This window comes from Ammospiza caudacuta, chromosome 2, assembly GCF_027887145.1.
Source record: "Ammospiza caudacuta isolate bAmmCau1 chromosome 2, bAmmCau1.pri, whole genome shotgun sequence".
In the NCBI taxonomy this organism is placed as follows: Eukaryota; Metazoa; Chordata; class Aves; order Passeriformes; family Passerellidae; genus Ammospiza; species Ammospiza caudacuta.
In genome coordinates this window covers 34,009,044-34,578,591 of record NC_080594.1, presented here as the reverse complement: position 1 = coordinate 34,578,591, position 569,548 = coordinate 34,009,044, and the positions used below count along the sequence as shown (strand labels likewise).

Sequence of the window (569,548 nt, the reverse complement as noted above, 5' to 3'; positions counted from 1 at the left end):
GTGTCTGCCCTGGTGAAATCCAGCTTTGCCAGCTCTATCCATTCAGCACTGGCCACAGAGAGAGTCCAGTGCTCCCTACTCTGTCCCTTTCATACCTGGATGCTGTAGGGCTCAATGGAAAATGTGTGTGGTCCTTGTTTTTTCTTCTTTCAAAGGCATGAGGAGCCCTTGCTCTGTGTGGTATATCTGCGTATCCACAGAAGGTAGGTGTTGTAAGGAGGGCTGCCTGGAAAAGCTTACTATTCAGCTAAAAATAAAGTATTGGGGTGTTTTTGCAGCTTTGCAGGCAGTTGGTTTGGTCCTGGGTACTGTGAAGGTGGAAGGTCTCAGTTTCCAGGAACAGAGAAATATCCAGCTCAGAATCATGGAATAGATCATTTGACTTCAAAGGGACCTTGAGGGGGTATCTCGTCCAACACCTCTAGAATGAACAGGGGCATCTTTAACTGGACTGAGTTGCCCAAATTCCCATGCAACCTCTCCTGTAACATTTTCAGGGATAGGGCATCCACAACTTTACTGGGCAACCTATGCCAGTGCCTCACCACCCTCATAATAAAATCTTTCTAATATCCAATCTAAATTGACACTCCTTCAGTTTAAAACCATTCCCTCTTGTCTTATCACTGCAGACCCTGCTCAAAAGACTGTCCCTGTCTTTCTTACCAGCCCCCTTCAAGTACTGAAAGGCCGCGAGAAAGTGCCCCTGGAGCTTTCCCTTCTTCAGTCTGAGCAACCCCAACTCTCAGCTTGTCTCCTGCCCTCTGAGCATCTTTGTGGCCTCCTTTGGACTCGCTCCAACAGGTCCACACCTTTCCTGTGCTGCAGAACTCAGCTCTGGACACAGTACTCCAGATGGGTTCTTAATGAGAGTGCAGTAGAGGGGGAAAATCGCCTTCCTCAACCTGTTGGATGTAAGAGTTTGAAATGAATAGGAAGTGGACAACTAAAGAAGTTCATGGTGTAGCATCCAGAGAGGAAGACCAGGGTGAGGAAAAGGTGTAGAGCATGTGGTGAGCTTTGGCTCTGCAGGAAGAGGAGGGTGAAGGGACTATGGAGCTTGCACTGAATAGGGTGTTGAACTTAGGGGGTCACATGGATGGGGAATCTCTTAAGGAGCTGGGCCTTATTTCCTCACCACTTTGGTAAAGCAAATTATTCCTTTTGAGAAACTATGAGAATCTGACCAGAGTCTCATGTCTTTTACACCAGGAATGTTGGAGTCACTCCAAGTTCCCAGAATAATCCAAACTAATGGAGAATTCTGCTTCCATCCCCTTGAGGCTTGGTGTCCAGAGATAGATGACCCTATATGAATCAATTCCTGCCCACAATTTCTTCAGACACGTGACAGTTTGCTTTGAAGTCTGAAATCTCAGCTTCATCCATCTGAGATGAACTCCATGTGGAAGTGACAAGATGTTTTAATGGAATTTGGCTTTCCAGTCACTGCTGGGAGCTTCTACTGACAGCTCTGTAGACCTTGACTCCGTTGCCCTGCTGACACCCCTCTTCACTTTGCAGATTCCTCCAGGGCATTCAAACTCCCACTCTTAGAAGCTTCTTCTGAAGAGCTTGCTTTTGAGATAGTTTAGTCATGGATTTCTAAAGGAGGCATCTGAGCGCGGGCCTTTTCCTGACTGACATAAACTGCTTCAGCCTTCATAGTTAATAGAATTAAAATGAATTAAAGAGAATTGAACTATAATCTTGTGATTTTACTGTAGTCTGATCACCCTCTCTCTAAAGGCGGATATTTTCCAAATTATGAACTACACAACAGAAAGCTGATAAAAACATAAGGTTAGCTGCAGCATTGTTCTAAACTACAAGAATCTATAATCTTTTTTTCATATTTCTAAACCAAGTCCTGCTGTTACGTGGAAGTGTTTATTTTTTTTTCCCCTCACCATTAAAAATAAAGCCTATCTATCTACATGAGTACACAGAATAATTAGAAGGGAGAATTAGACAGAAAGGTAGTGCAATAGCTTTCTAGATATCTGTGGAAATGTAAAATACCAGAATAGAAAATACCTTTGTCTTTGGAAGCCACTAGTTAAAGTGTCAAGGCTACTTTTCTAGTGCATGGAAAGGCAGTGGTGCAGCTTGACTCAAATTACCCTGGTGTATGTGTTCCAAGTGGATTAGGTGTATAAACCTCTGGACATCTTTTTCCCTTACCTATACAGAGAATTTATAGACTAAATGCTCACCTTTTGGTAAATGTGTAGACTTAAGGGACATGAATCATAGCCTGACATTTATTCAAATAACTGACAGAGACTGCAGAAAACAAGGAGAAATCTCCAGGTGCATTAACCAAGCAAATGCCTCCAAGACCTGCAGACAGAGACATAAAACCTTTTCCAGGAACCTTTCTTCTGTCAAGTCTACAACTTCTGTTTGTGTGCTTAGGTCACAAGGATGGCAAGTGGAGAGAAAGAGACCCTTTCAGAGGGCAATTCATGCAGGAGCATGAGCTGGCTTGACAATAGATGTACTGAACAGGGCTGTCAGGGTAGGCAGTAATCACAGCTTGTTGTGATGGGAATAGTGTCTTCCTGATATCCGCCCACCACCACGAATGTCAGGGCTGCCACCAAAACCAGCCCGGAATCTCAATCAGGAAACGGCCTCTGCTAAGCAAAGATGCAATCACCTTTCAGAAACAAGGCCCCATACTTCTTTGTAGTTCTGGCTTCAAAATCTACTTGGGTTGAAAACAAAAGGCAAAGGAAAATTCTGGTTCCAAAACACACTAAAAACAATGAAGGCATTTTTGATTTACAAGATGTTAAAACATGAATCCTGAAATGAAATACCGTATGGTTTTGCCCAATATGTCTTTGTTTTCTCTCTCCCCATGATATTGCGTGACAGCAAAGCACACTCCTTGAAGTTTAATGGGAACAATAAGTTTCTTTTTTCTGAGGTGGTAGGGCAAGATAGCTTATGCTTACTTATTTGGTTGAATGCTTGTGTTTTGTGAAGGACCTCCCAGTAAGTTTGTGGATTCTGCTGTTGCTTATTTTAACAAATAGGACTTGGAAGCAAAATTATTTGGGTTTGAAATAAGGGTGGTGCTGCAGCTGAAGTCAAGTCTCAAAAAGAACTTACAGCTGTTGATAAGGTGTGGTAAAGGTGAAGGAGTTTTCTTTCCTCCTAACACAGACACAAACTCTGTGCTGGCATATCTAGCTATGACTAAATATACAAGAAAGCTTGGGGTACCCACTAGACAACCAGCTTGTCTGGGTGGGCTTCTGGCAAAGTGGGAAGGCATAATGTATTTTCCTTCTCTGTATTTGTGTGTTTTAATGAGGCAGGGGTTAACTGTAAAACACATGCTCAAGACGGCCCAGACATGGTTCCTCTAACAGATGCACAGCAGTTTCTCCCTTGCCATGCTAAGTCTCCCTTCCTTTTGAGTTATTTGCAGCTTTTGAAGCTAAGGACTAAGACCCCTGACCATCCACCTTCATTGCTGGGGTCAGAGATGGGACTTCATGAATTTCCTACGATGTGACTGTAAACTCTGCATTGCATGGGAGGCTTTGGGACAGGGAGACACAAACATGAGTGTTGCACACTCATCTCACCCACTTCCTTTTGAATCCAGCCCTATACACAACATTCCCTTGCACATTCAGACCCAATCCTTGTTTCCAAAGTTAATTACCATTCCTCCCTTAAAGGGAATTCCTTCACTGTTGGCATATATCCATGTGTCAATCTCCCTGTATGAAGATGTATTGTGCTGTGTGCTCCGTGCAGAAGTGTCTCAGTGGTGTTTTCTGAAAATAGGTTTGGGTAATCATCCCTGGAGGGTCCCTTAAGCACATTCAACTCTATATAAAGCAGTACTATCTCTGCCTCATTAGCATTTTGCAGAGGTGTGCTCCCTTCCCCCTCCATACTTTTCTCTCTCTTCCCTGAAAGATGGGTTGAGAGAAAGTCCTTCCTCTTCTCAGGTAGCTCCACCACTGCCTCATTCATTGTAGGACCTAAATCAGCACTGCCCATGTGCCTGCTGGGTGCTGTTGTTTTTCATTCTGCTCCATACCCTTCTCCTTTGGTGCCCTTCACTGCGCTTGATACCAGCGTGAGACCCTTCTCCCCTGCAGCTCCTACCATCCATTTATCTCCACATTACCAAATGTTTTAAATAGTCAAGACAATTTCTACACTGATTTTAGGAGCTTTGAAAGATTTCCAGAGGCTCACAGTGCTCACCCTATTTCCCTTTCCATATGCATTGTTGCAAAATCTGCCTTAAAGGTGGTGGAAGTGTCCAGGTGTGGCTTAAAGGTGCACAGGTCTCAAGCTGAGTCTTTGCAAAGTTTCTTCTTGTGTAGAACTCAAGGCATGCTGGTTCTCCCTCCTTTTCTGCTGAGCCCCTAATGTAGGGAAGGTCTCTGCATAGGTACTGTGAACACTCCAGGCATTGCTGGGTGATGGGGAGGATGCAGAACATGTGATTTACCATTTTTTTCTCATGGAACAGCTGCATGAAAAGCCACTAATTGAGTCTTTAGCTTCAAGGTATGTAGTCTTTGATGGCTTTTCTGCTCTCCCATCCTCCATCTGCTGCCTCTCAATCCTGTAGTCAGGCTTCTGCATGCCATCCCTTCTTCCCTGCCAGCACAGCTGCTCTGCTCAGCGCTGGTTTGGGGAACGGATCCAACAAAGCAACAGAGCCAAACCAGATTTATTGGGGATCATAATTTTCTTCCCTAATTCTTTTTATCTTACCCTACTTAGCAATAGCTTTGTGGCATTACACCATGATATTGTAGGAACAAACACTTGGGGAAGGGTAAGGGACAAGGACTGTGAGGCAATTGTTTAAGCTGAAGTTGCCACAAAAGAAAATGTATCAAGAAAACACAGCATGAAATGTAAGGCCTCTAAGTGAAAAAAACTGGGGTAGTATCATGTTCCTTTAAATCCCTCAAGGAATTTGACTCACTGGACAGAGATCCTTTCTGCAAGTAAAAAAAAAGCACAAACAAACAGCCCTTTATAAATTAGGAAATGCTTATTATCTCTGTCACCCTCTGTTTGTTTCTGTGCCTCGTCCTCTTAAAATTGGAGTCATGGGGACATACATATTGCAATAAATAAACAAGTGCCCTGGAGCTCAATTTTGATTACAAATATTTTATATCTGCATGGATTGAAAGCTTGGCAGCACCCACAACTGAGATCTGTTCAAATATATCTTTAAAGAAAAAGCAAATCATGGCAAAAGCTGAAGCCAGGCTTTTTTCTGCTTTTGCTTCTGGTTTCTCAGCTGAGCACATCCCAATGACATTTCCTGAGGTGTTAGGATTGGTGCTTTGAAAACCTGCCAGGACTACATTTTGTTCTTGGCATTAGAAGCACCAACTCCACTACCTGAAAGGAGCTCTTATCACCTAGGAAAATGGGTCTTGCACTCCAGGGCTTTTGGGGAGGAACATGGAGGTTTTTTTGTAAGTGGGAATCTGCTGTTCACATTAGTCTGTGAGGCAGCTGAAATATTGAGCAGTGAGGCTTTCTGGAAAACACCTTCACTTCTCCTTCCCTGGCATGGTCCTGCTTGGGCTATTTGTTCTGCAACCAAAAGCAGCTCAAATTCCTGAAGCGTGTGGGTTGGGATCTCAGAGGTGCTTGACTCTTTCTGGAAGTACTTAAAAGTTGTATAGATGTGGTGCTTAGGGACATGGTTTGGAGGTGGGCTTGGCAGTGTAGGTTACGCTTGATGATCTTTGAGGTATTTTCCAAGGTAAATTATTGTGATTCTATAATTCTGTGGTTAATGGAGTGCAATTGGAGCCTCCAGAAATGGATTTGACATTGCTAAGATCAAAATCACCTTTCAGGAAGGTCCCTGAGACGACCCAGGCTGTAACATGACCTTGAGCTATTCAGTTCCCCAGGTAGGCACTTAGGTCTCGTATCAAATGTTGGGGTACACCCTGCATACCTAGTGGTGCTACTCTTTTCTCTGCCCGGGCAGAGAAATCACAGGGATTTCAGGTAACAACAATCAGCTCACTGGGGACTGTTTGTGTCTGTCACTTCTCTTCCACCTACTTTCTTCATCTCCTGGATCTGATTTCCCTCTGGTGCTTGGGACTCCCCCTGAACTCCAATTCCTTACACATCCTGCACCAGCTCCTGCTTCTTGTTGTGTGCCAGAGTGGTCTGGACCTTGGACCATCCAGTGTATGTAGGTAGAGTGTCTGAGCCAGGAAGCCTCATGCCAGTTCTGAAAACAATTATAGCTGCGCCTTCAGACCATAGCACAAACTGCTTGCCCTCAGGCAGAAGCTGGGATTTAAAATGCTTGAAGTGAACAGAAACCAAGGAATAGGAATATCAGGCAGTGCAAGATCCTGGAAAATCTGTCCATGTGTAGCACAAAGAAAGTAGCTAAGAGTCAAAAATGCATCCTTCCTGGATGTAAAGAAGAACCAAAGTGATGGGGATATGTCCAAGCAGCAAGCAAGGAGGCAAGACTCCTGTTGCCTGGAAACTGGGAGCTGAGTTGTGACTGTGAGCCTGGTGCTCACACTGGAATCACTAAAAGCCCAAACCCTTTTCTGTTCCTGCTCACTAATATGAGGCTGCAAAAACAGAAATGTGGCAAGCAAACATCTCCAGTTTCTTCTCTTTTCAGCACTGGCTTAATCCAGCATCAGCCTGATTGTGTTGCTCTGTGGTTTACTGTGCTAGTCTGATCCTGTTCCCTGTGGTTCGTACTAACTGCTAGAGAGTTTTTGCAATTAATTCTTCTTTTGACATCTCTTTTTGTTCTTACTTAGGCTAAAGGGCTTAGATTCTGAAACAAGCTATGTGGATATCTCTAAAAAAATCTAGGACCTGCAAGAGCAATTTTTAAAATACACTTGTTTTAATGCTTCTCCTTAATTATAGGCTATAAGCAGACTTTCTATTCTGTATTAATGCAGAATTACCCAGAGAGGTCTTTGTTCATAGCTGGAATTTCCATGTCTTGCTAAAGAAATCTGCAACTTGATAGTCTGTTCTAAATCTGTCTTTAATCAGCAGTGTTCATCTGCAGACCCTTCACAGAGTGGTCGGGAACTCACTCAGTCTCACTCACTTGAGTGTAGGGGACCCTAAATCAAGGTATCTCTCTGTAAGCAAGGGCAAATGTGTGCCAGTGCTCTGCTGGGAGACCTGGCGAATCCTTCACCTCTAATTTTCCCAACCACAACTTTCAGGGGAACAGCTCCAGAGAGGTTCTGGTGCAACAGAGCATCCCGGGGACTGGCCCACACTGCCAGTGTGGAATCAAAGCCTCCACCCATGGCACCTTCTGAGCATCTGCTGCACTCAGCACAAAACCCTTGCTGTAGTGCAGACTGTGGGGGCTGGGAGCTTCCTTCCCCCTCTTCTCCAAGCCCTTCCACTTAATTTGTGTCATTTTGTTCAGATGCAGCTGGAAAGAATTAAAATGTCAGCCAGGCACAATTGCCTCCATTGAGATGAAAAGCTGCTGGAAGAAACAATGCTAACAAGCATGGCAAAGAGAAAAAGGGAAAGCCTAATGCTGTTTAGCTGGTAATAATTAGCCCCACAAATGGGAAGAGGCAAGATCCAGCGTGGCTCCCGTTCATTTCAGGGGAGGTCCAGTTAGGACTAGGTCAATGAGCACTGCTTAATTGCTGCTAGTCCACTATTGGATGGAGTCTGGTGTCCAAGGTGCCCATCATGCAAAAGCATGTAGCAAAACAGCTGCAGAGAGAAAGAGCAGGCAGAGATGCTCCCAAGACTTGGCTGTTGTGGGAGGTCACCTGCTTGGATAGGGTTGCTTGGGGACTAGGGTTTGTGGGGGTGCCAGGGTTAGGAGCTCGCTTGGATATTCATATGTTATCCAAAACCAGTGGGATAGAAGGAGAAGTTTTCAGCTGTTTAAGCTACATGACTGCAGCCCAAGACATTACAGGTAAAGAATAAGAGAGCCAAGGAAATCACTGAAGCTCCACAAGTCTTTACTAGGAGAACAAATCAGATGTATCATTTCTGGATCAGGAACATGCAACAGCCTTGCCTCAAAGACTCAGTATTTTAGCCTATTTCCTAGTTTAGAATAAACATAAAATATGGGCCCATAAAAGTACTTTAGGTCATAATTCTTCCCATTCTTGGGTTCCCATACAGACCTCCTTATCAGGGGTGAGTTTCTGCTTATCAAGGTGTATGGAGGATGCCCTAAGTCCACCAGCCCTTCTTCCTTCCTTCTCCTCTTTCCACACGTTCCTTCTTTTTCTGGACAATGTGAAAACAATCCAGACATTCTTGAGCACATTGGGCATACAATCTGAATTTGTACCAGGAGCTGTAGACAATTCCACCCTGCCTTTTCTTCCTTATATACCCCCAGAGTAGTTTCAGCATAGCATACACTTTATAAAACAACCTCCCCAGATGAGAGACTGGGATCAGGACTTCTTCCATGCTGTGTGAGTGGCTTCATTTATACCAGGTTGCCATTGGGAAATAAGGGAATAGAGAGTACTGGGGAGGCAGTGACATCCAAATCACACTGAAAGGACTTGTGAACTCTGGCCAACCTGGCTCTTTAAAGTCCTTCACAATTTCATGTGTTGTTTCAGATTGTTCTTCTTTGCCTGCCCTGGAGTAGGTCCGTGTTTGTCACTGCAGTGTGGTGCTGGTGGCTGGGTTTGCATCCACCATCAGGTCAAATGTTTGATGTGCCTAGGAATTCCTCTGTTTTATTCAAGCTAAAGCAGTTGGCTTTATAAAAGGTAGGTTCCCTCCTGACAGGTTTTCCTTAAGCTCAGCCTTGAAATCTTTCAAGCAATATTTAACCCGTACCAGTGCTGTGTACACAGATCATTGCTTCTAGAGGGAGCAAGATGGAAACTGAACGAGACATCCTAAACAACAGAAAACGGGGGTGGGCAGAACGCCCTGAAAATAGTTTTTAAGGTTGAATTTATGGCAGAGAAAGAAACACAGGTTAAAGGAAAATGCAAACTTGTACATGATTGAAATCAAGGGATCCAAGGAATATATTTAAATTTTCCTGGGAAAAATTTAGTTTGCTCTGCAGCAGAAGGCAAAGCAGAGGAATGAAAGAGCATTTCTGACTGAGGGAATTTGACTGCACCAGAAGCACTGTGGAATCTGAAGTGTAGGGTTTTTTGTTAATAAAAAGCCCATCATGGCAGTGTGAGTTCATCCTGCAATACTAGCATAGGAGTGCCCTTCACTGCTTTTAGACATAGGGATCAGCCCTGCCCATGACAGTGGGGCTGGAACTAGATGATCTTCAAGGTCCCTTCCAAACCAAACCATTCAATGATTCTGTCCTTATCCAGCTCCGAGGCTGTGCTAAGTGCCATGACTTCTCACAGCAGTGCAAACACCCGGCTGAAGCAATGTCCATCACTTTTGACATCTGCCTGTGTGTGCCCTATCTTTTAGGGCAAGGAGCAGCACACTTCTCCGTTTGCTGGGACAGAGAGCTGTGATCTGTCTTGATGTATGTTTTCAAGGGGAAGGCAAAGGAAGAGAATGGGTACTCAGACAAAGCCAATTCTTACAGTCCAGTGGTCCAGCCAGATCATTGTTCCAGCTAATCCTGTCTTTTCAGATAGCAACTGCTCAGTGGGAAGATGAGACTCTTCCCAGGATGCAGCCGGTGAGCTGTGCAATATCCTCAGCCATGTGAAAAACAGCTTTCTCACCCTCCCATGTAAACTCCTAGTGCTCTCTGAAGCATAATGTTAGATTACCTGAATAATATTGTCTTCCGGCTTCTTTTGGCTAAGCCCTTTCTTTGAGCTCAGATTTCTACAGTGGGGCATTGAAGTGGAAATCATTCCTTACTGGACACTGCTTTAGGGACTTTCACAATCAATATTCTCTCCCTTTTCCCTATTTTATCTCTTCCTTTAGGGCTAAGAGGTAAACAAACTAGCAAAACGTTTGCAAGTGTGAGACATGGTTGCAAAGGGAACATTTCTCCTGTGCTCAACAGCATGATCCCTTGCCCAAATTTAGGGAGTGTTTGAAATAGGAAACAGGCATGGAAAAGATCTCATACATAAGAAATCAAGGAGGATGTCACCTGTCACTCTGTGGCATTGAATGCATTGCACTTTGCACAGACTCAGGAATACTTTACTATGGCCGCATCGGATACAGGCAGCACATCTGCACAGCAGCATAGAGCTCCCCTGGGCTCCCCTGCATTCCAGGATGGGGTAGGAGCCCTCAGCAAACTGCAGGATGCTGCAGCTTCAAAACTTGAGTGCTTAAAGACAGCAATAGCTTCCTGACCCTGTTAGGAAATTGGGATGTGTTGCTGCAGTGACACCACTTTTACTGGTGAAACACCTCTGCATCAGTCCTGGGGCCCTAACTGAAGAAGTCATGTTTGACAGCCGCTAAGCCACCATCTGAGCTTGAATAACAACCCCTGAGGTTCAGTGATGCCAATGCAATAGTCCTTTTGAAAAGCAATTCTTTATACCAGATGTGATAAACTGTATGCTGGAGAAATTTCAACTTCAAATAAGATTTATGTTCCTGATTTCCAGCTTGGTTCTCTTTTGTATTTTATAAAAAATGGCCTCTCAGTTCTCTCTCTGTGGGTAGATGTCCTGCCCCTGGAGGTGGTGTGTCCCCATGAGGCTTTGTCTCCCTAGATTTCACTCCAAGTTAGCTGGGTCCTGCCAACCATACAGGAGACAGTCTGCTAAGGGTGACACTTCTTAATGCAGGTTTTGTCCTGGTTTCTGACCCTTTTTAACAGAATTTGTGGCTCTATCCAGGGGTCTGCCCCAGGGGTGTGTCCACATCCAGATACCTCCAGAGAAAGGCCTACAAATGCAGTTGATGCCACCCAAGCCTGGCACAAGAGACAGGAACAGCACCTGTGCATGACTTTGCCTCCCTAGGGACCATGGCATCTCATCCTCTTGCAGCTCAAAGCCCTGGCAGGCCAGGAGGAGGCTGCTCCTACAAGACAGTGCCCTAGTTCTGCAGCTGTGCTCCTTCAGAGCACACCTTCCCCTCTTTTTGGTGTTGCCTCCTGGTCCCAGCCTTTGTGAATCCCTGCAGGGGCCTCAGGAAGAGGAATCAGCACCACTCCATAGCCCAGGCTCCCGTCAGGAGGCCCTGTGAGGAGGGCTCTGCCATCAAGGCAGTCAGTCCCTTCTCCAGCGCTGCCAAGTTTCCCCAGGGTGCCTCATTAAGCCCCCTGCTCCCTCAGCCCCATGGAGCTCATTTCTTTTTTAATGCACGGGCTGACAGGCCTGGAAACAGCAAACTCAGCAGCTTCATGCCCTGCTCAGATCTGAGGCACTGTGCTTTGGAGCTAATTAGCTGGATTTCAAATCAGAAGGGCAACTGACTGCTGTCTCTGACAGCCCTGTTTCATCGGGACCTCCCAGGAAGATTGCTTTATAGTTTTTTCTCTTCCCAAGCATGAAATGAAGTCTCAGGAAACATCTCTCTTTTTTCCTTGTTCGGGTAGTATTTTTTGATTGTAGTTTCTTTGGTTGTTTTTGGTTAGTGTTTGTTTTGTTTGTTTGTTGGCTTTTGTTTTTTGTTTTGTTCTGGTTTGGTTTTTTGGTGAAGGGAGGGGAAGCAGGCATTAAATAAATGTATTTTCCTTTGCCTCATCCAATGCATTTAATATTTGCTTTTAGGCAAGTAAATATAATTTCACAGCTCTCAACCACCTCTGTTTCAAGAATCACTGTGGAGAGACAAGCTTGTTTTCCTGGAAATGTCCATACACTACCACTTTCTATCCCTTGAAAATCTTCAGAGCAAGAGCTGCCTTGAAAGAAAGCTGTGCTGTTTTTTGCATGCTATGAGATAATTCTCCTCTGCCTCCTGCTCTGACTCTGGGAGGACACCATGGTCCTCAGTGACCTGCAGGACCACAGGTTTCAGGGCTGGAAGAGGGAATTCTGAGCATCAAAATGGATTTTCCAAATTATATCCTGCATTCTCCATCCTGAGCGTTAAACTTCCTCTACAGCCAGGGCATAGCCAAAGTCAAGAGCTGAATTCACAGATTTTGGCTCCTTGTATGTTGCCAAAGTAAAATCAGCGGTGGTTTTGTGCTGCCCAGCTTTTTACAGTTAGAACAGACCTATGTTTTAAAGTCAGTTGCTTAACACTTTTGCAGACCAAGCGTTCACTGAGGGAGCATGGAAATCTCTTCCCCTCCATAACCTGCCCTGATTTCCTACAGAATTCCCCTAAAAGCTTCTTGTGTGGATTTGAGCCCACCTGGAGTTGTTGTTCCCTCTCTAGCTCATTCAACCACTCTTTTACCTCCATCTCTGGACCCTTAATCACCTCTGTGGTGGAGGCTGTGCTCCTACACAATACACTGCTATAGGCAATTGGCAATCTTGGGAGCTGCTACAATGAATTCCCACCTGAGCCCTCTGGCACCGATTCAGCCAGGCACTTTCTTCTTTATTTCCCTTCTCCACACCCCCAGATAAAAGTAATAAGTCATTAAATTGTCTGTATATTTGTGGTGGTGGGCCTGTGAAATGCTTTCACAATAGCAGCTCCTACAAAGCCTGAGACAAAGAGTCCCACTGGAACTGGCTGCCCTCTGTCACTCCACTGCAAGGTCCTGCCTTCTAGGTGAGGCCCTGATAAAGGAAACATAATGAAACACTGCAGGGCCTCCAGAAATGTGGGAGCTGAGGTGGGGGAAACCTGGTGGAAGGGGCTTTCAAATCTCTGAAGCATAAAGTAGCAGGAGTTATTTAACTGAGTGGAGCTGGTATTCTCCTCCAGGAAAAGCTGGCTGAGCTAGCTCAGCACAAGGATCTCCAACACCACCTGATGCTGGGGGCCTGATGTCTCCACTTTGTCAGAGCAAAGCAGCTCCCCATCATGTATCTGCAGAACAGGAGTGCAGCTCTATGGGATCTGTGGGGGAAGATTTCCTGCTGAAACCTTTGACATGTCCTACACATGCTGCCTTATTAATCCCTCGCAGTCCTCCAGTGGAAGATGGAAGGATGATTTATTCCCCATTTGACTGAAAAGAAATCAGAGAATGAAGAGATTAAAGGTTGCCAGAAAGACGACTTTTACCCTCCTCTCTTGATTTAGACCTTAATTAGTGTCTGTGGGTGTATCTATATGGTGTCTGGAAACAGGGATGAAGCCACTGCCCATGCAGAGTAATCTGGACACAAGAAGAACCAGATCAGAGCAGGACTTGGGCTCTACAGCTGGACCATGTCCCTGACCCTGATATTTTTCTCTCATGTTATGGCACAGCACTGTACTGTGTGGGTTTTGGGTCAGGGCTGCCCAGAACCTGGTGGATCACAATGACTGTGTCATCAAGGTTGGAATAGACATAGAAGGCCAGTGAGTCTGACTGACCACTAACCAGACACTGCCAGGTCCACCACTATCCCATGTCCCTAAGCACCACATCCGCAGGCTCCTTGAGGCATTGATAATTTGGTGATGAGGAGGGAGCATCTGTGGTGGCTTCAGAACTGCAATCTGTGTTGACAAGAAGGTCTCATGGGAATGCACCAAGACACATGGGTAGAGCAGGATCACCTGAGGATGTGACTCAGAAGGCAGCCCATAAATCACCTTTATGTGTTTAGGGCATGCAGTCCTGCTCCTGAGCTGCAAACCCCTTCAGTCTCATGGGTCAGACCTTGTTGCCCTGTTGGGGAGTATTGTAGTTGGAAGCAAATATCTGACTGGAAAGGTCTCACATGCACTGGGCCTGTTCCTGAGCAAATGAGCTCTGAGGGTCTATGAAGTTCTCCTGAGATCAGCAGGTAGAGGTTCAGATCTCATCTTTGGATTTGCACTAAAATTTGTCTCTGTGAAGCACTTAGGCACTGTGGAAATTTGAGGTGATCAGTGAAAAGTGCTGAAAATGAATCATGTTTATTTTCAGGAAGCAGTGATTAAACCCAAGATTTTCTTTTGCCAGAAGTGAAGGAAACTTCTACTCTTTTTAGGTGGTGGTTGTGTGAGGAAGAGGGGGGACTGACAGGACTTGCCTTCACCTGCTATTCATTGCTTTTCATAACAGGAATGAGCTGATCACAGCCTCAGGCACATATCACCCTTGCGTACTGGAGAATCAGGTCTCTGCCTGTGGAGGGGAAACAAATGTGCAGCTGGACAGGTACATGTCTGCTGTCATGGACCTGTTGCTGAAAAGAGGCTGAATCCCAGTGCCCTTCCCTGGCTGCTAACCATCCTTAAAAACTCTCCCCAAAGGGAAGCTGGGCCAAGGTGTGGTTTGCTGTATGAGGTTACACAGCATGATACCATCCAGTATCTCTGCCAGAAGCTACGAATTTCATACATTCTTGCATTATCCCTGTTTTATGAATTACCAGAGTGCTGTGTTTGCGTAGCTGTCATGTAAAAAATATGTGCCTGCCCCACCCCAGCAAGGAGATTTGCCTTATGGTGAGCTCCCAGCTCTGAATCAAGTGTGTTGAATCAGCCCTGCAGGGACACAGCCAAACCAAGCCAAGCAGCTTACTCCTGCACAGTTTATGGATATTGTTCTAGTCCAAATCCTACTTCTAGAAATTGTCAAGACTGGTTGTACTGGAGGGTGATGCATCAGCCAATGCACAGTGCACTTCATGCACGGGGAGCTGAGCACATCATCACGTTGGACAGCATTTCATGTAATAACATTTGCAATGAGACCAGTCAGCATCATGCTCTGGCCAGGAAAACTGGATCCTCCTCCTTCTGGCATGCAAATGTTTTTAACAGCTGCAACATTTTGCAGCCTTTAAAGCCTGCAACCATATTTTAGTTCAGCTTCTGTGTCATTCAATGACCAGGTTTGCAAAGCTAAAAGAGAGGATGAGCTGGCTTTTTGCTTCAAATGTGTTTTCAGTGGCTGACCAAAATGTTGGAAGACAGTCACAGGGGGAAGTGGACAGGTCCTGTGACTCACAAATCAAGTCTGGCAGAAAAGTAGTTTTGCTTACAAGGAGCTGATGGTCTTTGTTCTCCTTGTCCCTGTTTTATAGTTGCAGAAACTGACTGAGAACAGACTCAGATCTGGCCTGTTTAACAAGCCCAGTTTAAATTCAAGTGTACAAATGTGATCAGATCTCTTATAAACAGATTGGTTTTTGCTGGCACAGCTTTCCAGAGGAACTTTTGGTTTATGGTATCTGGCAGTTAAAACCAGGTGAAAGCTGCTGGAGGACTGGACATTCCTCATCCAAACTGTAAAACACACCAAGCACTATAATCCATCACACGTGTTTGAAGCCAGTAGGCAAATTCTGTGCTGCTTTATATCCTGTTCCTTGCCCATTGCCTCCAGGCAGTCACTGTGCTGTCCAGAACTTTGTATCTGGTTTGAACTTTGTTTTGTATCTATGAACTTTATTTCCTCTGGTGCCCTGAGGAATGGGCTGTGCTTCACCCAGGTGATGTGCTGTCTGCCTGGGCAGAGATTTGGAAGAACTTTCTAACCAGCCACTCAATGCAAAACAAAGCCCAGCACCAAACAATTCAGGGGCTGTATCCTGAGGGTCTTGGTTTTGATTCAGCTGGATCCTAGGACCAAGGCTGTAGTGAGAAGGCCCCCTCCAGACCTTGCCCAGAGCACTCAGTCGGACCACAGTCCATCACTAGAATTTATTTGAAAGCTACCAACTGCAGTCATGACTATTTAAAGACTGCATCTATTAAAAACACACACACACACAGAGACACACATGAAAGGGAGCTAGAAATAGCAGGGGCTGTGAGAAATGGGGGCTGAGCTTGAATTCTTCCCTGTCTGAACACATGGCAGCTTGGATGCTTTCCATGGATGGTCCACAGCCACTGTTCATGGCCTGCCAGTAGCAGGGAAAGCAACATCTCCCACACATGGTGACAGCCCCTCTGCTATTACACTTTAGCCCTTTGGTTTATTTGCAGGTTGTTATCACACTATTTATAGCTGGCTCCTATTTCTAACCCCACAGACTTATTTGCCACTTCCAGAGTCCCTAGAGAGCCAGATATGTTTGAAGTGTGACACCTGTGAGGACAAATGCAGAGAAAGTCTGACACAAAAGAGAGATGCAGAGGGCAGACAGGGCACAAGGTACCTTAGGACCATCACCAAACTGATACTGAGGGAGTATCTCTCTCTATATGATATTGTGTGTCGATCCTGCCTCATGGAGTTCACAGTCTGACCATAGTGACAGAAGAAGGACTACCCTGGGATAACCCCCAGGGTCTTTTCTTTTTGCAATATTCTTCTCTCTGTCTCCTGGCTTGTCTCTTCAGGCTCAATTTCTTCTCTCAACATTTCTGCCACTTCTGGAGACAGTGATTGTTGTGTCCCAGTAGGATGAACCTCCCTTGGGAATGAGGACCACCTTCTCATTCCAGGTACAGCTGGTCTTCGTACAAGCACCAGCCTTCCCTGTGGGATGTGCTTCCCCAGGAGCTGCCTGACTCCCAGCCTGAACAGCTGCAGCCCACAGGCTCTGCACCAAGCAGAGACCCAGCACTCTGTGAAAATGTTGGCTGCTGCCCGAACCTCTCCCTGCCCGTTATAGCACAACAGCTGAGAAAGGCAATACTCACAGATGCCTATAATTAGGGTCCGCCACTGCCTTCCAATGGCATCCGAACCAGAAGGGCCAGCAAAAATTGAACAGGTTCTCCTGAGCCACCAGATGAAAGAGTCATGCTCCATAGACCCCAGTCATTCAGTTTTACTGATTTAGCTCCATCCTAAAAAATCATGGCAATCAATGAGAGGAATCCTGAATCCGAAGGGACCATAGCTGAGCTGTTGTTGGCAGCAAGGCATTCCCATAAGTTCGGGAGGCTTTATGTCCTGGAGCTGTATGGAATCCTAAATGACAGGAGTAGGTCTTTATTGCTGAGTTTTGGGATGATTATTTGTGCCTTCCTTCCTGACATGGAAAACTAATTTGCATCTTGACTAACACCAGCTGTTTGCTACTGTTGATGAGCTTCAGTCATCTGTAAGTTTTGTCAACAACATCCCATTTTATGCATAGTGCATTTTCCAACATGAGCACCAAGAGCCTTTCCAGCCACCACAGTATCAGAAAATCTATAGAAACAGAGAACGCAATTTTAAAAATTCAGTTATTCGAAATAAAACCTACTTAAAATAATGTATTCAGGGAGCTCTGCATGCTTTTTGAGTAAGCAGGCAGAGTTTATTGAAAACATCATGTGTCCATAGTGTTGGGGTGTCTTCCTTGCATCTCCTGATGGCCTCAGCCCCCAGTTTTGCAAAAATATTTGTGTGGTATTTAAGAATATAAGCAACCCGAGCTGAGGGTCTTTGTTGGGCTAAGATAACAGACAACTGATGGAGACAGGCAGTAGTGCAAAATATGATATTTCAAGGTTGGTGATCTTTTCTGATGAGGATCCATACATTTTTGGGGGAAGCAGGAGAAGGTCAGCATGAATTCAGAATGAATGATGAGGACGAAGAGGCAGGAAAATGCCAGCACAGAAGAGAGATGGTTAAAATGAACTCTCACCAAGATCACAGAGCAAGAAACAGTAGGAGCCAAACCAGAGATTTTTTCCTTTATGTTCCCTGCACACCTCATCTATGCACTATTATCTCCATCTTTGCTGCCATTTTCAATTTATTGCTGCAGTTTTACAGAAGAAAAGAATAAAGCCATGTTGTGCTTTGGAAATTTTATTTTATTTTATTTTATTTTATTTTATTTTATTTTATTTTATTTTATTTTATTTTATTTTATTTTATTTTATTTTATTTTATTTTATTTTATTTTATTTTATTTTATTTTGTTTCTATTCCACTTTGCAAGTAGACTATGTAGCTTCATAGCCATGGATAATTCCCATTTGTGGCTCTGCTATTTTCAGAGATAGGATATCCATCATTCTTGGAAGTATATGCAAGCTGACATTTTCTGTTAGACCAAAATATAATTGGATTTGCACATATCAGGCACAAGGTTATCGACCACGAAAACAGAAAGACATCACACGAACAGGGAAGAACATCTGGGAGACACACCAATCTATCTAGGGGCCAGCAGAAACAAAACCTGAATAATAGATGGGCTAACACAACACTACCAATGTCCTGTCTGATTAAATCTACTTCATCAAACATCACCAAGGACAAAAATGTCCCCTTTGCCCATAGTTGGATGCATGATGAGTAAGAAAAATATAGGTGATTTCTTACATATTGCTGAGTTGCTTTAAGTCCTCTGCATTTTGCAGTAGGTGCTCACAAGGCACCCCTGTACCCTGGGAATCAAACTGGTTTGCAAATATCCCAGTTTTAGGGATGTTAAATTGTTAGATATTGCGTCAAACTGGAAATTTGCAGGCAAACTCTACTTTCCAGTCTGCCATGCTGCCTGCCAGTGGACTCAGGGGATGCTGAATGTGGGGAGAACTTCGGATCTTCTGCTCATGTGCATGCTGGAAGCCATGTATTCATGCTTGTCTTGATGTCTCCATGCTTAATGTTTGTGCAGTCGCTGAATTTGGTCTCTCTAAAAGCACCAGGCTGCCTCTGGTAAAACAGCATGAATTCCTCCAGTGGGTCTGTGGGCACTGATGTTGCACCCACTGTGTGGTCTCTGCCTCAGGCAGGGCTGGGCTTGGTTTGGGGGAGACACACTTGCTGTCAGTGCAGATCTCCAGGGGAAAATCCAGGTCAGATTAAAAGGACAGAAAGTTAGTTATAAAAGTCAGTCAGCAATTGACCAAGGACTTTGCTGGCACACTTTTACTTTCCTGGGGAGCCAAGGAGGGATCTCTCACTTTCTGCCTGCAACTTGGTGACTGACAGAGACTATGCTCATGTTCAGCACATCTTGGACAAGATGAAGTGGCAGGTAAATTGGAAGTATTGGGTGAGACAATAATTCAATTTCTCTCATCAGTTCAGTTAATGGCTTTCATTTAGAGGGTTCATGGAAGATCATTACTCTCCATTAGCTGCCACAGATAGACACAGACAGATGGCAAACCAGTTTCCTCAAAGCACTCCACTAAAACTGTCTATCTGGGGACAAATCCCTAAACCTGGCTGTCAAAGGAACCTGTCAGGCACATGGATGAGAGTCTGGGAAAATCCCAGGAGCTGGTTCCAATGAGCTTGGATCCTGGTGGGCCTGCAGGAGGTCTGCAGCATGCAAAGGTTGAAGATGACTGCTTAGGACCAGATGTGCTGCAAGGTAAGGATGGACAGAAACTCAACCCAGAAGCTCTGATATTCCACTGCAGAGAACTGTGAGCCTGAAAATCCTTTGATGCTGAGTGTGTGAGGCTGCAGGGAGTAGGAGAGCCCCCTCTGTGGGTCCATGTTTGCCATCCTTTCTGTATCCCAGGAGATGATCAGGAGCCCTTAAATCCAAAACGTTCCTCCCATCTGTGTTTTAGGTGTTTAAAAAACCTCAGAAAATTAGAAGCTCTGCTGATCAGAGTCCCTGGAGCCTCTTAAAGCAAAGATGTCTTAGTGGAGTGGACAAAAAAATTGGGTTCAAAAGACCCATAGTAAATTTTCTTTCTGCTATAAGGTGAGTTTGAAAAAAGCACATTTGCTTTGCATGAAGGATGGACAAAGAGGTACAGTGCCCTCTGCTCCTCTGCTTTGACATGTGAGAGATGGCCCGGGGCTAGTTACACTAGGAGAATAGTGTAAGTAGCTATAGAAAAAGAATCATAGCTTCATCTTTTGTGGCTGGTCCCTTGGCTTCCCTCCTGCAGTTCCCTTATCATAGCCCAGGGCTAGTACAGGTATATGGCAGAGGACAGAGGCACTGCACATTTTACTCAAGGATCGCTTAGGAGACTGCCTGGGAGATAAGTTTTAGCCAAGCTTTTCCAAACTCTCAGAAAAGGAAATTTTAAAAGGCTGGTGTTGTATTTTAACCATCACATTGAACAAGTTTTTTTTGGGTGGAAAGTGTTTTCTTTGAGTTGTTTTGCCCTGTGCTACTCAGTAAAATTGCATCAAGCACTTTTGAATGGCTCCACCTTTTCCAGCATGAGGTCACATTTCTTGGATGAGACTTGTCATTGCTGAATTATCCTGGAGGAGAGAACTTTGGAAGGCCTTGTGAGGGTCTTTTGGGGAGGCTGTATCAACACACTAAATAATGGATGTCTTGTGTGGGCATGCAAACCCAAGGCCAGAGCTATGCCAGGCTTAATGAGGGAAGATTCAGGCTGGGGATGCAGATGCAAGTGCTACAACAGCCCAGTCCAGATGTCTCACAGCTCTTTGTGACCTTACAGCTTCTTGGATGGATTTGACAAGAATCTCTTGGACATTCCTAAGAAATGAGAGATGCTGAGGACAAAAGGCCTATCTGAGCAGCTGAATTGGGCTGTGAGGTCACAGAGCAACAGAAGCCATGACAAGGGGGTGACCTGTGCTCAGGATCGATGCTCAGAGATTGCTGTTAGAAAGCATTCTCCCTATGGACACCCCTCTGCCACGTGACCTCCCTTTCTTCTATCCATGACCTGATGCATGGAGCCAGGAGAGCAGCACCATGACACTGGAGAGAGAGAGAGGGAAAGAGATGCAATAGGAATATCCACCTTTAGAGTCTCACACATGCTCTGCAAATGTCTTTTTACGAGTAAAACTCACCACAGCCCCTGAAGGCTGGAGTTAGTCCCTATGTCATGTTCTGGGACTGGCAGACTAAAAATTACTTCTGCCTCGGAGGTAGACATCAACTAGCCTTGTAAACATCAAACCAAATTCTCAAAGTGTGTCCCTTCACAGGAGCAATAACCTGTGCACTTACTGCTGGCCAGGGCAGCTCCAGGGTAAGCAGAGAAGGGCAGAGTGGGTTGGGCTGCAAGGGACCTTAGAGATCAGTTTGTCCCAAACCCTGCTGCCATGGACAGGGACACCTTCCTCTACACCAGGTCACTCCAAACCCCATCCACCCTGGCCTTGAACACTTCCAGGGATGGGACTGGGCAACCTGTGCCAGTGCCTCACCACTCTTATAATAAGAATTTCTGGCTAATATCTGATTTAAACCTGCACTCTGTCAGTTTGAAGCCATTCCCACTTGTCCTGTCACTCTATGCCTTTGTCCAAAGTCCTTCTCCATCTCTCTTGTCCCCCCATCAGGTATTAGTAGGCCACAATGATGTCTCCCTGGAGTCTTCCCTTCTCCAGGCTGAACTTCTCTCAGCCTGTCTCCATAGCATAGGTGCTCCAGCCCCCTGATCATCTTCATGGCCTCCTCTGGACTCATTCCATTACATCCACAACCTTCTTATGCTGGGAGTCCCAGAGCTGTACTGCATGTGGGTTTTCACCAGAACAGACAGGGAGAATCCTCTCCCTTGACTTGCTATGGCTGTGCTGCCCCTGATGCAGCCCAGGATGGGCTTGGTTTTCTGGGCTGGGAGCACACATTACTGCTCATATCCTCCTTCCATGTGTTGTTTTTCAGTTGCTTTTTGCCCAAAGGTTACTTCATCAGCTCTCTGTTTGTATCACATTTCTTTTAGGATTGCAGGGGTTTGTTACAGCTACCACAATAAAAATAAAAATCCACTGAGTTAAAGGTCCTCCAGATCCACTGTAATGACTTACACACATGAGAAAAAACCCCAAAACAAAATAGGGAATTGTCTCTGCAAACTGCTAATATTGCCTGAGGTGAGTTGATTTGGACATACCATTTTCATAGTGGACACAAGAGCTTGTAGGGTTTCTGTGCTTTGTTCCTTCAGCCATATTCAATACAGTGATAACTCACTCCAACATGTGGTGTTCCCAAAACCTGCCTTCCTATGGATCTGTGTCTTGTGGTTGATCCTTTAATGCCATGTAAGGGTTCAGGCTTTTCTCCAGAATTTCCCCCTGGAACCAGTAAAGGTTTTCTCCATTGACTATGAGCAGAAAATCTTTAGCTCTAGAGTGCCTCTGAGGTATCCAACTTTCTGCCAAAAGCTTGGTCAAAGACACTTGGGGAAAAAAGAAGAGGACTGCAAGGTTCAGCAGGCAAAGACACTTCCAGGGAGGCAGCAGCAAAGGCAGGATGATTGCATAGTGCTCCTTTCCCTATGAAACTAGGGCAAACAGCATTTCCATTGCTTTTTATTATGTCCTGCTGTGCACTGCCATCTTCCATCTGCAAACATCAAAGAGCCACTGCTGTAGTAACCACACATGACATCTGATGCTGAACAGGAGGAGTTGAAATTCTCAGCAACAGGGGACCTATTTCTATCTAAGCTTCCCAGGCAATAACACTGGAAAAGTGTTTTATAAAATGCGCAACATAATGAGAAGCTGAGAAAACATTTACCAAAAATTTGTTTCTATTCTACTCTAACAATTGCCATCAAATCCTGAAATTTTATTTTCATTTCAGCACAGAACAAATTAAGTTTTAAATAAGGCCTGTATTATGGCCTGAATGAGTAGGACAATGTTTGCACTGGGACCTTTACCTTCATAGGGTAAGAGAAACAGGCTTGTGGCCAAAAAAACAAGACTGGGCAGATGGTGATGTTTCATAGTGTTGTCTCCCTAGACATCCCCACATCAGTTCCAGGAATCACTGTGTCACTTGGCAGATCACAAGCTGCTGAGCATCACTGTAGAGGGAAACTGCTACAGGGATGTGAAGGTAGCACAGCTGATGTGATACAGTCCTTCCTTGGAAAGACGCTGTGTTACACAGGGATGGATTTTGGTCTTGTTGAAGATGAGTGTGTCATCATCACTTCTGCTATGAACTATCTAATGCCCCAGGTAATTCTACATCTTTCTTAGCCAAAATCAGGAAATAAGTGTCTCCTTTACTACTGAACTGCAGGAACATTTAATTTAAGTGCCACTTTAACAGGAAGAACCAGCAGTGAGCCCTTAAAAAGCACAACTGATATATGTGCTGCTTCATCTCAGATATTGCCTCTAACAGTGGTGAAAGGATGGATTTCATACCCTTTATGATGCCACGGTGTGCTGAAATGGGAAAATTTGATCACACATATTTCTGTGTATTAGCAGCCTTCTTGAGAAGGTTGTTCAAGTCCTCCTCTCCTGAGAGAAAATTCTTTTCCCTTGCACATATTGCAGCTGGACTCATCATTTCTGTCCTGACTCAGACCTATCCTTAGCTCAGGAAATGCTCAATGAAATATCAAAAAGTCAGTCCTGTGACTGGGTGAAAGACACTGCGCCTGGGCACAAGATTTCCATTGTGTACCTTGGAAGATGTGGTTGTGCAGCTGCAAACACATCTGTGTTAGCCCTCGGGCTGGAACAGGAACAAACATTGAAGCAGTAGCTTCATTCTGCTGCAGAGTGTATAATTTGTTTTCTGATGGAAACATATGCCATCATTAATAACAATCATTGATTATGCCAGTTCCTAATTGGGCACAAGACACCTTGGCATGCAAAACAGGATAAAACTACATTGGCAGATGATCTGAGGAGACAAAAGTGAGAGTTGTGTGGGTTTATCTGGGGATGTGAGAGTCTAGAAAAGTGAACCAAAGCCTAGCTTGTCTAGTCATCTGCCAATCACACCAAGATGTCATTTTTTCTTTCAGCTGAAGAAAGGCTTGCTCACTATTTCTTTCTTACATATGAGCAATACTCTTCTCAAAAGAATGAACTACATTGTGGAGTCAGACTTATAAAGGAAGCCAATAATTAACAAAATAATTGCTACATCTATTAACCTCAGAGTCATCCTCCCAGGTCTTGGCAGTTGCCCATCGGGGTCATAACTTCCCAGCCTGTTTCATTTTGGCAGAATTTTCAGACATTCACTGCTGGGACACAGAATGACACATATTGTCTGGAATGACAGCTCTAAGGACGTTGCATTTATCACTTACAAGTTTTGATCACAGCTAAATACTCTTAATTTCTTCATATTTTAGTACTGATTCGGATGATGAATGAGAGAAATTTGGAAACTTGGAATAAAATGCAAGAAAGTTTTTTCTGGGTCAAATCGTCCTTTCTTTGACATGTCAAGAACCTGTAGGATAACCAGACCTTCTCAGCTTTTAGTAGTGGTTTAAAGACCTCCTCAGCTGGAGTTTCAACGTGGGCTACACTTTGTGTGCAGCTACCATAGACACACGGGGTTTTTATGCCATCTAGAAGCAGATTCCTGTGAACCAAGTGAAAAAGAAACATGCAGTTCCTGCTTCTTTTAAACCTGACACCAGGAGCTTTGTCAGAAGTCCATTCATCCCCAGTGAATAATCTCCCCTTTCTCTGCATCACTTGTGGTGGTACAGATGATGATCCTAAAAGCAGCCCAGGTAAGTAAATTCCTCTGCAGATTACCTAACTGGGATTTTGATAACCTTCTTCCCTTCCAAATGATTATTGTTATTTATATTTGGATTTTGGTTTCAAACCAGCTTCATCTGACTTGGCAAAAGCTGCTACTGTGCTTTGTTTCCAAGAAAATATTTGGATCAAGCATAGCAACCAGAAGCTGCTGTTATTATTATTTAGCAAATAGCCCAGACCTTTGTTTTCTATCCAAGCATCCCTCAGACTTTGAGGAGTTTGGAAATCTAATCCCACACTGAATCTTTGCAAACAATGCCTCTCTTTGAAATGGGCCAAGCCACAAAGCCAAATCCAATCCTGCCGAACCTTCACGTTGCTCAATACTTGACGTGAGCTCCAATCGCTGCCATCTGTTTCCAACTCTGTTATCCATTACTGCTGTTGTGCTGTGCCTCCTGCCCCCTGTATCCATAGGAAAATGCATCAGACCAAAACTAATGAGGCTTTCTAATATTGCCAATGGTGTTATTGCAGAACTGTATTCATTATGTACCTTGAGGCTTATTAGAAGCATCTGGAAAGTTATGCTTCAGGGGCATCAACAAAGGCTTCTGGGATTTCACCTTCTTCCTCTTACAGAAGCCTGTTTTAAATTTCTTTTGGGCAAACAGCTCCAAAACACCTCTGTTTCATCTCTAGTAAAAATATCACATTAAGTAAACACACCCCATTTATATTCAAAATTTCACTTGCTAGCTTGTTTTTTTGTTTTCGGTTTGGTTTTTTTCCCCCTCCAGAATTGCACAATAAAATTTTAATGATCCTCTGCATATATTATAGACTTATATGGAGATCTATGCTGCTTAAAAGTTAAGCATAAGTGTTCGCTTCATAACAAATTGCTGCAGAGGTTTAGAAAGTCTGCAAAACAACTCTCAGCATGGGGCAATGATAGCCAGGAATAGACATTTATCCTTTACTCTTTAGAGATGTGACCCACTTTAACCAATGTTAAATGGAAATCCATCCTCTCACACAGGAAAAATGTGTAAATTGAAAACCATAATCAGGGCCTGGTTCCTACATAGGTGCATGCCATTTTTTCTTTTTGCCTTCTTGCTTTATGAGTTTCCAGTTCTTGTGGGATTGGGGCTCTTCTGCTGAATTTTAATTTTGAATTTTCTATAATCTCCAGGGAAGATGTGCCATCTCCTTGCTGTTTTCCCATCAATCTCTTTGGACTATGCTGTTTCATCTGTTCTACTAAGGAATATTCACCTCTGAGGCCAAATAATACTGTTCAGACTGTGTCCAAGACTGCAATGCCAGGACAGTTATCTCTCCCCCTCTTCCAGCTCTGTTCCTTCCTTCTTCCCTTATTTCCTACATCCAGAGTGGGCTATGTTCAAGCTGTCAAGGAAACCTCAGTGTAGTTAGTAAGCCTGAGCCATGATCTTTGCCTCCAAAAAGACCCAAAAACCTCAGCCTGATGTGTTTGTCCTCATGCATCACATTCACATAGCTTGGAAGTCTAAGCCACCACTGTTGAGATCTAGGCTGCTGCTGCTCAGTTTCCTTCATCGTTATGGAATTATATGGAATCAGTTCCCTGCCCTCATTTCCCCCTGAACTAATCTAAGTGATAATTGAATATAAACACACAGGTTTTGACACTGTGACAATGCAAGCTGAGATCTGGTTAGCAATAAACTTTATCCTCCTTCATTATTGCACCTCATCTTTGCTTAGTCACTGCTTGGTGTCAAGGGTTTGTTTCCCTGGAACAACGTGTCTTCCTCCCTGGAACAAGGCTTCCTTGTGATGAAATGGATGCTGTAAATGAAGATGTAAACCCAGCTGGAGGGTTCAGCTCCAGGGGTGAGGGTTGGAAAAGTTTTGTGCAAAACAGATCCTTTAACATGGTCCTTTCCCATACTGCAAAAGTTAGCTCACAGCAGAGCACAATCCTTTCTGTATTCCTTGCTGGGAGCTCCTTCAGGATCAGCACAGATGTCCACTCAGGGGAATTATATGCCTTTCTTCTGTTTATCTGTTTTTCTGCCAGACAATGAAATAGCAGGGGTTAGCACTAAACAAACCATGGGGGAGAGGTGTGTGTTTTACAAGACCTCAGAAACACAAAATGTTGATAAAGATACATAAAAGCCTTGGGGGAGACCATGCCCTCTGGCCAGGGAGGGGAGACAACCTTTTGTGTTCTGTTCCTGGAATAGCACAGAACGGGAACACCAGTGGGGAAAGACCTGTATAAACAGTGAGCTGGAGACACAAATGCATTTCCATGATAATTTTGACTTGGCTACATGCACCCATAATTCAATGGCTTCTGTTGCCATAGCAATGGAGTGTCTCATCATTTTCATGTTTTTTTTCTTTGCAACAACCATGGGAGTTGAAGAGGTATTGTACATGCTACATACATGGCTGGAGGTGTTTTAATCCTCCTCTTTTATCACCCAGTTGAAGGGGTGCACTCATTTCCATACCTTGGGTCATGGCAGGGAAGCAGCCAGACACCAGCACCCCATCCCAGTGTCTCCCTGCTCAGGAGGGGGGAATTGCAGGTGGAAGGTGCTTTATGAGTTAAAGGAAGTCCAGGCAGAGTTCTGAGAGACAGAAAATCTTGGCTAGAGGACAGAAAATCTTGGCTAGAGGATGTCTGAACATTTCTGGAAGACTCAAAGTTGAATGCTGACCCAAAGCAATCCCTCCTACAACACCCCTGCTCAGACACAGCAGTACCCACATGCCTGTATATGCTTGGGCCTGGAGCTACCATCTCAAGGAGATTAACTTGTAGAACATCCCTCCATTAGCTCCATCCACTCGAGGTAGTATGTGGTAGGGTTTCCTTTAAAACCCCTCTTTGTGGCCAGCTAAGCTATGTCAGACCCTTGCCTTAGGGCAGTGTCAAGCACCAATTGCCATGCACATACTGGGCCCTCAGCTTTGAAAGGACACATTAAAGCACTGTATGAACAAGAAATTAGAAAATTAGAGTAATTAGAGTAAAATAGAGTGTTGAACCCCATGCCATCAAAAACTCAGCAATTAGCATTTCTACCCTTTTTTTTCCAACAGTGGTTTCAGTAAAATCTGAAGATGATCCTTTTGAAACACAGAGAGGGTACTTGCAGCTGTAATTTGCAGAAGAAATCTCTTATTTTTACCCCTGCTTCTATGAATTTAGTGCTTGTCTTGTTATATGAGCACTGTAGCTGGGTACTATCCCTGGCAGGACAGCAGGCTGAGCATCCCAATGCACAGGGACCCAGAGGCTTTGCCATGTCCTATCTGCTCTCATCCACAGCTGAGCCATCCTTCTCTGGTTTTCCCATTTGAGGCTGTGCTTTGTAGAATGACAGAATGTTTTGGGTTGGAAGAGACCAAAAAGACCATTTAGTTCTAACCCCTCTGCCCACCAGCAATGAACCTTCTACTAGACCAGGTTGCTCAGACTCCCACCCAACTTGGCCTTGAACACTCCCAGGGATGGGGCACCTGCAGCTTCTCTGGGCATGGTGCTGATGATAGGTGTGACATAGCCTTTGAGAGACCACTGGTTTTTTTAGATGTCAATGGCAGGCCAGGTGGGACACCTCAGGGAGGTCAGAAGGCATTAGGGAACAAAAGGGATTTGTGAGACCGCTCCTGTGTGGGACAGAAGACAGTCAAGGGCAGTGAAGGCCCAGCAGAGCCTGTAATTCCTGCCTAAAGCCTGTGTGACACCACATGGATGTGTTAGACCCAGAGTACATCATGTGTGTCACTATACCCTGGGAGTGGAGCTGAATGGGGCTACCCAGCTTCTCCAATGTTTTAGCAGGAGCTAAGCTATTTTCCATCTCCCTGATGGCTCCAAAAACACTCACTTGCATGGGAGCTCAGTTACCCTGTGGGCATGGAAACACACCCTGGCATCAGCTGGAGAGTTCAAATCCCATCAGTGACACTGCCGGGGACACATCTGCCAACAGGCACAGCTGGGAGGGGATTTCTTTTAAAGGGCTGTGCTGGGAGGAAAGGAAGCTTCAATGGTTGGGACAGGAGGGACAAACTCAATGTCCAAGGCATTTTTGGAGGACCTGGCTTCTCAACCAACGGCCATTGGTGTTTATCCAAAGAGATGAAGCCCAGGGCAGCCCAGGACCCACAGTGGGGTTCTGTGCCCCTCATCTTCCCCAGTTTTATAGCAGGGACTTACCTTGCCATCCACAATGTCCTGGCTGCACTGCTCTGAAGAAGACAGACCTTTGCCAGTGCAGCAGGATCATGGATCAGCCACAGGCTCCACTGCTGTCTGACACAGAGCCGTGTGCGAGAGACACAGGACACCAGGCTCCATCCTCCCCCCAGCCATCACTCTAGCCATGGCTGAGGGCATTGCTGCTCCCTGGAGGAATGAGCAAGGTGCTTCCCAGGCATCATGCTTCAATAAGTGTTTTCATGGATTCCTTTGCAGCTGCAGGGTGCGGGGCTGGGGGGCTGCAGCCCTGGCTTGCTGATTAGCACCAGGACTGCTGCACACACAGCTCGATGAGACCCAGCCTCATCTGAGCAGGGAAAAACCCTCAGAATAACAGAAAATCAGGGGTGGTTATAAGCTTGGCATTTAGGGACTCCTCAGTATTGTCATACTCAGATGTTCACTGAGAGGGAAACTTAATTAAAATGAGTTCTGAGAAGGGCTTGACACTTTTTTTCTCCAGAGCAGCTCACTGCTTAATTGGAGAAACAAACTGTGTTCAGCAACTTAGTGGAACAACCAAGGCTTTTTTGGACAGGAATATGAGAAGGAAGGCTGAGGACTGTGAAATATATTTTACCAGCACTGATTTCAGCTTGGCCTAAGGATCAAAATCCTGATAGTGATGGTCTAGTCTGAGTGATGAACTGGCAAATCACACTTACACATGGAAAAATGTGTGACTGGGATAACATAAATCCCCTCCCTTGTCATGCTCTCATGTTTTTCTTGCAAGTGGTTGTACCCTGCACAAATCTCTTTCCTGGAAAAAAAATCCCTCTCTGACAGACCCGATGATGATGCATCGTGTCTGATTCCCAGGGAGCTGGTTTTGGTGGCATTTGAGCATGAGCAGGAGATTAGAGGGGAGCCCAGGGATCAAACTCCCCCAGCTGAATTGCTTTCCAGTCTAACCAGTTGGGAAATGTGCAGTCTACCAGCGAAGGAGCGCTCTCTTGTGGGCTATGCAGAGTGTGAGTAGAGCGTGTGTCAGCTATGTTGGCTCAGAGGTGATTAATAAAGAAAATAAAGACTGGGGAAGAAAGGCGTGACATAAACCGGCACAGCAGTTAAGTGCAACCAGATGTCAGCTTGTTTTGATCTTCCCCTTGCAAAGCCAAGGAAGAAGGAGCACAAATAAACCCCCCTCAGAGTCACAGCCACTTTAGGCACCCACTGAGCTGCTTGAGGCCAATTGAGATGAAAGGTAAGGTCCAACATGTCCCATACCCCTGGCTGGGGGCTGTGGATTGCAGAAGCATGTAGGACAGCTGGCCACAAGGCACAGACATACTGGGTTTGCTCTAACTTCCCCTGTGTTGGGGCTCTGGCAAAGCAGCCAGCAGCTGAGGATGGCAGCTGGACCAGGCAATTAAAGGTGAATATTCTTCTGCCTATAGTCTTGAGAATGTGGTGAACACAAGAAAGAAGAAACACAGATGAGGAGGCTGATGATGATGATGATGATGATGATGATGATGATGATGATGATGATGATGATGAGAAGAAGAGCCTGTTAATTGATACAAGATGGTTTGTTCAAGGCTGACAGCCATACTTGTCCTTGCTGGGTGGGTGAAATAATTTCCCTCTGGACTTAGAAAAAGCTTTTGACAAAGCACAATAGCCTGAAACAAGTTGTTTCACCTCCTGGAGTACCCTCTACCTCTTTGGACCTGCCTAGGTGTACTGAGAGGAGCTCTGTTCACACTGTGCCCATGTAACCATCTCTGCTGCATCTCATGGCCCAGAAGTGTTTAGAAACTAGAATAGAATCACAGAATTGTTAAGCTTAGAAAAGCCCTCAAAGAGCATCACATCACGTCCAATCATTAACCTGGCTCTGCCAAGCACAACATGTACCCAAGTGCCACAATTACATGCATTTGAACACCTGCAGAGATCTGACCCCACCACTTCCCTGGGCAGCCTGTTACAGCACTTGACAACTCTTCCAGGGAAGAATTTTTTCCTACTATCCAATCTAAACCTTTGCTGGCACAAATTGAGGCCATTTCCTCTTGCCCTGTAGCTTGTTACTTGGGAAATAGCCACCAGAAAACCCCAGGGAGACAACTAAAGCTTTTCCCAGCCCAGATCCAATAAATGGAGCTGAGCTAATGTGCAAAATGCTGATTCTTACAGTTAAGCATATCCTTACACACTTCACTGTAGTATGCTTACATACTTTACTATATTGAGATTCCTTCTGGCCCAGGAGAATTTCTCCTTGGCCTTTCCTCTCAGAGGATAATGCTCAGAGGTTGGGATAGGACCAGAGTTGGATACTGCTGTAGATGAACATCTTCACTCCTCACCAGATGGAATATTTACATTGATATTTACATTATATATTACATGGATACCATATATATCACACAGATGGAATACTGCTGGCATATTTACACTCCTGCTCAACACCCCTCCTCCCAGTCAACCAGATAGGAAATAATTTGGCAGATCCCCATCTAAACAAGCCTAGTGCTCAGGAAAAGTGGCATAAATTTACTCAAGATGGGGTAAAACATGGCTTGCACATACACCCACGGTCTTAGGGAGGAAGCAGAAGTGACAGCTCTTTGCTGCACCTGCTGCATTATGCACTTGGTATTTCAGTCACTCAGAGTGATGTTGATCCAGGTGCAGGCCTGCTCATGTTTTGTGCTCTTTAAAACACAGGCAAAGGTACCCCACATTCCAGTGCCTTATTGTACAAGACCACATGGTCTGCTTTAGAGACAGCTGCGGAAGGTAAAGTGATGGAAGAAAGGAGGCAAGGACTGTGTCCCTATTTCACAGCCTGATGCTGGCACTGCTAGTGGGAAAAGACGAGCTGTCCTCCCCAGTGCCTTTCTCCTACTAAATCCATCTGAGAAGGAGGCAGTCCTAGAAACTGGGGAGGTGGTTTCTCACCAGACTGCTCTGTTTTGCCTACCTTTGAGCACTGCAAGCCTCATGAAAACACTCTGACATGGTTTGAAAGGACAAATGAGAACTGCCCTGGCAAGGGTTGGGGGTCTGGGCTCAGAGGCCTTTGGAATCTCTTGATCTGTAATGGGAAGAAAAGGCCAATGAGGTTGGAACCTTGAAAAATTGGAAGCAGTCTATGAGAGCCATGGACAGTTTAGGACAGGGCTTTTCTGACCCTCCTCTGATAAATCCCCCAGCAGTTCTCTCTACAAATACCTGTGCAGGCATTTGTGCTACTGGATCTGCCCATGGTAAGCCCAGTGTTTCCTAGGGCAGCAGTTTTGCTGCTTTCCCAGACCTGGGTGCTGCCCTTTTTCTCCTGTGGCTCTGAGCATTCAAGATTTCCCTTCTGGCTTGCAGAATGACTGCCTGTGCCTCGTGCCTGCTCCTCATCCACAGCAGGGCTGGAGGTATCAGAGCAACACACCGTCAGCCTGAGAGGCTTATCATTATCAGCTTAGGAGATGTAGGTCGTCAGGGAATTTTAATCAGCAGAGACACTTTCACATCCAAAGAGACATAGATATTATCAATTCACTTAAATGGGCACCAGAAGAGATGAGCTATAGCTCTTGGGACTCTTCCTTTCTTCATCGTGTCTGAAATAAAATGTTCCATGAAATGCAGTGATGCTGTGCTGATCCCCAACTGTTAATGCCCTGGTTTTCAGCCACAGATGTGCTTAGAAAGTCAAATTTCTCTGAAGGCTTTTCTTTTCCATGAGGAACATGCTGTTTATTTCTCTCACTTCTCTGGAAGGCACCCTTCATGATGGCCACCTGGAAAAGCTGTACCAGAACACTGCAGGCTGCTGGTGTTTAAAAATGCCTGTCTGTCTTCTGCGTCAGTGCTTATTCCCACCAACAGTTTTGATCTGTTTTCCTCTCCTTCTCCCTGAGGGCATTCCTCAGTTGCCCTGCTGTAGCATTCCATGCTGTGCAGCAGCAGCAGCTAATGGGGACTTAGTGAGGTGTGAGCCTGGATGTGCTTGTTTCAGATGAAGGGATTAATACCTGGGGGCTTGTCTGGGACTCCTGCAGACAGCAGGTTTGAAACATGGCAAGGTTTATCCTTTGTCTTGCTTCTGTCAACATCTTCATTAAATTACAATTCCATTTTAAAAAAAATCACACTGTTGGCATGAAGGAAGATATGAACAATTGGTAATTATATTTTTTTCTCCCTTCTGTGGTTAGTTGAATTGCAGGTTTTGCTCTTTGGGTGGCAGTTACGACTGATTACTTCTATAATCCCAGAAGGCAATCAAAAAGTGAACCTGGGATGTGTTTTGCTCTGTTATCTCTGGTCTTGCTGAAGAGCTAAAGAATGTGTTTAACAGATGTGTTACTCTAGATGGGTTAACTGAGTTTGAGCAGCACTACAAAATAACCATCTGCAACCATCCATGTGGTTCTAATGTCACCTGGAAACAGTCGTGTCAAGGATTGCCTTCATAAATGACAATTAATAGGCACTAAAAGTAGGTGTGCTCTGAAACCACATACATTGACCCTCATTAAGCTTTGTCCAGGCTCTGGAAATAATGAAAATATTTCCTTTAGAGAGGGAGGGTTGTCAGAAAGGTGTTAAATACAGTTTTTAAAAATGCCAGTAATCCTTCAGATTAGCTTTTCTGTCAGTCTGAAACAGGGCCAGTTAAATTCCAGAAAATTAGCAGGCACTGGTCCAGCCCTGTGGATACAAGGGGATTAGAAGGCTGGGGCAGAGCATAGGCTTTTCATGGAAGAGAGCTTTGAAGGGAGCCAGGGTGCAGTGAAGAGAAACAGGGTGCGGAACGGTGGTGACTCTCCTGCTCCAATGCAATGCAAAGCTGTTGTCAGACACTGCAAGAGCAGCCCAGAGGATATATGGAGATATATATGCATACAAATAAGAAGGACATAGATGGGTTGGAGAGAGTCCAGAGGAGGCCATGAAGGTGCTCAGAGGGCTGGAGCACCTCTGCTGTGGAGACAGGCTGAGAGAACTGGAGTTGTTTCACCTGGAGAAGGGATGGCTTTGGGAATCCCTTAGAGCCCCTTCCAGTACCTAAAGGGGCTACAAGAGAGCTAGAGAGGACAAGGAGAGAGAGGACATCTGACAAGGACATGGAAAGATAGGACAAGGGGGAATGTCTTCAAACTGATAGAGGGCAGGGTAAGGTTAGATGTTGGTAAGACATTTTTCCCTTGTGAGGGTGGTGAGGTACTGGCATGGGTTGTCCACAGAAGCTGTGAAAGTGTTCAAGGCCAGATTGGATGGGGCTTTGAGCAACCTGATCTACTTGAAGGTGTCTCTGTCTGTGGCAGGGGAGTTGGAACTGGATGGTCTCGAAGGTCCCTTCCAACTCAAACTACTCTGTAATTCTATGACTCTATGAACTGAAGATATATATATATATATACACATAGCTGAAGCAGAAGCAGAAGAGATGAAGACATTGGGTTGCAGGAAGATGCTGCCTGCTGAGACCTTCCATCTAGCCAGGGATGTTCATGCCTAGCTCATGCTCCATACTAATTAACCAGTTAATTCATTGATTTATAGATTTTCTGTAGCTCCTAATTATGGCTAGACATCTGGGTATTGTGATAGCAGAGAACAAATTTTTTGATAGGCAAGATGAGAGCTGGAGGAAGATATAATACCAATCCTGGGTGGCCTGTGCTGTGGTTCGGTATCCAAGTTAAAGTCTATCCAGCAGACATTTGAAAGCTCAGATAATTTAGATAAAATTGTAAATCTGACTATTTTCCTCAAGCTGCCAAAGATGCCAGAGGCTGGGAAAGATCTATTGGGATAGAAGATGTTCTGGTGTAATTTCCTCTATGGGGTTTGTAAAGCCCTTGTGCAAAGATGCAATTCACTGTCATTTCCTGGCTTTACTTTAGGGATAAATGCCAGTTATCTGATCTGTCAGGATCTGATGAATGCTCCAGTGAGATTATGTGGTTGTGGGAAAGTTTGCAACATAGCATAGGCTAAGACATCATGCAGAACGTCAGCAATCCATGAGTCCATTGACGCATTTGGAAATCTTGTTATCATTCGCTGTGTGCAGGCTTGGCCAAAACCCATCATTCTTTGTCTGCCAGAAGATTTATGGTGATATTTTCTGTTGTTGTTTTTTTTTGTTTTGTTTTGGGATTTTTTTGCCACGCTTCATTTAAGCCATTTACTTTTTAAATATCCAAGGAATGACAAGCTTCCTGAACTCTGCAGGTTCTGTGTGGGTTTGCTGTTCCCCTGAGGTTTTCTGTCAAGGCCACCAATGAAATTGCACTTGTCACTGAGTGCGCTGGTTTTGGCTGGGGTGGAGTTAACTTTCTTCCCAGCAGATGTTATGGAGCTGTGTTTTGGATTTGTGCTGAACACAGAGTTGATAATGCAGAGATGTTTTTGTTACTGCTGAGCAGGTTTTGCCCAGAGCCAAGGGATTTTCTGCTTTCACACTGCCATGCTCATGGGGAAGCTGGGTGTGCCAGGGAGGAACCACAGGCTGCACAGGTGACCCCAGCTGACCAAAGGGACATTTGAGACAGTGTGGCATCATGCTCAGTGTACAAAGTGGGGAAAGAGGGAGGAAGGAAAGGACATTTGGAGTGAGGTTTGTCCAGGTCACCATTATCTGTGATGAGACCCTGCTCTCCTAGAGATGGCCGAGCACCTGCCTGCCCTTGGGAAGACATCTCCTTCAGCAGATGGCTTTAACTTACTCATTGAAAGTCTTGTCTGGCTATGCCTCATGTAAAAAAAAATAAAATTATGAACAGTAGCTACTTCGCATATTCTCATATTCTAAAAGTTTTGGAAATGTCCCCTGAAAGAGGAGTGAATTTGAAGGCTGTCAAATTCAACACTCGGGCGTTGATGCCTAAATAAATACATGTACAAATATCTCATCTGGTGTTATGAGACTCTTTCCTGCCAGCTCTAATATTGACTATCTAAACCTGCAACATCACATATTCCACTAATGCCAGTGCCAGAGACATCAGATTTCACAGGCTACAAAATCTGTTTCCAAGAAAATCAAATAAATCTAGCCTTTTTTGGAAAGTGGACTCACTTGAACTTGACTCTGCAGGACTCAGGGATGGCCTTTTGGTGTTCTGGTGCAAACCAGATAATCTGGAGAAGAGGGCTTCCAAGGGCTTGACTGCATCTTGCAAGCAGGACAACATGCCACAGCAGGACAATCCTTCCCAAAAATTCCAGTCCCATCAACACCATGGGATATCAGATACTTCCTGTGCTGCAGAGTCAAGAAAGTGAGCTCAGGTTGGGTTGACATCATGCAAACTCAATGTCATGGAAAGGACAAAGTGGAGAGGAACTTCTAAAGAATGAAAGGGTGAAGGTTTACTAATGCCAGACCATGAGGCTGGACTGAAAATAAGTCTTGTCAGTCAGACTTTATGTAACTTTTGTGGTTAAGTCACAATTCTGGTATGTAAGGTCAAATGGTGACGCTGTCTCCCTGAATACCTACAAAATGTCATCCTACTGAAAGGTGATATTGAAGAGAAAATTAGTGTTACATAGCCAATGTGTCTGCACAATAAAAAAAAAGAACTTGGTTGCTCTTTTGACATTAAATAGTAGATGAGTACTCTCCTCTGTTAGTGTTTTCTAGAGGAGCCTCTGGGATATGATTTTTTTTTTTCCCAGTGCTGTTCAATAACTCTAGCATATTACTTGGAAGACAGAGAAAAAACATTATTCATATAACTTGCAAATTAGTCTGGACCTCTGATTAAATAGAAATATTTGAAAAGCACCTACTTAACCAGTTGGGTTTGTAAACATCTGGAGAGAAAAATTTATACTACACTTCTAAGGCAGATGTTTGCACTAAGGAGAGCAGAAAAAGGCTTAAAAACAGTGGTTCTGCAACTGTGTTCATCCAAGCTATAGAATTAAAGTGCAGAAAAAATCAAATAGGTTATAAAGGATGCCATGACACCTATATTCAGCATTAAGGAGTGAGGCTTACTAATTGATACTGGTTTTAACTTGGCCAAAAGAAAGAAAATTAAAAATGAACGTTAAAAGAGCATTGCAAGGATGGAATCCTGAAAGCATGCACTATGGCAAGAGTCTTAACGAGCTGTTAATTTATTTTGCCCAGAGAATGACTGGGATGTGAGCTAATTATGGTGTGCAAATGTCTACAGGGAGGTGATATTTATTGTGCTTCCTGTTTTGTTTTGGTTTTCTTTCTCAGGCAAAGGCAGAGCAAGAGCCAGTTGCAGGAAGCTGAAGCTAGACACCCTAGATGTTAAGTGGGTATTTTTAATGTTGAGTGTAATTAGCTCTTGGAATAGTAGCCATGGGAACCCAGTAGATCCTCCAAGGTTGTAGTTTTTAATTAGGGCTCAGAGGATGTGGAGAAAGGCTGATGTGAGTGTTGCTGTACTGCTCTCCCTCAATTTTCTCTATAATCAGTTGAGATATAAGACTTTTCTTCAGGGAGAGCAGAACATGAATCAAGCCTTTTCCCTGTCTGGCTCTGCTGACAGCAGAGATTTTCCAGATCAGCTTTATTCAGCGGCACCCTCTGGTATAATTCATTACAAAACACATTTTGTATCCAGGATGCTGGAAGAGCTCAGAGCAGCAGCAGCAGCTCCTGGGAGGCTGCTTGGCCAGGCTTGATGAGAGAGGTCAGACTGAGAGATTAGAGCACCCTCTCCTGCTCTAAAAATTAAAAGCAAAGTGATGCAGCTGTGGCTTTACTGTCCCATAGGCAATGTTGTGTCACTCACACACTTCAGTGAGCACTGAAGAGTGTTGGGAACTAATCTGATGGTATGCAAATAACATAAGCATTGCAAAGAAATCTTTGCTTTCTAGTGTGGTTGTGGCAGTAATGATAAGCTGTAGATGTGAGGAGGAAAAACCAAGGTTGGGGGACATAAGCAGGGTTTGGAGATATAAGCAGGGTTTTAAAATTCAGTGTTTATTTCAGCCAGATGGGTTACATAAATACTTGGGGGTTTTTGCCTCAGCTGCTTGATTTACCTTGTTTGTTTATTAGTGAAACCAATCAGGCAGTGCCAGGACCTGAGCTTGTTTTGCAGAAGTAGGAGTGTTATCCTTAGTCTTGGATACCCTGAGCATGGAGAGATGTGCTGGAGCCACTTGGGATAACCAGATTTTCTGTAGAGGATGGATTAATGCCACAGTTATTACCTAATGGAAGGAAGGTTATTACATCAGCAAAAAAAAAGAGAAGAAAATGAAGAGAGTGATTAAGTTCTCAACCCACTTTGCTATGGAAAAGTATGAAGTGTTAAGGGCAGAGTAATTATGCTAATGAATAGACTGCCAAGATTATTTTTTAATCTTTCATTGCTGAGATTTGAATGCTATAAACAAACATCCTCTAGAAGTGAGTCACTGGAATTTTGCAGCTTCTCCTGGAGACTCTGAGTCTGCTGACCTGAAGTGGAATTAAACTGTGCAGCCCCATTACTGATACAGAAAGATAGCACTGAGCATATGACATATGGACAGAGATATAGGCATATCTGTACATGGATAAATCAAATTTATAAGTTCAAATATTTTTTTAATAAGACTCTCAACTGAAAAAATTTATTTAATGTTATTTTTTGAGTAAAACTGGGTGTCAAAACCTGATATACTGGTAGCATACAAAGCAGTGTTCTGAGTTCAGGCTTGAGTGTGTCTTAGGCGCTTTCCAAATATGAAGCTATTTTATAATCCCTGATAACAATCTTGAGCTGTAACAGCCTTCAATGAAGTGCATGCCCAGGAACCTCCCTGGATTTGGACTGTGGAAATTAATGAATAGGAGCAAATGAATGAAATTAACAGAGAGAGCTGTTCTCCCCACTGCATCTGAGAGACTCTGTGGCTTCCCTCAATCATTAGTCATGAGGAACTGCTCCTAAACTCATGCCACTGAGATGTGTATAATTTATATGATGTAGTTGAATTACAAATTATTCCCTCTAGACCACAAATGCTGGGCCTCTGACCGCAGCTAAATTATTGCAAGGGGCTTCCTAGCTCAGAAGGCATGGAGACATTTAAGGCTTTTCCACGATGATAATTGTATTGCCAGGTCCAGGAGGAAGGTGCCTGAGAATGGTTTATTGGAGGGCTCATCTCTAGGGAGTTATATACAGGATCCATAGAAATAACCAAGAGTCATTACATAATGGAATAGTTTGTATTGGAAGAAACCTTTAAAGATCGTCTAGTCCAACCCCCCAAGAAGACTTTGATGTAAGTGTAAAAGCTCTGTGTATGTCATAATGGCTACAAAAAAAAAAAAAAAAAAAAAAACCCAAACAACAATAGGAAAAAGGGGAACATGGCACATCAGCAAAATGATGAAGCCAAAGCTCAAATACACTGCATACCCCAAACCTAAATAGCTCAAGAAGAGGAGCACTCTGCTGTGGTGCAGAGAGATTTAAAGAGCTGTTCTGCAGGAGCCAATCCCAGGAATTAAATCCCACTAATCCAAGGGCAGAGCTTTAAGATGCCAGCTTCTGGGTTACACTGGAGTACAATCTGTACTGAGACGGTTCAGTGTGAGGCAGACTTGGACCTCAGCAAGACCCTCAAGGAACTAAGGGCTTGAGTGGTTACAGCCCAAGCTGTGAAACCCTCAGGAGAGAAATGGACCTCACCAAAAGGGACACAACAAGCTTTTGACAAGGCTTTTGACAGAGGATCCCAGAGCACCCACCCAGCTGGAATGGCCTGTGCACACAAGAATTTAAAGGAGGCGGGCGCCAAAGCAGGGGAAGCTGACCGTGCGTTGCCTGTCCTCATGGTGGTACCCCCATCCAAGGACAGCCACTGACTCTGGAGAGAGCCTGCTCTGCTGTGGGTGGCTCCTTCTGGAGGTCTCCCTTCGTCAGGCAGAGGAGCTGTGGGTGCATTTGCAGCACAGGCTGCCCTGCAGTGCTCCCTGCTGTGTGTCCCGGTGCCGGAGCATCCAGGATAAAAATACTTCTCCAGGAATGAACAGGTAAACCAGAATAAGGGGCCTGCTATTTTTAGAGCACAAACTTGCTGGGATCTGCAAAGTTTTCGAAACCATGGGGTGACACTGCAGATGGAGGAGAGCCTGCTATGGCTTTGGTATTTCTGTGCTTGGCTGTGAAGGGGGAAACTGTTATTTAAAAAAAGCCCCAAACAACCCTATGACTCCTAGTATTTAACCAAGAATATTTGAAGCACACTTGCATACACAAAGGTTTTGACCTGACAGTTATTTAGCAGTTCTTTATCTAAATTCAAATCATAATCCTCCTTTCCCTCATTTTCTGATTATCTGTTTATCCACCTTTCAATTTGTCAGATTTAAGAGACTGAGTTGCCCTTGAAAATTTTTTCCAGAAAGTTTTAAAGTTGTATGCACATACATATGTATCTCTAAGTATATGAATATGTGTGTGTGAGTTTTTGTCTTTGTATGGGCTCTGATTCATATTCACAACCCACTGAGGATTTTTGAGGGAAGCTAATGGCCTAGCTGACTCCACCATTTAATTTTCTTATATAGGTGCTTGTCTGCACGACTTTGAAACTGTCTTTCTTAGGAACCAGAAGCACAGTGTACCCATAACTTGTACTTACTGCTGCAAACAAAGCAGACTCATTCCTCACTGCCTGGTTTCACAGTATATTGCAAAACATATTAAAATGTTTATGTAAGTCTGCATTTAAGGGTTATGGCGTGTCTGACACTGGCTGGACACTTTTCTGAGTGGTGAGGTGGCTGGTGTGGTGCAAGTCCACGTGTCTGTGTGTGGGTTTGGCTCCCCAAAGACTTGTGCCTTGGGAGCTGCTGTGAAGCTTGGGCTGACTCAGCTGTACCTGCATGCACGGAACAGATACATGTGGTGAAAGGCAAACGTAATCTGCTTTCCTTCCAGCATCTGGTAACACTCTGCCTGCTTCCTGAAGAACTTGGTGCAGATCTGTCCACTTGTGAAACAATGTCATTTCCCCTGTGGAGTCCTCACAGCTCCTCCTGGGTGCTGTCGAGGCACATCAGAGTGCATCACTTCAACACTGGAAACTCATTCAAGACATTTTCCCAGGATCTCTGGTGGCTGCTCTTTGGAATAATCCTACTTTGTTCCCCAGTACGTTGCTCTGTCTTTAAAATTGGACTGCTTGGACCCTGGAACTGTGACCCCTTCTTTTCCAAAGCCTTTCCCCATGTGGCTGCCAGGTTAGCTGTGGGACGAATAAGCAGAGATCCTTCACTAGCTCTTGGCCACCGGCTGGATTATGTGGTCCTGCAAGAAGAATGTGACACGCCAAAAGCTCTGGTTAGATTTGTTGACTTTGGAAAGCTTTCCTCAGCTTTTATAGGCCCTCTAAACCCTGGCTTCTGTGAGGTGGCTGCACATTTAGGGAAGAACTGGAATAAAGCTATCTTTTCATGGATGTGCATCAATTATAAATTGGATTCTACCATCCACCATAATGCATTTGCAAGAACTCTGCCCTCTCCAATAGAAATTTTGCTTACAATAATGAAATATTTTAGGTGGGCTCATGTTGGCATCATTGCATCCAGTGATGATATTTGGAAGTACACAGCCAAGGAGGCAGCAACCGCACTCAGGAACCATGGGCTACCTGTAGGCATTGTTACATCCGTGCATAAGGGAGAAAAAGGCATTGAAGACACCTGGAACAAGGTTAAAGAAGTTATTAACATTAAAAGTAAGTGCTTTGAGTCTCATTCCTTTTGTTTATTTTTTCCCCAGGGTAGGACTGCATTGTTACCCAATGGACATACTTTAGAGAATGAAAACTTAAAGTGATTTAAGTCAAGCAGAATTTTATCTCTGATCCTAATGCAGACAGGGCTTCACATAAAAGAATGCTAGGCATTTTGTATGTGATGAATACAGGTCAAAATCATCTACTACAACCTGAAACACTGGGTCCAGCTTGTCTGAAAAAAAATAATTGTAGATGGTTTTCTGTGCCTGGCTTGTGTAAAGAAGAGTTTATAAGAAGGTTTTGTATTTAAGGTGATTTGTATTGTGGCATATCAAAAATCAATATCAATATCAAAAATCTTGCTTTGATGCTGTGTCCCGTATTTCAGATCTCTCCACCAGACATTGGCCCCATGACATTTTGCAAGAAAAGGCACAGACTTTGGGACAGTCAAGCATGGACCAGATGTTTAAACACAGCCCAGCTGTGTCAACCTAAAATCTGTATATTTGGTGGCAGGGTGAGCATTTGGAAGTTGGGCACTGCTTACAGCTGCATTGTGTTTGTCAGCTCAGCACACAGAGAGGGAAAGCACAAGTTTGGGTCAATGACAGAAATGACCACAACTGCCCATCTTCACCTGTGCCTCACTCCTGTCAAAGCTTCTCTCCATTCCTTCTTTACAGCTCCAGAAATGGTTAACCCCCACAATCTCCCTTATTAGGTGGTACATACCTCTAGAGGTTGAACAAAACGGGTGTGACTCTCAGCTTCCCCAGCACATAACATCAGAACCTGACCTGACAGAGTAGTTCAGGCAGCTCTTTTAGTGAAATAGCAAGAGCTATGTCATGTTGAAAACCCCAAGCAGATTACTAACACTCTCCACTGTCCTTGTGTTCCAGTTATTCTCCTGTGCATGCATTCTGTTCTCATCGGAGGGCAGGAACAGGCTGCCTTGCTCACAAAAGCTCTGGAAATGGGACTAGCAGATGGAAGATACATCTTTGTTCCCTATGACACTTTGCTGTACAGTCTGCCTTACCAAAACATCTCATTCAGTGTCTTTGATAATGACAGCAAGCTCCGGGAGGCTTATGATGCTGTGCTGACCATCACGCTGAAGTCCGGAGAAAGGACTTTCTATGATGCATTCAGGGAAGCTAAAGAAAGTGGTGAAATAATCAGGGATTTGGAAGCCACACAGGTAAACAGTCTTTCCCTTGGGCTTTTCTGGGACCTGTCAGTAGGAAACATAGCAATAGTTACAGAGAAAGTACTGGGAAGAGTCATTCCAGCCTGCACACTTTCATTTTGAGAAAAATACAGAGAAATTTGAATGTGGTCTGCACTCATCTGGAAAGGTCACTTTTCCCAGATGTCTGGCAATATAACTCACTTGATTAAACTGTAGGATCACGATGGGAATTCAAGAGAAAGGGGCTATGCCTGAGGCTCTCAGATTTGGTTTGCTGTGTGCTAGCTGCAATGGACTTGAATTAAAAAGGTATCTCTTGAGGTGGATAAGGTCCATGGATTTTGCAGGGGATCAAAGTAAGATATCCATATGACTGAGAATTTGAGGGGATGAGACAGACTAAAGAAATACTGGATGCTTCTAGAGGGAAATATTTAAGACCATTGCTATTGCATTCTTCTTAACACTATAGTCAAGGTTATTCTTTGTCAGCATGATCATCTAAACATCCCCGGTAGCCTATTAAAAACCAAATCAGTTTTTACCTTGAGAACATTTACAAGAACTGGAGAATCTTATACTGGTGAAGAGATACAGGAGTTAGCTGAGCTATTCTTCAAATCACCCTATGACATTTTAAAAAATTACAAGTACTTTTAAGGCATAATTTATCAGATCTACATGGATCTACTTTAGAAGAAGATGAATCATGCCTTGAAAGCATTAATTCCTTTCCCTTCACTTTAATGAGAGCCCAGGTTCACTGTATTGAGTGTCAGGTACTTCATTTCAGATCTCTACATCTGATCAATTAATCCCACAAATGTCAGATTTGCCTGTGGCTCGCAAGGGCACTCCTCATTTTTCTCACAGGTATATGGCTGTAATCTCTCTTGACCTACCAGCTGTGAATGACCATGTGATTACAAAAGTCACCAGTTGTGTTAAAGCTTCCTAAATCAAGTCTGGCACGGAAGGAAGCAATGCAAACAGAAAAGGCTCTGTTACCCCACAGAACAAGTTTGCTGTGGCTCTGCTGGGGGATTTTTGCATCTTTGGGGTAAATAATATTTTGACAGAGAATACCAATCCTTTGGGGCATGACACTTTTCTTGTCTTGGTATGGAGCCTCTGACTTCAATCTCCTATTTATATAAGATATTTTAGTGAAATGTTTTGAGGCAGGATAAATTTGTGATAAATTTCAGCTGAACATCAAGCTCAGAATCTTGGCTTTTCCCATCATAATGCAATTTTGCATGGTTTTAAAAATATTTTGAAATTGAATTTTGTGAATCCACCATAAGAAAAGACAGATATTCAAAATCATGCATCTATTGGGTCTACCTTCAACCTAAGATTCTTCAAACCCATTGCTCTGTGAGCCTTAATGTTCTGGTGTCTCACTATTTAAGTTACAGCTTAGCCATGGGGAAAGTATTTTTGCCACCAATCTCGAACAGAAGGTTAGGAGCAGTTTATCCTCAATTTCTCCTGTATTTTTAGGTTTCTCCACTCTTTGGAACAATCTACGATGCCATTTACTTCATGGCAATGGCTATGGACAGTGCACAGAGGAACGGAGTCAGAGCCTCAGGAGCCACCATAGCTGAGCACACAAAAAACTTGAGCTTCCCTGGGTTTAGCCACCAGGTAGAGACAGACAGCTGTGGGAAGGGGCTGGACAACTACGTGGTACTGGACACAGATGGTCATGGGAACCAGCTTTTCCCAACCCACCTGCTGGACATGTCTGCAGCCTCTGTGCTGCCCCTAGGCCGGGCCATCCACTTTCCCAATGAAATTCCACCCAAACCAGACCCCAGCTGTTGGTTTGATCCAGATGTTCTCTGCACTGAAGGTAAGAAAGAAAAGAAAGAACCAAAAAATTGGGTGAATGGGCATTGAGTTCATGCTTCTCGTTTTTCATCTTTTCTCTCACTCCAAGTGGTTACCCCTTTAAATTAGAACTCCCCAAGCAGAAAAGTCTAAATTCAAGGATTTAATATAAAGATGCCCAGTTATCATGCTGTTTGGAATGGGAATCCTGTGCAGAGGTAACACCATCAAGCCACAATATTCTCTTATTGCTTGTTAGATCATAGAATAATAGAATCATTATGGTTGGAAAAAACCTCTAGGATCATTGAATCCTAACCTACCACTGCCAATCCCACCACTAAATATCACATCTACACAATTTTTTCAACAATTCCAGAGCCATTAATCCCACTACTCTTCTGGGCCAATAAGGTTGTTGTTACCACTGTTATATGTTGAAGGGTTTTCTGGGTATAACACTCAACACCTGCCAATATGAACAGTAACCATTATATAACAGAGGCTGCACCCAGCACTGTGTCTCTGTCCTTCTGGGGCACAGGACACTAAGAGGATTTGCCTTGAAGACAGCCTAAGAGAGCTGCACAAGAGCAGATGCCCTCAGCATCCTGCCTGTTCACCCCCACTCCTGTTTTCATGGAGCAATGAGGAGTGAATGACCATCAAAGCTCAGCTCATTGAGAAAAAATTGATAATCATTACTCAAAATAATTCGAGTTATTATAGATAACCAAGGTAGTAATCAATCTGGGGGCAGAGATATCTGTGCTACTTTCTAGGTTTGAAGGAAGCGCTGTGCACTGGGTTTACCTATTGTTTTTAAATTGAGGCAACTATGGTGCAGTCTTAAAGTTCACAGGAAAGCCAAAATCTCAGGGTAGGGTACTCAACCTCCTCTTCATATTTGCTTAAAATACTAAGCATTTACACCTATTGCTCCAGATTATGTCTTAAACAAATGAAATTAACTACATCTATGGAATATTTCATCCAGTAGCTAAGAAAACCATTCTCCTTGGCTTAGGCATAACTAAGCTGACACATAAATCAGTGTCACTCCATGAAAACTGGAGATGTACTGATCTTGTAGAAACTAGCAAGCAATAGAAGAGATAAGTATAATACTATCATATATCTAATTTTACACTGCCCCTAGGAACAATGTAGCAATTTAACATCTCATTGCAGTCTATAGAAAAATCCCACTGACTTTTTGAGAGCTCAGATTTGTGTTCATACCTTTACAAAGGCATAAAGCTCCAGGCATCTGTCAATTAAACAGTAATTTATTATGATCGCTAGAATTTGAGACTGAACTTTATGGCTAGAATTAAATACAAGCCTCACTCTAGCTTTTGTATGAAGTTAGGCTTGGAGGGGTGTTGGATGCGAAGTTGTCAGGCTGCTGCGCTTCCTAACTCCAGGCTCACCAGGAGCAGGGCTGAGCTGGTGTTCCCAGGACATGGACACAAACACACACACACACAGAGTGCAGACACAGCCAGTCACTGGCAGAGTAACACATACAGGAGAGTTATGTCTTTACAGGCACTGCTGAGACATGGACATCAGAAATGGCCTGGTGCTGCTCTTATGCACCTCATAATAAGGCTCCAAGTTTGGTAGCAGATCTCACAGCCTCAATTTCTTCAGACTCACAAATGCATCCTATGGCAGATGGTCCAAACCTAAATTCTCCCATAGCCATCTCTCAAACCCTTCAGGCTCTGCAGGGGCTGACTCCAGACTTGCAGTTTCTCATGGGTTGCAGCCTCCAGGACTTCCCTTCCCTGTGAGTTAGGTTGATGTTAAGTCTGTAAATGTCATACACAGTCAGAGAGCAGAGTTACTCAGGAAAAAAACGTAGATGGGGTTAAGAAGGTGGGAATGACTGCAGTGATCAAATGCTTGAAAAAAATGCACAGCATGGTTATGTGTGACCAGCATCCCCATTCTCTCACATACTTGAGCATTCCTGACCCATTCTATCTCTCCCTTTACCCATGTTTGCCCTTTCCCCTAAAGATCCTGTGAGAAGTTTCATGTACTCCTGCAGCTCCCTTAAAGCATTCCCTAATGACTTGAACTCAATCCCATAAATTCCCCCAAGCATGCTGTAAGTTTGCTCTTTCCCATAAGCTCATAATTAGCTTACTTTTACTTCTGGTTAGTTGTGACTATAGTATGGCTTGGGAGGGATGTTTCAAGGCCATCCATCTATTCCGATCCCACACTAGACCAGGTTGCCTAAAGTCCTGTGGAGCCTGATTTTGAACACTGCCATGGATGGGGCAGCCACAGCTTTCATGGGCAGCCTCTTTCTGTGTTTGTGTGAGGGCAGTCAGGGCCTGGGGCCCTAGACTGAAGCAGTGAAATTTCAGCCAAAATGCTCTGACTTTTCCTGAAATAAATACCAGTTTTCAAAAATGCCTTCAGCTTTCACTGCAATGCTCTAGGTCTCAGTGCTTGCACATAGGTGCCAGTGTAACATAAGAGTCATGAACCTTTTGTCAACCCAAATTTCTCCATGTTTGTTTGTGTTTATAGATCTATGGATATAAGCAGAATAAACAGAAAAGTTAGAAACCAGAAGAGACACAGCAAACGGTTCCCACTGGAATTTAGCTTATGCAGTCATATCAGCTTCCCTTAGCTCTCTAGTAAACACACTCATCAGCAAAGTATCTGGCTCCAGTACTTTCTGCTGATGGATGTGTTGAGGAGAACATCAACCTTCTGCTGGTCCTCCTCTTCTTCTCTTTTCAACATTAGAAATCTGCAGCAGAGAATGAAAAAGCCCAGATGGGCCAGTGACTCACCCTGGCTGTTGGCTTGGTACCACAAGATAAAGATTTTTTTCAGCATTTCAATTCTTCAAGAGAAAAGGGCCAAATGTTAAAAAGTTATGAACTTTGCAGAAGCTTCCTCTAAAACTTAACAATTCCCTGTGAGTCTATTTATTTACTTGAAGAAAAACTATTTTTCCACTGGTCCACTGCTCTAAGTCTGGTTAAAAAAAAAATGTGCATGGAAATAAATAATTAGCATAGCTGAAGTCTTATGTATGCCAAGTTAGTAAGTATTTGTGTATTCATAAACAAACAATGCATTAAAATTGTCTTCCAGCATTCTTCTGGCTGAATATTTAACTTTTTAATCCAATGGCCTGATATTGATGTTTTTAATATTATTGCCTAAATCAAAATGATTTTCTAATTCACTTATTCTTTTCCCATCTTTGCACAGGGATTGAGCCTGCTGTCATTTTCTTGGGAGTAATGCTGTTATTTGTCCTGGTGTTGTGTGCTGTGGGCCTGGCTTCTCTCATCAGGTGAGAATTGCAACAGGTATTTGAGTTGGTGCCACTTTTAACTTCTCTGTTAGGCTTGTGCTTTAGCCAGCAGTTTAGACTATGCACATACAGAAAGTCTGATTTTGCTCTTGGCTCTCCAGCCACATATCTCTTCACATTTGTGGTGTGTTGGCCCTGGCAGCATGCCAGGCATCCACCAAAGGCATTCTATCTCTCCCTTCCTCAGCTGGGCAGGGGAGAGAAAATACAACAAAAGGCTCGTGGCTCAAGATGGGCTCAGGAGGGGATCGTTCACCAATTACCACAGCAGCCAAAATGGACTTGATGTGGGGAAATTAAATTTATTGCCAATCAAATCAGAGTAAGATAGTGAGAAATAAAATAAAATCTTAAAAATATCTTCTTCCCAGGCTTAACTTACTCCCAAATTCTCTACTTCCTCCCCAGCAGTGGCACAGGGGCCAGGGAATGGGGGCTGCAGTCAGTTCATCCCACATTGCCTCTGCTGCTCCTTCCTCCCGAGGGGAAGGGCTCCTCACACCCTTGCCCTGCTCCAGCAGCTTGTTGCTGGATGTTTCTGAAACATTAGGAAGGTGGTTATCACTTTGGAAGTGCAAAGGATGACATAGAAACGAAATACAGGAATCTGTTTTGAGGACATGAGGGTTGAAACCAAGTATTTTTCTAACTTGAGATCATTCTTGCCTGAATTTCTGTTTTTAATATAATCATGTTCCCTATTAAACATGTGAGGCTGACCCTCTGTATTTTCTCCATGCACTAAAAAGAAAGAAAATCCCTCTGGAGAGAATTTGAAGCAAATATTTAGCATACATCTTTATTATCAAGTTGATTCACTCTGTTTTGACCTGGGGTTCAGCTCCCTGGTCATTCCCATTATATATGTATTGGTCTGGGCATGAGATCTTAGGAGTAAAGGCAGTAGTGTTCTCGGGAAGGAATAATTTCCCATAATTGCATGTCACATCTGTGTCCCAACTCCATATCCAAGGTAGAAAAGTTCCAGAATGGATTGATTGGTCCAGGAGCTATGGATTGCTCTTGGCGAGGTCACTATAGCCGCTGGAGTAGTTTGTCTCTAATTATTGATGTCCTCGTGACTGAACTCAGAGTGAAAATAGACTGAAATCAAAAAGCACATTTACTGAGCAGCAATTACTTCAGCAGAGCAGAGTTCCTAGATTGTTCCCTCCAGCTTTGCCTCTCAAATAATTCCGAGACATGTTTGTTTCCACTCCTGAATCATCCCTCCAAACCCAGATATAAGGGCCACCCAGCAAGGAATGCCCCAAACAGCTCCCCCACTTTCACAGCTGCTTCTGATAGAGCTGCAGACACTCATGAGGTCGCCTCCACCCACCCACTCTGTGAAACCCTGCTCTGTTTGCTGGCCTCCTGCCTCTACAATTAAGTAAATAAATGACAATCTTTCTGCCTACTCTGTTTGTAAGATCTTCCACCAGCACCAGGCTGTGCTTGGGAAGGCTTGGTCATAAGAAAAGATGTGTGGCCATCTGCAAGGGAAGAAAAATTCCAGCATGACTCAGACAGTGATTTATATTAGGAAGGGGCATGTCTGGAACTAAATTTAAACCACAGCATGGTCTGAGTTGAAATGTGGAAGCTTTGGTCTTAGCTCTGTCAGGGATCTGCTGCATGACCTTAAATGAGTCACTCCACTCTCTCTTTAGCTTTTGCTTAGCTTTTGGCAGAAGGATGCTTTCCTCCCTGCTTAGGGAGAGGATGTGATTTATCAAGCAAGGTTTTTCAGATGGCCTTGTGAAAGGTACATAAAATATTATTTTTTTTCATGAAGATGAGTTGGGTGGCTTGGGACAGTGTGTTTAGAGAATTGTCATCCCAAGTAAAGCCTGTGGTTATGTGGCCAAGGCTTCCTCTCAGCTTCAAAAAGCTGCCCATGCTCTTCTAAAATGTCCAGAATGATACATGGAGAGGAAAAGTGAATTGTGGTGATTTGGGGTTGTTTTATGTGGTGGTGTCCTTCTACAGTAACATCAGCAAAAGTCACCTATTGTCCACCTCATCAGGGAAGCTCTTTAGGAGAGTGCAGATCAGTCATCTGCTGTAGTGTTAACAAAATTCCTTAAGCAAAAGAATTGACACTGAGGGCAACAGGGGAGCTTTCCCTTCCCTTTTCTGCTCCTGGCTGAGGCGTTTTTGACTGTCTGATACTGCTGCTTTGTGCTCAGAGTTAGACCCTGATGTCCAGTGAAACAATGGGATCAAAATGATGAGGTGTGATGTGACGTGTGCCATACTGCTCACCCCTTGCAGCTTTTCCCTCTGTATAAACCTGTGACCATTACAAGGGCACATCTTGCTCTGTGCTTCAAAATGCACCATGCTACAATATAGACACTCAGACAGCATGTTTAGACAGTAACTTGTGTCCAGGCAGCTCTTATAAATTAACTACACTTCAGCTTCAGTCCCTAAGAAAGACTGGTGTGCTTAAATGTGGTTTGCTCATGACCAGACCAGCTGGACTAATAAAACTAGTCTTTGTCTCCTAATGGAGAATGATTTGGGATATGACAAATAAAAGCAAAGCAAAACAAAATATGGCTTACATACACATCCAATTAATATTAGTAAGCAGATCAAATCCAGTTGTCTATCTGTGATAAGACCCTTTGAGATGATAGCTTTTGTTGCTATCCATGTTGAAATGGGTAATTCATGACTTGGCGTTTAAGTCCAAACCAAGGCATGGTGATTTGTCCACTTCTTTCACCAACGCCCTTCCCCACTCCCACACCATTTTAGACATCAAAGATCATGTCGTTCCAACCACTCTGCCATGGGCAAGGACACCTTCAACTACACTGGGCTGCTCAGAGCCCCACTCAATGTGGCTTTGAACACTTCCATGGCTGGGGCTGGCACAGCCTCTCTGGGTAACCTTTGCACCTTCACAGAAAATAATTGCTTCCTAATATCTGATCTAAACCTACACTCTTTCATTCCCCCTTGTCCTGTCACCCCATGTCCCTGTCAAAAGTCCTTCTCCAGCTCTCTTGTAGCCTCTCTCCTTAGGCACTGCAAAGTGCTCTACAGAATTCCCAAGGCCTTCTCTTCTGCAGGCTGAACAGTCCCAGCTGTCTCACCTGTCTCCATAACAGAGGTGCTCCAGTCCCCTGATCATCTTCATGGCCTTCTCCAGATCTGCTCCAACAGGTCCATGACTTTCATAAGTCAGGGACCCAGAGCTGGATGCAGCACTGCAGGCAGGGTCCAGTGGTGCAGGGAAGCCAGGTGTGGGGAATTCAGAGGAGGTGTACCTACCTGTAGTGGGTTGACTCTGGCTGGGTGCCAGGTGCCCACTCAGTTTCTCTATTACTCCCTTTCCCACTGGGACAGAGGAAAGAATAAAATGTAGAATGACCAGCAGGGTGAGACAAGGCAGTTTTATTTCAGCAAAAAGAAAGAAACAAGTGGAGATCTGCATGTGCGAGAGCTGAAGAGGAAACAGATCAGTCTCTACTTCCCATAAAGCAGCAATATTTGGACACTTCCTGGGAAGCAGAGCTTCAGCACACATAATGGCTCCTTCAGAAGGCAAACATTGAAAACTCATGACTGCCCCCCTTCCTCCTCTCTCCCTTAGCTTAAATATCTAAGCTGATGTCATACGGTATGGAATATCCCTTTGACTAATTTGGATCAGCTGCCCTGGTTGTGTCCCCTCCCAAGATCTTGCCCACCCACTCCCATTCCCTTTGGTGAGGGGAGGGAATGTCAGAAGGACACTGCTGCTTGGCAGTAGCCAAAACACTGATCTGGTATCCACACCCATTCAGCTACCAGTGCAAAGCACAGCACTGTAGGGGCTGGGAATGTTACCTCGGTCAGACCCAATGCACTGCCTAAAACTGATAACTGTGACTCTCCAACTCTTGCAGGCAGAGTATCCTGAACAACCAGCTTTTCAGGGGTCCAAACAAGATCATACTGACCTTGGATGACCTCGTCTTCATCAACCCAGAGATACATAGAAAGGTGAGTCCTTCTACTTGTGAAAGGAATCTGGGGGAACACTCTAGAACAGATTTGCTGTGTGGTATTTTCATACTCAAGAAGCTCTGGAAGCGTCATTTCACTTCTTCATGTCATTTTCCTCTGCAAATTAGAAAATTTCCCATATACTGAGTGCTTTTGAGTTTCAGATAAGATGTCAGAGCTTTTATGATGATGTAAAATCATAGCCTTGATTGTGTTTCTTCTGGCTACCAGGGCTTATTCCTTGTTCTTGAGGTTGGATGGTACAACACAGGGCATGCCCAAAAGGATAAACCATCTTAGCTTCTAAAATAAAGTGTCTGCATTCAAATACACTGGGAACCACTCCTGGTCCATTCTGGTTCATACACGGAGCGGGTGACCTGCTGGGGGACACTCCCATGATTTCCCTACCCAGAATCCATGCTGCAGACAGAGCTGGAGTGGAGGTTTATACCCAAAAGTGGTAGCTGCCTAGCACCTGCTTTCCTTGCCTTCCAGAGGCTGACCTTGGACAGTCTGACTGATGCAAACAGCATAGCAGCCAAGAACAGAAGCCTGATATCCGTAACCCGTTCCGCTTCCTTGAAAAGCACAGTGGCCACCCATGAAACCTCCAACGTGGCTTTGTATGAGGTAGGTAGGGACCTCATGCAGTCTTCTCCCACTGCTTCTGTTCACTGGACTGCTCCAGGGGGAAAAGTGTTTGGCTGCAGTACTGTAGGTCCCAGGATGGAGATAACTTGAGCAAACCCTAAGTATGAACAGAAGTTACTCCCAAGCATGGACTTAGCAGTGTTTAAGGCAAGTCTGTCCCAACCCTCACCCTGACACTTGGAGTCACGTGGGATGGGAGTATTCAACATTCACATGTAACATTGCCAGTCTGGTCCTGTTAGAGAAGTCACCATCTAAGGTGGTGGTGGCACCATAAAGAACCTTTCTTACAAGACAGTCTTTATTTGGTAACATCTCTAATAAGGAACTTTCTTACAAGACAGGATCCAAATAGAGTAATGGAAGCTCAAATTCCCCCTTGTGGCAATAGGACTGTATGGAGCTTAAACAGAGGCAATGGGCAAGAAAAGTCACCCCATCCATCAGGTTTTTCCTGAAAATGCAGCTTTTTGAAAAAATGGCATGGTAACTTTTCCTGAAGAGGAGCAAAATAAAGATCAATCATTAATGCCAGAGAAAAGCTCTGGTCAGAGTTATTTTCCTTTTTAATCAATTTATTGCTGTTTATCAGATATTAAGAAAACTTTCAGGCATGAAGTTGTGATCCAGATGAAGGTCCTGCCTCACCCCTTTTCTGAGGGTTTGCTGTGGATATTCTTATTTGGGTTCAGCATATAAATAATCTGTTGCCAAGAACATTAAAAATCCCCAGCCACTTTCAAAGTCAAGGACCTGAAATTCCCATTTGGATCCCAATGTTATCAGTTGCTCAGAGATTTGCTCTGTCAGTCACCCACCTGTGTTGGGATTAGGGGACTGGAGCTTCTTTCTTAAGAGAAAAGGTTGAGGGAGTTTGGCTTGTTCAGCCTCAAGAAGAGACAACTGAGGCTGATGTCTATAAATATCTGAAGGGATGGTGTCAGAAGAACAGAACCAGACTCTTCTCAGTAGACAAGAAGCAGAAGGCAGAAACTGGTGCACAGAAAGTTCCACCTGAACATGAAGAAGAGTTGTGCTGTGCAGGTGACCAAGCACTGAAACAGATTGTCCAGGGAGGATGTGGAGTCTGCCTCACTGGAGATACTCAAGAATTGCCTGGACACAATCCTGTGCCATGTGCTCTAGGATAACCTTTCTTAAGCAGGGAGGTTGGACTAGATGGTCCATCTCTGGTTTCTTCCAACCTTAACCATTTTCTGATTCTGTGATTGTGGACAGGGAGACCAAGTGTGGCTGAAAAAATTTGAGACAGGAGCAGTTCACAATCTGAGGCAAAGCTCCACCAGCGTCTTAAGGAAGGTAGGAATAGGGCATGATGACATGTGGAGGGAAGGTTTCTCAGGGGGTGCTTTTGGCTTCAGGGTGTGTTTGTTGCCCTTGTCTCATGTCTGTCCATTAAATCATGCTTTGTGGTTGTCAACGAGTCTTGTCTGGTGAAATGGGGACCATGCTCAACTGCGTCTGACAAATTTACCATAGATACAATTTACCATAGATCCATATGCCAGTCAGCAGCTTGTAAAACCCCACCCCAGACCTGCTACTTCCAAGCTGGTGCAATGTTAAATGTACAATGAATCCTTCAAGTGACCTTGCCTGCAAAGGCAGAGTGATGTGCCTCATCCCTCCACAGTGTGAGGCACTGGTAGATATTTTCATGTTATATGGGTTGACAGTGTGACACAGACACAGTTGTGCATTTCTCTGGAGTTTGCTTTGTGTTTCCATCTAAGATGCCTCTCAGATGCTTAATTTTGGTCTCCGATTTTATCGTTACAAATGCAAGAAAGCATACTTGTTTTCTAAATCCAAGGACATTAGTTGTTGACAGCTATTACTAACATAGCAGTGGCATTTTTATGCATGTAAAAGCCACAAATTTACCAGTGCATGTCTCCAAAGACACCATTGATGGATGACTTTGGACTCCCTAGGTATGGTTTTGTTTCCAGTTCAGAGCAAGATCCACATGCTGAACTCAATCTACCCCAGCAAAGCCATTCTGGCCTAGCGAAAGATTCAGTACAGTTTGTCTAAACAAAACATAAACTTCTGTTTAGTTTGCTTTTGCTATCTTGCTTTTTTTGTATAATGGATAGACTAAGGAAAGCAAAGCTTGAAAAGAGTGTTGAGTATCCAAAAATAAGCACCAGAGAGGTTGTTTGTGTCTCCATCTTTCACTGGAAGGCTGTTTGGGAGTGCAAGTGTGAAAAGGGCATCTAGTGATAGCAGAAGCTACCAAGCAGGCACCTGGCTGACCTGGTCTCGCTGTGATTTGGTGTCTTGTTTCAGATGAAGGATCTGCGTCACGAAAATGTGAATCTGTTCCTGGGATTTTTCTCAGACTGTGGCATCTTTGCCATCGTGACAGAGTACTGCTCACGAGGCAGCCTGGAGGACTTGCTGAGAAACGAGGATATGAAACTGGACTGGATGTTCAAGTCCTCTCTTGTGATGGATCTAATTAAAGTAAACCCATTGCTCCTGCTGAGGCGTGATCTGAAGGGGACTTTTATGATGACTAAGCTATTTCAATCAGAATGTTGGTTTTTTAATAATAACACAGGGAAAACAGATCTGGATGTAATTCTACCAGTCTCTAAATGAGATTTCTTATCCTTATTTTGTTTCCATCTGAGAGAAGCACCATTTGGGGTAATAGAACTACAACTACACAGCAGGACAAGAGGCTAAAACTACATACCAGGCTGCAACTGATCACCTAGGACAACAGAATTTTGTGACAAATTTATTCTTTGCAAAGGCCCTTTCTTGTCATAAATCAGAAATGCATCCACCATAGAACCAAACAGTATCCATCCCCTACCACAGGTTGGCTGCACATATGGTCCCTTTAGCAGCGTTCACACTTCCAATCATGTCCTGTGTTTTTATGTCTGAATGATGAACTACTAATCTGGGATAGGTGGATTCCAGAGAGTAGACCACCGGAACCATTCTTCTAGTCTGTGATCTGTCTTCTGAACCAACTTGAGGGAGATGGGTTGGGCCACTCAGCTCTTCATGGCTTCCTTTGACCTGTTTGGTAGCACTTGTGTCCACTTTCTCATCCTTACCTAAAAGCAGAACTTCTGGGTGCAGTGAGACATAGGGCTACAGAGGGAGGCATCTGACTCTTCCTGAAGTTGTCAGACCTTTCCAATACTACTTTAGGGCCCAGAAAAACCTATTTCATGTACCTAATCCATTTCTAAACTTCTCTCATGGTTTGTTGTTTCGATCACTACTGCATTTGACATAGTCAATGCTGCATTTGATGCCATCTGAGGTGACAAATTGGCTTGGTGTCTCTGAGTGCTGGTGGATAAGATAATTCTTAAGGATCAACCTGGATTTTTTTTTCTGTGTTTCATAGGGAATCAGATATTTGCATCACCGAGATTTTGCCCATGGACGTCTCAAGTCTCGTAACTGTGTTGTGGATGGCCGGTTTGTCCTGAAGATCACTGACTATGGTTATAATGAGATCTTAGAGGCACAGAAATGTCCCTATATTCAGCCATCCCCAGAAGGTAGGTGTGATGACAAAATATTTTTTTTTAAATATTTGTCCATTGATTTAACAGATGTTTGTCCAAGTACAATTTCAGGCCGGTGGCCACACAAGGATTTTCATGCTCAATCTCACTGCATCTGGTTTCCTCTATACCATGCATTGTTATAAAAAAGGGTAAGCAAAGGTTTTTTCAGACTGCCTGAAAGTGAAGAGAATAACAGAGTGATTTGGTAAATATATTTTAGTGTAGGCAATGACAGAACTTCAGCTTCTTGCAGTTGGAGAAGGACTGAATTGTTCCTGAAATTTTATCAGTACTGTAGCCAGTAGAACGGCTTCACAGCCTTAGACCCAATCCAATATTTAGAGTTTTATGTTATCCCAAATGAAAAGATACTTTTTCTTGTTAAAATAAGTCATCTAAAAGACAAAATCATGTAGATATCCTTGAAATAGGTCCTCTACATGCCAATCACCAAAGGCTGCCACATGAGATTCCCACCACTTAAGACCAGCCCTCATGGGACCAGGTTTGGAGACTTGGACAGGATTTCTTTCATGTGGCCGTTGCTTTGGGGTTCTTCTGGTATCCCAATTTATTCTTGAAACTTGTTTTCCGATAGTATTTCATGGTTTGATCCCTCTGTCATGGGATTTGATGCTTACACCTTTTCAGTGTCTCAGATAGGGCAGTTGTCAGACAGAAGACTTCTTCTCCTCCCTTACAGAAGATAAACACATTTACAGTGGCAGAAATGTTCCATATCCCCATTACTCAGAATGCACAGTTACCAGGGTAACAAAATCTCAGTTTGAAGATTCATTTCTTCATGAAGTTGGATATATTTTACAACTGTGTCTTTTGTTCTTTGAACTATTGGATTATAAAGACTGTGCATCAGATTGTCACAAATTACTTTTACAGAAACTATTTTCATCTAAAAAGAACTACAGAAAATATGTTGCTAATTGTTGCTTTGTAAAAGAGCAACAACTGTAACAAGAGAGTCAAGATTTGGTGCCAATATTTTGTCTCAGGAACATTTTCAATCAAAAAAAATGGTGTTAAAGCTTCTGGCAGGGTTGAGATGACTTCTTATGTTGGAAGTTCATGCTGGTGTTATATGATACATATTATTGGTGTGGCAGTTTTTAAGAAAACCCATAGAGTAAAACTTGGAAATTATTTTTTTTTTGGTCAACACAGAAGTTTAGTATTTCTAACATACCACTAGAAGTAAAAGATTTGATTCAGTAAATAATGTAGTATTTTCCAGCCTTTCATCAAATGACTGAAATAAGGTATTCATTTAAGCATTCACTTTGCAATAGTCTGAGTTAAAGTGTAAGAAATGCAATGCTCTGAAATTTTTTTAGAATTGCTCTGGACAGCTCCTGAGTTACTGCGGGACCCAGACATGTGCAGAAAGGGCACAATCAAGGGGGACATTTACAGCTTTGCAATCATCCTGCAAGAAGTGGTTGCTCGGGGTCCACCTTACTGCACATCAGAACTCTCAGCTGAAGGTAGGCAACTACTACAGTATATTTTTGAGGCTTTATGCAGAGAACTTTATAAAAGGCCTGGCCAAGTCCCCTTACTAATAAGGCAATAATGTATTAGTCTCATGACCTTTCTCAGTGGCAGAAGTCTGTTTCCAACACAACATCCATAATAAACATCAAAATGTAGGGTTCTCATCACAGCCTTGGTACATGTCTCATCACTGCTTTCACTGGGATCAGGATTTTGGGTGCTCTCCAGGATGCTTCAGGCCTCTGCAGCACCTTCCGTTCCCTGTGGAAACTCGGACTTTTCATCTTAGTATGGGGTGAAATCTGAGGGTAGAACTTCCCATAGCTTAGAAACTCCTTTGCTTCCCACTCATTGTCCCTCTTTTGTGCATCATGGAGGCTGAAGTTTTTGAGCTGGACCCCTTGCCAACATCCTATTTTGTCCATCTGCTCATCAATTTGTCCTTAATCCTTTCTTTTCTAAAGAGGCCCTCTCTTCAACAGAGGTCAAAGTGATGTATCATTTTGCTTATGTGTATCATAAACAGCAAACAGGTGAAGTCTTTAGGAGCTGCTCATGGTGCAACCATGCTGTGCATCCATGGGAAGAACAAATCCACTGCAGTCAGGGTCAGGTCAGAAGCACTTAAACAGGGAGGGAGTGACAACAATCTAAAATTAGCTGATTTCAGTGACAGCCCATTCTCAACACGTTTTAAGCTGGACAACAATCAAGTGGGGTATGACAATTCAGTATGTGCCAGCTCAGCTGGAAAAATGAGGCCCTGAGTTTTCTATGCCTGAAGCTGCTGTCACAATGCGAAGACAGTGATGTTAATGATGTATCCCACTCTGTAAATCAGAGCTGAAACTGTGATGCAATTAGCAGGTTTCTCCCACCTTGTCCCTCCTGCAGAACCTCCAGCAAATGTTGAACACAGTCCTGTTTTCTAACCTGAAAAAATGATGACTTTCTACTCATTGTGTCTCAATCTTAAGGAGCTTTCACTTGTGAACATTAAAACAATCTGGGGAAGGCATTTCCTCTCAGCTGCCCCTGGAAGTATTGGGGCCAGATGTTTGGATTAGTTCATTTGGTGGAGTCTGGAGGGATGAGCCAAAGATCTTTAAAGTAGACTGTAAATCCTGAAAAGCTTTGGGTACTCACAGCAACAGCAGGACTTCTGCCAGAGAAAGAGGTTTTCACTCTGTTTGCTTGCTCTGCACTGAGCAAAATAAGATTTCAAATACCATAACTTTGGTGTGTGTTAAAAGACTGACTTCTCAGGGTTGGAAACCCAAGTCCAGTCCCTTACAAGCATCATTTCTAGGAAGGGAGCTCTAGACAGGGAGTCATTTCCCAGACACTGTTTTGAATTCAACCTCTCCCCCATAACATACTTTCCACTGTCGCCACTCCCAGCAACCTCCTACGTCCTGGTTCCCAGTTAATGATGAAGCATCAGAGGCTGGTATCCTTCCTGTCTGGGCTCAGACATAAACCTCTGCTGTCTTAGAAGACTGCAGGTCCTAGTGGAGAGAGTCAGAGGCAATTTCATTAAATACAAGCCTGCAGGCTCACACATCCATCTGTCACACGTCCTTCCCCCATCCAGCCACTTTATTACTCATAACCTGGTTCTCCAGGGACATGAATCTTCTTTAAATCCTTCAAGAGACTCCTGACAGTGAAAAGCAGAAACTTCCAGCTTCATTTGGCACAGACACTGGGTGCTGAGGACTAAGAGTGACATAAGGAAAGGTCTGTGTCATTTGCTCCTATCAAGGCCCTCCATCTTACAATGTGTTTCCCAATCTTCTCTTTGCCACAGAAATTATAAGGAAAGTGAAGAAGCCCCCTCCCCTGTGTCGCCCAAACGTAGCTCCTGAGGTAGCCCCCCTGGCATGCATCCAGGTAATGAAGCAATGCTGGGCTGAAGCCCCTGAACGACGTCCAACATTTGAGGAGGTGTTTCATAAGGTCAGTAAATAAAGAAGCTGGTGTAATCCCATTGTTTGTTCTTGGCAGCGAAGTGTTTTATGGTTTGGGTTTTTTCTTTTTGTTTTAACTCAGTTATTAAAGAATGAAGACATTGCAGAGCCCTAGACTTGTCCTGGCTTAGGGGTGATAAAGCAGCCTGGACATGGGCTTGATGTCTTCACATTACCAGTGTACTTGCACAGATGGTCTCATGGAGATGAAAGATTTGTAAATTATTCACCTTCAGACCAATTTTTCTTTTAATCTTCTAAAGTGTTTAAATGATAACTATAAGAAAAATTCACCAAAGACTGTTAAAGACAAAGATAGAATGTTTGGCATAGGAGGTCTCTCAATTCCAGATTGGTGGAAGCTTGGAGAATATCCCAAGGAAATATGACTGTACCTGTGGCCTGTTTAAACAGCTTTCCTAGGTATCTGTTACTGGCCAATCTCATGGACAGGTACTGGCAAAATAACCCCCTTTCTGATCAAGCAGTGTCGTTTCTGTGTTCTTATAAGGTGATAGAATCATAGACTCATTGAGGTTGGTCTTTTAAGATCATCAATCATCATACCACCACCATGTGTGCTGTTAAACCATGTCCTCAAGCGCCACATCCACATGTTTCTTGAGCACTAACACGGATGGTAACTCCAACCATTATCCTAAGCAGTCTGTTCCAAACAGGTTTTACAAACCCTTTCTTTGAAAAAAAAAAAAATTATCAATATCCAATATAAACCTTCCCTGACACAACTTTAGGGCATTTCCTTAAAAGAGGTAAACAAATATGCTTAATTTTTGCCTTTTAGTTCTATGAAGCTGTGAATAATTTTGAACCTGCTGACTCTGCTGTTGAGTTTAAGGTAGCCTCTAAAGTCACAAATTATCCAAAATTTCCAGCAGCTCAGCTTCAGGTCAGGAGGAGAAAGCACAACTCAATGAAGAACTGGGAATGGAGCTGGCAGTACACATGCATGTCAGTGTGCAAAGGTGGATTTAAGTGCTGTAACATGTAAAAAGGTTGTAAGTGTTGCTAACACCCTGAACTTTGTGCCTCTGAATGCAAAGTTTTGCAAGTTACCCTAAAGATTGTTCATGGGATAAATGGGGTTGCAAACCTGCAGCCAGACAAGACTCTGTAACAATGTACATGTTGACAACTGCTGTAAGGTTATGTTTCATCTCACTCTCACTGATTGCTGCCATCACCTTCATTTCACCTTTATCTTTGAACTTTTGCCATTTAAAAATTCAGTCTTTAGCATGACACCTCCAAAGAAATATTTGCTTTTTGTTCCTCTCCAAACTCAGAGTGGTACAGTGATGTAAAGAGACAGACAAATAACTCTCCAGTTTGATTTTCCAGTTCAAAACCATCAACAAAGGAAAAAAGACCAATATCATTGACTCAATGCTCAGGATGCTTGAGCAGTACTCAAGCAACCTGGAAGATTTAATCAGCGAGCGGACTGAAGAGCTAGAGGTTGAAAAACAGAAGACAGAAAAACTGCTGTCACAAATGCTTCCACCGTAAGTATTGGTACTTTAACTGGTAAAAAAATTCCCCAGAAAACCAAACCAAAACCACCCCAAAACAAACCCATATCTAGTCTGGACAGCACCCTTCCCCAGAAATGAGCAACATTGTAGACCTGACCATCAGTTTTGACAAGCACCTTCAAATCAAACTAAGAAACTCTAATCAATGCTGGTTACAGCCATACCGTGGAAGATCTGAACACAGAAAACCAAGAGTCTGAGCTCTTGAGCATGCACTAGAAAAGGGTTTGTTCCCTGCCACCTTTTTTGTGTTGCTGTTTCAGTTCAGTGGCAGAAGCTCTCAAGACTGGTGGCACTGTGGAACCAGAGTATTTTGACCAGGTGACCATCTACTTCAATGACATTGTGGGCTTCACATCCATTTCAGCCCTCAGTGAGCCCATTGAAGTAGTTGACCTTCTGAATGACCTTTACTCTCTCTTCGATGCTGTTCTTGGAAACCATGATGTTTATAAGGTGAGAAGTAATTTTATTCTGTGTTTCCTTTCCATCTTTTTCAATTTCTATATTTATTTCTTAATATGATGGTATTTGCTAGGTGGAGACAATTGGTGATGCCTACATGGTTGCCTCAGGGCTCCCAAAACGGAATGGAAACAAGCACGCAGCTGAAATAGCCAACATGTCCTTGGACATCCTCAGCTCCGTGGGAACATTCAAAATGAGGCACATGCCAGACATTCCCCTCAGGATACGAATTGGGCTGCACACAGGTAGGCAACTGAACATCAGAGAGCTCCTTCTCAACTGCATTTCCAACTCCGAATTCTGTCTTCATGCCTGCCCTCCAAAAAACACCCTTACAAGACACTTTAAAATCTTCCACATCAACGAGGCAGTTAAAATGGAAAAACAAAACCCAGAGAGGGTTTCTGGAGAAAAGTGGCTTAGTATCATTTTAAGGAGAGAATTTGTATTCTGTCTCAGCCAGGAACTGCATCTGGCATGTTAATCACAAGGGTTTCATCATATGGATAGCTCTTTAATGTGCCATAGCACCTTCAGAAGTGGGATATCGAGACACCCAGTGATGTCTTTGCAACTCCATTCTGAAATAAAAAAGCACAGAAACACTGGCTTATAAAGTGAAAGCATAAAAAGATTGAAGATATTTATTACAGGTTGGATATACTGGAAGAAAAATGTGATACAGCTCTTAAGAAAAAGTTACATTATAAAGAAAGCATTATCTCTGATGTAGAAGTCATAATGTATTCAATCAACAGAAAGATTGCTTGTTTAAAATGAAAGGAGGAAGTTATATATATATATATATATATATATATATATATATATATATATGCAAAATGTAATTAAACTTCAAAGTAAAACAAAAAATTCCAATACAGTAGCACTACAGTTATATAGGCAAAAGTATTTTAAATGTAGGAAAATACATCTGCTATTATCATGAATCAGTATTTGTATAATATATATGAACCTTCATAATTTTATACATTTTTTTAGACAACTGTTAATAGATTTTTTTTCTAGCTGTTTGTCACCAGATTTCCTACCTCTTCTTCTAAAGTACCAGGTTCTGCCCACTGTGGGAAGCCAAACAATGACTAAAAATGCCCAGGAGTCTGACCTAATAATGTATGGGGTTTTATCCTTCTGCTTATCTGATAATGTCCACGCTTTTGGAGCTTTAGCATGCAAGCATTTTGCAGATGTCAGTGTCCTGGTCTCTGATGTACATGTTGGGAGACAGAAGCAGAGTAAAGGAAGTATCTCAGTCAGAATATCCCAAGAACAGAGCTGTGACTTTAGCAGAGTTAAAATCAATAATATGAATCCTAGACCTTATAAGACCCTCTTTTGGAATTATCTCTAAAACACATCTCCTTACTGTTTTCTTTGAAGTTTGTGATTCTTAGTTGACCCTTCACAGGAGTGTAAAGCATTAAGGAATGATTGCAGGAGCACTGTGTGTTTTATACTCTGTCAGAAATTAGATGAGACTACGGCTGCAGATTGTCTTGCCCAGAGCAGGAGCCTCTGGAGCACCAGCAGCATATTTTCAACATGGAAAGAGAGGAATTTGCTGTGCAACATCTGCTGCTGCCTGTTGACAGCAGTTCTGCAATGTATCTCCCATGCAGTTGGCCAAAAAATACATCCCTAGGTGATGTCTACAGGGGGTAGTAACATTTTTTTGTTTTTATGAAATCTGGATATCTGGAAAGCAGAATTGCTATGAACTGTTGTATTGGGTGTGAAGGGAAGAGGGTGGAGGACTCTGCACATCTTGTTTTGCATAGATCTGGCAGCGTCATACTGTCATGGGAGCAGCCACAATCACACGTTCCAAAGCAAACCAGCTCTCTGAGCCACAGAGCTCACGGCTGAGTTTGATTAACCCTAGACCCCGATTCTCCTGAGAAAAGATGGATGAATAGGGAATGATCAGCATCATGAAAGCCTTGGGGAAGCTCTTGGGGGAGAGGAGAACTTGGCTGACACTTTCACTGTACTGGAAAGCATTGAAAAAGGGTGTGACCCTCAGTCACGTACTTCAGCTGCTCTTTGGAAACTGGTGCCAAGAAGAGCTCATGATGCCCTCTCAGAAAAGCAGTAAATGCATTTTGGGCATTGGCATTTTGCCATGCCTTTTCCACCCTGAGGGAAAGCTGCACCTCTGGGAACTTCTGATGGCCCATGCCCATGATGCACTTGTGGCAATGCATAGGTAAGGCAAAGAGGACAGGACGATGAGTGCTTGGTCTGCATTTTCTCCCCTGCTTTAAACACATCCTGGAATCTTGGCTGTCCTCTCTTGAGTTCGCTGCAGGTCCAAGATAACCTGGCTGACTCAGCTGTTTCCCCATTACCCATGCCTGGGCTGGAGTAGGACAGTCAGCCAAAGCAGTGGTGAGAAGATAAGCTCTTCCACAGAGGCTGAAGATGATTTGTGTATCAGTCAGGCTCTCTGGCAGTCAGCCCTGCACTTTGATCTTGACTATTAAACTCCGCAGCGCTGCTGATGGTCTTTGCAGAGTCTTAGCCAGAGCCTCTCATTAACTGACCCTTGCAAGCCCTGGCAAAGAGACACTTCAAAGCAAACCTCTGGGCCTGTGTAATTAAGCAACTAGGCCATGATGTCCTCATCACAGGGTGTCTGGTTTCCTCTGAAACTTGTAACTGTAGGAGATTTACCATTGGAAGTTTTTCTTAGCCTTCTGCTGAAGCTGTTAGGAGAAGGGGGAACACATACAGGAGGTGAAGGCAGTGACCAAATTAAGTCTTAAATGCTTTCAACACAGGGAATGTGTAATTTTGGGAATGCTTATATGGTAGGGTTGGTTTTGAGCTGAGAGCCTTCTGCAATGGGACAGACTTAAAAGCAGTATTCTAGAAAGATAACACCTCGCCCTAAAAATCTTGCCTCTTCTATGTTGTGAGCTTTGTGCAGAAATGTCTGGGTGATTGCACCAGCAGAGTAGGAAACCTGAATCAGGCACTCCCATGGAGGTGTTTCCAGGACTTTCAGGGAGTCTGCACTCATTTTGAGGACATGTAAATGAGCCCTGTAAAGCTGTTCATGGGCAGGAGTGGAAAAGCTCTTGTGGCTCAGTTGACCACATTGACTTGGTCTCCACTGACTACAGTAGAAGCTCGTCTGCCTTTATGTATGCTTCTGAAATGGAATCACAGAATTATAGCATACTCTGAGTTGTAAGGGACCCACAAGGATCATGGAGTCCAACTCTCAAGTGAGTAGCCCATGCAGGGATCAAGCCCATGACCCTGGTGTTCCTAGCAGCATGCTCTAACCAATGGAGCACAAATCCTCCTCAGTGAGGGCTGTTTTTTCAACAGGAACCACCTTTTTCTGTCCTTGCAGCATCTATTACAGAAGGAGCTTTGGTCCTTAATGAGATTTGGGATGGCTACTGTCACATTATCACCACAAAAAGAAGAGAGGCAGTGTTTTGTGACATAGTGTTTTCTCAGAGAAACCTCTTACTGAAGCATGAATAAGAAGTCTCCAACAAGACCTTTTTTTGCTTATATGTCAACATTAACATGCACACAATAAAGACCAGTTAGGGAATCATATGATCCTTGGCTGAGACTATCAACAGTGCCTTTATAGTTGTGTAGAGAAGTGCCTATAGATGAAAACCTGAATTAAACTTCCTCTAGTGAGGAAGTTTAATAGTTCCTCTCCTGAAAAGCTTGAAACAAATTAGACAGCAATGATAAGGATGGAAATTAACTTGTAGGAGATTCTGAGGAGCAGTGTTTTGTCTGAGGTACACTCACAGTTGAAAAGAAACCCCCTTAAATCAGGTTTTCATTATATCCAGCAGTCTCTGCCTGCTGTGTTTTATCCAGTTTGATCCATGCTGCTCAAGTCCTTGTAATATTTTTTGTATGAACCATTCTTCCTCTCTCTTTTTTAAAAAATCTTTTATCAAACAGTGATTCATCAGGCAGGAGTCAATACCTGTCTTACCTCTGAGTTTGCATCCTCATGAAGTATTTTAAAATCTGGCAGCTTTGGGCAGCGACACCTTTTCAGAGGTCACAGCAAGAGGGGTTCTTGTGAAGTTCCCCATAGCTTTCAGCAATGGAGTTTTACTATCTTTAAGATAGATCTGAAAACCATATAAAGGATCAATATTTTTAAATAATGCTAAAATCAGCATAAAATTGCACTGTACAAAACTAAGTAACTTATCATTTCTAAATTAGGCCACAATTGCTACTATTTATATTATTACTGTTTTAAACCCAACATTTTAACCTGTAACCTCTTTATATTATGAAAAGCCTAATCTATAGCACCATTTCAGGTCTGTTGATGATGTACAATGTTCACATCTCTTGTAATCTTGCACAGGAAAAGATTTCCTAGATATCAGTTGTACTAAATCTTAACTCAGAAGGATCATGACATTGAAAAGGCAGGCAAAGCCTGAAAAGGCATATCTCATAAATGCCTCTAATGGAAAATACAGAGAGTCCTGCCCTTTGTCTGCAGGAAGCCCCACACCTTATTGCATTGCTTTTTATTTTTATTTTTGCATTTATTTTTCAAGCCCGATATTTTCTATTGTAGGCAATGAAATTTAGCCTCTCCTCTTTCAGAGTGCAGTCTAAACATTAACTAAGCCAAATGCCCCAGATGAAAATTGTCTCTGCTGTTTGGCTTCCACACATTTTATCTCCCAGTCTGTGCATGATCATGCAGATTCTGCACACATACCTCTCCCTGACAACTTGGCAATGATTCTTTGGAAGCTACTTAGGAAGTGAAGAGATCTTGTATGAAGAATGAGAAAGAGGGAAAAAAGAGGTCTTGGCTAGACAGGCCAGCTAACAGTGTCTTCTTTTCCAAGGAGGGGACACAGGGTGGTCCAGAGTGCTGCCAGCACCTCTTGACTCACAAGGCTGATTTTTAATCCTGTTTCAGTGGGTTACAGGGCATGTCATAGGATCTAACTTTAGTTTTCTTACATGGAAAAAGACCTTTTTAAAATGAGATTATGATTGTCCTTCAGTTTCCATGAACTCTGAAAAAATTTCTCCCAGATGCTGGTGATCCAAGGGGCCTACCACACACGACCTTTCTCAGACATGAAACACCAGCATGAAATCCAGAGCAATGTTTAACTTTTGATTGATTTTAGCAAGCAGCAAGGCCCATGAGATCTTTAGAAAACCTTCTCCTGTATTCCCAATAGGTTTTTTGAGTATCAGAGGAGCAGATGAGATTTGTTTGTCAGTGAACCCCTGGATTTATGCAGGAGTATGTGGGTAATGCAGCTGCCGTGTCTTTCAGGGCCCTGTGTGGCAGGCGTGGTGGGGCTGACCATGCCGCGGTACTGCCTCTTTGGGGACACGGTGAACACGGCGTCAAGGATGGAGTCCACGGGCCTGCGTGAGTGTTTGGGACAGCCACAGAAAGGGGGAAGGCAAATGACAAAGCAGCCTGAAGGAGAGGGCACCAGTTTTGCCATTGTAGGTCGGCCTTTAGGACCCTGCCTTCCAGCTGCAGTTCTCTGACTGGAATCCCGTCAACCAAAAGCAACATGAATCTTGCCCTACTTTCCTCTGGCATGGTTTGGATCTTGCTTTCAGTCAGTGCTAAGAACTCTTAATTCAGAGCTGTTCTTGCACAGTAAAATAATTCACTTACCTTTCACAAAGCAAGGGTTGAAGCATGGGTAGGCACTGCTTCCATCATACCCATGGTCACAGAAATCCCACTGAGACTGGAGACAGCAGGAGCACTGCAGGAACAAGAACATTGTTACACATTAATAGAAATACATATGGATAAATAGGCAAATTGTAGGTTAGTCCCTCAGGAAATGTAGCTCATAGCTGTGTGGTCTTCCTCTACATATTCAAACTGATGTTTTTCTTTCTTATTATTATGGAAAAAAAAATTAACCAGCTCATACCACATCCTTCAAAGGGGAAGGCAATGTGATTGTCAAAATTGAAATAAAAGCTCAACCCAAAAAAAAAAACTTTGGGGGAAATGTTTTAGAAATATTTCCTGTCTTGTTCACACAAGCAGAACAATAAAAAATTTCAGTGAGTTCCAGCAGTGGCTGTAAAACAATCTGAGGAAGATGGGAATCCAATGAATTTCTCCACCTTTGCCCTTTTTGTTCATAGACTAAATGGCAGCTCTGGGTGGAATAAATTACTAAAAATCCAGACATATCTACATGTATAGCCGCATTTTCTTTATGTTCCCTTGCAAACTCCATCTCCCTGCTCTTCATCCCAGTTTTCAAGTTATGTTGGGTGTCTGCAGCAGGACAGTTGGCTATTTTTCATTTCTTTCTCATTCCCTAGTTATACCGTGGCAATAGATAAAACAGAATTCTAGCTGAAATGTTACTGGAAACTACTTAATATCTTTATGAAGAGATGGACCTCTACACTGAGTGTGTTTGGTATCCTTCTCCAGGAAGCCCCCAGCGCAGATCTCCTCTCCCCCTGTGCTCTTTACAGCCCTGCCTGGAAGAATCCATCAGTCAGTATTAAACTCCACATACAGGAGCACCACACAGCTGCACCAGCCACACACCTGAATTGGAGCACTGCTGCTTTGGAGCCCTTTTCCTTGTCAGGATGAAGCAGTGGGGAATTCACAGCATGTGTGCAGTACAATGATCCAGCTGCTTTGCTTTCTGTTCCCAGCTTACAGAATTCATGTCAGCCAAAGTACAGTGGATATACTTCGGAAACTGAATGAAGGCTATGAAATCATACCCAGGGGGAAAACAGAACTGAGGGTAAGAAGGCCAGGGCTGTGTGAAGCACGTCACAGGGGAGTCATCTTGCTTGAGGAATTTTCATATTATTCTCCTTTTTGGCCTTCATACAACAGTCTTCATCTGAATCCTTCCAAAACTGTCCCTTTCATTTGTTTCAATACATTATGTAGCTATTGAAGGACTGTGGGATCAAGCAGTCAGCTGTATGTGCTGGATATAAGTATTTATATAGTAGACTATGTAGTCCACCCTTGACAGAAGCTGCTACTTTTCAATGTCCAAACAAAGCAGTACTAAATAATAATAAACATAATTTCTACTCTTACACAGTCAATAGACAGAAGTAGGAGCTTTGCTTGCCTTAAATACCTAGAATAAAATGTCTGAATATGGCCTCAGGTCTCCCAACAATCTTGCACGACAAGTGGAATCATTCAAGTTCTGGGGTAAATATTCCAGGTCTAGTCGATGGAAAGAAACCTTTACATAGTTAGTGGGGGTAAATTGGCCTTTCAGGAAATTATAAGCCTGAAGTACTTTCAGGGTCTAATTTATCTGAAGATGATTGTTGGTTTTCCTCCCCTTCTTCAGTCAAAGGTGATTGACTCAAATAGGTTCATCAGATGCATCACACCTTACAAGCTAAACCATCCATGGTGGGAGAGGAAGTTATTATTCTGATACTCAGTTCAGAATGAGTTGTAAAATCTCTCAATTAATAATGCTAGTGCTGCCAAATAAGATGATTAGTGATCCTGTAGTTTCCAATTTCTGTTCAGCTGTGTCCAATGACCCAGATCAATGAGGGTAATTTGTAAATGACAGTTGGGACAAGGATAATGACTATCCTCTTTCAGGAAAGTGAAACTCAAATAATCCCTGAGCTATTCTGAAGGACAGCCCAAGATTTCCAGGCATGGTCTGTATAAAGCCAGAGAAACCTAGACAGAAAAATTACATATCAAGCAGAGGGCAGCCAGAAAGCGGCTTTTTATTTGGATTTTTGGTTTTATTTTAGGGTAAAGGAGTAGAAGAAACATATTGGCTGGTTGGGAAAAAAGGCTTCCAGAAACCCTTACCTAAACCTCCTGAAATAAAGCCAGGGTAAGTGTGACTCTGTCGCTGTCCAAGACATTAATTAAAACATCTCTTTTAGAGTTCACAGGCTGAATATCTGTCTGTCCATGTTATCTGTTTGCAAAATCTATATCCTGTTCCTTTGGTGACTTACATGTTCAGGCATAGTGCTGGGACTCAGAAGGGATGCGATTCCTTCAGCACCTCTCCTTATTCACAGTTCCCAAGTGACATGGAAACTTCCTGCTTCTCCCCTAAAATCACTTGGAGACTGAACACCAAGGAGCTCCTCCTTGAATCTCCTTCCTGCTCTAGGTGCATATAGGAGACACATGGGTAGGGACACTTTCAGGTCTCTGGTGTCATCAGTGTATGTGAGACACTCAAGATTTTTCTCCCCTTCCATCAAATTCCTGCTGAAAACATGAGCCTCATTCAGTGTATAAACATATTTCTTCCCTTTCATTCTAACAGAAGAATAAGAAAGCTTTGTGTTACAAATATTATGGCACTGTTTATGTAATTGAAGATTTAATGATGCTGCCTTCATTAAGTCATTTTCTAGCTTTGCAATGCTTGGCTTCACAGAATACTCCCTGTTCATCTGTCACCTTCTGAATGCCTGGAAAGGATGTTGTGGTCAGGACATAAAAACCAGGAGTTGGATTTGTTTGACAAGAACAGCATGGTCACCCACATTAGAAGCAGTCAGCCTTGACTCCCTTTACAGGCAGTAAACAGAAATACTTGCTAAGGGTCTGATTCAATTGGCCCTTGCAAAATGCCTGGTTTGCTGAGGTCCTAAAGTAACTACTTCAGAGACCAGTGTCTGACAGCAAACAAGGTGTGTTTAATGTAGCTCTGACTTCTCCTTATCAATATTGTTCTACATATGGCCCCATTCCCTCTTAGTAAATAAAAAGATTTCGCCATTTCCTCGCATGCTCAGGATCAGAGGATCTTGTGCATCCATGTGTAATCTCCAAAGTTCACCTTTAACACTGCAGAGACAGAGGTGATCTACTCTTGTCCCAAGGCCCAAATATTTCTTCTTTTGCAGTATCTCTGTCCCCACAGTCACACAGCAGTTGAGTGATTTTTGACAGTAATCAGAGGAAAAAAGTAAAGTTACACAAAACCATATTTGTCCTAGTGAGGGGGCAAAATGAAACTTATACCCCATAGGCGAAATGTCAAATTACAGAAAGAAGTAACTGGATGTTGAAGCAAAGCAAATATTTGGAGAACAGCCTCATGCATAGGCTGTGCTGTTCCCAGATAGATATTGGACATTATGTCCTGCTTTCCTTATCTTGATGATTCATGTTTTGGCACAAAATCAAGAGGCTGGAAGTTGTTTCTCTCTAGTTGGCCAATATGGTGGTTTCAAGTCACTGCCTCCTATAATTCCATAGGGGTTATTGTAGGCTTTTGAGCTGAAGAAAAAAATAAATTCCTCTTCTACTTATTTTTTTCACTCTGTCCTGAGACACCCTCTTTTGGGTATTTCCTTACCATGAGGTCTATGTGCACTTGTTTTTATCTCTTGCTTTACATTGTGACTTGGGTTGCCTAAACATCTACAGCTGGGCAGCTGTGGTTGCCATGCTGAGAGGTGTTTCCTACTAAGTGACGGTTGGTACATTGTGCTTGGTCTCATGTCCATGCTATGGAACTGAAAACATGTGGGCCATGGATTTAAGGGTCAGGTCCTATGGATGGAAGTTTTTGAAGTTCCTATTCAGAGGATAATTCCTTCTTTCTTGGTCTGGTCAAATCTGTTTTACCTGGTTTTTGTGGGAATTTTGGGTTAACTTTGCAGGACATAGAAGAGCACAGGACAGTTCTAAAGCCTCTCTAGACCTTCCCTTGCTTCAAGGGAAGGTTTCTACACATACACCTGGTACTGCCACGGGAAATAATGGCAGACTGAACATGGAGAAGGTGTTACAAAATTAAGAGATATCAAAACCAAGCATGCCAAGCAGTCAAGCAGCAGACTATCTGTAGGATAGACATTCTTTTGAAATTTCAGTCAGATAGGTTTAAAGGAAGGCTGGGAAATTTTTGATGATACACTAGGTGACTCTCTGGGGGGCTGAATTATCAGACAAGGAAAAAGCACAAAGTTGCGAGTATATAAACATGGGATACTTGAAGTTGGCATCCTGTGATGCTTGGGGACACGCAACATCTTTTCAACTCCAGTGGAGTACTCATCATGTCCAAAAAACCAGAAAGGATAAGAGGTTATACAAAACTACCGGACACAAGCCTGACCTGGAGTAAATCTCAGATGCATTTTGCAGAGCACTGGAAAAATATCCAAGACTAGGAAAAATTCAATGGCTAATGAAATTCAGAAAGGAAAAAAACCCAACCAATCAACCAACCAACAAAACCAAACCAACCAAACAAACAAAAAATCCCCAAACCAGAACAAAACCTAGAGCCAGGCTGATTTTCATTTGCCATTCCAAGGAGATGAGTGGAATTCTTGGTCTACTGAATTTCCTACTTTCACCACCCTGGTTCAGAAATTCTTTTCTCTGGTACTGAATACAGTATTTGAAAGCATCAGAAGTCCTCTATCCCAGCAGGTAGTTTTATTCAGAAACTTTCCCTTTAAATTATTTATGGAATGTTAACTGGAGGGAAAAAATTAATACAATTCAGCAAAGATACTTTTTGTTGATTCTCTCAAAGGCTTTTAACCATTAACCCAGTACCTAGGTAAAGAAAATATGAGAGTTTTTGAGTTTTGACATAAACCCAAATACCTTACCTAGCATGAATTCATTAAGTCTTAATCCAGAAGGGATGATAGGTATTCTAGCCCACTGCCACTCACAGAGATAAGTGCAACCTGATGTGCAACATCACTGAACACTGAAGATGCAGCCAGGAACAGGTGAGAGTGTTGGGGCCCTCTCATCCTCACATGCATGAGGATCAGCCCCGGAGGAAGCACTGAGATCCTTGTTTGAAGATAAATGGGTGACAAGCAGCAAAGGATGCTCAAAGAATCCATCTCCCAACCTCAAGTGAGAAACACCTCTTTATGAGCCAGGAAAAAGACACTCATTAGGACAAGAGGGATTTTTTCTTCCACCCTTCTAGTACAAGGTTGTCATTGTTTTGTCGTTGCTTTGTTGGAGCACCCTGGTAGGATGGAAATGTAGAGAGTCTCTCGTGTTGCTCTGTTGCTGCTGATGTGTCTTTCTGAGGAGAAAACTGAAAGCATTTCCACTTGGGCTCCTATCTGAAGTCTGTCAAATCTGCTTTTAAATCAAAACTAAAAGAGCTTGTGGACCAAACAGCAGTGAAAAACTCTTGTTGTCCTCCCATAGCTGGAATTATAAAGCAGCATAAAAATATTTCCTAAATAAATTTCATATAACATTTAACAAGAGCTATTCAAGGAAATCAAAGCATCCTCTGTCTCATAGGCTTGATCACGCAATGTCAGGACAGATGTGTTTTGCTTCACGCTCAATCCCTTCTTTTCAAACTATTTCTGACCACCTAACGCAACAGTAAAATGAAGACAAGAAGTATTCTGATCATGGCTGTGGCATAATGACAAAGAAGACTTTCTCTGAAATCTGATGGAGGATGAGAAAGGGAATGAAAGTTGGTGACTCATCTCCCTTTCAACAAGGCTGTTTGACTTGTGATGTGATTGCACCAGCTTTTATATTTAAACAAGCTCTTCCTGAGCATGCTGAAGTTTCTGGGAGAATTGACTGGAATATTACAGAATTTGTGCTAATAGCAAGAAACCCTAAATGCAGTGTTCAGAAAGGAAGCAAAGTCAGAACTCCACAGATTTTCTCCTGCTGGTTTTGCAAACAAGGTGATGGGAAGAGAGGGCCTTAGAAAAGTAACAGCTGCCTCCAAAAGGAGGGGTTTTGCCTAAGGCTGGGATGGATAGTGCAGAACCAGACCTCTCCAGTTGCTCAGACATTTGTGAGCTCAGGAGGTGTGCAAGTTCTGTTTACACTGGATCTTTCCTTTTGCTGTTGTGCAGTGGCTGGAAGTCAAGTCACTGCCAAGCAGTTATTTGATACCTGTGTGAGCAGTGTGTGGAGGTGGGCCTCAGTCAGTCTAATACTGTGCTTGATCACCAGATACCCTGGTCAGGCCTTCACCTTCTGTGGGTCACAAGCTGCTGCAGTGTTGTGCAGACACAGGCAGCAGTGTACTCCATCCCACTGTGGGTGAAGTCCTGCTGGGTGGACTCAAAAGCCAAACCCCTGATGCTCACACATGTGTGGCTGAATTTTGTTAGCACTTCCATAAAGGATCTGAACACAAAGATTTCTTTTCTCCCTACAACAGGCAGGATTTAATCTTCTTAAAAGTTATTTACTTCCATCTGATCTGGTCACCTTGCCTGTCTTTTAAGTCAGTGCAGAGAAGCAGATGTTTCTTGGTGTCGATCTTCTGCTTTGGGATAAACTCCTGCTGTGGTCCAGCAGCACCAGCTTCCCTACTCTAGCTCAGAATAGAGCCCAAGATATTTGGCTTAGATGGAGAAATCTCTATTGCAGATAAAAAAATTCCAGGGAGCTAAATCTCACCTGAGTTGTAGATTCAGAGAAGCAGTCATTCCTCATTGAACCCATCAGAATTATATTTTCCTGGCTTCCCTGTCCTTGGGACCCAGCCCCAAAGGCACCATCACTCTTGAGGAAGTTTATAAACAGGGGTCAATGTTTCTAAAAACAAGAAACATGTTCCCAGAGATAAGAATTTAGATAAAGCATGGGAGGACAACTTGTCTAGGCATTTCCATTTGTAGAGCAGAACTGGTCAAAGACCTGAAACTTCACTCTAATCTCCCTCAGGAAAGGCTGTTAAAATTTTGTTCAGCTTTCAGACACAACTGGCTTTCTCCAGGGACTGTTAAATAGGATTTCCACCAGGAAATGTGCCCACAGCTTAGTGAGCTGAGAGCTTCTGAAAGAAACATCCCTGGAAGACCAAAAAGCTCTGAAGCAGGAACTAAATGAACAAAATGCAAGGTCTTCACTGCTGTTTTGTTCTGTTCCTCCCTTTAATGAAGTGGGCAAGGATCAGTGGAATAATGGAATCATTCTTGCAGGATTCATCTTATTAAATTGATTCTGGAAACAGCCTTGATAAAGATATAGTTTGTACTCCTCAATCAACAAAGTCATTCATCTTGTCCTGGCAGAAGTGTCTAAGAGTGCCAAGAGCCCTCTAGACACTTAAAATTTAATTAGCTGACCTCATCCTTTGCAGTAAGTTGAGTGGTACAAGAGAAGAATTAATAAGGCCAGAACCAGGACCATATTTGTTTTCCTTTCTCTCACCAGAAGACACTTACCTTTTCTTTAGTCTCCATTACAGTCTGTTCTTTATTTCAGATGAAACTGTACTGGTTCTTTCTCTAATGGCCTACCTGTTCACTGCAGGTATAGAGCTCATGGGTTACTCCCAGAAGAAATTGCAGAGTTCAAAAGGAGGAAAACTGAAAAACTCCTTGGCAAAAGAGCCTAGATCTGAGGTAGTAGCTGTAGGACAGTCCCCATGTAGCTCTGCTGTTTAGTGTCTGCTTGTGTGTTATTTGTCTGCATTTTACTGGTTTTTCTTCCCCCTTTCCTTCTATTTTTCTCCTTTTAATTTTTTTAAAGTATGTGCTATCATTCTAACATGTCTCATTCAAGAAGTGCTTGGAACAGCAGCAAAGCTGTAGCCTTGTTGAGTGATTTCCTAGTGAATTTATAACCTAGTATCCTATTAATTCCTGAACAACACAGATCATTACTAGGTTTATCTGCAGTGTATTATCAATCAACTCTATGTTGATGTTCATGGTGCCAGGAAGAGCCCAGTACTTGGTAAACACAGACATAAAACTGGAGTTCAAGCATGGAAAAATCCACATTGCCTATTGTTGCTTTTGTAATGTATATCTCCTGCCTAGTGTAATTCCATACCTCATGACAGTAACAGGATGCAGCTTTGATATTCATCATTATGATACTGATGGGTACCAGAGATAATGGATTTATGGTTTGTGTGGAATTTGGAAGTCACATGGAATATGACAGCCTGACCTGATCAAGTAGGAGTTATCAGAGCAAGGCTGGCATAGAAGCATGCACAGCCACATTTGCACAAGTGTGATGTTGCCTGAAAATGATGTATGAGCTGGGATTTTTGATGACATATCTAAAACCAGCAGTAATGCTTCTGCTTACCTCCTCTGGATTAGTGTGCATTTCATGTCCATTCCCCTAACAAAGGAGGGGTGGATGAAAGCTCAGAGTACCTAGATATAGGCAGGTTACAAACCCATAAGACACACCATATCAGGCAGATAGATTGCTATGAAGACTAAAGTTCCATCCAATTTTCTCGCAAGGATCAAACCCACAAGATAACCATTGGCTGTGCTCCTTCTTCCCAAACACATATTTTAAAGATGCAGGGTGTGTTACCAGGCTGCTTTATCTCTCTTAAGTGATATTTAAATTTTTGTCTGAAGTTCTCCCTATCAAGGACTTAAGGGCAGAAAATCCTCATTAAAAACATAAAATAAACAAAATTATTTGAATATGGGGCAGACTCTGAAGACACCTGCATAAGCGCTACCATATATGAGCCCCCACTGCTAAATACAAGTTCTGAGGCAAGAAGACCACCCTGCTGATTTACACCTAGGAGTACAAGCTAATCCTCCAAGGCCAGAGACAAAGAGGATCTCACACTTGGGTTAGCCCTGCTTGACAAAACCTGCACATATACTGGTTTATAAGTATTTAGTACATCTATTACCCACAGGCACAGACTTCCACACTGAAGCAGGCTGATCAGCAATACACATTATGGAGAGCAGAAGATCATCATTAGGCAATCTGGCTTAGTCCATTAGAAATAGCAGAAAAATCAATAAGACATGCATACCTGGATCTTTTCAATGGCCCTAGTTCAATCCTTCTTGTGTGCAGAAAGCTTTCAATGGAGGCAATTAAGTCCTCAACAGCCACTTATTCCCACATGCCTGCTTGGTGGTTTAGTGATGTTTCGAGCTAATCTATCTTAGAGGCTTCTGATGAAAGGGACTATGTTGCCAATAACCTTGCTTTTCCTTGATGGAACTAAAGGAACATTATACAAGGATCTCAGATGTAGTGATCTATGGTCCATTCATACAATTTATGGTCCTTTCAGTCTGGGACCCTAAAAGGCTTAGAGTTCCACAGGGACTGCTGCAGTACAATAGGGATCCCCATCTTGGTAATTATGTATTTTGTCGTATTCATCTGGCCTGGAGTCTAGAGGAAGGTCAAGACTGCTTCTCCTGCTCAGGAGTCAATCCTTTAACCTTGAAAGGGTGGCAGTGGAGTCTGCTGTCCTTGGTGTATTCTTGATTTCAAAGAGAAGTGATGGTTCTCGCTGGATCTTGATAACACCACTCAGCAAAACATGAGTAACACCAGAGTGCACCTCCAGTTACCTAAAGATAAACCTCTGGGCTATATCATTAGTGACCTTTTGTACTGTGGTAGGGTCTATGACCTTAACATGGACCTTCTAACCCACTCATGCAAGTGGGATTCAGCCCAGGGCACCATGGCTATCACAGACACTTGTGTAAGGCTGGTAGATCAAACAACAGCTGAAGGCTACGCAGGATGAACCATGGCATCAAATGCTGCTGGACAACATCCTCAGGCAGATGAATCCCATCCATAGCATCTTACAAAACTTCTGAAAAGGAGAAAGGGATTTCTCTCTTTAACTTCAAAACACAACAGAGAACTGTGTCACAGAGAGGTCAGTGACTCCTAGGATCCATTGATAGGTCTCAGTTTGTAGATGAGACTTAGACCCCATGCAAGTCAGTCAGAATTCATTCTGGAGTTCTCAGGGGTGAGATTTCACCTGTGTGATTGGTAATGGCTGTATTTGTGGAGGAACCCACTGTATGTGAATCTTAGTACAATCTGTACTGCTCTGCTGACTTCTGGATGTGTAAGCATACAGGTAGTGTATCCTGCATGGACAAAAGCACCAGCCTGGGATTACCCAAAAGTACCAAGGCTCAATATTTCAAGTTATTTTGTCTCCTTTTTTTTGTTGCTGTTTGTTTGTTTGTTTTGTTTTGTTTTCTGTTCCTCAAGAATTTGCCTCTGCTTGCATTCTGACCCCTCATCCTATGAACTCTGCTTAGTGACAGGAGGTCCCTTGACATTCTTTCTTGTTCAGGAAATACCCAAATAATTGCAGCTTGCTGGCCAAACCATTGGCTAGCAAGGTGCAGCTGTCCAGCAGATAAGATCATATAACAATAGGATAGCTTGGGTTGGAAGGGAACTTTCAAGGTCATTTAGTCCAATACCCCTTGCAATGAGCATCCTCATCATAAAAAATTTCTTCCTTATATCTAATCTAAATCTATCCTGTTTTAGTTTAAAAACATTACCCTTTGTATTATTTCTACAGGATACCTGCTTCATGTAGTTGGTTTTTAACATATATTTCTATTCTGAAGTTATTGCACACAATGATGCTATGTACAGTTTAAACCATACATTTATGTATATATACAATTATTTATTAGCTATTTCTTTCTAATGTCTATATAATAGCAATGGTGTTATCAGTAGGGACTAGCATTTAGCTTTTTTTAGTTTAAAACAGTTGGAATGGTATTTTCTTCTATTATACACAGTAAATCTTATTCCATATGATGCTTTATCCATGACATGGCAGTTGTAGATTTGAGACCTTCCTAAAACCTTGCCATTTGCTGAGCTTCTGGCCTCTTACAAGTCCTTGGTGGTTATTTTATCTCTGAGAACTCCATCATGCTATAATGAATTTGCAACCCACCAACACATGGTGTCCCAGAAGCTGGGCTTGACAAACCCTTGAAGTATTGCAGCCAAAGATCCACTTCAACTCCACCATTTACCATTTCTGCTTTGGCTGACACAAAATGATGCTAAATGAAAAGTCATGCCTTGGTGAGCAGGGTTACTAACTCCTCTTTTCTTTTCTGTTTCACAGCTGGCCAGATGTACTGACCAGGAAATTGAAATCTGTCCTGAGGGACACAAAGAGGACACTAAGAAAGCAAAGAGCTGGGAAGCATGAAGGAGAAATAAGTTTTGAAGAGGATGAAATCTGAGAAGAACACGACAAAAGAACTAGTAAGATCAGGAGGGACACCTTGAAGCCAGTTCCAAAAGAGCTCACAGTCTCCATTTAGTTCCCAGCTGGCCCAAAGCAATTTAATTAATGAAGCTCTTAGATCTTGCAGAGGGTGAACCTGAGCAGGCAGATGAATCCCGACCATCATCTCTTGTGAAACTGGGCACCATCTCAGAGCTGTATATGTGTGTGGGGAGGAAAGTGAGGCTGATAATCATGGTAGCGCCACTCTTCATGAGCAACTGTCACAAGGAAGAACTCCAAGAATATTTTAGCTGGGTCTGCACGGCAGCACTAAAAAGTCCAGCTGCCCATGGGCCTGGATTCAAACAAATCAATTCAAACAAATAATGCCAAGTACTAAAATGGTTCAACTGTTTTATGTTAAGTAGTTGTTTTCCTGTTGTTATTGTGGGAAGGTCTGGTTTCATGAAAATGAGTGCAATTGAGAAAAAAATGTTTTGGACAACAACAAAGAATATTTTTACTCCCCCACAGAAATTTTGAATCAAAATGTTCTGTTCCTGTATATCAGCTTAAGCTAAAATATTTTCTTTCAAATTGACATTTCAGCTGCAAATGCCAATTTAATACTATTTTCAAAATGAAATAACAGTTTTGAATTGAAACAGTTTGGTATGAATCAATATTTGTTTCAAATGCCAAAATGAGATTCTGCTCAAAATGTCAAAATATGTCATATTCGCAAATCCCGATCTAAATTTCAAGAACTTTTTTTTGCTATATACACATATATATACAGGATATCTAAAACATGTTATGCTTTTCATCCCAAAGCTGGTTAAAAATTGAAATGCCATGATATTGCAAAACTGAGATGCAGTTCCATTAGCAGAGTAGTACTAAAAAAATATGAACGTTTTTTCCTGCAAAAGTGGGGCTGAGGGAATGAAGAAAATATCATTAAAGCAGTGCAAAGCCTAAAACCCATCGCTCTTTTCCCCTCCAGTCTGCAAGTGGTCTCTAAGGCACTTGTCTATAAAGTAAACCTCCCTATGGGTAAAAAGTTTTCTGTAAAGGATCAGCATTTGGCCCGTAGGCACTTCCACCAGAGCACACTTCCTCAAAGTCAAATAATTTTGGTGCCAGACCCTTCTTCTTCCAAGTTTTTTACTGCTGCTCAACATCTGCCTCCTAACAACCTTCTGAGAATTGTTCTCTCTTCTGCAAGGCTGAAGAGGGTATGGTAATGTAATCAATATTGCCACCAGAAGGTGTTAACTGAGAACACTGAGATTTTTCTCAAGCTCAAATTGAACTCTTCTCATCACACCAATCAAAAAAGATTTTTACTATTCAGATTCTAAATAAGAATCAACAAACACTTTTCCAACTTTCATTAGATATTGAACATATCATTATGAAACAAAGTGGGTCTGAATTCACAGAGTTAAGGAACAGAGTATTTTCACAACTAATTCACTGTATCAAGTATAAAACATGCACTGTCCAAGTAAGATCCATTTGAAGTATAAACATCTAAAAAGCAAAAACGGAGGGGAAATTCATTCATGCTCTTTAATAATAGCTTTTACTCTTAGGCACCTGGTTTTGTAAAAGAAGCTTTTGCTTTTGTAGTGATGAGTTAATATTCCATGTGGGAGAAGTTGGCCCTTGAAGGACGTCTGTCAAAAAGCTCATACAGCACTCAAGCTGTCAAACAGGGATTAGGAAAGCCCTCACTTTCTGCCCTGTGCTCATCTTCTGTTTGACAATTCATACAGAAAAAGTCGTATGGAAGAGGCATGGGGCAGGTAGTTCTGACACAATACACCTCCAAGTGCATTTCCAGAGAAGAATGTCAGCTGGATTGGTCTGTGCAAACATGCGTTTAAAATCAAACAAGTTCCGCATAATTAATGTCTTTTCCATTATTTTCCCATATGAAGTAAACCATCTATCATTGCTACCCTGTTGCATAGCAGAGTGGGTCATATCAATCTGAATTTTCCATGAAAATGATTGAAAGAAGAACTTCTGCACACAGTTTTGAATTCTTTCATTAGCTTGTAGTCTTCTAAAAGAAACAACATTCTTTGAATTCCTTGTAAAAATTAAGATAGTAAATCTGTGGGAAAGGGTAGTAGAGAAGCAAAGTTCTAGTAACTGGTGACTTTAGCAATCCCAGGATAATTCATTATTCTCTTTGAAGTCAGTGGTAATTTTTCCTCTTAATTTCAACAGGAAGAGGCCAAGGACTCATCCTTGGGTGTGATTACCTCTACTGTTATAAATATAAAACCATATTTCTATTTTCCTGGTGTTGTTCTGTTTAGACTGATTTAGGTTCATTTATGAGATTTCTTCCCATACTGTATCTTTTTTTTTATTATTATTATTATTACTTTGCTCCCAAAATTAGTATTAGAATGTTGTAATGAGGAAGATGTGGGCTGGAAGCAGCAAATGGAAATTTTTATTACTCCACATCAGACTTCTCATGTGATTGTGGACAAGGCGCTTGGTGGATTCTTAGGTAGGGTAGCACACATTGTAGTAACCATTATCAACAGGAACTTACTATATGATTGCTAGAAGTTGTACCACTAATGTTATAGAGTGAATTTTAATGTAATCATGCAAACCCACTGAGAGCTGGAGATGTATTTACATGCAACAAACTGTATCTGAATATAGTTTGTATTTCATACAGTATTTTTAGCAGTCAATTTATGGCATATGACAATAAAGATCCTTGAAGACCTATCCCTCCACCTGAAAATCTCATCCTAGTTTGCATATTTACCTTCAGCTGACTTAGCTTACTTTTCATCTCCCTGTGAGGATAAGGCACCTATGGAGACCCCCTTTCACATATTCACTGGATTATACAGTAACTAAAAGCAGGTGTCAAGAAGGTGTGAGATTCACAAAATCCAAGGAAGATATGGAGTAGCCACAGCATGGATGAATGCCCAAACAGCTACAATGGCCCAGGTCTGGGAAAATTCCCCATGACAGAGCATGTTAATGTGAGGAGCGGTCAATACCACTCCCCACAGCTTATTTCTCTCACATTAAAAAAGGTGAAGATGCTCCTCTGGGGTTTGAAAATTCAGCCATGTGAATGCAGGAGTAGAGCTGAGGGTAAGTAATCCCGGGATAATTCTATGATTCCATCCTCAGCAATGAATCTGTCAAATAGATGCATGAGAGACAACACATCATCTGGCTCCTTTAAATCCACACAATGGACGTGGTCTGGCAAGGTCCTGTGCACAGGCAGGCTCTCACCCACCTTCAGCTACCCACTCACACACAGTGGTCATTGGGGGATGCAACCCTGGGCTAAGGGTTACTGCTGCTCTAGCCTTTCACACATCCTTTCATTCCCCTGCAGCCAGGCATGAAAGGCCCAGTGTGGCACTCATCACCAGCCTCATCTGTGTTACAAATAATGGCTTGAGTCATAGAATCATTTAGGTTGGAAAAGACCTCTAAGGTCATCAAACCCACCCATTAACCCAGCACTGCCAAATCCACCACAGAACCACGTCCCCAGGAGCCACATCTACATGTCTTTTAAACACCTGCAGGGATGGGGACTCTACCACATCCCTGTTCCAATGCTTCACAATCCTTTCAATGAAGCAATTATTTCCTAATACACTATCTGAACCTCTCCTAGTGCAACTTGAGGCCATTTTCTCTTGTCCTGCTGCTTTTTATCTGGGAGAAAAGGCTGACCCCCAGACAGATACAACCTCCTTTGAAGTAGTTGTAGAGAGTGATCAGAATAAAAGAATATATGGGAGAAGGCAGAGAAGCTACAGCTCATCATGCACAAATAGAAGCTGTGTGAAATGGTAGGGCTAGAGAAAGCTCTTAGGGGTAAAACCCAGCCTGATGAAGAGCTATAGGATTGCTAGGTCAGCTGTAGGATACAGGAAGGTTGGGTTAGCACATGGAGTTGCTAACAGACCTCCCAAAATGAATAGAGCCATCGCACTAAGGATTACTTCCAGACCCTGGGTGATTGCAATCCTCTCCTCCAGCCTCCTGCAGCTGCAGTGTGAGCAGCAGCACAACATGCTCCTAGGCCTGCAACTACTGAGACAGGTGAGCAAGGGGAGCTTTTCTGTATTTATCCCACACCAGGGTACTCCTCCAGCCTTTCTAAAATGACCAGAGGAGCGAGTTCTCTGAAGCAATTGAAAGAGAATCCATGTTCTGTGCAGTGCAAGAAGCACACAATGCTTTTCTTTGATGCTCGTTACTTTACAGCTGTTGGTATTAAATTTCATTCCCCAACTTCTTCCTCATTTACTAGAATTTCTCACAATCTTTCCCAAGCTGACTTCCCAATATTTGCAGATGTCAGCATCCTGTGGTTCTCCTTCCTTCCCTGAGCATCTCTAAATTCTGCTGAACAGCACAGGACCCGGTGGAGGGACTGCGAGGACCACCCACAAAAGTTGTCACACGATGCATCCTGATAATGCAATTCTCTGCTTTGGTTCTTGACTCCACACCTGCGACATTTCCCCTTCACTTTGTCCTTACTTGGAGCAAGGTGTCATCCTTTCCTGCACAGGACCTGTTTAGTCAAGAAAATTTTGTCAGATTCTCTTTTATTGACTGCTTTCACTGACACATTACAATTCCTTTATTCAAAGGAATTAACCCTCCTTTTGCCATTTTCTGTTCTCAACTTGGGGCTGTCCAGAAGCCAGACTTGATAGCACAGACCTCAGCCACACTTAAAAAAACAAGAGATGATGAAAGTAAATACACAAATTTTCAAAAATGTAGGTGTCTAAAACATGTTCATTAACATATACAGAGAAGCTCAGGAAAAACTGATCCAGAGCCAATGACCAATGCTGGAATATGTGATATCCACATAGACCCAGTGTCCAGATAAAAACTGCAAAACCATGCATGTAATCCCAGCTGGTCTTAGTTGGTCTTGAATAGAAAGCATTTCTTAAGTGCTGGAGCCTTTTTATTTTCTATTGTTGTTTAAATTTGTCAAATTGAAAACATTCTGCAGTTTTCAAGCGGAAAATGGCCTGGTTTTCAGAGTTTGTTTGCCAGACACCTCAGCTACCCATCTGCTGGGCTATTGCAGTCCCTGGTTCCAGAACAACCCTGGAGGCAGATGTCTCAGCTCCAATCTCTACATACAATCTCCTCCTTTATTTTCTCCTTTTCATTCAAAAGCTGGAACTGAAATAGCATTTCAAAATATTGAAATCCTGCAGGAAACCAACTGACCTTTCTCCACACTAGTCAGAAACACGAGGGCAGGAAGAGTAGGCAGTAAAAAGACTCTGCAAGGCTAAATGTCCGTCCTCAAGGTCTTTTCTCACCAGAAGAAATGCACTGTCCAAACATCACACAATAATATCTGATGGCAGATGTGCTGCAATTAACTTCATGCTTTAATGCATTTTGTGGCTCAGGGCTGTTTGCAATAAAAAAGCATGACAGGAGCATAGCATTCCTTTCCACTCCTTGTTTTGAGCTGTCTGTGATATCTTGGCACTGTGTCCTGAGAACACTGTGTGGAAATAAAGCCTTTGTTTAACCCACTTGTGTGGGCTCCCTGAGGAGGTGACTGCCTGCCCAGCCAAATCTGTAATTCTCAGCTCCCCAAACACCATCAGCAAACAGAAAGCACTGGAGGGAACAACTGCAGGTTGTTATCTAAATAAGGTGCCAAAGTTTATTCATGGATTCAAAGTTTATTCAAAGTTTATTCATTTATTCATGTCATCAAGGTTTCTCTGCCTGACTGCACCTGTCAGGACTGCAACACAGTCAGAACAAAAGGCAAATATAACCTGATACTACTGATGGGTCCAAGACTTTGGTCCACTCAGAAGGGTGACCCAGGGAGCTCCATTCCTCAAGCTATGGAGGAATCAACCTGAGAACCTTCTCCTCTCCATCCCTGTACTTTTGTGCTTGTGTTTCATGCTGGGATGGGTACAGGCTGTCCAGCCCTGGTATGTGGACTGGAGAGGAACTAGCCAGCAAAAGGTGGGCAGGTGGAAAGGAATTGAGTGAAGAATCTGCTCAGAGAGTCCTCCAACTCTGGTGGGACAATAATTTTCATATCCTACAAGATCTCCACCAAATCATTCCCCATATCTGGGAAAATGGGAGGCCTAAGCATTGAGAAGAACCAGCTTTGCATTGTCTGTCTAGATTTCAGTTAAATGTTTGACACTATTTCACAGAGCATTCCCCTGGAGAAACTCTCTGCTCGTGGCTTGGACAAGTACACTCTTCTCTGTGTGGAAAACTGGCTCAGTGACTGAGCCCAGAGTGTGGTGGTAACTGGAGTTAAATCCGGTTGGTCACAGGTGGTGCTTCCCAAGGTATTGCAGCCAGTCCTGCTTAATATGTGTATCAAAGTTCAGGACAAGGGGATGGAGGGCACCCTCAGTAAATTCACAGATGTCACCAAGTTGGGTGGGAGTGTGGATCTGCTGCAGGGCAGGAGGGATCTGGACAGGCTGGATCAATGAGCTGAGGCCAATTGTTTGAGGTTCAACTAGGCCAAGTGCCAGGTTCTGAATTTTCATTGCAGCAACCCCAGGCAGTGCTAAAGGATGGGGGAAAAGTGGCTGGAAAGCTGCTTAGCAAAAAGGGATCTGGAGGGGCTGTGGCCACATCCCTGGGGAGCCTGTGACTATGGACATCATACCCATGTTGCCTAAAATGCTGCAGGGACCTAGAAAAACAGTGTGTCCATCTCTGTGCATAGCTTCAAAACAAATTCCATTCCATATGTGTAATCAGGACAATAATCTGTAGAAGGGCTTGCAAATCTCAATGGCTCCGAGGACTGAAGGCTGTTCTCCCTTCCCCTGAGGGGAAATCTGTGGTTTCACTTGTAGGAACTGAGTGCTGAATTAAGGTGTTGATGGGAAGTTTTTCTGTTTCACTTCCTTCTGGACATAGACAAAGTCCATCAATGTGAACATCGCCTTTGCTGCCCGTCTCACTGTCTCTTTGGCCATCCAAAGAGACAATGCTGGAACACAGTGTTCAGCCAATACCTCTTATATTTGTGTGAGTCCTGAAAGATAGAGTGCTGAATGCATTTATCCTCACTATCTCATGCCCAGGTGCTGGAGTTTTCCAGGAGTTGTGAAGGGCTACATGGCAAATCCTTCTGCTCTTTGCAGCTAAAAGGGGAAATGAGTGGAAATGTGATGCTGAATCCTTGCTAAACAAACTTCACCAAGGGTGAAGGAGTAGTGAGATTAGCTCAGCTGGTTAGGGCATGGTGCTAAAAATGCCAGGGCTGTGGATTTAATCCCTGAGTCATACTCAAGGACTTTGTGGATCCTTTCCAACTCTGAATATTTCGTGACTCTGTGAGTATATGTCTTCCAAGTTTTCGCCAGTCTCTCTGTGGCCTCCTGCTATGTCAGATTGTCATTGTGCAGGGAAAGGAACATCCATGCTGCAGCAGCTATCTTTTTTGCTGTCCCTTATTTGCTATAAGAAGTGGTCCTGGAAAAACCTTTTGCTCTTGATTTTTGTACAGCTCACCCAGTTTCTGCACAGTTTATTTATAGAGAGGAAAAGACCTTCCTGGTGTCTCAAGCTGGAACAAATATTTCACTGTAACTCTTATTTTTGTCGTTCTGAAATATTTTAACTAAACTAAATCTTAACACAATCACAAGAAAATATTCAGCATTAAAAAGACCAACCATAGTCAATGAGTACAGTTGAATACTGCTCACATCTGTAACATTCAAATTCAAGGTTCAACTCAGATGGAAGCATTTTATGCTGTACATGTCAATGCATTTGTGCCTACATGTATATATACATATAGATATGGTATATGTATATAAATGTATTAAAAGCATATAAATGTATTTGTATGCTTTCAACTAAGCAGCATCCATTCACCACCAGAGGGCAGGCACAGAATATGAAAATTAATTGTCTTGTGCTTCCTTGCACATGTCAAGGAACAAACTGCTCTGTGGGCAGAAGGATATCACCAACGTTTTCATTAATAATCTCCAATGACTTTCTTATCATGGAATCATAGAATAGTTTGGACTGGAAGGGATCATTCAAGATCATCAAAACCACTCCTCCTGCAATGAGCAGGGATACATTCAACTGCATCTGGTGGCTCAGAGCCCTGTCCAGCCTGGCCTTGAATGTTTCCTGGGATGGGGCATCTGTCACCTCTCAGTGACCATGCTTCACCACCCTCACTGTAAAAAGCCTCTTCCCACTATCTAAACCAACCACTTTTAGTTTAAAACCATTACCCCTTTTTCTACCCCAACAGGTCCTGGTAAATTTTTTTGTCCTGAATCTCAACCCTTTCAACTACCTCGTATTTCACAGTCTGATGGCTAGTTTTTGTTTTCTCTGTTTGCCTGAGATCTAAATCTAGCAAAGTTGGTATGAACCAGTGTGTCCACTCTCACTCAGAGTCCTGAGTCCTAGGAGCTTCTGGAAAGGTGCAATGAGCAAAGAAGCGCTTCTCTTTTCACTCATGGAGAGGATAATTTACATAAGTTTTGAAGCCAGAAAGCTTAGCCTTAAATGCATGTACCTTTAACCAGGAGATGCTTATGATATGGCATAGGCAGACCTTTGATATTATGGGTCATGAGATCCATAAGGATCATTGTCTAAAATCCAGTGTCTTTGACCTGAGGAGAAAAAGGGGCAGATGATCTCATCCAGAAGCATCATCTCAGTTTCATAACAAAGATCTTTACAATTGTGTACAAGCAGATGAAAATTTCTGGTGGTACAGAGGCCCCTCAGAGCAGGAATCCTGCCCAGGGCTTTGCTCCATGGGCTGGTGATGTCAGACCCTCAAAACAACAACAGAATGGCAGAATCACTTATGATGTCTGTAGCACATCCTATAATACCATCCCCAAGTGGCTGCACTCGAGGAAACCTGGAAAGTATTTCAAGGGATTGCTATGTCCAGCCTGGGCCGGGAAGTTGTGACTTACACCAGCAGGATGTATACTCACAACCATCAGAATAAACCAATTTTCTGTTTCCTGATGACAAGAGGTATTCATTTCCCTTAATTCAGAATCTAAGTCTGCAGTAGTCACGCACCAGTCCCTTCATCTTCACAAGAGAAAGTCAGAGCTTGTGGAGGTGACTCATCTGCTGGACAATTAGATGAATCATGAGCAAAACAGGCTTTCATTTCCCTCCTTGAGCTTTGGAGAATCTCAGATCAGTGGATCATTTGATAGGTCCCAACCTTGCAGCTGTTCATCTTTTTCACCTGTGACATCATCCTGGAGTTACAAATTTTTATAAGAAGAAGGAGACCAGGATTTTGCTCAGCTCTTCAATGCCATCACTGCTTCTACCTGGGCTTGGCAGGGGGCAGGTGATACATGTTTGAGCACAATCGTGCTTCTGTGTTGCCCATATTTCACCATCCACTGCACTAAATTTTCTGGAAATGTAGCCCACGCACTGGATCAAAAGTTTTATCTGAGGTGCAGCCCTGTTCTGAAATCTGGAAGGAGATGCTCAGAAGCAAATTATGCTAACAGTGTTTTGAAAGATCACAAATAGATAAGCAGGAATTTTTTTGCTTCAGATTGTTGACTTATGTCTGCTTTCTGTCTCCACTGAAATGACTTCAATATCCCCCATGTGTCTTCTTCCTTCATCATTTTGTTCAAAGGGGTTGTTAAATGGTCCAGGTACCTTTCTCCTCCAGCAGTAGGTTCCACCTAAAACACTTTGCACAGGAACTCTCATGATGTATGGCTGTAGCTCAGCAAGAACCCTGAAGGAATTAAGTAAGTGTTTCAATAATTTCAATATCAAAAAAAAAAAAAAAGAAAAAAGAGAAAGTCCAAAATACATTATTGAGGGTGGGAGATAGATTATTCAGGAAAAGCCAACACACTGAGCAGTAAGCAAAGACATTTTGGAAATAACCCAGAATCCCACTGTGGGCTATAAAAAACCCAATGATTTCAGTAAGTCATGACGCAGTGATGGATCAGAGGGCTGTGGGAAGGATCAAAGGGTGTAAGGAACATGACAAAAATAGAGCATTTCTAACTCATTTCTTCTCTCTCTATGATTCCAACCTTCTTTTTTCTGGCATTTGCCTAAAAAAACAGCCTAGAAGGGGCAAAGCACAGTGTAGATCATACTCTCCACTAACTGTTGTGAAATACTTCTCTGCAAGAGCTGAAAATTACCTGTATCATGGTCAGCTCCAAGGCTTTATACATGTAATGCCAATAATCCATTCACTATAGCTTCATTGCAGCAAAACACCACCTATCCAAAGAAAACACAGTAAAGAGGCAGAAAGAAGGGACAGCAAAAAGGGAAAACTCATTATTTAAATGGTGGTTGATAAATAAGAGTCATTTTTGTAAGGTCTGATTCAATAGTAGGGAGTAAAAATGCTGGAGAGAAAGACCAACTTTCTTCATTCCACCAACCAAAAGAAAACAAGAGGAAGGAGGAAGAATGGATGCTATTACACACTTTAAATTAAGCAGGAGAGTTAAAGAGAACCATGATCTTTAGCCCCATTAGCACAGAAGATAGAGCAAACTGTTCTTCAGCTTGTTCCACACCACTTGATTCATTGATCCTTCTGCTGTTGCAGTGGTAGAGCAGAGAAATGCAGGAAATATTTGCAAGAGAAACCACATCAATCTCCTTTGGTTTGCGTTTCAAGATAAATCAGATTTGTCACATGCAGCACAGTCTCCTGAACCTGTTGATAAAGCTTTGGGATGTTTCAAGCACGGGCCAGAAGATGTGGAGAAGTTAGCAGAGGGTGAGAAACACCCAGGGACAGTTCAAAAATCAGGGGAGGATGCAGGCTCCCTTCAACCATTGGAGCAGGGCAGGTGCAAGGCAGAAAGTCTCTGCCATTATTTGCTTCTTGAGAAGCTCACATATTGACTTTGCTTGCAAGCCATAGCTCAAAGTCTCTCTAAAGGATGGTGCATGTCTGAGGACCACAGCGTTTGGAAAATAAATCCAGAGTAGCCTGGAGATTTTTTGGCCCCCCATAATACAAACACAAATTCTATTTGCACCATTTCAAACCACCTCCCCACACCCCCCTGCCCCCTCCCCAGTTATGACACTCTCTGCAGGTCCTGTCATATCAGTTTACTTGTTGGAAGTTTTTCCCACATGGTTTCCCTCTCTTTTTTCTCTTACTGCCTCACTGCCATGAGCCCCAGAAGCCCCCCTCATCAGACATTGTTTTCTTCCAAGTTATTTGTGTTGTCTTCTCTCAGAAGACTCTGCAGAAGACCCTAACTACCAAAGTCACCCCATCTATATCTGTGGTGAAACCTGTGGTGATGCTGGGAGTCTCCACCATATCTGCCACTCCAAGTGATGTATAACATCACCCAAGAGTTCCATGAATGTCTTTCTGCATCATTATGTGTGTTTTGCTTTCTTTCTCAATTTTCTGGCACTGTCTGTCTAGGCTTCCAGCAGTGTTTGAGGGCCCTGGCACTCAAGAGGAATCAGATGGGCCAGGACTTTGTCCATCCTTCAAATCACTGCATCACAACATGGTTGCAGCTAACTCCTTCACAGCTGGCCACATCTGGTTTGGTAAGTGTGGAGCATCCCATGGGAACTGGACATGCATTTTTACCCTGCCATCTGGACCTGAGGAAGGTTAGGGTTGGTACCAAAGGGGACTGACAAAAATCTAGTCTGGGAAAATGCCAAGAGCAACATCTTCTTTAAGTTCAGGTAAAATTACAGCTCCTGAGATCAGCAGGCACTGTGTGATGAGGGCTGAGATGGGACAGGAACCACAGCTGACCTGGTGACCAGGACAACTTCACTGTTTGGTTCACCACCTGTACTGGCACCGGTGTGTGAAGCATCATCCCAGCAACAAGCTTCCCTCAACAACAGCAGCAGAAACAGAAAAAGAGTGGTTAGAGCAAAGCTCTTGGAACCCTTGTTCCTCCTGTATTTTTTAAAAGAAGAGGCTATAATCAGGCCCAGAGGAAATGGAGCATAAATATCAAACTTTGTTCAGGCTGGGAAAGTAGAATTTATAATTAAAGATGGACATCTTGTTGACAAGATATGATTTATTTTAACTGCGAGCTGAGCACATGGTCAACTTCTAATCTTTTGCAAGTTATTAAAACCAGCCAGTTCTCTTCCCGGCTGTTTTGTTGTGGTTTTTGGGGTTTCATTTAGTATAATTTCTAAAAAAGCAACTGGGCTAACGTCAGCTCAAGATAAAGATGCTTATACTGGCTGAGATGTCTTGGAGGATCTCAGTAGCTGGGAATTTTTCTTTCTGTTCATACATTCCTACTTGTCGCCATGGCAGCCCCACCAACCCAGCCTGTTACCCTCTCCCATGGAAGAGTGGGAATTGTGTGACAGTCAGAAAGGAAGGAGAGGGCCCAGGGCTGACTTTGTGTGACCAGAACTGACCTGTGGCTTTGTGGCTTTTTTTTCCCAAGTGGGATTTGCTGGTTGCCACATCCTGCTGCCTCAGTATGGAGGCGTGTAGGATTTGTGCACGGCAGACACCAGCAGGCATTCTCGCAGGACTGGTGCTTGTAAGCAGTTTATGTGGCAAGATCCTACAAGTTCTGAGGGTGTGGTGTCCCTCCTCGTATCCTCAGGTTTTTTCAGGGGGTTTGCTTGGGTTCATTGATGCTATCAGATAAGCCAGTTTCCCTGTGTCAACACCACTGAGGGTTAGCTTGCCCAAGGGCACCCTTTCGCACAAAACCAGCTTGTTCCCTTCAATCTGGGTTAGTTCTGGGGTTTCCTTCAGGGCCTGCATCAGGTTTGGTTGCTTCTGCTCCACACAGTCCTGCTACACTACTCCACAGCAGATCTGGGCACTGTCCCCACAATATTCAAGGTATTCTCAAAGAAAGCCAGCAGTGAAACAATTTCAGGGCTGTAGGGGAACCATCCGGAGTCAGGTATCTGAGTGCTAGACACTGGGAAATAGTCAACTTGCTCTAGAGAAGGGACAGGTCTCTATGGATGCAGCCAGGGATCACTACCTGGGAGAGATACCTTTACCGAGGGAGATAAAACTGGAGAAGCATCAGCACTCAGGTGTCACTGGGTATCAACCATTGTTGACCCAAGTTTCTGCAGCCCACTCACCAGAGATAGACAACAGCAACAGCAGCATCTGTGTGAATAATTTCTTCTGCTTCCACCTAAGTCTGAAACTCATTGTCAGCAGACTTCCTGTCCTTTCTGTGACAGGACATTTTCCTTTAGCTAGCCATGCACCCTCTGGATAATGCAACTGGCCCCACATCTCTGAGCAGCACAAATGCAGCCATTCTCCAGGCTTGGCTGCTGTGACATCGAGTGGGTCATCAGGCTGCCCTGGTGCGATTACGGGAGGGGTGACAATATCTCTGTGGTGATATCCCTCTGCCAGTCCCAGCATATAGATAAGACAGCATGAGGGGAGGTGCAGCTTGGGTGAGAGATGGACATCAACCCATCGGTGTTGAGCTGATGCCAAACCAAATAGCACCACCATAGTGATAAGGCATGGTGCCACAAGATAAAGCTATAGTGGACTTCTACTTGAGGCCCAGCACAGAATCACTGGGGCTTTCAGACAACATGCTCACTCACTGACACTGTGCTGTATTTTTTTGGACCACCTCTGCTCCATAAAAGTGCTATTCTGAAGTCCTCAATAAGGTTTTGGAGCTGCTGCACACAAGAAAACTCCTCCAGATATGCTTCTGTTGCCAAAATAATTCAATGAGAAATAGTTCTCCTACTAATTGTTAAACCAGTTGGCCATTAAAAAATATGGAAAATAAAGAGAAGCGCAGAGGACACACACATTTTAAAACAATTACGGAGGTATGTATCCACACGCTTGTGGGAGCCTGGGAATACATAATACTGCAAAGGAATGAATTCATGGACTGGTCTATGGGGAGTATTTTTTTCCCTGTGACTTCAAACTTCTCTCAGAGCTCACAGAGTTTTAGTCAGCTGGCATGCAAGAGAGGTACGACTTCCCTAAGTAAACTCTTCCTCCACTTGCCCTGGAAAAGCTGCTGGGAGAGTCTCTGAGACAGAAGGCTGCAAGCAGAGGTGAATCCTGCTCCTCCTCCTCCTCCAGCCACAGAGCAGGTATGTGGAGATGCATGCAAACCTGGGAGCATGCTGGAAAGTTGAGTTTTTGACTGCAGGAGAGATGGGGCTCTGGCGACTTAGAGCTGCAGCCTTTTGAAAGTAACATGGACAGGGAAGGTACTGTATAAATAAAATATACATGTAAGCTATACATGTTCATTATCATACATGATATAATTAAGAACATGTATCACTATTGTTTACTTCTTTCTCATAATAGACACATTACTTTTAAATTGATTCTCCTTGTTACATTCTTATTGGAGTAACACATGCAAAATGTACCCATTGCAACATTTAACAAACCACATCATTCACATCTCTAGACATTTTCATCTTGAATCTCCCAGTACGGTGCAGATCTGAAGTGACCTTGTCAGGAGCTGGTGTGACAAAGAGAATGAACATTAACGTGTGGCAGAGGAGCCAGTATATGTTTAGCAGAATCCACAAAGCTGTTTGGCATGTGCTGTTAAAGGACATGGGTTTTATCTGATTTAATAAATAGATCCAGAAATTGATGCTGTCCAGCAGAAGGGAGTCACAACCCCCCTATTTTTTTTGGTTCACCCAAATTCTTTGTCCATAATGGCAGATGTCAGTGCAAAGAGGGGAAAACACACAATGCTGAAGGCAAAACTCTCCTCCAGGCAGGAAGTGACTCAGTTCAGATACTCTTCACGCATCCAGGGAAGAAGATTTGCAGTGATCCCTGGGAGGCTTGCTTTGGTCACTGGTGCCTGTGGGAGCTCTCTGCAGGGTGGCCCAGGCAGGGTTGTGCCTTGGCTGGTGAGCCCAGCCCTCAGTTTGGTCCTGAGACACCCACTGTGGGGCTGGCCAAACTCCCTCAGAGGTTTGTGCTGCTGTAAAAGCATCATGCAGACTTTGCACCCCTGCCCTGGTGCAAAGGGCACATCTAAACAGAAAAAGAGAACACAGGCAATGTGCAGGTATCCCACAGGTTTACACAAAAGCATTGCTTCTGAAATAAAAGAGAGCTTCACATCCAAGGAAAAGAAAGAAAAATCCATCCCACTGCCCTTTCTGGAAGGCATTTACATTATTTCCCATTCAAGCATTAAATTGAATTTATCCTTTCCCCCAAGGTTGCGTTTGGTCATCCCACTGCTGTGCCACAGAGACACAACTGAGCTGTTGGGAAACCAAACATATGTGTTGTCCCTACTGTGAAGCTTCCCTCCCATATACCCTTTTCCTGTGCATCCCATTCTGCATGGATGTGGAGTTTTGGGTTTGCAACCAGCTCAGTGCCTCTGATTCACTCCATCCCCTGGGAATGTGCAAGCTGACAGCTGTGGGACAGGCACGAATGACTTCAGAGACAAGCACATGTCTGCAAAGCCTGCAGAGGGGATCTTTTTTGTGGAATTTACTGAGTGTTTCATGTGTCAATATGAGAGGAGCGTAATTACCAGCTGAGAAACTGCAGGAAATAAGCCAGGACTGAATGGACGAAATGGAAAATAAAGAGAAGCGCAGAGGACACACACATTTTAAAACAATTACGGAGGTATGTATTCACACTCTTGTGGGAGCCTGGGAATACATAAGGGATCATGACTGCAAAGGAACGAATTCACGGACTGGTCTATGGGGAGTATTTTTTTTCCCTGTGACTTCAAACTTCTCTCAGAGCTCACAGAGTTTTAGTCAGCTGGCATGCAAGAGAGGTACGACTTCCCTAAGTAAACTCTTCCTCCACTTGCCCTGGAAAAGCTGCTGGGAGAGTCTCTGAGACAGAAGGCTGCAAGCAGAGGTGAATCCTGCTCCTCCTCCTCCTCCAGCCACAGAGCAGGTATGTGGAGATGCATGCAAACCTGGGAGCATGCTGGAAAGTTGAGCTTTTGACTGCAGGAGAGATGGGGCTCTGGCGACTTAGAGCTGCAGCCTTTTGAAAGTAACATGGACAAGGAAGGTACTGTATAAATAAAATATACTGTGTTTATGGATAGGCTGAGGAACTGGCTAAACACACTGTGTAGATGGCTCTCTCCACACAGCTGTATATTTAACCCATCAGGGACTTACACCGCAGAGAGTCAGCTTCCTTATGTTAAGGAGGCACCGATTAGTTTACAACAATGCAGTTGTCATAAGCCAGGTTTGTTATCATTCTCTGTGCTTACAGTAGTGAAAGATGGGGACATGTCTGGGTATCTTTTCTTTCTTTACAGGACTTTAGTCTGTTTGTGGAATTGCTGCATTATAGTGCTCTGAAGCAGGAGTGCTGCAGAGATCAGCCTTGTACACTGATTAAATGCCACTCGCCCAGCTCCCCACACGGAATCTTAGCACAGCCTTGGGCAAATCTCACAGCCCCGGGTAAAATGGGCAAAAGGCTGTCTGGCTCCTCTGCTCTCCTTACTAGCAGCACTGTCATTGAGCTCTCCCTGTTGGAGCACGAGGTGTGAGATAGCAGCATTACTGTGCTACTCTTTAAGATCCTGACAGCCTGAATGTCACCTTGGGTGAACAATGACTTACTGAGAGGGTTTTGCTGCATCTGGATTGTTACCACAGGAATTAATACTTGGACAGTATTTGGAACTGATGAAGTTTTAGAAAATCTTTGTTTATATAAAAGTGACATACACATTTACAAAGCCAAACCCTGGTGTATTTTGATAAAAGTATTTTTGATGAAAATGCAGATATGTTTCCTTAAATAGAATCAAAAGTTAGGTTTTCCACAACAGAAGAAATTTGTTTGTGGGTTTTTTTTTTTACTAAGATCATTTCAACTTGAAAATCAATTTATTACTCTAAAATGCTAAAATTCTTTAATTTTCAGTAAAAAAAATTCAAAACAAGCAATCTTTTTTTTAAAGCAGATATTTCTATTTCAGTGATTGTATCAGTACTTTATCTTTTACTAATATAATGATGGATGGATTCAAGGGGGTGGTATCAGTATCATGCAATCAGAGCTACCAGAAGTAATTACCTTCACCTCATTTTTCCTCCTGTTGGATCACATAAATTGAATAGATCTTTTCCCAGATACTGATTCCACTGTCAATGAAAACAAATTGCTGAATTAAAAGCTTGTTTTTTCTCTCTTTTTGCTGCACTAAAATAATATGAGAAATTACTCTGTTTTAGCTCCTGAACTTGAGTTTTCCCGGGAACTGTGTTTCCAGGGAGATAGTTTGTTTTCAGGGTCAGATAGTTTAATCTGCAAATCACTTTCTGCTGATAAAACTGTTTTCATTTTCCCATCTCCTACTGTCCCTTCACCGAGCCCCTCGCTCAGCAAATCTCCAGCCTGGTGAATTTCATGCAATTGTTGTTTTATTTTTTTTCTTTCCTGTAGGGAGTAGTAGAAAAAAACCCAGGTGAATAAAATAGTGAATCTGGCTAAACCTCATGTATCCAATTAACTGAAAATGTTAATTTCTGGTAGGGAAGTTCTTTTGGCTAAACACCTGACACAGGCGCAAGTAGAGGGAGGACAGAGTGAGAAATGAGGAATGCAACAGCTTCAAAAGACAGGAGAAAAGCCATGCTGGGGTTAGAGGAGATGTAGGAGTCCTTATTTTGGTATGCAGACTTGACTTGGCTGTGATTTTAATGAAGCAAAGTCCTGAGCAGCAGAATCAGTGCGTGCCCTTCCCTCCTGGTTTGGCATTTGTTTCTGCCCAGGCTCTTCTTCACAGTTCACCTGGCACAACTGTTTGGTCACTTGGTAAAACAGCTTGAGGAACTGAGCTGGCTTTTTAAAAAGCTCAAACAACAAAATCTCTGCTATTTTTATCCCTGCAAATCCAAACTTCCCAAAGTGCTCTGAACATGCACTGTAGAAAATGCAAAGCTGCAGTCATCCTGGTCACTTCTGCTCTTCATTACAGGCATGACATTAGTAGTCCATCACTAAATTAAATCAAAATCTCCTATTTTTAAAAATTTATCTTTTTTTATCATGGAAGCCTTAAAAGTTTGAGGTTTGTCTTGCAAAAGTGTCTGTGCATTGCAAGTGCTATTGCACACTGCTGACAGGGCAAACTCTAAACACAGAGCATCTGAAAGGAATTTAAACCTCTGGACACCACAGCATCTCCAGCTTCAGCATAAGTTCCCTGCTCACCCCAAGGGGGTTGCAGATAGAGAGCTTGAGTCCAGAAAGCATGTCAAAATCAGCACTGCAGCCAGCTCTGGACAAGAGAAGCTCAAAACAAGGTGCTTGAGGGAAGGTGGTCAAAACGAGTCTGACACTGGCCCAGTCGAGGGGAACCTGCCTGGGGTTGTGATCTCACTGTTGGACTGTTCTCTTGAGAGCTTAACATGAATTTTTATATCCATTGCACCTAAGCATGCCCTCCCTCGTTGTCTTTGCATGGCATTTTCATGGCTGGACCAGCAACCAGGTCTGCAGGAAGGTGTCCCTAACCACGGCAGAGGGGTTGGAGCCAGAGGATCTTTAAGGGCCCTTCCAGCACACAGCATTCTGTCATTCTATGGTTCTGTAATTTATGCCTCTCATTTTAGGGTGCATTGCAAAGCAAATGAGATGTAAGAGCCCAGATCTTTGGCATATTATTTCAACCATGGGAAAATTGCATTGCAACTGCTCAGGCTTGTGGCTCTGGGAGAAAGCAATGGGAAAACCTGTGTAAAGGTGGGTTTTCCAGCAGCAGTACTTAGCAGAAGGAAGGGAGGAAACCAGCAATTAGACAGGTCCTTCTGCCCTAGAGGGCAGCACAAAGTAATAAATACAAACCTGAACTCACAAACCATCTGAAATCATCTTCTCCATGACAGAAGAATGTCTGTCAGGATGGTGTCCTATTGTGAATAATATCTTCAGCTTAATTGGTTGGATCTAAACAGAAACCATTTCCATTTGAGAGCTCTTTCTATGTGACACCAGACACACTGCCCAGCATGAGAATCTGGACTTCATTGGGAGGCCTGGATATTAGCTCAGCAGCATCTGGAACCACACAAACCCATTAAAAGCCTTGCATCTTCCTTTGGCCACCAGGCTCAAAGGAATGCAGAGCTACACCGGTAGGTCACAAGTGTAGTAGGCTCAGAGTGGGTTAATTTATTGTACTGCTTGTGTCCATCTCCTTATTAGATGATCATCTGCCAGCTTTCACGTGTATTGACCTCTGTGTTCCATTTGAAATCTAACCATAATTACTTTTGCCTTCAGAACCATGAAACTGAACATCATCTTCTTGCTGGCAGTGGTGAACACAGGAACCTTTAACTATCATCCCACAGAGGGGACACCCTGTGAAATGGTAAGGAGGGATTCCTCCTCAGGCCCTTTGGGATCTGCAGTGAGGCTGGGACACCCCCATTGCAGGCACTGTGCAAACAGCCATAGTCTCTGAAAAGGGAAAATCTCCAGCACCAGACTTTCTGTGGTGGCAGAGGTGGGATTTCCAGGGTTAGGGGATGGGTAGCAGGCACTTCTCAGGCTATGTCCTTTTTGTAGTGACAGCACATGAGAGGGGTGGAGGACGGGTGAGGTAGGAAGAAGTGTCATTATGTTTGGGTTTTTCCTAAAGGGGAGCTGGTTAAAAGAAATTTGACCTGATTTCCCTAAGACCGTAGAGGGGTTCTGGGACTGAGACAGAGAAAAGACTTAGACCTAAAATCAACTCCTTTCTATCAGGCCGAAGTTCTTTGTGCTTTAAATAAAGAATCTTCTGTGAAATACCTCTATACCAGCCCTTTTGTAATAGCAGGGAGAGTGACCTCCTCTGCCCTGACACAGCATTGCTGCCAGGGAAGTTGCACCTGACTTCTGCTGGAGGAAAAAGAAGTGACAAAGCCTCTTGCTGCAGTACAAAATTTTCTCCTTGGACTTTTGCAAGCACCTGGTACAATATCAAAAATGTTATTCAGACCTGAACTTTCTACCTTTCCTATCAAAGTATTTCTGACTGTAACAGGCTTTTAAAAATACCTTTTTCCCCTGAATATTGAAGCTGCTTAGCACAAAACTTCAAGAATTTCCAAAATATGTAAAAAAACCCCTATTTACTAGTTATACACAACTCCCTTATGGGACTCATTGCATTCCTGCCCACCTGCTGTGTTGCTGCACTTCCTGAATTCCAAAGAAATTAAAACCTAGTTTATATAGAACAATCTTGGGAATCTGCTTGACTGAGTAGCTCAGTTCATTGGCTGGAGAGGGAAGTGTGATGAAGCTTGGGTCCCATGTATCACAGAAAAGTGAAGGCTGGGCAAGACACACAATAACCCAAGCAGATTTGTCCCATTCCAGTTTTTGGAAGGGTCACAGACTTGGCTGACTGCTGTGAAGTAAACATGTGCTTGTTTCCAGCACTCCACCATAAACTGGTTTCTTCAAGCCAACAATCCAAGGCTCTAAGCAGTTAACTTAGATAAATTTAGCTCTGACAGCTGCAGTCAAAGGCTGGGATGTTAATCTCAAATAAACGAACAGCTCAGCATTGCAGATGTCAATGCTGATGATCTTCCTCTGCTGGATGTTTGCTCCAACAAAAGATGCATGTAAATCCAAACACCATTTAAAGAAAGAAGGAGCTACTGGATTAGCTGCTGGGTTCGCTGAAGTCCTGAATTACTATTTTTCATTACAGCCTCACCCTTTCACAAGGCACTTTCCCTGTGGTGACGCCTTTAGAACAGCAAGAGCTCAGAATTTAATATTTCATAACAAGTCTCCTGGAAAAGGCATGAGTCAGAAACTTGTGCCTGTCTCTGACTCACCACTAGTACTCCTGTCATTGAACAAGAACCCTAGAAGAGGCTTTAGGAAGTCAGCAATCCCTACCAGACCCTTGACACAGGTGTGAGTTGCACTGATTACACAAGTTGTGGCATATCTACTTGTTTGCAAAACGAGGCAGAGCTTAATGGCAGGAGCTTCTTCCAAACTTATGCAGCCTTCCAAGGTCAGGCAAGGCTTCAAGGCTTCATGTTCTACCTCCCAAAGTAAGATGTTTCTGCTAATTCATGTTTGCTGGCAAAGGATAAGCTTTGAAATAATTTACAGAAGGGAAAGGATTTTAGGAAATTCTGTTTTACCTTGGATTGAGTGGTGCAAGAACATGCGCACGACCAGTTATCACAGGTCAGCTGATGTGGGGTACCTGGACAAACTGCTGAGGTTTGATCTGAGACTCCACCTGGGCAAGTCTTCTGGGAATGGCCATGGACACCACACAAGTGCAGGTCAGTGCCAAGTGCCTGCAGCCCAAACTCTTTGGTTCAGATGTTCATGAGTTGACAAAGGAGAACACAAGTGGAGGTTTGGATCCAGCTGCTTTTTTTGTAGGGCCCTTACGAACGTGGATGACAGCTTCCTCCTAGCGCTGAGCAGTGAAGAACTGAAACAGGAATCCAAATGATGCTTAGCTTTTGAGATACTGGATCATTGTTTTGCCCAGCACAAAAGGGGGACCAGAAGGGGCCAAAAGCTCCTCACCCTGCAGTACTTCTTGTCAATGGACTTGAAATAAACTGATGGAAACACTAGCAAAAAAGATGAAGTCAGAACCCATTGAGCTAAGAGGTGGGAGGAGGGAAGATACACCAAAGAGATGCTCCATCCCACTGAGGTGTGCTTTATCTTTTCTTCCTACTCCTGATGAGGATTAAATTCATGCAGTTTGAGCCTCAGGTGAGTAAAGGAGGTGCAGAAGATAAGCAATATGGTGAGGATCAAAATAGCGCAAAGAATGATAGTTTTAAAAGAAATACGAGAGGGGAGCTATTAGAGGAGCAAAGGGCAGGCAGTGGGAAGTGTAGATTTTATCTGTCCCTTTTACCCCTGGGACAGTTCCACGGATGCAGATAAAAGGCCAAATCCTGCACGATACATGGTGATCTGGGACTGACCTCTCAAGCATTGACTTCAGTGAACACCGGCTGGCTGGCATTGATGGGAGTTGAATCAGAACTTTGACAAGATACTTTATCCCAGAAGGAGTGAAGGGGCCTCTACACTTGTTCAGATTTGGCTCAAAATGTCTGGAGAAACCTGGCATCTGCCTTAGGCTGCAAAGGACCTGCTGCTTTTTCACTCTGGATTTTTTTATCCTTCTGGCTTCTGCTTCTTCCACAAACCAAATAAAAAAAGCTTCGCTCTCATGCCTTGGAGCTAAGCCCAAATCCAGGCATATTTTAGTTCAAAATGAGCAATTCTACAATGGCTTTGCAGGAAAGAAATAATATCAAGTAAAGGCCAGAAAATTTCCTTTTTTTCTCCCTAATATGTTTAGTTGGGGGAGATTTAAGTGAATTGGAGAGGGGTATGAAGGGTTTCAGATTTTTGTAGTCAATTTACTTGGGATCTTTGGGAAATATGTATTATAGGAAGGGCTGTGGAGCACTCTGACTACATCTAGAGTTCAGATGAACACTTGTACTTCTCTGACACATTTTTGTGTTGCCTCCAAAATTTAGATTATGCAAAAGAGATTCACAAAAGACTGACTAGTGCCACACTTCTCCAAAAGCAGACATACCACTTCATTCACCTCAAAGTTCACATGAAACAGATAGGTTTTAATTGTTTTCACTTTTAATCTTTCTTTAATATCTGAAAAGCGTTGTGTGATGTAATCTGGATTCTGCTTCTCCATAAAAATTAAGATTCAACACATTTTTTCTTTATTTCTTTCCTTTCTGTTCTTTCTATAAATATTATATGGCCCAGACATCCAAACACATTCATGACAAGAGTTTTTCTCCAGTAAATTAAATGCCACCTAAGCCTTTCACTTCCTCACACTTCTGTACGTTCTCATTATTAACAAAATATAGCTTGATATTTATGCAAGGATGCTCATCTTGATGTTCCCAATCTTCCTTATGAACACACACTCCAAATTTGGCCTGGACACAAACTCAATCCTAGCTGCTATTAAACAGACTTGCTTCTGGAGGATGGAGTCGATTTTGACATTTGTTTTTTTTTCCCTCTATCTGCTGTTGAGAATTGGCCTGAAAAAGTATGACCCTCACTGCACTTCACAGCTTTTTTCTCTCTCAAGTGCTGGCTTTACAGAATTTGTCTTTTCCATGTTGTGTCACGTGAGTGTTGTCAGAACGCTTTCAAAAGGTGCTCTCCCCATGCAAGAAGAAGGGAACTGTTACCGTGGCAAAAGGATAAACATGGATAGTGAAAGCAGGAAGAGTTTGGAGACTTGCATCAGAAATATTCCAGTCATTGAATAACCCATTTTGGTAAAGGTGCATTACTAAACAAAGCCATGGATAAAGGAAAACATGGTTTAATATCTGAGGGTGTGACTATGAAGGAGAGACAGGTTTTGTGATGTAAGATACTTATATGCTTTTCCACCTCCTTGCTTTGGGACCCACACTCTCAACAGCATGAAGCTTCTTCAAGTACAGCTAACTCTTGCAAGTTGAGTTCAAAAAATCTAATACAGAGATGAAAGTGAAAAAAGTAAACATCAGAAGAAAAATGAAGAAATGGTGCTTGATTTCAATGGAAAAGGGGCAAAATTCCTTCACTTGGAACTTTTAAAAGTCCAGGAGAAAGGTACAAAAAGGAGAGCATTCAGTAGGTTTCAAACACACATAAAACTCTACTATTGTAAGTCAGTGATGTCTCAAAAATGAAAAGAGCATTGTTAGCTGCAGAAAGGTGTTAGGATTGTTGCTCTTGCTGTCTGACTGCTGAGATAAAGTGGTGGGATCAGTGTTTCAGGAGGAGGTTCTGCCTGGATCTTGAATGTTATTTTCCGTATTTATATAATGCAAAAATGTTTTTAATTTGTCACATGACAACCCCTTTTCTCTCCTTTTCTGGCAGGCAAATTCACAGGCATTTTGCCACAACAAAGACCTCCACCAAATCCCTCACGAGCTCCATCTGAATGTAAACAAAATAGATCTGTCTGGAAACCTGATTCAAAGCATCCCTGAAATACCATTATCATTCTACACTTCCCTCCAGTATCTGGATTTAAGCTTCAACCAGATAAGCTTCATCACTTCTGGAGTGTTTGCACACATGATGAGTTTACTAGAAATAAATTTAGCCAATAATCATTTACATAAGCTTGCTCAGAATGGGACAGAGGGGATTGGACTTTTGCCCAAGGTGGAAATAATGGACTTATCCCACAACAATCTCTACAGTGGGATGGCCGAATATTTCATTAATCAAGCTCCAGCACTGCAGTATCTTTCCTTGGCAGATAACAGTATTGTAAGGATATCACACAAGATGTTTCAGGGATCTCCCAGTCTTGTGGAGATAGATCTTCAGAGAAATATCATCATGGAAATAGAAGAAGGTGCTTTCGAGACTGTAGCAAACCTTTCCAAACTCAATCTCTCCACAAATTCAATTACTTGCATCTCTGATTTCAACCTCAGGCAGTTGGAGGTTCTTGACCTTAGCAGGAATAGCATTGAGACCTTCAGCATCACAAAGTCAAATGATGAATATAATTTAAGATGTCTGGACCTAAGTGAAAACAAATTGCTTCACTTTCCAGTCTTCCCTCAGGTAAATAAACTGGTAACTCTGAATTTATCAAATAATTTAATCAAGCTCACTGCTGAATCCCCTTATAATAAAATGGACTACATGGATAATGAATGGCTAGATGCTTCTTTTCATCTTCTTGATCAGAAGCGAAGTAAAAATACAAGTTCTCTTTATTTATCCCAACTTGTATATTTAGACTTAAGTTATAATAAAATCAAATCCATTCCAGATGGGTTCTTTGAGTCAATGTTGTCCCTTCACACCCTTAATCTCAGCAGAAACTGTCTTCAGGCATTTACAGTAGGTTATGATAGTGCATTGCTCTCCCTAACCGTCCTTGACTTGAGCTACAATGCTTTGCAGAACCTTCTCCTCGATGCTGGTGCTTTGCCAAATTTGAGGGAGTTTCATGTTCAAAACAACAACCTTCAGACCCTGCAATTTGACATCTTTTCCAGTCTTCCTAGCCTCAGACTTCTTAACCTACAGAGCAATAACATCAGCCTTTGCCACATGTACTCGGGATTAGCTAAGCAAAGACTTGCTGCAGAGGACAGTGGTTGTGTGTCATTTGTCAATTCTCCTGCTCTCCAGTACCTGTACCTAGCTGACAACATGCTGAGCATCCTACCAGCACGCACCTTCCACAAGACTCCACTGCTTGTCTTGGATCTCTCCATGAACCCTGGACTGAAAATAGAACTTAAAGCACTAGCAGGGCTGGAAAAGTCTCTGGAATACTTGCATTTACATGGCAATAGTCTGATAGATTTAAATATTGACTTGTCTTGTTTTAGTCACCTTAAACATTTAAACCTCTCTGAAAATCAGCTGAACTGGCTGCCTAAGTGGAGTAGTGACACTCCACTGGAAGTTCTAGACCTACGGAACAACAAGTTCAGTACATTAGAGGACAGCAACATTTTAGCATTAGAAAATTCACTTAAAAACTTGTATCTCTCTGGGAACCCACTCAACTGCTGTGGAAACATCTGGCTTTCATCAATGATCCAGAACAAAAATGTCCAGATCCCCAACGTGGAGCACTTAACGTGCCAGTACATTCGGAGCTTTGGGTATTGGGAAGAAATGCACGTCAAGGACATTAGACCAGAAGACTGTGAAAAAGAAGATCTGAAGAAAATCAACATCCTCATTATATTAACATCTGTACTAGTTTTATCTGTCATCATCATTGGTGTGGGTTCATTTTTTTGCTTCCGAAGGCAAAACTTTAGCCACCAGTTTAAAGCATAGGAACACAAAACATCCTGAAAACTGAAGAAATCAGGTGCTACCCTGACACTGTGGAAATGAAGGATATAATTTTCATCTTTGAGTTTTAACTGTGGATTTTATGATGGTTTTGTAGCATCCCTGAACTGCACCACTGTACTGGTCTGGGTTGCAGGAAGGAGGACTTACTCTGTTTTGCATTTGCTTCATTCACATGCAGATCTGCTTAAAAGATTACACAGTGTTAGAAGAGGCCTCTGTAAAGTTCTGCTGTTGCTTTGAGGGATGTAATTTAAAACAGCTCAAAAGAAAAAGGCCTGTAAGGTCTTGAGACCTGAGACTTTTCACTAAGCTCAGATGATGCCATCAGCCAATTAGGAAATCCCTTCTCAAAGTTATGTGCCTCCACAAGATGTTTCAGTTTGGTCTGAGCTTTGCTTTTACCTAGCTGGTTAGCTCCTAACCCTTCTTAAACTGAAATCATACAATGATGGGCCAGAGGGGTCAAAACACAATCTTCACTCAGTGAAGTTGGTTGCAAATTCCCCTCAAGTTCCAAAACAATGAGAATTTAGCTAAAACCAAACCAAACCCAAATGGAAATCATAAGTAGTGTCCATTGTACTCCTGCCTACCATTTAGACAGCTCACAATGGAAACCAAAGACCGTGTGGTAGGAACATCTTTGGATGTCTCACTTTTTATGTTAGGATATTGCTCCAGTCACTGGGGCAAGACATGAGAGGTAGATGAGGTCAATTAGTTCTGGCACTTAGTATCCACAAGGGATGTAAAAGAAATCTCAAGCATGAAGCAACTGCTGATATGTTACCCAGATCTGCTCAGAAGGCCACAGGTTCACAGTTTAACTAAAAGAGAAGGAATTTGTCTCTCATGTGCAATACATATTTAACTGGGTATAATGTGAAGAAATTAATTTCTGGGGTGAATACTTTGCAAAAGAAAAATCTTGGAGAAAGAATTTCAACCAGCTAGAATTGGATTGAAATGCTTACATTTTTATGGAAAACTGTGGGAAATTCACAACATACAGTTGCATTTCAATATAGAATAATAATATATCTATTTTTAAAGGTCATGGAAGGTTAGACTGCAAAAACACACCATTGTGAAATGATAGACAGGGAACCTAGTCCTGCGCCATTATTCAGATCAGATGTTCACTGTGTCACCCTAAAAGGTATAGAGGATGAGCTGTAAGAAAAGTTATGTAGATCCTCATTCTGTGATGGGTTTAACACAGCTTACATGCTACATTGCTAAAAGTCAACACAGACTTTATTTTGTATTTTGTTCTGTACCCTGACAGAAAATTCACCCTTTTGAAGTGAAGAAAAGCTCACCAACAGTGGGAGCTTGACCTGCTAATGGGGTGCAATGGCTTCAAAAGTAACTACATCAGGTCTTCTGTTAATGCCACGAACTGTACATTAAGGCATATAACAGAAATAGAGGTCAAAGCAAAACCTGTCCAGGTAAATAACTCAGAGTCAAATTGCTGCTTCACTTCTGTTTCTTCAAGCTAGTGAATATAAAAATTAACACACTACAAAAAGGTGTATAATTCTATTTTTAAAGCAGCTATGTAAGAAACTGGCTGGTGGATTTCACTGTGGAATTTTGTATAATAAAAACATATTTGAATTTTGTAAAAAGCACAGGGTTGTGAATATATTAAATCATCAGTTTGAAATGCTCCACAGATGAAAAGAAAAGCCTTCCTATTTTTTCCTATGGTGTTCAGATTCCACCTTTGACCTTTACGTTCTAGTCCTGAAGAAGGGACAGCTGTTCCATATCTTAGAGCACAGCCAATGGAGACCAAGAAGACCCACTAAAGATGTAGGCAAAAATTCAGAATAGGTTTTTGAGAGAACTTGTGGATAACCCATCCCTGGAAGTGTCCAAGGCCAGGCTGGATGGTGCTTTGATCAACCTGGTCTAGTGGAAGGTGTCCCTGACCATGGCAATGGGGCTGGAACCAGATGGCCTTTCAAGTCCTTTCCAACCTAAACCATTCTGTGATTCCGTGGTTCTACAAATTTGCACACACCCTCAGCAGCAATGGGGCCTGATCTAATATCTACAAAAGCCCATGCTTGAGCCCATCATTGGCTCAAGCCTTTATTCAAGTAGGGAAATAAAGTCTAGTCTTTAGCCCCTAGTCTAGTAGATTGCACAAGCAGCAATCCCAGGAGCTAGCTGGAAGTCCGATGTTGAAGCTGCTGTGCTTTTCCCTTGGTGTGAAGGCAAGCTGAGCTGTGTGCCCAGACACTGTTTAATCTGCCACACACCGAGTTTATGGCTGTTGTGTCAAGCAGGACAATCTCCTTCTCAGAGCCAGTATTAACTTGACTAGTATGGCTGGAATTAAACCTGATGACAGAGTCAAACCCGATTAATTAATAGTTTTCACACTGCTTTTGTTCAGCTCTCCCAAAAGGAAGTGCTTGTTATTACAAAACATCTGGGATTAATTAGATTTCCATTGACTTCTCAGGAGCAAAAACAGTTTTCTCAAGAATAAGCCTCAGGAATAAAATGCAGTGTGGCTTGTTTGGATTTTTCTGTTAGCAGTATAATCAACCAAGAAGTGACCTGACCCTGCTCCTGCCAATTCTATAATTCTGGATGGGGTGAGGAGCAAGAGGGGGAAAAAACCATGAATAAAATAACAGAGAGGAAAACCAGGGAGAAATGTGAGCCCTGCATGATATTATGCATCAAAATAGGGAGCATGTAGCTGACAGCCCCAGCTCTTGCCTCTCCTGATTGTTACTGTGTCTTCAAGAAGCCCAAATGCCAAATGATGACCCTGCATCAAACGTAGACATTATTCACACATTACACATCTTCCCACCAGTCAGCTCTATTTTCCTAATAGGTTGGTGGTATGGTTTAATAAAGAAGAAAATTAACCCTGTCCCAGCTGACACCAGGACAGTAGGCATGGTACAGGCTGTTTTGAATTTGTTTGGAATTTTTCAAGCAAGAATTTAAACCCTCATTTACTGCTGTTTTGAATTTGTTTGGAATTTTGCAAGCAAGAATTTACACCCTCATTTACTGCTTTTTCATAAAGTTCTTGCAACAGACTTGAAGCTGGTCTTGAACGCTTACAGGAATGGAGCAACCTGTTCCAGCGTTTCATCACCCTCTCAGTAAAGTATTCCTACATGACATCTAAACGTGCCTGGTATCAGGTAGATATAAGTACTGGAAACATTAGGAATGCTAGAAAAACTAGAATCAGAGAGAGACTTTAAATGCTTAGCAAGTCATGACTCATGTTAGCCATCCATGGAAAACAAGTCTCAGTTTCCAGAAGCATTGGCTTTTTTTTCTCCAAAGTACCCTTTTTTACTTGCAAAATACTCTGTACCCTAACAGAGTATCAGAGTACCAGGGCCTCTATCTACAGACTTCCCTGCAGGGACTCTACTCAGCCCTAAACTAACCTCAGGAGGTAAGTATCTAATACAGTAAGTGCCTTCTGATATTTTGGGAGCTCAAAGCACGTGCTTTCTTATTCTATCTAATCCCCATGTCATTCAGTACCCTCCTACTTTCCTGGGGAGGAAAAAACTGACACAATAACTTGGATCCCCTGCATCTCCCTGAGAAAGAAAACTAGGCAAGGCAGCTTCTAGCCAAATTATTTTCCATTAAAAATTACCTACTCTGTTTGTGCACACATGTACGAAGGCACAGACACACAAGGCTACTTTAAGAAATAGATCATTTCAGGATTAGCTTTGCTTGACCTAGATTAGAACAGCCTGTGCTAAATGATCATCTGTAATAACAAACAGCCTGTGCTGCTGCTGTTCGTGGATTCCTATTTCATGCCTGTCCATGTGAAACATTTTGATCAAGATTTTCAAAGTGATCACTGATTCATTTCAGATGCCTAAATTTGCAGGCTGCGTCTTGCCAACCCTGAAACAAGTCACATTTTCCAGAAAACTGGGTCCATTTTCTCTCAAAACCAAGGCTCTGTGGTATGTCTTATACAAGCCCCAGGGAAAAAAATGAGGTTGTCCAGATGTATGTATATAGTTATTTCACTTAGAGCTTTCTAATGATAGTTTCTGCTCTGCCAGAGTTGTTTGGAGCACCTGAAGAGCTGAAAAACAGCAATGTCAACACCTCCTCTCCCTGTAGTCTGCACTCAGAAGGACCATATTAATCCAACTATACCCCCACTATCACTCCCATCCTCAGTTACTGTGGGTAAATTTGAGTGAAAAAAGGAAAAACAGACATAAGAAAAGAACAAAAATTAAATGTAGTGTCTTCAGCTTCCTGCCAATTTTGCAGCTATGCAGCCAGAACAGATTTTGGTCCCATGGGTCCTGGATTGGTGAGAGTCCAAATAGATTTACTAAGAAAAAAGAGAAATGAGGAATGAGGAATGAGAGGAGTTTGGAGCCATCAAAATCCTCGGAGGGAGTGATGGGATGCTTTAGAGGAACAGGCAGTGGTAGGTACTTACCCACCTCTCCCCAAGAGTTTAGAGATCAGTGAAGCCTCACCCAGTCTCTTGTAGAGGAAAGGTGAGAAGAAAGCCTAGGAGACAGATAATGGAACAGAAATGAAGGATGATAGAAGAAGCGAAAGTGGAAGGGAAATGGATAGAGAACAGAGTTTTAGTACAATTTATGTCTTCATGAAGGGGAATGGAGAAGCACAACTGGAAACTGAAGAGCATCAAAGAGAGAGGGACAGGATAACTTTGCAAAGAGGTGGTCAGAGATGAGCTGTGCAGAGCCTGAGGGGACACAGGTACCTTGGTCAGACAACAAGTCTGTGAAGAATGAAAACAGAGGAGCACATCAGTTCATGCAGGGTGGAAACAGAAGTGTAAAGCAATAAGGGAAATGGGATGAAGCTGAAATGGAAAGAAAAAGAGACTTTTCTGAGGAGGGTCTGTGAGACTGTGCAACACTCTTTCACAAGGAAAAACTTTTGGAGGCTGATGCAACATGATACTAATGAAAATTTTGGCAAAAATGAGGGAACAGTCTTGCAACACTGGGAGAGTCACCTTTCTCCCAAGCTATTGTTCATGGCAGTTCTGCTGCATTGCAGAGCCAAGATAGCTCCAAAGATTTCCTCCTCCTGTCCATGGCTAACAGTCAGAGCATCAAAGACACGTTTGGGAGACACATGGGACACTTTATTGCAGCCTTTAAGTACTTAGAAACATTAAAAAAGGAGAGCATCGTTTTAAATGGGCTTTTTAAACAGGACATGGAGGAATCATTTTAAATTAAAGAGGGGAGATTTGGATTAGGCATGAGGAAGAAATTCTTTACAGTGGGGGGGGGTGAAGTACAAGTTGCCAAGAAGCTGTAGATGCCCCATCCATGAAAGCCAGATTGGACAGGACTTGGAGCAATCTGATCCTGGTGGGTGGCATCCCTGCCTCTGTCGGGGGGATTGGAACTAGATGATCTTTAAAATCTATTCCAGCCCAAAGTATCCTGTAATTCTATGATTTTCCAGTTCGTAAGCAGTGTACTTTGTGAAGAAACATTCTGGGAAGTGACTACAGAGGAGATTCCTCTCTGCTGTTCCTAACTCTCCAGAAAATAGAGGGGAGAAGGGAGTCCAGGGTGTTGGAGACGAGACCAGAGAAGGAGAGGACTCCATTTTCAGGAAGAAAACCCAACAAAGAGAAGAAAGTCAGGAACAGACAACAGGATAAGAGGTGTGGCATGAGGCAAGCAGAAGAAGAGGAAGAATAGCTTGAATTCCGGGATTTTGGAATAAAAATCACAGAATCACAGAATGGTTCAGGCTGAAAGCAACCTCTGCAGATCATCTTGTCCAAGAGCCCTGCTAGAGCAGGTTCACCTAGAATATTTCCAGAGAAGGGGACTGGATGGGCAGTTGCAAGGAAGACAGCATCATCTCCTCCCAGGAGGATTCAGTTGAAGGACAAGCTGCAAGTTGCAACTGCAGAAGAGCCCATTAAACATAAGAAAAAAATCCCTAATAGTGAGAGAGGCTGAACTCTGGAAAATACTTGTTGACTTTCAAGACTCCTCAGGGTAAAGCCCTGAACAACAAATTCTGACAGTGAAGTTGGCCCTGCTTTTATCAGGCAGCTGGACTGGGTTTTCCAGAGGCTCCTTCCAATTTGAATTATTCTCCAAACCTTTACAAAACAGATATGGGTCATGCACTTAGACATGGAACAGATAGCAGAGAAACTTTGGAGCAACAGAGCCTGCAAGCAGTATCTGATAAACTGATGTCTGTACTGATGCAGTGAAAGGGATTTGACAGTAGAAGTGTCCAGAGAGATGGCAAAAGTGGTTCATGATGTCACATGCGAGCAGAGCTGCTCAGATTATTGAAGCCTGAGTTCACATCATCTTTCATTTTTTCTTCTTTTTTTAATTTCATTTTTTTGTAGCTAAAAATTAAAATTAGTCTTTTCAAAATTTCCCATGAAAGTTCTGAAAAATGTGAGGTTGGGAAATGTGTCCCTTTTAAGGCTGGATCCTCATTTTGAATTCAGATATTCCTACTGCAGCATGCACATTCTTATAGAATGAAATAATCATTGCAACATTGTTTTTTTTTACTATATTTGTTCAAGAGTAGATAAGGAAATGTTTCTATCAGCTAATCCTAAATAGCATCCCTCCCTGCTATCACTAAAACAAAATAAAGCAAAATAAAACAAAACAAAGAAAAAAAGAATATTAGGCTGTTGAAACTGCATGCATTTTTTCATATTTTTACACTCTAGTTAGTGCTGGGACACAGGAAGAGCATAAAATAAAATAATGGTAGTAAACATAAGAAATTCCAGAAGAAAGCTATCAGGTAAGATTTTAGTTTAAAATTTTTTTATTATAAAACTTCCTTCCATCATGAGAACTTATACTGTAATTTGTGTTTTTAATAATATTTACAAGTCTTATGACTCCACTGCCTTTCACTTTAAAATTATACAAAAAATTCTGGCAAGAGTAGTAGATGGAGGAATTTCAAACCTCCAGCTCCATTAATTGTTGTTTACTCTTGGAAGAAGCTCCTTGTAACAGACTTTAGCATATGTTTCTTGCCTTACAGATGTGATTCAAGACCATATGTTTCCTCTAATCTGCTCCTTGTGTTTCACCATAGACATTAAGCAAGTTATTGCATTTCTGAACTGGACCAAACCCTCCTTAATCAAGCTGTTTGGAGAGAATGATGCCCAGTTAGGTGAGGTTCCAGGTGCTTTAATTGCCTCTCTAGATATTCTAAGCCCAAAGTATAAATCTTTATTGTCCTTCTACAGTTGCTGATTCTCCCATCTGGTGCCTAAAGTCTGCAGAGGACTGTGTTTAATGTTGAAATTACCCGTGAATTTCACAGTCTGTTTACTGGTGCATTCAGAAATGCCACAAAGAGCACAAAAATCTGTGAAAGCCCCAACAGGACTGTCATGTTGAGGATCCCTGTACCACAGCTACTAAGTGGGTAAACGTTGCCAAAGCATCACTGCAGGAAAAAGCTCTGTACAAAGTGCAGCTGGAAGTGGACCTGCCATGATAACTCCATGCCTAGGTGACCAAACCAGTTCTCTTCCCTACCCTGATGGGTATTTTCTGCTCCCCAGCTTGTGCCTTCCTTGGCAGTCCTTGGGAAACCTATCTAGATCCTGTTGATTTATCCTCATTTTTGGCTCCATTTATAGAATGCTATGCCCCTTACAGGGCATTTAAATAATCTCTGAAGAACTGAACACAACAAATTGGCCCCTGGGACTGCAGAAGCAGAGGGGAAGAGGCTGGACAAGACTGTTGGGAAGTACCATTCTCCCATATTTCCTGATGTATTCCTTAAAGCAATTTCCTTCCTGCAGGGAACACTGAGCCATGGTGTGCCATACTCTAAATGGTTCTCTGAACATGAGGCTGTATGAGGGAAGGGAAGGAAAAGTCACCATGACTTTCAGTCATTGTGATTCATGGGGAAGGTCTATGGATGCGAACCACCAGAGGTCAGCTTTGTCTCCCTCTGTTGCCCAGATTTTGAGGCACTTAAGTCACTGAGGAAAGATAAAATGAAGGTGCCACCATGGAGTATGACATCAGCATAGCCCAGGGTATCTGAAAGGCAACCAAACATTGGTTTGTGCTTATCCAGTCAAGCTCACTGTTGGATAAGTCAGAATTAGTTCAATAAACAGAGGCTCCAAGTGTTTTGCCTTAACTGGTTGATATGCTAAAACCAATCTCCAAAGTCTTATGTCAGCTTGCTCTCTTAAAAAGTAACCAAAACTAGAAATCAGGATAAAATTTCATCAAAGGAGATTTTGCATGCTCTCTGCCTGTGAACACTCAATGTCATCTTGTCCTCTTTGTTTACTTTTCCCGCCTCCTGCTTCCTTAGACTGCTCATAAGGAGGCTTTCCAGTAGATCCAATAAAAGTGCAATGACATCACATGTTTGTGCCCATGACAATGTGTCACTTCATTTGATTTGCATCATGTACTTCCAACTGCTTTTCAGTAGGCCTCTGGATTCACCCACACAAAGCATTTTCAGATGTTTCCTAGAAGAGTACCCAACTGATGCACATTTAAACAAGTCCCTAATTGCTGTCTGTCTGTGGAGCAATGCTTTCAGCATCTCATCGACCAAAGGTCTTTTTGCCCTACTGCTTCTTCTTTCACAACTTGCTTGTTGCAATTTTGGTCTTGTGCAAGAGTTGTTATGGGAATAAAGTCTTATCTCAAAGGAAGATCTTGCTTTGTTTGGATTAAATAAAATGAGCAATTTTCTTATCTTTTCTCTTCTAATAATAATAAAAAAGGCTTTCTTCAATTAATAAAGCCTAAAAGATGTGCCTAGTACATAGTTAAATTTTCTATACAAACATCCAAACCACTCTTGTTTTTCCACTGCACTGTTTCAGACATTCCACAAGTTAGAAATAAATCTACAGTATGCTATCTGCATTGGGAAGTCATGAAAATTATTTTTCTGGTTAAACCAGTGCAGTTTTTGAAGATGTCTCAATTGTAAATGAACGAGGTCAAGTTGCAATCTGTTCACCAGCCAAGACCTCACAGCTCTGTACACCTCTCCTTGCTTGTAAAGCAGTTTAATAATTTTTCATTTGTTTTACTTGACAAATGGGACAGGCTAAGACTATCTCCAGTATCATTAACATCTTGAGTAGGGATAATTTATCAGGACACAACTCTGTGGTGTCTGCTCCTATCTGCTTTGTGCTTCCTTGCTTTGCAGAGCTCTCAGGTTTGCTCCGCAAGAACCAGTCTCAAGATTAAGGTTACAAAACCTGGCAAAGTTTTCCAGCCAGACACTGTGAAAGAGTTCAGAGAGGATCTAGGAGCAACTGGGAAAGGTGTGAAAAACAGGACTTTTACTAAAAGGCTATGAGAACTGGTTCACAGAGGAAGGGAGAAAGTGAAAGCTTATAAACAGAAAGGGAAAATCTGAATCAGAGGGGAAGCAGAAAAAACATACAGAAAATGTAAGTCAAATGGGTGGATTTTTATAGTCTCACTGGTGGCACAAATGTAAATGTGTGCTGGGATCCACCCTGAACCTGAGGAATGCAGCAGAATCTGCCTCCTCAAAGAGGTTTTTTGCATGGGGAAAGGACTGGATGCTTTCCCACCAGTTTGGACTTAGAGATGTTGAAATGTGAATTATTCAGGACTTCGAAGACAATTCTATCTTGGGTGGCTTTCATACCAGCCTGAGTACCTAAATCCTTCTTGTTCCACGAATGAAAATTGTCCCAGAACAATCAAACCAACATATCCAGGTTCCTGACTGGGGGAAGCCTTTGGTAGGACAGCTTCAGTCACACCAGTGAAGGCACTGCTGCCAGTGGTGCTCACTTTTTGTTTTACCAACAACATGCATGGGACAGCTGATGATATCAGGTGATGCTCATCAGGTTCCATTTGTCCACCAACGTTTTGAACTGTCCTCAGAGGACAACCGAGGTGAAAGCTGGTGACACCAAAGGGAAAACCTCATCAAAAGTGAGATTTTGTACAAAATATTCATTCTTTTAATGCATTTCTTGCTATTTCTTCCCCAGCTGTTCTGTATACTCTACCCTGAACACTGACTTCCTCTCCCTCTGCTCTTCACTGGACTTCTTCCATCTGTTTCAGACCATCTGTCTCAAAGAGAACATTAACTCAACAAAATTTAAACCCAAGCTGAACTTTTGAACTGTATCATATTTGAGTGTACCGGAAATTAGGTCAGTGGAATTCATGCATCCATATTTCATCAAAAAGTGAGGCCCCTCTTCCTTGTTTATTATTTCCAGAACATTTAAATTTCTAGAAATAATAATATTGACTAGAAACAAAACTACTCTAATTGGAACAGTCTTTTCAATGTGTCAAAATATTAGAGTACCAATCAAGTCTGTGCTGTAAAGGGTGCAGGCAAACATGAATTGTGGGCTGGCACTGTATCAAAAATGCAGCTGTTCTCAAAAACTTCTGACCAGGGGAAAATGGTTTCTAGTCTTGACTGTTCATAGTGTAGGCATAAAAACACCACCACAGTCTCATTCAAAAGGTTGAAGGTGAAATATTCACAAGAATTTTTTCCCTTTTGTAATATGTTCTTCTGAACCTGTTGATTTCTACAATGTAGGGGTTTGGATCACCGAGCCTAGCTGAAAGCATTTTTTTATCCATCATATCATGGAGTGTGTTATTTGTAGCAAATGTAAAGGACTTCAAAGCAGCAATGATAACTTATAAACCTGTGAAGTTGCTTTTAAGGATGATTTTTCATCAGAACTTACATAAAATTCACTTTTAAATGAGTGTGCTCTTTGAACCTGGGTAGAGAAAAAGGAACTTTTTTTTACGTCCTTCAAGTGAGAACCTGTCCATAATACAGTCCCACTGACTGCAGGAATCAGGACTGTCCTGTGTATCAAAGCATGTTTGAAAACTTCCAGTCAAACACAACCAAAAATGGTTGGAGAAGAGCACGACCTGGTTCCTATCACAGATAGGGAGGACCTGAATGAATGTGTCCAAGGACACGAGAAACTGCAAAAGGTGACTCCATTTGGAGCATCCATGTACAGCCCCATTTCCCTTTAGAGTGCTGGAGAAAGCTGTGATACTTGCAGGACAGCAATTCTCCAGAGGAAACTATATTGGGTGCCTGGGGATGAAGAAGCAAGTAAGGATGGAATTAGTTTTTCAGTCTAAAGACTGTGTTAGGTGCAGTCCATTCCTTCCCACTGGGGAAGAGAGACCCAGATCTCAAGAGGATTTTGATTTCTCTGCAATATTGTGGTTACACTCCAGCAAAGCACAGAGACAGATTGGACAAGCTTGAGCAGCCCCTGGTGCAGACCTCAGCCCTTGGCTCTCTGTGTACTGGAGAAGGAAGATAGGCTGGGAGGGCTGAAAAGGTGGCATAGAGCAGCACAGAGGAGGGGATTTTTGGCTGATTCAGCAGTGTAACTCGAGTAGAATCTTTAGCTGCCCACCCCTGATTGGGATGATTAACAAGTAAGTAGTTCCCTGATTATCAGCTTCAGAAGTGATAGTCAATTTAACAAGCCAAATACTACATTTTTCTCACAGTGGGAGGATTGTCCCTATTGGGGTGTTGTGGAAAATGCTCAAATGGGCATGAGAAATTGGCTGGAGTGCAGGCAAAGATCATCTAAAGTAGGAGACTCTCTTTTCCTGGGGTAGTTTTCAGTCTTCAGCCTCTACTTGAAAAGTTCCAGGCAGTGCAGACTGGCATGCATGTGGACATAGGGCACAGGACATTTTTTTGTTCTTTTTCCTGTTGTCACCATTTTTTTCTCTACCCATTTATTGGCAGTGATTGCAAGGCAAACTGTGTCCTTCCCTCTGGCATGGCTTCCCTTCTCCTGTGTCCTCACTCCCTGTTCAGGTGGATCTCACTGCTGAGACAGAAGGATCTCGGTTCTTAATTTTTCCCTTAAATTCTGGCTTGAATCACAGTTCACATGAATTTTATTGCTGGGAGGGCAGAGGTCCAGAGGTCCAAGTAGCTGTCATCACTAGGTAACAGTAGAAATCAACATTTTTCATTTATTTACTGTATTTAAATTAATTATCAGTGTCTGAATATCTCAGTTCCTTTCGTTTAAGGTTGTCCAAACCATCACACTCCTATGGCACTACTGGGCTCTTGTCGAGTACTGAGCCTTGGAAGAGTTAATTGAGTGTAGCAGTGTAGGTGGAAACTAAAAGTAGAAGCTGTGAGTCACAGTCAATTTCTCATTTCCCTGTATTGTTTGTATTGCTTGTACTGTTTTCAGACCTCCAGTTTCTGAAAACTGGCAGCTTTAGCCAGGCCAGTAGAAATAAACAGCAATGTATAATTAACATCAGAGAAACAAAGACCCCAAAGACTAACCAATATATATATATATAGCAGTTACCTGACATCCTGGGTCAGAAACATTCTGATTGTTGGAGAGGTTGTTTTTCGTGAAAAGGTTAACTGATGGCATAACCAAAAAGGGCAGTGTGGGGTTTTGGTTGGCAGAGGGTGGCAAGAGTCCAGCCAGGGCACCAATGCCAAGTCATAGAGGAAATTTGAGAAGCCACTGAGGAAGATAAAGGAGCAGAAAGGAAACTCCAAATTCTAACCAGACAATAGGACACTATTGATGCAGAAGGGGGAAGAACAGTGGTCATACACACACTGTACTTGCTTAAGATCTCTGAAGGCACTAATGTTGATGAGGCACGAAAATGCATTGTAGAATGCTTTTGGTTGAAGGACACCCTACAGATAATCTAGTTTCAACACCTTCCACTAGACCAGGTTGTTCAAAGCCTCATCCAATCTTAAACATTTCCAGGGATGGACCAGACACAGCTTCTCTGAGAGACACATGCCAGTGCCTCACCACCTTCACAGGAAAGAATTTCTTCTTAATTTCGAATCTAAACCTTCCCTCTTTCAATATGAAATCATTGCCCCTTGTCCTGTGACTCCACACCTTTGTCTAAAGTCCCTCTCCAGCTCTCTTGCAGCCCCTTTAGGTACTGGAAGGAGCTCTAAGGTCTCCCCAGACCCTCCCCTCCTTGAGGCTGAAAAACTCCAGCTTTCTGAGCCTATCTTTCTAGCAGAGGTGTTCCAGCCTGCTGAATATCTTCCTGTCCTCTGCCCTTGCTTCATCCTTGAGTTGGGAGCCCCAGAGCTGGATGCAGCTCTCCAGATGGGGTTTCATAAGGGCAGAGTAGAGGGGCAGAATCCCCTCCCTTGGTGGCCACACTGCTTTGGATGCAGACCAGGATGTGCTTGGCTTCTGGGCTGTGACTGAATATTGCTGGCTCATGGCATGCTTCCTGTTCATCAGTGCCACCAAATTCTTCTGCTCAGGGCTGCTCTCAATCCATTCTCCACCTAGCCTCTGTTTGTGCTATGGAATTGTCCCTACCTGAGTCCAGGACCTTGCACATGGCCTTGCTGGGCTTCACAAGGCTCACAAAAGTCCACCACATGAGTCTGGCCAGGTCCCTTTAGATGACATCCCTTTCCTCCAGTGTGACATTACAAGGTGTTATGAGAACCAGGGGAAACAGATATTTTTAGCCCATTTCACCTGAGATAGAAAATAACAGTTTCAAAAGACTTCAAAAGCTTAGCCTGAACTCCAACTGTGGAGCATAGTTTACAGGGGAACAACCAGGGTTATTGTATAGGTTTTTTAACATAACATAACCTCCTGTACCATTGAATTGCATATGCTCTTCGTTAAGCACTTGCATGTGGGTAAAATATCAGTTTGTGAGAGGTTACCATGGAGATGAGGAGAAATTACAGCCTCAGTCCTACTGACTTAACCCAATGTGCCAACATGATCCAAGAACATCTTATGTGGCTTCACATATGTGTCATTCAGCAAAATCAAGGGAAAGTTCATTGTGCATTCTCCCACTCAGCTGGGAGAAGAGGAAGTAGAATGGAGCTTTGATCACACAGCTTGTGGACTTGAGAAGCCTCGCCGCATAGATACATGGCTCTAACAAGACTGAGGAGAGCATATTTTTTTTTTTTTCTAAAAGAATGCATCAGGTTGCCTTGAAATCATGGCTTCACCTGGGCTGTATGTCTTGCCAAATTTCAACATGAAAATCTGCATGAATAACCACAGGGAGCAAGCATGAAGGTACTGATATCACTGATGACTGATGATGACTCATGTGACAGCTTTCCAGATGCTGCCGATGGAGATGCTGCCATGGAGCAGCCTGGTACAGGGATCCAGATCTCATGCCAAATAAGGGCACAGGAAGGTAGAAGGGCACAGCATCTTAATGCCCATCTCTCATCTCCAAGCATGAATCCAGATTGCTGTGCACAGCAGGAGGAGAAGGATGATCCTGAAGAAAAGCTTTCTGAAGGAGGCTTATGAAGGAAAACCAGGTTTCTTTGTCCCAAATAATATTTAAACCTTGGAACTGTACTTGCACTCCAGAGGCACTTAACCCACGAACCTCTTAACCATGGTTAACTGATGGGGAAGAGACTGTAATGGTGCCTGTGTCCTCCATCCAGCTCAGCACAGTGAATGGCACAGAGCACTGAGGAAACACCCAAAACTTTGGGATGGGGCATTTGAACAACTGTTCTTTATTCTAGGGATATTCCTTTTCCCCATAATTGGTATTGAGCTGCTCCTAAACTTCCATTTCATGAATGGTACACAATCCTCACCTTAGTTTCTGCTGATTTCTGATCTAAATAAATCAAATTGTAGAGTTCAACCCAACTGTTTTATTTGACCGCCTCAAAAGAAAATTACTTAAAAATTTCATTTCAAGTTGATATAACTTATCTGCAGAGTTTCTAGTTTGGTAATTGAACCAGCAATATGTCAGATAGGATTAATCTTTATTGACCACAGCTCTACCAGCTAGACAGAAGCAGTCACCCTTTAGAGATGTCACTTATGTCTTTAATTTTCAGGGGGAAAATAGTCACTCAAAATTTATAGCAGAAAACAATTTTGCAGTTGTCCCAATGAGATACAAAGCAGATGCCTTCAAGAAACATAAGAAGAGCAGAGCTGACTGATGCCTCCATGGTGCAGACAACTTTGATTCATATTTCAAAGACTGAATTGAGAGTGGATCTGCACTTCCAAACTTGGTTTGTGCTTCTTTCATAAAGGAGACATCCAAACATTGTATTTGGATTTGTTTTCTTATAAATAATATAAAACCCATACTCATTGTTCCTTTTTCAGGCTTGTCTTTTCTCTTATTGTCTGTGCTTGGGAATGTCTGTTCTCAGATTTGACTCCTAGCAGATATTTTCCTAAATGAATTCAGGTTTATTGCATTCTAGTTTTGGTATTCCAGTCTCAAGATGTGCCATTTTACACTTGAAGCATCTCATTTACTTCTAAAGCATTGTTTGAGATTTGAAGGAGACCTGATATTCACCTAAGCTCAAGTACAACTGGCTGAGCACATGAAAATCACCAAGAGTCAGTCTTAAAAAGATCCAGAATAAATCACTGCACCACTACTATTGGAGAATGTGTTCAGTCTCAGCATTTCCAGAACATGTAGACAGCAGTCTGACACCAAGAGAGATCACAAACTTGTGTCTGGGCTTCAACAGAAAATGGGAAATTATCAGGGAAATTATCAGGGAAATTAATGAGTGTAATAACAGCAAAAATAATGATGCACTGACTCTAGTAATTAGAAAAATCACCAAACATAATAAAATGGACTATTATCAAAGGACTCTTATATTAGAAAAATATGCAGATTACAAAGGGAGACTGTTAATGATATATAGAAATTGCATAATAATGTAATGCTGAAAAATCAGTCATCTGAAATTCTGTTTTAGACACATAAGCATTTCCCTTATTTACACAATGGTTGTCTTCTTATTCCTTTCCCCAATATTTACTTTCTTATGCACTTTGTGTAGTTAGTGACATAACCAGAACTCAGAAGGGCCTTTCAAACACAGAATTCAGCTTACCCAAGTAGTCCCTTAAAGTGTCAATTAAAGCTGTGATATGACAGCAGCAGCATTTACAATCCTGAGAGTCAAGATAATATCCTGGTGTACACAGCAAATGACAGAAAAACTCTTCCTGGTGTCATCAGAGTGCAGTGCTGGATTTTTAAGATGCACTTTATCCATCAGGCTCTGATGGAAAAATAATAATAGCAGGTGGGAGAGAAGACAGATGATCTTCTGGTCATTTTGCTCTTCCCATTTGCTCTCTACCTTGTAAAATTTTTTATTACACTTTTGAATCAAATTAACCATTTAAGGAGATCTGATCTTAGTTTGTCACTGGTAGGTATTTTTCCTTACATATAGATAATCTCTTCCACCTAAGCTACAATGGGCTCACATTGTTCACAAAACACGTTTAAATCTTTAGTTTGGTAAAGGATACTTTCTTTTTCCTTTTTTTTTTAACTTTTTTTAAATAAATGTTTTAACTAATTAAGTCTGGAATCTGATCACCTTCAGAGTCATCTCTTTTTTCAGATATGGGCTCTGAGTTCTGGCCAGATAATGGTCAGAATTCCATCTCACTCCACCATGCTTAAAGCTGGGCAGATAATTTGAGGCGTTGGTCTATAACCAACAGAGAGACAGAGGTACCTGCAGTGGAGTCACATCACTAAGAAATTATTTTACCCACTTTGGGGAAGAAACTACATTCTCCAGAGACTCTTTTCTCTCTCTGTGGCCAATAGTAGAACAACTTAAAGCAGGTACATAACTTTTCAGAAGCTGAACTGAAGTGTCAGATACAAAGAATCATCAGTTATTGAGGGCTTAAGCCATCTGTGCACGTCTTTTCTACTGAAGTCAACACAGCTCCTTTCATTAGTAATAAACTTTTTCAAAGGAAGGTCCAGGAGTGCCTGATTCACCCTAAGAGACTGAATGGGGGCTCAGGTAACCTCTTCCAGACCTTCCCAGTCTGTATCTCTATAATATTGTATGGAATAAGGATCAATTACTATGTCAGTGTCCTCTAAAATCCATCTCTAAAAGTGCCTCGTTCTCTCCAACAGCAAAAATGTGAGCTCAGTGACAAACATCACCATCAAATATGTTTATATTTAATCTGGCAAATCCCACCATTGCAGTTCAAATAGAAAGCACATCTTGTGCAATTTACTCTCAAATATTTACATTTTTGATCTTGCAGCTGGGTATCTCCTGCTTTCTAGCACAGGACAAAGATTTCCAAAGGCACTGCAATGCATACAATATTTATACAAAGTAAAATCTCTCTGATATCGGTTATTGAGTGATAATGTGAGAGGTTGAAGAGCAACCTCACAGTTTATATTTCAGTGCAATTTCTGGTTGTCTAGAGACCAGATGTTTAAGCAAAATGATTAGCACTAAGTAGGTGGAAGGTTTGAGGACAGGATGATAATGTAGAACTGAAGATTATACACTCTCCAGAACCTTATGTGACTATAAATCAGCTGGCTTTTTCAAGCTGCACCAGGAGAGAAATTCCATGTATGCCCTCTGTCAAAATGAAGATTTCTAAGAGTGAAAATAGTTATGGTCTGGCTTTGACAGATTGTATTTAATTACTAGTGGAATGAAAGCAATTTTATTTGAATTTTAAGGCAGAATGAATCTAAAAATCTATTGAAGATCAAGTTCTAACATATTTTTACAATGAAGTTGAATGGATAAATGAGTACAATACATAAAAGTCATAGTGATTCATAGAATTAGTCTTTGGAGAAGGCAAAGATTTCTTCCTGTGTGTATGGAAAAAGAATTATAACCCTGACCCATTCACCAAAATGCCAGATCAGGGATTAATACAGTAAACTACATCCGTCTCTGTCCTTCACAACATTATGCTAAATAGACCTCTTGAAAAGGAGCAGGGATGAAATAGATCAGCCTCATCAGAAAAGGGATGACCACAGTTTCAGGTGCACGGTGCCTCTTGGCTTACAAATCCCAGTCATTTCTGGAAAGAGCACTTCAGCATAGTTCAAGAAGAAATACAACCCTTATTCCACCTCATTTCTACATCTGATGGCATATTATCTTTACACTACATGCTGGCAACCTGACATATATTTTTCTAAGAAGCTCAAACCCAAATGCAGTGGTAAAATTCCAGCATCAGGAAGTTCTAATTTTAATGTCACCAAACTTTTTCCGAATATCTGAACTTTGGATACTTTTTCCTTACTCTGGACATTTTTTACCCAGTTTTAAATGTTGTAGAATGAATCCTACTTAGGACTGACTGGCTCAAGCCCTCAGACTGTGTCCTCTTGCCACATCAGCAGCAATATCATTGCACAATAGCAAAATGATATGATGAGTTTTTCATAGTGACTGATTTATGAGACAATAGTTTATTTTCCTTCAGAGATAAGAAATTAATTAACAGGATCTAAACTTTCTTCCTGCAAGCATTTACTTATGTTCTACACTTCATTTATCAGAGTGGGCCAATTGACATCAGACGCACACAAAGTGCATGAATACTATCACTAGCACAGGGGGTCAAAAACTAAATGAAAGCCCTTAGACAAACAGTTGTATATATTCAAGTGGGTGGTTAGGAAGTCACAGCTTGTCAGCTGAGCTCTGGTATTTGGCTTGTGCATGTCCTTAATGTGCAAGAGCACAACTCCACTTTGACATGAGCAGTGGAAAAGAGATTTAAGCACGAGCATCTCCCAGGGCAGCTCTGTACACCAAGAGCAGGAACATGCACAGTGATGACAGCTCAACAGCAAGCAGCATCTCAGGAAAGGTCAGCAGAGATGTGCTGCCAAACCCTCTGAACCATCCTTCTTCAAACCCACTTTCCAAAGGTCACCGCTGCAAGTGATGGGAGGACTTGTGCACGGGATGAGGAGTGTGTTTCTATTTTAGTTCAAGGATCTGCACAAATCTTGCTGTAGGCTTCGGGAACGGACCTGTAGATCCCTTGAAAAATAAATCTTTATTTTATCTCAGCACTGCCTCTTTTAAGAAAGAGCAACACTCAAAAGATTTGCACAGCTGAAGTGATTACTGAAATTCCTCTGAAGCATTTACTCAAACAGAGTGAACCCTTGACTAGCAGGAAAAATTTTAAAAGATTATATAAAAAACTTTTTCTTTACAAATGACTTTTTGTTGAGTCTCTGCTGACTCAAATTTGAGAAATGCCACGCAAACGTATGTATTTCAGTGTTGAACATGTTATAGAAATGTGTCAGCTTGTCTGGGTCTTCTTCATCTATGTGGCCAAAACCAATTTTTCAGAAACAAAAGGAAGATATGAGTTTTATTTAACAAGCCATCACGGAGAGGAAGGACAACAGTGTTACTCAGTGCTTTGTTGATACGAGAGGTGTGCAAGCTGAAAGAGAGGTTCTTTGTGCCTTCCTCCAAAAGGCCTGGAAGGACATAAAACAATAAACAAACTTGACAGCACTCAGGTCTAAGAGTGTGCTGAATAAACCTGAAATGTGTGAATTACAATAGCTCATTTGTTAGAAACACAGAGGTTCACTCAGAGAGAGGAAACAAAAAAATAATTCTTGGCACCATCAGGGAGTACACAGCAGTCTGTGATAGCATCAATCTCATAACATATCTCTTTTTAAAAAAAGGACAAAGACTTTTTCAAAGGAGATTTGAAAAGAGAGGCTGCTCCAAAATACTCATCATAGGTCCTGGGAAGGATCCAGTACATAAAACTGGACTGCTCAGTTCTGGTGTGCCCATCATGAGAAGGATGTGGACGTGTTGGAGTGAGTTCAGACGAGGACATGAAGATGATTGGAGCGCTGGAACACCTCTGCTATAGAGACAGGCTGAGAGAGTTGAGATTGCTCAAAAGGCTCCAGAGAGACCCTGGAGCCCCTTTGAATAGCTAATGAGGCTCCAAGACAGCTGGAGTGGGGGTTTTGACAGGGACATGGAGTCATAGGACAAGGGGCATCAGCTTCAGAATGGCAGAGGAAAGGTTTAGATTAGATATTAGGAAGGAACTCTTTCCTATGAGGATGGTGAGGCCCTGGCATGTGTCCCTCAGAAAAGCTGTGTCTGTTTCGTCCCTGGAAGTGTTTAAGGCCAGGTTGGATGGGGTTTTGAGCAACCTGGTCTACTAGGTGTCATGCCTACCAAAGGCAAGGGGCTTGGAACTAGATCATCTTTTGTGCCCCTTCCAACCCAAGGTTGTTGTGTGATTCTGATTCTATGATTATGTATTGCAGGAATTGAAATGTGGAAATTATTGTTATCAATAATTTTAAGCACCAGACAAAATAATTTTGTTCACCTTTGAACTTATCCCAGATTTTGGCAGAATTTTCCAAAAAGCTTCAGGGGGAAGGCTTAGGGCAGGCAAAGAATGTAATGTAGTCCAAACCAACCTTCCTTCTGCTTAACAACATTTCCTCTTGTGAAAATCTCTCTCCAGCCTTCTTGAAAGTTCCTTTCAGGTACTGGAAGATACTCTAGGGTCTCCTACAGCTACCTGTCCTAGAGTGGGACTGGAAACCCTGGCTTTGGCAGGCGCTCTTGGCGTCGCTGCTGCCTCTGCTGCTGTTACGTTGAGGAGCTGCAGCACGGCCCCAGCAAATGCATCAGGACCGAAAGCTGCTGCTGGCTTTCACCTTCCCTCGGCGCTGCTCGGTGTAACCACCAGATGGGGCGAGGCACCCGCCTCACAAGCTCCGAGTGCCCGATGTTCCCTTACGGACCCGACGGCAGCCCAAAACCGAGCCCATGGCGCCTTGCTACCGCAGAAAGCACCCGGGCAGGACGCGGTGCCGACCTTCACTCTTCCGCTGCGGCCTGCAACCCGCTCCGCCAGCTGCGGCCCGTGTGCTCTCCTTCCCACCTCAGCGTACATAACATTGTTTACTCGTGCCAGATGCCGGCTCCAAAATTGAAAATGTCCAGCGAGTGCTCTCACAGAAAAGCTGTAAACCACACCAGAAATAGTGTGGGCCATGTGCTTTCCTTCTCACTTAAATGTGCAATCCTGATTTTTTAATAGCCTGCAACTAAGCTTGAAAATGGTAAACATTCATGGGTTGCTCCCACACAGAAGTGCCAGGACAGAAAATTTTTGCTGGCTTTCATTCTCCTATTGCAGCTTGTAAACTGCTATAATTATTGGTAGACCACACTCCCAGCACAGGCTAAGATCCCAGGTGAACTCACCCAGTACCATGAATCATCTGAAACTGAAAAAAAATGTGATTGTACACTTAAATTAGGAGGGCAAGTGCATAGCTCCAGTGTTGGTGCTGCAGTTTGTAGGATGCACAGGGAAAGAGCAGGCTACAGCAGGAAGGTAAAGGCCAGCAACACCTTTCTGATTTGGCACCTATTGTTTTGGAGTCCTCACCAAGTATTTTGAGTATCTGAGCTTATTTGGTGTTGAGATGCATTTAGCTGCTGCCTAGGCAAGTTCATATTCCCATCTGGATGCACTGTTGAAAGGCTACATGGTGATGGGTATGGCCAGGGTCTGTCACCTTTTGTGTTGGAGCAGTCACCAGGCATTTTCAGTTTTGGAGCTGTTGAAGTCAGAGTGTGACTGTGCACTCAGTTGGCCAGGCAAGCATGGAGCCTTTACTGTTGTGCTGCTGCTGAAATGCTACAGGAGAAAAAGCAAAAGCCAGTAAGACCTTCCAGGCACCTTTCTGTGGGAGCACTCCCCAGATGTTTTCAATTTTGGACCTGTATTTGGGGAGAGTTGCAGAGAGTCAGGGTGCATTTAGGTTCTTCATCTTGACTTTGTAGCCTTTCAGCAGGCTCAGGTGATAGTGATGATTAGGGCTTAAAGACAGAGCTCTGGTTTGGCTGGGACTAGAAAATGGGCTTTCAATATCAATAGCTCTCAGGGCTGACCAAGTCTTTTGTGTAAGCCTCAGCTGGCAGCTGGCCTTTTTCTTGCTGGTTCTGGTCACCTCGGTGGTTAGGTGTTAAAGCAGAAAGAGAACTCTGGTTTTGTGGCTTTGGGTGGGAATGCCAAGGAAAACTGAGGCCTAACAGCAGCTTTTGGCCTTGTCAATTCTTTGTGCATTTAGTTTATCTTTGCTTGTCTGTGCATTTTCACCACACCCGTAGCCACCACTCCCAATTCCTGACAGCCCCAGGATGGCTGGGGACGTTTCAAGGGCTGTGCATGATTGCTCATTAATTACTAGGTAGTCATCCAGAGACTATAATCCCGAGCTGATACTATTCCTGCGCACCTTGTTAGTGTGGTTCCCTAGGCCTGGAGAAGACTTTACTTCAGAATCATCTCCAAACCAGCTCTGCTTTGTTCTGTGGTTGGAGCACCTCATTCCCACCTGTTCAAGCAAGTCCTGAGCTATGCAGCTGGACTTGTTCTTGTGTTCACTCAGGATCAGCTATTTTTATTAGCTTTTATGGAGCCTGAACTAGGGTCAGAAGGCTGCAACACAACAGTGTGATCCAGGATTTTAATAAGTATACATCTGGCATTAACAGGAGCGTGTAGAAAAACCCTCCTTGTACAGCAGCACCAGTACCCAGAAAAATTGATTGTAGACTGGATGGTGACATAGGCCATTTCTTGGTATATTCAATTTTTCCTTAAGCATCAGTGTCTCAAAGCATTTGCTTTTAGCATTGATTGAACTGTATTCACTGCTTTGAGAGAGAGAGATCATTTTCAGACTCAGATTCAGGCACACAGAAAATCAGAGCAATTACTAACATAAGTGAAGGGAATGGGTCTTGATAATACAATTAAAGGCACTTTAACTATAAGTAAAGATATATTAAAAAAAACATGCAGGTTTGGGCCACACCTAGACTTATTGTCTTATTCCACTTGTTGCTGCAAAGGTTAGACATGATTCTTGGCTACAAAAATGTAAAACTCTATGCTGCCTCCAGAGACAAGGTCTTCTGTGTAAGGGCTCCCCATGCTCAGTCATGCAGTTACATGTGAGGATCTCTAGGAACACTGAATACAAATTATATATCAAAGCATTCCTTTGTTAATTTATGATTTTTTTTTTGCCATGTGGCCTTATTTTTAGGAACTCATCAGCTAGGAGTGCTTTCAAATTTCTAAGATTTATGTGGATAAATTGAAAGAGACTGGGACACTGGTGCTTCTGCTCATTTCCTTTTCCTCCTAGGAGAAGGCCGGAATAATTAGTTTACACAGAAATCTGCAAATAATGTAACATGTTTTCAGGCTCTGATCATGTCTTCAGCATCCCTTCTAATGAAATGCCTTCCCTAATCAGAGAGAAGACAGAGCCCCTTTCTTGTGCTTGACTCCTTAAATATGTGTTTTAAAGGACACATTGCAGAAGAGTGTTAGGGAGAGCAGAATTTTTCAGCCAACAGAGGTGAAATTCCTGGTGCAACTAGTAATGGGGTTGAGGTTCCTATTCCTAGTTGGGACATGCACACACACACCACAGATACACACAAATGCATGGCCACCACACAGATCTTCTACACAGACACACACATCACTCCCATGATCCCATGGCATCAACAGCTGTCAGGGCTTTGTAGCACCAAAAGGGATTCTCCTAGAAAATGCAAGGTCCTCAGAGGAATGACTTGCAGGGTGATCTTACTGGTTGGAAAAAGTGAGATGGACACACAAAGTGATTTGGTCTGCAGAGTCTGTGGTCCCTGGTCACTGGAAGAACGACTGGCTCTTCAGAAAAATGAGGGGGGGATACAAAAGAGTTATTTGTGCTGCCTGAAGAGTCACTCTTGAAGCCTTCTCCAGCATTCTTTTGCCTGCAGATTAGTTAAATCAAGTGCTGCCCTTGCAGAATTACAGCAGACAGCACAGCAGGTGCATGTGACTTGAAGCTGCACATGGCAGTTGTTTCACATCAACAGAAGAAAGCCTATGAGCTTTCATTAGGTTGAATAACATCCCTGAAAAGTGTTTTTTGCTAAATAGAAATCTTGGAGTTAAAAGGCCTGTCTTGGAGCCATTACTTATACATTGTATAAAAGACTGGAAAAATGAGGTCTTAACATACAAAGAGGGATCACCTCACTCTACACCAGATCTCTTCTGTCTTTGACCTACCAATTCTCCTCAACAACTGGCAGCACACAAGACCATGTTAGCTAGTTCTCAGGTTATCCATTAAATGATCTGGTCTTTGCAGAGTTTACAGTTTGAAGTTTCATGATCAAGATGCCTGGTTACCTGCATGGCGTAGTGCCCTTGTCTTTTTTGTTTCTTTGGACATTGCATCTGGGGAATGGTTACCCACAGGTTCTTGTTCCAACTCAGTTCTAGCTGATGCTCTAGAGTGAGCAGATCTTTCCTGGCTCATGGAGCAGCTACAGCCTCAGCCTGAGCAGACCTTGTGAAATGTCTGTTTGCAAGGATCACAGGATCGTTAAGGCTGGAAAACACTTCTGATATCATCTAGTCCAACCTCTGACTGGCTGCTTCCTTGTAAACTAGAACATGGCATCAAGTGCCACATCAAGTTGTTTCTGGAACACCTCCAGGGCTGGCGATTCCACCACTTTCCTGAGCAGTTCATTCCAATGTTTAACAGCCCTTTCCACAAAGAAATTCCTCCTGATGTTCAACCTGAATCTCCCCTGGCACAACTTGGGGCCATTTCCTCTCAATCCATTGCTGGTTGCCTGGGAGAAGAGATGGACCCCCATCTGGCTACGGCCTTCTCTCAGGCAGCTGTAGAGAGTGAGGAGGTCTCCTGAGAGCCTCGTTTGCTCCAGGCTAAGCAACCCCAGCTCTGGGACACTCCTTACAGGCGTGTAGACCCTGTAGACCCTTCACCAGCTCCATTGCCCTTCTCTGGGCACGCTTCAGTACCTCAATGTCCTCCCTGAACTGAGGGCCCCAGAACTGGATCGACTCAAAGAGGTAAAAGGAGCAATGTTTTTGGGATATCAGTCTCAGTTTCCTAAGATTGCAAACTCTTGCTTTGACTGGTAGAATCTGGATATTTCTGAAAGGGTAAAACCAGAAGAGGATTCCATGAAAGGGGAGGGGTTTGAGTGGGCTAGTGTGGGGGCTTGTGTATTGCTCTCTTTAAAACACAAAAACCCAGATGAGGTCCTTTAACTGTAAGGAGTGGGAGATTATACAGAGCCTCAGTCTGGAGTGAACTGATTAATTTTCTTTGTATCAGAACACAAAATTTGAGATGATGACATTTCAAAAAGGAAGCTCTCAAATAGGCTCCTTTATTTTAATTCCATTTCTCTCTATGTGCTTTAAAGCCTGGTGAGTCAGTCTGCCCATGTTGACCTAACACACAGAACAATATGAATAAGGGAGCAAGGAAAGCAGTGAAGACAGGAAAGATTTTCTACTGAAGTAGAAGTTACTTTTACTCCTTAAAAGGCTCACTGTCACACATTTTTGTACTTTGTCATCAAATAAAATACATGTTCCTGGTTCCTTATGACAAAAGTCTGCACCAACCAAATCTTAGAGTTGAATATGTCATTTTTTCAAGATTTTGAGCTAATTTGGAATGTCAGCAACATAATTACTGAGTAAAAATTGCCTTCTTCATATATTGTTGTGTATTCTGTTTTATGATGAATGAATTTTTTATATCAAGTTGTTTTGATTAATAATTAGATTAACTAAACCAGAAAGTAACAGTACTAACTGTTTGCACTGTTCCTGCACTCTGCTTAACCTCATCTATTCTTCCATTTCATGGCCTCATGGATTCTCTGGCAGGCTTCCTATTTCTGTTGTTTCTGAAGAAAGACTGATGGCTGGTTTTGATTGTCTTTGCTGGTCTTTTTTAAACTTTCTTTTTCTTAGCCTGCCCTGCTATGTTTACACTATCCTATTTTCATCATTTAGACGCAGCAAGTGTTTTTCAAGGATGTCTGTATACATTACATTACTTCATAGGTAAAGAAAAATGGAAGCTATTTCAGGTATTGGTATTTCATGACATATGGGGCTGTAATACTTAATTTTTCAGAAGCAGAATTTAAAAAGATATGGTGTTGAAAGCTTAGCAGTTTATTTTGTAACAGTCTGTCTGTAAATAACACCTTTCAGGTACTCAATAGTTTATGGTTTGCCCTTCTCAATGGAACAGTGTCACAATTACCTGATCTTTACTACTACAGAAAATCAGCAGTGTTAGAAAAATGTTCCACCCAATTCAACATGAAATTATACAGAATACTCTACCAACCACACTGTGGCCTCTTGCCAACAAACATTTTGAGAAATACTTTCACTTGCAAACCTAAAAGCTTGCAGAAAAGGATGTGCCTTGAAAAAATAGGAGGCTGTATGGGAAAATTTATCCAAAATATGTAAACCTTAGGACATGCACAACACTTTTCAGAGATATATTGGCTTTTTAAAACAAGATGTTTCATCACAGAGCATTTGATGAATGTGTTGTGGGAAATCATATATCAGATTATAATTTCCTGAGAAAACCACAGTCTAGTAAGTAGCATGGGACTGTTGTGAGAGTGTTTGTCCAGGTCAAATGGAAGCTGGGGCTCTGATCCCATATCCACCTCTTTCAGGTAAAGAAATCAGGCAATAAAACAGGTATTGTAATGTGTGAGGCGTGGTGGATTGTCTGTACGTCATCTCAGGTGAAGTAATGACTTAGAAAGTACTTACAGTCCTTGCTGTGCGGTGTTATGCAAATATAAAGTGAAGCCATAGAGCAGAAATAAGTAATTATATATTACTCAGTCTTCTGGAAAATCCAAGGCCTCACTGCTAAAAGCTGCTCATATTTCTCATTAACTTCCTGCTGATTCTCTGACAAAAAAGAAAACAGGCATGACTTAGATACCTATTGACCAAGAATTTGAATGTCTCAGCTCCACATTCAGACCATGCAGCATTCTGCATGCCAGGTGGATATTGTTCAACTGCTTTATTTTCTAATTTGTGACTGTATCTAGTGCCTAGATTCTGCACATACAGATAGGGTGGGTGTTTTGGGACAGTGTAGGGGTATTTGACATGGCTTACAGAAGCTAATTGGGGTATTGTGTGTGACTAGTCACAGCCTCACAGAATGCTCTGTTAGAGCAGTATACATGCTAAACACTGAAATACTCACAGAAAATGAGTGGATTCAGCTTTGGATTAAAAAAGTCACATTGCTCTGGCCTGTATGTGTGCCCAGCTGGAAAGAGAAAAGAAGGCAAGTGCATTTAGTCTGAAAAAATGGATTGGCAAATTAAACTTTATTTGAAAGAAAATTAAATTGTGAAAAACACTTTTTCGATGCAACTCAAATCATCACTTTGACTCATCTAGAGAAAGAATGGAGTGGGGGGAAGTATGTGTATATAAAATTGCTTAATAACAGAGACCTAATACAGTAACTTTCTGAAGTCTGGACAGAGTGAGTTAAAGACATGCTGATTTTCTGCTGCCCAAAAGGCATGTGACACGACTCTACTTTGAAAGTAAAGCATACATCTGTATTTGCATTTCTTTGGTCTTGAAGTTGACACTGTTCCTCATTTAATCAAATTTCTAGCCAGACTATGATATCCAGTTACATCTTTCCTTATGCCAATACAAAGCAGGTCTACAGACTGGTTTAAGATTTCTGGTATCAAGGATCTTTCTGTGTGTCTTGTAACTGCTGCTTAGTGTGAGGTTCATTATCTCTCCATGTTAAATCCTGATCTCTGTGCTTCCAGATTAATCCTCTCTGGTTCCTAGTTTCTTAATCATAAAACTGAAAATTTCTTCTTTTTCCCTTCCTTCCAAAGATACCTGGATTAGTTTCCTACTTGCACTGTGATCTTAAGAATTATGCCTGTCTTGGTACTGATGTGCTCTTATCACAACATTGCTACAATACAAAGAGGTCCTCTAGAATCAGTAATTTCACTAAAGTAATGAATTCAATAGCTTGTTTCCAGAGAAACATGTGCTTTTCAATTGTTCTGAACATAGATTCTTCCAGAGTTTCTGTTTTTCAAACTCTTTTATCTTTTTCTTTTCCATGTTTTGTTGTTAACAAAAAAGCTCTCTTACCGTCCTGCTAAAGGCACACTGCACTTAAATAAAGGGTGAGCTTCTGAAGCAATTCACACCAGGATCCTGGGGTTGTTTAAATTTCCTCCTCCCTCCTCAATTCTTTTTGCCTGTTACTTAGCACCTGTTTAAAGTAAGAGATGGGGTCTGAGGCACTTCAAAGCTGCAGATATCCATGACATAATGTTAACTGTCTTCTGACATAATTTCAACTAATGCAAGCAGCTTCTTTCAGCAGCGTGACTGCCTTCTTTGCATGTCCCACACCTGCCACTCAGCATTGTCACTGAGAGGCCACATCATTCTGGGAAGCTTTGTGTCATATTTCTCACTACTAACACAGTGGGAATAGCTCCCATAGCTCCAGAAGCATCTGGGGCAGTTCCCTTTGTGTCCCAACTTGGTCATCAAAAGGGTTTTAGGAATGATGAGTAAGTAACCCGGTTAGGCACAGGTAGTTTCAAACATCAGCTATGCTGATGGGAAGAACAATTTAATTTCTTATTAAATTTATTATTTAATAATAAATAAGTGTGGCTGAATCATTAGCTAGAAGGTTGAAAGGACATATTTTACCATTAAAGCTGAAATTGGTAGAATCAGGCTTTTAACAGGCACACATCAATTTCTACACCACTTTACTATAGCAGTCCTCATTTCCTCCTCATATTCTTTACCTGAAATAGCTTCATGCCCTCTCTGCATTGCTCAACACCTTTTTCAGTGCCCCCAGCTCTTTTCAGTGTTCCTAATTACTCCTGGAGTTTACTCAGCTTCCTCTTCCCATTCATTATCTGCTTGGTTAAGAAGACAAAGTAGAAAGGAAATGGCCTGTTACTTCCCCGGGGTTGCAGTTAGAGACTGTTGTGGTTTGGCCTGCCTTATTTTGTTTCAGATTGGCTCTTTTTTCCACTTCCTATGTAAAGGTATGAATCCAATCCCCAATTACTAAAGATTATTTTGTTTCCTTGGTAGCATTATCAAGAGTTTAGTCAACACATCAAGGAACCTGGTTCTTCCCCTCTGTTCAGTGGTTGGGGGACCACAGTGAAGCTCTGCATCCAATGCAAGAAAGGCACTGAGAGACTGAAGGAGTCCAGTGGAAGGTCAGTGATGCTCAGGGACTGGGACAAGCCTACAGAAGGAAACAGTCGAATTTAATTCAGCCTGGAGAAACAAAGGCTACGTGGGGACATAATTTCAGTCTTCCACAATGTAGAGTGGGATTATAGAGAAGAAAGAGGCAGATTCCTCCTGGAGGTGCACAGTGAAAGGGCAAGAAAAAATGGACACAGGCTATAATTTGGGAAATTCTGATTTAAGGAGAAGAAGTGTTCACAGCATGGATAGTTAAGCATGGGAGCAGATGTTCAGAGATGGGAGCAGATATCCAGAGATGATGTGGACTCTCCATTCCTCCAGATACTCAAAACATGACCTCTTTGAAGCTAACCCTGCTTAAAATGAGAGATTTGAGCACATAATGTCAGGAAGTTCCTTTCTATCTAACTTATTTTGTGATTCTATATATTAATTACTCTGAAACATCTTCTCAGAGTTACTGAAATTCACCAACAGACTAACAAGTCATTTAATGGGGGGAGCAGGGATGAGGGGGAAAAAGTAGACTGACAGACAGATGAGTGAACAAATGCAGTAATGCTATCAGAATCCTTTCCCTAGAAATATATTTGTCCTGACCACTGGCAAAAATGGTAGACCATTAGCCAGCATCATTCCTTGCCAGCTCTTAGTGTCTACAGTAAGAAATCCAGATTATCATTAAGAGTTTGCTGTAGTGCCATTCTGAATGCAGCTGTAGCTGTTATTGGTGTATTTTTACCCATCCTGGCTCCCATGCAGACATGAAAAAGCCGTGTATTATGATTATTTCTGTTGTGTGATGTGTCTACAGGGCACGTTTGCAGGATAAGAAAATACTTAAGTAGCGGCAAGTACTGACAAGTTAAAACGTTAAGGAATCTTCAGGCAATGACGCAATAATCAAAAAGGTGAGCTTCAATGAAACAATCATATAGGCAGGAACCGGTTTGGCTTGCAATACCTCACAGAAGTATGTGAAATATGAGAGCTTTCCAAAGCCATTGTTTGGGAGTTCAAGGAGTGTGAGAACTGACAGTAGTGAGGAAATTGAACACATGCAAATTTTATGTTAATATCTTTTGTTAGACTGTGATTGAAGCCGTGGAGGAGGAGCACCATTTCAGGCCAATTTAAAAACCAGGGACAGGCTGTCAGCTTGAGATCAGTCTCTCTTCATGCACAGACATGTGGTCAAGGATTCTTCTCTGTATTCTCTCCTTGAACTGGCTTCCCGTAGTGTCTTCTGAAACGTAAGTGGTCACACATTCTGTGTCTATATGATAACATATTTTATTATATTTCCCACCAGTTTATTTCTTCTGGGACACTACTATATGATATACAGGATATTTGAGACATAGATCCTTAAATGTGTTGACTTGGAAGTAGATGACATTGAAGGATGGTTTGGAATGGTGCTCTCCATCATGAAACTGCTGTGAAAATCTAGTGTGAATGACAGAAACCTGGAACTTGAGTAGCTGAAGTGTGCTGTGCGTGGGTAGAGTGGCAAGGAGACTCAGGACTAGACTAACAAGTAATACTAATAATTAGGATTGATATGCATCAGCAGCACAGAGAGAGCACAGTGTATGGGGAGGTGCCAGAGGCCAGGCAGTGGCTGGGACTGAAACCATGCTGAATGGCAAACCCAGAACAATAATATTCATATTAGCACTGTCAGTGTCCATGGCTTTATACAAACAGAAGATTTCAGCCACAGTATTCAAAAATATACCAACATTATAGCTTAAACCCTTTTCTCAAAAATTCTAAAGGAAAATACTAAGAAAGACAGCTTAGCTTCCTCCAATACACTGTTAATCTTAATTCTTTTAATTTTGGTCTTTGAATTTCATGCAGCCTGAACTGGGGTAGTGAAAATAAAAATGAAGGCAATATAAGCTGGCAAAGCTGTGGGAGAAAAAAAGGGAAAGGATCAGATTAGAAAGATTGTGTGATTCATGTTGTGCTACAAAACCAGCTCATGAATTCTGTCATACATTATTTGGAAAGAGTAGTTTGGACAGAAAACTGCTGGACAGCAACAGCGTTTTAGACAAACATAGCAAATATGAAGGAATGTTTTTCAGAGGAGTATTTCAGGGAAGGAAGGCTGCGCTAATTATAGAGAGAAGAGAGAAAAAGTACAAATAAAAATCTTCAATGGAAGAAAGAAACAAACAAAACAAGACAGGGAGAAGCATGGAAACAGGAGCATGAAAACAGAACTGAGCATGCAGATTAGATTGAGCGTTCCCTGGAATTTTCTGCTAAAATGGAAAAGAAAGATCACTTCTTGTGCATTAAGTGGATTGACTTATGTCAGTTCCTATCCAAGAGATATCCAGAGAATGAGAAATTTAAAGATTGTTGCAACCCTTAACTAGTATTTTTGTCGTTGGTCCCAAGAAGCAGCTAAATATTGCTCCTCCATATGAGGGGCTGCAGAGGTTTAAGTGCACACCTAGGTCATGGGAAGACAAATGCAGCTATGCTTTAGCCACTTCAGTAATTGGAGCTGTGTAAACACCTGGAATGGAGAGGTGTAGTATCATGCTGGGTAAGACACTGCACAGAATGATGCAAGTCCCTCAGCTCAGAAAGTATTGTGAGAGATTAAAAAGTTGACATTTGTACTTCCTTAGCCTATTATTTAAAATCCATTGAAAGAAATTGAAATCCTTCCATTGGTTTGAGCAAGCTTTGGATCATGTCTTCCTTCACACCTATGGCACTTGTGTGGTATTTTCCTCTGCTGTTTGCTCTGACTTTCCTGCATGACTGAACTTTCTGTTGGTGTTACAGCCAGTATGTGCTGCTGGTGCCGTCGGTCGTGCGGAGCGACGCTCCACAGACGGCTTGTGTGCAGCTGCACAGCCTCAGCGAGCCCGTGACCCTGAGCGTTGTCCTGGAATATGGAACTGTCCGGAGGACTCTCTTTGAGGAGCCCGTGACAGAGAATGACTTCTTCAAGTGCAGCAAGTTCGAGGTATTTTTTCTTTTGAAGCTACTGAAGAGGGCGTAGTAGCTGGAGATAATTCTGACTGCAACTCTCCTTGTCAGTGAGGGAAAGAAGACAAAGTGTTTAAAATAAGATAAACTGTTGGAAAGGCTGACAAAACAGGAAAAAAGACCTGTGGATTGTAGAAGGGAGCTAGAGAAAGACTTTCCATCTCCATTCTCAGAGTGAATAGAGCAAAGCTTTAGATTGTTATCACAGTTGCATGCTCCTTATGGAACTGTTGAAGTATCAAGCAAGATGATAGGTCCCATATAGATCCCAGTTATTCCCTTTCCTGACTCTGAAAGGATCTATACGCACAAGAAAAAGTGTCCCAAGGTGAGGTCTTCCAGAATGCATCAGGAGAAAACACTTCAGAGTTAAAGGTATTTGGCTGTGACAACCTGCATGTAAGCAGGGAAATGCAGAAGACGGAACACAGCTTCAAATTTTATTACCTGGTGACAGATTACGGGCCTTCCTCAGCAGAAATTCCCAGAAATTATCTCACTGACAAAGGTGGGGCTTCTCATGACTTTCCATAAGCTGTTTATGACTCAACTGACAGTATCCTACTCTAAAACTCTGGGCATCAGGGAACCTCAGCATGTCTTATTTACCACTTTTCCTCTGGGGTTTTGCTCCTCTCCAGGTTCCTCCTGCTACTTCTGATGCCCTGGCATTCATTTCCTTCTCAGCCAAAGGTGCCACAGTTGACTTAGCTGAGAGAAGATCAGTGGCAATTCAGAATGTGGATGGTGCTGTCTTCGTCCAGACGGACAAACCCCTCTACAAGCCAGGACAAACAGGTGGATGAAGGGATTGAGTCAGCTAGAATAGTGAGAAATTGAGTGAAAGGGTGGGTCAAGGATGACAAAAACATAGTCTTGTGGAATAAGAACTTCATTTTAGTTTGAAATACCAAAGTTAGTGAAAAATAGAACCAATTCACAAACAGTGCAACAAAATAGTAGAATTCATGTGTTTGTACTTAGTTAATTGAATTTAGAGGATCTCAGGTTCTGTCAGGTTTACTTGAGCAGAGTCACATAAAAATTATTTAATACATAAAATTATTAAAAATACAGAAAATAATAAGTTACATTTGGAGCTAATAAAGTTAATATAAAAATGAAGCAAGCACCTCAGTTCCTGTCAACAACTCCTTCTCCTTAACTGTTGATCTATTTCAAAGTGCTAATTCCATCACAATACTTAAATGACAGTACTAGCTGTGGTGGAGTTAGCTATCTCTTTAACATAATTATACTTTAGTCTGAGTGGGTAATAATTGAAGACATTTCAGCTGACATTTAGTTTGATTTTCTTTTTTCACTGGCTAAGATAATCCTTTAATGTTCTCTGGGCACTCTTTAGTTTTCAAAAAAAGCCTGGTCAAAGTTGAGTATTGAAAATTATTTATCACTGCTAATAAAATAAATGATAGAGGCATCTGCATTTGACACTTGGAGATCTGACACTTGGTGCCAGGTTGATGGTTGGGCTAGACAGTCCTTGAAGTTCCTTTCAACCTTGATGATTCTGTAATCCTTTTTTGTCCTGTTTTTTTTTTTTTTAGTGATGTTTCGTGTGGTCACTTTGGACACCCAGTTCAGACCTGTTCAGGAGACGGTAAGTGTGAGTGATAAGCAAAACTTCTCAGGTACCCTCTTGAGGTACCTCTTTACTGAGACTCTCTCACTTTGATATCAAATAAGAAGGGCCTGGGATAGGCTTCCTGATGTTATTTATATTTTGTATTTTGTATATTTGTTGTAACTCCTTATCTTCGCACTCCATCATTTCCCTGCTTTTGTAGAGGACAAGGCTCTGAAAGCACTTGTGGAAATCTTTCACAGCACACAGATTTTGTAGTTCCATATGTGTAGAAAAAGACTGGATATTCTTGCAGAAAAAATTCACAAACAGATTATCCTCTTAAAATTATCTTTTTAATTACAGACATGAGTTGAAAATTGTTTCCCTGGCGCAGCCTTCTCTATCCAGAAAAAGCTGTTCACAGTTTTCCTCGTGTTCTAGTGTTTATCAACCTCCACTGTTAGATTATTGTTTTAATAAATTTTTTCTCTCTCTTTATTTCCTCCTCCAGTATCCCAGAATCATCATTGAGGTAAGAGATATAACATGGAATTAAACACAAACTCCTTTGGGAAGACTGTGCTTCACCATTTCCCATAGAGTCAACAGCTGAGGGAGACTCATCCAGAGCACACCATTTAAAGCCAATGGATTTGAGGTTGAACAGTGGCAATATCCTCTACCAGCACCAGAGGAGAAGAAATCAGCACAACTGGAGCTGTCAGTCAGAGGCAGCGTGGGGTTGCTGCTCTGCCCTTCATTAGAGTTCAAACAGGAGTGTTCTGTCCAGGCTCACCTTGGGAGGAGTACAGCAAATAACTGGTTAAATAGACTCCTTCTCATACATAGGCATAAGAATGGTGACTTTCTGAAATGCCATGTTCTCATGGGGATGGGCTAACAATAAATCATCTTCTACCACATTTCACATCACTACATCTCCCAGCATTTTCTGAGAGAGGCCAGCATAATATTCCTGCTTTACAAAGGCAGCTGAGTCAGAAAGATTTATGCTACGAGTGTTCTAGATAGGCAGCCTGTGTCCCATATACAACCTATGTCCCAACCAGGAACTGTTTCTGAATGATCTGAGGCCATCTGTCAGTGTAGCTAATTCCCAGTTAAACATAGACTTAATTTTGTTAAATCCACAAGCAGAGATGGAAAGTCAGAGCACATGTCATCAGCCCCAAAGCACTCTTAGCCTGTGACTCATTTAGCCAATATGTCTGAAGATGGGCCTTAAAAGAAGGCAAGAAATGGTGATAAAGGTTTTGCTACATATCTTTCTTCCAGGATCCAGAGCAAAACAAAATCTTTCAGTGGCTGGAGGTGACATCGAAGCACGGAATCGTCCAGCTCTCCTTTCCACTAATCCCAGAGCCTATTCTGGGGTCCTACCAAATTACTGTGGAGACAAAGTCAGGTGGAAAAGAGTACCAGTCCTTCAGAGTGGAGGAGTATGGTAAGCAAAGGCTCATAAACTACCCTGTGCTAGCAGTGAGGGTCTGTCTAAGTCAGATAAAAACCATTAATGCAGAGTTTAAGTCCTTTGAATTCTACACATCATGCCTGGAAAAGAAAGATGTGGAGAGAGCTGGGTGGACTGCTGCATGAGAAACAGGCCTTTCCCAGCTATACAACCTTGGATAAAAGATAAATTGGAGAGAGGTGGTGTCAGCAATCTATTTGATTTTGTTATTTCACTTAATCTGTTGCCTTTCTCCTTCACTGCAACTGGATTGCGTAATAACTTTTGTACTCCAGGGCTTAACTCATTTGAGACATTGGCATTACTCATTTTTCTTTAAGAAAGGAGATTAAAGTGATTTACCATGAGAATTGCTGTGACTGTTATAGTTATTAGTATGATATTATTTGATTTTACAGAAGTTACTCATCTTGCCACAGAAGATTATTTTTTCTATTGTCATATACTACAGCCAGTTCCTAGTTAGCTCATTCTTTGATCCATTTCTTCTCCCTTGTTGGTGAAAATGTCTTTGACAACTGTTTTGTTTTTTTTTTACTGTCTTACACACACACACCTACACCTATGTATGTAATGCAATTGCTGATCAGTCATATTCACATTACATTCTCAGTGCTGCCAAAATTTGAAGTGACAACCACTGGGCCAAAGACGATTTCTTTCTTCGATGAAGAAGTCAGGGTGAACGTTTGTGCTTCGTAAGTATCAGAGCTGTAAGGCAACACAATTTTGTACAACAAAGGGTGTAGGCATTGCATGGTGTGCTCTGCTGGAAAGCAAAGATCCTGCTGCTGGCTCAGAATGTGGCTTAGGGAAATTCCTTTAGCTATGACTTTCATGATATAAAATATAATGAATGTTATTATATTCTTCTCCTATGATATTCTTCTCCTATGAGTCTATGATATTCTTCTCTTGCTACATAGCAGAATTAAACCAGTACACTTTGTGTGTGTCCAAATGAAGCACTTCCTACTTGCTAGCTGTTGTGTTTTATTATTACAAAAAATGAGAGTCTGTCATTGAAATTGCTGGCTGTGGTCCTGCCAAAGTGCAGGGTGCCAGGAGCTAAAAGGGTGAATAGGTCAGTATGCTCTGCCTTGGGTAAGGAAGGTACCAAGGAGAAAAAGGTGCAGGGAATGATACCTTGAGTCTAGCACTGTCTTCCAGCTTCAGACCATAAAGAATTATTGCACCAAAACTATGGTGAAGCAGGGTTTTTTTAACAATATGGCAGAAACAGCCTAAAAATAGTAGAAGGGAATTCTGCTAGGGCTGACTGATTTTAATTCCCAACTTCTCTTCTGTCTGTGCTCTGGATACTGTGGAGGGATTTAGAGTCTGCAATGCTCTGCAACTTTTGCAGGTCTCATGTTAAATCCACATGATTGAATTCTCATGTTCCTTCCTCTCCTAGGTACACTTATGGCCAGCCAGTGCAAGGGAAGGCCCAAATTAGTGTGTGTCAGCAGCGCTTTTATAGTCCACTGTGTGTACAAAACTGGAAAAAAACCTGTGAAGCTGTCACTGGACTGGTATGATACATAACAAGTCTTTTCTTCCCTGTCAGCTTTACTACCCAGCATGTAGCACAGTATGCAGTGGCTTCATTAATTTCCAAGGGAACACCAGAGAGGCAATCTTAATGGTGTGATTTTTCTCACTATCTTATAGGCAATGCTGAAAGAACCTCACTAAAAGACTGATTTTTCCCTCAGAAAGAATCAGTAGGAAGGAGGGAAGCTTATGAAACTGTAAATTTGTAATAATTTCTGAAACACTGGGGCTGTGTTCTTACCACATCTAATCAGCAGAACTCTGCTGGGAGTCTTTGAGGACTTTTAATGTTAAAAGGATGAATAATTTGTCCACTAGCTCAGGCGTAATGTGCTGTGGTCACAGAGCAAAAGCATCATGCAAGATGGGTTTAAGAAGGAGCATGAGCATAGAGAAGACTAGAGGGGATAAGGAGAGAAGTTTCCAGGTGCTAGAGTAAATAATATTGAAACAGTCATCTGGGGTGAGAGCTGGGGAGCAAGAAATGTAAGGTAGGCAGGGAGCTCTTCAGAGATGCAATAAAACATAATGAGGAGCAATTTTGCAAGGCTTGAGAAAAATGGGTTTTCCCCTTTGTGTTGCAATTTCAGCTGGGAAAGGATGGCTGCCTCAACACTGTCATCTCCATCAAAAAATTCCGGCTGTACCGCAGCTATGCCATGATGTATGCCAGCCTCAACATAGAAAGCATCGTCACTGAAAATGGGACAGGTAACACCAAGTGGGCATTGGGAGTAACTGATCTAAGCTAATACATGGATCTTCCTGAGAGAGGAATCCCCTGGATCACCATCTGTGTGGCAAACAGGCAGCAATTATGGTTTTCTTTGTGTGGCTCTCCCTCCAGAGCATCACCACTCCATAGAGCTTATAGAAAGGACCAGCTTTCTGCCTGAGTCTGATTTCTGTTTCCTCTTCTTTGTGCTGGGTGTGTCTCACAGGTATCCAGATGAAGGCCTATGACTATGTTTCAGTCAACCAAGGCAATGACCAAGTGCTGTTCAGGAATATGGATTCCTATTACAAGAGGGGAATTCCTTACCATGGTGAGGTAGGTACATGAGAGGATACATTTAGACCCAAACTCCTTGAGGTCCAGCATGGTGATCTCCGTGATGTCCCATTTATGGCTGTCGCCTGAATGTGCTGTCAGCTTCCCAAGATAATGCTGCATAACAGTGTCTGTATAGTTATAGTCCTGATACTCCTCGAGAAAAAAAGAGAATTCTATCACACCCGGCAGGTCGGGGTCTCTTTTCTGCCATAGTCAGAGGATGCCTAAAAAGTGAGTAAGTGGAATGTGATATGAATGGGGAAGAGGAGTCTTCAAGAAAATTCTTCAGACACAGTTATGCCTAAACTAAAGGTAGAATTCACCCTGTGTTGCATCACGCAATCCCAGGGATGTTTACTTACAGCAGTATAGATGTTGGAGCACATTCCTATTTCTTAGCAACCTACACATGCAGGATAAACCAGGCACAAAAAGGATGATGACCTGTACAGCATCATCCTGACGGGCAGTGGAGACTGTGGGTGTGTACAGACATGTAGGAGTTAACAGGTGCTCCTGAGCTCCACAGTTTGCCTGTGGCCATGAAGTCATCTCTTTTTTAGGTGTGTTAATCAATGGTCTCCAATAAATATTCCTCCTCCCTTTGTGACACATAGCTTATTCTGCACTCATGGGAATTTCCCACTGATGGGAATTTTCCTGTCTCTGAACTCCCGCTCCCTCAAAATATTGAGCAGCATGTGCCTCTTCAATACATTTCACTCTTGATTTCGACTCCCTGCAGCAGTGCTCAGTGTTTAAGTGACCATCATCCAGTAAACAGAGATTTTCTTTTGTTGTTGTTGTTCTTTGTTTATTTCTGAATCCCTTGGGTATTTGTTGTGTTCAGATCACTGTGACAAACATGGAGGGTGAGCCTGTTGCCAGCAGCACTGTCCTGCTGGAGCTCAATGGAGATTATCTGGCCAACTATACCACAGACAAAAACGGCATTGCTGCTTTTTCCCTTGACACATCCAACTTCTTCGATCCCAGTTTGAAGCTGACAGTAAGTAAACACAGGCTGCAATCTAATTCATGAGTAAATACTTCATGGGAGAGAGGGTTTAGAAGGAACACCTGCAAACTCTGTGAGACTCATATAAGCAAACACCACTGCCTAAGAAGAGGCACACTGCAACCCATTTGTGGTTTTGGGTTGTAGTGATCTTCAGTTCCTCCCTGCTTTTCTCTCCCCTTTAGAAGTTCTTTCTGCATTCATCTTCCTTCTCTTTCTTCTGTGTGTTAGAGGACCTTGCTCAGAGACTGCACTGCCTTCCCCATCTAGCCTTGGTGCGTGCCAGCATCTTTCACTGCTGCTGACTGCTTCCCTGCATTTCTGCTGGCACAAACTCATGCCTGTTATCATCACATGGTCTTCTTGTATTGTCATGGCTTTATTCTGGTGGGGTGGAAAGGGCTGAGTAAAAGTGTGTAATTTAGAACAATGCCATTCTAATTCAGTGTAAGTCTCAGCAGTTTATGCAACTGGTCCCAAGCCTGAAAAAAAACTAAAATAATGCCCTTATTGCAATGTGCCAGAGGCATCTGGATGCCTAAAGGTGTCCAGAAGGCCATTCACTCTTCACTGGTGAAACACAAATTTTTCACACCAGTTCTTGCTTGTGGCTTAAATAGCCTCACAAAATCAGTTTCTCAACAGAATATTTTACAGAAAAGAAGCCTTTGCCCCTCACCTGCCTTGAATTTTTTTTTCCCACACTGTTGATTCCACATGCATGGTTTTCCATTTTGTAGGTGAAACAGGCACCAGGTGAATGTGCAGACTTTATCTGGGGGATTGATAATGAGCCCAAAGCCTCGTTCCTTGTCCGGCGTTTCTACTCACGGACCAACAGCTTTCTGAAAATTGAGCCAGTGACAGAGCAGCTCAGCTGTGGCCAGCAGAGAACAATCAATGTTCACTACGTCCTGAACAGAGAAGGCTACAGCAACGCCACACACACAAACTTCTACTATGTAGTAAGTCCTAATGTTACCCCTAAAATACTTTTTTTTCAACTTCTCTCAAACACCCTATAAGGCAGAAATCTTGCAGTCAGACAGTGGTTATGGATCATGGCTCGACCTGATGGCCTTCGTGGCTTCTCAGGACAACATTCAAAATCAGTGATTTCATGGTGGAAGAGAGAAGGTGCTTTTGACCCCCTTTCATGAGACTTTTCTATGCCCAGGTGATGACACAAGGAAAAATTACTCTCAGTGGCCAAAAGCAAGTCAGCATTTCTGGTGGTAAGTTCCAGACCATATTACTATTTGTACTTCAGATCACAGTAACTTTTGCAAGTGATGAAAGCAGAGAACTGTGGCTAAATCAAGTACTAGTCCCTAAATCCCATGACCTGCTACTGCTCACAGAATAATTTTCTTTTGCTGCAGCATCTAGCCAAACTCCCATATCATAATCAGTTTTATCTTGTTAGTAGAAACATATTTTGTTGTGATCAAACACATGGAATGCAACCTTCATATGTTTTATTGTAGTATTTTATAATGCCATGGAGTATTTATGGTCTCTGTGTGACATCCTAGTCTTCACCAAATAGAATAATAAAACATTTTAAAGTTTGGAATAATAGGTATCCCATTTGAAAGGGATGTTTAGCAGTCAACTCTTGAAATTCATTGCCCTTTCAGAAGTCTCAAAATACCAACAAATAACAGTGATCCTGACCTTTATTCTTTCATTGTTAAAAATCAGTTTTCTTGCAGAGCCTGGTCCATTTGCACACTTCAGGAGGTGGCTTAAGTGAGCCTCTCTCCCTATATAGGACTTGTTTCATATTTACCATCTTTAGTCTTAAGCTTAATTCCCTGACCATATACTTGTAGTTTTCATCCATGTAGAGAAGAATTTCTTATTTCTTAGTGTAGAGAGAACTCTCCTTTAACTCAGGATATTGCTGTATTTATCTATTGTTCTAGTTTTGAGACCCAAAGGCAATGAGAAGGGGACCTTCTCATAGCAATTGTGCACAGGTTTCCATGTTTAACTTCTTCCCAGCGTACCTCTCTCTCTGCAAAGCACCCTGGTCTCAGCATCCTCCAGTTTTTATGTGTTACATTGCTGATGGGAGCTGTCCCTCAGCCACTGAGAGATGAGTCTTCCAATATCCAATTCCCTGTGTTAATAAGGTGTTTCTAGATTATGAATATAATATGCTCTTTTGCTGGCTTGTCCTTCTCTGATCCATGTTCCTTCCACAGCTTCCAGAGGTACATTCTCCATCACACTGACTGTCACTGAGAAGCTGGCCCCCAGTGCCAGGTTGCTGCTCTACACAGTGCATCCTCATGGAGAGATAGTGGCTGACAGCTCCAGGATACACAGTGATATATGCTTCAAAAACAAGGTGGAAACCTTTCCTTTCTTACTAAGGGATATTTTGGGGTTTGCTGAAAAATGGTCAGGAAATGATCTCATCAAGAGCCCTGCACTAGGCATGGCATTTAGGGATGGAAAAGGTGCAGGTATGTCTGGGATCATGAGAAGTCGTCCCTGGAATTGGCACCTATGGTTCAGGCTCAGACAAAACTCTCCCCACGATGGAGAGAGAAGGGTGCCTGGGGGCGGGGGTTATGTGAATTTTTACAAGCTGATCCAGACGGGCCATCTAGCGGTAGGAGCTTTGTCCTACCGAGAACAGTGAGTGCTGATGAAAGGGGAGATTTAGATCTCTGTGCCAAACCGATTCACCTAATCTCCATGGGGTTGTGTTGGATTTGCTAATTTCCAGGTCCAGCTCAAGTTCTCTGAGAAGAAGGGTCTACCGGGCACTAGAGTTGGACTCCACCTGGAAGCTGCTGCCAACTCCTTCTGTGCCCTGCGAGCAATTCAGAGCGTCCTTCTTCAGTCTGGGCAGGAGTTATCTGCTGAGAGTGTGAGTCACATCCCCAGCCCTGTGTTCTTTCGAGCTAGGAACAACCCAGTTCCCACCCGTGATGTCTCTGACTGTATTTTTATTTTTCCCTTGGAAACGGACATCTGTGATTAAAGGAAGATCTAAGGCAATTGTATGCTTTAAAGACAGAAACTGATAGCACAGCACTGCTTTTGGGAAGCATGGCAGGGTAACATATATCCCAAAAATATGCCTTATGTAAATCCTTGACAGCACATTTCCTCACTGTGGAGTGATTGTGTCAAAATTGCATTTTTACTTAATTTTTACATAATTGCATAATTTACATTGCTCAGATAGGCCTTGGGTCCAGAACAAAAGCTGTAGATGTCAGCTAGTGTCTTGTAACACTCATCTCCTCTTTGCTCAACTCAAAACTGCATTTCCATGCTTTCTGCTCAAGTTCACTCCACAAAACCATTGTGGCTCAGAAGGAGGAGGGTACAGCTCAGTCCAAATTGCTTATTCATCTCTAGGTAGGCATCACTAGTTAAGCCCACTGAAGTCTACAGCACTGCTCAGGAACCACCATAAGCTTTGAATATCTGTGATTTTCTGCCTGCCTGATACCTTCCTTGTGCTTAAACTACTCATTCTCACCTCCAGGTATACTATCAGCTTCATAGGGGTGATTTATATGGCTATTACTACAATGGGCTCAACCTGGAAGATGACAAGCCACAGCAGTGTACTCCATCCAAAACCATCTTTTCTGATGGCTTGTACTTTGAACCTGTGAATGTCAGCCGTGATGGAGATGTCTACAGGATTTTCAGGGTATGTGGTCTGTGTGGGAGGCTCTTTAAGTGGGAGGGATTCCAGAAGAATTCATCAGTGTCAGCATTCAACTTTCTCAGGTGATGGTTCTTACTGCTGAGAGAAGGCAGCTGATGTCTGAAACTGCCAAAAGCCTGCAATCACCCCATTTCTGCCTTGTTTTCCTCATCACTTACTCAGGAGCTCTGAAAATCACTGGGCTGCTGCCCATGGGTCAGTAGACAATACCTAAGCAGGACCATGGCCTTGGTTCATGACTCCAGGCATTTCTTGTAGAGACCTGTGTCTGTGATGCAGGCCACTTGGCTCCTGTACACTGGACTCCACTGGCCCTGTACCCTAAGACATAACATCAACATCAGACTCATCATCACTGCTCTTGCAGAACACGAGGTGTCACTGCTCCATAAGAAATACACAGAGCTGAGACATTCAAGACTGAAAGAACAGGATGAACTGGGATGAGGGAGGGGAGAAATGAGGAATGATAATCAGTGATATGCACTGGCAGCTAGTGAATGCTCTGAGTGATTTGATAGATTCTTTCACATTTAGGATATGGGCCTGAAAGTGTTCACCAACTCTGTGCTACGGAAACCAGTTCTGTGCACTGAAGAGAGATCGGAAACGGAAAATTACCCCTCTCACTATTTTGATGCTAATCTCAAGGCCTCAGGTAAAAGAAGGTTCATTCTGTGTCTCCAGTCTCAGTCTATCTGGTCTTTAAAACTGTTGCCTGTATAAAATAACAGCCAGTGTAGTGGGGGTTTTTGGGAAATAGGCCTGTGTGTCCCAGTTTGCATCCTATAGTCTCCTTCTGGCAGTCCTGGCAGTAGAATTAATTTTGTTTCAGGTGCAGGTGCATATAGAAAAAACAGGGAATACTGTGGTGCTGCTTCTTTTACAAACTGATTTTAGTTTTCTAGGGTTTTCAGATCAGAATCTTTCATCAAATCAAAATTCAATTAAATATTTAAAAGTGAAGACTTCACTCAGCATGTGGCACACTTAGCACATAGTCTCCAAGGCCTTTATAGATCAGCAAAAGTTATGATTCTCTCCATCTAGTCAGATTGCTCAGCAAAAGAGCAAAAGTAGCAGCCATAAGTTGCCACAAAAGAAGGTGTTACTCAACATTAGGAAAAAGATCTTCCTCATGAGAGTTGTAATTACACTGGAAGGGGATCTCCAAGAGGTTTTTGAATCTCCATCACTGCTAGTTTTCAAAACTGATCTGCACAAGAAGCAACCTGGTCTGACTTTGAAGTTAGTCCTACTTCAAGAAGTTGGACTAGAGAATTACAGGAGTTGCTCCCAACCTAGATTTTTTAAAACGATTCTGTCATTCTAAGCCATTGTAAAGCATTATTAAGCCCTGATGACAGTACTGGCTGCTGGTGCCCATTTGCAAATCAAAGAGAGCAAGTTGTAGAGAATGGGGAATGCACTTTTTTAACTGAATAGCAAGACCTTTCAGTATGAAATGAAGTTAAATGTCTTGTAAAATAGCTAATATTTCCAGTATTTTCCCATGAGAAAAGAGAATAGGTAAGAAATTGTTTCTTTGCATATCTCTTGGAATTTTCACTGTTATATGGGAGGTGGGAAGTCCAAGAATGCTCAAACAGGATACTTGGTGTTCATTTGTGGTGGTGAAGTGTGCCTGACAGAAGTTCATGTTCTTCTCCCATGATGTCTAATACTGTCCTTTAATCATATCCCCACTTCTAGGTGAAATGGTTATGGGTGGAGCTGGTGGTGGTTTCAGCACTGTTCGGAAATATTTCCCCGACACCTGGATTTGGGAACTGGTTAACACTGAGTAAGTATGTTTATCTTCACTTCTTTCTTCCTTTTTGAGTTGATTCATTTAGCTAAAATGGACTCTGGGAAGGAGCCATGGAACATATGTTTGCTTTGTAGATGTGGGTCTACTTTTCCCGTCTTGATCAATGGCAATTGCAGGCAAATACTCTGTGCTCTGTTCCCTGTCTTTCTGGTGGGGAGAAACAAATAGGGGCTAAGAGTGAAATAAAAGTATTTTTTTAAGGAGAGAGAAGGAGCTTGTTATTTTTCATCCAATTTTTAATTCAGCAGCAAAAACCTCAGTTTATTTATTTTCTTTCAGGCTATCACAGCATCTTCAATTGTAATATTTCCATATTAACTATGCCTTCAGATGCTGTTCTAGAACATTAATCTAAATGTATTGATTCTAATCTGTGTAGTTGGGCATCCTGGTTTTTCAACAATTGGTATTTCTAAATTTAAAAGTTGAGTATTTGAGTGCTTTAACACGTAGTTAACCAGCACCTTTACTTCAAGCATTATAACAATTTTTTAATATATGGAAAGCTACCTTGTAGAAAGTAAGATGAAAACAGAAGTTCTGACTCAAGCAGAAAGCCTATTTCATGATTTGTCTTGAAAAATTCCTAAGATAATTTCTCATTCTGTGTTTCTTATTCTCTTCAGTTCCAGAGGAGAGGTAGATGTCTCTTACACCATTCCTGACAGCATCACAGAATGGAAAGCCAGCGCTTTCTGTGTGCAGGATGATGCTGGGTTTGGCATCTCCTCCCCTGTTTCCATGACAGCATTCCAACCATTCTTTGTGGACCTCACCCTGCCATACTCTGTCACTCGAGGGGAAAAATTTAACTTAATAGCTAATGTCTTCAACTACCTTGACAAGTGTGTCCAGGTATATCAAGTTGCCTTTTACTTCCTATGGGGTTTGCTTATTTCCCAGGGATCTTTTTGCTCTTGAAGGAGGAACATCATGCAAAGGCTTTGGGTACTGTGCTGTGCAAAACAAATACTAATGCAGCAGCCTCCTTTGCTCTGCAGCCTGATTTTTAAGGTCATTCTCTTTCATTTGTAATCTAGCTCCTTCTTTCTTTGTCCCAGATCAGTGCCATACTGGCACAGTCAAGTGACTATGAGGCAGAGATCCTTTCATCAGAGGGCAACACAGCAAAAGTGTGTGCCAATGAAAGAAAAACGTATATTTGGGCTGTTAGCCCCCGAAAACTGGGTAAGTTTGTCTTTCTATCACCTTGATTATATCCCTGTTTGATCTTTCTACTCCCCTTTAGGGCAGCATCAGTAATCCACAAGCCGGCATTTCTGGACAGCTCCATTCATTGCTAATAAATTTGCCAATAATTTTGGACTGGATTATGCATGGGCAATAAAAAGACACTGCTCCTTCCCAGTTTTATAGCTGTGTTAATGCACACTGCCTTCAAGTCCACATTGTCTTTTTTTTTTAAAGCAGTTGCTAATTACTTGCATGTGTAAGTGCTCCAAAAGTTGAAATATGAATAAAGGCAGAAGAGCTATAATTAAAATATTGTAACACTGCCCTAGGCCAGAGAAAACTCAGTACAAGGCTAAGAAGAGGAGGAAATTGGTAGTGAATCTGGTTTTTGGCCAGGATGACCCTTCTTTCATTCCTCATACCAGGGCCCCAGGCAAGCACTCATTTCCACTAACAAACTGGTATGGAATCTTGATGCAATTTGGTTTTACTGAGCTGTCTTTAGAGAAAATTCATTTCTCAGCAGTTCATCAGCCTAGGAGCAGCAGTCAAAGCCAGGGGTCATTGTAGACATTGAAGATAACTTCATTTTCTTGGCTGGTGGGTGTCTTTCCAGGTGAGGTGAAATTTGTGATTACTGCTGAGGCCAAACTGAACACCAGAGGTACTGGAAACAGCACTTCTCCAGAGGAGAACACCATTTACAGGGACACCTTGTTTCAAACCTTACTTGTTGAGGTAGGGTTGGAAATCGGCAGGTGCTTTCTGCCTGGTGGAAACTGGAATTCCTGTGGCTGAGGGTTAGAAGCTGTTAGGAGGGAGGGAATGCAGTACAGGGAGGAGGAAGAACAGCACCTGTGTACAGTAGTCTTCTCCATATTAAAATAAGAGTGAAAATCATGGTGGCCACAGTATCCACTGTCCTCCTCCCACTGGCTTCTTTTGGGACCCTGAGCACATGTCCTGACAGCCCGTGGTGCCAGAAGGGAGGAGATTCCATACTTTGCTTTTAAGCACCTTTAGCACATGACTTGAATACTAGGGAGGAGGGTGGAGGAAAGATATAAGAGGAAAAGAGTTTATCTTGATCATCATAAAGCAACAGCTACATAGGATTAATTGGACAAAGTCTCTCTCAGAGGCTAGAGATACCTATTTTTTAACTGCTTTTTGAGTAGGAAGGTGGTTTGGAAAGGATCTTGGGCAAGAGAGGGAGCCATGGACCAAGAGATATTCTAGTGGAGCTAGGGTAGGACTGGCTACAAGAGGTGCAGGGTCTGGGTAAAAGCCATATTCACATACTGTCTTACACTGCTGAATGTCATTGTTTCACGGTGATATCTGCACTTTTCTTTCTCTTCCTGACCACTTCACTGCAATCAAACAGCCTGAAGGTATTAAAAAGGAGTTGACTCAGAGCTCCCTCATCTGTGCAAAAGGTAAGGCAAGTTCATTCATTCATTCATTCATTCATTCATTCATTCATTCATTCATTCATTCCAGGGAACTGCTTCACAGGGAACATTCATTCCAAGTGGAACTGCTTCACTGTCTTGTAGATCTTGTCCTACAAAGGCAGAGAGCCTTCCAGGGGAGGAAAAGATACATTCAGGTTGTCCTAGGGTGCTTAGGACACAGGGTCAGGGTGCTAGGCTGAAATTCAGAATTTTCATATACCTTTGGCTCATTGAGCAAGACTCTGTGGCATTTTCCTTACCCAGACTGAGGAGTATAACAGTAAAGACTTCTGTAAAACACCCCATAATTTTAACAATTTTTCTTTTCATATTTTCTCATCAGGCACAAAGATTTCTGAACAGGTGTCTCTCAGCTTGCCAAGAAACCTAGTGCAGGGATCAGCCAGAGCTTATTTTTCTGTCATTGGTAAGTTTAGTACTTAAACTGAATGCAAAATGGTGTTTCTCTTGTGCTGCACCAAGTGCCATCTTGTATTCACATACAAGCCTTGTGTAAAGTTGAAGAAATAATTATTCTTGATTTTAGAAGGTAAGTTTTCTATTTTGCAAAATGGCAGTGGGAGGCAAAATTTGCTCACATTTCTCTCATATCAAGAAGGGACAAAGTGGTCCAATAATTTTCATTTATATTGCATTTCAGATTATACTGCATTAGCATATCCAGTTCAGTGTAGTCAAACAGCTGATTCAGATGAAAAGTAGCATAAGACAGACTTCTTTGAAAAAAATTATCTTAATTTCTTGGAAAGAAATCTACAGAACTTTGCTGACTGCATAATTTCAAATTTATCATTTTGCATGATGAAAAACATTTGTAAGTCAATAAGTTCCCATAGAATAAAAGTTTCATGCCCCAAATGACTCTACTAATCTGAAAGTCATTTGTAAGGCTTGGGGGTTCTCTTCAGTGAAAATTTTTTGAGGTTCTGAACTCAGATTGTTTTCTAAACACAGTTGGTTTGGGTGCCCATGTCTGTGTGAGGTGTGCTGATGCTGTGCAGCCTGTCAGCATCCTACCCCACTCAACATGTTCACAAGTACATGACAAAGCAGGAAGCAGGTTGTAATGGGCAGGGAAATCTAACCCTTCCAAGAATTCATAGCTGCTCCTCAGAAGCTGTGCCAGCCACTATTGGTGCTCATTTTTTCCTCTCAAATTCTCAGTTTCTCCCAGGTGTCCATCATCCAGATAAGAAATGAAAAAATGGGGATGGTTTGGCACTTTTCTTCTATGATGTGTCTTTGGTTACTATGATTGCTCTACATTAGTCATTGCCCTTGGCTTCATAATAAGAAAGTATATAGCAATGTATAATGCTATGTAATAAAACCATGTCTGAACTGGGCTGACTTCTTACATTTTTCACCCTTCAGGAGACATTTTGGGCACAGCCCTGCGGAACATAGATAACCTCCTCCATATGCCTTATGGCTGTGGAGAACAGAACATGGCCTTATTCACACCCAACATCTATGCCCTGGATTATCTGAATAAGACTGGGCAGCTGACTGAAGAGATTAGAGTCAGGGGTATTGGTTATCTATCCAGAGGTAAGAGGTTTTCAGATTCTTCCATCTTCTTCCCCAGGAAAATGCTCACAGGACCAAGCCTGACAGAGTTTAAGAAGCATTTGGACAATGCTATCAGGCAGATGGTGTGATTTTTGGGGTTCTTTGCATGGTTAAGAGGTGGACTTGATGACCATTTTTGGTCCCTTCCAACTCAGAATAAACTGTGATCCTGTGAACTAGTATTGTGATTGTTTGCCTTGAACACTTCAACTCAACATGGTGAGCACTGATCTCTCTGAATTCCAGTACCACAATAATTGCACAGGAGCAGGCAATGACAGCACTCCAAAAACAGCATGTCCAGGAGTAAAACCAGCTGGAATTCACTCAGTGGTTGGCATTATTCACCAGACATCCATTACCTGATACTAAATCCAAAAGTCTTACTTCTTCAGTTGAACAAACAGCAGAACAAATCCTTTTCTCGGATTAGAAAATGTGTAAATGTGCCTTCCTTATTGTGTTTTCAGGCTACCAGAAACAGCTATCATACAAACACAGGGATGGATCCTACAGCTCCTTTGGGTTACGAGATAGAGAAGGGAGTGTATGGTAAGTGATGACATTTTCTATTTCCCTAGCACAGGATCTTTAGGCTTTGAAAAAAGATCCAAGTATTCCGTGATTCTTATTTTTAATAGACTAAATGAATGTAGTTCAGTTAATTTGAATCTCCTAGTAAAGGAGAAATTAATAACTGGAAAGTGGGTAACCAAAGGGTGGTATGATGGTGGGAAGCTGGAGTACATAATGTTCAACAGGAAACTAAAGGATCTGGATTTGTTTAGCCTGTAGAAGAAGAAAATAATGGGAGACCTGGGTAAACTTTTCTTCTGCCTAGGTGGGGACTGTGGAAATACTGTCAGACTCTTGTTGGAGCTGCACAGAGTGAGGACAAGAGTTTGTCCTTACTCAAGTTGCTACAGAGACAACTCCAAGTGGGTAGAAGAAATAAAATTCTTCCCCAGGAGAAGGCCGTAGCACTGAGATAAATGCCCAGAGAGGATGTGGATATCTCTATTCCTAGAGATTTTCACATGACTAGACAAAAGACTGAGCAGCCTGACACAACTCTGGCCTTAGTTTAAGCAGGTGGTTGAACAGGAGACTTCCAAGGTCCCTTCCAACCTGCTTCATAATTCAATTAACTAAGACTAGAAATTGCTAACATCAGTCACCAACATGTGTCTGTACTTTACTACTGCTCTAAAAGAAAGGTTTCAGCACAGTAATGGAGACATATCAGGTCAATTTTTAGTATGAGAATTTTATGTATTTTATTTACTTAAAACTTAGAAAACACTTTCTTCTTTTACCTCAAACATTATAAAGTTCTTTTTATATCATTTTCTATGCACATCCTGTGCACTGGTAAATGTCCTTGGTCTTGTTCACACCACACCTGCCTTCTGTTTCTGGATCACCTGCAGGCTCACTGCCTTCGTGTACAAGTCCCTGGAGCAGGCCAAGCGCTACATCTACATTGATGACAACGTCCAGTCCCAAACTTTGATCTGGCTGGCAAGCAAGCAGAAGTCAGATGGCTGCTTTGAAAATGCTGGATCACATTTCAACAATGCTTTGAAGGTAACTGAGATAAGTATAGCCACAAAATTCCAGTCCTGCTGTCTGGATTTATTTGGATAGGACGCAAACTTACTCTTCAGCACACCCTTACTCTTCTTGGTAGTGTTATCTCGTGTCTCTCCTACACAAGCAGGGCATGATTCTTATGTTTGCTCTTGATGATGAGGTAAAAACAAGTAGAACTTTCCAAGTCTCAGGTTTTATTTTCCACCACTGCATTTTGGGCTCAGCCACAAGCTATTGTCTGCTTTATTACACATGTACAAAAGCCAAGAAGATGCAGTCAATTACTTTGGCTTTATCCTCTGTAAACTTGATTTTTCTTGTTCCTGTGCACACAGGGAGACAGAAATTACTGCTGATCTCAAATCTAACTGATATATGAACTATGAATTAATTCATATGTTGTTTATTTCTAGGACATTCATCCTAACCAGTTCTTTACTTGTTTTTCTTCAGGGTGGAGAAGAAGCTGAATACTCCCTCACAGCCTATGTTGTGGCATCATTGCTGGAGGCTGGACACTCTGCTGCAGTAGGTTTTTGACTGTTAGCCCAGTCAGACATTTGTCAAACTGCTCAAGTCAAAGCCCTCACATCAGCTTTCCTTTACAATGAGGAACTCAAATACTCTTTGTAGGACAGCAGTTGATTGTAGACAGTTATTTTCAGAACCCTGCAGTCTCCTGCAAGTATTTAATGAGTGTTACAATTCAGTTATATATCCAGTGCTTGTGGATTCACTTGAAACACCCTTGAGGAGTCCAGCTGTTTTAGACAATGGTAGTCTAAGTAGGTGCAAAATCCAGACTGAATTTGCCCACTCCATCCAAAATCCACTTTGGAATGTTCTCTGAATTTCCCTAGTCCAAAGTTCAAGCTGTCCAAATCTTCAGTCTACAAACTCACTTTGTGCATTTAGTTCCAATGCCCATTTCCCTATGGAAATCTTAATGGAAGGAAACCATGAGCTGCTGGTTCAAGTACTAGGCATTGGGAAATGAGAGCCAAGTTCTGTTCTCTGTAATATATTTTCTTCATATCCTTGTGACCTTGTTTTATGCCAACTTTGTTCTTGTTGTGATGGGGAGGAGGAGAATTGTTCCAAATCTGACAAACACGTTCTAAATGTGCTGATTTTTTGAACAACCCTCACGCACAGTAGTATCAGCCATCATCAGGGTACACGAGACCAACAGGATGAAAGCATTGTGCAGAATCAAACAGTTCTAGAGCAACATGAATTTAGTTTCCAATATCTTTGTAAGCAGCTCCAAAACCCAGTGTCATGTATTTAAGTGAAGCTGCAGAGACACGACATGGTTAGTAAAGTGCTGGTGATTCTGAGAGGAAGAAGGGTTCACAGAGATAGTAAATAAGGCTAAAAGGTCTGAAGAGTTACCTTGGTAGCTGTACCTAGCAAACAAGCAATGTCCATTTGAGAGAGCCTGCTTAATCATGAGGTCTCAATGCACTTTACATAGTTCTGTAGAAATAATCCACATTTTATTGCTAAAGCAACCAAGGGACAAAGGTTTCTCTTTAACAGGTTCATCTCATGAGCCAGAAAAAGAAACAGTGCTCTCTTATTTTGACCATGCTGCCTCTAAATAAATTTAGAAAGGAGGCAGCATGACTGGAAGGGCACTTTTCACAGGATACACTCTGTAGGCTATTAAACATGCCATGGATCATGTATATTTCTAGCATGAAGAGTCAGAGATTGCAGCTTAAGCAATGATGGAGGTATTTAGAAAGTATTGTGTGGAGACACAAATCCAAGTACCTGACACCCCACTGTGTTTTGCATTACCAGCATCCCGTTGTTCGGAGCGGCATGAACTGTTTGGAGACTGCATTTAACAGTGGGGTCCACAACCTGTACAACCAGGCTCTCCTTGCCTATGTTTATGGCTTGGCTGGCAGAGAGGAAAGACGCCAGTTCTTCCTTGAGCAGCTGGACGGGGCAGCTGTCAGGGCTGGTAAGTGCAGCATGGCCATGGTAGAGGCAGTGCAGCAGATGGAATGGCCTGTTGGATCTTATGAGCTGTTCTGATGCACAGTTTTGTCAGGAATGCTCTCCCTTCCCTTGCCTTTCATGCCTGCTATGCTACTGAATTTATTTCTAGGAGTTTTTCTGTCTGTCTCTTTTGGCATCACGAAAGTTTGAGCTGTGGCTTATCTATGAAATTTTGAAATAATTTAGGGGAAGATAGAGTCCCCTGAATGTCTCAGCCCAAGGTCTTTCAATAGCCCAAGGTCTTCCAAGATCTTTTCAAGCCCAATCTTTCAATAGAAAGATTGTACCTAATTTTTCAATTAGTTTCCTCTTGTAATGCTGAACAAACCCACTTCCCTTTGCTACATCATGTGCTCCTGTTTGCAACTGCCTTAGCATCCTTCTACTGCACTGCTTTCACTTCAATCCCTCTTTGTCTTATACAGCCTGCTTTTATTATTCCCTTTCCATCCCTTCCTGTTTTCTTTTCCAGCTTGGTAGTAAAACTTACCCAGTTCAGGACACCAAGATCTGACAAAACTTGTTTTTTCCATGCTTTTTACACCCCACTTCTCTGTTTTCAGGTGGATCTGTTTACTGGCAGAGAGAAAACATGCCACCAGCAGAACGTTTCTCTGACTTCTATTCCCGTGCCCCTTCTGCTGAGATTGAAATGACCAGCTATGTGCTCCTGGCTCTGCTCAACAGAACCAAACTCACTCCAGAAGACTTATCTTACGTTTCCCGTGTTGTGTACTGGCTTATCAAACAACAGAACCCATATGGTGGCTTTTCCTCCAGCCAGGTAACTGGGTGTGGTAAAAAGAAAGTGTCTTGGAGCAGTACAGTCCGCAAACTGAATCTTGAAAAATAACAAATCTTTCTGACTGCATGTGGATTTGAGTAATACTGGATAACTGGTGCTTTCATGGGTCGCCTTGTCAAAGGTACACCATGATCTGCATAGCTTTACACATAATTTGGTTTTCAGCAGTGAGAATTTACCTGAATTCCAAGTTGGCCACGGACAGCAGTCACTGCTGACACAACATTATGCCAGGTTTTGTGCAATAATTAAAATCTGTTGCTCCAGAATCACAGAATCCAGAATGTGTCAGGCTGGAAGGGATCACAGGGGGTCATTTGGTCCAACCTCCCTGCTCAAGCAGGGTCATCCTAGAGCACATAGTGTCCAGACAACTCTTGAACATCTCCAATGAGGGAAACTCCACAACCTCTCAGGGCAGCCTGTCCCAGTGCTCAGTCACCCACACAGTGAAGAAGTTCTACCTCATGTTCAGGTGGAATTTCCTGTGCATCAGTTTCTGCCCATTGCCTCTTCTTCTATCACTTAGCACAATCAAGAAGAGGTTGGACACCCTCCCTTCAGATATTTCTGAGATCTCCTTGCAGTTGCCTCTTTTCAAGGCTGAACAGGCCCAGATCTGTCAGCCTTTGTAAGAGATGATCCAGTCCTTTAATCATTCTTGTCATGATGCTCCTCTGGACCTGCTCCAGGAGTTCCATGTCTCTGCTGTACTGAGGAGCCCAGACTGGACACAGCACTCCAGATACACCTCCCTAGGGCTGAGTAGAGGGGCAGGATCAACTCCCTCCACCTGCTGCCAAAGCCCTTCCTAATGCACCACAGATGGTCTACTGGTCACCAGAGCACACTGGTGGCTCAGGGACAGCTTTCTGTCCACCAGGACAAGTTCTACAAGAACTTGTGTCATGTTTCCTTGGCTTTTTGAAAGCCCCCCTGCATTCATGAGTACTGACAAGGCATCAGGGAAATAGGAGCTGCGCTAACCTCACACACCATCTTACACCCGAGTATGTAATTGGGGATCATGTTATTCTTTTCAGGACACTGTGGTTGCTCTCCAAGCTTTAGCCCAGTATGGATATCTCACCTTCTCCAAAAAAAACCTTAATACAGTCCAAGTCCATTTCATGGAGACCCCCAGTAAGATTTTCCAGGTGAACGACAAGAACCGCTTCTTACTGCAGCAGGCGTCCTTACCCACTATTCCAGGGAGTTACAGCGTGGAGGTGAATGGCACTAGCTGTGTCTATCTGCAGGTAAGCAAGCTGGGAACTCAGCACCACCCTCTGGGAACTAAGCAGGGGGCTCTCCATGCTTTGTTCCTCTCCATATGTCATGCTCTCCCTTAGGTCTGTGACCATCCCACACTTTCTATCTCTTTCAGACCACCCTGAGATACAACATCCATTTGCCAAAAAAAGCTGCAGGATTCTCTCTGTCTGTAAGGACAGCAAATGTGTCTTGCACAGGCAACTATCCACCAAAGTTTGACCTTGTCCTCTCTGCCAGGTAACCTCCTTTTACTGACCTACCCCTGCATTCACAGTTTGGTAAAGCATCCAAGAAAAGAAGTACAGGCAGTTAACTGCTGCTCTGCAGCTTAGGAAGAAAAACAGGATTACTGAGAGCTAAAAATGTCATCCACTGGTCTCCTTTCCATTTGCAGACCAGACTAACATAACTTCTCTCATTTTAGTTACACAGGAAACCGCAACGTCTCCAACATGGCTATTATTGATGTGAAAATGCTCTCAGGATTTGTTCCTGAAGAATCTTCCCTGAAAAAGGTAAAAAATGGGACCAATGTGAATGATAAAGCCTAAGAACATAGGAAGTTGATAAACACAATCTCTGATTAGCAAATTTGAGCCCATGGGACTACTGCAAAGTCCCTGGGCATAGCCACCTCTCACATACTCTGGACTTCAAATTTGTAGCTGTTTATGTGTTGAAGACAGATCTGTTAGGGGTTGCCAAATTCAGGAGATTAGCCCAGGAGAACTAAGACTTCATATCCCCAGGTCCAACCAACAGCAAAGTTCAGTCTATATTCCCAATAAGCAGACATACACACTACACATATATAGCCATATATACATAATATATGTGCCACACAGATCAGCAGAGAGGAAAGACAGCACTTCCACAAACACAGATAGCACAAATGGCTTTGTCCTTTTCCCTTTTTCTGCCTCATCAGATTAAAATCTCATTTGTGGGAAAGAGAAATAAATAAATACATAAACATGTGCAAGCACATACATGCAAATACATAGATACATGCAAATACACAATGTGGCTCCTCGTGGTAGCTGGCCTCAGGCACTCAGTCTGCCCAGCAGCTGGACACTTGAGTTGGTGGCGCCTGGACATGTGCTTCCTTCAAGGCCTGAGCCCTGCTTCGGTGCCTGGAACTGAGGTCCCCATCCCCATGCATGCATACTGAGGGCCTCTATAAGCATTCTTAACATGCAGTAGGTGAGCTGGGGTCCTCTGGTTTCACAGTGATGTCAGACAGACACATACATGCAGAGACAGGCAAATAAGTCCCCACTAGCTGCTCCAGATGTGCATCTCCAAGACTGTATGGTTTCTCCAGAAGTAGGCTTGGACACTCTGCTGCCTTTGGTAGCTGCCTTGGATGCTCTGGTGTCTCCAACATTTGGGTCAGGTTTCTGCCTGACTCAGGAGCTGGCTGCTGTTCCAGTTTGTCACAGGGGAGCACATGCTGACACACATACTCCCGTCACTACAAGCCTGCAGTCTGGTGTCCCAGGATGCTGGCACCCCAGGCACACGGTCTCTGATCCTCTCGTCAGGGACTTGCACTCCCTGCACACACATTCACATGGAATAGAGAACCTTTCACCCTGGAAAATTGCCAGGAACAGAGATTAATAAGAAGGCAGGAGGGGCTGTGGTAACCAGGTGCAGGGCAGACAAGTGTGTTTGACCACCAACCTGTTCATGTGCAATTGGCCTCTTTTATCTCATTTTCCACCCTTTTCCCTTCCAACTGGATTTTATCCCTCTCTTTGTTACTTCTGTTTTTTTTCCCTAAACACCCCATGAAAACTCTTTCTTGAGTCCCAGCATCCTATATTCAGCCCCATGGTCTGCAGGCAGCATTCCCCTTCAGTCTGCAAGGTGATCCGGGGATATTCTGCTGCTGACTCACCCTGTGGCTCTCACACTCTGACTATGGCAGCCCCAAGGGGGAGGGTCAGAGTGCTCCAGTGGCTCTGCTCAGGATAATGGGATTTCCCTGTGCTCTTAGTGTCTGTGTGCATGAGTCTGTAGTCATACAGCCTGACAGAATCTATGTGAGAAACACTTCTGCCATAGTTAAATTGCTTCAATTGGCATTTTGCATTACTATCCCTTTGACAAGGGTTATTTCTTCCTCTACAGTAAAGTTTAACAAACAACCAAAAAAAGGAGGTCCTTTTTTGATCCTCCTCCTTTACTATCCAGAAATTTGATTATGATGATGACAATTCTGGGGACAACACTGATAAGCAACTAGTTTAGGTTCTTAATACAATTTAAGTTCGCAATAGATGAGTTACCTTCAAGTCAAGACCTGTAATTTTCAAGCAGATAAAAAGAAGAATTAAATTCTCGGTAGAATCTGCTCATACTTTGTGTATTTATAATAATTCAGTGTTCAAGCCTGAATTTTTTTGGCTAGAACTGTATGAAATTAATAAATTTTATTTGTAAGATTTTTTTCTGTTGAGATGATATTCTGTTTGGCATCCTACTCCTCTTCATATACACTTCAAGAAAATAAGCTGGTTTTTAAAGTTTAGAATATTTTAGGTGTGTATGTTTTGATATTAAAATAATTTTGTTCACATTCTTTTCTAAATGTTTTTAAACATTTATTTAAAACTTACAATGGACTAGCAAGTGAATCAGCTTGAGCTGCAGAAATTAATTGTAAATTCGGTTTGAAATGAGAGAATTCTTAGGTTGATGATGGAAGTTACAAGTACCAAAGCTGGCTGGTGGAACTGTTCACCACTGTGACTGGTCTGCACGCATCAGGTTGTAAAAACACTCAACCTGCATTTCTTTATTTGGCGACTAGATGGCGGGGTGGCATAAAAGGAGCACAGCAGCCTCTTCAAACGCATTTTGCTGCGGAATCTGTAAGTCTCCTTGGCAAGTCTCCCGTGCTAACATTGCTGTGTTTTGCCTTATTTAAAGCTTCGGTTTGAGAATTCCGTTGTGGATCGTGTAGACATCAAGAACAACCACATACTCTTCTACCTTCAGAAGGTAAGTCTGGGAGGTTTCCCTTCAATTTAATAAAACTGGAAGTTTAAAACAGGCTTCCAAATAAAAGAAAAATCGTATTAATAGCATATTAACGATACCAGTGCCTTAAAGATGTAAAAGTACTTCACTCAATCCAATATCACAGGGGATAATGGAGATATGTGATCAAAGTAATTAAAGGGAGAAAAGTAGAGAGAACATTCTTAGGGGTACTGAAGGTGATTTTAGTTGGGAAAAAGCAAGGAAAGAAACTAACAGCCATTTTCTATTACAGGATGAATGCTGATGTGCTGAAAACCACACAAACAGGGAATTAGGTTGGGATAATTGGCAATGGAAATAGGAGGAGGAGAAAAGAAAATAAAAGAGCACACAATTTTAGCAGCAAAACATATTTAGCAACAGCTTTTAAACATTTGTCTGATTTAACATCAACTTTACGAACTGGAGGGACCTGTAGAATAGCACATTGTCACACAGTCTGATGCAGAAATTAATCTGTTCAACCTTAGCCTCAGGGATAGTTATGAAACAGTTCTGATGCATCTTCTTGTCTTGCCATTTCCAGGTGTCCCAGAAGGAAATCAGCTTCTCTTTCAGTGTGGAGCAAAGCCTGCCTGTCTCAGACATCAAACCAGTGCCTGTGCATATATATGATTACTATGAAACAGGTAGGTCACCCTCCAGCAGGCCTCAGTAAAACCTGTGACAAAGGAGGGACAAAGAGAGACCCATTTAGCAATTCTGCTGGTTTTGATTATTAGACTGCAAAGGTTTTGCAGAGCATAAACAGTTCCTGCCCTCCCGTGTTTACATTTCTTGTTTCATTTCAACGTAAAGCAGATAAGAAAGTGATACTTGAGAGCTTCATTCTTACAAAACACATACAAAAAGACATGTGGTTCCACTTTCACTCAACAGTTTGGACATGATGGTTAAAATCAATAACTCAAAGGCAGCACTGTTCCTGACTTCCCCGAATTGCATTAGCTAATTTTTTTACTAATATCATCATTGTAGGCTGCATCAAAAGGATCTTCCTTAGTGGAATTTAAATACTTAATTAGGAATGACAATCCCATTTAACAAAAGAGGAGTTTAAGTAACTAGAACTAGAGAAATAAGTGCCTTTGACCAGCTTGCCTGAACTGAATCCTAGCAGATTAGCAGCAGCAGCAGCAGTCAGAGCATTGACCCTGGAGTGCATTTTCTGCCACCTGATCCACGACTTGCATGGTGACAGCAATGATGTGTCCTGACAAACATGGTCAGAGTGCCCTGGTCTCTCACTATGCAGCCCTGCAACTGGGTGCCTTGACAACTGGGAGTCTACCACAAAATTTATCAAATGTCTTCTGTTTTGTAGCATGTTAATGGCAGATGCAGATAGTTTGGGGTCAGAATGATTTCTCACTCTTATACAAATGTTTTCTTCCTTCCTTCTTTCCAGATGAATATGGCCTTTCAGAGTACAATACTCCCTGCTCCACATATTCCAACTGAAATCAGATGTGTGCCAGAAGAGGTAATGATTCAAAAATGTCAGGCAAGCAGCTGTAGAACAAGAAGAGGATAAGAGACTTGGGTTTTTTCTGGGAGCACAATGAAAAACATGTAGAATAATGAGAAATATACAAATCTCATATTGCTGTAGATCAGAATGACCCATTCTGGCCCACACTTCAAAAAGAATTGGGGTCAGTGTGGATTAGAAACTGCTTTAAATAAAATGCTTTTCCTGACAAGGGAGATACTGTGCAATTGTTGGCCCTGACCATCCATCTTGTTTTGAAACTTATGACAAATTCCAGTGGGAGATTTGTGTAAAGGTTCTAATTTGAAATGTGTGTTCTGTGCCATAGGTTCCTCTTAAGAAATCCTAATCCTGGAGAATAATGTGCTGCTGCTGCTTCTATAGTTTTTACTTGTTTTGGTCTTTCCATTATCCAGAAGGAAAATCCTGAAGAAATTCCTTTGATCCTCAGCTTTTTCAGCAATTGAACTGAATCACCTACAGATGACAGAAGTCTAATCACAGGAAGACAACTTTTGTGCAAGTCTTGCCTCTATCTAGAAAGAAATGTTTTCTTCAGATTAGCATCTCATATTTTACTGCCCTTTGTAATAAAACATTCTGATTGGCAATGATATTTGTCCCAGCCTCCACTCCTTGGTCTACCTAGAACTGGATGAACACAGGAACCTTTTTGACAGGGGGAAGCCATGACAGAGACCCTCAGGCTCAGTGTAATCCCAGAAAGATGCAAAATAAATTTGGAAGCTGTGGGAGACCATAAATCTTGGTTTGGAAGGACCTGGAGAGGTCACCAACTGCAGCCTCCTGCTCTAAGAACTGCCCAACAGAAACTAACCAGCAGAAGGGTGTTCAGCTTGAGAGTGGCACTGGGGTCCAGCAAAAAAAGCAGAATTCAGCCACACCAGGACCTAGGAAACCTTGGGAAGCAGGTAGAGAGTTGCTCTAAACATATGAGAGATTTGACATAGGAACCTAAGGCTGTTTGTGAATTTGCTGATGTGAGCTATGTGCCTTAACACCCTTTGGAACCTGGCTCCATGCCCTGATTCTCTCAGCTCTCTAAATTCCACCTGGCATGTGAAAGCATCAGGCACAGAGCAGCTTTTCATCTGGTAGCACTGTGCATGCAGGTGAGCCTGAAGGAGCACTTCAATAACATTTATGATCACATATGCCATCTACATCTCTCCTTAGGACATACAGAAATACGGGAATGGAGTTCTCTGCTGGGTTTTTTTTGTTGTTTTGGGTTTTTTTTAAGTTGCATATAAGCTTGGTTTACTGAGAAACAAGATTATTTTCTTCCCTGACAATTCTGGTGGAATTTCCACCTTGTGAAAAAAAATAATGACATTTTGAGAAAAAAATATTGTGAGGTGAGTGGCTTTCAAATCTTTTAATTCTGCTCAAAACATTGAGTTTCTATCCCTAGCATTTCTCTTCCCATCAGAAGCCACCCCTGGGCACAACCTTTGACCCAAAAAAGTCACACTGAAAGCAATGTTTTCATGTTTGCATGAGACCTGTGGTGACTTTTGCTACAGACAGACACATGCTGAGAAGTAAGTTATGACTCTGAAGATGTTAAGGGGCCAAGTGACCCCAAACTCCCCCTTGCTCTCCCATCCCTGTCAGCAAAAAAGATTGTGTGAGCTTCAAGAGGGGTCAGTCAGGCTACTTCAATCCACCTTCCTCAGCTGTGTAAACTCAGCCTGCTGCTAAACAAAAGCCTTTGTTTAATGCCATTCCAGTGAATGGCCAACTGCAAGCCTGGTCAGATGGAAACTGATATGAAATGCAGATGCATTCAAAAGCACAGCATTTAAATTTTACTACAAATTTCCAAAACACTAGGCTGAGAGGGAGTGCATGGAACAATGCCAGCAGTACATAGCAAAATCTGCATTTTACAGCCTTCTTTTACCTCTTTAACACTTTTAACTGCAGTGCAACTAGTGACCCAATATTTTTTTCTCATGGAGCTTGCATCATGTGACGCTGCTGCTTCACAAATTCAGTTTGCTTAACCTCAGTGCAAGTCAGATGAAAAGACATAACAATTGAAAGGAGCTTTAGATACTGACCTTGTAGGACCATGTGAATCAATCAGAAAATGGCAAGGCCCATATCCCATCTCCAAAAATGGCAAATACATTTACACTCAGTTTTCTTTAATTGCTATAGTTAGAAAGATGCTCTAGAACTCTGAAATTACCATGTATCAATCTTCCCTTTGGCTTTCAGTGTGCAGAAAGGTGCAGTTCCTATGGGACCATCTGCTGTAGCCCATAGGAATGTGCCAGGACAGGCTCTGGAAGTTTTTCCCAGAGTTACAAGCTGCCAGGACTCTGACACTGTTTTGTGTAACAGCAAAGCACTCGTGCTATGAGAAACTATGAGTGACACTAGGCATGGATATGATGCTCCAGTCACTTCCTTCCTTTCCACACAGTGCTCTCCAGCAGACAGTTTTGCCCAGTGCTGGTTGTTTATGGGTAAGTAACAATAAAGAAAACCTAGTTCTTCAAAAGAGGACAATCAGGACTTTCTCTTATTCCCTATTTGCCTGAGACAACTTGGAAACCTCAGCTGTTTAGGAAGATAATAAAAGTTTAAAAAGACAGGCTAGTCTTCATCAAGGACACATCCTCCAGCTTGTTCTGTACAGTGTTCAGCAGTTCAATATATAGCTGCAGAATATATTTTCACTGGAGACAAAGGAAAAATGGCCTTTATGTGAGGGGAATGAATCAAAAAACTTTTCAGGCCTAAGGTCAGGGGTTGAAGGCACAAACAGGCTCTCCCTGGGGGGCATCCTTAAAGTAGTGCAATTAATATATCAGGTAACACAAGAGTATTGTTTTGCTGCCAAGTAGATAATAATAACAGATAAAGGGAGAGAAAGCTGCAGGCTCTGAATAGCATTTGCACGCCTTCCATAATGTGTCTGGAACAAGTTCAATTTCTGGGATGTCGTGGCAGAAAGAAAAATTCTTTGTAACAACAGAAAAATGGATTTAGAAGCAAGATGTTGGTCAATGGCAAAAAGATCAAAGTACTCAAAAAGAGAGTGAGCCTCCAACATTTAGTGTTATCAGCCAGTTGTGAGAGACTCCTAACCCCAAGCTCTCTTTCCCATTCAAGTCCTAGCAGCATCACGCCTACACTGAAGACAGACTTCAAAGAAATGAGACGAGGTAGTCCCTGCTCTAAAAGATGTAGGTCTTATGTCTTGCACTCAACTCACATGAACTCTTGGTTATATAAAATCATTTTACTGCTTGAAGTGAGATCCACCCTTTCTTTCTCAGAGCACTTGGATTAGACATATAACATTTCCCCCAAAAAATGTCCAAGAAATTTCCTTTGGCCCATAAAGCTGCATCCAAAGACACAAGTAAAAACACTGCTCCTCTGTAGTGCTCTTCTCATAGACCAACCTGCAGTTCAGACAGATTATTTGTCTCTTACATCAACAGTGCCTGAAACTGCAGGAAAATACTTTAGGGGTATGATTACCTCAGTAAAACTCTTGTAGGATCTGTAGGCTGGTGGCTGAATTCCTAAGGGAAAGCAGAACTGTACGACCCTTCTCAAGTCAATCCAGAGACGAAGGGCAACCAGCCAGAGCTAGGCTGTTCTGCTCCAAACTGATGAAGGGAAAGAGAAGAAAATAAGAGGGACAAATGGAGCTTCAAACACCTACAAATCTGTCACTGCAATGCATTTATGAGTCATTTCTGCAGAATGAAAATAAAAAACAGGCTTTCCATAAAGCAGAGAAAAGCCATTGCAATATGAAAGCCTCAGAGAGCTACATCTTTCTACATGTGCCTGTCACAAGCTGTCACCTGAAATGAAAGCAAATGCTTCTACCTTCAGAGTGCAGAAGTTGAAGCTACAAAGAGAGGATAGTTGTGCACAGCTGTGGAATAGAAGAAAAGGGTTAGGGGTTTGATCAGAGGTGAAAAAGTCAGAGAATGATTTGGGCTTCCCTCAGCATGCTAGAGATGGCTGGTCTCAGGCACCTTTCTGGTAGCCAGAAAAGCCAATACACGGCAATATCATGTGCAGCTTGCATCAGCTCTTGGTACACAAGGTAATTTCTCAGTACCAGTCATGAGCTGATTGCTGGCATGGGAGGTTTAGGGGGAACATGAAACCAGACTAGTTGTCCCACTTTGACTAGTTACATTTTATGGATTACATGTCAAATGTTCCCCACTTAATACTCATTGTTAGGTATTTTCTTTTCCCACTGTAATTAAAACCCGATTTGTATTTGCAAGTGTGAAGAATGAACTTATTAAGTACCAGAAATTTTTTGAGGGCTTATTCATATACTTTATTGGTGACCTCTTCACATTTGACCTGAACCCTTGATGCTGCCTATAAAGACCACAAAGAAAGGAGGGCTGAAAAACTCTAATTCCTGTCCATGCAAGGACAGTAAAGCCGCAAAGTACTCCCAAAGAAATGCAGACTCTCTTACTAGCCTGACTATAGCACTGCATTCATAGTTTAGCCTAAAAGATGCCAGGGAATCTGTGTGCAACTAAGAAAGATAATTTCATTTGTATATCCACTAGTATCCACTCTGAGGCTTGTGCAGGTGCAGTGAGAGCAGTCAGATTCCAGCTTCACTCACCTTTCACTGGCATTTGTCACCAAAACTGCACTAGCACCAAAACTAGCAAGGACAGGCTTAATACTTCAGTTCAAAATTATTCCTGCTCAGATTTCAGCCTCCACACATATGTGGAGAAAGGTCTCAGTTTTGAAAGCACACTCGACAGAGCCACTGAAGCCTTGCAACTGGCTGACCTTCAAATACCTCCGTTTTTTGTATGTCTGCCTTTTCCAGATATCATAGACCACTGAAATAAACTGCAGTCCTCCCCACCACCACGTTTTGTTGAAAAAAATTCCATCACTCATCAAAATCACTGCAAGCTGTGACTATTCCACTAGGGATATGCGTATTTTTTTTTTATGACCTCATCATCCTTTCAGCTGCTAGAGGACTTTGCCAAGGTTCACACGTCTTAGAACAATGAAAGAAATCTTGCATGGTTGACTAGAGACCCTATTGACCAAGCAGAACTTTATCTGTAGTTACCATGTTTCAGCATTGTTCCCCACACACCTGGGCCAAACCAAGCATTTCAACCTTTACCATGTCTAAACAAATCGTTACAAACTAATCTTCTAAAAGACAGTGTTATAGGAAGCAGTCATGGCCAAAATCACAGATTAACTCAGAGTTTTTCAATAATTTTTGTAGCTGTAATGACCAAGTTCTTTGCATTGATCTTATTCTGAATGCAGCAATTAAACCCTTCACAAGAAAGCTGAGAGTGCCTACGCCACAAATATATGGATACAGGTCTTGCACACACATCCAAGCTGGCTTTAGACTGCATGAGTGAGAAGGGGTACTAGAATTATATGAAATGTTAGCAGCCACAAAAGCATCAAAAGCAGGAAAAACCATGGAGCTTCAGAGACTCTTGTAATTTCCCTAAAGCCATTTGATGGTTCCCACAGGAAAGAAATACAGCTCTTTTCAGTAATAGTGAAATCTGAGATCAGGAAACCACACAGAAAGACACAGAAATTACTGTGACTGAGCAGCCCTATATGAAAACATTAGTTGCAGTCAAGTAGTATTACTTTAGTTTCTCACAGCAAGACAGATTTTATTTGTAAAGATAATCTTGTTCTGGTTGAACATATTAGTGCCTCAAATAAACCAAACCACAACCATTAAGGCACAATTTTTGGTGTCTAACTGTGGCTGCAGCAGAACGGTTTCAGTGGCAGAAAGATCTCAGTACTAAGCTCGTGGGACATTTTTTAACAAAGATAACTAAATCAAATTTAACTAAATCCAACAGCTCATTCTACTGTTGCCAAGGCTCCCTCTCATTGCTCCCTATCTACAAACGCACAGATGTGTGTGTGTGGGTGTGTGTGTGCACTACAGCAAAAGTATCTGAGGTCTGAAGTTATGGCTCAGGTAACACTCAAAGTTAGGCTGGCAAAAACCTCTTTTTGAGTCAAGAATGCAAGATAATCTGTCTGTGTACAGACATTTCTCCAACATTGCCCAAAACCAAGCACCTCTTCCAGTATCTGAAGCTACAAGAAATATGGAGAGAGACTACTTAAAAGCCCATATAGTGACAGGACAGGGGGGAATGGACCCAAACTGAAAGAGAGCAGGTTCAGAATAGATGTTAGCAAGAAATTCCTTACTGGGAACTTGGTGAGGCACTGGCACAGGTTGCCCAGAGAAGCTGCAGACACCCCATCCCTGGAAGCGTTCAAGGCCAGGCTGGATGGGGCTTTGAGCAAGCTGGTCTGGTGGAAGGTGTTCCTGTCCATAGTAGAAGGTTTGGAACTGGACGATCTTTAAGGTCCCTTTCAACCCAAACCATTCCATGATTCTATGAAATACAGACCTGGTGATGAAGTACCATCTCTCTAACTTTGCCAAAGAGCAATCTTCACAAGCTTCTTGAACATATGCAGCTGAGTTTAAAAGTGAAGCAAGGGAAAAGAGAGGTCAATGTATTATTTTAGTCAGAATCTGGTGACAAATATACAGAAAATTGGTCTACTTCAACCAGACTGTTAATCCAGTCGGTAAATTCCAAGAACAATGGGGGAAACCCTCAAACGTTAATCTGGTATGACAGACTTGGGTTTAGGTCACTTCATGCTTTTCAGTACTGTAACAAGTCTCAGCGTAAAACCCAAAGCCCCTTTTCTTGAAAACAAGGCCACTGGTGTGTGCAGACATTCAGAGAAGTGCAATGAAATGTTGCAGTCTGGAGACGATGGGTTGATTTTGGTTGCAGTAGTGTTAGGGGAGGTTCTTGCAAGGAGCAGGGTAGAGTGGGATCTCCACCCCTTGCTGCAGTTATAAAGGCACTAACATCAAAGGAAGGAGCCAGGGAGGAGTTGAACACCAAACTCCTTTCCTCTGGAGCGCTGGGTGAGGAATGCTGCAGAGCTATTAAACTAGTAGGCAAGGTTTTGTTTCATGGGAAGAGAACTTATCTCTTTCTTCTGACTCCCAGTGAGAAAAATGTGGCTGAAGTTTCTTTTGGCTATTCTTCTCTGGCATGCAGCAGCTGCAAAGGAACCTGAGCCGTAAGAACCACCCTCTTACTACTATTAGTGTTTGTGAAAAGGCTTTAAAGACAGTGCTAGTCTCTGATAGTGATTTTTCTCTGAAACTTAAATACTGCCAGGGCTCATCTTTTGTAGCTGGAGAGCTAAAGCAGAATGGGCATGGCAAGTGAATCATTTTCATTTCATATGCTCAGACCTTCCACCAATTGCAGAACTTCCACGGGAGTTGATGTGTGCCCAGAAAAGGCAATAGCAGTAGTGACAGCAGGGTGCTTTACTGAAACCAGGTGGGCCCAGGGCTCAGATAAAGAGCAAAAGGGCGAGAGCTGGGGGCAATAGCTGGACTGGGCTAGTTCAGAGCTGCAGGACAGAGTGAGGAGCACTAGCAGTGTGTCCATTTAATCTAAAGTAATTGGTGGGTACTTAATAATAACGGTGTTGTGTGTTTGCTTTATCCTGATGAGGCTGCTTCTCCTTTGCATGTGAATGTGATCACTGATGTTGGGATTTCACAGACAGTATGTCCTGATGGTGCCTGCTGTCCTCCAAAATGACTCTCCAGGACAGGGTTGCCTGCAGTTCCATAACCTCAACGAGACAGTATCCGTCAGAGTAATCCTAGAATACAGCTCTGTTAATACCACTATTTTTAAGAAAACCATGACAGCCAGCAGTGGTCTACAATGCTTCAAGTTCAAGGTAAGTTAATTTTAATTTATGTCCCCATGGGAAAATAATGTAAACCAGGACAAGAGAATTCAAGCAGAGAGCGCAGAAAGGAACAAACAGGGAAAGAAATAAGACCTGTTAAAGGAAAAAGGAAGCATAGGAGATTATCATAGTAACAGAAAAGGAAGCATTTTTTGTAGACATAAGTAATAAGAAAAAGCTCATAAAGGTGATGAAGTTGGTTGAAGTGAGATTGTGTCTTGTTGTAGGAGCCGAGGCCACAGGTATTGCTGTTCAACAGGTTCTGGAGCAAATTACTTCAAGACTAACAACGTCCCCATGTTTCTTCTTTCTTCACAGATTCCTCCTGCCCACTCTTCACCCCTGGCTTTCATTTCCTTCTCTGCCAAGGGCAGCACTGTCAGCCTAGAGGAAAGGCGTTCAGTGATGATCTGGAACACGGACAGCATTGTCTTTGTGCAGACAGACAAACCCATCTACAAACCAGGACAGACTGGTGAATGTCCACTCTGTATATAACATGGCCTAAGGAGGCAATTTCCTCTGACAGAATTTCTCTGTCTGGTGTTTTCCAGGCTGAGCTACATTCTAGGCAGTTTCTTCAGAGTTCCTGTTAAAACTATTACAGTATTTGCTGTGGAGATTAGGGAGTCATCTTCAGGATGTCAGGAGACTCTCATCCCATCATCTCTATTATTTCATTTGTCCCTTCCTCCCAGGTGACAGAAGCTATCACTGCTGCTCTTTCATTACTGATGACAGGCCAGGAGAGTGGGTAGAGATGATTAGATCAATACCTGGCATAAAACAATGCTTCCCTCTGTGGTGCTGGTCAGCATCAAAATAGCCTAAACAACAAGAGTGAAATCTGTTACTTTAAAATTAATTATAAGTTGTTAAAGACAAAATCATGCTATTTACCTTCTGGCCTCTGATGTGTTTGGACTCTAGATTTTTATTAGAGTTTTATTTTCTTGCAGAGTTGCATTCCTGCACTTATGTTATCCCCCTATGCATGCTTCACACATAGCCATTAAGCAGAGCTGCATTTTTCTAGATCCATTCCTGTATCAATTTCTAGGCTTTAAGGTTTCTAGCACACACAATAGGAAACCAGAGAAGAAGACTTATTCCCAGAGATTAGTCACATGCAGCCATTAGACTAGATTAGTTTTGCTTTAATTCAGATCTGTTCTATCTACATAGATACACAGAACGAAGAAAAGTTTACCAGTTGGAATTTCATGCCACAAAGGTATACAATATGGGTTGTTTATTGGTCAAATGGCTTGGTTTTGAGCTGGGGCAAGCAGCGGACAAAACCAAATTATGAAAAGGTAATACAGTTCTTATTTGTTCAGTCATTCCTTTCTGTGAGGTTAAACTTTCATGAAAGTAAACTTTTCATTACTAACATTAAAGGAAACTTTTATTAAAGAGTACGTGAACTTGATGCTAGGGAAAACACCTTTAATCAAAGTCTGTGTAGGGCTCTTCTACCTTCAGATGCATTTTATTATGTGCATCCTGTGCAAGCAGGACTGTTGGAAGATCTGTGAAACTGGGAGTACTAATGAAAGCAAAACATCATGCTCAGCCACACAAACTATGGTCAATGCTAACACCCTGTTTCTTGCTTTTCCAGTGAGGTTTCGTGTTGTTGCCCTGGATTTAAATTTTAAACCTGTTCAGGAGAAGGTGAGTGACCAGTAATATTCCCCTGTATTTAAAATTGCTGGGAGACTACTTCTTCTCAAATTTTAGATAGAGGATTGCTGTGGATAAAAAGGGATGTTGCAGAGACTAAATGCCAAAGAATTAACCTGATTTCCTGAGCACACGGTGTAATCCAGCCTTTCATTAGAGTCACAGGGAAGAAGGCAAGTGTGCAGCAGTTTGAATTCCTGACACAACACCTTCTGTTATCGCTGGGAAAGAGGCTCAAACCCCCTCCACTTTGTTCCCACAGACATTATCTTAGCTCTGACCAGAAAGGCCACGGCTCAGTCTCCTGCTCTTACAGTTCAGCAAATGTTGCTTGCAGGCATCAGTAAATCATCCACCTGGCATTTTGCCTGTTTTAAAAATGGGGGAAATGAAAGAGAAATTGCTGCCACAATTATTTATCTCCTCAGAGGCATTATTTCCACTGCCAGCAGTCCCTCTTCATGCTCATAATCATAAGGAAATTACTGGAAGGGTCTTCACTGGCCTCCTTTCCTGCACTTGTAATGCAGGAGACAGCACAGTGGTAGCAAAAGAGCTGGTGCTAATAAGAAGCCCAAATCATGGTTTGTGTGCAGCTCTATAGCTCTGCTCACTCATACGCACTGAGATTACACTAAAACCAGTATGATCAGAAACTGTCCTACCATTCTCATTTCATCTCTCTCCTTTATGCAAGCTTCTTATTGAAGTAAAATTGCTGTTAAACTGATTAAAATAGGAGATAAGGACCTCTGATGAATGGTGTTATACTGAATATTGTTATATACTTCTCACAAGTATATATTCTTTTCCTGAGGAAAAACAATTTGTGTTCGATCAGCCACCTAATATCTTCTTCCATTCTGTTTTTTCTTCTTTCAGTACCCTTTGATTGCAATTCAGGTAAGAAATTTTTGTCTTTGTACTGGATTACTCTGGGCAGATGTCCTTATATGAATGTCCTATACTGAATGTGTCCATACACAGACAAACCTCGCTGCTCAGTACAACAGCAGAAATTAACAAAAACTCCTTAAAACAAGGATACTCTGAGCTTGACATGGACAGCACACCTATAATCATTCCAGCAGTCAAAATTTGTAGTGTTCTTGTGTCTGCCTTTGATTCTTCTCCCCTTCCCCCAGTTTGCTCAACTTATTTTGGGGTATGTATTTTCAAAACTCTAGTGCTGCTAAAAACTATGAACAAATATATGTTGTGAATACAACTACTAACTATGTCAGTACTTTTGTGGCATTTTCTGGGGATTTTTAAAAGAATTGCAGTTCATGTCTAGACAGCATACTTGCAAGTTTTTTTGTTACACTGTGAAGTCAGGGGACTTTATTTTCTTTGCAGTGAGAACATACATCTTTTGAGCCCTCCACATGTTTTTCTTCCAGCCATGGCTGTAAAGAGCCAAGGAAATAGTGTGAATGAGTTTTCTTTAATCTAGCTAGCATAACATATACTGAGAGGAAAATGCCACCCCAGTGAATGCTGAAGAAAGGTTTCCTTCCTTCTTCTGGCAGCTGAAAAAAAAAAGCTGGGGTTGCTAAAGGCCAAGATTTGTGTGGGATAAACTTGGCTGAAGGGAAAGCACAAAGAAGATTTTCTTTCTCTCCCCTCTTGACACAAATCTAGAGCAACATATACTAAAGAGCAGGAAAGAGCAGTATTGTGCAACTTTCCCTGATGATTGAGACTAATAAGTAGGCTGGCAGAGAATGCCTAAATTGGGAACAATAGATGAGACTCTAACAACATTAATAATAACACGAATAATCAGAGTACAAAGACTCAATTTAACTCGATGCATGTGCATTAAGCAGCTTCTCCAGTGCATTAAAGCAACCTGCTCTGTTTTCTTCTCTGTTGCTGGTTTTGTGAGCTGGTAGCAAAAGATTTCCAAGGAAAAAAACCCCTGAGTCTGTATTCTTTTTTTCTTCAGGATCCAAGGGGCAACAGGATCTTGCAGTGGCAAAATGTGAAGTCGGAGATGAACATTATTCAGCTGGAATTCCCACTCACTGAAGAGCCTATCCTGGGGAACTACAAAATTATTGTATCAAAGAAGTCAGGAGATAGAACAAACCACTCATTCCATGTGGAGGAATATGGTAAATGCCATCCTTTTTTTTTATTCAGTAGGAAATATTATCAGAGATGAGCCCATATCAAGCAACCTTCTTGACTGCTAAAACATCAAACAGCTTCCTGGCAAATGCAGCTTCAATTAATTGTCATTAAGAACTGGGGAGATTAAAAAAGAAAGAGAACAGTAAAAAAACCCCAAGAAAAATTTACAATTTATCACACAATTAGCCAGCAAAATAATCTGCACAAGAAATCAGCACATTGATTGCAAATTTCAATGAGACAAACTAAATTTTTCCCAGCTATGTCCATGAACTTACTTTGCCAAAACTCTGCAAGGCATCTAGACATCACAGCATTTGTTTCAGAAGTCCTGTCTTCTCTTCAAATTGTTGCAGAAATGCTTCAGTAAGCCTTTGCAGATCAGGCCAGTTCTTAATCATTTTGCCACCTGGGTTCTGATATCCCATTCCCTCTATTTCTAACAAGAAGATATATCCTTGTTTAGGTTTCATCTTGTGAGGGTCTGCAAATCTACAATATGCCAGTGTTGGGTTTTTTGTTTTTGCTCTTTATCCTAGTGCTGCCCAAGTTTGATGTCACAGTCACGGCACCAGAAAGCCTCACAGTCCTGGATTTGGAGTTCACAGTGAAAGTCTGTGGGTTGTAAGTACCAAGTGCAGAGTTGTCAGGAAATATGACAAAGTGGAAGAAATTCCCAAGGACTGGGTAAAGAGCCAAGAGGGCTTAGAGAAGAAGCCAAAATATGTAGGGCCTCAGAAGAGGGTTGACTTGGTCTTTGAGGGTTGACTTGGTCTTTGGAGCTTTCATTTATTTGTCTGCTCATGTCATTTTATTGTATAAGTGTTTGGTACCACATGGTGTTGTACAAGGTAGGTAAATCTTTTGAGGTGTTCCCTGGTAAAGTAGGATGTGTCCACTCCCAACAACCCACTTCAGAGGGAAACCTTCATAAAGCAGAGCAGCATTAAATTCTAGCAGGGATCTTATGGTTCCAGCTGTCTAACTCCCCCTCCAAGCTTGGTGCTTCAGAAGGACCTTGCTTCCACCAACACCAAGATCTTGTAATTTGGAATCCAGAGTTGAAATCCCAATCCTCTAGCAGATATGAGGAGTTTTGATTTGATTTCAGTGAGCCTGGAACTCCAGTTTAAGCTGAAGATTGGAGACAACAGTCTTAATTTGGTCAGTAGCCACATCTGTTCATTATGTTTTGTTTTTTGCATTCAAAGTGTAGCTTTGTTTCATAGGTTTAGGTGTGAAAAAGAACTAATTTTGATTTCTGAGTTATATTTTGTATTTTGTTAAAGCAGGAGAGTTAGGAAAAACCTGTGAAACTATTCCATGCTCTGGCTTCCCAGCTCACTGCTGTCCCGAATCTATTCCTGCACACATTAGCTTAAGATTGTTTTTCAAGCATTAGCTCACAGACCTCATCAGATCATATTTCCTCTTCCCCTAGGTACACCTATGGCCAGCCTATTGAAGGGAAAGTCAAGCTCAGTGTGTGCAGGGATTTTGATTCATACGGGAGGTGCAAGAAAAGCCCAGTTTGTCAATCATTTACCAAAAATGTATGACACATAATTATTATTCCTCTTCATGCTTTTCCTCTCTTCTCTGTTCTTGTTTCTCTCCCTTTGCTCATCATGCTTTGCTTTCTCTCTTTCATGCTTCTCTTCACCCTACTCATCTCTTTGCTGTATGACTGCCTAGGAGCTCAGGGCACCTCATTTCTCTTCTTGGCCTCCTGCAGGCCTGATGGATTGACATGCTTCTTATTCATGACTCAGTTTCCCATAAACATGTATAAATCATGTTGAAAGTACTGGGAAAGGCTTCACTCACTAAAGAAGGATCCTGTATATTATCAACACCCTTTGCAAGCTATGATCCTTGACAACAGGATTTGTTTTCTTCCTTGTCCAGCTGGAGACAGATGGTTGCCTCTCTCATGTCTTCAGCTCCAACATCTTTGAGTTACATCGCACTGGTTACATGAGGAACCTTGACGTGAAAGCCACTGTGACAGAGAAAGGAACAGGTAATCCCTTCCAGGCAGGCAGAAACAGCAAAAGTGGTGTGGTCAAGAAGGAGAATAGGAGATAGCCTCTGCTTGCTGAGTACCAGAATGTCCCCCTGAGGAGGGTTGTTTTTGCAAGCACAGTGACCATCTCCAGGCAAACTCTGCAGATGCTCTGTGCAGGACAAAGTGCATCTTCTCCTGACTCTGGGCATGTCTTCCAGGCCTGCAATTTACAGCTGCTGAGGTTATTTCCATAACTCGGGTGGTGAGCACCATACAGTTTGAGAACATGGATCGCCACTTCAGAAGAGGAATTCCTTACTTTGGACAGGTAAGCAAGAGCTTGGAGGGCTTGTGCTGAAGATGATTGAGAGGCAATCACATAACAACAATGATGGCAACATCTAGGGGACTGTTTGGTTGGGGGTGTTCTCCCCAGTCCTTTTCCTTACATACAATGCCCTACTGGTAATTCTGAATGCTGAAGACTATTAGTTCATTCTGAGTCTGATTCTGCCAGAAACACTTGAAATCAGAACAATTCATTAGCTAGCATTTCTCTAACTTGCATTTTAAGCTTGCTGTAAATCACTGCCTCTCCCTTCAGATCTGACCATCACATGCCAGCCAGACATGAATAGAAGCACTGGTGGATGAGGGAAGAAAGAGGGAAAGGAATTTAGAGCACACAAAAAAATCAAGGAAATAACAAAAGTTTCTGTCTCAGAAAGGTTTTTCATTATTTTGTTTCATGACAATACCCACATAACTCTGTCAGTTGTTTAAAGGGTAGGGATAAATCTCTCTCCTTCGGTTCATTTTTTGCCAATGAGGAAAAAAATAAGGGGGACCAGTAACACTGAAAGGAGACGAAATTGTCTTTCAAAGGTGGGGTTTTTCCCCTCTGTAAAGTCTATATAACTTTCTTATTTGGTTTGCATTCCCATTCTGTTCTTTTTCTTTAAAAATATCAAAATTAATGCTCACTTCTAGCAACATAGAATTTACTTAATGTGATCTATTACTTGTTTAACACATAAACAGCAGAGACAGTGTAGACAGAATCAGAAAAATGTTTAAAGCAAAGATGTGGAGAAAAGGTTTTCACACACTGCAAATAGCAGCAGCAGACTCTCAAGACTAAGGAAGGAAAAAAAGGAAGGGAGAAATGAAAATATATATTTCAAACTGGAAATGTATAGTCAGAAGGGACTGATCAGGAAAGAGATGATTCATTAAAGTTCTTGCTCCACAAGAGGACATTATCAGTGGTGTGGCAGATGCTGAAGAAGCTCCTGCTCCAAACCTCATAAGGTAGCTCAGATAGTTGCCAAAAAGCAAAGACAGAAATTTCAGTCATCAAGTATGGCTTTGAAGGAAGACGAAAAAGTAATTCTGCTGTTTGGAGAGCAAAGGAGTGCAAAATATCAGTATCTACATACAGAAAAACATTCAACATGTTTCACATTCCCTTTTACAGATCAAGCTGGTTGACAAAGACAACTCTCCAATTTCCAATGAGGTCATTCAGCTATATGTCAATAACAGGAATACAGACAACTTCACCACGGATCATAACGGTGTTGCTCAGTTTAGCATTGACACATCCAAAATGCTTGATCACGAGATCAGTCTGAAAGTGAGTACAAAACAAGGCTGAATAAAGACAAAGAGAGAGATGGCTGCTCTCAAACTGAACCCAAAAAAGGATGGAATTAGGTTTTAATTCTGGTAATAAAAATATGTTTTCTTTATCTTTCTTCATTGTGTACAGCTCTCAAAAACTACTATAAGAGGAGTGAGGAAAGCATCTGAGTTCTTGCAATACAGTGGCTTGAATGCAATGGCTTGCTGCAAGGCTGTTCTTTCCTCACCAGTTTTGCTTTAGATGCAGTTCTTATCTATATGCATTATGTGAACTAATCATTCTGATGTCAGAATGTGATGACAACTTCCCTAGTGACATGTGTTTGTTTTCCTTTTATTCCCCACTCCCTCTCCCGTTCAGGCAGTTTATAAAACCAGTGACCACTGCCACTATGAAGGCTGGATAGAGCCTTACTACCCAGAAGCGTCTCTCTCCGTCCAGCGCTTCTACTCTTGGACTGGCAGTTTTGTGAGGATTGAGCCCGTGTGGAAAGACCTGAAATGTGGGCAGAAGAGGGTGATCACTGTGCACTATGTCTTAAACACAGAAGGATACAAGAGAATCAGCATCATGAACTTCTACTATGTGGTGGGTATGAGGTTGTGGGTTGGTTTGCTGAAAGGGCTTTGCTGGGCAGCTCTCTGGCAATCCATCCACAGGAAATTACAGCAGTGAGTCATCTTCATGGCATTCTCTGTCCCCCTTTTCCCTTCCTTTTGCTTCTGCTTTGTGACCAGCAACAAGGTCCCCAGCAGCAGCAGTGGGAATATTCAGCATGCCCTAAGGCTTATGTTTAAGCATTTGAGATCATCTCATTGTAGATTGTCCTGTCCACGCATAATGAACCTGATTGCTGCTTTCTCCCTCCAACTTCTGCCAACCCATACATGTCTTGATATTCTCTGCACAGGGCATGGCAAAAGGCAAGATTGTCCTTACAGGGGAAATTAAAGTTAATGTCCAAGCTGGTAAGTTAAGTTGCCAATCCATATTTTTGCATTAAAACAAACAAAGAAACAACCAAACACCCAGATGGTTGAATATAGCAGCAACAGGAAGGGCTGCATCTCTCTCCACCCATGCTTGTGTGCATGACAGTAGCACTACCACTAAGATCACCATAAAGTCAGGTTTAGTCCAGCAATTACTGAATTTTATGTTAGTCAAATAGTGTTCTCCAAAGATCTCCCCAAAGGATGACATAGGGAATGCAGACTGTCTGCTCTAGGGTCCTATCTGAATATGGCCACATGTTCAAATCTGCAATAAATCTGAGACAACCTGGATTGAATCCAGGCCCGTCACCTCCTGGAAAATTGTTCAGTTTATCATATTCAGATTGCTCCACTGACTGGTAAAGTTAGAGACCTGTTGAGTTTGGCTACTATTTCAGTAAATCTTTGATATTCCTTCTTATTGATGCCTTTATTTCTTCTGACAGGCCAGAATGGCACTTTCACCATTCCCCTTGTGGTCAGTGAGAAAATGGCTCCAGTCCTTCGGTTGCTGGTGTACACCTTACACCCTGACAAGGAGCTGGTGGCAGACAGTGTTCCATTGCCAGTTGAGAAGTGTTTCAAACACAAGGTGAGAGGCACTAAGATATAGCAAGCCTTACCTGCTGTCAGATAAATACAAATTCTTTGTGTATACATTCACAAGAGACTTCCAGTTTTGTTTCTTGTCTCCTTCCCCTTCTCTCTACATTACTCCTTTTATTTCTCTCTTTTCTCTTTGGCCTTATATCTTTTCTCTACCACTACCTCCTGGCCTTATTGCCAGAAGACATATCTTCCTTTAACATTAAAAACTTTTCAGGAGACCCACATAAATCCCAAATTATTCCTGACTCTCTTAAACTCTACTAGTGTTCGATTCTGTTTTTAGACTTTCTATTCTTCAACATAGTGAACACACTTTAGACTTATCCCACTTCATCATTCAATCTAATTTTTTACTCTTTTTTGTTGAAAAATACAATTTAGGTTTAGCAGAACTAAATACACACAGAAAAGAAAGCCAAAATAGTAGTCTGGAGTTTAAGTATTTCTTCCTCTGTTTTTTTATGGTACAGTTTTATTCATCATTATAAACTCAGATTTCACCAGTAATATTTTTCTAATCTTTAGCTCCTAAAAGCTAAAATGCATGAAATTGTAGAACAGGACAAACCAAGTGAAATGAAACAAAATGTTTCTAGTTGCCCCTCCTATTTTTTTCCACTTATCTTATACAAATGTGAAACAGATTTTGTTCCAAATAGATTCAAAATCTGTTTTATACATTTGCTAACATGGGCCATGGACCTAGGAAAAACATTATTTTCTCACAGTAGGGATTAGTGTATGTAGTCAAGTCATAATAATTTTCCATTTGATTTGATAATGACAACAAAAGAATCACACTTTGTTTCAAATCACTTGAGGTAGGCTTCATTTAAAGAATCTAAATATGCTTATTGCCTAATATCACAAGAATCTAAATATGCTTATTGCCTAAGTCCCTGTAATAACAGAGGCCTGGCCAACAGCTACAGCGGAGACCAGACATTCTCCTCCAGGCAGATCTTCTGTGCTTTAACAGAAAATCCTTCCACTGTCCTTCTTGCCCTCCACTCACACACACAGTCAGAGCAGCCCCAGCAGCATGGGTCAGCCATGCCAAGGTCTGTTTGATGAATTTCAGGTCCACTTGGAATTCTCTGAAAAGCATCTGCACCCAGCTTCCAATGTCAGTCTGGTCATTGAAGCTGCTGCCAACTCCTTCTGTGCTGTGAGGGCAGTGGATCAGAGTGTGCTGCTCCTGAAGCCAGAGAAAGAGCTGTCCATGGAAATGGTAAGCTGCCAAATGCCTTGTCTCTTCCCATTGCTTCTTCCTCCTCCATTACAGTGTCTCTCCACTTGAAATCATTAGACTGAGTTAGAGTTTTACAGCTTCTGGTACGTGCTGGTCATAAGCCATCTTTAGTAGGCAATAATCAGATTTTGTTTCCTGTGGACTGCAAGTCCTCTTTCATCTGGGATTTAGTTTAACCCGTGACTGGTCTCTGGCAGCACAACCCTCCAGCATATCTGCCACTACTCCCAGTTTTGTGCCATCAGCAAACTTGATGAGGGTAGACCCTTGCTGCAACATCCAGATCATCAAGGAAGATGTTGAGCAAGATTAGATCCAATACTGGAGTACCCTGTGGTACATCACTGGTTGCTGGCCTCCAGCTAGACTTTGTGCCACTGGTCACTGCCCTCTGATCCCAGCCATTCAGCCATTTCTCAGTCCAGGAAACAGGCATGGTTTCACACAGGTTATCATCTCAGTTTTGGCAATTTGAAGTATTTGATGGTGCAGTTAAAGTTGATGTTTACATGCTCACAGTTCCTGTTTCCTTACACCTCACAGGTTTACAGCCTGCATCCCCTACAAGACTTTCAAGGCTACGTCTTCCATGGTTTCAATCTAGAAGAAGATTCCAAAGAGCCCTGTGTCTCATCTGACCACATCTTTCACAAAGGCTTGTATTACACACCTGTAATGTCTGGATTAGGCCCAGATGTGTATCAATTCCTCAGGGTAAATGTCCTGTACATTACTTAAATATGCTTTAGTGAGTTTCTGCTTATGTAGCGTTAGATTCTGCAAACAGAATATTTTTATATTAGTAAAATACATCTTTATATTAGTAAAATATTAGTAAAAAATATTAGTAAAATATATTTTTATATTAGTAAAATATTAGTAAAACTCATACACAACAAACTCTCCTCTTAGATCTCTATTCTCAATTGATTCTGGTGCCTGCTGTGATTTTCCAGCACACACAAAGCTCCCAACGTGTCTCTGGGCACCTCTGTGCTGGAAACACAGCAAGGGGAAAGAGGGAAGAATGGAACAAATCTCAGCTACAATGTGGTTACGGCTAACACTAAAATGTGTTTTTTACAGGATATGGGAATTAAATTTTTTACCAACTCAAAGGTTCGACAGCCAGTTGTGTGCACTGGTGAGACTGTAAGGCGTCAACCATTCATAGTGAATGCAGGGCATGTGGCTTCTGCACACCACATCAAATCATCAGGTAACACAGAGGACAGGGAAGAGATTTACCTTTCTCCTAAAGGAGGAGGTATTCTTGTTACACACACATGGACAGTACTCATTAACCACTTTGGTTTTTATATTAAATATAGGCCTGGCATTGAATGAGAAAGCTAAAGCTAATGGCCTATGCCCAAAAGAGTTTTTCAGGTCTACACTTCTGATTCATCTCCAGTTTCATCATGGGAATTGTTGGCAATTGGCAGTGTCACACAAAACTAACACTTGACATTGATTCCCTTCTGACCAGAGCTAGTTGGAAAAGACTGTGAGAATATGTGAACAGTAATCAGAGCTAAGAGTCGAGTGTTCTGAGTTCTAGCCCTAGGTCTCACGCTCATGAGAGACCAAAACACTTCAAGCAATGTTTTCTTTTTCCTTTGACGCCAGGTTATACCTAACTGAGGGATATATTAGCAGCATTTAATAATATTGGTGTGGCCATATGTGTATATAAGAATATTATATATTCTCAGTCAGAAGGTAATGGTAAAACACTTACTGTCCTTCATACTGGCCCATGCACATTCAAACCTGTCCTTTCTGGGCATCTCCATTATATGAACCAGGCTTTACTAAATTCTCATTATCTCTTACCAGCTGAAGCTGCTAGGGAGGAACGAGAGAGAGCACTCATCCTTGAGACTATTCGGGAATTCTTTCCTGAAGCTTGGATTTGGGATATAGTTCCAATTAAGTGAGTACTGCTTCTTTCATATCTTTGCCTTGCTTTAGGAATTACTAATTATGTTCTCTGATGTCCTGCAAGATGGCAATCCCTTGCCAACTCTTCTTCCTTTTTGGCCCAGAAGACCTCATTTTTCAGTCATCAGCTGCCCATCTGCCCTTCTCTTTTCCATGGTCTAATTCCAAAGATGTCCCTAAAGACATCTGTTGCCACAATGTGTATACCATGAGTCATATTCCCTTCCTCAGAAGGACGTGTTTATTTAAAATACAGATTTACAGAACAAGAATTCTGAGTTGTCCTTCCAAACTCCAGGATATGATGGGCAGAGGAACATTTAAATGGTTTAAAAATTCTCAAATTTTAGTGATAAATTCCAGGGATTGTATGTAGGATTTCTGCAGACAGAAGAGGGGTAGTTCTGGTCCTCAAAACTTGTTGCATATACTGAGAAGCAAGTTATCTGAAATTTACTGTTTCTGAAGCTTTCATCCTTTTTCAATTCCCACCAGCTCTACTGGAAAAGCCAGCATCTCATACACCATCCCTGACACCATCACCAAATGGAAAGCCAGTGCTTTCTGTGTGGAAGGATTGGCTGGATTTGGCATGTCTGTGCCTGCCACCCTGACTGCCTTGCAGCCTTTCTTTGTTGACTTGACCTTGCCATACTCCATCATACGAGGAGAAGATTTCCTGCTTAGAGCCACTGTCTTCAACTACCTTGACCACTGCGTCAAGGTGTGTACTTCTGCCCACATTCCTAGACCTCATCCCATCTCCAAAGAAGCTGCAGCAAAATGATTGGTGCAGGTGGCTGGACCTGCTCTTGACTGAGGTACTGCTCATTCTAGCTGACAACAGATTATCCTGACTGGATTTGCCCTCTCAGAACAAAGAGTACAGAGCAAAGGGAGACCTTGTGAGCTGTAGTAGGCCAAATCTGTAAGGCAGCTGTATATCAAGATCCATAGAGAAAGGAAGCAAGTGCTTTGCACATTCACCATCCACAGATATGCAAGCCATCAATGGTTTCACTGGGGTCTTTTCCTTAAGAATCAGGTGTGCATAGAATGCTTAACATCCTGTGTTAACAGTGAGACTATTGAGAGAAGCAAGAGGGAAAACTGTTCAGGTTACATCTGATGGATGATTAATCAAACATCATCATCATCCAAGGCCTTAAATCTGCCCTACACTTAACTCCATATGTAAGCAGAGTGTCTCACCTCCTCTGACAATAAAGCACCATTTGCAATATGGTACAAAACCTTCATCCCATTGCATTACTCTTTTTGTTCTCAGATTAATGTCTCACTGTCAGATTCCCTTGATTATCAAGCCAAACTCATCTCCCCAGAGGATGATGGATGTGTATGTGCCAAGCAAAGAAAGACCTATGTCTGGAATATTTTCCCCAAAGAAATTGGTAAGTGTTTTGAATCTACTTAGTTTTATGTTCCAAGATTGATACTAATTTATATCTTACCTGAAAAAACTTAATGCTTTTCCAACCCAGAGAGCTTGGCCTACCACTGTTCTTCCCAGTTCTCTGGATTAAAAAGCTTCTCCACAGCTTCAGTGTCTTTATCATTGCCGTTTTTAGAGATCAGTTCTCTTCCCATATGTCTCACCTAGAGCGACTGACCATGCATTATGTTGAACTACTTCATCTTATTAATCAGATGAAATGTCTTACTTTGTTCATCATCCTGCATGGCAGAGGTCCATTTCTTTCCTTTTTTTGCTGCTATTTAAGGTAATGTGGTGTTCAGCATTACTGCAGAGACCAAGGATGATGAAGCTTGTGGAGACAAAGCTCCCAGGAACATCAGTATTGCCTACAGGGACACCCAGATCAGAACACTGCTGGTTGAGGTACTGCTGGCAGCTCTTACTGTTTGTCCTGCATTCCTTTTCCCGAGGAAACTAAAACACAGTGGGAGTACCAAAAGCGAGGAAAAGTTTTTCATGTTCCCTAAAGAACTCCTGGTATTGCTCCACCTTCATTTGTCTGGGACAGGGTCTGGCTGCTCAATCTATGACCAAGTCCACTCCTATCTGATGTCCTCTTCCCTGAGGATCAGTGGGTGTTGACATGTCTCCCTCATGCAGAGGAGAAACTGGAAATGAGGGACTCCATCTGATGTGATCTCCCTTTTAGGAGCAGCCACATCATCCATGAACTTGTAAACTGTTGCTTCAATCCACTTGTTCTGTGACATAAGAGGTTGGGGAAGGGGGTGGCATGTTGACCCTGAATCTCTTCTGCATGCTTTTGTCTCATCCACTGCAAGTGTCTTTTCTTTCCATCTCCTTGCAGCCTGAAGGAATCAGAAGGGAAAAGACTCAAAACTCCTTAATTTGTACAGAAGGTAAGGGTCTTATATACCACTGTTGTGAGAAGAATTGAAAGGAAGTTTGGAGTCTGCACTCTTTCCTGCAGTGTTTGTTGATGGTTTCCCTTTCCTTTTTCCCAGATCTGTCCATATGACAGCTAATATGAGTGTAATATGAGTGAAAAACATGTTCCCTGCTACCAAATTCTTGTGTGGTCTGGTGCATATCACTGAGGCAGCATCTGTGCCTTGCCCAGATGTGCTCAGGTGTTGCAGAAAGGCTGTTATGAAGCTCTCAAAGGGAGATGACCTTTCTGTGCAAATTATGTCCGGTGTTTCTTTCACTCATGTTGGGTGCTGTCCTCTATTCCATGGATACCTGTATCTTACAGCTTTCCACCTCTGGTGGGAACGGGAGAGGGAATGTAATGTTCCTTCCCACACCATCTCAGTGCTGATGGCAAACAGCTCCTAAGGTTTCCTGACTGGCCTAAAAGAGGTAAAAAATCTGCTCTACCAATAGTGTCACTGAATGAATTCCCAGGGGTCACAGGTAACACAACCTGTGATCACCAACCTTACCCTGTTTCACTGGTTTCTATTGAGCAATGACAGTGACCTGACCACTTGATCTTTTATTCACAATTTCAGTTTTGCTGTGTCCCCTTCTCTCTTCGTGTTCTTGGTGAATGCTGTGAGTTTCACTTTATTGCTGTCACTTGTGTGCAATTTTGTACTGTGCAATTTGTAACAGGAATGTTTCACTGTTATAATTAGTATTCCTCTACAAATGACAAATATTTTTCTCCACAGATGATGCAGTTATTCAAGACATATCTCTAGAGCTACCTACAAATGTTTTGGAAGGATCAGCCAGAGCCTCCTTTTCTGTTGTTGGTAAGTATATATTTAATAAAAAATAAAAAAAAAAATATATCAACACAACATGAAAGCTCTTTCAGGATTCAAAATGTGAGTTTCCACTCTAGTGTGGGAAACTTTTGAGAAAAGAGACTGATTCTCATCTTGTCCAGCAATGCTCTGCATCAGCAAGATGAAGTTTAAATACCAGTTGCATCACTCTTCACTATTCTGTTTAAATTTAGTGCATTTGAAAGTCTTTCTCTGAAGCAGCAGCACAGTTCTGACTTATGACCTCAGCCAGATTCATACCAGTATGGTGTTTTTCTACACACTCACCTACAAATCAGAGATGCTAGTAGAATCTATTCAGTCTGTTCAGAATATGGATTTGGTTACACGACTCACTAGCCATAAAATCCTTGCTTAGTGACTTTTAGAAGCTCTTTCCAGAAACCGCTTGCTGGGTCTGTGCTACTTTTCCTAGAAATAACAACTAAGAGGTGGTCTGTGATACATCTGCATTATCAATGTCCCTTTGCAGCATTAGCTGTTAATTTTGCAATAAATGCTTGCAATAATTAGCTCTGGCTATTCCCTTCCATCCTCTGGTAACAGAAGTTTCCTGTAAGTTCCCTTCATTTCCAGCAAGAAGTATCTGCTTGAAGTGGCACCTGAACAAGGAGTGTTTCTGGTAAGGGCAATTTAGACTATGCAAGGAGAGGCAGGGAAAGGATTCTTTGTTGACTGCAAAGCAGAACAAAGTTGTCTTTGGAAGCCTCCCAACACCTGATAGGTTTCTATGACTCTGCCTGTGAAATGAAAATTACTGGTAATTTGAGTGACCACGAGTTGTGCTGATCCCCCTCTCTCATCTCCTCTTCCCCAGGTGACATCATGGGCACTGCCATACAGAACCTGCACCAGCTCCTCCAGATGCCCTTTGGCTGTGGGGAGCAGAACATGGTCCTGTTTGCCCCCAACATCTACGTCCTGGACTATCTGAACAGTACAGGGCAGCTGAGCAGGGAGGTCAGATCCAAGGCCACTGGATACTTAGTGAGCGGTGAGAGCTTTGTGGTTCCCTTACAACGTGTGCTGAGATTCCTGCTGAGGGCCTGTGAGCAGCAGCAGCAGCATGGCAGGTGGCATCACAGCTGTAGCACAGCCCAGAGACCCAAGGATTTGCCCTGAACAAGATGTTTTTTACTTTCCTTTATCTTCTTATCTTATGTCTTTTTGCTGACATTCAACTGCCATGTTTTTCCTTTGAGGTTTTGTCTTCCAATCCCCTTCTCTTTTCCCACTCAGGCACAACATGTATCCTGATCCTGTATGCTTATTTGGAGCATTGAGCTGATAGAGCTCTGCCTATTCTCTCAGTGTTTCTGCCAGACAAGATGTTCCATACTTCCATTCATAGGATCCCTCAGAGCTCCCCTTCTGCTTGTTAGATATACATTGCCTTTCCATTCTTTCCCAGACAAATATGTCAGCAAACAAAATAGGGTTTTGCTTTTACATCCAAGAACACTTCCTTTTCCATGTTCTTGCAGGCTACCAGAAGCAGCTGTCATACAAACGTCATGATGGGTCCTACAGCATCTTTGGCACCAGAGATAGGGAAGGGAACACTTGGTAAGTGACTGGGGGCAGAATTGGCTCAGAGATGAATTTACATTCAATTATTATGGTGCAGGTAAGAGGCAGCTTTACTGGCTGAATCAGATGTACAGAGCTGTCTAGGACTGGGCATTGGGAAGTACTAAAGGAAATGTCTCTCCATCCTCTGCCAGGCCAGGTGCATGAGAAGAAGTTGATCCCTAAAGACCCAGCTGACTTTCTGATTCACACTCCTGCTGTCTCCAATGAAAGCCATTGCACTGTGGTGCTCTGTAGACAGGAGCAGCCACAGAGTGTGCTGGACATTCTCCCCATGTCCCATCTAGCTACCACTCCTCTAACTATTCTCTCTCTCAGGAGCACGAACAGGAGGGCTGATTTCTTGTGTTTCTTCCAGTGCTCATCTCACATCTTCATCCTTCCCTTGCAGGCTCACTGCCTTTGTGTACAGATCATTTGCACAAGCTGGTCGCTTCATCTACATTGATGACCGTGTCCAGTCTCAAACCCTGCTGTGGCTGTCCAGCAAACAGAAGCTAGATGGATGTTTCCGGAGTGCTGGCACACTCTTCAACAATGCCTTGAAGGTAGCAGAGAATTACTACTTGGTCAAATTTATACTTTTTCATTAAGAATATGTTCTCCTATTACTGCCAAAAACTATAAATTGCTCGAAATACCTGTCTTCTTCCAAGGGCTAATTCTCCGCATCTTATAATGAATATTTTCAGCTCAGTCAGATTTTGTACACCTGCTTTACATGTTATGTGCACCTGAGATAGGGTTACAGGAGTGCAAGCTTGAAGGAGTGATGTTTTTGGATTTAATAAGAAAAGGCTTCCCTGGATTTGTGAGCTATTCAAGACCTATGTGACTGCTCTCTTTCCCTTCAGGCTGCCTGTAGAACTGTCCATACTCTCTCAGCTGGGACATGGCAATTAATATTGAAAGGCTCTCATCTGTGGCATTTACAGATTATTCCTCTCTCCATGTTGTTTCCAGGGAGGAGTAGACGACGAGCTGTCGCTTTCTGCCTACACCACCATTGCCATGCTGGAAGCTGGGCACTCCAGCTCGGTGAGGAGACTTATCTGATACTCAGATGGAACTGGTCCCCAGCTGTTGCCTTGGGTCCAGCACCTGCTAAATTGTCTAGGTAGTAAGAGAGAGAAAGAGAGGGAGAGAGCTCCCAGAGTAGGGGACATGCTCTGTATCTGCACTGGTTGCTGTGACAGAGAAAATCTCCATCTCTACATCTCTTAAACCACCAGTCTTTGAGCAGAAACTGTACATACCTCTGTGGGATTACATCTTCTATTTGCCAGTCACAAAACATTTAGTGACATCCTTTAGTTTCCAATAAAAAGACTTGATAGGTAGAAACCTACACATGACAGGTAGTAACCCACACACCTTGGCTTAGCTTCAAATTCAGCCCAGTCAAGAAAGTAAGTTGTTGCAGGTAAATCTATAAAATCTACAAATGGAACTAAAAGGTATCCTGGAAAAACAAATGTCCATCAGAGCAAAAGCTGATCTGTCCTTTTCAAAATTTGGCAGTACAAAGGTGACTAGAGAGGAGATGTTAGACTTCAATACATGAGTTAGCCTCCACTTTTTCATATCCTTTCTGGAGACATGGAGTCAAACTGTAAATTTTTTGTGGGTGTAAACCTAGTACAACATTGCAGAATTAAAGTTACACCAAAGTCAGTGAGGATAGAAATCACTAAGTTAGATTTGTTCAAGACAACAAACTCTTGACTATAGAAATTCAGAGCAAATAATTATCATGGAGGTAAGCAGAAAGAATTATCTGTGAAATCTATGGACCAACCTTGTCAAGAACACCATTAAAAGCTACTTGATTTGTTTGATGCTTCCTGCGAAATCTCTCCTTGAATAATTCTGTATTCTCTTTCCTGAAGTCATTATACAAGCTCAAGTCCCACTGTCATTGCTGTGATAGTGACAGGATGAGGAACAAGTTTAAAGAAAATAAATTTTTGAGCAGGTGAAGACTACTATCCTGAATTAAACCCATATGCTTTTTTGTTTTTAAGTACCCTGTAATCCGAAATGCCTTTTTTTGTCTGGAGACTGCATCTGAGAAGAATATCAGTGAAGTTTACACCCAGGCACTCATGGCCTATGCTTTCTGCTTAGCTGGCAAGTCAGAAAAATGTGAATCATTCCTTGAAGAGTTACAGAAATCAGCAAAGGAAGTTGGTGAGTTTCGGTCACTTGGGGAATTTGGGAAATGGGAAGATGGAACAGATCTTACTGATGGTCTAACCTTGACAATATTGAGAGAGTGGGCACATGAGCCAAACCACATGAATGATCTGTGGACTTAATCTGCAGTGCATTCATTGATGTGCAGGGAGTCCTTCTGAGGAAGAAGCCCAGACGCAGTGAGACTCCAAGGCAGTACAGAGCAGTGGCACCTGTAATCAGTTGTGGTTCCTCTCTTTGTTTATTCAGATGGCTCACAGCACTGGGAGCAGGAGCAGAGGTCTCCATCAGACAAATCTCCCTCCTTCCTTGACCATGCCCCTTCGGCTGAGGTTGAGATCACCAGTTACGTGTTGTTGGCATTGCTCTACAAACCCAACCGGAATAAAGAGGATCTCACCAAGGCCTCAGGAATTGCACAGTGGATCATCAGGCAGCAGAATCCCTATGGAGGTTTCTCTTCTACCCAGGTGCCAAAACTACCTTCCACTCCACAGCTAGTCCTAGGAATTGGGGCACGGTTTTAGGGTTCCAGCAGGGCTCTGACTACCTAGTTCTGTTTCTCTTTTCTAATTGCTGTCTGAGAGAAACCAAACCTTCATATTAGGAGACCAAAATACTTTTTTCCCCCCTCTTCTTAACTATAGAAAGTTTGAAACCCTACAAGAGTAATTTGACTAGCAATAAATACATATTTGTGTAGGGGATGAGCCTAGAAAACACCAAGTCCCATCTGTCAGATGACCCATGAGTTGTGTATAGCTCCCCAGAAAACACAGACTTCCCCACTATGAAAAACTCTAGAAGTGCACTCTGCTTCTCAAATTTTATGTTCTGAGACCCTTGTGTCGGGAGAGAGATTCTCCTACCCTAAAGCATACATGAGGGAATGAAATGGCTCCTTTTGTACAGGAACCCTGGAATTATACACTAATTCAGGAAGAAGCAAGTGTGATGGGTATTGCAACAGTGACTTTGATCTCCTCTGCACTGGTCATGCTGTGTAGCCAATTGTCTTTTATTATTTCTTTTTCTTCAGGACACAGTCATTGCTCTTCAAGCACTTGCTGCTTATGGAGAGGCCACCTACAGTTCTGCTTCACAAAACGGAGTCAAGATCACTTCCCAAAAGCCATTTGAGAAGGTATTTTTTGTCAACAACGAGAACAGGCTCCTGGTGCAACAGACTCCCCTTCCAGAGGTCCCTGGGAAATACAGCCTGACAATGAATGGCACTGGATGTGTATTTATGCAAGTAAATGTCTGCTTTCTTCTTCATTGTGTCTCTTATTTTGCATACAAGATAGTCATTGTTTTGATGATTTTCTATCTGACTCCTCTTTATTTTTCCCAATTGTTTGATTTCCCTAAACCATTTAAAGACTCTTTTTTCCATCCCACATCTCTGAGTCCTGGGGAGTCCTGGCATGGAAAAAGAGTCCTTTCTGATCAACATGTGGCTTCTTTCTGGGAGGCGACTCTGAGTACAAGCACCTTCATTGTTAAGGAGCAGAAGTCACATGTTCATCATTGATATAAGCAAGCATCTTCCATATAAAACCAAGTGTAACATTGCCAGAAAACTTCACTAAGTCTGTTTTTTTGGAATGCAAAAAAAACTTTGGCATTCTTGAACAAAAGGGTTTTTTCCTCTTCCAGATAGCATTGAGATACAACATTCACCTTCCAGAGGGGTCCTCTGGATTTCTGCTTTCAGTACAGACATCAAATGCTTCCTGCCCACAGGACAGACCAGCAAAATTTGATATTGTCCTCGTAAGCAGGTAATGTGCCACCAGCAAACCCGCTGCACAGATGACAAGGCACACAGAGAACATTGCTGTGTGTTTTCACTGCAGCTGATGAAGTCAAGAACCACAGGCTGATCGATATGCTGCTGGTGTCAGCCTGTTAGACACAGAGTCCCCAAAGACTCTGACAGGGCCCTCTGTTGTTTCAGCTACACGGGGAAACGCAGCAGCTCCAACATGCTCATCATTGATGTGAAGATGCTCTCTGGCTTTGCTCCTGTTAAGTCATCCCTGGATAAGGTAAACTTAGAGGAGCAAGGCTACATTACCAGAGGCATGGTTAAGAGCCATTCAGCCACAGACGCTGTGAGGTGTTTGCATGGCTGCACTGTTCATTCCTGGGTGGAGGGAATGCCCTCCAGAGAGCTTCAAACACACTGACCCTCCTGTATTTAAAACTAGGAAGGGTTTCAGCTCAAGCCCGAGCAGCTGGCAGCCACAACTGGGCACTGCCCAGGTCGGGAAAGGGTGGGAAACCTCTCAGACTAGCTCTGAAATGCAGATCGCACCAGAGTCAGGTAGAATTCCACGAGTGAATTGCAGCGACTTGTGCATTTGGAAAGAGCTCATACCCCCCGCTAAGTCAAGTGGTAGATTTTTGTCCATCCTTTCAATCTATTGGACTCTATTTGGACTCTAAAAGTCAACTACCAACCCTTGAAACTTGACTAGGAGAAGAATGAATACCAATGCAGCAGTAGGGTCTGAGGCAGCACTTGTTTTGTAATGTTTTACAAATATATTTATCTCCATTTTCTTGATTTAAAGCTCATTGGCAGTCGAACAGTGATGCAAGTAGAAAACAAGAAAAATCACATTCTCCTTTATCTGCAAAATGTAAGTTCTGGTCACTGTCTATTTGATTTTCACAAAGGATGGAAACAGCATGTAATAGGTATAACCACAATATGGATATCCCCTATATGGTGCATTATCATGTTCTCTTCCTCAACAGTCTTCTACTGTTATCACTAAGCTGCTTGCTTCCCAAACTGCATGTAACTTTCCAACCTTCCAAAGAGCTTCAAACTGACAGCTGTCCTGCCACAACTACAAAATCAAAAATGTTCATTTAAAAAAAAAATAGCACATTGAAATTAAACAAAATTCTTTCTTATTTTAGCAAAAAGCAGATAAACACCAGAAAAGTAGTTCCCTTGGGTTTATGCCTCTTTGGTAGGCTTCTTATAAACCTCGGTCTTTCCAACAGGACGTGAAACACTGCTTTCATTCTCCTCTGGAAAGATCTTTTTTGCTTCTCTTACACTAGATCATTGCAAAATTCTGCTTGTAATTTAATCCCTGAATCAGAATTTGCTTAGCAAATAATTTACTCAGGGCACTGTAGAACTAACAGAAGCCAATACCCCAGTGACGGACTCTGCAAATTGATTCCCAGTTTCTTGGTGGCACATAATGTCCATGTCTGAAGTAGAAGGAATTGGAATACCACACTTTATTATCCTGACTGTTGCGAGGTCCTGGAAAATTAAACTCAGTCCTTTTGGACAATTTTCCCACCTCTGGCAATAGGATATGCAATAATTACAGAATCAGGTGATACAAGCAGCACAGAAAAATCTATTAACTTTTCAGTTCAGTTTCACTTTGGACTCTCCAAGCGTGTTTGGATAATGGCTGTCCCATATCTGTGGGTGTGGCATCAGTGGGATTTGGAATACGCAGCCTGTCAGTTACCACCCTTGTCTGCTCTGGATGGTGCTGTACAAAAAAAAGACTGATGTGATCTCTGACCTTCCATCCCAGCTCTCACAGAAGAAAAGGAAGGAAATCACTTTCTCGGTTGAGCAGGACTTTGTAGTGACCCACCCCAAGCCAGCACCTGTGCAGATTTATGACTACTATGAAACAGGTATGGCTTTGATTTTAACCAGCGTGAGGAGTGGGGACAGGGACAGCAGAAACAGTGTGCCTTAAGGGACAGCCGGAACCAGCCCTGCTGCAAACAGCACTCCTCTGCACTCCATCAGCACCTGAATCTAGGGCCAGGGGAGAGACTCATTTCACTTTATTCACCTTGGTCTCATGCCCAAGGTGATCAGCAGGCATGACTAGAAAGTTATTTAAATACATGCACCAGAACAAAGGATATTTCAAGGATCTCCAGTTTAAGCATGAATAGGTTATATCCATCTCCAGGGAAAGGCACAAGAGCTCTCCAGGGTAACAAGAATGTTTCCATTCTTCTTCTCCAGAAGAGTATGCTGTTGCTCAATACTCATCGCCTTGCAAAGAGGTTGTTGCAGAAACGGACTGTGGATTCAAAAAGGTAAGTGAAAGCCAGAAAATAACCCAACAGGCAGATAAGAAAGTGAACTATAAAGCAGCAACAGCAGAATGAGTAGAACAGGAACTATTCTCAAATAAATGAAGTCTCCTTAAGGCTTCTCAGAGAGCAGAGACAGTGGCCAGGTCCTGTCCCATGAACCAGTGGAATCTAAGTGGGGACCACGCTGCTGTTCATGGGAAGAGCTTAGCATCTAGAATGAAAGCCAAAGTGCAGAATAATGGAAAGACCGGGAAATACCTTCAAAGCTTCCCCAAAAGCACAGATACGTACCAAAGAACCATTTACCTATGGCCATCCTCAAAAGTCTTCCCTCTGGAGCCTATGCTTCCCAGACCCAAACAAGGTTTTCCACATGGACTAACAGAAACATTTTCTGTGACAGTAAATACATTTATCTGAGGAGAACACCAGGTGACATGAATCATGCAGGCAGTGTATTCACTAGTTAGAAGATGATGCTGCTGGGCTGTAGAGGAGGTCAGGTCTGCATCCTGCTCACCACAGCAGTTCTGCTGGCTGCTGTCTCATGAGCAGTTTCTCAGGAGTCCAGGAACAGCTTGCTGCAAGACCTTGGTCCAACTTTTGTCTGTTTCACACAGAAAGAACTGACTACCCTGTATCTTGAAAAAAATGCCTGTGTTTTGTAATTTGCAACTCTTGGTTCTCATTGAGGTTATTTTGTTTTGGATTTTCACCTGCAGGAGCACCATAAATGTTGAACAAGGGGTCAAGAACCCTATTTTCTTCTGTCATGAAGTCCTGGAAAAAGCCATTGCATCACAGTGGGACTCCGTGGTGTTGATTGAGCTAGTGTCTGACTCTGTTTCCTTTCACAGCGCATCTCTCCAGCTCTGTAGCACAATCATGTATACCTTTCCACCAATAAACCTCCCTTTTACACTGGGCATTGGCTTTTTTTCAGTGTCACAGAGGAGGCATTTTGATGATAGCCCACATGCCATGACTGCTGGCTGGGGGAGAATGAGGAGAGGAACACCCTTGTCTTGCGTGCAGCACTCTGCCTTGTCCCTCAGCTACAGCTGATAACCCCTGGCCACTCCTGCAATACACAGGGTGTTTAGTCCCCCCACATCCAGAGATGGCACCCACTGCTCATGGCTGCTGGACAGCCCCTCCCTCACCTTTCCTCACACCCGTGACTGCACTGCCTTTGCCCTCTGGCATAAGAGTAAGTGTTTAGGTGAGAACATCACAGAGTGACTGCATTGTGCTCACTAGAGACAGGTGAGGAAAGGGGCAGCTTGCAGTCCAGACCTGTGAGTGCCTGGACCCACATCCTCCATCTCACACTGCCGGGCCCTCCAAGTCTGGCCAGAGTTTGTCCAAACCAGTCCAGGATGCATCATGGTAGGAGCCACCAGCAGCGACCCTCCCCGTGTTCCTGCCCCTCTGCTCATCCCCTCCTTCATCGAGCTTGGAGCCGTGGTGGTTCCTGCAAATGCTAACACGCTAGCAGAGCAGCATCAGGAGGGCTGGGGGAAGAAACACGGGGGCAGCAGCCGTGCCCTCGCCCACCCCACAGGCTTCCAGGGCCTCAGTTCCCGCTCCGCTCCGCACATCCTGGTACCAGGGATGCAGCAGGCACACAACGGGACCCGCTGCCACAGGGCCCAGCAGGAATTTAAGTGCAAACTGCTCAGGTGCCGAGGGCTAACAGTGCTAGGATGTGTTTCGACAGGATCCATTCCACCAGGAGATTTGCTAATGGCTGCGTGCGGCCTAGCATTTTTTTTCCGGTGAAAATTAATCATCAGGCCAATGGAGGATATTCCTCTCCCCAAAACATTTTTTTTTTCTCTCTGCACTAAAAAATTTGAGTTTTAGTACTCCACATGGCTTGCCATGCGGGATATGCATGATACTGATGTTATAAAAAGCCACTTTCTTAAGTTCCACAGACAAGAAATTTGTGGGACATGAAATAGCTTTGGGTACATTTCTGATCTGCATGCAGAATGTCAAAATTAAAACATCACTGGCAGTAGGAGGAAAAGGAGGAAAGCAAGAAAGGCTGTGAATTTTGCATTCCTGACACAGCCCAGATTGTAGCAACTGACTTGATTTACATGAGCATCAGGCTGGACTAAAGCAAGAGAAATCAATAGTTATGGTAACAAGGTTGAAAAGGAGAGCAGACTGAGTGGATGTGGATACAGGGTGTATATCTTCCTGAGGAATGTAAGGCCAATTAAGTTAAGGCTTCAGCATCTCACATGGAACTCATAAAAATCCCTTCAGGTCTGGCCAAATATGTTATTCTGTTCTGCAGAACATAGTTTCCTGGGAAGAAACAAGGTCCTGGGGAAAAAAAAATAAAGTGCATTTTTATCATACTTTTGAAATCTTATCTTCCTCTTAGGTCAAACCTGCCTATTAAAACATGAAATGTTCATTTCCCACTGCACTCTCTTCCTTTGCATACTGAAAATGTAATGTTTGTTGCCCAATTTTATCCTTCAACTCAAACATATAATTGCTCATTGCAGTCAGATCTAATAAATATCCCATGCTCATACTCTCTCTCCACATTTTTACATCTAGACCATGTCTCCCTGGCTTCCATTCCCACAGGGAACAGCAATATTTTTAAAACACATTCCAACACCTCCAAGATGTCTGGAACCTTGGTGTCATGTTTCAGCTCTAGGTTTTGTGCTGCACACCTGAAACTGAAGCAAGTATATTAATTGTGGGCTGAACAAGCCAGGGACACGCACCAGCCTGAATGTCATTTCTTCTTCTCTCATCTGATAATCCTGAGGTGCCAGGGATCTGGGGAGTGTTCCAGGCCTCAGAGGGTAGAATTACTGTAATTTTTTAGACATACAGACTAAGCAAACTGTGTTGCCCAAATGTGACAAAATCAGGCTCACTGGCCCAAGAGCTGCTACGAGGTACCATACTGCTGCCAACTCAAAGGCACATGCACTGGCTTTCTGTGCTTGGTATTGCACATACCTATTTTAAAAAGGTAAAACTGTTGTGAAGGATGTTGCACTGGGTCAGGAACACTACAATAAGTGGGAAACTCCCAACTTCACCGTGAGTGTCTGCCACTGTCCGTTCACCTGCTCTGGATGTCTTATGGGTCCATGCATGGCTCTGCTAGAAGTACATTAAAAGCTGTTCTGAAATGCAATTTTTATGATAAAAAAGAATTAACAAAGTATAATCACGTCATAGTGTCTTTGACTGAAGTGCTCTGTCAAGCTTACTTCCCTTTTATGTGTTAAGTAATTCTTTGTAGAGTTTATTTGTGCCCTGGGAATTGATTTGCTGCCCATGTGGAGTCCACACTCAAGGATCTGCAAAAGGCTGATGTTATAGCCTAGTTAAGAAGAAGAAATCTAACGACCATACCTTCTTTGAAAAGTGAACATAAATGCTTTTACAGTAGAAGATGAGTGGCATCCACAATGCAGGCAGCAGGATGCAAAATCTAGAGGAAAAATGGGTCTCTCCAGAAAAATAAGCTCTGGTGTAGAAGCATTATCTTGCTTAGGCCCCTCAAATGCTTAGCTAGGGTCAGACAAAGGAGTCTTCAGTTCTGGGAGTTTGGTTGCTCCATCTTTTGACTCAAATCCTCTGTGATCCCCACAGTGTCACAGGCAATAGTGCCAAACTATTAGACAATGGTACAGCAAGATCTCACCTGTATGATTTAGATGTTCAGATCTTCTTCTCAGCACCTGTGTCAAATATGGAATATGAGTAATGACCAACCAATTCAATGATCATAGAAGGCCAGAAATGTGTCTGAACACCCTTCAGCCAACAAATGACAATATCAAATTGCTCTGAGGAAGCAACTCAGCTTTGTTCTCTGATTATTTCTTTGTTGAGTTCATTTGTACCTGGTGGACACTTAGGGAGGTAGGGCTTTGTCTGAACTGATGTGACCCCCACCATCTGATTCATCAGCCAGGTGACACAGAAGTGTGGGCACATGTCTGGCACCACTGGCTGTGCAACACCAAATGTCAGAGAAGGACTTCCTGAGGCACATCACTCATACATTTGAGTGAATTTTTTTATTCAGAGCAACAATGAAAAGTTTCCTCAAGGATTTTCAAGTGGAAAAGCAACTCAATCTAAGCTAGTCCCATAGCTCACAGTAAGAGAAAGCTTCTTTCTGCTTGACCTAGTAAAGGATCACTTTTTGAGGGTCAAGAAAATCCTAAAAGCAAGGCATTACATTGAATACAGAACCTAATAACCTCTTCCAAGGGAATGTCTCACTCTTCCCTTTCTGATACTCCTGCAGCTCAGCACACTGATCTCCTTTCTGGCACACCACTGTTCCTACTGGGCAAACCAGGATCTCCCTTAAGAACATGATTTCAGCAGGACGCCAGGTTGTCACACTGTGTGTATATAACCTGTCAGCTGAGAGATTTAAAAAGTCCTGTTTGAGAGGGAAGAGAGACAGATGAACAAGGCAGTCAAAGGTGAAGGGAATAAAAATCACCACTGGCTATGACAGGGCTCTGTGCATGCTGCTAAAGTGCTAACCTCACACATTTTTTCAGCCTCCTACCCTTTGACTCACTGCCCATAGGGAGGTTAAGGCTGGGTTATTACTGGAAGCAATTGCATAACTGTGCCAGATGTTTTCTACTTCACTTCTCTAGAAGTGATAAGCTCTACGTCCCAGCAGTTCCCCTTCTATCCTTGCTCTCAAGGCAAGGTGTGTCCCCAAGGTGTGTGCGGTGTGTGCCAAGGTGAAGCACATCTGGGAAGTCCTGTGCACTGACTGTGGGATGCACAGCTGGCTCTCCCTTCAGAGCCCATGGCTGCTTAGGAGAGGACTTGTCCTGCTCCCAGGACAGGATCTGTAGCAGGACACTGTGTTGAAAAGTTCCCTGATAAATGGTGTGTTCTCCAGCTGTGTTACACTACTCACACACCTTCCCCTGACTGAAATGTCAGCTCTGCCCTGCCTAACAAGTTGGAACAGAACAAAGCAGAGGTGCAGGAGAAAGGATTAAATGTGACAATATCTGATTGTCTCGCCTCATGCTCCACTAGGACTTTATTTGGTTTTCCTACAGCATCCTCTATCTCAAAATCCTGGACAGACACACCAGCTGAGCCCCAGCTCCTGTCTGCACTGGGAAAGGACTCATGTGTTGGTACCAAACATCTGGCTTAGCTGTAGCACAGAGAGAGCCCAATGGCCTTGCATCATGTCACCCAGCAAGGCAGGAACCAAGGTGATTATGAATATCAGGGGTTTTCTCTTCACTGGCACTTCTGCTCATGGCCTTGTGCTATGAAGTGTGGATGGTCTCTGGGGATGGGTGTCTCATGACACCTGTGGGTACCTGTTCTGTTGTTACATAGCCCTTGGGAGAAACAATTTTTTTTCCTTTCACATGCTCACTGTTTCTCTGTATGAATCTTGGCCTGTTTACCTTTGCTCCTGCCACTGTGCACCTCTGGCTCAAACACTGTTCAACCTGACTTGGACATAACCTCAGGGCCAGCAGAACCTTCATGAGATGCCTGTACCTGAGGAGAGAGGTAGTCCAGACACTAACTTTACAGCCAAAGCTAAACAGAAAGTCTATATGCATTTAATATATCTTTTTATATGGTAAATTTTTGTCTGAAGAGTCATATGACTCAAAAAAAAGCATAATTGATTGACCTGAGTGCTGGTCAGAGACACATTTGTAAATGTTTTGGCTTTTTCTACCCCCCTCCTTGACAAAACTCTGAGTAGTACAAAAGTATAAATTAAAACAGCTTGTCATTTGTTACTGCATCAGGGATTATCTTCAATTCTCTGCAATATCCAAAAATATCTGCTAACATGCGAGCAGTTTCCTGTTCACAGGTTTTTAAATTATTAGAGAGTGTTCACTAGTTCCCTTAGACGGATTTTATAATGGGATTTCAGCAATTTATCCTACTCTGTGTGTGCTGTGTACTGTAAGTATCAAACAGACACACACTGGATTTCTCATGCCTCAGGGTAAACAACCTTGTTTATAGCCTTTTTTACAGCATACAGTATAAATTTCTTCTAAGGCAAGACCAAATTTATATGTACTGTGGATGTTTGTTATAACACAGCTGAGAAAGACAGAAAACCTCTAAATACCTTGTATATGGCTTACCCTACAGATGGCCACCTCACATCACGGAAAATATGGTCACAGGACCATTTATAAAATTCAGCTACCAATCTGGTTTGCAATTTAATCTACAAAGTGCATTAAAATGAAAATAATTCATTGATGGTTTTGCCATGCCCGAATTTAGTCATTTGTTCGTATGACACCACAGAAATATGAGTTATATTTGACAGCCCAGATGTCCACGTCTGGGAAAGGCAGTTCATCTGCTGTCAGGCCCTTCTCTCAGGTTAAATTATTCAACAAGCAACTAAAGTGGATAATCTTTATTCATTCTGACATTTCCAGTTTCATTTGAAGTTTAGCTGATGAAGCTGTTTTATGGTATTTCATTTCATTGTGTATCTTCCTGTTCCTGCTTGGTACAACTTGTAAAATGTTCATATTTTCTGAGGTTTTTTTTAATAGATGACCTTCCCTTCACTGTGGTCTGTGAAGCATTTTGTCTCTTATACAATGAGAAACCCCTTTTTATGTCTTTGGGTGTTGCCATTATTCCTATTGATTTATCTAAGTACTTTTTCCTGTCATACTTCTTTGTCATACGAAATAAATTGCTTTGGGTTTGTTTGCTTTTGCTTTTACTCAGGCTGGGAAAACTAATATCATCATTTGGATTTCCTTTAAAATAACAATACTGATGTTTGTGGTTTTTTTCTCTCCTGTAGTATTTTTTCTGCCTTTAGCTGAACAGCTCATACAATTTGTTAACTGGAGCTGTTCATATAAGTCTTGAGTTTTACAGTGGGTTTTTCCTCACCTGTCACCACACAAAGCTGCTGGCATTAAGGAGAGACATTCCTCTGCTAGAGCTGCTGGTTTCCAACAGGAGTTCTTGGGTGAAAGTGCATGGACCACCTTAGGCATGATACCAGTGTCTTCAAGAAACGTTTCCACAGCTTTTTCTTTTCACACATGCCTGTTCTTCAAAGGATAAAGTTCACTTTATTGCTTGGCTTTGGCCTTGAGGGTCGAGCATTGTGCTACATCCTTGAGGAGACTGAACAGGATCACATTAGAAAAACGAGTGTCTTTCTTGGGATTATTTACCTTTGGTGGCAAAGGTGCCAAAACTGTTTAAGACTTCTGGAGCAGACAAGGATTTCCACATGTACAAGTGTTGTGAAAGTACAGAGAGTATTTAGACACCTTTTCTTCCTGCAATTGCAGTCAGCAGCAAGGAAGGAGTTGTCCACTCTGCTTTTGGACAATTGGCAGTCACCTACAAAGCTAAAAAATAGAAACTGAAAAATCAGAGGAAACTATACCAGGATTGGGTTAAAGTGATTAAAATTAAACAGCTCAATATCTTACTTTGTTTTCAAGGGAAAATGTGTTTTCTATAGTGGTTATAAACTTGGAGGTGTAGGACACATCAAATTTTTGTGTCATCTTTGCCAGGCAAAGCAGTGAGGACTGTAAGGCTTGGAGGAAATTTTGCAGAATGAGGCATGCTGTGACTGGAATTCATCAATATTCATGATGGCCCGTGTTAACTTATTAATTTCACCTTCTGTGTCAGTCAATCCAAATCAAAACAATATATTTTAAAGTGCTGATAAAGAGGAACTGTGAAGGAAATATTGTGGAAATTTAAATCAGATTGCTGTGATTGGATGCTGCCCACAGGGAATATTACCATGTGCTGAACACAGTTCACATCCCCAACACTGTGGATTTCTGATGGGTTAAGGAAAACAGGGTATGAATCATTCAAAGATTTCTAATATAAGCATTACCCAAATAAATACCCTTCCCCCACTTGCAGAGTCTCTGGCCAAATACTGTCCCTGTGTTCCAGCTCCTCCTTGCTGCCTCTCCCTGTTTCCGGATGGGCCCTGGCCCCCAGCCCTTATCTCCTCCAGCCCCTGGGCTGTTTGCAGAGAGCAGCTATAAAGAGGCTGACAGAGCTCCGAGTGGAGGGGAATTACAAGGTGCAGGAAAACAGCAGCACTGCTTGGCTCAGCACAACCTGCTCTGCACCATGGGGAAGGACAAGCTGCCCAGCAAACCAAACATCTTCCTCCTTCTTCTCTTCTTCCTTCCTGGAAATACTTCTCTCAACACAGAACCGTAAGCTACACGTGCGGAGGGGGGAGGGAGGTCTACGTGCTCCCTTTTTCCTGCAGTTTTCTTCCCACTAATAACCAAGCCCTGAGTTTCCTGCACAGCTCTGACAGTGCTCCTGCTCCCATCCTGTAATCCCCCGGCTGTCCAGCCCTGGGACCCCTCCCCACCACCATCTCTGCCCGTGGCCTCCTTCCACCCTCCCCAAATCTCTGCGGACAGTGCCCACAGTCCTGCCCTGGTAGTCCAAACCTGGATCTTCTCAATACCTTTGCCCAAGTATGTTTCTGCCTTGAAACCTCTCAGGGCCTGGGATGTTGGGGTTATCATGCCGGCATCCAGGTGCTCACCTTTCCTGGAGTGTCCTTGTTTCAATCACTGAGTTACTTCTCCCCATTCTCCTGTTGCTTCCCAAGCCAGTTTGTTCCCCTTTCTCCTGCCAGTTTGTTTCCCTTGGCAGCCTCAGATGTGCTTGTTCTCAGAGAGGATCTGTGACCTAGATTCCCTTCCTGCGGCTCGGGGCTGGTGCCAGCACCCTCCCCGGGCACCCGCACCAGGGCAGCTCAGCCTGGGAGCGCGGCTGCAGCAGGGCTCTGCCGGGAGAGGGGCAGCCCGGCACGGGACGGGCAAGCTGGAGCCTGGCGTGCCCACCCCAGCCTTGCCTGCCGGACAGTGCTGCTCTGAAGCCTCTTGTCTGGGTGGGAGCAGCCCTCTCTTCATACCTTGGCTGGGTTCCCCTTGCAGTGCTGACAGAGGCACAGCTCTCACCAGCACTGGTCCAGCGGTGCTCGCTGCAGGGATTTCATGCCCACGAGCACTGCCCCAGGGCTGGCAGAAGGTGCAGCACTGCTGCTGCCACTTGCTGTGTGGTCAGAGGTAAAGCTGCCACTGGGTCAGGCTGAAGGACCTTTGACTCATGCTGTACCATCAATCCCTCATTTGTCTGCCCTGTTTGGGTTCTTCTGGGGTGGATCAGCCAAGCGAGTCTGCTTTGGGGTCAGGCTCTGGTCCCCTGCAGTTTTCTGATTTCCAAGTAATTAAGTAATCTTCATTCATTCTTGCCCAACATCAGGGGGAAAGGGAATGAAACCATACTGCTTAGACCTGTGGGGAGCACAGAACCATAGACTGGCCTGGGCTGGAAGGGACCTTAAAGATCCCTCGGTTCCAAACCCCCTGCCAAGGACAGGGACACCTTTCTATAGAACAGGTTGCTCAGAACTCTATTCAGCCTGGCTTTAAGCATCTCAAGATGGGCTATCCACAGCTTGACTTGGCAATCTGTGCCAGTGCCTCACCAGCCTCACAGTGAAGGAATTTTCTCCATAATATCTAATCTAAACCTACTCTCTTTCAGTTTGAATCCATTTTCCCTTGTCCTGTCCCTTGGACACAGTCTCTTTCCATCTTTCTTGTAGGCTACATTTTGTCCCTTAACTAAGCCCCATTCTGGGAGGGAAGAACAGAGAAAGGCAGAGAGGTGGGAGAGAGAGGGGAGTTGTTGGGGTCCCCAGAAGGAAGGCAGGAGCCCAGTGAGGAGGCAGTTCTGAGCAGTGAACTGCTAGGTAGCATAGGTAGTTTTGCTGTGGGTGCAGCATAGATCAGATGCTGCATACAACACAGAAAGGAACCAACCCTTGAACTGAAGACAAAATAAACTTCCAACCAAGACTTGCTCACTGTGCCCTATGCAAGTGGGGGTGTCATTTATTTGGGCAGAAATAGCTGCTGCTATTTCTGCTTCAGAGGTGACCAGCTGGACAGGAGACACAATTTAGGCTCAGATTGCATATTACAAAGAAACATAGTCATCAAATTAGTGCAGCACTGGAACAGATGACCCAGACAGATGGTAGAAACTTCATCTATGGTGTCCTTTGCAAAAGTCCTGTTCCAGGAGGTAAGGTGGGCTTAAGACATCCAGAGGTCCTCTGTAACCAAAATTTCAATTATTTTGGAAGAATGCAGCCAAAGGTATTATTCTCCTACTCTGGTTGTGCATGTAAGCTGTTTTACAGTGCAGTGGACATGCTTGGGAGTACTCTGCATTTGGTCATAAGTGTAAGGCCATAATGACACTTTAATTGGCAGGTATTGATTTGGGATTATGAAGTTCAATGCCTTCTTTGGCTGGGTGCTTGCTCTAGTGAGCAGCTGAGAGTCAATACACAGACAGACATTATTCCACCTTCAGCTACAGTGTTACCTTCTCTGTAGAGACAAACTCACCATTTTTGCCTCAGCCTCCATCTCTGGGGTCTCCCATTCCTCCTTGATGTGTGCCTCTGTCAGAGTCTCTGCCTCTCTCATCAGAACAGCTCATTGCATGCTGAGGTCTCTTTTGGCAGCCCAGATGCTTTTTGTCCTGGAATGTGTGTACATGGGTTTTGTGACCACAGTTGCTTAAAACACTCATGGTGATTTAATTCATCTGTCTCTTCTAAACAACACATCCCCAAACACCTAAAGAGAGGTCTATAAACAGCATGGTTTATATCTCTGTTTCAAAGGCAGGGAAACGGGCCTAAGGGGAAGTTCTGCAAGTTGGCCATAACTTCAGCAGAATAGTGAACAGGAAGAGAAATGAGGCCAAATTCCCCACAAACTAGGTCATGCTGTCCTTTCTGTAGACTGGATGTTATTGTCACATTGCCAGTGCCACTGACAAGGGACAGAGGGGATGGCAATAGGGGAAGCAGCATGGGCTGAAGCCATGGTAAGAAGGTTGTGGAAGAAAGGAAACGCTGGAGAAAGCAGAGAGTCACAAGCTGTAACTCACTCTCTGGGAGGCTGGAGTTCCCTCCTTTCACAGCTTCTGCAGCAGCACTGGCTGAGCAGAGCTGCCAGCAGGCTCCTCACTACATTTCACCACAGTGCTGCCTCATGGTGAAGGAAATGCAGGAGCTGCTGGGATCCCACTGCCTCCACAATGGCTTTAGGACTCCCCAGAAAGCTCAGAGCCCAGGCAAAAATGTAGCTCTGGACGGATACATTTGTACTTGTCCTCTATTCCTTTCTGACCCCTTCCTGACAGTCTGTTACTTATTACTGATTGAGAATTTTCCAAAGCTGACCAACAGTGGTCAAGTCTGAGTGGTAGGAGCTCACTTATTATGTTCCCTTTATGAACAGTTCATTTGCTATTTTTGCTATTCAGTTCTATCATACAAAAAAATCTTTTCCACAAATATCTAAGTCGATTTTTAGAATTTTCTTATCCTGCACAATTATGAGAGAATTGTACTTCCAAGATCATTTAGGTATGTACTGAAAAACAGGGGTCTCAACACAAACTCTGGAGGTTTTCACTGGTTCCTACTCCTTCTGCCCTATCTTTCAACCAATTAATCCAGGACTGAATTAATAATTTGATTTATTAGTAACATGATCCCTTTTATTGAATAACAGCTTAGTTTAAGGGTCCTCTGTGAAGGACCTTTCTCAAAGCTCTTTGAAGATGCAAGTACACTTGAGGTGCAATAAAACACTACACCCCAAAATCCTTTGTGTGCTCATCTTAATAAGGTCCCAACCTGCAAGCACTCACATCTTTGCTTAGCATGTGAAGGATTTGGAAACCTGGATAGGCAAACACTGGAGGAATCAGACAAGTGGGTGGGTTTTTTCCTGAACTGTTTTTAGCTAATGCCTTTGAGTCTCAAAAGGAGATTGTGGGATATACAAAATTCAATTAACAGCCTGAAACCTTTCAAACCATCCTTACTCCCTGCTGTGAAGCCAAACAAAACATCCTTTGTAAAGCACTCTCCATTAGCATAGAAATTGTTCCTTCTACTGCAAGCATTTTCCTGCTTTTAGGCTAATTAGTTAGACCGTTTAATATGTATAAACCCAAAATAAAACGAATGCTCATGTTATATGCACTGCAATTCGCAGGGATGGCAATGGATTAGGCATGCTGATTTGTTAATTTCCCTTCACTTAATACTGTTGCCTTAAAACTGTTTCACATTTCTGATCTTTCTTGCTTCCCTCTCTTCACAGGCAGTACATGGTGCTGGTGCCCTTTCTGATCCACACAAATTCTCATGAGAAAATCTGTGTTCAGCTGACCTACCTGAACGAGTCTGTGACCCTGAGTGCCACACTCGAGTACCTAGGGGAGAACAGGAGCTTGATTGATGACGTGGTGTCAGAAAAAGACATGTTCACCTGCATCCCTTTCTCTGTGAGTATCTCATCCTCATGGGGTGGTCTCTTGTGCTTATTGATGTGGGACAGTAGATCCAAACAGTCCAGAAATGAGAAATAAGACACACTGCAATCAGAGACCCCTAAGCTAAGTCGAACAGAAGAATTAACTCAATGTGAATGACTGACTATGGTAGTTTTACAAGGACTAATTTTCCCCCATTATCAAATTCTGTGTCCCACATGATACTTCTCTGCATGCTTGTGTTAGAGAAGTATTTTGGAACTTTGACTGACAGAATGTGCCCCATGTTTATTTGACATGAGTAAGCCTGAGACGAAAAATAGTAGCGTGGAGTGAAAACTGTAAAAGTTGGGGAATTGTTAAAGACAGTGAGGTCCATGAAATCATATGACTGCTTCTGGAGTTTATTCCAAATTTCTTACTGCAGAAGGCTGGTTGGTGAGTAATGTAAGCAACAGGTTCCATACCCTAATTAATGAATCTGGGTTAATTTTCTTTTTGATAAATCGTGTGACAGAATAAGATCAGGTTCAGTATTTGTCTAAGAAAAGTATATAAATGAAGGAAGGCAATAGTTTTTTTCTTGCTCCCTGCACTGAGTCATTTTTGTCCCTTTAGGAAACTTTCTGACCCAGCTAGCACTTCTTCCTTCAGTGCTCAGTTCAATGGGGTGGATCAGTAAAGCACTCATCCTCTTCATTCTCCTTAGCTCCCAAAATCCAATAGCACATCAGTGGCATTTCTCACTGTGACGGTGACAGGGGACACACTGCACTTCAAGAGCCGCAAGTCAGTGCTGGTCAAGAATTCTGAAAGCTTGGTCTTCGTCCAGACAGACAAACCCATCTACAAGCCTGGACAGACAGGTACTGGGAATTGGGCTGGTATTGACTCTGACAGCAAAACATCTTAAGGGCTCCATTCTCCAGAGGTGCCATACTTGTATGGAAGTTTTCTGGTTTCTTCATGGGGGGAACTAAAGTACTCAGTAAATCTTATTTCCATCAGCTGAGGTCTAGTTCACGGCACTTACATCATTCCTTATCTCTATTCTCCAGGCACAGCATCTCAGCCAGGTGTAGGCACAGGCTCTGATTCATTCTACTCAAGTAGAGGCACAAAACTGGGATGACTGCAAAGCATAGCCTCCCTTGGCTGCACCAGAATCAACAAAGCAGGACAGGCACTCCCAAGAGATAATTCAATTCAGCCAGGACCTGATTATCCTTCTAAATTTATCTGCCCCTCACTATCTGCAAGAGAAAGACCGTGAAGTAATTGTTTCTATCACTTAGAGATCTTAATTCAGAGCCTGTTGATCCCTGGAATGAATCTGGGTAATAAATTATTGAAACATTTCCTGTGATGGCTACAAATTTAACTGTGGAATTTCCTTTTCTTCAGTTCAGTTTCGGATCGTCTCTCTGGACAAAGACTTCTACCCGCTGAATGAGAAGGTAGAGCCTTCCTTGTTGTTAGCCAGGAGATTTAATTCGTAAATTAACACCACTGCTGTCATCATCCAGAACCACTGAAGACAGCCTTTAAAGCATATGATACTCTCTCACACCATGCTTTACCTGTTCCATAATCTATGCTAGGACACATTCTGCCTCTAAAAAATCCCCCTTTTCAGAAGCATATAGATGTTTAAAACCAGATTTGCAAATCAATGTGTGTGGCTAAGCATGTGGGCAGGGATGTCATTACTGAAAAAATGTGTGGGACAAGTTTGCATGGGTAGTGACAGGTGTGAAGTTGTTTCTGGCAGTGGCTGCAGTCCCACACTTAGAGAGCAGCATGACAAGATCTTGGTTTTATGGAACTGGCCAGGGGTGCAAGCCCACTTTTTGTTTTATTTGACAATCAATTCCTTATGCAGACAAATTCTTTGAAAATTTGTGCTTCATCACATCTTTATACAGTGGTAAGACAAAAGGTCAGGGCCCTAAAATATTATTGTAAGATTCCCTTAGCCACCAAGATCCAAGGAAAAAGAGCAAGTACAGAAAGGGAACAACCCAAAGGACTTCTTAGAAGTTCTTTGTTCTTCTTCCCCTCAGTCCAAATCTGCAAAATAATTCAGTGTGATTAATATTTCTAACATTGATTTCCTTTTGATCTTTCCCCACAGTTTCCCTTTGTCTACGTTCAGGTGAGTGGATAACTACATTATTATTTGCAGAAGAATGTGCAGGCACAGAGCAACCAGTCCCCAGCAGTGTTTTCAGGCTGAAGGGCAAGGGAAAAATCACAGGCCTGTGACCTTTTCCCTTTGGTTAAAGGAAGGCTGAGTCGCTGGGCATCAAAATAAGCTCCAATAATTATTCTTTGAGCTGTAGGAGAAAACTAATTAACCATTACAAGTCATGCTGTGAACAGAACTACACTTGGCAGTGTAGTCTTCCCAGTCAGAACTGGGTCTCTGTCTGCCAAGTGTGGTTGAAATTAGAGACTAGTGTTAAATAAGCTTTCAAAACCAAAGAAACAAAATTAAATAAATAGACATCCCTTGTCCTTCCAAGCATGTTCTTTTTGTCTGGCTTTTTTTTTTTTTTTTTAATGATTGAACTTCAGTGGCAGGCAAAAGTTAATAGGAAGGATGTTTCAATGATTCAAGCACTCACTTTTTTCAGATGAGACCCCAAAATTTATAATTATTATTTGGGATATCTTCTTTTGAAAAAACTTATGATGAGGGCTCATGGACGGATCCGGAAATTAGTGTGCACAAAATTTATTTTGGTTTACACAATTAATGGGCCCTGTGTAGTCAGTCCTTTTACTGTTCCTTGCTGTGTGGGGTTGCTGTGTCCATTCTGCACCATCTCTGTGTAGAGCTGGAGAGTCATCACAACAGAGGTAGGCCAAAACCAGGCTGTGCCCCTCTTTCGTACCCTCTTTTCAGAGTGCTGTCATTCTCTCTTCCCATCAACAAACTTCCAAAAAAGAGCTGCAGAGCGGTGGGCCACTGATGATGTGTGAATATTGGGAAAAAGAAGAGTAAGACAGTGGGACGTGTGGATTAGCAGGCGGAGGGGAGCATCTCAGAGCTACCTTTTGTTAGGGATGTCCCATGGGGTCCCTTCCCTTTCAGTAAGATGATAGTTTATTGAGCACAGAAATTTAATAATAGGATCAAAAACAAATACATCTTCCAGAAATATGTCCTTGCCTAACAAGCTGAATAATTTAATAACCTTTGTGTGTGTCAATACCATGGAAGCCTTCACTTTTATATCCCTAGGAAGGCCATCTGTGTTTTCAGCTCTAGTCTGTAAAGCATGGTGTTTGTCTGTGCTGCTTAAACCAGCTTATGTAGGTCCTTCATCTTCACCATCCCCTCTCCCTTGCTCAGTGCTCCTTCTCAGCCCACTACTGCCCTTTGTTCGGATTTCACAGCTCTCTACAAGACACTCTTGTGGAGGGGGGAACTCCCAGAGCAGAAAATTCACCAGATTACTCTAGAGTACTTTCTTCAGCCAGATAAGATCTGTCAGTGCAGTTTACTACATGATTGCATGAAATTTGGACAGGACCAAAGGAAGGAGTGGCAGGAGTGAAGAAAGGTGACAGCCTAAGCATCAGCATTTCTAAGGAAATAAATGTCTGAAAATCCACACCCTAGATGTCACTAATTTATCTTAGTTAAGCACAAAGGCAGAAGTCAGTACGAGTCTGCTACTTCTGAACTATTATCCTGACCTATTGCTTATGTAATTAAAAAAAAAAACAGAGCACCTTTCTGAGGAAGAAAACAAACTGGTTTTCAGGCTTTCCCTATAGATACATCACAGGAATGGCAACAAGTTCACTAGCCCAGCTTGAAATGTAAACATTCACTGTAAACATTTTCTTGAATTCCTCTTCTGAGGAAGACCAGTGGTGTCCCTCACAATAAGTGGTGAACTTTTCAGCAGGGTTGAAACGTGATGTTGAAGAGAATTTGGTCAGAGCCATGGGATGCATTTTACTGACTGTGCCACCCGCCCAGTTGGCTTTCTGGGAACATGGCCCCCTCTTCTGCCCCCTGACTGATGACCTCCAGCTGGGAGAATGACACTCACATCTCCATTTTTCCTAAGCCCTGAGATAATATCTCAGTGAAGTAAATGCACATAGTCACATACCTTGAGTCACACACCTATCTAGAGTAAATAAACTTTTGTGACAGCCAAGGTACAAGGATGCATTAAACTAGGCAGAACAACTGTGCTGTTTTAGTGACTTCTACAAAAAATTTGGGGCTGAGGGGATTAATTATTGATGGTCAGTTAATAATGAGCAATACACAAATGTAGTAGTGGTGAGACTTCAGCTCCAGCATTAGGAGCATGGAGACACAAGGGAGGGCTCTCAGTTTGATGCCTCTGTGTGGGAGTATACTTTCCTCTGTTCCTGTCACCATTCCCCCACCTGACCATTGGCTTAGGACTCTTATACATGTACATTTCTCAGTCCCGTAGGTAAGTCAGGTGTCTGATTCCTCAGCTGATTGTTTATTGGTACTTCAGCAGTCTTCATTCCAGCCAGGAGAAAACTAAAACTTTGCATGCTGTATGGCCAGTCAAGAAAGCTGAAACTTCCTCCTTTTCTCCGTGTGCTTCACTTATTTCTGATACCAGTTCTGTTCCCTTCTGTTACCCTGCCAGTCTGCCTTGCCTAGCTTCCTGGTCCCATCCTTTGCAAGTACATCTGAGGGGGAGACAACACAAAAGTGTTTAAAAGCTTTCTTGCATCCAAGTTATGCAGAATTGGCAGGTAAGTACTTTCAGAACCTCACAGACTGTTGAATAATTACAGATAGGTATTTCCCAGCTGGGATGTGCATACACTGGGCACTGCACTGCTCTGTCCCTGGCACTCCTGTACTGTCTGGTGACACTGTTACCCTCACCTGCAGGACCCCCAGAGGAACCGTGTGTACCAGTGGCAAGGGGTGGAGCTAGAAACAGGCTTTACACAGCTCTCCTTCCCCCTCACCTCGGATCCCATCCAAGGCTTCTACAAAATAGTTGTGCAGAAGAGCATCTCGTCCCATGTGGAGCACTCCTTCAGCGTGGAGGAATTTGGTAAGGAGAGGAATTTGACAGCAATGCCTTTTACTGTGACTGCTCAATTTGGAATTTCCTTGGAACAGCATAGAGAAGGGAGGGACAGAATGTAACAGGCAATGGGATTCATAGGGGCTTAGCCAGAAAGCACTAAGTGTCAGAAGTGTTTGCTGACTTTACGGCATCTCTGCGACCTGCTCAAGCTCGTATTTGCTCAAAGTGCTCTGGGGAGCACAGGACATGCCAGAATTCCTGTGTATGGCTTGTGGCACCAATTTCAGCTGGCTTTGTCTCAGTTGATTCCAGTCCAGCAGCTTGTTGCAAGTAGCACTAGATATGAATGTAAGAGATGACAATATTTTGGTGACTCTATTTTGCTTCTCTCATCATCTGCATTAGGTCTCTTTCTCCAATCGTAGTCTTCATAGTCCTCTCTATTTTTGCTCTTCCTTGTTTCTGTAAAAGCTTAGAAAACATGTTTGGTAGAAAACTTGTGATTGAAGAACAGCCCATGAATGTTACAAAAAGACTGCTAGGACAGACTGAGTAAGAAGAAATATGCTGCTGCAGGGACCCTTTTAATCCTCAGCTCTCTAACAAAGCTTCTTGGGTGATCATAGGTGTGTATTCTGACCATAGGTGTAGATGTGTATTTTGACCATAGATGTGTATTCTGACTGTAGTGCACATTTGAGGAGGCTGATTGGCCACACTCACAGGCTCTCCATTAACTCTGCATGAAGACCAGATGTTTATTCCAGAAACAGCAGATCCATTGATCAGGACCTGCTGTTTCTGGAATATGCAGTCCATAGATTGCCACTGAAGTCCATGAGAGATGGCTTATTTGGCTTTGAGTCAGGAATGGTAAATAATGTGACCACAAACCAGGCTATAGGCTTCAATGTGCCATGGTGACCGATGGCCTGTTCCTTGTCCCCCAAAGGCCATTCTGAATGCCCCACAAAATTAAAGGTGTTAAGTCCTGTTGTTAGCCTCCTCCTAACCTGATTTTTCTTTCCTTTGTCTTTTAGTCTTTAGTGCACCCTGGGATTGAAATATTGAGCTTTGCCTCCCATCTTAGAGACAAATTTATGTCTAAACTGTATAACCCAGGGTTATTTCCCATTTCTCAGATGTGCACCCACTCTGCTGTTATTTCCTTGCACTGTGAAAAAACCACTCAGCTGCACCACCTGGAAGCAGGACATTACATGCTGCAGTCCAGTCCTGGGCATGAGGAGTTGGAGGTGTAGGGCTGCAGGATGCAATGTGGGAAGAGGGATGTAACTTAATATGTAAAAAAAAAAAGTAAAAAAATATATATTTTACTTGTGCTCCTTTATATTGGGCTTTAGTGCTGCCTTTTCCACTTGAAAATATAGATCTGAGAGTCTGTGGCTAGATTCACTTTAACTCTGTGGGCATGCAGGACAATATCCCACGGTGCATCTTAGTGAGCCTAGGAGCAACTCTGCATCTCCAGAACAGTAAGAATGAGCCAAGAGAATCAATGATTTGGGGCATTTCGATGTGGTAAATTACAAAGGTTGTGCTGCTCCAAGTCCCACCTGCTAATTATGCAGGTTGTGAAGACACCACACAGGACCAGTGTGTCCTTGTGAATGGACTCAGGTGGGGGATTTCCTCAGCTGTCTGGAGCCACATAAGCCCATGCTGCCAATAAAGCAAGGTAAAGACTACAAACTTCCTTAATTGCCTTTGAACCCAAACAGTGGTGAAGGCTGAGAAAACCTATGGAAGGGATATAGATGTATACTGGAGACCACAGGGAGGGTCATATGAAGATGATCCTGGCTCTGTGCTTGGGTTTCTGTGTAGTACACAACTCTTATTCACTCTTGTCATACCAGACTTTCTCTCTTCCATCTAGTGCTGCCCAGATTCGAGGTCCTGGTGAAGGTCCCAAAGATGATCACTATTAAGGACAACGAGCTTCCAGTGTCTGTCTGTGGTCTGTGAGTCACAGAGCTCCAGTAAATCTCTCTTGCTTATTCTTCACTCTGCCTCTTTGCTGAGGACCAAAAGAAGTGCTCAGGGAGGGTTTTTAAACTTTTCCAAGGCATGTAGTGAACACTTATTTCATTCTGTCAGTCCTGAACCTGCTGCTTGGCCTGAACAAAGTGAAGGGATTTCCTTGTGCTCCTTAAAAGATTATGTCAAACAAATCTGCATTTTTCTCTTCCCAGTTTATTTCACATTTTCTCTTTCTGTCTTTACATTTCTTCAGTTAGAGGTGGTCTATACTCCATACTCCAAGATGTCAGTTCAGACATCATTTAAATTGGTGATGCTAACCCAGTGTTCTCATTTTTAACTCATAAGTCGCTCCTTCTGAGTACCTGGTTGTCTTTCCATTTCTTCATTGAAACCTGAGCAGTTTGTAGTACACAAATGCTCCTGGCTGAAATAATTTTCTAAAGTCAACCTTTTTCTGCAGAGATGTCCCACCTAGAACAAGATGTATCTTCCATGGATGATGGAAGAATCCCACTATGAAAGTGATGGAAATCATTAAAATGTCAGATTAGTCAGCCTTTCAGAAGTATTAGGAAATCATCCACAGAGGTCTTTAAGGAGATGTGTCTGTGTGACTGTGCCTGATTGTCTCCCTATCTGATTCATTGTTTAACACACTGTGATTAGGTACACCTATGGGAAGCCCGTTCCTGGTTTGGTGAATGTCCAAGTATGCCGGAAATTTTCTCAGTCTGCTTCAAGTTGTTACGGAAAAGAAACAGAATCTGTGTGTGAAGAATTCACTAGGCGGGTGAGTCCCGAGATCAAAATGTAATGGTTTTTCTGAAGGTTAATGGGCCATCTTGTCTCAAGAAAGATCAAATATGTTGGGAGAGAGTAGGGCATTAGAGATAGCATTCTCTCCAAGGAAAAGCAAAGAATCTCAGAAGAAGGCATTCTTAACAGAGAGATAATTTAGCTGGAAACAGAACTGATGATGAAAACCTGACCCCATTGAAACCAGTGGCAAACCTCTAGCTGCCAGCCATGAGGTCTTTGCTATTGTTCCACAAACTGAGAAAAGAGTCTTTGAAGGAATTTTCTAACTGTGAGAGGGACTGACTGTGAGCAAGGAGCAAAGATGAGGAGAAAACAAGAAGGCTGTATAGAGAACAAGGAACAAAGATGAGGTGGTATTGTATATGGGTCAAGTACAGGAGAAAGAGCAACAGGAAGAAGAGAGAAGACAATGGAAGAAACAGGAAGAAAAACAGAGCTAAGGCAGGAGGGAATTAACAAGGAAACCAGTGTGGCCCTTAGAAAACTGTGTCACATACCTCACAGAACACAGAAAATATGTGGATGAAACACTAGGAAAGAGGCTGAACACAAGTTCTTGGAGACAACCCTTGAAGAAATTCTGGAATTTCATGAACAGAAGTCAAGCATGTTGGGTTTGGGGTATCTATTCTCATTCCTCAATGCACAAACTTTGTTCACAGAATTTCAATTTTCTCTCCAATCCCTCGCTTAGGCAGATGCTCGTGGGTGTGTTTCTGGTGTGGTGAGGACCAAGGTGTTTCAGTTCCTACGCAAGGGATATGAGATGAGCATTGAGGTACAAGGCAAAATCACAGAAGATGGCACAGGTACGTAGGACACAAAGAAGGCAAAGTGATGGCAGGCATAACAGGAGCAATGGGCAAATACAAGGAAGGTGGAGTAACGTGACTAGAAAATCATTCATAATCCCTCTTTACTGTGCTCTGTTGCAGGAATTGAGATGACTGGAACAGGCTCCTGTGGTATCACATCCACCATGAGCAAAACCCACTTTGACCTGTTGGACTATGCGTACAAACCAGGAATCCCACTCTTTGGGATGGTAGGGAACTTCTGAGACCCTGGGCAATGAGTGGCACAGCAAACACACAAGTGCACAATCTCACCAGATGGAGTGGTGGGGTGTGTGGGTTACATGGTTCAAGAGGCAGGTGATACATGATGGAGGGCCCAAATGAAGCTGGCCGGGGGAGTTAAAACTACTGAGGAACTAAGGATCCTAACAGATAATTTCCATGGGCTGACTGGGTTGTTTTGCTGAGAATTTTCTTAGTTGTACCCTCAGACAATTCCAGAGGGCATGCCTCACACATTTCCACATTCTTTTCCTTTGTTCTTGTATCAAGAAATATCCCGCCTGGCAAGGAGGAAAAGAGGGAAGAGGATGTATTACTTGTCAATTGCTTTTTGTTGCTAGTCTAAAGCCTGAAGTTTGTTATTGCTTTGTTAGGTGAAGCTGGTCGATGGCACTGATGCTCCACTTGCCAATGAAACCATCACAATTACTGTGGGTGGAAACAAATACAAAGGGAATTACACTACAGATGAGCAGGGACAATCCTGGTTTTCCATAGACACTACCAGCTTCACAGAACTCTCCCTGGAAATCCGAGTGAGTGGCAGAGACAGGGGTAAGCCTCTGTCTTTCTCTTCAACAGGGAAAATGTCTGTCCATGGATTATCAGTCTTTTCTGACAACTGGAAAGTAAGGCAAGTTTCTTGGTGGGTCACCTCACTTCTCTGTGTCTTCTCTGCATGTTATCCGCAATCTCCTAAGCATGCAAAATACAGAACACATCCAGAGTTTTTTCTGTGGATTTTTATGTGGCTTTATACCTGCATTTGTTTGGCCATGAACCTTTTATTCTTCCTTCTCAGGCAGAGCATAAACCTGAACTGAACTGTTATGACAGTGACTGGATGACACCGTCCTACGAGCATACCACGCGCAGAGTGACTCGCTCTTACTCCCTCAGTAAGAGCTTCCTCAATATTGAGCCAAAGCCCGAGACACTAAGCTGTGGCTCCTCAGCAGAGGTCCAGGTGCACTATATCTTCACACCAGAGGCCATAGGGGAGCAGAAGAAAATTGTCATTTATTATTTGGTAAGACAAATTTGGGGTTACTTTGATCTACAGCCACAGAAAGTAGTGTGTAACCTCTAGCTGTGTTCCATGATGAGCAACCAGAGCACTGCTAGATGGCCAGTAATGATGGAGAGCATTGGAAACCTTCAACAGTGCAATCCACATACATTTTTCTAATCTTTCTCTTTTCTCTCTCTCCTGTGTGCAGAATTTTGGGAGACCACAGTAATTGGAACAGACTGTAGCATACTGGCATTAAGAACTATGAATTTGTTCATTTTGGAGTTCAGAGAAGAGAGACTAATTGAACTGTGACAAAACAATGACATGTCAGCCTCTTTTGGGAGAACAGGAATATTCAAATGAATATCCAAATAGAATGTCTTTCTCCCTAAATTTGTTTTTCTGGTTATCCCATTTAATGACGCTAGCAGAGAAGACAAGAGTAGCTTTGGATAACAATAAAAATATCAATAAAACAGACACTTCAGTTCTGGTGGACTGCACAGAACATCAGGGGACTTAGGCTGGTATTCAAAAAAAATAGAAACTTGTGCTAGAGATGTCTATGTGCTTATTTTCAAGACTTCTAACAATTCATGGAAGGACAATATACTCGTTTACTCACTTGCCTGGGAAAATTGATTTTAAGTATGTGCATACAGCAGGTAAACAAACAGTGAGAAACTTCCATTTTTACAGATGTGAAACCCACATCTTGAAATTGAAATATGGAGTTATGGAATAAATATTCCATATCAAAAGTAACTGAATAAAAAGCATTTTTGACTATGCAAAAGGAATCTTTTTCTAGAAATTACATAGGGAATTACAGGAGGCATTTAAGCTATTGCCTACTGTCTGACTTCAGGTACCTTGTTCAAGCTCATATTCTTTGCAGCCTGTGGTCTCCTGTCCCAACTTAGTGCAGTTATAAAACTAATCCTGGTGAAATTTTTCTTCACACTGTTTCACAAACCAACTGAGAGAGGAATGAGGAGACTTTATGGTGTCCAGTCTGTTCCAAATTGTTAGAAATGTGCAGATGACTCCCAGAGTTATGTGTGGTTAGAGGCAAAATGCATTTGAACCTGATGTATATATGTAATATGTACAAAAGCAAAGATATGTTTGATCAATGCGGTGCTCCTAGGAGCAAATATTTTTATTTCCAAAGACACAGTAAATTCCAGCCTGGCACTTGTTGAGCATCTTCTTGGTGTTGCTCACACTCTTACAATTAACCCAGTGAACATTCCTTCTCCTTTCAACACTGGAAACAACAATTCCAGGAAGATTTCTCTGTTACACAGGTGATGGCCAAGGGACAAATCGAATTAGCTGACACCCATGATCTGACCGTGAATCCTGGAGATGGTGAGCAGATCTATGCCTTTTTAGCATTTCTGATGGTAATTTGGGGCAGAGGGGATGTAGGTAAATTGCTTCAATTCAAACATTGAATTTTGTTCAAACCGTGCATGTAATGTTTGAATTTTCAAAATTAAGCCTTTTTATATGACGTGGCTTTGGTTAGTTTTGTTTTCTCTGAGTTCCAACAGGTGCTAATTTTTTAATGAGAAAATGTTAGAAAATTTAACCAAAAATAAGTATAATATTTTCGCCATTTCATAAAACCAGCACTTTCTGATGGCCACTCTACCTTATTCTGATTGTGGATGCTTACCAGTGTTGGGAGACTCACATGTACAACAAGCAGGAAGAGCATGCCTCCATTTCTTTGTCTCTCTCATTTCCCCTATTTTTTTGTATTATTCCTGCCTTGTAAGCATGCAAACACATGCATATCTATATTCTAATCAACACATTTAAATTTATTCACATAAATGCCCAAGATGACACATTTAAGTACCAGAGACTGTGATGCAACTTTAAATGTCTTCTGAAAATAAGAAGAGGGAAACATTTTGCAAGTCTGTGAGAAGGAGTTGCACTGAAGTGGATATAAACAGATTATGGCAGTAAAAGATCTTGTGTGCTGTACAAAGTTCTGTATCCTCACTAGGAGCAGGGACTGAACTCCCACCCAGGCTGGTACCAAGGGACATTCTGTCACCTTGTCTAGATTATGACATAAAGCCCAGGCCCTGATAGAGTTTTCCACCACAGAGGGGCATTTTCTACCTTGTTTGGAGCAGTAGTTTGGTCTTCAGCTAAGTGCTTGCTTAGCAATAACCTTGCCAAGTTATTCTTTCAGTCACTCTGCAGCCTTGACTCCTGTCACCCTTTGCAACGGTTATGTTACTTTTTTGCCTCAACTATTTTTTTTAGATCTTGGAGCTTGAAAGGAAAAAAAGGGTTGGGAGCATCAAGAAATTATGCCACATGTTAACTGGGGAGAATCTAGAAGGCAGGGAGAGGCCCTCCAAACTCATGAGTTTTGTCAATTCACAATCAGTCCTTGAATGCAGACATCTTCAGTAGCAGCCATAAATTTTAGTCATGTGTCAATCTGCCAGCCTCTGATAACTAAAAACGTTCATCAGGAGTGAACTTGACTTTTTTTATCTGGGGAAGGCAAATGCATATAGTGGAAGCCCTTGCATATTGAATAGCCTTTTGCTCTCTCTGTCAGCTTCCGGGACATTCCGGTTGAGCTTCCCTGTCAAAGCATCAATTGCTCCCGTGGCACAGATGCTCGTGTACACCACTTCACCCAGTGGGGAAGTCATTGCCAGTTCACAGGATTTCCAGGTTGAAATGTGCCTCCCCAATAAAGTGAGTACAAGCCATGATTTGTGCAACTCATGTTTGTCTTGTGGACAGCAGCTCAGTTTAGATTACCAGAATGAGGGCAGAATTCACAATGGATTCATGAAATGTTCTGACCTGATGTTGACTGAGGATTGGTGACCAGAATAAGCTACAAAGCTATGAAAATTTTAAAAAGTGGAGCAAGACAGAAACAAAAAGAGAATCACTCATCTTTATTAATTACATTGATCAAAGATGAATATCTATTAGACACGAGCCAATTTCAGTTCACACAGCTAGAAGTGTCAGAATAATAATGTAATAGTGTCTGGAAAAATGATTGCTTGAATGTCCTTTTGGATTTGCAGGTGAGATTGAGTTTTGCACCCAAGGAAGGTTTTCCTGCTTCCAACACACACCTGCAACTCCACACCTCTCCAAGATCCCTGTGTGCCCTCCGTGCAGTGGACAAGAGTGTTCTCCTTATGAAGCCTGAAAATGAGCTTTCTCCCAGCTCTGTGAGTCTTGGCTACTTTTGGTAATGAGCAAGAACTAGAACCAAGCAAGCCCTCACTAACAGCACTATAGACACAGGGCTATGTATTTTTACAGTTGCATTCCTTACACTTGCTTTTTAGAAGCTGGCATTTACCAGTGGAGTGCTAGGTAGCGTCTGTCCCTGCAAGTGGTGATCTGCTGCATTGTTCCCTGTTATTTGCATTTCTCCAGGTGTATCAGCTTCTTCCATTAAAGGAAAGCCAGGGTTATAGCTTCAGGGAATACTACCTGGAAGAAGACAACATCAATCCATGTGTGTCACTTGACAACCTGCCATTAAATGGATTTCTCTATGTACCCATTTCTTCTGATGGCGAAGGGGATGCCTACAACATTCTCAAAGTAAGCACCAACCTTTCATTTTTCTCTTTTGTTCCCTTTTTGAATTCAGTCTCCTCTCTTCTTCTCACCTCCCCTGAAGGGCTTTTAATAAAAAGATGAGCTCATTTGCTGTAATCTTGCTCACGTTTGTATGCAAGAAAATAACCAAGCCCAATTCCCACATCTATTTAGCCCATGAACAGTAACTGAGCGCTTCTCTAAACCATTAAAACTTTGAAAGGTCTCCTTATAGTACAGACAGCTGCAAATGGGCTTGGATAAGGCAACAGACCTGAAAAATTACCGCTAGTGGCATAATATTAGAAACTCCTCATTCACTCATGTTTTCTTTCTCTGGTTTAAATATGTCTTTGTTAAAGTATCAGTTAATTTGATAACCCATAAATCCACGCATATGCACCCAAAGTGTCCCACACAAAGTTTTTTGGGTACCTTCCCTCCATTTCATACATGCCATTTTCATGCTGGCAGCTGTCCCCAAGGTACTTTCCATCTGATCATGACAGGATTTAGCCTTAGTAGGAGAATAACATGATAGAGACTCCACATCTGTGTCAAACCAGCCTATCTGGAATTTACATACAAGCCTTTCTTATTCTGATCAATACCAGACTTAGGTACATTCATTCATGACATACATACATGACATATCAAATAAAGTTTATTTTCAAACCATTTTTTTGCATATTTTTTGTTCTTCTTTCTCTTTGTTACTAGGAATTGGGCTTAAAAGTCTTCACTAGCAGCAAGATCCATAAGCCTGAACTCTGCGAGCATTACCCAGAACACATGATGGAAAGGAGTTACAGTGGTTCTAGTACCTTTTTGGTTTTACCTCTCACACAACCTCCTAAAATTTACCACCTTGCCTCTTTCCTTCCCTCTTTGAATCTTTGAATATTAATTACACAGGCAGATCTGATTGCATTCAGATATACTGACCTAATTCAGGATCCCTCCCTTCTGGACCTAGACCTGAAATATGAACTGATTCACCTCTGCCTGCATCTTCCCAGGCAGCCAGATGTGCTGTCCCAAAGTTGTGTGTGCTTGGCGACTCCCATGCCACCCCTACAGCAGCAGAGAGCTAGTAGGCACTAAAGGAATCTTTCAGCACAAAGTAATGGGGTTTTTTTCCCATCAGATCTGAGTTCAGCTATGAAAAACTAAAAAAGGAGCACCTGCTTCTAGGCAGCCAGTTCTAGGAATAGCTAGAGGAACAACTAGGGTAAAAGTGGGGCAAGATAAATGACAAAGTGGTACAGTCCTGTGGTTCAATATTTTATCACTGGGGGCTGAGAAATTTGGCTCTGTTCCCAGTTTCCCCATTTACATGACTTTAAGGGGCTGGGTAGGTCATGTCACTTCTCTGTAGGTTCAATGACTGTGAAGATAGAGAGAATGATGCTGCCTTTTTTTTGCTTGCTTTCTTAAACAGATCTGAGATTAGAAAGACTATATAAAAGACTCACCTATATCACTTTCAGTTACTGAGTTTTATGGTGCAGTACCCCAGCTCCAATTAAACAATTTAGCTTTTGGTCCAGTGACAACTTCTAGCCTCTTACTCATAAGGATCAGATATTTGGTTTTGAAATTGAGGGATTGCCATCAGAGTATGGCTCAAGACAGCTGTCTGCTTCGAGAAGATGTAAAGTCTTCTAAGCCTGCTGGAAAAGCCTTTTGTAGGGTACAACAGTATACAACACTGTGAGATGGCCAGAGATGTTAAGACCCATGTTCATTTTTAAAAAAATTCCTAGATGGAGTGCTAAGTGTGGCTTCTGCTTCTGGTCATGTATAAATGCAATCAGTTCTTCAACCAGATTATTAAACTGTGTGCCACAGTAATATCTGGGGACAGTAAGCTTCAGATTTGATTCTGTATTGCTATAGAAATATGCCCTCAAATCATCATGTATGGTTCTTTTGTCAGTGAGAGGATTTCTGGCAGTGGGGGAAGAATGCTCAACTCCATCCAATCTCTGTAAGAAAAGTAGCAACATTAAGAAAAGTTAAATACTGTGATGGCAACAGAGAAATTTATGTTTCCAGTGGCCAAGATGTCAAAGCTGTTCTTTCAATCTTAAAATTTGACCTAAGAATAGCAACTACCTGGAGGGAAAATAGTTGTCCTGGTTTAGAATGGAGTTTGACACATCTTTTCCTTTCTTCCTGTCCTTGAATAAATTTGCTAGTCTCCGCAATGAATCTGCATGGAGAAATGAGTTATGACATGGTGGAAGATATGGTTGATGGCAATCCTATGGAGACTGTCCGGAAGTACTTCCCTGAGACATGGATCTGGGACATAGTTTCAGTGAAGTAAGTGTTCAAGAGGGTGTAGAGGGTGGTCACTAGGCCAGAAACTTGGACTAGGTTAAAGCCTTGGTGGATGTATCGGTATTTCAGTGAGAGGAGTATTTCTAGTAGACAAAGGCATTTTTTAAGGACATTAAGTACAGGATGCTTTAGAGGAACATGCAAAAGCCAGTGCCTGTATCCCAGCTGGGCAGGGGTTTGCTGTCAGCAGATATTGCTCAGTAGGAGAATGGATGAACACCAGAATACAACTGAAATCTTGTTCTCTGTCCGTCACCAGCTCTGAGGGAAAAGCTGATCTAGAAGTGATCATCCCTGACACCATCACTGAGTGGAAAGCCAATGCATTCTGCACTTCAGCAGACACAGGCTTTGGCCTGTCCCCAACAGTGTCCCTCAGAGCCTTCCAGCCCTTCTTTGTGGAGCTCACCATGCCCTACTCTGTGGTGCGTGGGGAGTCCTTCACGCTGAAAGCCACCGTTTTCAACTACCTGCCTGCCTGCATCAGGGTAAGGGATGCTCACAGCTCAGCTCAGCCTAACAGCCATTGGGAGACTGCAGTGGGACCTTTTTAACCAGCTGTTCCAAGCCAGATGACTGATCTGCAAATGTAATTTCATGTAGGCGTACGTATCTACAAATCCTTGTTGTATTCAGTGAAGAGGGAATGTGTTTTCCTGTCAAAGGTTTGAAAGCTGCATTTGATTCAGAGCTTGAAGTGCTGCTACTGAGAGCCCCAGCCTTGTCATCACAAATTTATGTCACTGTTCTACAGAAATAGAGAACCTGGGTTTTCCACAGATCTCAGAATCATTGCATGCCCAAATGGAAATTCCAGGTTCACCAGGGTGGATATTTCTGTTCAGCCTTTAGTCTTACCTCACAAAACTTCACAGAAGATTTGCTGGAATATGCAGACTTTCTGTAATTTGTTGCATCTGTCCCTAGAACACTGAGGAGAGCTATATAGCTTCACCATTCTTACCTGCATTTTGTTCTAACATATAAAGACAAGAGAAAATTTGGGAAGGGATTAGTACATAATCTCAATTGCCTTTGCTTAGTTTTTTAAAAATACAGATTTTTATTCTAAAAGAAGCGAAGCTGAAACAAGGAGGCCCACTTATCCAGTCATTCTAATGCACTCTCACTTGTGTCCCTATATTTCCTATTTTGTTTGCTATTTTCAGGCTCTTTATTCCACTTTTCCTTGCTCCCTTATTCTACTTTTCTTTGTTCCCTTACTAGCTTTCCCACTGCTGGTGTTTTATCTCTTCACCTAACTAATCATGAGGGAAATCTTTAATTCATGGCACGACTGGTCTGTGCCATTCATTTTCCCAGAATCGATTTCCTTTCCAAAGATGCTGTTCTCTACAGCTACCTCCCTGATCTCCTACAATTGCATAAATTTCAGCAATTTCCTCCTTTGTCAGGCAGCACTTGCTCTGCAATACCCATAATAGATAGCTCCACTACCAATTATTAATACCCACAATAGGTAGCTCCATGTGCTGCACTGCCTGCAATAGCTCCAGATTCTCTTCAAGTCCAGACCTCATGACCCCTCTCTGTACAACTGGCAGGTCAGTGTGTCTCTGGCTGAATCTACTGATTTCCTGGCTGTATCAGTGAGGAAACAGGAGGAATCCTACTGCATCTGTGTGAATGAAAGAAAAGCTGTTGCTTGGGCAGTAACGCCAAGATCTCTAGGTAAGAGACCAGACGACAAGATATCGGGATCAGATAGCAGTGTGTGGCACCAGATCTCTGGTGTGAGGAGCTAGGTGACTCCAAACCTGTTTGGAAGGATCTTCTCTATGTCAGAAGTCCAGCCCTGAGGTTGAGACACTACACTGGGTGTAGTGTTTCCAGGTCCTAAACAAGTGACGTGTGACAGGCCATGGCTTTCCCAGCATTTTAGTAGAAATCACAAGTTCCCTTAATGCATGCAAAGAACTCAGGCATTCCAGCTGTGGAGCTAAGAATGTCTTGTCTTAACTTGGTTGGGTCCGAAATTTTTTAATCAAAACTTGCTTTCTCTGAAGCCTCCCAGAAAAAGACCATTTGATTTATGAGACCTTCCCCATCACTACTCTCCATGCTGATAGACTAACACCTGCTTGGGCGGCCATAACAAAGGAGGGGATCTGGAAGGCTGCATCTGGATCAAGATAAAACCTTGTCTCGGATTTAGTTCTCCTCTTGGAAAAGCTTCTCTGTAATGCATCACAGAGTTCTCAGCACAAATACAAATCCGTATTTCCCTGGCTCTGCCTGGCAGGGCTGACTGACCCCTGTTTCCTCCAGGGCAGGTGGAGTTCTCAGTGACCACTGAGGCCCTACAGAGCCAACAGCCCTGTGGCAATGACATCGTGGAGACCCCTGAGAAAGGGAGGAAGGACACGGTCATCAGGCAGCTGCTGGTGGAGGTATGTGGGCTGCTCGTTCTGGTGGCACAGAAAAGCAGCAATAGCAACAGCCAGAGCTACTCTGTGATAAAGGTTTTCTGGTTTAGCCGTGAGAGCAGCAATAATGGCTTGTGGGACTCTTATTCTGCAAGCTTTTACAGAAGAAGCACTGATAAATTGAACACAGGCCAATAGAGGCCATAACTCATAGTGCTGCCATCTCACAGTCAAAGCAGGGTCTTACATTACGTGGAGGGACAGGAATAATAAGGCAGGCAATAATGACAGGGGTTTTTCCGAGACACATCATATCAGAGATAAATGAGAAATCCTTGTGTTTGCCTGTAATAAATCACAGGGAAAGGCTGTGAACAGAACACTAGCCAGAAAGCTTATGCTTCTTCTCCAGCCCATGGCCAGTACTGTGGAATATGGAACAGTCACTGCAATTTACAAATATTTCTAAACAGAATTCTGTTTCGAATTATTTTTATTACACCTCTAAGAATGTTCAAAAAAGTGTAACTAACGTTTTATTTTTGCATTCTTTTTTACACTTCTTTTCTTAAGCTATGTTTCGCAGTGATAAAATCATAGCTTTTCACATGGTAAGTTGCCAGTCATAAAATTAATCCTCAGTATAAAATTCCCAGTGATGCTATTAGCAAAAAAAAGCACCAGCTTGTTATATAGAGAAATTTATATCATAATCAGTCCTCCTTACATTGCAGACATTCCAGTTTTCAGTAAGGCAGAGCTAAGATTCATGTAGCTTCAGGAAATGTTTTGCTAACTGGAATGTAATGATGGAACAACAGTCCTATCTGCTAGGCTTTTTTTGTTTGGCTGATTTTTTTACAAATGGATTTGAATGTATAATACATGAACAACTGGTTTATATTTCAGGAAATTTTCCTAATTTCACAGACCCCTTCAGGAAAAAGATTGTTTGTTTAGTTCTTTGAAGATACAGGAAGATAGAGCACTGTAAAATCTTTTCTCACAGATGGCAAGGGAATGTAAATTACTGAACAAGTATTAGAGTAACTTCTGTCAGGGTGTCTGAGAGATTGCTCATCCTATCCTGTTATTGTAATGTGGCAATTAATCTACAGCAAGCCCTGACAGGATGAAATCAGAGATTAGCATCCAAGGCTGAACAATTAATTAGCAGGGATGGATACAGTGTAACATGCTTGGGGTGAGCTGCATTGTCTTGAGCACATGGATGCAACATTCCCTGCAGCAGGTAGTGCATCCCAGAGAGAGAGAGAAGTGAGGGTGCCAGAGGCCCCAGGGCATCTTCCTGCCCCTCGAGAAACCAAGCCTCATTGAGGGCTCTTTGGGAAATGGGATTTTTTTTTTCACCCAGGAATTTCTCATCTGGAAAGGAAAATCTTTCAAACCATTGCAGTTTGCACATTTTCATTTCCTCATGGAAATCAAACAAAACAATGGATTTCTCATTTAGTTGCATACCAGAATGACATACTGAGACAAACAAGAAGGTATCTTTTCAAACAAAAGCATTTAGCTCTGTCATAGTTTATCCAGAAAACTTTTTCTCTTTTTCTGTTGTGTTTTCCTGCTCTTTTAAAACCTTTCTGTCCTTTCATACTGAAGAATGAGAGACAATGTAGTCTGATTGTGAGAAAGTGAAGAAAATAACACCATTGTTTACATGCTGGGAAAAATATATCAGCTGGCAAACGCTGGAAACCAGTAGTGAAACAATGGGAACTCTCCTATTTAGAGGTTGAAAAACTGGTGCAGGAATCTCACTAAAATAAATTCTGACAAAAACCAGTTTTCTAGTAAACATTTGATTCCTGAGTTCTCTCCAAAATATTTTCACGCATCTTAACAGAAAAGAGGGAGTCTTTTCTTACTTCAAAGACTAAACTAGAACTTATAAATTGGTTGATCGTGGCACACATTTATATTTTGGTTGTTGTAGATCACATGTAGGTGCATGTGTCACATGTGTAGGTGCATTGGGGTGCTCTAGCAGCCACCAGTCAAAGTTCTTGCATACACATTCTCCCAGTGTGCCAGGCACTCAGCCATCACCACAGCCTGGAGAGTTCTGCTGGATTGGGCCACAGTGAGTGGCAACTCAGATCACCAGGTCCCGTGTTCCTGTTGATAACATCACCCTGCATGTTATCAACCTGTGAAGCTACAGGGCCTCTCTCAGTAAAAAGAAAGAAAAGAAAATGTATTACATTTCATACTTTTTAGCCAGTAAGTTGCAGTTCTCAGTTGTCCCCAGTCTAGCTCATGGAAGAGAAATATTTCTAGGCAATTTTCAAAAAGTGCTTTTTACTTTCCCTTTTGATACTTCTTCCTTTTCTTTGTTGCTGTTTTTTCTCACTTTTTTCCTTTTTTTTTCCCTTGCCCTTTTCACCAAGCCGGAAGGGACTGAAGTGGAAACCACGTACAATTCTCTGTTCTGTGCATCTGGTAAGAGCCATTTGTTTTTCAAAATTTTCTTTGCTAAGGTAGAAGCTAAAGACAAAGGTGAGAAAAAAGATTTGTGAGTGCTCCACTCTACAAAGAAATGTGTACGAATCTGATAAAATTGAACATACTAGATGTACGTCCAACTGTTAGTGAAAACAATTCTTCCTGTGGAAGAAGAGCTGAGGATGTCACAATGTCTACAGTTAGAGAGGGAGAAGCACATTTTTTAGGAAATGAGGCTGGCCAGGTCAATGCAAGGAGAGAGTGTTTGGGATTTGATTCAGTTATCTCTAATGCCTTTCATTTAACAGATGTAAAATCAAAAACCAGACTCTGTGGTAAGTCAGGTCTGCCCACCAAAACATAAAGGGCCAGAAAAATAGGCTAGGAAAGGTGTATTTGTCAGTCAAAACTGGTTGATGATGCCGTGTAGAAGTCCATGACCACCTGTGTGTGCGGATATTGCAGGCCCAATACAAAATTTGTAGGATGGGAAACTTCATCAACAAAATTACAGATGAATGCATTTGTTGAAGTCAGGAAACCTCTCTTCAGTTTTCTCACCCATGGATAGCTGCTACCCATGCATTGTAGATACATCTGGAATTGTGACCAAATTCATCTGCTTTTTATCCCAGAAGAGTCAGTGTCGCAGACAGTCTCCTTGGCTCTCCCAGAGACTGTGGTGGATGGCTCAGCCAGAGCATATTTCTCAGTGCTAGGTAAGTGAAACATCCTCAAAGTGTCACATGCTGTTTTGAAACACTTCAGGCTGTGCTCAGTCTAATGGCAAATTTACACTGTGAATTGTCCCATTGCCCAGGTGACATCATGGGCACTGCCATGCAGAACCTGCACCAGCTCCTCCAGATGCCCTTTGGCTGTGGGGAGCAGAACATGGTCCTGTTTGCCCCCAACATCTACGTCCTGGACTATCTGAACAAGACAGGGCAGCTGAGTGAGGAGATCAAATCCAAGGCCACTGGATACTTAGTGAGCGGTGAGCTTTTGCCTTTGTTCATCCCTTCCCTTGGCTATTGGATAAGGACACTGTTGGCCACTGGCCTGGATGATCTGTTGGAGGCTGTCTCTAGAGAGGAACAGGGTACTGGCAGCTTAGGGGTATTCAATACAGGATCTGTAAGAAGGAATCCCATGCTCAGTTGGAGGTACAGGGTGAGAGACAGCAGCATCCAAACAGGAACACAGAAAAAGCCCAGGGCTGGCAATAACTCAGGATTTCCCTCCATAAGAAATGGTTATATGAACTACATAAATCAGACTATAGCCATTAATCATGGCAGCTGCTTATGTAGAACTTGAATTCTCCTTAGGATTGAGGTGTGAAAGTATTGCTCATCTTTGACCAGGGCAGAATTTTACCACATTAGCTAGGGCATGATGACAGACACAACATCAGTACATGCACACATAGTGGGCATCTGCCAACTAGCAAGGGGTGGTTGTGACTCAGTTATTTTTGCAGGAAAATTGCATTTCCTCTAAAGAAAATGATCCTGTCTTCTGCATTCCTATCCTGTGTAGGACTCACATTTTTAATCAGTTTTCATTTGGGAATCATTCTCCCATTTCTCTCAAGTTTGAGATGAATTTACCTCTCATCCTGAAGTCTTGGGCAGAGAGCAGCAGTGACTACAGATAGCCAGGTTCCAGGTGTTTTTGGAGAGAGGAAGAGAGCAAGAATAGAGATATTCAAAGTTCAGGGTTTCCCTGAACTTCCTTTTATAATACTGAGCAGCACAGGCCACATTTTTGACATAGCCAAGGGGGACAGTGTGTCCCATGTCTGCTGTATTTCCCTTGCATGGCTCCTTGAAAAGCACTGCAGCAACAGAAATATATTTTCACTCTTCATTTCAGGGTATCAAAGGCAATTGAAGTACAAACACCGGGATGGTTCTTATAGCACCTTTGGGCCACATTATGGGCAAGTTGGAAATACCTGGTAAGACTTCAGTACCTCTGGCTTTTCTTTTCTGTTTTTATGCCCTCTTATTCCTAAGTGTTCTCTTGTACTTGGCCATTGTGGGGTTTGGAATGGAGGTGGAGATGAAGTGTACATGGGCCATACGACCCCTGATGGATACAGGGCCTACTCAGGACATCTTGGCTCCCTCTATCACTTTCAGGCTCACAGCCTTTGTCCTCAAGTCCTTTGCCCAGGCCCGGCCTCACATCTTCATAGAGGAGAAGCACATCCAGGATGCTTTGATCTGGCTTACTCAGAAGCAGAAGGAGAATGGCTGTTTCCGCAGTTCTGGGACACTCCTGAACAATGCCATTAAGGTAACAAGTCTGCCTGGTTGGCTCCACATGGGCTTTGTCAGGCTGGAACTTGACCATAAGTCACTCTGGCATCAACAGAGTTATTTCAGCACTCGGGGTGTGGGAGGGAGCAAGGAAGCAGGAAGAAGTCAGCACCATCTTCTGAAGGACTAAGCATGAAAAAGAAGCCAGGGAGAATTTGTCCCTGCAGGATGTCAATATGTAGCAGAGGGAGAAGCCAGCGGCACTCTGTGGGATCAACAAGTACTTCTGTTTTTTGCTGCAGGGTGGAGTGAATGACGAGGTCACACTGGCAGCCTACATCACTATTGCACTGCTGGAGATTCCTCTGCCTGTAACTGTACGTGTCTGCACCCCAACCTGAGCCACAGATGGTACTAACCTGCCCTACTAGTGTCCCCATGCCCAGATTACCAGGTTCCTTTACCTTTGGAAAGAAGAAATCCTGTCTGAATAGTATTTCCATTCAAGCCTAGACTGAAGGAACATCTTCCTCCATTTTTTTCCCCTCTCCCATTTTATATACACATTTTATTTAACATTTTTCTGAGTTCTTCTGTGGATGATAACAGATTTGCTCCATACAGCTTGGATTGACTGTGAGTTAAATAATATTTAATTCTCTGAAGTATGCCAAATAGGTTTTCTATACCCACAGAAATCTCCTTCTGTTTCTTAGAATAGTACAATTCTGTTGAACCACTCTTGGGCCTGTTAGGCAGATACAACACCACAGGTCTGTAAAAAGGGATGGCACACTCAGGCATTCATTGTCATTTTCTCTACTTCTTGTAGATGGTTTTGTGGGAAATCCCCATCCTTAATGCTTGAAGGATAAGGTATATCTCTAGGGAATTCCATCATGGCACCTGTGGAAAGCCTAAGGCCTATATCAGAGCAGTGTGGGTTTGGTCATTCTGATCCCCTCACTTTGAGACAAGGTGGTTGTGCAGGTAAAAGTGGGGTATGAATCACAGCAGAATGACAGCTGAGCCAGTGTGGTTGCCAGGCTGTTGCAATCCCTCTGCTCCAAATGTAGTAGGGTATGTTCTGTGTCCAAAGTTTTTTCCTGTGTTACAAGGACAAGCAGAAGGAATTATTGTGTTAGTAAGGTGATATGCATGGCCCTAACTTCACCAGAAGAGCATTCTTCCTTTTTTATGTATTGTGTTTAGAAGCCAAGCTGTCAGACAGAGCCATATTGGATAACAAGGACGTTTCCTAGCTCCCTGTCTGAGTCCAAAACTGCCACTGAATGTGAAGGAAGGAGTTTGTCACAATCTGAGTGGGGTATGGGGCATTTCAAGTTAAGGCGCATGAACTAAGATTAGCACAGTTCTTAAGTAATTAAGGCTCATACAGAGTATTTCTGTAAGTAAAATAAGCCATGTTAAACCCTGATAAAAACCTTAATAGCCCTGTCCTTAGCATGTGTGTCTACTGTCACATCCTGCCATTAGGCTGCACTCCTCCCCAACATTTACCTTACAAACAGTAGTAGGCATAGACACAACCAATTTTGGTTTTATTCTTTGCTTTCTTAAAACTAGCTGAACTTTTTTTCCAAAGGGGATCACAAAAGATTTCATCTTGCAGTACACACACAGTGAAATTCAAAGCACAAAGCAACAGAAAAGTATGTCTTTTCCTTCTAGAACCTTTATTAAGCTGTAAATGTGCTGTTAGCTTTCAGGTCATGGCATGCACTCCCTGCAGAGTTACTTTTTCAATTTTATAGCAGCTTTTGCATCACAAATGAGGAGCAGTCATGTCTTGCTGAGGGTTTGTGGTGTAACAGTGTGTGTTATAACAACATGTAAAGTATTTTACTTTGCTGTAGTGATTGCACTCTTAAACCAATACATGTATTGCTACTGTGAACATCACAAAAAAACTTCCAGAAAATAGAAAAACCACACCTTTTTTTTTGGTTTTTTTGTGTGGAGATAGAGTTCACCAGCAAACTAGAATCTATATTACTTCCAGAAAGTGAATTTTTTTGAAAATGCCCTGGAAAAGGGGAAACAAACAAAAAGGAAAGGATAGAGCAGAGGGTGAAAGGACAGAACAGTATCAGGGTGATAGCTGGAGGAGGAAAGCAAGTATTCAGTAAACCTAAAGCAAGGAAGTATTTCAGAGAGCTCCTCTTACCCCAGAACACAATCAGACCAGTAATTCTGCGCAAGGAAGAAGAATTGGAGCACTGCTTCACAGTCTTTAAATCAAACAGGGAAAAACCATTCCAACAAGACATGTTAAAGAAAAGTAGATTCAAGATAAGGAGCAGCCTTGGGCTGCCCATTTGTTCAGGAATCATTAGGCCTGGAGGAAAGGGGTACACAAGGGTAAAATCTTTGCCAGACTAAAAAGTGGGATGCTAAGGGTCCACAGGTACAACCCCATTCATATTGTTCCAAGATGGAGCTCAGTATGATCACCTCTGGTTCAGTCTCTCTCTCCTTCCAGCACTCAGTGGTGCGGAATGCTCTGTTCTGCCTGGAAACAGCAGCAAATCAGAAGGAAAACCATGTGTACACCAAGGCACTGCTGGCATACGCCTTTGCCCTGGCAGGGAACAGGGACCAGCGGAAGGCATTGCTTGACTCACTTGAAAAGGAAGCTGTGAGAAAGGGTGAGTGTTCCTGGTGGGACGTGGCTTTCACCAGCCTTACACCTTCCGTTGGTGTAAGATTGGCGTTTGCTGGTGGGGCAGTGGCTGCAGGCACTGGCCTCTGTGCGTGGGGAAGGGTGCAGGGAGAGGAAAGACTTGTGCAAAGGCATAGCTTTTCTGAGAGGTTCCTCTCAGGGCCCAGTCCTTCTGTGCTCGGAGGGAGCGCACCAGGAAGCACCAGGCACCATTCCCTTGGTGCTGAGCCCTTGGGGGGCTCTGCTCTCATCTCTCCTCAGCCCCCTCCTCTCGCCATGCCAGGCACAGCTTAGCAAAGGCTTAGCAATGCCCAGGGACATTCCTTCCTTCCTTCCTTCCAGGGCATGGTCTCAACACAGAACAAAGGTGACCTTGCAGAGCACAAGGCATGTCAGTCAGAGGAGAGTTGGGTGTGCTGAGAGACAAAATGAGCATACAGGGCATTTTGGAGGCTGCAGCACAAGTTCTGAGTCATCAGGGAAAATCCTGTAATCCTTCAGAATTATTCTGTTTAACTCAGGCTAGACAGTGTGTTTAACCAAGCTGTGGGGACTGTAGCCCATAAATGTGAATGTGGAGTCTAGGACAAAGTGGTGTCTAGGCCTGAGGCTCAGCAGTCTCACACTCATTGTAAACCTGCGAAATGTGCAAACCTGACCCTTCCCACATCACCCTGCATGACAGACGCATCGCGGAGGCTCCGTCCTCCCAGCTGGGTCAGGCAGCAGGTCAGGAAGTCCCTTGCAGTATTTACCAGTAACAGCTGCTTGCTGTCTCTCTCCCTGGCTCCTGTGAAGATGGCTCTGTTCACTGGCAGCGGCCTGGCAAGGAGCCCGAGGCTGATCTCCCGTTCCATCGCTACCGAGCTCCCTCTGCGGAAGTGGAGATGACGGCCTACGTGCTCCTGGCCCAGCTCACCTCACAGCCAGCCCCTGCCCAGGAGGAGCTGGTTTCTGCCTCCCTCATTGCAAAGTGGATCAGCAGCCAGCAGAATCCCAATGGAGGCTTCTCCTCCACCCAGGTGAGCTGCTTCCCTCCGGCCACCTCACACATCAAGGTGTCTCAGAAGATGGCACATGTCAGAGAGCCAGGTGGGAGCACAGGAAGTTTTGTCAGGAAGGTGGGAACTGTAGCCCTGCAATGGATCCTTGCAGTACCTCCCATGGCTGCCAGGGTCCTGAGAAGCTGCAGACAAATATGTCAGGTAGTGCCCCTGGCAAGGGAAATCTGTTGAAGCTGCTCTTTCCTTCTGTTTTTTCTTCTTAACACTTTTGGAGAAAGTGAGGATGGAGGGGAGTGTGCCAGCTGGCAGAAAGGGCAGGCTGTAGGAGGACAGGCTACAGGAGGAGAGGCTCATTGCATCCCCTGCTGGGACACTGGGACTCGTCTCTTTCAGGACACAGTGGTGGCTCTCCAAGCCTTGTCCCTGTATGGAGCTGCCACCTATGCCAAGAGCGGGGCAGCTTCCAAAGTGGCCCTGCAATCTGGAGGGGACTTCCAGCAAGACTTCCAAGTGGATCCCAGCAACCGGCTGCTGCTGCAGCGCGTGCCCCTTCCCCAGGTGCCAGGGGAGTACAGCGTGGAGGTGTCTGGTGAAGGATGCGTCTACCTGCAGGTGAGGCTGATGGGCACAGCTGGCATCCTGGAGGGGAGCCCCTGGCCAGCCTGGAGAGGACACAATCATAGGATCATCCAGGCTGGCAAACACCCTGAGATCATCAAATCCTTCCATAGAGGAAGAGGAGAGTAAAGGACAGAGAGAGGGGAGAGGCGGAAGGCTGTGGGTAAAGGGCAGAGGATAGAAAGAGTAGAGGGATGTGGAAGAGAGAGTGGGACTGAAGGAGGGCAGTGTCTGCAGTGTAGGGGAGCTGTGAGAAGTGGGGAGACTGGGGGTGAGAGGGTGCCCTCTCTCCCACGTGGAGCACACACACACTCCAGACACTCACGCAGAGCTGCTGGCTGTCCCCTAGACCAGCCTGAGGTACAACGTGCAGCCCACGCAGGAGGAGGCGCCCTTCCTGCTGCATGTGCACACAGTCCCAGAGGCCTGCGGGGACTCCACGGCTCACAAGGTCTTTGACATTGCCGTAAATGTCAGGTGAGTCTGCGTTCCGGTCTGAGCTTTCCTCTTGAGCCCTGGGAGCTGGGGGAGGCGTGGTTGTGCCCAGGGTGAGGCAGTCTGAGAGTGCAGCACATTCCAGGGAAGGTGGGCAGGGGGCGGCTCTTCTGTGAGGGGAGGCTCTGGAGAAAGGACTTGTCCTGCTGTGTGGGCAGCCCAGGGCTGGGCTAGTGGGAGGCTATGCAGATGACTAGGAGAACCTGGCACAGCTGGAGAGGAAGGTGCTGGACTGCCTGGTCTCAGTGGGCTGCCAAGTGTTACGGAAAAGCTGGAATCATGTCCAGCTCTGAGTTGATGTGCACTGGATCTTTGTTGCTTGGTTCCTCAGTTACACAGGGGAGCGCAATGTCTCCAACATGGTGATTGTTGATGTGAAGATGCTGTCAGGATTTGTCCCCTTGAAGTCCTCAGTGGGGAAGGTATGGTGCTGTGTGAAGCATTTCTTTGAGTATATCTGTTTTTAATATGGGACCTCCATTTCTTTATTTAAAGTAGCATTTAATTATTTTCCTGGAATCTTCACCACTCTTAGACCTGTCCATTTTTTCCTCCAGATGCCCCACCTCTCAGCTCTGGAGTAGGGGCGCATGAGGGATGCCAGTAGCAGCATTCCCTTCCACTTCTCAAGTTCTTGTGGTAGCTTGCACTTATATGTGCTGTGTAGCCCCAGAACAAAAGATGGAAAGAGACCATCAGTTCTAATATCAGGGACTCAGGAGCCTTGGGAGATATATGACAGCCATGACAATGATGGTCCCTCATTACATTCTTGTGTCAAGAAGGTGAAGGAGCCTGAGATGGTGGGAGCTGGGGGAAGTCTTAGTATGTGGCTTTATAGAAGAGTGTTTGATAAGTCCCCTGGGAAGTACACTTCCTGTGCTTTACTTCTCAGCCCTACATAGTGAGATTTTAGTGGTGGGGAGAAATTGAAGAAGATTGACTAACTTCCCTTCAGAACATCAACCTCCTCCACATCTCTTTTTCCCAGCTCTCAAACACGCGGTTTCACCAGATCCAGCGAACAGAAGTGAACACAAACCACGTTTTGCTGTACATTGAGCAGGTGAGGACCAACCCAGTGCTGCCATGGGGCACACACTGAGCTCTGCAGCCCAATGGCAGTAGCACAAAATGCAGATAGAGAGCACTGCTAACATCCCCAGAACACGGGTGGCCAGGGAGAGTGTGGGAGCCTGGCCTCAGTGCAGAGGCACAGGGGAGCCCCTGCAGTGCAGAGCCCCCCTGAGCCTCTTCTGCTTCCCTTCCCAGCTGGGCAGGGAGAGCCTCAGCTTCTCCTTCACGGTGGAGCGGGACATCCCCGTGCGGGGCCTGAAGCCAGCCCAGGTGAAGGTCTATGACTACTACGAGACAGGTGAGTGCCAGCAGTGCCCGTGGCAGCGAGCCTGGGCAGGGCACACGTGGAGGGCCACGGGAGCTCTGGGGACCCGCACTGGAGCTTTGCCCCAGCCTGGCACTGCCACCCCAGCCCTGCCCTGAGCTCTGGGAGGGCAGAGGGACTGGGGCAGAGCCATCCATGCTGGGGGTGCCGTGTTCATTTCTGGCCCTGCAGGGTGGCCTTGCTTGTGCTTGCAGGCAGACCTGCTGCTCCTTGTGCCTCTGCTGTCCTGGCTGCTGTGCCAGGGTGGCAGTGACAGAGCTCTTTGTGCCCACGTCAGCCCAGTGTGCTGGCAGGAGCTGTCTGAGCAGCCCTTGGCTGCGCTGGCAAGGAGACCTGCTGGAGCTGCCTGTGTGGGTGGCTCTGCCTTGCTGCCACTGCCCCAGACAGGGCTGGCACTGGGGCTGCCCCCACTCCAACTGGCATCTCTGGGGGAAACTGGGGATGCTGGTATCAGCCTGCTCTGGGAGTCTGGGAAAAGCATCTCTGTGGCACCATCCCTCTGCCAGCAGTGCCAGGGGTCATGACAGCTCTCCCTTCTCTTCTGTTTTCCAGATGAGTTTGCCACACAGGAATACAGTGCTCCCTGCGCCACAGGTAGGGTACTGCTTCCTTCACTGCTCTCTCCATCTTCTTCTTTATATTTTTGGTCTTCCAGACAACACTTGTCTCTTCCTGTTTGAATTTGGATGACATTGGCCCAACAAACAGGCACAGATCTTGTGTGTAAAATAAAGAGCATGGGTGTTACAGACATGGCAAGTTTGCCTTTGGCTGCTGCTGTCTGGAGGAACAGCTGCCTCCTGCTAAGGTTCCTGCTGCCCCAGGGCCTCTCAGGACACTGCTGTGCCTCATAACCCTGGGCAGGCAGCCCTCAGTATTGACTTGGAGTCTGAGCTGTCAGAACAGAATACTGTCATCTTTGGGGGATTCTCTGCAATGCAAGGCCATGTGTGTTTGGCCTAGGAGCACAGGTAAGTTAGGAGCTTCTGTAATATGGTCTGACCAAGGTTATTTCTCCTGTCCTATATGGAGTCTTCCAATATGAAGAATGGCAGGTTTTATTTTCCGTCAATAGCCCAGATTCAGGTGTTTGGAATATGGAGGCTTCTGGAAAGCAGAGTTCCTGGGAAATGGTTTTTCACAGGACCTGACTGTGACACCTGAGAACAGAGAAAAAGTGATTTGGACTTGGAGAAGGCAAAAGCTTTGCCTTCTGCTGGTGGTAAATGGTGGCATTTATCTCCTTTAGCATTTCTAACTGGAAAAGTAGAAGAGCCTGAACTGTCACACTTCTATTCCATAGTGCTTGTTAATCTAGGCCGTGTCCATAGGTACAGCTGATTTCTGCTGATTCTGGACCTAGAGCCTCCCTTCATGGAAAAATGTGCATAAGTCCAAACATTGAGTGGACAGTAAAACATTTCCAAAGGGTGTTTTGGTGTGGTCTGGTTGTCAAGTGTGAGACTCATGGGGAGACCTTAGATTTTAGGCTACTTTTCCCCAGTTCTGATAAAAGGCAGAGAGTTTATCTTCCTTGGAAAGGGGGATGGGAAATAGCCGCTTAAAAGGCTTATCCACTAGTTTAAGTGTACAGAGGTGGCCTGCACTGACTAGAAGGCAGATCTCAGTTGCCAAGATTCCTTCACTGCCCTGTATAGTAGAGCAACAGAGTGCAGTGGTTTTCTTCTACTCTTTGCAGAGAAATAAACAGAGCACACCTCACTGGTACACCAGCCAGCTTTTCCTGTTTGCACTGTGCACATCTCAGTTGTGACAAATCCCACTCTACTTATCTCTCCCTGTGGGTCAGGGAGAACTTCAGCCCTCTCTGAACCTCACACTGCCTTGAAGGTGACACAAGTAGTGAGTGCTGTGGATGACCCTCCACCCTGGTAAAACAGCAACTCTCTCCTGTGCTATTCTCCACACACAACCTGGCTTCCACATCCACATCTTGCTCCCTCTGTCTCTCAACCTCAGAAAGCAGATGGACATATCTCTCTGACTCCTGTTCCCTCCCATCTTCTTTCATCCTTGCAGAGGAAGCAGACCAGAGAAATGACTGAAGAACACTCCCAGATGCTGGAACCTGCCTGCCTCACCACCACCACAGCATGACATTAATAATGCCTGCATGGAATGGAAAGTGAACTTTACAAATAAATTAACTGTACTCACCAATGATTTTTGAACAATTTGTTCCCTGTTCTGATTTTTTCTGTTCATCTTTCAGTCACAGCTTTAATCTCCCTTGCTTCTTAGGTTAAAGAGTAACCCGTCTAACAATGCCTGTGTGCAGGGAAATAAGGCTAACAAGTGAGGGGGGGAAAAAAGAAGACAGAATGATCTAAGTGGGGGTCAGCCTTTCTAATGTATCTGTCTCTGTGTTATGTTCTCTGAACTTATCATCTGAGATGGAGTCTAATCAGTGGAGAAGGATAAGTAGTTCTTGGGAACCACTTCTCTCCCCTGGCTTACAAACCACATCCTCCATTGAATTGGTCTCTGCAGAGGCCTGTCCATGTCTCCCACCATTAGGCAGCCTGGAAGATCAACTAATGTTACATGAAATTCAGCCTCTGCGACCTTCCCTGTAGACACCCCTCCTGGGATGGTTTCTTATTTGTAGAAGAGTGGGAGGAGACAGTCTGCCCTCTTCAATGATTAGAGAGTGCCAGGGGGGCAGGGGGGGATGTGTGCATGCATCATGCCTTCAGCTGCTGCCTTACAATGGCTTGGTCTCCAGTTGAAGATTGAGCCTTCTAGTGGAAGTTTCCATTATCTCATGTGTGCTGCTTCTGGAAGATTCCCAAGAAGAAGCTAATGGCATTTGCCACTAACCTATTTGCCTATGTCTAGTTTAAATGGTACATTCATTTAAATCACATAGCTGCTTTGATGAAATGTCTACAGGCCTCTTAGACACCCTCAGGAATGATCCCCCTTTCTTTACTTTGTCTCATGAAATTGTGGTTTTAACTTCTGAATGCAAAAAATCTTATATGCCTGTTTATTCTCATGAAATGCTAACTGTTAGGTATCATGGCATGTTGTGCATCCAAAGTATGCTCAGTTGGCTATTTCATCCAATTTTTGGTTTAGTGTACCTGCACAAACAGTGTCATTGAGAACAAATAAAATTCTTCATCTATTTTGCTAGATATTAACATTATGTCGCTTTGTATTCTGTTATGTTTGGGGTTTACACACTCAAGGCCTTTTGAAACCTCATATTCAGAGGAGTGTGGAATGAACCGGCTTCAGTGACAGCTGAGCAAGATTTATATACAGTTAAATTGCATTTTGTTTTGAATTAGAAGTAATATAGCCATCTATTTTTTCTACCATGAGGCAATTGCTTTTCCAGAGAAAGGAGGGTCTGTATTTGTGAAATAAGCTATATGAGGGACTCCTATAGGTGTATTTGCTTAAGCCCACATTGGCAGGGTGAAAGGCACCTCTGCATGTAGAAACATGTAAGTAAAACACACATGGTGCCATATGACCTCTTGAACTGAAGCTGACTGCCTCTGCATCCATGTGAGACATCCAGAAACCATTTGGAAAATGTACATGAAAAATGTTTAGCCCAAATTATGAGATATGAAGCCAGGTCCTCCCCACTGAAATTTGCTGAAGCACTATAAGCCTAGTTGTGAAGGAGAAAAAAAATAAAATTACTCAGACAACCCAGAGGAGATCTACGGACCTCCACTGAGGATAAGATGATAAAGTTCTTATGAAAAATGCAAGTGATTCTTGGTTGAATTTTTGCCTAACATTATCTTGAGTGCCATCATGTGTCACATACAGGAGAACCAGGTGATCAGACCCAGCTAGCAGAGGTTTAGGAAAGGCAGGTCCGGCTTGACCAGTCTGATCTCCTTCTATGACAAGGTGATCCACTCAATGGATAAGGGAAAGGTCATGAGTGTAGGTTACCTAGAATTCAGTAAAGCCTTTCACACATTTTCCACAGTATTTTCCTGGAGAAATTGACTGCCTGTTGCTCAGACAGGTGCACTGTTTGCTGGGTAAAAAGCTGTCTGGATAGGCAGGCCCAGGGAGAGGTGGTGAATGGAGCTACAGAATCCAGCTGGTCACCAGTGGGCTCAGTGTTGGGGCCACTCCTGCTTTATTTTATCAATGACCTGAGGGCATCAAGGGCACCCTTTGAAGGAAACACCAAGCTGGGCAGGAGTGTGGATCTGCTGGAGGGCAGGAGGGCTCTGCAGAGGGATCAGGACAGGCTGGATCCATGGGTCAAGGCCAGTGGTATTAGGCCAAGTGGTAAGTCACAACTACACTTGGGTCACAATAACTCCATGCAACCCTACATGGTTTAGCAGAGGACTGGGCAATGCTCGGTTAATAGTAGAACTTGACCTTAAAGCCCTCTCCAACCTAAAAATTTCTATGAATGACACTCTGAAGGTCCCAGTCCCTCTCTGACTTCACTTTAGCTGTTTAGAAGCAAGCAGACCCTGAAAGAATGGGAAAGCCCATAGGTCTTCACTTCTATCTGGGCTGCTGTGAAAGATGAGATTGGACAGGTTCACAGTGTCCTGGCACCTCACAGCAGTGATTTCACAGCGCAAAGGCAATATGTGATCAGAGGTTCATGTCCAAGGATCACCTTGCAGAAAACACCCCCTGTAAAGGCAGAGTGACAAACTTCCAGTACATAATGGATGAGATGCAATGTCCTCTCCCTTAAACAACTGGCAAGTATGGAGAAAAACCTCCCAGCTACTGAAAGCTGTCTGCCTTCTGGTATTCCTGAGGAGTTCTCAAACACCACCTTTCCATGGATGGCTCTGGATTGAAATCTCAGGCCATGACATGGATAGGAAGAGACACAAGCATAACAGTAACAGAAAACAAGGCCAGAGACATCTGATGAGAATCAAGAATTAATTTATTTACAGTGTTGCTTCGTTTTTGCTTTTGAGGTGTCCTCCTCTAACTTCTCAATATCCCATCCTTAACAAGACCTTCCAGGGGCAGAAACACATGAGCTGATACAGCAAGGCTCCGACAAGATGCATTCTTCAGTAATTTCCTTGTTCTGCCTCGACTGGAGGTGTGAAAAGAACAAAGTGACGTAAATATTTTGGTGAGTGGTATCCAGAGCCCTGGATGTCTCTGTGTTCTGGTGGCTATGTGAGTCCAAGCCTGTTAAACTCCGAGAAACTGCTTCACGTAAAAATGCTCAGTTGCAGACAGATAACAGAATGGGGATGACTGGACACATTCAAAATATCTCTGCTACAGAGAGGGGAGGCAGATTTGTCCTGGAGATACATGAGCTATCCAAGCACACATTCTCTCTCAGCAACTGCATTTCCCATGAGAAAGCAAAATCAGCCCGAGGAAGAGTTTGAAAGGTCCTCGTTTAAGAGATGTGAATAACACCAACATTTCACCAAGGTAGTTGGAAGACAATTCCTCAGTACCTTTCAGTGTCTGCAGCATAGCAGATGTGGCCCTAAAAAGGGCAGAGACACAAACGGCTGAGTGTGATGTTTCATCCCAAGGGAGACCCAAATCTTATTTGCATAAAGTGACACTAACACAGAGGAAAAGACAATTGCCACTGTACAAACAAAGGCAGTAATACCCAGGTTGGAGGGAAGGAAAATGAAAGCTGTATCTCATCCTACAGAAGAATTTGGGTGGCAGCGTTTCTTTTGGTCTCTGTACTGACATGGGGACTGCAGTAGGCCCAGTGAGGAAAATGCTGAGAGTAGACACAGGCCAAGAAAACACAAGATCTACAAAGACTCTAGGTCAAGACAACTTGAAACAGTCCCTGCTGGAACATCTCAGTTGTTTGAGTGCACCTACCTGTGGCACAGGGAGCACTGTATTCCTGTGTGGCAAACTCATCTGGAAAACAGAAGAGAAGGGAGAGCTGTCATGACCCCTGGCACTGCTGGCAGAGGGATGGTGCCACAGAGATGCTTTTCCCAGACTCCCAGAGCAGGCTGATACCAGCATCCCCAGTTTCCCCCAGAGATGCCAGTTGGAGTGGGGGCAGCCCCAGTGCCAGCCCTGTCTGGGGCAGTGGCAGCAAGGCAGAGCCACCCACACAGGCAGCTCCAGCAGGTCTCCTTGCCACTGCAGCCAAGGGCTGCTCAGACAGCTCCTGCCAGCACACTGGGCTGACGTGGGCACAAAGAGCTCTGTCACTGCCACCCTGGCACAGCAGCCAGGACAGCAGAGGCACAAGGAGCAGCAGGTCTGCCTGCAAGCACAAGCAAGGCCACCCTGCAGGGCCAGAAATGAACACGGCACCCCCAGCATGGATGGCTCTGCCCCAGTCCCTCTGCCCTCCCAGAGCTCAGGGCAGGGCTGGGGTGGCAGTGCCAGGCTGGGGCAGAGCTCCAGTGCGGGTCCCCAGAGCTCCCGTGGCCCTCCACGTGTGCCCTGCCCAGGCTCGCTGCCACGGGCACTGCTGGCACTCACCTGTCTCGTAGTAGTCATAGACCTTCACCTGGGCTGGCTTCAGGCCCCGCACGGGGATGTCCCGCTCCACCGTGAAGGAGAAGCTGAGGCTCTCCCTGCCCAGCTGGGAAGGGAAGCAGAAGAGGCTCAGGGGGGCTCTGCACTGCAGGGGCTCCCCTGTGCCTCTGCACTGAGGCCAGGCTCCCACACTCTCCCTGGCCACCCGTGTTCAGGGGGACACAGCGCTGTAGGGTGGGCTGAGGGGCAGGGGCACACCCTGGGACCATTCCCCACCCTCGGGGAGGCTCTGCTGGTGCACAGGGTGGACAGAATGCTGACTGTGGGATGGGAGAGAAGTAGCATTAAGTCTAAAAACTTGAAGTTTGTAGTCAGAAAAAGACAGTAAATTATTCAGTCCCATTCTTAGCAGAGGCATGGTAGTTTTGAGTCCAGATTTTTTGCTCTACACAGCCAAATTTCCCAATGCCTGTGTTTCTGCCCTATCCTCACCTTTTCCAGGTATAGTAGAACGTGGTTGGTATTCAGCTCTGTGCGCTCAATAACAGGGTGGGCTTCCAGCTGAAGAAAAGACCAAGATATTACTGCACTGAAGGAGGTCTAACTGTGCCCCTTGCACAGCCCTGTGGGTGGGATGTAGTCTGGATGAAATACTGCAGCACTCAGGGAACTAAGCCAGCCAGCAGCACAGAGCTGTCTCCTGGGTGGGCCACACAAGTATCATGGTCTCCAGCCCTCCCTTCACCAGGCTGGCTGGAGAAGCACAACCTGGCTCCAGAAAAGCCTCAGCACTGGACCAAACACAGTGATGGAACAATTAAATGAAAATACATTCCATCTGGCTTGCTAGTTGTGCACTGCCTTTATTTTCCAGTTCATGTATCTAATGAGCATCTCAAACAGTTACCCGACTCCTAAAGAGTCACAATGTTATAAGATGGTTTAAGATCAGCCAAGGGAAAAAGGAAACAGCACTATTTTTGAATGTACTACGCATAGACAATGTTTATGGGGAGCTGTTAGGACACAGTGAAAATAAAAGTGCCCATCATCAGTCTAAAGAAAAAATTACTTATTCTATTTTTTCTTAGACTGATCATGTCATCTCCCCTTGTGCTGGCCTTAAGCCATGCATGAAAAGAGACTACTGTACATGCCAAATGTGCAAATGACAGTGACAAAATCAAGCTGAAGCTTTGTCGTTTGCTACAGACATTTGAATGGTCTCTCAAATATAAGAAAGTGGATGTTTTCCCTTTGTATTTAGCATTGGTGATGCTGCACATTGAATTCTACACTCAGTTTTGGACCCCTCACTCCAGACCTTGGAGCAACTCCAAAGAAAGACAATGATCCTGGAAAAGGGACTGGAATGTAAGTCTTATGAGGAGCAGCAGAGGGAAATGATATTGTTTAGTCTGAAGAAAAAGGGGCTCTAGGGAACCTTATTGCTCTCTACCACTCCCTGGAAGGAGGTTGCAGTGAGGCAAGGAACAGACTCTCCTCCCAGACAATTAGTAATAGAACAAGAGGAAATGTCCCCAAGATTTGAGAGGGGAGATTCATGTTGAATATTAGGACAAATAGCTTCACTGAAAGAGAGATTAGGCATTGGAAGAGGCTTTCTGGGAAAGTGGTGAAGTCACTATTCCTGGAAAAGTTAAAAAAAAGAGTAGATAGGGCACTTTGAGATATGATAATAAGCGGGTCTGGTTCTATTTGGTGGAAGATTGCACATGGAGACTTTTTCAACCATAATGACTCTATGATTCAATGTTGCTCACATGACAAACAAGATCCTACCTTCCTCACTGAGGACTTCAAGGGGACAAATCCTGACAGCATCTTCACATCAACAATCACCATGTTGGAGACATTGCGCTCCCCTGTGTAACTGAGGAACCAAGCAACAAAGATCCAGTGCACAACAACTCAGAGCTGGACATGATTCCAGCTTTTCCATAACACTTGGCAGCCCACTGAGACCAGGCAGTCCAGCACCTTCCTCTCCAGCTGTGCCAGGTTCTCCTAGTCATCTGCATAGCCTCCCACTAGCCCAGCCCTGGGCTGCCCACACAGCAGGACAAGTCCTTTCTCCAGAGCCTCCCCTCACAGAAGAGCCGCCCCCTGCCCACCTTCCCTGGAATGTGCTGCACTCTCAGACTGCCTCACCCTGGGCACAACCACGCCTCCCCCAGCTCCCAGGGCTCAAGAGGAAAGCTCAGACCGGAACGCAGACTCACCTGACATTTACGGCAATGTCAAAGACCTTGTGAGCCGTGGAGTCCCCGCAGGCCTCTGGGACTGTGTGCACATGCAGCAGGAAGGGCGCCTCCTCCTGCGTGGGCTGCACGTTGTACCTCAGGCTGGTCTAGGGGACAGCCAGCAGCTCTGCGTGAGTGTCTGGAGTGTGTGTGTGCTCCACGTGGGAGAGAGGGCACCCTCTCACCCCCAGTCTCCCCACTTCTCACAGCTCCCCTACACTGCAGACACTGCCCTCCTTCAGTCCCACTCTCTCTTCCACATCCCTCCACTCTTTCTATCCTCTGCCCTTTACCCACAGCCTTCCGCCTCTCCCCTCTCTCTGTCCTTTACTCTCCTCTTCCTCTATGGAAGGATTTGATGATCTCAGGGTGTTTGCCAGCCTGGATGATCCTATGATTGTGTCCTCTCCAGGCTGGCCAGGGGCTCCCCTCCAGGATGCCAGCTGTGCCCATCAGCCTCACCTGCAGGTAGACGCATCCTTCACCAGACACCTCCACGCTGTACTCCCCTGGCACCTGGGGAAGGGGCACGCGCTGCAGCAGCAGCCGGTTGCTGGGATCCACTTGGAAGTCTTGCTGGAAGTCCCCTCCAGATTGCAGGGCCACTTTGGAAGCTGCCCCGCTCTTGGCATAGGTGGCAGCTCCATACAGGGACAAGGCTTGGAGAGCCACCACTGTGTCCTGAAAGAGACGAGTCCCAGTGTCCCAGCAGGGGATGCAATGAGCCTCTCCTCCTGTAGCCTGTCCTCCTACAGCCTGCCCTTTCTGCCAGCTGGCACACTCCCCTCCATCCTCACTTTCTCCAAAAGTGTTAAGAAGAAAAAACAGAAGGAAAGAGCAGCTTCAACAGATTTCCCTTGCCAGGGGCACTACCTGACATATTTGTCTGCAGCTTCTCAGGACCCTGGCAGCCATGGGAGGTACTGCAAGGATCCATTGCAGGGCTACAGTTCCCACCTTCCTGACAAAACTTCCTGTGCTCCCACCTGGCTCTCTGACATGTGCCATCTTCTGAGACACCTTGATGTGTGAGGTGGCCGGAGGGAAGCAGCTCACCTGGGTGGAGGAGAAGCCTCCATTGGGATTCTGCTGGCTGCTGATCCACTTTGCAATGAGGGAGGCAGAAACCAGCTCCTCCTGGGCAGGGGCTGGCTGTGAGGTGAGCTGGGCCAGGAGCACGTAGGCCGTCATCTCCACTTCCGCAGAGGGAGCTCGGTAGCGATGGAACGGGAGATCAGCCTCGGGCTCCTTGCCAGGCCGCTGCCAGTGAACAGAGCCATCTTCACAGGAGCCAGGGAGAGAGACAGCAAGCAGCTGTTACTGGTAAATACTGCAAGGGACTTCCTGACCTGCTGCCTGACCCAGCTGGGAGGACGGAGCCTCCGCGATGCGTCTGTCATGCAGGGTGATGTGGGAAGGGTCAGGTTTGCACATTTCGCAGGTTTACAATGAGTGTGAGACTGCTGAGCCTCAGGCCTAGACACCACTTTGTCCTAGACTCCACATTCATGTTGACATTTATGGACTTGGGCACTGCAGGGAACCAGAGACCTCAGGAGGATGCCACTCCTTCCCTCTGTGAGTAGAGATGCCAGGATCAGGCAGTGACAAACTCTGAGGCCAAATGGCCCAAAGAATGTGATAAGGGCTTACCCCACTTGCCCAGTCACCTGCAGTTGGAGAAGCCAACAGGTGTGTAGTACACTCCCTTCACAGTTCCAATCCCCACAGCTTAATTAAACACACTGTCTAGCCTGAGTTAAACAGAATAATTCTGAAGGATTACAGGATTTTCCCTGATGACTCAGAACTTGTGCTGCAGCCTCCAAAATGCCCTGTATGCTCATTTTGTCTCTCAGCACACCCAACTCTCCTCTGACTGACATGCCTTGTGCTCTGCAAGGTCACCTTTGTTCTGTGTTGAGACCATGCCCTGGAAGGAAGGAAGGAAGGAAGGAAGGAAGGAAGGAAGGAAGGAAGGAAGGAAGGAAGGAAGGAAGGAAGGAAGGAAGGAAGGAAGGAAGGAAGGAAGGAAGGAAGGAAGGAAGGAAGGAAGGAAGGAAGGAAGGAAGGAAGGAAGGAAGGAAGGAAGGAAGGAAGGAAGGAAGGAAGGAAGGAAGGAAGGAAGGAAGGAAGGAAGGAAGGAAGGAAGGAAGGAAGGAAGGAAGGAAGGAAGGAAGGAAGGAAGGAAGGAAGGAAGGAAGGAAGGAAGGAAGGAAGGAAGGAAGGAAGGAAGGAAGGAAGGAAGGAAGGAAGGAAGGAAGGAAGGAAGGAAGGAAGGAAGGAAGGAAGGAAGGAAGGAAGGAAGGAAGGAAGGAAGGAAGGAAGGAAGGAAGGAAGGAAGGAAGGAAGGAAGGAAGGAAGGAAGGAAGGAAGGAAGGAAGGAAGGAAGGAAGGAAGGAAGGAAGGAAGGAAGGAAGGAAGGAAGGAAGGAAGGAAGGAAGGAAGGAAGGAAGGAAGGAAGGAAGGAAGGAAGGAAGGAAGGAAGGAAGGAAGGAAGGAAGGAAGGAAGGAAGGAAGGAAGGAAGGAAGGAAGGAAGGAAGGAAGGAAGGAAGGAAGGAAGGAAGGAAGGAAGGAAGGAAGGAAGGAAGGAAGGAAGGAAGGAAGGAAGGAAGGAAGGAAGGAAGGAAGGAAGGAAGGAAGGAAGGAAGGAAGGAAGGAAGGAAGGAAGGAAGGAAGGAAGGAAGGAAGGAAGGAAGGAAGGAAGGAAGGAAGGAAGGAAGGAAGGAAGGAAGGAAGGAAGGAAGGAAGGAAGGAAGGAAGGAAGGAAGGAAGGAAGGAAGGAAGGAAGGAAGGAAGGAAGGAAGGAAGGAAGGAAGGAAGGAAGGAAGGAAGGAAGGAAGGAAGGAAGGAAGGAAGGAAGGAAGGAAGGAAGGAAGGAAGGAAGGAAGGAAGGAAGGAAGGAAGGAAGGAAGGAAGGAAGGAAGGAAGGAAGGAAGGAAGGAAGGAAGGAAGGAAGGAAGGAAGGAAGGAAGGAAGGAAGGAAGGAAGGAAGGAAGGAAGGAAGGAAGGAAGGAAGGAAGGAAGGAAGGAAGGAAGGAAGGAAGGAAGGAAGGAAGGAAGGAAGGAAGGAAGGAAGGAAGGAAGGAAGGAAGGAAGGAAGGAAGGAAGGAAGGAAGGAATGTCCCTGGGCATTGCTAAGCCTTTGCTAAGCTGTGCCTGGCATGGCGAGAGGAGGGGGCTGAGGAGAGATGGGAGCAGAGCCCCCCAAGGGCTCAGCACCAAGGGAATGGTGCCTGGTGCTTCCTGGTGCGCTCCCTCCGAGCACAGAAGGACTGGGCCCTGAGAGGAACCTCTCAGAAAAGCTATGCCTTTGCACGAGTCTTTCCTCTCCCTGCACCCTTCCCCACGCACAGAGGCCAGTGCCTGCAGCCACTGCCCCACCAGCAAACGCCAATCTTACACCAACGGAAGGTGTAAGGCTGGTGAAAGCCACGTCCCACCAGGAACACTCACCCTTTCTCACAGCTTCCTTTTCAAGTGAGTCAAGCAATGCCTTCCGCTGGTCCCTGTTCCCTGCCAGGGCAAAGGCGTATGCCAGCAGTGCCTTGGTGTACACATGGTTTTCCTTCTGATTTGCTGCTGTTTCCAGGCAGAACAGAGCATTCCGCACCACTGAGTGCTGGGGAAAGGAAGCCAGTGATTAGGAGGGTGGAAGAAATGAGGCTTTTGCCTTACTGAAAGCACACCATCCTACTGAACTTTCAGGAGGGGACTGACGGAAGGAGGTCTAGAAAGATGTAGGGTACAATGTTTCCCAGATATAGCAAATACGACAGTTGTTATACCACAGGGCTCAACAGACAAGTAATTTTTCCAATCTGGAGCAAATTGTGGTCACTACTGTGTTGACTGACACAGCACAAGTGGCCCAAGTTAGGATGCAGACACATACAGTCACGGGCAGGGGAATCTCCAGCAGCGCGATAGTGATGTAGGCTGTCAGCGTGGCCTCGTTGTCCACTCCACCCTGCAGGGAAACACAAAGGCAGATGCTGACCCCACCCACCTTCACAGCCTCAGTCTTTTCTCCCACTCCAGTAGGAGCAATGCACTATTCTGCATTGCAGTCCTTTAGCTTGCCTCCTTCCTTTTGCAGCTGACCTGAAGGTACCTCCAATAAATACAGAACAGTGTGTGGCTCCCTGCCCAACATTTGCCACTGGCATGGGAATATCCCATCTCCCTATGTGCTCAAGAAGCTCAATGGGCCCCATCTGACTTATGGCCAAGTTCTAGCCTCACAAAGTAACAACCAGACAGACTTGTTACCTTCATGGCATTGTTCAGGAGTGTCCCAGAACTCTGGAAACAGCCATTCTCCTTCTGTTTGTAGGACAGCCAGAGCAAAGCATTCTGGATGTGCCTCTCCTCTATGAAGATGTGATGCCGGGCCTGGGCAAAGGACTTGAGGACAAAGGCTGTGAGCCTGAAAGTGAGAAAAAGAAAGGGCCTGAGCAGGCCTGTTGCCCATTTCAATTGAGAGGGCCCATGCACACTTCATCTATCTGGAAATATGCAAGAGGACCTGGGAAACTGTGGGCCAATTAGTCAGACAGCATGTATATTATATCCTCATCTCAAAAAATTCTGTCCAAAAATTGCTTTCCACTTTGATTTTTGTCTCTCAGTTTTGGCTCAAAAAACCCTGTAATCTTTTTGTGTTGAGGCTACAGTTTGAAGGACAATGATAGTTCATCTGTCTTTGAAAAAAGCTCTTTGAAAAATATCCATAATTGCATGCCAATTAGTTAAATATGCATAAGAGAAGTACTCAAAATTACAAGGAAGAATAATTAAATTCCTGCAAGCTCATGGTCTGCTGGTAGAACTCTTAAACTGTAAATCCATGCTTCATGGGTTTCTAAGAACTCTCCTAGAATTTTAAAGTAAAGCAGAACATGTTAAAAGAGTTTTTGTTAAGAGTTGTTGCAAGCAGTTATAGAGAAGAAGCAGGCATGTGGTAAGAAGCCAACATGCTGTCAAAAGCCAATTACCATTTCAGAAACTAAAAGCAAACTGAGGGTGATGAGTTCTTCCATTATTATCCTTACTTGAAATTGAAAACACATGACAATGGTATATAGGAGCAAGTCAAAACTTTTCAATAAGTCAAAACGGCAACACACATGCTCCTCCAGCCTGTCTTTGCTTAGTAGCATACAGTTAAAAAAAAAAAACATTCAGCACTGTTCTTGGATTATCAACCTTTCCACTTGTGTTTCCTCATATGTTTCTATATGGAACCATCTTTTCCAGCAGACTTTTCAGCAGATGCTAGTCGAGAAGAGCTGCAACTGCAACTTTTCAGCCTTCTTCAGTCAGGGTGTTAAATCCCTGCTCCCTTCTTCCCCAGTTTATCTCTATTTTCTTTTTGTTTGTAATGGTCCTGGGAGCCACTGGTGGGAGGAAGCACTTCACCCATAAGCTGGCTGATGTAGCCCATTTATTAAGAAGGAGGCAGCCTAGGGACCACACCAGCCTTGGAAAGCCTGCTGGTCTACAACAGAATTTCCTATTTACTGTCAGGCAGCATTTATTATAAATGTGTGGGGGAGAAAGAGGAGCATATTGGGGGGAGATGCATAGGTGGCATTGAAATCTCACCAGGTATTCCCTGGCTGGCCATAACGTTGTCCAAAGGTACTGTAAGAACCATCTTGGTGCTTGTAGTTCAGCTGCCTCTGATAACCTGCAATGGAAAGATGAGGCAAGATTCAGATGCAAGAAAGAATCTGCTGAGGGATGGGGAAATAGAAAAATAGCTCCATCAGCAAAAGCAAATGGGAGAGGCATAGGTCAGTCCTATCCTAACCAATAGTCAGTGCTGCTACATCCCCATCTCCATGAATGAGGAAAAGCAACACCTGTCTTTCTTCAGAAGGATGACAGGACCTATAAATGACAATGAGTGAGTAACTGTAACAGTGACAACTCTGCACTGCATTGCCACCCCATGAGAAAAGTGCTTGCAACCATCAGGTACAGTAATGCTTAAGCAACACAAAATAATAAAGAAAAAAGCAGCTAAGGGCCCCCTCAGGCATACAGCAGAGACCATCTGTGTATGAGAGAAGACCTCTTTCAACATCTGGCCAGCATTTGGCAGATCTACCCCAGGCAGGATCTAGACAAAAGCCAAAGCAGAAGCAAAATCCATGTCCCAGCTCACCGCTCACTAAGTATCCAGTGGCCTTGGATTTGATCTCCTCACTCAGCTGCCCTGTCTTGTTCAGATAGTCCAGGACGTAGATGTTGGGGGCAAACAGGACCATGTTCTGCTCCCCACAGCCAAAGGGCATCTGGAGGAGCTGGTGCAGGTTCTGCATGGCAGTGCCCATGATGTCGCCTGAGGAGCAGGAGGTACCAGAGGGATGTTAACAATATTTAGGGCTGGCTATCAGAATCAGGGGAAGCTACTGAATGACAGATGCAGGACATATCAGAGAAGAACAAAAAATAATCTTGATTGATAAAGATCCTGGAACAAAACACAGAACATCAGAGAAAAAGAAAAAAGGGAAATGAGAGAAAGGTTAGGGAATGAGAGAAATGTGGGAAGGCTGAGACAAAAAGACTTGCAGAAAAGGAAAAGGAATAGCACAAACAGAAGGGCAAGTGCTCAGGACAGAAGAGATTAAAGACAAGAATGAGCTGTGCTAGAAACCAAGAGAAAGCTGTGAGGTAGGAGGTCAACACAATGAGTCAGAAACAGCACATGGTTCTACTGTGAGGCTGTTAACTCACCCAGCACTGAGAAATATGCTCTGCCGGAGTCTGGTACCACATTTTCAGGTAGCAATAGGGAAAACTCCTCTTTCACAGGCACTCCTGAGAAAGAAACAGCTTCAGTGCAGTTGCAAGAAATAGCTAATGGAAGGGGAGGGGGTCTCAGTGCAAAAACAGGAACTCTTCCTATTAGAAATGCCCTGATTTCAGTTACTTCATATTTCCCTGGCTGGAACAAAATCTCTTCATGAAACCACTCCCAGCCACTTCTAAGCACTGCAGATCATGGGTCTACAACTTCCTCCTGAGTGTGCAAGAAAACAAGAATACATGTAACTCCAGTGCCAGAACTAAAGAGAGTAGGGATGCAAACATCCATCCTAAATCTGTCCTAGCTCATACCATGCTTAGGCAGGAGGGTCAATTCTTTAGGACTTTCTTCTGTCTTATGTCTCAAACTCCATACCAATGGGGCATGTGTTGACTACCCAAAAATGTCAGACTACATGAAATATGGTAGAGGCAGGCCTAAAACATCCCACCCCTCAAACCACACAGGAACAAATAGAGAGTGTGCAGAATGGGCTTTACCTTTTACACAGAGCACAGAATTCTGGGTCGTTTCCTTCTCAACTCCTTCAGGCTTGGATGGGATGAAGGAAAACAAGAGAGGTGAGAAATTAGTGAGACAGGAAACACAGACAGGAATCCTCACAAGGACAGCAGGATATGTAAAAAGAAAAGTAAGGGAACTGAAGAAGGAGAGACAGTCACAAACATTCCCTGAAATACAGAGCTCTGAAATAATTTAAGCAAATAAAAGAAATGTGATCCTAGATGACTGGTGTTGTATGTGGAGGAACGACAGGAAAAAGAGAGGAGAACACTGGAGGACCATCAAATGGATGACCTGCAACTATAGCACACAGTGAGAGACACTTAACATCCTTGTGACAAAGGGACTGCAGCATTACAGAGGGCTGTGCTGAAGAGAAGTCTGCAGTGCTATTTATTGTGATGCTGCAGATGCTTTAGCGGAAAAAATTGTGCATGCAAACAATAGAAATGGAGGATGTAGTACACTGTAGTATCTGTTGACACTACTGCTAGCACATGTGGGCAAACATTAGGGGGTTTTATGATATGGAGGAAAGCTCAGAACATAGAACCTCACTGCCAGATTATCATCCTCAGTATATAATAAACCAATGATTTCCTGTAAAGGCTATCCAATACTGCCACATAATATTTCCTTCTGTTCCACATCACATCAGCAACTCTTCCTGCCACAGGAAATGGGTAAGCTATAAAATTTCAACATGTTTTCATGTGTAGTTTTAAGGGGATTTCTTTACAGCCATCAAATTTCCATAAGTACTTGTGAATCCCTCATCTTTGTCCTGGTGCCAGTCTTTGTTACCAAAGTGTAATTGCGAAACACTCAGCTTAAGAGGCAGTTTGTTTGGCCACTCTGAGGCACAGAGGCAGCATGTGCTGACTGGCACATTTACTGGGGGTGTGTCAAAAGAAGGAGAGAGGCTGTAAAGACAGTTTATTGAAATAGCAGGTGATGGGAGACCTGCTTAGATGGGAGCTAAAGGGAAGATGGATTGCAGTTACAGTAGAAGTTACAGGAAATGTTAATTGCAGCAGTAGACACAAGACATATTATTATGCTGAAGTCTTTATGCAGCCCTGCCAAAGTACAAAGATGATGTAAAGCCATCATATTACCATGATGCATAGTGATGCCATAAAATCATAGACCAGACCAGGTTAGAAGGGATCTCAAAAGATCTGGTCCAACCTAACAAGAAAGGGAGCTAGATGAGATTATCTAGCATGCCATCCAGTTGTGCCACGGTGTGAGCTAAAGGCTCAGCCCTCCCTTCCCAAAGGCTCAGCCCTCCCTTCCCACAGCCCACGTACCTCCACCAGCAGCTGCCTGATGACCGTGTCCTTCCGCCCTTTCTCAGGGGTCTCCACAATGTAGTTCCCACAGGGCTGCTGGTTCTGTAGGGCCTCAGTGGTCACTGAGAACTCCACCTGCCCTGGAGGAAACAGGGGTCAGTCAGCCCTGCCAGGCGGAGCCATGCAATGGGATTCACTGCTACGTTCAGGAGTTTCACCTTGTAGGCTCATGGATGGAGATTTCTGTCATAGCTGGGCCCTGCTTCTTTCCCACAAAACCCAAGCTCTCTACATGAGCTGTGCTGTCATTGAAAGGTGACTCTGTTTTGGAGGTTCTTTCACAGAACCTAGGACACCACAGAGCTGAGTGTGACCAGTCCCACTGCTGTTCAGCACATGCTGCCCTGCATGCACGCCAAAGCTGCTGCCACAACAACGGTGAAAACAAAGTGTGAAGATCCCATGTCCTCCCTAATCTCTGTGAGCAATGGAGCTAGCAGAACATCTCTGCTGGTCAGCAATATCTCTGGCCTCAGGAGATGCTGTCCAAGGGCTATAAGGCTTGATGGTCCTGCATGTGATGCCAGACACACAGTTGGACCCTATGAATCCCCCAGTCTTTACTTCCCAAATATCAGTCTTTGCCCCCAGATCAGTCACACGCCACTGAAGTGCTTCCCAGGAAAATGTGTTGCTCTAATATCAAATACTGAACAGGGAGAACAGCACAAAGAAACCCTTCCTGCAGTTTTCAGGAAACCCTGAGACCTTTACCTAGAGATTTGGGAGTCACCAGCCAAGCCACGGTTTTCCTTCCATTCTCACAGAGACAATGAGATTCTTCCTCCTTTTCCACCAGAGTAGCCAGGAAATGAGTAGACTGAGCCAGAGTCACACTGACCTGCCAGTTGGAGAGAGAGGTGCAATTAAGGGTGATCATGAGAAACAGGGAGCTAGGAAGTCATAGAAACAGCTATTTCTTCAGTAGCAAAGGAGCAGGGAACTGGAGTTGTGGGTTCTGCATTTGGACTATATAGGAGAAATAACATAAAAGCTGGGGCAAAGGGTCTAAGGGCTAGTGAGAGATAAGGTAAGAAGGCTAGGTAAAGGCAAGGGGTGCACAAGAAGGTACCCAGCTACAGAGAGTAATTTAAACCTCCCTTACCCTGATGCAGGCAGGCAGGTAGTTGAAAACGGTGGCTTTCAGCGTGAAGGACTCCCCACGCACCACAGAGTAGGGCATGGTGAGCTCCACAAAGAAGGGCTGGAAGGCTCTGAGGGACACTGTTGGGGACAGGCCAAAGCCTGTGTCTGCTGAAGTGCAGAATGCATTGGCTTTCCACTCAGTGATGGTGTCAGGGATGATCACTTCTAGATCAGCTTTTCCCTCAGAGCTGGTGACGGACAGAGAACAAGGACAGAGGGATCAATGTTACATCATTTTGGTGACTACCTGCACCCCTTTTGGCCCACTGAACAGTATTTGCTGTGTGAATGATGGGGCACAGTACATTTGCTACTGTAGGACCACTCTACATCTTCCAGTCCACTCTTTGGACAGACTTAACAATGGCTGAAAGTAATTTCATCTCAAAGGATTGCCAAATAGTCTCTGCAAATAGTGAAGAACAAACACTTTGGGATTCATGTTTTCATGTTATAAACCCAGTTTTATTAAAAAGGAATGAGGTAGCCCAAGGTACTCACCTTATAGGTACTAAACTCCAAATCCAGGTTTCTGGGAAATACTTTCGGACTGTCTCTGTCACCTCTTCAGGAGTGCTTAATTGGTAAGAAGCTGTCTCTGGTGCAATGTCTGAATGTGGAGAGATGAAAAAGAAATCAACTATTGATAATTCCAAACAAGCAAGACCTATATCAACATCAAGCTTCAATCTGAGAAAGTGCCAATCAGAAGCAGATGCTTGTGATTGTAGTGAGCTGTGATACCAACAGCAGTGGAGTTTCAGGGACAAGGCTTATTGGCAAGAAGAGCTAGCCTTCCATTATTTTCTGCTGGTCTCCAGCAGACCTCAAAGTTTGGAAGCCAGCACTTTACAACTTTAAAAAAAAAAAATATTTAGAGCAAAAGCCTATTTAGGCTTCCATACAAGCAGCCTTTTCTCTTTCAGGCACAGCCTTCATGAGATGGTCTTCTCCATCCTAATCAGTCCAGCCAGAAATGGAACATCCCTTGTTGAAGTGGTTTTTGTAGGGTCATTGTGACTCAGACTACCAACTTCCTGTCAAAACTATGGCCTCCTTAAGAACTAGGCTGAAAATGCTCAAACTAAAAACAAGCAGCTGGAATTCGGGAGGGGTAAAAAGAGCTATTTTGATTAAAACAAAGTTTTCACATAAAAATTTTTTTCCAAATAAAATATTATGTGTTTGACATGTAATTTGTTTAAACATTTTACTTTACTTTTCAATAACTGGAAAACAAAGATGGGGTGAGTGGGACTTGGTTTGCTTGGCTTTCACAAACAGAAAGAGAAATGTATCCAAGAGCAGAAAAAGAAGAAAAGTTCTTAAAGAAATTCTAATTTTTTTCATCTTTACTTTGGCTAATTGAATTTCTGCATTTGGATAACAATTGAGTAGCCAACAATTATCCATACTGAGAGTGCAACACGCATCTCCAGAGCCTGAGAAGGTCTCAGGGACAGGTGAAAGATGCTATCAGAGCTATATTACTTTGCTCCTGGTAAAAGTGGCAGGCTGCTTGCTTGTGTTTTTCTATTGTAGTATTTCAGTCTTCTTAGTCGTGGTTATTTCAGTTTAAAATAATTGAAAGGCATCTATCCTCCATCTTAGCAACTTCTGTCAGAAGCTGAAATTGTTTTCAAACTGGACACATACAAAAGCACAGGTTCTAGTGCCAAAGAAAAACTCTTTGAATCAGCTATCCAGCTAGAAAAGCTTAAAAATTCTAAGATATTTTCCTTGATATGAGACTGAAGGATGATAGGGCCAATTGTGTTGCCCTAACTGTTACAGTGTAAGAATTAATATAGCCCTTAAAAATAGGATAATAGGATTTATCCATTTGAGACTGGACTTCTATCATATATGTCTTACAATGCTAAGCTCCCAAAGTCTACCAACTCATCACTGAAAAATCTGCCACCCACTTCATAGTTTTGACCATACATAAGACTGGCTGAGTCAATGAGAACAGCCTGAAAATGGTGTTGGAGACTCTGTAAGCCATAATCTAGGAATAGAAGTACACTGTAAAAACCTAATGAACAGGATCAGCAGGATAATATTCTCTGCTCTGCCAAGCTTTGCTTACTGTGTGGTTCTGCTGATTTCTTATGTAGAGTTACCAAAGTCTGTCTGGAGATCTACACAACCCATTCAGAAGCTGAAATCTGCGAACCCATCAGCTCAGGACTGCTTCCAAGGTTTTAATTCACAGCCCCAGCTCCTGTTTAAGTATTAACCCCAAAACACAAATAGGATCTCTGTTGAGAACAGAAGCAATAACAACATTGAGTTCCCTTACCGTTTGACCTCATTGCAACCATGGCTGCAGGTGCTCCTAGGCGACTCGCTGCAGGGACAGCGTAGATGTGATTCCTCGGGCTGCAAATCCGAGGTTTCTTCATGTTGGTATTCGTGAAAACCTTTAAACCCATCTCCTATGGGAGAAAAACCAAACATAATTTTTTACTACTGAATCCTGTTGAGATTTACACAGCAGACTTGACATTGGCATTTTACCGCCTCAAAATGGAGAAGCTGTTACTGTGTATGGATTGGACCTTGAGATGATCCCCTGATCCTTGGGTCTGAGTGCCTGGGCGGCTCAGAGAGCCCAAAGGATTTATCTGCTCTTTTTCTAGGACACTGGTTCCAGCCCAATTTCAGCCTAGGTGTCAGGATTAGCCAGGAAGCAGATATAAAGTTTTCTCTCTGGAATGAAATATCTGTGGCTACAATGCAGCTCAAGGACATACTGATTTATCTGAGGTAACTATAATGGCATGGGATCATTTACCTCCAATTAGAATCTCACTTCAAGTCAACCTCAAACCTTTTCTTGCAAGAAAACTTTGAGACTGAACCCTTTTCCACCAAGTGTGAAGCATATCTGGCAAGACAAGTAAAGCTTATGATCCTCACTGAATATGCCTCTGGATAAAAAGAAGTGCCAGGTCATTCAGATGCAGAAACCCTTCCCTTGCTAAGTTTCATGATGCCAAAGAAGACTTAAGCATTCTCAAACCTTCCTCCACACCCTAAACCAGGCCAGGGGGGCTATACCTTTAGGATGCTGTAAGTGTCCTCTTCATTCATCCCCATTTCTGGAACATAGGTGATCCCATCCCGAACTATTGGCTCCACAGTCACACAATTCCATGGGGACTCCTCCAAGGGTACTCTTGAATCATAGACATAGCCATGGAATTCCTTCACTGGAAGTAAGTCATACACCTCGGCAGAAAGAGAGAGAGTATTTGGCATTTTAGTGTCCATTGTCATGAACACAACTGAGGGAGTTGGATACAAGCACCATAACAATCACATCACCAGCTCATACATACACGTTGCCATGGTCCTCCCTGTGCTGAGAGCAATAAGAATTTGGGAATCAAAAAAAGGATCAAAATTTGGAGATACTGCCTCTTTTTTATGCTCTGCATGTTGCTCTGGTTATTCTGGCTCAAATATGTAAAAAGTTACATTGGCCAAACCATCTGCAATACCTTGTCCTTACTCAGGGATTGTCATTTTCTGCTTGGCAAAAAGCAAACAAACTCTTTGACACTTCCAGATGCTACACCAAGAAAATTAATCCATGCATGAGGAGAATAACTGAAAAATTATCCTCAAACACATAACAGCATTTGGGTCTGGCCAAAACAAGCAGGCCCCTTAAAAAGGCTTTCTAACTGCCATCCCTAAAATCACACAAAACCTCTAAGAAACAACTGCTGCCCAGTTCTCATCTTTTTGCCCACTGGAGGAAGATGAGAAGCAGCCCAGGGGAGCCTCCCAGTTCTGACAAGAGGGACTGTCCCCTGCTTCCACTCCAGCTCTTGCTCCGAGCAGGCTCTGACTTGTTCCACAGACCAAGAACTTACAGAGGTGGGTGACAGGTCAGCTTCTGGCTTCATGAGGAGCACACTCTTGTCCACAGCGCGCACAGCACAGAGGGAGTTCGGCGAGGCTTGGAACTGCAAGTGAGCATCCGAGGCAGGCAGGCCTGCCGAAGGGGAGAAGCTCAAGTCCACCTGCAAGCACAGGAAAGGATATGTCACAGATGCCCTACCCTCACAGGACTTTTCCTTCCAGCTGAGTGCATTCAGTTCTAACTTCACAAGGTCCCCATAGCCATGCACACTTCCCTCTGGGCTACTGGTCCTTTCCAGCAGTGTCAGGGGAATCAGCACCAAGCAACTTCAAGCATCACAATCGCTCATAAAGTTTTTAAGGTGGTTGTGGGTTTTGTGGTCATTGTGAGTGTGATGAGGCAATCCCACATAGGGGCTAGATGTGATCAGACAGTGGAGCATGTCCTTGAACTAGGACCAGTCACTGTACTGCACCCAGAAACTGTATGTGGAGAGAAAATCATCTTGCAAAGACCCTGCTGTTGTTCTCTTTTTCTTAGCCTGGAGCATCTGCAGGATCAGCAGTTTGACCAGTTGTTAAAGGGAGTTTTATCAGTGTAGCCCCTGCTAGCACTTTTTTTCCAGCAGTTGATCTCCTCCAGGTTAGCACAAACCAGTAAGCAGTGAAGCTGCCTACAACAACTGATATGTTGCCTGTCCAGTGTTAGTGTACCTAAAGAAATTAGCTTAACCAGGCTGAATCTAAATAAGTGAGCTTGAACACACTGCAGTCTTGTGGCTGCTCCCTCAGGAAGTGGACACTAACCTTATTGTCGAAACATAATTCTGTGTAGAACTTGGCTGAATCAGCAATCACCTCCTTTCTGGAGACTGTGGTGTAGACCAGCACTTGGGCCACTGGAGCAATATCAGCTTGTACAGACAACTGTAGTGAGAAGATACCATTGTCTAGCAAACAAAACAATGGCAAAAAGTTAAGGTGCAAAAAACTTTCTCTGGGAGCAGACAGAATTCTAGGTTTGACTTTATGCTGAACTTTATCCTAGCCATTATGAAATTCCAGGCATCCAAGTGGGATAAATTGTTGCTCACAGTGATGTGTAAGTCTCCCTCTCTGACTAAAAAGGCCTGTTTTCCAGTGCACAAGTATGCTAAATTTTGCTTCAGCTTCTAAAAACAGACTATCAGATGTATCTCTGAGAAGCACTGGACCCCCAGAAAATGCAGTGTCAGGAGAAAGATAGTGGCACAGAGGATTAAAGCAAATCTGTGAAAAGCCTAAAGGCAGAGAAAATAAAGGTCAAACTTTTCCCACATCTTAGAGGACATGCACATGTCAATCCCTGCATTTACATGGAAGCAGAGTGTATGTCTGCCACAGTTGCCTAGCCCTCCATAAGAGTGAAAATTTGGTGGGGGAGAGGAACTCACCACTTTCCTGGTCCAAATCCAGAATGTGAGTGCCTCCTTGCTTAATGTTTCCCTTGGCCATCACCTGAATGGAAGGAGAAACTTTGCTGTGATTGTGGTTTTGCATTAGACAAACCTGAAAGTGAGGGGCCCTGCAAGGAGAGCAACGGAGCTCTGTGTCTGCTGCTCACGCCCAGCTCTCTGCCTCCCTGTAGCAGAATCCCTGTGCTCACCCAGAGGGTACAGGGACATCCTTACTTTTTACTCCCAACTCAGACCCTCCTTTTTGTTTCTAAAGAACATGTGAAGGATGACAAGAAAGTGTTTAAAGACCGCTGCCACAAACCACAGCTTTTATTTCTAATCCCCCTATAACTGCCAGTGACAACCTCACTGTATGGCAGGTGCAAACTTACCAGGTAGTAAAAGGTGATTTTCTTCTGCTCTCCTACAGCTGCTGGAGTAAGGATATAATGCACCCAGATGTCTGTGGTGGAGCCACAGCTTAGTGGCTTAGATTTGGGCTCAATTTTGAGGAAGCTATTACTGGGAGAGTAAAAGAGCTTTAGTTGGAGATAATGCTCTCCGTAAGATGGAACAACCCACTTATGATCATAGCAGAAGATGTTGTTTTTATGAACTGCCTGGAAAAGGAGAAAACACATACATAGATCCTTAAACACAGGTGGCCAAACCGGAGACAAAAATTCATGGCCTAATATTAAAGCTTTAGTGTTTTTTTGGTACTGAAGTAACACGAAAGTCAGCAAAATAAAAAAAAACCAAACCCCAACACATGAGTTTGGAAAGTGCAAGACAGGATGGTGGCATCTTTAGCAAATCATTGGGAATGATCTCACACAGAAGCTGGAGTTTGTGTCAAACAGGCTGAATCATATCAGATTTTTGCTTACTATCAGCGTCACTTTAAGGGCTTTTTACACTAATGCATTGCCCTCTCTAATATTCTAGTTAGTCTAAAGGGAAAAACCAAAAATTTTCATTTCTTTCCTTATTATTGGCACTGAAGAAGGGATAGTGCTGCTCAGTTCAGATATTAACAGTGCCAAGATCAACCTACAGATGCTATAAAAAAGAAGGGCAATCTCCAACTAATAATTCAAAACTTAAACTGAACAGAAGTTTAGGAGGAGAGAGTTCAGGTCCTCTTAAAAATGAGAGCAAGGGGAAGATCTTTCACATTTAGAAGGGCAATTCAGAATTTGATATGTCTCACATGCCCTTTTTTCTTCATCTTTCTCATTACTTGGGAACCCTTGACTTTTCTTTATCCTACAAAAATCTGAAAACTTCAACTATCTAGTAGTAACTTCTGGAAAATTCTTTAGGGTTTTAGTGTGTGACAAGGGAGTTGTAGGGAGTAGAGCAAATATAATTCTAAACACAATTATTCTCCCCTACTCCAGGATGTGATATTACAAAATATGCACATTACACAACAAATTGCATTTCCCACTAACAAAGAGATGCGCAGCAGCACCTGTTTGTCTCAGACAAACAAATTCCACAACAAACCAAAACAAAGCAAAACCAAACAAACAAAAAAAAACTCCCACAAACCAACAGGACCTGTATTTAGCAACTTGAAATGCTAAATTAAACTGAGATATGCAGATGTGAGACAGACCCACCCTTGACAAGATAGGGCTGGTGATCTCTTGGAGCAGAATGGACTATTACGATCTCCTGATGCTCCTTCTAACACTGTATTGCAATTGCTAAGCAGAAATCAAATATTTACAAGTTAAATGCAATCATGACCTACAGCCTCAGTCTGCTGTATGACTATTTCCACCAAACTGGTGTCAAGTTCACACAAACAACAAGGAACAATAATCTAAGTACTTTTGCATATATAGTATAAATTTTAGAGCTTCCCCTCCAGCCCTGTGGGGGGCTTCATTATCTTCTCTGTCCAAAGGACTTACCCTAATTCCAACATTTTCCGAGGCCAATGAGGAAGTGTTTAGGGCAAACTCTGCAATGCCCTCTTCGTTTGTTGTATAGTTTTGTTCCTGTCCTCCTTGAACAGAAATTCTCACAGTTTCATTGGCAATTGGAGCATTAGACCCATCCACTAGTTTCACCTGGAGGAGCAAAACCAGCTCAGTTTAGAAGGAGAGGGATGGCTGCCACCTGAATAAGACTGGTAGAACACCAAGGTAAAGACATTGAGCCTGTGTCAGACAAGGAAGCCTCAGCAGCACTTTACATGTATCTCTTTCTGAGACAGCTGCAAACTTTCTGAATACTTTTTCTCTGCCTCGTTCTTGTCTCTGCCTCTGGGTCAGAGGAGTGGATGTGGAGAATGACAAGCACTCACACCCCTGGGGCCTCCAATTGAACAGGTGACTGTAGGAGGAGAATTTTAGTGGACTGGAGAGGCAGAAGCACAAGCATAGAATGAAGGCTGTGCTCTGAGCTGCTGTTCCCCAGTTTGAGAGCTTTCAAAGGAAAGGAGACCTGCAGGGATCAGCAGCACTGAGGTCCAGCATCCTTGCAGAGCTGGGGCATAGATCTGACCAGAAGGTTCAGCAGCATCATTGCTTGGCACTCATGGCATTCCATTCTCATGGTTTTCCTACCTGCCCAAAGAAGGGGACTCCCCGCTTGTAGTAAGTATCTGAAAGCTCAAATGTGACTCTGCTAATGGTGGTTGTGATCTCAGAGAAGCTTGTTCCAGTCAACTCTACTCCTGCAGAAAGAAGCAAGAAGAACTAATTTGCCTCTGCCTAACCAGAATTCCTTTTACTCTCGGCCCAACCCTCCTTTGCTGGACAAACTCTTTGCTTGATAGTCCTGGACTAGAGGCAGGAAAACTCTAAGGTTCCAGAAGAGAGAGAGTCTGCTTTTATGCCTCATTCCTACTGGGCAGGCCCCTCTGCTGGTGTCTCCTGGGCCCATCACATGGCTCTTTCATCCAGATGATCCATACCTGTATCCTCCTCTTTAATCTTGGCCTCTACATGAAGCTTATTCTCATATCCTCTTCTTTTGAGCTGGAATAATTTGGTCTTTACCACTTCAGAAATGCAGCCATAGATGTCTGTCTGTTGGAGGAAAACAAACAAGACCATTATATTCTCATTTATACAATGCTTATCCAACTTAATGAATCCATCACTGTGTGTTGCTCTGAACTGAAAGAGAAGCCCACAACCTCACAGAAAATCTACCTCTGTTGTTGTTATCAAAACTGAGAAAAGACATAAATAACTTGGCAAAAAGCATTTTGAGATATTCCAGCAAGATTAGAGGAAAAAGGGTTTGCAAACTAGACAAATTTTGTGTATGTTTGTGAAGCTTGAAGCTGCCAACACTTGGTATGAGTGCATAAGGAATTAGTCAATATGTGCCATATAAGAAATGTTTGTCAGGCATCAGTTTTTTGGAAAATAAAGCTGCTAACTTAAAATGTGCAAGCCATATGAGTGATACATAAACCAAAGCCTGTGTATTTGTAGAAAGAGGATGACAGCTGGAAAAGTATTTCCAAACTTGCCACCTCTCTTCAGCAAACTCATGTACAAGGCAAGTCTCCACAGAAGAAGTGCCTAGAACAGAGGTTAGCACCACAGTATTTATATTTTCTTTTGACATTTGTAAAACGATTAGTGGAAGAGGTAGCTGTAGACTCATGTGGCTCATGCAGCAGCAGAGCCCAGGGACCACAAGAACATCCATATGCTTTCTTCTCTTGGCATATTTCCACAAGTTATTACTCCAACTTCTGCCAATTAACCCAGTATTGTTGCATCTGTCTGTGCTCCAAACACCTTTCAGTTTCACTCTTGCCAGTTAAAAGGTGAAAAAAGTGGGGGTTTTTTCTGTCTGTCTTTACCACGGCTGCTAAACCCATATTTCTTTCCCTCTAGCTCAAAATGCATCAGTCTCTCTCCTGGTTTCTGCTCCTTTCCTTCCTCTAACACCAGCTTCTGTCCCCACACACTGTCTCCAGTGTAATCCAACTCCAACTCCGTTCTCATTGCTCATGGCTTTTCTCTCTTTGCTCTTACAGTCTCTACACTCCATCTGATTTTTCTGTTATTTCATCTCTTAATTCTCCATCAGATTCCAGCCTTTACACACATTGCTCTCACTGCTCAGACCTTCCCCCTTATTTTTACCTTTCACATTTCATCTTGCACCCAATCTTCTCTCATCCTTCAGCCTTCCTTAAAATACATGGATTGTCACAGAATCATAGAGTCTGTTTTGACTGGAATGGGGCTTAAAGGCAATCTAAGCACCAATTCCCCTGCCATAGGAAGGGCCATCTCCCAACAGAGCAGGTTGCTCAAAACCCCATCCAGCCTGGCCTTGAGCACTTCCAGGGATGAGGCATCCACAGTATTCCTGGGCAATCTGCGCCAGTGCCTCACCACACGTTAACACTAAGTTTGTACGTACTCAGAGCAAGCCTGTGCCTACAAGGCAAGCTCAGTAACGCTTTCTCCAATCACTCTTCCCACCAGAGTAATCCTGACTCACCTGTCCAGAGAACTCCTCACAGACTGCTCTAGACTCTTCACCATAACACAACATGGATGCACGCTCATAGTTCCGGCAGACACGGAAGTTCACGAGGCCGGGAACAGGCTTCCCAAATGTGTATCTACAAGCAGGGAGGATTGAAAGGAAAACAGAGACCTTAGGAATGTAACAGGGATGTAGAAAAATTACAGGCTCATCCCCATTGATGCCAGCTATCTTCCCTAGAGCTGCCTCCTGGATACACAGGGCCATCATAGGAAATAAAAAGCAGAAAGGAGTTTGGTACAACACGCTAGTGCTGATTTTGTTGTGATTCCCCCTCATCCTGGAGAACATGTTGCAAGCATCTACCCAAACACCCAATTGTGACAGAACTGTTTTATGTATGTATGAGCACTGGGTCTTTACTCTCACTCTTCAGCCCAAGCCATGACTCTCCCTACAAAATGTATGGAACGCTGCAAGGCAGAATCCAGTGAGGTGGCCTGAGGGAAGGAGGGCAGCTGCATCCCTCAGGGTATCCTCTCCACAATAACAAGCAGAAGATGCAGCTAAAACATCATTCCTGGGTAAACTGAACTAAAGTCCTCATCCCTAGCACTGTGGCTGGTGTGAAATCCTCAATGACTCAAAAAATATGCAAGAAACACTCTCACAAAAGAACAGATCAAAAAATACATTTCTATATGTTACACACAAGGTGCATCAAACAGTAACTGTTGTCTTTTGTCTAACAGTAGATATAGTCTGCTTGATCCTGGGACCCCAAAAGGATTGAGAAATACAATAAAGTCTCATCTCTCAGCCTCCCGACTGAACTTTCATCAGCAACTCAAGAAAACATTGAAACCAAGCAGAACTTGAAAGAATTACACTCACAGTCCACAAACTGTCACCTTCAGCTCCTCATCAAGAATGCTGATCACCTTGGGCATTTTCACTGTCACTTCAAATTTTGGCAGCACTGCAGTAGAACCAAAAGAAAACAGTCTATGTGGTAGGGAATAACATCAGAATGACACATGAAGGTGCTCGGAGGCTGTTCTGACAAATTATCTAAAAACCTTTTACATCTAAAGGGTCAGATTTCAGAGGCTTCTGTCACCTGCACATCCCACTAAAGTCATTGAAAACCCCTCAGCCAAGCATGGTGCCAGGTAAGAAGACAAGATTACTATACCAGCTATTAAAATTCAGCAGCTTCATAGGTAACACATGGGTTATCAGTCCCACAGCAGCAGGATACAGTAAAACAGAGAGAAAAATCAGTAGAAGTTTCCCACAAATATGCAGACTGCAGCCTGGTGTCTGCATTTTTAGAGCATGTAGATCTTATCAATGTTCAAGTACAGGAAGACACCCTGGCTTCTCCAGTGATACATCACAGGGTGGTATCTCATCCACACCCAGTTGCAGGAGGGGAAGTGGAGACCATCTTGGGAGAACTAGGAAGAGATTCATTCAGGGCAGAGGACAGAGCACAGTCTGCAACTGGAAGAGGTCAAAGCACTTTGAGACTCATCTATCAGGACACCTCTCTGCTGCATGAGCCAGGCCACGTCAGACAATGTAAGAAAGGCTGCAGCTGGCTCACTGGGGTGGGAAGATATGCTGGTTGTTATCCTGTGCTGATGTGTACTGGGATACCATTTTTTTAGCCAAGCAGATGGAAGTGCCATAGTGATGAGAGCACTAAAGGGAGGTTAAGGCACTACAGCATCACACAAGCTACAGGCTTAGCTTGTGGGGCAGAAAAGGCAAGACTTAATTTACAGCCTAGACAGCCCCAGCCTAGATCCAGACTTATGGTGTGACATTTGATAGGTATGTAGCCAACTGGACATGAGGTTGTGGCCTAAAAACACCTCAGAAAGGAAGCAAGGCTTGTGGCTGTCAGCACAGACTGATCCAAGCACTTTGCTCCTCCTGATAGGAGCCTTGCTGAGGTGGGCGTTCTAAAAAACTGCACTCCATGGTCTGGGGCTTAGGGAGGAGTGGAGATAGGTCACTCAAGTGCTTTAGTCTTCTCCTGCTAAAGAGAAGATTCTTTGGAGGAAAAGAACACAGAAACAAATTTCCAGCAATGCTGGGCATCCTGGTCAGATCTCCTGCACTGTTCAATTAAGATTTCATGTCCCATGGGACTAGCTGTTAGGAACTTGAAACTGCAGTGACAGTTACCATACTCCTCCACAGAGAAAGAATGCTGAACTTTCTTCCCAGAGGCCTTCTGTGCCACTACAGTGTAGGTGCCTTGCATAGGTTCAGAGGTGAGGTTGAAGAACAGCTGTATAAATCCCATCTCTAACTCTGCATTTGTCCACTGGTACAGACGATTTTTCTTCGGGTCCTACAGGTAATGAGATCACAAGGAGATTGTGAGAACAATGGGAGTCTGTAGTGAGGTCTAGCGAAGCAGTAAAGGGAGGGACAGCCCCCGTGTTTCAGGAGGCTGCAGGCCAGGAGTGGAGGGCACTAGCAGAGTTTTGGGGGGAGTACACAGCAGGATGGCAGGGGAGCTGTAACCTGGGCCCATGTACATGGTAGCCACCATATGAGTTAAAATTCTGTATAGTTGAATTAGCATAAGGGACCGGCTTAATAAAAAAATAAACAAGAATCATATTGAGGCAACTGTTTACTCTGCCCAGGCTGAAGTGCAATAGATGTGAATGTGAATTAAATGTTTGTACATACCTCAATATACACCAGAGGAATCTAGGAAAAGAAGAAACAAAGCAGCATGTTTAGACAGAGTGCAAGGAACACAGTCAAATGACATGGGCTATGACCACATTTCAGGGTAAAAGCTAATCATCCAGTGGAGTAAGGAAAAAAGTTGCTGGTATGGATCATCAGAGCACTTTGGGTGTGAGAAGATGGGGACAATCCTTATTCTCAGGCACAAAAGTCAGCCAAAATTACTAATTACTAACTCTGGATGATCTGCAGTTCTAATAAGAACAGGTGCACACTGTGGCAATGGCAGATTGCTCACTGTTTATACCAGCACTGTCCATTTGCAGTTTGTCAAACCTTTCCAGGAATGCAGAAGGCAGTTTTGTGCAGAAATTTGACAACAGATCCTGTTAAAAAGATCCAGAGGTGACCCAGAATTTTCACAGTTATCTCAGTATACTGAGAGCTCTCCCCAACAGAGACTATTTTTTCTCCCTTTTCCCACATTTGACTGAAGGCCAAATAAGTTGAAAAACAAGTATCTTGCTCACCATTTCATTCACAGGTCGGAACTCTTCATCCAGAGAGACAATTCTGAACAGGACTGATGGAGAAAGAGAGTGAGATTCCACAGTGCAATCGGTAACCAGAAAAATCAATGCAAAAACAAATGGTATAACAGGCAACAGGGTTGTTCTCTTCTAAGGAAATTCCATTGACTAGAATGCTAGGTCATGCTAGAAGGTTACCCATCTACTATGGGTACATGAATAAGAGGATATTAAGAGCAAATCCATAGCAGTGTGAACATCTTACTGATCACGGGCATCAGAATCTCATTGATCAGGGACAAAGTTAAATTTAAGTTGCCTTTGTCTACTTTGCAGTGAGGCATTTTTATGCCAGAATTCACATGGGTCTTCTAATTTTAAGTAGACTGGCTTCCTAGGAAGGATGAATGCAAGCAAATTACTTCACCACTTGGCTGCAAGTTTGTGTTGGCTCTGGATGGAGAGAGAACTCAGTACCTCTTTTAGGACATTTGTTTTTATCCAGGCCAAATTTAGGAGATCACTGTCCCAGAAGAAATAAATAGCTTACATAATTCTTTCTGTCTTCATTGAGCAAAATCAGCTGCTGCTTTGGAAGCTATTTCATGACTAAGTCTGAGTTTTGGCACTGTTCTCTATAGGATAAATACCCAGTCTTTCTCTGGTTTTAATGCAGACCTCCTAACTGCATGGACCACAACAACAGAGCCCACAGTGAGAGAGGGAGAATGTGCAGGTGCCCCAGATATTTGCATGCACCTAAAGATTCCCCAATTTTTCCCTTTATGGAGTAATAAAACATAAGTCTCAGCCACGAGGTTGCAGTTCTGGCCCCCCTGTGAAAGTAACTGATATCTGGCCAGTATGATCCAACAGTTTTAGTACAAAGTTTGTTTCAAATGTTTGTTTCAAATCTCCACCCCTTTCCTGGTACCTGTCTGTCCGGGCTTGTAGATGGGTTTGTCTGTCTGGATGAAGACCAAGCTCTCTGAGTTCTGGACCGCCAGTACTTTGCGGCTGCTGAACTGCAGCGTGGCCCCCCTCACTGTCACATTGAGAAACACGAAGGGTAATGGGACTCTTGGCTTTGGAAGCTGGAAAGTAAGAAGGAAACTGTGTAACAGACCACCTTTAAAGTCTTCCTGAACTGAAATAGCCTTCCTGAAATAAGAGGTCTAATATAATCCTGATGGATCCAACACAGAGGTGAGAGGAACAATAATCAGGAACAAGAGACTGATTTTTATTTGTCCCATATATATATTCCTACCCACTCCTCCTGCTGTGCAGTGATTGTGCCAGTATTGAGCAGCAAAGGAACTCCTAGATCTAGCACCCAATTTTTAAAAATTCTTACTGCCCTGACCAAACCTTTCCATCCTTTTCCTTTTGACATGCAGAAGCAGAATGGAATAGTCTGTCTTCTCCTTCAGGTTATGTCCCTAGTCCTCGCAGAACATCTCCTTTTCCAAACCAGACATGCCAAGACATCTATACCTCTCTTTTGCAAGTGACTAAGTCAGTCTTCAGCCTAAATCTGACAAACCAAGACAAAAATGCCAACCTTTTCAGTGTCTTGAAGACCAATTCCTCACTCTTCAGGCCAAAGACATAATCTAGGTTGTATGTAACTAGGAAAACCTGATCATTTAGCTCAGAGCATAATCTAGGCTCTGAGCTAAATGATCAGGTTTTCCTAGTTACATACAACTCATTATAGTCCCTGGGGTTTCAATGACATTAAATTATAAATTTCCTCCTTTGCTGGGTTTTTTTCAGATACAGGCAATCACAGTTCTGTGTTCTTACATTAATTCAGTACACACCAGGTGGAAAGTATCTGAGGTCCAAAAGCTCTACCACAATTTGAAGGTACTGAAGTGACAAATTGAGGATGTTGAAGGATGATGGAAAGCCATTTCACCAAACAGCCATCAGGAGTGCCAATGTACTAAACCCACTTTCTTCCCCTGTCCTAGAAAGGGGGTGACTTTCTAGGATTCAGCATCCCACAGTCATTTAGCTTATTAAGGAGATCTCAGCAGTAAGAGGGTGTTGAGGATGGACATGAACACACCTTTAATCAAGAGGTAAGTGAATATCTACATAGTGTTACTCTGGTCATTACTTCTCAGTGCCTTTACATTTTATGCCTGGCACAAAGGATCATCCCACGAGGATGAGATACTCACAGAGAAAGGGATGCAGGTGAACACGTCTTTCTCTGACACCACGTCATCAATCAAGCTCCTGTTCCCCCATAGATCCTCAACTGTGGCACTCAGAGTCACAGACTCGTTCAGGTGGGTCAGCTGAATGCAGACTTTCTCTTGAGAATCCGTGTGGATCAGATAGGGCACCAGCACCAGGTACTGCCTAGGAACAAGGGAGAATGATAGGTCAGAGGAGCAGGAACAGGTAACAGGAGCTGTATAGAAAGAACAAACAAACCAATTGAATGACTACAGCTTTGGCTGCACAGGGAGAAGGGTGCATTTTCTAAGTGTGTAACAACACTTCCAGCATGTCTGTAGCAGCAGGGGAAAGCAGAGGTCTCAAATGTAAAATACCAGAGGAAATGCTACACACAAACATCTGGAAAGGATATGTTTTTCTAGGTTCTGACACAACAGCAGCACTTCTTCCTGGGATCCTGAATAAAGGCAGGGGGGAACTCAATTGTCACTTTTGCTAGACACTGTTAGAAGCATTCAGGAGCCACACAAATGCCAGTACCCAGTGAAAAAATTCCATTGACTACACACTGCGAAGCGTCTGCAGCATTACTCTCACTCCTCGCAGAGATTCAAAACCACCACAGCGTGGTGCCAGATCTTAAGCAAAAACACAAACAAGTTTCAGGTTTTCAGGGAAGCAAGGCTCTCTGTATCAGTCCGACAGGGGATCCCTGCTCAGCCCTAAGCAGCCTCCTTCCTTCCCAGGGTGGCAACTTGCCGGTGGTGTCCCGGTGCCCAGCACTGCATCTGGGAATCAAGCCCGATCCACCTAACGCTAACCACACTCCCATTTTGGTGGACAGGACTGGCCTCCAGTGGGCACACTCAGAGCAGAGAGCAGATGGGAGAAGAGCCCTCAATACCTCAGCAGTAAGGCAAAGCATTCCCTTCAGCATTGGCAGAAGCTCTGGCACCTTTTTGTCCAACAGCTGGTCTGCAGGGATCAAGCTCTGGCCCCTCAGATCCCACTGTCTGTTTCCCCTGCATTTGATGAAAGCACTACAGCACAGCCCCCTGCACTCCTTGTGATGGGCTCTGTGATGGGTGAGGCGCTCTGTGCTTTGCAGGGGAGGAAAAGACATTGCAAAAAAGCCAAAGGAGAAAAGCTTTGGGATGTCAGGACGCTTCATGTGCTGCTCCTACCACACATATACACTCATGCACACAACACAAATGCCCTTCACATACCAGTGGGGCAAAAGGGGGTGAAGAAGGGAAGCAGGACACTATACCCTCACAAACCTGGACAGTCACAGTCTTACAGTGTCACATTACCCTGCATGAGAAGGGAATTTTCATTCCATTGGCTGAGCTGAAAAATGTGAATTAAAAAATAAAGCAATTTCCAAGCATGCCAGATGAGCTATTTGTTCAATTTCTTCTCATTATCCTTTTTAAAAAGTACTCCCAGCTCCTGGGCATTTGAACTGGGAGTAGGACAGTCAAACCAAAATTAAACCTTTCATTGTCCTTTCAAAACAGTTTGTCTCTTAAGAAGACCTCATTGCACAAACATTTATGAAAAGTTGTCTGTCAAAAGGACTAATTTTGTGCATAAAACTTAGTTGAAATCCTGTCAATCCCCTGAAGTTTTACTGATCTCTCAGTTTCACAGCTTGTTTTGCATCTCTCTCAAGCACTAGAGTTCCCATTTGTAGAAGGCACTTTACCCAGACCTGGTATCTTTATTCCTGGATAAAAGAAGTTAGATAGAAGACAAGGGACAGAGAATAGACACAGGAATACAGCCAAGGTCTCCTGCCTGCCCAGAGACCCCCCAGCATAGCTTACGGCTCTGTGATGGGTGAGGTGTCTCCTGGAAGGAAGAAGAGGAGGAGGAAGATGCCCAATTTGACAAGCAGCCCGTTCATCCCCATGGTACGTGGTGAGTCAAGCAGGCACTCAGTGTGGTCCAGTGCTGCTTTTACTCCCCCTCTGCTCTCCCAGTCAGCCCCTTTATACTCTCCTCTGCAAACAGCCCAGGGGCTGGAGGAGATAAGGGCTGGGGGCCAGGGCCCATCCGGAAACAGGGAGAGGCAGCAAGGAGGAGCTGGGACTAGCAGCTCCAATCTGGGCAGAAGGCCAGGGCTGGGGGGGAGAGGGAGGGGAGGGTTCCTGGCAGGCCAGAGCTCTGTCTCTGCTGGGGCAGGACAGAGGCAATGGAAGAGGAAAGGCTCTAGCTAAGGAAAGAAGGGCTAACGGCAGAGCATGAGGTGAAGGCTTCCATTTCTGGCAGGGCTCTCTGCATGGAGCTGGACATGGCACTGGCCATGGGGATTGCTGGAAGCACAGAAGCTGTTTGATTTCCTTCAAACTGGGAGCAGGAGATTGAGCTAGGAATTGGGAAACAAACCTGGGTGTGTCTAACTCCCACTAACAGGTTGTGAAAACAGGGAATGAAAATTAAAAAAACCTTCCCTCTCCACCCACACTGTTCCCTCTTGCTCCCTGTTCCTGGTCCCATCAAAGCTAATGCCAGGAAAAGAGGCCACAAAATGCCTGGAAAATCAAGTCAACTAAAATGATCTGGCCTTCACCCTGACAGAAACAGGGACAGTGACATGACGGGAAGCTGCCAAAAGTTCAACCCATTAACAGCATGTAACACATTAACCAAGTGGCCAGAGCAGCAGCTGCCCTCACACAGCAGAACATATATGGCCTGGGTCTTACTTTCCTTCTACTAGTTCTGGTTCCAGATTAAGTTATTGATACATCTAGATCAAATTATTGCTGTTTGATGGAATCATCCTGATTTAATTAAGTGCATATTCATGTAATGCACTGTGATGGGCAATATTGTACCAGAAAGGGAAATGGAGTCTTTAGACCACTGTCTTTACTTGGGCTGCAGCAGAAGGATCAATAGCTCTGGTAATTATTACCCTTGCAAGTGGCAGTAGAATATCTGTCTTATTTATACTTCTAATGCAAACTCCAAAGAATGGAGATCTATATTAGACGATGTAAAGCATAATTTTCAGATTAAAAAGTGTGCAGGATAAAATGATTTTCTGTCTGTCCTACCCTTCTCCTCATATAATCATCAAAACTTTGTTAAGCTGAGTAACTCTGGAGTTAAGAAATCCAAGTGCAGTGCAATTACAAACCTTCATTACCGACCTCATTCTGCCCTGCAGTGACCTGCATAGGAAAAAAGAGGATAATAGTGCATGTGCAATTTCCTTGGGGACTGCACAAAAGACAGCCCAGATTTGTGCTCTTCCTTCAGCATCTGATACTAAAGATGGCTTTGCTTGCCCAAAAGAAACATAATCCAGGAAAGTCTGCCTCACCCACAGAGGAGAGGATTTATACATATGGGCTGGTCAAAGCCTTTTAAAAGATGACAATTTACAGTGGTAAAGGTCAGGAGCTGGACTGATGGAACACCAATCCGACAGGACAAGATGCAAAACTGCACATGGCAGAAGGATCTCTACAGAGATCTACCCTTTTTGTCAAACAGCCAAACAGCTCTCGCAGATCCCAAGTCTGCTCCTGATCATTAGGAGCTTGGTCAAAAATGTGCTCTGTAGCCAAAAACTGAAGAAAAATGCTTTCAATCCATTCAGGCAAGGTAAAGTAGGCAAGCTCAGAGACATTCTCATCTCACCTACATATGATAATATGAGAAGCTGTTTCTTCAGTGATATTCTCTGGTAAGGTAACTGATAGGTGCCCTTCTACAGATGCCACCATCATTTTGACAAAGCAAGCTAAGTGTTCAGCATTATTTCATACTGTCTGGCAACTTTCCAGAGGTCAGAAACAACTATCTTTTGGTATTTGAATGGACTCTGGCACAGATAAAATGACTCACCCAAAGAAACTTAGACAACCCAAGATGAAAATTCTGTTTTGACTTCCTACCACACTGCAGTTCCCCCAGGTCCGGCTGTTGCAGTCATGGTTATGAAAAAGCAGACTCCTCCTTGCTGTAACACATTCTCACTTGAGACCCTCATCTCAGTGAACTCTAGATGAGGCTCAGTAGACATCCACTTAGCTAAGTGTGCTAAGATCCATAATTTTGTCTTTATCCACCTTGATACCTTCATGTGTAGCATCCTGTTAAGCAGGTGGAAGGTAATGCCACTGGCAAGGATTTCCTGCAATTATAATAAAAATATGAAGCAAATATATGTAATCTGAATTGAAATGTTGAAGCTGGTTATTGTGCTCCTATGATTGTAGGAATAAGATCTCTCCTCTGCTTTCTCTGCTTTAGAATAAACCATCCCAGCTGTCTTAGCCTCTTCACAGAGGGGAGATGCTCCGGTCCTTTTGTCATATTTGTGGCCCTGTGTTGGACTCTCCAGTCAGTATGCCCATGTCTCTCTTGTACTGAGCAGCCCAGAACTGAAGACAGTGTTCCCAAATATTCACTGTGGGTTTATGGCATTCAAACTCTGAGCCTGTCTCTGCTCTATTTGAACTGAAAGATCATTGCATTAAGGGCTTGCCCACTGCTTCCTCTATCTGCAGTAAGAAAACACACAGGTGGGGAGGAAAACAGGTTCCTGGTGGATTAAATAATTACACAGAATTAGCTGTATTCCTTTGACTCCAGAAGGCCAGTTTCTTGACTAGCTTGCTTAAACATGCCTAATTCCTTCCAACAGAGAGAAGAAGTAGCACAGGTACAAACTTTTGTTTCAGTGCAGTCCAAGATTTATTTTCACTGCTGGATTTACAGAAGCTGCAGGTTCATTTCACCCTCTTCTCTCCCACTCATACCACTGTCATGCAAAAGGAGAAGCTGCCACTAGGAGAAATGTGTTTATATGTTTCTGTCAATGAACAGCAGGCCTCCTTTCCTGGTCCTTCTGATATCAGACAATGGAGTTGCAGGGAATGGAAATGAAATCTGATACTTAGAAGTGAGGGAAAATGACTAGGTCCCCCTCAGAGTTCTGAAGACACCTGTTGTGACAAAGCTTTTATTTGCCTTTATTGGATAAATAAGGGAAAGAGTAGGTCAGGGAATACGTCCCAGGTCTCATCTGGTCACAAAGAGCAGTAATCCAACACTTGTGAACTGAAAATAAATCTATACTGAGAGTAATTGAACAACAAACCTGTCCTTGTAAAACACTTTAGTGAGGGTATGGAAAAGGCAAGTCCTTGGTCCTGTATGAGGCTTCAGTTTGCAGGGCAATGATCAACTCATACCGCTGATGAGGTCGTTGTGAGATGAAAAAGCACATGGGATTTATCTAAGTGTTTTCTCACAGATCCACTGAAACAAAACTTCACAGCTGGAGGCATGAAACTGATCTTTCATCAGGACAGCACAACTTTGCACAGGGCTGTTAGCATGGACCCTGCAAGAGACATGGAACAATAGTGAGAATGAAAGAAAATACTGAGATTGTCTCCTGGAGACAAGAAATTAAAAACATCTGCTTTTGAAGGGTGTAGCCCAGAGGAAGAGAAACAACCTGACCTCCAAAAGGCAGCTGTTAGAAAATAAAATGTACAAAAAGAACCTATCTACCTGCCACAGCTAAGTAATTTTGCCATCACAGAACCAAACTCAGACAAAATTCCCTGTAGTGGCAGTGATAGCCATCAGCATGTGAGTGGCAGTGGTATTTGAATGAAAGTCTCATGGAATGATCACTGCCTTCAAGGAGTTTGTAGGAACAGAAAGCTGAATTTATTCAGGGAACTAAGCCAAGTGCTCAGAGTACTGATCTGTTGACAGTGAGATCTTGGGCAAGTTTTGCTTGCTGGAGAGGCTTTAGAAACTAACTCATTGCCTTAACTGCCATAAAAAGGAAAGGGCCAGGCAAAGTCACCAGATAAAAAAATGTTTTCCCTCATGGAACACACTGACTTTTGTCCAAATAAAGACTGAGATTAAATTAAAGTTCTGACTTAGGTTGGCACCAGTAGAGCAGGAAAGGGCTGGGTTCTTGCACCCAGTGACACCAGCATTCTACAGAATGGGTGCAAGGTGGCTAAAGCCAGTAAAGCCATTTGTCTTTCTGACCAAGCATCTGTGTGCTGGTGCAGGTAAATAAAGTCCTTGGTCTGAGCAGCTGGAGGGAAGCAGAGAATGAGATACTAATACTTGACCTGCTTTTGACAGGTACATGCCTTTACAAGGTACAGGGCAGTGAAAAGTAAACACTATTGAGCTTAGTGCAGTACAGTGACGGCAAGAAGAAAATCTGCCCAGGAAGAAAGCTCCTGACATCTGGAGGAGGAACTCTGGCTGTTCTGGAACACCAGGCAATCTGAATAAGCACTATTGTTTTTAAAACAGAATGAAACTCACCTGGTATCACTTAATACAGAGCCATCCTCCCAAATCCATCCAGAGCTTGTACTGTTCCTCAGTCCAATCCAGAAATGTTCTGCTTGAATAAGCTTGAACAGATCCTAGAAATGATGATGAATTACAAAGTGACTAATGAAAACCAGCTTGAAAATTGAGATAAGTAAAGAGAACAGAGAGCAAGATACATCCCCTCACCTCACTGTTCCTTAAGTGACTAACAATACTGCTTCCCCACACCTTCTAATGACACAGCCAGGAGTCAGATTCAATGATCCTGATGGGTCCCTTCCTACTCTGCATATTCTGTGAGTATATGATTCTATGAACTGTACCCCAGTCTCCTGGAATTTCCTGCACAGAGCTTTATGTAGGAAGATATGTTATTAATATTAATATCAACACCCTACTATACAGCTAACTAGCAAGCTAATAAGAAGTATTAACAATTAAAGGTAAAATCAGGGCAAATAGGGCAGGAAGTGCAGGCACCGACAGATATGTGTAACAAGCCCAGTATGAAAGCTTTTTAAATTTCATACACATTTTCCCCCTATGTGTTTTCAATGTTCATTTCCTTTTAGCTAACTTTTAATCTCTGATTATTGTTAAAAGGTGAAGCCTGCAACAGAAATTCAGCCCTGAAGTAAATTCCCCATCCCCAATCCTCCTCTCTATAAAAAAGACAAAGCCAGGAAATGTAAGTTTATCTTGTCCACCTTTGCAACCAAAGAACAGCAACCTGTCAGAGGTATGGCTGGGCTCCATCCTTATCTCCTGCTGCCATAAACAAAGCTTCAGAGAAGGCATCTTCAGAGAGAAGCATTAACAAAGCTGGCTTGGTTAAAAAGTTGTGGGAATAGGAGCAGCTTGAGGAATCACTGGAGTGTCGCTGGTGGTTTGGAGATGACTATGTTTCCCTAGCACTTGGAGGTTGAGCAATCACAGCCTTTGCAGTACAAGACATGGATAACTAGAAAAGTCTTGTTTAGATGGGTGAGTCTAAACCCTAACCCTAATCTAACCCTAACCCTATCCCTGAGCAGGGATAATGGGTAACCTAGTAGCTGAGATGGTGGTAAGAAAGCAGCGGGAGCAGGAAGGTTTTCTTCATGCTAAAGAAATGGGTAATCTGGGGAAGATGCCTATTTCTCAAGGAGACAGGATTTGTCTAAGCAAATCTGAGAGCCTGGTAGATACTCCCAGTCAAGCAGAGACCTGGCTTTGTAATCCTCCAGAGGACATCACACAATGCAACTTCTGTCCACGGCCTGGAAGCTGTCCACGTTCATCGGACCTGAGCTAATAAGCCCTGGCTCGAGCAAAACCGGATCAAGGTTTCTGCTCTACTTAAGCAGATGTGCCTCAGCGCCCCAGTAATCAGCACCGCCCCTTTCTCTAGGGACAATACATGCCCCTGCCCCCAGAGAGCACCTGCAGTGGAACACATGGTCCCTTATTCCACCAGCACAGCTGAGGTATTACGGCAGAGGGAGGAAGTAAGCATTGAAAAGAGACTGAGAAAGAAATATCTAAGCATGAACCCAGGGAACGGCATGGGTCACTGAGCAGGAGGAGCTGGAGCGCTCACAGGGAGAACAAGTATTGCTTTTGCAAAGGAAGCACTCCTTGAGAGGGGGGACATATCAGTTTGTAGGCAATGAATACAATGACTGCTCAGTGCCACTGTAATCATTCATATCAGTCTTATTGGGAATAGGAGAGGAGGTGGAGAGGAACAGTGGAGAAGGCTGTCTCCTACCATCCTTCATAGGGTACTCTGAGTACCTGACAGTGACCCTCATCTCTCCGTTCTCCCCTTTGCTTCTCTGCTTCCTGCAAACTTTGTGATGTGTAACACCACAGTCATAAAGCCCTCCTCTCCTTTAAAACCAAAATATTGCTGAAGTGACAGCACTGCTTGTATGCCAGTCACTTGGGTATCTGCAAGGAAATGGGAGATCCTCAAAGCCAAAGAAAACCATTACCATCTCCAAGGTATCATTGATCACCAGGAGGTGAGCTCCTTGTGCCCTGCAGGATTCCTGGCTGGAATTCCAGTCCTTCTTCTCTGTGGAGAAGGAGTAGCAGCTCCCTCTGTAGGCCACCCACTCTTGAGGGCAGTGTGGGTGGCCGTCACCTGTAAAGAAGTCAAAATACTCATCTTCTTCTCTACCATTAACCAGCAGAAACACTTGTCAGCAAGGACCTACTGAGAAACAACTCATTTGAATAGCTGAAATGCAGAAAACTCAAATCAGGACAAGATTCTGAAAATAATAGTGTAATTTCAAAATCTTACAATAGTCCCATGTTCTCTGATGCTGGTGGCAAGCATGCACACACTCACCTCACCCCCAGGTTTCCACTAAACCTCTCAGATACCCAATAATAGGTATCTAGATACCCATTTCAGATACCCAGCTGGCTATCTGAACACAGATCACGCTCTGTGGGTATGGTGTGATCACATCTCAGCTTGGGTGGATGGATTTTAAGCAACTAACAGGAAGCTTCTCCACATAGTCTTGCACCATCTGCATGCCTGGAAATATATTACAGACCTATTTGTTCTATAGTTTACCACTACATTTACCAGGCAAGTCTACAAAGACTTTTCAATATATTTAACTGTTCTTTGCCACAGGATCTGAAATGGTTTCCTGGAGTCTGCATGAGGAATCTATTCTTCAAAATATTCTGGACAGGCAGTGGGTACATAAGGCTGGTAGAAACCTAGAAGAGCTCCTGGTTTTAACTCCATACGATGGAGTTTCTGTGGTTAGATGTGTCGCTGCTCCCTTGCTGTTGGTTGCTCCTGCTCAGCAGCCCTCTGTGCACTTACTCATCTTCCAAATCAAAGCAATTGCCAGGGAGATGCTCAGTATGCCAAAGCCTATGGCCAAGCCCTTCAGAACTGCTGACCACAGACGGGGAGCTGTAAAAGAGAAAAGAAACCACAGTGAACAGAAGCCACATGAAAACTGACTGTGGTTTTACATAGTCCTGGGCATTTCCCCAAGGAACTGCACTATTTAGAGCATCGTGTCTGTATACACTCTGCACATAGTAGACATCACTGTCCCTGCCCAGCCAAACTGGGGCCTCCCCATCAGCCCAGGGCCCCATTTCAGCTGGGTTTGGGGCCACCAGTTCCTGTCTGAACTTCCCAGGGGGTACCTTTCTCTACATCAGCCATAACTCTGCCCCTGCCTGGCCACAGAGCCTGCTGGTCCAGCCTCTGTGGTGGCTGACCCCAGCGGAGGAAGCACCTACCACAAGTGAGCTGGAGCCACCTAGGCACTATGTGACACTTCCTGCTGGCAGGAGCCTCCCAACAAATCCACTCCTGCCTCAGAATTGAAGCTTGGGGCGACAACCAGAGAGCTGCATTGCTACAGCCACCGTGTTCCAGCTTACATGTAAAAAAGAAATCATAAGATCTTTCCCCCAGCTCTCCCAGCAATAACAACAGGTTTAATCTCAGCATCCTGTTCACAGGCTCATGGTCATGTTACATTTTCCCAGGATACTCCCAAGGCAGTTCTACATTTTCATCATCCATGGTGAGGCAGTAGGATAGGTGAGCCAGCCTTGAAGACCTTGGGACATCTCCCACACTTTCACCACCACTGTTTGCTGTTCACTGGCTGCCAGTGGCAGAGAGTGAGTCCTTGGGGCAACTTCCACTGTAGCCCAGCACAGCTTGCTTTCAAAGGGCTGGTCAGGACTGGCCTGTAGAGGTCTGCTTATGTACAGCACAACGTGTTCACCTCCAGGCTACATGTTGCTTTTCCACTGCCATCTCCTGGAGCTGTGTTTGACCCGAGAGGCATTCAGTTTGCATAAAATATTTGAAACTTCAGCACTAAAATCTCTTCTCTCCCAGACAGAAGAGAGGATGACACTTACTGGTACGGATGAGCTCCAGGGGAGTTTGGTTTGCTTTTTTTATTAATCTCAGTACAGCAGCTGCACAGACAACAGCACTCTCTAAGAAGCAGTAAATATGCAGCTAACTTAGGCACCACATCCTGATCTTGTGATGTTCCAGAGCCTTCTACCCAAATCTAGCAACAAAATCCCCATGGATCTTATGAAATTTGAGGTTCTTCTCTCTTCATCATGTCATGAGACACAAAGAAACACATTTGATCTCTTAGGTGACGTTGAAAACAAATGCAGATCACATATGAAGAATATTGTGAGAAAAACAAAGAAAGCCAGTGCTAAAACAGAAGGTTAAGGGAATCCACTTACAGACAAGAACACATTCTTTACACACTGGAAGCTTTGTCCAAATACAGAAAGTAGACCAGATCAGTAAATAAATAAAAATCAATTTATTTTGATCTTGAGCAGTTTGCAGGCTCACTTGTTAAGGCCAGTTTCTCATCTATAGAGACACACTTAGGCCTGTGGTTTTACCTAGAAGAAGTTTCTAAGGTAACAAGGAAGATCATGAGGGAGCGTTGTTGTAAGCATCATTCTTCTGGTATAAAGATCTTTTCTAAGATAGAGGTTTTCTCACGTTTCCTGAAGCTTGTAGGATCTTCTAGCTCTCCCAAACATAATTTAAAAATAGTATCATTTCTTATTTTTTAAAATCGTTATTACATAACATTTTCAGAGACAAAATACAGAAATACTTTTCAGTTACACCCTACTCCTCAGCTTCACACAAAGGAAAAGCAGGAGAACTGAAGGACTTGGACTGGGTCTGGAACTTAAATTGATTCTGCTCTCTATTTCTCTTGTTTGTATCCCTGGCAGCTTGGGTTTTGTCATCAGATTAGGCCTCAAGAGAATTAAATCAGCCCAAGGTTAAGGGGTAGGGTGGAGATTTTTCTCAGCAGATTACAACTGAAAACTTGGCAAAAGTGGATAAACATCTGATGAAATATAACTCCTGGTTCTGAGATCACATCTGTACTTTTCTTTTCTGTCCTTTCTTGCCTCTCCAAAGAAGCTGTCTCCTGCATCCTTCTGATCACTCTTAGATTTTAGGGAAAACTGCCAAGACAAGGCAACCAGGATGGCAGTCTTTGAAACAGTTAATCCTTAAATGTCATCACCTGGCAATGAACAGAGCAGTTCACTCTCTATTGTTTCAAACCAACTGCAGAAAAAAGGGAATGATTCATCATCAAAACAAAATCCCAGGGCACCTCCACAAGCCCAGCAGTGGGAGAGTCACTAAAGTTCATAAAAATGAAAAAAATATGGCATTAGATAATTTTGGAAGGAAAAAAAAAAAAAAACAAAGTGAAGTGGGAAAACAGGAAGTGTTTGAGGTGAATTTAAGCTTCACTCGAACTGCAGAGATCAATTCAGGTAAGTGGAATAAAGTATTTCACAAATCAGGATTTTTACCAGCTGCAAAAGGAGCCCCTGCAGTTCACACTTTTTAAAACAAGTTCAATGGTTTCTGCGTGAACCTCAGTCCCCGAACTACATGTGAAGCTCTTGTAGAAGTGGATGGGAGAAGTACCTAAGATGAGTTTGAAACTGGAGGAAAATCTGAATGGAGCATCCAGAAATATTTCCATGTAGTTGTCTGATGAATTGTGGAAGAGTCTGTCGAAGGGGGTAAGTGGATTGGTGGACATTTAATGTAAATATCCAATGTTATCACTTTCTGTTTACAAAACACCCCAACAAGTCTCTCGGTGCTCTGGAGAAATGACTCTGATACTCTCCATTCACTTGCAAGCAGTATGACCCAATATTTTTAGGTTTGTGAGTCCAGATTCAGTTCCAAAACTGAAAGCTGTTAGCATTTTTCAATTCAACTCTTTAGGACAATCTGAAGAATATCATGGCACTGTCCCAAACAGCTCCCTTCAGCTCCTGCCTACCTCAGTATGGGAGCAGCATGACTACCTAGAGTCAAGGAGGAGAAGTTGAGATACAAGGATTCTGTTCCTGGCTGTGGCACAGACCTGGTTATTGCTGTTACTACAAGCACACTACACAGGCTAAGTGACTGCTGTACTGACATTCTGGTAGTGCTGCATATCTAAGGCTCTCTGGAAGCCAAACAGAAGAAACAACCAGGGAAACTTTTCATTTTTGAGGAGTAGCACCAAAATTTGTTGGTTGACCAGAGGACTGATCTACACACTCATGATACTGTGCCTACAAAGTCAGCAAGGGAAAAATACCTGAGAGCACATCTCTTAGAAGTGATGGAGGCAGGAACAGAGTTGAACATAAAGACCTTCAAAAGAAAGGTACTTAAAGTGAGCTCCTTAGGGATCTCTTTCATGCTGAAGAAAGCTGAGAAATAATCAAATAATATGCACAAGAAGTGTGTTCAAGTATCAGCTTTCTTATTTTCAGTTGTCTGACCATAGCTCAAAAAGATGAGGTTCCATAAAAGAATGTGGAGAGATGTTAAAAAGAAAAATGCAAACATCTAAAGAGGGCATTGGTTAATCCCCTTTCAACACGGTGGGGGTGAACAGGAATGGCAGGGAATGAAAGGATGTTACTGTGTTTTCTGATGCAACAGAAAACATAATTTCTGGTGAAAACATATGCAAAAGAAAGACTGCCCTCCAAACAGATGGAGTGTGAGTACCAGATAGGAACTGGGGAGTTTCTGTGCTGGCTTTGTTTCCTTAGTGAAACAAGTGACCAGACAGCAGTAAACACCTTAGGTATACAAAATTATTCTGATCAGGGTATAGAAATCTTGTATCCCACAGTGAGAATCACCTTTGCTGTAACACCTCTGAGAATTTAAAGTCAACTATTAGTGTTGCAGCCAACACAACAGAACTCATCTAAAGCTCACTGGCATTTCATAGAATCATAGAATTATCTGAGCTGGAAAGGACCCTAAAGCTCATCTAGTTCCAACACCTCCACCTTTTTGCATGAAGGAAATGCTTACAAAGAAGGATCACCAATGCAAAGTTTGACCCTTTGAAGGTGGTATTTCTACATTAAGCTGTCAGAGGAGTTGTTTGGTGCGACATCTGCAAGTCTAATCAGGGGTAATGGAGAGGAAATAAGAAAAGTAAAAGTTTAAGGAAAGCACTAAGAAAATTTTCCTGATAGTAAAGTGCTCTGAAGAACTGTTTCACAGCAAAAGCTGAAAAATTTCTCACTGGGAGGTATGTAACACTAGAACAGAGAAAACAGCAAAAAATCACAAAAGAATTCTGCATAGCCCCACAGGAGAGAGGCTGGATGATCTCATATGCTTTCTCTGTCTCTGATCTCTGATTAGCATGTGCCTCTAATTTATCTGTATTTGCATCTTGCCTGCCCTTCAAAGAACTATTGCTCACAACCTCTTGCTGCTGACAAGCAGACAACTTTAAACCAGTTTTGAAGAAAAGGATGCCTGGGTTGAATGCCCAGTAGACACTGAAGGAGGTCGGTGAGAGGGAGGGGAAAAATGCTGGGTCTCTATAACTCGTCAGCTTTAATCACATCAAAATATCCACAGTAATTTTAGAACCAAAGCAACAGCTCTCTAAGCTGGCACTCAGAATCACTTGCCAGTTCAGAGTGTTTCTGTTAAGTCTTGCTTTCACTCAAAGTAAAATTTTTGGTTGTCCTACCTGATCCATCTTTCCTCACCTCTTTTCTCCTGTGGAGCTTTCGGCCTTGGAGGAGGAGTCTGAGAGAATCTGACAGAAGTATATGTTACCTCCTCGCTCTCATCAACTGCAGAAATTTGTGATCTACTTGCCTCCATGCCAAAGCAAGGAGTGTGCACAAAAGGATGTTTCTATCAGGCTGTTGAACAACAGGGCTGTGAAACAGGAAGCCTGAGGCTATATTCAGAAGACAAGAAATATGAAGCTGCTACCTCTATCTCCAGCTGCTAAGATAACCAAATTTACAACAGAATGGAGAGCAGCGGAACTGCAGCAGCTTTCATTTTCTAACCTGATGGAGGATGTCTCAAGAACACCTGCTAATGGAAAAGGTGATTAATCACAAAGTTCAGGGGTACTCTAATTGTTGCCAATGCAAAAGGGTGTGGTTACCCCGATGCAGGAACTGGGAGGATTCGTGCTGCTCTGAGGAGCTGCCTTCAGGGCAGAGGCAGCAGGATGGTGACAGCACAAGGCAAAAAAGGTGAATAGTGAGAGTACAAGATGAAAAGTGGGATAAAGCAATGGCTATGGCAAACTGGCAGCCCATCTGGTGTGGGACAGGATGTAGATGTGGACAGCACAGGTTTGAAAAGGAAGCTTTGTGAGCTTTGGACAGTTCCACTTCAAACTGGGAACTGTCTATACCCAATACCAGTGTGACTGTGCTTGAGACACAAGGCAGGCCCTGAGAGCTGGCATTCCTCAAGTCCTTCCAAGGCAACATCTCAGCAGCATCCGTACAAGGAGGACAGGGACATACTGAGGAGAATCTACCCAAGGGGCACTAAGAGGACAAAGGGACCAGACCTTCTGTCCTGGGAAGAAATACTGAGAGCTCTGGTACTGTTTGGTCTGGAGAAAAGATTGCTTGGTTAGGATCCAATTAATGTGTATAAATACCTGAAGGGAGGCTACAACAAGAACGAAACTCTTCAGTGGTGCCCAGTGACAGGACAAGAGGCCATGAGCACAAACTGAAAGACAGAAGGTGTTGCCTCTGAACATCAGGAGACACTTTTTTACTCTGAGGGTGGCTGAAAACTGACATAGGTTGGCCAGAGAGGTTGTGGTGTGTCCCTCAATGGAGAGTGGCCTGGACACAGTTCTGGGTTGTAGGTGGACCAGGTTGTAGGTGGCCTGGCTTGAGCAGGGGGTGGGACCAGATGACCTTGAAAGGTCCCTTCCCAGCTGAACCATTTAGTCATTCTGAGGTCAGCAACAACAGGAAAGGCTATTTTTCTTTTGAAGCATTGACCATTGATGAGAAGAGTTCAAGTTGTGAATTTGTGCCAGGGGAGGTTTAGACTGAATACTGGCAAAAATTAATTCACCATATCAAGCACTGGGACAGGCTGCACAGGGAAGTGGTTGAGTCACCATCCCTGAAAGTATTTTAAAAAGATGCAGATGTGAGCTTAGGGACATGGTTTAGTTGCCATGGCCAGGTTAATGGTTGAACTCAATAATCTCCACCGTCTTTTCCAACCTAAAAGACTCTGTGACTCTGTGCTGGGGAGTACAGATGTTTCCAGCACCCTGAGAAATCTCTTAGCTGTATGGTTGGCTGGTTTTTGTTTTAATCCACATTCTGATCCCTTCCCTTTCATGCTTAGAATGGGGATATTGGTCAGGCTCAGGCTGCACTTCTTCAGCACAGTATCCTACAGTTAATTTCCAATAATAATTTTTGGGCATGCTCAACAAAGGAGTTGGGATGACTGCTACCTCTGACAGGGATGATTGTTCCCCCTTCTGGTGACATGTTCTAAATTCAAGAAATGATTGCACGGGAGGATGCTTACCTGACACTGAGTGGCCAATTTGTTACAATGCACATGCTGGGGAAGGGATTGGATATTTCTGCAAATTTCTTCACTTGCCTCTAAGGGTGGCATATTGGACCCACAAGATTCATTCTAATCCTAGGTGGGGCCTGTGGACAGCAGGATAAGGAATGTGTGCTTGAAAGGGTGAGGAAGGCATAAGGGAGCAGAGCAAGATGAGAGGCAGATCTCTCCTCAATGCTTCAAATCAAAAATAGAAAAGTCTAAAGAGAGCTCTCAAGCTCAGAGAATTTGCTGTACTAACAAGGGAGTTTAGCTGGGAATACAGTCCATATAGCTGAAAAGTAACTAACAGGATTCAGACACAGCTGAAGTGTCCAGATCTGATTTTGTGTTTCTTTGGTAGATTCTCTCCAGTATGTCCATGTTCTCTCATACTTTGGAATAAAGGTGTTTCTCCCAGTTCCTGCCAGTTTTTGTCACTTTTTAAGTGCCCAGGCTGCCTGCTGGCCCAGAGTGACTACAAAGAACTTTTTGTGAAGAACTGGAAAAGTGAAAGCTGGTGGGAAAGAATTAAGACCTCTGTTTTAATGTGGTTTGCCTTTTTTTTTCTTCTAATATCAGTAGGACGGGAAGTGGAGTGGGAGGGATCACACTGTTGAAGGTGTGAAGGCAACTCTCAGTCATTAAGTAAGTGTGAATAAATAAATCTGACTAATGCAGCTGTGCCATACTGTCAGTATGGGGTCACAGCAGGACTAAACTGATCAGTTTTCCAGGAGTCAGCAGCACTTCTTCCCTAGCTCTTCACTGCTGAAGCAGCATACCGGAGAGAGACCCTTCCAAATTTCTCTTAGACAGGTACCTTTTCCAGCATGTTGGTACATTCACTAACTGCAGCATTTCTTTCTTAACTAGAGGATGCAAGAGCCTCAGAACTCTGGCAAAGAACATCTGTCCCTTCCAATAACAGACTCCTGGAAAGTGGATGTGCTCTGGGAACACATCATAAAGAGAGAGATGTCCTTTGAACAGGCCAGTCTTGCATCTCCCGTTTATAGCTTTATTAATGACACCCAAGATGCTCATTACACTAACTTTGTGTGCTAGACCTGGAATTCCTCTACAGTGGCAATATCTGCAGGAGTTGGGGGAAGCACCTTTATTCCAAAGTATAACAACAAAACATGGAGAGAATCCACCAGAGACACAAAGCGTGGACAAAATCAGAAGGATCGAGGCCACAAAGCAGTTTTGTGAAGCGGTCGAGACGCCTCGCTCCTGCAACACAAGTCACTCTGGAGGCACCTGCTGGGTGGGGACGGCAAAGCCCAGCGACAGAGGGACTGCTGCGGCAGCGGGAGCGAGGAAAGGGCGAGGCCTAGAAGCCTTTCACCCCTGCCGATGCGGCCGCCTGCCTGCGGCTGCTGCGAACCTGCGCGGGGCACAGGAGAGGGGACAGCGCGACGCCAGCGAGGGACAGTCACAGAGCACTTGGGTGAGTTGATGAGCAGCCTGGAGCCCGGCGATCCCGATCCCGGTACCCGTGCCCGTCCCCGTCCCCATTCCCGTCCCCGTGCCCGTCCCGGGGAACTGCTCCCCGCTGTTCCCCGCCGCCTCGGCATCGCAAGGGAGGCTCGCTCCGCGCCGTGAGGGCCCCTCCTCTCTGCCCGCCCTCGTCGTTCATTGGCAGAAAGGCGGGCGGGGGCGGGGCCCCCGCGCTGAGGTTCACCGCCCATTGGCTGATGGAGAGGAAGTGGGCGTGCCCCGCTGCGCCCCCGGCCCTGCCCGCCTTTCTCCCGCCTCGCTTCATTCGCTCCGCCGCGCTCCTGGGCGGGCGATCCCGGCCGCTCCCGCGCTCCCATTGGCGCCGGGCTCCAGTTCCGCCACGCTCTTCCCGGCTTCCGGCTGGCGGAGCGGGCGAGGGAGCCGGTCGGGACGCGGAGGAGGCCGGTGCTGCCTGTGCCTGTGGTCCCCGGGCCGCCCAGCATGGGATGCGCCTGAGCAGAGGGTCTCTCTTCCCTGTGGGCGGCGGCGCCTGGTCCCGGGGCGGCCGCAGGTGGGTGTGCGGCGCTGAGGACGTGGGGAGCGGGCACAGCGAGGCCGCGGGGCGAAGCCGCGCTCCGTCCCGGGCGGGTCTGGGCAGCGGCCCCCGGCTGGAGGAGCCCGGCCGGGCCGCTCCCAGCGCAGCGCAGCACGTTCCCGGGGGAAGCCGTGCCCGGGGCTGAGGGCAGGTCCTGCTCTTGGCCTGAGGAGAGAGCAGTCACGAGCCCTCGTGTCACGGGCTTCCTCATTTCGGTGACCGCGCACTGGAACAGATTGCCCATGGAGGCTGTGGAGTCTCCCTCACTGGAGATATTGAAGAACCGTCTGGGCACATGTGCTTCAGGACGACTCTGCTTGAGCAGGGAAGTTGGACCGAGTGACCCACTTCGGTTCCTTCCAGCCTTACCCATTCCGTGATTTCTGCGTTCCTAGCCTTCTTTGGGTGCCCCATGGCGAGCAGAGCCCCCGCTCAGCAGCCGTGAGCTGTGGCGGTGGGCTCCGGGGGCTCTGGGGAAATCATTGCTTCTCTCAAACAGGCTTTGTGCCCGCCTGCAGCCAGGTGCTTCTTTAATGGAGGGCCTGCCTTCCACCAGCGACTGGAGCTTTACCAAAATCTGCGGCACAAGAAGCAAAGGGAGATCTGTTGCACTGCTTTGTTTGGCTGGTGCCGTCATTGAATGTTTCATTTGTGATTTTAGCATGAACCTGAAAGCCAAATCTCATAGATTATTATTATTATTGTTATTGTTATTAATTATTACTGTTATTATCTTCATTACTGCCTTGTTGATTGGATCTTGCATACAATGCCGTGCTTTCCTCCTTTTCTGGTGGAAGCTGGGAAGGAAGGGAAGGAAGAAACTGCTCTGTGAAGTTGCAGTTTAGCATTATTAATGTATTTCAGATTTTCAGTTAGAGTACTGAAAAGATCATTATAAAGATTAAGGCACTTGAACAAACAGAGCCTGACTAATCACAGTGGCTCTTCCCTGTGAGCTCTTTACACGAGAGCTGTGAAGATGATTGATTAGAGGCCTCATAAATAATTTTCTGCTGACTGGCTTCTCAGTGCAATGCCATAACAAACAGTGGATTATGCCTGAAATCTACTCCAGCATTCAGTCTGCTGGACTCTGCTCTGGCAGCTAATTAACGTGCTCAGCAGCACAACTTTTTGTGGTCTCAAGGCAAATTCAGAAGAGAGCCCCAAATCGGCCCAGTGAATTGTCTTTAGCTGCACAGGAGATTCAGATTTAGTGTCTCCTGGGAACTGTGAGTTGTTTCTAGATTTCAACTTCTCCTTTTTGCAGTCAGAACTGAGGAAGTGGCTAATCATTGACTCCATGACCCTGAAGTTAGTTTGCAGGGGGCTGAAACAAATCCTTTCTGAAGTTAATCCTGTGTTCTCTGTGGCATGTGTCCAGGATGTCACCACCTTGCCATACCTCTGCCTTGCTGCTGGTCTTTGTGGCCCTGGCTGTAGCAGGGGCCGAGCAGTCAGAAGAGAGGAGCTGTGATGTGGTTGGTGATGAGAGCAGTGAGTCACAGATGGAGAGAGCCCTGCTGAAGAAACTGGAGCCCCTGAGCCACATGAGGTACAGCAAAACACCCTGCAGGCCTTGGGGCTGCACAGTGGGCAGCAAGGAAGGGAGGGTTGGGTCAGGCTGCAGAATCGACTCTGGTGGGCTTCCTGCTCTGAAGTGCCCACTGCTCCATGTTCTTTGTAATCCAATGGGCTGTCTTTTCTGTCTTCCTGCTGCAGGTTTAACGTGACTGTGGATAAGGGCAAAACAGAAAACTACATCTACCATTTCAGGGTGTGCAGGGAGGTTAACAGCACCTCACATGACTTTGGTGGCCTGGTGCAAACAGATAGACACAGCGGAAAGACCACGGTGATAGGAAGAATCAATGAGACCCAGGTCTTCAATGGAAGTACGGTTCCACTCAATACTTGGCTTACTCAGTAGCTGCCTTTTGCCTCCTGATGTGGATCTGCAGCCTGTATTGTTTCTCTCCTGGCAGGTGACTGGATCATGCTGATTTATAAAGGAGGTGATTCATATGGCAGGCACTGCAGTGGTGAGAAGAGGCGAGCTGTGATAATGATTTCTTGCAAGCGGGGAGTGACAGCGGTGAGTGACATCTGGGGTGGGAGAGCATCAGGGGGCTGCCAGACCAGTGGCTGGTTGTGAGCAGAGGGGACAGTGAGCTGGCCTCCAGTGTCTGGTGCGCAGCTGCACCAACAGTGATAAAACTGTTTCCTGGTAAAGTTCAGTGTGCGTGGGCACGTTTTCACATGACTTCTCTTTTCCCAAATTGCAGAGTTCATTCAGCATTATTTCTGAAGAGCGGGAAAAGGAGCAGGAGTGTTTCTACCTCTTTGAAATGGACAGCAGTGTTGCTTGTCCAGCTGAGAATTCCCACCTCAGTGTTGGCTCCATTCTACTGATCACGTGAGTCATTTGAAGAGCTGTTTGTGCCTGAGTAATAATCTCCAGTGCTATTTAGAAACGTAGCAAATGCTATAGTAAGACTAAATTACTGCAGTGTACGTTCCCACAGCCACCATTAGATGTTAACTATGCCTCTGAGCTTTTTGGACAAAAGCTCTTGCTCAAGGCATGATGCTGGCTGGTCTGTTCCCACTAAACGTTTTCCTTCATAGCTTACAGACAAGTGCACTGAAGCATGAGAGATTTGACTTCCTAAAATTATGTGATGGCTCTTTGCCAGAGCTGGAAACTCAGACCAGGAGTCTTGACTCATTTTCTGTGTTTGTGCTTAGAGGCACTACTTCACATAATGCTGCTAAAAGATTTATACAAGCAGATTGATAACTTGGGGACCTTTTATGGTCTGGTTTCTGTTTACAGCTCTGTTCTTGAGTGGTGCAAGCATTGTTCCAATGATAATGTGATGCAGGTAGCTGGCTCAGAAGAGATTTTCTATAGGATTTCCTCAGCTTTTATTTTCCTTTTTTTTTTTTTTTTTTTTAATTCTGCCTTTTAGGTTTGTGTCACTGATTGCAGTCTACATTATTGGTGGGTTCCTCTACCAGCGCCTCGTTGTGGGAGCAAAGGGCATGGAGCAGATTCCTCACTTTGCCTTCTGGCAAGATCTGGGCAATTTGGTGGCAGTGAGTAAAAATTCTTATGTATTCTCAGCCTGGCCTATGTTAGGAGAAAAAGGCATTGACTCTGTGGCTTGGGTAGACCTACCACCAAGGTGGAGCACTTTGAAGCAGGAGAAGAGGGTGTCTGTTTCGTTTTTCTTGAGTATGCCATTTTTTAATCCGTGCTGAGACCAATTCCCTGCCTCTTTCCTGCAACTGCTCCTTAACAAACTAGAACATGTGCTCCTCAGGAGTTGACACTTTCCAGGTAGAAATGTTCACCTGGGGACTGTGAAATGCTTACTTCTGACTGTGAAATCCTTCCTTGGTCATTGTAGGCAGTGCTATTTATTCTTCATAATTGCCTTGGCCTGATGTTGCGGCATAACTGTCCTGAGCTTTTAAGACTGAGTAGGATGTTTTTAATTCCAAGGTTTGGGGAGATGTTTCAGGTAGCTTAAGGATAGGCATAATCCCTTAGTGAAAGAGAAATGGCAGGAGCTGCTTTGGTGTGGTGTGGATGCTGAGTCAATTGCAAACAGTCTGATGCTGGTGCTGTGTCCTGTGCTCGTAGGATGGCTGTGACTTTGTGTGCCGATCCAAGCCTCGGAACGCGCCAGCCGCGTACCGTGGCGTGGGGGATGACCAGCTGGGAGAGGAGTCAGAAGAACGGGATGACCACTTGCTGCCCATGTGATAGGCTTTCCACACCAAGATCTTTTCTCCCCATCTCCCCAGTGCTTGTTTAGCCAGGTGCCTCCCAGCCAGTTCTCCTTCTCTCACTTCTGATTTTCTTTACACTGTTTGCTTCCGCTGTCTCCGGTGTCAGGTCCCATGGATGCCTCTGGATGTGAACAGCACTGGTTCCTAATGGCATGTCTTATAAATATAATGCTGGGTTGGGTTTTAAAAGTGCAGCGGAGCCCAGGGGAGAAGTGCTGGCAGTTGAGCAGAAAACAGCAATATGAGTGTTCAGCACTGAGCAGGAATGGGAGATGAATCACTAAGAGGAAAAACAGGGGCATGGATGGGTGCAGAAAGGGAAAAAGGCTATGGGTTAAAACAGCTGACACTGTAAAAGGGATATTCTGTGTCTTTTTATTTTTTTTCCCTAGGATTTACAGGGTCTGTAAGACACTGGAATTATTTTTCTCTGAATGCATTTTCAGCTTTTCTAGCTTCTGTGCTGTTATACAATTTCTGGCAGCATAACTGGCACGGAGTGCTCTATGCCAGACTCTGGGGGTGAAGAGGCATTGGCACCTCTGCAATTTTTTGTTTCCCTAATGGCAGTGGTGTGAACTTCTCAACAGTTTCCTTCAACAGCTGTGCAGGGATGCATGCCATACTCTCAGAATGGAGAGGGACAATGCTGAAAAACCATAGGAGTTAAATGGAGTCAAAATATTTACTTCAGTCAAAGTATTGACTCAGTCTTCTCAATCAGTGAGAAGCAAAAGGTAAAGATGTGCTGCTAAGGAGAAGGAACATTGCTGAAACTGAAAATGACATCAAGACAAAATGAGACAGGTAGCTGCCACTTGAGTTCTGACACAGGCTTCCTGAGGTGACTGCCCACACACCTCAGTCACTATCAGCATTGTGATTTCATGCTCCCCAGAAGTTCCTTGTTTTGCAGAGGGTTTTCCTATGAAGCCGTCAGAATTTATTTTTATATCAAAGGAACCATGGAAGTCCTGGCTAAGAAGGCTAACACACTGAGAACTGCATAAGGGACTCTTACATGGTCAGCTTTCATAAATCACTGTCCCCTTAAGCATGGTGCAGGCCAGTCTTACGACACTTGCCCCGTGCAGATGGTACTTAACATACTGCCACTGGCTGGGAGTGAGAAAGACCCTCTCTTTGGGCCCTGGTGAAAAGCAGGTACACTTGAGTTGTAGACTTAATGGGAACCTTCAGGAACTTCACACCTTGATTCTAAATTGCTTTTTATTTGAAAGGCTAGACTGAGCAATCCCATTCTACCCCACTGTGTGGACTGGCTGACAACTGCCCTCAGTCTGGGGGGCAGAGACTGAATAAGCAAGCCACCACTGTGTTAACAGTGGAGTACAGACAAGGTTTATGTATTTTTAAGACACTGAGAGAAAAGGGGTAGCTCTGCTTTCTTTCTGGGTTTGGAGTGGGCAAGCAATTCCTGCTTTCTTTGACTTTTGTTACAGCCTCAATCTTTCTCATAATATGGGAAAAATAGGAAGTCAGTAAGTCCGTTACTGTTTTCATGGTGGTGTCTTAAGGTAATTTTTTTTTTGTACAAAACACAACTTTCAAAAATAAAGTGACCAAAAAAACCTGGTGAAGTGTTGTGCTGATGTAGCAAGAGCTTGCTTTGGTGCCAGAGCACCTTTTTTCTCACCCAAAAGTCAAGGGTCCTTAGTGTGGGGTGCCTTCTGCCTGAACCCTTGCCCGTAGTGAACATGTTTTGGTTAGTTCATTGTTTTTGCTGCCACCTTATTTCACTCCAGGTCCTCTCAGGCCTAAGAGGGAAGGCTATCCACATCTTTCAAAACTGGAACTTTAGAGGCTCAGGATGGATGGATTATGCTCCGTATTTTTCTGCAGAAATGGCAGTCAGAAATAACTTAGTGATGAGGTTTGTACTTTCCAAACACTTGGGGTTAAAAAGCAGCCAGACCTGCAAAGCCTGATCAAGCATTTTTTTATTAAGAACACTGAACATGAAATGAAGAAGTGAAACCTTCCTATTTGAAATAAAATCCAGTCCTCAGGAGTAGCTGGTAACAGTGACAGGCTACCTGTCTGCCTACCCTGCCACAGCCAGCCTGCTAAGGATAAACTGGTTTAAGGGCAGCCTTCTCTGCTCACTGCTGATTCTAACCTCCCCCTCCCCTGTCCCCAGATTACATCAGACCAAATTGTGGTGCCAGGGTGCAAGCAAGCACAGGCAGCTTCCTTTGGGCCTATTTGCATTCACAAAGCCTCAGAAGTCTTCTCACATAAAAAAGGATGTCACAAAAGTGAGATTCAGCAACACAGTTAAGACTAGGAAGCTGCTGCCAAATTTTATCCAACTACTAAGCACTTTCCTTCCTCTTTTTCTAACGGGTCAATAAACAGCCCATTTTAAAGATCTCTAATGTTTTCCTACCTATGCTATAAGGCTTTCTACCATGCCACTACAGCTTTCCTGCAACAGTAGGTGCTTAACATAGAGAACAGTCTTATGTTTCACTCAGGTATTCATGTGAAACTTCTAGAAACAGAAAAGCTGAGATACATGGTTTATAACACCATCTTGCTCTCAGGTATTTGGCTCTAGAGAGCACTTACGTCTTCACAGTTTGTGTAACTCCTTCAGGTGTTTTGCCTGTTTGAAATAGAGGTGCTTGTGGAAGAGAATAACTCTGCCCAGGTTTTCACCTCTGGCAATTTGGCTACAAAACTGCAGAATACCACATTTGGTCCTTAAAAAAATTAAACAACCAAAGAACCCCTAAGCAAACCTGGAAGGGCTGAGTAGGAGAAAATCAGCCTGTAACATGAATTCTACCCTTCAGAAATGAGAAGTCATATTAAAAGATTGGTATTCAGTTCTTTTAGGGTGTGTGTTTGGTTTCTTGTAACAGAAATACTTGTTTTACAACAAAAAAAAAACCCAACAAAAACAAAAAACAAAAAAGCCTGAGGCAAGCAGTACAATCCTGTCAGCCTAAATTTTGTCCTGTAAGCTCTCCTGAGGATAACAAAGACAGACACAAAAAGGAAAGAATACAAACTGGTAAGAAAACACACAAAACAAAACCCCAGCTCATTTCATGAAGAGCCTTGGTGCTTCTGGAGACTGCTTTGGATCTGTAAATTATGCTCTAACACAATGGGAAGACAAACCTCGTGCTGCAGGGTTCCCTAATGTAAAACAATCCCCTCCCCTTTGAGTTTCCCATCAATTTGTCGTAAGTACTCAGGAAAAATCCTCTGACTGGTTCTGAGAGGAGCACCTGGAGTGAATAGCTGCCATAACACTTTAGCTTTACTGTCTCCTGTAGACATGCAGAGTGAAGACAAGACAGCTCCTATTGCCACAGGCCTTCAAGTTTGGTATGCATGCTGGAATGGCTATTAAACCCAGTTCATGAGCAGCCTAGGTATTTTTAAAAGTGGAAAAGCACCAGCCCCTTTTGCTCAAATTCTTGTCACCTCTGTCACTTGCAATTTGTTAGTTCCCCTTCACAAAAGCCCCAAGCACAGGTGCTCCCACTGTCCGTGTGGGGCCAGCTCTTCCTATGCCTTGAGTTCTGGCAATGATATTCAAAGCTAAGATCTAGCAGACCTGCTGTGGCAGAAAGGGTTGAAGGGAGTTCCCTTTCACAAGTCTTTCAGGACAGAAAGAGATCCCCTTTACATCTTTATGTGGTGTATACAGGGGAGGCATATTTAAAATCAGGAAGAAGGAGAGTTGTTTAACGGCCCCAGGTGGCAGTTTTCCCTAACCTTGTAGCACCATTAAGAGACCAAGAGATGGGCATGTGCATGGCAGTTTCAATCAGTTAAATTCCTTCTCATTCTTCTTGAATGCAAGACCACAGGGGACTGACTGTCCCATTCTTCCCCACCCCAGCAGGATGCTCCAAAACTGGCAGCTGCCCTGGGGTCAGAGCAAAAGTGAGAACTCTGGCTTCAGAGTTCTTAGGTCTCCTTGAGGACATTGATCTTGGCACAGATCTTGAGAGCTGGTCCCAGCTTGATGTTCATGGCACTCATGAGATGTTCCTCCTTCAGAAGCAACAGGGCCTGACCATCAATTTCCTGTGACCGAAATTCCTCGGCAATTTCTTGGCACCCTGTGGAAGCAAACAACAAAAAAAAAAAAAACAATAAGAAACACATGTGCATTGGGCACTCTCCTCATTCCTCCTGCATCTCTGGCAGGTACAGAAAAGCAAGCCAAGACTCTAACCAACCCCTTTCCACACTCTAGTCCACACTCTCCTTGAGCACACAGGCTACTTGAGAAATAAATGTTGAGAATCCATCTCTATGATCTACTCAAATTCAGAAACATGTCCAAAAGCAGTAGGCACCACTGAGCCCAACTCCCCATGCTACTGGATCACAAGATGCAGGAGAGGATCTTAACTTCACCTTGCAATGATGCAATGAACTCGTACACTTCCTCCACACTCCAACGACTAGGGTTGCTTGACAGGAAGACTGGGTTGATGCCATGTAGATCTGGGGTGGGGGGGGCCATATTAGAGTTTGCCAGGTCCCTCTCTCCATGACTGGCCCTTACTGACAGGGGTCCTGGAGATGTAGGGGACAAAGCTTCATCATAGCTGGAATTATCAGAGCCTCGACTCGAGTCTTCCTGGCCCTACAAGCCCATAGGAAAGAAAGAAAATAAAAGGGGTTTTGTAAGAAATTCACAATTACAAGCTGCAAAACAAGACATTGGGAGCAGCAGACTTTGTCCCAACAGTCTGGAACAACTGTCCCAGGCAGTTGGTACAGAGGCAGCTGACACAAGAGCTCCCTCTCTTCCTCACATCAGAACTGAGGCTCATTCCATTCATCTATAGCCCAATTCAAGTCATTCATGTGAAAGACTGCTAATCAAATGGGAAAAGTAGATTGTTTTCTGCCAAGGCTGTCAGCAGGTCTTACTCACTGAGACCTTCAAGATGCACACAGGAGCGAACACAGAGTGCACAGAACAAGTACAAACGTGAATACGCTTCCTGCAGTCCGTGAGGGATTGGAACAGCTCCCTGTGCCTTGTGTAACAAGTGTGTCAGCATGCCCACGGCACATCCTACATGACAGCATCCACTGTGACAAAGTGGTACAGCCAGAAGGGACAAGCCCTACACAGACCTGCCGTGACAGGTGTGTGTCCTTACCCTGTGGCGCTTGCCCTGGATCTTGGTTCGAGCGATTTCAGAGCTGCTGCGCCGTGGTCCCCGTCGGCGCACACGGGCATAGTTGGCTTCCTGGAATTCCTTCATCTTCTTTCTCTGCAGCCGGAACTGATGGCTGCAGCTGACATTGTACCTCAAGTAAGCAGAAGCAGAACAGCAGTTAGAAAGCAGCAACTATCTAAACCAACTACTTCTCCTTGCTCTAGATGGGGATAAGACTCCTCTTTACCATCAAGTTCTGTTCCTCCTCCTTCTAAGACTTCCTCTTGGAAAGAACCAGTCCAGACTTCTGACACAAGCAATATTTGGACACCAAAGTCTTGATCTAACATCTGAAGGGTCAATTAAGTAATTCCCCTAAGGGAAAAAAGACCCATAACAAGCACTCTGCTATCAAGAGGAGGCAGCCATGACTAGTCTAACTTTTCCACGTTTTTTTCCTCAAAGCTCCCTTGTGTCTTTGTCTAGTAGCAATGCATGAGACAGCTACCAGTATGCATTTATGTAGTGAGTCAAATGTACATTCCTCTGAAGAGAGGTTCTTTACAGCCCCAGAATTTCCCCCTTCACAGTTTATTTTCTGAGCAAGCTCGAAATCCTGTTTATACCCAGCATCACATCCACCTCTCCAGACCCAGAAGCATTTACAAATCATTTAGAGTGGTAAAGGATCTCTGTGGCCAGTACGTGCCACAAGAGGAGGATCAGATGTACTGAAAGGTGGTACACTACTTGGAGAAGGGGACACATGCCCAGTTCCAGCAAACATATAGTCACAGATAGGGAATATTACATCTTGCTGTTATTACCTTTTAGCACAGGTCATGGAACAAAACCTCTTGGAGCCACGGAACTGGCTTGCTGGGGCATACTTCCCACAATATTCACACTTCAACAAGTTTGCCTTCTTGTCAAGCTCTAGTGAGATACAGAGTAACACACCAGTTGGTGATCTGAACTGAAGCATATCACACACTCAATGATTCCCAATTCCACTGCTCTTCTTCTGAGCAGACAGATGCCAAGCACTATTTTCTACTGAATCCAGTAAGTAGTTAGCTTGGGAAGCAACTGGGAAAAGAGAAGCACAAGCTCCACTAATTAGGATTAGGGTTAGGGTTATGGATATGGAACAGAGCAGTTTTTTTCTCCTGGTCAGTACCACTTAATGAAACAAACAAAAAATAGCATATTCCTCACATCCTACAAGGCTGTGGAGGAAATCCCCATCACTCTGCCCTGTCCACACATCCTTCACAGCTTACAGTCATCAAAGACACATACAGTTCAGAATCTCCTGCTTACTACTGACACAGGATGTGTAGATCATATTCACAAAAAATAAAAAATAAAAAAACCAAAAAAACCATTGTCAGTCTTCTGGCACTCAAAAAAAGCAAGATCCTAGTTCCATAGGTCAAGTCTCTAAGGAGCTGGCAGGAAGACATACAAGTCCATAATAGATTAAGTTAGTAATACAGAGCAGAAACTTTCTGTAACACACTAGCTAGTCCTCCTGGTCTTGAAACTCACCCATGGAAGCACTATCCTCTCCCAGAGAATTGCTGGACAGGTTTTCATTCTGACCAGAAGGAGCCTCTCCCTGCAATGGTTTCTCAGAGTCTTTCAGCAGCTGAGAACAACCCACCTGGATAGGGAAAGAATGAGTTGGACCCACCAATAAAGGATTCCCTGTGTCCATCACCCTCTGCCAAGATATGTGCAGTTCAAAATTCAACTCAGAAGAATCTCTCTGCCTAACACGGAAGGAGAGATGCTGAAAAAAAGTCATTACTGCTTCCTGACTCACAGGCTTGGTTGTTCATTTCAAGGTCCCCAAGCACTATCTGCCTTGAATAATGTCCAATTCCACGTAACTCCATTTCCCCCTCTTTACTTCAACTTCACTTGCTGCCTATTCAAAATGCATCTCTCCCTCACAGAGAGGAGAGCCTCCTTACAATTGCTGCACTAATTATTGCTTTGGTGACAACTGGAGTAAGAGTTGCTGCAACACTTGTTTTACTCCTTCAAACCCCTTCTCTTTAATAACACCTCTAAATGTCTTGCTTCATTCACTACACTGCCTTCCCTTCCCTTCCTCTTTACTGTCTGTGTCTCAGGCTAAAAATGCTGAATGGGAAAAGATACTCCTGTGCAAAGATGGAAGCCCACCACCCTCCCAAGAAAGTGCTACACCTCCTTCCCCCACAACAAAAAAATCCCTACTGGAAAGGGCTCTGCTCCCTCCTGGATGACAAAGCCTTCAATGATGTGTGTGAGGATCTGGGGCTTGACGATGGCTTGAGGAGGTTTGGAGTCTCCCATCTGACGTGACACCAATGCCAGGTTTGGGGTGGAAGCAGAGGAGGGAGTGGCTGAGACTCCTTCACTTGATGTGGCATTTGGGGTTGCAGTGGCAGCAGGATCAGAATTATCTGGAAAGTTAACAGCACAGGCATGAGCTAACTTTGCTCTACCTACTTCAGGTCATTAGCACAGACAAGCAGAGCTCTCCTTTATGCCTCACCTCCAAGGCCACTCTTCTCCTCCATGTTTTTGGGGTTGTCTGTTACAGGAGAGGACCTGGCAGGCACGAGTGTGGTGACACTGGCTGGCTCCTCCTTCTCTTCCTCTGACTCTGCCTTGCGCTTTACTGCCAAGGTCTGAGATTTGCCCTGCATGAATACAGGGGAACACGTAAGCAGATAGAAAAGCTCCAAAGCAAAGAACAAGCCAGATTAAAAAAAAAAAAAAAACAAAAGAAAAAACAACAAAGCATCCTGCTCCATCATACTTGATTTCCAGCCTGGTTTCTTCTCGAGATGCCTCTAGCTCCCACAGTACATACCTCTACTTGGGAGCATTTGCCTAACAAGGAACAAAGCTTAAGGAGACTCACTGCCACAGACTAGGATCTGATGTCCCAAGTCATGTTGGTACACTGGCAAAAACCAAGACACTGTGTGAACCTCAAAGGATTACTGCAGGAAGAAATGGAATGGCATTCACCCAGCAGTTTCCAAACAGATTTTTTGGATAAATCAGATCAGTTTAAATGAAGAGTTGAAAGAGCAGGGGACACGCATTCACCAGGAGCAGAACTGACCCCCTGCTCTAAAAATCAAGACAAATCCTGTGACACCTTCCTGAAGAAGCAGACAGAGTTTAGAAGGAGTCTCAGCAACTGGCTAAAAAGGTGTTCAAGGCAAGGTTGGATGGAGCAACCTGGTCCACTGAAAGGTGTCCCTGCCCAAGGCAGGGGTGTTAGAATTATGTGATCTTGAGGGTTCTTTTTAATTCCAATTACTTATGATTCCATGATCTAAGCTGGCGAAGTGCTGTTGTCTCAGGGATTTAGGTAGGCCCTAGCTGGACAATTCACAACAACATGGATAAGGCCTATGGAATTTGAGTTTTCCTCTGCATAGCCTGTTGCTAGGGGATCCTCTGAGGCATAGTCAGTGGATGGTACCAGACACCAAGAGATCTGTAACCCAGAAATATCCACATTGGAGCAGTTAATGAAAAACTGCAGCCTCTGGGAAAGACCCGCACTGGAGAAGGACTTTATGAAGGACTATATCCTTTGTGAAAGACTGTATCCCATGGGAGGGATTCCCCCATGCTAAAGCAAGGGAAAAGCATGAGGGAGAGAGAAAACCTTATAAGCTGACCACAGATCCCATTTCTCGTCCTCCTCCTTTCAGGTGGAGGAGGTAGAAGAGTCAGGAATGAAGCTGAGCCTGTGGAGAAGGAGGGAGGGGTTTTTTGCATTTGCTCTTACTTCCAATTATCCTACACTAAACTGGCAGTAAAATAAATAATTTCCATAAACTGAGTTTGTTTTGCCTATGATGATCACTGGCAAGTGATCTCCACATCCTTATCTCAACCCACAAGTTTTTCACTGTATTTTTCTCCTCCTGTTGTGTTGTGGAGAGTGATGGAGCAGCAACTTGATGGCCATCCAGCAGCCAGCCAAAGTGAACCAAACCCCATTGTTAAATGGGATACTCAGTATGCGATGTGGATACCCACCCCATCTGGGGCAGGCTCTGAGTCTCATTTATTAACTTCATGCAAGCCTTTGAATGATAATGTGGAAGAGAAATGCTTGTAGTCAGTAACCCCAGGGGTAGGATTGGAATTAATGTTTTTGAGGTAAAAAAGTCTCCACATCCCTTTCCCCAAACCCCTTACCCATCCCATCCCACTGACCTGGGCCTGGACTGCGATTGGTGTCCTAGGAATGAACAAAGAGAATCCATATGCTATTCTCCTTCTCAATGGTATCACTTACTGGCAACTGGACAGACTGCATGTAGAATGCTGCTGGCATCTGAGCCACAACTGGAGAGGAAGCTGGGCTCTTCACCATGTGGGCCGTGCCTTGAACTTGTGCCAAATTCACCCCTGTGGTGAGAGGGGGAGCTTCCTGTGAGGATGCTGGAGCTGAAGATGATGATGGGGAAGCAGCATGGATTTGGGAAACAGGCTGGACTACAGCTGGCATTCCCCGGGAAGTCGGCACCGCTGCAGTAATCTGAGCCAAGCCCAGTGCTTGGGCTTGGCCTGAGCCCTGCTGCCGAGTGCCCACCACCTGCACCGGGATGTGTGGAGGAGGCTGCTGTGCTGCTGACATTTTGGCAGGCCCAAGCTGAGGGGGTTTGATGGGGGTGACCAGAGATTTTGATTGGATAGGAACAGGTGACTTGGTGGCTGGCTGGCACGGACTGTCCTGCTGGAGCTGTAAATGCGGTGGCTGGGACTGCAACATAGGCTGCACCACAAGGGTCTGTGCCTGCTGCTGGGTTTGAGGGGGAGCCTGCTGCTGTGGAGGCTGAGCTTGCTGCTGCTGCTGGGTCAGAGATGCTGCTTGCTGCTGTTGCTGCTGTTGAGCCAGTTGGAGATGGGTGGCTGTGTGGAGGAGCTGGGACTGGCGGTGCTGGAACTGCTGCTGGTGAATGGCTATCTGCTGCTGGATCACCACCTGCTTCTGCAGATGGATCTGCTGCTGCTGCTGGATCAGCGAGTGTGGCTGGATCTGCGTATATGTGGCTATACAAAAACAGTAAGAAAAAACAGAGCACAGAAGTTAGCAACAGTGCAGCTGGGAACAACAACAACAAAAATAAGGCAGCCACTGCACTGCTTTGAGACATTAAACTCCAAAATAACTGACAGCTTACTTGCAGAGGACATGACGGATTAAATCGACTTCTTGTGCTAATAGAAGGGGATAACCCCTTGAGACAAGTCTCTGGCAGGACCAAAGCTGGGAAACATGCTGGAAAACCTTTTACTACCAGGCTTCCAAATATCCTTCTTGTGAAGGCCCAATCATTTTGAAGAGAAAGAAACAGCTGAGTTTTTTACCTGAGCTGATCAGCGTCTGGCTGGGTGCTGGTGTAGCTGTCCTGGTGAGGTTCATGCCCACTGTTTGCTGTCCACCAGTGTCTGTGTCACCCTTCTTTGCAGCTGCATTCTCCGTCTCTGTCTGGCTGCCCTGGCTGACAGTCACGGCCTGGGCAGCCGCCACAGGCAGTGGCTGAACCACCCCGGTGCCCTTCCTCTGGCAACTGCCAGCGGCACCCGCTGAGGAGCTCTGGCTCAGTGCCATGGAGGGCTGGCTCCCACCGGTGGCCACCACACCCCCGGAGACACCATTGCTGCCCGCTGCAGCCTGGCTCAGGTTGAGGGACTGGCCTGCCCCGCTGGAGGAGGCCTGGGCCACGGCCATGCTCTGGCCCGTGCTGGCGGCCTGCGGTAAGCCCGAAGCCTGGGAGCTGCCTGGCAGGGCCGTCTTCTGAGCAGAGCCTTGGAGCTGGGCGTTAGTGGCAGAGGTCTGCTGGCTCCTCACAGCCAAGTTCTGCACCTAGAGACACACACACCAAACAGAACCCATGTGCTTTATACACGGTGCTTGCCGGGAGTGTGACAGAGCACACAAAGCAACGCACTCTGCGGGGATGCAGGCTGAGTTGGTGCCTCGGGTCTCGTGTGAGGAGCTGCTAACACTGCAGGGCAGAGCTCAGCACGGCCCTCCCCAGGAAGCACATTATGCTGAACTCTCTCCTGCCCAATCTCTGATGGAAGTAACAGATCTCGTGGCACTTAGTGAACAGGATCTGGGGACACAGTCTTTCTCCAGGGCATGGGACAGACTTCAGACCTGCCTGCCACACCCTGGCATGGGTAGTTCAGCACAGCTCTAGAAGCACTGAGTTACCCCTTTAAAGACCAGTCATTCATTTTCAATTTTTGTGCCACCTGCCTGCCGCAGGCCCACGGATCTACTCGTGGCCTGTTGTGGTGTGCTGTAATGTCCCATTTTGGCCTTCCAGGTCATCCCCCCAGGTGTGCCTATACCTCTCTCCCTTCCCCCTTGCCCCCATGCTGAGTGAGTCCTGTCAATCAGGCTTATCATTCCAGCAAGGCGTGGTGTGGTTGGTCAAGTTCAAAGGATGCCCCTATGCCCAGAGGTCATTCGCCTTTCTGGGTGTCATCTTCCCCTGAGACCCTGCCCCTCTCACCTGGTTGGTGGCTCACCTGTACCTCCCCTCCCCCTGTCCCTGAGCTTAAAAAGGTCATCAGACCATGCGGCCGGCGATTCTGTTGGAGCAGTTGCTCACGTTCAGACCTCTGTAACCATGGAATAAACCTCTGGACATTAAACCCTCCAGCAGAATCCATCCTTTTTCTCTTCACCATCGCCTGAAGCTATTCCTCCTGAGGTAAACGGGGTTCCTAACAAGCCTGGACTTGTTCAGTGCCCAGCTGCAACCACCAGCAAGCCAAGGTATCTCTGGGGTGATACACCGCAGTTGCTGCCTTTGGCCCAGCAGCGAGGGTCAGACTGGACAAGGCACAATCTAACTGGTAATATTGGGAGCTATTTTCCAATAGTGGCCCACACCCTTTCCAATTTCACTCTGCATTTTGGTGCTGCCATCCTCTGTATTTACTTCTGCTCCAAATGCCATGTTATCTCCAAAATTAGATCACAGCTGACTTTTCTTTAAAAAAATTGCTTCAGACAACTCTTTGGCATCTTTACAACAATGAACCAACTGGATGAAGGAATACTACCTCTGGCAAAGACTCTTAATTATAGTGTGACTGAAAACTGTACATAGAACTCAAGAGTTCTTTTCACACAATCACAGCCAAGAAACTGTGAAGATGGGATTGATCCAGCCTGTGCTCACCTCAGAAATTTTAAGCAGAAATTAATTTCATCTCTGGAGGCAGACAGCAAACATGAAAACATGGTGGCAAAATCTCCTGCCTGCAGAGGGACAAGGGCTGGGGATAAAATAGCTCTAATGTGCTATACAGGGACAGCTTGAGACAAAGAGCAGAGTGTGGTGTGGCAGAAGCAGGGGAAAGGGAGGACGGTCACTGACCTGGTCTGTGTCTGCATGCACCCCAGGAGACTGAGTGGGTGGTACCTCCTGCTGGACAGCAGCCACAGCCCCATTGGGCATCAGGATGAGCTGGGAGGCGAGAGGCACATTGCGGCCCAAGGTCCGGTTCACCTGCAACAGGTTCCCCAGCTGCGGCTGTTGGCATCAGGTGGTGTGCAGTGCAAGGAACAGAGGTAGAAGAGAGAAAGGAAGACAAAAAAACCACAAGCAAACAGATCATCAAGGAACACTAGGCTGCAATGTCACTCATTGCAAAACCACCAGCCCTCCCTGCACTGTAATACTGCTCCGAAGCAAGAAACTGGGAACAGTTTCCTTATGGAAACAAGCACTCCTCTATCTAACATAGGCCTGGGCTAACTCCCACAGACTGCCCAAGGCTGTGTTATCTAGAACTGGTTGAACAACAGTGATAAAAAACATACATCCAAGATTAGTGCTGCTTGAAAAGTAGGGGATTACAATCTGTATCTGAAGTCAACTGGAAAACAGAAAATAGGTACCGAAACCCCAGACTGGACTCCACAGTCAAGCCTAATGCTTTCCACCTAGCTGCACTTCAAAGCAATTAAAAGGATGACATTTGTTCACATTGATTTATTTGTCTAGGCTTACTTGAATTCTGACTTACATCCCTGAGCTCAGCAAGCAGTAGAAGAGTAATTTACCGTGTATCTGTTCCAGCATTGAACCAGAAGAGTAGCTTTATTTCTGTGAGCTACATTCAAGTCTAGGACATGTATTTCACATTTACACTCTAGTGAGAAGTGCTATGGAACCTTTAACATCTGCAGAGCAGAGGCACACAGAGTTGTTAATATTCTCACCTGAGCCACACAATACACAGCTCATCTATCTCAAAGGCTGAGCCCAGAATCAAGCTTGTGGTTTCAGGGATGAGACCTTCCCCATGCAATTTTAAAATATACTGCAACAGCCTTAAAGCAAGGTTAGTCTGTAGGTGCTGGTAATCCCAAGCAGTGAAACTCTGCAGAGGCTGCTAAGTGGGGCTCAGTCAGGACACACGTGCTGCCCATCTCTTACCCGCAGGTACATCTGTGCCTGTGACTGGTTGAGAGGAGGTGAGGTGGTGTTCCCAAGGAGCACAGACTGCGTCAGCGTGGTGGCACTCGGGGAGCTCACGCTCTGCGACCGACTGATCAGCTGAGCAGCTGACGTGGTGGCAAGGTTGATCTTAGAAGAGAAAAAAGCTTCAAATCACATATGAAGAGATGGAGGCCAAGAAATAAGTACAAATATGCTTAGTGGGGTACAGTCAGAATGGACATTTTACAGTTTTTTCCTGCATCCTACAGGGGACCAAGAAGAAGAAAGTTCTTGTCTTAGAGGGCTTGTCCTACAGGCTACACAATCTATATTAGCCAGAGCCCTGGATACTGACCTCATTTGTATGCTGAGCTTGAGAATCACTGTTAGCATGCAACTGCAATAAGAGATCCAAAAAAATACATCATTTTCTCCAGCCTCCCAAGTAAAGGTAAAAAACCCACAAAACCTTCTCTACCAACTCATCTACTCTCTGAGCAAATCCAAGCTCCTCAACACTCACTGCAAAACTAGACATCCTCTCATTCAACAAACTACTGCTCTGCCTAAGACAAAACCTGCTCACAACTCCTCCTTCTTACAATTCCTGAGCCTTTTCTAATCCATGACAATGTATCCCCAAAGCCTCAGCAAACAGAGATCTATGTCTACCTTTACAGCTAAGAGGCCTCTCCCACCTAAAAACCTCATCTGGTATCCTCAAGCCCCACCAATAACAACAGCACCCCAAATCCTCAAAGCTGTCTGCATCCTGTTGATTCCCAGGGTTCTTAGAAGTTGTGTGCCTCCTAAAAGACAAGGAGGAGACAGAACAAGGTGGGGAGGGGGAGGGAGGCTCTGATATGTGTGTGAGGGAGTAGTTTTACTTACAGAAGCCTGGGTGGTGGTGGTCTGTTGCGAGGTGCTAGTGTTGGGGGAGCTGGCCTGTCTACTGGCTGCAATTGTAGCCTGCAGGAGAGATTGGCAGAGAAATGAGTGCCTGAACAAACCTTTCAATCCAGCCCAATTATTAGGCTCTATCAGAACACCCAGTCCCTTTACCCTCAGAGTGCATGACCTCCAGTCCTTCCACCCATGGGTACATGCACTACTCTTGCCCAGCCTGTCATAGTACTCTCTGCAACCCTCACCCCGATGCTGAAATCCACTGTTAGCACCCAGACATTCCCTGCAATATTAGCAATTTGTTGGGCTAATTAGGCAGTTTAGTAGCAAAGCAATGATAGCACTCCAAGTAACAAAATTCAGATTAGAGAGCATATGGTTTGTGGAAGAATATAAATATTGATAGACTTATTTCCCCCTCTCTGATGCCAGGGGAATTCCCCTGCATGAGTTTAGTTAGTTTTGTAACTAAGATTTGTGCAAAACTGATGAGAAGATTCTATTTCTTCTATACTATAAGACTGCAGTCAGGGATTTTGAGAACAATGACATACTGGACTAACTGCCAAGGAGTACAGCTACTGAGGTATTGTTACACAAAAAGAATATATTCATGTCACACATAATCCATTTTGAGCTGATGATTAAGTCTAGTAGGTGAGCAAAGGTGATAAAGGAAAAAAAAAACACTCAACATTTATGTATCATAAAATATATTGATTTATATTGATCTGTGTATGTCTCAATTAGTGACAGCCTCCTGGCTGGACTGGCTTACCCTCCTGCTGGTAAAGAAAACATGACTACTAAGTTTCAAGACAGAAATTTCAGAGAATGCTGCCTTACCTCATGCAAACACAAATGTTTATTCTCAGAGAAGCAACTACCCACTGATCCCTTTAATACGCTTTTTAAGCACTACTGCATCCACTGTTGATTTCACCACCCATCTTTTAGTTAAAGAAGGTGCAGGGGGTAGTAATAGGCCTCTGAAGTGCAAGTTCCTTGATGGTGATGTCAAATTTTATCTTCCCTTGCTCTGTAGCCAAAAAAATAAATTAATCTTTGCTTCAGGCTTCCAGTTGACTGGCTGTTTGTATTAACTCTAAACAATGTGTTTAGGGACTCATTGTCTTATCAGGGATCAGGATGACTCGGTGCACAAGGCACTGTATAAAAACAGAACCTCTGGATCTTCCCCAGAGAATGATCCAACTCCTCTCCTTCTGCCTCTTGGCAACTCACCTGCTGGACAGCAGCCAGGCTGTGAAGTTGGGCACTGTTAAACTGCTGCTGGAGCATAAACTGATGGAAGTACTGGGCTGCATTGGGCTGTCTCTGGAGTGCCTGCAGAGCCTAGATAAAGAAGAAAACACAATTGTCAAAAAGTGCATGCCATTGAAATGTGATTGAAGAGAGCAATGACAAAGTAAGCCAGCCATGAGAACATCCCTAGACCACAAGAAAAAGCAGGCAGCAGATCAGCACATCCAAATCCATAGTACACTTACAGATTTGGTGACACACTGAATCACAGGTGTATTCCAGGACAATGGGAATCACACTTTGCAAGACTTTAATAAACTTTAGGAATCTGGGGATGTGCATGCTCACACTGGCAGACAAATGTTCCTGCGCAGTTTGTGTATGGAGAGCATAGAGAAACTGGGATGGCAAACTGATTTGCTCTAGAACAGCAGGCTAAAACCTATCTATTGAATCACAATACAGATTAAATCCAGGAGGCTGGACACCAAAGGAGTAACCTATAAAACAAGAAGCCTCAGGCTACAAGAACTAAACATTACGTCTAGTATAAGAATTTCTAAATCTGAAAAGATGACAGTCCTCTAAGCACAGTCCCACCTTGACACACAATAATGCAGAGGAACACGAAAGGGCTCACCACCACCTTCCAGTGATGCAGTGCCATCCCAGAGCACAGCCTGGGATGTCTCACCTGTACTGCCTGCCGCTCATAGAGAGACATCTGTGAGATCTGAGGCCGGGTGCTTCCTCCAGAACTGGAGCTCCCGCTGGTGGAGTTGGAGTTCTGCTCACTTTCGGTCTCCATGGCGACAGGATCCCAGGAGCTCAGGCTGAGATGGACTCCAGATCTACATTGAAAGAACTGGAAACTAAGTCAGGCTGCAGAAAGAACCAAACTGTATTTCATTACATTACACAGCTTTTGTACAGAATATCTCAATACCAGTCTCCATGCTCATCCTAGCTACATGTTAGGGACCAGGGAAGCTGGGATTCTAAAATCACCCAGAAATCTTACTCACAGTTTAAATCTTTTATTACCACCAGAAACATAATGTGCATATTTTCATACTTTTATTGCCATGCTATAGTTGCAAGCTACAGTATCCTGAACTCTTAAAAAGGTACTGGAATGAAGCAGCTGCAGCTCATTAAAACAATTCTGGTTACAGACCTGACCGCCTCTCCTGTCAGTAGAGACTAGCAAACCGAGGCAAACTGCACTGTGCTTCCAGTCCTGCAATGCACTTTGGCAATTTCTGATCCTCTCTTCCTCCAGTCCCTCAGCTCCAATGCCCTACTGATACCAACTGAGTCCCTCTTTCTCCCAGTTTAGCCCCCAGCCCTCGACTCTTTCTTCTTCTGATCACATGAACTTTCCAGCTACTTGTTGCTCCCAACACATCTTAACTTGAATATTAGATTAGAATCTGGTATCTGTGGTGGCAAGTTCCTTTCAGGAGGAACACAGTCAGAAGCAGAGTGGATTAAGTGTTCACTGGCAAAAGCTGCTGAAGAGGTCATGCAGAACCAGGGAGACCTTCCAGCAGCAGAAAGATGAGTTGCAGGACTGAGAAAGGACTGGAGAAGGCTTTCATCAGCTAAGAGGAAGAGAAGGGAGACTGAAGAGAGTGCTTGGCAGAAGAGTAGCACATTGAGATGATCAGGGAGTTTCCTGCAGCAAGAAACATGAGCTACACAGGGAGTAGCAGCAGGAGGGGCTAGAGTCAGAAAAGGGAGAGAAAAGTGATTATACAAAAGAATTCCATTGGAAAAAAAGAAAACCAACCTGAGTTTTTAGAACTCCATGCAATATTAAAAAAAAAAAAAAAAAAAACAACTTCTGATAAGTCTTTTCACCAAGACAGCCTATTTGTTTCCAAAGTACCAGCTCATTCCTCTGTAGCATATCTGAGACCTCTAAATGAGACCCCTATAAATGAGCTTCCAGGAGCCAGAGCAGCAGCACAGCCTCTTTATCTAGCCCTTTTAAAATCCAGATTCTGAGCTTTATAAACACGTCACCAAACATTTTCCTGGTGTATAAGCAAACAGACCTGTGCAGCAGAAAAGGAGACGCAACAATACTCTCAGCCAGACAACTTTTTAAATTCTGAAATGGTGCTAAGAGCAGTAGATGACTTTAAAGTAGGACAACAGCATTAACTCTGCAGAGAATGGATGGCTAAATCAGGGAACTGCTGCTTCAAACCTACTGCTCAAAATCTGAAATATTCTTTAACTGGCAAGCAGAGTGCTGCTGCTCCAGTCTGGTCTTCCAAAATCATCTTCACCTCTGCCCTCAAGTCCTGCCCAGGCATCTCCCTGCTGAGGAAAACTGGCTTCCTGCACTGCTTCAGCAGTGGCCACCTTCTCCTCAGCTGAGACACACCTCCTCCTAACTGGCCACTACTGTCTTCAGGCACAACTCTATTTCAGCTAGAAACAGCCTGTCAATAAACCTACCCAGAATACAAAAGCTCTTGCAGAAGCAACTGCCTTAAAGATCTTCCCCAGAGAGGAAAAATTAAATGAGGCCTGAAAATAAACACTGAGAAGGGGAAGAATACCGACTTTTTGAAAGAATGAAACTGTGGTGGATAAATAAAGTCATTTGAGTGGGGTTAAAATGCACATGAACACATTACACCAAGTTCTCCAGTAGCTCAGATGCCATTAGGAGACAATTTATGTTTCCTTGCCCACCTCAATATCCCAATGCAGATCCTCCTCCTTCACCTCCCTTCTAGGGCTCATTAGATCAACTTGGGTAGCTGCAGGAAAGATACCCTAAAACCCTATTTTCTGTCACATCACAGAACTGAACTACCTTACTTGTGATGCCACAAGTGCCCATGAGAGAGGAAAGGATGTAAGTGATGTTCACCTTAGCTACAGCAAATACCCTTGTCCTCAACAGCTTCAGCAGGAGAAGCCAGGCTTCTGCCTTGGTCCTCTGCTCCACCAATCTGTGTTTCCTCAGGAAGCAGCACCACCAATTCCTAAGATTTCCAGCATTTTTGAGAGTTCCATATTGATCTAGATCTTATTAAAATCCTAGCATAAACAGAATCTTACTGAAACACCTCTGCATGAGGCATAGAAAAATTTTGGTCTCTCTGTAGGCAGAAGGCCTTTTGGAGATGTGGACAGAGAAGCATACGCTCACTTTGCAGAAGGGCAGTAAGAATTTTAAGTTGCTTACAGCAAGGAGAGTTATCCAGCAAAACTCTTTCCAAACAAAAAAGTGAAAAGGCACAGCATTTCCTCAAGCAAGTTCATCTAGGAATGCAGCTCCATGTTAGTGTAATCCGATCCAAACACAGGCCATTTCCACACAAAACAGGAGAATTACACATTCTCCCCTCCTCCAACTGCATCCCCAAGCACTTTCCTCTTACAAAAACCTAGTGATCACTGGGCTATCACATCACTTGACTCAGCTAGCTGCTCCGTGAGATGGATAACTTACTAAAAATTATTAAACCATGGATTTTCCAAACAAACAAACCAAAAAAGGAAAACCAACACACAGTTAACAACGTGGCCACTACTGGAAATTAGCCTTTGAACAATAGCTAGAACTGCATCCCTAAAAGGCAGACACAGAAGGACACAAAAGCGTTTTAGCACCATGGCAGGAATGACCACACAGCAAAAATGACGGGAAGGAGAAGGGAGAAAACTGGCTCAGGCAGCAGTACAAGCATGAGAACATGGACCACTCCAGAGCCTAACCCACACTTGCTGCTCCCAGCACACAACGAGAATACCACAGGTGGCCCATTCCTGACCCTTCCCAAGCACAAGGGCAGACAAAAGTCAAGCCAAACAATACTCTAATCACTAAGCACTAGGTAGGAGGTTGAAAAGTTTGACTTGCTCACCCCATCCATTCCCCGGGGACATGACTGCTGCCTGCATAACATTTTCTAACTTTCCTAAGTGGTTTTGTCACTTCATCCTTGAGAAACTAAGTTAGGAAACACGTAAGATTTACACGGGTTTACTCCACAGGTTTGGAGGAGCAAAGCTAGCATCCCGTACTACAGCATACTCGCTGCTGCTGCTACTATATGTCTCTACAACAGTTTCCAAGCCACACAAGCAGAGGTGTGGAACTGCCGGGACAAGCTGCCTGCTCTGGGATGCTCTGGAAGCAGCAGTGGGTGCGACGCTCCAGCACTGCGGGACCCGGGCACCACCTGGTCCCCACCCCTCGGTGCTCAGCCCGCCCTTCCCCGCCAGGCGCCTCGCCCGGCCGGCGGCGGGAGAGAGCGAGGCAAGGAAGGATGGAAGGAGGGCAGGATGGAAGGGGACGGCGCGGCTGCAGCCACCCAGGCCGCCGGCAACTCCGGCAGCAAAGTTCATCCGACACGGCGTGCGGGCGCCCTGCCTGCCCGTGCCGAGCCCGCAGCCCCGCCGCGGCGGGAGGCGGGATGCGCCGCAGGATGCCCGGAGCCGGCCGGGCGGCGGCTGCCCGGGGGAGCGAGCGGGGCTGCGCGGGGGAGCTGCCCGGGGCCGGGCCGGCCAGACAATGGCTGCTCCGCCGCCGCTGTCAACTTCCATCCCGCGCCGGCCCCGGGGAACTCTCCCCGCCGCGGCCGCCCGCGCCCCGGGCCCCGCCTCACCTGCAGCCGCCGCGGCTCTGCCCCGCTCCGCTCCGCTGCCCCCCGCCCGCCCGCGGGACCCGCGCTGCCGCCGCCGCCGCCGCACCGGAGCCCCCGCACCGCCACCGCCACCGCGCCCGACACGCCCCCCGCGCGCGGGCAGCCGGGCCCGGCCGAGCGGGCGGGGCGGGGCGGCAGCTCCGGTGTCGGGGCGGGCGGGGCCGGGGGCGGGACCTGGCGGCGGCTCCGGCGGGGCCGCGGTCTGGCGGGGCGGCCCCGAAGGGGCGGGACCCGCGCCCGCTCCACCCGCCCCTCTCCCCGCGTCCCTCTTTCTTAATCCCTTTTTTGCTTTTCTTGTTTCGATTTTTTTGTTGGTTTTATCGGGGTTTTTTTTCCTTTTTTTTTTTTTTTTTTTTTTTTTTTTTTTTTTAATCTCGGCCTCTGGGGCTCCCCCGGCGCTCCGTCACTTCCTCCCTCGAGGCGCTTCCGGGCACGTGGTGCCTTCCCGGGGCGCCGCTTGCCCGTTGCCCCGGTGACGGGAGCGAGCCGGGCGGCGGCGGGAACGGCGGAGCAGCGCCCGGCCCGGCCCCGAGCCGGCCCCGCTCCTCGCCCGCGGCTCTTGCTGTGCCCGCGGGGCTGGCTGGCACCGAGGCGTCACGGCGCTGAGGGGAGTCACAGCCTGGTGCTGCGCTAGCCTGAGCGGGTGTGCCCTGTGCCGGGTGTCGCTTCGCCGTGCGTCCTTCTGGAGACTGACCAACCTTGTTAAGTGCTAGTCGTTTTGTGTAGCACGGAATCAATTCGGTTGGAAAGGACCTCTGAGATCATCGAGTCCCGCCTGTGACCGAACACCACCATGTCAATAGACCATGAGTGCCACATCCAGTCTTTCCTTAGACATCTCTAGGAATGGTGACTCCACCACCTTCCTGTGCAGCCCATTCCAATGTGGAATCACCCTTTCTATGAAGAAATTCCTCCTGTTGTCCAGCCTACACCTCCCCTGGCACAGCAGCTAAAGACTATGTTCTCTCCTCCTGTCGCTAGCTGCCCGGGAGAAGAATGTAGGTTGTAAACTCTTTGTGTTGGTACCTGCAACAAGCTTTGATGAACAAACAGGACACAGCAGGCAGTTTTTTGCCTTCTACATGTGTACACACGTAGAGGTGCACAGTAGAAGCCTGCATGAACATTAAAAAAAAAGTGCCGGAGCTCGCTGGCAGCTTTTAGAAGGGAAGCTGTGCTGTGCAAGCACTTGGACCTTGGCTTCTCTTGATTACTCTCAAAGAGCATCAGTTTGTTGCCTGTCAGTTGCCTGGCTTACGGTATGAGTGGTTGATTAAGGCAAATTTACGAATTTTGAACTGTAATGTTGTCATCTTTAGATGGTAAGTGAAGAGGAAGTATGTGTGCATGCAGTGACAGGACAAGGGGCAATGGCTTCAAAATGAAGAAGAGCAGGTTTAGATTAATTATTAGGAAGAAATTCTTTCCTGTAGGGTGGTGAGGCACTGGCACAGGTTGCCCAGAGAAGCTGTGGATGCCCCACTCCTGGAAGTGTTCAAGTCCAAGTTGGATGTGCGAGAAATAACTTTGATCAACCCAGTCTAGTGGATGGTGTCCCTGTCCATATCCAGTTGGTTTGGAACTAGATGATCTTTAATGTCCCTTCCAACCCAAAGCATTCTATGATTTTACGATCAACATATTTGTTTCTAAGAAAATAAATGCCCACCGGGTCAGACCAGTGGCTCATCTTGATGAGAGCTGGTGAGTTTCCCTTCAGAATGCCAGCACCAAGGACAAGTGGGATGCAGCAAAAGACAAACAGGAATGAATCACGCTCCATCCACATGTACAAGGGGCAGAAGCTCAAGCACCACTGAGGCTATGAGCACCATAAATACTCCTGCAAATAGCATCTTTGAGCTTCATGTTGCAAGAAAGTTGCATGTGGCTCTGTAATGACAGTGCTGGGCTATCAGTTCACAGGAAAAAATTCCCATTATGAATTGCAGTCAATTCGCATTGACTTAGAATCACAGAAAAATATTTGCTGCTGCCTAAAAATCAGCAAAACACACCGTACAGGAGGGCATTTGGGCTGTTACCAAACATACTTGCTCTAAATGCTGAGGGTTCTTTTTCAATTCAGATGGAAAACTGTCTGGCTGATTTTCAAGGAGATATTTAAGGTTATTCAAAACAAAAGGTCAGACAGTGAACAAAGAAACAATGACAAGGCAGGAAACTCAGCAAACAGTAATCCCGGGAATCAACCCCGCCTAAAAGCCCCAACAACTGGATGAACGACTAAGCCATTTGTCCCACTTGCAAAACCCACTGAAGTGGATTCAAAGGAGGAAACTCTGGAATGTATGCAAACGAAGGGCAGTTACTGCAATACGACTAGGGGAAAATACTGCAATAAAGAGGCTTTAGGACTTACTGAGTTAGCAGCTGTGAGGGGATGTTGGAACCGATAAAGAGAATTTTAGGGTTTTCAAAACTGCAATAGTATGCTTGGGGTAAAAATCACAGGCAGGGAAATGGAGGGATCAAGGCGGATCAAATGGAGAGAAGGTAGGTATAAACAAAACCAGTCAAATGCAATCAGTATGTTTATGTGCACAAGGTATCTGATCACAGTAGCCTGCATTACATTTTTAATAAATTATTTTAATTGTTTCCTGTATTATTGTTCATTTTGTTTTGTGGTCTGTCTAGTCAGCAAGATGAAAGGTTTATAGGGCCAAAAACCTGACACCTATGAAAATGCATTTGTCTGAGTGTTGATCCTTAGGAAAGGACCAGGCCAGTGACACTGTGCTGATGTGGGTGTCTCTGAAGCATTAACCTATGTGTACGTGTCTCTTGTGGACTTGCACACCACTCTGCTACTGCTGGGGTGTGAAACAAGAAAGCTCTCACTCACCTCCACTGACCCAGGAAAAAGGAAGCCACTGGACCTTTTATTCCACGAGGTTCACCTGCCTTTAATAGTTTCAGGGAAAGCAAGTGCACCTGGCCAATATCTATGCTGCTTCCCAAATGGTGAGATCCAGCCTTTTTAGTGTCTCCCGATAAAGCACTTGTTCAGTGCCATAATTGTTGTCACTGAGGATCATGCTGCAAATTGTAAGATGGTTTAGAGGGTCTGGCTGGAAACCTGTCAAATGCTTTTCCTACACATAAGGCAGAATTCATTGCCTAGATAGCTCACGGTTCAGGTGCAGCTCTTCCCAGCTCCGGGAAAAAGGAAGAAGTAGCCCATTTTCATTCCAATGATTTTTTTCCCCTCCATTCCAGCCCGTTTTAGAAACGGAGATTTATTCCCTGGAGAAACGGCATCTTGCAGAGCAAGCCACGGAGTGATGGTGACACTCAGTGGCCCTGCAGGAAAAGTGCACCTTCCGAGCTCACGGGTTTTTTTCCAGTTTATCAGGAACATAGTGGCAGTAAATGAACCTTATAGACAGGTGAATAAACAGCACGTAGCATAAGCATGAGCCTGCATATGTGCCGTACAGATTCTTATAGTACAGGCATACAGACAGACATGTAGTCTATGTAACTGCATTTGTCTTCTTTCCCTTTCCCACACCCATATACTCACTTCAGCCTGGAAGTGAGACCATCACCTTCAGGTACCTCAGAAGGAGCACCTTGTCTCTTGTTGTGGACTGGTCATTGTACAGACTACTTTTTTCATGTACAGATTTTTTATATGCCATTTATTTGTAAAATAATGCCCTAACAAGGTCAGAATCCATTTGGGGCCATCTTGTGTGCTTACAGTCATCCTCCTGCAGAAAAATCCCTTGCTGTCTGAGATGCTGGTGACCAGAATGTCTGTTAGCTGCTGCCTGCACGATGCTCTTCTGGACCTTCTTTTTCATGGATTAAAGCATCAAAACTTTGCAGGAAATTTCCCAGTTGTCTCCAGGCTATTTGGGCAACCAAGATCCACACAGCTGCTTGTAGTGAGGTGGTGGAAGGAAGTCTCCTGGCCACCTGCCCTACCTTTGCTTACACATTTCAAGGGTTCCTTTCTTGCCCTGGAAGGTATTTCCTATGGATGTCACCAAGGACAGAGAGCACTTTTCAACAGCCACAGAACTGAGCATGCATCAGATTGTCCATCCAGCACAATTAGCCACTTATTGCATTCCCTAATATATAATTCAAGAGGCAAAGAGTTCACTGACTTCTGCTGTACATTTCCTATCTTATGGGAGCTTGCCACACAGCAGCTTTTTTTTTCAGTTCTCTGCTTTGCCAGCTTCCTCAACCCCTCATCTGCAGCTGAATAATATCTATCTGATTTGAAACCACAGCCTGGAAATACCTGTTTGTATTCATATTTCACACACTTGTTTTTCTCACTTATTTGCCCCACACAGGTACAAGGTGCCAAGACATCCTATCTTCAGAAGCAGAGGAATCTTGGTGGGCTGCTTCTATCAGGATCTAATTTCATGGCAATCTGATCCCATGAACTGTAAAGCAGATCCTTGGCACATGTCCATTTACAGAGGGGAGAGCCTGGCTCACGGACACAGTGAGCATGCTGGGTTACAGACTTCAGGTTTTATTTACAACATTCTTATTTGAAGTTCAACACGTCAAAAGGCTTTAACCCCAAAGCTCTTCCAGTCCATCCCAAATATCCAGAGGAAGAGACTTGCCAAGAAGGCAACCAGGACAGGCAACAGGTCTCACTTTGCTCCCTTTGCAGAGCACCATTGAACAGTCTCGGTTGACTCCCACCATGTCTTGGGAAGGGACAATGCTAGAGGAACAATCCTTGGAGGTTTGTCTCTTCATATTTTTGCTTCCTTGAACTCAACCCTATCTACTTTTTGCATCAGCTGTCCACAGAATGTATCACTTGGTTCCTCCGGTTTTCTACCTCCTCTAAATGCTTGTTAAGCACTGCTGTGAGACATTTATTTTCCTTTTGTCCCCATGTGGAAGGGCTGGTTCTGCTCACTTTATGGACCAATTGTTCTGAATGGTCAGAGAAAACAAAAAATATTTGCTGTCCTTTTGCAAACTGTGTTGATCAGGCAAAGGGCTACTACACAGGGATAACCCAAACAATCCTTGTCACACGACCTGCTTCACTTCATGTTCCTTTTCCCTTTTCTTTCTCCCAAAGTACTTCCTGTTTAGAAGCTCATCACTTCCCAGATTCCCAGCTTATCTTGCTCACTACTTTTCCATTGCCCCTGGGCTTGTTGACCTCATACCTTACTTCATACCTTAATACATTTTTGATATGACTGTCATGGTAATTTATCTTTTGGCAATCAGTTCTGTGAAACTAGTACCCATTTTTTTCTTACCCAGTACCCCCCTTTTTATGAGTGCTATCTCCCTAATGGCACTGCAAATCCCTCTGGGCCATCTGCATACACTCTGTTGTCTTGTTGCATGTGCTGCATCCTGAAATTCCTCAGATTGTTGTCTTTTTTAAGTAGTGCCACAGGTAAGGATTAGTCATTTGGGTTAATGTCTTGATAGGATGGGACTAGGTGTTGTCAGAGTCTAAATATACAGTGAATGTGTAGTGAGTGTTATTTTGGTTTCATGCTCTCCCTTCACAAGACTTTGCTGTACAGTTCTTTTCTGTCTGAATGAACTGGTAAAGTATTTCTTCCTCAGCATTCCCTTGCCTGTTCCTACTCTTGAGTTGTGACAGAAAAATGGATCACGTAATAAACCAGCTCAGGGTTAAAAATGAGGGGTTTTTTTTCCATGGAATTTGGTTGAAGATCAGCTATTGAGTTAATTGAATTGAAAAGGGAGCTCAGAGATGGGACTTGGGGATGAGAGAGATTTAAATCACTATGCTGACCAAATGCAAAGTATGTAACCACAACATGCACAGTGTTTCCCTCTTTTTCATGCACTGAAATCTTCATCAACTGTCAAGTCACTGCCTTCTTTCCAGGTTCAACATGCTTTATTTCACCTGCTTCCAAAATAATGCGTATTAAGCCAGTTTTCACATGGAAACATACGGCAAAGGAAATAGGGTGTTTCCAACACAGCAGGGAAGGGGAGAGCTGGAGCAATGAAGTTTTCTCTATGCAGGCAGAAAACTCAGGTTGCAGTCAGAGCATACTAGGAGGAAACCTGCTTTGAGGCATCTGTAGAAAGAAAGAGGAAAGAAAATGCAAAGTGCCTGATAACTTTTTAGGAAAATGTCTGCGGACTAAGAGATCTTATGGGATGAGTTGTGACATCTTTTTATCATTGACATAGGCATTTTCGGTTGTGCTTAGACTTGGAATACTGTGAGGACTGCATGGAAATGAAATAAAAAGAGATCATTTTAATCTCCCAGGGTATGCTCAAGCCTTAGTCTACAATGAGATTAATACCTGGGCTAGAAACTGTGCCCACAACCAGTAAGTAGATCCCAATTCAACCTGCAGTCCAAGAAGGCCCTACATCACATGACAGGATTAAATGCAGAGCAGGGGGGAGATGCTTTGCCTGCTTACCACCAGTCCTCTGCCCTGTCCCGGCTGGAAGCTTGTTGGCACTAACCTGAGCTGCAGGGGAAAGCATATTCTCTTGCCAAGCGTTCATCTGTAGAAACAAGAGGGACAGGGTGGTGAGCTGCAGGACTGTAGCACAACCAACCCACTGCCTTAATTTTTCACTCCTCAGACCGTGAATGCAGGAGCAAAGAAATGTCTCTAGTGGGTCAGGCCAGCAATCTGTGGCCACAACATGTATTCCACACAGCTGTAAAAGATCACCTTGTGCACTGTGATGCCTTATTATGCAAGGACATTTTTTGCAAATAAAAAACCTTTCCACAGCATGTCCTGACAGCCTGGCTTATTTAGTGATAATTAGTATTTTCATGTCAGATAACGCTCTTTAAATTGTATGTACTAAGCACAAAAATTCTTGTACAGGATTAAATAGCAGAGGGAGAGCATATTAGGTGTCAATATTTAGCTCTGTAATAGCTGGATTAAAAAGTATCCTTTTCTTGCCACGGTGGAAAGGGGAACAAGAATGGAATTTAGTATACGACTCATAGTGCAGCTTTTGAAATCTCCAGTGGCAGTTTTTCCATTTTGTTCTCAATTTTTTTTTAAAAATAATTCTTAATGTTCCATCTGCTGTTTTGTCTCATACTGAGCACAGAATAATCAGAAAGACTCAAAATATAATCAAAGTCTCTCTTCTCTGTGCTAATAATGCTTTTAGAGCTTTAAAGGGTAACAAATTATTTTCCTATTTTTCTCTGAGGCATGACGGGACACAATGGATGGTAGGATTATTACACTTGCCATAAAATGCATACAACTAAATTCTGCCTTCTAGTGGATCAGGGTAGCACTACATAATACTGATTTTCAATAAGTGCCTAAGTATTCCCAAGAGAGCTTAAAAGCTGGAGAACTCATGGCAAATTGTGAGAGAAGTCTTCTATATTGAAGCTAGATGAAAAAAAAAAAAAACAGTCATGGCACACTTAACACCCCACATCATAATCCTAGTGCCAGGCAGCCTTGTCTGAAGAACTTTTCTAGGCCACTGGGTACCTGAATATTAAAGTTTTGTACAGAGGAAACCCAAGTTTGAAATTGCAGGAGGACATGCACTGGAATAAGGGGGTTAAAGAGAATTAGGGTCACAGCCATAATTATGTCTGAGTGGGGGGTACAATAGTTACTTTACACCAATGTCAGTGAAATCTCACCTGGCTTGTAGTAGTCATAGACGTGCACTGTTGCAGCTTTCAGATTCTGCACTTCAACATCTTGTTCCACTGGGATGTTAAGCTTTAGGGAACTCTCACCCAGCTGAAGAGAAGAATGGAAGTGAGCAGAAATGCACTGATCATCTCAAAATCACCTACATACTAACTTCACTCCTTCTGCATCAGAGGGTTTTTTTTCTTCCTTTCCCGGTTCTTCCACCCTCTTCCTCTTCTGTGAAAAGTTTAGCCTGCTTGACCAGCCTAGAGGTTTGTATTTCTAATCTGCAAAAGTCCCCATGCAAAGTACTTCTGTTGCTACTACATGAATGGGCAGTTCCCTGTGGTCTTCCTCTTACCTCCTCCAAGTAGATTGTGATTTTGTCTGGTTTTATCTCCGTCTTTTTCACGAGGGGTACCTTCTCCAGCTGTATAGGAAGGCAAGAGATAAGCTTGGTTAACATTGGCTAATTGGCCTTCCCTGTTTCACAGCAGGTTTGGAATTTGTTAGTGCACCACTGTTGACAAAAGCACTTAGCCTAGCCTGAGGACTAGTCAGGTTTGCATTCCGTGGCATTGAGATTGCTGGGAGCACATCAAGCCTTAGAAGACAGTTTTCAGTTTTGGTACAAGTGTCCTTGGACCATGTTCCTACTGTCATCGCTTGTAGCAAAGGGAAAACTGGTTAGTATGAGGCTATGTCAGATCTCTCTAGCTATTGTGTGGAACACTGGAGCATGTCATTGAACAGCACTATGGGATTCAACACCACTTTATGGAATATCCCTAAAAATGGCACTGGTAAGTGCAAAGGGGCCCAATGCATGCCAGATGATTCTAACTAGGTGCTTTTTCACCTTCTCTCTGATCCCTTCCTGTGTATGCAATCCTCACTATGAACATGAAAACTGCACAACCACTTGTGCAAGTGGAAAGTTGCCTTGTGAAATAGCCTGTTATATCTTCACTTGTAATTACCATTCTACGACACTTTTTAAATGTTTGGATATTTCTGACTGAGCTACATCTGGAAAACAGATTTTGATATCCTCAAGGAAAGCCAAAGGAAGTCTTACCTCCTTCACAGAGCTCTGAACAGGAATGAACCCTGACAGCATCTCCACCTCCACCAGGGCCATGTTACTCGTCCCACGGTTCCCTACATATCTGAAGGAGGTCAGGAGAGAAGCAGGTTAGATGTGGAAGGCAGCACAGCATTTCTAGGAGATACAAATGGACACTTCCAAACTTTGCTCTGCCCTACAGTGATATGAAGGCTCAGCCGTATGTCTAACCGGTGGGACAAAGGGACAAAAATTGGTCCCCATCTATGGACAGCGACTGTACAGCAAATGTGTTATGGTTAATGTGGAAATAATATGGCTTCCTGTTGCCCTCTCCAACAGGTGGAAATGACCTTTGCTGTTACAGGCTGAGAGTGGAAATGTTGCTAATGTTCTCTTTCAGTAAGGACAGTAAGGCATGGATGATATGGATCAAGACTCTCACTCTAGACATTTGCAGGCAAGTGAAATATGGATAGGGACTGGAGTTTCTGCTGTCTTGTTCCAGCAGTGCTTCACACTACAGGGGGATGCATCTCAGGGCTGGTTCAGCCCAGGATGCCAACATGGGAGCTCAGCTGCTGGTGCTCTGGGGACTGCTGAGCTGGTTGCTGTGGTCATGCAAGACACTACCAGTGCACTGCCACACTTCTCCTGGCCTTCATTCTTAGTTAGCAATCTCTTTGGGATCTATAGACAAGAAGAAAGTAATCCTGTGTCTGTGATTCTACAGACAGGAGGCTTTCATGGGGTTCTAGTCATACAACTGGGTTCATACTTTTTTCCACTGAAGAAAGAGGATCTCATACCTGACAGACACATGTATGTCAAACTCTTTCCTGACACCATCACATTGTCTTGGTACTGTTTCCACATCCAGGAGAAAGACCTCTTCTGTTTTTGGTGGTGGGATGTTATAGTACCAAGTAGTCTGGTGGGGGAGAAAGCATCTCTGTGAAGTGCCCCAGAGTTTCCCTGAGTAAAGCACTACCTGTGCATCCAGCTTTAAGGGATTGGTAGACAGTGGCTAACACAGTTGGACTCAAATGCACTTTCTGTTCAGAGATGTGCTGTTTAGCACATTGCATCAGATACACCTGTCAAATGCAACCCAAAACTTGGAGACTGAGATATCTGTGATTCAAAAACTCATTCAGTCTCATAAAAAAAAAAAAAAAAAACTATCTGTTAAGGGTCAAGGAAACACATTAGCTAAAACTGCCCCACGAGGAGAAAGAGGTGTTAACTGTTAACTCTTGATATGCTAATAGTCAGTAGCTCTAGGTCTTAAGGGGAAACTACTGGTAGAACAATTACAATCCCTTAAAAAAGAAGAACTAAAACTTGGAAGCAGACAGCTCAGCAGGCAGGAGGATCACAGTCATCCAAAGAGCAGCATAGGCCAATCTTCCTCTACCTGCCTGGTGATCTGACTGCCTCCCCAGCCTGTGCTCATCAGGTCTCTTATGCTCATGGACTGTATGCAAGTGTAGTATGGTTCTAGTTACCTCCTACATGCATTAACAATTCTCTGTGAACATCATAAGATTCTCTGTGGGCATCATCTGAACAGAAGTGACCCAGCAGAAAAGGTTTTCACAGGGAGTGAAAACCTTTTGAAGTTTTCCTTTTTGAGTTCTTTGCTGGATGAATGGCTCACAAGTGAACAACTGTCAAAACTGCCAGAAAAATGAGATATATCCTCCTGATGAACCAGTTGTGTCGGTGTACTGGAGTAAGAGGACTGTGGTATCACATCACTCCTCCTCTCTGCATATGATAAATACCCAAAGAATTTTGTGTCAGCAGTGTCCAGCTCCTGAAGCAGTGACACCAACAACACACATTCAAAATCAAAGCATGTAATCTTCTGTGTCTCATTACTCCTGACTTCAGATCTACTGTTTTCTTAATGATGACATGCCTCTGTAGGATAGGACAGCAAAGCTGAGACTTTTCTGAGGAGATACCAGAGATGGTTACATGAAACCCTGTCAACAAAGTACACCTGAGTACCTTCAAGTTTGACATGATTCTGCCTAGAAGGCAAAATCCTACTCAGAACTTGAGGCTATAGTAGCTGCTTAAAGCCAAACCTCCCTTCAGTGTCAGAGGCAAAGCCTGGGAGCTCTGTTCCTCACGCGTACGCACCTGCACATAAACGCAGCCACTGCCCGTCGCTTGCACTGTGTAGCTCCCTGTGTCTGCAGGGAGAGATGCCTGATGCAGGACCAGCTTGTTCTTCCTGTGCACATGGAACTCGAGTGGAGAAGCCCCCTTTCCCTTCACTGCCACCTTGACATCTCTCATCTCCTGAGGAATCAGGGCTGCATACTGAGCGAGGGCCTGCAGGCTGACAACAGTGTCCTGGAGGGAGAGTCAGAGTCACTTTGCTGCAGGACAAAACCCAGCACAGCAGTTCAGGGACTGCAGAGAGAACTACAGTCCTCATGGCCCTGATTCACACTCTGACACAGGCAGGCTCTATCCCACTAAGTGCATAGATAGGGCCTATGCCACAGGCAGCAGGATGATTTCTGTTACCTGGAACAGGCAGCTTGTGAGCTCTGGGCTTAGCAGTGCCAGAGATCCTGGGTAATCCCAATTACACTACACAGAGAAGAGTTTCCCTATGGCACTCCTTTTTCCAAACAGGGCTCATATACCTTTGTCTGCAAAGGATGGGTCTAGAGTGACATGCATGTGAGAGATGTGCACATCACTCCAGGCACAACAACTTTTTCCCCCATGATTTTCCCTGGTTTGTTACCTGTGTGGAAGCAAATCCTCCAAAGGCATTTCTTTGTGCACTGAGCCAGTGAACAAGCTTGCTCACAGAGGCTTCATTGAATGACGAGTCTGGTTTGGAGACATGGGCCAGGATGATGTAGGCTACAGTCTCAATCATGGAAGAAGATGTTTCATCAGCAGATTGCGATGTCAGTAGCTGTGCTGATGAGGGAAGCAATATGTGGAAGAGTAGAACTGTAGATCCCTGTATATTCAAATTTATGTCTCCAAGCTCCAGCATTTTTGCTGTTTCTGCATGTGCATAGCATAGAATAACAGGACCCCCTATGCTGAAAAGCTCTAGCACTCATCTTTCCAATCACTTGTGCCTGGTGTACAAGACCAGTTTTTGAGGGAGAATTGCTGTCAGGCTACTGGAGGATAAAGACTACCCAACTTACTTTGCTGGCATCCTCACTATGCAGTGCATAGTGAAGGGCAATTTAAGCAAGAGCTGGGCTCCCACTTCAGGTTCAAGCTCACAAGCACTGAATACATCTGAGTCCAATGGAATATTTTGCTGCAGTCATAGTAGGAGACTAACCAAATTCAGCTAAGAATTTAATCTAATCGTGTCAGATTTAATTATGTAGGACTCTTCCGCAATGGTACAAATGTGAAAACCTGAAATGCTTTTAAATTCAAAGTCAGTTTTCAGAAAAAAACTTCACTTCTTTGCATAATACCAGCCTCAATACTTCAGAATTTAGCTAAAGTCCTCTACAGAGAACCTTCACTATGTTTATCACAATGGAAGGTATTTTCCTTCTTCCATGTGCGTTATCACAGAGGTAGCTCTGAACAAGTACTGCACTGAATGCGTGCAATTCTACTCCTTCCTGTTCCAGCTGGCAGCTTGAGTGGCTATGCAGTGAGCAACACTCAGCACTGGTAGCTGGTCAGGCTGAAAAATCCTCTCTCCCTTTGTTTTTTTAATATTTTAACATTTTCAGCCCTCAATGTAGTTCACCACACTGCCAGACAAGGAAATGTGGGGAAGAACTTACTTAAACCAACTTAGGTAATATTACCAAATATTTAACCATAGGCTTAGGTGTTTTGAACACCTACCCCAGCGTCCTCACTCAGGACAGAAGTCTATTTTTTTCCCCAAGCTAAGGAGACAAAAGGAAGAATCAAGCTCAGCAGCACAGCAGTAAAGGTCCACCCACCCAAGGGCCCTGAGCTGAGTAGAGCAGCAATGGAGCAGCAGTCAAAAGGTTTGAATTTTTCATGTAAATGTTCTGACCAGCAGCTGAACAGACATGGTGAAACAAGTTTGCTCTGCAAGATCTCTTGTACTATGTATGAATTGCTGAAGAATGACAGGAGCACCATGACACAAATAAGCATTTTAACTGCACAAATTAAGCATGGATAATTACTGCTGCTTTTGATTAGAAATTGTTTCCTGAGTCTGAGAAAACTAGAGATTGTCATAGTTTGAATAAATTATGATTTTCTGACACAAAAATGTATTTGTGAATACAGAATACTGCAATTAAATGCTACAGATATCAGACCTTGAACACTGTCGTGATCTCTAGGACCCCAAAGCAACAACCTACCAGTTTCCTTCTGTACCATATCCAGGAGCTGCTTTCTCATCTCCATGTCTTTACTCAGTGTGAAGACATAAGCCATCAAAGCCTTGACATAAAGGCTTGTCTCATCAAGTGTTACGTTCTTGAGGCAATGTAAGGCATTTTCCAACATGGTGTCCTGAAAAAGGAATCCAAACCAAGTGAATTTCCTCTGACCAAACACCATGTTGTTGTGAACATCTATCCCAGACACACCCTTGATGTACTTTAGTGCTAGCATCTCTCCCAGGACTGTGAGGTGTGAGGTAGAGGGGTCACAGCATCGCTGACTGTGGGTTGAAACAAAGGTGTGCTGGACTTATTTTTGGGATAGGGAATTGCTAATACACTGGAGAATCCAGATGTAAAGTGTCTGGTAACATGCTGGCTCAGAATTGTCAGTCACATGCTGTGGGTGTCTGATCCTGAAGGGTATGATGTTTTTAGAACTGTACCATTAAGTCTAGAACATCAGTTCTTTTTTTCTAGAACAGTCTACACTTGTCTTGAAGATCACTGCTTTCATCTGGGGGAGGGGGGACAGTGCATACCTGAAAAGTAGTCTCTTTTTCTCCTTCAGCCCCGTTGCTCAGTTTAACGACCCATTGCCTCTCCCTGCAAACCCTTTGTTATTTTCAGACACAATTGTTTCCCTTGAGATGAGCTGGGAAGAAAGTGCTCTTCTTTGCTGCAAATCAGGCCATTTATATTAAGAACTCCTCACCAAGATAAAATTTTCCTGTTATTGTGTAGCAAGGGGGGAATGACAGAACCTTTCACCAGCTCACGCTGGGTAGCCCCTGAAGCCCCCAGCCAGGGGAGGAATGAATGGAGGAGCATGCTCCCAAGCCCTGCAGGAGTTTAGGGGTGACTTACATTCCTCTCCAGATGGAGCTCCAGCAGTGCAGCAGCAATATAGGCTGTTAGGGAGATTGTGTCGTCCACACCACCCTGCAAGCACACAGACAGTCATCAGGAAAGGACAAACCCAACCGCTGCGTGCCTGTCATTGCATAGCCCCAAAACCTGCATCTGAGACAGCACAGCAATGTGCTTCTGGGCATTCCTGGACAGGAAAGCCCTCCAGGCTCACTTGCTGAATAGTTTGCTGTTGAGGGCAGTCTCAGCCATGTTGTTCAAACAGCCTAGACATCCATTCTCATAGAAAGGCATGAAACAAACTGTAAAGCAATTTATCTCATTAAATATGTTACCACTGTACACTTGAATAAAGTTTTTATGATGCGGGATTTGCATCATAAAGAAGAATTTATGCAAGTTTACAAATAAGTCATCTGGCTTTGAGAAACTACAGGTTAATATGTGTTTAACAGGCTTTCAGGAGCTGCTTTTCATCTCAGAGGGCATTCATTCTTGGGGAAGTTCTGCTTACATCGTCAGATATGAGATGAGAATACATCTAAAATGAGAGGGGGAAATTGGGCTAAGATGCTAAGTTTCATTCACACTGACTAGAAGAAACTTTGTAAGTGTGAGGCAGGTGGAGGTGCAAAACCTATTCCAAAAAGTTCTGTTCAGATAGAAAGCTCAAGGTGGGAAATTAGTGACAGTCAGACAAGGATGAACAGTCTACATGTACACTCTGGTTTTATTTTGTACTGCATTCAAATTTTAGGAAAAAAATGTCATAACCCTTTGCTTTATGAATGTAGCAGCCTGTTTTCTTTCAGAAATTTGGCTTGTATTTGACATGGGCGATTTTGTAATCTGACCAGTGTGGATTATTTTTGTAATCTGACCAGTGTGTACCTTTACAAAGGCAATGAACCCACGTATTGCCATACTGCACACGCACTGCTCAGCACCAAAGCTCTGGGGCATGTTCACCAAGAGTTTGGTGCATTTCCAGCTACACTGCAGGCATCATTTGGGGGATGACAAGCTCTAGGAGGAGTCATATTTTTGGGGCAGTGGAGGGACAACTGTGTCTTCAGACAATCTTGTATTAGAGCACAGAGTATTGTGCACTGTAAGGTATGAGAAGAGGGAGAATCCAGCCAGGGTATTCTAGACAAGCACTAAAATAGAAAAATATTTCTCATTTCCCTGTGCCCTTGAAGTGCCTTGGCACAATTAGCTGTGTTTTCCTTTGGCTAGAGTGAAAATTAAGAAAGCCTAGCAGAGTCTAAAACCTCACACAGAGGAAATGACTGCTGGTTTAGACCATGTTTTCCATTCAGCTCTGGGAAGATACCTTAGCTGTGCTAGGCCATGGGGACATTGCTTTGTGCTACTGCTTGTCAGGACCCAGGACATCCCTCTGGCTGTCCTGAGCAGCCAAGACCCCTGCCAGGGGGCTCAGAGACCCTGGCACAGAGCCCAAGATGCCTCTGGTTTTGATTGTGACCCATGGAGCAAGTTACCAACCTTAGATGAAGATCTGCAAGCCATGACAGTTTAAGTAGAATGACAGCAAATTTATCACAAGGTGAAAAAGCAGATTTTGGGGTTTTTAGAATGGAGGTTCAGGGGACAAGATGGAGGGATCTGGGTGTATCCTGCCTTTCTCCCTCTTCTTCTTCTTGGCCTCCATCTTCTGCTGCGGTGTTAGCACTTATAGATTGGCTTAGAGTAGAAGCTCACTGTCTAACATAGGTGATAGGTATTGGAAAGTAATTGTAACCATTGTACACATAGTTTTTAGTATAAAGACATAACACTGCCCCGCGGCAGGCAGAGTGCCTCTGACTGTCTTGCTGAGTGGACCTCGGCAGGACAGGAGAGAGAATTTTATAGCTAAGATACAATAAACAACCTTGAGAGCGAGAAATGAAGAGCCCTGACTCCTTCTTTGAGCGCCAGGCTGGGAAAAGAGACTTTCTAACCCATCTTGGGGTCACTCTGACAAGCTAAAGATCCCAAAAACAGCTCACAGTGGAAAAGGCTGAGGAAGCAACCCCGTGCCTCACCATGAGTTCCTCCTGCTCCCACTCCCATGTCTGGCAGCCATACCTTCAGGTCATTGTTGAAGAGCTTCCCCACGCTCTGGAAGCAGCCACTGGGCAGCTGGTGCTTCTGCAGCCAGCGCAGAGCGCTGTGCACGTGGTCCTTGTCAATGTAGATGTGGGAGCTGGCCTGCCCAAAGGACCTGGCTACAAAAGCTGTCAGCCTGTGAGCAGAGCACAGAGGAATCCCATGTCACAGCCAGGAGATGAACCAGCAAGGACAACGGGTTTAGGGTGACAGTAGCAGTTGTGGTCACTCACCACGTGTTGCCCTGCTCATCACCTTTCCCAAAGGCACTGTAGGAGCCATCGTCGTGTTTGTAGAGCAGCTGACGCTGGTAGCCTGTGACAACAAGACATGGCTGATTGTGAGCACCTGTAGCACCTCAAACTGTATCCCAGCCATGCGAAGATGGCTCCCCAGCAAGAGGATTCACCAGTCTTACAGTCAGAGCTGCTGAGACAAGGGCACCGGCCCCAGCTGCCCCTGCACCCCACAGCATCAGTGTGACAGAAGCAGCTGCACAGCACTGCTGAAGTGGCCAGGAGGCTGCTCTGCATTACTGGAGCTGTTTGGAGCCAGTGCTGTGGGTTCCTGCCCTGCTGTTTGGCAGAAGGGTGGCATGCTCAGCCACCTCATGGCTCCCCATGTGCCAGGGAGCCCTCAGGGCCTTTGCTGTGAACAAAAAGGGTGGTAGGAGTGAGGAGGAAGGCTTTTCCTAGAGGGGACACAAATGAAACACTAATTACTTTTCAGCACTCCTCCTAGCCCTGCTGGGACTCAACAAAACACTTTTTTTACAGGATGTACAGGAAGCAACAAAGCCATGCCTTTGAACCTTGAGGGCAGAATGCTGTCTGCATCTGTTTGGTCTACCTCCAGCCTCCTCATGGCCTTAGTGTTTACCCTTTGTCTTTCCTCTCTACCACCACCATTCTCTTGGGTAGACCCCACTCTCCCAAATACATGAACATGATCTCAGTACGTGCTTGCAGTACCAGAGAAAAAGGGGGAAAGAAAAGGAGTCAAATCCTGTCCAGACAAGGAGACTGGCAGGCTGAAATATGAGGCCCATTACAACATGAGACATGAACATAGGCACTATATTAAATTCAGATTATACTGGAGAGAATTTACATGACTCCAAAATATATTTTCTAAAACACAGGGAAACATTAAGCTACTGAACTCCTATTTACTCCCAAAGGCTACTCTTTATTCCATGTAATAGCAGCTGATGCCATCTTTTCACAAGGTGCTTCTGTGAGCCTTGGAGTGATAAGGGAACTAGCAGGCATCACATAATGATGGAAATCACTAATTACCTATATCTTTCTCAAAAAAGCGGACTTAGCACCTCAATTACCAGCAGAGACAAGTTGTGCTTTCTTCAGAAACTTTTCTTTCCATGAGACATTTCCCTTTTCTCTGTGATGCCTTCCTTTTGTCATAGCTCTGGCAGTCACTCCCACTCCTGCCCTTCAGCTCCCCAACACATCTATGCCCCACACTCTTGATTTCTAGCAGCTTCATTTTGCAGCAGAAGGAAGAAGGACAATGCTTACCCATTGTCAGAAATGCCAGTGCTATAGCCTTAATTTCTGGGTCCAGTTGTTTAGTCTTGTTCAGGTACTGGAGAATGAAGATATTTGGCGCAAACTTGACCATGTTCTGTTCACCACAGCCAAAGGGCATGTCTAGCAGCTGGTCTAAATTTTGGAGTGCTGGACCCATAATGTCACCTTACATTTGAGAGGAGAGACATGAGAAAGGAAAAGCACAGGCACTGAGCAGTGTGAAGCAAAAGGACTGCTGCCTTCCCTAGGCTCTGCTGGGATCCTAGAAAAGAGCCAGTCCCTGTCTGAACAGACATGATTGAGATTTCTGGTGACCCTTCCTACATTAGGCCAGCACAGAAAGGAAAGCCATCATGGTTCTGGGAGGAGGAAAGGAAGCTTGAGGGGGTCTGAAGAAAGGTAAAGAGAGCTGTCATTCCTGAGTGGGTATCAAGATGGGAAAGGAATTGCAAAGACAAAGTTGGTGGAAATATGCAAGGATTGTTTTGGTTCACTTAAATATTGGAAAGGATTACTTGATCAATATTTCTGAGGCCAATGTCACACCCCTTACAAGTTATCTCATTAGGAGCTGGGTCAATGCATCAATAAGGCCAAAGCTTTATGCAAGTTTTTTTCACGACAGACCGAAGAGCAGGAAAAGCCTTTCTCACCAATCACAGAGAACGTGACTCGGGCAGATCCCTCCAGCACTTCTGCAGGCAGAGTCAGGGAGAACTCTTCAGAGATTGTGTTATCTGAGGAAGGCAGAACCCAGACATTTATCCCATGGTAGAAGCCATTCATACTAGTGAAACATCCAAGGAGACCCAGGTGAAGCATAATGTGACATCGAGTCACAGGAGCCAAAACTTGCAAACACATGCCTCAATGCAGGAAATTTTGCCAGGTAAAAGATTGATAAGGACAAATTATAGTGGTTGTTGTCCCAGGCAGGATGGTGCCACCAGGGCTTGCTCTCTGATTAATTCCCTCCCACCTCTGGGTATTTGCAGTAGTCCTGTCCCCTCCATCCTGGTGTCATGATCAATGGCAGTCAGGAATTTTTGTCCCCTACCTGCAGGACAGAGAAAGGCATTTTGGGTCTTCTCTTGTAGGACACCTCCTGGCTGCAGATGGAGAAAGAGTAGTTCAGATAGGGAGGACAGGAAAGGAAGTCACCCTGCCTTAGCAAGTTGGTCTGATGTCCAAGAAGGTGCTAAACTTCCTCTTAGCATCTTGCTGACTGCCCCAGGGGACAAAACCTGTTGCCAGGGGTTCTCCACCCTGAGATGTGACCAACCTTCACAAGCAGAGATTTTATCACCACGTCTCTCCCTCCTTGCAAAGGTGTCACAGCAATCTTGTTAGCACACAGACTGTGTGACTCTTCTGCCACGCTGCTCACGGTGACGTTCACTCTGCCTGCAGGGAGCACAGGGGACACATTGCTGAGCACTTCCAGCTGACAGCTGTATGTACAAGCATTAGATCCAGACATGCAGACGTGGGCAAACTCCACCCTTCCTCCCAGGAGCTGCCACGCATCCCTCTGCCCAGCCTCACCCAGCTTGGTCGCCTTCACATTCCACGCAAAGGTTTTTGCTTCGTTGGCACACAGGCAGCTGGTGAACTGGCAGCTTGGACAGGCATCCACCTTCAGTTCTGGGGTCTCTGTGAGAGTGGTGTGGACCTGAGCATGGTTGGATGTACAGACACACATAGGGTTAGTGTCAGTAACAGGCACTGCACCAAGCAGCAAATACCTGGGTGATAAAGTACGAGGTTATGCTTTGTCGCCCAGATACCAGCATCAAGGGCTCCTAAAGAGTTCAGAGTTTGTCTTTGGGCTCAAGATTTTGTTCTGACAGAGGCCATGTAATTGGGGAAACTCACTTGGAGGGACTCACCTGGATACAGTCCTTGAGGTAGTTGAAGACAGTGGCTTTTAGCTTGAAAGTCTCCCCTTGGATCACAGAGTATGGCAGTGATACATCCACAAAGAATGGCTGGAAGACCCTAAGAGAGGTCAGAGGCGAGAAACCAAAGCCAATATCGGCAACACAGAAGGTGTTGGCATTCCATTCTGTGATGGTGTCAGGTACAGCAACTTGGAGAGACGCTCGTCCATCATCCCTGCAGCAGGAAGCAGAAGAGGAGGACATGCTTAGAAGCAGTCAGAATATTCCAGGAGTGCCCCTGGAGAAGGATGGCAGAGGCTGTTACCTACCCAACAGACACCAAATCCCAAATCCAGGTCTCTGGGAAAAGCGTCCGTGGTTTTGGCTTCTCCTTGTCATCAGAGTGAGGTTTAGAATCAGCATGGGTAACTTGCCTGCCTGGTAGGAGCAAGTGATACCTCAGAAAACAGCACATATAGCTACAGGTGAAACTAGCTCTTCATTCACAGGCAATCTAACACAAACCACAAATGTTTTTTGACACAGAATGTGAGTGGACAGGGCTGGTGTTTCAATGAGAATCTGACACAGTGTGGGTATATTTGGGGAACAGAGCTTTAGGGAGACAGAGCTGGATATAGTTTAGCCCAAGGCTCAGTCTGACAGATCCAAATTTGGTCTGGATGCAGCAGGAGACAGCACGCTGAAATGGAGTCACGCTCCTTTAAATAATCTGTGAAAGTGCTGGTAGAAAGCACACTACATTCTGTATGAAAAACAGTGAACACAGGGACACCAAGAGAGCATGGAGATTTGAGCTTCTCCCTGTGATTTGTAAATCAGGTCCATTGAAATGGACACAAGCTTTGTTGCTGTTATACACAAACAAGAAACACAGCAGGATGGGGCTCAGTTGTCTCAGCTGCAGGCTGGACAGAACTGGGAGAGGGAAGCCCCTTCACTAAAGAAGTTGGACGTGTCTGTTCCTTACCAAGAAGAGGGTGTTTTCTTGGAGATATCTTTTTATGAAACTCTGGAAGCACACAGGAAACAGGTTTCTTGATTCTGGTGTTGGTAAATATTTTCATGCGCAGTTTCTGGGAAAATAGTACAGACAGTAAATCACTGATAAACCAAAGGGGACAAGGAATGTTGAAATTATCTCGTGATCATGGGTGTCAAATGGGGGCTGGTGGCCAGTGTTGAAACATTTTTAAATGCTGCTTCTTTATATGCATAACCTTGTGGCTCAGACTCTGACCAGTGCATGAGGAATGGAAACCAGTTTCTGAGGAATACTGGGAGCAACTATTTCTTCTCATACAAGCAGATTTCAACTAGATGTGCACTTCATATGCCCAACCCTAGCAATGACACACAGTCGAAGGAATAATCATCTAGGAGACAGCACAATAACATGCCTTTTGAAGGGAATCAGGTTCTGTATTTGTGTAGTAGAGTTCTGTCAAATTAAGAAACCCACACAATTCAGACATTTTGGGTTGTTTTCAGTGTGTTGTTACCCTCTTCTCCTGTTTTGAGGAGCTTCAACTCATACATTTTGCATATATTTCATTAAAGAGCATTCTGCCAGAAGCAACACTCAGCACTTCTTGCATTTCAGTTAGCAGACATGTTAACACTTCTCTGGCTATCATGCTTGTTAGCATATCAGTTTGTTTCGTTGTTTGTCTTGACAATTAGCTATAAAGCCAAACTGTGAAAGACTTCCTTTTATTTGAACTGGTTGAGGATAAGTAAGGAGATGCTCAATGAAACACAGAGTAAAGCAGTTTGTAAATACAATAATAGCCAAGTGGTGATTGGTCATAATATGGTGAGGTGCCCAGGTATTCTTGCCACCTCTCCTTTGTAGTTATGGGAGCCTGAAGTAAATTTGTTCATTTTTACATTATCTTCTTCCTATCAGGTGGTTTGTACTGTGCTTACTCAGCTTTCCCCATAGTCCCCAAATGAGTTTGGCTACAGCGGACAACATGGAACAGATGATTTCTTGTAGGCATTCAGGACAGCATATTGGAACTCACTAGGGCAAAGTTGGGAAAGTTTAGAGGAGGTGCAGGCACTCACCTTAAACAGGTTATAGACATCAGCCTCACTTTGGTACCATGGTGCACCCATCCTAGCCTTTTTGTGGGGTCTGGGCTGCTGGGGCAGGCAAGGGTATGCCTCAAAATCTTCCAGGCGGTAAGGAAAGCCTCGTCCTCCTAACATGAAGCTGTTATTGAAGATTTTACCATACAACTGCAATGGAAAAAACACAAGTCTTCAAACAGAGCTGGCCAACAACCATGTGTATGGGTCAAACTTTTGGGTTGTAGCCTTCTATTCCATATTGAAGAGCTTTGCAGTTGAGGAAGTTGGCACTGACCCAGCTTACACAAAAGGACATAATATAAAGGACATATATAGGATAATATATACTAAAGGACATCATTCCAAGCAGTGGATGTAGACAAGCAGCTTTTAGGCTGCAAGACAGTTCAAGCCTTTCAACACTAGGGTGCAAAATTAGGATAAAAATGCTTCAGTTTAAATACAAGGCATTGGCACATCTGATCTACATGTTTAAAGATTATTACTTTAAATACCTGTCAGCAGATGATGCAAGTGCTCTGCACTACACAGCATCCCTATGAAATGGACACCAGATCACACTGTGGGCTCTATAAACTGGTGTAGTGCATCCCCCTGGATTTGGTGAGGCTTCTTTGTAACACACTGTACTGCTATAATTTAACTTACTACTTTGCATGAGGCATGTACCTGTTTTATCTCTGGTACACATTGTGGATTTCTATTAGGATTTTCAGGTTTCGCAGTATTTTTACTCCAAGTTTTAAATTAGTTCCTCTGAAAGACACAGCTGCTTTAAGGCAGGTGCTTCCAACACTTCTGATTCTCAGAATCCACCTGGGTGCTGACAAAATACTGACCACTTTTCACCGGCCACTGGGTGCTCTGGCTGCTCTCATCTAGCGACTGTTTTCTAAAGAACTGCTCCAAAGCACTGTTCTGTTGCATGGTTTTAACTCAGCAGTGGTTGGGGCAGAGGGATAGGAGGACCCTGCCAGGGCAAAATTCCATTTTAAAGGCTTAAAATCACAGTTTGGTGGAAGATGGTAGAGCAGAGATGTGGATGTGAGGGAGGCTGCTAAGCACTCTCCCTCCAAGCAGAAAGCACCAGCATCTCCTTGAAGCGGCCCTCCCTGCCTCCCCCTGCAGTGCCATGTAGCATCCACCTCCCTTCAGGCAGAGGCTCACAGCACAGGGCTGAGGGTGAGAAACACAATCACCCCATCACTGCTCAGGAGAGGCCAAAGAAGGGCATGGCAGGGCAGCCACCTAACACTGCAGCTGTCCTGGGATATCCTTTGGGCTCCCTGCCACCCATGCATGGAGGCAGAAGGCAGGCAGACATTATGGGGTTGGACAGGGCAGGCTGCACTCACGCTGTCTGCTGTTAGGATTTGGTTCCTCTTCAGGAGGACGCTCTTGTCGACAGCCCGCACAGAGCACAAGGAGCCTGGAGCAGCCATGAGGTTCAGCCTGACTTGTGAGCCTGGGACCTCCTCCTTGTGTGAGAATTCCAGTGCCACCTGCAAGAGAAGACAAGGTCTGGGGGCTTAGCCTTGGAGAGTGGGACCCTCTGACTCTTATATGTCTGGGTTGCAGAGGGAAGGACTTTGAATAAGGTAGGGAAGGGGGATGAAGTGCTGAGTCAAGCCATCCTGGAAATCCTTTGAGAAGGTTAAATATATCCAGCTTACACCATTTGGATGAGGATAAAACAGGACCAAGAACTACAGTAGATCAGAGCACATCAGCAATGCTATAAACACTCCTTGTGTGATTTCTGCTCACCTGATGGCTAAAGCACATTTCTACATCAAACTGCTCCATATCAGCCACCACCTCTCCGTCTGAGAAGATCGCATACACCAGAAGCTTGATGTTGGGCAGGAAGTCATTGCCAACAGGCAGAGTCAATGAGAAGGAGCCCTGCAGATCTGCAATAGGCAGCAGCGAGGAAGAGAGGGACAACATCCAAACAAATCAACTCACTGGAGTGGGACACACATTAAGAATCAAAAGAGGGACTTAATAATTTCTACCTTGCAGATAAGAACACTCCACACAGACAATGTCACAAATTAGCAATAAACCAAGCATACCAGCCATTGCTTTGACTCATGTCTTCTTCAAAGGTACAAGTTAGCAGCAAAGTCATAAGATTGGATGTTATATCAATTAGACAAGACAGAAGGAGCAGTTGCCTAGAAAGACCCTGAATTGAGAGGAGGTTGTGTTGGTCTTAGGGGAAGGATCACCACTAAGAACTCAGTTCAATATTTCCCACCTGTGGATAAGAATAACATCTGCAGACAGAGTCACTGTAGAGTGGTCAGTTTTCTGGAGTGTGTTACAAGACACTTCTCATGGTTTTACTCACTCTCATGCTGAGTAATTGGCACCTTCTTCTTTCTGCTGAAAAGGATCTTGCCTTTTGCTATCACCTGAAGAAAAAGAGAAGCACCACTCAAGGGTCTGAATTCCAAGAGCATGAGGAGAGTGTGAAAAGAACACAGGAAGAGAGAATGGTATCTGACAAATGTTGCCCCAGAAGTTCCTCTGGAAGGACATGATTTCCATTTCCATCTCTGCAGCAGAGATGCTGATGGTATAACTGGGTAGGACTTGAGAGGTGTTGGTTAGGCCATGAGAAGGTGAGGCTGCTTGCAAAGCCAGGTACTTTTGAAGCTATAGGCTATGAAGCTCTGCTCTTAAGACCTTGTGAACTCTGATCTTTGCATTACTAGTATCCAGTAGTTTCTGATTGTACGAGTGAGTCCAGTCCAGTAACCAAGACAGTCACAACCTCTCAGCTAGGCCTTAGTCACACCTTTGCTTTGACTCACTTTCTTCAAAAGGGACTTCATGAAAACTCTATTGCATACCTCTGCTGTGCATCAAGGCCCTGTGCAAGGGCTCTCAAGCTTTTCCCTGCAAAGATACAGGCGGGGCAATGTCAGCTGCCCCAGAGATTGCCTCCTAGTTCTCAGACAGATTGCCCCAGACACAGATAGACATCCGGGGCTCACCTTCTGGGCAGAGTTCGGGCTAGCCAGCCAATGCCATCCATGTGGACATAAGAGAAAGAGGGGCAAATGGCAGGCATCTATCACCCAAGCTTAAGTCAAGACATGGATAACAAAGCAATGCAGCTGGGGGCTAGGAGCAAGTCCAGGAACTTGAAAGGAGGCACAGGTTTGGGCAGAACAGAAGTCACAAGCTGACTGTCTAGGAGTAGCTTTATCTTTCCTTTGAGCATCTCTTTGCTGTGAGAAAAGGGTAAAATGCCAGTAAGCATAACCTTGCCCTGAGAATCAGCTGTCTTCTGTGCTCACCAAGTAGTAGAAATCAATGTGGTCTTCTTCAGAGCTGAGTTTATTTTGGGAAAGGATATAATCCACCTGCACTTCCTGCTCTTGATCACAGGACATCATGTAATCCTTGGCCTTGATCTCCAGGAAGCTGTTGCTCTCAGAGTAGAAAGGTTTCAGCCAATGGAAGGCCTCTTCTTCAATTACATCAGAAAATGAACTGTTGTCACTTGGAGGGCGGTGGGTACCCTTCCGAGCACATAAACACAAGGTGGCAACACAGTTAGTATCAAGTGATGCAAGGGAACTTGTACACCTGCCGAAACTCTGTTATCACCTGACCTGATGGCAGACTGCACATCTGTGTGCCTACAATAATTTGTTGAAACATCATTTTAAAGTCTCCTACAAGATTTCTTCTTATAAAGTTTTAGCAAAATTCTAAGCCTAGTAGATTTGACCACAATCTCATTTTTCCTCTTATCTTTTCATGGGACACATGTTGAAAGCGAAGGGAGACGACCCATCCTTGTTGATCAGCATCGAACTCCGATTTATTGATCCAAAAGGCACGTTTTTATAACCGTGTTAATTAAGTTCATACATATTGCAAACCCGAGCTCATCATAGGCTACAGATCAAACACTAACCCCTCCCTTTGTTTTCATTATCTGTGGTTTGTTTATTGAAACCAAGATTTGTGTTCTCACCCTGATATGAAGGGTTCTCAAAACCTCCATGTCTGTTCCCAAAACAGCCAAGGACAGAATGTTTACCTGTTATGAGAAGACTGCCTGAGAACCCTGCTGTTTATAAAAACGTGCCTGAGAACCTAGTTATTTACAGAAACAGGCTTGGGAACTGCTGCTTACAGCTGCCTTTTACTTTTCCATCAACTGTATATTTTCATGTCCTTTTTTCCTTCAAGTCATGTCTGAGCAAAATTCTCCAACAGACACACCCCACACCAGACAAAAGATTTTCAGTGGCTGATACTCACCCTCAGAGAAACCATCGTGCTGTTCCAACTGGTGGTATCCAGTATGAAGTGAGCTTCCCCCATCTCATCTGTGAGGAATGACAGCTGTGTCTCCTCATCATTGACATCAACTATTAGATGGATTGTTTCATAACTGAGGAGAGAGTCTTCACTGTAGAAGATCATCTGGAGGGAAGGGGGGGAAGTTAATACCCTGTTGTGCCAGCCTCTGAGGCACTGACAGTGCTTCATTTTAATTGCTTCTATCACTTGGTTCCCTCAGCCCTTCTAGCTTTCAGACCAGTTGGAAGGATCCAAATAAAAGTCCAATAAATACATGAAACCAACAATTTGAAGCTGTTCAGGACTGGAACAAAACAGTAATACAGGCAAATGAGACACCTCTATTGGGGGAAAAGGTGAACTCTTCAGACCCTGAGGTGTTTCTTGGACAATGCTGGAGGATCTTTGATGATCAGAAAGAGATTTGTCCCCAACAACTTAACTCTTGCTGTTCCTTGCCCTCTGTGTTGGGGTCAGTACCAGCCCAGGTGAAAGTGTTTCTAGCCCCAGGACAGCAGTCCTAGCATCACCCAGGTGACCCGAGTCAGAAATTAGTGCCAGTGAACTGATGTGCAAGGCTTTAGAGATTTCTGCCAAGTTACCATGAGTTTTTATCCAAAGGGAATGTTATGTGCCTGCTGACGCATCCCCATCCCATATGCACAGATTAGTTTCAGGAGATGCTCCTGGGGAAGCCTCCAGAAACTGCAGCTGGCCCCAGAATTCCAGTCCAGGAAATATACTATGTTAGGATGGGGAGAAAAAAATTTCTTCTACACGAGGCTTCACTCCTAGTTTCTGGGTGCCAGCAGAGCAGCATTGACTTTCCTGGAGACTGTTCCTTTCTTCCCACAAGAGGTTTTATCTGTGATGCATTCTGAGCAGAGAAGGGATCCATGAATGTTACCTTCCCTGTGTATGGTATCCCTCGTTTGTAGAATGGATGGAGGTTGATAAACTGTACAGCTTTCTTTATCCATGCAACAGAAATTTGAGCCGTTTCCTCAGAATGGGCTCCTGGGTGGGGAAATGAAAAATCTGTTGAATCTGAAGCAGTGCTCTTAGGGAAGCAGAAGTAAAAAACATACTTCAACACTACTTACAACATCTACAAGCTCTAAATTTAGGAGAGAAAATATATTCTTCTAGGATATTATTCCATCAAGCTTTCTGGGCTTCCTGCTTCATGACATGATGCATAATAGGCTATAAGTGTCTATTTACATGTTTATTTGTTTGTGTTTTTTGAAGATGAAGGGAAACTAGATGACTGTTTAAACAGTCTAGGACTTTGCAACTGGCTGAGGAACACCCTGGTGTCCAGGCAATCACTATGAAGTTATCCACACATGAAGGGAGGTGAACGGTGGAAGGATTAGGAAATCTGGTAAAAACAGATGGAAGAGGTACTAGAATAGAGACTATTGCCATAACAGAAGACATGGGAACCTTCAAGATACTTTTTCAAAAGAAATTCCACTGCCACATAAAGACCAAAGCCAAAAATGTTGCCTGTGAAGAAGAGAATGCTCTACATATTATCCAGTACCTGTTCCATTTTCCACCACTTTTCCTTTTGCAATTATGTAGCTGTCAGCTTCATTTATTTCCAGAGCTTCTGTCTTTATTGTGAAAGTAGCGCAGCCATCCTTATTTGTCTGCAAAGAGAGGAGAACAGAGAGAATGAGTGTGGTGTGGAGGAAAACAAACTGTTCCATAGATGCCAGGCAATCCTAAAGAAGTATTTCCCGATACTTTTGGAACAGAGGAAAGCTCCCAAATCCTAACTGCAGAAACCCATCATGGATACCTTAGGCAGAAAAGAAATCAATATGCTTGGATTAAACAATCACAAAAAAGTAGCAAAAAAAAAAGTACTTAAGGCAAATCACATAAGGGTTAATTATGTCACAGAGAATCTCAGGAGACTGGATTCAGCCCAAATCCTGTAGCTGAGAGAGCATGAATTTCATTATGTGAGCTAAAGGTCCCCCTGAAATGCAATGGCCCTGATGAATAAAGCCTGACAGTGTGGCTTTCTAGACATGACCATTCCCGTGACATGGCCATATGAAACACAGGCATCCTGCCAGGTACAGATGGCAAGAGCTTTGCCAATCATTGAGGCAGAGCCTGGGTATAGCCAGTGTTTCTAGCCATGCCTGAGAAGTGCTCCTCAGAACCTTTCAGGGCCTTTTACATGCCATGTGGAGCTGGCATTCAGCTGATGTTTTGCACAGCTAAGACTGCACAGCATTCCAGCTGGAGTGCATTTTAAAAAATGCAGAGATCCAGCTAGATTTTTCTATTCTGGCTCATTGCTGGCTGGTCTGACATTTAAAAATATTTTCCTGCGACTTTCAGGCCAAAACCCGTGCATCTGAAACCCGTGGGGAAAAAACCAAATGCAAAGTATAACCACAAAAAATAATGGACACAGATGAGAAGAAAATGTAACCAGCAATGGACATAATTTCAGACCAGACACTAGCAAGCTTTAGATGACTCATTGTGCAGGGGTAGAGCAAGAAACAGGGCATGGATCCACAGTCCATGTGATGCTCTGATAGCCTGATTATTGGTGTGCGTGGTCACAGGGCTGAATAGGCCCTGGTAGGCTATTGGTAGGCTATTCAGGGATCTGAATAGCCCCACGAGGTGGGGTGATCTGATTGCACACAATGTGATACAGACCCTTGGAAAAGGTCCCAGGCACCACTGCTTCCCATGGCTTACACTTTCTCCCAAAGCACGGAGTCAGGAATGCACAGCTAGAGCAGTAATTCAAGCACAGTGTTATGGGAAGAGGAATCAGTGGTCTGATCATGTCCAGCAACTGGGAAGACACCAGACTGAACAGGTTGGTGCCCATCTGAGGTGCATTGCGGCAGGCTAAGGGGGCAGAAACACATTTCCAGACACTTTTTGATCTCCTGCTTGTTCACCTACCCAGCTGTTTTGCTTCTGAATCACTGAACCTGTAGAATTGCCTTTCCTTTCCTGGGAGCGTGTCATAACAGTGATTTCTACTTTCCCTTGAACAGGCTTCCCATAAGTATACCTATGTCAAAAGAGAGAAACATTCACCAAAGACAGTCTGCTGACTGTCAGCAGAAATATTGGTACAGGACACCTCCCATCCTCCTCAGGGGAAGTGGAGCCCAGAGAGCTTTGCTTTGTACCTTGTTTGCTCAGGAACTTTAGCTCATCCTTTAAAATCATTTTGCATCCCTCTCCACCCACTACACCCAGCAACTTTAGTGTCCTTCAGCCTCACAGTAAGTGACCAGGTGTGACAAGGAGCCCATTCCAGAGTGTGATCTGTCTCCCCAAGACACAGGGTAATGCAAAAAGATCCTACTAACAAGCGGAAGAGCACTTCTTTTTCTTGAGCAATCTGGAGGTGACAGTGGAGTCAAAGGGCAGAGATCACAATGGCATCATGTACTCACTTGCCACAGACAACCAGCTGAAATTCCTCATCTGATGTAGTGATATATGGAGGGTACTCAATTTCCACCTCAATTTTTTTCAGCACTGTATGGAAGAGAGTAGGATAAGGATGGAGGAAAAAACCAATGGATGGTGTGGATTAGTATGGACACTGAGAGAAGCTATAGCTGCAGTTCAGATGAGGGAAAGACAGTGACATTCCTAGTTCCTCATCACCATGGGGCAGTCGAGTTACTCCCTCCAGCCACACCACCCTGTACTTTCTGCTGCAATTGCACATGGGACTGCTTTCTACTCCAGCTCAGGCAAGGCACAGGGCACAAGGTTTTGTCTTTACCAATGCCAATTAATGGGACCAAGGCATGATTCCACTTCCCATTACAGGATCTGACTGGAGTGGATGACACACCTAGCTCAGCAAAACGTGCTCATTACAGGGCCCAGATGCAGGCAGAGTGAGATGTCACCCCACAGCCTCTCCTTTGTACCCTGCATAGCTGCAGAACCTCCAGCCCCATGTGAGATGTGCCCACAGACCCATCCATCCTTGTGTCCATTCTGTTGTTCTCCCAAGGCAAAAGGTGGGATGGACACTCTGCTCTCTCCTCCAGCTACCCACACTGCTTTTCCCACCCCTCTGATGTTGAAGTCTCACCATATTCCTCAACACTGAATTTTTTATGAGCCATGTTCTGCTGCACTGAGATGGTATAATTCCCAAGGGATGCTTCAGACGCCAGGGGGAAGGACAGATCCACAATGCCGTGATTTGACTTTACATTCAGCCACTCAGCAATACGGTTGTATTCAGGATCCTGTTTGGGAAAGGACACGCAGAGCCACAAGTCACATTGGGCACATGTACCTGGAAGGTCCAGCCACGCTCAGGCACAAGAAGGCACTACAAGGGCTTGAACTTGACCCAGTAGAGAGGACTCTAGATTGCCAGGAGAGATACCTTTGCTTCCCTCCAGTATTATTTTAGTAAACTTAGGAATTACAGAGGCTGCCTAGAACAGTAAAGCTACTGGGAAGTGGCAGCATCATAACACTACGGGAAGGAGAAGCAGCTGTGCTGACCACATAGAAGCTGACCACACAGAAAAACCTTCAGCTGAACCTGAACTGTAACCATAACTTCATGAAGTTACATTTGTGGCACAACTCTGGGAGTGAAGGATCACAGTAGAAGGATCACAGATATATCCCTTCGGTCACTTCTTTGTCACTTACCAGCAGCCATATCTGGGAATACTGTAAAAACAAGAGAAACACAATCTCAGTTTTGTAAAACAGCATCCATATGAACCAGTATAAAGAACTCTGCCTGACATGGGTCCCTGAGCGGAAATTCCTGCCCCATCCAGACCCCACAGTACATCTTCTCCTCCCCCTGTGCCAGCTTACACCTGTCTTTCTTCAAGGGACCAGTGGATGAGTGGTTTCCTCCTAAAAGAATTTATTCTTATGTCTTAACAGGCATGAAAGGAGATATCTTGTTCATGAGCCTCTCAACATGTCTCATGCTGAAGCTCCTACTTCTAGAAAAGCACAAAGTGATACTCACCTCATTTTTAATGACCTTAAGGTTCTCATCAAGGTTCACAATTCTAAATTTCACTGTAGAAATAAAGAAAAACATAGTAAAGTATTCTGGCTGCAACATGTCCTTGCACAAACTTGCTTCTCCTTTTCTATGCTCCAGTATTCATGTCTCTCTGTTTACCTCAGAGATGCTCAGGCCTTTTCCCAACCAGCCCTCCCCAGAACGTCCCACCCCAGGCTTTGTCTGGGAGGCTTATACCAGCTGTGTGCTGCAGAACCCCACTGCCTTTACCTAGAGAGATTACAAACTGGGGTAAACAGTGGGATTGTCTATAGTGGAGTCTGTCTGCAGTCTGTTCATGTTGTGAAGAATGTGGGGACTCTGTAATTATACAGTTTGGAACTGACACTCTAGGTTTTACTCAAATATGAGCAACAGTCTTCAAGGCTGTCCAGTGTCCTGGAGAGTCCTGGCTTTCCCTTTAGGTCTCACTAGAGATATGGCACCAAAACAACACCCAGGAACAGCAGGTTGGGAATTTGGTGTAGCACACCTTGGAGGGGAGCATCCTGCCTCAGACTGTTCCTAGAAACACTGGATAATAGAGATCTGCTTCCTTCCATCTCCAACAACCTTAGCTTGCTGCACTTGGTGAAATCTTCCCTCCAGGTGTGGCTGTTATCTTTGACCCTTCCCTCCCCATTTCAATATGCTGCCTTCTTGCCTTACCTGTTTCTCCAGGTTTGTATAAGTCCTTGTCTGTCTCTATCAGAATTATATTCTTCTGGGGCTTGATCAGAACTTTTTTGTTACCGTCAAGGAGCACATTGTCTCCACTGTGGATCAGGACATGCAGAGAAGCCACCTCCTCTGACTGTCAGGTTAAAGAAAAAACAAATTACCTCAGACTACAAAGAGCTTGAAAGCGAACCAGAGGCACTTGTCCTTCCAAAATCTCCAATGTCCCCCTCCTCCTTTCATCTACTGTGATTAAAGTCTCTCCTTTCCCCAGTCATAGTCTTCTTTTTTTTGTCCAGCTTCTTCATTCCCTTTTCTTTGCCCTTCTGCTTGTCATGTTTGCCTCTTTGCACATTTATTTTTCCTCTTTACTATCTTTTCCACCCTGTATCTCCAACATTAACATGGCTCAGGCCCAGGAGAGGCTGAAGCTCTCTAATTTGTAAGAGGAGAGGTAGACAAGAGACATGTCCTACCTCTGTCTCAGAATCATCTGTTCCTGCAGGAATTAACATGAAGTCTGGCACCTAGGTTGATTGACACAAGGAAATGGAAAAAAATTCATCAGAAACTTTGCATCTTATCACATATATAAGATATCATCTCACTGTTAAAAAATCCCCAAACTTCAGAGTCCAAAATCTTCCGTATGACTCTGTAAGCCACTTGTGAGGGAGAAGCAGTCACTGCCTTGTTCATGAACTTAATAGTGAACGGACCAACATGTCCTTCTCCCACTTAACATGAATGAGAGAGTTTTATGGAACTAAGTAAGCCATAGGAAAGTCAGATCCTAAGTAATGAGAGGTGGGATACTGATGAGGCAAACACAGGACATCTCAGCATCAGAGAGACCAAGCTCAGCAGGAGGAAGATTTTTTTTTGGTGGGTTTTATTTTTTGCTAACAGCAGACTTCCTTGGCTTTCCAGAACCAGGACTTGCTCTCTCCTAAGGGTTGGCGCCAAATTCTTAATTAATCATTGTCATGTTGATGTAAAGCCTAAAAGTGACTACAGCCCCTCTTGAATTCTGCTGAGCCTGCAGGGCAATCAGGGCATAGGCACAGTGACTTTGTGCTGTGCTGAGGAAGACAGGGGCAGTTTGTAGAGCCTCAGCACCACACACATCTCCATGGCTCTCCAGAAACGTAGCTTAAGGTTCTGTAGTCAGTGTGTCTAGATAAGCTAACCACAGCAGTTAGCAATGACAGGAACTCAAGCCACTCCAGAAATATCCAGAAATATCCTTGGTGAAATTCAATTCATTGTTGCTTCAGTGCCATCACAGCTAAATTAAAGCAAGCTCAATGTCTATGCAGGCTGCAACTACATCTGGCAATGTAGGTGCAGCTTTAGAGCACAATGGTCCTCTTGGAGCTGAAGGGACAGGCTCCTGAGGAAACAATGATCAAAAGAAAGTATTTGCAATTCATAGACTTTTGCTGCGACATACAAGCACTTTTAGGGGCAAAACACTGATTAAATTGAAAATAAATATTTAGCACCACGCTTTAAGTAGGATGAAATGTACTGATACAGATAAAAAGAAATCTGTTCTTTTCTATAAAAATCTTTTTATACATGGAAAAGATGCCCTACTATCTTAGACTCCAGGACACTGTTGTATTTTGCCTAGCACTGATAGGGAAATATACTTAGCCTGCTTGGAAGCTATGGCAAGGAAAAGGACAGTGTACCCAGAGAAGTGCCATGCTCTTGTGTGAATGTGAAAGCAATTCCTGTCAAATCAGTAGCCACAGCTACACTCACCTGGAAGGTGATGCTCTGAGAAGTGCCTGGCTTCTCCACATCCTGCTCCACCAGTGTGTGATTCTGGGTTTCTGTCTGCAAGGTGACAGCCAGGTGGACAGCCTCAGTCAGGGAGCTGAAGTGAATGTAGAGCTTCTCCTCCTGGCACTGCCGAAGGATAGCAGGGAACACCACCATATAGTGACTAGAAGAGAGCAGAACATGTTCAAAAACAGGTCAGAGGCTGAGGTGGACAGGCCAGCACACATCTCTGCTGCTTTCATGAAGAGGTAGACCAAGGGTGAGAAATGTCTGGAGGACTGCACTGAAGGAAGTTTAGCTCTTTTAAGCTCCTTTTCAAATGAGAAAGGAGGAATATGTCCAGTATAGAGAACTCCCAGTTTCTCTGTGTCACCACCAGTGAGTGGTGACACAGAGCAAGGCTGTGTGAGGAAACCAAAGAAGCCAAACATGCAGTGGCTGAGGCATTAGGCTTCCATCCTCACACCAGATTTCATTCCAGCAGCACAGCACAAACAGAGGCAGAACTCCTGTGGCCTCTGTAGTGCAGCTCCTGCACAAGCCAACACTGCAGTGCTCAATGCCCAGGACTCTGCAGGAGCTGCTTCTGCTCAGCCCCCTGGGAGCCAGGCTCCCACCATCCAGCTCTGGGGCGCCAAAGAGTGCAGCCCCTCAGCATCACCTCTCAACAACAAGCCCTTCCCCCCAGTCCCCCAAAATCAAAAGGAGAGGGTCTCACGGTTCCAGGCTTGCTGCAGCTGCAACTGGGAGTAGGGTCAGGGCTAAGAGGAGCAGTGGTGCACCCATTGCTTGGACTGGGACAGAAAGCTGACAAGATCCACACTGGAGGAGAGAACTGCATGTACTGATGGGTTGGAGCAATCCTAAACACCCCCTCAGATGCTCCTAGGTTCAAAGAGTAGGGGAGTTAATATATGGAGATAATATCTTTTCTAGGCTAATGACATGAGCTAATATTTACTTGCTCCCACCAACAGCAGAGTGAAGGTCACATAACACAGTTCTCCACCCACATTTACATTCAGGTGGTATTCCAGGCCGTAGGTGCCAAGACACTGGAAAGGGATATAGGGAAATACGTGTCTCTAACTCAAGCTGAAGGGGACTTGGGAGAGTCTCATCTCATCTGTGACTGGTCTGGATCTTGGCTGTAGTATCTGATGAGAGCCAAATCTGCACATCAGCTACTGACCTCAGTTTGTAAAAAGTAACATTAGTGATCTTCCCCTCATCCAGTCGTTACTCCAAGCTGGGAGTAAAATCCTTTCAAATCACCTCCATCCCATGCATTCCTACCTCTGTCCACCCATCCATCCCAGCCATGTCTGATCCTCCTGAGCACTCTAGAATCATTTCCAGGGCAGTTCCTGCTACCTATGCCAACTCCTCTCATAGTTCCACTGTTAGGCCTTTCCAAATAAATAAAATATGTGTGAACACTTTAAGTCCACACATATTTTATCAAATCACTACTCTACATGTGCCCAAGCTGGATGCCCAGTCTTCTGACAGATTCCCCCTGCAATAAGGTGATTCTACACTGACACCACCATCCCCCTCCTCCAGACTCTTCTTGGGCACTGCACCCTTGTGTGTTGCAAACAACTGAATAACTATTTAGTGCAATGCAACTCTTGTGTTTCCATCTCCTGAGTGGCAGCAGTGAGGAGCACAGGGCTTGGATGAATTTGCCCTCCAGTTACAACCTCAATTGAAGGTGCACATCTTCATTCAGTCCTGGCCCCTGCTGTGTTTTAGCAGAGCACAACCAAAGGTACACAAGCACAGAGAGAATTTGCCATCTGCCTGTGCCTTGCTCCCAGATGAAGCAATCCCTGGATTTACTTTGGCCAGTCTGCATCCGTGTGCTTAGCACCCATGCTCTTAGACCACAGTCTGATGTAACGGGGGCACACCAGCCTTTAACCTAGCACTGACACTGCAGATGAACCTTGGGTTAAAGCACTGTATGTCACTGATCTGGGAGCACATGTCAGTCTCCAAAATTAAAATGGGGTTTGAGTTCAAGTCCAACCTAGTTAGACAAAAACAGAAAGACAACCAGCAGGAGTGAAATTTCAGTAAGAAGCAAATAATACTAAGAAGTTCTACAGAAGAAGAACCATGGAGAAAAATCCACGGACATCACAAAGAATTAATTTGAATCCAAATGTTTCTGATGACGTCCCAGTAAAAAATTGGGGAAAATTTTATTTAAATTGGGCCCCTGTACCAAAATACAGTAACTAAGTACTGCTGCTGCCAGCAGCTGTGCTGCCTAAGGCAGACAAGCCCTCTCCCGGGGAAACACCGACAAGCCTTACAGAGTCTGGAAGCAGCTGCCTCTGGTTTGTAGGCAGTAAACACTGTCACCACCCCTTTCTCCCGCCCACATTCCAGCCACGAGCAGCCGATCTCCACCTTGGTTTTGAAGCCAAGGGAGGAACGGGCTTCTGGTTAGGGCAGGAGTTGCGTTCTCCTTCGGCTCTGGATGAGGGGGAGAAGGAAGACAGCAGGAGCAGGGGAGAAGGGGATATTGAGGAGTGGCTAAGCTTTCCTTGGAGGAATTCGACCGGCATTCAGCTATGTGGAGGATCATTTTCCTGTGGGGCTGCATCCTTCTCCTGCCTAGCACGGCTGGAATGCCTGCAATGCTGTAAGAACATCACTGCTTTGCAAATGTGCTCTGGTCTGTGAGGGATCCCGGTGGGGGTGGCAGTAGATGACAGAAATGAGACAGAAGTCTTAAGGTGAGGTGTGTTTTTCTGGAGAGGCATAATTTCTCACGTTCCCAAGGTTTTGCTTGATTTCCATGTGCCTTTTCCCCACCTTCCCCCTGCTAATTGGCTCTTCCTTTAGTGCCTTTGATGTAGACCATGTGTTTCAGCAAGGACTCAGGCAGAATGACTCTGCCAGCTTTCTGCATGTGCTTAATTCTGACCTTCCAATATCTCACATCTCCTACTGTGTTCCAGAACATGTTTCCTTTGGGCTAAGCCTTTCTTCCCAGAGACGTAGGTCACCATTTAATAGTTTAGCCAGCAAAGCTGGGTGTCTACAAAGTGAGCAAACATGAGCCCAAGTATCTGGTAGGGATGCTCTTGGTACAGCAGTGTGTTTGTTCAGGCTTGGCTGGCTATCTGCTCCCACCACGCCTTTCCTCATACCTCTCTCAAGGGCAATTCCCAGCACAGCTTCTCTTCCTATACTTTGTCAGGAATGCAGCTCCTGTTCCAGCAGACACTGCTGTGATGTCCTGGCTTGTGAACTCGTTCTGGCTTTTTTTTTGAAGGCGTTTGCTTTTGCAGCCATGGCACAAGTGCAAACAGAAGCATGACTGTGCTTGAGCAGTAGATGTTACAGTGAAAAATACGGCAGTGGGTTGTAGCTGGGTTCCCTCCTGCTGCATGTGGTGTGCTGTGCACAAGCCTAGTTTTAAAAACCTTCTCCAATGGGAGTACTTCCTCTAGGACCTGTTCCATAGGCTGACAAGCTCCCATGCAAAGGATGTGCTTTACTGCTGTCTGCTTGCCACTGTTACCCTCAGCATGAAGCTTTGCTTTAGGGAAATACCACTTCCTTCAATAGGCTGTCTGCTGTCCTGCCTGTATTCCAATTTTTTTCACAGACTTGTGATCCAGCTTGGATCTTGGGACCCTTGGATGACAGACCCAGAGATGTTCTTTCTTACTTTTATAGCTCAGAAGGCATGGGCAAGGACGAAATGTTAATGGGGTGTAAGAAAATGTTCCAGAGTAAAAGATCATTAAAAGCAAGGAAGGGTATGGGAGGTTTCAAGCAGTGAATTTTTAGTGCTCATCCCATCCTTTGGCACAATCGGCAAGTGGGAGGTGCCATGAGTCAGCTCAAGTAGGAAAAACAAAATGTTGTTTTTATGTGTTTTGAGATCCTCAAGGCAGCTTGGCAGCACTCGAGTGTGACAGCAGTCAAGGGCTCCTGGCCAGCAGGACTTTGACTCCTTCCTGCCAGGGTGCTGAGCTCCAGCTGAGAACTGCCAGCAGGTCATCTCCTTTCCTCCTGCTTTTCTGATCTTTCCAGGCCCTGCCCTCTGCTTCCTGCAAAATATGCTGCTGGCTGAGCCTGTCCAGAGACAGTGAGTGGGAGGAGTCAGTGACAAGAATTTTGAAATCTGCTTGAATGTTGGCTTTTTGTTGGTCCTAGGTGATACAGTACAGTAAAAGATGGAAACAAAGTGTGAACAGCTTTCTGGTGTTATGGATGCAGCTCAGAGTAGATACAGGGGTGGCAGAGCAAGTAGAGTGCAAAGAGGACAAGAGTGTCAGGAGCTGAAGTGAAGGTGCTCATGAGTTTCTGTGTCTGGGACATGAAGTTGGGACACTGGGTCCCTCACAGAGGGCATTGTTTCTGAGCCCAAGAACAGTGGGAAAACCAGCCAAAAAAACCTGATGGTGGTAATGTAGTGTGGTTCCGTGAAAACACTGAAGACTTGGGAGACCTGCAAGAAAGCCAAGCTGGTGCTGATCCCTTGGATGACATGGGGAGGTCCCTTCACCTTATTTTCAGTTTGTAAGGCAGTCACTTTATAATTTTATATGTGCATGCAGCATACAGCATATAGCACTGCCTCAGTATCAATGTCTGCAGTACCCATGGACGAGAACAGTGTCATGTCCCACTGGTGTCATGACAGTGGGGTGAAGAAGGCAGAAGTCTGTTAGGAAGTACCTAAATACAGGTCAAAACCTGCTGTCTTAGAAAGTCAGTTTAATCTTTCTTCTCTCTCTTCTCTCTCTTCTCTCTCTTCTCTCTCTTCTCTCTCTCTCTTCTCTCTCTTCTCTCTCTTCTCTCTCTTCTCTTTCTTCTCACTCTTCTCTCTCTTCTCTTTTTTTCTTTCCCAACAGAAACTATGCTGTGGCAATACCATCTCAGCTCTACTACCCCTTCTCAGAGACAGTGTGTCTCCAGCTCAGCAGAGATCAAGCAGTCCCAATCCATGTGTCGGTCACCTTGCAAAGCAGAGCTGGGAATGAGACTCTGATCTCTCAGTCCATCTCTCAGCTCCCCTTCTTCCATTGCACAAGCTTTCAGGTGAGGAAGATACTTTCCAGGGTTTTCACTAGGGTGGATATGGCATGGGTTCTGCTCTTGCTGGGCAGGAATGCAAAGAGTTGTGCCTTCCCATGAGGACATCTTAACTGGCCAGTAAATCTTCTGCTCCAGCCTGCATAGATCTGCCAGTGTCCTTTCTGCTATGTAGCCCCACTAATATTTTACCCTTCTAGAAAACTTTTTGAAATGTTCTGTGAACTCTTTTCAGGCAAGAAAAACTAGAGCAACCCAAAAGTTATATCATAATTGTTATTCCAAAAACCTCGGGATCAGTGAATGGGATCCACTCTGAATGATGGTTATAACTATACCTGCAGGTCCCTCCTCCTGTTGGAAACCCTGAGGAAGTGGCTTTTGTTGTTATCACAGTCATGGAAGCCAACTCAGAGTTCCAGAAGAAACAGAAAGTCCTAATCAAGCATGCAGACAAGAAGACTTTTATCCAGACAGACAAACCTGTGTACAAACCTGGACAGATTGGTATGGACAGAATGCCATGTCTTGTGAGAGACAGAGTGGTCCTCAGGCTGCAAAATGTGGGGTACTCTCTAGTCCTCTGAGCAGGACCTGCTCAGGAAGGGAGATGGCTACATCACTTCTAGGCTTAGAGGAGTTTGGGAATATCTCTCTTCTGTGTCAGCGTGCCATATGCCGCTGTGAACAGGGCTTGTGGGTTTTCCTTGATGTGTTAGAAAAGATTTAGAAGCCACAGTGTTGTACTCATGATTGCTCCAGTCAAAGCCATGTCTGTCTGTCAGGGCTCTCAACCCCTCTCTTCCCCACAGACTTCCTCAGGTGAGGATTGCAGACCCATAGGTCCCACCACTGCCCTTGCACAGCTCGGATCACCACAGGGTTCAGCTGTTGGGCCCATGCCTCTCCACACTTTGCACTGGGATGGCCTTCACTGCAGGCAAGACTGAGTGGCCCACCACAGGCCCACTGTCCAGAAAAATGCTGTTTGCCAGCCTTCCCAGAAAGCCCCACACTGCCTCTCCTCACACCTTTTCTAGCAGGCTGCCAGCTCCTAGCAGGGCTTTGGGCATAGGCCTAGGAGTGGAAGGCTCTATCTGCTGCCCACACCCTCTCAGTGAAGCACATGCACACATCTTTCTTAGCCATGTGTTCTTGTTATTTACTATTGAGAGCCTTGATTTCATTTCAACCAGTCTTGTTTTCCTTTTGTTTTGTAGTCAAGTTGCGGATTGTGACCTTGGATCAGAACTTCATTGCCAGCAGTGAAACAGTAAGTCAAGAGGGAAGATGCCTGAAGTCTGGAAATGTTATGAGCTGCCTGCATGTCTTCTAGATCAGTGCTTGGCCCAGCCAGGAGATGTGTGTACAGCTGGTCTCAAAATTGCTTTTGGTGCTTACAAACAGTGTTGGGCACCACCTGCAAGACAGCAGCTGCTCATGGGTTATGGGCAGTCCCTGGGAATTGCTTAGAGAAGACTGGTGGATGGTTGGGGAAATAAAAAATACCAGGGAGGTGGACGTAACTTATCTGAAAGCATCCCGCCAGTGACTGTTGTTTCCTCCCCACAGCAGCGCCTGGTGGAACTGAAGGTAAAGCTCCTACTTTATTGTAAGTGATGAACTCTTCTCACCTTGGGGAGGACACAGGTTTGGAGATGGTGGTTGGGAAATATTGATGCAGAAAGTCAGTTACCTCAGGATGAATGGGAGCAATCCCATCAGCTCATCACAAAGCTCCTACTGGCTGGGCAGTGTGGCTGTACCTGGAGTTCTACACCCTACCCTCCCAGAACCAGCACTGGGAGAGCACTGTCCTTCATGACTGGGCCTCAATGGCTCCCCTGCATGGAGTCCTGGACTCATTTCCCCATTCCTTCCTGGGGATTCAAGACATCACTCCCCAGTAGCTTGTGCCTTAGGCGGAATTTCTCTACAGTGACCTTGTGGGCTGTGGCAGCTCAGGTGACCACAGAGATCTCTGAAGGACCACTTCTTTCTCTTAGTGAGACAGGCAGGCAGTAAACAACAGCTTTGCAGCAGTCAGAGATGGCAGTGCCACCAGGAAACAATGATATGATAGATTTACTTTGTCAATGAGACAGGGAGCAATGTCCTTTGCTCTTTGAGCCTGGGCTTACCTGAGCACTGTTGCTGTGCCATAGACTTGGGCCCTCAGGACAAGAGAATATGTGGTCAGACCATGCCCTGGTATCTTGGACATCCTGCAAAAGAGTCGTTTTGCACTGGAAAATAACTAGTCTCTGCTCCACCTGTGCAGGACCCCAAGGGGAACCGAATTGCACAGTGGCTGGATGTTGCACCTGTGGGAGGCATTGTGGATCTGTCCTTCCCGCTGGCTGCAGGAGCACCGCTTGGAGAGTACGCCATCAGAGTGCCCGGCCTCACACGCACCTTCAGGGTGGAGGAGTATGGTAAGTGTCTCAGGAAGCTGGTGGCAGCAGAGAAAGGTGTTTTGCCAGCCTCCAGCCGCACCCCCTCACACAGAGCTGGATGGGCCATGCAGCTGTGAACAGCTGTGCAGGTTGTGCTGTCTCCTGGGAAGTGCAGCTGCCTGCCCACAGGTGTAATCACTGACCTTCACCCAGGCCCACTGGATTCCTCCTCCCCCATGTCCTGAGGATGGGACTGAGACACTGTCCCACAGCTGTGCTCTGGGGAGGAGACTCAAGCTGCCTGCTGCTGTCCCATTCTCCTAACTGGGCTGTTGATGTATTCCTACCAGGCCATGTGCTGGAACGAAAGGAGAGATTTTATTTTCTGTAAACAACCACTTTAGGAGGATTGGAGCAAATTAAGTCTTTCTATTCTCACTGAATTATCTTTCTCTTGCTTTCACACAGTGCTGCCCAAGTTCAGTGTCTCCATCCAGATGCCTCAGGTGGTCACCATCCTAGAGGAAAACTTCCCTCTCCACGTCTGTGGCATGTGAGCTGACTTATCGTGGCAGAAGGTGCATTTTTACTGGTTTGGAAAATGCACAGCCATCAATAACTGAGCTCAAAATGTTCTCTGCCAACCCTACCCTCACCCCAAGAGTTGGTACCCTGTCATCCTTTGCCAAGCAATCCTCCTGGACTCTCACCTTTCTCCATATTGTCTCTCCCTACTTTCTCTGTGTGTCTGAAGGTGACAGTGCATTCCCTCAATGTAGCCTGTGCCCTACAATACAGCACCTCTGCTGTATTTGTTAGTGACAGGGTTGTAGGAATAATGGCTGAGCTCGTGGCCAGCACAGTGTCCCCTAGCCCTGCCTGCTGGGGCTGGTGTTGGCTTGGAGAGCACTCGCCCAGCAGTGCCTTCTGCCTCAATCTGATGAGGCCATTTGTACTTCTTGGCCTCCTCTGCTGAGCCGATGACCTGTGAATATACTGCAGGCTGCTGGGCTGTGTGGCTGCAAACCACAGGGTAAAGCTGACATGCCTCACACCTGAGGCAGTGTTTCTGTGTGAGTGTAAGCCCTCTGTGCTCCCTTTGCCAGGTACAGCTATGGGAAGGCAGTGCAGGGCAGCGTGAGGGCCGTGGTGTGCCGCAAACACATCCGCTATAACCGCAGGTCCTCCAAAGGCAAGCGCAGTATCTGCAAGGACTACAGTGGCGAGGTGAGCACGGGAGCACCCACCCCTCCTGCAGAAGGGAGGGGAGAGGGCAAAGGGACAGAACACTCTTTTTGCCTTCATGATTGGTTAACAAATACAATTTCATATTCCCAGACCAATGAGGATGGCTGCTTTTCCACTGAAGTGAATACTAAGATTTTCCACCGGAAGCATGGTGATAATTATGATTTCAATCTGGAGGCTGAGGCTTTTCTGAAAGAAAGTGGAACAGGTAGAAAAAAACTGATTTTACACTTTGTAGAAAATCTTCTATTTTACACTCGTAAAATGTACTTGTCTTCGGGGTTTTATCTATAAGACAATTGAGTTCATCCAGTCATGATTCCTGCTCTGGCAGTCATTTTGTTTTGACAGAGATAGGCAAGAGCTGCTTTCTCTTGTCCTCTCATCAAATTAAAAGTGTACAGAGGTGGGCCAGGACAGGTTATCTTGTTTATAAACCACATTTTAGGACAGTCCATTGGAATGAAATGTTATTCAGAGCAACTAGACATAACCAAGGCCCTAACTGTGTACTGTTATTAGCTCCTCATTAGATTTATCTCTACATCCCAGATAGGGAGATAATGTTTTTTCTAAGGTTCCCACTCTCACAAGATTTTGCAAAGCCTTCCTTTTCTTCCTGCAAAGAACATGTTACATGGTCCCTTGCCAGAAGCAGTGACACACATTCACTTAGCAAACAGTTGCAGTGATTTCAGATGGGCACACGGGAGGAGACATCAGGCTGAGAGCTGACATGGGAAAGGCAAGGAAAAATGCTGCCTTCTAGTGACTGCTGGGAAGGAGAATTGAAAGGGACAATTGTGAGTTGGACCTTCTTAAAGTGGGAAAGAGTGTTTGAGAAGTGTCTGACAGAGACCTCCAGACAGACTGCTGTCATTCTGTCACATCAGAGTGTAGGAGGCACTCTAGCTGAGTGCGTGTGTGTTGAATGACTCCTGAAGCTGCATGGAGAAACTGCAGTGCCCTATGAGTAATAGTCCACCCCTTAACTGAGTTTATCCAATCTTGATGCCTGCTTAGACACTCTGCTCACCTGCATGTTCTTCCTGTCTTTCCCAGGGGTGGAGTTCAACACCACTGAAAACTGCAAGGTCACTTTTGATATCACAACTCTCCAGTTCTGGGGGACGAGCTACTACTATCAGCAAGGAGCTCCCTACTATGGAAATGTGAGTGAAAAGGGAAGAAACATGGAAAGCCCAGTGGCTGGGCCCAAGCAGGTGGTAGGCACAGAAGTGCCCAGGGGTCCCCTTGTTCTGAGCTGCCCAAAGCTGCCAGCACAATCCTCTGTCCCAGTCCCTCCTTTGACATATCTACCAAGAGGTTATCCAAAGGTATGACTGCAGGATCTGTGGCTTTGCCAGATGAGATGGCTGCTACATAAATGGGGAAGGGTTGGAGATGTCAAAATTCACACTGAGAGTCCCTTTACAGAGAGGGGGACTGGGACTTCTACTGAGAGGTGGATTTTCAATCCTGAGGCCTCCAACTCTCTGACTGTTCTCTGCATTGTTACAGCTGGAACTCAGAAGTGCCAGTGGGACACCCCTGAAGAACAAGAAGGTGATTCTTACAGTGTCCTATGGGAGCAGGAAGCAGACCAAGACCTACCTCACAGATGACACTGGGATGGCTTCCTTCGTCTTAGAGACATCAGCATGGGACAACAGCAGTAAAGTTATACTACAGGTTAGGAACCAGTTATTGCAAACCAGTCTGTAGCTAAGCAGATCATTAGAATTGAAATACATTAAAAGGGCAGATCCATACTAATACTTTAACCAAATATACCAGATAGAAGCAAAGGCTTCAGTGGTTTGATCCAGGGGCTGATAAACCACTCCACATAGTCAAATGATCTGGCTTGCTCCCAGGGTAGCAGCAGCATGGCAGAATTTCAGACTTCAGCTAAAGCCCTAGCAGCATACAGCTCCCTGCTCCTGTTTAGGCACTAGTTATCCCAGAGTGTGGGACAGCAGGCAAATGCCAAGCTCCACAGAAAAGGACTGATTGAACTTGGTGCAGGTGGAAGTAGACACCCTAGGCTGGGATAGCTCAGAGCCCACTGTTTAGTCAGCCTTGGTTTTGGTGTATGAAGAGCTGTAGGAAATCCTCAGACACTTTTTTCTGTGCCACAGGCAAAGTCCCAGCCGGAGGACACGAACGGTCGGAACGTGAAGGTGTCTTACGGCACTGCATCGCTCCCACTCAGGGCCTTCTACTCCTCCAGCCGCAGCTCGGTGAGGATCCAGCCCCTGCAGGCAGTGCCAGCCTGTGGGGACGTGCAGCAGGTCACTGTGCACTACCTCATACTCGCCACAGAGCTGGGCCACCAGGCTGCCAGGCCACACTTCTACCACCTGGTGAGTGCGGGCAGCGCCAGCGGGCTCAGCTCTGCGCCTGGTCTGTGTCAGCACAGGGCCCTTTGCTAGCCCAGAAACGTGGAGCAAAGGCACTCTCAACCCTTCGTTCTGTTCATTACCCTTTAGGTTATGGCCAGAGGGTCCCTTGTGCATCATGGCCAAACAACAGTGCTTCTTGATCCACCGTCAGGTAAGGGCATCTAACTGCCAGGAACAGATTAAGGATCCAATGAGAAAGTCTTTCAAGCCTAGATGGAGAAGGAGACAAAAGAGATCTGACACTAACAGGAAACCACAGAGGTGGCACAAAAAACCTATAGGAAATATGCTATCTTTTTTTCTGTCTTTTAATTTCCTTCTTTTTCTTTTTCTGATCAAATGATGAAACTGTCAGAGTTTATCTACCAAGCAGGAAAATGGCAAAGTAACTTATGGAGTCTTTCTGAGCTCAAGTAGAAAGACTCATTTTTCTTCCAACTCTCACTGTTGCCAAGGTGTGTCATGATACAAGATTGCTGCTATAAAAACCTCCATCCTGGCCTAGCTGTGGCCTCCCCAGAAGCAAGGCAGAATAGTTTTTATGCAAGAATCTGTACAGAAGTATTACAGAGGAAGAGCACATTGCTGCTGTCATTCTTGAATTGAAGACTTCCTTGCACCTTGCCATACTTTTTCAATTTTTCCTTCATCCTTCAGGTCAGTACAGTGGGTCTTTCAACATCACTCTGCCCATTGACCTCATTTCATCCATGGCTACCCTCTTTGTTTACATTGCCTTCCCTGAGGGAGAAGTGGCAGCTGACACCTTGCGTCTGAAAGTCTCCAGCTGCTTCAGGAACCATGTAAGCAGTGCACAAAACACAGAGGGGCAGATAGGCTGGAGGGTGGATAATGATCTGCAAACTGGCAGTAGATATGCAGCAGAATCCAATAACCACAGCTTCCCCTTTCCTTCGTCTCTCAGTGTCTGCAGCCCCCCTTTCTCCTGCTGTTTCAGGTGAAGCTTGGGTTCTCAGAAGCAGTGGCACTCCCAGGATCGACTGTCCAGGTCCATTTGCAGGCTGCACCAGGCTCCCTGTGCAGCATCCGTGCAGTTGACAAAAGTGTCCTTCTCCTGAGGCCAGAGGCTGAGCTGTCCAGGGATAGTGTGAGTCACTCCAGTGCTGACCTTTGCTGGCTAATAAGGCACGGTGGACATACCAACAAGTGCTTGAATGGGGACAGGGCATGGCTTAATGAGAAAAAATGAGGGCCAACATCAAACACCAGCCAAAATTTCCAGTGTCTAGAGGGTGTATTCTGTTAGAATAACCCATAGTCGTCCCCAGCTACAGCCTGAAGTCACATCCTGGTTAAACTTACAGTGCTTTACCACAGTGACAAGAAGAAGGCAAGAGACATCCATCTCCTGAACTGATACATGGCAGTGGTCTGAAAAAAAGTCACGTTAAAAAAAAAAAAAAAAAGCCAAGCATGGGGTAGGCTCCATGTCTTTGTTCCAGCTCACATGAACCAGACAGTCCTTCCATTCACAGAGTGGGCTCTAGGTGGTGTACTGGCAGTGGAAGGGTTCCTTTTCTCCTCTAGACCTTGGTTTAAGGACACCTGAATTGCCTCTTTACGCTGGCTTGGTGGATCCAGGATGTGTCTTCAGTCAGACAAGAAGCTGTCCAATGTTCCTCCCATGCAGGGAAGGTGTCCTCAGTGTTTGCATTCAGTTCACAGGTACAATTATTAAGCTGGAAGTGGCCACAGCTATGCAGCCATACCCCAGAGGGGCTCATGTTCTTCTCTGGTGCTATGAATCCAAAATTTGTGGAGGCTCTCCATAAAATTCAAAACCCCTTGGGGCTGGGTTTTTGTGACAAGCAGGACCTGACCTTGGCCTCTGAGGTCACAGGAAATCTCTGGATAGAAATGAAAATCTTCACACCTCTTACACTGACCTGTACTGTTTTCATTCTCTCTCTGCAGGTGTATAATATGTTCAGCTATGCTCAGGAGCAGCTCAGCACCCTCACAGATATCTACAGTGACTACTGCACCATCCACAAGAGCCTGGGCATTACTGGTGCCTCTAAGACCACCCCTTCACCAGGAATGATGTCACCGTTCATGTACAACAGATACTCTTATGCAGTGTCCCAACCAGATGTTTATGAACTTCTGAAGGTAAATCTAATTTCCAGAAAGGCTGAAATATAAGAGCTGAGCCAAGCCCTTTTGTATCCCAGGTCAGCACTGGGTAGCTTTACAGACTGTCTTTCCTGTAAATGCTGGTGACTTCACAATCTGAATTTGCCAAGCTTCTGAACTAAAAGATCAATGACACTCTGTCCTCCCAGCATGATAAATTCCCATTGATCAGGCAAATTCCTAGAACTTAACTCCCCACTGGCCCCCTTTAGACTTTCTATGGATTGGAAGCAGTGTGGATTGTCAGCCTGTGTCAGAGAAAATTGGAGGTTGGAGAAGCAAAGCACCTGAGAGAAAAGGGGAGCCCAGGAAAAGGAGAGAAAGAACAGTAGAAAGGAATGGCAGTGAATGATAAAGAAAAGTCTGGGTCAGGGTGGGCAGCAAACTGTGGTGCCAAAATAATGACTTTGTGTACAGGCATGCACATGCAAGTGGTCATCCCCACAGTCCTTTGGCATGAGGACCAGGCTCTGGGAGCAGGACAGTTCTGCTTTCTTGCCTGATATAAATTTGCAGGTTGTGCTGAGGTGCACAACCTGCAAACAACACAGAGTAGCTGTGGTATGCTGGGAGGAGGGGGAAGAGACAGGCCCTCAGACACACCAACCCCTCCACAGAAATATGCCTTCTTTTGTCCCCTTCTTTCCTCCAGAATGCAGGTCTAACATTTTTAACCAGCCTTAAAATCAAGTCTCCAATTGAATGCCGCACCCAGACCACTTTTGACTACGACTACATGTGTACATGTCCATTTTTCCTGTTTCTTTGGAGAGCACGGGTAACATATAGGCTGCACATGGGCAGCTGAACATGCAGTGTGCTTAGGAGCTGGGATGGCTTACAGGCATGAGTGGGAGGCTGTACAGGAGCTGTGCTCCACAGGGAGAAGGGAAAAGCCCCGGCAGGAGTGTGTGTCCAGAGCACTGGAGGGGCAGAGAGGTGGCTGCAGGGTTTGAACTTGTTTGGAAGATTCAGCTGGTGAGCAGGAAGATAATATGGTCAAGGAGGGAAATGGGGCATCTGTCTCAGGAAAGAAATCTGTTTGTGAGACTAGGAGAGGTCTTTTTGGAAACCAGAGAATGAACCAAGATTGGCATTGGGGAGTATCTAGGCTTTTCTGCAGGGAATGAGAACAAAACTGTGAGCAGGTAAAATGTCTCATGGGGAGGAGCACATGCATTGGAATCCCCCTGGCCTTCTGGGTAGTCTTGTGGAAGACAATAATGAAGTTGAGGGCATTTTGGATAGGACAAGGGGGTTTGGGCTGGGAGTCGAGGGAAGGAGAACTGAGGTTTTCCTGGCTGGACTCTATCCTGGTTTCACAGTTGCTCTGCCTTTGAATGAATGCTCGTATTCCCAACAGCTTTTGATGAGCTGGCAGACCTGGAGAGCTTGTACTCAGAAGCAGATGCTGCTGTTGAAGCTGCTGAGGCAGAGCACACCGAGCTGGGCAGCGAGTCAGCAGCAGCACGTACCTGGTTCCCAGAGACATTCATCTGGACTCTGGTTCCCATCAAGTGAGTAACTACAGGCTGTGGCTCCACAGGCGTACAGACTTTCTACCAGACACAGTAGAGGGAATGGGGAGGAGCAGAGACAGGGCATTGTTGCCTTCTGTGCACAAAGTAAAGGAGGGAGGTATGAAGTGGATAAGGACAATGGAGTTTTTGTTCAGTTCCTGTCTCTGCTTGAGATTTTCCAAATGCTTCTAGGAATTTAACATCACACACTCTTGCAGGATGTAAGAGGCCTCCACAGATCCATAGCTCAACATTCTACACGAGGCAGGTCTTGTTAGATCAACTTGTAGTAAAGTATTATGTATCCCCAAGGATGGAGATTCCTCAAACTGCGTTTCCATATTTGACCATCCTCATGGTATTTCCTTATGTCAGGTCAGAATCTCCCACATTCCAGCTGTGTGTTACCTTTTGTCCTGTCAATATGCACCTCAGAAGAGACATGTTCCATTGTCTCCACACCTTCCCAATAGGAAGTGTCACACTATATTCCATGGCACAGACTGGGTGTATAACACACACCCCTGTGAGCCCTCTGCGCCCACACAAAAGAAGAATTTCAGGTGCAGCACTGCTCAGAATCAAATTTTGGGTTGCATTTTCCTCTCAAGTCATTCCTTGCCTATTTGCTATTCTTCCCATACCTCTGTCCTACTTGCCAGGAATCCTCATGCCTTCACGTGCACTTCCATTTCATAGTCTGAATTTCTGCATTTGTCTTCCCAAGAGAAATCTATCCAGGATGGGGACAACCTCTTCCACTCTGTTTTCTCCTCAGTGATTCAGGGGCTGCTGAGCTAGCTGTCACAGTACCTGACAGTATCACAGACTGGAGAGCCATGACCTTCTGCACCTCAGAGAGCCATGGTTTGGGAATCTCAGAGACCACCAACCTGCGGAGCTTCAAGCCCTTCTTCGTGGAACTCACTCTGCCCTATTCTGTTTTCCGGGGAGAGTCATTTCCCCTGAAGGTCAAAGTCTTCAGCTATCTGGAGCAGTGCATGGTGGTGAGTGGCTCCCTCCAGGATGCTTTGGAGCACAAGAATGTGTAGGAACTCCTTTACTAATAGAGACCCAAACAGAGGGGCTGCCTGCTTAGGCACTTGGCAAAGGACACCAAAGAAGTTATTCAATTTAGTTCCACACAGCGATATCACTGACCAGTTTATCCCTCCCCAGAAGCCAAACCTTACAAATGTGGATTGCATGTCCGTGGGACACTGCTGGTATCCCACAGATACTGCAACAGCCCATCAAAACACTCATCCCTGGCTTGTGGGATTGATTGTTATTTGAATCAAGGACCCGAATGGAAAAACACAGCAGCAGCAGCAGCAGCAGCTCTGTATCCTGAACTCCCTTTTGTTCCACCTCTAGCTCCAGCTTAGCCTAATGGACTCCAGGGATTTTGAGTTTCTTCATGAAAATGTCAGGTTCACTGTTTGCCTGTGCCCCGATTCAGCAAAAACATTTTCCTGGGATGTGAAGGCTACAAAATTAGGTAAGGGATGAAGGGAGGGGCAGGGGTGGGAAGCACTGGTAGAGCTGCTTGAGGAACCCAGAGCTGGGATGGAAGGGAGACTAGCCTTCTGTGCAAAACATGAGTGAGCAGCCCAAGGCTGAGCAAACTAAAACATCTGCAAGATGTGCCAGCCAGCCTCCTGATGTTTTACTTTTTAGGGAAGGTGAATTTCACTGTCACTGCCGAGGCGGTGGAGCAGGAAGATGTTTGCACGGAGCGTACAGCGGTTGTGCCAGAGTCAGGAGGGAAGGACACAGTGGTTAAACACCTGCTGGTGAAGGTCAGGCTGCACTGCAGGGCTCTGGCGAGGCTGGGGCTGGGTTGGGCTCAAGACAGTCTGGTGGGTGGCTCTGGGAAGGAAGAACAGAAATGTCAGAACTGCTTGCTGGCAGGGCAGTGGGGTCAAAGGCCATGCAGCAGCTTAGAAACCTGCTTCCCAGTACAACTTCACTGTTGGCATGGATGTCTCTGCCGTCTGTGTGAAGCCCTTTGCCAAGGCCCACGAGGATGGAAAAGGTGCTTGCACAAAGGTGGGGTGCTGCACAGCTGGTCTCTGATTTTACTGCTCTCCTTTCTGAGCTGACCAGCCTTTTCCCCACCAGGCAGAGGGGCAGCTGGAGGAAAAGACCCACACCTCACTCCTGTGCCCTGAAGGTAGGTGCAGAGAGCCCCAAGTACTGTCTTACTGGGGCTGTGCTTATGCACAGAACAGAGAGATCAGATGGAAGCAGTGTGATGTTTGAACAACTCTAGGACTCTCTGAAGGTGTGGAGGGAGCAGAAAGTCAGGGATCTTGGAGCTTTTATGGGTAGGCAAAGCCATTCAGCCCTACCCAGTACTAAAAGCTCCTGGCAACATCAAGTCACAGCCTAACCACATCACAGACCCTCATCCATGGGTGGCTGGATCTCTGTCTGATCCTCTCTTTTGAATGCTGATTTCACCAACAGATGAGGTGGTCCCAGACCTGTTTACACCATCTCCTGGGGGACACCTGTGACTCTGCCATCTTCCTCATGCCTGTTGTTCTGATGTTTTTGCTGTTTGCAGGAACTTCAGCTTCAGAGACAATCTCTTTCACTCTGCCAGAGAACACTGTCCTTGGGTCAGAGAGAGCCCACATCTCTTTCTTAGGTGAGTTTTTAGAAGAGTCTTGGGAAGTAATATTTTGCCATGCACATGTCGTCTGGTGCCACTGTGTCTTCTTTAGCAAACAAAGTAATGAAAGGGAATATGTACAGCAAGGTGTGATGCTGTCTTCCAGAGCAGTATGCTGTCTCTCCTATACAAGTGGCACTGGATGGATGTATAATTTCACCAAGCCAGGGGAGAGACAGCCAAGTAGCAAATCGCTATTCCTGCAGTCTGTAGACATCACATGAGCAGAGGTGAACTGAGATCAGTCCTAGCAGGTTACCTGGAGAATCTCCGAGACCAGAGTTGTTTTATGTGCAAGAATGCATATGGCTTCCAAAGCTGTGGTTCTGTCCTACAGGTGACATTATGGGAAAAGCACTGGACAACATAGATGAGCTTCTCCAGATGTCTAGTGGCTGTGGTGAGCAGAACATGGTTCATTTTGCCCCAAATGTGTTTATCACACGATACCTTGAAGAAACAGGACAGCTGACTCCAGAAATCAAACAGAAGGCCATTGGCTACCTGGAAAGCGGTGAGTGAATTCCTACTTGTTAAGCTGGTGGTGTCCACCACAGTACTTGTGTGGAAGGAGCCTCAGCAGAGGCCTGGTGCTGAGCAGGATGTGTGCAGCATCCCTTGCCTGGCATCATAGTAATTGCAGCAGTGTAAATCAGGCTAGTCAGTTCTGCATGTCAGCGGAACACGCAGTACACGGCACCCCTCTGCTAAATTCCTCAGAGATAATGCTCTGTGTAACGATCAGCAGGATTGGTGGGGCAGGTTGGCTCCTGGAGAACAGGACAGGCACACAGCATCTTCACTATCCCCAGCCTCTTCCTGCAGGATATCAGCAGCAGCTCCTGTACAAGCACACAGACGGCTCATACAGTGCCTTTGGGGAAGGAAGCGAGCCAGGAAACACTTGGTAAGCAACAATATCCAGACATAACTGAGGAGCAAAAGTTTGACCTGGTAAGGCTCAAGCTGGCTTGGATTTTGGTCTGGGGAAACTGAGGCAGTCTGAAGGTGTGGGGTTTTGAACAGAAATTACTCCTGAGACTTTTTGGAAGGTGTCATGTCTTAAGCCCAGATGGAAATTAAGCACCACACAGATGTTCGCTCAACACCGTCCTCATGCCAAATCCAAAACACGGCAGTGTAACAGCTACTGAGAAGAAATTAACTCCACTCTAGCTGAAACCAGAGCAATATCCATCTCTTACTCCATAACATTTATGTCATGCCAGGTTTCACACTCCCCAATATGCCATCACTTTCCCTATTTATCTGTTTTGATAAATATACAAAATCTTCCTCTTAGTCTATGGGACACCTCTTAGTCAAATGTGACAATGAGCTAACCTGAAGTACCCCTGTTGGATTTTTTGTTTCTTGAGCACCATAAACAAGACTGATTCTGAAAACTTGGCAGCAAAGGCACCTTCTTTACAGGTTTTCAGAATGCATGGTGCTCAGACAGGATTGGGAATGGGTCTGAGTGAGCTCACTAAATGTCAGCTCTCCAGTGCAGCAAAGCACCCTGTTGAAATTAGCGGAGCTCTGAAGGTCTGAAGAATTGAATTTTCTCTCTCTTGCTGCACATGGCTCTGACCTCAAGCTTCTTGGGCTCATGTGCACTGCTTCCAGTTCTCCATCTGCACAGGGGCTGTGGCCTGCTAGTATTTCTACAGGCAGAATGTAGTAGAAGACACAGAGACTCCTGTCTCCTCTTAGAGACGTGCATCAAGTGACAATTCAGTTCTATATCCTCCTTCCTTCCTTGGCTCTAGGCTTACTGCTCTTGTCCTGAAGACCTTCAGCCAAGCCCGGGACTTCATCCACATAGATGAACAAAACATAAAGGATGCTGCCAGTGCCTTGATTAAAAGTCAGACTCCATCTGGCTGCTTCAAGAGTGTGGGGAAGCTCTTCAACAATGGTCTGATGGTATGATGTGTGTCAATGGTGGTTCATTAGGTACTTCAGAGCTCCTTCACTTTCTAGTCCAGTTTAGGTGCCAAGAACAAATGAACTCTTGCAGGAGGAAGGCTCTCAAGTGCCCAGGGTCACCCTTGGGTGACACTCAGGGTTGCCTAGTCACTGTGGCACTTTTTCAAGTTATGAATGATGAAGGTTTGCATTTGATGATGTGCACTTGGGAACTGAAACAGTGCCCTGCCCTACCTCCATCTCAAGGGCTAAGACTCGCCACCTTGCAGCGGGGTTGTGGGAAAATCACTTCCTCCTGGCATTGAAATCTGCTACTGAAAATATCACATTTGGGAGGAGAAAGGGAAGTGTGCTCAGCAGAGGGAGGGAATCAGCTGCCCAGAGGAGATTGGGGAACCCTGGCAGAGAAGTCCTCTGGTAAGCAGGACCTTTAAAAGTGGATACCATTCATGTCTCTTCCATAGGAGAAGGAATAGGGCCAGCACTGTTTCCTGTGCTGGCATTTGCTAGAGGACCAGAAGGCACTGAAAAACTCCCCTCTCCCTTCTCATAGCATCCCTCATCTGTGTTTTGTGGTGTCTGCAGGGTGCAGTGGAGGAAGGCCTGGGGCTGAGCTCTGTGATTGTGATAGCTCTCATCCGCTCGGGGATGCCTCACTCCGTGAGTATCTGCAGCAGGAGTGGGCTGTGTGCGCAGCCTCTTGCAGGCAGTGCCTGGGCTCTGCCTTTGGTTTCCATCCTCTTCTGCACACTGAAATCTGCATTCCCTTCCCAAACACCCTGCCCGTAACAAGAGTGCTTTCAATTGTATCCTAGGACCCAGTTGTGGGGAAAGCTCTGAAGTGTATAAGGGACCTGGTCCATGCTGACACTGGCAGTCCCAACCTCTACAGCCTGGCACTGGCTGCAAACGCCTTCGCAGTGGCAGGGGACAAGGCCCTCAGGCAGAAAATCCTCAAAAGACTGGATAAGGCTGCCACAATATCAGGTACCACAGACCCTGGGGCAGGAGGGAGGGCCACTGGCAGAACTGTGTGGAAATCCCTGGGTTGAACCACCACTGGAATGGAGGGAAGGAGTATGGGGGGACGGATACTGCCAGAGCTTTGTGGGGAATCCAGGGCTTGTCTATCCAAGCCTCAGTTTGCCAAGCCGTGCCAGGTTATATCCACACTGTGAGACACATTGTCTCTATGGATCATCTCACAGTCCTGGCCTCCCAGTCACCCAAACCAGGGGAGCTTCACAGATATAGTGGAACTCCTCCCCAGCCTGCAAGCCAAAGGTGTTGCTGGAAAAAGCCGGGTGTGGGCAGCAAACAGGGATGCAACAGCAGATGCACGTGTATCTTGTCCAACTGCATTATGTCCAATGTACATGTTTGTTTAGTACCTATATACAGGGGCTAAGTAAAACTCCAGAGTCACTAGACGCAGCTACACATTCCATTAACGTTCCCACTCCACCTCTAGATGACCAAATATTCTGGAGTCAACAGTCCAAACAGGAAGAAGATTCCCTATCTTGGTATCGGGCTCCATCTGTTGATGTGGAATTGACATCTAGTATCCTCATGGCTCACCTTACAAAGTCAAGTTTGTCGTCAGATGAAATCAAAAAGGCATCCAAGATTGTGTCTTGGCTCACCAAGCAGCAAAACCCATATGGAGGCTTTGCTTCAACCCAGGTAATCCCCTTGAGCCATCATCATCATCATCATCATATTTGATGCTGGTTTTTTGAGAGCAATGGGTTCTAACAGCCCATAGTAAAAAAAGAAAAATTAATCCATTTTAAAAGGGTGTATGGTTTTACAGATCCTGGGAGTTATGGATAATCCCATGCTAAAAGCCAAAGGGAAAAGTTCAACCCTTATTGTGCTGTGGCTGCAGTATGAGGGAGGAAAAGGCTAAGGTCTGGGCATGCATAGGAAGCAGGAATCTCACTTTTCCTGATGTTTTTCTTTTTCCTCAGGACACGGTTGCTGCTCTGGAAGCCCTAGCCCTGTATGCAGCCAACATCTTCAGCAAGGACAGCCCTGATCTTCAGGTTTTTCTCACTTCCAAGGGGTTCAGCCAAAACTTCCAAGTAGACAAAAGCAATCGCCTGCTGCTGCAGACAGTGGAGCTGCCAGCCATTGCCCAAGATTATACCTTGCGTGTGCAGGGCCATGGGTGTCTTTTCCTGCAGGTAAGCCCAGCCAGGAAGAAAAAGTCTGTCTCGTGAAAAGCCCTGAAAGCCAGAGAACATTTTACCTTGCTACTTAGCCAACCGTGAAAACAAACTGCTGTAGTAACTTGCAAGAATCTGGCTTTCAAGGCTGGTTGGGGTAACTGTGATGCAGCAGGAAGGTAACATCTACTCCCCAAATGAAATCTGGATCATCTCCATCCAGCCAGAGCAGCTCTTCTCCTCCAAGAAATCCACCAGGAGCAGTGCACTACCAGCAGAACCTCTGCTTCTGCCACATGGTTTTCTCTTACACCAATACAAGACAGCCAAGTCGAGTTTTCTCTTACACCAATACGAGTCTAGCCAAGAATACTCTCCAGCAAAGAAAACCCTGCTATTCTCTGCCATCCAGCTTCTTTCTGTCCTGACAGGCCATCCTGAGGTACCACATCCCTCCCCAGATGAGCGAGGCCACCTTTGCCGTGTCCGTGCAGACGGAGTGCGCCATGCCCGACGCCACGCGCTTCCCTGTCACCATCCGTGCTCGGTAGGAGACTCTCAGCTGCCCCTTTCCTCCCCCGTGCTGAGAGGCTTCTGGCACCACACCAGTCTCTTGCTGGCAGGGTTCCCCTTCACTCCTGGGGAACTCCAAGTGCTGCGGTGACCCCACTGTGCTCTCCCCAGCTGGGTGAGAGGCACAAGGCCCCGGAGGGGTGGCTCAGGCTGTAGTCCTGCCTTGTCCCCTGCCCCTCACCACAATCCTCCCAAGGTCTGTGGGTCTCACCCCTGTCTAGGATTAGGTCACAAAACCTAATGATGTGAAGGTCTGTGGGACTGTCACATACTCCTAAGTATTCCCTCCTCTGCTCCTGGCTGTCACACCACTGTCCTCTGCTGTACTCCCACCTGGCTTGGGACAGACCTGCCAAGAGAACAGGCATAGGATGTGATATTCCCTGCCATGCCTAAAGAAGGTAATACCATAAGGCTTCCAAGGAACTTTTTCTCCTTGGCACAATTAAAAGCAAGAACAAGGGAAGCACAAAGATTTATTACAGTGTAGAAACAGGTATGCTTACAGGAGAAACACTGGAAAGAAAGGCACATTCCTCCACCTGAGTACCAAAGCTGGGCTGGAGTATCTGGAGATCATGGCTCAGAAAGTAACATTAGTGTTGTCCCCTGGGTTCCTGCTGCAGCTACACAGGGAACCGTGTGTCCACCAACATGGTCCTGATCCAAGTGGAGCTGCTGTCTGGATACAGCCCCGTGGCAGGTTCACTGGAAGAGGTGAGACTGTGAATTTGTGTCCAGCTGGGATGGGAACAGTGATGGATGTCCATCATGCAGGACTGTATGCTGAAATGTGATCATTCCTGTGGGCAGAGAAACAGGTTATTTTCTCTCTAAGAAATCCTTATACTCAAAGTCTCTTCCAAGCTGCACCTTGCCTTTCCCTACATGAACAGCTTCCCTGGCCATGTAAATATTTGCCCGTACTCTCACAAGGACAAACACCCCTGAATATTTCTGCTTTTTATTAAAGCCTTTCTGATATTTCCCCCCTATTTTCAGCTGAAGAAAATGCCTTTAGTGAAGAAAGTTGAAAGCAAAGCTGACCAAGTCGTTCTCTACCTGGAGGAAGTGAGTATAATTGGGGCTAACATCATCATTAAAGGGGCTATGGACTGACAGCTTTTATTCTTGTTTACTGGTTTCATTACTATTTTAACTGTCCAGAGCTGTTGTTCCTGCATAGCAGCCACATTTGCTGATCTAGAAACGTGTTAGTTGGCAGTTGTTCATCCATAGAGCCACTTACAGGGCTACTTAACTTGAGTGAAACACAGCAAACTCTTATGTTAAGCCTACATCTGTTGGCACTGTTAAGTGACTATTGACAGTCCATATATATGGTGCCTGAGTAGGACTGAGGAGTAGTAATAAGATCCATCTAGCAAATTCAAGCAAGCCTGAAATCTTAGAAAGCTCTTAAGCAACCTGAATGCATCAGAGATCATGCAAGATTACTCATGGATTTTGCCAAGATCCTTTGAAACTAAACCAGATGGTTGTGTGAACAGAAGTGCTCGCTCCACAGCCTCATGAATCAACAGATTAACAACCACTCCAGCCTTTTTCTAGCTCCATGAATACCTAAACAGCACCAGAAATGAGACCTGACATGTATTTAAAACTCCAGCATTTCTAAGGAGCATTTTGATGATCCTTCATCCTCAGTTTCTGTGAGTAGGATGAGCTAAGCTGGCCCCATAGGAGGTGGGTTAGTGTCAAATGGATGCATTAGGCTTGCAGAGCTGCTGCTTTCATTACATCTACAGCACAGAGCAGAAAATAGAAACATTTCAGCTCAAGCTGCCAGGTAACACAAGGTGCACTGCAATCAACAGCAGGTCATGTAACTACTACCCTACAGCAGATGTTGGTCCACAGCTTGTATTTGTCTGCTTAATGATGAGGGTTATGTGAGACTGGAGAATAAGAGCTGATGTCACTGTGAATAAGAAAGTAGCCACTGAGGCCAGGTGCATGAAGGAGCTCAGAGTAGAGCTGGATGGGAAGGTGGGATTGGTGGGGAACACAAGCACACCATATAGGTAGTGCACACTGACTCTGCAGGTTTTTTATGTTCCCCATGAGCTGAGTTATATTTGGTGACCAAAAAGTCACAGAATGGGAAGTAAAAGATATTTCTGAGATGGACTAGAAAGCAGAACAAATGTGTTACAGTGGTGAGGTATCTACAGAGCCTGAGTGCAAGTAGGTGAAAGGGGTTGTCTTACAGGACTTTTCTGTCCCTTTCTGTTTTTAATCCTTGCATTTTTTGGTTTTAGCTGACTAGACAGCCTCAAACCTACACTTTCCTGGTGGAGCAGGACATGCAAGTGAAGGATCATAAACCAGCCAATATCAAGATCTATGATTACTATATGCCAGGTGAGCTCAGATGCTGTACTGCAAAAACCACCCAAATGTACTTTGGGAAAGACGATTTCTGAATTTTGTTGAGTCTAAGACAATACCATCTCTCACCTCGTTATCTGACTGTCCCTTAGAAGCTCTCTAGGCATGAACTTGACCTACCATTTGGAACACCAACAGGTTCTCCTCCCTCTGGCTCCAGAACTTGCAGGCCTGAAGCTGGTGTGTAGAACCAGAGGGTCTGGCTCTCCCAACAAGAGTGGAGCAAGGAGCTGTGCTTCTGAGCACTTGCTTTCTGGGAGACAGAAAAGGCTGAGAGACCACACTGGGGGGATGACTCAGAAGAGAAAGGGCCCCATTAGGAGAATAAAACCAAAACCAGCTTGTCCTCTGTTCTGTGAGGTTCCTAGTGGGAAGAAAAGCTAGAAATATGTCAGGGATTGCTATTCCTTCAGAAAGTGAAGCATTTATAACTGCATAGCATTCATAACTGTGATGGAACTCTTTGGGACTTGCAGCCTCCTGCCTTGGGTGAATCCTGCCAGCTGCAGAGGCATGGGCACACACCAGTGGTTTCACATGTCACATGGAGGGGAGTTATAGCCTGTAAACAGAGGGAACACCTCTCCTAGGAACAGTGGCTCAATGCTGGTTTGCTTTTGTGGGTTTTTGACAGTGTGTCTCACCAGTACTTTCTTTCTTGTCTTTCAGAAGAAACTGCAGTGATGAGCTACAGTGTTCCATGCAAGTGAGGTGAGGGCCCAACACCTCTTTTGTTATCACAGGCATGGTCCTGAAGAATATGGAGGGGGAGGGAGATGCAGGCAAAGGCCCTTGCTCAAGGAACTTGCCAGACTGCAGGTCCAGGGTAGAAAGCAATTTGCAATGCCAAGTAAGGGTGAGTTCCTGTACCCCCGTGGTTAAATTGAGGGAAAGAGAACTGAAGTAGATAATTGGATGTGACAAGATCATGACAAAGCTGGAGATATGTTCAAGAAAACAAGGACTGCATGTACCAAGTACTGTCACCAGTCCTGGCCCTTTGCATCAAATACACTTTATTCAAGCCACCACAGTTCCCTTTCTGGCACTTTCCCTGTAGTTTCACATCCCTCCAGCCCTGTGCACACAGCGTGCCATGATCACCTTTACTCCAGGGCCAGGCCAGGTTTCAGTGCCAAGCCTTTCTCCATCTCGGCCTCGCTTCTGATCCACACTAGGGAATGGACACCTGCCCATCCTCTTTCCAGGCTGAGCAAAGACAAAGCATAAGCTTGACTAATGCCTGCCCCTACTCTAAACTTCCACTTGCACCTGTGCGCTTTCCTGCCCACAGCCCACAAGACAAGGAAAACCACCTGCTGCATGAATCACCTGTAGGGAGGCACACAGCCCTCTCCTGGGATATCTGCCACAGGTTCCACACCCTTACCAGAGATTGTGACATAAGCTTTGTATAGATAAAGTGAGAGAGAATCTTAGGTCATAAAACATTCTGAGGTGGAAGGGACCCACAAGGATCACCCAGGTCCTGTCCCTGCACAGGACAGCCCCAAGAGTCACACCATGTGCCTCACAGCGTTGTCCAAATGCTTCTTGAACTCCATCAGTTTTGGTGCTGTGACCGCTTCCCAGGGAAACCCATTCCAGTGCCCAAACACCCTCTGGGTGATAAGAGCTCTGTCCTTATTGGTCTGACAGTGCCATTCAGTCACAAGGTACAAAAAAGGCCCCTAAGTTCCCAGTAGTTAGTTTTAATACTTCATGAACTCTTTTTTTTTTTTTTTTTTGGTCCTCTACAGGAACAGGGGTAGATCCCTCCTCTGCAGTCTCTTCCATCAGTCCTTTGTCACCCCTGCCAACTGTCACCTCATGGAGATACGAAGAAAAGAGAAAATGCTTGGAATTTCCTGCTGAGCACTTAGTTCCTGGAAGGCTCAGACTGTGTGTGGCATCTTATTAAAAGCAGAAGACTAGAATTGTCTGATTGAATGATTATTCAGGTTTACTGTTTTTCTCCCAAGCCAGGAAAATTGCATTTAAGAGCAGCTGGGAAAAATAAATTCTCTACCTCTGCTCATGTACAAAACTCTGCCCCTCCAGGTGCAGACATGCACGAGAGGAGAGCATTAAAAAAACCTGATCCATAGACCTAGAAACAGATACTTCATGTTTCTAGCTGGGTACATATTCCCCACTGCTTACCATTCCCCTTCCTGTCTTTGCTTATATTCCATGTTTCCTGCCCAAGACCCACCATTTCCTGATGCCACTGTTGATGGTACATGGGAACTTGCTGCCTACCTCAGCTACAGACAGCCCTGTATTCAGCCAAGGCTCGCTCCTCTGCAAAAGGAAATGAGGAAGGTGATTACACATGGATGCACACAGAGAAGGCTGCATGTCTCTTCCCAGCCAGAGAACCAGGAACCCACCTCCCCACCCCCAAATAATAGGAAATCTGCACCCACCTGGCTGGTAGTAATCATAGATTTTGATGCTGGCTGGTTTCAGGTTCTTCACCTGAATTACTTGTTCCAGTTGCAGAGTGAAAGTCTGAGATTCATCATTGAGCTAGTGGAGATGGAAGGAAATTAGCAAGGAATGGGGAGAAAGAAGTCACAGCATCTTTATCTTCCCTGATTTGAATGTTTTCCTGCACTACATTTCTCCAATCCATTAGAGACTCTAGACTTTAAAATGGAGTATTGTGTGAGGGATCGCACACAATACTGTGCTAGGAATTTTCACAGTATTGTGTAGGAATATTCTAATCCAATGACAATGAAATTGGGCCAACTTCCTCTGTCCCCAATTCTACCAGTGATCTTTTCTTACCTAGACCAGCCTCAGGCTTCTCACACAGGTCCTTGTCCTCTGACCTTTTGCTCTCACCAAATGCTTTTACTCTCACTTACCTTCTCCAGATAAATGTAGACCACATTAGCTTTCACTTCTATTTTCTTAACAATGGTTCTGTTCTCCAGCTAGGATAGGAAACAACAACGGAATGAAATTTGTGAACATTTTCCTTAGGGATTCCTGACCTGAGGGAGCCAGTGTTTTTTGGAGGGAAGGTATAGACTCTGGACTCTGTGTGGAACTGTACATTTTTCAGTGGTTATATCTTTGCTAGTCTCTCTTGGAGATCCCTTGTGAGCATCTCATGTGTGAACCACACTGGCCCTGCCCAGGGCAGAGAAATCTCCCTCTCTGGAGACCAAAGACTGTGTGGGTAGTATGTACAACTGATAGGTTGGTGAGCAGATGGGTGCAGGCACCAGTAGAGGTTCTTTATTTCATCTCACTGAGTCTTCAACTGCTTTTAAAGACCTGCATGAGGGCTGTGATTTAATTTATGATTTAATTGGAAAACAAAAGAATCTTTTTAGCTAGAGCTAAAGTATCTCTGAGAAATCCTGTCTTAGACTTTCTGACAAACAGATCCTGGTGTCAGCACACCCAGCAGTACACCTTGTTTCTGGCCCAAGTCCAAATACTGCCAGTGGGAGAAGCTGAACCACCACTGATCTCCCTTGTGGGGGCTGTAGGAAAACAAGAAGTTTTGGTGCAATTGCAACAGCAATTGCACCAAAATTAGCTACAAATTTAGCTACTGCCTGGCCCGAAATGAACAATTCTCAACAGGAGCAAGCAGGCAGGACCCATTTACCACAGCTGGGTTTTCTTATTCCAAAGTTCTTACCAACATTCTGGATCTGGAAGTCACGATGAATCCGGATAGCAGGGAGACCTCTATGATCACCATGTTGGATGTGACTCTGCTCCCGATGTAGCTGGAGAAGAAAAAGCAGACAGAGGGTCTGACTCTGTGAGGACAGTGCCCTCCCAGCTCCTCTTCCCTCCAGTATCACGCCCTGAGCCAGGTGTCCCATCTGGGACTGGGGCCATGGCAGCCACTGCTCCCTCTCACAGGAGTTAGCCAGCACCTTCACCTCCAAGCCTTCCACCTGTCCGATTCTCCCTCTGTCCTGCTCACCCCAAGGGCCGGGTCTCTCCATCAGAGCCCTCAGACCTTCCTGGCTGCAGTCCCCAAGCTCACTCCATCTTGCTGGAGCAGGAAGCAGCCCTTGGAGTCACCTGGTGAGGATGCGGACGGTGAGGAGGCGCGGGTTCGCCTGGCTGCAGTTGTTCAGCTCCGTGCTGACACGCAGCGTGAAGGTCACGGGAGTCCGTGGGGAAAGCTCGTGGTACCTCAGCACTGTCTGCAGGATAAGGGCCAGGAGCAGAAAACACAGGCCAGGCATGATCTCATGCAGGAGAAAAGCGGCAGAGTCCTCCCTTCCCCACGCTCATCCCACCTGCTCACCTGAGCCAAGACGCAGCCGCTGCCGTGGGCCTGCAGCAGGAGCTGCCCCGGGATCTCCACCAGGACCGCCTGCTGCACCAGCAGCCGCCTCTGCCGGCTCACCGGGAACGCCTTCCCAAAGGCCCTCTGGGAGCGCACCCTCAGCACGGCCTGCCCCGAGGTGCTGAACGCCCTCGCTGCGTACTTCGCTAAGGCTTGCAAGGCAACAGCCGTGTCCTGCAGAGGGAGAGACGGCTCCTCTGAAAGCATCCGCCGTAATGGCACCGGCTTGGAACAGGAATTCCTCGAGAGGACTTATGCTGCCAGGCTAGGCTATAAAAGGCTCCACAGGAGCTGCTGTTACCTGGGTGGAGGCAAAGCCCCCGTAGGCATTTTGCTGCCGTGTCAGCCAGGCCACAATGGCAGCTGCAGTTGTCATGTCACCGGCGTGCACCCGGGCCTTGGACAGGTATGCCAGGAGCACATAGGCTGTGAGCTCTATGTCCACTGACTGCGTGCCAGGCCAGAAGTCTGTGGAGGCTGGAGAGCTTGGCTTCGGGCTCCAGTGGATTTTTCCTCCTGCAGAAGGAAAAGGATTATGAAGGCTGTTGAGGGAGGGCATAATTTTGGTTTCAGAGGAAACAAACCCCACAGTGCTTTCAGGGCTCCTTCAGTACATTCCCTATACTCAGGCCAGGATTGCTTTCTTGAATTTATTCTCTAAGGCTTCACCTCATTTTAGCTGACAGACTTCTACCTCCTCCCTCAAAGGGATCTTGAAATCCTCCAGTCTGAGGAAACTATTTCTAAGTCATTCTCACAGTTTGTGAAATACCTTACTATATTTTCAGTAACACAATGCAGTTACTGCACAAATACAAGGAGTATCTATAAATACATGTATAATTTTCAACTGCTGTAGCTGGGCACACATTGGTCCAGAATCCCAGCAAGCAGCACCTGATTTGATGGCCTGTTCCTCCAGTTTGTACAGCAGCTCCTGGGTTGTCTCATAGTCCCCAGCCAGGGCAAAGGCATAGGCCAGCAAGGCTTCTGTGTAGATGTTGGTGATGTTGTGAACCACCTTCTGCAGGCAGCGGAGAGTAGTCTGCATCAGCTTGGCCTGTGTTGGGAGGAGACAGCGTGCCAAACTCTGACAGGGGTGGAATAGGGGCCACACTATGTCTTCCCAACATAGCTCCAAAGAAAACAAATAATTTACAGACTGTTTCAGAAAACAGGCAGTGCAGCCCTGATGTGCACTGGGAGCCATTCCCACCAAGCACTATACTGCATGAGGCCAGTTTCACAACACTCACTGGCTCTTTTGAGGAATGACTTCACCATTTGACCAAACCTTGACTCATTCCCAGAAGCTCCCTCCCAGTTCATGGCCTGGAGAATACCAGTATCACCAGCTGGCACACCCCCGTGGTGGTGTCCAGGAGAGCAGGAGGGAGCAGGAGGGAGCAGAGCATGCTCACCTGACGGGGCAGACCCATCTCCATCAGTGCTGCAGCAACATAGGCCCCCAGAGAGACTTCATCATCCATGCTGCCCTGTGAGGGGAACACATCTTTCACTCTTACAGGGTATTAGGAGGGCCCACTCCTCAGAAGGAAAAGCATTCCTCTCATGTTTTCCCTCTCTTTAGGGCTTGCACAGGTTGCAGAATGACTTTCTAGGACCCTTTGGGATCCCACAATCTTCTGCTGTCAAAAATCTCTCCAGGCATTCCCCAGCACTGCTACCTGCCCTGGCCCACCATTACCTTTAGGGAGGAGTGGAAAAAGTTCCCTTTGGTGGCAAAGCAGCCACTGGGGAGCTGGTTTTGCTCTAGCCAGCGCAGGGCATCCTGGATGTTCTTGTCATCTATGTAGATGTATTTTCTGGCTTGGCCAAAATTCTTGAGTACAAAAGCTGTCAACCTAGGAAGAGGATGAGTTGTGAGAAAAAGAGGCAAACAAACAAAATAAAAAAAAAAAAAGCAAAGAGAAAGTCAGAGGTCTCCTGGTGCTTGTCCCTGAACTAATGACATAGTGGGGGTGCAAAAAAAGAGTAATTTTCAAAAAGAAAGTCAATCTAAAAGTGGAAATGGTCCATAGGACTCACCCCAATGGCTCCTCTCCCTGCTTCTGTCTCCACAGATATATTACTTGCATACTACTTAGTACTTTACCCAGTAATTTCACCCTCCCACTCCTTCTACTTTTACCTGTTCCACTTCATGTCCTCCAAATCACTGACACAATCTGGAATTCTCCCTTTTCTTCCTCCCTTCCTTTCTCCATTCATCTCAGCTAAGCACGATAGGTATAAGTTGTGCCAAGGCAGTTCCCCTCCACTCACTGAGGAGAGGATTTTTTATAGATCTCACCTGATTTTTTTCCAGACATGTGTACCCCTCTTGGCTGCCAGGTCACCAGTAGCATGACCTGATGTTGTCTGTGGGCCAACAGCAGGGGTATAGAGACAAAGAAAAAGACCTTCCATTCCCTGGGACCACATCTTTGTTGTTCCACTTTCCCAAAAACTCTCCTGCCCTGCCTGACTGCTTTTTCTAGCGGCTCAGGTGCCTCAGGCTCTCCCTGTCAGAGAGTTCCTTCTGTCTCCATCCCAAAGGAACATCTTGTCAGCTTCCTCACATCCATGAGGTGCTCTAACCCAGACAGGAAATATCAGAAGTGAGGGATGTTTGCAGCGCTTACCAAGTGTTTCCTTCTCCATCCTTCTGCCCAAAGAAGCTGTAGGAGCCATCCCTGTGCTTGTACAGAAGTTGTGTCTGATACCCTGGGGAGATGGGAACAGTGATTAATGTGGCTCAGTAACACAGAGGGGACAGTGCTGACAGAATGGGCGAAGGGCAAGAGTTCCTGGTATGCTGTACACAGGGGAAGGCAGAGGGGCAGGGTGGCTCTGTTGCACTCACCATTGTGCAGGAATCCTGCTGCCCTGGCCTTGATCTCAGGGCTCAGCTGCCTCGTCTTCTCCAGGTACTGCAGCACATAGACAACGGGGGCAAACAGCACCATGTTCTGCTCCCCACAGCCATGGGGCAGCTGCACCAGGTGGTCCAGGTTCTGCAGTGCCAACCCCATGAGGTCACCTATCCAAGGGTGCAAAAAACAAAGACAGTGTAAATATTATTTGAGGTGCCTTTTCAGCCAGGCAGGGGGTAACAGTGCATTATCTCAGCAGGGGGAAAGCACCAGAGAAAGGAAGGAAGAGAAGTAAACAACTGAGTGCAAGATGGAGAGTGGTGACTGTTTTGCCTCTTTCCAGCTTGGCGTCATGACAACTCTATGGAGTCCCTGAAGATGAGTTCCCTTTCTCAGCTTTTGCATTCTGAAGAGCTCCAGCTGTAACAAATATTGTTTGTAAAAGGCTGTCAGCAGAGCTGCACCTGCTCAGTCTGTGTCATATAGACAAGCAAATGTAACAGCACTCAGGGAAAGGCTGAAATGCCAGGTCTTTAGCCAGGCCTGTTCTACCCAGCCATATGTCAAGCATCAAAATGTGAGGAAGCCAGCAGGGATGCTAGTCAGATGGTGTGAAGGTGTCCATACATCCTCCAGCCAGTCAGAAAAGCCTTGTGTTTTCCTCTGTTGGGGTTCTGTTGCACAGTATTCATAGCTACTTATGCCAGGCCTGGCTTCATACCAGTCTGGCCTGCAAAACAAATATATGTATTTAATGGTAGGTATGGCCTGTCTCAGTACCCTCTCCAAAGTGCTCATTTGCAACTTTATAATGCTAAGAAAGATTTCTTCTCTCCAGGAGCTTCGGCTGTAGCATGGTTTTAAGCTTTACTGTTTGTATCTACACAGAAATAGCCAAGGTCCCAAGTCTCTGCTCCAAGATCCTAGCTAGAAAAAGAAGGATTATTCTCCTGTGCAGATTACTCTTCTATTAAAGCCAAAAATCTGAAATCTTGGTGTTTACAGGGAATAGAAGCACAGCATCTTCTCTTCTGGGCAGTTTCATGCCAAGTGGATCCTCTGACACCAAGTTAAGCCTTGCTCTGACACAGACCAGCAGTCTGTGAGCCCACAGTAGAAGTCACTCACCTGTGATGGAAATGGAAGCCCTGGCAGAAGCCTTGACTACCTTGTCAGGGAGGCGAAGGGACACAGGTTCTTCAGCCATGTTTCCTGGTAACAGCAGGATAAAAGGTGCAGCATGAAAAACCAAGCCAAAAGCCCCTAACTGGAGAGACAAGACTAGCCCAACTAAGTGCCTACATCCTGCTCACACTGACTGTCCTGGTCATTGGACCGAGTGCATTGCCTGGGATATTTTCAGATTAGGCCATACATGAGAGCTGCTGGTGGGGCCAAGGGCCTACCAAGCTTCACTTCAGCTCAATTCACTGCACTTCAGGAGGCTCACACGAATCACAGCTCGACATCACTCAAGGGAGGACATCCTGGCAAGATGCACAGTGCTGCAGGGATGGGGTGGGAGGGTTGGAGCACCTCTCACTGGTGACTACCAAGCCCCAGGAACATCCCAGGGTTGCACTGTGGGAAGGAGACTACAGAGCAGGATTTTGCCACTTATACTCAGCAGCAAATACATGTAGGACAGCACATGTGGGAGTAATATTTCTTATTCATTCGTGGCTGATAGGAAGTGAAATTTCCTATGTGAAAAATAATTTCAAAACATTCTGTCATGAGACCTCCCACAGTTTAGTTCTACTTTCAGGTGTACTTATTTCAGGCTGCAGAAGCCATTGAGGCTGTGCACATACCTCGTCTCAGGCACATACCTCCTCTTGGGCACAGAAGGGAGCTGTAGGACTTCTCCACTAACACACCCTCTGGCTGCCAGGGCACAAACATGCACGTGGGACAGGAGAAACAAAAATGCACGTAAAATTCCCAAATGACATCAACATTTCAGAGAAAGTTCAAGTCTGAATTCAGAGGTGAGGGACTGCACCCTCCTCCTTTTTGGCAGGTCTGCCTGCTTCACTGCTCAAAGGATCAAAAGCTAGCCCGAGGGACAGGGCTCTCTGGCCAGTGAGCACATACAAAAGCTCAGGTACAGCATGAAAAGCAGGGAAAGGTACAGGGAGAACACAGACATGGGAATGCAGCTCAAGAAAGAGTACTGCAAGAACAGGCTTGGCTAGGTCCTGGGAGAAATAAAGTGAACTAAGACACAGCTTTGGTATACTATTGCTGGCCAAAATCTGAGGTGATAAAACTATTTAGCCCACGTCAGGCTGCCTTCCCCCTTGGGCAGGGATATCATAGACAGAAATGCAGCTGTTCTTGTACTGACCTGGACCAGCAAGTGTTTGGTTAGTGTGTGTCTCCCCCTCACGGCAGCTGGTAAGGGCTTCCTGCCCCCACACCATGACGTGGGGTCCAGCACCTCTGTCCTCACTGAGATGTTCAGAGTCCCTAGCAAATAAATTCAACAGAGTCCTTTTCTTATACCTGCGGCCAAATGGAGTAAACTTTCTTTAACCCATAGTGACCTGAAATGCTTTGGGTTGTTGGGCTTCATGGCCTCGGTGGTTTGGCCAGTAAAGGTGAGCCAGCCAGCTGACAGCTTGTTCAGACACCCTGAGCATGAGGAAACTCAGTAACATCTCTCCAGCAGTGACTTCACTGCACTGTAATATGATTTGAACAACAGAGGGTCCAGCAACCCTCAGAGCCCAGCATGCCCTTCCCATTGCTTGTGAAGCACAGGACCAGCAATACAAAATTCCCCCACCCTTATCCACACAGCTTCCTCCTCCCCAGCTGGCCCCACAGCCCTCTCTTCAGGAGTTTCTGCCCTCTCTGGTGAGTCTGTCTAAGAAGAGAGAAAGAAAGCAAACATGATGGATTGCATGTTTGCACCATTAAGGACAGACTTCAGGATTCAGAGGAGACCTGGCTCTGCCAACTTCTCTGGGCCTCCCACACTCTTTCACTTCAGTTTTGGGGTTCCCCATCACCAGTTCCTTTTTGCTGCCATACCCAGTTGGACTGCTGTCACATTCCACATGAAGGTCTTGGACTCCTCTGCACACAGACACTCCTTGTCCCTGCAAGTCAGACATGGCTCCACCTGGAAGTCTGAGGATTTAGCCAGGACCACCTGGATCTGCGGGAATGACAGATGCAGGTGAGTGACTGGGCAGCTCAGGTGAGATGGCTTGACACCATGAGCTCTGAAACTGGAGGGCAGAGTAGGCCTGTCCCACTCAGTGACACACCTGCATGCACTGCTGCAGGTAGCTTAAGACAGTGGCTTTCATCAGGAAGGTCTCTCCACGGATGACGGAATATGGCAGCGTCACGTCCGCAAAGAAGGGCTGAACTGTTCTGAGGCTCATGGTTGGGGCAAGGCCAAACCCCCTCCCAGCCAAGCAGAACATCTTGACTTTCCACTGTGCAGCAGCAGCAGGTGCTGTGACTGAGACATTCCTGCTGCCATTGGAGCTGAGAGGAAGAGAGAACTTGCCTGAAGAGATTCATCTGCTATGGGAGAGGGAAGGAGGTGCAATGAAGAGTGCTCATGGCCCTGCTGAGGGAGGTAACACAGGTCCTCATGCTTGGATCAACTTCTGCTGTATTGCCAATAACTTTTCCTCCAGTGGCTCACAGCAAGGCAGTTCTCAGCAATTTTTTTCCCCAGAGCCATAAACCCTCTTTAAATGCCATCAGTAAAGGCTTTATGTCCTTTTTCTGAGCAAGACACTGCCCAAGCATTCCAGCTCTGTACACTCATGGTGGTTTGGTGTGGAAGTGTACTCCTGTTCCTTAAATCTGTGTACACTTCAGTTCTGCACCTCAAAGTCTACTAGTTTGACAGTCTACAAATGCAGGGAAGAGCCCCATAATTTGCATGCAGAGGTCTCTTTGCACCTCTTTTACACAAACTCAAGGCAGCCAAGTCTCTACAGCAAAGGGTCATCCTTCTGTCCATTTGTAAAGTCAGGAATCACTTACCCAACAGAGTACAGATTCCAGATCCAAGTTTCAGGGAAATAGTGGTGAGATCTTCTGTGAGTTGTAAATAGGGGTTGTTCCTCATTGATTCTTTGGTCTTCTGTAGAAGGCACCCCTGAAGGAAAGAGTAAGGAATCCTGCCAGAGTGGGAGAGGTGAATCCTCCCAACCATAGACAGTCTTGCAGTAGGGCTGGAGGCAAAGCAAGCAGTAAGAGAGACATGGGAGAGTCTGGCAGAAGAAAGCACAAGGGACTGGACTGACTTCATGGGAGAGATTAGAAATGAAGGAAAAAAAGTGATAGCAGGAGAAACAACTTGTAGTGAGCTGATTGCAGGGTTTCCAAGACTTGGTTAGACAAAGTCCTTTCCTGAGCTGACCCAGAGATTTTGCTTAAGAGACTGAGACCCTCCAGAGAGCCATTATAACCAACACTTCTATAATTCTGTGAGTACTAGAACTGTTTGCTTGCTGCACAAAGCTCACATTCCACAGCAAGCAATGGTTTAAATAGAGGCAGGCACACGAGCCAGCTTAGTACAGTTATCAAGTGCAAACTGAGACACAGAGAAAGAACATGAGGCTGTCTCTGTGGCTACAAATGGGGACAGAAGCTGGGTCTCAGTACAGCCTGAGGAATGGGAATAGACACTGGGAAACAGATCCTGGGCCCTGCTTGGGTTTGTCTGTGAGGAAAGGGAGTGTCATCCTTTAATGTCAGGGAACATCCACGTACTGACGTTCTTCAGAGCCCTTTTTTATGGGGACTGGGTCACTCCTACTAAGTCTGGTGGACTGTGGCAGCAGCACCCGGTACTCTTAAGAGAGACGATATCCACCACCAACAAACCCCAAAGAGCTCATGTCCCAGGTAGGCTCAAAGTGCAGCTCACCTATGATTGGCTTCCTATCCATCCAACGAGAGCATTGAGAGGGCTTCTTGATTACAAGGTTTGAGAAGACTTTCAGTCCCATGTTCTATTAGGAAAAGAGGAAGGGCAGGGGAGGCAAAAAAGCATCTGTGAGTGTGGAAGACTGACTGCTGCTCTTCAAATTACTCTGGAAAAGCAGAGATAATGCAGTGCCCAGGCAACCCAGAGCAGCACTGGCCCAAGCAGACACAGTGCTGAGGGAAGCATGAAGGAGATCTGCCCTTAAGACACCAAGAGGTCTGCCTGGGACCTGCCCAAAATAGTGGCAAAAAGCAGCTAACAACTAAGCCATGGCAACAACCCATGGTCTAATGCTTGGGATTGGTCCCTGTCTCTCTTTTCTCTAATACTGTAGACTAACAGTACACAGCCCAGGAACTCATTCCGCATTCCTCATTCCCATTCAAGTAAAAAAAAGGAGTTTGATGATCCAGGATTTCATCACCTTGCTTTGTGCACATGTGGAGGGAAATACGGATATTCCTACTCAATGGGGTTGTACACCTTTTGAGACAACACAGTTCAGTCAGGGCAGACAGCAGGGTCAGTCTAGAGGAGGAAAAGCCCTCTCAGACTGCTTGGGGAGAAAATATCTCTGATGCTCATAATTGCAACAGCTCTGGAAAACATCATGAGGTGATTACCCGGAAGAGGTTGAAGATGTCAGGCTGAAAGGAATGCTGTGGCCTTCCTCGTAGCAGAGACGACAAGGACTGAGGCTGCACACAGCGATCTGAATGCTCTTCTACTTGGGCGGGGTATCCACGTTGGTAGGCAGCAGGGAACAAACCATAGACCTAGGCAAACTCACAGGCAGGGAAGGATTGGGCAAGGAGCAGATACCTCCAGATGCTCCACTCCATCCTCCCCTAGCATGCACATCAGTTCCTGTCCTTCTTCCCAGGCAGGCTCTGCTTTCTCCTTCACACACAGACCTCCTCATTCATTGGCCCCCAGCTCCCCTTGCCACAGCCCCTGCCTGCCTCGCCCAGCTCATCCATCACTCCTGAGGTTTTGCCTGGTTGCACAGACACTCACCATTTGGCTGGTCAGCTCATGGTCTGGTCTGGTGGTGAACATGTTTTCATCCACTGCCTGGACTGCACACAGGGAGCCAGGTGCTGCCTGCAGCTGGAGCTGCACTGCTGACCCTGCCTGGGCTTCTTTACCTGGGAATCCTACCTTGACCTGGAACAACACACCAGGAAAGGAATATGAAAAAGAAAGAGATGTGAGGAAGATGACAGATAGATGGCACAGGCAGAAAGAAGAAGACTGGCATCTCCCATGCTCAGCCACTGCTATCAGAAGTCACTGCTGAAGCTTTCCCGGTCTCTGGGCACTGTGCTGCAGATACCCCTTCCATCTCTTCTGCCCAGTGCTCTCTTGGAAGGATCTGAGGGTCTCCTTCCCTCAAGCCTCCTGACTCCTGCTGATCAGCTCTCCTGCAGCCACAGAGGTGAGTCTCACCTGGTTTTGGAAGCACAAGGCAACATTCAGGCGGATGCTGTCAGCTGTGACCCCTCCGTTGGGGAAGATGGAGTACACCACTAAGGAAGGTGACGGGGACAAGTCGGCAGTGAAGGTCAAAGGGATGGAGAACGAGCCCTTCAACACTGAAGAAGGAAAGGCAGATTTTCACCATAGGCCCACCAAGACCTCCTTCTTCCCTTCTTTTTGTGCCATATAATCTCAAAATGTCAAACCAATTTGTGCTGCTGCACTGTCTGCCCTCTCCCTCCATTCTCTGACCCTATGTATTCCATCTTCCCCTACATCCTCCCAGTTTCTCTTCCCATCATTGTTTCATTCTGTCTTTTTACTCTCTTTCACATTTGACACAATTGCTTCTTCAGCCTCCCTCTGTCCTGTTTGCTGACTTCTCCAGACCTATAGATTGAGGGAATCTGGGAGAAACTCTGGCAATTCTCATGTCCAACCTAGAAACCAACGAGGTGCAACGATTTCCACTTCCCTGCCATGACTTACTGTTCAGTTTCCCCATCTGGATATTCCTCTGGCCCCTGACAACAATTCCAGACTTGCCAGTGACCTGCAGGAAGAGGGACATGGGATGAGCAGACTGCTGTTTGCCACCAGAGTGCATCCACACTTACCTACATGCCTCTGGTTCTCAAAAGCGAAATCAAGCCCCAGAACTGCGGGTACAATCTACATACTTTAGGAGATTTGCAGACATCACAGGTGGGAGGAGAGTCTTTAACACAGGAGTCTCTGGTCTAGTCTGTTCAGTGAGGACAATGTATGGGTAGTGGGCTCACTGCAGATTGGTGAGTGATAACTAAAGTGCTTCTCCTCTGGTAGGCTGGCCTCTAGAACAGACCAAAATCCACTGAGCAGCTATTTGATAACCAGAGTGGAAAAGGAATACCCCACCTGTTTTAAAGGGAGAATAATTTTCCAGTAGCAGACTTGCAGAGGCTAAGGGGGTGATGGATTACAAAGACAGAAACCTCCTCCTATTCACGGAGGTGACTGGAACCCCAGCACCAGGATCACAGTGTGGCCAGGCTGAGCCCTACCAGATATAGCATTCACCCAGTCCCCTGAGAATAAGGTTTAGCTGTCATCCCTCCAGGGATTACCTAAATTATATCCTCAGCTTTCCACTGAGGTCTGGTCCTGTCAGTGCAGCCTTTCCCCACAGGTAGTCTACCACCCTTACTCACATAGTATGCAAAACTTATACGGCTGGTGTCTTCTCCCAGGTCATCCCTGCTGAGTGTGAAGGTCACCTGGACATTGTGCTTCAGCCCACAGGGCAGTGTTTCCATGGGTGGGTGTATGTCCAGGAAGCTCTTGGTTGTGACATGGAAGGGCTGCAGGTGATGGTAAGCGTTCATGTAAGGGAAGTCAGGCCTTCGAGGAGTGCGCATGAACTCCTCCAGTGTGAACCTCCCCTGGAAGGGCACAGAAACACACAGAAATGAGGAGTTCATGCTTCAGTGCTTTGTTAGGCTGCCATCAGCTTGGTTTGGAAAGGCTGTTGCCTTGGTGCCTTCAAGCTGGCTCTGTGCAGATCTGCGTGGTGAGCCCAGGCCTGAGCTGGCAGGGGGGCTGTAGGGCAGGAGGGGGGAGCACAGGGAGACCTCAAGGACTCTCACTGTCCCATATGCAGAGGTGGTGTTTACCTCCAGAGAGACTGATGAGCTGTTCCAGGCAGTAGTGTCGAGGTTGAACGATGCTATTCCACTGTCATCTGTGATGTACGTTTTGATAAATCGACGCCTCATAAACCTTATCACAAGATAAACTTTCCTGTTCTTCATACCAGTTCCATAGTGATCCTGAACCTTAATCTGGTGACAACAGGGTGAGGCAGGAAAGCCAAAGTCAAATATTTCTTCCAAAGTCATACCCAAAACCTTCCTATCTCTGACAAGCATAGACCTTCCTGTGTAGGTCGCCTACAGACTTCGGTCTGGCCCCAACAAGACAGGAAAATCGCACAACTCCCTCATCTCTGTACAACTCCCTGATCTCTGAGGTGAAGCTGAGCATGGTTCAAATCTCTCTGCTCCAAAAGGTGTGTGTGGCTAGAACATGAGGAGTTTCTCTCCTAGCCTACAGCTGAGACATCCTTGCAGCATCCCTGCTGAGACACCACTCATTGCTCTCAGCAGACATGGGAGGTGCAAACACAACAGGGAACCTGAAATGCAGCAGCTGTAGCTACACTGTGAAGCAATGAGACACAGTGCAAGGTAAAGTACTCTGTCTGAGGAGCAGGAAATGCTTTGGGCCAGTTAGATTTACCACATGCCATATTCCTTGGCAAATGAGAGGTAGCAAAAAAGCAAGGGAAGAAAATCACCTTCCCCCTGTACGGCACTCCAGGGATGTAATATTCATTGGGTGTCTCAAATACTGCCCTTGCAGCTGTCCTGGAGATGAGGATTTGCCTGGAGGTGTTGATCTGCACCCCTGTTGAAATGCAGAGTGCAAGGGAAGAAGAATCAGTACCAGAGGTGACTATTGCACTGTAGTTTAATCTCACTTTGTTATTCCCAACCCCTCTTAGCAGTGTATGTAACTTCCTCCCCAAAACCAGCATTCTTCAAGGTTTGGAGGCTGCTCCTGTGGCAGCTGCTTCTTTAGTTACGCTGCCTGAAAGCCTCTTTGTAGCCTCATGGACCCACACCACTCATCCAGCTCCCAGCCACTCCTCATCCTCCTGCTGCTGGCAGAGTAGCTCTCCATGTCCCATGATGATCCCAGCAGCAGGGAGGAGGAGAGGGGGATGTGTGCCCTCTCTAATCCTCAAGCCCCCTGAATGGGTCCTCTTGCCCCTGAACTCTCCCTGCTGAGCCCCTGGGTACCTGTGCCCATCTCCAGGAGAGAGGCTTCTGCATAAAGTTTGTTGTCTTCCTCGCTGGGAGTCAGATTGAAGATTGATGTGCTGACAGAAGGGGTGAAACACCCATTGCTTGCTGTCTGCAATAGGGAGTGACAGGTATTATTATAAGGGTAGGGGCCAGAAGTACAAGGGATTAGTCATTCGGTCTAACTATCAACTGCAACAAATAATAATGCAGAACTCGTGAAACACTGGAACACATTTCCCAGGGAGGTGGTGGATGCTTCATTCCCAGAAACGTTCAAGGTCAGACTGGAGCAGTTCAGCTCATTCAAGGTCAGACTGCTCTGAGCAGTTCATTCTGTTCACTCAGCCCTTGGCACTGCATCCTCTGTGGTGCTTCTTTAGTGCCCATATGCCTCCAGGGTTTTACTCACGGCACCGCTGTATTCCCTGCAGATGTCCTTGCTGGCACTCTGGGGCCACCTCCTCGCTTTCTGGCACAGAGCCATGTGCACGGTCCCTCGCACCGCTTTCCCAAAACTGTACCTGCAGGGAGAAGGCCACAGGAGCTTCTGGGCAGAGGCACTGCCTGCTTTGTCAGGCACATCACTCCACACATGTGCCTTTGGTGATGAAGGTCTTACTGCAGCTGGCAAGCAGGCAGGCACAAATTAAAATAAAGCACTTTGAGTACTTTGGGAGTGCAATAGTGTGGTCTGGCATCCAACAGATGGCAGGAGCAAAGGAATAGATGCAGAAACAGGCAGGAGCAGACCCAGCCTCTGGAGCTCTCCCACTTCTGAGCACTTGCTGTCCTGGAATTGCAGGCAGACACAGAGGGTGGACCTGATTTATCCACTCAGTGAAGATATTAGTTTGGGGGGGAAAGCAGCAGAAATGGGTGTCCCTGCAGACAGCAAACTGCAGTAACAGAGCCACAGAGTGACCTCAGACTTGCCTCACTATGGGCCTATCTCATGATCAGGGCTCTTGTTTCCATCGTCAGACCTGCCCTGCTGATTTAGACTTTTAGGTATTTCCTCTGCCTGCTTTGCTGCCTTTTCTTGCTTTGACTCCTCTCTGACTTGCCCTTTGAAGCAATGCTCCCGACAGTATCAGTAAAAAGATGACATCTGTGACCCATCCTGGTGATGTGGAGTGGTGTGCACTATTTACTACTACAGCCTCATATGACCTGATTGTAACTGTCCCAATTAATGAGAAATTATGTCAGACCAATCAGTGGCAAAAGAGACACCAAAAGTCTCCAGACAATGCAGCCCCAAATACAAATGAGCTCACCAGATTTTGAGTGCTTTTGAGCTCATTGTCCTCCCTTCTTTGTGTTTATACTTGGTGTCAGAGGTTCTGCCCTCCTTCCCACTCTCATCTGCTCACTTTTTGCTGATAACCACATAACTAGAGAAATGTATCTACTGCTTCTAAGGTAGTAAGTTCAGTAGCATATAAGTGAGAAGGAAAGGCATAAACTCCGAAATAAATGCCTGTTCCTGCTCCTTTACCTCCACATGTCTGTCCCTTATCTGGTAAGTGTTTTTCCCACATGAGATCTTTCAATGCTGGACAGGCACATCTTCCAGAGGAGGGTATCTGTGGCCTAGGGCAAGTCGTCCAATAGCTGGATGTTTTCTCTCCTGTGTGGCTCAGGTACCTCTTCCCCAAGGAAGAACCCATTAGCTTAACTCTTGAACTATTTGGGATTCCTCTAAAGGAATGGCTCTGTTTGACCCTTCTTGAGCCACCTCTCTTTGATGGACTGAAAAGACAGGAGACATACGGAAGGAGAGACACAGTTTTGATGGAATCTTTCCCCTGAACATTCTCCTTACCTGCCACACACTTGCAGTGGGATGGTTTTATCTGAAGCATAAATCTGAGCTGGTCCCTCGAAGAAAACATCGAACTTCTGCAACACTGGAACAAAAACCTCAGAGTTACTCCATCAAGGGCAGAAGACTACCTGGGCACAGGATCACAAAAGAGAAGAGTATGTTCCCATGAAGGAACATGTTAATGAGGTAAAAGCAAGCATTAATTAAAAACAGGGAAACCAAAGAAAGAATCCTTTTTTTTTCCCCAACAGTCTTGCAGAGGTCTTTAGTGTATTCTGCCAGAAGGTACCTTCTCCAGAAATCTCCAGCACAATCTCCCTTGTGTTCATTTCTATATTGCCCATAAATTTGTGTTCAGTCATAGCTCTCAGACAGTAAATCCCATTTTACAACATGTGGCTTTACATTGTTATACAGACAGGCAAGCAACAAACAAGCATCAAACTTCTTCCGTCCCTTTCTTCATTCTCCTTACCACGTTTCTCCACCTTAAAGGTGCTGGACTGCACTGAGCTGGACTTAAAGGACTGGGCACTGATGGTGTAAGTCCCCAGGGAGAGTTCATCAGCTAACTGGAAAGAGAGATCTGCAATGCCCTGTTTTGGTCTCACATCCAGCCACTGGCCAATGCGGTTTTGGTTCGGGTCCTGCGGTGCAAGGGAAGGAAAGAAGAGGGAGTCATTAGCAATGCTGGCTGTTCTCCACCCAGAGCCCACTGGATTCAAAGGCATGTCAGACATTTCAGAGGCTTTCACAGGCTCCTGCTGGTTTTAGCCCAGGTGGTGATGCTGGAGCACCAACAGAGGTGAACCAACCCACCCAGGTTTGCTCTGCTCTGCACAGCCATGGAAAAAGAAGGTATGGAAGGTTCTGACATTTAGACCCTGCAGCCTCCAGTAAAGATGGACTATAAAAATTAGCTAAAGCCTGGCCTACATTTCTGAATGTAGAAATGGATGAAATCAAACCATTTGTATCATCAAGTCTTGTAAACAAGAAGCATTTGGACAGAGAATGTGCATGCATAGAGATGGAGAAAAGTAATTTGAACCAGTAAGCATCCTAGGCACTATCCATACTGAAATACCTTTCCTCATAAGACTGGAACACCCACCTTGATTTCCACCATGGAGTACTGCAAAGCAAACAGACAGCACATCAAAAACTGGCATGACACAGCAACCTGCCCATAAATTTCTCTTACCCACCCAGTCCCTGTACTGTGACCAACATTATGGTAACAAGAAGCGTGATCCTACTGAAAGCAGGACAGCTGCTTTGAAATAGTAAGGAATAGTAAAAATCTATGCTATTCTTCAGATTTGCTTTTTGATGCCTGAATATTTAAGATGCATTTTGGTAGGTATTTCACAATGATGAAAACTAGAATTTGCTCTAATAAAATGGGGAAGAGTAAGAAGACTTTTAAATATCATCATCCCAAGTTCACAAATATTAAATGGCCCCAGTTTTGTAACATATATCCCAATAAATAGCAAAACTGCATCACCTATAGGAAGAATACTCAGAAAATCTTCCCTTAAAATCCGTGGCATAGGAGGTAAGGCTGAAAGTTATGAATTAATGCTGACTGCAGCTGACAGTAACAGGGAGGGACAAGAGAGGATACCCTTCAGCCCTTCTAGGCCCATTAATTCTCTGTTTGTCCTTATATCTCTGCATCTATCATCCAGGAGGCAGTATTGGTGAAGAGCCTCTAATCTGAGATCACAACACATAAAGAGGCACAGGAGCAGAGCTCAGGAGAATAACCAGACTGTAAACATGCAATTGACATGTAATTCACATTATTCATCATTCTAAGCTTTCATAACAAGTTATCAGAGGCAGCTCTGCTTTCACTGAAATAAAAAAAAAGTGCAGATTAAGCTGTTGGTGAACACCACCCATATTAACTTCAACTCATCTATTTTACAAACTAGATATTATAGCTTCAGTGCTGCAGTGCACTCAAGCTTTGGCTAAACACAATCTCTTTGAATTTTCATCACAGCAAAATTAACAGTTACAATGTTAATTTGTTTGTACTCACACACAGACATCAAGCCTTTACAGTCAAATATGTACATGAACCAATTGTAGGCCTGGAAGCAAATGTATTGTTTATACTTCATTATCTTATTAATATAAGATATATGCCTTCCCTTTGGGGAGAAGAAAGGAATGTATGATCCTAGAACCTCACCAATAGCCCAAGAAAGAGGAAATTAAGTCAGTAATAAAGAAGCTGGAAGGATCTCTCCCTTTATTTTAGTCTAGAAGGATTTGGTCCAACTCCCCTAATGTGTGCCCTTCAGTATTTTAATTGTCATGGCATGAATTCCTGTTGGCTCTCCCTAAATTGCTTGAGGACTGAGAAGTGAAATGGCTATAGCTGCTGGCTGCAGATATAGTTGCTTACTGAGGAATGGCACTAGCCTTGCAGTTTCCTGGCCACCACATATGTAAGTCTCTGGCAACTTCTCACTCCCTTGACATGGGGACATTGAGCTGCTGCCAGCAGCAAGTCAGTATAATTTGGTTATACTGTTTTCTCTCCTTTTTTTAATGATCACTTCCTGTGAATCCTTCCCCATATTAATTAATTTTTCTTAAAATGTTGCAGTTTGCTTCAGGCTCTCCTGCCACCCTCAGGTGCCACACACTGCACAAATCACTGAGCTTTCTGGAGCTGTGGGAGGGGATCTTCAAGTCTGGTGATGTCTTTGTCTGATAATTATGCCCACGGTCAGCAACCCACAGACTGGTCCCCAGAATCCCTGCCTGCTTTTTTGGCAAGGGCAGGTGCACTCAGGTAACTCAGCTAGCTGGGAATGCTGGCACACTCCCCAAAGACCATCCAACCCTCCCATCAACCAGCAGCCATCCTACAACAGCAACAGCAGAGCCATCAGCCAACAGGAATTGCTGTTCAAATTTGGTTTACTCGAGGGTTGGCATTGACCACCTTGGGTTCTGGGACTGTTCCAGAAAGTAGGGTGCCTCTCCTCTCCTTCCAAAGTCTCCAGGACACCTGCTGTTGTTGCTATTTCTCCCTGACATGGGGTTGGTAGAGGAAGCAGAACCACCTGAAGCCTGGAGACTTCCTTGTCTCCACTTAGACAGGCTTTACCTTGCTGTTAACAGGAACAAAATCTTCAGTCAATGTCACAATCCTGAATTTCACTGGAGGGAGAAAATGGAGTAAAGCACATTACAGACAGAGTGTACATGGGAATGGACTTGCCCCACTCTTGTCTCACCCCAGAACCACAGCTCACACCCAGCCCTAGTGGCAGCCCCATGCCTGCCCTGCAGCCCCTCTCACCCTTTGCTCAGCCCCACTCACCTCTGCTTGCTCCAAGCACGTGGCAGCAGCACAGCTGCTTCACAATTTAGGGGTTTTCCCATGGGCTACAGCCAGAGTTACCCTTACATCTCCTTGTCTGCAGTGTACGCACACCAGTCCCACCTGGCCCTGGCCAAGGAGACCATGTTCAGGTCTGCTCCCTTTTCCAAGCCAGCTCTGCTCCTAGAGCATGTCAGGCCTCCCCTCCCAGGCCCCTCCTGCTGCCAAAACATGGGGTCCCTCACTGCAGCTCTGTCCCCACGGAGGCCACATGGCACAAAGTGCTTAGCACTCCACTGACAGGAAACTGGGAACCAAGCCTGGGAGGTCAAGGCAGGGCCACTGTCAGGGTGCTCTGTGCTTTGCTCACCTGTCTGTCCTGGGTTATAGATGGGCTTATCCATCTGAATGAAGGTGCCTGGTCCAGCCCTGCGGATCAGGACCTTTTTCTCTTCACTTGCACTGAAGTAGTGGCCATTGGAGATGTGCAGGTGCACAGTGGCCACCTCCTGGCTGCCTGCAGGTCGGGGCACCTGGGACACAGAACAGGAGAGCCACGAGGTTAGCAGGCATCAGAGCAGTGCTCTTCTGGCTTCAGCTGCACTGCAAGGCCAGGCTCTTTGCCATCTTACTCTGGAGGCCAGCACAGGGTGTCCCCTCAATGGCCAAAGGCTGTGTCTGTGGAAGCACACAGAACAGGGCTTAGCAGCTGGGATGGATCTTGGACAAGAGAAAAAGGAGTCTGTTCTGACACAGAAAATTGTTTACTCCTTCATGGGACCACTGTTAGAATCTGCATGGAGCAAGATGGAGAAGATTTAACTCAAGGGAAGAAAAGGTCTATGGTGATGAGAATTCCATTTCCTAGAGTGTGAGGGTCACAAAGTCTGAAATCCCACCTTATTATCAGTGCAAACTAAGAAAATAAGGATCATGAGTTTGGCAAATAAGAAAGATTTATACTGAGATTGTGTGTACACCCTCCCATGTCTTTCCTAGTCCTCCAGGACATGTTCAAGCCCAGAAAGAAAAGCTTGGAAAGAAGCAGACATGAGGGAAGCTGTCTGAGATGAGAGCTGTGACTCTTTCTGCATTACAGATTCACAAACAACACACTGTGACATTGCATGCTCCTCAGGGGAGAGAATGAGCTGCACGACTGCCACTTGGGTGCTTCTAAGCTATCCATCCTCCTCAGACCTTTGCTGCCTGGCCAGGCAGCCTTTCCCCAGTGTGCCACCAGGATATCCCACAGGAAGAGTGCCATGCAGACAGACAAAGGCAAGGAGCAAAGCCACCAGGCTGCCACTAAACCCTCCCCGTGATTTTGCATTCACTTCTCTCCATAACCCCTTATCTTCTGTCTTCCTCATTCTCTCTCTCTTTGGTGAGAGGCAAATGAGGAAGCTGTGAGCTGCCAGCAAGAGCTCCCTGCCAAGTATGCCTCTGACCTGGAATCTGGTGCACTCGAAGATCCAGTTGTTCCGGACGACCTTGCGGTAGAGGGTGAGGTTGCCAGATGGGTGCACGAGGGTTAAAGCCACACGAATGGGCTTTTCAACCCCACGAAGGTCCAAGCATGCCCTCTGGAATGAGGGGTAGGGCAGGGCAGCTGGAATGATGATCAGGTACCTCCTGTAGTGGGGAAACAAGATATAGTGGGGAGCCCTCCCGCCCACTCTTGGCACTACAAGGCTGGCCTGAGGAAACAGGAGAGTTTGCCATCTCTCTGAGGCTAGGAGGTGCTGCTCTGCTGGGGAGACTGGGACAGATTGCCAGAGTGAGAACCTTGCACAGGGGGATGGAAAGTATAGAGTTCATTTCAGATAAACACAAGACGAATACTTTCAGGTGACAGAACAGAATTTGCCCTTCTTGCTTTGACATGGCTCCTCAACTACCCTGACAGCAGATTGGTTCCTGCTTATCCATCACCTGCCTTGCAGCCCTTTTCATTTGCCCTTCACTTTATTCTACACCTTTTCCTTCATCCCACCTCATCCTGCACTCCTTCACTCTTGTTCCCACCACCAGTGCTCACCTAGTTCTTGTACTGCAGAGATGTCCATGGGAGAGGTTCCCACCTTCAGGAGGGCCCTGCATTCACAACAAGGCTCTGCACCCCACCCTTCTTCCAGGAGCTGACTCACAGGGTCCCACACTCTCTCCCTGCTATCTTGGCCCCTCCCTCAGCATTCTTATCAATCACTAGATTTTTAAATGGCACTTACGGTTGTGCCACTATCCCCAGGGTGTAGAGCAGGCAGCTCAGGAGGAAGGGAGTCCACATTTTCATGGGAGAACCCCAAAGGAGTGGCTTCCTTGGGAGGGCTGCTCCTCTCCTTCCAAAGTCTCCAGGACACCTGCTGTTGTTGCTGTTTCTCCCAGGAAGCAGACACAAAGCCCCAAGGTTTCCTTCCCTCCACGTCTTTCCTGGATTTATAGTGCTGCAGGCACAGGATTGTACCATCCAGGATGTTCCCCAGCCAATCCAAGTCCTTTTGGACTCTGGCCTCACTGCTCTCCTACTCCCCTGTGGATGGAGCAGCGTCATTCAGACAAATGTGCCTTTTATTTTGCCAACTAGCAGCTTGTTTCCTGCTCACTGCACTGCCCCTTCTCCCTGGGCCAGTTGCAGCCCAAGTCCCATTGTTTGGCCTCCAGCTGGATTGTCCCATGACCCCTTGGCATGTGCGCCCAGCTGGAGCTCACTGTGAGCCCTTGTGGTCATACTGTCCCCAGGCTTGCTGAGTCTGTAGCACCCAAGGCAGGTATCAGTCCTGAAATGGAGACCAGGCTTTGTACAAATTCGGTATATTTGCATAGCTCACTGCTCCCTCACAGAGGAGGAAAGCACAGGGAGCAAGCAGAGCTGGAGTCCTCACCTTGCCTCTACCCTACAGACATTTCAATTTGAAGAGAAAATTGAACAGCTGCAACTCACCCCAGCTGTATCACATTGCTCTGTGCTACAGTTCAAGGCCAACCTACTCACACCTTCACCAGCAGAGGAAATGAGGGTTAAATATTGGTCAGGCAGGTGAAAATCTGTATAGCTAAAGTCCTACAGGGTCTTGCCTAGATACCAAAAGGCTGTGCTCGAGCCCTGGGTGATGGGAACACACACTGTCTGGTTTGGGGCCTTCTTTCCACATGCTATTTTTATGTATGTTAGTCCACTGATTGTACTGTACTTTTCCCTGAGTACCTTACCATAACTGAAAAGAGAACTTGGTTCTTGAAATTACTCATTTTCAAAATAAGGAGTTTTTCAATTTTAGTATCAAGGTAATTTCATATCAAAATTCTTCAGTACCAAACTGAGCTCTTAAACATGTAGAGCCTGGTAATATCTTCCTTCGCTTTAGTACAGGCTGACCATGACAAGGAAACAGTTTTGGGGCTTTCTTTTACCCACTCATGCACACACATGTAATGGGCAGATACAGCTCCTCTCTCTCCCTTCCCTCCCCGTGGGCTTTGTTCAGGTCAGAGCTGCTGGTGCCAGCAGTTGAGAAAAATGCATAAATGCACCTGGACAAACAACCAAATAGGAACTGGAGCAAGAATGTGAATCATTCTGGCACTGAGCTGCCCTTCATTTCTTTCCATGGGTCTCAAAAAGTACAGGCAGTGCCTGTTGAACAATCCCAGCTGACATTTGTTTGTTCACAGCAGATCCACAGCAGTTCCAGGGGACAGCCAGATCCCTCAGAACAGCACAGGGGCTCACAATGGCAAAGGGTGTCCTGACTCCTACTGCCTCCAGCAGCTGTTTTGTGAGAGCAGGCATGTAAACACCTCTGAGGTTCTGGGCTTGGCACTGATGGGAAAGCTACACTTGAGCACCCAATCCAGTCTAACTCCCAATGAAACAGAATTAAATAAATGTAGGAGCCACAAAAACAAAGCGGCAGGCTTGGTGTGTGTGATTCACCTGCCTCAGTCCTATCTCCATCTCCTACTGCCAGCACAGTGACCAGCTGCTGGTGGGCAGGAGGCACTGGGGAAGGGAGCACCTCTTCGCAGGGCGCTGCACCCCCAGGACTTGGTGACAGGGCACACAGTACCTGAGTGCTGTCCTGTGCTAATATCTTTCCCCAGCCCACAGATCCACTCATCAGCTGGGCCAGAGACAGGCAAGAGGCACATCCAGAGTGGATTTGTGTCCCTGGAAGCCAGCAGCTCTCAGTGCTCAAGCAGTGAGCTGATCACAAGCTAAATGGAAGGATGCACACCAGCAAGCCCCAGCCTGAATCACCACTACCCCTCCATTTTGTGAAGGATAAAAAAAAAATTACTGGGATGTTTGACATCTGCTGCTCCAAGCAGAGAAGGGGATGTTTAAGCCAGAGAGATAAATAATAAATAGATGTGTTTTGTAGAAAAGTGTTTTTTCCCTGTCTAAATTCTCTTGGAAGAGAGCCACCTCCTTCCAAATGCTCTCTAGTAGCCAGACAGGTATTACTGTCTGTAATACCATCACAGGTATTACTGTTTAAATCTCATAAAGAACATTTTAAAGGACACAGAAGAGTTGTTAAGAAAGTGGAATAAAAATAACAATGGATATTGAGCCAAAAGTGACAGTTTCTGTCATTTTTACCCAGAGTGTGTGTACACATAGGCATAGGAGTAGCGAGAGGTTGTGTGTGTGACCTCCTTATGCAGTAATGAGCTCCTGCATGAGCTGCCCCTCATGGTGTCAGCAAGGGGTAGGTTGGATCCCTGTGTGTGTATAACCACCACAGGAGTTGTTTTCCCAATAATCCTCTGTACTGGGGATTTTTCTCAGACCGTGCTTTGCTAAGCTCTGCAAAACAGATTGTAAGGATGTGGTGGCATTGGCAGTGGTAGATGGAGTTCCTCCCTCTCTGCAAGACTCCAAGCTCTAGGCAGTGCACTCTCCAAATACTAGTAACAGCTGTAGGCGTGGCTGGCTCCAGTTCTGCTCTTTGGTATCAGCAAGGACAGAGTTTGCCAGTGGTAAAGGCAAGGGAGAGAGAAGACATTTGCAAAGAAAGCAGAAATATTTGCAAAATGTTTTTAAAAAGCTTCAAAGAAAGTAAATAAAAATTCTGTTCTGCGGAGTTAAGATCTGCATTGCTTATGGACTACTGAGGAAATTGAATAAAGAGAGGAGGAAAAGCACCGGTTTAAACAAAGGTGCAACATCAGCTCGGCCACTTCTGGTGCTGCACAAGGTATTGCTACCATCCAGCTGCTGCTGCTTTCATTCTAGCCCTGTTAAACTGCACATGAAGCACGGAGCAGGCTGTCAGCAACCTGCCTTGCTGGCACATCTCCTCAGTGTGTTCACTCTCAAACAAACAAACTTGCAATGCTCATGTCTTTGTCTCACAGACAGGACTTGCTGAATCTTCAGGATTACTCTGGAGTGTCATAGTTAAAATTTAAACACGCTTTCCAAATCCCTCCCATTAAAGCACCACAAATCCCAGCCTTGCTGCATGGTAGGGAGAGCTTTCAGGGCTGTAACCAAATCTTGACCCTCAACCCTCACCTGTCTTCCAGGCCTTCCACTCTTAAACCTGCCTTTGCACTTAGCTATCACACTCCTAGAGCCAGCTCTAGGGAAGGTTTGTGGAGATTCACCTGTTTATACGGAGAATTGTCTCTGTCAACCTCAAAGATCTGTGACCAGCACTTAAATAGTGAGGTTTGATTTTAAAAAGCGGCAATAGATGTTGAATTTTCATTTACTCTTTGCCTGTTGAATTGCCTGTCCAGCTCCTTGTAATGGGGCAAAGACCCTGCTCACTTTCCTCACTCATTAGCAGGGGCGTCAGCCCCAGGGCACCACCCCTTCCTGACAACTCATGTTTGACTTGTCCTGTGCAGGATCCAGCTCCACAGGAGGTGTAGAAACTAAAATCACTCCCTTTCTGCTTTCTATTTTTTTCATACACAGCAGGGTAGATTTACATCCACATAAAGTGCACCAGCAGCCAAGACCTTATGGCTCAGCTACATCTGTGTGCAGGAGATGATGCCCAGTGGGATCAGTTTCCATGCAAGACTGGGAGTCCTCATCCCATACTGATGACTGCATAACACTGCTGGAGGAGAATCCAGTGCTGGAGGAAATTAATGCCAGTGACACAGCTGAGATACAGAGTTTGCTCACTCTTCCCAGGTAAAGGCTGTCACAAAGTCCAAACACACACCACAGTAGCCAGATTTGTAATTTGTATTTTATTTTCATTCTTTTTGCAAGCAAGAAAATCCCTGGATTAAAACAATCAGAGTTAATCAGACACGCCAAAAAATGCACCAGGTAATGGCTGTCAGGATGAGCAGCTTAGCTTAGGCTGGAGTTAGTCCTGAAATCCAGCCTGAGATGTGTCCCAGCACCAAAATCCCACGCCTGAGATGTGACTTTCCAGGTGTCTCATTGTACCAGGAGCAATAATGCAGAAGCCCAACTGTCCTGAGGCATCTTGCATTAGTGGGATCCCTGGGAGCTGAAACAGTGGACAGTAAGGAAGCAGTCCAAGTCCCTGGAGAAATGAGAGCAGAAGAGAGAGTAACCCAGAGAGCAAATAATATGACCCAGATTATTAATTTGGGATGTAACAGCTAGGGAGCACAGACTCTCACTAAGGTCTCTAAAGGAAAGGGGTTTTCTGTTTGATCCACTATCTTTGTGTCACTTCAGCCCCTCCCCAGTAAGAGAAACTCTCCACACCCAAATATAATAAGCTGAAACTAGTACCATAAATTCTGCTTAAGGAGTTTCAGATATAGTCCTGGATGAAGGGAACATGCTGAATCAGAGATACACAGGGCTCCAGCAGGACACAGAGAAGTGGATGGGGTGCACAGGAAGGTCTGCACAGGGGGCTGAGGCGGGGATTTGCACCTACCTCAGATGCAGAAGACATTGTAGTCAGCCAGGGCCTGCTCCTCTGCAACAGAAGAGGAGAGATCTAAGTTATCCTTGCACAGAGCCAGGTGCAGACACCCAGGCAGCCCTGGCACCCCATGGTTGCACACTGACCTGGGCTGTAGTAGTCATAGACCCGGACATGGCCTGGCTTCAGGTTGGTCACCTCAATCTCCTGCTCCAGATGCAGGACATATGTGTCAGAGATATGGCTCAGCTGGGGAAGAAAATAAATTACAGTTCACTTATGAGCTGTTCCTTTTATTCCTCACCTGAATTTGATCCTACTAACTGACAATAACAACTCTGTAGACTCAAACATTGGACTTCAAGATGAATCTTGAGTATACTGATCTGCTAGCCCCAGTCCTGGATTCTCCCAAAGATTCTGGCATTGCCCTGCACTCCTTCAGGTTCTCTAGCAGCACAGACATTACCTTGTCCAAGTAGATGGCAACACCTCCTTGTGTTTTCTCAGTTCTTCTCACAGAGTGTCCATGCTGCAACTAGGACAGGAGAGAGCAGAAAGCAATTTAGTTTCATCTTTTGAAAGGAAAGTGTGAGACACCCCAACAAGGTTTATCTGAGTTGGCAGATTCTCATTCACTCCCTTCCAAATGTATTTTGGACTCTTATCTCTTCAGGCTGATCTCCCTGCAGGGCCACTCAGCTCCTGCAAACCCCAAGGACAAGAGCCTAGGGCACTTAGCTGACAGGGGAATGCTAAGCTGATTAGGTCAGAAGTTCAAGTTCATTGTGTGGCAGAGAAGAAGAGATGGTAGGATTGTTCAAGGAAGAGACAGGCAACACCTTCCTATACAACCTTCCCATACAGCCTTCCCCTCTCTGTGGGCATGGATGGTCCCACTGACACCACATCCCCACCCTGATTCCACACATCTTACAGACATCCCAGATCCTGGGGCCAGGGCAAATCCAGTCGGTAGGGACACCTCCAGAATCACCATGTTGGAAGTGGATTTCTTCCCATTGTATCTGGAGGAGAAGATGGAAAAGAGAGTCTCTGGGGTAGAACATTAAAAAGAGAACGTCTCCCAGCTTTCCCTTCCCTTTACCAGCAGACCCTGTGTGCAGTGCCCTGAGCCAGGCAGCCCAGCCAGGGCTGGGAACAGGCAGTCACTGCTCCCTCTCACAGGGTGCAGAGAATGGGGCTGCACTGCCCTGAGCATCCCCAGTCCGAGCTGATACTGCACACCTCTCTCAGCAAGAGCCAAGGCTCTGCATCCTCCCTCCTGCTGAAACTGCCTGGTGCCTCCACTGCAGCCAAGAAGCATCCCTCAGCTCTCCAGCCATGCCCAGCTTTCCTTCCCAACTGGGATGAGATGTTTAAAGTCACCTGACATTGACATGGACAGTAACGGAGCGTGTGTTGTCCTTGGTGCAATTGACAGGCTCGGTTTTCACTTGCAAGGCAAAGGATGTGGAGTCTTGTGGGGACGGTGTGTTGTACCTCAGCACCAGCTGCAGGGAGAGACAAAAAGACAGACTAAAACATTGATAATTAGCTTTATATCATCTATGACACCTTTTTTTTTCCACTGGCTACTCGACTCCTTGAGACTGGACCCCAGACAGTGAATTGATAAATGACATGCAGTAAGCACACTCGTCCCAGTACCCAAAATAAAGGTCACTCAGATTGGAAACCTTCCATGGGCTCCTTCTCAAACTTTCAGTTGAGACTGTGCAAGTGAGACACACAGCAATGGGATCACTATAAAGCATTTTCATCTTCCGGTACTCTTGAGAGCCATGGAAGCATCATGGTCCTCATAGTTGGGCAGGTTCTGTTTCCTCCCACACACAGGTTTATTGCATTGGCACCAGGCTGGGGTTAAGGCACAGTCAATGCACATTTCCTTCCACAGAGGTGTAGCAGGGTTTTGGTTTTGACAAGATGAGGGGATCTGTGGGAACCTACCCGAGTAAAGACACAGCAGCTGCCGTGGGCCTGCACCAAGAACTTGCCCGGGACCTCTGTCAGTGCCGCCTCCTGCACCAGAAGCCGGTTCTGGTAGGAGACCAGGAACTTCTTCCCAAAGCCTCCACGGGACCTCACCCTCACCTCTGCATCCCCCTGTCTGCTGTGTGTCAGTGCTGCATACTTGGCCAATGCCTGCAAGGCCACCACTGTGTCCTGAAAAGGAAAACACAATTACATTTGCATCTCTGACATCCAGGGACACTTGAAATCAGCATCCTGAGGACCTCCATATCCAAGGACTCCTTTGCCCAAAGCATTTACACTTCCATACGTTGTGTACATATCTTGCAGAAGTTCTTTCTCAAGAAACATCCCCTTCCTTGGCCATGAGTTACCTGTGTTGAGGCAAAGCCTCCATAGGCATTCTGCTGCCTGGTGAGCCAGGCCACGATGCCAGAGGCCATGGTGAGGTTGGACTCTGTGACATTCGGCTTGGAGAGCAGGGCCAGGAGGACGTAGGCTGTCAGCTCCACATCCACAGGCACTGGCTGTGACCAAGTGCTGGTATCGGTTCTGGGCTTGGATGAGGTCTGACTCCAGTGGATCTGCCCATCTGGGAAAGAAAGGTAGCAGAGGGACTCCTGAGGGATATGAGGGAACAACTCCTGTGGCCTAGCCTCCTAGACACAGTGGCTTGTGTCTGCAGAGACCACTGGGTAAACACCTTTAGGCTGGGTCATCACATCACCAGGGCAGCTGAAAATCAATGTATTTTGCAATACCAAAAACTCCACACCAAGGTGACATGCAAAAACTAATATGGCAATAATCTGCATATGCATTACCTCCCAGTTGTCCAAATTCTGTATTGCCTTGTTTGCTAGGTCCACTGACAACCTGGTACTGGCCAGCTGTCCACTGGCCAGCCCTGAGGGTCAGGGACTAACAAGACATGGGGCACCTTGCTCTTCTCTCTGGCATTTTGCAGTCCTGCACAAGAATGCCCAAATCTCTCAAACCCCAACCTCCACTTTAGAAAAGGGCAAGAGATCTGAAGGAAATCAGCACCCACACCACAGTGTTGGCAGCACACGCCATGAGCTCATTCAGTGTATGTCTAAAAGCTCTTCCTGGTGAAGGGCCTGGAGGGTGAGGCTGTGCTCCCCCCATCTGCACCTTACCAAGGGCTCAGAAATGTCACCTGTCCCTTCTCTGGCGTTCCCCTGGCTCCGAGGTCCCCGTACCTGCTCTGATTGCCTTTTGGTCAAGCATGTTGAGGAGCTCTTGTGTGCGCTGGGAGTCCTTAGCCAGGGCGAAGGTGTAGGCCAGCAGGGCCTGGGTGTAAGGGCTGGCAGCCTTGGGCAGGGCAGGAGTGATGCAGCCCAGAGCCCTGCGCACCACCGAGCTCTGCAGGGGAGAGGGACAGGCTGCTGGTCACAAACCCCTGGGACACGAGCAGGAGTATGCACACATTCCTGTGCCAGCACAGAAAGCACCCCATTCATTCACTGCGGTGACTCTGTGCCCGGGCCTGCACTCTCTCTATCAGCAGCAGCATCTTCAGCCCTTGGTGGAAGGTGCTCGACAGACCTCCCCCCTGAGCTGGTTTTGGGCTTCAGCAGTGCTCTCCCACTGAAATTAGCACCTTTCCTGAGGGAATAACACCACCGTGTCTTACTTTCCCAGGCCAAACACAACAACAGCAAAATCACACAACTGTTAACGAGTACACACAGCCTGCTGAGCAGGGTGACTGTGTTTAATTCACCTTCACAGTGAATAATTGTACTGATGGTGAAAAAGGGGTGACCTGAAGGACATCTATTGCCAGAAAGAAGAATAATTTCCATCTGTCTTCCCTTTTTTTGCCTAAGCCCACTGCTTTCTGTTCCACTAAAAAGCATTGCTTTTTCATTTACTTTTCTGACTTATAGAGAGCTTCATTTCTCAATTGTTTCTCCATCAAGTTAATTGGTTTTTTATTTGCCTGTGCCACAGCCTAGTGACTAGCTACAATCCTTAGCACTTGTAAGAGCTCCCTCTTATTGTCTTTACTTAACCATGCAGTTACAGCTGCCCTACAGCACTCCCTTCCCAGACTTCTGCTTTATTTGTGAAGCTAAACCCTATTAGGAATTACATTATGTCTATTTACTTGACTGTAGGAGCAGCTCCACCCGCCTCATGATCAGCCTTCAGCTGGGTAGGAACAGCAAGGGCATGGAAGGAGTGGGAATTAATAACTCATTCCTGGGAAATGGCCAACATGGTATCTAGCCATGAAGTCCAGTGGTTCCCAGTAGTTTAACCTCACCTTCTCCCTGCCAGGGATATCATCCTCAAAGGGAGAGTTTTTCCTGAGAAGCTGTAAAATCCTCCTCACCCACTCAATTACTTTGCCCACAAGTCCCTCCAAGGTGCTCTGATGCCTGCCCCAGTGTTACCACTAAGCTCTTTAAGATTCAGATGTTAAGACAAGAGCATGGCAAAGAATCCCAGGATTTACCTCTGGTGTTACTCCTGCCTCCAAGTATGCAGCAGTGATGTAGGCAGCCAAGGGGACTTCCCCATCTACGCCTCCCTAAAAAAAGCATAGACATCCAAAAAGCCAGGAAAATTAATAGGCAAATACTGAAGATTTTAAGGAGAGGTCTCATCTGTCCCTAGCTTGCTCCCCCTCAAGAAAGCACTACAACACAGGCAAGTGAATTTAAACAATTACCAGCACACATGGCAAGAACTGCTTGCTGCTGTCCTTCAAGGTACACTGGCTCCTACCTTCATGAATGTGTGGAAAAGTTGTCCCACATTTTTGAAGCAACCACTGGGAAGCTGGTGGAATTCCAGCCAGCTGAGAGCAGCCTGGATAATCCGGTTGTCCAGGTAAATGTATGGCTTGGCTTGGACAAAGCATTTAACCACAAATGCAGTCAGCCTGATTGAGGAGAACAGAAAAAAAAAGGCATGAAAGAAGGAAGAGAGAATCAAAGAGAGGTGGAGAGCATGAAAGAGCAGGAAGAATGAATGGAAAGAAAGAATCTAAGCAGAAGTTGGGGGGAAAAAGTGGGAGTTTGAAATTGGTGGATCTCTCTTTACCTATTGTGCTATTTCTAATGTGCTGGTTCAAGATCAGCTCATCCTCTTTGTGGTGCCCTAGTCCACAAAGCTTCTAGAACACTTTGGATCCAATAGGACAGCAAGGGCTTCATGCTGGAAGCAAGAAGCTGCCCACCTCCTGGCTGTCAGAGAGCAGGTAGACAGCAGGGAGAGAGCCCAGGGCTTACCAAGTATTACCATACTCATCCTTGGTACCAAATTCACTGTAGGAGCCATCAGGGTGCTGATACTGCAGCTGTATCTGGTACCCTGGGAAGCAGGATGGGACATGAGTGCTCACAGTGGTATTTGCAATGAAATTGCTGTGCAGGAATGGGATGGTTGAGCGCTCCAGGTGGAAGGGGAGTGGGAACCTGGGACTGTTGGACACAGGGGAAGGCAGAGGGGCAGGGTGGCTCTGTTGCACTCACCATTGCGCAGGAATCCTGCTGCCCTGGCCTTGATCTCAGGGCTCAGCTGCCTCGTCTTCTCCAGGTACTGCAGCACATAGACAACGGGGGCAAACAGCACCATGTTCTGCTCCCCACAGCCGTGGGGCAGCTGCACCAGGTGGTCCAGGTTCTGCAGTGCCAGCCCCATGAGGTCCCCTGAGACAAAACATAAGCACCTTCATCACCTCCTAGGCAGTAAGATCCACCTCCTCCTCCTACCTGTGACCATTCTCAGCAGTGCACCAAGCAAGGCAGGCCCAGCACAGCAGTGTGGGCACTCCTCTGTCCAGCCACCTTATCAATTCCACATATGTGCCCCTCATATGAGCTGTACACATTCCCATCCTGGCAGGGAAGCTCATCAACCCAACACTCTCTCCCTTGTTGCGTGTTTTAGGTTGTCAGTGATCAGGAAATACAGCCATACACGTGAGAAGAACGTGGCAGTGGAGCCTTGGAAACCTCAGAAGTGGTATGTGGGGAAATTTGGGCTTTCCTTGGGCTAAACTCAGAGATATGGGATTTGCAAGGGTACCACCATAGCTTAACTCCTTACCAGTGACTGAGACGGTGGCTCTGACTGAACCTTCAACCACATTTAGAGGCAGCACCAGGGACACAGACTCCTCTGCTGGATTCCCTGACATCAGTCCAGCAAGGTGTGGGGAGAACAAAAAGAAACAGATTCTGATGAAAAAAAGCCTTCAAAACCCCAGAAACTGTTCAAGGCTGTCTTGTGATAACTTCCCAGTTTTCTGTCACAGAGGCTGTAAATCACTTCCAAAATCTATGTCCCATTCCACCCTTAATTTCCTCCATCCACCTCATGGTAACTGTGCTGTCCTAACACCCCTCTTTATAAAGAGGTTGAGAGGATTTTCTCCTGGAAAACCTCAGGAGTCAAAGTCACCTATTTTTCTCTACAGAAGTTACTCCATCTCATTTAAGATTTCAGTTGCAGGTTTGTCTCCTCAATGCTCCTCATGCTCTCAAAATCAGCTGATGCCCCATCATACACCATAAAATTCAAAACAGGAACAGCAATCCTAAGCCATGACCTCCAGCCTTGCCATGTTCAGTAGTGTGGTTTTATTTCCACAGGTGAAAAAGGGCTCAAGCTGTCATATTAGTGCCAGGGATGTTGATGGTTAAAGAGCAGACCTCACCACGTCCCTGCCTCGGAGAAAGCCCTAGCTGGCACCACAATTAGAGTACACTTCTGGAGCTTCATCATGTGGACAGAGGAAATTGTTCAACAAGTTTCCACCTGTTGAACTATTCTGGGCTGAATACCCAGAAGGTGGTTGGACAGGAAGAGGAGGATGAACAGGGTGAAAGAAGAAAGCAATCCATCTACCTTTTTCAGGACACAGGATGGAGCTGTGAGTCTTTTCTACCAGCACTCCCTCTGGCTGTTGGAGCACATAAAAGTAGCATTTTAATGAGCACCCAGGAGAGAAACGGGATTACAAGTGGATTAGAAGAAGGTATGTTCAGAATCCTGGTTCAGGGTGGACAGTCAGCTGGAGTATCATCATTATCACACAAAAATACAAACTACTTTCAGCCGTTTTCACTTCAGATCAGAAACCAGCATGCATTTTCAGAATATCCTAAATTCTGAATATCTGTGAAAATGGTGCCATAAGATTCAGCAGAGAACTCAGGAGACAAGGACATGAAAGAGTGTTTAAAGTTTCCCATGGTATGAAGTGGAGGACATCCCTTTACCTTCTACATCCATCAGCCCTCACAGCTGAGCCCAGCTCAGGCCCTGAGATGATAATTGCACATTTTGAATAGCATTTTGAATTGTAACTCCCAAAATTAACATGCACAAAATCTGGGAATTGCACAAAGCCTACTTTGTGGCTTAGGTAACAGAGCAGCTTGACTGACCCGGACTTGAATGAGCTTGGTGATCGTGTCTTTCTGTCCTTGCTTTGGGACAAATGGTATCTCCTCACCACAGAGCTCTTTGGAGGCCACAGCCTCTGTGCTGAGGGTGATGTTCACAAGCCCTGAAAATAACACACATTTAGGTGCATAAGACACTTTCTGAGGAAAGACTTCCTGTTAATACAATAGACATCACCTGCTGACAACAAAAAAATTGATCAGAGTCCTATATGTTTTTGTACCTCCTAACACAGCCTTGTGAGTAACCGTGACCATAGGATAAGTGCAAATAAGTACTCTGGGTAGCAAAGCAAACAGCTCCTCACTCTACGTCAGCTCTTACAAAACACCCCCACCTTGGTCCCATCCCTTCCCAATTCCAGCACCCCACCTCCCTGTGCTTCTCACCCAGCTGCTCAGCTGTGACACTCCACTGAAAGGTCTTGGCTTCCCCAGCACACAAACAGCTGCTGTAGGCACAGCCTTTGCATGGCTTCAGCTGGAAGCGTGCAGACTCCTCCAGGGTCACTTGGATCTGAAGGGCCAGAAGGGATGGCAGGTGGCAATAAATAACCATCAACAACATAAAAAGGAAGCCCACAGAGGGTAGAAGCAGGGCACAGCCTGAGAGGAATACACACAGATTGTTTGACTAGCCAGGAATCAGGTTGGGAAAGCTAAAGTCCTGGCAATCTGGCCAGGGTTATCAAGGGCAACGTGTGTCTGTGTTTGTGCTTGGGATTGCCCCAGCCCAGGTGTAGGACCTTGCACTTGGCCTTGCTGAACTCCATGGGGCTTGCACAGACCCAACTCTCAATCATGTCAAGGATGCTTCCTTATTTCTCTTTTTAAAAGTGGGGGTAATGTTTTGCCTTTTCCAGTCAGAGGGAATGTCACTGAATTACCATGATTTCTCAAAGGGGATATGGAACTGGATGATCTTTAAAGTTCCTTCCCCTATGAGTCTATGATCACAGGCCACAGGTGTCAGCCATGTCCTGCCTTCCTTGCAGAGGCTATCAGGGCTCACCTACCCTCATGCATTGCTGCAGGTTGTTGGAGACTGTGGCCTTCAAGTTGAAGGTCTCACCCTGGACCACAGAAGATGGCAGTGGCAGCTCCACAAGAAAGGGCTTGGAAACAATCAGCCAGGAGGCTGGAGCAAACCCAAAGCCATTCCATCCTGTGCAGAACATTCCTGCTTTCCATTCTGTGATGGCGTCAGGCACCGTGACAGCGATGCTCTTGTTCCCACTGGGGCTGGGGAGAAGTGGACAGCAACAGAAGCATTTAATTAAATGATGCCACGCCAGGTGACCTGCTCTGTGTTCTTCTCTGCAGAGCACCCCATCCCCTCAGTCCAACCCCTACTGAAGTTGCAGCCCTTGCAGGGTAACAAGGCCTTTTACAAGTGGCGACGCCATCTCAGGCGCTTCTACTGACAGAACACTTGGGTCAATAGGGCCAATAGGCTGCAAGATGCCGTCATTTACAGGCAGCACTTGCCCTTTGCACATCTAAAAATGACTCACAGATGTCCACAGTCTTATTTTTCTGGCCTAGAAATGGAGAACCAGAAACCAGAAACCAACAGAGCAACAGGACGAGCAGCAGTAGGGCTTAGCAGATAAGGTTGATCCAGCCATTTTCTGTCCTGTGAGACACTGACAGCTTAAAGCCCAGTATGAGGGCAGGGCAGAGACTTGTCCTGTGCACACATCACAGTGTTTGAGAGGAGCAGACTGTTCTGCAGCTGCCACCACAGCCAACACAAAAAGCAGATACAGCTAAAGGTACTGGTATTATTCAGCTTATTTCACTGTGCTTGTACAGGAAGGCAACACACACAACACAGAAACTTTTGGTGGCTAGGATCAGGTTGGTGAACAAGTCTAGAGGAAATATCTGCTGCTAGGGGTGAAGAGGTAGATGTATCTGTCAGGACAGTGGAGGTGGGAGAGGGCAGATGTTGATAAGAAATATACTCGGGATTTCAGTCTTCAGAGGACACACAAGAAAATCTTCAAGTCTCAGATGAAAAAATCTCCAAAAGCTCTCTCAGCAAACCCTGTGTACACACTGAGCCTTTCTCACAGGACACAATTTTCAGTCTTGTGAAAGACTTCTATGGACATCAGCTCCCCCTGGATGACAGGATACATCTGTGAGCACATTTTGGGAAATGCAAGCCCACAGGACTACCAAAAGCAGAGTATTGGCAGTAAACTAAGCTGGTTTGCTGCACCTCATGCTTTTCTATCTTCCTATGCCAGCCACCTCTCATGGATGACCAGCACTCCTAGTAGAGGAAAATGCATTTAATGAATACACCAACTCCAGCAATGAGCAGCCTATAGGTATGAGCCCCATGATGTATGTCCTTAAGTGTCTTGCACAGCTGCCTCTGATCTAAACTCAGCTGCATCTGCTGCCTCTCCCAGCCACACAAAATGACCCAGGCTAAACCCCCACTGCTCAGTTTACTCACCCCACAGAATACAAATCCCACAGCCAGGTTTGGTGAAAATGTTTGTGTGCTTTCTTCTCAGCTGCAGAAAACGGTGGAAACATAGTGGGCTGGTAGGTTGATGTCAGATGCTCTGTTGGAAACAACAAAGACCTATAGTCACCACAGGGTCGTCAGGTCCTGGTTAAGAGCAGAGGAGCTCCAGCACAGCTCAGGCTACAGCAACTGCAGCCAGCTCTTGGGAAACATGGCAACAGAACAGAATGTACTGTCCCAAATTTTAAAATCCCTTGCCTCATTTCAAATGTCAGAGGTGCTTTAGGGTTTACTTGCACGTGGAGGCACCATGGGACAGGCAATATTTCCTTCACTCTAGAGATAAAACCTTGGATCAGACATCCCACTAACAGCGCTCACATTAGCACAACGGGTTTAGGGACAGGAAACCCTCTTCCTCCTCCATTTGCACTTACAGCAAGTGCTGCCTCTTGGTTCAAATCCAGGACTGCTTTCACATGAAAGACTAAGCCTCCCATGTAAGAAGAAAAAGCTGTCAAATGCTTACTGTTATACAGTTTATGGGGCTGGGCAAATGTCAACATGGGCCTGGAAATAGATATTCCTTTTCCCCGCAGCATAGTTGTCAATGGAGTGGTTGGGCATACTCTGGGTTTCTTGATATTGGTGTTGGACATAATTTTCAACCCCATTTCCTGTAGGAAAAAATTAATCTTTAGAAGATTGTCCTCTCTTCTCTGCCCTCTGCCCTTGTGCCTTCCTGTCCCCTCACACAGTGGGGCTTGGCTGTCTCTGTATTCTCTTGCTTCATTTTAAGAAGGAATAATTCAGATCCCCCGCAATGGGCAAACAAGCTCTTCTAAGGTAATTTATCTGGCCTGAGTCAGCCAAATTTATTCCTTTCAAACATATGGTCATTTGAGTACCATGCCTTCTCTGCCTGCAGGGTGCAATTGCTCATGCTATGAAGATTAAACAAATTGTGTAAAATCCAATTAAAGTAATGAATAATCCTTGGCATCCTGAGTCACACAACCCAAGTGTGGCAACCACACAATGATTTTTCCATATACATTTCAAATCACCTATTCAAATAACAAGGCCTTAAACTGCACCTGTTCACTGTCCTGTCTGCAGCAGCATCCCTTGGATATTGGTAAAGTCAGGGCCCACATTTCCCTCAGTTCATGAATTATCTCAACCCACCAAATCAACCATTTTTACCCTGAATGCTGTAAACACATCAGGCTCATCGGAATTTGGGAGCCCACATGAACGATCATCTTCAGACACTTGGCGAGGATACCTGGCAGTATAAACAGATGGGAACAGCCCATAGATCTGAGAAAGCAAGGGGAAAAAAATCAGTGCAAATTAAACCTGGCATTCCCTTCCTCTCCCGCATCCAAGGCCTGTTTGAGTTGCTTCTGGCTACTGTACATGAACATGTGCCAGAAAGCCCAGGATCACTGTCACTCTTCCTGGGCTCTCCTCTGAGAGGGCCAGCACAGAAGCTGTTTTACCACCGAGTGATGCTCAACATCTTCCTTAATCCCTAATCCCTACCCATCCACACTGGGAACACTGCTGATCCCTCCAGGCCGTGATTTCAGTTTCCTGGAGTTAAATTCTGCACAGGTGCAGTGGCCTCCCTCCCACATGGCGTCAGGAGGGAAGGGAAAACGTCAGGGCAGGCTCCCTCACCGAGTGGCTGCTCAGTTCTTTTCCTGGCTTCATCCAAAAGGCGCTTGGATCCACAGCCCAGACTGCACACGTGGAGCCAGGAGCTGCCTGCAGGTGGAGGCCAACCTGTGAGCCAGGAAGAGTCTCTGGCGTGGAGAAGCTCAGCTCCACCTGGACGGGAAGATTGCAGGCAATGCCTGAGTGACATTTCTAAGGGTGGCCACCCACCACTTCCCAAGCAGGGAAGGGACCTACATGAAGAGAGTTTCCAAGGACCTGCCTTGGATAGACAGCCAAGGAACCTCCCAGGCACCCCCAGGAGGTATTTTAAAAAGACAACACTGAGGTTCTAACAGGAAAGATGCCAGAGGGGGAGCCATCAGCGTGCACATGGAGACATTCCTGTGTCAGAGCACAGCTCTCTCTTCTTTACCCAGCAAACCAGCCAACCATGGTGACACACCTCACAGCTGTCTTATGAAGCCCCTTCTTCTGGGGCCCCAGATCAAAAATAAGCCTAGTCCTTATCTCCAGGTGGGAGATATCTCCTTATCTCTTTGTGGGAATGGCCTCAGTTTCCTGAAACTCCTCCTGTTCTTGATTGAATCTGACTTTCTATGGCAGACAAGCAGCTGTGGAGCTGTGGAGCTATGCAGCAGGGGTAATGCCCTCTCAGAAATTCACCTTTGGAGAGAAAGACACAGCCAAGAAAGCAGATTTCCAAGGATGTCACAATGACCAGATGCACTCAGCCCTTTCTGGATGGCCAGTAAAATCCGTTTCTTCCATCAAACACTTTCAGATGCCATCCCAATACTACATATGAGCAATTCTAATTGCTGCAGCAGCAGAGCAGCCCTGAGCTCTCCTGAGAACCACACAAATAATCTGTGCTGGGCTGGATTATCTATGATCCTGCCAGGCTGCAGTTGCCCATGGAGATAGACAGCAACTCTCTGCCTTTCCCAAACACTGCAGCAGCCCCCACAATGCTGAGCACACACTTTCTCCAAACATCACAGCACACCTCACCAGCCACAAACTGCAGTTCCTGTGACAGCATCACACACATTGTCAGCCACACACAGCAACACAGCTCTCCTTTCATGGCAGCAGACACGTCCCTGCTCACACATTTAGTCACAACCTCAGACACAAACCCTACCTTGTTTCTGAAACACGTGGACACACTGAAGATGGCAGAATCAGCAATGATTTTTCCATTAGGGAAGATGACATAAACAACAAGTCTTGGAGCTGGGGCATAGGTCAAGCTGAATGTAAGAGGGACAGAGAAGGAGCCTTCCAGCACTAGATGGAGAAGAGAGAAGATTGATAATGAAAATTGAGTCTGATCATCTTTGCCATTCTGCATGTGTTTAAACCCTTTCCTCCTTTACTGAAGTCTTTCAAGACCTAAGAGATTTCTGGAGACTTATGAAACAATCAGCACATCTCTGGATCTGGTATTCAAGACCAGCAAAAGACTTTTCTATTTATTGCCTTGGGGACACGAAACAGTACTTTGGAGTTCAAGCTTGGCTCCACAAAGAGTGAGATTCTCAGATGTCTTTCAAAGCCTCCTCTCACCCAACATCTCCCATCCCATCAGCAACAGAGATGACCTTATCCCAGAGTACTTATAATTCAGGAATCAAAAAACAAGAGCTGGAGAAACAGGCAACAGTGGGTCAACAGCCATCAAAATTATAAAATGTGGCATCCTAATCATCCAGATTATTTGGAGACACTGTTGCCATGGAGAGTAAGACTGCAGTTTCGTGCTGCTCGCAGGAGCAGCAGCAAAAGGAGACTTGAAGACAACAGAGACTGAGCCTATGGGCTGGGAAACGCTGAATATTCTCTTGGTACAAAACAGAAGGGCAAAGGGAACATGAAATCTGGAAAGGCACAGGTCTCTGACACAGCACACAAGTGGTGAGCCACCCCTGCATTGCAGGGAGACTTACACCATTTGTCCAGATAAGAGGGGATGCCACGGACCCCTGAGTGCTTGCTATGTCATGACACTGGGGAGTGCACTTACTTCTTGGCAGCCCAACCCAAACAGTCTGCTGACCTGCATGGACTATCCCTCTTTTCCCTGTGACCTAGAGAAGAACACAGAAAGGGATGGTCACATAGTCACATAGCTTTTGAGATCACTAATAAATCCTGAAATTAAATTGGGATATTAAATGGGGGCTGGGGGAGGAATATTAGCTTTATTTGCTCTCAGCTAGTAAGGAGAGCTCAGAGATGACATGGTGGCAGGACAGGTAAGGCCAATACCTGCCCTGCACCTCTGCAGAGTCTAAAAGAAAGGCTCTGCCTTTGTTGCTATTTGTTTCTGCGGTACCAGAATCAATGATGACTGGAGGAACAACCTGTCCTGGCCTGAGCCAAGACTTTGAAATATCAGGCTTGAACCTCTAAGAAATGCTGATCTTGGGCCTTCAGCTGTCACCCACTAGTGCTTCCTCAGAAACTCACAAAGTAGGAGAAAATGACACGCTTGGGCCCATGTTCCAGGTCTTCCTCATAAATTTTGAAGTCCACCTGGACAGACTGTGTTTTATCACAGGGCATTGTCTCTGGCACACGGATGATAGAGAGGAAGCTCCTGCTGGTGCTGTAGAATGGGTGTATGAAATAAGAGGCTCGCTGGTAACTCAAGTCAGCTGTCCCAGGCTCTCTGTCTGAATCTTGATGCAGGACACTTGCCTGGTGAGACAAAACAACAAACCAATTAGTTTCTCTAGTTAAACAATTCAGCTGCAAATCACCTTTGTTAGACAATCTGAGCAATGCCAATGACAGGTCTCTCTGTGGAGGGCTCATGAGGAAAGCAACCAGCACCTGGAGAATAAGCTCTCAAGAGGGAGAGCCAAGATCTAGAACATGCTGAGGTGTTTCAGATTTGAGTTACTCTCCCTTGGGAAGGAGCAAGGAAGATGTTTGTGGGACAGTAAACAGCTCTGACATGCACACGTAGCCCTGCCACAAGACCACCCTTCCTCACTTACCTCCAGGGAGGCCAAGGTCCTGTTCCAGGCAGAGGTATCCAGGCTAAATGAAGCTGTTCCAGAGTCCCCAGTGATGTACTTCTGCCTAAATTGCTGCTCAGCACAGTTTACTACAAGGAGAACTTCTTTGTTCTTCAGTGCTTTGCCTTGGTAATCCATTACTTTAATCTGAGAATAACATGGGGAGCAAGAGAAGTGCAGAAGAATCTAATTAGCAGACAGAATCTCTGGTTTCCCCAAGTCAGGAGCAGTGTTTCCAAAGACAGGAAGATCACTCTTTCAGTCACTAATAATTTTATCAACACTGCCACTGCTTCTGTCATATTACCACTTGCACTACCATGTTCATTCATAGAATCACAGAATCACAGAATGGGTAAAGTTGAAAGGGATCACAGTGGGTCATCTGGTCCAACCTTCAGTGCTCTCCACTCCTTCACAGCAGACTTCCTGGCTGCTGAAATTCCAGATGTTTGGGTTTGCCCCCCCCCCCCCCCCCCCCCCATATTAAAGCCCGTAACTGCTCCCCCTCATGGGTTATTTGGTAAATGGCAGTCTTTGGTGTTATTCTGACAATAGACGATTCCAGAGTTTTGTTTCTGGGAGTCATTTGTGCTCTCCCAAGTCCCTGGCTAGAGATGGGGTCAGAAAAGACAGTAAGTAAAGGTTACTGTGAAAAATTGCTCACGCTTTCCCCTTCAAAGAACTGAAACTCGGAATTACCTTTCCTCTGTACACCTGTCCAGGGTGGTAGTAAGAATTCACATCATCAAACAAGGCCATTCCGCCAATCCGGGAGATAAGTAATTTGTGTGAAGCATTGACCTGTATCTCTGAATGAAAGCAGCAAGACAGAAACATGAGAGAGGGAGCGAGAAAGCCAAGCACTCCTCAGCAATTTCCCTGCAGAGTGACCCACTGGTAATAGGGATGGACATGTTCAGCTGCACACACATTTCACATCCCACTGGTGATCTGCCCAAGATTCTGGGGATCTGGTCTTTCTCCCATTTAACTCCTAGCTTTTAGAGAGCCTCAACACCTGACACCACACTCAGAGTGAGTGTGTCACGCCATCAAGAGCTGCTGTCTCTGTCTCTATCTGTGAGATTACACAGCAGGCCCCAATGGACTCAGAAGACTCAGATCTCTTGCTAGCCTGAAAGTCTCCAGTGCTTTTGGTCAGATTAGCACATCCTCACCCGCCTCCTCCCAAGCAGCAGAAATCCCAGAGTTACCTGTGGCATCCTCCACCAGCAAGGCCTCTGCAGCTATGCTGTCCCGATAGTAGCGGAAGTCTCGGCTGAAGGGGGACAGGCTCACGTTTGTGGAGAAGCAGCCTGCCTCATCTGTCTGAAGGTACAGGGAGGAGAAACAAGCTCTGAGAGGCACACCTGCATTAGAAGTTATGGGAGAGGCAGAGGAGGACTGGCACGGAACCCCTGCTCTCGGGATGCTTTTCCTTTTGGCATTGCAGCCCAGGATGTGGAGCAGGCACACGACAAGCCCAGTCACAATCATCAGGCACAGCTGCTGAGAGGCAGCGCCAGTAGCAGTGGCCAAGCAGCCAAAACAATGTGTTCATATTGCTGTTATTTCAGCTAAAAGACTCAGCAGCCTTGTCTCACCCTGAGGCTGAGCACAAATGCCCCTGAACACAGCTCAGCCCTTCCTAAGCATCTCACCTGGCTGCTGAATTTGTAACAGAGATCGGGTTTGGAAGCACTGGGCAGGAACGGTGCTATCTTCTGACACAGGCTCACATGAACCATCCCCTGGATGCTTTTCCCACGTGTGTATCTGTTTGGGGGAGCAGGGAGAGGAAGAGACAGTCACACACAGTGGGAGAACATACAGCTTGCTTTGCACAGCCCCAGAGACCTCTCATTGCCAGATACTCACACTCTAGCACGAGTGGCAGCCACACAGCAGGCCCAGGACAGGTCTGTGCAGTGATGGGAGATCAAGGGCTTTATGATATAATTAGCACCAAGCTAAATTATTTTGGGTAACTAGAGTGTTGTAACTATATATCAGCATCACCTGCAATAACCCCAGGATGGGCTGAAGCCATTCATCATCTTATGGCCAGAAACATGGGCGATTAAGAAAGTGTCTTCTATTAAAAAATTACCTTTACATGGGGCTAACTGTAGCGTTGTCCTTGGATTATACCTGGGGTAATTTCTTTTTTCCTCCCTCTAGTTTCCACTTGAGCATAATCTGGAAAAGCTTCCCATCATTTCCCATGAGTTTATTCTTCAGGGAAATGAACCCCACATGTCTGTCATGTCCTGTCCCACAAACAGTTGCTTGTCAAAGGGCAGGCTGTTCCCCCAGGTTTTGTGTGAGGAGATTTGTGAAGTGTTTTTAGAAAAGAGGCATTAGAGTATCAGAATGATAGTTACAGGAATGTTTTGTGTTGCCTCAGGGTGCAAACAGCTGCGGTGGAAGGTTCTGGCTTCCTGTGACTGAAGTGTAGTAAACTTGCCCTTTAGCTCCTCATGGTTTCCCATCCAGCTTGTGCACATCAGGCCAGAAATGAGCACAGGGCCATCCCTCCAGTCAGATCCTCACCTGCCACATACCCGGAGCGGGAAGGTTGTCTCTAGTGCATAAATCTGGTTTGGGGCCTCAAAGATCACTTCAAATTTTGGCAGCGCTGGAAGGGAAAAACAGAGAACTGTAGGAAACACAGGCCAGGAACAGCCTTCACAAAGAATTAACATAAAGGCAGACAATGGTGGCATAAGGGACAGGAAATGGAGAAGGAAGGTGGTAAGAAGGGAAAGATTTTCCATGTATCTTTAACAGATTTGTGTGTAGGCCCTGAATGATTTGCTCCTTCCCAAACTAAAACCAAACACGCCCATGACCCTGGTATTTCTGACAGATATTTTCAATGAGAGAAGGCTAGCCTCCCAATGTAGCTGATTAGGGAATGAAAGTGAAGTGAAAGGCCACTGGACTTCATATTCTCTGGAAAAGTCCATCCTAAATTGCCTTGTTTTATCTGACTCCAAGATCCATAGGAATCAGCTGTGCCAAAGGTCTGGGGCCATGCACAACACTCCTCCCACACTCTAAGCCAAGGCCCCAAAGCGATCTCCTCCCCTGAGCCTCAGCTCAGACTCTTTTCTATGACAGATTCTACCACTTTTGCTCCTGGGATGGTTTGGCGGAATAAACACCCTGCTTCCTGGGCCAGGAGTGCAGGGTGCTGTCAGGAGCTCCGACGAAGCCCTGTGTGCTCGTACCGCGCTCCTTGACGGAGAAGCTGCCGTAGGCGCTGGCGCTGGTGATGTTGATGACGTACGTTCCCAGCTGGGGCTCCTCACTCAGCTGGAAAGACAGGTCTGCAATGCCATCCTGAGGGACCACCTTCTGCCACTGCTCTATCTGGTTGTTCTTAGGGTCCTGCACCCACAAGAAAGAGGAAACTGATCTTCAGGATTTCAGTGTTGTGGAATGCCAGGTTCTATAGCTAAAGAAAAGAGGTTTGGTATAGACTGATCAGGAAATTTGGAAGAGATGATGATGCTCAGATTCTGCTCCCAGCATCTGAGCCTCCTTCTGCACTTATTTAAACTCTGATTTTAAGCAAAGATTCTTAGCAGTTGTAGCTTTCTTTCATAAGAATCTAAGTTTTCTATTTATTCTCTTGCAAGTCTAGAATAACAGATTTCTACTGAAGTGCCTGGGAGCATAACCTAAAAGAGGTGCATAAAAAAGAAGGTAAAAGGAGTATGTTCATTTAAACATTTAACATCCAACAACAACAACAAAAAGAAGATCTACTATTCTACTCAGAGGTCTGTAAAATCTTCCAGAAGCTGAATATGTACAGCACAGTGAAACGACTGCCATCACCATTACTCTAACATGAGATTTCAGCATCACTTACCAGGAGAAACAGGGAAATCTGGGGAGGAAAAAATGCAAAAACATTAGAAGAGAGAAACATATGCCAGCACCACACACAAGGTACTTCAGACTCAGGACCCTCTCTGAAGGATGTGCAAAGTGATTTGGAAACGTAAGAGCATTGGCAACCATACAAAGTAAAACAAATGCCACAAAAAAAGGAGAAATACCAGGTCGGTTCATTACAGTAAGGTGTGAATAAAAGGAAAGGAAAAACTAATCTGGAGGTCACACAGTACTTACTAATGGCTTCCTGACAGAAAAACTCAGAAGTCACTACCCAAACAAACCTAGTTCTGGTTCAGGTGTGGTCTTAAGAGGGTTACAGATGTATAGGATCACATAATTTGGAATAACCCTTTGGAAGCCACCTAATCCAACATCCTGCTGAAACATGTCTTCTTGAGCAGATTGCTCAAAGCCTTCTCCAGCTGAGTTCTGAGCATCTCCAATGATGAAAATTCCTTTTCTGGACATATTTCCACATTGTTGCAATCAAAAAGTTTGTCCTAAAAATGTCTAAGCAGCACTTCCCACATTCCATCTTGTAGGGTGCAGGTTAAAAGCACCCTACCCCACAAGAAGGAAAACCTGATTTACAATCTGCTCACTCCCCCTGTGACACCATCACATCAGGAATCAATGTCCCATTCTTGCAGCTGCTTGACCATTCTACCAAGATGGGCAAGAGACATGCAGACCTCTGCCATCTCCCTGGCAGCTCCTATTGCCCTCTGCATACTCATAAAGCCTGCCGGGGTGAATGTGGAAAAGCTGGAGCTTTGGCAGCTGAGCAGGGTGGAAGGGAGGTAGGATCCATGCATGGTACAAGGCAGCCTCTCCCGCAGCCCCCAGGACGCGCTTACCGAATCGTTGAGTGCACGGAATTCCTCATCCAGAGTCACAATGCGAAATTTCACTGAAGAGGGAAATCAGGAAATATGTTATCAGATCTCAGTTTTTCCCTACAGACCCCTGTTCCATGTGCTTCCCCAGCTCCTGTCTCCATTCTAGACACACTTGTGGTAATGTCTGACACAAACATTCCCACATGGAAGGTACCATGGACATGGTTATCATTATCTACTGCCACCTGCAAATCCACAGCCATCACAAATCAAACATTACAAACACTGAAAACACCATTCAGCAAGAGATGTGGTCCCAAAGACTTCTGCTAGGGCAGTTCATGCATTGCACGGCATCACAGTCATTCCACGTGGTGCAACCAGCAAAGAGCCTGGGACCCTCAGCTGCTCCCATTTGCATCTCACCTATCTCCCCAGGTTCATAGATGGGCTTGTCTGTTTGGATGATGGTGCCATTCCTGGACTTGCAGATCAGGACCTTTTTCTGCTCCTCAACATTGACCCCATCTCCTGTGATGGTCAGTTTTACAGTGGCAACCTCCTCTGTGCCATCAGCTGGAGGGGCAACCTGCACAGCCAGAGAGAGGAGAGCACACAGGCCCCAGGTGATCTTCTGACAGTAAAGAGGAACAACTCACTGGTTCCCTCCCACTGTGCCAGGAGGGAGCAATCAGCAACAACCTCTGAAACCAGGTCACATCCAGATCTCACACAGTCCTGCATGAACAGCAGGAGGCCCTGCATGCCATGGAATCTCTCCTTTTTCCCACTGGTGACAAGCAAGCACCTGACAGTTTTCAGTCTTTTGACTTCCTCAGGAAGATGGGCAGATGACAGAAAGGTGAGAGATGCTAGCAGATATTCAAATGAGAGAGATCAAGCAGTTGCGCAGCCTCAAATGCTAGGCTTTCAGAGCTACCCAGCACTTACAAGCAAGAAATCCAAAGTAGAAAACACAACCAGAAAGACTCTGGATGCCAAAGACCCCAGCAGCCTCAGCAGAGAATATACAGTATAACAGAAGGGATATTGCTTAGACATGTCTGCTTTATCCCAGACCTTTGCTAAGTTCTCACCAACAGTAAATAACCTCTAAGATGCTGTTTAGAAAAACAAGCATATAAATTTCCATCCAACTAGTCTTCAGTAGCTCCCAAGAGCTGAGTTGCTGCCTGACTTCAGGTGCTACAGAAACTGCAGTATGTCCTGCAAGACACCATTTCCCCGAGCTTTAGCTGTGAACCTGCACAAGTCCTTCAGAAAGAGCTAAAGCTGCTTCATCTGGTCTGTAATGGAGGAGAGGGACACAGGTGGTATCCAGAACTCTGGCAGATTTTAACAAATGTAAACTTCATTTCAAAGTTCGATTCAGAAAGGAAATTCAGTGCTAACCAACAGGCTGTGTTGGGCTGTGCGTCCCTGGACACTACCCATTCCCTTCCTGAAAGGCTCACACCAGGACAAAGTAGACCCCAGTCATGTCACCCCTGGTTGGGAGTAACACAAGCAATTTCCTGAAAGGAAAATCAGTGATGGCTCACCCAGAACTTAGTGCACAGGAAAGTCTTCTTCTTCTGGATGGTTTCTTGCATTAAGAGCTCCCGTCCTGCAGAGCGCTCCAAGGCCAGATTCACTTGAATTTTTGCCTCATGGCAGGTGATGTGGAGGCAGGCAACCTGGGTGGATGGGTACCGGAGAGCTGCAGGGATCACCACCAGGTAATGTCTGTGGTGGGGGAGACAGCAGAGGTGGTATCAGTCTGAGCTCTCAAGAGGTGTAAAAAAGCTGCTCTGCTGTGGCCCACTACTGCAGAATCCTGCAGCAATGTGCCATGGCTTCCCTCGACATTCAAAAGCAACAGTGAGCCCAGCAAAGCAGTTGCTTCACTGAAACTTGAGAAATAGTTTCTGCTTGATTAGCTTAAGTATAGCCCTTTAATCTTTTTCAAACCCCTCATTCCAGTAATCTCCTGAACTCTCCAAAAACATCCCATGCTGTCTTCAGAAGAGGTGGGTTCGTAACCTTGCAGTCTAGACACCAATTATTTGATCTGCATTGCAACTGCAGAGCAAACATCTCTGGGCCTAAGGACTGACCTGAAAGACCCCCAAAAAGCTTGTATTGACCTGCAGGAGTCAAACTAAGGCATGGGAGGCAAGGTGTATGCCTCAGCTACTCCTTGGGGTGACTGACAGAGCAGGAAGCATGAGAGCTGGTGGCATGGGATGTGGTCCATCCAGCTAGACTGATGAAAGAGACTGAAACAGGAGTTCAGCATCACTCACAGTTGGTGAGAAGCAGCTGCAGCATGGAGCAGAAGGCTCAGGAGGATGGCTATCCTCATCCTGGGGGCTCTTGCTGCCCCGTCTCAAATGGCTCTCTTCCTCTGAAATCTCTGAGGCTGTTTATAGGGGGGCAATTTTTTTCTAGCACAGCCTAAATGAAGAGGTGGGATGTGGGGAGGAGCCAGCCTGTCCCCACCTCTCCCCGTCTCCTGAGATTCCACACAGCAGCTGCAAGGATGAGTGCTCTGTGCCAAGTGTCCCTTAGCCAATAGCAGCCACCCTGGCTGCCAGCCACCAGTTCAGAACATGCCCTCCTGCAAGGCTGCCGTGGAGACACCTGACCAAATGGACTTCTCATGGCAAAAAAACAGCGAGAACTTTGCTGACCAGTGACCCAGGCCAGGTCCTGATCACTTGTCACTTGCATCCCTTTGTTTCAGCTGGAGATGGATTGCTGCTGTGCAGCCTGCAGCAAGAGCTGCCCCCTGCACATGCAGTGTCCTCACTGGGGACAGAGCTCAGGAGCCCTGGACCAGATTAGGGGTGTGGATCTCCTCAGCCTTTCGGCTTGAGAATGGATCAAATCCTTCCATGTGCATAAGGAAGCAGCACTGCCACCAGCCAGCAACCACTAATGAGCTAATGACCTAATGACTTTTCCTTCCCTGCACACCACGAGGAAAATGGAAACAAATCCTGGCCCACAGAGGTCTCCACCAGTGCCCTGCAACACCCATTAGTCATGGCATCATCTGCAAGGGGGGTGGCTTAGGAACAGCTTCCAGTTCTTCATTATCCTGGGTCTGAATCCAGGGATACAGCCTTTTGGTTCTGATTTTGAACCTGAGGGTCAGGTTAAAACTCACAAATTAAATTTGTGGGACATCTTGTAAGCACTGATGGCAGCCTGTACAGTGGGTAGTCATTTGTCCTGGTTAACCAGTTTTGCTCCAGAAAAGCACAGTCACCACATTAAGTGCCTGCTGTGAGCAGTCCACAAACTACATCAGAGTCTTATGTGAGACAGCCTGAGCTGAGATGTACAAGGGACTGTCCTAATAATACAGGCAGCTACAGTACTGTGCCTGGAAATATTTCCCAGTGCTGTTTAACAGTGCCAATGCAGCCTAAGCTTTCCATACCTGCATCCCAACATGATGTTATTCAAGCAATCAGTTGGGATCTCTTCACCTGGCAAAACCAGCAGGATGCACAGAAGTGTTCAGCTAACTCGGGAGCCCTGCTCCCAAGGCTCTCCATAGTCTCTTCCCAGATGGAGCTGGGAAGAGTGGCATGCATCATGAGGGCTGCACATTATGTACAGGGTGTTAGTGCTAGCTAATATTGCCTTTGTCTCAAGTGAACATCTCACTGTTCACTTGATTGAGATAACTGGCCAGAGGCTGATAGAAGTCAACTCTGAGTTGGTCTAAATCACTGTTAGGCTCCTTGGCAAGGGAGACTAGACACTTTTTATTTTGAAGAACACATTCTCCCCATTCTTGTCTCTTTGTGTCCTTCTCAAAGAAAGAGGTCACATTACTGAGGGTGTCAGTAACAGAATGGGTCAGGTTGGAAGGCACCACAGTGGGTCACCCGGTCCAACCTCCCTGCTGAAGCTGATTCCTCCCAGAGCACACTGCACAAGATGTCATCTAGTCAGTTTTCAAATATCTCTTGTGAAGGAGACTCCACAATCTCTCTGGGCAATCTGTTCCAGTGCTCAGTCACCTGCACAGTAAGAAGTTCTTCCTCATATTTGTGTGGAATTCCCCATGCATCAGTTTCTGCCCGTTGCCTCTTTTTCTATTGCTTAGCACTTCTGAAAACAGTCTGCCAGGCAAACTTACAAATTTTTTGTCTAGAACCAGATTTTCCCACAAAAAGCATGAGCCAGATCGATCACAAATCACAGCCAGAGAGGTCCAGATGCTGTCAGATTTCTGGCAGGAGCTGCACCCACTGGGGCCAGCACTGAGGAGATCTCTCTGACCCTGTCCCACCATGCCCTCCTACCATGTTTGCCCAGGTGTGCTCTCTATTCCTTGTTTAGCTTTGGCAAACCTGGCTTTTGGTCACATGAACATATATTTGAAGGATCTGCCCCAAAGGCAGTGATTGACAGCTGCACAGGTGTCACAAACTCAAAGTCTCTGCAGCAGAGAAAGCAAAGCAAGGTTGTGCAGCCTTTCTAGGTCTTCATTTTCTTTCTCTAAATGGGCTCCAAGAAGGCCTTTGTGACAGAAGTGTTGAGCCAAGATTCCCGTGGGGAGTAAGGGATCTATTCCTCCTGAAAATACACTTCAGCTGGAGCAAAGGACATAGTCCATTCTGGCAATGCAAAACCACATAGAAACCTCTTCTCCACAGTTAAAACCTGAATCAAAAACTGAAAAGGAAGGGAAGTCTCAGCAAAGGTCATACATATAATAAATTGATAACATTGTCCATGGTTCAGAATGAGGAAAAGGACCTTGGAAATCACTACTGTGTTCTAATATCTTTGAAGAAAATAAAAAGGCAGTGGTCTCAATGAACTACATGAGGAGAGTACTGGAGAAGTACCCATATCTGCAGAGCACTTTGATAGGAGACTGTGCAGAGGGGAGGAAGTCCTCACTTTCTTTGAAGAAGCACATGTGTTGGAGAGCCTGTAGAGCAGAGTAATTCATCAAAGCAACTGAATCACTCTTCATCCTCCTCTAGACACTTATCACTGATGTCATACAGGCCTTGGGCCTCCTCTGCTGTTGCCTTCTTTCCAATCACAAATTTCATGCTCCTCATCACTGACATTTCCAACTTGCCTCTTACACACACACATGCTCACTCCATCAGTGCTGTGTAGCAAAGACAATGAGATTTGTTATCTCTGTGTTCTGATAGTGAAGTAAACTTTTGCTTTAAGGATATTTCATAGTTCATGTAAGGCTCATAAAAATCTGCCAGGCCTTAGTGCTACTGCAACCTGACTAGCATCCATGACATACTGGAATCGCTTTGAAGATTCTCTCCACAATGGCAAAGTAGACTGCTGCACCCTCTTTCTGCTGCCTTGGCAGCAGATTTGTCCATTGCACCAAAACCAAGCAAGGAGCTGAGAACACACCTGGACAAACACAGCAGAAGGAGCAGGAGCTGACTGGGTCAGAAAGCTTGAAGGCAACACAGTGTAAACTGTTCTATGCCTTTCTCAATGCTTGGCCCCTATACTAAGATCATTCAAAGTGCTGCAAATATTTTTTTTTCTTTTTATTTTTTTTTTCCCCAGCTTTTAGACTGTAGGCTTTAATTTCTTTAGTTGGAATTCAATTTGGGCAATTTCAAATGATGCCCAAGGGATTTTGGAAACTGTCATAAGATGTGCTCAAACCACAGGCAAGGCATGGATCTCTCTCCAAAGAGCACATGTGAACCCTGGGACCTGCAACTTTGCATACTTCTCACAAAAGGTAGCAGTAACTAAATCACAAGCTAACACTCAGAAAATCCACACATGCCACTGAAAGAGTCTAATCCCTTCTGAACCTCCTTGGCCCAACACCAAACCCCTGGCTCTTGCTTCACCTCTCTCACTCACCCCACCAAAGGGAGGAAATCTCAGCAGCACTCTGGGCATGGTGACTTCTCTTAACCACAACATCCTGACTTGTTAATTCAAATCTGGCCATCAAGTAGATATGCACTTATAGAAATTGAAAATTGTTTACAAATTGATAAGTTGGCTCAGCCAAGCCCACAACAATTTCCAGATCTTAACACAGTGGCTTAGGAATCATCTCTAGTCTCAACAAAGAATCAAAACCCAAAATGGACCCTTGTGGTAAAGTTTGGGGTCCTACATAAAGCAAGTTCCACCCTGAAAAACTGTGGTGAGGATTTAACTACTTGTAATGTATTTGTGGGAAGATTTTTCAGGTCTTAGGCTAGATTCTTGATTTTGATCAGGCCACTTACTTTCTCAGTTAACTGGCAGCTTTGATTACATCCAATGAACTCCTCAGTGGAAAAACCTAACAAAACTCATCTTCTATGGGGATAGTTCTAGCAAACTGACCTGAGACATTGCAGAGAAGAAACCAGACCCCAGGATAAAGGCCTGCAGGACTAAAAGAACAAAAAATCATGCAATTTTACAGGCTCAGGTTCAGACCTTAGAACCAGTTTTCCATGTTCACCTGCATTATTCGCTACCCTGCTGTAGTGACGCCCCACCTGGAGTGCTCCATCTAGTCCTGGGGACACTGGTACAAGAATGACATTCACCTCCTGGTGCAGGTCCAGAGGAGTCCACCAAGCTGATCAGAGGGCTGGAGCTCCTCTCCTGTGGAGACAGGCTGAGAGAGCTGGGGTTATTCAGCCTGGAGAAGGGAAGGCTCCAGAGAGACCTTAGAGCAGCCTCCCAGTACCTAACTGGAGCTTCTAAGAAAGGTGGAGAGTGACTTTTTAGCAGGGCCTGGAGTGACAGCACAGGGGGCAAAATTTTAAACTGAAAGAAGGCAGATTTAGTTTGGACATAAGGAATAAATTATTTGCCATGAGGGTGTTGAGACACTGTTTTGTTTTAGAATAGAATCAAGTAATTACAGTAAAAAATTTGATAAAGCTCTACACATTTCCTACAATGTCTTAAAGGCAGACTATTGAGTAAGCAAAAGTCAGTGGTGAATGCCCAGAAAACACTTTACAGAAGTGTTCAGCCAGTTTTTAACAAGAGAGGTCTGTTCATGCCTCCACAGAATATTTCCTTTTTTTTTCCTGTTTATTCACCTGGTTCAAAGTACTGACTAGCTTATTCAAACTGAAAAAGCCTTTGGGGACTGCAAAAGCATGGAAATTTCTTTTGCCCTCCATATCTGCAAATAGGAACTAGTTGTGAGGAGCTCAGCTCTATGATTTCTGAAACACTGAGGAACACATTGACCAGAAAAAGAGAGAGGAAAAAAATCAATCAGTTAATTATTTTTTGAGAGATAAATCTTGCCTTGTTTAAATTGAATCCATGTAAATGTCAAATATGTTTAGACAAGCTTACTTTCAGTGAATCCAAAACATCTAAGGCAGCTTTATTTAATGACGAATTTTAGGTGCTGAGGGATTTGTGCAGTAATTGAAGTCTAGATTCCATTAAGCTGTACAGGAATGAATTGTGGAATGAAAAAAAAATTATATTTATCTCATTATATTCTTGCCATGAAAAACTACAAAAGTGAATGCTCTAAAACATTAACTTAGCAGGGTTGATCAAACATGCACAGCCACAGTACACTCTTTTGGATAGCAAAAATAGGTTTAAAAGGCAACGTTGACAATATTTGTTCTGTGTGTACTGGTTACCAGCTCAAAGGAGGATGAAATTAATTAAATAAAGGCTTATTTGCTCATTGAAATCTATTTAATCAAATAATTTATAGCATTTCAATTGGCATCAGTTGACCTCAGAAACATTGCAGTTGTGACTCCAGCTCTTTTCCCAGCACTGAAATCTGCTGTCTATTGGTGAGGGGCTGGGAACAGAATCAGAGGAGGAAAGAGGGATGGAGAGAGAGAACTTCAGAGCTTGGACAAAGACAGGAGGAAGTCAGAGCCTAATCAGCCAGATCTAACACTATTTCCCCCTCCTAGAGTCCTTCCCCAGTCCACCAAGACGCGCCTTCCTCAGTTATGCCATCTAATTCAGAGGTGTTCCTGCATTCAAAAGGATGCAATGCCCTTCACTTCAGAAGCAACTTTCCATACTTCCAACATCCTTGTCAAGGTCAAGGAGTCTCTGAAGATCCACAACAAGCCTGTCATTCCCACTACCTGGAAAAGAAGTGCAGTGCATGTCCAGTTGAAAACTCCCCTCTCTGAAAATCTTTCCCATTCCTTCCTCCTCGATTCATGCCATGAAAAATACAATGAGATCAGACAACAAGAAGTGCAGCTGCAAAGAAATGCACCTGGGGATATTTAAACTATCAACCTTAGCACAAGGAGTGAAAAGGTCACAGCTAGTTACTGTGCCTGGAAGAAGAAGAGAACCAACAGCGCGAAGGGGTGGAGAGATGCTGTGGTTGCAGAACCCAGGAAATTGCTCTGGCTGCCCTGGGGGGCTCGAGCCCCTGCCCAGGGAGCTCAGATACCTTGGCACAGAGGCCAAGACCCCTGTGCCTTTGATTTAGCCCTTGGAAAAAACAATTACCAACCTTATATAGAGGATTACAAGCCACAAAAGTTTAAGTAGAATGATACTGAATTTTTCATGGGGTGAAAAATAGATTTTTGAGGTTTTAAGAATGGGGGCTCGGGGTCCCAAGATGGAGTGATTTGGACCTGCCTTATCCTTTTTCCTTCTTCTTAGCCTCCATCTTCTGCTGTGATGTTGGCACTGGGGGATAGGACAGCTGACTGTTTCCAACAACCACCTCCAGGGCTGTCTGAGCTAAGCACAGAGCAAAAAGCTGCAGCCAGGACCACTTTTGCCATTGCATCTTGGCTTTGGCCACCAGTGCCTCATGCACAAGTCCCTGTCTCACCTCTCCCAGAGAAGAAGTGATCCACAGGGTCAGGATCACAATCATGCAGAGCCCCTGCTCCAGCACAGGCCAGCACCCAGAGCACGCCCTGGCTTTGAGGAGTCTCCTGGGGTGCTGCACTGTGGCTGCAGGGGTAAACAGCCCCTCTCACAGTATGTGCCCAGCTCATTCACATGATTCCTATGTGTGTTGGGAGAGTACCTAGGAACTGGAAAAGAACAAGGCCATAGCTAATTCCAAGTCCTGCACCTGCAAGATAGCGTGTCCTTGGGCCTGGCTGTAGTATGATAACAAATAGTGAAAGAGACATGAGAAAAGAGAAATGTAACCCCTAAGGAATGGAGAAGAGCTGATGCTGTGGTGTGGCCAATGGACGGTGTAAATTACAGAATATTCATGAACTTATTACTTGCTGTATAAGTGTCTAATACTCTCTTCAATAAACGAGCTTGCTGATCTCATATTGGGCGTCCCAAGTTTTCCCTGCACCCGACAAATGGCTCATCCCTGACAAATGGCTCATTCTGCAACAAACGTGCAAACTCCTCTTGAAAAGAAAATGGAGGAAAAGAAATAATGACAGACAGCAGCTATGAAGAGAGAGCATGACTTGCTGAGCGTGAGATTCATCCTGGCCATCTTTAAGCAGCTACATCTGAACTAATTCTTTAGGCCTTCTGTGACACCATGGCAGTGACTGCCTATTCCTTGTAGGGAAAATCCCGTGGCAAGTGGAATGAGAGAAGGAAGCTTTCGCTATCCCTCTCTTCTGTTTCTACCTTACAAAGAAGAGGAAAGAGAGGGTGAAACTGGAGAGGGAAAATTGTATCTACTCAAATAGCTCTATGAAAAATTTCTCAGCACAAGACTGCTAGTCGCTTTTCAAAACCCTGCTACAATCCCCCAAAAAAAGTTATGCTAAATCACAAAAATGTCCAGCTTCTCCCTCCTTTAGGCCTTTGGCTGCATTACCTGTGGGGGAAAAAATCCCATAACTGCTCTTTGTGGTTCCCATATCGCATTATATCCAACTATCTACACCCACTGGGCACCTACCATTATCCTCAGCCCCCTAAGTGAAGAATAATACATGAACACTCAAACCAAGCTGCCAGTCTCCTTCCCTTCCTCTTCCCATGGTATTCCCTGTGCCTTTACTATGTTTCTGCTATCAGACCCTTCATCCAACATTTATCCAAAGCTGTAAAGCACTTGAGGTGGGAAAAATTCCTGGATATTACTGGCTAGGCGCTCTCAGCAGACCAAGCTCTGTCTAAAACTCACCAGCACAGCAGAACAACTTCTGTACTGTGGCTGCTATTCCCAGTGAGCATGAAGTGGCAGAAGATCACAGGTATGGGGTTTGATGGCTCATTTCAGTGAGATTTAGCAGACAGCTCAGAGGTACAGATTGCCTCACTAGGAAACATGATTCCAAGACACACAGAGCACAATTTCCTGGGATCTCTCACAGATACCTTGACTTGAGGGAAATCAGAGTGTCACCAGGAATCAATTCCATCTGGCCTCACAGCTCTGACTTTTCAAGTGTGCCAGTGTGATGCTGGAGATGCCAGGGCACAGTTTGAGGTTTTGTCGCTGTTAGGCCCTGCACGGGGCAGGTGGGACAGACTGAAACCTTTTCAGATGCTAATAACTTCCAAAGAGACAGCAAAATAACTGGGAAAGAAATGAGTAAACAGTTAAGCAACTGGATGAACAGCTCATTTAGCCAGAGGAAAGCAGTTGCTGGAATGAGACTGTTTAAAGGGGAGGCTGCAACAAGTTGAGAGAGAACAATGGAAACAATTATCCACTGCTCAGAATGAGCCTTTTCTGAATATTATCTACAGATGTAAATTTTGGAGGGTATACTGCTTGCTAAGATTCACATAGTAAAAGTAAAATTCTGTTTTATTGATGTATGCAGGTTATTTTCTATTCATCTGCCCTCTAGTAGGTGTTACGGTAGTCTGGAAGCTCCAGGATTCCAACAGAAGTTGCTTATATCCCTCTTTTTGCATGCTGAATGTACACATATGCCTAGACCTATGATTTCCTTTGTGGCTTTTTTAAAGTGTTCTTGCATATTTGCACAGCACTGTAACTTGAACAACCACTGCTGCAATTTTCCAGTCACAAATATTTGGAAATCAAGATGTTGTTGGAGTTTATAGCAGGGAAGCTCCTCTTTCAACACACTTCAGCCACAGCTAATGAATCAAGGAACACAAGTTTCAGAAATAAGTTCTGTTTCTGGGTATTGACAAGTCCGTACCAGCATATTCTGATTTTTCCTGTCCTTGCATATCGGTAGAGTGATTTCTTGGAAGTATCTCAAGAACTATGGGAAGAGTTCAAGAAAGTTTTAAACCCCATTGCAAGGCTGACAGACACAGTTACCACCAGCTGTTGGATGCTGTTTGGGTTTTTTGGTTTTGGGTTTCTTTAAAAAAAGCTTGCAAATAGATATATGAGTCTTTCTCTTAACTTTTTAACTACCTCTGCCTGATTCTCTCAGCTAAACAAAACTGGAGGCTCTGAAAATGGTTCTATTCTTCTCACTGGCACCCTAATTCCATACTGTGTTCCCAGTGTGTCTCCAGGCATGTTGTAAAATACCAAGAATGTCTGTCCAGCCTAAATAATCTCTTTTGTTTCAACTTGTGTACAGGGACTTGGCATCCAGGCCTTAGGACATTAGAGTTTCCATGAAGCCACATTTCACTATTTAATTTATTTTAACACTCAAGCAGCTCTGGCAGAACTCCCTGAGGATTTCCAGTTTAAAGTGAGGCAGGACAGTGAGAAACACAGATAAAAGTCAGAAAGGCCAGAGAGGGGCAGATAAAGATTATACCTTTTTACAATGCTTTTTTTTTGCCTTGGTTTTACCTTCATAAAAAGAGCATGAATCTCAAGACAGGGAAGCAGAATCACAACCTAGAAACTATGTTAAAGTTGTTAAGATCAAGGCAGCAGAAAAATATTTAGAGTAAAGCTGAACAGGCAGAGTAGGTAAAGCTGAAGGGTGATGGCAAATTCAGGCTGAATGTCAAGAAATCCTATTTAGCAATAGGATTTCCCAGCAATACTGGTAAGAGCAATAAAAGCCATTAAGAAAACTGCCCCTTCATTATTTGAGAAGGAGACCCTATCCTGAAGTTTTTTTAAAAACATTTGAGTCAAAGTGTGATCCACTCAAAGACCCTCGTGTGTTTTATGGCAGGTCCCCATGACCACATGCCAGGAGCAATAGATGGGATGTTTTGCTCACAGAGTCTCTTTGCACATCGTTTTCCCTGAGCTGCCTTTCCTCATTCTCTAATGTTTTGTCCTTTGCCTTCTCTGCCTCCACTTCAGATCTCCTTAGGAGACAAACCTAGCAGGCAGCAGGTGGAATAAAGTTTCTGACAAACTGGGATTCCAAGTAACCTCCACTGAGCACTTACCCTCATAGTTTAAGGCAAGAGTCCCACAATGACTGCAAATAAGCTCTGGGAACTTTATATCAATTTCCCAGGGCTGTTCCAGCACATGTAGGGAACTGTGGCCATCTTGTCTTACATGTCCTGTCCCCAGCATCTCCAGGTGCTCTGTGCTGTGAAACTGTTCACAGCCACTGTAATGGCCATAGGGGAGAGTGGAAAGTGCTTAAACTATTGGCTGTTTGCACTGAACAACTTGTCTCCACAAAGTAAGGCACCCAGAAAGGGGAGGAAAAAAGGACCCACAGGCCCTTCTAAGAGAGCATTCATATACACTTTGCTGCCATCAGTCATGGGTACAAGACATAGAGTTTCATTGCTGACATGGTACTTGTAGCTGGCATCACTGTCTTCCCTTGTGATGTCTAAAAGCTGCATGTTCCTAAGGACAGGTAATTTCTTGAGTAGTTTTCCTAAATTTAGAGAACCTAAGTCCATTGCTTTTCATTCAAGACTTTGCCTGGAACAAACTATTGATAATTTTACAGTTTCATTTCAGTTGGGACTTAGAAACTACAAAGGCACGCTCAGAAATTGCAGACAACAGACTTGGAAGACAGACAGCTCTGAAGGCAAAGCACTTCTCTGCCTCAAAGCAAAATGAGATCAGCTGCAGACAAATAATGAGATGTTGAATCAATTAACAAGAACAAAAGATGTTTTTGAAGTCGGACAACAACATCAGATAATAAAAACCAAGCTAACATTTTACTACAGAAATCTTTACTGGGCTTTTAGAATCCTCTTTCTCCTCATCTATGGCATAAGCAAAATACCTGGCACTTGGGATTTCTGCCCAGAGGTGGCTCCACTCAAATACTGAAATGTGGATAATCAGGAACTGTTGGGCAGCTTGCTCCCCAGGAAACATCTGCTTTCCAGAGTAAAGGAATGTCACTAATATAGCTGTGCCTTGCAGGCAGACATGCCCTCTTTACACAAGTGCTGAGCAGTTGCTGCTCCAGAAGGGATTACCTGAGGAGATTCCATGATTGTGGCTGCAACTTTTACTTCTGGGCAAATTTGGGGTTCATTCCATGGGTGCAATAACCACATACACCATGCAAAACCTGTTTCTTACACAGGCCAGAAATTACTTGAGAGTCCAGGTTAATCTAAGCAAAAGTGTAGCACCTCATTAAGGTTCCTTCTCCTCACTGTAACCAGCTGGTTTCAGCTGCAGTTACTGGCTCTGGGTCACATTCTCCAGGGCTGCATTTTCCTTGCACCAAACACTTTGAAAGCTTCTGCCACAAAGTGCAGGCTTTCCCAAGTATGAAAGTAGGGAGCTCTAACACTGAATTTCAACATCAAAATTTCCCAGAGATCCTTCCTTATACCTGGCTCTCATCGGAACTGCAGCTTGGAAACAAGCACAGGCTCTCTCAGAATGTGCTGGAGTTTAAGAGGTTGATGAAGCCTCCCTGCAGTTCTGACTAGCCCACCACATGTACGATCCCCACACAGCAACTTGGCTAATCCCTTTTTAGCACTCCAAAAGTGAAGAGAGGTTTTTGCTTCAACAGCAAGAAGCAAATGCTTGTGTTGAGACAGGTATTGACTTTGTCTGCTCAAAACCTTCACTTCCTTCTCTGCATCACCACTCAGTAAGTGAAAAGCAGATGATGCTCAGCTGCACAAGTGCCAAAAGCAGCACCCAGAGGCACACACAAGGGGTGGATGGCTGCAGGACAGCCTGCAAGCAGCGACTGTGAATTGCCAGACTTGGCCACAGAACTCTCCAAGAACCAGAACCAGCAGGACTGAGGCTACAGGGAAAGCAGGGAAATATATTATTGAGAAGTTTATGTATACAACGAGAAGCCAAGAAAGAGAAAACCATTCAAAGGTGGGGGACAAGGAGCTCTCAGCCTAGAAACCAGTGGGAACAGGGAAACAATTGTGTGAACCACCTCTATGTTCAGCTACAACTTCTCAAGCACCTGCTGACACGCAGGAGCTGCACACACAGCAGCTTAGAAATACTTCTGCATCAAAGATAATGCGTACCCAACATACTTCTGTGTCCCACTCCCAAGCAACAAGGAGTAGAATAACCCTTTCTGTCTTCACTTAATTTCTTATTTTTCTAGAATGTTGAAGTCACAGGCCAAGTACAAGAAGATGTGTCATGGGATTTTCACTTGCTGAAAACCAGGAATAGATCAGTAAGCCTTGGAATTCAAAAACAAACCATTTTTTTGGTGGATCCCACTTATGGTAATGAACTACAGCCTGGTCTTGGCAGTGCACTGAGCTGGGAGTTCACCTGAACACTTCCCTCCCTACAGCTGGCAGGTAACACTTGCAGCAGCTCTGAAAACTGTTTAGGAGACCATGAAGCAGAAGATTCCACTTGTTCATGGAACAAGCTGTTCCAACTGGATGTGTCTGCTGGCCTTTGATCCAAATGTTCTGTGCTGTCAAAAGAAGGTACAATCAAAGAAACTGCTAAGGGGTCTCACTTTGTTTGAGTCTTAGGGCTTAGAATGTCAATCCATAATGGTGTGACAGTTTTGCTTAATTTCAGAATGATTAGGCTCACTGGGAAAAAACTCAACTATACAAAACAAACTTAAAAGCAAAGGCATTCCTGATCATTACAAAAGTCTGACACCCTTTTTTTAGATAAATATGGGATTATGTTTCATGGTTCTGAATAGAATACTTTGGAAACTTTGATTTTGACAAACAGTTTGTCTTTGCAAGCTGAAATAATAACCACTAAAAAGTCATCTCTGTTAATAAATAATAAACTGAAGAAGAAAATAGTGGTTCAAACAATGTTTTTGTGAAGGGTTGAAAGACCTGAAGTGCTACAGGGATGAAATCTTCCTGGCTTGGTCTGAGACACTGGATTTTTATTGCACTGGTAAGTAGCAGGCAGATATTGCTATTGAATGTAACTCTGTCCTACAGCAAAATAAGTTCTAACAATGACAAACACTCTGAAGCAACTGAATGTGAAGATTGTATAAAGCATTTTCATTTTCAGCTTTGAAAAATATTTCCACTAGTCTGGCACAAAAGAGCTTTGCTGTAGCATTGTCTAGGTATCTGTAAAACAATTTTGTTTTCATAGATGTCCCTCAGAAATACTCCATGCTATAAGCTCAGGAATTCCAGTCTTTATGGAACAGTAATTCTGAATTCTGCACCACACTATGATTTTGAGTAGCAGTAATGACTTCTGCTGATTGTGTCAGAGAATATAAACCCCAGAGCTCTCAGGCTTTAACTGACATTGATACCACTGAGCACTGTCCTCTCTACACCTTCCCTGAACCCACTTACACTGAGAGGTGCTGTGTACCAGCTAAGGAATCTCTGAATTACCTGCTATTGATATTGAGCTGTTCTGTTAAGAACAAAAGGAAGAGAATCTGCATTATCTTAGGTCAGAAGAAGGCCCACCTTGGAGGAGGTAGGTATCTATGGAATACCCAGGGTACTCTAGGTGCTTCAGGATCAAAAGACACCTGCAGAGATCATTCCTGTGTGGAACACAGAGGTTGCCTTGCTTAGATGGTCTCTGCCAACAGCTTGTTCTCCCTGCAGAGATGCATAGCCAGCAAATTTACTGGATCTATGATATTCAGATCTCAAAACACATTAGCTCTCTAACTTAAATAGTTTCATTCCCTGTGCTTGCTTAATGCTGCCAGATAGTCCAGGCTCTTACACACAGTGTTTTTTCTTTTTTTTTCAGAGAGACAGCTGTATTCTGGGCTGCACCAAAAGCAGTGTGGGCAGCAGGTCAAGGGAGGAGATTCTCCCCCTCTACTCCACTCTCATGAAACCCTGCCTGGAGTGCTGCATCCATCTCTGGTACCCCCAGCATAAGATGGATGTGGACCTGTTGTTCAGAGTCCAGAGAATGCCACAAAGCTGATCAGGAGGCTTGAGAGCCACTGCTGTGAAGACAGGCCAAGAGGGTTTGGATTGTTCAGCCTAAAGAGGAGAAAGCTCCAGTGAGGCCTTAGAGTCCCTTCCAGTGATGCTACAAGAGATCTGGAGAGGAACTTTTCACAAGTGATAGCATGCAGTGATAGCATGAGAGGAAATGGCTTTAAACTGAAAGAGATCCAGTTTAGATCAGATATTAGGAAGAAATTATTTACTGTGAGGGTAATGAGACACTGGAACAGGACAAGGATCAAAGTATTAAACTGAAAGAGGGTAGATTTAAATTGCACATAAATTGCACATAAGGAATAAAATCTTTATGATGAGGGACAAATTTAAATGCTTCTTGGGAGGATGAGAAAGAAGTAGCTTCAGAAGCTTGATTTTGAGGAAAAAAAAAACATCAGCAGTATTAACTCCACACCAGCAGAGGGAAACACAGCCTCAAGAAAACTAACTTGCCCTCTTGGGAGATGTTTTTCACCCATCACATCCACTGAAATGGACTGATTAAGCAGGGATAAATTAAACCTGTTGTGATGCAGTAGGATATGCTGTCTTGTTTCCTGTATTTACTAAGGACACTAACAGAAATAAGTAAAAGAGATCTTTGCTTCAAGATGTATCTGTTAATATGTGATTCAGACATCTTGGGCTTGATTTTTTTTCCATGTTTGTGTTTCCTACTCTCCATTAAGTTAATGGGTCCAATGTGCACTTGGCAAAACAAGATCCAAGTCCAGCACAGTTAGAAGTGACTTAGGGATGCTGGAATTCACCTCTTTCACCGCAGAAGATGCCATTTAAACACCAGTCCTTGGTAGGTGCCTGTGACAAAACCACAGCTGGAAACAGACACGATTGGCAGCTCTTCTGACATGCCAGTGAGAAAAACAAACCCTGCTGGCCCACACCCTCTTCATGCAAAAGGCAAGTGCAGGGTTAGGATAGGTTTTATCAGAAGTTCAGTGATAGGGGAGCACTGCTGCCTGAGGAGGTGTATTCAAAACTCTGGGAGGGTTTCCAGAACCAATGGGGAAGACAGGAATTGTAGAAAAAGCTTCCAAGAGTAGCATTGCATATGAGCATGAATTTCACCTCTCTGAAAGCACTTCACCATTCTGGGCTCACAACAGCTGCTTCCAAATCCCTCCAAACCAGCTTGCTTCTCATCCTCACTGTTCCAGCTCCTAAGGGTCACATCTGTTAAAGGACACTTCCAAAACCACATAATTAAAAGATGCTGAACTCCTTCAGGCAACCAAAGCAACACATTATGACCTGCTTTCCAGCTCTACACAAACAAAACAATGCACCACAGTGTGTTCTGCTCCAAGGGATACTGAATGCAGCAACATTAAACACTAATCATGTGGGCTAGAGGAAAGAGATGGAAATTTAATCAAAAGTTGGTGGCTGTGACTAGTAATTTTGCAAGATTTGGATGCCTTAAAAACATGTTCAAAAATGGGTCTGCAGTGTCCTCAGTGCTAAATTTCTGGGGCTGCATCCTTGCTTTTGTTGCTGGCATCTTCAGCTGCATGTAGCTCACTGGGGGCTCCCCTCATGACAGAAAATTGCACCTAAGCCCGGGCAGGTGGGTCCCTGCTGCCCTTCCTGTCGCTGCACAGTTGCTCAAGAACAAACATTTCTACCTGCAAGCGTGGTGTGACTCTGGCAGTAATTCCCTATAGGAAGGTGAAAAACAGGATGAATGCAAAGAATAGTGGCCAGCCAAGAGACACAATCTTGGTTGGTTTTCATCTCTTTCCAGCCAATGGACTCTACAGCATAATGGATATCTGTCACTGCACCACAGATGAGTTACAGCTCATAGCTCCCGACATGCTCTCTTCCTGTGTCCTGTCACATTTGTCATCTGCTTTGGCAATTTGCCTTCCAGAGTGGGCTCATCTTTGGTACGGTCTATAGTAACACATGCTGAATGCCAGCTTCACCTCAATGAGTAACTAAACTTCCAAGGAAACACAGCTAACTCAGATGGTGTAAAAGCCAGAAGGGGCTCCACACCAGTGATGCAAAACTGCCTCGCACAAAGGGACATTAACCACAGCCCACAAAACTGAGCAGAAATATGTAATTCTGTGCCCCAACCCCATCCTTTCAGGTGAGGTAACAGATACATAAATATCTTTAAAACACTGGCCAGTCTCAAGAACTTAATTTGGTTGCAGGAGAGAAATCTGCAACTGTTAAAAACTGTCGACCTTGGAAATTAAAGCAAAAAAGCCTCCTACCAAATCACAATGCAAAAAAGATATCTTAGTAGAGCAATGGGAGGAACAGGAATAGAGTTTAGACAGGAAAGCATCAGTAGGAACCCATCTTATCCTTTTGCTCCTACACCAAACAGTCACCTGCATCTAACCAAGCTGGACTCCTTTAACATCTCCCACCTGAAGTGACTCCACGTGAAAATTGATGGTATCAGAACCAGCACTGTTATAACAGAAAGTTGCACACATACCCCTAACTAAATCTGGAAATTTAGATACTGAAAATACTTTCTTTCCTTCCCTCTACTGGGCCTCCTCTCCTATTTCAAGGGTTGCTTGTTCCAGAGTGAAGTCTCATAACTGGGCTGCAATTCTTCATTTCCATTCACTGCTCACAAATTCAGCTGTTTTCAAAATACATGAGCTGTTACTAAGACTGGGCTAAGACCAGAGATCCCCAATCCAAGACACAAAAGTATTCAGGCTGCAGAGAGCACTTTGAATGATTCTGAGTGCACTTCTTCCCTCAGAGTCTTACCTTGCACACAGGACCACAGAACGCCGTGCAGAGGGATGCTATAGGGAAGATTAGGCAGATATTCTTCCCTGTAACACAGCACTGTCCACAAGTCTGGAAAGAAGGCACTAGAAAACCGTGGAGATTGGTTTTGTGTTTTTCCAAAAGCCCGAGTTCTCCACCCTCCCTCATCCCCACAGGAATGTGACTTCTGGTGCATTAGTGACATCACAGCTGTAAGGGATACTGTCCCTTCCTTCCCTGCTTCCTATATGAGACTGTTAGGGACAACTGTTGTTACTGCTAAGCTGCTGAACATGGATGGTTACCAGGAATGCTAGAGAGCAGCCTCCCAGTCTTTTCCCTTGGAAGGACATCACTGTATCCCTGTTTTTTTCTCCTGATTCTTGGGGGCTGTAGGGAAGAAGCAGCAGGTTCTTCCCTAGAGACAGCTCCAGCAGCTGCTATATACGCCCTTCAGGAAGGAAAAGATGAGCAGAACTAGAAGGAAGACTTTTGCCTTCATTAGAAATATTCAGAAGTGTTGTTATAAAACATACAAATCTGAATTAAAATGCTTATAAAAATATAGAGGTGTATTCCATCTCTGACAGAAACCCTTCCTAATGTGTTTAACATGATTTTGGAGCCCAGTACTACTTGCTCAACTCCCTTCCACCAACTGGGATAGTAGATCCAAAGCAGATGAGGGCCAGCATTCAGGAGACCAAGGAGCTTGGCATCATCTCAGCACCAGGCACATGTGCAAAGCACAGAAGAGCACAGCAGCAGTGACCCACTGATGGCTGATCTCCACAGCCAGCCCGCATCTAGGCTGAAGTGCCCAAGCCAGGAAGCAGTGTAGGGGTGAGCTTATCAGCCTGTGCTTATCAGGCTGGCCTGTGCACCACCAGCTAAACTAAGGGGGTCAGTGCAAGGGAAAGAAGCACACAGTGGCAGCCTCTCTCCCAAGGATTCCACCCTTGGGGCTTTTGAGGTGACCTGGTTGTCGCACTGCCCACTCTCCCTTCTCAACATTACCATGGCAGCAGGGCAGCCTCCAAAGCTGTGTCTGGAAAAACACTGAAGTGATGACAGCATGGAATGACAGGGTCAGAGAGATGATGATGCAATGTCTGATTCCAAACCTAAATTTTGTAGACCACCTAGAGGTAAATGCACAGTGATAAACCAAGTTGTCTAGACAGGGAAAGAGTGGATTGGAGAAGCAACCAAGGTGATAAGGCAAAATATAAGGAAAATGACCCAGAAAAATAAGATAGTGGACAAGACATAGCTGTCTGTTTACATCATGCACAACTGGGAATGCAGTCCAGACAAGTTACAGAGGTTTTCCAGATCTAATGCTAAACAAAATCACAACCTCTCTGCAAGTCTGGCCTCAATACAAATATACCCCACCCCAAGATCTCATCACACTAAGCAAAGCAGAGTTTTACAAGTACTCCACTTCTGTAGCTGGCACAACAGCGCAATTCCAATTAATAGGAAATGCAGATGTGCAAAAGGAACTGTTTACACCCTGATCATCTCAGCACAGGTCACTATTATCACCACTGAACTATTATTGCCCTGTTTTCACTATGGTGTACAATTAATATCAGAATATTGTATCATGAATATCCAATCACTATTTAATTGTTGATACCTAGTACTTAAATTCTAAGGAAGATAAGAAAGACAAAGGAAAGCAAAACTTTACATGACACCAAACAGGTTCTTGACCACAGATCTAGAATTTGAGCTTTTAAATGGATCGCAGGACCAATGGATTGTAGGACCAATCCCTCTCAACAAAGACAGATAAATGAGTGCAAAAGCCAGGAACTTTCTCCTCAGTATTGCAATTTGCTAACTTTCACTCACTACTAAGACATTACACAGTGATAAACTTCTTTTAATTTCTATTCTACTTCTAACACATTTAGGGTTGTGAAATGCCAAAAGGAAATGTGTAGTAACAGAGCATTTCTCACTCTGAAAAAAGGAAAACACACTCTTAGAGTAATACAAAGAATGGTTATCAGTGATAGACAGTGAGTAAGAAATATTCTTAGGCTACCATATGTGTGTGTGTGCTTCGGACAAGAATAAAAACATGTGGGGCCAGTTAAGAGCAGAAGAAAGGCCAGGGGGGAAAAAAGGGAAAAAAAAAGAAAAAGAAAGACTACGAAGGCAGGAGGAGCAAACTTGAGGCAGCAGAACAGAGAACACTGCTGAACACCCACAAAAAAATAAGAGAACTGAAATACATACAGGGCCTGGAAGAAGCTTAGCAAGGTGGGATATATGAAACTAAGAAGAAATTTAGAAAGTTCTCAGCTGTTCTACTTTTTAGGCATGAAATATTAAGGCAGAAAAGCACTTAAGGAAGCATCAGCATATGCATCAGCACACAAACAGGCACTGAACCACAAGAGATGAAATGTCCATTACTGTGTTGGGGCAGCCATTCCACCCACTCACAGAAGTGCCAGAGGAATGGTGTGACACACAGATTTGCAAAAAATCCAACCAAAAACTGCAGCTACTGGAGCAAAGGCATAGCTGCAGACAGGCTACCAGCCACATTTCTAGGTACATTCATGTGTAAATTACTAGAACAAGCACAAAGAAAGCAGGAATTAAAATTTACATGAAATTAATATCCTGAATACATGAAATGAAAGGAACAGGAAGAATGTCAAGGATAAGAGGTGTTTACTGATAATGTACCAACTCAGCATCTTGAGAAAAAATAACATTTTTTTTGCTTCACTTTTGTAAATTCTGTACAGATTTCAAGTAGGCACATCATGAAGATGCCATCACTATGTGTCTAATCCTTTGCAGTGCTTCACTAACAACAAACCAAGAGAGCCATGTGCAAGATCTATAACCCATGGTAAGATTAGCTGTCTTCAGAAACAACAGATAGTAAGAATGTCCATGCCCATGTCTGTAACAAGCCCTGCCACTGTGGCTTCAAAACCCAAAGGCACATTACCTCTGTAGGTTAACCAAGTTGCTTCTCTTTTTCTCTAGCAGTCACCAAAGTGACCATGAAGTACAGCATGATCAGTATGGTGACTTCACTTTTGAAACTCAGGAGACTTGTACCCTCAGTGACTTGGGTGAACTCGTAACATGACTGATAAAACCAAAGGCCTGATGCTAAAATATCTAAGGCATTTGGGAAGATTATTCATGTCAATATAAAGCATTTGGAACTCTTAGGAATGAAATTCCTGGAGGGAAAAAAATGGTTAATAAAGTGAAGAATACCCAATAGGTTTTACTCTTCTGGCTTAGCTGCAGCTTTGATACAGTATCAACAGATTTCTCAAGTTAACCACCCCTTCAAAAAAGGGGAGATGGCGGAAAAGGTACAAAAAAGAATCTCACACTCTCATTAATTACAATTCAACTTTTTTATTCAATTCTCCAAGTTAGAGAGACAGGGATCATGACTGTTAACACCACATGTGGACATCACTCCATTGCACATCCCTGCTGATCCATCCTTTCTTCCCTTCACTGTGAAGGCTATGTGTCCCCATGAGAGGCGGGAGAAGACCTGCTGCTGCTGTAGAAAAACCTAAAGAAATAAATTATTGAAAAAGTTAGTCTTTGCTCCAAAATATGAACATCAGAAATGCAAGCAGATATCGTACAGAAATCTCTGTATCCAGCACCTATCTGGCTTCCCTGACAGCTGGAACACAGACACACCAAGAACTAAGCCATGGGTACCAAACTCCTCTTCTAACCTTGGAAAAGGCCTTTCCAGATACAGGAGTGAGATGCAGTGTGGACTGTGTTCTGAAGATAAAATCTAGTTCCTGTTACCTTTCCAGTGGGTAGAGTTCAATCTCTGCACCTGGTGATCCAGCATCTTCCACACGCCTTAGATTCCTGTGGAAATATTTCATGTGGAGGAAAAATTGTGTAAAAGTTTAGCTAAGTCAAACTGCAGAGTTTTCCTGCCTAGTTCTCCCACTGATAAAACTTCAGTACTTGCCATCTACTAAACAACCATTTCTATTTGGGCATGGACAAGCATTCCTACATCACACTACAACTGCACTACCCCTCCCATACAATGTTGTAAAGGTCGGTGGGCACGGTAACTGTAACATTTGTGTTGCTTCTGTCACCTTGTGTTGGTTAGATGCATGGGAAAATATATACACAAGCACACTGAGTTTCCTCCTAACACTCACAAAATGCAAGTTTTTTAATGCACAATACCACTGAACAGAAAGAATCCAGAGAATAAAGACTACCAGGCAGTGCTCTGCACAGTAGCAGCCAGGAGGGGAAACTGCACACACCCTCTTGGACAAACCACACTTCTTGCAAATGAAATATTTACAGATGAAATATATACAGCTGCACAGTCAGTGTGACATTCCCATTCCTCATCAAGGTGTAACTGAAACATTCATCTGGACTCCTGGCCTCCTCCTGTCTCCATCACCAAAAGGATGACTGTGCATACAGCTACTGCTTAGGCTTCTTTCTCTGCTTCAGAGCACCTTCCCGTTCAGTACATGTAACACCATGGACAGTTTTCACCTCTTCAGTTTCTCTCTCCCCAAAATGTAACTATTTTACAACACAGATAAACTAAGCATCAAGAAAGCTCAGCAGTGTCACTGTTTCCAGGAAATCTGCACAGAAGAAATGCATGACTGGCCAAAGAGGTAGCAACAACTGAGTTACTGGCTTTTGTAACATGGATCTTCCCTCCCTCTCCAACAACAAATGATAATTTGTACAAGAGGGATTGTCCTAATAAATTCTGGAAATTAGCAACTGTGATAAATTAATTAATTTAATTTTATATATTACAACAGTGAATAAGGTTCACATTGGGCATGAGGAGGAATCTGTTCACAGAAGGGTTGTCAAGCATTGGAATGGGCTGCCCAGGGAGGTGATGAAGTCACCATCCCTGGAGGTGTTTAAGAAAAGACTGGATGTGGCACTCAGTGCCATGGTCTACCTGACAAGATGGTGTTCGTTTAAAGGCTGGGACTTGATGGTCTCAGAGGTCTGTTCAACCTAACTAACACTGTGATTCTGTGAAATCAGTTTCTTCCTATTAGAACACTTTATTGAAAAAAATTCCAATGACCTTTTAATGAAACATTTATTTTTCATTCCTGTATTAAAAAAACCTCAATTATATTGTAATTTGTCTAACACAAAAATGGTTTTTCTTAGCTGTTCTGCTTCCTATAGAAATGGATAACAGTATTGTATATTTAACTGTCCAAACACAGTTCCCTCCTTCCAAATAAGCAAAAAATATCTATTACCCTAAGACAGAATACTGTACATAGCTGCATACCGTGCATGTACATAGCTGCAACCTGCCTCCAAATAAAAAAGCAGACACAGAAATTCACATAAATCTTTTATAAGCCCTTCATGTGCAGATTTGGCAGAGCTTAATACAGACATATTACTATGCAGACTGTATATTCTAGTAACAGTTGTACTGTTTCTAAAGAGAACAAAGGACGGATGCAGAAATACCTTGAAAATGCTTTGCATGGGTGCAATGTGAATTTTAAGTTTTTTATCAGCCTAATCCATCACCTACTATTAAGTCAGCATGAGGAACCTATCTATTTCCTCTTTTCACAAATATCACCCTTGCCCGCCTGTGAAAGTCTATGACAAGAATGGAAAATAATCTGTCTTCTTCAAATCTCTACCACATCAAAGCTGCAGAAAAAACAGGATGCTTTGAGGTATGTCACATCTAAAAGAAAAAAAAAACAAAAAAACAAAACCAGAACTGTTTTGTACTGACAGACACATGGAGAACCATGGAGGATCTGAAAGTGTTCTAAATGCCTTCCTGTTTATAACAAAAAAAAAAATTCTTTCCTGGCCAGTGACTAAGTCACCTTGGTCTCTGCTCATCAAAAAAGCTGACATATCTTTATGTGCCTCTCTCTCCTACTAAGCTGAGAAGCAGCAGTTACAGACCCATGTCCAGGGCCAGAGGAACACCCTTCTTCCCAAATGTTACTGTCATGTAAACTCAGTGCAGTTACACCTTTAATCCCATTACAGTTACACCTTTACACCCATTCAAGTAGGCAGGTGCCACACTTAGTTTGTGCATCAATGGACCTTTCAGCTCTTCTCCCCAAGATCCAGTTCCCAAGGGCCAGTATGCCTAGCATATATTACATATGGCAAGTCTGGTGAGACTCCTCCTTACAGCGACAGCTGGGAATGCTCAAGATCAGCAAAATCTATTTTCCTGCCTCATTTCTATCTCTGATGACAGACTGACATGAGCTTCAGATTCCTTTGCCTCTACTATCAGAAATTATTTCTCTTCATCACATCTCCAGCCTGACTGGATTTAAAACTCTTTCTCTAAGAGCTTCATCTCATATACAGACTTTGCTCATTATTATATTTAACAAGATCCAAATCAATTCTCTATCCAAAATATTTTCCATTTTGCACATGCAATCTCACTCTGTAAAAATTCAGTTCTGGGATTTCCAGCCTGTGGTCCACAGAATACCTTCAAAGGCTGTATGATAACTAAGAAGCTAATGAGAAAAGCACATCAGTTGTCCACGGTCCTAAGTGGTACCTGATGTGCACTGGAGACTATTTAGCTGCCTGGATATCAAAATTCAGATCCAGCTTAGCTCCTGTATATAAGTGTTGTTCCTGATTTTAGTGTGACTACTCTAGGTAACAAGAGAAAACAGAATTTGGAATTTATCTACTGATGCTTAGCTGTAAACGAAGTAGAAACATGTATGAAAATACAAAAGCTACTGCTGTATTCTTCGTATTAGTACATATTCTGACATAATTCCTTTTTCCCAATCCACTTCAAAGTGTTTCTCCATATTATCAGCTGATCCAGACACAAACTTCTCCTGTGTCAGGCAGTTCATCAGTGTTTCCTGTGCTGCTCTCTCCTCTTATTTTCTTTTCAGAAGGAGCAGTCATCCTACTAGAGAGTCAGCATTTTAATCTCTAGTAGGAAAATTACTTAGCATGGAGGTTTTGTAACAGTGGAACATCCTGATGACATCTGCAACAGTAAATATTTATGGTGTCTACATCAGAGGTCTCCAAAGAGGAGCCCACACTCCCCAGGAAGCTTTGCAAGACAATCTGTAAGGCTTGCAGGGTGAAAATGGTTTTTTCACCATTAATGAATACAGTTAAGTAAATGTTTCAAAATAGTCTTTATTTAATCTTTACCTCATCCTTTTTAACTTCTTGGGTTTATGGAAGTTTTACAACATATGTAGTAATACACATATGTACCTTGGGAAAACATCTGATTGGGGCACTCAATGCTCAAAATGTTTTTCCTGATAGGAATGCGCAATCAAAGAAGTTTCAGAGCCATTTAGAACTGAAGAGATGACTGAAACTACCAACTCTTAACCACAAACTCAGAACCATTATATAATTTGCATTTCCCACTTCCAAAAAGAATGTTAACCGTTGGTGATTCGAATCTTTTTTTGCTACCTTGAGATTTAGGAAATCTCCAAAAATAACATTGTTATTTATTATCATGGCATTTCTAAGGCATACATATATCTTAAGTAGCAAAAAAAGCAGTCAGACTGTCAGCCTATGAGGCTGACAATTGGCTGATGGTAAGGATGTTTTTTACCTTCATAAAATAAAATTCCGTATTTTGCAGAATCTTCCTCATTTATTCCTTGGTTTTTAAACTAGGTTACAATGAACATTTCACCAATGGCACAAATATGAACAGTCTTCTGTGGAGCAGAGAATGACTGGGCTAGATGCATTCTTTTCAGCCTTATTTTCCAGTACTCTATAAATGTGGTGATTTTGGTGAAATTTAATTTTTAAGACAAATACTATGCCTTATAAAGGCAGAGGGGAAACTGGATTGTTCAGTCAAAGAAGAGAATTAGAGTATCAGGTAACCAAACACCAACTGAGAGAGATCAATGTGCCTCTTGTATTACAAGCAGTTTTTTGATGGTCAGAATTCTGTAAATCAGACTCACCATTCAAAGGGACAGTTCAAGGACTCTGCCTCTCTTCTCCATTCCCCTTACTCCAGTTAGCACTTTGCAATCCATTTCTCCCAGTACTGGAGGTTTCTCAGGTCACAGTCATGAGTGTCTTCTGCTGCTGCTGCCACCTACCAGTTTTATTATTCTGTTGCAGCAGAAGGGCATATAGAAGAAGTTCTGGTTCAGCATGCAGATAATCATCATCCCTTGTCTAAAAGTCATGGCCTATTCAAGTTCTACATTTCCCCATACTCTAGGCAAAACACTGGGCACAACCACGATCAACACAAGGCTTTGAAAGCCATTCTGTAAAGAGGAAGGAGCATGATCTGTAAAACCACCTTTCAAGCAACATTAAATATTAAAACTTGAAATATTAGCGAATGCAGTAAATTTTGGTAAACTCTCCCCACCAAAGATGAATTGCAGACTCTGCAAAGAACTAGTACTGTATTTCTTTCAAGAAAATCTTCACATAACATGTATCTAAAATCAGGTTAGAGATGCAAAACTTTGATCCAACATGAATTAATGAACAAATCTGAGGAAAAGAAATTTTTATTTTTAGACATTATTACAAACCCCAAAAAGACCCAACCACATGCCTGAAAGTGTTACACCCGTGTCCTATAGCAGCTGATGCACAAAAATATACACAAATAAAGGAATAGGCCTGCCCAATGCTGAGACGCAAGAAGTGGGTATGTCTGAAAGGAAAAAGCATTGGAAACATAAGTATAACAGGTTTGTAAAATTACCTTGCAAGTAAAATTAAAAGACACAAATTATACACTCAATTATACTAGTGAAATCGGATATCACTCCACTGACTTTCACAGAGTGATTCCAGGTTTATCTCAGTGTAATTGAGAGCAAAATTTGGCTCTAAAATTATTCCCTCCCACCTTAACTTGAAGCTACAATTTATTATGTTGCTGGTAAGTTTGCTTTCTTTCAGGAAAATACAAACTGAGACTATGAAAAATTGACTATTTTATGATGGTATAGAGGAGTCATTAATGTACACAGAAAAATAATCTGAAACAAGTGCTAATTCTTTACAGATGTCCTGGGAAATATAATACTGCATCAGGAAACTTGGAAGCCTGTTTGCAGGCTAATATTCTTCAACTTGGAAGGGTATTCCAATTGTCTTATATTTTACCTCTGAGTAAAATACAACATTCTCCCTCTTAAATTAAGTAAAAAAATATTAAGTACCCAGTACTTTTACATTATTTGAGATTAAGGGAGAGAGTTACCAGAGAAGGATAAAATGTACAAGTGCTTTGATATAGCAGTAAGGGCAAGATAAAATGTGTCACCCCATCCTCCACAAACAGAAATCATCAGCTCAACAGTCTTTTTCTGCAGCACACATATTCGTCCATCTGTCCTCTTTACAGGATCCTGTCTATTGAATTTTAATAGAATTAACATTCTTAGTACTAGTTCATTCATTCCTATCAGCTACTTACTTCTGCAGTTATATTTTATGTTCACTTAGCAAATGGAAAGCAACATATCTTTCAAAAATCTAAGCTAAAACAGTACACTTGAAGACAACCTAAAACTGATAAAGAGGAAGGAGAATTAATGTATTACAAAACTATTCCTCATACAGTTGCACGGGGGACTCACTTTTGTCTCACCTCAGTAAAGCACAATGACAGTTTTCTTACAAGTCAACAAGTACAAGGAGGGGAAATAAGGAAGTAAAGCAGGGTTTTCTCTAAATCCGGTTAAAGAAATCATTCAACAAGTATCACCAAAATGAACTGATGGGAAGAAAGGAAGGCAGACAAGTTAGCAAACTTATCAAGGTTAGAGTAAGAGCAGAAAAGTGTCAATTTACCTGACAACAGGTCGGTTTTGGATGTCACCAAACTGCTGCATTTACCATTTTACCCGCTTGCAATACTGGGGGGAAAAGTTTAGGAAGGAACATTCGCAAGGATTTTTCATAAGTTCTCACTCTTGCCATCGGAAAGGGGAGAAGGGGTTTTCTCTGGATTGTTTGACTTTTTTGGCTCCTGAAAAGTTTTGCAAAGAACAGTAACAAAGTGTGAACTGTTAGAACACATTTCTGTAAAAAAAGGGAGAATAAGTCATCCAAAATAGCACAACAGCAAATCCCACCCGAAATCCGCACAGTTAATTTGTGTCATTGTTTAAACAAATAAAAAAAACAAAAGCTTTTCAACTCAAATTAGAAACATGGGAGGCTTGGAGACTTCCAACAGCAGATCCACTATCAGAATGCTCCAAAAGTCACCCTCAAAGGTTAAGAAATATTTAAATAAATAAAACAAAGGAAAAGGCAGCAAACACCTGGTTATAAATACTGCAGTGTTCAGTTTAAAACAATTCCTAAAACAGTGAAAAAATTAAAAATTAAAAAAGACAGTAGCAACAGAAGTTACCTGTCCGAGCACCTACTATTCCATAGAGAGAACAGGAGTGGGTCGTGTGTCTCACACCAGCCATAAAGCCCATAAACCTTCTCAAAAAGAGTGAGCCATGAGAAAGATACTGTACAATCTGTTTTCAAAGTCTCTCTAAGCCCTTATGGTCCCTTATGTATTTAACTGACAGATTTTTGCAATGAGGGAATTTAGCCAGAGTCACTGGTTTCATTCAATGGATTTTGTAGTCGGGTATAACATCTGAAGAAGTATCTCCTTTGCGTCTGACATACCCAGATGTTCCAGAGGTTATTTCCCGAGTAAATATCTCACAGCAAAGATAACACACGAAGTGGGAGAAAAGGCTTCAAGACTGACCGTCAGCTCAGAACAAAAAATGTAACAGTCAATGTAAACATCAAGCATTGACACTGTTTTACAGATAAGTTGTCGTAACATTACAAGAAAAGATTTTATAAAACACATTAAAGCATTAAATACAAGGATTAGGATACAATCCATACATTGACAGCAAGACATCAATTACAAACACAGTAAGCTGAACAGAATAAAATCTCCAGTGTTACAGAGAACAAAATTTCATCAGACGTAGTTTAAGAAATTTTTTCCTGTAAATAAATTTCTAAGTGGCTCTTTCAAACATTAAAATATACAAAAATAGTTGTATCACCATGAGCTGTATTGGCACCACTGTAATCCACCACTATGTTGACCCATTTTTTCAGGCCATGCTTCCAAACCCACACATGGAGGTAGTGTTAGTGCAACTGTATGGAAGTTTAGCATGTGATTTTCAGCAGATGGAATTGAAGAAAACAAAGTGTAAAAAGCTGATATCTGTGGAGTTCACCTTCAATGGGAAACACTGCCTGGTTACCATGGACTAGTTTAGTTGGTGTTTTTCCCTTTGAGTAAAAACAAGACACCCCCCGTTGCACCCCCAGGCCATTCTTGCATTTCACTGTTTCAGGAGCAATGGGTTAAGCAGGGAGTAATACATGAGACAAGTGTGCCCATTTGTACAAATGAACCCTCAAGCAAGGTTTTCACTCAGCATCAGTACCCGATATATAAACACATGCACAGGATGTTTCAAATCCTGTCTCCCTCTGTGACCACTATGCATAGACTTATCTCCAAACTAGTCATGGAAGCACCAACAGAGGAGCAACCTATCAGAAGGGAGTCAAAGTGCAAATCTCTAATCCCACTTGGTCTTTTTTTAAAAAGTCTTATATTTACTTCACAAATTTTATAACTGTGAGGTGTAACCCAGACATTCTGAAAGGGTGCTAGAAATGTAAGGTTCCTGTGAGCTACAAGATACTATGGGAATTCAAAAAAACAATCCAGAATATTCAGTTAACTTTCATCTAAGAGATGTTTCCTGTGATAGAAAAGGCCTTTGTATACCAACTAGCACCTGTTTACTCCCTGCTGTTATTCCACATGTGCTCAATGTATGTCACAGCTAGAAAGGGAAGGATTGATCCTACCAGCCTGTCAAGGAATGCAGGCACCTACCAGTAAAAAGGAAGAGACAAAAAAAAGAAAAAATAACAACAACAAAAAACGAGCCACCCTCCACCCCAAATTCCCCTTGGATAAACAAGCAAGAGAAGTAGAGCTCGTGGAAGAGACAATTTACTGCTCAGTGACTAGAGAATTAGGTTACTTTCATGTTCTGTCATTCTGTAACTCTTCACAGAAGCTGAAGACCTTTATATTCTTCAGGTATAACCTGTGCACTTGAAGGCTCAGTAAGAAGGATTTGAAAATACCTTTACTGCTAATGATCTTTTTTTTGCTGGACCAGCAGGTCCGCCCTCCTGCTTAACACCAACAGTCAACCTTTCACTTGATTTTAATAATAATATTTAATTCTACAAAAAAAAAAAAAAAAAAGTCATTTTATTACATTCCTTTTAAAATAAAAAAACAAACTGTACAAAGAAGCATGATCAAACCTCCATAAAGTAGGTTAATACTGTTCTGTTTATTGCCTCTTGAAGACTCTCTGCATAGTGTCCGTGAGTTGTGTTTAAGGTCCAAGTGAAGGTAAAAACAGCAGAGCAGCAGAGAGGTGAGGAAGGGCCACAGAGGTGGGCAGTGCAGAACCTCAGAGGGTACATGGGACATGCTCCATTAAAGTATCCAGAAAACAGCAGCATTGCACACACACAACCCCCCTCCAAACAAACCTATTTTCACAAGATGATTTTTCAATTGTAAACGTTTTACTTTTTGTTTTTAAAAAAGAGGCTTATCTTTATATATATATTTATATATATATATATAGTTCCAGGGCTTTATGAACCCCGAGAATAAGAGGGGAATGAAAAGGGAGAAGGAGGAGGAAAAGGAGGAGGAAGACAGGGACTGAAAAATGGACTCAGTATCTGTTTTGGTTATCTGTTTTCCAAACCAGCTCAAGGCTAATGACAAAACGCACAGCCAGAAGGATTAAGGAAAATCAGGAAGTCTGGAAAAAAATTAGGAGCTAAACAGCCAACACTCTCAAAAAAATAAAGCAAAACAATTGTGCACACACAAACACACACGAGTGTGTGCACTCACACCACACACATGTAAGGGTCTAGGATCAATCCCTTAATTGTTTGTGGACCTAGGGTTTTGTTGGTTTTTTTTCTTTTTTAAACTCTGGCTGAGCTCTTTTTTTTCTCTTTTTCCTTCTTTTTTTGGTTTGTTTTTTTTGCCTTTTTCAAATCTGCCACGTTTTCCAAAGCTAAGAACTGAATATTTCTCCCCAGTTATACTCTTTGGATTTATGCCAACATCAAGTTCTTATGTTCAGTGGGGAAAAAGTAAGCCTGGTAAGTATTGTATGAACTGCAGCTTTATTCTAAAGTTCCTCTGGATGACTAATCACTTTTAACCAGCTCTTCCCTCCTCCACACCTTACCACATTCCTCCCTCCAAAAAAAAGCAAACAAAAACAAACAAACAACCCCTCACCAATGTACAGGCTATAACTCAATGTTTTCTTAACAAACAGTCTGCGGTGTTTTCACTTTGGCCACTGTTAAAGATGCAGGCATAGAGAAGGGAGTGTTGGACTAGCATGTATTAAAGAAAAAGGAACATTAACATTGCAGATCTCTCTCAGAAAGACTAAAACACTAACAAATACAAGTCGATGCACGTTTGCTTTAAACTAGTGTAATTCTTTTTCACATTTTTAGATTAAACATCATTTTGTATACCAAACATTACAGTGCTGTTTATCTCCTCCAACCATGCAAAAAGTAGTTAAAAACGTGCCACTTCTGCCCACAAATAGAATATGACCAATTCCCCTATATACCTTCCAAAATCAGGATTTGAAATGAGAAAAATAGAAGTATCCTCCTTTAAAAAGGAATTTAGACACAAAGCTGCCACTTAATATCAAGATGGTACAATTTACAGATTTTTACAGAAAGTTCACATTAAGTCAACTGACACTTCTCTCAGCCTCATCATTTGAAAGGCCGTATCCTGCAAGGTCAGAAAGTGATGACTTTAAAAGGATCCTGAACTTACAGCTCCCATCTGCAAGAGTAGGAACAGTAGGTGTCAAGGAATTTTGAAATACTTGGTATTTAACACCTTCAACTCACATAAAGAATTTGAGGCACTAAACAATTTACAGGATCAAGCCTTACAGAGGTAGAAGAGACTTAACTGGTGCAGCAATTCACAGAAGTTTCTAGAGAGCTGCCAGACAACTTTCTGAAAATCTTCAAGTGTGAATCACGCTTCAATGCTTTCCTGTGAAGACACATGAACTGCAATATATCTGGGGACCAAAGCAGCATCCAAATAAAATTGCTGCTTGGTTCCGAACTGAGTATCTCCACCATAAAACTGACTAAGAATGAAGACAATTTAATGTTCTGCAAATGAGTAGGGACAGCAATCACAGCATGTGTGCCTTTTACTTTTGCTCTCTCGACTGACACACCCACCCCCCTCTCCTCATTCCTCTGAGCGTCTCTGATAAACAGCATTGCAAGTTGGTTTAAAAAAAAAATTTACAAGAGAGAGTTCTGTTGGTCACCTATTTACACGTGGCATCACTCCACAAGGAGCTTGATCTCATTGGCTAGTAGCTGGTTCATGTTGAAGAGAGCCCCCGGGAGCTTGGTGAGCAACTCTCTCTCCGTGGTCTCAGGGTCGCTGTCGACAGAGCTGGAGCTAGCACTCATGTTGTCGACAGCGGCCCCAGCTGGAGGGCCCAGCTCTGGCTCGCTAGTCTCGCTGGCCGTGGACACCACGGAGAGCAAGGACATGCGCCGCGTCAAGCGGCCGGGGGCCAGCAGGGAAGCGGCATAGTCCGCTATGATACCAGCTACGTCTAAATTACAAGCCTTGTCAAAGGCAATGAAACCTACATTTGCATTGGCCTCGCAGACGTAGAATGAGCCGTCGTCCTTCATCAGCAGGTCAATGCCGCACACATCCATCCCCAGGATGTTTGACACTTGGACTGCCAACTGCTTGCCTTGTTCGCTCAGCGAGCACATCATTCCTACACCACCTGGAAAAAGGGAAAAGAACTTGCTGTCTGCACTCAGGTCACAAGGGACTGACATCCTTCTCAACCGGGCCATGATTTTCGATTGGGAAGCTTCAAAGTCAGCCTGCAAGCGCACAGCTGATGACTCAGAAAGTGACCTCCTTTCCACAGTGACTACTAATGAACGTGATGCCACACCACGATTTCAAAAGATTCTGACCTGCCTTTGGCAGGTCAAGATTATGACTTGTTTAAAAACAGTTAAGTAATGACTTTTTAGTCAAGAAAAAATACACATTTTTATGACCCCAGGATATTAAAAAAATGAACTAAAAAACCACCCTTGTTCCTTCTAAGGTAGAGGCTTTCCTTACATGTTTGTACGTGATCAGAAGAAATATTTCAGCAAAATTAAACCTAGAGCTCTTGGTAAGATTACAACTGTAACTGTAGATATAATTGAGAGGAATGGGGATTAAGACATCATCATCTGCTCACATACCTCTCTACTTGCTATCACAGGTTACTGTCTCTAAAGCAAGAATTAGGGAACATCTATGTCTGAACCTCAGCTGTCAGGTTCACAGTCCATCACTCAAGTATTATCTGGCTCAAGCTTCATCTATTGCAATAGTTAAATTGAAAAATAACCCAAATAATAAGAAACAAACAAACAAATAAACAAACAAAAAATTAGCAGAAAAATCTTTCAGGCTATATTTCCTCTGCATTAAGTAGTAACTAAAATTTCTTAGGCATTTTGACTAACCAAAACTGCACTATACATGAACACATTTTATCCCATCCCTGCTCAGGTTCGGTACAGTTTCAGCGAGTCACCCTCAAGCGTCCTGCCTCCTTTTACCCTCAGAAACTCTCAAGTCCAACATCCAAACCTATGCAGAATCTCAGTTCTGAACATGCTACAATCAATGCAGTAACCTCCTCTTTCTCCCAGACATGGTCTTTGTGGGAAGAGGTAGCAGGTAGAAACCTGACAGACTTAAGGCAGCATAGAAAATGAACAGTGCAATCCAGTTGCTTATTGCCTTCAACAGCTTTCTCACTTAACATTTTCTTCTACTCTCTTGCCAAATGACTGACTCCTCCACCTCCCTTAAGTGTTGCTTTCTCTCTTCCTTCATTTTCTGTTGCTCTCAACAGGATGAAACAAATGATAACATAGCATTAGCATCAAAATGCCATTACCACATCAGTTGCTCCATTTGTGTTCTAGAACTTTCCCATGCTTGTCATCATCCCATCTATCAAACACTTTGAGCAAAGATCATCTCTCCTTCTCTGTTTGCTCAACATGCTTCTTACTTAATCCTTACTCTCATGTTTCCCCTTTAAACCCCCAGCAGCAAGCACAATTAACACAAAATAAAACCTGCAGCTTACTTCAGTCAGCTTTGTGATTTTTCAACTGGGTTGAAATATTCTGATCAAAACTATGAGCAATGCTTTTCCTACCAAGTGAGCAGTTACTCTGCATCCTCCCATCTGTCGAGCAGCGGAGCATGGTGCCCACCACACGGCCTCCCACTACGATGACGCGCACATCCTTGCCATGGGACTCCTTAACGTATTTTTGAAACAAGTACGGGGCATCGTGACGGATCAAATGGCTTAGGTCTGCCAAATGGTGCTTGTCTCGTGCCAGGAACACAGCTTTACCTGCATGGAGGAAAAAACATCAGGGTGTTGAAAGCAGCTGCCCATCTGAGCTGCATCAATGATTCAGCACGTGAAAGTAAAACCTCTGACCGGCACACTGCCCATTCTCAGAGGCCCCATCCGTAGCTTATATCCATTTACAAACTCCTCCATGGACAAGAGTGTTCCACTGATTCAGCGCTTTTAAGTGTTCAAGTACTGACAGCTGAGGAGACATGAGTTTAAAAAAATAGAGAGAGAAAGAAAGAAGCAAGGAAAAAGAAAAAAGCTTTAGATAAAGGAGATGGTCTTGCAGTTTCAACTTCTTTTGGTACAAGTCCTTAGTGAGAGGAAATAAAAGGAAGAAATACTTAAAGAGCAGCCAACATGTAATTCATAACAATTTTGTTCATCCAAGAGGACAGGACCCACAGCCTATAGCTTTGACACATAAGAACCAACAACATGAAACTGCTGAACACTGGGCATCTAAGAACTCTGAAGTCTCTAGTGTGCCACTGCAGAACCACCCACTTCTCTGTTACGAAGTTCCTGAGAGCTGCTCTTCCCAATTCTTAAAAGGGCTCACAACTCCAGAATGAGGTCTGCAGTGGAACAACTACAGTCAGAGGAAAATGTTCCACTCCACAGTACCCAAGATAATTTAGCAGAAGATTTCACAAGACATACAATGAATGGATTATCCTACAACTGAAAAAAAAAACCCTCTTGACAAATCAGTAGGTTTTCTGCAAGCAAACCTCTAGGACTTGGATTTTTTAACCTAAAATAAATAATTTCATTCCCTTTTATTTTTAGACTACACCAAAGACTTCTTTGTTCTTCTCCAGTTGTATTCATACTGGTTAAAGTCATCCCTGAACTACTTTCTATCCAATTTCCAGTCGCACAAGACTGCATCCCTTTCCATCTTTACCTACATTTCCCAACTTCTTTTCCCCTTTCTTAAGGGTTCTATGTCATATTAGATTCATGTTTTGCAATAAGGTGCCCACTTTACCTTGAAGCAGAACTGTCAATCAATTCTGTTATGGTGCTAACAGAGTACAAACATAAATTGATAAACTGCCCTCCTTAAGTAAGAGAACAGAAATGCAGCAGTAGCCGAACTAGGATAAATAATGTGTAAAGAACTCCACCAAGTGTTCCTATGCCCTACTACAGCAGCCTCTGTTTAGATAGGATTTAAGGTCTCCATAACACAGAAGACTGCTTGAGGAACATGGAATTTCTCACTACAGAGACATGAGAATGTAAGCTTAAAATTCACAAAAAGTAAAAACCTCCATGTCCTTTCTCCCACTCCAAACTTTAACTCTTGTACAGACAATTAATAACCCTACTGCATTCCTGAAATGGAAAAGGAAGAATGATGCCTTGGAGAGGAGCCACTTAGTTCTTGCAAATCATCCACCATCATGACATCTTGGTAAAACCAGGATTGGCCCATCTGCTGCAGCAGCAAGCTGTACAAAAAACTGGCTAGAAGAGTGTGACCTTTATTCATCAACCAGTACCTATGACCACGTTTACCTATTTATTTTACTTATAATTTGCAAATGGCTGCTCTTCAATTAATTTGAAAAAGTTTCCCCAGCTCTCTTAATGTGAAAAGATATGTACTTTCCATAAATTTGCATTAAAATGCCTGGAATTTAAAGTGCTCTAAAGCAAAACTTATAAACAGATTTACAGGAATCCTGGCTAAAAAAGGGAGAAGAAAATCAATGGCTGAAACTCTAAAATTATTTAGTAGATCTCCACTAAAGGCAGTGTTAAGTCAAATCCACTGTCTTAGATATTCCACAGCTGTCAAAATCACCTTGCTGCAACATCAAACTCTCCACCTTGGCTTTGGAGCTCCACTCACACTTTAAAACCACACTAACAGGTATTGCTGCTATCAGCAGCAGGTCTGATCTTCCTCAGCCCCAGTGTTTTGCTCCCTTCCATTACGTCAACACGAGCATTTGTGCAAGGAAGTGCTAAGTCATGTAAAAAACTAACTGGAGTAAAAATAACCTATCCAGATCCATTTGACATCAATTCCTAAATCTATTTACTACATGGCTACAGAAGCACTCATGCCAGTAGAAGAGGAGCAGCAGAGAGTGAGAGCAAACTGATGGACAGAAAGAAAGAAGAGGTGTCCTCTAGTTATGATTTTGTTTGAAGTAACTCCTGGTTTTGTGCCTTAACTTCATTTTTAGTCTCTTTATAGATCTGATATTGATAAAATTTGTTTTAAAATATATTAAAAACAGAGCAACTTCCTGTGCAAATAACCTCTGGAATTGATTTAAAGATGGTTTCCCTTTAGTAACCACTATTTAACACTAAATTAAGTTGATGTTTGTTTTATATTCAACAGTTAAAACAAAATACTAAAAACAGTGCAATTTAATCTGAACCTGCAGTAATACCACTGACACTGTCAGAGGTATTTTTCTGAAAAACAGAGATTCAGTTTTACAAACAATACATAAGATTTTAATTAAATCGGAATCCTAATTATAGATGAAGTTGAGTAGGAAAGAAGTCACTGAATGAACTGAGATTTCATTTTTTAGGCCTATTTAAAAACATCCCTAAAATCCATGTAGGCTCCTTTCAACTTCACAAACTCCAGACGTCCCATTATTCCAGTTCAAAGCTTTCCCCATAGAAGTCACCGATGCACCATAATTTTGAACACTTTGCCCCCTGCCTTTCCAAGGCTGGGTTCTACTAAAACTGTTTCCCAGGGCTGCAGCCTATTCAACATTCAGCATTCATGGATGGTAGAATTTAGATGTATTGGAAAGAAGTCCAACACCTAACAGATCTTCTTAACTGTTATTCCTTCATGAGATAAAATCTTGGAGTGCTGCTCAGAACAGTCCTCGCCCTTACCCCTGACCTCACACCCACCTCGATGACCCCGCGTGTTCTTCACCACCATAGGGAACTCCAGCACTTCCGCCTCATCAATCATTTTGGAAAAATTCTCATGACCACCTGGCAAAAAGAAAACCAACAACATTATGTGCCACCGGTCTGCTGTGGCCAAATTTGGGATGTAATTGCCATACATTCCTCCCACCCTTACAGCTTAGATAATGCAGAAAAATCATCAGTGAGGCGGACCTTGGTCATGGAGCATGATCAGACTTTGAAGGTGTTTGTGACGTGCGGGATATTAAGACCTACTTCCTTTTGAACTGAAGACACAAATTGACAAAGGCCTCTTGATCACAATCCCAAAAGACTCAATCTAATCTTCCAAATCCAAATGCCCCAATTCAACCATCTTGTTCCATTTTATTCCTTTTACTTTATCAACTTCCATCTTTTCAAATGTCTAACAGGAAAGCAGCAGACACATAACACTAGTAACAGTTCCATCCAAACTACTAACCAGGAAAACAACACAGAACGCGATGACAAGGCATAATCCAGAGAGCAGCAACAACCCAGACCTGGTCAGTTCACCTCCCCCCTTCTGAAGGCTTAAGTCTCCTGTATCTCATTCTCTCTATATCCTGAAGTAGTACTTCAACCTTTTAATCTCATTGCATCTCTAAGGACCTTAGAGTGTAGCTTTTAATGGCCATTCACACAATTATGGTTGATACTTCAAGGTTACTTGAGTTCAGTTCAAAGAAGGCTGACCACAGCACAAGAAATACAGAAAAGTCAGCAGACAAAGGGATGAGCCCCCTCTAACACATCATGCAGTAAAGTGTAGAAGTCAAGTCAAGACACAAAGTCACAAAGTCAGCAGCAGCCATCACAACCCTGCCATGGAGTTTAATGCATGTCATGGAGTAACATGTCATCCAGCACACCCTGCTTTACTTGGCCAAGTCAGCTGTCACTGATAACTTGACACTTGTGGTTTAAAAAAACAAAAATGAAAAGAAAGCCATCCTTCTGTCAAATTCCAGAGGCAGCCACCAACAGAAGTGGGAGGGAGTTATGATCAAACTGCTATGTTCTACAATTATTAAGCATCATTCATGGTCTCCCCTTCCCCAAAAAAATTAAAAACTCATTCCTTTCTCAACAAGTTAGAGCAGCCACATTATAAAGAAAGGGTATGTTTCTTCTCAAATTGTTTTCATGGTGATTGATGGAAAGAGTAATTCATAGTAATTGACAGAAAGCCATGGTTTTGTCAATCTTTTTTCTCATTTTGTAACACTCCCATTATAAAAACTTATTGATGCAATCACACAAACAGGAGGAAAGCACTGGTATTCCCAGAAGGAACAGAGGGTTGAGAGGTATCTACAGTTCTTTAACAGATTGTAATTAAAAGCAGAAACAGCATCAAGGTAGCTCAGACAAATGGTTCCTCTAATCTAGCACTCTGTCAGGAACCAGAGATACCAGAGATTCCAGAGGCAGTCACAATAAACTATAATTAACTGTTTTGGTGGGAAACAAAGCCTAAACTATTGTTAAAAGGTGAACACAAGGGCTCGTACTCCTTGCTACTCTTGTCCTTTCCCAAAAACTAATGTATTTGCAGACACTTTTATTCATATAGGAGTTTAATCTACTTTCAGGTTGTAAGTCTAGTTTTCTGTAGTACTTATGACATTAGTACCCCAAGCTCTTGTCTGCTGTTTTAGGCAATTGGAAAAGAACAGAAAGTATAGCACTAACAGCCAAAGTCAGTTACTTGGAAGGCTGAGGTACATTTCCAGTACTCTTCTCAAAGCATCAAAAGCTAATCAACAAAGACAAAACCAGAATCTGGGTGTCACGACTTTAACTTCCTTTTTGGTTACTCAACACTTAGCCGTGGAACTGGCCTCATGGCTAAATTTCTATGGATTTCCAAAACTTATATCTTCTGCACTGCAAAAGCACAAGTTGTCTAGGCAACTATGCTACCTCTTTGATCCAACAGCCTTACCATATGAAAAAGTGTCTGGAAGAGGCACACCATGGCCAGCAAGTTCTTGAAACGTCCAGAACTTGTTGACACAGTTGAGGATGGCTTGAGGACGATTCATCAATCGACAGCCCATCTTCTCTAGGTGGCGAAGGACTGTGATGTCGCTGTCACTCTGGACCCAAGGTGTTGGCACACGCACAACCACCACTTGTGGGTAAGCAGTAATGAGCTCCCCTTTCACCCGGAGACCTAAAGAAGGAAGAAGAAAAACATCCCAGTCTTAAGTCACAAGGTCTCCAGGAGAAGGTAAACAGGCACAGATACTGCACTATCTGTGATCAGAGATATCAGACTTCAACAGTAAGTGTTAAAACAGCACAACTCTCCCTAGCACGCATCTTGTCAGCTATGCTGTTTCACTCATGTCACTCTTAACTCACTTAAAACTAGGACCAAGCAAAAACCAAACTTAATTAGGGCACACAGTCTTGGGCTCCTTCCCAGGGTGATGGACATTTGTTTACAGGTTGACACTCCACCCTTTCTATGGGTGTAAGCTGCACACTACTGTATCAACAGCTCAGGAGGTTCCTGCCTCCCACCGCTGGTTCTCGCCTATAGGATGCAGTTCATACCTTTCCCAGTCCCAGCTGTATTGATCCCTCTGTTTGGGGCACCACGTTACACAACATATTGCCAAAGTAACAGAGACTAGGTACGATCCTTAAAAAAACACAAAAAACCAGCAGTATTTTTAACAGGTCATTTCAACAATCTGAATAATATTAAATTAAGTAGTCAGAAATAATTTTATCAGCTAACAGGGAAGCACCCTGTGACAAAGGCAAGAAGTAGAAGGAAAGCCAGCTTTGCCACCAAGATCAATATATTACTTAATCATGACCTATAGTTTTACAGGCTAATTCTCTGAAAAAGAAACACTGAAAGACGAGCTGCGGGAATAGGCATACAACAGGATTGGACAGGAAAGCATCAAGCTCAATGGAGACAATCTGGCATCTGAGGACAGGAAAAGACAAACAAGGTTTGATATTTATTTGTCTTATGTTCAAAGCAAAAATTTATGACTTCAGCAAAAAAAAACTCAGCTCACACTGCTATCAGCACCTTAAGGGTTAAAAAAAAAAAAAAAAAGTGAGCTGAGAAATCACAGTGCATCTGCATCTTGTGCCTGCCAAAGGCCACCTGTAACTTGTGAGATCTAACCAAATTTTATTACCTGATTACTGTATTCCAAAGATGCTACATTACAAATACAGACTTGTATCTACTCTGCATGAAGGCACTGATTGCCAAGCGATATATTTCATTTCAAGGTGCATTAGAATTAATTGGGGAGAATTGGGAGGGAGGGAGGGAGGGAGAAGAGAAGAAGGGGGGGTTTTCCCCCTCTGTACTTCCCTTTTTTCTTTTCTTCTCCCAGCCAGGATGTATTTTAGACCTTGCATTAAACATAATGAAGCAACCACCTAACTCCCAAAATGGAAGTTGAAATGTGCTGCCCAGTCCTCAGGAGAACACAGAACCACACTCTGGAAAGGCCAAAACAGAGCCACATCCAATACAAATCCCTTTTTCCCATCCCCACAGCCACAATTGCACAGAGATGAGCAAACATAAGCAGACGGGTGCTCTGGCTGCTCACCTCATTAGCACCAAGCACTGCCGCATTGCAGCTGACATGACTCGCGTGTTTAAGGAAGCAGGCTCCAGACACACACACACACCCCATTTTAGAGAGGCATCTCAGGCAAGATTAAAAACAAGACACTGCTACAAACCTAAGCAGACTGTGAACAGCACAAAATGGACTACCATCTCCTTTAGCCAGAAAAGGAGTACAGATTCAGCAAGCAGAGGATTTTTTTTACTTATTAGTCAGATTCCACCTTACACATGTATTTTTCCATTTAGGTGCATGCCCAATTACACCCACTTTTTGCCAATGTAATTGCATGCACATCCTGATCCACATGCAAGCTGTGCAACAATCATTCTAAAAAGGGCTATTTTCTACATAGCCCCAAATTGCCACCGTTATCTGTGTTGTGAACCAAAACGACACAGTTTTCCAATTCATAATCTCTCAGTCTATTTTGTTCTTTTGCTTTAAAGTCACACCACATGCTGAAGTTTTGCACCATGGATTCTGAAAAAGAAAAACAGCAGTTTGAGGAGATGTGTTTGTCTCACCTGGAATTCTTCTAAGTACCTGTGTTAGACCTGACTATCAGACTGGTGTAAATTTAGCCAGGTCACGATCCCCCCTGAAGTGACTTTGGAAGTACAATGATGCTATCAACAGAACAGTCTGAGCTTTTGTTTCAGATTCAGTCATATTCTCTGGTCTGGATACTGTTCTCCCCAGAACAAAATTTCTCTCCCCTTACAGAAGGCAGTTTACAAACAGAAAGAAGAGCTACTAAATGAAATGTATAATTTGAATCACTACTACTGATATGCACCATAAAAATTAGCTGCAGTCTCCCAGCAACACAGTGCTGCAAACAGAAGCAGCTTTATTACAGTAAAAAGGAGAAGCAGATTCTGCCATTTTGGAACAAGCATGCATTCAGCATTCCATCTGAGACCCATCAGTTAAGAATCAGGTTAATGGTCATTATTGCCAAGTGGGCTGATAAAATAATATTTATTCACTATAATGTGCTGAAAGCAGTAACACAGAAGATACTAATGTGTAGGGGTAATTTTTTTCCAAAGAACTAATTCATGAATGTAAAGAAGAATAAGGCAAAAAAAAGACTACAGAGATGTTACATAGTGGTTTAGAGGTATTTTTTTTTTAATCATAAATTGTACCAAGTTGAAAGGGACCCATAAGGCTCATCGTGTCCAACTCCTATCACTGCACAGAACAGCCCAAATAATCACACCATGTACCCAGGAGCATCATCCAAATATTTCTTGAACTCTGTCAGGCTTGGTGCCATGACCACTTTGCTGGGGAGCCTGTTCCAGTGCCCAAACACCCTCTGTGTGAAAAACCTTCTTCTAATATTCAACCTAAACCTCCCCTGACTCAGCTTCAGGCCACTCCCTCAAGTCCTGTCACTAGTCAGCACAGAGAAGAGATCAGTGCCTGCTGCTCTGCTTCCCCTCATGAGGAAGCTACAGACCACTCGAGGTCTTCCCTCAGCCTCCTCTTCTCCAGGCTCAACAAACCAAGTGACCTTTTTCACAGTGTGGCACACAAAACTGCACACAGCTGAGATGAACCCTCTTTTCTTTGCAGTTATCAGGTCATCCTGATCCCAAAACAGTAAAGCAGGTTACACTCACTGTTGCCTGTGGACAATGAGCTGACCTCACAAACACACAGAAGGCAGACACTCAGATCATACAGAAATACCTTGACAAATAACAAGTTAATCCATTCATTGACATTTTCAGTGGTTGCCCATGACATTGCAGACACAGCAAAGAGACAGCTATACAGTCCTTCAAAACACCAATAATATAAGCCAGGAAAGGAAAATTCAAGCTTATCCAATACTGTGAACTTTCATATAACTCATCATATAACAACCGCTTTAACAGAGCCTGAGGTTATCACAAAATATTTGGGTATTCTTTGGTTCTAAGATGTAAAAACTCATGGGCTGGAATATCACATAGTAAAAACAGATGTAAACCCTGCTCTTCAACGAGACCTATTCTTTCACTCAGTTCCAGCTATTTTTGTTCTTCCTCTGCAAGACAAATTTCTCCAAAATGGAACGTGGTACACCTATAACATTAGACACCAATCATCACAGTATTCAGACAAAGTACAAAAGGAATTTTTGCAATGTGAACTGTAATCACCTGGGAATAAACCTCACCAGTTACACCTCAAAGTCAGAGCCTCAAGTTTCTCTCAAAATCAGCTCAAAGCAGCACATGATAGAACTGAGTGGGTAAATGCATGATTATTCATGAGTTGGCCCAGCCACTCCTCCTGCTTTTCACTCCCAAAGAACAGCAGGCAAGTTTAAAATGCAAAGCAGCTGGTCTCTGCTAAAAAGGATTATTTTGACCCAAAAGGTAGAAGCCATCACATAAACCTGTGAAAACCACAGAAAACAGAGCATTAAACTGTACTAAAGACAGAAGAAAGAGGCAGAGATTGCTACTGATGTTACCTGTGAGATCAGAAAATGTGCATCTACATTCTTACAAAGTTCCTGAGACACTAACCTCCAGCACAGCAGAGCTTATTCATATTGTAAGATACTCAGGATGACAGATGTCTCTCAAAAACCTGATTTAGTACAATTTTAGGGTGGACAAACATACTCTGGAAAAAAACACACAATGATGGCATTATGGATGGCTAAAAAGGATTGAGATTTCAAGCAACTGTGTGTGGCTTCTGAGCATTTTAATTCACATCCAAGCAGTATTTTAAATTGCTTACATTTTTGAAACTCATTATATTCCATTTGCAACCTACACAAATCCTTTCCAATCTCTACAAGACTCATTCATCAGCAGATTAGTAACTACTGCAAAGCAATAGCTCATGTCCAGTTTGCATGTTACAAACAACTGTACTTTTAGTTGAAACAATGCAAATGCTTTCACAGAAAGAATGTAGTTTCAGAATGTAAGTCTAAAAACTCAAAGATTGCAAGGACATCAAAAATATTTTCAGATGCTTTATATATCTTGCTTTAGCAAACATCAGGCACTTTTAACAAAAGATTAAACCTCAGTAAAATTAAATAAATTTACAAAAGATTAAGCTTTTCACTGTGCCTGGAAACAGCTGATACATTGCCTTGCTACCCATGGAAGCTCATGACCTATCAAATCCATTTCTGACCAAACAGATAAAAAGAGCAGGAATGAGGCACAAAAGGTGCATCTTTCATTTGACTTCCTGTATATATTTCACAGAATTTGTCTGAGAACTGTGTGGCTATGAGAAGTTTCCAAACATGACAACACAGTTAATGTACATGTAATTCCATGTATAACATGGATAACTATGCAAAAAATCCTCACTTTGTGGCCTCAGCTGTGCCTACCTCTGTCTTTAGCAAAGCCCCTAATGAACACCAGCTCTCGGAAATACATAAGTAAAACAAAGCAGGAAAAGTGTTTCAGTATTAAGACAGATCCAGTATGTGGAATTTTCTAACTTTTTCTAACAGACATATCAGCATATAAGTGGTTGGTCATCATGCATGCAGCACTACAAAAAATAAAATCTGAATCAAATTTCACTAGCATAAAACATACACCAGCTCCCACCACATTTCCAACCAGAGCTAGCAGGGTCTGGGAACTTCCAGATATATTACCCAGATTTTTCCTCAGAGATCTGTAGGCTACCCTGAAAGTCTCCAGCTCTCAGAACTTTGTTATACAAATTTATTCATCCACCCATCCATGGAGCTGCTAACGTTTCCCAAATGAACAGTCACTCAGCAAGCAGGCTATAATGAATTCAACTCAGTCAGCTGGGAGAAACAGGCAAGCCTTCTACCACACAAACCTTTCCTCGTATTTTGATGATATTACATCCTGCTACTTGCTCTTCACAATTCATCAGTTGTTCTCACAGACATCACTGAATTTTTCTACAAGCCTGGAATCACTCCTGCTCTCAAATCAGTGCATTCCTATTTCATTTGTCCTCCCAATATCTGTCACCCACAAGACACTGCATAATATTTGCATTAAATCATTATAAAGTGTTTAATAATTACTTACAGTTTACTTGCAGGGAATTAAATGTGTTTCACCCTAATTGCCATGTTAAAGCAAGCTTAAAGCTCAGAAGGGAGATATCCCAAACCTTAATACCAGATTACTGCCATAACAAGATATACATTCCCTCACAACTAAATTTCTAAAATTTTCAAAACTCAGCATACTTCAAATATACATTCTGCCAAGACTGTGTCAGAATTAAGGAATAATTAACAAAAGCAGAATTAATATTCATTAAATACTACTCTATATCTCAAAAGCTTGCTGCTATATTAATTTAACTTTATGTATCTATCTTATAACCCAACTATAAACAACATAAAATTTCCAGAAATTGGATGATAAACCTTTTTTTTTCCAACTTCTTTTTTCAAACCTTCTTTGAAAAACACAACTTCATTGAAATATACAAGTATTTTGGAGCAATTGACAATTCCTGGGGGTTTTGCCAAAGACAGAGGCAGTCACTGAAGTTAAATTCCTCTTCTGAGAAGTGGCTGCTCGTGGCAGCTGTATGCTAGATGAAGTATCACACTTCAAATGCAATTTTATTTGAACCAGAACTTAACCTCTGAAAGGCAGCTAAGCACTGAAATTTTAGAGAACCACAAATTCATTAACACCAAACTGAACTTCCCCCTTTGAAGTTGCACAGGAATTTTTCCTATATCACTTATCACCTAACAGCCACAGTTATTAGTCTGATCACTAAGTTGTCACAATTCCTCCAAAATGTTACTGCCATGTAAAAGCCTCTTTGGTATCTAGTATTACCAAGCTATTTTTTACCCTAGTGTCCACAGAAACAGATTTCTCCAACAGTTCTGTGCTGGGTGTTTTAAGTTCAAATTCTCTCCCTTCCTATCCTGCTCACTAGTTTTTTCAAACCAAATTAACGTTCAACCCTACGTATTTAATATGACCTCACCCTACTTCTCCACAAAAAACTTTGCCAGAAAGGCTTTCCCACCAGGATACACTTCCACAACTCATCAGTACCAAGGAAATCACACAGAGCAGAGACAAAACTGATCTCTCTAGAACAGTACTATGCCACTGTATTCTGAAAAAAATGTATTCTGGAAATCAGGAGCTGTAGATTTAGCAAGCCCTTATGATGAAACCTTTACCTAAACCCACTGCTCAGCACAGATCACACTTCAAAAGCAGACATCTGTTTATAAGCCAGACATGGCTTTATTTTAGTTTCTACATGGTTTACGTGAGCCTCTTGTATCTCATTAGGACTTCTGTACAATAGTTCCACAAGGTGATCTCAGAACATTCCTGGGTCAAATAAGCATTATTGACAGAGTTTTAGAAGTCTAAGGCATCTTCAACTGAAAGAACAGCCACTTGTGGCAGGTATCCATCCTGTATCATCTATCCAGAGCCTACCAACACTGAGAGCCTTAGAAATAACAAGTTCTGGAATCCCTTCCCCAAGTCAAATGCAGAAAGTCAAATCAATCCCATCCTAATTGAGTGTTACAGAACAAGAACAGAATCATAAAATCATGAAGGCTGTAAAACATCTCTAAAACCAAGTCCAGCAATTAACCCAGAATTGCTAAATATACGTAAATTAACCTTACTGTAAACTAACTCCATTCTTAACACTCAGTCAGTCTTTCCCATGTTTTACATGTGCTGTTTCTGTTCATTGTGAATAGCAAGTGAAGAAAAAAAGTTAAGGATACACCTGAAATAAAAAGGCTGATTGAAAAGGTCTTTCCAAAAGCAGAAATCCCAAGGAAGATTTCAAGCCACCCATAACAGGTTCTCCTCCCATTTGAGATTAATCAGATTTTTTTTCCTGTAATATCAAAACCTACTAAATACCTTTAAAATGCCTACCATAATGCACCTCATCTCTGTCTGCTACCAAACAATACCTTCTGACACCAGGAGATGCCGTTTATTTACTTAAGCAAAGTGCTGAAGCAAAGTGGAGAAGCATGCAATCTGAGATTCAATTTGTAATGAAGACACAGATCCTTCATATCTGTCTCCCATAACAGAAAAGATACTTATAAACCAATGTCTACACTGTCAAAAACTTTTAATAAATTCTATCCAACTCCCTCTCCTTTCCAATTTTTCCTAAATATATTTAGCTGAGCCTGAATTCTGGGGACTGGACAGATCCCCTCAGTTTATTGTTTTGACCTGTCACTGCAGTCTAAAGCCCTCCTCGTCAAAACTGCATTCAATTTATTAATTGGAAGCACTTATTTTGGAAACAAATGTATCCTTCTTAAAAGAAGGAATTTCGCTCTGGTATTTTGGGTAAAATTGCATTAAACCTGACTCTAAAGCTTGCAGAGATAACATCAATTCCTGTCAATTAGGAGAGTCTGTTGTTTTGTGGGGTTTTTATAATGTGTCAGAGAAAACCTGGTACTTGGACATACAGTATAACACAGTTGAAGTGTCATTGTGAGTAAAGTATTTTCCTTCATGAACACCTTCAGTCCCCTAAAAAAGTTGTTCTAAAAAAGCTATAACCCAAAATTTCCTAGTTTTGACAGACATTAACATAGAACCATACACAAATCAAAGGTATATCAATGAAGAATCAAGAAATCCATTTTTCCTACACCTCTGTAAGCAAACTCACTGAGCTTGTCTCCTCTTTCTGACTTTAGAGGGTTAAAACTACATTGCAATAGCTGTACACACGCTCCATGTCCATACTGTAATGACAACACAGATATAACACTGCAGTATTATTTTGCACCTGATCTGGATGCAGAAGCTTCCACCTAGTCACAAAAACATGTTAACTAATTAAGATACTTACTTAGTATGCTCCATAATTAATACACTCCATACAATCTACAACGTTCTTCTTGAAAGAAAATGTTCCTCAGTATTACACAGTCCTTCCCACCAGTTCAGTCAAATACAAAAATCATGTTGTGGTAGTACCGTACTCACAGACACCACGCTAAAGCAAGTAGATGGGACAGCCCTCCCACTATCAGCTTGTTTTGACTTCTGAAGGCAACACATTTAAGAGATCAGCCAATTTACCACTAATCTCCAGACTGTAAGGGTAATTCTGTGCTGACCAATCCCTACAAGCTGGTAAGTATCTTTATAAACATTTCATCTACACTACATGATCTGAAACTCTCTTGTCTGAAATAATCACCCGCTGAAATAATCACCCGCCCAAATAACAAAGAAATAAAAACCACTAAGGGTCTACAGCTCTCATCACAAGTCAATGGCAGAGAAGAGAAACAAAAGCTTTACCACTTCAGGTATGATAAGTCTCCTTAGTTCATTTAGCTCTTCCACAGATTACTCAAAGAATCACCTTTAAATATCTGCAGATTACATTTTGCTTCAAGTTCTTCCATTTTACAGCAACACAATCATGGAATTTCACTACCAAATGCCACTCTTGATCTGTTCTTAGTTACTGAATTGCAATTTACATTCATTCCTAGACTCTGCCTCTAACAACTTAAAAAGATTAAAAACTCTGAAAGGAAAAGGTCTGACAGCATGCTATGAACCTTGGAAGACCTAAGCATGAAAGGAGAAGAAATGAGCACCCCTTTAGAAATTCCCGTGCTGAAGAAAGCACTCACATAAGGTTGTGGTTCTAAGGCAATTTTGACTTAAATCCTGTTGCTGCCAACAGTTTTACTCTCCAGCTCCATGCAATCCTACAGTGGCATGTAGTGCCACCCACTCCCTATCACTCATACACAGACCCACTGGTGAGCTGGTAAGCTTCCCACACCAGCAGGAAACTCTTCAGTTCTTCTGTGGAATTCAATTTCTTGCAGGTGTTTCAAGCTGAACAAGCTCACTGCAGGATCTGATGAATCCAGGTGTCAACTGCAACAGAGAAACCTGGATCACAGCAAGGACAGCAAGGATCTCAACAGTTTAAATTGTCAAGATAGTGCTGTTTTGAGACTAGAATTATCTATAGTGAGGTGGGTATTCTTTCTGCATTTACAACTCGATTGTCACTATGCTAGCCCAGCCTCCAGCTTTGTAAAACCAAACCAATCAGACTGATTGCTGTTTCTCCAACTCCTGTCCTATGCAGGTAATATATTCTCCAGTGGCTTCCACGCTCTCAGGTTAAGAAAAATTTGCAGCAAAACTGCTACAAAAACCCAGTGGCCAGAGCTGTTTGAGCAGGACTAACAATTACAAGCAACAAGACATGCAGTTTACATGTACAGAATCCTTTCTGCCTGCAACCACTGAACTTTATTCAACTCCAAGCATCCACAAAGGGCATGCACTTTCAGAATCCTGCCTCACCTTTAGTCCCAAGCATGTAAGGAGGAGTGCACAAAGAACCATTTCAGTCTTAGGCCAGAATGATCCTGGGAAGATTGACAGAAAAAGAAAAGGAAGCAGGATATGAACATGCACATTTCAAAAATTTCCAGTCAATACCAAGTTATTTCTACCTGCACTTACCATGACTTCAACACATAATCTCTGCTCAATTGGCAGCTGGATAGTTTGCATGCCTGAGGTACTGTGGTGAATGGATAAAGGCTCCTTTAGAAGGACAGGCTGTGAATATGAGAAGGGTTTGTGCCCCATACAAAGGAGGAGATCACACACATGCAGCTCTGCTTTGGAGTGCACAGAGCTAGACAAGAGCCCAGCAACTGATACAGCATACTAACACATTGTGACCATATATTTGGACCACCCACTCCATGAGGGTGGTCTAACTTTGTCACACACTGAGAGGCTGTGGCAGCTTCATCCTTGGAGATATTCAAAACCTGACTTCATACACCCCAAGCAACCTGATCTAACTTCAGAGCTAGCTCTAGCTTTCATGTTGGCCTCTGTAACTAGAAGGTTGGTCCAGATGTCTTTTAAAGGTCCCTTTCAAACTCAATTATCCCCCTGATTCTCTGGGGCCTTCTCCTGCAGTATGCCTGGGCTCTTAAGTTACTTATTGTTATGCCCAGCTGTAACAGTAGGATGCTTGCTCCACAATGCCCTATTTCATATCCCAAACTAGATATGTGGGTTCACTGGGCAACATCCTGTCTTTCTTTTGCATTATCAAGAGCATCTGACAAGTTCTTTTAGTCATTAAAAATTAAAGATCAATTTCTTCATGCTAGAAGTGGAAAGTGCTTTTATAGGTTTAACAGTTGTAGAGGAGAGACAGGACCCAAGGCCTGATTCTCTGACCACATGGAAATTTGGAAAGAGATCAAAGAAGAAATTTAATATATGGTAAAGGCAAATCCTGTCTGGAAAGCAAAGTAACAAAGTGGGGAAAGAAGTTGTAGGCTTTCTTTGTTAAGCTCTAAAGAAACAACTGAAAATGGGCCTCACATATCATCATTTCATTTTCCTGGATGTAGTCATCCAACAAGACAGGCCTTCACAGAAAGATGCAGAAAGCTGTCAGGGAAACAAAGGGTAGTACCCTTTAGGACCTGAGTTGAGTTTGAGTCTAGTTTTGTGGGGAAAAAGCTACTTCGAACCTTAAAAGGATTTTTAAGATACACTTACCAAAACTTTGTCTCACTGGGAATAAGAAGCAACAGACCGCACGCCAGACAAAGGAGAGTTAAACTTTTACTGAGAGTCTACAGGATATTCCTGAAGGCTGTCTGAGTCAGGGGAACAAGGACACATAGTAACACTAGCAGGAGAACTTGGTGTGGCCTCTCCTGTTATTAACAACAACATTCATTGAAGGAAAAGGCATGACATAGGAAAGAAAGCTAACCCTCAACACGGAGAGGCAAGATTTGCATGGCTCTGCTTTCTAGAACAGTGTGGTTGGTGCAAGGAATCTGAAGCTCACAAAAAATAATTTCATTATCATAACAACCAGCTGCCTCTGCCACTCCAGGCTCAGCCAGGCTCACTAGTGCTCCCTTCCTACATATTAAGAAAAATCTCAACTCGAAGCAGGGCATCCTGCCTGACCACAGAACTAAGAATGTAGTTCACCCTGTGAGTCTGTTCCTCATCCAGGAACAGAAGGCCCAACACTTAATGTTGATGTCCAAAAGTAATATATTACTTTTTTTATAACTATGAAGATATCCTTAACCATGAAAAAAGCCTGCAAGGCACCTCATAAAATATGAAATATAAACACTGAAAGCAGTGCTATCAAAAGAATGTAAACTGAATTCCAAGAATGGAATAAGCCAATTTCCAGAGTAGTCGAGTACAATAACAATGGGGACATGCCAATTTACATATTCATGAAACAAGTAGAAGGGAGAACAAAGTATAAGAGCAACTCCCCCAGGTATTCAGGTAAAATTCCTTGGTCTCACTGACAGAATACACATTATCTTCAAGGTAAATTTATCCATGGACTACTATTCAAAGACAAGAGTATTAGGTCACCCAAGTAATAAGTTATCATTCCAGCACTCCTGGTTTCCCCTACATCTACATTTTTCAAAACCTGGATAGTAAATAGTGTTGATGCATCCAGCACAGTCCCTATGTGCATGTACTTTATTTACTAAGAATGTAGGTATTCAATATTACATTCAAAAGCTACATTAAGAGAAAACTATTGCAGCCACAAAGCCAAGCACACAAAGGTTAGAAAAAGCCACAACTAAGGATGTCTGTAGCACTCATCTACACACATACTGTCTTCAATTACACAAACAAATATTATTTTTCCCCACAGCAGATACCTAATGTGCATAGAAGGTACAGCACTCATTTAACAAGTAATGACTGAGGACTGTATTTTCTTTTACATTGTTTAGTGTGTAATCCATGGATTGGTATACTGAAATCCTTGCATAAAACATATCACTGTTAATTTCTTCTTGAGTTTTATGTATTGTGCTTATCACAGTAATATCTAAGTCCTTCACAGTCATAAGTAATTTTGATAACACCACAGGAAATCAGTGAATATTCTACTGATCCCCATATGGGGGAGGGAAACCCAGAGATAAGTGTTGACAAAGGAATTCTAGATGCCACATTTGAGGCATCATGATTTCTCAGTTGCTCATGCTGTTCTTATTGACTTCATTTGTGGATCTAAGTATTCAGCTCTTTCATCAAGCTGATCCTATCATCCAAAGTCTGGGCACTCAGAAAATGCAAAAACATGCAATTAAAGGCAATTTCTGAGCAGTTCAATTTAAATCACCAGACTAACATTTTTTCTTCCAGCAATGTTCTGCTTCAATTGTCACAAATTTTTGTAATCACAAAAAAGGCATCCTACAAATTGTCCTCTCCACCATACTGCAAGTTACATTTCCAGAGCAGAACACCATGTACTTTAAGGAGGCTGACAAAAAAGTAGCAAGCAATTAAGTAATTTAAAATGTAGTAGCTGAAAACAAATACACAACAAAGAAGACAAAATTCCAAATATGATTTTGCCAATTTGTAAGTTTAGGTCATTTGCTGCTGCTACTCATAAGAGAATTTTATCTTCATACTTGCAGATAATCAAAAGCAAACTTCATCCCTTGACACCTAAGTAACACCTGACATAGTGGAATAGCATGTGAGGGTGAGACCAGCTTGCTTTGTCCCAGATTCTCACTTCCCATTCATCCCCCCCATAGAATTGATCCCCTCAGACATTCCAGTTAGTTTCCAAACCATGGATTTCTCCTACTGTCATGTAGTTTCTCTGACTGCAATTTTAAATACCACTGTAACCACTCACTTGCCTGCTTTGCCTTCAAACTTGTTTCCCATTTGAATCTCCTTGTTCAGTTTGCAAGTTTCATCACAAAACCTGTGTTCCCACCAGTTCCAGTCTCCAATTTCCTTCATGAGGGAAGCAAAACTCCTTATCTAGCAAGAGTTTCTCCGCAATCACTTCCTGTTACTGTTTCTTGTTCCAGCATGTTTGCCAAGTACACTGCCTTCACACCACATCTTTCTTCACTGGCACCTCAGTCCCCAGTCCCAAACCATCTTCAATCATCTTGTCCCCATTATATTTGGATGGACCATTCACGTCTTTGTGTCAGAGAGAAGAGGTATAACCAATATGAAAGAAGATCCCTACTTTAAATTGTGTGCTCAGACCAAACTGTACCCTCCATCTCACTTCAGACACTGCAGAGGATCTTTCTTTTCCATAATATACAGCTATGTTTCAAATGGTTTAGCTGTAAAGTTTAAACAAGTCTCTAAGATGCTTAACAGATTATTTTTTGAAATAGTAACAATTTGGGACAAATTTATGTCTACTTTCACTAGCAAAAGCCACTTCAGCCAAACTGAGTTCCTGTTCCAAGCCTTTCCATCCAAAAAGATCCTTACAGATTTGGGGTAAAACATTCTTTTTTCCTTGAAGAGCCCTCCTTCCACTGCATGACTTGGCAAAAAAAAATCACAAGACAGCCTCAAAGAGCCATTTAAGAGACAAATGTATTATTAGTAAGGACAAATTCTAAGCAATAAAAATCTGATGCAAAGGTTTAGCCCACTGTTATATTAAGATAGGTGATGTGAGACCTATCTGCAATGTCAAAAAAATCCTCATTCAATGTTTTATCAGACATAAATACATGACTTAAAACATAATCAGTACTAAAACTCAAAATTTCCTTGCCCAAACTAGGTGAAGTAGCAGTTTTGTACCAGTGTCACCTGTCTGGCCAACAGATGTTTTTATTTTTGTTTCGTATATAAGACAGAAAGCAAAACAATATGCTCTTCTTACTGGAAAGCAAGGAATAAGGAATTATAAATTAGGACTTGTCATCCGTTTACCATCTTGAGTGTCTCAAATTATACTTTTAAATAAATCATGACTTTACCAGGAAGTAAGCATAATGACAGGACATCAGCAATTTCAGCAGTTAGGTCAACCATTGAGATGTCAAAGCAAGTAACTTTTATTGGGGGTGGGGAAACCAAAATAATCTATTCATTAATTCAAGACCTCTACAGTACTATCTGGAGCATGACAAGAACCTTGGAAGAAGCAGCTTGACTTTTCACACTAGATTCACAAAGGGATTCTGGCACTTTTCACAGTAAGCCAAATTGGTGGTGAAGATACCCTTTTACCTCATCACTCAAGGACAGTTACTTGGATATGGGACCCAAATACTGACACAGTCATCAGACCACAGAGCCCTCTTAGCTGATCTCTCTCTGTATCATATCACTCTGTGTTACATTAAGCATACAGCTAGCACATCAAAGATGAAAATATTCCATCTCTAAGGTCAGGGCACGAACCTGGGAAGAAATGTACTTGTACTTACTACTTCAACCAAAGACAGAGGCTAAACAAGTCTAACATTGAGGCAAATGCCCCAAACTCCAGTTTCTATGTACTCACAGCTCTTTTCTCCACATGATGGATCAGTGAACTCCTGGGAAGGCTCAGCAGAGATGAGCAAACATGGTGTGCCTGTGAAGCTCTAGGAAAATATGGGAAGCGACTGACCACATCCGTGGCTAAGCAAATTGACCTTATCATATGATGATTAGAGGGGTGGAGAACCCCTTCCATAAGGAAAGACTGAGAGAATTGGGAATGTTCAGCCTGGAGAAGACTTTCAGGTGACCAAACTCCAGCCTTTCAGTACCTGAAAGTTGACGGCAAGAAAGATGGTGAGTATTTACTAGGGCACGTAGTGACAGGATAAGGGGGAATGGCTTTAAACTGAAAGAGCGGTTTGCTTTCAATATTAGGGGGCAATTCTTGATTACGAGGTGATGAAGCACTGGCACAGGCTGCCTAGAGAATTTGTGGCTGCCTCATCCCTGGAAGTGTTTAAGGGCAGGTTGGACAGGGCTTTGAGGAGCCTGGTCTAGCAGAAGGTGTCCCTGCCCATAGCAGGGAGGGTGAAATGAGATGATCTTTAAGGTCCCTTCCAACTCAAACCATTCTGTGACAAAAGAGACCAGAAGATGGCTTTTAGGATAAAGGTCTGTAACACTTAGGACACTGTCTGACTCTGGGTTGAGTGAATCAATTGCATGTGTAAATGTTTGCCCAGGAGAGCAGCAAGAGCCTGAATGTCTCCCCAAGGTAACTAAACCAGCATGGGGGAGTGTATCCAGGGCTCAGCCCAACCTAGAGAATAAAAACAGAATGATTAGCCAAAAGAGTTTTGAAGAGAGCAATGGGCTTGAGTTGACTTAAACCCCTGTAAATCCCAGGGACGGGGAATGCCCAGTGTTGTGATAGAGAGCATATCAAAAGGACCTGTAATGAGAATCACCTTTGCATTGTGCTCCAACAGCTCTGTCTACCCTCTATTTCTAAACTGCTTGTCAAACAATTCATAGCTGTATATTTTGAACAACTAAGGAGAACACTTACACAGCTTTTTACAAAAGACTTCTTCTTCTTCTGTCCTTGAAAAAACTTCAATTAAAAGGAAATCATCCCCCTCAAAGTTTCCCAGCATCGTATCAACACAACAAGACAACTGACATGACACCTAGAGGATACTTTCAAATCAAGTTCTTAGAACTCAAGGGAAATATTTATTGATCTTCTGATTGCTGTGTTTCCCTACCAGATCTAATTATTCTTTAGACAGAAACTGCCAAGGAACAGGATTTGATAGCGTGGATTTTGAGCATATCATTTCATGGGTGTTACATTACAACTATTATAATAAACAAAATCTTTGACCCTAATAACTGTATCAGTGGAGTCCAACCCCCTTCTCACCTAAAAATCAAGAGCACTGGCATACCTAGTCTTTGTTACTTCACATCTTAACAAAAAGGATCAAATCACTAGTGTGTCTCTTCCAATATCTGTTCTCCCCTGCTTTACTCACAGACGTGTCGAGATGGGTAACAAACACAGTAAGAGTCCCCAGCTCAATTCCTGCCCTATATTGAAGTACAGAGCAAGAAAACTTTTCTGTATAATAAGAAAGGTTTCCTACAAGTTAACACAATTAATTAGTGCAATTCAAGCAACATTCCTCTCACAACATAAGCAGGATATATCTTTGCTGTCAGGTATTCTGCTCAAGTTGTCAGAGCTCTAACACATTCTGCTTCAACTTGCTTAACTTTTAACAAATAAAAAGGCATTTTATCACACTTTTAATCCTAAAATGAACTAGATTTTTAGAGAGATGGAAATCATATAAGCTCTACCATTCAAAGAATAATCATTATAAGGACACCATTACAGATTTTTATGACATTGTAAATGTTAATTATTTACAATACATGGAAATAAAAAATAATTGATAATTTCAGTAGTGACATTCTTTTTGTTGTTGTTCTGCTCTTCATTCCCCTCCTTCCATGCAGTAAAGGGCAGATACAAAAGGAAACTGTAATTGCTAAAACTGGTATTTCACCAAAATTCACACGTAAGAGTTTATAAAAATAAGAAAATAAAGTGACTTGTCCATGGACACTGGTACTCCTAGAAGCCCCTATCAATCCAAACACAGGCCTGCACACTGGAAGACCATCTCAATACTGGCCAAGGTTCAGCAGTACCAGTCTGTCTCACATTCACAATCACTGAGAATCAACTACCCATCATTCACAAATGGACAATTACCAGACTTGAGAAAAGGTGGACAAAGTCAATTGCTTAAAGAACAAGTGATAAGGGTACTTCCCTGATCACAAATCTGGGAGAGCAAGCATAGCCGTCAGTTCCATAAAATGAAGTTTTTCACATCAATACTTGGGCTATCTTCTAATCTCTCCCACTCCAACACACTTTGCCCTTCTGATTTATGTGCTGAAGAACTGTTTGTGCAGCCACGCTCCTGACTCGGAGGGCTGATGAAGTCTAAAAAAAACACCTGCCACCAAGAACACACTGGTTTAAAACCACATCAGTATGCAGACCCAGTTCACAATACAACTGCTCAGACAAATGTGCCAGCAAAACTTGCTTAGGTGACACAGCACTGGAACAGGGATTGTTGGGAAAGTGACACAGAAACCCCCAACCAGTTAGACTGTCTTGTGAAATGTTAGGCTAATTTTCATTTCTCATCTAGGATGTATGGAAACACTTCTTTCATCTTGCTTTTGTCCCTTTTTACATTGTTTATCATCCAGATGGTCACTCCTGAGAATTCTTACAACAATTAAAAATCTGGCAATGTTTTCTGGCATTTTCAGATATGATGACATGCACGTATGTTCAAGATGATGTGCCCTACAAGTCTCATTTTCCTGGCTGGCTGTTCTAAAACACATGCAAATGAAAAACTTCAGACCTTAACATAGCCCTTTGAAATTAACATAATAAATACCTCCCTGCAGAAACATTTCTACCCCTCTACCTTGACAAGGTGGCTTTGGACTGAGCCCATATCTGCAACTGGGGACATACTGAAGAAACAGAACAGTTTTGAGAAGATCAAATTCACTGTTAGCCTTTGTTACTTTAGCATCAGTTTAAGATGACAATCATTCACATAAGAATAGAAGTCCCTGACAGGAAGGAAGAAAACTGCAAGAACATCCAGGATGGTTACAGAGTATAAATCCTTTCTTTCTATATGCATTGTAAGAAAGTTGTCTTTGGTGTCATAGTTCTGAAAAAAACCAAACCAATTCTTCTTAACATACATGGCAACTGTTGAAAGGCACTGTTATTAAAACATGATAATAAAGCAAAAGTTACTCTTTTTCTAGTAGAGATGTATTTGTCTTGGGTATGTAATACTGGGGTGTTACATACTAGATTACACCCACCTCTAAACACAGCTACCATTCCAAAATCTCCTCTATATAGTCCATAGCTGCCTAACAGTAATGCTTACGGTTTTAGCATCAATCAGACTGGAAGTGATCAATTTCCACAGTGAAAGAACATCAAAAATGAAGTTTCAAGTGATTCTAAGCCCAGCACTTTCCACAGCACAAAATCCACCTCATGCCTAACCACCCTGCAGTCCTTTGCACACAATGCCGTTCCTTCTCCTGCTCTCACTTGAATCACAAACCAATTTCCCAACTCTGCAGAGGAAGTAATGGCTGCTCTGGCTGTAGTTAATAGCAGGAAACAGGCCAACTCTGCAGTGCTCAAAAAGGCACCTTGCCAAGCCTGCCTGCTTCTGTTCCATCATTCCCAAAGCCACTGCTGCATGCTTCAGGAAAAGCTCTTACATTAAGGTGCACTGCTGGACTAACAAGTGCCAGGGGACTACTGACACAGCCAGAAGGAAGAGGACATGACTATGTTCCCTCTTGTACAAAAACATTAAGAGTTTTGATATTCTGATGTGGAAACCATTTCATATACGCAAAAGCCCTCTCTTGCCATGGATCTAGCTGATTCAAGGTGTTTTTTTGTTTTTTCTTACCATTACATGGAAACACAAGAATTTGTTATCCATCCTTACCTTTTTCCCCCCAGCTTTCTATACTTTACAGAAATCTTTCAACTAAGCCAATTCCTCCATGTTTATTTCAAATTACGTCTAATCCAGTGTGTGAAAAAAAAATCAGAGATCACAACTACTCATTACTAGTTCAAACTAAATAAGAAATGAAGGATAGATCACATGAAACAAAAGCACATCTTGCAAGATGAAAGACTGAAACAAGACACTGCCTCCTATTGCAAAGTTCAGGCCCACATTGGAAACCCTAAATCAGATGCCTAAACCAGCAGACCAACCTTTACCAAATTAAAAGAATCTATGTTCTAATACTTCCTCTGCAGAATAAATGAAGGTAAGAGATCTGTTTCCATATGCTACCCATCTGACTGAAGAAAAGCCAGCTAACTGTGCACAATGTATTACTGTTTTAGAATACACGACTCTTACGCCCTTTTTATTCCTCACCTAAGCTGACCATCTGGTTTCACATTCCCAAAGGAAAAGCCAAGTAAGTCTTAGGAAAAGGTAATACTTTGTTTTATACTTAAGTCACTCCAGCATCTTCAACAGTTCAAAGTTCATCAAAGCTACTTTCCTTAAAACTATTTTCCTTCACAGGACAGTATCAGAAAATATGGAGATTCCAAAAATCTACAATAAAGGTATTGGTAAATTGCTGACGCAGTGAATTCCAATTTCTGCTGTTCTGGTAGCAAAACAATTTAATGAAAATATTACTATATATCATTTTAATGAGGGAAGGATCCAAATATCCCTAACATTTTCTTCACAGAAGAATAGTTCTTTAACCATGCTGTCCTACAGGTAAGGTCTGGAGTCCTTGGGGAAAGGTACTACTCAATCCTGGACACAGGGAAAAAGAAAGAATATTCAGAATGAAGAGACAATCCATGGGTATGTTTTGTCTCTTGTCCACAAAGTCCCCCTATAGGGTGGGATTTTCCTACCAGCTTCCCTCACCTCCACCTCATCTCACACTACACACCCCTGCTCACAAGCTGTAATTTGTTTAGCTGCAAACTCCTCAAGCCTGTTACATCACTGCATTAGCAAGCTTAGACATATAGTTTAAAAGTACACATTTAGACAGGACTCACTGCTAAGACTTCAAATAAATGTCTAAAAAATGTCCTGCAGAGTTTTGTTGCATTACTTGCTATTTGTATTTGTATTTCAAATAAATATAAGAAATTGCCAAACTAGATTAAAAAACTAGACATTTCAGTTTGTAATCCTTACATCTGGTAAATACCAAATGCCATGCACAAACAAAATAACCCTAAAGCTGACACAACCAGACATCCCAACCACAAGAAAATTCCTGTTTTGAAGCATTTCTGGAGCTATAGCTAAATCAACATCAAGCCATTCCCTGAAAGAACACCCCATTCTTCCTTGCCTGTGTACCAGAACTAGGAACTGTGTGACCTCAAAAAGGGTTAGTGCAACAATCTAATCCAACAGAAAACTGTTAATTATTTGGTGGAGGTAATCTTCCATTGGATTGGCCAACTCAACTCACACAAATGCAAGATCTTCCAAAGTAGCAGACAGAGAAGAAGCTTTTTTTTTCATTATCTGAGGTACAACATGAAAGCAAGTCAAGAGAGACATGAAGTCCTTTACAAGGCAAGCAGCAACAGCAATGCTGGAAAAGGACAAGAGGAACACAGATGCTCCACTTTAGATTGTCCTAGACTGGTTTAGCTTCAAGAATTTAGCTCTTAGGAAACTTGGGCTACAGCTACACAGCGCAAGTTTAAATCAAATCAGCCCAGTATCACCCTCCACTTATTTCCACACATGCGTTCTGGTCCATTCCTGTGCAACAATGTTGTGCATGTCTGATTCAGTAACCATCTCAGCACACTCAACCCACCAGAGAAGCAGAAAGAATTTATACAGCTCTACTCCTCCACTTATTTTTTCTCAGCTTTTTCCTTGGAAATCTACAGAGTACTACTGCCACTGTGGAAAAGATAAAGGAGTGCATGGCTTGCGTAAGCAGACACCTATTCAAGTAAGGCATAAACCACTGCTAATTTCAAAAAACACTTGTTGAACTTATTTCCAAAAGCATTTAAGCATAAATCAGTTTAAGAATCTCCTTTTAGACTAAAAAGGAAAAACGAATTCTACATCTTTTAACTTGAATTTACAATCACTTCTGGACTCATGCTGTGTTGAGGTATCTAAGGTGGATCTTGAGCTGCATACAGGTTCACCATGTGGCTGTTGATACGGGGCTTGTATGGGGTGCTTGGGATTTTGGGTCATCCTGAGTTTCAGCTGTGAAGGAAAAGGAACTAGCAGGGATTGCTGGGCCTATGCTGTTGCTTTGCTTTGGGAATCCAGCCACACTTCCCATCCTGCCCCAAGGAGTGGCTGCTGCTGAATCCACTGAGTGAAACAACGCCCCTCCTCCCCCTTTCTCTTTGGCTATAGCAAATCCTATCACGTCTGACAGACACAAATTTTGTAAATCTCTGCATCACAAAAGCTTCTGACTTTGGCCTGAGCATCAGTGATATCTGCATCAGTGTGCTCTACTGTTAAGGTATAAGCCATGTGGTTTGTGGAAGGGACAATTTTCACATGTATGTATCCCACGGTTCTGCTCAATTTTCCTAAATTTAGAAGTGTCTTTTCCACTCTACCCCTGTGAAGTAAATAATTCAAGCTTTTTAATATCTTATACTAAACTTTTGGTCTCTGAATTCTCCAGCCATGTTCCTGACAGTCAGCAAGTCCACAAGAAGGATTCCTGACTCTATCATCTAAAGAAATACCAAATTTTTGAGGTTTTAAATAGCACCCTGTAGTATCCAACTTGACTGTGTAAATTTAACATTCTTCTAACAATTTACTTAAGAAATTTTCTTGGTTTTAAAGGACAAAAAAAGCTCCAATCACAGTATGAATATATGGAAAAAAACCCAACTATTATTTCCTCCAATATCACGCATTGCCTTCAGAGTTTGAGCCTTGAATTGCCAAGCTTTCAAGACAAATAATAATAGAAAAGGAAGCAAAAGCACATGATTATCCACTGAAGGTACATTCTCTTCATCAACTCCTCTATGTCATAGAAAATTTTACTCAACCTGGATTCCTCACACAACAGTAGATAACAAAAAGGGTACAGAATGCACTACCTCCTGGATTTTGTTACAGGACACCTTTTCCTAGGCCAACTGAGGTTTTTAAAAAGGAAAATTAAACACAAAGCTTTTGCTTGTGTCCTCTAGCAGAAATCTTTACCAAAGCAAAAGCTCTAGAAAAAACACAACTGGAAAATTAAGAGAGAAGATTTTTCATTGCTCTCCAAGAGAAAGAATTGTTTGATACAAGACAATTCTCACCCCTCAGAAAAAAAAAACCCTGAACAAAACAACACAATTAGACAGACCAGACTACTTATTAAAAAAATTCTATCCACGATTTTTCAGCATTTTTATCTCACTCTTTTTCAAATGGTCAGTTATTTACATCATATTGAATGAACACTCTGTATGAGAATAATACCCTTTTCTTGTATTTTGTTCTAGCAATTTTCTTAATTTTTCTTGTTCTCGGACTACACATTCTTCAATATTAGTTTTCCAACATTCATTTCTTTTACCGTTTTCCTTGCAATAGACACAGTGCTAGGAGACATTAGACAGAAGAGAGCAGAAAGGTCCACAATTCACACTTGCCCTATTTAGTTCCCCAAAAATAGACACAAGACAGAAAACAAGAAATCACCAAGAAATAAAAAACAGTTCTGAAATGCTGAAGGACTAATTATGCATCTCAGAGACTGCAGCTACAGTCCACAATGCCTATGTTCCCATCACACACTGTCCAAAGGAAAGCACGCTCAGAACTCAGACTTTCTGACAAGAAGTTACCTTGATTTGAAGACATCCTACAGAATTTCTATCTGTGATAAAAATCATATGACTCCTCAGATTAAAAGACAAAAAAGGTAAACAGAAGTTTAGAAATACCAGAATAATAAGTACTGGATTTACCATGCATGTGTTTTTAGTTGATTGATTCATGCCAAAATAGGGTATAAATTCTGACCAAAGTTCTTCCCCAGAGTCAGTTTTATGATTCCCTTCCCACATAAGATTACCCAAAGAGGAACAAGGTCTACATGGCAGCCTCTTCTTCACAGCTGAGAGACTTTCATGTTTTCTTCCCACACAAAATTAATCTAATACAACTTTCAGAAATGTAATTCTTCCCTGGATCTCCAGCAACACATGTTTTTTGACTGATAAATGGGGAAGAGGAATGAAAGAGTTAAAGGTAAAAAAACCCCCACTGCAATCTCCTTGCTTTAGGAAATCCAAATTAAAAAATGTTGAAGCAGAAATAAATTATAAGTGTTACACAGCTTGACATTGGTGGTATTAGTATCTTCCCATCACATAAGCCTACTATCTACAGTAATAGATAGTAAGTAAAAAGATAGTAATAATCCTTTTACTTAACATTTCTAATGCAACTTAACATTTTACTTTTCCTTTTTAATCATCACAGGAAAAAAAAAAGCTAGAAGAAAAATAGAACAGAAATCTTACCATTTAGTTTTTAACACTGTAAATTGTAGTAATAGCTCAAATTATTTGATGCACATACTTTATCAGCACTGTTTTTGGAATTCACATAACTCCACATCCGTACAGCAGCATGCTTTAGTTACATCACATTATAACCCCTAGTTCTGTGACACTTTGTACTGCTCATTGAAAATTCCTTTTAGATTATTTCCAGTGTTTTCTATTTTGGAGCCAGAACACAAACAGAAGAAAAAAGTACCTCTGAGACTCTTAAATGTGACCCACAAAGTTCAAGTACTGAAGCTCCATGATTTCTTATTAATTCAGGGGTCCTGTAGTCCTTACCCTGGACTCACCAAAATGAAACAATCCTCCTCTTTTTTCTGCAGAGGAAAGGTAAAAGTGCTTCTAATGCAAACTAGCAAACTGAGCAATTATATTCAATTAACATAATACTTTCTAAAAAAACTGTATTATGTACATCTACATGATTTAGATGAATGGCAGGCAGTCTGGCATACATGGGATTTGTTATTAAATAGTACCGATGCTCCATTTTACAATCTTTTTCCAAGTACCCTTTCAGCACACTCCCAGCCTGAGCTCATTCTCACCAAGATTTCCATCCTCAATGGTCAGCACCACCTCATCCATCACCAAGGCCCGGAAATCCAGCTCCTCTTCACAGCACTTGGCCTTCAGGGCTCTCAGGATCTCCTGCTGAGGGTAATCTTCTCTGATGCGGCGGTCTGTTAGGAACCACAGCCTGGGAGCAACCGAACTGCACATCTTGGACTTGTCTTGCAACCTTCAAGGCCTCCTTCCAGTGGAACTGCTAGACAGAGGAGAAGAGGAGACTCTGTTAGAGTACACTGCCTCTTATCTTTTTGATCCCTGCTCTACTAAGTGCCATTTCCTCTGCACAACTCAGTCCATTTCAACAGACTCCCAACCTCCAGAAGCAAAATAATGTCTACACCTACTCTGCAAACAAAAGTACCAGCAACAGAAACAAATCCATTTACATTCCATGAACGCTAAATGCTAGAAATTTGGTCTTGGTCCTCATCCCAGCTTTGTCCTCAAAAAGTACACAAATATGTAACTGAAAACAATTTGAATGGTCACATCTGAAGGCCAGAATTTCAGCTTCATGATTAGGATAACTCCTTCTATTAACTCTGCCCCTCTCCTAGGCACTGCTAAAAACCCAGTGACAGACTCGAGTCATCTCTTTCCCTCACATATAGAACAATAGAGTGTTGATAAACTCTTTAGGTTAAAAAAGCAGACCAGAAGAACAGAAATTCATTCCCACAGAATGTTCCAGGTAACTATTTAGGACTGTTTTGCTCTCACAAATATTTCACATCTGCTGTGAGATATACTTATACTTAGAACTATTTGAAGTAGTATCCAGAACACGTAATAATGGAAAAACCAATGGAACAAGGAGCACCAAAAAAATGTCAGAACATTAACACACGCAAAATAAAGCAAAATCTGGGCCAGAGTTTCAGTGGTAGCCCTTTCTTGGTTCAAATCACATTTTTTAAATCACCTTTATACATAAACAGCACTAATGAATTCAGGCCCAAGAACTGAAAACACAGCTCCAATTGAAGAATTTCAATAGGGTTAGAAGAGATAATAGTAAGGTACTGCTCCTTTTGCTTTGGAGCACTTGGACTATTTTTGACTGAATATATTTTTACTGAATTATTTTTAAAGCTGTAAACCAATTACAGGTGCATAAATGGACTACTCCTTTGTGTTCAAGAAAAACAAGCGTGATGTAGGGAACAGGAATTCCGGAGCAAACCAGAACAGTTTTCTGTACCACCTTTAAACTTTCTTATTAAAGTAAAGATGAAAAAATCATTACTTTCACCAATGTAACTGACATGAGCTCCTAGCAGAACTGAATTCTGAGATAGAAACAGGAATTTTGCCTGGTAGTCATAATGACTGCTGCCAGCACACAATGTAAATATAAAACCACCTTTAGTATATAATTGCTATCACTTGATATTACAAAGAATTTTAGTTTCTGCAGCAGGTCTTAGGACAAAGGATTGTTTAGTTACAACCTTAAGAAACAGCTAGGTTTTTCTAGTATTAAAAAACTTTTTTTTTTCAACCACAACAACATTTTCTTAATAAGAAAATAAAATTTTAAGTGGACATTTTTATTCATGGTACTGAGAACCATAGTAACAACACACAAAGACTGTGACTTTTTTTTCATTGATTTGGTAAATGAGGTGCAGCAATAAAGCCAAGAACTACAGTTCTTCACACTAACAGACTGGAAAAAGGCAGAAGCTATGGAAACACGATCACAGATCCAGACCAGCCCTTCAATGCAGTCAAGATGTTCAAGGTAAAGCAGGAAAAAGAGCATTTGCTCCCTGCAGAAAAATGGGTGTGGGAGGTTATAAGGAGTATCTTTTGATCTCTTCAAGAACCTCTTTGTTCTTCAAAGCAGCTCGAAGCGAAAAGGACAAGATGAGGCTTGGGCTGGCAATGGCTGACATCTCTCAGACCCTGCCCCACTTGTGTCTCCCTCAACAATGCATGTCTGAAGGCGGTAGTTTACAGGGAACTTCCTGCAGCAACATCCTGCGCCGGGCGGCGGGACAGGCTGTGTTTCTGGGCAGGAATGCCCCCGCCGCAGGCGCGGCCCGGGGCCCGGGCTCTGCCCCCAGCGCTGCCGTTCGCACAGGGGCTGGCCGCGCCCAGCAGCGCCACCTGCCGCCCCTGCCGGGCAGCGCCGCTCTGCCCCCGGCCCGGACGGGCCCGTCCCACACACCCGCGGGAGAACGCCCGGGGCGGGGAAACGCACCGCACACGATTCCTCAGCGCTAAGGAAAAAATACATAAATCAGATACCATCACATATTTCTGCCTGCTTGGGGTTTTAGTTTGGCTTTTTGTGGTTTGAGGCTTTTTTCCCCCTCAGTACTGGTTCTAACACTAATACAAGAACCAAGTATTTTCTCCCCATTTTTGCTTTCTTTGCCAATCTGCTTCAAATTTTCCCAAATCTCTTCTCTATGTGGCCCCACCTCCACCCCCTTAAATACACTACCACCTTCCCCTGACTGTCATTTCAGCACTTAATTCCTTAAAAATCAGCTAATATCCTTCTCTTTCCTCCATCTTCTACTTTTGAAAGAAATTACAACATTGTCAAGAAGGGTTGTCCATATATATCAATGTGGACATACAGCAGGTGTATAAAAATGCCTTGGGTATGGCTATTCATCTCTCTCCTAATACTACATCTCATTTGCTCCAAATCTTATTGGTTTTATAAATGTATATACAAAAGCTCCCATCTTATCATAAGAAAGGCAGGTAAATATCTCAAGTCTGCAAGTAATGACTGAGAAGCTCACTTTAGAACAAGAGACAAGCCAGCAGCAGAGACAGAAACTAGCAGTCCTACATCATTGAACCTTCACCTCCAACCCAATAGCATTTTTTTTCTACCCAAAAGAATTTCTTTTTCTAACATTCTGCTCCTAAAACGAGAATATATTCATCAGTTTCAGTCCCACCGAATAATCTATTTTGATTGTGCAAGAAATCTCACATAAAACAACTTGCATTTACCCTATTAACCCAAACATCTTAAAAATCCCTTCCACATTCTCAAGAAAATGGTTTGTAGGAGGAAAGCTGGCCCTGCAGTCAGATGCACAAAAGCATTATGCTCTGAATTTGGATATCACTGCCAGAATTCTTCCCTGAAAATCAGCTCCACCCATTTCAATCTAAAAGACACAATCTCAGACAATGCTGGGTGTGCAAAGAATACTTCCTAATCCATGAGAGCATCTATTGCAAAGTTAACTATGGTATATATAAGGGGAAGAGCAGATGTTTAAATAACTTCAAGATGGCCACTTGAAGTGCACTTTTCACTCAAAGCTACTACAGTCAAAGTAAGCACAATCTTCCAATAACTACTTCACAGATTTATGAAATTCGAAGGCAAAAAATAATCATAAACTTAACTGCACGTTACAGACTGGGAGAAGGGAAAAGGGTGGTATCAAAGTAAAAGGTCTGTGATAAAAATCAAACTGTGTGTCACTCCAGCCAAGCAGACGCTGCCACAACTGCTTCAGGAACACACTGCGTGGAACAGATTCCTTGCAATTTATAGAGGGAATGAAAGCTCACCCCAACTTTCAGCTGTAGCACCCTTATTCTGCTTAAGGCAGGCCTTACTCCAGCAATCACACAGCAGCTTCCTTCCCTCCCCAGCATATGCAAACCTATTTCCTCCCACATTCCTTCAATCTGCAGTACACCTCTAGCAGCTGCTCTAACAAAAGCACTCACTGTGCTCTTTTCTACTTTACATCATGTATGAATATGTTTTATTGAAATAACAGGGAATTCAGCCAATCAGATCAGCTGTCTAGAGAGATCTGGAAATCTTCTCTGAAGACCACTCTTTTTGCCTTAAAGGAGCTGTTCTCTTCAGAGAAGATTAGAGACCTCCCTCTCCCTCCAGGAATGGGAGATTGGTCTCCATGGCTCATTTACTCGTTCTCCTGTCTTCAAAACCAAAAAGCAGGAGAAAAATAGACTCATTTCTTTTTCTTTTTCACCGTGATGTATTTCCCTTAAGATGAAGCAAGAAACCCATTTTTAGGAGATACTGATTAATTCATGTATTATTGATAAATGCTTAAGATAAAAGGTATCTAGTATGCAAAAAAAATTCAATATTCTTTTTGTTCACGATGCAACTACTCAATGCTTTTGTAAATTAAAAAGTCTGGGTTGTGTCTTCCCTATGGGAATAATGAATGGAATCCCAGATGTTTATAGCATCAAGGATCAATATGATCTAGCTATTCCACCTGCTCAAGCTGTGATCTGATGTTGCAGCACACACCCACTGCCTACAGTGGGATCTGGGAAACACCTTAGTGGAACAGTTATTACCAGCAGCCCCTCCCAGAATCGCCCCTTTTTTAGAGCTTGGCTCAGACTCTCAGCTACAGCACTGTGCAGATAACACAAACTCCACAGTTTTCAGTGTTTAAAAGAGAGGTAAAACCTAACCTTAGTTTTAGCATACCTCTAGACATGTTTAATTCTTACATCTGAGATACTGACAATAAAAATCTCAGGGAATTGAGAAGGAATGAGCAAAAGACTGACAGTCACAACCGCCATGGGAAAAGGAAGAACTAGGAAAAACATTGCTCCAAGCACCCGCCTGACTATGAGTAACATTAACAACACCACTAATGTTTATCCCTTAATACTCATTTTCAGAACATTGCTATTCAAGCTGGAAAAGGTATTTTGACTTCCTTTTCATCATACATTAGCTAAGGCTTGCAACTGAGTACACATTTCCAAAGAAACCAATCATCTCTACCATTACAGCACTTTCTAGAACGGCTGGAAGGATGCATTTCAAGACAGTGAAGACCTAAGAATGGTTGGCAGACGCTTTCAAGTTATCTCCTTCAGGAGACACTCAAGGCAGATCTGAATTATAAAGTCAATCTCAGACAGCAGACCAGTTAAACAGCTAATGAACAGTTGTCTAGCACATGACCCAGCATGTAATCCATCATACACTGTCATGGAAATCTCTGTCTCATCTTAATGAGAAGAGAGCAGTATTTGAAGCACCCCAGAAATAGGACTTTGTATGTCACAGGGAGAGCAGGTCTGCAAACAGTTCACAGCTGTTTCGAGCATAAAGCACAAGTGATTTTTTTTCCACACAAAGATACCAGAATGATGATCATCTTAAGAAAATGTTACGAAATATGTATGGATGATGAATATATCACATGGTGATAGAGAAAAGAACTGACATCTTTAGAAAAATAAATCCAAGATAAGTCAACTCGTTTCTGACAATGCTGCTTCATGGTGATGCTTAAGGCCAACATCAAGAAAAATTCCTCTTTTACGTACCAGAAACTAGTTTTCCTAAAACTGTCACATAACTGTTTGAGAATCTTTGGAAAGAACACATTTTTAAAAGCTGAAGAATCTGAAAAATTAAAGTATTTATTTAAATGCATTTTATATAATATATTGAAAAGCTGCAGCACAATCTGTCCACTGCTGCTGCATTATCATCCACCCTCTACACATGCATCGGAGAATTGAAAGTCTCTGCAGGCAGGTGAACCCCAAGCACACCTCTTTGAAAGCACATCACAGTATTCACCTCCTTTTCCCTTTGAGATTTGTATACTGCAACAGCCAAAGGACATGGGAATATATTAATTGTTCCCATTCATTCCCACCCCTGCAGACGGGCAACTGCACTCCCCATGATGGCTTTCATCTCCTTGTCTCCACCTTTGCACTGAGTGATGTTCAGGATGCTAGCAGCAATCCTGCCAGGCACGGCTGCCTCTGAAAGGCGAACATCCACACCCCCCATCTTTCCTTCTCTGTGTTCACGCTTGCAAGTAGAAGGCAAGATTCCTCATTCACACACCCCACTTCCCCATCACCACCGAATAATTCATTCTCTTTCCTCCCTGCAACATGAGCCCAATACTGGTCAGTATCAGCCATCCTCCTACTTTGGTCCTGGTATTTTTTCCAACAACAGGCTCTCAGCTTTTTCACGCCCCTCCACTGTCCCTGTGCGCGCACGCACGCCCGGCTGAAATAAAACAACCATTTCCTCCCACATCAGCTGCTTTTCCACCTGTGCCAGGTTCCCCCGCAGTGTGGTACAGCAATACCCCCTCTCCTCCCCGATCCGTGTGTACACAGCCAGTTTTCCCTCCTCCCTTCCCCCACCCCACAGTCTCCGTGCACGCCTCTCCCAGCGCCTGGAGTGGGGGAAGGGAAACATGCACTGCGTGAATGAATGGGCTGAAGAGACTTACCAGAAATTTGGTGAGGAAGGAGTGGAAGATGAAAAAGACACTAAAGATGGGTGTTTCCTTCAGCGTGCCAAGTGCTGCTTCAGTTCTGGCTCCCTTAAGGAGGTCACGTGTCTTGCTAGGTACCCCTTTTCCTGGATCCTTGACTAACCAAAAAGGGTGGCACAGAAGTGTTCTGGGTGCCTCCCTGCACTACACCCCAAAGGAGGAAAGGGTACTACTGAAGCTCCCAAAGCAAGCAAGCAATGGTAACGCTCTCCTGGTCCTGTCAGGCACTGTCTAGCGGATGCCTCTGGGACCAGGGTAGATTTCTGAGGGAGGGAAGCGGGAGTAAATGAATGTTTAAAATAATTCCCAAATTGTTCTCCCCTACGGAGCAGGGAAAGATGGGAAGGAGTAAAAAGAGTACTGGTGAAGAGCTGTAGCTTTCTATGTAAAAGAAACTCAATCCTCGTGTCTCTGCTTCCTCAGAACTAAACCCCTAAATGACTGAAGTCACCAACACCTAGGGAGAAAAAAAAAAAGAAGAAACATCCCTATTAGACATAAACATACAAAGGCATGAAATAAACTAAATCCCAAAGGAAGAAAAGGTGCTATTCAAAACAGTAAGCAAAGTCAAAAGAAAATGATGACATGAACATAATTAGGGGAAATGCGCAACTTTAAGTATTTTACACAAATATGCTATCACAGAAAGCAATTCTAAGGGGGAAAAAGCCCACAAAGATAAGCAGTTTGTTCTTTTACTTAAAAATGTACGTTCAATGGATAGATAAATCCGTACCTACAGGGGAACATGTGAGGAAACTAAGTTTCTAAACCTACAAAAACTATTCCTATTTATTTGTGAGCCTTTCAACCTTTAAACCTCTCCCCCAGAATAACCCTTAGGATTCAGGTGAGACTGGAGAAAAGTACATTTCAGTTCAGAAGTGTGTATTCCTATGCATAAGGAGCATGTACTCCCATGCATTAAAACCCACGCTGCCACAGAAAATAAACAGCGGTTTATAAACGGTGACCAAAAAAAGGAAAAACAAAAAAAAAAACCCAAACCAAAATAACGTGTCTAGAGGATGCTTGCTTAAATGATGGAATCAATCCAAGATTAACAGAGTGGCACGCTTGGAACACGGAGCCCCTGGTAAGATGTCAGGCAGTAAAGGCACCGAGGTGCCACCAGCTCTTTTTTAAACACCGGAAAACAAAAGGGGAGAGGAAACCTAGTTGGGAAGATCTTGTTGCCAGACCCAACGCCAGCCACACACCCCCCTAGCTCCATCACGGGAAGATCAGCCCCCACAACCACCGCCGATCCCCACGGACCCGTGCGGGGACGCGGCCGCCGAGCGAGCCCGCGGGGCGGCGGCCCCCACCCACCCCGCGCTCGCAAGGCGACCGACCCGCCCGCGGAACGCGGGTCCCGGGCCGGGGGCGCGGCCCCCCCGCCCCTCCCGCCCCTCTCCCCTCGCACCACGAGCGGCCGCCGCCGCCGCTCCCCCTCCGCCACCCACCTGGGCGCCCCGGCGGGCGCGGCGGGGAGGCGCGGGCAGCTCGCCCCGCTCCGCGCGCGGGGGATGCAGCACAATCACCATGGGCGCAGCGCGGCGGGGCGGGACGGCTGTGAGGGGACGGTCCCAACCACCCCCCCGCCCGCCCCCTCCCCGGGCACGGCGGACCCCACCCCCGCGGGCTCGCGCCCGCTCAGCCCGACATCTCACCCGCCCCGGGCACCGCCGAGCCTGAGGGGACCCGCGGGGCGCCCACCCCCACCCCCTCCGGCACCGGGCCTGGGAAGGAGGGCGCGGGGCGACGAAGGCTCCGGGGAGACGCGCCCCTTCCTCCCCGCCGGCGGCGCGGTCCTAGAGGGAAGCGAGCGACGCGACGCGACGCTCTGCTCGTCCCCCCCACCACCACCCCGCCTTCCCCCTCCTCGGTGTCCCTCCTCCCCGCGGCTGAGGCGAGGAGGCCGCGGCTGTTCCCTGCACCGAGCCCCCCGCCCGCCGCCGCCGCCCGCGCTCGCTCCCGCCGCCTCACAGCGAAGCGGCGGCGGTGCCGTAACGGCCGGGCCGGGCTTGGCACGCGCGCGGCGGGCGCGGGGGAGCGCGAGGGCGGCGGCGCCGGGATGCCTCGGACCGGACCGAGCCGAACCGGACTGGACGGGCCCGAACCGGCTCGGCGCGAACCGGCTCGGACCGAACCGGATCGGACCGAACTGGGTGGACCCGAACCGACCTGAACTCGTGAGCGGCGGCAGCACCGCTGAGGTGGCCGAGGCCACTCCTGTCTAACGGCTCAGGCCTCCCACAGAATGGGTCAGGTTGGAAGGACCGCAGTGATCGTCTGGTCCAATCTGCCCGCTCCAGACAGAGCGCATGGCACAGGGTTGTGTCCAGACAGTTCTCAAATATCTTCAGTGAGGAAGACTCCCAGCCTTTCTGAGCAATCTGTTCCAGTGCTTGGCACCTGCACAGCAAAGAAGTTCTTCCTCATATTCAGGTGGAACTTCCAGAGCATCAGTTTCTGCCCGTTGCCTCATGACCTAGTGGCTGGCACCATCAAGCAGAGCCTAGCTCCATCCCCTTGGAATCCCCTCTTTAGTTGCTTATAGACATTGCTAAGGTCCCCTCTCTTCTCGAGGCTGAGCAGGCCCCATTCTCTCAGCCTTTCCTTGCAAGAGAGCTGCTCTAGTCCCCTCATCATCCTCATTCCCCCTCCAACCTGCTCCAGGAGCTTCATGTCCCCCCTTACTGCTCTAGTCCCCTCATCATCCTCATTCCCCCTCCAACCTGCTCCAGGATCTTCATGTCTCTCCTTACTGAGGAACACAGACTGGACGCTGCACTCCAGATGCAGCCTCACTAAGGCCAAGTAGAGGGGCAGGATCACATCCCACAGCCTGCTGACAAAGCTCTTCCTCATGCTCTTCCTCACACCCACTCCTGCCCTTCTCCCCCACCCCAGACTGGGCTTTGGTCCAGCTCCGACTGCCCTGGAAGACCCCAGCCCAGATCCTGCCATGCCCACCCAGTTGCTCCATCTGTCAGTGCAGCAAATCATACAACACCTGTTGTGCTTGTCGCTACTGCTGTTGGCATGTGGTGTGCAAAGCCAGAACCCTTGTAGTTTGTGTGATAGGTAAATGTGTGACAGAACCACAGAATCAATTTGGTTGGAAAAGACCTCTGAGATCACCGAGTCCAACCTATGACTGAACACCACCATGGCAGTAGATCATGGCGCTGAGTGCCACATCCAGTCTTTCCTTAAACACCTCCAGGAGCAATGACTCCACCACCTCCCTGGGCAGATCTTTCTAATATCTAATCACACTTTCTTGTGTGAAAGTGAAGAAATTCTTCCTAATATTCGGCAGAAACCTTGCCTGGCACAGCTTAAGCCTATGTCCTCTCACCTTATGTTCTGTGACATGTCCCCCATGCCGCACATCATACAGCATCATGTGCCTGACATACCCAGCATGTAGCCAGGGCTGCACCATCCCTTGCTGCTGTCACTTCTCTAAAATAATAACTGCTGGCAGCAAACAAATATGACACATCCCCTTTATCAACCGACACACCTTGTTGATCAGTTTCTGTGGCACACCTACTCAGTTTCCTCGGTACCACACCCTTTTCATTCACGATATTGTATCAGCTGTATATTTCACATTTTCCTGTGTGAACTTCTCCTTCACCCAACTTTCAGAACCTCTAGACACAACACTCACACTGCACACCAGGGGAGCAACACGTGTGTTCCTCAATAACCTGTGTTGCACTCCCAGCTTTGCAAATATGGGACACAACCACTGGTCATTCCCAAACACCCATCCTACCACGAATGTTCCCATTCAACCTGCTTTCTTCTACCTCTTCAGCATGTGGCAGTGCTGTCCTACCCATCTTAATTCTCTCGCCTGAACGACAGTTTGTTCATTTTGTTCTACAAACATCTGGGTCCTACTCCCCAAACCTCACATGTGATTCAGGCACCTCTTCTGAAAACTATTTGCTTAATGAGTATGAGGCAAGGCTACCTCACAGGTGATGTCAGAGGCCAAAATCCCAGACATCATCCAATGCTCTCCTGTCTGCTTGTGTTGCTTGCCAAGACTTCTGGCTTCTAGCAGCTGCAAGGTGGAAACCACTTCCAAATTCAGGCTCCCCTCCTTCTGACTCTGTACAACAGTATAAGGAAAAAGATACTATCACCCACTTCAAAGCCAGCTTGAAAGCACAACTTGAGAGCAGGAGGCAATCATAGGCAAGTACCAGCAGGGTAAACTAGCAATAGATAATAGATACAGATAAAGAACACCAAAATGCTAGACAGCATTTTTGTTGTTTTGACAGAAGCAAAATACTACTTTTTTGACAGAATTACTACACTCTGAAGCCTTCTAGAACAGAGTTCCCATGTGCATGAAGTTCGCATTTTCAAAAGTTGTAATTTCAGGCTGTGAGGTGCACGGGGTTTGTTTACACAGAGAATTTGCTAACAAAGAGCTACTGTGGTATCGCTGCTCTGCTGAAGATTGTGCAACAACTGCACATTGCCAGCATGCACACGTATTTCAGAGTAAGAATTGCATGCTGGTTTTGAGACAGCATAAAGCAAAGAGGAAAGAAAAATGTCTGCATTAGGATTTATATAACTACTGTGACACAGTAATAGCAGATTTTTTTTTTAATATATTTCAGTAAGCAGCCAAGTGGTAAAGCAGGTGCCTCTGCTGCTCAAACACGGTTAGCAGTTTGTGGAAAGAGGAGAATTGCACAGCTGGGGAATTCAGGAATGTAGATTTTTGGCCATACAAATGCATGTTTGGTTATAAGACATATGAGAGGAAGTCATTCTACAAGTGCAGGAAAAACACTCGTCATGGTAACAGTAAGATATTTGATCTCAAACCATTTGGGATACTTCAGCTGGGTCTTACAATTATCAGTAACAATTTATTCTGCCAACTACCACTTACATTCCTAGTGCTCTCTTATGCAAAAATGTAGCCCAGTATCCTTTTTATTATTTTTCGTTGAGCTGCTGTAATTGTATTGGTTGAGCTTTGTCCCAGGTTGTATACCCCATATCTCTAGAACAATTTCCTATCATCTAGAAATCTAAGTGAGTTTGGAATGAGTCATGAGAGTCTTTTGCCCTTTCTGGAGAGGTAGAGCAGAAGAAAGGGTCAATTTATTACTTAGGATGTGCCAACCTAAGATGTGCCTACTGCTGCAGAAGCTTTTGAGTTCTTTTTTTAATAAAGAGTTGTCACTACAACTGAGTTACATGTAGATGTTATAGTTTCCAAGAATTAGGCAAGATCTTTTTTTATTTTTTCTATTATTTTTAATTTTTTCCATTTTTCTTTTTTCTTTTTTTGTTTTTGTTTTTTGTTTTTGTTTTTGTTTTTTGTGCCAGTGAAGGCAAGGTCTCTCGTGTTATCTCTTCTCAGAACAAAATTCTTACTATTTTATTGTGCAAGAACAATATTGGACAGTGCCCCCAGTGTCAGTGGTCCAGAAAGAATACCAAGCTTCACCCTTTAGGGAAGAATTATAATTGTAGTATCAACAAGGAATGGATGCCTCTGAACACTAACAAATCCTGGCACCTTTCTTTTGAGATTTTTCCCATGCGCTCTGTAATGCATAATATAAGGACTGGTCCAAAGCCTTAATGTATGCAAATTCTGATTTCACGGTTGATTCCATGAAACATCTTTTGTCACTGAGTTCACTACAACTGCAAACCAGCTGTTTAGTCCTGAAGCCAAAGCCTGCAGGATATTATCCCATTATTAACATTGTAAAGTTTCGTATACTGTCTCTAGTTGAGTGTGTGACCTTGTGATGTAACAATGATGGAAAGTCCAGCCTGCAAATGTTGCTAAGCCTAATTATTTATACTCATTTTCCCATGTGCTGTGTGCTCCCCTGTGTCTTCAGTAGCTACTCATTTGGTCAGCTGAGTCTCATAGCAAAGTTTCTTCTTCCCGCTTGGATGACTGAATAGTAAAAAAAAAAAATATTTAGAAGGCAAGGTATAGGCCTGTGTTCACACATGAATGCTTGGGCTCACATGTGAACACAGATGGTCCATTGAAGGGAAACAACTTTTGGCCTGTGTTTCAACAGGAAAATGGCCGTATCATTCTTGTTTCATACCATGTAAAATGAGGACTATGCCAAGTGGTGCAAATTCATCTTTAATTTCATACAACCCCAGCTTCTCATTGGTTCTGCTGTTACACTAATTCCTGTTCTGAATTAACTACTGTAAGATAGAAAATGGAGAAACTACTGCTAACACAAAGGACTCCCAGCTAAGGGGGTCTGCAGAAAGTTCCAAGTTTCACTGACTCAGTGCCACACCATGCCCTGCAGAATGTGAACCCCGGCTTGCAGGTGGGTCTGTCACCCATGTGCCTGACTCCATGTGGTTCATCAAACCGAACCCACCCATGTCTCGGCATAAACACAGCCCATTGCCCTACACACACGGGCCTCCCACGCCAGAGGCGGCCCTGCTCCCCATGTACAGCTCCATGCCCTGCTGCCCGTGGCACCGAGTGCCGAGCTGCTCCTCTGCCCCCGCGTTGGGGTGGGGACCAGCCCGGTGGGCACTGCCCGCCGCTGCTGCCGGCGCGGACACACTGAGGGGTCGGCGTGGGGAGGCTGTGGCTCCAGCGCGGGAGGGTCCAGCCCCAGGCTCGCCTCCGCTGCCCACCGCACCCGAGCGCGCACCCGCATCCTCCTCGCCCGGGTGCGGGCGGGGCGCTGCGGGCAGCGGCGGCGGCGCTGGCGGCGGCGGTGCCGAGGAGCCCGGCCCTGCCCGTGGCAGCCGGCTCGGCCGGCGGCGGCGGCGCGGTCTCTGCCGCCGGGCTGGCTGCCAGCGCCGCCGTGCCGCCAGCGGCAGCGCGGGCCGGCCTCGGAGCGCCCCGGGACGGCGGAGCGGCGTGAGGGCAGAGGGGCCGGGGCTGCGCGGGTGATGCTGCCCGGGTAGCGCCCTTCGGGGACCTCTGAACCCCTGCAGGGATTGACTGCGGTCGTGGGCTGGGGGGCCGGCCGGTGCCGAACGCACCGGCAAGGGGAGGGCGCGACTGCCCGTTTCCTATGCCAGGCAGTGGGAAGGGAGCCAGCAGGCTACTGCGGGGGGAAATAATTATTTTGCTGTAAATACTGGGACAAAATAACGGTGGTGTTTGCATATGGTGGAATAGAAGGAATGGGAACCCCTTCTTCCCAGCATCTGAGACGAGTCTCAGGCTCAGGGTACAATCTTGACAGAAGAAAAGGGCTTGCAGGGGCATTGAAAGACCTTTTCTGACAGACAGCAACCATTTGGGGACATAAGGGAGGAGTGCATGCATCTCATTGAATAGGTAACTTTGGAGAAGGTCAGAGGCTCCTGTTATCCTTATTCTGGGCACAGTTTGAGGACTGAGAGACACAAAGAAGCCCAGGCGGGCATAGTTGCACACAGAAACAAAGGGAAGGATGAATAGCAGCTGGTAAGCTTCAAAGACTGGTATATAACCAGCAGCTCCCAGTTCCACAAGACAGGAGTGCATTTCTCCCAACTGATTTGCAGTTCTGCTGCAGGGAAACAGAACGGTACTGAGGAGCTGGACAGAAGGGTGAATGTGCTTTCGATGGACACACTCATTTGAAAGGAAAACATTTTGTCTGTATCTCTCTTCTTCCAGTCCCTGTCGTCTGCCTGGCCCCTTCTCCAGCTGTTTTTCCCAGTCTGCATTTTTCCTTTACCATCCTGAGAAAGTTCCTGCCTGCCTGCCTTTGTTTCCTGCTCCTTTACCTCTTTTTGACTCCTGTTTTGCCCTTTTCTGTCTCCTTCCCCATTGTCTTTTGATGAATGTTGTTGCAGTGATGACTTTGGATTTCGTTGCCTGTTGGGAAGGATCTGATGCAACCACAGAATGGCTATATCTCGCAGGCACTTTGCTGCATTAAGTCTGATAAACATCTGCCCTCCGAGCTAAAGAGCTTCAGGCAGCAGGTTAAATGTCCTCGAGTTTATCCCAGTCGTGTTAGTGTTTTCCTCTTGTGTCCGGCAGTTCTGTCACCGGAGCTGACGAGAGCTGGCAATCTGAGGGTTGTCTTCTCTCATTCGTGGGGAGCAGTTTCTTCATTTTTCTTCACCTGGCTGATGCCCCCTCTCGCCGCTAGCAAGGGTGCTTACACACCCCGCTCCACTCCGCTCGCCTGCCTGGAGCCGATGGAGCCGATTAGGGGGCGGGCGCCTGCCTCTCCTGTTCTGGTCTCCCCTCGCAGGGTCCGGCGCCATGATGGGAGCCGTGCTCAGGAGGCTCCCTGCAGTGCCAGGGGACCCTTCCCCTTCCCTTCTCCTGCGCCAGGTGCTGAGGGAGGAGGGGCACAGAGGTGCCTCGCAGGGAGGCCAAAACTAGGTCAGTGTAGCTGGAAACGGCAGCTGGTGCGCTGCGATGGGGGGCGGAGAGCCAGCTGTAGCCAGAGGGGGATGAGGGGATGGCGAGAGGAGCGTGAGTGGATGGCGAGAGGGGGAAGGGTCTCTCCGCGAAGTTGTAGGGCGGGACAGCGTTCTCCGGGCTGCTCGCATGGCTGCCAGCACCCCCGCCCCGCTCCCCATCCCCGCCAGCCCCGCGGCCCCGGGTCCCGCCGAGCCCCTTCCCTTCCCAGCCCTGCGCCTGCGAGTGGGCAGGGGAGAGGGAGAGGAAGGGAGGGATGAAGGTAGTGCTGGAAACGGAGAGATGGAGGAAAAATCTGGGCAATGAATGAGGAACAGATGGAGAAATGTATAGTAAAAGAGAGAGAGAGAGAAAGAAGAGAAGCGTGAAAGGCAACAAACAATGACAACTCATGTTTCAGCAGCACTTGCAATTGGTTCAGTGGGGAGGAGGTCATCTGCATTCCTCGCAGTGCCCAGGCAAAAGGACGCATCCCCCTTGCCAAAATCCACAGGGCAATGAAGCCGCTGCAGCCAGACGCTGCAAGCTCCATCACCAGTAGCTTCGGCCGCATAGATGTACCTCGCTACTGCCCAGAGGTCATCCCGTTACCACCCTTCGGAGTGCAATGAAAACCCATTTCAGTACAGTTTGCAGCACGCTTTGTTTGACCTTTTGAGTGTTTCTACATCAACACTGCCTCCTCTGTTACAGCTCCAAAAAAATCCAGATTTCCAGAGTTGTGTCCTTTTGTCGTTGCTGTACAACCAAAGCCTTATCTTCTCTAGCTCCGACTTTCTCTCCTCCTCCCTTTCTCTATGTCGTTTCCATTTTCCCCGCCCGTCTCCCCTGCTGCCCAGTGCCAGCCTTGCCCCCACTGCCTGGTGCCTCCATCATTCCTGGGTTCACCAATCTCATCGGAGCCGTGCTGCCTGCAGAAACGCACGCTCTCCCAGCCATGCCCTCCCCATCCTCGTTTTCCAATCCCCCCTTCGTGTCTCCTCATCAGCCCCGTTACATCCTTCCTAGGCTGACGCTGGCAGCGAGTCTCCTCCCTTCTTCCCTCCCTCTCCCCTTCCTTCCTCATCCCTCCCCCTCCTCTCCCTGCAGTGTTTCCCAGCCCTCGCTGCAGTGCAATCCATCACTCCCAGCAAGGTCCTCACACCAGGGGAGGGGGAAGGCTGGCTCCCTGTGAGGCAAGAGTGGGTGGGCAGGGAGTGCAACTATCTCCTCCTTTGCTAGGAAGTGAGAAAAGCTCGCAGAATACAGACCCTCCTGGAATGGAGACCTCCCATCTGCTTCCAGCTATTTTATTTATTCCTTTACTTATTTAGTCTCTTTGTTTTCAAAGAAAAATATGTTTCTGCCAACATTCCAGTGAGGGCGATTGAAAGGAAACCAAGGAGACAGAGAGAACGCCAGAGTCAGAAAAGCTTGTTCAGATAGAAAAACCAGGAGACAGCACTTGTGGGGAGGGAAAAGGAAGAGAGAAAGAGGGAAAGAGAGAAACAGAGAAAGAGAGAGAGAGAAAGAAAGAAAGAGAGAGAGAGAAAGAGAGAGATAAAGAGGGAGAGAGAGAAAGAAAGAGAGAAAGAGAGAAAGAGAGAAAGAGAAGAAAGAAAGAAAGAAAGAAAGAAAGAAAGAAAGAAAGAAAGAAAGAAAGAAAGAAAGAAAGAAAGAAAGAAAGAAAGAAAGAAAGAAAGAAAGAAAGAAAGAAAGAAAGAAAGAAAGAAAGAAAGAAAGAAAGAAAGAAAGAAAGAAAGAAAGAAAGAAAGAAAGGCATATACAGAATCAGAGGAATAAATGCAGAAAGGGGGGGGGGGGGGGATGTGATTAGATGCAGGAGAAAGAAAACATAGCAAAAAAAAACCCCCAAGAATGAAATTGGAGAGAAATCTGAGATGGCAGACATGGCAAGAAAACTCAAGAGTAAATAATTGAAGGTTTTCTCATAAGAAGATACATATCAGGGCAGCTGCATTGATGGACTGAGGCAAGAAATCATTAGAATAGTACCAGAGTAGATTTTTCAGCTACCAGTGTTGCCCTTTTACAGGCATGTTGTGAAGGTGCTGTTGATGTTGATATATAGAATGGTCTATATTTGTTGCTGTTTTCATCTCTTTAAAGCTGAGGTGAGCTAAAGCAGTGCAGGCCTTTTACATGTACACATTTCACATCAGGACAGATTTTCATTAACATTGTTTGCCTTGACATCAGTCTGCTATTGAATAGAATAGTGACTACGCCCAGGGAAGGTCACAGGAAAATTCAGGTGACATGTTTGAAGTCAGCAGTACCTACAGGAAACACAGTGATTTATATCAATGTGGTTTCAGTAATTCCCGAAATCTTTGTTCAGATTCCTGTAATGTCAACTGTAGAATAAAGCACAAATGAATATTTAAGTCAGACTTTACAGTCCCTGTGAAGGTATAGGAAATGGAGGGATGTAAACCTGAAAGTGGTGCTTCCTAATTTCCCCACAATGTAAACCCTCATCAATTTGTCTGCTAACATATAACATCATTTGCATTTCTTCGACTTAGAACAATTTGTTCTTCTTTCTTAAATCCTTTCAGAAGCAGAGTGAGTGCTGTCAATGCTGACACAGAGAACTTCAACATATTCAGTTTGAATATTTTGGATGTGGCCAGTTTTAAAAAAGGCTTTGATAACAGATCTTTCATAAACATTACAGAATTTAAAGTAAATGGCTTTTAAAGTTGCCAACTTTGCCCCCTTCACCAATGATATTTAAAAGCTTAGAGGGTATGCTATTTTGAAATATAATTAATATAGTTTTGCTGGCTTTGGACTGTTAGGGTAGACAAAACCACTAAAATCTCTTCCACCATGCAGGACTACTAAATGACAATAAAATGGTACAAGAGGCTGGACTTTAAGACAGATACTGTATTGTTTGGAAAGCTCAGCTGTGAATTGATCTGTGCCAGAGCAGCTCTGTGAACCTGTCTGTGTCGGTGTAAGACACAGCTCTACTTCCCAGCAGTGACTTCTTCAGCCAGCTCTGGTTACTGCTCCAGGGCATGATTGCTGGGCTGCAACAGGAGGATTAATCCTGCTGGCTTTGCTCCAGGGTTTGTGATGTCCAGAAGAGATGGGAGAAGGGAAGGAAGAATCCATCGTGTCCTTGCTGGTGTTCTGCTTGTGTCTGCAGCCTCATCTGTGTATAAAATTGCACCAGTTGAATTAAATATGGTGTTTCTATGCGCTCCAGAGTCTGTATGGGGACACATAACTGAGCCTGCAGGAGGGATTTATATGTTTGTTAAGCTTAAAATGTTATGCATCCCCTGAGAGAACAGTTTTGGAAAAAGCTCCCTGAGAAAATCTGTATTTGAGCTCAGCTCCTTGGAGAAAGGAGAGGGTGGAGGAACAGGTGAAACAGCCAGGAAGAATCAACCCTGAGACAGTACAAAAGGATCAGAAAGGAAGGATGTTTGTGATAGTAAGAACTACAGAAAGAGCAGAGAAGGAAACGCCAAAGCACCACCAGTGAAGAAAGAAGGCCCTGACAACTTGCTATAACCACATTGGCCATGAGAAGCCTGAAGCACAGGGCCAAATCACCAACCAAAGAGCAAAGAGCTCACTGATTTCCTCTTCTTGTGCTCAGTTCTTCACAATGCCAAGCAGATTTGGAGTAGCTGAGAAGTATTAATTAGAATTTTATGGACTACCTTAGTGTATTTTGTGACTGCAAGACTACCTTCCCTCTAAGCACTGCCTTGTTGATTTGGAAATAAAGGGGTGAAGAATTCCTTATTTTTCTAGATGGGAAAACATGACTATGAGTAAAATAGAGACAAATTGTGTGTCTAGGCTCCTGTACTTGGCAGGGTTCACTCTTCCACAATGTGATGAGGATGTGAAGCTCCCAAAATTGAGGATAGATTGATCTGGCCTTTAACTCATGTCCCTACCCACTGATGACCTCAGCAACACCAGTGGAACAACTGCAGGATGGTGTCAGACCCCAGGTATTAAAGGAGCCCATCAGTAGTGAGGTCCCAAGAAAATTCCTTTCAGCCCCAATTCACATGACTACTGGAGCTGCATTATTGACACGATGCATTCACAGATCTCACAGCAGTTCATTAATTTCTTATCACTCAGATGTAACTTAATGCCCTGTTACCATGAGGATACAGGAAGGTCAGGGAAACCAAGAGGAGAGGTAAAAGTCTCCAAGACCTTTGCAAATAGCATGCCCCAGGATCACTTTGTCTGTTCAGATGCAGTAGTCTACAGGGTGAAATGCACCAGGAGATTTTAATTTCCAGGAAGGCTGATTTTGTATCTTATCCAAAATATGCTACCATTACTACAGCATCCCAGATAAACATAATGGGATCAGTACCAACTGGAAAGATAAGTTTTTGCTGAATCACTGTTGCTGCATCTGATCTTAGGTAAACAGCTACAGGCACTGGGGTCAGCACTTGAGGGAATATATGTATGGAAGTGTTTCCTCTATGAGTCACCCATGCCATTTACTGTGGCAAAGAGTTCTTTTTAGAGCAGTTCTTCCTGCCATACTGTGGCACTGATACCTTTAAACTTTTAGAAGAAAGAGTGCTTTACCTTGAGTCATCAGCTGTAGATTCCCCCAAGATACCCTGTGATGGAGGACAGCAGCATGCAAAGCAGAAAACAAGCAACATCAGTGAGAAGGGAACGTGCAGAAGTATGTGAAGTATTCGTCTCTCCCAGCCATGAAGGGCATCCAGCAATCTTTGTCAATGTCAAGCAATGGAGGGGAGGAAATCAAGATTATTTTCTATCACAAAAAACAAGTTGAACAGTTACTAATCCAGTAGGCTGAAAAAGAGGAGAGCTAAGAGGAGATGCTTCATACACGATGAAGGCCTGCAGATGCAGTGCCACATCTCTTGGAGAATGGGCTTGGACTTCAAGAGAAAAAGGGGTGTTCAATTGACGGTGTGCTGCGGCTCCCTCCGGTGTCCACCGCGAGCAAGAGCAGCAGGACACCTCCAGCTATTTCTCTGCGGCTCGTCTGGTATGTAAAATACTGAACAGCTTCCAGCCAACAATTCCATCACCAGCAGCATCGCCCCAATCTGCACCAAGCTCTCCAAATGGAGGGGTTCTGCTAGCACAAGGGATCTACCCCCACCAAGCAGCTGAGGGAGAATATCTTCCACTCTCAGAGAAAAAAATTAAAGCTCAAAAGCAATCAGCAGAAACCTGATCCAGTACTGGCCGTGGATCCGGTGCTCTGTGGGAGATGGTGGCACATCAACATATTGGTAGGTGAGAACATTTGGCATCAATGAAAATTTCCAAATAAATGTGCTGAAAACTCACCAGGCCTTCAGGATGTTTTAGTTAGCCTCTTAAGCAGTAACAGCTCAAATGACAACACAGAGGCACAGAGAAAAACAAAAGCCAAACCAAGGTGTATGGAAAATTGTCCAAACATACTGCTATGTGGACTTCCAGAACTGCTGTGTGGTTATAACTTCTGTCATATCCTTCTGTTTGTTTAACAACCTCTTGAGCATTTCCAATGGACTCAGTTTTAGCTGGTCCCTGAAAGTGGGAATGGTGGTGTCTTGCTCCAGTGAAAGAGAGGAATGGTGTTTGGGTTCAGAGGGCTGCCCCGGTGAGCAGGGAAATGCTTAGCTTTCCCCAGCCCCTCTGCACCTCTTCTGGTGTGGTCCACCATCCGTGCATCCTCCAGGAGTCTTGGGAGGACCACAAATAAGAAGGAACGGTCATTTTCCTCTTGAGCACTGCCAAAAACAGTGTTCAGCCACCCTCAGGTAAGAAGCGGTGGCTTCAGTTGTGTCAGGTGTGGGCAACATGGGTCTGGCATGGCAAGGAGGATATAGTGAGCATTTCCTTAGTAACTGTGTATAAGGCATTGTAGGCATTTTATTTTCAGCTTGCAATTAGTTGAGAAAAATGGGGATACCAAGCTACCAGGATGAGGCTTAGGGGACACAGCTTTCCCTTACAAGGTTTCTGTCTCTCATTGCTGTATGAGATAGGGAATTGGGGGTATTTCCTAGCCTTCTCCTTGACTCCAGGACTGAGATTGTGTCTTAAAGCTCACCCAGTGCCTCCTCAAACCCAGCAGAGTTGTTACAGAAGCAGTAAAGGGAAAAGAAGGCAGTGAAAGCAACAGAAGGAGGTCAGATCCAAGGGCTGTTGGAGGAAGGGTTAGGGGAGACTGGCTATTCCAGTGGGACTTGTGGGGCTTGCCCCTTCGTCAATCATAAAATGCACCGTGCTTGGAGGCACAGGGGAGCCAGGAGGATGGCAGTGAAGGTCAGGTCTCATTCATCGTCTTCCTTCTCCGTTTGTGTCTCTCTCATTTTCCTAATTTTTTTTTTTTTTTTTTTTTGCCTGCCTGCCTTTCTCGGGCCAGAACGGCAGCGGCGCTGCAGGACGGGCCCCGTGGCCGGTACCTGTTCCCGTTCCTTGTGCTCCCTGCCCGCCCCGAGCCTGGCGCAGTAGGAAGCCCAGTCCCTCCATCCCGCCGGGAAGCGCCAGCGAGGCAGCGGGGCGATGTCCCCGCTGTCGCTGCCCTCCGGTGGCCCCTGCCAGCCCGCCTGCCCCCGCCACCGGCCCCGCCACCGGCCCTGCTCGGTGCCGCGGCGCGGGGAGAACCCGGGCGCGTCCTGCGGGAGAACGGGATGCGGGCTCCGCATGTCCCTGTGCCACAGGCAGCCAGGGAAACGGGGAAGGGGACCGGAGCGCTGGGTGGGGACTGGCAGCAGCTGAGTCGGGAAACGTGGCTGGAGGTAGCGGCCTGAGGAGAAGCCGGGCTGCACAGAAGGGCAGGGCGAAACGGGACACCAGAGTGCAACGCAGACCCAGGAATCCATCCCTGGTGCTGGGCCATCCTGGGGGAATGGGAGGAGCCCCTTCGGAGGACAATAAACTCTGGAATGAGGGTGTGGGCTGCTGCTCCTCGCTCCCCCCCCTCATTCCACATGCATGATGATACCATATCCCTCCATCTCGCTGGCTTCTTGGGGTTTTTTTTCTTTTTTTTTCTCTTTTCCCAGAAATTGTATTTTGAAGACAACGAAAAGGAGAACGTGTTCTGGGTGTGGCTGCATGTGATTTACCCAATAGCCAAACTGGGGGGGCGCCGAAGGGGAAAAGCAGAGCCTCTGCTGCTGAAGGGAGTGGAAGCTGAGGGCTGCAGTAAGTGATGGGGACCCTGTCTTTTCTTTCAGTGCTCCTCGAAATAACTGAAGAGTAGAAGAGAATGGAGGGAGAGAACGTGGGGGAAACTTTCCGTTGCATGCTGAGGGTGTGGTGTGTGTGGAGCAGGGCTTAGCCATCCAAATGGGAAAAGAGATGGGGACTCGAGAAAGGAGGTGGAAAAGGGAAGCAAAGCAGGTGGTGTTATAAGTTCAGTCTAGAATGTTTCAGAAATAACTGGGATACTGGCCACATAAGGAGGGAGACAGGAGGGAGGCTGGGAAGACCAAATGGTCTTGAGAAGAAAATGGATACAAGCAGCAAAGTTTCTGAAGTATAGGGAAGGGTATACCAGTTCCTCTTTTAGCTTTCCTCTGTTCTCTCCTGCACTACACAGGGATGAAGACCTCTGGAACCCGTATACTGTTTTGTGTCTTAACACTCTTCTTGTCCCCAGCTGGTGAGTCCTTATGCCCTGGGGAAAGATTTCTTCCCCACCTGGGCCCCGCTGAGTTTCCTACACAGAATAATGTGCAATGATCTAACGACAAAGGCAAAGATATGTAGAGGGGTGGAGAAGGGGGAAGGACTGAACAGGAAAGGCAAGGTGAATATGGGATTGTAAGGAGAAATTTAGGAACTGGAAACAGTTTCCCATCTGTGACACTCTCCAGAAAGTACTGGGAGTCACAAGAGACAAAGGTCCACAGCTTCTACTCTAGGTATGTTACAGTAAGCAAAACATCCAGATCAAACTGAGAAAGAGAGATAGGTGTGCTTTGTGCTTACTGCTTTACCACCTGTGTATGCCTGATCTGCAGGGCATTTCCCAGTGCTCTGCAAAATTTGTTCTGTCACAGTTGTGACATGTTTGCTGTCACTAGCAGTTCCTGCTGGAATGACCTCATTCCAAGCCACTCAGCTGCTGGGAGGTTTTGTAGTATTTGTACAGCTGTTTTGAGAAACCTCACCTCTGTAGTTCAGACCGTTTTCTGCTTTTGGTGGTGGTGGTGGTTGTTACTCTGTTTTGTGTCTCCATTACTTTGTTTGCTTGGAGATACTTTGGCAAAAATTCAGATCAGTTTTTTTTTTTAAAGCACAACAACAACAACAACAACAAAGAATAAAACAAGAGGGTAGCATCAGACATTATAGTCAGAAGACTCAGGACAGATAGTGAAAGATTAATTTCAGTGAATGGGCAAAGCCTTGTCCAGGAAAGACCGTACGTATCACTTTCAAACTAGGTTATTCTAATACCCTCCTTGATCCTGATTCTGCTCCAAATAGCACTTTTTCCTTTAAAGGTGCTCCATAAACAATGTCATGTTTATGACTGTGAAGCAGGGAGGTGAGGCATCCAAGAGATGAGCTTATAGGTGGGCTACAATTTGAAACATGAAAAAAAAGGCAGTGGTTTTTATTGTACATGAAGAAAGCCCGAAAGGAATATTTCTTACTTTTGAGTATTTTGTTTTAGCACTTCTCTTTGGGTTTGTTTGTCTTAACTTAGAAAATAACAGGAATCACCAGCTGGTCTCTCATTGTTTCTTTTGATTTTGGATAAGTTACAAATTTGGTGGGTTAAGGTTGTAGTTCTAGATCTCAAGGATGAATTTACTGCAGCTTGGATAAGAAAGTCCAGTTGTTTATAAGGCTTGTTTATTGGGTACCATAGTAATTATAAATTGAAGTGATTGAAGGTGGATAAGAAAATCAACCTTTTTGTCCTTGCCTGGTGTGCAGAGATTTCACTTCACTTATGTCCTTTTGTTTTGGAGTTGGATTGGTTTTCTATTCAACCCCTAGGGGGAAACAAGATTTGTAATAGCTGACTTTTCAAAGTTAGGAAAAGGGGAAGAGCCACCCTGTCTTTTCTACACATCTCTTCAAATCCAGCACTGCTGGCTTCTGCAATGGTTTCAGGATTTTCATCCTTCCTTTTGCATCAGTAACAAATGAGAAGGTGCTCAACACCATTTTCTTTCCCACTTGTTACAATTGAGAGATTATCCAGAACAGGGAATTTTTGGGCTGTATTAGATTGTATTCTGAAGTTATTATGCATGTCTGGCCCTCCCTGGGTTAATCGCCAGCAGCTGGCAGCTGGGTGGGGAACAGAATATCAGGGTCCAGCAACTCCTGTAATGCTGTAGAGCAGGATTATGTAGGGGTCCCAAGAGACCCTCTGTGGCCTGCAAGTAACTGCCCTTGGAATGTGGAAGAGCTATGACAAAAACTCCAGACCTGATAGTTTTACCCACACAGTGCTCCCTCCCATTAAGAGCAGAAAGCTGCAGGCTGAGGCCGCAGGATGTAGTGGGATGTGCTGGTTTTTGGGCTGGTCATGCACACATTCCTGCAGTGCCCCAGATCACTGGCTTTTTCCTGCCAACTCCTTCCTTCATCCCACCCCAGTTATGCAGACATTTCCCTCGTCTGTGGCTAGCAGGAAATATTTTCCTATTCCTGGCTGCTCTAAGGAAGCTGCTCTGTCACCCTTTATATTTAAACAAACAAACAGTCTAGCCCAGCTTCAGTTCCTTCCATGTAGTATGCACAGCCAAGCCTTCATCATTCGTCTTCTCCGGTTCACCCAGAGGCTGAGAGGGGAAAGATTGTCTGCTCTGTGCTCCATACCCAGGCTGGATGATTTGCCTAAGGAGCTACAAAACCTGCAGTCTGCTTTTTACTGTACCAATGACTCAACCCGTGCCCCCAAGTGAATAATTTCCATGACTCAGTTTCCTCTTTTATAAAATAGAGATAGGGATTTTGCTCAGCCTCCAGAGCAGGGAGGCCACATTGATTTTTTTTTTTTTTTTTTCAAAATGCATCAAATGAGGTTTCAGAAGGGCAAAGTCTGGTAGCAAGCAGATCTGGAGGTATTTACTAACTTGTCCCTGTGCCTAGCCATTGCCCCTGGTGGAAGCAGCAGGGATAGGATCAGGACCTGCTGTATCCACGAGCCTTTAAACAGCAAACACAGCTAGCAGTGGAGGCTGAGGCTGAGTAGAGAGCATTGCTCCCTTCAGCAGAGGGCAGTGGTGTCTCCTGGATAGATAAACATTAAAATTTCACAAAACCTGCAGACTATAAAAATCTGTCTTTTGTTATGCCCCTCTCTTCTCTTGCAGACTGGTTTCCATGGATGGTCAATGGGCAAGAACCAGAAACTGCTACTGGTAAGTATTACAGGCATGTTAATGTGCTGAAGATTGCTCATGTGACCCACTTGTCCTGTGGAGTTACAGCCTGTTTACTAGAAAATACTGTTTTCTGTTTCTTTGTCTCTGATATTGCAAGCTTACTTTTCAGTGAAGATTAAATAAGTTCCCCAAGGCATGATGCTTGGTGTTACATGCTCTATACAAATAATTCTTTAGTGCAGGGGTCCTGAACACTTAGCTGAAGGGTACAAAGTTATGTTCACAGTCAAGGGTTGTAGGAGGTCCACAAAAGCTGGTACATCTTCAACCATGAGATGCTTGGGGAACTCTACTGCTGCTCAGAAAAATCCTAAGGAGAATGGTGCACAAATGGCATGATGCTTTAGTAGTGAGGCCATTGGGAAAGGATATTGACTGATCTTCTTACTGGCTGTGTTGTTGGGGGTGAATTGATTTATCCTTCTGGACCTTAATCCGTTTTTGCCATATGGTAAGATAAGATGAATGTACATTTGCATCATGCTTCAGCACCCAAAAGGACCACAAGGGCTTGTCTTTTCTTCAAACCTGAAGCCCCTGGCTAAGCCTGCAGCCATCTCCCAGCTATGATCCTATGATATGTAATATCTGCAGTTTCCCAGAAAACTATTCAGAACCCAGGTCAAAACATGTCCTCCAAGCATCCTTTCCTTCATGCTTTACCTCTCTACCTCAGCTTTGCCATCAATTGCTTTTCAAAGAAACTCATCCACTGATGAATTTCTGCAGTCAAGGCTAAGTTTTGGGGTTGCCTCCCTCCTTCTGTGCCATGGGTGCCCTCAGCTGTCTGTCCCTAGTGCTGCAAGACCCCTCAGCACCTCCATTTCAGAAGTCTTTCTTTCCCATCAAGTTGCCAACAGCAGCCATATCTGAGAAGTCAAGATATGCCTCCAAAATACAGAGGGTTGATACAACATGTGCACTAAGAAATCCAGTCCCAGTCTAGCCACCAGAAAGGGGAGTGGATACGGGCAGGTTGGGGGTACTGTGTTTGATTATGTGTTTGCTGGGTTGGATCCCACTGTGTCATGAGCCTGTGATGGCAGGAGAGGTAATTCAAGCTGGCCCTGGCTGGCTGTGTAAGGGACCATAAAGTAAAGAAAAGCTTTTTCAAGGATATTCTCTTTTCCAGGTGGAGTTCCCCCTGACAGCTCTGGTAAGCTGCAATCTCTTGGCATCTTCATGCTTCTTTTTCCCTTTTCACCACTGCTGCCTAGGCAGCCACAGAAATTACCCATTATGCCCAGAAACTCCTCATCCCACTTCTGAGTTGTGGCAGCATTCTTCCAGCACTTATGGCTGTCTGGGAGCCCTTTTTGTGCTCCACACAGGGAGATGAATTTAGGGTAACTTAATGGTCTGTTCTCCAAGGAAATGCCAATCTCACTTTATGTACCTGGGCTCCCTGAAGAGGTTTCCACTGCAGGAAGCCATGAAATTTAAAGCTCACACATCCTTGGCTTCCAGAGAAGGTGGCAGGAACAAACAGACTAAATGATGAGGGTGAGAAATTGGACAGGTTCAAACTGGGACACAGGCTGTGTGTGTGTCTCTCCTGACTGGTAGCAGATGTGCTTCAGTTCTCAGGAGACAGAGGTGCCAAAAATCTCCTGAAAGTAGTAGAGCAAACCCTGAGCATTGTTGGAGTGGGGAAGTGGAAATTCTGTTCTTTCAGTACTGTCTGCCCCACCGTGCCTGCAGCTGTGTCACAGGGGGGCAGCTAAATGTCTGTGAAGGGACAGGTAGATGGAGCACTTGGAAGACAAGCACTTAGAGCATGCAGTGCGTGTCCTTAGAGAGTGGAGATGGCCCCAGGAGATGGACACAGAGCTGATGGCAGTGTAGGTAATTCCAGCAATGGGCAATGGAGGAAAAGAGAGGCTCAAGAAGGAGCCTCCCCACTTTTTCCAACCCCACTCTGAGTTCAAATCTGTCACCACTGGCCTTGGGGATGGTTTCTCTGTCTGCTGGAGCAGTGTTTCAGACACATCCCTCTGAGGTGGTGAAGACCAAGCTGGGCAGGGAGAGGGAGAACACATGAGGTCGATGCTATGGCTCAGAGAGAGGCAGCTGTGCATGGCTGTTTCTGGGGAGTGTGCTCTGAGTGTGTGGGAACTCATCTGAGAGTGGTGTCTTGTTCTCTAGAGCATCAGCTCCACAGTTTGTCCTCTGCCCTGACTCTGCTCATCAGCTGGCTGCAGTATTTGTTGTGGGTCAGACTGCCATGAGACTGAGTCAAGAGGCCAGCTGGACATGTAATTAGGATAATTGAAAACTGCAGATGAGTCAAGGGGCTACTTAGGAATATAATTAAGACAGTAAAAGACTGCATATTTTGGTTAAGATCTTAAATAAGTTAAATAGTTAAGTTAGAAATGTAGCTAGCAAGAATCATGTACCCTAGTTAAAGTGTGACAAAGATATCCAGAAGTAAAGCTAGGAGTGAGAGGGGATAGACAGAGTACTGTAGAAGGGCAGAAACCATAAAAATAACTGGCCTCTAAGAATAATCAAACAAGAAGGGCTTGGACCGTGACCAGCAGGTGAAAACGTCCTGCCAACCAGACATAGGTGAGGAGTTCACCATGAGGAAGGTGGCTTTCTTCCTCCCAAATGCCCACTCCCTTATTTCAAAATCCCACTGACCAAATTAAGAGGATACAATTGCCCAGCTGTGATAGATATTCAGCTAATTATAATATGAAATGGGCAGGTAATGATTATGTATCAGGCATCCATAGAAACCACGTGAATATATAAAACCTTTCTTAGATAAATAGAGAACAAGAGTCTGTGACTCCTCCTTGCACGTGCCTTTAGAAATTATACCACATGTAATAAATACCCTTCTTTTCAACTTTAAGTAGTTGAAGAGTCGTTTCTCCATGCTTCAAGACAACACTGAAGAGGAAAGTGGAAGCACAATTTTGTATCTACAAGATGTATGACCTTTGTGGTTGGGATGGGAGGTGAAGCAGCTGTGTTCAGCATATGAGGCCTGACAGTCTGTAGGAAGGTAGATAGGACTTAGTGTCCAGACCAAACTGGTGGTGACTGACCTACATCTAAAGAGTAAAAGAGTAAAAGTGAAGCCTTTACTGCAAACTTGGGCTTCAAAATGCTTACCCAAAACTCTTCACAATGGATGTGCCATTGGGACCCATCTTTGCTCTGCAGCATCCTGTCAGCTCTAGCACATCCAGCATATTTGCAGGGAAAGCCTGCAGGTACTCTGACAAATCAGATAATAACAACACCACAGTCAGCATTGCCTATGAACCAGATGTGAGATGGCTGCTAGTCAGGACTGGTAAGACATCAGCAGAGCACTGGCAGGAGGAAAGAGACTGTAAGCTCAAATTAAGATCTTCTAGTACATCTCTTTTTCCAGGTGCAGCTGCCACACCACCTGTGCCTCTTCCTCCTGGTGAGTTTATTCTCAGTTTGCAGCCGCATGTTGTGGACCCTCCTCCCTCTCCTCACACAGTCCCTTACACACCTGGAATCTGCCTTCTCTGACTGCCCCTAAGCCCCACACTGAAAAGATTCATTCTCTTTAACACACATGTTTTGTTAATGTTTCTGGCTAACACTGTGGCACCTGAGCAGAAGCAGAAGTCCTCTGTAATTGCTCATAAGAACTTGCCCCTGGCAGTCAGTTCTCTGAATTCCTTTCCGGTTTGTTACTGGGTAAATTATAAAATGTACTGGTTTGCTGTGGTACAGAGGGGTTATTTTATCAGAGGGAGTAACAAACCTGTCTCTTTTTGACCCCTTGTCATGGACATTAAAGAGCCAGTGGTGTTGGGATGCTGTTTCTTAAAGGTGTGTGTCACTGTTCCTTATGAAGGGCAGTCACAAAGTCCTTCACCTCTTGACTCCATAAAGGGTAACTGCAGCAGCTAAAGAAATTTACCTGGCCTTTTTAAGTCAGAATGTCCATACACTGTAATTTTCAACAGTAGTGGTAATGCTTTATGGGAAAGATTAAGCAAATTTTTAGCATTGTTGACTGCATAGCTGGCACTAGACTCAGATTGGATTTTTACTTTATGGTTTCATGTCAGTAACAATGAAATCTCTTTCCACATTATAAGTTACAATAGAAGGCTCTTAAAAGAGTTTTCCAGATATATGTTTTGATTAAACTGCTTCCTAGGAAGGAATTATGGTCAATAACTAACTTTGCTACCCTCTGTCTTCCAGTTCAGTCTGACAGCGAAACAGCCACGGCTTCATCAGGTATGTTTTAAGTTTGCTGCCTGCACCCTCTCCCAGACCCACTTTCACCCACCCTGTTAGCTCTCCAGAGAGGTTCTGGCTGGGCACACAGCTCTGTCTCCTGGAAAATTGCTTTAAATTGTTCCTTGAGTTAGAAGTACTGGAGAATGATGGTAGTGAAAGCTGAAGCCTTCTCCTGGATGCCATACCTGGAAAGGGAGGAGCTGGCAGATCAGCAGACCAGATAAAATGGATCAATATTGTGTCAGTGCCAGTGGCCAAGACCTGGCATTTCAGAATGATGTGCAAGAAAATCCATTGTATTGGACAGTAGTAGAAGAACTGTAGTAGAAAATCCATTGTAGTTAGTTACAGGGTTGATTGTCTGGAAAACTAGGAGCTAGATTTGCGTCCTGAAATGGGATAATTGCACATCTATTAGAACCCATGTCTTAAATATGCAACTAAAATTTACATTTTGTTTATCTGTGTCTGTCCCCTTTACAACATGTGCCTTCTGTATTCTGGGTGTCCAGTGGGCTTGGTTTGCATTTCACTCAACTTTCCCTTCCTTTTGTCTTGTGGGGCAAGGGGATCAGAAATGGCTGCACTATTTTCCTCTTCTTTAAACCAGCCCCATCTCTCACAGGAGAGTGACAATAGAGGCTGGGGTCCTCCCCTAGAAGCCTGGAGGACTGTACCTAGTGATGAGGTGGTATCTGTGCCTGAATGAGTGCACCTGGCCATGATGCTGGGTTGCAGCTCCGTGTTTGTGTGTGTGTTCTCAGACTGCCGTGAGGAAAAGTTCCCCTGCACACGCCTGTACTCTGTTCACAAGCCAGTAAAGCAGTGTATCAGCTACCTCTGTGTTACAAGGTAAGAAACCAGCAGTCCCTAAGAAAAGCACGCGAAACTGCTCAGAAATGGTAGGCCTAGTTCAGCAATTGTTCCTTTTGAAGACTAGAGGTTTTCTCTGGGAACCTATTGGTGAGATGAATCCTATCCCCAGAGCTTTCTTTTAGGATAATTATTTAAAACAGCACAATGGCTACAGTCTGTGCAGCACTAAGGAGCTGTAATGTGCCCCATATTGTAATATTTAAGGTATTTGGTCATTTATAGGTCCATGAAAATGATCAGAGGTATGGAACACCTCTCCTACAGACAGACTGAGAGACCTGGGATTATTCAGCTTGGAGAAGAGAAGGCTCCAGGGAGAACCCATTGCAGCCTGCAGTACCTAAAGGGAGCTTATTAAACAGAGAGAGAGCAACGTTTTACATGGGAAAATAGTGATAAGACAAAGGGGAATAGTTTTAAACTGAAAGAAGAGAGATTTAGATTTGTTGTCAGGAAGAAATTCTTTACTCAGAGGATGGTGAGGCACCACTGGCACAGATTGCCCAGGGAAGTTGTCAATGCCCCATCTTTGGGAGTGTTCAAGGCAGGGACTGATGTGGGGCCTTGAGCAACCTGACCCAGTGGGTGGCATTCCTGCCCAAGAAAGTGAGTTTGGAACTAGGTGATTTTCAATGTCCCTTCCAACTCAAGCCTTCCTATGATTCAAAGATTTCATTAAGTCTTTACAAAGATTACTTTCCTATTGAGCAGCCTTATTCTTGGCTAAGAAATAAAAACATAATTAGGATTTTCCTGCTCACTAGTGAATATACATGTTTATTCCCTGTTCCCCTCTTTTGTTTCTTTGTGTCCCTGTGCCTTCCTTTGCTGATCCCGGCAATTCCGCAGTGTGCGTCGCATGTACGTAATAAACAAGGAGGTGTGCACTCGCATTATCTGCAAGGAGAACGAGGTCATGCAAGGTGAGTGGGATCACAGGCTAGCTAGAAGGACACCTGCAGCCATCTGATAGAGTCTCCAAGCTAACTAGTTGGCTTAGACCTTGATCCACATGCAATATCTTCCCTAGACTTTGAAAGAGCTCTGATGCAATGCAGTCTTGGACATAATACACATGCCATGATAAAAAAACTGGGAAGTAGATACTGTGGTACTAAAAAATATGATAGCTCTCTATTCCTCGATCTTGATCATGGTCTAGTAGTCCTAGACACACCCTTACTCAAAGTTGCACTCTTTTGAGGTTAAAGAGTAAATCTCAGTATTTCTGTTCATGAATAGAAGCAGGATCCAGTCGAGATTTTTTATGCAATCTTTGTTGCAGCAAAATACAAGTGGTTTTAACATGTAATGTATATGCATAAAGCCAGAAGGAAATTCATAAAAGCCTAAGGACTTGCTTTGCTTGCCTCATGTATTTGGGGATTGAGCAGTTTCAACAGCCTCTGTAGATGCAGTGAAGGATGTGCCTCTAACTATTCTGCTGGAGAAGAACTGGAAGGAAGCTTTGATTATCTGTCAACCTGTGTGTGTGTGTGCTTGCCTTCAGATGAGATCTGCCGCCAGCTGGCTGGCCTTCCTCCTCGACGCCTCCGCCGCTCCGGGCAGCCCCTGCCTCTCCCTTGCAGACAGCTCCTGGAGCAGCAGCGCAGGCCTGATGCTCTGTGAGCACCAACTGTAGGAGAGGAGAAGGAAGAGAGAGAAGAGAAGGCATTATCCACTACCTATAGTTCAAGACAGTGCTTCTTTTTTGTGATTCCCCCATTATTTCCTTGCTTCTGTGCCTTCTTCTACATCCTCTTCTTCAGGTGCTGCAGGGCACAGAGAACCCTCTCTGCCAATCTGTCATGGTAGCTGTTGTCATCTTTATAATCTATTACTAGGACAGGGGACTCTCCCCTCTTTTCTCTCACACTCTGCCTGGCAGGCTGTGAGCTGCTCATTTCCCAGAGGTCCTTATAAATGTGCTGCACCTTCTCTTGCTTTGCCCCTGGAGAGACCCAGAAATGGGGACAGGATGAAGTCCTCCCAATGGTACAGATGCCTTAAGCTACATCTCATCTCACCTTCATGCCCTAGGACTCCTGCCCTAAATTTCTTGCCTGGCATCAGCAGGAGCTCAGATGTGGTTGGTCAGCCTAAGCCTCTCAGATTCTTCCAAGCCACTGAGTTTGTTGTGTGATAGCACATTCTCCTCCTTGTGTCTGCTGGCCTCAGGGAAGTGACACAACTGGGGGATGAGCTATGAGCTGTCCTGAACCCAAGGCACCCCTCACTGGGTGGCAACAGATCATTTATAACTACCTCTGGGAAGTTTTTGTCTCAAGCCCATTACCTCCCTCACACACATCTCCTACCAAAAGGAAAAAATCTGGATTTAGTATGGCATTATGTTTTTCTCAAAAAGATTATGTTGGATCAGAGTGCTGCATCTCCTCTCCTCTCCTCTCCTCTCCTCTCCTCTCCTCTCCTCTCCTCTCCTCTCCTCTCCTCTCCTCTCCTCTCCTCTCCTCTCCTCTCCTCTCCTCTCCTCTCCTCTCCTCTCCTCTCCTCTCCTCTCCTCTCCTCTCCTCTCCTCTCCTCTCCTCTCCTCTCCTCTCCTCTCCTCTCCTCTCCTCTCCTCTCCTCTCCTCTCCTCTCCTCTCCTCTCCTCTCCTCTCCTCCCTCCCTTCCCACTGAAGCCATCTCTTGATGCCCATTCCAGGCAAGTTTCAGGGAGCAGTAATTACAGCTGCCTCCACTCCTAAGCCCAAGAAAGCCCATGAAGAACCTGTGTGACCTGACATTACTGAGACCTTGCAATGAATTTTCTTGTCTTGGTCTGGCTACCTCCACACTCTCCAGTTGCTGTGCCTGCTTTCAATCTCCAGTTGAGTTCCTACCTCCTGACCTGGAAGCTCCTGCACAAAGCAGGAAGGAGTTGCAAGTTGGAATTGGGTGTGCGAGCAGAATCATTAGCTGGGATTGCTGTTTATCTGGCACCTGGGATTTTTCTGCAGAATCTCTGACTGTGCTGACCTGCACAGGGCCAGGTGCTGATGGGGAAGGTAAACATATCTGCAGGTGTAAGTGCTTTTACAGGCCAGCCTGGGCAGAAGAATTCACTGCGGCAGCACTGGATGTCTGGTCTGCTTGAGGACTTTGTTTTCTAGGTATATGGAGAACATTTCCAGGTATATGGGCAGTTTTTGTGATGAGACCAGGTAGGGTAAGCAGGGAAGAGCAGTCTGAATTGCACTAATCACTCCATGTGACTCTTAGTGGCATGATTCTGTGGGGTACCAGAGGATGAGCAAGACCCTGTCTCTAGGATCTCTGTGTTGTTCCCCAGTAGCTGAAAGCCAGCTTGCTAGATTTGGCATTCAGTCCCCTCACATCATCTGCTGAACCCTTCAGACTTGCAGGAGCACTGCCCTGTTGCACAGAGCCAGGGTCACACAGTTCTGGGGACAGTTTGCTGCACAGAGGCAGATGTTTCAGAAAAAGAGCCAAAACAATTAGTGTAGGACCATCTTGCCAGGACCTGCATTTCTGCTGTATGCAGCAAGAAGCTGGTCACATCCTCTGTGGGGGGGCAGACACCCCCAAAAATTAGCCTTAGATGGGCTAAATCTCTATATCCAATGTACAGGAGAAAGAATTCCAAATCATGCAGTGACTAGAATTTTATCCTACATACAGGAACACTGCACTGCTACTCAGAGGGTGATGCTCCTCGCGAGTACTCCAGGCTCATGAGACTAGGAATGAAGGAGGGATTTCTTTGTACTGAGAGGGTGCACATTTCTGTAGAGAGGAGGGTACTGAGAGCTTGATCTCAAAGACATTCAAGCCACTGTCTTCCATGCCACAGGGATACCTGTGAAAATTGCCTGTGTGGAGGAAGGTAGGATGGAGATGGATCTTGGAAATTGGACTGGGTCAAGTCTGTTCTCTGTATTTAGAGGTGAATATTCGTCACTATAGATACATAACTGGGTAGCATAGCTACTGTACAGCATATAGAAATTTAACTTTCATACAGGTTGGGAAGTGGTTAGAAGCCTTTCTGTTGCTTGCTTTCAGCAGGGACAGGAAGAGGTGCTCCTGTCCAGGAGAACACTGTTTTAATGTTAGAGTCTATATAATCCATATTAAAAAAAAATTTATTTCTTGTTATTCTTGGCAAATCTCATGTGTTTGGGTTTATTTGTCTCTTGCTGTATTTCCTCCAGATTTGTGGGGAGACTTGAATCCATATAAAATCTATCATTTGGAACCTTTTACTCCCTGCTAGCCTAGTCCTCTGCTGTCACCCTCCTTTCACTCATGAATCACAGCTCATGGGAGTTCCTGGGAATGCTTTTTTTTTTTCCCAGAGAAATATAACATTTTCTCCAGCATTTTTTTTTTACCATGGATAGCTGTGCTAGATTTTCCTGACAATTGTTAGCTGCTGAACACAGGGATAACTCCTCCCAGCCTGTGAAATTTGTGCTGAGGACACATCTTTTTACTATGCACATGCCATGACTTTCTGGTGGAGAATTAACATCTCCAAATAAAATGGCAAGATGACTGAAATAATAGAAAAGCTGTAATAAATATCACATAAGCAGCGAAGAACTTGTTCACTACAACCATTTAACTCAACAATGGGAATAACTGAGAGACCACATTAAAAATTACACATCTAGGTCAAAAAGATTAGGAAATTTTCCTTTTCATTGATTTTCTGACTTTTTCATAGTTTCATCAGGCATTGACTGTACATCATATTTTGGTTGAAAAGATGAAGCACTAAGATGTGGGGGACTCTGAGCAGTGCAAGTGCAAGCAGTCAAGTCTGCATTTAGATGGTATTTCTAGAACAAAAGTGGCTGTGGGCCAAATTACCCATTAAGCTGCCTCTGAGAGTGCCCCATAGATCTTCAGGACTAAACCACACAACGCAGATTATTGCACAACACTCTACTCCCCTTCCTGGCTGAAGCTGTGGTGTCCTGATCTCGGACTGCTCTGGTGGGTACAGCCCCAGCCCCAGTGGCTGGAGACACAGCTCCCTCCTACACAGGCCAGAGCCTGCTCTGTCTCATAAACTCAGCCTTTGCAGTGCTCCTGCATTGGCACTTTCCCCTGGCTGTGTGAGCCAAGCACAACATATGCCATCAACTGTTTGTAATTCAGCTTATTCTTCCTTTTCCCTTACACTAGAGTCGGCCCACACTTCACTGGCACTTGTCCCATACCCAGATTTATCACCCCTGCCACTCCAACCCAAATTGCCACAATATCTGGACAGCACTTTCTCTTGCAAGCTAGGGAAGTGGTTTTAAATACGCCTCCAGGTAGGTGTGCTGCTCGTGCAGTTGGGCTAGCCACAAAGAAAGCTGACAGAGCCCTGTTTTTAGAAGCATGATTCTGCATTTGTGGCTGATTTTCACAACCTCTCCTGACCTGGAGCAGGATTTAGATGCTCTGTGGTCGCTTCCCACACAATGGCTGTTCCTCCTGCTCTTGCTGTCACAGCTCCCCAGTACCGATCTGTGTGACCAGTTTGAAGGCTGCTGGTTAAAGCCTGTGCTCCAGTGTCTGCTCCCCAGTTTGAGGCAGTGCCTCACAGCTGGGCATGGGGGACTAACAAGCATGGGAGGGCTGTTGGGAGCAGCTGACATGTCACCTAGAAGCTCCTGAAACTTGTTGCCTCAATCCTGTCCTCAAGAGCCCACAGTGTGAACAAAGATCATTGACATCGGGCATCCCAGCTTGGAAGGATCCCGCAGGGATGTACTGCTGGCTGCCGTGTGGGCTTGTCCTTCACAGAGGGCTCTGGTCCTTGCCACCCACCCAAAAAGAGCTCCTCTACTCAGCAAATGGCTGGGTTGAAACCAAAAGAGACTTTAGCTTTAATTTTAATTGTTTGGGTAACTTTTTCTGGAGATAATAAAGTACACTATCCTGTAGTATTGACCCCTGACGCCACATGGTGACATTGTTTGACAGTGCACATTTGTCCAGTTGTGAGCAGCTCCTTGACTGGGGCACAGGAAATCTGAATTCCAGTTCTGAATCTCTTCACCCCCTGCTCTCTGATCTTTAGCACATTGCCTTTTCTCTCTGTTCCTGCCATCCTTAGAGCCTGTAATGCAGCAAGTTGGAATAAACTCCCACAAAATAGAGATCTGAATTTTAGTCCATTAAAAAAGTTATTTAAAAATATGTGGGAAATACCACAAAGGTATTTGATTGTCTACTTTTGTTATTAGTGTAAGTTATTTTCTCAAAAATAAACATGTTCACTAATGTGAATTGTATCAGTTAAAATACAAACAGCATGTGCTTGTTGCTAGTATGCTGAAGTATATTTAAAAAGTGAATTGTGAAAAACATTCCATTCATTTAATTAATAAATTATCTATCAGAATGCAATTTGGGGCATTTTGCTAAGGTTGCAATTTCCATACAAATACAGCTGGTCACAAATTAGCAAAAAGGTGTGATAGAGAAGCATATGTAATTCAATGTGTATAACTAATAAGACATGTCAGATCTCACCTGCTTAAATATAAGAATAAATGCAGGTTAAGCTGTGCATTTTTTTAAATAAATGTGGTTATTGAGATAGCATATGTTCCCAGTTAAGATCACAGATAAACTTACATTGAGAGTAAATGTGCAGAGCTAACTTCAAAGCTGCTCAGATTGCTCAGATTGTCCAAGTGAATTCTGAAAAATTCAGCAGGGGATGGAGAATCCACAACTTGTTCTAATATTGCACCACACTTAAGATGGAGAATAGTTTCCTGATGTCAGATCAGAAATTCCTTTATTGCATCTTTCATCTGCTGCCTCTCTTCTTTTAGCTGTGCATCTCTGAGCAAACTGCCTCCCCTACAATATTGCTGCAGTCAACTGAAGAAAATAACAAGAAGAAACTTTTAATTAATACAAAGCACAAATTTAATTTAATTTAATTTTTAAAACTATTGAAATAAATTCTCTTCCTTTGGGGAAATTGTGCTAAAAAATGAAAAACATTACAAAAAACAGAGGTTTAATTAAAGGATTTGCAGTCTGTGTCCCTGCAGCAGGCCACTTTTTCTATGGTCACACAGCATCTACTTCTTGTGCACCACCTTCTCACCATGAGGTCACTTTCAATTTCTCTGCCTTGGGTTTGTAGCCTTGTGTTTCACGGTTTTGCCCTTAGCTGGATCTTTGCCTCTTTTGGTCTGTCAGTTTTCATATCCTGTAGCTATTTCTTGGCCATCTTGACTTTCCTTGGGACTTTCTTCACAGCCAGAGCTAATCAGGGCTCCTTGGCAGTGCCAGTCCAGGGCCAGGTGGGTCTTGGCCTTTGCTGCCTTCTTGGCACCTTCAAAAGCCTTTCTTTTCTGCCTGGTGCGGTGAGTGTAGTTGCTCCTGAGACTCTCTGTGCTCTGGTGATTTTCTCATTAGCCCTGCTTGAGCCCAGCACTGTCGTCACACACTGTCTCTTTTGGCTCCACTGTCCATCAGCTGCTCTCTGTGTAGTTGCTCGTTGGTTTAGCTTAGGAAAGATGTCTGAACTCTTTGTAGCCTCTGCAAACCTCTTTGCCATTTCTGTTCCTTGAGAGTCCCCAGGGGCACTGCTTCATGGTAGATTTTTGCCTCTCCAGTCCAAAAGCTTTGCTGGCCTTGCTCCCTGTTTCCCAAATTGCAACAGGACCAAGCTAACCACCCTTAAGTAAATCTGCCTGTGCCTTACCTGTACCTGCACAAAAATGATAGAAGAGAGGAGTGGATCTGGTGTCCCCATGTTGAGCACAGACTGGGCAAAAGGAAATTACCTGGCTGTGTATGTGAGTGCAAGATCAAGAGATGCTCGTGAGGACTTCCAGCCAAGGAAACCTTGTACAACTGCAAGGTCCTCAGCACACAACTGACAGCCACGGAACATCCAACACACAGTTTCTTACTGAACTCTCAAGACTTCTGTCTCAGTCTCTCCAACAAAGTACTTCTCCAAAGACAACAGGGAAGTTAAAATCAGGATTTGCCACCCAGGGCCCAGTGCAAGCTCTTTTTGCAGGGAGTAGCACGAGCTGCAGCACTGCAAAAACATGAGCTAATCACAGGCAACACTGGTTTGCAAAACCATAACCACAGCTAGGACGTGAGCCTCATTGTGAAAAACAGCAGTACAAAACTGAGTTTCTCCCTGTGGCTAGCAGATGACTGCAGAGATATGGAGCCAGTGACTTCCACTGAGGAGCAGGAAAATCTGATTTGAAACAGGGTGTGAGGTGCCCAGAGCAGGGAGCTGAGCTGTAGAAGAGTGGAGTAACACTGGAACAGTGGCTGCAGCTCCCTGGGCATGCAGAGGGTGTTCTCCAGGTCAGCACAGAGTCAGGAGCCACTTGAGATGGGCAGAGCATGCTGGAGGCTGGAGCTGCAGGCACTGCAATGGCAAGCAGCGGGCTGCAGCAGCTCTGGTAGGTACTCTACCCCCATCTCTCAGCATGGGCAGGGCAGTTCTGCTTTCATCAGAGAGTCTGTTTCTCTTAGCATAAATGAGGTAAGCACCCAGCCATGTCACAGCCTCAAGCCAGAAAACACACTTGAGGACATTTAGCATAAGGATGTAGATTTTGGTCACATTTTTTATCTGCAGTCATGATGGGGAAGCCATTCAGTAGGTCTCAAACTCCCCAACACAATCTAGCCCCTTTCCTGCCTTCGTGCTGGTGATCCCAGCAGGTGTCTGTCTCTGGTAGCAAGGGCTGGAAGTGCTGTGGCCTAGAGACATGGTGGAGGGGACTAATAGAGGCAGGGAGACAAAATAATTGTGGGGTCACAGGGCCAGAATTAAGGATTATTGGTTCCTGTAAGAAGGCCTGGGCTGCGCTGGGCTGGCAGAGAGCTGCAGGGCAGGAATGAGAAGCACTCACAGGACTGCGGTTAAAAATGTACACTCAATTCTGTAGTTTCACTCTAATTTGCCTTGTCCCCCATCACCAAAACGAGCTCAACAGTGAAACAAAAATAAACTGCAGGTCAAGTCTCCAGGTAAAGATTTTGCAGTGCAAGCCTGGAAAGCTGAATTGCTAGTAAAACACACAGTAGCATACAACCTTAGCGCACACTCAGCAACCAGATGCCCTCAATTCTGCATCAGTGGCGGCATTGACAATCCTGCAGCATGCAGCAATGCAAGTTTTGTAAACTCACCCTCCCACACATCCTGAACTCCTGCCTTTTTTACTTCCCCCTTCCCTCTTTTAACCTGGAATCCCTGCTCTTGTCTAATTCAGATGCAGCCTCCGTGACACTCACCCCACAGTGCTTTGGCTTTGCATTTGCAAACCCCAGCACCACACCATCCCTCTCTGGTGAAGTCCACCCCAGGCAGACCACACACACATCCTCACAGCTTTTCTAAATCTCTGTGGTGCTGCACATTCCGCAAAAATCACTGCTTTGTAAAGCAATGGCTGAAACCTCTCCCCAGGCATGGCATCCACTGCTGCATCACAGGAAGACATGGCAGCTCTAGGGACAAGGCTCTCTGCCCCCATGTCCTAACAGCAAGCTGCTCTATATCTGGTGTGGAGGGGTCTTTTCCACCCAGGACTGGAGTAATGGGAGTGATGTGCCTGGCAGAGGTGCCTGAGCACTACCTTTGTGATGGGTCTGTCATTCTAAGGAGGGTGAGGAATCTTTGTGGAGTGAACACAGTGCAATGTGTGTGTAATAAATAAGCATTTTGATGTATACTCTCAGGTTTAGTATGTGCTCATATTAAGTGAATATGTTCCATGTCCTTATAATAAATAAGCATAACAGCTTATTTTTCTGCCAGTGCCTTAGTGCAAGGAGCTCCACCATTCCCCTGCTCAGCATCTCTGTGCAAGTCACCATCTCTGTGGTGCATCAGCACTTGTGGAGCAGAGAAAGTTTTTCTGTTTGAGGTTTTCTCTTGAGGCCAGGGTGAGCAGGTGTCTGTGTTTCTTGTGTTCAGTGCAAAACCAACCAACTGGTGACAGGGGCGCTACTTTCAAAAGGCGATTTCTTAGCAAAGGGTGAATGGAAAAAATAAATATATATTTATAATGGCATACACCAACACATGACTTCCTGTTGACTAAACAAGCAACCTCTCCTCTGCTTTGGGGCTAGATAATTTAAATTATTCACTGTATTTTGCTGTCTAATTTCTTGGTAATTTGCTTTCTGAATCTTTCGTAAAAGTAATGGTGGCATTCCTCTTCTCACCCCACCTTACACCTGACCACTGCTCTTCAGCCAGCACTTATTTCTCTGTTCTCACTCCAAGAAAATAAGAGTACAAGAAACCTGAAGGGATGCTAGAACATTCTTCCATGATCCCAAAAAGGTGGAGCAGAGCCTGTTGCTAGATAACACTGCAAACACAGCAGCACAGAGACCCTCTCCAGCCTTCTCCAGCAGCTTTAACTGACCCAGGCTTTGATCAGAAACCGTGATGGAGACATCGTCAGTATTTTCCTCTCCCATCTCCAGAGAGGTTTTCACTGAACAGAAAGGACAGAAAACTGAAGTGGTCAGCATATCCCCTTGGGTATGAGCTCCCAGCCTATGCTTGACACATGTAACAGATTTGGAAATTTACAACCAGGGAGAAAGCTGGACAAGTAACGAGATCAGGGATCAGCAACCTTTCCACGGTTTTCTAAACTCTTTTTTTTTTTTTTTTTCACCAGAGCAGGGGTGACATCTGCTAATGAGCAAAATCTTGCTGTGGCAAGAGAGTGCAGCTCCTGTTTTAGGCAGAACTGCATAGGAACTGAAGGTCCCTCTTGAACTGTCCCCTAGACTTGCTACAAGGCCCTAAAGCACATCCACACCAGCAGGTTTCTGTTCTGGGGATTAGAGATAGAGGCAGAGAATCTCTGCCACTGACTTTGCGCACTTGGACCTCGCATGTGAAGGAAGTTACCAGTCTAAGTGAAGGGCATCAGAAAGCCTCCAGCAGTGCTTAGACTTGAGAGCCTTGCCATTAATTGTAGCTCATCTGTTTGTTCATCCATTCTTTCTTTTTTATCTCTGTGGAGAGCAAAGAAACTCTCAACATTTAGGGGAAAGAGCATGTTTTAAACATGGAAGGATGAATTCCACTTACAGACAGAGAAAGGATTCAGTTATACATTTTATGAGACTTGACATGTAAAACCTTTGAGAAAATAATTTTGCACCAATTAAATTTATGGGGAGGACCAGGCTGGCCATTGAGATATTTTTTGAGTCCTTTCAAAGTAGAAAATTTATATAAAATTTTGTGCAATCTTTTGACTATGAAAATTTGAAAATTGAGAACCAGCACAAGAATAAAGGTGAATTTACTTGATTTATTGAATGAAACACAAATGGTTATGATCTCTAAGAAGCAGATTTCCCAGAGTGTGTTGCTTTTTGTTTTTGCTTCTCTCTTTTTTTTATGTCCTGTGTAACAAATGTGCCCTTTGAATTATTAAAAAGAAAATCTAGTATTAAAGTGTGATTGTTGCTCTGACCTAGGAGCTTTGTCACAAGGTGCTACTAGAGCAAAGGCTGAAAGGGGACAGCTGTTTCATTAGCTAGAGTTTTCTCTTAGGCTCTGTTAAGCAGGACAGGGATTTTCAAGGATTTCAGTCTTTTCTAGCTTTGGTCAAGCATTAGGAGCCAGACCCTCAAGAAGGATAATTGCCACAGCTCTTGAGACCAATGCAGCTGCCAAAATGTGTTCATTGAGTTTGTATCCTACCCAGGCATTTCCCTGAGGAGTGGGACAGCCCATGCCTGGGCTTTGCAGGAGTGCTTCTCCTTTTCCTGTGGTATGCCATGCTCTGTGCTCTCAAAAACAAGTCCTCTCCAAGCACTGGGCTACAGAGTCTGCTCTGTTCTGGCAACTCATCTCTCCTTTGCCTGTTTTTGCATATACTGGTTTCACAAAGCCTCAGCATTCTGAAAACCAGTAAAATTAATAAGGAAAGTAAATCAAGCAGAGAAAAAACGAAGACCTACCCTAGCATGAGGTAAACAAAAGCCCTGCTGCTCAGCCGTGCCCGCTTGGGGCAGAAGCGGAGCAGAACGTGCCCTGGCTGCCTCCGGGCGCCCTGGCCAGCCCAAGGCACTGCCCCAGCCTCGCTGCCCTTCAGCCCTGCACGGGGGGTGGCTGCCAGGGCAGCAGAGCCTGGGCAGCCCAGAGCAGTGCTGGCAGAGCAAAGCGTGTGCATCCTGAGTGCCAGCCCGGCTGTGACAGCGCAGACTCAGCCACGGGGTCCTGACTGTCACCCTGCCAGAGCTCGGTGCTGGGGCCAGCACCACCTGGAACAGCAGGATCAGGCCCAGAGTCACTCCCCACTGGTGCTTTGGGTCCAGCTTTGCAGTGCAGGTCTGCCACCACCCCTGGCATGCTGACAGGGCTCAGACACCTGTGACAATATTCAGGTGCCAAGCTGAGGCCAGCCTCTCCCCACTGAGCCCTGGAAGCTGAGTCCCTCTCACTCTCATCTTCAGTTCACTGCTGCTCCATGCAGCTGCCAGGCCTTCAGGGGGTCACAGAGGAGCAGGTAAAGTCTGCCCACAAGCTGCTGTTCCTGAGCTCCTTCCAGCAGGGTGGCTCCAGGCTGCTGCACAGAGCTGCAGCCTCTGTGCTGGAGCAGGGCAGGGTCACCACCATCCCTGCACAGCTGCGTGATGCGAAGCCCAGAGGGATGGTGTGGTTTTGCCCACATTCACACTAGTGGTACACAAGCTCTCAGGCCCCCCTCTAACCACTAGACAATGTTTCCTGCCTTGTTATGCTATTGATATTTTTGCAGATAAATTTTGCAGGTGGGGTGGGCTGGTAGGCAGTGCAAGGGGTGGTGGTGACCAATGGGTGCTGAGCATCTTTCAGAACTGATGCCCCTTTGCATCTCAACATCTTTCCCTTCAGCTCCTGCAGCTCCAGAGACCCTTCTAACTCCTCCCTCAACCACACCCCGATGAAAGCCAGCAGGGAGTAGATAGGGGTGAATGGGGAGGGGACACACAGGCCAGTCCACATTTCTGTACATCAGGTCAGAGGGCTGCACAGAGTCTGCGAGATAACCTCCCTGTGATCCCGTCACCTGAGAGAGATCCTGGGAGTCATGGACAGGTAAAATGAGTGTCTCTAGTTTCTTGCTCCTGTGAGAGATGAGAGTCTTTCTGTCAGAATTTACTTGCTTTGCCTCTGGTGTTGACTATCCCTTTCCCTTTCCCTGTCTGACTCACTGATCTAACTCCCTGCCTGTCCTGCTCTTGCAACTTGCATCTCTGTGCCTCTGTTGTTCTTTCTCTTTGACTGTCTGCCACCTGTGCTCTTTTCCCTTTCTGTCATTTCTTTCTTGTGGCTATTCTCTGTTCCTTTCATTGTTTTTATTTTCTAGAAACAAAGGATGATAACAGAAGGATGAACAGTCAGATGCTATCTGCTGCTTAAGCCCCTCAATCCAATTGCACTTGCACTGCAATTAGTCTGTGAGCTTACTATGGCCAATCATTCTCCACAATGGCATACTATGCACACACTCAGGGGGCTTCACTCTGATTTCATGAATCTTTATTTGAGGAGAAGATCTCTGTTCAGGCTGCTTCTTCAGTGCCCAGGTGTAATCACAGCTCCTGTGTCCTTGCTGCTTTCCCCTGAGCTATGCTATAGCCATAGGAGTTGCTTGTGTATCCAGCAGTTTACACCTAGCCAGACATCTGCTCAGTTGCTCCACACAACATCTGTTCATTCATTCTTCTGTTTGCACCTGCCATATTCTGAAATCCTCCCCGGGGAAAAAAAAGAAAAAAAAAAAAAAAAAAAAAAAAAAAACACCAAAAAACCCCAAAAACCCTGGGATGGTGAACTCCAGAGGAAAGGGAGAAAAAGAGCTGATGTTAATGAACATTTCTAGTTGAACAAGTGTCTTCCATGATTCAAATTGTCTTCAATTTGTTCTGAAACTGAAAAATAATCTAAGTGATCGTAATTTTATTTTTCTGTGGTTTGGGGTCATTTCTTGTTCTTCACCCTTATTTGCATCCACATGCGACTCTGCAGGGTCAAAAACATTGAATAGAGAAAAATTGAATGAGATGAGAAAAGGGACAACTATAAGAAGAATCAGAAACCTTTTGAAAGCAAATGGTTTTGCCCAAAACTTTAAAAAAAATTTAAAAGGGAAAGTCTGTTTTCACTTATGTTTTTGATGTGATAAAAAGCATTTTTCCATACGGGTTTTAATGAAACATCAACATAATTGTAATTGTTTTTCACCTGGCTTGTATGTTTCTTCAGCAAGCAGTTGCCTTGTGCACAAGGCTCTGCTCTGTTTTCTGCCGTTGTGGCACACCCAGGTAAGTGCTTTGCAAGCCTCTGGCCCATCACACCTGTGCAATTTTCTGGGTTATCCTTTCTGGACAACCTGAGGATCTGTCACCACAGAACAGATCCCCACTCCAGCATCTCTGTTACAGGGCACAGTCTTTTCCATACCCCTGCAATAACACATCTAAGGCTTAGAAACCTGTGGTGAACGACTGGTTGATAATTTTGGGGAGAAAAAAAAATAGGGAGACCAATATGTGTGTGTTAGGAATATACACAGGTGATCATTTGTAAGTGTTTGCACAAAGGCAGGGAAACAGGGTGAATCCAAGGTGGTATGGTCAGCTCCAAGAGTGAGAAGGATGATGAAGAACATACAGTGGGTATGGGAAACAGGCACACACCATGAACAGCCAGAGAAATGGGTGATGGAATGCAGTGGGATTAGCTCGTGCTCTGCTCCTGACACAACCTGCAGTACTGCTCTGGTGTGGAGCAGGACCACAACAGAGCTTCCTGGACAGACCTCCAGGAACAGCCTCAGACTGTTGTTGGGCTTAATGAGATACTTAATGCGGATGCTTTACCCTCCTGACTGTGTGCAGTCTTCTCTGCGGACCTTCTTCTAACAGAAGGCTTGATTGTGATGTGCTCCTGCAGGAGCCTGCCAGCACAAAGCATGGCATAGCTGAGTGTGTGTGTTCTTCCTCTTTCTGTGTGACAGGACAGGCATTTGTGCACTGCAGGCTGAGGGAGACAGGGCAGGAAAGAGTCGTGTGCCTGTCTGTGGGACAATCAGGGCAGCAAGGCCCTGAGGGAGAATGTCTGTGATGCAGGTGAGGAGCAGTAGGGAGTGACACACAGCCTCAAAGCGCATCACTAGGCAGCAAGAGGATGAGCATGACTCTGTGAATGAGTACCTGTGATGCAGTGGCCATGTGGCAGGCTGCACAAGGGGCAGAAGCTCCTGGAGGGGCAGAGAGGATGCCTGTCAGCTGGTCATTAAGTGCTCTGCAGTGCTCAAGCTTTATGGTCACACTAGCAAACCGATGAAGGGTGCATACAAGTGACTAGACTCTCAGATTTAAATTCCCAACAAACCCAAATTCCCCTTTTCTACACTTCATTGGAGATCCTTGGGAAAACCCAGCTCAGTATCTCTTAAACTTACCCCAGCTTAAACTGAACATCAGCCTAACAGTGGGAAAAGATGACAAAGGACGTGATTATTTTTAACCTATTCACTTCTGTTTTGCGTTGCTGCGGGGGAGGTGAGTATCTCACCTCAATGAACCCAGCTGCCCGTGTCCCTCCACTTGGCAGTGAGGCTGTTAGAAATGGCTCATGACTGCTTCACCCCCTCCTTGTGCTCCTGCTGCCTCTCCCCAGCATGGTCCCTGGGCACAGGAGCAGCCCCATGCCAGTCTTGATGTCTGTCTGCTGTGGAAGTGGTACTTGTGTCTGGGGAGGTGTCAGCGTGGCTACCATTTATATATTCCATCAGCTGCTGGATGGCATCTTTCCCTGGCCCTGCACACTTTCAACTCTGCTCTTCTTTTAGGCCCTGCTTGGAAGGCATTCAGTCCAGTCTTCTCTGGAGAGATTCTAGTTTGGTCCATCCCTTGCCCCAGTGGACTTTCTGGGTTTCACATAGCAAAAATAACAACTCTTGATGGCTGAACTCCACACCCTCTCATCTTCACAGGTCTTCTCAGATGCCTTCATCCTCCTCCCTCACTGGTGTCCATGTTCTGGATATTTTCAGATATTTTCACACTCTGCCCAGCCATAGTTGCTGTTTGACTAAACACTATTAATTCACACACCATTTCCACTCACAAGGTCACTTGCTTCATCCCCAGAGTCACGTCTGCATCCTTTCCCTAGAACATTTCATGCAAATTACCGACACTCTTCTCGTACAGAGAGGCTTGGATGTGAAGAGGATATTTTTGGTGCTGAGCCCTCAACAGAGACAGGGTAAACAACTGGCTGCATGAGTAAATGTAAATTCTCTCTTGTCTTGTCCTGCAGCATCCTCATGCAAAGGAGACTCTTCCTCTACAACTTCAGGAACCTGCGCAAGGCCAAGGGCCGGCGTGAGACCTACCTGTGCTATGTGGTGAAGCGCCGGGACAGCGCCACCTCCTGCTCCCTGGATTTTGGATACCTGCGCAACCAGGTGGGGGAGGGAACACCTTGCCAGCCCGTTCTGGAGCCCGCAGCTCCAGCTTGCCTGGGGCAGGAGGGAGCAGAGGGCTGTGACAGCAGCACAGGCACACCTGGGGCTGTGCTGGTACAGGCACACCTGGGCACTGTGCTGGTACAGACACACCTAGGCACTCTGCAGGTACAGACACACCTGGGCACTGTGCTGGTACAGACACACCTGGGCACTGTGCAGGTACAGGCACAGCTGGGCATTGTGCAGGTACAGGCACACCTGGGCACTGTGCTGGTACAGACACACCTGGGGCTGTGCAGGTACAGGCACACCTGGGCACTGTGCAGGTACAGGCACACCTGGGGCTGTGCTGGTACAGGCACACCTGGGCACTGTGCTGGTTCACACCGTTTGAGGGATGCAGCCTCCGGGTAAAGCTATGCTTTGTGCTACCCCCGAGTGTGTTGTCAGCGAGACACTCACACTCCCTGCTGCTTTTCCAGTCTCCCTACCCTCCTGCTTATCTCCCGCCCATCCCGTTCGTACATCCCTCCACACCACTGCCCACCAGCGCTGCTCTAGCCCTTAAGTGCTGCCGTGCCTTGTCCCCGTGTGTGCCGACCCAAGAGAATTCCTGCACCTTGCTTCTCCTCCCTCACACCCCACCCAGGCCAGCCTCCCTCCCTGTCCCTGTCACACCCCGCTGACTCCTGGGCCCTGTCTCTCCCGGTTTCCCGAAGATGGGCTGCCACGTGGAGGTGCTTTTCCTGCGCTACATCGCAGCCTGGGACCTGGACCCGGGGCGCTGCTACCGCATCACCTGGTTCACCTCCTGGAGCCCCTGCTACGACTGCGCCCAGCACATCGCCAGCTTCCTGCGCTCCTACCCCAACCTGAGCCTCCGCATCTTCATGGCCCGCCTCTACTTCTGCGAGGAGCGCAAGGCAGAGCCCGAGGGGCTGCGGCGCCTGCACAAGGCGGGGGCACAGATCGCCATCATGACCTTCAAAGGTGAGTTGTGCAGGCAGGAAAGAGATGATGGAGGGCCAAGGGGTGCTGGGGAGAAGGGCAAGGGCAAGGAGCCAGAGAAGATGATGCAGAGTGTGATGATTTAGTGATCAGTGTCCTGTCGAGCACCTGTAACTCCCCCATGTCTTGCACAGATTACTTCTACTGCTGGAACACGTTTGTGGAGAACAGGGAACAGGCATTCAAAGGCTGGGAAGGGCTGCATGAAAACTCTGTCCATCTTGCCAGGAAACTTCGACGAATCCTCCTGGTAAGGGACAATTCTCCTTCTTCTTCCAGTGCCTCTTCCCCCAGCTTATTCCGCTCTATAATTCCTCTCTGCACTTGCTGCTCATCCCTGCCATCTGCCTTTTCATGCACTCCCGTGTCTTCATCTTCCACATCCCTTATGCCTCTTCCTCCAACTTTCTTCATCTCTCCTCTGCTTGTTCACTTCCCCTTCTTCCCCCTCTCATCCCATCTCCTGCCATTCCTTCCTCATATTCATGGGTTCCTGCTCACTCGACAACTGACCTACCATTTCTATTTTGTCCTGCAGCCGCTGTACGAAGTAGATGATTTACGAGATGCTTTTAAAATTCTGGGACTTTGAAGTGAAAGTCATCAGCAATCAGAAGACTTCACAAACACATGCTCTTTGATTTCCAACTCTCTCCCTTACAACAGATCTTTCTTCTCTTGCCTCCTTACATTCCAGCCCTGTGTCTAGAGATAAGACTATCCTTACTTTCATTTCCAAGGAGAATTAGGCTGATCTTGTGAAGACACCTTCCCCAGGCTCACACCTTATCCATTGCTAACTGGGAACAGCCAGGACTGCAATGACATTGCCAGAGAGTGATTTGCCTCCCCTCAGTCCCTGCAGAGCTAATCCAGGTGATCCACTGAATGGAGCTCTGGGTTCAGCCTTGCCCAGGTGGGAGTAGACAGCCTGCAAAGCTGTTTGTGTGGCTGTGCTCTCACTGGCACTGCACTGACCTGCACACTTCATGAAGGCTTCAGGGAGCACATTTCTTGGCTCTTAAAGCTGCACTACACTCAGCCGCTCTGTGTCCTCCCCTGTGAAATGGTTTAGTTGTCCTCCTGGATGTTGGTAGGAAAACCATCCCAACTGAGGTGGTGCAGCCTATGTATTAACAGCAAAGTTGGCCAGCTAGTGGAAAGCTCAGCTGAGAGTGTTGAAGTGAGTCCTTCACAGCCCAGGTAGCTCAGCTTGAAAACCTCACATGAAGCCAGCAGGTCTCTCTAAGAGGATTGTGTGCAGAGCACCACAGCTCTCACTGTGTGGAGTGTTCTTCATCCTCTGAGCATTTCCCCCTAGACCAGACACGCAATGTGCTCCCTCCCCAGCCAGCTGCCTCTGCTGAAGGCACCTTTACAGTCCCACAGTCTCTTGTTTTTCCAAGTTTTCTATTGCCCATAATATGGCCAGCAATGTGACTCTACTGAGAGCTGGCCAGAGAAAATCCTGGCATACGCAAAGCTCTTTAGCCTGTAAATAGATATCTTCTGTAGGGGCCAAAACCAAACCATCCTCCTGCCTGGCAATCACTCTGTTTCCACTAGGGGACCCCATTAGCTCCTGATCTGGTGGACACAGTCTTTACAAGCTGAAGATACAGGTTCACAGCACATGCCTGCTCACCACCACCTTCCTACCCCCTGAATTACAGCTGGATCGCCCTCTCCAGTCCAACCTCTTGGGGTTTGCACAAGGCTGAATGTGTCCCACACTCTGGGTGTGCTCTATCATTTCCTTCATGGTGGCTGCAAGTTGTGTGCTCCTTCTGGGTAGGGCTGGAGGCTCCTCAGAACACCTCCCCTGGTGCTAGGACAGCAGAGCTCTGCCCCTACAGGGCCTGCTCCTGCTGGCAGAGGTCACAACCAGCGGCCTCACAAGCTTTCTTCAACTTCAGGCTCCCAAGGCATTCTCAGCTTGGGAAATTTTGACCAGGAATAGCAATGACAGTCCTTTGCAAAGCATTAATTTGCAAGCATGGTGTTGTATATTTGTTTCATATGGTGCATATTATTTATATAAATAAAGGTCTTACAAACAAGCATCTGGCTTTGTCTTTTTTTTTGGTATCATGTGGGTGAAGGAAGTATATTGGACACCGAGGATTGACATGCCACCTTTTCTTTCTGATTTCTGGAGGTACAACCTAGAAATATTAAACTGTCTTCATACTTTTACTTGTAGCTTTGAAGTTACTGACAATGTCACCCAGCATATCAAGGCAGATAAATTGTTAGGATACTTTAGAAATACTACCAAAAACCTCTGAAGTTATCTGAGATGCTTCTTTCATTGATGGCCAGCCAATTGTGCCCATTCATGACTCATAATCGACCACACTGGACACAAAAGGGCTGACAATATGCTTCACAAAACTAGAAGAGAAGCAAAGATGTATAAAGAATCTTCATCTTTCAACTTTCAACATTGTACCTGTACAACATCATTGTCCTTCTCAGTGGAATTGTTAGAAAAAATTACCATTTTCTTAGAAAGGGGTTGAGATACAAGCTTTTGATTAAATTTTGACTAACACTGAGTTGAAGATACTTGTTGAAACATGACAGCAGCTGACATTGTACAGAAGGAGAAAAAAATGTAATGAGTAAATGCAAAGAACCATGAGTTATATTAGGAATACATCCTATATTTAGATTCTTTTGAACATAAATCTGATTAAATTCAGAGTGGACTCTAGAGTTAATCCATGTGATTCAGCTATAGGAATTTAGCTCTTTTGCACACAAGATTGTTTTAACTGCATTTTTTCTGTTCACAAATACCAATTCATATTGTTTGTTACAAGCTATTCTTTAATTTGGTGTTCTAAATTAATTCAGCCTCAAACGCTTTAGGTGTCTCTGCCAAGAATAACTCCCTGGAGGGTGACTGTTATGCAGCAACATTACTTTATTAACCCAAGATATTTTTCTTGCTTTGGAGACTGTTTATATAGTGAACATTTCACTACTGATTATATATTTTTGAGAACCACTTATCTTTACGGCCGTATGGAGATTGTGGGTGTGCTATTCTAGGTGTCTCCCTTCTTTATATGCACCTGGGCAGAAGCTAAGCTCTCAAGGGGACTGTGGCAAATATACCTGCAGTCCCAGCTGCCTGAGCTGTGGGAAATGGGTGCTTGTGATTTCTGGGAGAGCATTTCCTGCCCAAACTGTGGGGAACAGCCAGACCAGGGGCCTTAATGCTGGCTGAAAACCCCAGCCTCGTTTGATCAACACTGCATGGTTTGCAGCAATGAACTCTGAACACAAGCACGTCCAGGTAGCTGTGGAGTCCTTGATAAGAAAGGAAACAGGAAAATGGGATGGCAGCTGGTGTGGACAGCTGGGCATGGCTGCCATCTCCTGGTGCTCGGAGTGTCTGCCACCCTGCAGAGGGTGCTGCCTTGAAGGGTTGCTGATCCATGCTGCAAACAGCTCCCAAACCTGTCTGTGAACAGCCCCGCAGCGTGTCCACAGAAGAGCAGGACACTGACATCATTCCCCCAGCTGCACGCAGCATTCCTCCAGGTCAGTACACGGTGTCCTTGGACTTTGCAGTAATGAGAAACAGATTACCATTGAACAATGCAAAGGCACACTCCAGACCCTTGCAAACACAAGCATGGCTTCTCCCTCCTTTTCTCCTCCTCTGCTGCGTGCTCGTACTTGGAAATCAGGATAGAAAGGGGTTTCAGGGTCATGGAATCTCCCTTGCAACTTGTCCCTTCAGGGGGTTTTCAGTCTACATGTATTTGTGTCCAGCATTGTCTTTGAGGTCGTTTTTCTACTCTCCCTGGTGCTGACCCTTTAGCGTTCCTAGCAGCAGAAATGTCATTATTTCTTCACATATGTATTAAATATTCACAGTGATGGAAGTCAGATTTGGTTCGCAGAGGAAAGATGAAGGGATTTGGCAGAGAAGAGACCCCTCGTTCAGACAACATGAGCAATGAGGAGCAGAGCCCCTGCTGGGCAAGGAGAAAGTAGGTTGCTGCAAGAGCAGAGGTCATAGCAGGTGGGGAGGCACCAAAGGGTGGCAAGGATTCTGGAGGCTGCCTTTCACTTTTGAACCTCCCATACACTTTGTCTTAGGCGGGTTTGCCCTCAGGCTTCCAAACCCACATCAGATATGGCTAAAACTCCATTTCTGTTGCTGCTGTTGCACCCAAGTTCCAGCACAGGGAGGGTGTTGATGTCTCCCCACTATAATCCTGTCATTAATTCACTTTAAGAACTATCCCACTCTACAAGGTGGCACAATGTTTTTACCAGTCCAGAGGGCCAGGAGAAGTTCAGAGCAGACCAGCTGCCTTCTGTGGTTACCTTCAAAGGCTACCAGTGTGGTAGACCCGCCTCTAGGCTTCACAGGCCAGTAGGGGCACAGCAGAGATACAGCAGATTGCAAATTCACTCTGGCAGATAAAACCAGTGTGAAAAACTTTGCTGGGCTGACTTGGAACTGGCAAGCTTCCAAACAGACCAGAGGAAGTTTGTCCTCCTGCCTTCAGTGGAAAGGGCTGAGCCCTGGGCATGAATGGTTATGGGCCCTGCTGTACTAAGCTGCATGTTGATCAAGTGATTTGATTGCTCCCTAAGTAAACAAGGAGCAAACACCATAATGTCCAAAAAGAGAGCATGTGACATCCAATATGAGGCCCTGGACAGGGGGAAGAAAAGTTTAGCTGTGCTATACATTGTTTGGAGTTGTCTTATTTGTCTAACATAGGAGACACTCCCCAGCCAGCTGTGCTCAGCCTTAGATACACTCCCACACTGTGGGGACTGGAGCTGCTTCCTCAGCCTGCAGCTTTTCTGGCTGTCTCAATAGTCTGCTAAACATCTGGAGATTTTTGCAAGGACAGAGCATGCTACAAGCATAAATAAACTGGAAGAGATGGGCACAGTTCCCACCAGCCCCTGCCTTGTTCTTCAAGTTATCTTTTGTGCATGTTGCAGGTCCCAGCACCAGCACATTCCCCAGTGGCATCACACAGTAGGCCTCCTGCTTGAAGAGGCTGGGAATCATGACACATGGAGCTCCCCACATGATTCATTCAGATGATCTACATTTTTTGCTGTTCAAATTCGAAACTGCTGCAAGACCCAACACACCTGTAGCTTCTTTTTGCCTTCTTCCAGTAGAAAGACCTCAGAGCTTTCAAAATCTCCTATTTCACCATTCCACTCTGTGTTTCCAGCTGTTTGCAATGAACACCTATGTCTCCAGAGTGTGGAATTACAAGGGAAGGATGTCTACCAAGGAGCGGAACAAGAAAAGCAAAGTTTCCACAATGTTGACATCTTCCCTTTTATTATACTGGTTTTACAGTCATAAATAAAGTTTACACTCAAAAATAAAACCTTAAAATGAAGTATTACTACAGTATTGCATAAATACTCTAATAGTATGAAATATATTCTGAAGCATACACACATAGCCATAAAAGAGATCTTCATAAGAAATTCTGAAAGCAAGAATGCACGGCTGATTACTTTTTTGGAACAGATCAGAGCATGAAATATATTACATGCTGGCCTCTCAAGAGGACCCTTGCAGAATCTGATTGCAGAATCTGCAGACGTGGAAGGCCTGATTGTGGGGCATGGTCTCCATCCCCACTTCCTGATGGCTTCTCATGCGCTCCTTCTGTTCTGTTCAATGCTTAGCAAGGCCCAGACAGTGATAAGAGTCTTCTCTGGTGGCAACAAGAAAGTTAGCAAGGCTGCAGAAGAAAAGACTGCCAGCGACTGGCTTTTCTGGTCTTGTATTGATGCACAAACTGAGCTTGAAAGCATGGTGGTGAGGCTTGTTAGCATTCAGTTTGCCAGAAATGGAGGAAGCTCCTAGGGAAGAAGAAAAAAAAAACATTAAAATTTTGATACCAAAAGCTTAAGCTGTCTCTTCAGCATGATAGAGAATTTGAAAATGAAGCATCTGCTCCAGGATATCACTCTGATCCTCCTTCAATGTGTTAAATAATCTCCCTCAAGATACATTTTTCCAGACAACAGGGCAGCACCTCATAATTTACTGTGCCATGTACTCCACTCCTAGAAATACAGACCATTTACAAACAGAAACATTTAAAAGGTAGCAACTTGCATAACTGAATGCAGGGGAAGTGGAGTTGGATCTTGTGGAAAGGCAAACTTTTGGGGTGTTAGAAAGGCCCCCCCAGAGGTTTCTAGTCACACACCATGTTTGCAGCATGGCTAACTCCAAGGCTGGACCAGGCAGCTCAGAGGGAAGTTCTCAGTGTCTCCAGGGATGGAGGTGACAGCCTCACCATGTTCCAGCACAGCACCATTGTCAGGAGAGACGTTTTCCTTCCATCCTGCTGGAATTTGCCTCACTGCAGCTTGTGTGTGTTACCCTGTTTTCTCTCTGTGCATCACTGAGGAGAGTTTGGCTACATCTTTACTGCCTTTATGTAGTGGAAAACTGCAGGTTTGCACTAAGCTCCCACTTAGCCACCTTCTCTATAGGTCAAGGAAAGCCTGTTCACTCAGTCTCTCCTTGTAGGGCAAATGCCCCCATCCCCTGCCCTTTGCAGTGGGGCTCCACCACATCCCCTCTGGTTCCTCAGTGTTTTTCTGCCAGTGAGGCCAGGGCTTGATGCAACCGTGTGTATTTCTCTGGAGCTCATGCCTGGAACTCACTCACCTCATTACACCTCTGCATAATTAGTAAAACGGGGCAGGATGTTCAAAGGGGCTGAGCACACAGACATTCCCATTCCTTCTGTGGAGGGTTGGTGGTTAGAACTACTGATGATGGGCCCTGTGCACATTCATTTGAGGGGTGGCTTGTGTTTAGCTGAGGCAGCAGGGCAGTTCAGCAAGTGCCTGACTTCCAGCAGGCTTCCCAGCTGGCAGGACTCTGCAGAAATCACCAATGTTGCCTTGCTGGGACAGGCAATTTGTTAGCTGGCTCTTTAAACCAAGGCCTGAAGGGCAGATTGCCCTTGTACCACTGTAGGGGCCCGTGCTGAGTCAGCAGCAGTTTGTCAGCACTGAGGAGCACTGAGCAGCCGGCTCCGCTCAGCTCCCGGCAGGCATCGCACCGTGCCCGGATCGTGCGTAAGCTGCTAAATTATTTAATCATCTCAGGCATTAGGAGACTCAGAAAGGCTGAAAGCCAAGGGGAAAACGTCTCCTAAAGCATTACATTGCATAAAGCACTTTGTTAGATCAGCTGATTGACTGGACATTGCTACTGACTGTGTATCCTGTCACCTGAACGTCTTACTCAGGCAAGAAATGGAAAGGTCAGGTCTTGAGGTACTGAAAGCCCTGTGTAATGTATGGGGTGGATGGAACTGAAATGAGGTGAATGTGTACCTTTTCCTCAGCCAGAAATAAAACAAGGCAATCCTACAAAGGGGTTAGGTTTGTGTCTGTGACTCTAAGTCCCTGCCAGCAGTTTTGTGCATCCCTTCCTCTGCCTCCTGCCATCCATTCTGCACAGAGGGACCAGTTCAAGCAAGAACTTGCTTGCCCCACAAAGGGTGGCTGAGCCCCACAGTTTACTCCAGTCCTGGTCTCCTCTCCTGTTCAGTATACCACTTCCTCTTTCTGAGTAGGATATCAGGCTGTACAAGTAACTTCTACAGTTGTATGGATTGCAAGAACAATGGAAAGCAGATCTTGGTCCTATTGTACTCTAATATGTAAACTCTGATCCTGAAGGTAAATCCACCCATCTGGGCTTTTGAACTTGCTCAGAACTTAACTGAAATCCATGGCCCTGTCCTGAGGAAAAAAGAGAATACTTGAATAATGATTACAGAGCTGAAGGAGCTTCTGGGGTCAAATAGCTCGGGTAAGCTGCAAGCTAGTGAACTGGTAGCTGATTCATGCAAAGGGTTGAAATAATATAACTTTTCTTAGTTAAAATCTGAGAGTAGTGCTCAATCTCTTCTATCTCTGCTCCTGGACAAAAAGGCACAATGTAGCAGCATAGTCCTCTGGCAATCTCTTGCCTGCTCGGCTGTCTGTTTATGAAGCTTCAAGCCTATGCTTATTTTTCCTACTCTCATTTCTGCTAACACCATTGCTGGGATCATCCAAATCTCCTTTTCCTTGGATTTTTTTGCATTTATTTTTGCTCCTGGTGTTTTTTCAGGTGTCTACTTACCAAAAAGATATGTAAGAGTTCTATGCTATTCAAAATGAAGTATAAAGTGACGTTCTGGGGCCAATAACCATCTTCTCCGGGTTGGTGTGCAACAAAATTTCTCCAGCAGTACCTGTAATCTAAGAAGAGAGATACCCAGTCACTCCTGATGAAAGGATGCCCAGTTCTTTCTTCATTAACATGTCAGTGAGTCATTTGTTTCTCAGTAAGAATACAGTAAAGGACAAAGATATTCATATGAGGTGTGCACAAATAACTACACAAATAAGTTAGTGGAAAGGGGAACCAAAACTCTACAGAGTAGCAATATGTCTAAAAATTAATTGCCAGAGAGAGAAATTGATCATTGTGGGGGCTTGGGTAACCCTTATCACAAATAGCATGCTCTGGCATAAAGCCAAGAGAGAAGGAATCAGCAAGTGGCAGGAGTGAAAAGGGAAGTGGGACAGGCAGTCAGAGCTGGTCAGGCTCTCCTTTTGGCAGCCTTGTGCTTGAGAACACAGCTTTGGTAAGACAAGTTGCTTCAGTCATGAATCTGTCTGACTTATCCAAATGATAAGGGAAAAGCTGGAGTGAACACACTAACATTTAGCAGTTTCATATTGATCTTAGTGTTGATGGGATGGCCAGAGCTTCTGACAATGCTCTGGTGCTATAATCCCAGGGACAGCGCACCCAATATAAGTAAATGTCCTTTAAGATTACATTTGATCCAGTGGGTTTCATAGCTCCACACTCCAGTGGTAAATATCCACACAGGTGTGTGAGGTTCATCTCTTCAAATATACATTCCTTTTTGTGAGCTGCTTGTCTGGACTGTTTTTACAGCCAAACATTACCAGGCAAGCAAGATACACACAACAAAAAGGCAAGACACATCTTCTGTGATGCATCATCTGAAAGTGTCCTTTAGACAAGTTTCCTGCTCTTCTCTCCCTACCAAGGGAAATCAATTACTTGATGCAGCTGGCAAGCTGATCTGCATGTGTATTCTAGGAGGGACAGGATTTTACACTGCATATAAAGGAGGTGCGCATAGCTAGAGAAACCTCCAACCCTCATGTTCAGATTTGGCAAGAGGAAATGACCATGCTGGTCCTGCTGCTGTGCAGGGGAAGACTGGGGAAGAAATAAGGCAGAAGAGAGTGACATTTTTGCACTCACTAATCCTCCCTGTAATATGCAATGTGAAATAATTCATGCTTAGGGGGAAAATCTATAAAAACCAAAATTGTAAAATAAATTAAACATCCAACGAGCCTCTGACCACGGACAGCCCAGAGACAGATTACCACACCGAAATTGGGACACTCCTGGTGGCAGCAGGAAAGAATGCCTCGTTAACAAGTAAAAAGACCTGGCTAGTGTGGAGATGGGATGCCTCTGGAAAAACACGGGAACACCCTAGGACGATCAGCACTTGATAAGTGTCATCAATCAAGATAACAGAAGTCATCAAGAACATACATCTGAATACCCAACTTCTCCTGACATGATCAGCACCCGCCACCACCCAAGAAACAGCGATTGTCCAACCCTGCAGTGAAAGAAACTTCATACACATGCAGGGTGACAAAAGAAATCGAGGCACCTCTGCCTCAGGCACAAAAAATTCTATAAAACAGCCTTGCTGGAGACGGCATTCGTGAACAGAGGGAAGTCTGATGCTATAGAGGTCGGATCTTGGTTCACCCAGCGCCGATCCCGGGCCCGACGCTGTCTCTTTGGCTGTAGCTTTCGAGGACCGTGTTTTCAGTAGTGAAAATAAATTGCCTTGCAGTAATTAATTTGGCTTTCTCCTTGATCATTTATAACACTCCCCAAAGCCAGCCATCACCTCTGTTACAAACCAAGAGTGCACATAATCCCAGAACTTTCAATCCACACTTAGACAGAGTTTCTGGGTTACCTTCAAGGTTCATGATACGTATAGCGACTCCATTCATCATCAGGCTGCGGAGACCTCGTCGGTTCCGGATATCGAAGTGCCTGAACAGCTTGGCTGCATATATATCCAAGGTCACGTTAGGGTGTGACCTCAGGAACTCCAGAATCCTTCTGCAGCAGTTTCCACAGGGACTAGATGAAATGAACCAGGTGATGGAGCAAGGAGTTCGTGGCCTGTTATTGAAATGATTTTCCAGGAAGTTGATTTCAGCATGTTGTTCACGATTGTTTGAGCACCAGTTCCTCTGGATGGCACGTCTTCTCCGCCTGATTTCATACAGCAGGTACACCCTTCCATTTTGTCTAGGTGGAAAATTTCTTTGGAAATCTTCTGGCTGCATCTTCCACCTGAAGAAGAGTACCAGCAGTACTGTGATCCCAGCACTTCAATGATGTTTGGTCCCATTATGCATTGCCTACTCTCAATATCAGCCAGGACTCCCACTCCCAGCTTTTCCCATCAGAAATGAGCAGCTTGAGGAATGTCGCGATTTAGCGATCTAGAGCTGGAATTTGATGAAAGCTTCAGAACACCCCCAGCACCTCCTCAAGAACTGTTGGGTGGGTAAGCAAACTCGTCGCCCCTCAGAGATCAGCACCAGTCAAAGCAGTAAGGCAACTGGAAAAGGAAGATTGAGGAAAGGGATAGTAAGAATAAAACAAGGCAAAAGCGTGTCTCTGGAAATTGCCAAGTGGCTCAGGCAGCAGTGAGTGACAGACCTACATCTCTTACCCTTGGTTGTTCTCTCTGGATGAGGGACCTGTGTAGAAAAGATTTGTGAATCACTGAGGAGAGCAGGTCAGAAAACAAAATTGCCTCTGCCCATTCTGTCCAGACACCTTTCAGTTCTATACACACCCTCTTAAATCTCTTTTCTCTAAAAGGGGTCAATAAGTAATCACAGCCCAGCAGGATAGGCACTCTGCGATGCAGGAGGTGTGGACTCCTACCTGGAAGTTGAACTTGATGGTTGTTTAAACCATTTTGTACACAAATCCTTGTTCAGTTTAGCACATTATGGTTGATTGTGTAAATACTCAAGTTTAAATTCCCTGATTTCAGCTGTACTGAATCTGCTTTTCCCTGACTAATCAAAGAGCAGAATCAAATGTCTTATCCCTTTAAATTTTCCAAACCACTTCTATGAGAACAGGCAAAGTTTGAGCCATTTTCTCATTGGTACTCATAATCTTGGCAATCCAGGCAAAAACATTTCCACAACTGACTTCCCATCTTTATTTAATCTGTAAGTTTCTAAAAAACTAAAAAAAAAAATCAGTGCCAAGGAAAAAAAAATCTGTACAGAAAAGAGGGTAACAAATACATACAGGGTGGCAACACAGCCCTGCCTGATTATACACATTTTATCTTCCATAGTGGCAAGCAACTTTGGCCCCATGACTTATTCATCCCTTCCCAGTTGAGGGTCTAGAGGAAAACAGTTGCAGGTGATCAAGGCAACTTATTTATTTTGTAAAAATCCACCAACAGGAAACTTAAGGATTTAGGAACCATAATTTTATTTGATAAAATATTTTTTATATAAAAATAATTAATTTTATTTTTCTTTTTTGTTTTTATGAATTATACATAATATAATAGATTTCTTTTACTATATACTTAGAATTAAGATACTAAAGGCATTTTTCTGCAGTTTAGCTTGTGAAGATGAGAAATTCTGAATTATACAGAGCAAAATTACGTTTTAACATGAAGAAAATAGTTTTCCACATCAACAGAGACATGATCAACTACTAGCACAGCCTTATTGCCCTGATTCTTTAAGAAGAATATTCTAGTTATTTATCACAATGAAAATAAAATAGATTAATACATTAGCTAACTAAATTGCTCCATTCTTAAATGCTTTTGAGATCTCTTTTCACAGTAAAAGTTCTTTTGAATTTTGAATTCTTCTTGCCATACCAAGGTTAAAAAATTATGTTAATAGTTTGAAGCTGGACCCAAGACTCAAGATACAGTAATGTATTCAAAGATATAAAACAGAAATCCACATCTGTCTCCTATGTATCCTCGTGCCAACAATACACATTTGTCTCGACACTCCAGTTCTTTAGATACAACTACAGTGAATATCATGATTATTGAGAAATAGGCCTGCCTTTCACATAAATGTACTTACCTCTGGCACTGACAGCAGCCCTGGGTATTTCTGGATTTGTGCATTGCTTCCTGGAAGACTGGTGTGCCTTTATAAGTCTTACATTAGTTTCAGTTTCTATTCCTGAATCATAACACTGATCTTTGGGCCCTATTAATGCTGCTGATTAGCTGAGCATTTCCTAATGGTGACTTCTTCACATTTGTACTATCCAGCTGGCTGAAGCTGAAAGCAAGCCTCTGGCAGCAAAGAACTGCAAATGGGGGTGATCCCACTCAGAAAATGATCTGGCCTCGAGTACAAGATTTCCTTCAAGGTACCTAACAGGTGAGCCACTTTTTGAAGTGCAGACAGAAATTACATTTCTTTTTAAACTCTGGCTCCAGAACAGAAGAGCAAATCTTCTCTAGTCACCCCAATGTGATGAGAGAGAAAAACATCTACACAAATGGCACCAAGCCACACAGCTGTGGCATGGCACGTCACTTTTCTGACACCCAGATGCCACGAGGAAGTTGAGCAGAGGCCAGTGGAAAGAGAAAACAGAAGATATCGTGTGCAGCACCCACGAGCCTGTGGAACTGCAGCGGGTATGGTGGTCACTGCCATTTCCCTTGGGGGGACTTCTCCCGTGGCGTTCCAAGCACTGCACCCCCTTGAGCCTGAGTCCTCACAGAATCAAGCAGACACTCCACGTGTGTGACCTCTGAGCTGTGGTCACTGACTGGGCAGCCACTCTCAGGCTGACTCTAAGCAAGCTTCCCACCAGCCAGGAGAGTTTGGAAGTGGACACCGTGTTGTGCGGGAACATCAAGATATTTTTGAAATATCTCAGCTGAGAAGATCTCTGTGCTCATGTGGACACTGAGAGCAAGACCTGAGCCACCTGCGGAGTATCTGCAGAAGCTATTGGTCATGATATCAGTTCACTGATGCAAATAGAGCAGGCATCTTCCAGTGCCCTGAGAAATCTGCTCAGCATTATGAACTGGGCATCACCTCACTGTGATCACCTTACTGTGATTCTGTAACTCTCACAAGATGCAGCAAAATAATATTTCCCATTTAACCTGAAAAATTACTGAAACCATGCTGGTTTCTAGTGAGAAGCTTTCCTCTGACACACCCAAAACTAGCTTGCAGAGGAAAGGGATTACAAAAGAATGCCTTAGGTAATGTCAGTATCTGTCACTCACATTTTTTTCTGGTTTTGTGACAAAATTATTTTTGGCCTGATGCACAATGTAGAGATTGCCTTCCTTGGTGCCAAGTTGGATGTGGGATTTTAAAGCTAAGGGAGTGATTTATTTGTATTCTCTGCAGCAAGCTCTCAGTATTCTGTTGTTAAAAAGTGTTCGGTTTTCCACCAGGGCAGAGAACAAGCTGGAAGCGTACACGAATGTGAAGCTCAGAGGGGGTGGGGATTCAGGCACTGGCAGGACTCTCTGCCAAGGAGAAGAGTGGTTGTGGCAGGCATCAGGCAGTGCCAACACTGAGTCTGCCCTTGAGGCCTCTTCTGCTGCAAGGTCACTCCTCCCTTGTCAGCACAGAACTGTTCCCTGGTGGTTGCACTATTTCCTACCACAGAAGAGTGAAGGGGAGCAACTCAAACACTCAAGAGATTGCTGAAACAAAACCATGATTGGCTAATATGGTTTTGAGTTCATGGGTGTGATCCTCGTTGAGAGAGGAAAGCTTGGTGCTGCAAAACTCCCTTCACTGCCCCATCCTTACAGTACATATTTACAAATAAGCAGGGGTGAATTAGGCTTAGAGATGATTAGTCTGATTAGTCTGCAAAGACTCTCTTGATTAGCAGCAGTAGTTCCTGACAGAAAACCAGCAATGTGCCACAGAAAGTGGAGAAGGAAAATGTCCAAGCAAGGAACCAGCAATGCAACACTTTCAGGTGTTTCCAGGAAGCTGAATGTGCTGTATGAGATGGTGGAAAGCCAAAATGAAAAAATTATTGGAAATATTGCTCTGTTAGCCAAATGTGAGAAGACTAATCCCATCCCAATTTAGTAGCTGCTTCAGCCCAAATAAAATCAGGAAGATGAGGCTGCCACATGAGTGAATTTTCATACTTCTAGAAGAACTTGCACATTCTGTTTGCGGGCACTAGGCTTCAGTGAGTCAAGAGGAGAATGAAGACCTTCATAAGGATCATACAACTAGGTGGGACACCTGTTCTTTGATTTTTATGAGCAACCAGCAGCAATCCAGTATCCCTTTAAATTGCTACATGCCTGTGGCAAGGGTTATCTATATAAGTGGAGTCTTGTATTACTCAAACAATTGTGGTAAAAAATTTTATTCTACTTCTCATGCAGTCAATAATGTCCCCTTACAGAAACTGCTTAAGGTAATGTAAGAGATGAATGCAGAGGTGGTTTGCGATGCTGAGCTATTGGTAACATCTGAATATATCTCAACCACTCCAGGAAAAGGTTTTTTAAAATAACCATCACTCTCATTTGTATGCCCTGTGAACCTGAATGCATTTTGGAGGAACATACATGGCAAAAGGTACATAGAATGGTGGACAGACACTTATTCATGCCTCCTTTAAACACCAGGTTCCTTAGACCTTCATGAGAATATTCCCCTTGATGGTAGTAGAGACATGCCATATATATATGATGAGATTCAGCAGGGAAAATAACCTAAAAGCATCACAGTTTGTTCAGAACATTTTACAAAGGGCCTCCAGGATGCACACAGGGTGACAGAGAGGAGGACAGAGCATCAGGGAGCTAGGTCCCCTCAGATGTCTCCCAGGAAAGAGATTGTAGCAAAACAGGTCTGCAGCATGACTATTACACTCCCTTTTCTCGAGCATCTTTTAGCTAATCTGACACTCAAAACCCAAGACGTGCATCTGATAACAAATTTGGGCTGAGACAGAGTCCTAGAAATGGAAACATATGGAAGAAATTTAGGAAGATGGACAGGTTAGAGGAGAAAGAGGAGCACAGAAGGAAAGTTAAATCTGACATCAAAGAAGACAAAAAGGGACAAGGCTTGAGTCAGCTAAAATCCTAATTTGCAAATCTCTGAGGATTTTATCGGTGCCTATTCTCTACCTGGATGATGTATTGGAAAGAGGTGACAATCACCAAGTGGAAGTCTGGAAGCAAAGAGAAAGGTTAAATTTAAATGTGACAAAATCCTGGGGCTTATGCCACAGAGGCTTAGGTCTCAGCCTCCACTAACAGGCTGCCTCCTGGACTTAATTTGAAATGGTAAATCCTGTGTTAGTTCAAGTGTTCTGCTGCTGACACATTTGACAGTAAAAGGAAAATCCACTGTGTGTTTACTTGGATTTAATGGAGTTTTCTCAGTAGGTATCTAAATTTTTTTATGGAAAGAAAAACCACACAGAGCCTTTTGAGATTTATTCTGTGACCTCCACATTTAAAGAAGGCTAAAATGTGTTTATGTATGAACCTATGAGTTCACACTCATGAAGATACTTACAGATATTTACAGATATGTGTATGCACAATAATGCAATAATGCATATAAAAACAAGCTTGTAGATACACAAATCCACCTCCTTGGCAGCATATTACTTTGCAACTCTGATAAGCACACCCATCCATGACTCTTTTATCTCTCCCTGTACCTTTGCTTTCATTTCTTCTGCAGCCTGCAGAGTCACCACACTTTGCTGAGATTCTTGCTCAGCCTCCATGTGCGGAAACCAAAACATAAGAGATTAAGATAACTGGTGGCACCCTGCCACTGCTGGGTGAGCTTTATGAGGCTGACTCTGATCAGTGAGGTGACAGGCAGCCAGCCACAAGGATGCGCAGGCAGAGCTCTGACGCAGGCAAAGTGAAAAATAATTGGCTGGTGGGAAGGGCTTATCTGCATGCCTACTCGGGTAACAAAACATCCTGATATCCTTGTAATGGAATTCTTTCACAGCTGGTGAGGTTGTAGAAATTTCCCAGCTCATTACAGATACTTCATGAGGAGTCAGTGTGAAAAGAAAAAGCTGCAAGTAAACGTATCTTGTTTTATTTATCTATTTTGGAAAGCTTTTCTACTCTAAGCAGTCCTTCTACAGTCTTCTCACACTACTTTGTGTCACAGCAGTTCTATATATTTATCTTTATTTTGCTTCCTTTCTGTGTCTTTGTTTCAAGGCACACACTCTGTCAAAGCACAAAGCAGAACAAGTACCCCAGACCCTGTGGGGATTAGTGCCCATGCCCTGCTTGAGAGCCTGAGTCAGTCACCACACAACCACCAGAGTTTTAAATATGAGGGGGACAACATAACCAGGTGGATTTCACTTGAGAGAAGCAATGATTTTCTATGGCTTGTACCAAGGAGAGTGTTCAGAGCAGCTTTAGGAACTTGCAGCTCTGAGACTTTCTTTTCCAAGCACTCAGGGATAGCTGAATGACAACAATATATGGTTAAACTCTCTCCAAAATTCACCTGGAAAGTGTAGCTGTCATGGGAGGCAAAACCTCCATCAAAAGCAGAAAATATCTACCAGGACCAGGCATTGCAACCATTGGGCACCATCAAGGATGGAGTTAATTTTCTTCATTCCGGACCATATCAGTTCCTGGGCAGTGTGTCAGTGGAAGCCGCAAGTGAGGGTGGTCAAGATAACCATAATAATAGTTTTGTTCTTTTTTTATTGTGAAAACAACTTGGGGTTCTTTGCTCGTGACCTTGGAATGTCACAAGCTTGCTTTGAACAAAAGCTGGTTGTGATGTGAACGGGCTGAGCCTGGCAAGACAAAGCCAACAGGACAGTGTAAACAAGGACTAAGGAAAATGAGCCTTGGCACAGGCAACCACCATCAACAACCACCCCCAAAGCTGCTGAGAAGATTACACTCTGATACCGTTTGTTTGGCAGCCTGTGCCAGCAGATTGGAGACTGAAAGGGAAACACTTGGTGCACTTTATACATTTTGTTCAGCAGTTTCACATCATCTGTGTTTCTCTTTCCCAGCCCCCCATAGCGACTTGTGTGATCAGTTTTCCCTGCCTCTTTAAAAACATCTTAAAAGCACAAGGAGTTTCCAGTGGATATATCTAGTGGCCCACTTCCAGGATGGACTTGCAAATAAGAATAATTACTTCTTTTAGCTATCTGAGTGGAGATGCTGAAATGCTATGACCATAGGTACTGTAATTATCATTCCACAGTCACACCTCTTGGTGGATGGGGGATTTGCTTCTGTTGAACAGGGCATCTGTGGATTTTTGAAGCTGCATTTTAAAATCAAGTACTGCTCTTGCTTACATGTCAGAGCTCCCACTGAAACAGTGGGAAATCCTCTAGGTTAGCACAGTCTTTCTAATGGAGATGTGTTTCAGTGATTAAGGATGAGACATTATTACAGCAAGAACTGACACTTACTGTGATTAGTAGATCAGTTTAAAACAGTGACAAGTGTTTACTTACATGGCTAACTATAAGATTTTGGAATGTTCTGCTCCAGTAAACTGTGGATACTGATGGCAGGACAGGGTGAAAGTAGGTCCATATACGGACACTGAAGGTGAGATGCAGGGTTCCCAAATGCAGTCATTGTGTGTATTGAGCTAGTGGGACAGATAATGAAAAGTCACAGCTGGTGGCCAGGATTGCCTGCTCTCTGTGAAAAACAGTCCCTCTGTCACTGCTAGATACAGTGTCTGCACTGTGCTTTCTGCCCCAGTGAGGCATTTTCTGTGGTTTTAAGTTCACTTCTGTTCCTCTTGAATCATGAGGTAGGAAACAAGGCTATCTGAGAGGACAGCAGGTCTCCAGAGACGCTCCTTTTGGCATCCTGCCCGTCTCTTGCCTGATGATGGGCCCTGGGACCCCAACACAGAAGACCGCAGCTGAGGGGATGATAATTCAGAGACAACTTTGAACTGGTTCAAGAGTGGCTGCCCCAGATGGATGAGCACAAATCTATGGAGCCTGAATCCATATGGGATTCATCCCAAGGCACTGAATGAGCTGACCGATATCATTGCAGGACCTTGCATTGTTTTTCAATAGCCTTGGGAGTTGGGAAAGGTTCCAGGCCAAGTGGAAGATGACAGTGCTGCGCCAATGTTTCAAGAATGGTAAGAAGGAAGACCCTGGTGATTACATCCTGTCAGTCTCACTTCAGTGCCTGGTAAAGTTATGGAGGTTATTCTGAGAGACAATTATCAGGTCCTGAGAGGGATGTCTCGACCACCTCCTCTGAGGCAGCCAACATTTGGAATAGCCTTGGGCTAAATTAAGGCAAAACAACACCAAGCCATCAATTAGAAAGTTTTATTTATAGGCTGCAGCAATTAAAACTGTATGATCGGTTTAACAGTCTGTAGCAGCAATAATTCAAACCTTTTTGAACAGCCTGAATTTCTGCAGATTTAAGCTTTCTGAAGAACATGTGGCAACAGCCATCTCTGGGCAGCCTGTGGCAGCAGTGACTTGAACTTTTAAGCAGAGGGAGAAAGGAAGAAGGAAAGATAGAAAAAAATAGAGGTAGTGAAAAACGGACCTGGCCTTGTCCAGATTCTAAATACAGAAAGGTGAATACATGTTTCACCAAAAGAATGATATCATATTGCTGATAGCACTACTGAGGCTCAAGGATCCTGGTTCAGGCCTCAGCACCTTACCTCCAGGGTAAAATGTCCAGGATACAGCGAGATAAGTCCAGAGGGCTCTGGGTGAGCAGCTAGCTGATGGCTCAAAAAATTACAGCCAAAGGGTTTACATCAGGCTGGGACCTGCCACCACTGGGGCTCCCTGGGGCTCATTTTTACAGCCAGTGATCTTCAACATTCTTATAAATCATCTGAATGGGGGAACCAAATGTAGGAACCAAAATTCAGTAATCTTGCCGATGATACTAAACTAGGAGGGTCTGTGGATTCCCTTGAGGGTAAAGAGGCCCTGCAGAGAGATCTGGATACTGAAGAGCTGAGCAGTCACCAATTGTATGAAATATTACAAGAGCAAGTGCTGCATTCTCCACTTGGGACCAGGTAATCCTGAAATTTATGTAATCCTGAGACCACGGATCAGTGATAGGACTGTTGTAAATGGAATGAAGCTGCATTAGTGGATGTTCAGCCTGGACATTAGGAAAAGATTCTTCACTGATACCAGAAACGAAGCCCACTTAAATTTTTAAGAGTTTTAGTAAATGATAATAGCGATAATCACAAAGCAAAACTTACAGCACACGCTGGGTGCATGGCCACAGCCAAGCACACCCACCTCTTCTGTCTGCAGACTTCTATACTGATACAGTGGTGTTACCCCCTCAGAAGATTTTGCAGATTTATTTTGGGCTGGTTGACTTCAATCTTGCTTCAGATTTTTGCAGCGTTTGCACAATTCAATAGCTGCAGTCTAGGGTGCTCTTCTGATGCCATCTTAAGCTTGGAACTCTTCCTTTATGGTCTTCTGCTTTTCACTTATGCTATCTTAGATATACATTTTGCAATAATAATCATATCTTAAAGACACCTTTTGCAAGCCCACTTCCATCTTTTAAAAGCCTTTTACGTTAAAAGCCTTATTTCTCCTTTTACGTTCCCACAAGCACTTACAAATTTTACCACACTTAAAAGCAATTTGAGACTTACACTAATTATCTTAAAACAATTACAATTTTATAATTAAACTAAACAAATTATAGTGAAAACCAACTACTACATAAATGTTTATAACATGGATGAAGATTTTAGTCATGTTGTTTAGTTTTAGGTAGTCATGGGAGGAGAAGGACTTGATGATCTTTTGGCTCCCTTTCAACTTGAGATATTCTGTGATTCTTTGATTCTACAAATGAAGATCCTGAAATGGAAATAGAAGTATGACATTTACGTCCTCCAATTGCACTTTGAACCTGCTGTGATTTGAAATGGACATGGCAGAATCAGGCTATTAGTTGTAGTAGCCCAAGATGTTACTTTTCCATGTATGCCATATAAAATGGATTTCCCAAACAACAAATGACCCACATAGCCACAGATTTCTTTCACTCACATTCACTGAAAATAGCATTTGTCAGAAAATTCTAATGCATTGAAATCAAAATGCTGAAGCACTTATATTAGTTTTGCTAGATTTTTTTAAAAATACAGTCCTTCGCAGCCAAGGACGTGGACCTGTTCATCCAAGCAAAGTGTCCTGTCTCCAGGGCCACAAACTTGCAGCACTCTTGCTGAACACACCTTTCTCTCTCCTGCCCTTCAGGAGGCCTGCCACAAAACACAAGCAAAGACTGAATTTTCCCAGGGTGCAGGTGTTGTGTTTTGAACAGCTTTTTTCACCTCACAGAGACTGTACCCTTCCAACCAGTCACAGAAGTTACTGAATGGCATCTGGCAGGGACTTTAGTGAAGTATGCAGGGGCCCTGTAACTGGGGGGAGTCAGACCACTGCAGACATTGAGAGAAAGGGGCCGAGTGGCACCATTTGGCAAACTGAAACCCATGCTCAGGTCCAGGTTAAAAAGGAATCTGGTGGAGGGTTTCTGAGGTGAGACTGGAACTGGAGATAAAAATCAAGGAATTTCCCACCCTGGAACCCAAAGGAGAAAAACTGCATAGCTTTTCCTTCATAATATTGTTGCCTTTTCCAACCTAAAAACGAAATCTGAGATAATTTTAGTATAGGAGGTAAGATAAAAAAGTGGATTTTTATTTGGAGGCCTCCAGGGGCAGTTATGGAGAATGTCCACAAAAGCCCCGCCACACAGGGTGAATATAGTTTTGATTGGTTTTAGGAAATCAGCATAATTGATAAAAAGCCCCAGTTAGGAGGACAAGTGGTAATGCACCTCTCCCCCAGGTCAAGCTCCTTCTCTGGAGCTGTCCCTTGGTACTAGCTGTATTTGTTTATGAAAATGTGTCTCAAAGACTTTGCTCTCAACCTTGGATCCCAGGAAGAACCAAGATAGGATACAGGCCTTGTACCCCTGGGGCTTGGAGCTCTGGAATTTGTTTTGTCTCCCTGCCCAGGGAAAGGGCACAGAAAAGTACTGAGAAAACTAGCTAGAATACAATAATAGGCTACAGAGCTCCAAATCTATGTGCGAAGAATACAGAGAACATATAAAAGAAAAAAAGGCAAAACCCAAGATGGCATCAATATGATGGAAAAATATCCATAGTGCTTCTCTCCCAGTGGGACAAGATAGTTCCCATGATTTTAGTACATTCCTTTTCTCAAAAGCCAAAAGCCTCAAGGGTCTAGCTGAACTCTTTACAGTCCAGCTAGAGCTACATGTGAACAAGGGCTTCTTTCCTGCTCTTTACAGCTCAGTTGCCCCAGAGTGCAGATCATTTCATGTGATCCCCTCTGTCTCTCAGAGTGTACTGACCTGAAGGATGTCTTCGAGCTTTACACGATTCCTCTGTATCTCTGATTGAAACCTCTTGGGCGAGAAATCACAGTGGACACCTCGCTGTATGAAGGTCTCCCGACAGTAATCATAGTCTGGAGAAATAGAAGCAAGATAATTAACCTGAGTTTATTCAGATACCAGAGAAGCTCAGGAAGCAAGACTTCTTAAGCACTTCCTTGTGTCCATATCACAGAGACAGCTTGGCCATGGATAGGTCAGCTGATGGATGCTGTCCTCTCCATTTTTGGAACCAATATCATTCACTCTGGGCATTTTTTTCCCCTCCCTTAACTGCAAAGGAGCTCTTCAGCCAGCCTTGTCCCAGCAACTGCATTTAGGACAAGGGAGAAGGACCATATCCCCCATTCCCTCAGGAGTGACATAAGGATGGTATCTCTAAACAAAAGAGAATTTTCATAGATATCTGGTTGCTAAGGGTCCTGCCCCTCTTCTCCTGCACTACTTAAACCCCTTTTTTGGGATGTGACTCTCATTCATTGCATGGTGATGGTTGTGCCCCCAAAGAAGCTGAGTAGATGTGGGGCACCATAGAAGCAAGCCCATACCCAATTCACCATGCACAAAGTTCACCAGCTCACCCCTCCCCAGTCCCACAAAGCATGGGAAACCTTGCCTTTGGCGTCCATGGCTTTAATGGTCACTTTCTCCGAGCGGTTAAGTTCCCTGAGGGCCTGGCAGTTTATTGGATAGTTTACGTAGTACAGCCGTGCCACGTGTATGCAGATGTTCACGCTGGTCTGCTCCTCCAGGAAATCCCGAATTACATCACAGCACTCCCAGCAGGGGCTATAGGACAGGTACCAGGTCATGTCACAGATATTGTAGCATCTTGGCTCAAAGATTTCCTCCAGGAAGTACTGTTCTGCATGGCAATTGTTGTAATCGTCATTTCTGACCCAGTGCCGCCAAGATCTGACGCCCCCACGCCACTCCAGCTCGCACAGTAGGTATGTCTCCTTTGGATACTCCCGGGGATCAAAGTGTTTTCTTAATGCTCTCTTAGAGATATACATGCTGGAACAGAAGAGAAAATTCCAGGAATCACTGGTTACAGCTTTGTTTTCACTAGTACTCCATTAAAAAGGGGGACGGTGGAGGAAATCAGAGGAGAACTGAGAAGGGCAAAGTACGAGAACAGCAACGCAAGGAAAACGGAGAGGCAATAACCAGGCAGGGTAAAGGAACTAAAGGAACCAAACTTCGAACTGTTAATCCTCCCCTCCTCCACAGCTGCAAGCAGAACTTTCACTGCCTTCCCCCTCCCCATGCCTGTCCTCTTCCCCATCAGTAGGAGTATTTCTAAAACCTCTCTATATTTTTTTTGTGTCAGACATTTTTACAAGGCTCCTATGTAGCTCTTTTCAATGTAGGGAGCTGTTGTGAATTTCATAAAAACTAATACCAAAAAAAAAATGCACTGGTCCACTATGATGCTGAATATTTTTCCTTATTGGATTCTCTTGCTGTTTGTACTTTCATAAGGATTAGCACAGTCAGCACCATCCTGCTTGAGAGAAGAGGAAATAAGGGCTTTATGCAAAAAGATGCAACTCCCAGGATGGATATTTTCTGAGTTCAGAAAGGACTTCTAAATACTGCTAGTTAAGGATCTATGCAAAAACTGCCAGTAGTCTTCAATATATCTTTTATGCTCAGTAATTATCCATAATGCATAAACGATGAAGCCTCCAGAGGCACTATGTAGCCTTTGTACAATTGCCTAATATAGAGATATATATGAGAATGCACCTCAGATATATGTTTTTCCACATTAGAATAATTCAGAGTAAATACAGTATGCAACTGATCAGATTCCAAAGAGAGAAGCAACAAGCCTGTAAATTGATTTATAGATTAGTACTCATTAGTAACAAAAACCCACAAACAAGCCAAAACCCAAACCAAACCAACAAACAAAAAGCACAACAAAAAAAGTTGCAAAACCCCCCAGTCTGAGCCACGGACAAATGAAATCTTGCAGAAAAAGTAACTGTCACATATTCTCTATCTGCAGGACTTATCACCTATGCAAAAAAGTATCTCATTTATCTGAGTCAGTCAGAAGCCTTTGTCTCCTTACCCTGTCTCCTTCCTCATCCCAGCCTCCTGCACACTAAAATACATACGCACAGGAACCAGTTTGTAAACCACAGGGTGTGTCTCTCTCAATCTTCTCCACGTAAACTCCATTTATTTCAACCAAAGAAACCACACATGCAGATTTATTTATCAGACTTTCTATTGAATTTATGTAAATGTAAATGTAAATGTAACCAAATGTTTAATTATGGTACAGGAGTAACTATTTTATTATGCCTAATTCCTTTAGTCGCTTGTTAAAAAAAAACACTAAGAGGGACAAACTGAAGCACAGACTCAAATTTTATGCTTTCTCGTTTAAGGTATTTAAAGAGATGCTTTTTTTCTATTTATATTATGTTATTTGGAAGTTAACATCTTTTAGCTTAAATTTCTGTAAAACTCAATTTTTAGGGAACATATTGTAGTAGGACAGGGACTGGCGGTCGGAAGATCGTGCCAATGTGACGGAGAGCGGTAGGACTTCTTTTTCCCTAATCCCCTGAGATAAGAGATCACGCCAGGAATGTCACCAGGAATGCAGCCCCCCTAACAATGCTGGTAACTTTCCACTCCTGGTAACTTTCCACTCCTTACTAACCACAGATAGTTCTGCAGACCCCCTCTGACATAGAGAAGCCCCTTAGACTACAAAACCCCACGAGATGAGACAATAAAGGCCTTTGACCATCTACCACATTAGTATCTGCGTGTTCCTTGGCCTGAGTGACCCTGGTGAGTTTGGGTCGCCATGCTGCTCCTCGAAACCAGGTCGCTTTGCCTTATATCAGAAGGCAACAACATATACATAATATAATTATATCATATGTTCACAATAAATATATAAAATATGTGACTGGTTGAAATTCACCAAACAAAATTCATTAAACTCCCAATATTCAAGCAAAGTTCAGTTAATCTAATTTTTACAGAAGATAACTTTAAGGTTTTGGAAAGCAATGTCACAACAGATTATAGAGATTTAATTAATTCAAAGGTACCTGTAGATGTTCCCATCTGATTATAACACACAAGTTAAAACTTCCAAGTCTTACTTAAGTAGGTTTTAAGCACCCTCTTGCCTGTGTTTTGACCATAAAATACTGCACACTCTGAACAAGCTATTGCAACGGGTGTCCTGTGTTCAGGGACATAAAGCTATTTCTTTAGAACAATCTTGAAATACACTAATCTTCAAGATACAGACACCTTAGGGATGTGTTGAGCCGAGTGAAATTTATGGTGTAATCGGCTTAGTAAAATATGACCAAAAGTCTGCATTCTTATTAATATTTGCTACAGCTATTACTTGCTATTTTTAAATAGTAGATTAATGAAAATTTAAACAACACTACCAGAAGGACAAATGAGAAATTTTAAAACTGTGATAAAACACTCACACACTACAGAATATATACAGAAAGGCAGTATGCATTTTTCTCCCCAAGTCAGATAAGAGAATATTTACATTGTGAGTTTACAGATACACTGCCCCAATTCATGCAATCACCTCGACTCTTTTTTAAAGTGCCTGTAGTCATCACCAAGTGTTCAGCATTGTCATGCATGGTACACACATACACATAGAGCCTAACTCAAAAAAAATCAGTCACGTAACAGCTATTGATACAAATATGAGATAAAATTAATAGTTAGCAAATAATTAAAGCTATAAAGAAGAAAACATTATAATTTTTCTTTCTAAATCAGGTCCATCAATCTCATAGAGGTGAACTTGTAATCCTTTCAGAATTTGAGAGCTGCAGAGAAATGCACTGTAAAGTATGACTAATAATATGAAAAATGGACTGTACTCCAAAATGTTTAGAGGAATTAGGGCAGAAAATGACAGAGGGATGACAGCAACATAACCATCTCCTAGGCTTTTCTTTTTTATTAATATGCAGCTGCTATGTAAACATACATTAAACCTTGAAGATGTATTGACTGATTACAAAATACATTTTAAAATGTGGTAACTCTATATTTCCTATTGTATGGTCCCACCATCCACAACTTGAACAGGAATGCGATGAGGTTATTCTAAAATTCACAAAACAGCTCCTAATACGAATGTCTTACGAAAACTGTGTAATAAGCCACATCATCATAGATATTTAATAATTTTCCTTCCTTCCTCTAACACTTTCTATTAGAAATGATTTAAAACTCTGCTCATTGCACGATAATAACAGTAATAATGACAATGTCTAAAAATACATGAGCGTAAATTTGTCAAAACTTCTCTAATCCACATTTTTTTGTCCCTTGCTAATGCTTTGCACAACCGAGGCACTTCTTTACCAAGTGCATTCTGTGAAATACAAAGCTGTGTTTCGTGTCAGGTACCTACAGGCAATGTGTGTATTTCTGATTGTAATATTTATGGAAACCGACCATGGGACAGTTAAAAAGACGAATTCTAATAATAACTGAGGAAAGTAAAGCATGGAAGAAGGCCTTTGAACCTATCCTTTGTACTCAATTAACCTTAGTTGATTTAGGAGCATTTGAATTAATGCATTAAGAATGTTGCTCTTTGCTTGTAGCTAAGCCTTAAAGAGTTTTCCTATAATAACCTTTTGAAGTATAATTTTATAATATTGCTTGTAGTAAGTATCTTTGAAACTACAGCTTTAGAATATATTAAAAGGAAACATGCTTATCTCACACCTTAACAAAACAGGAAAAGCAGCCTGAGAAAGGAAGATGAACATCAACTCAAAGATGAATAGTTTCGACCAAGGGAAGCTGGACATCACTGTTATGAGATTTATAGTCTGTAAGAAAGTCTGTAAGACAGCCTGTGGGAGAGTCTGTAGGAGTGACGGTGGTCGCGCACGGTCAGGAGGGACAGAGACGAGATCTCTTTGAAGCCAGGTCATGGAACTTGTAGTTTATTGCAAAGGGCGTGGGTGAAGGGCCCGCTGGGAGCTGCCAGCCGCAGCTCGGAGCAGGCCCGAGAGAAGAGAGACTTAAAGTGTAAGAGAGTTAAAGGTTTAAGAGCAGAGAGCATGTAGAAAGGAGGGGGTGAAGAAGTGCAGAGGTGAGCGCGAAAAGAGAAGAGGAAGAGAGCGAGGAAAGAGAGGAAGAAAAAGAAGTGCAGAAGAGAGCGAAGCTCCCGTTACAACACAATAAATCATCTTTAGTGTTATTCAGAATATTCAGATTCTCATCAACCAATCTACTACAGCATGCATATCCTATAACATTTCCATACAACTTACAAAAATCACTACATTACCATACTGTGTTACATTTTAAACCCTAAATCTTACTCTTTGGGCCCTGTCTGCCAAGCTGCAGGGTCTGCTCAGACCCTTGGACCTGCCTGCTTGCAGAGGGTCTTGTTTCTTCAAAAGGGGATTACCTTCAGCCGGCCACACCATTGTTTTCCTGTTATTCAGTAACTAAGGGATCTCAAAACTTGCTTTCATTTCAATCTCACTTATAGTTTCTATATTCTCAAAATCTTTTGCCAGGCAATCATATTTATAAGGCTTTCCTGTTCCATCCTCCCCAACAATAGTCCTTGCAATTAAAAGGTGGACCCACATCCGGGGAGCTGGACTTCACCAGATGGGATTTGTCCTTCTTCTTTCGGAAACCGGACCCCACCATCTGGGGATGCTCCTTTCTGGGATACATCCTGAGAAAAACTAAATCACAATAGTGTATAGAACTGTGATGTAAAAATAGGGAATAGAAACTGCTGAGAAGGGTTATGAGTACCCCTATAAATACCTGTAAGCCTCAACTATCGATGTGCAGTTGGAGGGAAAACTTCTCCTGCTGTACCCAGCACTGTATTGCTCATACTTTACCATATTAATTAATAAATTGATTGCTGCTTGAATATTGGCCTAGTCACGCTTCTCATTTATAACAATTCTTTACACTTCTTTACTTCTTTTCTTACTTGCATTAAAACTTCCCCCTCCCTGGAACAGAAAATTGTCTGAGACACTTCCAGCCCCTCTGGCAGCCCGGCGTCGGGGCCAGCCAGTTCCCGCCCAGCCCTGCCCAAACACCCCAACACTTCCCGGGGCTTTCCGCAGTGCCCGCTGCTCCTCACTGCTTTATGGCTCCCGGGACAGCTTCCAAGCCACCGGCAGCTTCCCCAGCAGGCTGGGAGCCCAGTGCAGCCCCTGGTGCACCGCAGTGACACAGGGGACCAAGGTCCCGCTCAGGGACCAGCGCTGCCCTCACCCTTTCCCAGCGCCCCCAGCACGGCCCGTCCCGAGCCCGCAGGGACACAAAGCTCTCGCTCCGTCCCTCCCTCCCTCCCTTCCCCTCCCGGGGCTGCACGGCCAGGGACGCCCTCGGGCCGCAGCAGCAGCAACAACACAGAGCTGAAGCTGGACTGCTTTCTTTCTTTCTTTCTTTTTTTTTTTTTTGTTTTAATTTCTTTTACCCTCTCATCCTTCTGCGGTACATGGCTTCTCCTTCGCGGCGGGCTCTGGCGGCGCTGTCCTCCCTGCTGTCCCTGCCCCAGCACAAGGCGCACCCCGGCTCCGCTGGCACAGGTGAGGGGGGAAAACGAGACCGGAGAACTTTGCCGGACCTCAGCTGGTGCCTGGGAAGGACGTATCCAAACACGCCTGCCCCCAGCAGGGCTCCCGCCTCCTTTCCTCCCGCCTTGGCTGGGCTGCGGGGGGCCTGAGGAGCTTCCAGTTACAAAATGTAATAATTCAACCATCTCTTTGAAGCCTGATTCTGAGTTTCAAATGGATGATAATGATTCCCTGGCAGGAAAACGTGATTTATTCTCCTGTGTAGGACGCTCCTTGCAGGGTCGCAGCTGTTCTGTGTGGCACACAGACCTTCCCTGAAACGCCTGTAGCTCAGCTCAGTGGAAAGCATGGCGCTCCTGCCTTGTGTGCTGCCAGATCTTGCTGCCACAACTTTGTGCTCACCAATACAACTCATGAGACACTTCGCTCACAAAGTGTCAGCAAAGCTTCGTCACCCCCCCTACCAAACCAACAGGGTTCCTCCCTTCTGGTCCTGAACAATGCTGCCTGAACACGGCGTGCCCAGCATCTGAAGGGGTCTTAGACTTACTTGTTGTCTACACTCCTATTTCTATTAATATTTTATTAAAACAGCTGTTGGTTAACTCATGTCTTGTCAGGCTTTGCTTTCTGATGAGAGGAATAGCGGATTCTTTACAAAGCTGTGAGTCTGCTGGTAGATAAAACTAGCACTGGGAGATAAAAGAAACAATGGGAAAGATTCCACTGATTGATGAACGTAAAAATGTATTTGCTTTTATAAATAAACTTTAGGTCGGCTGATAAATGAAATTAGACATTGAAACATGAAAGAAACAAGGGGGAAGAAAAACCCCTAAATTCCATATCAATTAAAATTTAAAAGGGAGTGTGATATATATGTTACGGAATAATCCGTGCCTGTGTAAAATATACATAAGTTGTGCTTGTACGAAAAATTCTTAAAGATTTAAAGCCACGAGGGGAAAGAGATTCCTTCACAAATTGTGAAATCACAGACAGCAGTGAAGAGCAAAAAACCTAATTAGCAAACTAAAAGACCTGGCTCCGTGGAGATGGGCCCTTTCCCGGGACAGTCCAGAGACACCCAAGCGATGAATACTCGATAAGTATCTATGATCAGGATAGTCAGATTCATCAAGGTTGTGCATCCCAATGCCAGGTTCCTGTAACTCGACAATCTTCATTCTTCACTTCCCAGAAATGGTTTAGCCCAGCCCAGCACAGCACAGAGAAAAGGAAACTACATGAATATGTGAAGCAAGAGAAGAATGGGAGAAACTCTGCCCGAGGCAGAAAAAACCGTATAAAAGCAGCCCAGCAGAGACAGCACTGGTGAACAGAGGGGATCCCAAGCAGCAGCGGTCGGATCTGTGTTCACCCAGCGCCGATCCCGGGCTCGACGCTGCCCCTTTGATTTGGGCTATCAGAGACCGAATCTCAGTCGTGAAATAAGAACCTTTTTTATTGATTATTGATTTGGCTTTATCATTTATTAGCTATAAATAGAGGGTTATACATTAGAGGGAAATCTTCAGTACCTCAGACAATGGGGAAAGAGAGAAGGGAAATGTGCCCAGGAAATTAGAATAAAAAGGGAAGCTATGTTCTCCAAAAATTTGAGAGACCCAAGGGGAAGGCCCCATGGCCTCTCCCTCTATTCAAATAAAGCAAAAGGACTCCTCTGTCTCATTTTTGGACATAAACCTCTGACGTTTGTGGATTAATTTTCCTAACACTGAGAAGCAGTATGTACCCTGCACCATCTCTCTTGCACATAAGTGATCCCGGCCAGGCCACTAAGATGCACACATCTTGGAATTGGATTTAGATTTGATCCTTGTGGGCCCCCTCCAATATTTGGAGTATTCTATGATACTGATGAGTATATGGATAAGAGTGCAAAGGGGCAAAATCCATTTATTTTGAGATTTGTAAAAAAAAACCCTCCCACTGCCTTTCTTTATGGTCTTTTTGAGTGTTGTTATAGGAATTTTCTGTGGAAATACTTAGGAAAGATCGTAGCTCCCAAATCCCACACAGGGACTTGGTGGTTAGGTGCTGTTCACCTAACCACTATGCTGGAGGAGCACAGTGCAGCTCAGCAACAGTGCCAGCCCCCTTGCAAAAACACTTCCAAGGCAAACCTCACAATCCTAGGAAGACACCAAGGAATGGCTGCAGTTCCCAGCCACTCAGCAGCGTTCTGCTCGTGGATTAACTGCACTGTGGGCGCAGGGAGCTCGGCTGGCTCCGTGCTGAGCCTGGCTGGGCACAGCGCTGCCTGACCAGGTCTGGAAACATTACAAATACTTTCATGGGACACCAAGCCTAATCCAAGAAGGACTAGATAAGCCTGGAGAGTGCTGCAGAGGGTCTGCAGGTTTGTTCCCCAGATGAGGAGCCCAGGGGAGCAGGTGGCAGCAGGACCCATGGAGGAGGCAGCTCTGTGCCAGGGCGAGCGATGGCACACTCTGTGTGCCACCTGCACTCCAGGACAGCAGGCCACCTCAGACTCAGCACTGCCAGGATGCACAGAGCCAGCCCTCACTACAACAGCTACAGAGCCATTTGTCCCTCCAGGAAATGGCCTTGGGGCTTTTTCCCATTACCTGGGATATCCCAAAATGTCATGAGTTGACAGTATGAGGATTACAGCTTCCATTTCTCTTTTTACGGAATACCTGAAAAAAATTGCTGAGCCCTGTCTCTTGTGAGGGACAAGGAGCTCCAGTGATTACAGGATTGATGTTGAAGCTGCTGCCAGATGTTGACATCAGTTTGTCTGACTCTCTTGGATTGAGTGCTGGCTGCCTCAGAAGGTGCCTGTCTCCGGTTGGGAAGGACAAAGGGAGCACTGTGGGCTGTTGGCTAAGCAATGTATGCCACCCTAACCCAATGGGAAACCTTGTGTGGCCTGGAAGAGGAAGTAAAGACATGCACAGTAAAGCCAGTGTTTTCATTTTGACATGTCTTTTTGTAAATGCATTGTAAGTATCTGTGGCGACCTTCTGAAAGCTGGAAAGGATCACAAATATCACCAGATAAGGTCTGCTAGGAATGCACTTCCATCATAACACAAATGGAAGTTCATGGTGGAAATTAATGAATTTCAAGGTTGTGATAAACTCACCTAACTTGGAATGAAAAACTTGTATTAGTAAGGAACGGACTTCTTTGCAGCTTGCAGATTGAGGTGTCTTACACATTTAAGATAAGGTGGTGACACTCAGCCTGAATGGGCTCAGCAGAGATTTGATGGGAAATCTTCCTGCAGGATAATGTGCAAAATGAGTTTGTTTACACAACCCATTCCAGTGACTCTGCTCTGACAGCAATAGACATGAAGTCCATGACACCGGATGAAGTCAAGACATGGAATAAGCACTTTCCTAAACTGCAAAAGCTCTGCTGCCTACAATGTGCCTGTCAACAGCTTTCTCCAAAGATCTACACAGTGTTTGATGGGCTGGCACTAAGCCATGCCTGTATCTCTCCTCCAGAGGCATTTCCCATTTATCACCTCTAGCTCCACAAATCACATGGCTTTTGTCTGTGACCCCTGCAAGTTCTTAGTGGACAGACACACATTCACATTGTTATGAATATTTTGATAAAATAATCAATTAAGTAATATTGAAGGGTTAGCTATCATCATAATTAGAAAATTGCCAAGTATAAAGTATAGAAATATCACTAGTCCATGTTTGGAATGTGTAACCTATCAAACCTCACCAAGAAGTTACTGGACCCTTATGTTTCAATCAAGAAGCTATGGAGACCATCACGCTGACCAGTTATGCTCCCTGTTGGGGAATGAAAAAGTTAATTTTAATCATATACCAGCAACTTATTTGGTATTAATTATGTGTAGAGAAAAACTTAGTTTGGAACCTGTAAGCATTGTGGGTGCAATAGGGAGGAAAGAAAATAGTCTTTTCTTTTACAAACATTACTATTTAAGTTAAGAAAACAGTGGGAGACACACCATTGTGTATGTGCCTGAATCAACAATGCCCTTACTGGAAAGAGATTAATTGGGAAAACTGGATGCTTAAATAACTTTCCATGGTGAAGAAATATAAATTAAAATACCAGAATCAAAAGCTGTTGAGACAAAGATTTTTATGTTACAGGAATAAAAAAAGAGCTGGAAGAAATCCCAGAGGAGGTAGAGAATTAACCCCACTAGTATAGACGACTGAGATGCCTGGATGATCAAAAGTGGCCAAACCAGTAAGGATTACTTTCAAACCTGAAGTCAAACTGGTAAAGCAAAAATTATATCCTCTTAAGTGGGAGGCAAGTAAAAAGTTGGAGAAGCTTGTTGAAAAATTTTTAGAATATGGGTTATTGAAAGAGTGTGAATTAGAATATAACATAGTGATATTACCAGTTATAGATTAGTGCAAGGTTTAAGGGCCATTAATAATAAGCACCTGATATTTATCTAGCAGTAGCTGGTCTGTACACACTCTTGACAACACTGACAAGGGGAATATAAATGGTTTATGATGCTTGATCTTAAGGAGGCTTTTTTCTGCAATCCTGAAACAGACAGTTAGAAATTGCTTGCTTTTGAGTGGGGGGATCCAAACACCAGGTGGAAGGTGCAGCTGATGTGGATTGTGATCACAATAAAAAAAAGATAAAAAAAGAAAAAAAGAAATTGGAAAGATGCAAAAAGAAAGTCTGGGCAGAACTTTACTACAATGCATGGATGATATTTTACCAGCAATCAAGACTTTTACAAGCAATCAATGCCTCGGTCCTACTGTAAGTCTATTAAATTTCTTGGGACTATTTGGATAGAGAGTGTCAAAGAAAATGGCACAAATAAACAAAGAAGCAATAATTTTGAGATCTTACTAGAAAAAAAAGCTTGGAAAGCAGCTGAAAAGAAGCCACTTGCCAGATTCCAGAGCCAAGGAATACAAACCTTCTTAGGTGCAGTCAGATGCTGTCAGTTATGGATAGCCAGTTATGGGGTACTGACAAAACCCTTGCATGGTTCTCCAGCAAAAATACTTGCTATAAACTCCTGGAGTCAGAGGGTCTTTAAAGCTCTAAAGGAATCTTAATGCCAACCCCTGCATAGGGACTCTCACACTTAAACCAGACCATTTGAGTTATTTGTGCAGGAAAGGATGCACCTGGCACTAGGGGTACTGGGGCAGCCTTTGGGTCATGAAAGTGTCCTGTCCAAACAACTGGACAATGGAAGTAAAGGTGGATACCTGAGGGAGGTGGTAGCTGCAGAGAGGCACAAAAGCTGCCGTGTACCCCACATGGGCACAGCTGGTTTGGAGCAGAAAGGAGGACGTTGGATATTGTCAGCAGGATGCTGCAACACCAGGTTGCTCTACTAGAGCAGGACAATGTTGAGATTAAGGTAACCACTGCTTCAAACCCAGACATGTTTCTTCAGGCTTCAGAAGAAGCCCAGAGACCTTTTCTCATGACTGCCTTGTGAAAGGAATGAGAGGGAGGTGTTTTTACAAAGAAACTGTGTGCCTGCTTGTAGATAAAGCCAGATACTGATAGGTGAAAGAAGAAAAGGGAGAAACCATAAATTCCAGAGGAATTCCTCTAATTGACACAGACTGCTGCTCACTCAAGGTCGCACTAAATTCCTGGACTGAGAAAAAAAGAAAAGAGATACTAAGAAGGGAGGGAGGGGTGCACAATAGAAGGGGGTCTGTATTAGGCAATTCGGGAAATCTGCACCTCTGAAATACCTCAGCCAAAGCAGAAAGAAAGAGGGAAATAAGTCTGGGAAATTAGGATAAAAATGAGGCTGCACCCTCTAGCAATTTGAGTGACCCCATGGGAAATGTTGCCTGGTCTCTATCATTATTTGAATAAAGTTACAGGACTCCTCTGTCTCCTTTTTGGACATAAACCTCTGGCATCTTGAATTAATTTTCCCAACACTGGTAACCATTGAACGAGTGTGTTTTGGCAGACCTGATCTCAAGAGTGATCCCATCCCAGACCCAGAACTGGACCTGCACTCCAGCAGGAGCAGCATGGTACAAAACAGAAAACAGGCAGCTGGTTATGCAGTAGGAACCTTGACTCAGGTAATAGAAGGCCAGGCTTTACCTTTTAACACAGCAGCACAAAAAGCAGAATTAGTGACCTTACACTGCGTGCTAGAAATCACCGAAGGTAAAAGGATAAACATATGGACTGATTTAAAATATGGGTTTGGAATAATACACCATGAAAACACATGGGAAAAAAGGGAACTGTTACCAGCATAGGGGGCTCCTAGCAAATACAAACAAGAAATTCGTTAACCACTACAGAGTGTGCAAAAGCTGAAAGAAGTGGCTGTGATGCCTTTGTAAAGGCATCTTCAGTGTTGAGACTCCCTATTTAATACAGGAATCAATTCACTGACAAAACAGCTAAAGGAGTTGCTGAAAAATATGTCCTTGCACGAATACCTAGCAAAAGGTTGGGTATCTGGGAGCAAAAACCAAGTTATAGCAATCAGGACAGCCAATTAGGCCTATCTTAAGCAGCTACAGAAAATCCCCGCAAGTGACTGGTAAAGTCGTGTGGGCAGGTAATTAATGTATTAGATAGCTAAGATAACAGAACTAAAACATCAGGAAACACATTAGGAAAGAGAGAATATGGAAACTACTTTTTAAAGGAATATAGGAAGCACAAAGATGACAGAAATTAATAGATCAGTTGTTGAAAAAGATGTGATTTGTTTTGTAAAATAATCTCAAGGAAGGAGGAAGGGCATGTCCAGGGCCACTAAAACACAGAAATTTGCATGCAGATTATTGGGAAATTCATTTTGCAGAATTGCCCAGGCAAAATGGGGACTGGTATAGTGCATCAGAATCTGGAATTTTGGGCCAATCCAGGGGAAATGGAAGGGACCAGATCAAGCTCTCCTGGTAACCTACACTGCACTCAAGGTGGAAGGAATTGCACATTGGGTTCATCACACACAGGTAAAACCAGAAATCACATATTAAATTCAGCAGACAAGATTGACTAACAACCTGGGGTTTCTGTATAAAAAACTTACTGGTTTAGGTACGAAATATTATTTTCTAGAGGGATATTTACTGGATTTAGGTGAAGATGATAAATAATTGCATATTTATAACAATAGAAACTACGTTTTTAACTTTTGGGAAGGAGAATGTGGTTTTAAAGTTAGTGCAAAATTTTGGCAGATTATAAAATATAACTTCTATAATATATTGCAAACACAAATCTCTGCAGAAAATCAAGTTCTGTGGGGCTTTAGTCATCAATTTGACAAAAATTTGGAAACTAAAGTTAGTGGAAGCCTGGGGCAAGGTAAAAACTGAACAGCAAGAAATATTAATAAGAGATGGAGAGCCACTGAAACTGAAGTGCCATTTTACTCAGATTCCAGACTTCAGTCCTGGTAAATTTAAAGGGAGCTGGGAAAAAGAGTTAGAAAACAATTATTTTAAAAGTTAAATCCATAGGTAAACGGCACAGTGGCACACCTTATTATCCTGAAGGATGGCAGTCGGTATCATTGTTTGTTGAGTGAAGGTGATTTTTGTTGCCAGCCCATTGAAAATAAAGAACAAATGAAATAGTGTTACAAAGTCCAAAACAAGAACTGGTTAGTAGGAAATACCAAACTTCAAAGCAGGGATGTTGTTGAGAATTGGAAAGAGACCAAGGAATTTGATTTGCCAACTCAGTCATTTGGAAAGAAGTGCACCCACCCAGATCAAGAGGAAAGGTCAAATAGAATTAAAAGTCAAACGGAAATAAAGCAATTAATCCTCTTCCTAAGAAAAACTCCAGAGGAGAATTTGATGTTAGGATTAATCAAGGAGTTTGCCAATTTGCAGAACGTATCACAGCTTACCGCTTGTTTACCAACACCAAGAGCAGGAGGTGAGTCCATTCCATGGGAATTTTAGCCATGCACTTGACTAAAAATGAAACCACACATTGTGGACAGTAACCTGTCATTGGATAGAAGGAGCAGGAAGAGAAAATTAGGAAACAATGGAAGAGCTGATTGTGAGAAATTTCCAAATTATATTTTCACCAAAATAGGTAGATTTCAGACAGTAGAATCGTGTTCTTATCATGAACAAATAAAGAAAAATGTGAGCCAAATGTTTATGGAATGGGCATGTGGCAAAACCAATCAGACAAAAGAAAAGGAGGCATACTGTGACTCCATTTGCTCTATGACAATATTTCCTCAATTTCAGTATATGGCAAAGGCCCCTTAGGGTTCTTCTTGGGAGGGCTTAGTTTTTGCAAATTGGCCATTTGTGCAAGAAAGGAGAACCTGATATCAAGTAAAGGAAAAGTCAGTGTCGTGGTGGAAATGTGAGAGGATACAAAATTGTAGTCCTGTTGATAGGTAATACAGGCTATTCCTTCTTTAACTGCCGCTTTAAAGCGTGGATGTTCTGAGGCCTCAGAAACAACCTCCAATTGACTGATAGGAGGGGAACCTGTTTTGTATGAACCCCATTGTTTATGGGCAATGAGTGATGGGACTTGGACAACTCCTCTACCTTTAGATGGTAAAGAAAAGCAAATTACATTGGGTATGCCAGCTTTATGTCCAATTAGGAAGAAAGCTCCTTTTAGGGGAACAGTAGAAAACCTGCAGTTGGAACATGTGAGAAGGTCAAACATGGATGAGGGATGGAATCAGCCTTCATCTGGAGTGAAAGTTAGTTGGGCCTTAGAGTGTTTATTGACTCCTTTAGTAATACACAGGAATAAAGAATGGAAATCAACTCCCAGGACACACAGAAAGGCTGGCAAATGTGACCAGGAAAGGATTTATGGATTTAAACATGCAGCTACAAGCAACCTCCAGGATAACTTTATGAAATAGAATGGCTTTGGATACGCTCCTGTTCAAAGAGCATGGGGTTTGTGGATGCTTAAAAGACAGAATTGATCATTGCTGCATACACATTCCAGATGTGACACAAGATGTAGAGCATGAGCTGGACTTAGTAGAAAATATAGAAGAAAATATTCATGAGTTTCGACAAAATATGTAAGAAAATAGGATAGATAAAATCTTTAGTGAATTGGGATGGAATCTGAGTTCATTGGTAAAATCACCGATTAACACAATTTTGTTAATAGTCTTCCTAACAATTATGTTGATCTACTATTGTTTAAAGAAGCAAATTAACAAAACTTCAGGGAATTGGATGGTTATCCTAGCAGTAGCTAGACAACCAGATGCAAAGGAATTACTTCCAAGTGTCCCACCAGCATGTAGTGAATAAGATTCAGATTAAAATATTTAAATAATTTTCAAAAATTTAAAAAGAGAGAAATGTTATTAGTATTTTGGAACTGTTATTAGTATTTTGATCAAATAATTTATTAAATCACATTAAAGGGCTAGCTAAGATTATAAGTAGAAAATTACAAAGTATAAGGTGTAGAAATATCAGGAGTCTTGTGCTTGGAATATATCACCTTACAAACCTCACCAAGGAGTTACTGGACCCTTATGTTTCAGTCAAGAAGCTATGGAGACCGTCATACTCACCAGTTATGTGCTTGGAAACCCACTCCACTTCCCATCTTGATTTTAGTATTAGGGATTCCAATCAGTAGACCTCAGGATGACCAATGATTGTTTCAGGCTAAGCATATTGATGAAGTTATTAACAATTGGAACCAACCAATGCAAAGGTTATTATTTAAGAACCTGCACAGTATGCAGATTAACTTATGCACCAATGATTCAGCAGAAGTATATAAAATGGATGGGTTTGGTTGGTGAAGTGGAACATGTTTTCAGAGGAGCTGTTCCCCATGTTCCTGGTGCCTGAATAAAGCAGTGTCTGCTTATCCACATCAAACTGTGTTGGATATGTTTCTTTCATCCCATGACAATATATTATGTGATAATATATGACAATATATTATATATTGGTGACAATATAACATGCAACAGCTATAACTTCTTAAATTGATTCCTGCTCACATGCTCTCCATCATGTAAACAACATTAGTGAATGACACAAGGGTGTAAAATTAACACAGCCTGAAATGCAAGAACATAGCATGTCCCAGGCCAGGTTCTCTTTCAGACTTCATCATCTCCTGTGAACTGCAACAGCAGCATGACATGCTGACCTGGATTTCCCATATTTAGGGAAAGGGCTGCCTGCACTGTGCTGTGACATCTTCACTCACATTGTCAAGCCACAGGTTAGGATTCTCCAAGTGAGCTGGCAACAAAGAGCTGCATGCTGAGGGCTCTCAGTTTCCCAACACCTGGGGCTGGAACTGCCTCCTCCTGCTGCTGCAGTGTCCTAGGACTGGATGAAAATGACACGCTGGACTGCTGAGATAGCATTTAACCCTCTCCCCACGGAATGGTGGCTGCCCTCAGAAAGAGCCAGTCCCTTGCTGGGAAGCTGCCCCGACAACTGCTCTGTGCACCAGGAGTGGATCATTGCAATGTGCAGCACAAGCTGTGCTCAGGACACCTGGAGCACCAGCTCCTGACAGGCAAGGCATGGCACACAAATATGCTGGCACAAAGCCTCAGCTGGGAATAGTCAGCAGAGCCCTGTCAGAACGTGACCTGAACCAGAACAAACCCACAGGACCTACCAGGGACCAACAGCACTGCAAGGGTCTGGCATCAAGGAGGTCTGGCTCACGAATCTGCTGGGCAAATAATAAGCATTATTAGTTACAGGGGTCTGATGGGGCTATAAATAAAGCA

The 569,548-nt window shown here is 44.3% G+C and overlaps 18 protein-coding genes and 1 long non-coding RNA gene across 36 annotated transcripts; 9 read left to right on the top strand and 10 right to left on the bottom strand.

Moving 5' to 3' along the window:
- The first annotated feature begins 40,540 nt into the window (after nt 1–40,540).
- GUCY2F (guanylate cyclase 2F, retinal) lies at nt 40,541–78,421 on the top strand. The gene is given in 18 exon segments (XM_058825568.1): nt 40,541–41,279; nt 42,188–42,489; nt 43,987–44,341; nt 47,569–47,653; nt 51,580–51,676; nt 52,178–52,312; nt 53,573–53,653; nt 54,647–54,823; nt 55,731–55,887; nt 57,249–57,398; nt 59,219–59,367; nt 60,741–60,904; nt 61,198–61,390; nt 61,473–61,647; nt 66,726–66,824; nt 68,102–68,196; nt 69,197–69,288; nt 78,301–78,421. Coding segments are annotated over 18 exon segments (3,366 nt in total).
- A 19,348-nt stretch (nt 78,422–97,769) lies between these two features.
- LRRC32 (leucine rich repeat containing 32) lies at nt 97,770–105,826 on the top strand. Its single transcript, XM_058800321.1, has 2 exons — nt 97,770–97,856; nt 102,398–105,826. Exons 1-2 carry the CDS (start codon nt 97,770–97,772, stop codon nt 104,336–104,338), a joined length of 2,028 nt encoding a protein of 675 aa, XP_058656304.1. The 3' UTR covers nt 104,339–105,826.
- A 28,842-nt stretch (nt 105,827–134,668) lies between these two features.
- LOC131569862 (ovostatin-like) lies at nt 134,669–163,823 on the top strand. The gene is made up of 36 exons (XM_058822179.1): nt 134,669–134,734; nt 136,293–136,476; nt 137,141–137,297; nt 138,068–138,120; nt 138,599–138,619; nt 139,384–139,552; nt 140,193–140,277; nt 140,997–141,114; nt 141,727–141,847; nt 142,078–142,187; nt 143,041–143,199; nt 143,949–144,173; nt 144,386–144,443; nt 145,419–145,564; nt 145,949–146,092; nt 146,720–146,890; nt 147,446–147,566; nt 148,622–148,712; nt 149,366–149,594; nt 149,801–149,927; nt 150,550–150,671; nt 151,321–151,372; nt 151,734–151,817; nt 152,786–152,962; nt 153,454–153,535; nt 154,414–154,570; nt 155,030–155,104; nt 156,386–156,551; nt 157,153–157,373; nt 158,438–158,653; nt 158,782–158,906; nt 159,094–159,184; nt 161,610–161,681; nt 162,250–162,352; nt 163,132–163,206; nt 163,544–163,823. The coding sequence occupies exons 1-35, from the start codon at nt 134,670–134,672 to the stop codon at nt 163,182–163,184; spliced, it is 4,350 nt and encodes a 1,449-aa protein (XP_058678162.1). The 5' UTR covers nt 134,669; the 3' UTR covers nt 163,185–163,206; nt 163,544–163,823.
- A 6,473-nt stretch (nt 163,824–170,296) lies between these two features.
- On the top strand, nt 170,297–195,229 carry LOC131569872 (ovostatin-like). The gene is made up of 36 exons (XM_058822190.1): nt 170,297–170,376; nt 170,874–171,057; nt 171,388–171,544; nt 172,694–172,746; nt 173,638–173,658; nt 174,707–174,875; nt 175,434–175,518; nt 176,336–176,447; nt 176,803–176,917; nt 177,121–177,230; nt 178,380–178,538; nt 178,908–179,135; nt 179,458–179,515; nt 179,989–180,134; nt 181,233–181,382; nt 181,947–182,117; nt 182,490–182,622; nt 183,243–183,339; nt 183,843–184,071; nt 184,636–184,759; nt 185,090–185,208; nt 185,654–185,705; nt 186,483–186,566; nt 187,420–187,596; nt 188,087–188,168; nt 188,584–188,740; nt 189,156–189,230; nt 190,217–190,382; nt 190,638–190,858; nt 191,428–191,643; nt 192,048–192,172; nt 192,349–192,439; nt 192,968–193,036; nt 193,967–194,072; nt 194,416–194,489; nt 195,212–195,229. The coding sequence occupies exons 1-36, from the start codon at nt 170,312–170,314 to the stop codon at nt 195,227–195,229; spliced, it is 4,398 nt and encodes a 1,465-aa protein (XP_058678173.1). The 5' UTR covers nt 170,297–170,311.
- Nucleotides 195,230–202,537: 7,308 nt separating this feature from the next.
- Nucleotides 202,538–239,330, top strand: LOC131569843 (alpha-2-macroglobulin-like). Of its 3 annotated transcripts, none has more exons than XM_058822167.1 (36): nt 202,538–202,744; nt 206,744–206,927; nt 207,625–207,781; nt 208,320–208,372; nt 209,050–209,070; nt 211,819–211,987; nt 213,864–213,948; nt 214,637–214,760; nt 215,484–215,598; nt 215,725–215,834; nt 216,243–216,404; nt 216,671–216,898; nt 218,194–218,257; nt 219,477–219,619; nt 219,964–220,113; nt 220,325–220,495; nt 221,213–221,303; nt 222,694–222,820; nt 223,098–223,326; nt 224,404–224,530; nt 225,128–225,249; nt 227,640–227,691; nt 228,330–228,413; nt 228,515–228,691; nt 229,573–229,657; nt 229,842–229,998; nt 230,264–230,338; nt 232,465–232,630; nt 233,443–233,666; nt 234,042–234,260; nt 234,616–234,743; nt 235,093–235,183; nt 235,753–235,827; nt 236,034–236,136; nt 236,716–236,757; nt 238,204–239,330. In XM_058822167.1, exons 1-36 carry the CDS (start codon nt 202,656–202,658, stop codon nt 238,227–238,229), a joined length of 4,425 nt encoding a protein of 1,474 aa, XP_058678150.1. In that variant the 5' UTR covers nt 202,538–202,655; the 3' UTR covers nt 238,230–239,330. The 3 variants fall into 3 exon arrangements, with proteins under 3 accessions (XP_058678150.1, XP_058678142.1, XP_058678132.1); XM_058822159.1 differs by having other exon boundaries at nt 221,213–221,306; XM_058822149.1 differs by having other exon boundaries at nt 221,213–221,312.
- Nucleotides 239,331–241,063: 1,733 nt separating this feature from the next.
- A2M (alpha-2-macroglobulin) lies at nt 241,064–271,990 on the bottom strand. Its single transcript, XM_058800486.1, has 36 exons — nt 271,801–271,990; nt 269,965–270,148; nt 268,707–268,866; nt 267,773–267,825; nt 267,240–267,260; nt 266,724–266,892; nt 265,422–265,506; nt 264,540–264,663; nt 262,984–263,098; nt 262,634–262,743; nt 261,977–262,135; nt 260,444–260,671; nt 260,049–260,112; nt 259,423–259,565; nt 258,627–258,776; nt 257,806–257,976; nt 257,045–257,180; nt 255,241–255,349; nt 254,699–254,927; nt 254,308–254,434; nt 253,552–253,673; nt 252,214–252,265; nt 251,641–251,724; nt 251,066–251,242; nt 250,501–250,585; nt 249,166–249,322; nt 248,789–248,863; nt 248,350–248,515; nt 245,949–246,172; nt 245,355–245,573; nt 244,872–244,999; nt 244,432–244,522; nt 243,121–243,189; nt 242,632–242,734; nt 242,011–242,052; nt 241,064–241,240 (listed from the first exon to the last, which is right to left on the bottom strand). Exons 1-36 carry the CDS (start codon nt 271,884–271,886, stop codon nt 241,215–241,217), a joined length of 4,443 nt encoding a protein of 1,480 aa, XP_058656469.1. The 5' UTR covers nt 271,887–271,990; the 3' UTR covers nt 241,064–241,214.
- Nucleotides 271,991–275,120: 3,130 nt separating this feature from the next.
- On the bottom strand, nt 275,121–284,034 carry KLRG1 (killer cell lectin like receptor G1). The gene is made up of 5 exons (XM_058800507.1): nt 283,889–284,034; nt 279,141–279,233; nt 278,284–278,435; nt 276,296–276,399; nt 275,121–275,336 (listed from the first exon to the last, which is right to left on the bottom strand). Exons 1-5 carry the CDS (start codon nt 284,004–284,006, stop codon nt 275,225–275,227), a joined length of 579 nt encoding a protein of 192 aa, XP_058656490.1. The 5' UTR covers nt 284,007–284,034; the 3' UTR covers nt 275,121–275,224.
- A 3,554-nt stretch (nt 284,035–287,588) lies between these two features.
- M6PR (mannose-6-phosphate receptor, cation dependent) lies at nt 287,589–293,176 on the top strand. The gene is made up of 7 exons (XM_058800506.1): nt 287,589–287,754; nt 289,166–289,336; nt 289,504–289,676; nt 289,767–289,876; nt 290,067–290,197; nt 290,754–290,880; nt 291,431–293,176. Exons 1-7 carry the CDS (start codon nt 287,690–287,692, stop codon nt 291,551–291,553), a joined length of 900 nt encoding a protein of 299 aa, XP_058656489.1. The 5' UTR covers nt 287,589–287,689; the 3' UTR covers nt 291,554–293,176.
- Nucleotides 293,177–293,607: 431 nt separating this feature from the next.
- PHC1 (polyhomeotic homolog 1) lies at nt 293,608–308,258 on the bottom strand. 12 transcript variants are annotated; one of them, XM_058800500.1, is made up of 16 exons: nt 308,103–308,258; nt 307,388–307,498; nt 306,128–306,205; nt 305,234–305,383; nt 304,169–304,324; nt 302,139–302,637; nt 301,592–301,820; nt 301,475–301,503; nt 301,063–301,214; nt 299,290–299,437; nt 298,989–299,197; nt 298,293–298,407; nt 297,569–297,677; nt 296,742–296,892; nt 295,984–296,215; nt 293,608–295,682 (listed from the first exon to the last, which is right to left on the bottom strand). In XM_058800500.1, the coding sequence occupies exons 1-16, from the start codon at nt 308,214–308,216 to the stop codon at nt 295,528–295,530; spliced, it is 2,637 nt and encodes an 878-aa protein (XP_058656483.1). In that variant the 5' UTR covers nt 308,217–308,258; the 3' UTR covers nt 293,608–295,527. The 12 variants fall into 12 exon arrangements, with proteins under 12 accessions (XP_058656483.1, XP_058656484.1, XP_058656485.1 ...); XM_058800501.1 differs by having other exon boundaries at nt 301,063–301,175; XM_058800502.1 differs by having other exon boundaries at nt 301,063–301,157.
- Nucleotides 308,259–317,971: 9,713 nt separating this feature from the next.
- On the bottom strand, nt 317,972–346,366 carry LOC131554896 (alpha-2-macroglobulin-like protein 1). Its single transcript, XM_058800490.1, has 37 exons — nt 346,299–346,366; nt 345,560–345,743; nt 344,266–344,316; nt 343,781–343,925; nt 343,073–343,125; nt 342,739–342,759; nt 342,161–342,320; nt 341,505–341,589; nt 341,002–341,113; nt 339,602–339,710; nt 338,960–339,069; nt 338,011–338,175; nt 337,035–337,259; nt 336,080–336,143; nt 335,491–335,636; nt 335,079–335,225; nt 333,697–333,870; nt 332,597–332,702; nt 331,935–332,043; nt 331,615–331,840; nt 331,271–331,397; nt 331,008–331,129; nt 330,783–330,834; nt 330,379–330,462; nt 329,714–329,890; nt 328,409–328,490; nt 328,155–328,311; nt 326,058–326,132; nt 325,167–325,320; nt 323,579–323,760; nt 322,960–323,175; nt 321,618–321,739; nt 320,821–320,911; nt 320,104–320,172; nt 319,748–319,850; nt 318,577–318,618; nt 317,972–318,173 (listed from the first exon to the last, which is right to left on the bottom strand). Exons 1-37 carry the CDS (start codon nt 346,364–346,366, stop codon nt 318,148–318,150), a joined length of 4,341 nt encoding a protein of 1,446 aa, XP_058656473.1. The 3' UTR covers nt 317,972–318,147.
- A 1,682-nt stretch (nt 346,367–348,048) lies between these two features.
- On the top strand, nt 348,049–372,062 carry LOC131554895 (alpha-2-macroglobulin-like protein 1). 2 transcript variants are annotated; one of them, XM_058800488.1, is made up of 36 exons: nt 348,049–348,236; nt 350,464–350,650; nt 350,989–351,151; nt 351,865–351,917; nt 352,220–352,237; nt 352,926–353,079; nt 353,509–353,593; nt 354,147–354,267; nt 354,379–354,496; nt 355,351–355,460; nt 355,810–355,980; nt 356,430–356,654; nt 356,781–356,844; nt 357,351–357,496; nt 357,652–357,801; nt 358,629–358,826; nt 359,503–359,590; nt 360,214–360,367; nt 361,149–361,377; nt 361,748–361,871; nt 362,051–362,172; nt 362,495–362,546; nt 362,943–363,026; nt 363,388–363,564; nt 363,876–363,957; nt 364,823–364,979; nt 365,568–365,642; nt 365,798–365,969; nt 366,454–366,668; nt 366,956–367,171; nt 367,585–367,700; nt 368,353–368,443; nt 368,729–368,797; nt 370,009–370,111; nt 370,808–370,849; nt 371,899–372,062. In XM_058800488.1, the coding sequence occupies exons 1-35, from the start codon at nt 348,166–348,168 to the stop codon at nt 370,846–370,848; spliced, it is 4,401 nt and encodes a 1,466-aa protein (XP_058656471.1). In that variant the 5' UTR covers nt 348,049–348,165; the 3' UTR covers nt 370,849; nt 371,899–372,062. The 2 variants fall into 2 exon arrangements, with proteins under 2 accessions (XP_058656471.1, XP_058656470.1); XM_058800487.1 differs by having other exon boundaries at nt 352,217–352,237.
- Nucleotides 372,063–372,401: 339 nt separating this feature from the next.
- Nucleotides 372,402–394,102, bottom strand: LOC131554898 (alpha-2-macroglobulin-like protein 1). The gene is made up of 34 exons (XM_058800492.1): nt 394,044–394,102; nt 393,264–393,447; nt 392,183–392,345; nt 391,597–391,649; nt 389,578–389,598; nt 388,939–389,110; nt 388,461–388,545; nt 387,045–387,156; nt 386,630–386,744; nt 386,125–386,234; nt 385,442–385,609; nt 384,261–384,342; nt 383,760–383,905; nt 383,328–383,477; nt 382,934–383,086; nt 382,251–382,335; nt 381,359–381,473; nt 380,623–380,848; nt 380,384–380,510; nt 379,695–379,816; nt 379,177–379,231; nt 378,473–378,556; nt 377,335–377,511; nt 377,114–377,195; nt 376,177–376,333; nt 375,890–375,964; nt 375,366–375,528; nt 374,770–374,984; nt 374,427–374,642; nt 374,198–374,322; nt 373,803–373,893; nt 373,015–373,083; nt 372,568–372,670; nt 372,402–372,442 (listed from the first exon to the last, which is right to left on the bottom strand). Exons 1-34 carry the CDS (start codon nt 394,100–394,102, stop codon nt 372,402–372,404), a joined length of 4,101 nt encoding a protein of 1,366 aa, XP_058656475.1.
- Nucleotides 394,103–398,700: 4,598 nt separating this feature from the next.
- LOC131554897 (alpha-2-macroglobulin-like protein 1) lies at nt 398,701–437,152 on the bottom strand. The gene is made up of 35 exons (XM_058800491.1): nt 437,071–437,152; nt 419,640–419,823; nt 418,504–418,666; nt 418,096–418,148; nt 417,210–417,227; nt 416,563–416,722; nt 415,883–415,967; nt 414,991–415,105; nt 414,544–414,658; nt 414,029–414,138; nt 413,306–413,473; nt 412,773–413,003; nt 412,327–412,390; nt 411,445–411,590; nt 410,301–410,450; nt 409,821–409,937; nt 409,144–409,291; nt 408,600–408,711; nt 407,146–407,371; nt 406,520–406,646; nt 406,112–406,233; nt 405,570–405,624; nt 404,769–404,852; nt 404,192–404,368; nt 403,949–404,030; nt 403,443–403,599; nt 403,171–403,245; nt 401,909–402,071; nt 401,060–401,277; nt 400,662–400,877; nt 400,077–400,201; nt 399,625–399,715; nt 399,157–399,225; nt 398,834–398,936; nt 398,701–398,741 (listed from the first exon to the last, which is right to left on the bottom strand). The coding sequence occupies exons 2-35, from the start codon at nt 419,688–419,690 to the stop codon at nt 398,701–398,703; spliced, it is 4,137 nt and encodes a 1,378-aa protein (XP_058656474.1). The 5' UTR covers nt 419,691–419,823; nt 437,071–437,152.
- A 3,332-nt stretch (nt 437,153–440,484) lies between these two features.
- LOC131554547 (uncharacterized) lies at nt 440,485–449,202 on the bottom strand. Its single transcript, XR_009274398.1, has 3 exons — nt 445,095–449,202; nt 440,899–440,964; nt 440,485–440,647 (listed from the first exon to the last, which is right to left on the bottom strand). It is a non-coding gene; the product is annotated as an uncharacterized LOC131554547 (long non-coding RNA).
- Nucleotides 449,203–449,485: 283 nt separating this feature from the next.
- Nucleotides 449,486–490,981, bottom strand: RIMKLB (ribosomal modification protein rimK like family member B). Of its 3 annotated transcripts, none has more exons than XM_058800023.1 (7): nt 490,845–490,981; nt 489,124–489,625; nt 482,845–483,065; nt 458,632–458,862; nt 456,639–456,725; nt 453,525–453,728; nt 449,486–452,069 (listed from the first exon to the last, which is right to left on the bottom strand). In XM_058800023.1, exons 3-7 carry the CDS (start codon nt 483,017–483,019, stop codon nt 451,606–451,608), a joined length of 1,161 nt encoding a protein of 386 aa, XP_058656006.1. In that variant the 5' UTR covers nt 483,020–483,065; nt 489,124–489,625; nt 490,845–490,981; the 3' UTR covers nt 449,486–451,605. The 3 variants fall into 3 exon arrangements, with proteins under 3 accessions (XP_058656006.1, XP_058656008.1, XP_058656007.1); XM_058800025.1 differs by having other exon boundaries at nt 482,845–483,062; XM_058800024.1 differs by lacking the exon at nt 490,845–490,981 and adding an exon at nt 490,638–490,738.
- A 13,584-nt stretch (nt 490,982–504,565) lies between these two features.
- On the top strand, nt 504,566–515,541 carry MFAP5 (microfibril associated protein 5). Its single transcript, XM_058799912.1, is given in 10 exon segments — nt 504,566–504,605; nt 504,608–504,778; nt 505,176–505,238; nt 507,916–507,963; nt 509,120–509,143; nt 511,379–511,414; nt 512,194–512,229; nt 512,997–513,084; nt 513,958–514,031; nt 514,619–515,541. Coding segments are annotated over 10 exon segments (699 nt in total). The 3' UTR covers nt 514,738–515,541.
- A 13,844-nt stretch (nt 515,542–529,385) lies between these two features.
- Nucleotides 529,386–531,357, top strand: LOC131572395 (single-stranded DNA cytosine deaminase-like). The gene is made up of 4 exons (XM_058825567.1): nt 529,386–529,571; nt 530,294–530,564; nt 530,717–530,832; nt 531,121–531,357. Exons 1-4 carry the CDS (start codon nt 529,386–529,388, stop codon nt 531,172–531,174), a joined length of 627 nt encoding a protein of 208 aa, XP_058681550.1. The 3' UTR covers nt 531,175–531,357.
- Nucleotides 531,358–536,053: 4,696 nt separating this feature from the next.
- Nucleotides 536,054–541,537, bottom strand: LOC131554835 (C->U-editing enzyme APOBEC-1-like). The gene is made up of 4 exons (XM_058800429.1): nt 541,424–541,537; nt 540,653–541,038; nt 538,744–538,862; nt 536,054–536,450 (listed from the first exon to the last, which is right to left on the bottom strand). The coding sequence occupies exons 2-4, from the start codon at nt 541,029–541,031 to the stop codon at nt 536,424–536,426; spliced, it is 525 nt and encodes a 174-aa protein (XP_058656412.1). The 5' UTR covers nt 541,032–541,038; nt 541,424–541,537; the 3' UTR covers nt 536,054–536,423.
- An 8,801-nt stretch (nt 541,538–550,338) lies between these two features.
- LOC131554482 (C->U-editing enzyme APOBEC-1-like) lies at nt 550,339–559,043 on the bottom strand. 2 transcript variants are annotated; one of them, XM_058799934.1, is made up of 4 exons: nt 558,705–559,043; nt 552,825–553,225; nt 552,167–552,282; nt 550,339–551,042 (listed from the first exon to the last, which is right to left on the bottom strand). In XM_058799934.1, the coding sequence occupies exons 1-4, from the start codon at nt 558,725–558,727 to the stop codon at nt 551,034–551,036; spliced, it is 549 nt and encodes a 182-aa protein (XP_058655917.1). In that variant the 5' UTR covers nt 558,728–559,043; the 3' UTR covers nt 550,339–551,033. The 2 variants fall into 2 exon arrangements, with proteins under 2 accessions (XP_058655917.1, XP_058655916.1); XM_058799933.1 differs by having other exon boundaries at nt 550,339–550,635; nt 558,705–559,018.
- Between the last annotated feature and the right edge of the window lie 10,505 nt (nt 559,044–569,548).

What these genes read in the sequence shown, in the direction of transcription:
- LOC131569843 (XM_058822149.1), top strand. Translation starts at nt 202,656, where the DNA reads ATGGGGAAGGACAAGCTGCCCAGCAAACCAAACATCTTCCTCCTTCTT. An exon ending in TCTACCCGCTGAATGAGAAG is followed by an intron (nt 208,373 to 209,049) that starts GTAGAGCCTTCC and finishes CTTTCCCCACAG; the next exon opens with TTTCCCTTTGTCTACGTTCA. An exon ending in GAGGCTTCTCCTCCACCCAG is followed by an intron (nt 233,667 to 234,041) that starts GTGAGCTGCTTC and finishes CGTCTCTTTCAG; the next exon opens with GACACAGTGGTGGCTCTCCA.
- M6PR (XM_058800506.1), top strand. Translation starts at nt 287,690, where the DNA reads ATGCGCCTGAGCAGAGGGTCTCTCTTCCCTGTGGGCGGCGGCGCCTGG. An exon ending in GCAAGCGGGGAGTGACAGCG is followed by an intron (nt 289,877 to 290,066) that starts GTGAGTGACATC and finishes CCCAAATTGCAG; the next exon opens with AGTTCATTCAGCATTATTTC. An exon ending in ATCTGGGCAATTTGGTGGCA is followed by an intron (nt 290,881 to 291,430) that starts GTGAGTAAAAAT and finishes CTGTGCTCGTAG; the next exon opens with GATGGCTGTGACTTTGTGTG.
- LOC131572395 (XM_058825567.1), top strand. Translation starts at nt 529,386, where the DNA reads ATGAGTAAATGTAAATTCTCTCTTGTCTTGTCCTGCAGCATCCTCATG. An exon ending in TTGGATACCTGCGCAACCAG is followed by an intron (nt 529,572 to 530,293) that starts GTGGGGGAGGGA and finishes GGTTTCCCGAAG; the next exon opens with ATGGGCTGCCACGTGGAGGT. An exon ending in CGCCATCATGACCTTCAAAG is followed by an intron (nt 530,565 to 530,716) that starts GTGAGTTGTGCA and finishes TGTCTTGCACAG; the next exon opens with ATTACTTCTACTGCTGGAAC.
- LOC131569872 (XM_058822190.1), top strand. Translation starts at nt 170,312, where the DNA reads ATGTGGCTGAAGTTTCTTTTGGCTATTCTTCTCTGGCATGCAGCAGCT. An exon ending in AGAAGTGTTTCAAACACAAG is followed by an intron (nt 180,135 to 181,232) that starts GTGAGAGGCACT and finishes GATGAATTTCAG; the next exon opens with GTCCACTTGGAATTCTCTGA. An exon ending in GATATTGTCCTCGTAAGCAG is followed by an intron (nt 192,173 to 192,348) that starts GTAATGTGCCAC and finishes CTGTTGTTTCAG; the next exon opens with CTACACGGGGAAACGCAGCA.
- RIMKLB (XM_058800023.1), bottom strand. Translation starts at nt 483,019, where the DNA reads ATGTGCAGTTCGGTTGCTCCCAGGCTGTGGTTCCTAACAGACCGCCGC. An exon ending in CATTGAGGATGGAAATCTTG is followed by an intron (nt 458,863 to 482,844) that starts GTGAGAATGAGC and finishes TTCCTTCTTTAG; the next exon opens with GTCTCCGGGTGAAAGGGGAG. An exon ending in GCAGAGTAACTGCTCACTTG is followed by an intron (nt 452,070 to 453,524) that starts GTAGGAAAAGCA and finishes CCCTTTTTCCAG; the next exon opens with GTGGTGTAGGAATGATGTGC.
- PHC1 (XM_058800493.1), bottom strand. Translation starts at nt 308,216, where the DNA reads ATGGAGACCGAAAGTGAGCAGAACTCCAACTCCACCAGCGGGAGCTCC. An exon ending in AGAGGATAGTGCTTCCATGG is followed by an intron (nt 297,678 to 298,292) that starts GTGAGTTTCAAG and finishes GTATCTCACTAG; the next exon opens with AGCTTGACAAGAAGGCAAAC. An exon ending in GTTCATTGCATCATTGCAAG is followed by an intron (nt 295,683 to 295,983) that starts GTGAAGTTAAGA and finishes TTGCTTCCACAG; the next exon opens with GGTGCCAAGAAATTGCCGAG.
- LOC131554896 (XM_058800490.1), bottom strand. Translation starts at nt 346,366, where the DNA reads ATGGGTGCACCACTGCTCCTCTTAGCCCTGACCCTACTCCCAGTTGCA. An exon ending in AGTGGTGGAAAATGGAACAG is followed by an intron (nt 339,070 to 339,601) that starts GTACTGGATAAT and finishes TTCCCCACCCAG; the next exon opens with GAGCCCATTCTGAGGAAACG. An exon ending in ATGTCTATAACCTGTTTAAG is followed by an intron (nt 332,703 to 333,696) that starts GTGAGTGCCTGC and finishes CTATTTTCCCAG; the next exon opens with AAACTGCGCATGAAAATATT.
- LOC131554897 (XM_058800491.1), bottom strand. Translation starts at nt 419,690, where the DNA reads ATGCAAGAAACCATCCAGAAGAAGAAGACTTTCCTGTGCACTAAGTTC. An exon ending in TGTCACAGCTGAGCAGCTGG is followed by an intron (nt 406,234 to 406,519) that starts GTGAGAAGCACA and finishes TGTTATTTTCAG; the next exon opens with GGCTTGTGAACATCACCCTC. An exon ending in CCCCAGGATCTGGGATGTCT is followed by an intron (nt 399,226 to 399,624) that starts GTAAGATGTGTG and finishes CTCCTGTCCTAG; the next exon opens with TTGCAGCATGGACACTCTGT.
- LOC131554895 (XM_058800487.1), top strand. Translation starts at nt 348,166, where the DNA reads ATGTGGAGGATCATTTTCCTGTGGGGCTGCATCCTTCTCCTGCCTAGC. An exon ending in TCATTGCCAGCAGTGAAACA is followed by an intron (nt 351,918 to 352,216) that starts GTAAGTCAAGAG and finishes TCCTCCCCACAG; the next exon opens with CAGCGCCTGGTGGAACTGAA. An exon ending in TCTGAAAGAAAGTGGAACAG is followed by an intron (nt 354,497 to 355,350) that starts GTAGAAAAAAAC and finishes TGTCTTTCCCAG; the next exon opens with GGGTGGAGTTCAACACCACT.
- LOC131554898 (XM_058800492.1), bottom strand. Translation starts at nt 394,102, where the DNA reads ATGTGGACTCCCTTCCTCCTGAGCTGCCTGCTCTACACCCTGGGGATA. An exon ending in CCTTCTGTGCCCAAGAGGAG is followed by an intron (nt 378,557 to 379,176) that starts GTATGTGCCTGA and finishes TGCTGTTACCAG; the next exon opens with GAAACATGGCTGAAGAACCT. An exon ending in GGGGCTTTGCCTCCACCCAG is followed by an intron (nt 374,643 to 374,769) that starts GTAACAGCAGCT and finishes CTCCCTCTGCAG; the next exon opens with GACACGGCTGTTGCCTTGCA.
- LOC131554835 (XM_058800429.1), bottom strand. Translation starts at nt 541,031, where the DNA reads ATGCAGCCAGAAGATTTCCAAAGAAATTTTCCACCTAGACAAAATGGA. An exon ending in ACGTATCATGAACCTTGAAG is followed by an intron (nt 538,863 to 540,652) that starts GTAACCCAGAAA and finishes CTCTCTTCTTAG; the next exon opens with ATTACAGGTACTGCTGGAGA. An exon ending in AACTCTTACATATCTTTTTG is followed by an intron (nt 536,451 to 538,743) that starts GTAAGTAGACAC and finishes CTTCTTCCCTAG; the next exon opens with GAGCTTCCTCCATTTCTGGC.
- LRRC32 (XM_058800321.1), top strand. Translation starts at nt 97,770, where the DNA reads ATGAAACTGAACATCATCTTCTTGCTGGCAGTGGTGAACACAGGAACC. An exon ending in AGGGGACACCCTGTGAAATG is followed by an intron (nt 97,857 to 102,397) that starts GTAAGGAGGGAT and finishes CTTTTCTGGCAG; the next exon opens with GCAAATTCACAGGCATTTTG.
- LOC131554482 (XM_058799933.1), bottom strand. Translation starts at nt 558,727, where the DNA reads ATGTACCGCAGAAGGATGAGAGG. An exon ending in TACCGCAGAAGGATGAGAGG is followed by an intron (nt 553,226 to 558,704) that starts GTAAAAGAAATT and finishes CTTCTGTTCCAG; the next exon opens with CATGTATATCTCTAAGAGAG. An exon ending in TAAAGCCATGGACGCCAAAG is followed by an intron (nt 552,283 to 552,824) that starts GCAAGGTTTCCC and finishes CTATTTCTCCAG; the next exon opens with ACTATGATTACTGTCGGGAG.
- KLRG1 (XM_058800507.1), bottom strand. Translation starts at nt 284,006, where the DNA reads ATGGAGGCAAGTAGATCACAAATTTCTGCAGTTGATGAGAGCGAGGAG. An exon ending in AGCTCCACAGGAGAAAAGAG is followed by an intron (nt 279,234 to 283,888) that starts GTGAGGAAAGAT and finishes TCTCTTTTACAG; the next exon opens with CTCCCCGTCTGTGGTCAGCA. An exon ending in TGCTTTGATTTGGAAGATGA is followed by an intron (nt 278,436 to 279,140) that starts GTAAGTGCACAG and finishes ACTTCTTTACAG; the next exon opens with GTGACGGCCACCCACACTGC.
- A2M (XM_058800486.1), bottom strand. Translation starts at nt 271,886, where the DNA reads ATGGGGATGAACGGGCTGCTTGTCAAATTGGGCATCTTCCTCCTCCTC. An exon ending in GGATTTGGACCAGGAAAGTG is followed by an intron (nt 259,566 to 260,048) that starts GTGAGTTCCTCT and finishes TTTGTTTGCTAG; the next exon opens with ACAATGGTATCTTCTCACTA. An exon ending in GGCCAGCCAGGGAATACCTG is followed by an intron (nt 249,323 to 250,500) that starts GTGAGATTTCAA and finishes TCTCACTTTCAG; the next exon opens with GCTCACAGCCTTTGTCCTCA.
- LOC131569862 (XM_058822179.1), top strand. Translation starts at nt 134,670, where the DNA reads ATGTGGTCAAGGATTCTTCTCTGTATTCTCTCCTTGAACTGGCTTCCC. An exon ending in TCAAGTGCAGCAAGTTCGAG is followed by an intron (nt 136,477 to 137,140) that starts GTATTTTTTCTT and finishes GCTCCTCTCCAG; the next exon opens with GTTCCTCCTGCTACTTCTGA. An exon ending in TTCAAACCTTACTTGTTGAG is followed by an intron (nt 150,672 to 151,320) that starts GTAGGGTTGGAA and finishes GCAATCAAACAG; the next exon opens with CCTGAAGGTATTAAAAAGGA.